The 576,716-nt window shown below is 41.4% G+C and overlaps 1 protein-coding gene across 6 annotated transcripts; it reads right to left on the bottom strand.

Annotated features, from left to right (window-relative positions):
- Positions 1-151,439: 151,439 nt before the first annotated feature.
- On the bottom strand, positions 151,440-410,509 carry EPHA7 (EPH receptor A7). 6 transcript variants are annotated; one of them, XM_061623356.1, is made up of 17 exons: positions 409,571-410,509; positions 403,955-404,019; positions 398,566-399,235; positions 322,223-322,378; positions 321,011-321,346; positions 202,511-202,635; positions 198,912-199,080; positions 194,132-194,240; positions 193,000-193,055; positions 188,118-188,231; positions 183,811-183,996; positions 183,168-183,229; positions 181,857-182,066; positions 175,608-175,757; positions 166,799-166,992; positions 158,111-158,266; positions 151,440-154,257 (listed from the first exon to the last, which is right to left on the bottom strand). In XM_061623356.1, the coding sequence occupies exons 1-17, from the start codon at positions 409,665-409,667 to the stop codon at positions 154,143-154,145; spliced, it is 2,970 nt and encodes a 989-aa protein (XP_061479340.1). In that variant the 5' UTR covers positions 409,668-410,509; the 3' UTR covers positions 151,440-154,142. The 6 variants fall into 6 exon arrangements, with proteins under 6 accessions (XP_061479340.1, XP_061479338.1, XP_061479341.1 ...); XM_061623354.1 differs by having other exon boundaries at positions 188,118-188,243; XM_061623357.1 differs by lacking the exon at positions 409,571-410,509 and adding an exon at positions 409,241-409,432 and having other exon boundaries at positions 188,118-188,243.
- Positions 410,510-576,716: the final 166,207 nt, after the last annotated feature.

A 576,716-nucleotide genomic window follows, 5' to 3' on the forward strand; every position in this document is an offset into this window, starting at 1 on the left:
AAAATCACCTTCTCTTACATTAGTGAATGCATCTGCTGGATCAAAGATCTTTCTGCAAGTAGAACAGCAGCATTGGATTTCACCTATACTTAAACAGGAAACTTAGGTCTGTCCACTCTCCATAGTGATATAATCTAAAGCATAAGATAGATGCTGTAAGAATTCCACAAGAAATTTTTTTCAGGAAAAACAGGAAATAGTGGCCAATGCCTACTCAGTGTGTGTGTCTGTGTGTGTGTTAGAAGTGTGCATGACCCTCAAGATACAGAACCTTATATTTGTGTTTGTTAGACTTTGAGGCTGCAATCCTGACCTTGGACTAAGCCCCATTCAGCATAGTGTCTGAGTAAATATGTTTGGCAGAGGCCGCTGAGAAGGGGCAGAACTAGAGATGCTAAGCATCTCCTGCCCATTTATTGTCCTACACTCTATACATTGGGAGAACAGGATGCTGGAGTAGACGCTTTCGGTCTGATCATTCTTTTTATTCTTCTCATTGCCATTTATTCCAAAACCTGTGCAAACGTGGTGACAAAAGAAAGAAAGAAAGAAAGAAAGAAAGAAAGAAAGAAAGAAAGAAAAAAGAAAGAAAGAAAGAAAGAAAGAAAGAAAGAAAGAAAGAAAGAAAGAAAGAAAGAAAGAAAGAAAGAAAGAAAGAAAGAAAGAAAGAAAGAAAGAAAGAAAAAGACATGAATATGTAGTGGGTAGATTATCTTTGCCCAGAGCTGCCCCTAGGCACTGGGAAGCAGGGCAGTTGCCCCGGTACCCATGCTTTGGGGGCCCCCCACACTTGGCAATCTGCTCACCAGCCGGCTCCTCCCTCCCTGCCTGCTCGCCTTCGCCACGCCAGGCAGGGCGCAGCACTCGCTCGCTCTCTTTCTCTCCGCCTGGGACAGGGTCTCGCTTGCCTGTCCGCCCGCCATGCTGAAGCCGCCGCTGCCACTGCTGCTCCTGCTGCAGTCAGCGAGCGGTAGCCGCCCCAGGGACAGCGAGCTGGGCCAGCAGTTCTGGGACTGGTGCCTGCACACCTACAGCAACTCGGCCAAGACCAAGACGGTGACCCGGAGCAAATGTGGGGGGCCCCAACTATGCTTTTGCCCCGGGCCCCGCACATGCTAAGGAAGGGCCTGTCTTTGCCCTTTGGTTGGTAGTTGCTGCTGTTGCTTCCTCTCCCCCCTCCTGACTCCCCTTTTAACTGTTCTGTCACTTTGTAGGAGAATTTTAGGGAAATTGCCAGAACTGTGTTGCTGCTTGGCTCATTCTGTCAACCAAGGTCATTGTCCCTAAGGCATAGAAAAATATTTTTTAAAATGATCAATGCTATATAAGTGGTCCAAACCACCAGTTAAAAGGCTTGCTTCCTTTACTGGATTCTGTCAGTCTTTGCAAGCTTTACACAGCTGCCAAACTATTTTTGTCCCACATCCCTGGGAGGAGCGGTCGGCGCGGCTCGATCGCTGAGCGGCGCGGCTGGGGCGCGGCGAAGATCGCCCGCTGACGCATACGGCTTCTTCAGGCCTACAGGCCAGGCCTTGGGCGGCAGGGCCGGCGGCGAGGAGTGGTCGGCGCGGCTCGATCGCTGAGCGGCACGGCTGGGGCGCGGCAAAGAGCCCCTGGCTCCTAGGCCTCGGGAGGCCATCAAGCGGCGGAGGTGTGGCGGCAGCGGCCATCCAGGGACCATCCAGCTGCGGAGGTGCGGCCTGCAGGAGGCATTGGCAGGCCCGGTTGGGGCAGCGGAGGGAGCCCTAGGCCATCCAGCTGCGGAGGTGTGGCGGCAGCGGCCATCCAGCGGCCTCGGGAGGCCCTCCAGCACAGCAAAGCAGCACGGCGGCGGCAGCACGGCCTAGTGGTGGCAGCGAAACTCAGGCGAGGCGGCCTTGTGGCCGCGTTCTTTTCTCTTAAATTACTATCCAGGGGACCCCTGTGGGAAGGTTCTCAGCCCTTCACCCACCCATAGCAAGGGAGCACACCACCCAGTGGTCGCTTAGCAGGTCCAGCGGGACGGTGAGGGTGCTGGGTCCCCCCTTAGGTATCCCCAGGCTGACCACCTCTCATTGCTGCAGAAGGCATCATCCCCCTACACGCTAGCTCAGGATGCCACCCAAAAAAGGTCAAGGTGGGCCAAAAGGGAAGGGAAGGGCCCCCAGGGCAGAGGGTAGACGCCCACCCCCTGCTGCGGAGGATGGGGGACAGGGGGAAGGCATACCATGGACCACTATACTGGCTAGGTTGGAAGCCCTGGAGAGGGGCCCTGCCCAGCCAGCAACTGGGAAAACAAAGGAACCACCCCCCAAACGCCCCCAGGAGAAAGTGCAGCGTCCAGTTGGTGGGGTTAACGCTGCGGCTATTACTTCTATCTTAGCGCGACTGGACGCGCTGGAGGCAGGGCCTAGTGGGGCCGCAGCAAGAGTGCCCGGAGCAGAAGCAGGAACAGCGTTGTCTTCACATGCAGCCCCTGGACCACAGCCCATGCATGGGCCTTCAGCGGACAACATAGGGGGTGAGTCTCCCTGGGCGGCACAACAACAGGGGCAGCCCCAGTAGGGCTGGCCCCCGTGGGGGTTTCCATACTGGCCCTTTTCCCCACCAGCGGAAACCGAGCGGTATGGGCAAGTGGGGATCACCATGGGGGCGGGGCATGGCTCACCACAGCAGCTGCCTCCCCTAAGGGTGGCCTGTGAGCAGGTCTGGCAGTCCACTGCCAGAGCAGGGATGGGAGTGGGGGCTCAGCCCTCCTGGTCGGTACCCCCCCAGCAGAGGACACTGACCCTCTGGGCTCAGTGAGGGAAGGGGCTATACCTTTTGGGGAGACATCAGCCCCACTGGGCTTTCACCTGCTGCCTGCTACAAAAGAAAAAATTTGGAAGGGGGAGTACGTCGACTTATTCTCACTTCTGTACAGGGAACCAGTGAGGAGGGAGAAGGATAAGGGCGAAGAGGCAGAACCTGACAAGCCCAAGAGGCGGCGCATTGGACGCACTTGGGCTAATTGGTTGCCTGCATTTCTGACATACATGGGGGTGGTGATGCAGAAACAGCCACAGAGGGGCCCTATTCTGATTAAATACCTCGATATTATATATCGGGGCTACTCCGAGTTCCAGGGGGCAGCATGGCTCGCCTATGACGAATCGTTTCATATGAGGGCGGCCTTTGATACCTCCCTCCCCTGGGACAAAAAGGAAGCGGACCTGTGGCTACAGTTTATGTCACACTCCAAGCCCATAGCCAGGGATAGAACGGACAGCGGCCACCTCCTGGCCTGCCAGGCAGCAGCAGCTCCTTCCCGCGGGCCTGCGGGACAGGGGATTCAACCCCACCTGCTCTGCTGGGAGTTCAGCTCCCGAGGCCACTGTGGTCGTAACCCCTGCAGGTTCCGACTTGAGTGCGCAATATGCGGGGGCCCGCATTCCTGCGCTACCTGCCCCAGGGGCCGCCCCTTCAGAGGTGGGAACAGGGACTCACCTGGCGCAAGGAGACCGGGAGCTGCTAGCGCAGCTCAAGGAAAGGGGCCCCAGTCCAGTTAAACTCCCTGAACTCCAGTACTTGCTCTGCCTTTACCCCCGAGTCCAAGACGCCCAGTTTTTGCTCCAGGGCTTTACAGAGGGTTTTCGGATCCCCTATTCGGGCCCCAGGCACCACTTCATGTCCCGCAACCTCAAATCAGTGGCAGGCATGGAATCAGTCGTGGGAGAGAAAATTGGAAAGGAGGTCATGGCAGGCCGCGTTCTGGGCCCCTTTACGGCACCACCCATCCCTTCACTCAGAGTTTCCCCGCTGAGCCTCGTTCCAAAGAAGGCACCAGGCGAATTTCGCCTTATACACCACCTGTCTTTTCCCCAGGGTGGGTCAGTAAATGACTTCATCCCATCAGACCTCTGCTCTGTCCGCTACACGTCATTCGACTGTGCGGTTCGTATGGTTAGGGACGGCGGGATGGCCGCCCTCATGGGAAAGTGTGACATCAAATCAGCCTTCCGTCTCCTCCCTGTGCACCCACGGGATTTTGAGCTGTTAGGCTTTGCCTTCATGGGCAAATACTATCTGGATAGGGCATTGCCTATGGGCTGCTCCATCTCATGCTCGGTTTTTGAGCGCTTCAGTTCTTTCTTGGAGTGGGCAGTCAGGAGACGGGCAGGCTGGCAATCAGTGGTGCACTATTTGGACGACTTCCTGTTTGCGGGCCCTGCAGACTCGGGCGCCTGTCAGGCATTTATGGAGCAGTTCGCGGGGATGGCGGGGGAACTGGGTGTTCCCCTCGCAGCAGAGAAAACTGAGGGCCCGTCCACTACCCTCACTTTCCTGGGCATAGAGATCGATACAGTGGCCCAATGCTGTAGGCTCCCGCGGGATAAGCTGGTGGCCCTTAAGGGGAAAATCTCAGAGGTGGTTGGGGCAAAGAAGGTGACATTGGCCACACTTCAACAGCTGGCTGGCCATATGAACTTTGCGTGCAGGGTGGTAGCACCCGGGCGCGCATTCTTGCGCCGCGTGTACGATGCCATGGCGGGCCTATCACGCCCCCACCATCACACACGTGTTACAGCCGCTCTCCGGGAGGACCTGGCAGTTTGGTCCACCTTCCTGCAGGAATTCAATGGGGTCTCCTTATGGAGAAAGGATCGCCTGTTGGAAGCGGAGCTACAGGTGAGCTCCGACGCCTCAGGTTCCTGCGGTTTTGGGGTCATTTTCCATGACTCATGGTGTCATGGCAGCTGGCCACAGAATTGGGCACAGGCTGGCCTAACCAGAGACCTGACCCTTCTGGAGTTCTTCCCCATTGTCGTGGCCGTACACCTTTGGCCGGACAAACTGGGCAATTCCTCAGTCCATTTTTGGTGCGACAACCTCCCCACGGTACATGTCATCAACACCCTGTCCTCTAGAAACCCCGATATGCGTTTGGTTCGAGTGTTTGTGCTCCAATGTCTTCGCTATAATATACAGTTCCTTGCGCGCCATGTCCCGGGTATTGATAATAGCATTGCTGATGCTCTATCACGGAACCAGATGGAGAGATTTCACCAGCTGGCGCTGTGGGCAAGGGCTCAGCCGGACGTGGTACCCCCAGCACTGTGGGAGATTGGAGGACCGAATCAGAACAGGTCATAAGCATTTCTGTGGCACCCAGCACTTTGGCCAGCTACCAGGGGGCAGGTAGGGACCTGGCAACCTTCAGGGAGTCCAGAGGCTACACCCAGGAGTGGCCCATCCCCGTGGAGCATCTTATGGAGTTCTGCGTGGAAGGGAAGCGGAGGGGGCTTTCAGTCAGGACCATCAGAGGTAAGCTCTCAGGTCTATCCTTCCTAGGGAAAGCACGGGGCTTTCAGGACTACTCCGGTGACTTTAGGGTACGCCGGATGCTGGAAGGGTGGTCCCGTGAGCGCCCGCACACACCTGATGCACGCTCCCCCTTTTCCCCAGAGCTACTGTTGGGTCTGCGGGGACAGTGGAGGGTGCTATGTTCTTCCCATTTTGAGGCACTGCTATACCATGCTGCGACCCTCACCTTGTTCTTCGGGGCCTTCCGAATAGGGGAGGTGGTGGCAGGTTCTAAGACGGATAGCTCCCTCCAGGCCCTCCAGGTTTCTGATCTCAGCTGGGAGGCAGGGGGGGCCCGCCTGTGACTCAGGCAGTCAAAGACGGATCAACACCACAAGGGTCGCCTGATTGTGTTATCCCCATGCCAACAGGAGGAGCTCTGCCCGGTCAGGGTCCTACGCATTTTTCTGGCAGCCCGCGGGCTGCAGCCAGGGTACGTGTTCAGGCACAGGGACCTCCAGCCCCTTACCAAGTACCAATTTTGGTCGGTGGCAAAGACAGCACTCCAGCGGCTAGGTGTGGATGCCCGCAAGTTCGGGACACACTCCTTCCGAATAGGGGCAGCTTCCACCACTGCTCACCTGGGTTTTTCCAAAGGGCAGCTGCAGGCAGTGGGCAGGTGGTCCTCGGATGCATATAAGACGTATGTTAGACCACTAATGGAGATGCATGAGGCCAGCAGCTAACAGCGATGTTGTCATTTTTGGCAGGCCGCTGGGAAAGTTCGGAACAAGTGAGCATCCTCCTCTGCGGCCACAGCATGATTTTCTGGGCAGGCCGCAGGGCGGCGAAGTCCCGCATTGGAACGCAGCTGGGGCTCAGTCAGTGGAACTCAGTGCGGTGGCTGGGATGACGGACGGGGGATGCGTTGGGACGGCCTCCTGCCTACCTTGTTCCGGTCGGCTGTGGACTGGGCAGTGCCCAAGGTGCTGGTCATCCACCTGGGAGGTAATGATTTGGGTCTGTTGAGGGGCAAGGCCCTAATCGAACAGGCATGTAGTGACCTCCAGGCCATTGCGCTGCGCTGGCCTGGGGTGCACTTGGTATGGTCTGACATCCTGCCGCGCAGGACATGGAATTGGGCTGATGACCCACGGGGAATGGACAGGGCTCGGAAAAAGGTTAATAGACAGATTCAGAGGGCCATTAAGGGCCTGGGGGGTTCTGTCATACACCACCCAGAGATCAAGCAAGATAGGCTGGAGTTGTTTAGGCCAGATGGCGTGCACTTGACTGACGGGGGCAATGACATCTTCCTAATGGACCTGCAGAGGGGTGTGCACCGGATTCTTATCGGGTGTGGGGCAAAGGGAGACTAAGCAGAGGCTTGTCCCCCTTTTGTGGCAAGGAAGCGCGGGGGAAAGGTTAAAAGGGAAAGGGCAGCTAGGTGACACCTTTAGGCACCTTTGGGGGTGATTGGCGGTCCGGGGGCCTGCAGCTCTGGGCTATACGGCCCGGGGGAGCAGAACACGGGCCGCTTTTGGGGCCAACGTGCCTCATCCGCTTGGAGTTTCACGGCTCCGGGGGGCGGTGATGTGGGTTGGACCCCCTACACATCTTCAGGGTGTGGCCGGAGCTGGGGCCTGGCACAGGGCAGCCCCAGGCTCTGGTAAGGTTTGGTTGCCCTATAGCTGCAAGCCGGCTTCGCCTGGATCAGCTGAATTCCCCCGCACTGTATTGTCCCTCTGCAGGTTCATTGGTTATAATTGACTCTGTTTTTAATAAAGTGGCCCATGATTTAACCCAATGAACGGTGTCTGTGTTTATTTTGGCAATAGGCCGCAAAAAGATTTTTTTAAATGATCAATGCTATATAAGTGGTCCAAACCACCAGTTAAAAGGCTTGCTTCCTTTACTGGATTCTGTCAGTCTTTGCAAGCTTTACACAGCTGCCAAACTATTTTTGTCCCACATCCCTGGGTGCTTAAAGCTCCACACATTTCACCTTCTGAAACATACACACACACACACACACACACACACACACACACAGAGTATCTTTATATCCTCAAGCTTCTTTGTCTTTATCTCATCTAGAATCAAGGCCTTAATCCAGTTTAGTAGTGACAAGGATCCTGAGGATATAACTAAAAGATTACAGGGCAAGAGAAGAACCTAATCATAGAGGCAATTCCGCAGTAAATAAGGCAAGAAAGTATGGAATCCAGACAATTGCTCCAGGGTTGATAGATCAAAATCTCTCCCCCCCCCCCATATCACAAACAAAGGAATTACAACACATCTGCATTATGATGACAGGCTTGGCACCAGAGATTGTTCTGTTTTGATTTAAAATGAAAATGTTTCATTGGCCTACAGTAGGGTGGCTGACCTAAATCAAATCTAATTGTATGCACTTAGAACAGCTCGGGTCTAAATTATCTATGCTGCACTGCACCAAAAGGCATTTCAAAATGGGTCAGAGGCACTTAGTCACATTTGCCAGTATTTGGAAACTACCATTTGCATGTAAAGCATTACTGCACCAAATATCAGACAATTGCAGCTTTAAGGAACAAGACGGCAGGAAAAGGAAAACTCCGTTATGCGAGCCACTCACTTGGGTGCTGTTAAATTAGGCTGAAAAACGTAGACCCCCAAATGGCAATGCAAGACAAGTAGCTAGCGAGTTACTGTACGGCTCTTGTTTGCCATTGTTGGTGTCTTATTTAATAATAGCTCACAAGTGTATTAGGCACTTGAATTAATCCACTATCAACACAGGGCAGGCATTTTATGCTGTAGAATGATTTCATTAGTGAAGTTAATTCCAAATAGCTTTCAAACTTAAAAGAGAGAGAGAGAGAGAGATTACTAATGTCTTAGTGCCTGCTAGTACATGTTTCCTGAAACAACAGTTTGGGGACATTTTACAGCCCAATCCTATGCATGCTTGCTCAGATATAAGACCCACTATGTTGAACGGGGCTTAGTCCAATGCAAGTGGGTATAAGATTGGAGCCTCAAAGACTATCAAATATAATATGGGCATAAGCTTTAATGGACCACAGCCTGCTTTGTCAGATGCATGGCCCAGTGCCTCCAGTCCTGTGCCTGTGTCCTTAGTAAGTGTAAATGAGCTTTCCATGAAAGTGCTAAGGAAGTATGCATAGGATTGCAGATGTGCAGCATGATGCTATTTGTGTTTACTCAGAAATAAATTCCACAGAGTTCCATGGGGTTACTCACTAGTGCAAAGGATTTGAAGGGGGTTTTTTTTCACCCATGATACTCAAGGAATATTTCAGACATAGTTCAGATGAACTGTGCGTGTTCATTGTTAACGCAAACTAAAAAGCAAAATATTCTTATTTATTTATTTATTGAATTTAAATCTTGCCCTTGCTCCCAAAGATGTACATTCTAGCCTATGCATGTTTTATAGTTGAATTAAATTATAGTTCTTTCTTTTGTGTGTGTGTGTGCTACTATGTGATTTCAAAATGCTGCATTCTAGGAAAGAAACTAGAGTTTCTAGAAATGGGCAGAGAGTCATTCAAAATTTCAGTAGAGACCTGGGTCTGGAAACCCATGGGGAGAGGCATGGTTTAGAGAAGAGAAAAGCAGGTAAGGGGACTTCCTACCTGCATTCTTATTTACCAGGCATGTTTGTCTCGCCTGCAACAAACATGCCCTTGGGTTGGGGAAAGACACCCTGTACTTGCCTGACACTTCATACCTCCTGACTGAACTTTCTCCCACTGCTTTTGAGAGGTTCGGAAGAGATCCATGGTCCAGATCCAGATCTTTTGCTAAATATCAAGTTTGGGCTAGAATATCATCAGCTTTTAATTCAGATAATTAAGACCACTGGTTTTGTCTCTGCAGTTACAGACGTGGGATAATAACACTGAATCGGGCAAGTAAATGTACAACAAGGATGAGGAAAACTCACATTTTTGGTCACTTTTTAACCACTTGAAAGTGTAGAGAAAAGATTAATTAACAGCATGATATAGTACGGGTGATCCCTACATGAAACACGTTCTGGATTTTACTTCTAAAAATGACGCCCCCGTGTGTCAAAGCATGATGCAGCAGAATGAAATTTTAGAGGAGCTGTATCCAGCCATAAAACCAGAGATCTTCACATACAGCAATGAGCTGTGTACCTTGTGCTGCAGGGCTCGCCAACATAGTGCTCTTCAGATGTTTGTGGACTACAGTTCCCATGATCCCTGAACATTGGCTGGGACTGATGGGAGTTGGAGTCCAATGGCATCTGAAGGGCACCCTGTTGGCTATTGCTGCTTTACTATGTGGATGGATTTGTGCCTCAGGAGAGATGTCTAACATTGGGTTTCTGAAGACTGGCACTGTCCACTCTGAAAGTGCTGGTTATAGTTCGGGAATCTAGGCACCTGCTTCTGCCCTCTCACCCCAAAAGTGATCAGTGCTCTTAGAGTCTAAGCCTGATGTGAGGCTTCAATTTCATTTGCATTTCCTGCATCTCTAAAAGAAGGAAAAGAACAAAGGGAAGGGAGAGACAAAAACACTTAGAATGTTCATTATAGACCACAAGTAATGTGAAGCAACAATTCAGGGAGAATAAGGCAATCAATGGCTATTAGCCACAATGTCTATGTTCTAATGCCACTGTTGGAGGCACTATGCCTCTGGACCTTGCTGGGAATCACAAGTGGTGACAATGCTCTTGTACTCAGGTCCTGCTTGTGGGTTTCCCATAGGCATTTGTGAGAACAGGATGCTGGACTAGGTGGACCTTTGGTTTGATCCAGCAGGCTCTCCTTATGTTCATAAGTGTAGCTTAACACAAAATATCTTTGATCTATATGAAGTCGCCTTATATCGACTGAGTCTGACCATTGAACTATATATCTCAGTATTGCCTAATTCAACGAGCATCAGCTTTCCTTGGTCTCTTGCACAGAGATCTTTCCCAGCTCTCCTTCCTGAGATCCTTTCAGGTAAAATGTGGGAAATTGAACCTGGGGGTCCTCTGTCTGCAATGTATGTGCTCTTCCACATTCTAGCAGCTGTAGAACACTAGATTGCTTTTCAATGAAACACTGCCATTTAGCAGAGACAAAAGCAAAATGATAAGGACTTACCTGACTGGCCCCTTTATCCCTGACTGGCCCCCTGTTGATACTAATACTATTGAGGAACTATTATCCCAGTTAAAGACAGGCAAGGCTCCTGAACCTGGTGGCATCCCTTCGGAGCTGCTGAAAAGTAATATCAGCTGGTGGGCCCCTCTGTTGGCCTCTCTCTTCACTCTAATAAACAAATCAGGAATAATTCCCATAATTTGGCTGAAAGCCTTCATAGTTCCCATCTATAAGAAAGGACCCAAGAACAACCCGAGTAACTATCGCCCAATCAGTTTATTGTCTATAGTGGGGAAGGTGTTCGCCAGCTATCTAGGCCTAAAGTTGAAAATGTGGATAAGTGACAACAACATCTTGGGAGAAGAGCAGATAGGATTCAAACCAGGATGCTCCACACTCGACCAGTGTTTGGTATTGGCCCAACTAGTGTACAAACACTCCAAACCACGAGGAGGCAAACTTTTTACAGCCTTCATAGACCTAAAATCTGCTTTCGACTCTATCAAAAGAACATAAGAAGAGTCTGTCTTCTTGCATTTCTTTTGCCAGAGTTTGTGTTCTTTTTTATTTTCTCCATTCGGACAAGACTTCCATTTTCTGAAGGAAGACTTTTTGCCTCTAAGAGCTTCCTTGACTTTGCTCGTTAACCATGCTGGCATCTTCTTGGCCCTGGCGGTACCTTTTCTGATCTGCGGTATGCACTCTAGTTGACTTCTAATACCGTGTTTTTAAACAACTTCCAAGCATTTTCGAGTGATGTGACCCTCTGGACTTTGTTTTTCAGCTTTCTTTTTACCAATCCCTTCATTTTTGTGAAGTTTCCTCTTTTGAAGTCAAATGTGACCGTGTTGGATTTTTAATGTTTAATTTAATAGCATTATGGTCACTGCTCCCAATCGGTTCAACAACACTTACATCTCGCACCAGGTCCAAGTCCCCACTGAGGATTAAGTCCAGGGTTGCTGTCCCTCTGGTCGGTTCCATGACCAACTGGTCTAGGGCATAGTCATTTAGAATATCTAGAAATTTTGCTTCTTTGTCGTGACTGGAACACATATTCGGCCAGTCTATGTCTGGGTAGTTGAAGTCACCCATTACTACCACATTTCCTAGTTTGGATGTTTCCTCAATTTCATATCTCATCTCAAGGTCTCCCTGAGCATTTTGATCAGGGGGACGATAGATCGTTCCCAGTATTAAATCCCTCCTGGGGCATGGTATCACCACCCACAACGATTCTGTGGAGGAGTCCGCCTCTTTTGGGGTTTTGAGCTTGCTGGAGATATATCCTCAGCACGAGAGGATAGCTGCTCATCCCCCAAGGAATGGATCCCTTCTAAGGGATCGTTTCCCTCTTCCTCAGCTGGATGCTCTCCTTCCCTGAGACCATTGTTCTCCATGATAGCAGAAGAGCTATCATCCTTGGAGTGGGACACAGCTATAACGTCCCTGAAGGCCTCCTCCACACACCTCTCTGCCTCTCTCAGCTTTTCCAGGTCAGCCACCTTGGCCTCAAGGAAATGAAGTTGTTCCCGGAGAGCCAGGAGCTCATTGCACCGAGAGCACACCCACGACTTCTTTCCAACAGGCAGATAGTCGTACATGCTGCAGGCAGGGCAAAACACTGGAAAGCCCCCACACCCCTGCTGGCTTCTTACCTGCATAGTTTTGTTTAAGGTTTATTACGTTAATGGGTTGGAAACTGTGGTTTAGTTGAGGTCAGGGAACAGACGGGCAGAATGGGGGGCACTGGCCTCCTCTCCCTGCTGCCGAACTGGCTCTGCTGCTTAACTCGCCTTGACTCTTCGTCAGCTGAGGCCTTGACGCTTCGTCAGCTGGGGCTCCCTCTAGCTCGTGGAGCAAATCTCTCGTGATAGTCTGTGGAGCAAATTAGAACTGCTTTCTATTGAGAAAAGGCTATTGCTCCTGATTCGCTTATTGTACCAAAATACATCTATCCAGGTACGATATAGCTATTGAGGTCACTTCTCGAAGGAGATCTCCTCTTCACGAGGTGTCAGACAAGGGTGTGTTCTCGCCCCTACCCTATTTAACCTGGCTGATCTTCCTTCTGTCCTGGGAACGATACAATCCCATCCACCCAAGATTGGGCATACAAAACTACCCATTCTGCTTTATGCAGACGATGCGGTTCTAATCTCCCAAACCCGGCTGGGTCTTAAGAGACTACTCAGTGGCTTTGTAGAATATTGTAAAGATAATTACCTTACAATTAACTATACTAAATCTAAAGTAATAGTATTTTCCAGGAGAAAGGTCAGGTACCCTTGGTTCATGGGGAACGACAAAATCGAACAGGTTGACTCCTACAAATACCTGGGTATCTGGTTCCATGAAACAGTCAGCTGGAGAATCCATGGCAAATATGTTAAGGCCAAAGCTGAGAAAAACATGGGTGCAATGACCCGCTTCTTTTTCACAAAGGGCGGGAAATTTTTGCCAGCAGCAGTATGTGTTTTAAGAACCAAAATATTCCCGATGATACTCTATGGGGCACCAATTTGGTATCCCTACTTTAAAGGATCACTTGAAGGAATTCAATCCTTCCTTAGATCTATTTTTGGTGTCCCAAGATGTGTTTCTGGAGCTACCCTTAACTTGGAGGCTGGCCTTAACTCTTTAAAATGCTTAGCTTGGATCTATGTCATTCAGTTCTGGCTACACTGCTGTCTTATGCTCACTCAAAGCTCATTTACGTCTCAGGTAATGAGAGACCCTCTTAAGCCATCTTGGACCAAGGTGGTGGTGGATAAAGTTGTTTCCGTTGGCCTTTCTCCTTCTGACTTACTCTCTATGGAACTTGGTAGGGCCAAGGCGATTGTTAAACAGCGGCTAGTGGACATTGACATCCAAGAGCTTCTTGTAGCTGCTTCAGGCCCCTGTTCCCCTCAATCACTGGGTCTAACAGGTTTCCCCTGTAATGATGGGATGCTCTATCTAAGTTGGCTATCTGTACCTAAGTACAGGAGGGCATTTTCTCTGGCCCGATTCAATGCCCTACCTTCTAAACTCTTGGAGGGTAGATATGATAAAACTCCAAGGAATAATAGATGCTGCCCCTGTGATAATGCTGAAGTGTTTTACATGTTTTGTTTAATTGTAGGTATTATGAAGGGGCCAGAAAAGATCTTTTATACCCTATTATGCAGTCTGTTCCAGGCCGATCCCCTGAGTCTCTTCTGCCTGTTTTACTAGAGGGCTCTGACAAGGCAATTACCGTTCAAGTGGCTAAATTTCTGAACTTGGCCATTGTGACCAGACCCTGTAAGACTGTGAATTGTAATTAATTTTATCGTATTGTTTTGATGTCTGCCATAGCTCTGTCACCATGCAGTCTCATGTTAATATTTTTATACTGTATCGTGGTCAGTTGACTGAAATAAAATTATTCTTCAATACACTGATAAGGACTTACCAGCCCTTGAAAGTTGGGTCTGCAGCCTTGAAAGTTAACATGCATTCATTCATTCATTCTAGTTGTAAAACATCCATGTAACATATTTCTCTGAGCAGTTTAAAGTAACAAGACTATACAAATACAGTTCAAACTTACAGAACTAAAAATACTTAATCCTACTATAAAAAACCCATTTGCAGTATTCCTCTCTCCACCGTTGTCCACAACCTAAAGTACAAGGATGAGATTGTGGGAAAAGCATAAGATTTCAATTCATTGTGAGATATATTTGCTTTGTAGAATTTCCTCTTTATCTCCTTCCAGTGTGATCCACAAAACTCTTAATCAGATGTTCATTAAAGCAGTTTAATTGGAAGTAGAGTTGTCAGAGCTATTTGTGGCCCACACTCTATCAATTAAATACCACTGAAAGTTTTACCATTACTAATTACATTCTGGCAATTATTTTCTCTAACAAGCTCCCAAATGTCTAATGTCATTTGCACTGAGCATACAGATCAAACTAAGGAAGTTGTATTAAATGCCATTAGTCCAGTGAACTCTCCTTATAAACTAGCATGGGCTTACAGTGTACGTTATCCATATAATGAATTCTGCCGTGGTTTCACCAGCAAACCTTGGAGCGATGGGGCTGTGAAGCATGGAAATACTGCCAATACAGCGCATGAAAACTAATCTAATTATTTCTAGAGATGTATTCTTGTAATCCACTAATGTAAGCAAGTTGTTTCATCACATACACCTATTCATTAACTTTGTCTCATCGCTTATGATTTACTAATTGCTGAGTGTCATTATTTAGCAGTTAAACAAATGAGCGGTGTTAACTCTCAACTTAGCATACATCATATTCTTGTATGAAATAACCTTGGTCACATACTTTAGATGTCTCAGAGTTAAGCTTCCTCCCTGGCCTGACAGCCCTTATTTCATCCCACAGCCAGGAAAGGCAGTCTTCAGAAATTTCCATGCCATTCTGGCTAAAGCTGTCTTGTTTCAACATTTGGGGACAGGGTCACTGCATCATGGCATGCCCTATCCCTGAGTCTAGATTGGCTGGAGCTGCTTGAGTAAGAAACAAGGGCTTATATAAAACTGTCCCTGTCTCTCACAGGGCAGTGACATCAGAGAGCCTGGGTCATAACAGAAGAGTCTAGATTACAAGGACTCTTCACCTCTACAGTCCCGTAGCTTCCTAGATAGAGTCAAAACACAGACTATTTGTCCTGGCATATTAAAGAACTTTCCCAGTGTGTTCACCACAGAGCTTAAGAGCAATCTGTCAGGTCCTGAATAGGCAGATTGTCTCATATAAGAAATGTCTGCACTGTCTCTTGACCCGAGCTAACCACTGAGAAGTTCCTGCACTGGTTTCCACTATTCCAAAGGTTCCTAGACTGTGGTCTGCAAGCTTCATTCAAATGGTCTGTGGTATGACTGTAAGAATATAACTAAAAATCATATAGCATCTAACAGAGTGCATTACTACAATAGGAAGAAAAATCATTAAGTGGCTTGCTATGATCATCAGCAGTTTTCAAGTGGTCCATGGGGAGAAAAGGTTTGGGAGCCACTGCGCTAAGTGCAGCATACTAAAACAATGAGTTTGGAATGATTTACTGAATTATTGTTTTTACTGTCACTATTAATAATAGCAACAACAATAATAATAAGAATTAGTTGTGTTTCATTAATAGCAAATTGGTTCTTGATTTATGCATTACTGTTGTTGTTTTATTAATAGCAGCAGCAGCAACAACAACCTATTCATTCATAGCAAATTGGTTCCTGATTTATATATATTATCAACATATTTCATTTGTTTATTTATTATAAAGCATTCGTATTAAGCATTTATTTGCTTAACATTTCAAAAATCTGTAAGCAAATCTATGGCAAATTGGTTCCTGATTTATTCTTGCATTGCTTTCCATCCTTCCAAGAAAGTTCGGTGAGAAATTACTTTGTGGGACTTGCCCTTAGGAAACTGTGAGCTTGACATAGTTACCCATGAATTTGTCATTTCATTGTGTTGGCTCCAAATTACTCATGGATGAAATTTGTCCATGGGATGCTCTGGTGAAAGAAGAAGGGGGGCATTTTTTGCTGATTCACCTAGAGCCCCCTGAAAAACTGTTCCAGAAGCTTGCAGAAATCTCGACCAGTGTTGGAGGGGCTGCAGGGAGAAGGGGAAATCAGCAAAAAATACTTCTCTCCCTTTTCCACAGTGGTAGCCTTCATTGCCTCTTGGTCTCTGACCTAAACAGAAGGAACCCCAAAATTTGTGGAAAGGCAAATATGGACCCAACCCACCCAGTGTATTCTCCACATTTGTAAAATGAGCCCAAATTTGAACAGCAATTGTAAAATCTAGTTCTCTGTCAGAAAATAAGAACATAAGAAGAGCCTGCTGGATCAGACCAATGGTCCATCTAGTCCAGCATCTTGTTCTCAGTTGCCCATGGGAAGCCCACAAGCAGGATTGAGTGCAAAGAGTACTCTCCCCTCCTGTGGTTTCCAGCAGCTAGTATTTGAAAGCATACAGCCTCCAACTTTTGAGTCAGAGTATAGCCATCATGGCTAGTAGTCATTGATAGCCTTTTCCTCCACAAATTTGTCTAAACCTCTTTTAAAGCAATCTAAGTTGGTGGCCATCACTGTCTCTCGTGGGAGCATATTCCATAGAGTAGCCCTTAGCCAGCTATTACAAAAATTTCAGCTGATTTGTCTTAATGGTTCCCCATTAGATCTCTCCAAAGGCAATTTCACATACCTTGCGAGGATGGGGGCCAGCTTAGTGGACTATTTTTTGGGTTCTCATACCTTGATAAACAGGGTTAAACAACTGGAAGTGCTACCAAGACCAGAAAGCGACCACCTGCCTCTAAAATTATCTCTTATGGACCCAAAAAATTGTACCTCGCTTCCTATAAAGCTTTCCCGTCCTGAGCTTTTGGCTGGTCCTAAACGCCGTAAATGGTCACAAGACATAGGGACAAGGGCCCACAGCATCCTCCAATTAAGCCCTCTCCCCTTGTTATGTCAAACGGCAATATCAGATCCCCAGAACAACATTAACACATATGAAGACATCATAACTGAACTCAGACCACAGATAATAGCCCTAACGATACTTCCAGCCTCCTTACACCCCAGAACCTGGTTCGACAAAGAATGCAGGTCTTTCAAGAAACACCTCATCAAGTTAATCAAATTATTCCGGGCCAATAACAATCCTGTTATTTTTCATCAATTACTAACACAGAGAAGGGCCTATAAAACCCTACTCAAAAATAAAAAACAAGCTTTTTACCAGGCAAACTGGTTGGCCCTAGCAAAAGTGGCCCGTGATAAAAACGAGCTGGAATTTTGGAGACTTTTGCAGGGAAATTTTGACCCAACGCCTCACACATATTTTTCTCCAATCACCCAAGAGATTTGGGTTGCTCATTTCAGTTCAATCTTTGGCAGTCCACTCCCCTCAAGCCCCGTGGAGATAACAAAAGAGCTGGCCGGCCTTCCGGCTTGGCCACCAATTACTCCTGAGGAAGTAAGAGAGCTTATATCCTCCCTGAAAGCAGGGAAAGCCCCCGGGGAGGACATGATACCTCCAGATTTCTTAATTCAAGATTCATCTTGGTGGGCTCCTTTACTCGCTGCCCTATTTACTTACATAAACACCACAGGCAGAATTCCACAAGGCTGGCGAACTAGCATTGTGGTTCCTATTTTTTAAAAAGGGGATCCCACCATACCTTCAAACTACCGCCCCATATCCTTACTCGACATTTCATCGAAGCTGTATAGTTGTCTGCTCCTAAACAAGCTTAAAGATTGGGACCAGTCAAACCATATAATTTGTGAAGAACAGGCAGGCTTTAGACCAAATAAAAGTACAATCGATCAGGTTTTCACACTATACCACCTTATGAAGAAAACACGATCTAAAGCAAACCCTTCTTTATATTTAGCCTTCGTTGACTTTAGCACGGCCCTTGACTCAGTGGACAGGGGGCTCCTATGGAAAAAACTGGCCAATTCAAATATAGATAAAAGATTGTACTGGCTGATTAGGGCTCTCTACCAATCCAACGTAGCCCAGGTACGACAAAATAACACGAGCTCCTTGTCAACAAAAATTCCAGTCGTAAGGGGGGTTAAACAAGGCTGTCTACTGGCTCCTTTTCTTTTCATTTTTTTCATAAATGATCTTGTAGATACACTTACTTCACCTGCCTTTCCCCCCCCTCTATTGGTGACAAAAAGATCAATGTCCTCCTGTATGCCGACGGCGTGGTACTCTGCTCTCAAACAAAAATTGGGCTCAGACGCATGATTTACAAATTGAAAGAGTATTGTGATGCCCAAAATCTTACTATCAACCAGTCTAAATCAAAAGTTATGATCCGTGGGAAATTTATGAAAGTTAAAAACAGTTGGCCTTTAAACGGGGTCACTCTTGAACAAGTTCCCACCTTTAAATAACTGGGTGTACACTTATCCAATAGATTATCCTGGACTTTACAAATCAAGGCAGCGGCTCTAGTTGGGTCCCGAGCTCTAGGTTCAGCTAAAAAGTTCTTTTTCACACGGGGGGGCAACTTATTCCCCCGCTGATTAAAATATTCAAAGCAAAAATACTCCCCAAAATCCTATATGGAGTTGAACTTTGGGGAAACATGGCCAGAACTAAACTTGAATCTATTAAGAACATTTTTTTGAGACAATTGCTGGGCCTCCCTCAGGTGACCCCGGCAGCCCATCTCAGAGCAGAATTGGGTCTGCCTTCAATACAAGCACGCATAGATCTAGCATTACTAAGATTCTGGCTTCGTCTTAATGACATGGATGGTGCCTCTTTGGCCAAGCAGTGTTGGCAAGAACAAATGCAGTCAGTCGGAGTTGCCACAGAGTGGCTGTCCATTTTTTCCAAATACGACCTCTCCCCTGCTAAGATAGTGGAGCTCAGTAACACCGCTCTTCGCAACTGGATTTTCAACCATGATGCAGCTCAGGATCGAGCATCCATTGAGTTGGCCTCCTTTTCCAGATGGTATCCTACCATCAAACTTAACCACTACATGTCAAACTATTTAGTAGCCATAGATAGACCCTTCATTAGAAGAGCCTTTACGGCTCTCCGCTTTCAAACCATGCCTACAGCCTATCTTGAGGGACGGTTTCGGGGTATTCCAGTAATCCAGCGCCAATGTATATATGGCTGCAATGACATTGAAGGGATCGTTCATTACTTACTTTACTGTCCACTCTTCGACAACCCTAGACAGAAATTTCTTTCTCCCATTTTAAATCTCTTAAGACCTTGTTCTGACAGTGAAATGATATTTGCGCTTTTATCTGATGATTCCAACTTTGTGACCACTGCGGCCGCTAATTTTGCAGTTGCAGCTCTCAAACTAAGAGAGTCCTTTGCCGAAAAGACAAATGCCCAGCCAAGCTCTATATGAATTGTGATGTCACGTTTTGTAAATTTTAAATATGTATATACCTTGTATTTTATTCTTGTTTGTATCTTGCACATGGCCAATGGCTAATTCTGCAATAAAGTACCTACCTACCATATTCCATAGTTTAACTATGTCACCTTTTACTCATCTTTTCTCTAAACTAAAAAGCCCCAAATGCTGCAACCTTTTCTCATAGAAGTGTATACAATTATGCATGACAGGAAAAAGTGGCTAGAGAAAAGTTTGTCTCCCTCTCTCGTAACACTAGAACTTGTGGGCACTCAATGAAGCTAAATGTTGGAAGATTCAGGACAGACAAAAGAAAGTGCTTCTTCATGCAGCACATAGTTAAGCTCTGCTGCTGAACTCGCCTTGACACTTTGACAGCTGGGGCCAAGACGCTGGGGGCTCCTCCTAGCTCGTGGAGGAGGGTTCCTTGCTAGGTTGTTCTAAATTTGTAAGTGTGGCTGGTTCCTCCCAGGTGCTACTGCCAGCCAATGAGTTCATGGGGTGTGGCAAGCAAGCAAACAAGATGAGGCAAGTGGAGAGGAGGGAAATGGAAGAGAAAAAAGAACAAGCAAAATAGCTATTACGTATACCTGATAGATAATAGGTGATAGGAGAGAAGAGGTTATAAGGTTCTGGGATGTCTCTCATTGATAATATTGCTTCCTCCCACTGCCTAATTCTAAAACTAGCCTTGTTCATACAACAGAGTGTAATAAACAGAATTTAGAAGAGATTGAAGAATGCAATTTCCACCCTGTTAAAAATCAGGAAAAATATCTATCTATCATCTGTTTTGGCCAACAAAAAGCAGCATTTTTGGGGGGGTGGGGGAACGCTATAATGGTTAACAAAAGATTTTACTTTTCTAGGATGGTCTGTCTTAAGATCCTTGGCATTCTTCCATTCAGCGGTATTCAGTATGGGGAGGTGGTAAAGAAGGATTACCCTAGTTTAACAAGGTGCAAAACTAATGGAATAATTAACTGGATATTCAGATTCAAATATCCTTGTTCCCTCTGTTTATACTTCTGCTTTGTTCTTCTACATGCCTCTTTTCTTTTCCCTTGTTTGTAAAACGGCTTAAGTTTGAGACCTATTCGCCCAAAAGGTCATGTGAAAATGCAATCAAACATGTCAAGAAAAGTCAAGGCTTTCTACCTTAGTAACTTTATAATTTACCCCCCATTAGTACTTCTGCTCTTAGCAATTGGACACACCACATTTTCCCAATCGCAGTGGAAATGCACAACTCTTTTTTGTTTGGCCAGCTTCTGTTTTTCACATATAGGCCTCCATTTTATTCCTTGAAAGTGTTCTAAAAATATAGACAAAAGGAATTGTTCTGCCATTGCTGTTCAAAATTGTCCCTTTTGGCTTTTTTTAAAAAATTAAATGAATTCACATTCTCTGACAGCATATAAGAGACTAAGCATATAGTGTATGTTTCTAGATAGAAAGATTTCTTTCTGGCCTACATCCAGAGGTGGAGTCTTGAAAAGACTGCAGGAACTAGATAGAAACCAAGAGAATGTTTCTTACACATTGAGCAGGCAGTAAACACAATTCTGCCAATGTACACACATTTTCAAATTGTCCATATTACTTGGAGAATGTAGAAACCCTATCAAGATATGTGCATTAACCAAGGCCTGTTGGAGATACTGCATATTTCCTGGAGAACATACAATAGCCATAGGCCTCTTGGAGAATATGTATACTGACCAGGAAAAGAGCACAATATGCCCATTACCCATGCAATTCATGTTACCCCTAACATACGTTTAACATAGTCATGCAGTTGCTGATATATTACATTATATGTATACATAAAATAAAGGATTGTATAGCATAGCCAGAGCTACAGTGTGAATTTTACATCTTTGGCATCAAATTTTAGCATGGATGGCTTGGAAAGTCCTCATAATATTCTAGTTCCCATTTTATCCAAATTTGTATTTGGATACTGGCAGAAACCATTTGTTTGGCTTAGCTTTGAGTGCCCAGGGTTTAGTTGTGAGTAAGGAAGTCACTCGAGCAGGACTATGCAAACTATACTGGTGCATTCTGACTATACACGGGGAGCAAGATTATGTCTACTTGTTCTCTAAACACATTTGGCATAACTTGCAAAAGAGCCTATATGTATACACATTTAACACTCAGAAACTCTATCCACATTATCTGTAATCTACAAAAACAGTGTCTCCAGACATCAGGTTGATTGTACATAGACAACTTTTGCTAAACATGGGTAAGTCTTGGGGACAGGCCAGCAAGCGTGATTGCCCTTTCACCAGTCAAACAACCCCAATGTAGTGTCTGGAAGCCACACAGTTTAGATGAGGATGGAAAAAATATTTATATTTGTCATATTTTATCTGAGACCAGGGTTTGAATCCCTACACAGCCATGAAGCTCACTGGGTGACCTTGGGCCAGTCATTGCCTCTCAGCCTCAGAGGGAGGCAATGGTAAACCCCCTCTGAATTCCGCTTACCATGAAAACTCTATTCATACGGTTGCTATAAGTCGGAATAGACTTGAAGGCAGTCCATTTCATTTTCCATTTTATAGCTTAATTGTTAGCTGCCTCCAGGACCAGTCAGGCAAAAATACCTAAGTAACTGAATAATATCACATTGCAGCAGCCATCCCCAACCTGGTGCCCTCCAAATGTTGTTGAACTACAACTCCCATCACCCCTGCCTGAGGCTCACGGGAGGCGTCCAACAACATCTGGGGAGCACCAGGCTGGCAAAGACTGTGCTACAGTATAAAGAGGTTTGGGGTTGAAACCAGATGTTACAGCCAACTTGTGGCAGCTATTGATACATGTTCATTCCAACATTCAACACAAAAGGGTTGAGCTTTTTATTTATTTATTATTTGATTTATATCCCGCCCTTCCTCCCAGCAGGAGCCCAGGGCAACTTGTCTCCTTCCTCTACCTAGGTAAGTAAAAGGGCCCTTGAAGGCAGGGCAGCAGTTGCAGCAGGCTCTCCAAGGCTTCAAGTAAACAACTTGATTGCTCTGCTCAGTCCTGTCTGTGGGCATTGGAACATGGGTCCTAGCTTTTCATGTCCACTATTCACATGTTCGTGACATCTCTGTTGCCACCCACCAAAAAGAAGCAGCCCTGTGTCTCCTTTTCTTGGTCTCCCTCATAAAGTTTAGTAAGGCAACAGTGAGATCCTCATGGTGTGCATTTCCCCATCCCCATGAGTGGTAGTCAACAAAGTCAACTTGAAACATGGTGTCACATGTCATGGATTTTGGCTTACTAAATGTTTCCAGGGCAAGGCTTTTGGTGGCCACGACTGTGACATTGATTCCCATCCCAATATTTCAGCATTCCACACTTTTATTTTATAAAAGCAAATGATCCAAGTATACACGATCATGTAGAACCATGGCCAGTTTAAATTCAAAATAATTTAGTGTCCATTTCCCTTTTCACCCCTATTGAGATTTCAGATAAGTTGTCTGTAACTATAAAAATAAAACCCCTCTTCCACTTGCCTGTGATAAGAGCTGCTGGGGTCAAGAGTTTACTGTGTTTCTGTCACAATTTACTGTTAAGACATCAGTTCACTCCCCCGACAAGCTCCAAATTCATGGTGTGGGATCTGGAGAGACACTCTTCTAAGGCAAAAAAAAAAAAAGTGATCTCACAGGGAACTAAAATATGACACAAAAAGTACTGTCAAGCTCAGGGAAGCCAATGCAGACATCAGTCAGTCTTCTGCTCACTATTTAATGTACTACACAGCTACTGATGCCATTTGTCAATGAAACCACTGCACATACTGGTTTAGTATTTTCATCAGTTTTATATAGGTATAGCTGGTAGAAAGAAATATTCAGGATCTAATATAATGCAGTCATCAAAATTCCTTCCTCCCCTCCCTCACGAGCATTAGAATATTGTGCATGGAGATGCTAACAATGATTTTTGGCCAACAAATCCTCAGCAGTATATGTACATTCCAAATAAGTTTTAAAAGCATTATTGAAACCTAAAGAAAAACTGGATACTCTCAGTTCATTTGACAAAACTGAGATCTATTATTTGCAATGTATCTGTCTACTAAGGACCAAGGCACCTGGCAACCATACTCATTGCATCACTTCCCCCCCCCTTCTGTCATGGCATTGCCTGGCTAATGGTGAAGAATTAGATGCCTCTGATGAGCAAGGCATCTTACTTTGAATTGCCTTTGGTATGGAATTACAGTACATTTTAATGCTATTGAAAGACAAAAAATGGTGCAATCGTAATTGTGACTACTGCAAGGTAAATCATATTTAATGGAAGAGGGAACTACATCTATGCTGCATGATCTTCACATACACACCTTTATTTTGTTGTCGGAATACATCAAGGGTGAGGAACTTGTGGCCCTCCAGATGTTGCTGGGCTACAACTTGCATCATCCTCAACTATTGCCCATGCTGGCTAGGACTGATGGGTACTGAAGTTCAACATCATCTGCAGGTCCACAGGTTCCACACCCTTGGAATACACAAATAAATGCCCACAAAAACCACCAAAAAGTTTGTTTTAATCTATTTATTTTAGATTCAAATTTCAACAGCCGTTTTCATTAATAACATAATGCACGCATGTTGATCTTTGTTCTATTTTCCTCTAAAGATGTCATCCATAAAGCTAAAAATGAAAGCTGAGGGCACTTTTGACAGTTCATGTATTTGCGCCTTGCTATGTTCTTCTCACCAAGAGCACCACACCCCTTTCTCTCTGTCCATGTCAATATTTATGAATGTTCTATGAAGTCATGTAGCTCAGCCAGCCAATGATGCAAATCAGGGGGTTCATTATTTCAAACCTGGGATTTAGTAGCTCTTGACTTCCAGGCATCTACATCGTAGCAGCTTGGCTAATGACTGGACTGATAGATATCTTCCAGTCTGTATTTGTTTTGCCCTGCCTTGTCTTCCCAGAGTTCTGAATCAGGGAAGAACCTATAAGCATCCAGCAGACAAGTCCAAAACACATGGACAGCATGGGACCAAAGCTGGCAGGGGATGTGATTGGAGAGGCAGGCCTGCTGTCTCACCCATGTGATCTTAATAAGGTGGAGAAAATGGAGAAAATAGGGTTAACATGACTGTGATCCAGAGCAGCTATGTCTCCTCAAAGTCTGTATGGCTATCTAGTTTCCCTTCCTTATTGCACAGGCAGATGTCCAAGATGTGCAGGGATAACACTAATAATATGACAAATAACTTGACAGGCTTGTTTGCATTTTGCATATTACATATAAATGCCAAAAGCAACGGCTTGCGGTCCTCTTTAATCTCCCTGACAGCCTGACTGTCATTGGCTGATTGAACTTCGAGGAAAGTTATGACAGTAGTGAAGTTTGGCAACTGTGGCACATATTTTTGTAATTAAGTAAATGATAGCAAATTGCATCGAATAGACTTTCCTGAAGTTATTTACTAAAACGTCAGATGCTGAAAGTAGATTGTATCCTTCCCTATGTACCATCTAGGGAATGATTTACAGTACATTCCTGTTAGTATTCTGCCCATTTTTCCTCCTCTGTGACAAGCCAGAGTTCTCACTTGTAATAAGTATATCTATGATTAAAATAAGTGTGGCTTTTGCATTGTCAAGGTTAAATTACAAGGCAAATTTATTTGTCTCTTTGGTTACAATCTTGTATCCACTTACTTGGAAGTAAGCCTCATTGAACTCAATTGGACTTACTTCTGAGTAGTCATCTACAAGGTTATATCGTTAATGCATTTTTTTCCACTTGAATTCTTAAGAAACCAAGTGCACAGACTGAGTTACATATTGCTAATTCCTACTCAAATCAATGTGGCTTGGCCACACCTAACTGTACTGGATTGTGTCCTAAAGCTGCAGCCCAGGTCTGCTACGATCAATGATGATTGATTTCAACATGAATGTTTAATATTCATGATGTTTATTGTGTTTGTATTTTTTATGAGGTTGCATACCTGAAAAGCAGCCCATAGATGTGTAAAATAAATAATAAACAAACAGCATCCTACAGATTTAAATGACTTTTTTTCTTGAGTTTTCAGGAATTCAAGACAGGACAAAACCAGATACATACAAACTATCTGATTTATTTATTTATTATTTGATTTATATCCCGCCCTTCCTCCCAGCAGGAGCCCAGGGCGGCAAACAGAACCACTAAAAACACTTGAAAACATCATAAAAACAGACCATAAAATACATTAAAACAAAACAACATTAAAAACATTTTTAAAAGCTTTAAAAACATATTTTAAAAAAGGGTTAAAACATTATTTTAAAAAAAACATATTAACAAGCAATTCTAACACAGATGCAGACTGGGATAGGTCTCAACTTAAAAGGCTTGTTGAAAGGCATCTATCTATCCAATTATCAGCCAAGCTTCTAAGATGTAGATGCCAGGACGTCATTTTGAGGAGTGACATGGGTATTATCATTTTTTGTTTAATCATAACCAACCAAAGGTTTTCTTCTTTAAGGAAACATGCTAGAAATGTGTTTCTAAGCCAAAACAAGCAAAAAACAAACCACACAGAATAATTGCTCCCTCTTCTGATGAGGGCTTCTCATTTTTCCAGTCATAAACTCAGTTCTCCACATTTCCACATCCATTTCAGGTTTGTTTGTTTTTTAAAGTCCTAATGAAAATTTATTGCCATTTTAGTGCTAATTTCTCCTGATATACACATTTTAAATTCAGTTTTGGTTTTTGCAAAGCAAATTTTTGCAAAGCGATTTCCCCTAATATAATGCATTATATATATATATATATATATATATATAAATGCATTTATATGCACACTTTGTCCTAACCTATGCATTTTTGTAGACATTTCTGCACTGCAGAATTTGGAGAAATGGGAATCTCAAAGGATGGCTGTGTTTCAGAAAGTATGAATTAAGTAAGTTTACCTTTGAATGCAAACGGAACAATTTTCTCCCCCATCTCAACTTCTGACAAAGCAATCCTAACTGGGGATGGAGAGCAGCAGAGTGGAGAGGAATGCTGCTTCCCCCCCCCAGCTCACACTGGCCAGAGCAGAAAATGGGGGAACCCCCCCTTTTTTTCTTTGCAAGCTGCAATTTGGCATAGCTGAATAAGCCTGGATGGGTCCCTCTTATGGGAATAGAGCAGTTTTGGATCCATTGGATCCATGGCTAACTTACTATGCTTCCATCCCACATCTGTAACACCCATATCAAGGCCCTATGCTTGCTACCGCTGGCAGGAACACCATCCACCATGGTGGTAGTGTTTTATCCGTCATGGTTTCCACAGCTGCAGCAGGGTACTCTGAAGCAGTACAGTCCAGTCAGCAGAGCCCAGCAATCTAGCGCCTCTGGTATATCCTAACCCCCTTTAGCAAAACGATCAAGGAACGATCCTGGCAATGCTGTTTAGGAAATGGCTTTCCTACAGGAAAGCCCTTTGCAAAACAGCATCATGCAGAATCAATAGGTCCCACTCTCGGTCAGAAGGGGAAGGAAAGGTAATGCAATGTCTCCTTCCCCTGCCCCCTCTTTGCCAGGAAAGCCCCTTAGAAAACAACATTGTCAGGATCTCTCCCTCTGCTCATGAGCTGACCGAGCAATCCTGGGTGTGTGTGCTGGTTTGCAAAACAGCATTGTGCATGATAAATTGATCCCACTCTTGGTCAGAAGGGACGGAAAGGAGACTCAACATCTCTTTCCTCCCCTCCCTTACATAAGTTTAATTAAGGTGTTAACCCTATGAGCCCCACCCTTGAATGTATTTAGGAGTGGCTCTGAGCTGGGGCAGTTGATCCCTGGGTCAACCCAGGGTGGGTCAGATTGATGCCCGCCTCTGGATTGGAGTCACAGGGCAGATGGGGGAGGGTCTGTGCACAGCCCTATTTCATAGCATGTAAATTCAACTGGAAATCCATGGTCTTTCTAACAAATCTGCTCTCCACATCAGTACTTATTGTGTTCCCCACACACACACAGTTTCACAGTGAATCAGATGTGTGTTATAAACTGGACTTCTCCAGGCAACCTTTGTCCACCATATTCCCACTAATTCACAATAAGAAATATATGGTTGTCTGAATCCTTCTTTGGCATGTTAGTATGCAAAAACAAAATCATTTGATGCAGATCACTCAAAAGGCTGATGTCTGACAATCCTCACTTTGGAACTGTAAATGGTACTCTTGATTGATAAAGTCTTTTCCTTCCCTGCATCCAGGATGGTATTCACAGATGAATTCTGGAAAGGTCACCCAAATATGTAGCTTAGGATCAGGAGGAAAAGGGCACAACATCTGTGTCTAGGGCTTTGCTGTATTAGTTTTACTGCAATTATCTTCCCATTTGGGCTGTTTAGTTCTGGGGTAGCTCAGTGGCTAAAGCCTAGGATTATCAGGCAAGAAAAGAAAATGAGAGGTGGCCTGGGATAGGCTGAGCTGTAATCTAAACAAGGGAAGAGTGACTGGGCATTATCTTAATATGAATGGAGATTCCTGAGATAATGCATATAGCTCTTAACTGGAGGAAGAAAAGGGGCCTTGCCAACAGCCACCCTATTGTTCAGCTTTTGTCAGGATTGAAATAAGAGCAGACAAGCTTTTCAGGTCCACTCTGTGAGGCTAGAGGAGTGGAATGTGGTTGGAATCTAGTTGAGTGTTTGATGTCTCTCTCTCCCTCTCTCATCCTCGTGTGTGTGTGTGTGTGTGTGTGTGTGTGTGTGTGTGCGTGCGTGCGTGCGTGCGTGCATGCATGCGTGTTGAGGTCTTGAGGTCTCTTCCAAAAGGGACCTGGCAGGGATGTGCAGCCTGCCTGGAGAAAGGGCAAAGCCTGAAACAAGTCACTTCCCCTGGTAATGAGCTGACATGCCATTTAACAACAATAGTATGTCTTGATATCCGTGGTTGAGCTAATAGAGTTGTGATGACTTTGCACCTGGAGCTGCAGCCGGACCATGGAAAGAGAACAACAACCCACAGTCCTAAAAAAATCTACACAATGAAAATCTCCCAAAAGCCCACTGCTGTCTACTGCAAGAATACAGCTTGACAGATGATGTGCCTGACAATGACATATCTCTTCAGGACAACAGCGAAATGACTAGAATTTTAATTCATAATCTTTCATTTCTTTTCTTCCTTCTTACCACCCCCCCATCCCTGCTTTCCATCTTAAGATTAAGATGTTTGGGATTTGTTCAGCAAATAGACATACATGATTGTTTTATACATCGTTTCATGATTGTTTTATGTGTGTGTATATATATATGAACGTAATTGTGATTAACCAAACAGAGGTTTTTATTGTATTAACAAAACGTTTCAGCTTCCGCCTTCATCAGCTGCTAACATACAAATGCTGTTACCAAGGTGGCAGTTATAGAGCTTTGAGGATGGAATGCTCAGAGGGGCTTCATGTGCAGAGGCTAAGTAGTGGTGGTAGTGTCCTCCAGGTTCAGGCCATGTGGTGCCAATGTGTCCAGAGAGTATATCCAAAAGTTCTCCCTTTTGGTCAATGCTGCTGGATCTGCTGGCATCTCTATCGCTGTTATGGAAGAGTTCAACAGGCTGTGACCCTCGATGTTAAAATGCTTTGCAACTGGTTGCTCCACTTTTTTTTGTCAAAATTGCTGACTTGTGGTTCCTGAAGCGCGTGCGTAGGTCAGTTGTGGTCTTTCCTACATATTGGATATGACATCCTGGTCTTTTGCACTCGATGATGTAAATTATATTGCAGGACCTGCAGGTGATGTTCTGTTTGATGCAATATGTCCTGCCTGTCCTAGTGCTTGTAAAAGTAGCTGTCTCCCTGATTGGTAATAAGCACAGACTGTTAGTGAGAGCTGTGCTTAAGCCACCTATCACCTATCCAGGGTCTCATCCTTGTCACTCCAAACGCTGTATCACCTGTGTGTACATATACATATATATATATATATATATATATATATATATATATATATATATACACACACACACACACACACATGCATGTATTAGATGGGGTTTGTTTAGTACCAAGACATTTTATTGCTACATATGATGGTCTTATATAAAGTTTTATGTATGCTACCTATTTTATATATAATAATAAAAATTATTAGAAAGACCTACTACAAAGATTTGTATAGATACAGGAATTGTTTAATTATGTCCCATGACTGATAGCCATCTAACATAACTAAATCACTTGTAACATTCGAACAGATTAATCAACTAGCCCAACTGACTTCTTCCAGGCTTGTTTAGATTGGGTTTCTTTCCTTTTTGGTACACGTTACCCTGAACATGCAGACAATCTCATGGTACAATTTACTTTACTGGTAATATCTCAATATGGATCCTTTCCTACAGGCCTTGTGAGATGTGCTGCTCCCACATAACAGTCCATGAGAACTGATATATTTCAGGAGTATTTTTGTTGGAGAAAAGAAGACAGCTTGGAGTTTTTGGAAATGACTATGTGATGCTTGTTTGAGGGAGGGTGGAGGGATCCTTGTAGTGGGTGATTCGATCATTAGGAACATAGACAGTGGGGTGTGTGATGGGCGTGTAGACCACAAGGTGTTTTGCCTGCCTGGTGCGAAGGTTGTGGATATCGCCCGTCGTTTAGATAGTTTGGTAGACAGTGCTGGGAAGGAGTCAGTGGTCGTGGTACATGTTGGCACCAACGACATGGGGAAATGCAGCCGTGAGGTCCTGGAAGCAAAATTTAGGTTGCTAGGTAGGATGCTGAAAGCCAGGACCTCCAAGGTGGCTTTCTCTGAAATGCTACCGGTTCCACGCGCAGGACCAGCCAGACAGGCCCAGCTTCGCAGTCTCAATGCGTGGATGAGACGATGGTGTCGGGTGGAAGGGTTCGGATTTGTTAGGCACTGGGGAACATTTTGGGACAAGCCAGGCCTGTACAAAAGGGACGGGCTCCACTTGAACCAGAAGGAACCAGACTGCTGGCACTTAAAATTAAAAAGGTAGCAGAGCAGCTTTTAAACTGACTGAGGGGGGAAACCCGACAGGAGCTGAGAAAGGTCCCGTTCGGAATAAACCTCCCCCCTGGGATAAAAACCAAAGAAATGATGAAATCTTAAAAGGGGTAGGCCTAGAAGTAGGCATTGTGAGAGCAGGGGCACAGGATATAAATTCAGAAGAGCAAAATTACCACAGGCCTAACCACAAGTGCCAAAGACATTTGAAGAGAGACACTGCTTACAAGTGCCTGTACGCTAATGCTAGGAGCCTCCGAACCAAGATGGGAGAACTGGAGTGCTTGGTCTTAGAGGAGAGCATTGATATAGTGAGCATAACGGAGACCTGGTGGAATGGAGAAAACCAGTGGGATACGGTTATCCCTGGATATAAACTATATCGGAAGGACAGGGAAGGACGTATTGGTGGCGGAGTCGCTCTATACGTGAAAGAAGGCATTGAATCCAGCAAGCTTGAAACCCCAAAAGAGGCAGACTCCTCCACAGAATCGTTGTGGGTGGTGATACCATGCCCCAGGAGGGACTTAATACTGGGAACGATCTATCGTCCCCCTGATCAAAATGCTCAGGGAGACCTGGAGATGAGATATGAAATTGAGGAAGCATCCAAACTAGGAAATGTGGTAGTAATGGGTGACTTCAACTACCCGGACATAGACTGGCTGCATATGTGTTCCAGTCATGACAAAGAAGCAAAGTTTCTAGATATTCTAAATGACTATTCCCTAGACCAGTTGGTCATGGAACCGACCAGAGGGATGGCAACGCTGGACTTAATCCTCAGTGGGGACCGGGACCTGGTGCGAGATGTAAGTGTTGTTGAACCGATTGGGAGCAGTGACCACAGTGCTATTAAATTAAACATACATGTAACTGGCCAATTGCCAAGAAAATCCAACACGGTCACATTTGACTTCAAAAGAGGAAACTTCACAAAAATGAGGGGATTGGTAAAAAGAAAGCTGAAAAACAAAGTCCAGAGGGTCACATCACTCGAAAATGCTTGGAAGTTGTTTAAAAACACTATATTAGAAGCTCAACTGGAGTGCATACCGCAGATCAGAAAAGGTACCGCCAGGGCCAAGAAGATGCCAGCATGGTTAACGAGCAAAGTCAAGGAAGCTCTTAGAGGCAAAAAGTCTTCCTTCAGAAAATGGAAGTCTTGTCCGAATGAAGAAAATAAAAAAGAACACAAACTCTGGCAAAAGAAATGCAAGAAGACAATAAGGGATGCTAAAAAAGAATTTGAGGAGCACATTGCTAAGAACATAAAAACCAACAACAAAAAATTCTATAAATACATTCAAAGCAGGAGACCATCTAGGGAGACGATTGGACCCTTGGATGATAAGGGAGTCAAAGGTGTACTAAAGAACGATAAGGAGATTGCAGAGAAGCTAAATGAATTCTTTGCATCTGTCTTCACAGTGGAAGATATAGGGCAGATCCCTGAACCTGAACTAACATTTGCAGGAAGGGATTCTGAGGAACTGAGACAAATAGTGGTAACGAGAGAGGAAGTTCTAAGCTTAATGGACAATATAAAAACTGACAAATCACCGGGCCCGGATGGCATCCATCCGAGAGTTCTCAAAGAACTCACATGTGAAATTGCTGATCTGCTAACTAAAATATGTAACTTGTCCCTGGGGTCCTCCTCCGTGCCTGAGGACTGGAAAGTGGCAAATGTAACACCAATCTTCAAAAAGGGATCTAGAGGGGATCCCGGAAATTACAGGCCAGTTAGCTTAACTTCTGTCCCTGGAAAACTGGTAGAAAGTATTATTAAAGCTAGATTAACTAAGCACATAGAAGAACAAGCCTTGCTGAAGCAGAGCCAGCATGGCTTCTGCAAGGGAAAGTCCTGTCTCAGTAACCTATTAGAATTCTTTGAGAGTGTCAACAAGCATATAGATAGAGGTGATCCAGTGGACATAGTGTACTTAGACTTTCAAAAAGTGTTTGACAAGGTACCTCACCAAAGGCTTCTGAGGAAGCTTAGCAGTCATGGAATAAGAGGAGAGGTCCTCTTGTGGATAAGGAATTGGTTAAGAAGCAGAAAGCAGAGAGTAGGAATAAATGGACAGTTCTCCCAATGGAGGGCTGTAGAAAGTGGAGTCCCTCAAGGATCGGTATTGGGACCTGTACTTTTCAACTTGTTCATTAATGACCTAGAATTAGGAGTGAGCAGTGAAGTGGCCAAGTTTGCTGACGACACTAAATTGTTCAGGGTTGTTAAAACAAAAAGGGATTGCGAAGAGCTCCAAAAAGACCTCTCCAAACTGAGTGAATGGGCAGAAAAATGGCAAATGCAATTCAATATAAACAAGTGTAAAATTATGCATATTGGAGCAAAAAATCTTAATTTCACATATACGCTCATGGGGTCTGAACTGGCGGTGACCGACCAGGAGAGAGACCTCGGGGTTGTAGTGGACAGCACGATGAAAATGTCGACCCAGTGTGCGGCAGCTGTGAAAAAGGCAAATTCCATGCTAGCGATAATTAGGAAAGGTATTGAAAATAAAACAGCCGATATCATAATGCCGTTGTATAAATCTATGGTGCGGCCGCATTTGGAATACTGTGTACAGTTCTGGTCGCCTCATCTCAAAAAGGATATTCTAGAGTTGGAAAAGGTTCAGAAGAGGGCAACCAGAATGATCAAGGGGATGGAGCGACTCCCTTACGAGGAAAGGTTGCAGCATTTGGGGCTTTTTACTTTAGAGAAAAGGCGGGTCAGAGGAGACATGATAGAAGTGTATAAAATTATGCATGGCATTGAGAAAGTGGATAGAGAAAAGTTCTTCTCCCTCTCTCATAATACTAGAACTCGTGGACATTCAAAGAAGCTGAATGTTGGAAGATTCAGGACAGACAAAAGGAAGTACTTCTTTACTCAGCGCATAGTTAAACGATGGAATTTGCTCCCACAAGATGCAGTAATGGCCACCAGCTTGGATGGCTTTAAAAGAAGATTAGACAAATTCATGGAGGACAGGGCTATCAATGGCTACTAGCCATGATGGCTGTGCTGTGCCACCCTAGTCAGAGGCAGCATGCTTCTGAAAATCAGTTGCCGGAAGCCTCAGGAGGGGAGAGTGTTCTTGCACTCGGGTCCTGCTTGCGGGCTTCCCCCAGGCACCTGGTTGGCCACTGTGAGAACAGGATGCTGGACTAGATGGGCCACTGGCCTGATCCAGCAGGCTCTTCTTATGTTCTTATGTTCTTATGTTCTTAAAAACAGAGACAATATTTCATATAGGGCATGGGTCACCTAATTGTTTTGCTTCAGATTCCACTGATAAAAACAGGCTGGGTTTCCTTAAATAGCAAGATGGCCTCTCTCTCTCTTTATCTTTTTGACAGATACAGTGTGTAGCTTTGTCATAGCATTATAGTAAATCTTATTGGGGAAGACACAGCAGGGTCAGTGAGATTCTGTATTCACAGCAGAGTGTCTGGGAAAGGAATGTTTACATGACCCTCAGCGCAAAGTTTAAATATATGCAGCAGTTTTGCTGTTAACTCCTTGAACTCGCTGGCTAAGCAGACTTGTTGCCGGGAAAAAATTCTGTTGCACTTGTTCTTGCATTGTTACTGTTTAGAAATGCTCACGTCTTGTCAGCTGTTTTGGACATCTGCTCAGCTCTATAAATTGTCTGCATGGGGGCAGGCAATCTCCCCCCTTCACCTCCAGTTTGGTTGGTTTGAGAGGTGAGGATTGAGGAACATAAATATTAGCATGTCTTTTTTATTTGTGTTGGTTGAAGATGGATGAGAGAATAGGAAAGAAAACTTGCAAGCCAAGCCAAAAATAACGCGCAGCAAGGTTCTTGCCTGAGAGAGGAAGAGAGCTGTCTTGGTCTTTCAAGCCTGTAATGTACATGCAAACAAAAGCAGAACGTAGGGATGACCTAATGTTTGGGTAATGTGTAATTTAACAAGAGTGAATCAGAAAACCATTTAGTAATACAAGACTTTGTGCAATCACATTTGGTGCCTTTTGACTTAGACATGATTGTCTTATTCAGTATCAGCCCCATTATTCATTAAAAGAAAGAAAATCTTCAGACTAGATACACAATTCAAAAGGATTTCCCCCCACCTCTTCAAAGCAGTCGAAACAGGAAAAAAGGAGAGAATAGGTGGGACAAATCACAGAACTTGGTCCATAGTTTGAGCAACATTTTGATGGACTTAGCGAGCAGTCCACTACTTAGCTAAATGCCCCTGGTTTCCTGCTGCTAAGAACAATTAGAGCACAATCCTATGCATGTTTGTGCAGAAGTAAGTCCCATTGAGTTCACAGAAACTTACTCTCAGGTAAGTTTGAATGGGACTGCAGCCCTTGAACAGGTTAATTAAATATGTTTTCTCGGCCAGTTGACATGTGAGTGATCTGGGCAAATGAGCAGTATAACAAAATGGCCATGGAAGTCTTCAAGGAATGTTGCACAAGCAACTCCCATGAAAAAAAGGACATTCAGTTTCCAGTACATGCTGCTCACGCGGTAGCTGTGTAGCTTTCCATTGGTATTTTTGTGATGGTGGAAAATGCCCTCTCCGATAGATAAGGAGGGGGATTTTTTTTTTAAAAAAATGCTGTTTTGTTGTCTTTTGAGTTTGAGACAGTGGCTTATAAGGGCTGCTGCTGATTGCTCTGATGCTAGCTACCATGGAGTTATAAAGAGGGTCCCGGTCTTCAACCGCAAAACACATAATTAAAAAAAAAACCCTCTGTGTCTGTGCAGGATGTGTCAATCCTTCCCATTACATACATTTCTGGTGCATGCACTGTTAAAACCACATTTTCCCAACTCCTCAGATGCCACATCGTATTGCTGGTGATCTCCTATGCACTGCAAATACATGTGCAGACTATTTGTAATGTCATCCCCCTGTTGCCACAAAAGAGAATCTATGGCTATACAGTTCCATACCTAAGTACTCCAGAGAGACCAATCTATTTGCATAAGTGGGCTGTGAATTGCAGTCTGTCACTCAGCCAACAGTTCCAATGTGCACTCAGGAGCTATAATATGCAATGTTGCTCTGCACAAGCAAGAACTTCCCCATTCTGTTAATGGTGGGGAATAGCCCATGCACAAACTAGGATTATGCCAGTGGACCACTCGCTGACATCAAATTGCAGAGGACAGCTCCTGATTATGCAGAGCATATTTGGCCTGGAAAGAAGCCCTTCAGCTCATTGACTTGTTCCCTATAGCTTTGATATTTCTATTATGTGTTTATAGCATTTGCACTACTTTTAGGCCATAGAGGAAAATATGAGTGCGGCAGGTTAGCAAATTGCCTTAAACCTTTAGCAGACACTATTTTTTCCCCCATTTAATTCTGTTTCAAGACTAATGTCAGTGCACACATTCATATAAGCAGTAAAAAATTTAAAAGGAAAATCCACTGAGGTCTCAGAAACAGCAACAATATAGTTTTTAAAGTTCAGCAGCTAGTGAGTGATCCAAGGGAAATGACAAAGTGAATACATTTAATCCATGCAACATGTACAGTACAAGACTAACTCAGCAACAACTTGGTAGTTTCTGTTACAGAGATGTCAGAGATGATCAAAGGAACAGTGACAACAAATACCCTTGTGGAAGAGCACATCACAACACTAGTTCTGTCACCTGGAGTGACCTACTTTGTCATTTGTTTTTGGTTAAGCAGAAATCTTGCTATTTATCTTATGATGCAAACATATCTTCATATTGCTAGTCACTTAGCTTCACGGCACAGTCTCCATGCATTTTGGGGGAAGACAAGAGAGTCACTAAAGAATCTTGGTGTGTGTGTGCATTTTTAATGTCTGCACCCCTTGAGAATGTCCCACAGATGGATCTGACAGCTGTTTGCACCTGACAGATTAAATCTGGTAACTGACATTGCTGTTTGTGCACTCAGTCAGTCCTTGAACTAGAACCCATGGGGAAGTATTGAAAGTAGGTTTAGCAACTGAGTAAAAACAGAGAGAGAGAGAAGGAGAACCTTCCTTCAGCCAGACTAATAGTTGTGCTAAACTTGTCACGGAAGTCAGCTATTTGAAAATTTTAAAGCAGTACTGTGGCAAGTGTCTTCTGCCCCTCATTTTCTTTTCAGTGTTTTTTCTTAAAAAACAAAACCCCAAAGTAATATGATACAAAGAGCTGGACATTTCCCATAACTGGAAGTATCAGTGTTATGAAGTGCTGTCCACCAGGATTACTTATGTAGTTTAAGATTGAAAAAGGTTTATCACATGCACTAGATGTTTTCCCATTATGTGCTGATGATTCCAGCAGACTTCAACCCAGAAGTGATCCTGGCAATACACACAGAAGGCATCGACAGAAAGGAAACCTCCTGTGAAGTGGCCCATCTAAATCAAGCTAAGGCAAGAAGATCCTTGAAGTCATAAGGCAAACTTGATAAGGTTGCACACCTGAACTTCTAGAAAGTATGGACATTTGTAGCCAGTTTCTCTATTATGACATCAGACTCTATGGTTTCAGCTGCCTTGTGATCCCAACCTATTTCAAGACAAACATTCTGCCTGCTGTTCAGTCTCAGAATATGACTTCCTTGTCAAAGGCAATTCAAACTAAGCTCCAGTCTGGCACCACAGTGCAATGCTCCAGTTCAGAAAGGACTGTTCAGTCAGATCATTAACAACAATACTGACCAGTTATTCAGTGGGAAGAAAGAGTGGAAGAGTAGGAGCCTAATCCAACCTCTTTCTCCTTTTCCTTCCCTTAGACAGCTGATGGACATTGGCGTAGTGGCAAATTTTGAAGTGCAGGGCCCTTCATGTTAGTCATAGCTATGTCCCCTCCTTTTGCTGCTGGGTTGAGAATAAGATCACTGTTAGTACCTTCTCTCATAACAACAGATGTTCCTGGGAGCCAATAGCATGAAAGGGGAGAGTGTTAGCTATTGAGAAGGGTCTTCTCGGTAGCTGACTCACCTCCTTTCACTCTGATTGGCTCCAATCAGCAGAAAAGGACAAGGAAGCAGGTTAGAAGACTCTTCTTGGTGCCTAACACACTCCCCTTTCATGCTCATTGGCTCGTAAGATCCTGAAGACATTGGGGCCCTGCTGGGACCCTGCTCCCAAAAAGGTAAGGGGTCTTAGACACCCAAGACCCTGGATGACAACACCCCTGCTGATGGACACTAGTACTGATTAGCTGCCTGGCACCATGTACACATCATTTGCTTATAATGTGGTTCCTTATCCAACCATGAACTGACGATGCTTACACACAAACATGCCCCTAGATTGGACTGCATGTATGAAATGATATACTTATATCAATGTACCCCCAGTAGTGTTCTGTGCTTAGTAATTCTGAGAATTTCACCTTGTTATCCTGTCTGTCACTTTTATAGCGGTTGTAAGAAAATAAGAAGAATCTGCAATTGTCTACCTAGTCCAGTGTCCTGTTCTCACAGCGGCCAACCAGATGCTTATATCAATCTGGTCAAAGCTGGTTCTGTATATGGCCTGGGTATGGTCGACATACGACAAGTAGGTTGAAAGTGGATGCACAGCCTCCAGCAATGCTGAAGCCATGATGAAATGAATCAAGATGGGTGAGCCTTTTGTGCTGTGCATCATTTTTGGTTGGAAAACTGCTTAGATGTCTGTAAAGCATTATCACTTTCTGCTGCCATCTTGCAAAGGATTCTGATAAGATGCTGGTACAGAGGTGCCTCATACACAAAACAATATCTAAGTGAAAGAATAACATATGTGTGTGCCAGGATCACTATGCAAAAGGGCACTACTTGGAAAATCACAGATGCCAGGGTCTCAGATGCTCCTCTTTGTGCCCCTCCCAGATGGATTATGATAATTCATAGTCTATGCAGGGACTACGTATTATGGGGGTCTGCAAATAATTATTAAAATTAATGTACATTTCTTCGATAATTCCAATGTCCTGATCAACTTTGCTGGTTGATATAAAAGATGTATTCAGATTTTGGAGAGTTAGAAGTTCTTCTTGGGGGGAGGGGGAATTGCCTTTGGATTACTTTTTCTTCTTTTCTTGCTGTTCTGCTCTACCCTTCTTTCATGTGCTTTGCCCAACCTGGAGGCTTCAGGCCTACCCATTCGTAGGTAACTCTGTCTTTCTTTAATCTAATATTCTAGGAAGCTTAGCTAAAATACACAAGTAGTTTCTCTAAACTAAAAAACCCAAATGTTGCAACCTTTGCTCATATGGAAGTTACTCCATCCCCTTGATAATATTTGTTGCCCATTTCTGAACATTTTTCAGATCTCCAATATCTTTCTTGAGATGGGGCAACCACAACTGTACACAGTATTCCAACTGCAAATGCACCTTAGGCTTGTATAATGGCACTATCATATTGCCAGGTTTATTTTTGCCCTCTTTTCTAATGATCCATTAGGATCATAATGATCCGTTAAACATTGTTATCAAATATGGTGCCCTGTTTTGGCCACAAGAACTCTGAAGCATAGTGTTTTCCCCCCAACAATGGCTTCCTCATTAATGTTATGTTTGTAGTTGATGGGATGGATGTGTGGTCCTGCTTCCTTGATTGAAATAAATGGGAAAGCTGCTGCAGTCACTATATGTTCAGAGGACACACAGATTCCTAGGATTGCACTATTGTGTCTGGGTCAATGATAGTCAAAGTGCCTTAAAGAAACTCCCTAGTTGCCCCCACTCTCACCACCATCATTTCTCAGCTTTCTCATCATCAAACTAATTCTGTGCTGTACCAAGAACTTTCTCCTATGCTTATGTGACACATCTGGCATTGGAGGATGTTTCCTGCCCAGCAGTTCTGACTCCCATTGTTGCACTGGCATGGCATCTCAGCTCATACTGGCAAAATAAATTCATTGTGCTCTCCATCCTAACAACTTAGTTGACACTTAGAATTAGGCAGAACACCAGGCAGTTTCTTTTTACTCCTTCCCTCTCAAAAAATTCAGCTGCAGTTCAACTCTTACATTCCTTCTGAGAATCACTAGAAATGGAGAGAGAAGCCTCAGTAGGGTTCCAACAACTGTTGCTCAGCTGGATTACCAAAACACTTCTGCTGGTGCGGTTTTGAATGTGGACACCAGACTTAAGTCCCTATTCTCATGCCTATGCTGAGATTTTTTTCCCCTTTCATTCATTAAACCTCCTATATTTTTCCAGGAAGCTGAGAATTAATTTAAACAATGCTGGCAAGAATTAGTTAGCAGAGAAATGAAACAGTTCTTTCTAACTAAATCCAAAAAATCATTTTCTCTTTCCTTCCTTACTGAGCTCTACCAAATACACATAAGAAGAAAAGCATAGAAACTTGATTGACTTGCTTCAGAGGAGAGACTGATTCTATCCTGGCTCTTTCAAAGATGATATGTAAATGTTTGCGATATAAAGAAGTCCCTAATATGAATAGGCTATATTCTTCCGGTTATTGAACTTTGTCAAAATCCTGCCAATATCTACTTGCTGATTTACTAGGTGATGATCATTACAAGACTTGTCAGGCACCATAGTAAATTGCTATTGTATATGAAATGAAAGTGGCAAATATTTATTGACTGTCAGTGGTTCCCAAGCTTTCTTTCCTTTGGACCACTTGAAAATTGCTGAGGGTCTTGTCAGACGACTTAATGATTTTTCTGCTGGTTGTTGCAATTGTAATGTGCTGTGCTAAATGCTGACTGATTTTTAATTGCACTTTATTGCATTTATTTCTGAGATTGCATTTTGATTGTATTACAATTTGAATTTTATGGAATTGCATTACAATCTAAGAAATAAAAGGAACAATAAAAATACAATTAAAAATCAATATGAATATCTAATACTGACATGCTCCAGACCACCTGAATGAAGCTCACAGACCACCAATGGTCTGTGAACCACAGTTTAGGAATCCCTGGGTTAAGTGAAGGAAGGCCATACATTTAACTCACCTACCTGATCTTCTAGCATTAGTAAGATATTTTGTAATCCAAAATCTCTTTTAAGGGCCAAAAGCACCATCCTCACAGAAGACTAGAAACAAACCAGCATCCAATGTAGTTCATAACAAATATTTATTTTTAAAACTTCTATCCCACCTTTTGGTTTTATAATCTCAGGATAGATCAGAGAACAAGCAATAAAATTCATACTTTATTGAATTTTATTTAAAGTTCAGTTAAATGAGACCCCATCCATCTGTAAAACACTCCTAGAAATTTCTAGTCAATTACTTAACTCTCAAAGGTCTGGTGAAAAAGAAAAGTATTCAGCTGGTGCTTAAATATTCATAAGGCTGGCACCTGACAGAACTCCAGGGGATGGGGGAATTGCTGATAAAGCCCTCTCTACCAAGTCACAGATCTCCAGACATTAGTTAATGATGGAACTATTAAGAAGACCACAGCAGATTTCAAGTCATAGAATGGACAATAAAGAGAAAGTGTTATACGATGAAAAGCCTGGCATTCTGGAGAGGGATGCTTATTTATTTTATTTTTTTTTGTAGATTTGGGGTCTCTCAATTAGCTGATTTTTTCCCCAGGCCAGTATTTAATAAAATCAGAGAACAGGAGTCTCTAGATACTGTTGTTATAGTACATTATAGTCTATGTTCCTAAAGGGGGATCCAAGTTGGAATGAATCTGAACAACCTTACCCACTATCTACAAAATAATCGTCATGGGCTTCTAAGGGTACCAACAATCAGATGAGTAAAATATAGGCTTAAGTATTCTCTTCATCAACCAAAAAGGTTGCACAACTGCAATTGTACAGATGAAATAATGCTGAAGAGGAAAGATCTGCTCACTTCCATCACTGTCATGAATGAACTCTAAGTCATGCTTGGTCATATGCATCATGAGATTTCCTCCACTTGCACTCAAGCTATCATCCCTGAGACCTCATTGTCTGCAATTCCATGGAATTGAGTTCTGGCAAGAGAAAAATAAGATGCCTAAAAGCTATTACGCAAATTGCCTAAGAGGTTCTCTATTTCTCACGATGGTTTTAACAGAACTGCTAGCTCAATCAGCAGAGCGTTCCCCAAAGATCTTCTGGACAGCAGCAGGATCCATAACCCTTCAGTAGCAACCATCCTAACTAGTTGTCCATCCTTAGAGGGATTTTTAAGTTACTCCTAACCTCCTAATGCTCTATCTAGGACAAAAGAGTTAGTGGTGGGTCTCTCACCATGGATCATCCCTATCTTGGTGGACATCCACAAGAGAGTCTTTTCAGTAGCTGTACAGTTATGAATCTCAGTATCTTCTGAGATTCAGCAGGCCTTTTCTCTGTTCATGTTTAAGAGGACCTAAATTGAAGGATATAGCTTGTTCAAAAAGAACAGAAGGAATAGAAAGGGAGGCAGAGCTGTGCTAAATGTTAAAAATATATATCCCTGCAGAGAAGTTTGGTAGCTCCACTGAGAGTATATGAATTAAAATAAATGGGGGCAAGGAATACAAGGAACATGGTAGTTGGAGTCTACTATCGACCACCTAATCAAGGAGAAAATGAATGGTTAAGGAATACCTAATCATTTTGAGCAAGTTCCAATCTCCAGGGCCCGATGAACTGCATCCTAGAGTATTGAAGGACCTGGCTGAAGAACTCTTGGAACCACTGCCTATTATCTTTGTGAAATCATGGAGGATGGGTGAAGTGCCAGATGACTGGAGGAGCACTAAAGGGCAAAAAAGGAGGAACCTGGGAGCTACAGACCAGGCAGCCTAACATCGATCCCTGGGAAAATTCTGAAGCAGATTATAAAGCAGTCAGTCAGGAAGCACCTTGAAAACAATGCAGTGATTACTAGAAGCAGACATGGATTTATCAGGAATAAATCCTGCCAGACTAATCTTATCTCATTTTTTGGTCGAGTAACCTCACTGGTAGACTGCGGGAAAGCTGTGGACATAATATATCTCAACTTCAGCAAAGCTTTTGACAAAGAGCCCCACTTGTCTGATTAGCAAGCTAGCTAAATGTGGGCTGGATAGAACAACTATCACTTGGATCCACAGTTGGCGACAGAAGCATAGTCAAAGAATGCTTATCAATGGTTCCTTCTCAAACTGGGGGAAGGTAACAAGCGGGGTACTACAGGACTCAGTCCTGGGCCCAGTGCTCATCAATATTTTTATTAATGACTTGGATGAGGAGATGCAGGGAATGCTTATCAAATCTGCAGACAATACAAAATTGGGAGGGATAGCTAATACCTTGGAACACAGAAACAAAATACAAAGGGATCTTGATAGGCTGGAGCATTGGGCGGAAAACAACAAAATGAAATTTAAAAGAGATAAGTGGAAAGTTCTACACCTAGGAAAAAGAAACCAAATGCACAGTTATAAGATGGGGTATACTTGGCTCAGCAATACTACATGCAAGAAGGATCTTGGGATTGTCGTTGACCACAAGCTGAATATGAACCAACAGTGTGATGTGACTGCAGAAAAGGCAAATGCTGTTTTAGGCTTCATTAACAGAAGAATAGTTTCCAAATCACTGAAGTATTGGTTTCCCTCTGTTCAGCACTGGTTAGCTTCGTCTTGAGTCCTGAATCCAGTTCTGGATACCACACTTTAAGAAGTAGGCAGACAAACTGGAATGGGTTCAGAGGAGGGCAACAAGGATGATCACAGGACTAGAAACAAAGCCCTATGAGGAGAGACTGAAAGAATTGGGCACGTTTAACCTTGAGAAGACTGAGGGGAGAAATGATAGCACTGTTCAAGTACTTGAAAGGTTGCCACACAGAGGGCCAGGATCTCTTCTCGATCACCCCAGAGTGCAGGATACAGAATAATGGGCTCAAGTTATACGAAGCCAGGTTTCAACTGAACATCAGGGAAAACTTCCTAACTGCTAGAGCTGTATGACAATAGAACCAATTACTTAGGGATGTGTAGGGCATTCAAGAGGCAGCTGGACAGCCATTGTCAGGTATGCTTTAATTTAGATTCCTGCGTTGAGTAGGGGACTGGACTCTGGCCTTATAGGCCCCTTCCAACTCTATGATTCTATGATTCTTTGACCTCAAAGACCTATTTTTTTCTCAGTGGCATTTGTGGGTTAATGTATATCGAAGTTTTATACCAGTTCTTGGAGTTTTATTGTTCTATTGTTGGCAGTTTATTTTTCAGAGTAGTCATGAAATGAATATTGTATTACTATACTGTATATAATAATACATGCAATTTTAAATATTGTTGTAAACACTTTGGGGAGAAATCTTATTGAAAAGCAAAGATAACCCTGGTTTGTTACAGAGCACCAGATCCCAGCTTAAAACAAGCTGGAACAGACTCATACTTAACAAGGAAGCCATGATATTCTAGGCCACTCCTGCTAAGGGGCTCTTGCTGTGTATTCTGGAATCCTGTGAGTATTATACAGCCACGAGACTGGTTTAACAGTCAGCTGCTCTGATTGAAGCTCTGTGAGGGGAACAGGGCGTCTCCTAGCAACTCTCAGCACCCTTCCCTTACACTTCCCAGGATTCTAGTGTGGATGTGGCCAGAGACAGCTTTGGTTTAAATTTGGGTGGGAGGCTACATGTGCCTGCTGTAAAATAAAAAGTTGGGGGCAACGCTGAAAAGCAATGATACTGTTCACAATGTTTTCCTTTTGGAAAGTAAATGGGCTTCCCCTCTGCCCAGTGCCCACCCATCCAATCTCCTCCCCTAGCACTCCTACCCTCCATGCCCCTTCCCCAGGTCAGTGTTGGACTACAACCTGGGAGGCCAGAGTTCAAATCCCCACACAGCCATGAAGCTCCCTGGGTGACCTTGGTCCAGTCACTGCCTCTCAGCCTCAGAGGAAGGCAATGAAAACCCCCCTCTGAATACCATTTACCATGAAAACCCTATTCAGAGGGTTGCCATAAGTCGGGATCGACTTGAAGGCAGTCCATTTCCATTTTCAAACATGATTGCACATAAATAAATCCCATTGAACTCAAAAAGTATGCAAATGATCAAACCCACCCTCCTCTCTGCTATCCCCTCCCTCTTGCCCCTTCCCTCTCCCTTCCTTTCCCCTCCCTCCCCATCCCCATCCCCTTCCCTCTCCCTTCCTCTTCCCCCTCCTCCCCCTCCCTTCCTCCTCCCCATGGTCAGTTTTACCTATCTTAAACATGATTGCACAGGAGTAAATACCATTGAACTCTATAAGCATGCATATGAACAAACCTGCCCTCCCATCCCCCTTCCTTTGCCCCCTCCCAATCCGCTCCTTCCCCCTCCCCCTCCTCCTCCCCCATGATCAGTTTTACCTATCCTAACCATGATTGCATAGGAGTAAATCCCATTGAACTCAATAAGCATGCAAATGTTCAGACCTGCCCTTCCCCTCCTTCCCCTCTCCTCTCCTCTCCCTCCCTCCTCCCCTCCACTCTTCCTTCTTCCTCCTCCCCTGCCCACTCCAGCCCTCCCTCCCTCCCTCCCCCCTAGTAAGTCTTACCTGTGCTAAGCATGATTGCAAGGGAGTAAATCCCACTGACCTCAATAAACATGCAAATGATCAAACCTGTCCTCCTCCAATCCCCCTCCTCCCTCAGCCCATCCTCCCCTCCCTCCTCCTCCCCTCCCCATCCCCTGTGGTCAGTTTCACCTATCCTAAGCATGATTGCAGGAGAGTAAATCTCACTGAACTCAGTAAGCATGCAAATGATCAATCCATTCTCAGCATACTTGGACAGGATCTCATTTCTTACCTCCTGGATTAAAAAGCAGAGAAATTCACTAATAGGCAAAAAACCTTGCGGTTTAAGAATGTGCCTATAGCCCACAGAGATTTCTATCAAACTTTAAAAAGCAGGGAAATTGGGCAGCTATAGTGAATGCACCAATGTAATTCTCCATCTTTGGAGGTGGCAGGTGTTGCCACCACTCACCATATGCTCAGAAGCACATGTTCTCACATTCTTCCATGCTGCACAGGAAGTGGATTAGACTGTGAAAGACCAACCCAAATGGTGTTTGCATTTTGACAGATTTGTAGGGCAGTCCAGTATCTCAGAGAGGAGGTCAAGTCTCCTGCTTCCCTGGCACATTCACTATAGCTGCCCAATTTCCCTGCTTTTAAAAATTTGATATAAATATCTGTGGACTATAGGTTAGTTCTTTTGCCTGTTAGTGAATCAACCTAGAGATCTGTGACCACCTCTGCCAGCTCAGTCAGTACACCCTCAGAAAGTATGCTGTGGATCACTATCTGATAGGGTAGGGTGCAGAATCCTGACCAATCACAGTATTCCCACTTTCCTGCTTCTTGACCCTCTTGTCCTCCTCTCCAGAGTACCTGGCTAGCAGCAGCTGAAAGCAAAACACTCCCTGTCATCTGTGGGGAAAGCAGCTGGGAAAAGGTGGAATTTGGACAGTGGGCAGAGAAAGTGATAGATTGAGCACCATTTTCCTCTCTTGCTGCTTCTTGTCTCCTGATAACCTTGATCAGAAGTGAGATAAATTACCGAAGTTGTCCTCAATAACAAAGGCAACTGAATAACATACCTATTTTGTGTGTGATGGTACTCACTGGTACAGAGTACCAGCACCTCTTATTTTTCTGTCATTGGCAGCTACTTTGTGCTGGCACCAGCAGCACTTTTCTAAAGATACTAGAACAGAACCTCATTTTTTTAAAAAGGTGCATTGCCTATATCTAGGTAAAAATCTAGCTATGGCATTGCGACAGTGTTTTTGGAATCACCCCCATACTTACCATGATCATCCCTGCATCAAGGATAGTCAGAGTATTCTTGCACTTCATAGCATTCAAGTAGCACAGGTATTTAATTTTTTTCATATAAAAGATCTTTCAAAGATGCAAAAAAACCCCCACAAAACCCATATTCATGCCAATTGTGTGCATACAAATTTATTTGAGAAATCATGTACCATTAGTGAGAAAATACTGTCCTGAAACAGACTGCTGTTGTAAAGAATACATTTCCATTTGTTAGTTATACTCTTGTTCCTAAAAGCACAGCACCTCCCTTGTGATGGAACAACATGGATGGACAAGCTACACATGTAGCTTGGTTATTGTCAGCCATATTACATAGACAGTTATACAATATTCATGTTTCTACATCTAGTTCTCTAGTACTTTATATCTTTCTCCTTCCTTTTCACAGCCGTCCATAGTGTTTACAAGAATGGATCCCAATGTATCTGTGGAATCTCATAGAAAGGTTCTGACTTAGCAGTGTTATAGGCCCTTAATACTGGTCATCTTATCCCTTTGTTTAAGATTTTTAATGTTTCCGTTTTCTTACGGCTCTCCATTTTTTTTAGAAACCAGATTCATTATTTATTAGATGTATTTCTCATAAAATGTTACAAAAGTTTTAAAAAAATTAAAGGGCACAGTTTTAGAGGGAAAAATCTGTAAAAACGACAATTTCCATAAATGGGGAAAGGCTGTGTGTGTACCCAAAGTTACTAGGAAAATCTAAATTTTCCTCCCAAATTCTATTCCAGAAGTTGATTTTCTATTACGTTTTAATTTGTTTTACCAGAGTATTTTTGTAGGCCATTTTGAGATTTTGAAATACCACTTAGTAATGCTTTAAATAAGTAAGTAATAAATTATTCTATTCATCCTCTCATTCCCTGCTCTTAGGTTTGGTGAAACTGCAGAGCAGAACAATGGTCTGAAAGCAGTATTCTCTCCCACGCATCCATCCCCACCCCCATTACTACCTATACTTGGCCTGTATCTATGCCCTGGTTTCCCCTGCTGGCTTTTATGGTCAATGCTTAGAATATTCTAATATGTGGGAGCAGGTTTTACAGCTTATTGGGCATGTCTCAACACCACAAACTGAAACTGGCTTTGAAACAGGGTTACTTGTCATGTCTTCCTCCAAGGAACTGTAGAAACCATAGTACTGTGTTGTAGTATGGTGGGATGCTGAATTTGCACATGTCCCAGAACTAACATACTCAGGGCTACTTGGGAACCCCTTGATGTGTTACTTGATTGTGGGTGCAGAAACCTTCCCTAATTATGTTAGAGGAAAGCCCAAATTACGACTTTTAGCCCTATTCAGGCATTCGGTACCTGTGGGTACAGAACCTGTGAAGAGGCTATTGAGAATGCAAAGGATCAGTCCTGTACTGGAATTGCTTTTTAAGATGTTGTAAAAGCTTTTTCTTTTTTAAAGATGTTTTTTTAAATGTTTTGTTTTAACATGTTTCTAAAGATGTTTTGTTTATATTTTGAAGTTTGTTTTTATGCTGTTTTATGCTGTTTTTAGTGTTTTTGTTTGCCTCCCTGGACTCCTACTGGAAGGGCAGGATATAAATAAAATAATAAATTCTCTAGATCAGGGGTTGGTGGCAGATGTCATTTGAAAAAATAAATCTTTAGAAGTTGTCGAACTAACTAATGGTTACTGTTTCAAGTATGGAAGAGGGAATATAGTATAGGAGCAATAGCAGAAAATTCCTGTTTTCATGTCAGCATCCTATGAGAATTTTCTGTAGGATGCAGTGCCACAAGCAGAATTTTGCCCAGATGATCGAAGTGAACTTATTGGTATATACAGGAGCAGGCAGTCTTTCAGGCAATTTCATCCTTTATATGTTAACAAGACCTTGAACTTAGCCCAGTAGCTGATCGGCAGCCAGTGCAGTTCCCTCTGCACAGGTGTATTATGTGCATGTCCCGGTGTTCCACTCAACAACTTGAGCACAGCATTCTGCACTAGCTGCAGCTTCTGGACCAATCCCAAGGGAAGCCCCACATAGAGTGCATTACACTAGTCCATTGGGTCTACTGGCTCCCAAGGTATTCTGGCTCCCAATGGTTTAATAGCAACAATAGCATTACTTTTCCCACCTAAATTAGGCAGGTGAAATAAGGAAAGCTAACCCAGAGTGAACTTTTGTGTGAAAGAACTGTAACCTCAGCTCAGTTATGATACTAAAAACAAATTCCGGGGCTCAGAATGTGCTCAAAGGTACCACCATGTTTTTAATTTTAACTGCATGTCTTTTGCACATGGTTCTGACTGGCAGATCTTGGGGTTCTAGTACAAAATAAAGTAGATCTGACAAGCCTGAGATCTGCTCACCCTTGCCCTAGATAACACATGCCACACTCTCTAGCTGGCACATGATCAGCATCATCCTGAAGGGGGCCTACCAACATATAGATGTACCCTTGTAGGGCTCCTCCACAAACACGAGCTGGGCCAGTCAGGGTTCCTGCACCTGTGGAAGGAGATCTACATATGCACATCTAGGCACACGTAAACAGACTGACACAGATGGGTGTGTGGCAGGCATGCACATTGGAATCAAGGGAGTGGGGATAACCATGCATTCCTAATGGTCCTTTACGTGTTTGGTACCCACAGTACCAAACAGCAGGATATTATCAAATGGCTGAATAGGAATTTTTATTGAACATTCATTGAAAATATTTCTCTACTAGACAATGCTGGATATAGTAGTAATGTATGTCTTACAAGTTTAGTATTTCTGCTAATGAAGAAGAAGAAGAGTGCCATTTCCTGGGGGTGGGTCACGAGGCTCCAGTGCTGGCTGTGAAGGGGCAAATAGATACTGCAGTTCAAAAGAATGCAAAGTGCATGAGACATTTCTCAAGTCCAATAGGTCTTGCCTCCCAGTGGTATTTCTGTCTGTCTGTTATAAGCCAAATGCCTGCAGGAGTTGCCAATGGTCGAGTGCCTTTTCATGCAAACAAACACAGCTCTGGCTTATAAAGTTACAATGGAGCCATAATCTTTTATTTATAAATCTCTATTCACTTGTCACTTGCATCTTTCCCAAATGCAGCAGTACACAAAGAAATGGCAAAGGCCCTGTAAATGTTTTATAGCGACTTAGGGGAGAGGCTCTACCTTCCATAAAATAAAAGATAATTTGATGGAGAGTGCATCCCTGCTGACACTTAATACTTTCAATATACCATTTATGATATAACGGGAGTGTAACAAAAACAATACCTAGCATTTTCTGTGTATCTATCTTTTACCCTGCTATCTCAGTAGTTTACAGTTTTATTTAAAGGAGGAAAACAGAACATGGCAATTGATTTTCAGTGCTCTTTAAAATTATTCTGTATCTGTGCTGGTCATAAAAGAAAAAAGAAAAAAATAGACTTCCTGGCTCCTGCCATTATAGCACAGCTATCTAGACACCAGTGGAAATTACATCACCTCCTGTACTGGCTGTTAACCTGATCTTCAAGGAACTTTGCTAGCACAAAATCAAACCAAACCCCATGTTTGTAGTTGCTCTTCAGTAGTGCAAAAATGTATTTTTAACATTTGCCACCCAAGGTGTAGGAAGATGGAGCAATGAAGAACCAGTTTAATGACAAAATAAGCACTTATGTTAGCAAGATAAGAAAGTATTTCCAAACTTTTCCTGTTATTGCTACAGAAATCTAGTTTTATACTGTTAGAGTGAATTCCCATAATGTTCAGTGCAATGCTACACATTTGTTCAAAATTATTCTTTGCTCAGAATTATTCTGTGCTGCTGTGATCAGTGAGACTTACTCCCCAGTACGTTATTATTTATTTTTTCAATGCCACCTTTATGGGTGGAACAGCAGCAAAGAAATACGATAAAATGTATCCTGCATTTTCTCCCAGTCATAACTGTTTTAAGGCTATCATCTTACCTTTCCAATGACAAGCATATTCTTTTGTTGGTAAAATGGATTACTTACCATAAATCCACAAATGCATTTGATCGTGTTAATGAAATATGGAGCCCAGTAGTTGTGCATATAAAGAACTATCTGTTACTTTGCCACAATCCATTTCAGAGTGTTTAATATTCTGCCCAGAGTAAATATATTTCATCTTTTAAAAAATGTGTTTTTATAAAGAGAGGGTGTTTGTTTGGACTTCTACATATTTTGATACTCGGATTCAATTTAAAAAAATAAAAAATAGGAAAAATAAAAATAGCAAATAAATACAACATTTTCAATTTATAATAAAACTCAAAACCACCGGAAAGAAATCATAATGGGATCAAAACAGCTGCTGCACAGGCAAAATGCAAGATGTGATGAGTCAAACTTCTTAGTCAAACTTTTTGGGCAGGGTGTTCTATTGTTTAGGCACCGCTACAAATAGCTATATCACTCCGGCCTACACACCTACATCTGAAGCAGGAAGGACGCTGAGAAGAGTATTAGTATTAAATGTCAGGAAGTTGCATATGAATGGAAGCAATTCTTAAAATATTCTAAGCACAGACAGCTTAGGGTTTTAAAGGTCATCTCAGCACTCTGAACCAAGCCTGGAGATTTGTAACCAGTACTGTAGTACAATATTTGCTGAGTTATATGTTCCTATCAAACAGTCCTGGTTATCATCCTAGTAGCAGCATTCTAGACCAACTGGAGTTTCAGAAGAGTCTTCAAAAACAGTCCTATGTAGAGTACATCACAGTGATCCAGCTAAGTTCAAGGTGTTGGTAGTAGCGTACAAAGCCCTGTACAACGAGGGACCAGGATACCTAAAATATAGTTTCATTCATTTTCCAGAGACCATGTTAATGGTGGGGTATGTTTAGGGGCTTCTGTTTGGGCTAAAATTTAATTTTGCTGGTCAGTTATTTTAGCTATTATTGTGATTATAGTTTTGTATTTTATTGTTGGACGTTACTAGGTTTTTCAATTTATTGTATGTTTCTTAAGATGTTTTCTTTTACTTATTGTTTGAGTATTTGAACTTTGTTTTGTGGCAGTGAATTATGTAACCTTTTCATGTTGCGAACTGCCTTGATCATAGATTAGTATGGATAAACAAATAAACCATGATGATGATGATGATATATCAGATAGGCACCTCCTCTATTGCTTTTTCAGTGCCTCTTAAAGACATTCCTTCCTCTTTCCTCTTTCAACAAGCCTTTTAAGTTGAGATCTATCCCAGTCTGTGTCTGTGTTAGAATTGCTGTTAATAAGTGGGGTTTTTTTAATAATATGTTTTAACCCTTTTTAAAAGTAAAAAATGTTTTTAACGTTGTTTTGTTTTAATGTAATTTAAAGTCTGTTTTTATGATGTTTTAAAGTGTTTTTAGCATTTCTGTTTGCCGCCCTGGGCTCCTGCTGGGAGGAAGGGCGGGATATAAATCAAATAATAAATAAATAAATTCCTCTTTCAACAAGCTTTCCAAATGGAGGTTTTTATCCCAGTTGGTATCTGTAATGGATCTGAATTGATTTTATATATGTGTTGTTTAAACTTGTTTTAATACATACAAATGTTCTTCTATATATGTTTTCATTGTATTGCAAATCACTTTGGAATGCCACATGGCTAGGTCTAATTTGTGAAGGCAAAAGGTGCAGGTAGCATACCAGCCAAAAGTAACAAAACACAAGGGAAAAAAACACTCCTAGCCACTTCTGCTCCCTGGCTATCCAGCAGCAATACTCCAGATGTGAACTGATTTTTAAGAGGGAACGTGGCCATATCCAAAAGCATATACAGAATTTTAGCCAAAGAGTTATGAAAAGCACATGTCCCTGGCTGGCATCCAAGTGAGAGATTTCTTGAGCTTGTGGGTTGCTACACATGAGTCTAAAGTTGTTGTGCAAACCCAATGCAAGGTTTGTGTCTTTTATTTACATTCCACATCCTGATTTGAAATCTTTGTTGAGCAGAGGCAGTCTTATACCACTGTTTTTAGTAGTCCTTCCACACCACCACCACCTTTAGAAGGCCCTTTCATAAGATTCTCTGTTCTATTCTGAATCCTACCCATGAGTGCTCATTTGTGTATATTAGCATTGGTCACACAATCATTCCCAGGAACAGTCACAGAAATAAGCCCCACTGCCATTGCCACCACCAGAGGGAGTTAAGCCCCCTTCCTCAAAAAATGGCACAAATGGGAGTTGGGAGCTATTCTTATTTGTAGGCATTCATTCCTGTAGGCATTTGTTTTGGAACAGATGAAAATCGAACCAAATGTTCAATTTCACATTTGTTCAGAAAGAAACGCAAATCCCTACCATTAATCAATCGTTAAAAATAATAAGAAAGAAAGCAACAACAAAAACAAAAGCAGCATACGGAACAGATCACCATTAGCCAGCAGAATCCTTAAAAGCCTTGGTGAATGGAAAGGTTTTGATCTGGTACCTGTCTATCTTACTCCTCTTCCCAAAAGGGAGCATAGGAAATGAACAACAAAATGGTGCTTCCAGATTGTCAATAGTTTGCTGGTAGAATTCAATGCATAGCCACCCAGGTTGCACAACTGAAGTGGATTTGGCAATCCCGCTTTTTTAAAAAAACGGATTTAGTGCAGTTAGGAAAGTGATGGGGAAATAGACTGAAGTCTGTGGGATTACAATTGCTTGATGCAAAGCTGCATGACCTCACTGCAAAAATCAGAATTAATGCGCAGGAAAGAGCTGGTATCATATAACCTCCCTGCAAACTTTGTGCAAACAAATCAGGATGAATATTCGATGAACGGGTAATCTGAAAGCAGTGGAGATTGGTGGCTCTGATGTCAGTGGGGCAATGAATCTGTTCCAGGTTTTAGTCTGAATGTTCAGACCAAAACCCAGAGTGGATTCACTACCTCACTGCCATTTGAGCCACCAACCTCCACTGTCTGAAAGTCATACGTAAGTCTAAAATAATGCATAAGTCAGAAAAACATTTAAAACATTAGATATGAGTATTTATTTGTCAGATAAACCATCTTGACTTTTCTGTCAGAAAGATGAAATCTTTGAAAGGAAATAATGCACTTTGTTTAACCATTAAAGAACATGACTGAGAAAGGCTTCTGCACATCTTAAATGTGTAAGCCATCCTTTGAAAAGAGATAGGGATGGAAGCTGAGCCGAGACCCAGACATAGCATAGCATAATTCTCTATTAATGCCACCCAAATAATGTTGGGGGTCAGTTGAATGATTTCATGCTGATCTTTCTTTTCAGTCTCCAAATGGAGTAAAAACTACACTTGTAAAGACTGGTAAAAATGGGATGAATCATACCTTCTTTCATATGACAGCCTGTAGTCTTGGAAAGTATAAATGGATTTCTCTTGTGTGTGGTTTAAAAAGTATCAGAGAGGTATTCTTTATCATCATCATCATCAAATTTGTATCCCACTCTCCCTCCCAGAAGGAGCCCAGGATGGCACTGGAGAAACCAGGGAAACATAAGCTTCTTCCAGTGTCATTAAGAATTGTCAGCCCATCTCACTCTATCCCTTGTATATTAGCTGCGTGAGTGTTAGACCCTCCCAAGTATTATATGTTTTTGAAATATAATTTACCAGTCACTGCACATTGTAATCTGTCAGATTACACAGAGAAAGTGTTGCATTTTAATTGTGCAATTACATGAACGAAAGAAATATCATATCCACAATTACAAGAGTCTATACTGAATCAGGCCGCTTGTTTACTGATTACAGTATGATCTATTCTAACTGGCAGCAGCAATCCTCAGTCTCAGTCTTTCCTAGCTTTGCCACCTGAGATTGTTTAACCAGAAATCTATTACCTTATAACTTTTTAAAAAGTGTATTAAGCACCTATCCACCACAAGATGCTCAAGGCAAGGCACATTTTCTAAAATGTCAAGTAGGCTACTATAAAACAAGTCATATCTGCTAATAAAACCAGAATTATCAACAGTAGATATGTCACTGACTGAATTTGGGGCTGTCTGTAATGTAACGTACAAGTTCAGTCTCTGAGCTATGTCACCTCCTTGAACATGAGGAAGTTTATTGCCTCGTAAGAGTGCCTTCCAAAGGGTTGGCCATTATTTTGTTTCCTCCTGTGACTGTCTAGTCCCTGAAAGCGCATCCCAGGGCCACAGGATAGAGTGGAACCTCATTCTCCAAAGTCAGAGAGAGGTCCACTCTCAGAGAGGAAGACCCGACCTTGTAGGTCCCCTCCATGGAATTGATAGAGACCGTAATGGGGCATTCTGGGACATGTTGGGGATGTGCCAGGAGTGCATGAGGGCATTGATCCAAAAGATCCATAGCCTTTCCAGTCCCACAACATGCCCGTAAACCATATTGGGCTACATCAGCCCAAGAGCTGGTGTAGCTTATTTTCCTCCTAATGCTTCCAGTGGGAGGAAATGACTTTTAAAAACAAATGCCAGAATATGGAAGAGAACTCCTCTGCCCTTACTCCTGCCCGCTAGTGAGAGCCTGACAAGGCACTGGATGATGTGAATCAACTGCCTTTGGTCCGCCCCTTCTTGGTCGCTTTCAGATCCTTAGTGTGTCATAACTACGTCATAAGGCATTATGCCAGTTCATACACTCTGAATCAGTACAGTGTTAAGTTTGCTCCATGTCTTGGGCTGATTGCCACTACTGGCAGTTAATAGGACAATTGTATTTTCATTACTGTAGTCCTTATTCCAAGTATCTTAAAACACTCTGTGACTCTGAACTCTATAGCTCTGCAATCTCTCTCTCTCCCCCCCCCCCATTACCCTGAGGTATGAATGAACAAGCACCAGCATTGCTTCATACTCTAGAGCAGATGTGGGAAGCCTCTGGCCCTTCAGATGTTGCTGAACTACAACTCCCATCAGCCCCAGCATGCATGGCCAATGGCAAGGGATGATGGGAGTTGTAGTTCAGCAAGATCTGGAGGGCCAAAGATTCCCCACACCTGCTCTAAAGGGTAGCCGCTGAGTCCACATGGCAAGCCATGCATGTGAAGAAGCTCATTACCAGAATGTGATGGCGGTATCCATGCTACTAAAAGCAATGTTAATTTGGTGGTACAAAGACATACGAAAGAAGCACTGTGAGTGACTCATACATCCTTTCCTATTTCTGCTTGAATAGTCAGAAGCCTGGAATGTACATGATACCCACTACAAAGTCTTGTCAAACGCTTAGAGGCTTTGTTACAATCGAGCAGTACATACATTTTGTTTTATAAACAAACACAGAGTGGCATGGGGCAGGGGAAGGGACTTCTGCTTGGCCTGGCAGTTATGTCACAGGGATCTATTCTGCTCCAAATGCTGTTAAGGGAACTGTTTTCATCTTGAGAGCCACATTCCTTTCTGGGCAACCTTCTAAGGGCCATATGACAGTGGAGGATGGGGCCAGAAGCAAAAATGGATGGAACAACAAATGTGAATTTGACCTTTGTACAATGGGCTAGTTTCTCCCCACAATCACACATCTCTCTCTATCCTCCATCCAGGCAAGCTGAAGGCATTATCAGAGGTCCAGGACATCGTTCAGGCAAAAACACTCAAGGAGAGTGCAAAGTAGGGCTAATGAGGGTGCGGCCAACGAAGAGGGTATGTGGTTAGGATGGTGAGGCCTGGGGACAATTCCGAAGGCCAAATAGAGAGGGCTGGGAGGCTGCGTTTGCTACCCCCCAACTGAGGCTTCCCACCCCTGATCTGCATGAAGCTTCTGTGAGTGGTCATTGCAGATTTGGGGCTCAGCATCAGCAGTATGCAGATGACACCCAGTTCTATTTCTCAATAGCACCTAAACAAGATGAAGCTGGCTGTGTCACTATACATGGCAGATGTCAGTACTGGTTTTCCCCCCAGCTTTTTCATTTTTCCCAGTTTTAAGTTCAGATCTCCATATTAGTTTGTGATATTTTAAATTATTATTCTTCATGAAAATTGATCAGCATATTGGTGTGAATTTCTCCTTATATATATTCTGCAATTTTCTCTAATGTACGCATTTTTACAAAACAATTTTCCCTAATATAATGCATTTCTCTGTGTTATTTTCACTGGACATTTATATGCACATTTTACCCTATTGTATGCAATTCTGTACACAGTACTTAGCTGGAGAACTGCATTGCAAAATTCAGATACTTGTGTTCATATACTGTCTCAGAATGTGTAAATTAGAAAGGTCTCCTTTTAAATGGAAACTGAATGGAATCTGTCCCTCATCTTTAATTATAGCCGGAAAACTCACTATTGGAATGCTAGTCCCTGTGGAAAGTGTAACATGTAGTCTAGAGCTGAACTGGGACTCATATGAGTAAAACTGGCCACTTACATAGTGATGTTAGCTCACCATAATGGGCCCCTCACCAACGGGAAAGCTAATCTTATGCATAGACCTGCTAATTGGTAAAAACAATATTTTTAACTGCTTCCTCAAATTTCAAGAGCAAATATAGGTGACACAACTAGGATTTTTTTTAAAAAAACTGGATGATATTCAGTGCTAGTCCTACTCAGAGTAGACCCATTGAAGTTAATAGACAGGAATAACTTGATTCATTCATTTCAATGTGTCTAATCTGAATAGGACCTAGTTAAATACAACCAAGTGTTTTCTGCATTACAAAAAAATATTTACTGTGATAAATTACCATAGTGTGCCTATGGGTAAGACATAAAATAGTATTGTCCTGTCAGGTGATGATGAGATTCTTTTTACCATACTTTCTAACATGACCAAGGTTAAATACAGATAGCCATTTATTTACTCAGTGGCTATCTACCCAAGTGGCAAGGAAGTGTGTGGAAACATAGTAAAACGCTTCTCAAGACTTGATAAGAAAACAGATCAAGTAAAACTTGGTAAATGGTCCATTCATTTCTCTTTCTTCCAATTCTGTTTTCTTATTTTAGGTGGTAAAATCTTCAAGCCTTAGCAGCATTTTATCATTTTCATATGACAATTTCTGCATATGACTTAGGGTGAATAGAATACCACCATATTATGAAATGGCCACCACTTTTTTTAAAAAGAAAAGTCACTAACATCAGAGAAAATGCATGTTTTTATTTAAAAATAATATAGCATGGTATAGGATTTTTCCCCCAAAAAAGAAACAATTCCTCACAATTCCCGCCATCGTCAGACCTGAGGGCTCTGGCATTGGTGGGCCTTTGCAGCCATGCCGGGGAAGACCTGGCATGGCTTCAAAACCCTTTCCATCAGGCGCAACATGGCCACATGCGTCTGTTGCGTAGGGGCCAGAGCAAGGTGGCTATTTAAGCCCTGCTCCGTCTCCTCTCATCCTCTTCTTGGCCTTACATGACAGCTGAGCAGGCCGGGACCTACCTTGTTTCACGGGTTGAGGCCTGATCAGCTGGAGCACGGGAATTGAAGGAGCTGTGGATTAGCTGGTGCACAGCTATCATCTGGAGCGTGGTGAAGGAGGCAGCGCGAGGGAGGCGGCGAAGTGAGGAATCGGCAGCAACAAGGCAGCACAGCATGGTGCGGTGCGGCAGTATCGACGAGGCCAGGGGTTGCTGTGATTGACAGCTGCAGCAGCAGGCAGTGTGGGCCCTGTTCAGAACGGAGCAGAGTGGTGGCGAGGATTCAGTGCAGGACTCCTGGCAGGCCTTAGGTCCTGAGTGGTTTGAGGGGCTATGGTTAGGCCTCTTCCCGGGCAGGCTGCTGAGGGTGGCTAGGGATGGTATTTTGACCCTTTCTTCCAGGTTTGGGCTACTGCTCCCTGGCAATTTTGGTTGGGAATTTTCTGCTGTTCCTGGGGGGCGGCTGGTAGCCAGTTTCGGGGGGGATGGCCATTTCAGGGCAGCCTGTTTTGGCATCGGTCATTTAGGCTCTGGTTACATTGAACTGACTGGGGTGGCCATTTTGGAGCACATTGTGCTCCTTTGGGTGAGCAGTCATTTTGTGCACATTTTGCCACCTTGTGGTCGGTGGCCATTTTGAGCAGCCATTTTGGATACATTTGGAGCACATTTTGCTCCTTCGTGAGGGCAGCCGTTTTGAATAATTTTCCTGTCTTGTCTGTGGCAGCTTTTTTGGGATGCTTTTGATTTAAATGTGATGCCTCCCAAGAAGTATGCAGCGGGCTTGAAAGGTAAGGGTAAGGCTGTGAAGCGGCCAGCCCTGAGGCCACCTCCTCTACCTCAGGAATACCTCAGGATGAGAGGCCCGATATGGCTTCCTTGTTGGCCCGCATTGAGTCACTAGAGAGGTGGAATTGGCGGGCTCAGGATGCTGGTGGGGCAGGAGTTAAGGTGGGTAAGGGGCCACAGGATAAGAAAACTTATTGGGATTCTATTTTAGGCTATTTTGTGGCACTGGAGGGCACCTCAGGTTGGTTTGCACCTCCTTGTCCGGAGCTTGATGGGGAGGCGGTGGCGCATGAGAGCCCAGCGGTGGAGAAGGCTGCGGTTCATTTGGGTTTTGGTGAGTCCACACCTGCAGGTAATATGTGGGGAATGCCTGGGTGGCCTGGGATGGGGCCTGGGGGCATGCCTTGGGGTGGCCTTTTTCTCCTTATGTAGGTGCAGTGCCTCCTGAGTATGGAAGGGGGATGTCTCCCCGAGTCCAACAGCGGCCTGCGAGTGAGGCCTGCAGGCAGGTTTGGAATTCTATGGGCAGTCCTGCTACGGGGCCAGCTCAGATGCCTGCTGATCCTTTTGCTTATGTTCAGGCTGGCGCTTTGCCATTTGGGGAAACGTCCGCTCTCCTGGGAGCTCATTTGTTGTTAGCAACCAGGGAGCAGATATGGAAAGGGGAATATGTTGATGTGTTTTCCTTGTTGTTCTATAGGGAGCCCGAACAGAAGGATGAGGATAAGTAGGAGGAAAGGGATAATGAGAAGTTTAAAAAGAAAAAGTTGGTTAGGACCTGGGGCAATTGGCGGGCAGGATTTTTTATCGATATGGGGGTAGTGATCCAGCACCAGCCTATGAGGGCAGCAGCCTTAGTGAAGTACCTTGACATAATTTTTAGGGCACACACAGAATTCATGGGATCAGCATGGCTGGCCTATAATGAATCTTTTAGGATGAGGGCAGCGGTGGATGTTCACCTGCAGTGGGACAGGAAAGACCCAGAGTTCATTGCAATAAATGTGGCCCTTGGTTTACCCACACTTCATCTTGTCTTGCCTCTTCATTTCCTGGCTATGCGCTGCAAAGACTTCAACATATTCCAATGTTGCAAAGTCATTTCATGGTGTTTTTCTCACAACCAAAAAAGAATAGGTCATATCCAGAGCTGCTGTTCTGCTAGCACAGCAGACTTCTGTTAGGAATATTTTATTTCCAGGCCCCAAGAGTTGTTCAGAGATGCTAAATTGAAGCCAGAGCTAGCACCGCAATGAATCATGGAACTTAGAGTGGGTGGGGAACAGAAGGCTCTAAGTTTCGTTTCTTCTCTTGTGAGAAAGAACGCCCAGAGGCGCCTTACTGACTGTAACCTCCTGGAAAAGAGATAAAATGTATCCCATTCTGGATTGTTGATATTTCCCTTATCTTGCCTCACTTTACCCATCCTGTGCATATTAACAAACTCAGCACAAAGGAAGAAGTGTTCCCAAATACTTTAACTAAGAATTATATCCATAGTTTTACATCATACTGCTGAGTGGATAACTTTCACAGGCACACTAGACCCATCTTTATCTCTTAATAGGTGTCAATCTAACTCTCTTCCTCGCCTCTTATCTTAAATTAAGTTTTCTTTGATTGACAAATGTATAAGTTCTTTATCAATTCCTCGCTTTTGAAGAATTATAAGAAATGTAACAAGGATAAGAAAATGCGCTTGCTTTATCTCTGTAATACTGTATTCCCTTTGTTATGATTTTAATAATATTATACTTTGTTTTGCTTATGAAACCTATATAAATGATGCTTCAATTAATAAACGACGCTCTCTGCCCTGTCAGACTGCTGTCTGCACAGTTTAGAGATCCCTTCTTGATCAAGCAGTTTGTGTGTTGTTTTATGTTTGATGTCTAGCTGGACCACTGACAGGTAAATTGAATTGTCAAACACCCTCCTATTCAGGGCTGAGGGGTGCGTTAGCTCGCTCTTCCTGGAAGGGGAGGGAGTTTAGATTTGAACCCAACACTTCCACTTGTGCAACAGAACTTTCCCCTACTCTTCCCTGCAGCAGCCCCCCCCCCCGCCACTCTCAAAATCTGCTTCAGAGGGCTGAAGGACCCTCCAGAGCAGATTTTGATGGCATGTCTGGAGAGGAAAGGAAGGGGAATTTGCATAAATATCACACAATATGTGCAACATTACATACAACCCAATGTCTGAATTAGGTAGTTCCCAACTTTTAAAATAAATGTTTCATGGAGCCAAATCATCCTCTCTCATTCATATCTATATCCAGTCCTTTTTTGGTTAAAAAAAAAAGATGCCAGTACTCATATCTTGATAAAAGTGTCATGAGTGTGAGCACAAAAATGGTTGCCATGGACAGCAAAAAAGAGGTGATGGTAGTCTGTGCCAGTGGGTACTGTCACAATGTGCAATGTCTGTATCTGTCTATGGGTTCAGATATATATACGTATGAGGGAGAGATTGTCTACTCAGAAGTAAACTCCACTGAGTTCAATGAAACTTTTTCCCAGGTAAGTGTGTATAGGACTGCCTTACTCCCTTATTGTATTTAGCCTAGGCTGAGCCATTGTCTGCCCCAAAATAATCAGAAACTGCTTGCCACATAAAACGTCAAGACCTCTGGCACAGTTGGCATAAGAATGAAGAAAAAAGGCTGCCTGATGTCTGTAGATGGGGATATGTTTTCTTTTAACACTGTACATAGCAGTTGGCCTTAATCCAGCTCCCTGATGTTAACTTTCATATCCTGTACTTGAATGTTGGCTTCATGTTTTGAGATAAAGTCTTCTGTTGACTTACGAACTGCCGCATTTCAGTTTAATCTGGAGCTTGAGATTTGCCACCCACACAAGCAGTCAAAAACTTGATAAGGTCAAAGAAGAAAGACAGAAAGCAGGAATGATCATGCCCAGCATGTAACCCATTCACTTTATTTGCCAGTCAGTGTCACTTTACAGCTCCTTTTATTTCCCCAAGTGGTCAGAAGGTGGTTCTATCACAAAAGATGATTCAGATGCTCTTCCAAACATCCCAGATACTTCTTCGATGCAGGTGTTGTCATGAAAACTTAGCCAGCCTAGCAAGTCCCATTGTTTTTCCACTTCAGTCCTCTAAAGGCCTGCTTCAGAGATGCCAAGCCACAAAGCATTTCCAACAAGCCTTGCTAGGAAAAGGAACAAGAAAAGAATTAATTAAATGGAAATTATTCTTCTTGTCATAAATGTAGAGTTGTACATGATCAAATGCAACTCAGGACGGGTGCTTAGCTTAGTCAATTGGTCTTACATGCTTATTTCTATCATTGTTTACCTGCATATATTGTGCAAGTAAACTGTTAAGAAAATAAGTTTGCAAATTATCTGTCCAGAGACATTACTTTTTGCAACTGAAAGCTACTTTGGTATAAGGGAAAGCCATTTGACTCATAAATAAGACATTCCTTCACAATCACAATGACCTTTTTTCTGATGGGAATGGGATACAGACATTTTTGGTGATGTACATCTGCCACAAATTATAATTCCTCCTCTGCGCATAAAAGATCTTTGCACCAGTTAGTAAGGGAAAGGCAGCACAAGTTATCTCCTTTCCTTAATTCCCTGATCCCATTTTCCACCCCCTCTGGTTTGATAAAAAATAAACAGGAATAATAGGCCTATCTTCTCCTTGGAAGTCTATGCTGTCCTCCCAGGTGTCTAAAGCAGAATGCCTTTTCCCTCTGGTTTCCAGGTGAAATCAGAGCTTGGAAGTAACTAGTTACAAGTAACGAATTACTTGTAATTTATTACTTTTTTGAGTAACGAGTGAGTAACTTCATTACATTTTGCTGGTAATAGAACAAGTAGTAACATCATTACTTTTGAGGAGTAACTGTAATGTTTCCAGCATTACTTTTGTGCATTACTTGGGAGGGGAGCAGGGGAAGTCTTCTGCTCCTCTGATTTATGATAAAAAATCATGTGCTTCAATTGGGCTTCTGTGCAGCATTGTTCTTCCTTCATGCTCTATGGGTGCTTAGGAGGCAACGAGGGAGGAGGTGGAGAGCGAAACGGGATGGAGAAAACAATTGTTTAAAAATTGACAGGAGCGGAAGGAGAAAAGAGCTGGAGGCAATATATATATATACAAAAATATGTGTGTTGGGGGATGGGGTGGGATGAGGGGATGTGAGATTCTGTTATGCCATTCTGTTAATCTTACGGATAAAAAAATTATTCTACTACCCTTTGTGTGGTGTGTGCTTATTTTTAATGTTGTTTTAGGCTACTTAGATGTGCAGCAGCCAAGGCCAGCACCTTGTAGGCAATTTCTTTTTTAAAAAAGTAACTAAAATGTAATTGTAGCCATTACTTTTGCATAAAAGTAAAGTAATCAGTTACTTTCAGAGCAATTGTAATTGTAACGGTAATTACTACATTTGGGAGGTCATGTAACTGTAACTGTAATTTATTACTTTTTAAAAGTAATCTTCCAAGCTCTGGGTGAAATAGTGAATCAGCTACAATGGAGCCTTATGATCATATTTGTAATAAGCATTTGTAAAAATACAATAAAGAGACCACTATAAATGATATCATTGGCTATCCATCATTAGACAAATCATACATCATGAGTCCTAAAAGCTACCTGTTTTTCCAGACAGTTGGAAATAACTAGTCCTCTTTCTGATAAATGCTTTTTAGCTCTGTCTTTATCATTTTTATTTTACTGGAGTTGTTATTGAAGATGTTTTGTTGCATTTTTATAAATTTTGAACATCAACTTATTGTGCTGAGAAACAGGCAATTTATAAATACCCAAAAAATGAAAATATATTCCAGGACAATTAAATGGAAACATTTGGGATCTGAGGAGCAAACATACCCTTGTGATGGTAATTCTGTGTCTAACTTGCCTTGCATCATTACCTTGAACTATAATTATCAAGATTGATTGTAGGTGAGACAGAAAGTGATTAATTTAGTGACAGAGGCAGCAAAATATCCCACTTCAATTTCTAGTAAATAAATAAACTTTGTGTATTCAGCTGTTCATAAATTCTTAATTGGCTACATGCAATTTTCTCTTTTACTTTCCTCTTCCAATAGAGGACTTAAATTATTAAAAATTGTTCTTACTAAAATGTTTGTCATGGTGTTGTTTCATTCCAGGAGTGTAAATTGGTATCTCTTTCTAGCCAACAGTTTGTAAATTGTTAAAGCTGCGGGGAACAAGGATCACCACCGAAGCCCTTTGAAGGATAATGTTGATGTTATTTTGCATATGTTGCTTAATCCTGCCATCCTCATTTGGAGACAAGCACACACACCCATCAAAAAAATGTTTGGGATCTTTGAGGTTCTTTTTGAAAATCTTCCAGGAGATTCACATCCAATAGGCTGAACTGCCCTCACTGTGTAAGTCCATGAAACAATCAAGCTTTACAAATGCCCATCAAAATAGTAATCTCATCATAGGACACAACACAATAAAACTCTCATAAGAATATGTGGTCTTCTGTTTTGAGAAATGAGTCGGCATGTTTTAGCTTATTGTGCTGCCCTCAAGATAGTTGCAAAGCTGCATCTCAACAAAGGGTCACATTTTTTTCCTGATGGTCCTATGCTAGCGGCTTCCTTCACAGAAGTTGCCAGACTTAAACTCAGTGTTTCAAGAATTTTGGACCTAGATTAGACAATGTCTCATTGCTATTAGTTATTCTCTCATTCAGTTTTTGAGACTCTTCTTTACAGGCAATGTACATGCTTACCTTCTGTTTACCTTCCCATTATGAAGAGAGACTGTAGCATCTAGACACTTAAGACTTGGTTTGCATTTCCCTCCACCCCGTCTCTCTATAAGTGGCATAAAGAAAGAACCATTTGTTTTGGCATTTAAGTAACCCCCCCTCCAGAATCTCAGAGTACAAGTATTGCCAAACAAATGCTGCCACAAAGTAATTGAAAATATCAAAGGGAAGTTGATAATGACTTCAATGTCAAAAGGTGATTTGAGCTGAAGAGCATTTCACCAAGTATCAGGCGGCACTGGGGAGCATTTACCTTGCAAAGAAAAAAAACTAATTCTATAACAGCCATAGGTTCTGCAAAAAGGTAAAGGTGTCCCTGCACTTGTAGTATGAGTTGTTTCCGACTCTTTGGGTGACATCTTGTGACGTTTACTAGGCAGACCATATATATGGGGTGGGATTGCCAGTTCCGTCCCCAGCCTTTCTTTACCCCCCAGCATATGCCAGGTACTCATTTTACTGACCACGGATGGATGGAAGGCTGAGTGGACCTCGACCCCTTTTACAGAGATTCGACTTCCTCCTTCCATTGGAATCGAACTCTGGCCGTGAGCAGAGCCTCGGCTGCGTTACCGCCGCTTACCACTCTGTGCCACTCAACGCAATTTTTTTTTCTTTAGATTGGTTATAAATGTTAGAAAACAGAACACATTTTACATATCAAGCCAGATTAAATGTGATGCAAATGCCAAGCAAGCCAAATATTCAGTTGAAACAAGTTAAAACACTGATCATTTCAAGACGCAGGTACAGAATAAATTGCTATTTAAATCAAAAATAAAATTCAGCCCCAGCTCCTAGCACAGAAATATGAATCATGACTTGAAAACATCTGACTTGTTGGGGAAGAGTCATAACTCAGTGGTAGAGCATCTGCTTTTCATATGGAAGGTCCAGGTTCAACCCCAACATCTCAAGGTAGGGTTGGGAGAGACTACCTGTCTGAAGCCTGGGACAGCCACTGCCAGTCAACCTAGATAATACTGAGCAAGATGCATGGATGCATCTGACTCAGCTGAAGGCAGCTTCCTATGTTCCTAAGGTCATCTGCCTTGGAAGGAGCAGGAGATAGGACAGGCCTTACCGCTTCATTATGCCACCGTAGGTGTCATTTAGGGACAATGGAGGAAAGACATTTCCTGCCCATACTCTGTTAAATTGGTGTGTTCATAATTTTCATGATCCAAGGCATAGTAAACCAATAATGAAATGTTTATTATTAAAGGTTTATTTAATTAAGATGAGATTTCATTATACCTCAGGAGTGCCTATATTTCTTGCCAATTTATGCCCATGGTCCTATCTCCTTCCTTGCTAATTTCACCTTGGTAGTTAAAAAAGTGAAAGAAATTGACTACTTGAAATTGACTACATTGGTAGCAGACCAAAGCGTGTAAACCAGTGGTTCCCAAATATTTTCCCCTTGGACCACTTGAAAATTGCAGAGGGTCTCAATAAAATTCAGTATAAGAAATAAAATAAGGAATAAAAATATAATTAAAAGTCAACATGAACATTCCATGAGATGGATGTGCTGCCTCCCATCTTCAACATGCTGTAGACCATCTGAATGAAGCTCATAGACCACAGTGTAGGAACCCTGGCATAAAACATTCATGTATGATGTTGTTTGCAATGATTCCTCTTCCTAAGAAGGATTTATAATGTTTCTACAGATGGCCTGAATTATAAGAGGTCACATTTCCTTTAGTGCCTGAAGTAGCTGATCCTGGATCAGTAGGACCTATGTGACATCTTCTTCTGATTCAAGTCAGCCCCTTTCATCTCCCCTGCTCATCCTGTAGCACGCAACATGGAAACTGTGAGGGAAAACAACTGGGCAAGCCAGTAAAAGATTTGGTAGGCTAGATTCAGTCCATGGGCCATGTTGTCAGTTGTTGTGCCTGTCTTCAATGTATGATAAACTTCAGCGAGATATTAGGCATCCATCCAATAATCAGGTCTTGTATGGTACAATTATGCTATGTAGCATTTTTAATTTCTTGACTCTTTGGATAGTGGCAGATTTGATTTCCTTAGAAGATGCAATAGTCTTATCAATGTTTATAGCATCTTTCCATGCTATCTATATTAATTCCTCCAGCTACTTACCCTGTTCTAATAATTTAAATATAATATGCTTTGGAAAATGTGTTCCATTTATTATCTTCATTATTTATTAAATTGTGGGTTTTTTCACCCCCCAATAGCCCAGGGCATTGCTCAATGTCCTAGCTGCTGTTGTGTCTTTCTTTCTTTCTTTGCTTGACCTACTTGCTCTTTTTTGGTATTAATTTGTAGCATCAAGTTCCAACCCAATGAACCTCTTAGGAGAGATGAGAGTGTGGCTGAGGAAAGTTGGAAGAGGGAAATGAAAAACAGGTGCTGTACATTTACCCAATTCCAGAAAAAGTACACAGATGTGTAAGTGCTTAAATGCTGAACACCCTCTTGTTTTTAAATGGAAGAGAGAACCACTGAAGAGAAATCCTGGAGACTAAACTCATTTCCCCTCTTTTTGGCATTGTCTGAATCTGTCTGGGGGAAGTGCAGAAGAAATTCCTGCATCCAGGATGCCATATCATCCCATAATTGGCTTTTCTGATCTTTCGACAACAAAACCTCCCCCCAAAGGATATGGAACCCTTCCAAGATTAATAACTGTACATCTGTTAGTTTAAGGGAGAAGCGGATTTGTGATCAATAGACCAACACATGTATCTGAAGTGATCGGTGGCACTGAATGAATCTAACCATGTAATTACAGAAAATGGGCCTTTTTACAACTCATTTGTGTCTCTGTGCTTCTATAATGTTTGATTCTGCTACAATATTCTGAGTGTTCCCAAGTACATATTACAGTAGCCTAATTTTTCTTTGGATAGCCTCCTTGTTAACCATTTATTCATTGGCAAAAAAAGGCGACAGCATCGTGCCTAATGGGCACTCTGGAATGACTGAAAGCAAACAGGGCTGAAATGGGTTACTGAAGTTTGGAAAGTTGCCCCACTCCTGTCATTTTAAACAAAAAGGTAGTCTACAGCTGTTTGGGTTTGTCTGCTTTAAGTGATTGGATAAATGTGTGGTGACACAACTATAGTGTTTGCTTAAGTTGTAATTCATTAGTAATGCTGGTCTGACAATTTGCTGCCTTGGGCAAAGGACAAGATGATGCATCACCAGTCTCTAAACAGAAGCCTACCAGACTGGCAGCTGAATCCTACTTCAACACTAGCAGTGAGACAGTGTCTTCCACTGTACTTGAGGACAGCAGCTAGCTTAGGGGGAGGGACCATAACTCAGTGGTAGTACATCTGCTTTGTATGCAGAAGGACATAGGCTCAATCCCTGGCATCTCCAGTTAAGGCTGGGGAAAACACTTGCCTTAAATCCTGGAGAGCCTCAGCCAGTCAGTATAGCTTGGTTATATAGCCATGAGAGTGGCTGTATACTATAGCCAGCGTGGATTTTTCGCATTCCCAATGTTAAATTGAAAATACCCCATGCCATTCTGATGCTTCCCATAAGTTAATTTCAAAACAAAACCTTACAAAACTGATAGTCCTGAACTCAGAAATGCTTGCTTAACAGCCCTCTAAATTTTCATGGTGATACACAGAACAGTCAGAGAAAACCGAGAGTTCAAAGTGTAAAAAGATGGGGGAACCAGAACCCTTTTGGACTTTTTTCTGTCAGAGTACACATATTTTGTTGAAATTCATTAAAAACCAGCAATGTTCACAGAGTACCTGTAATCCTATTACTGACCTTGCCCCATACGCTGTCCTTCATTCAGTTCTGCAGTTTAAAACTTAAAAGAATGCCTGGCAGATTTTTAATTTATTTTAAAAATTTATCATTGAACTGAATGATAATGTTGGGCATGCTCAGTAAGAACCATCTGTCAGTGTTCTAAAAGCCAGACTCACAGCTGCTTGGCTTGGCTAATCAGGGGTTTTATTTCATTTGAGACAGTCATGGCTTCCTCCAAAGAATCCTGGGAAGTGTAGTTTGTGAAAGGTGCTGAGAGGACACTCCTGTACCCCTGACAGAGATCAAGTGACCAGAGGGGTTTAAGAGTCAGCCACTCTGACTAAAGCTCTTTGAGGGGAACAGGGCGTCTCCTAGCAACTCTCAGCACCCTTCACTAACTACACTTCCAAGGATTCTTGGAGAGAAGCCCTGACTGTCTAAAGTGAAATAAAGGCCTGGTGTGGTCGTGGCCAGAGACAGCTTGGTTTAAATTTGGGTGGCAGGCTACATGTGCCTGCTGTAGAATAAAAAGGTGGGGGAAATGCTGAAAAAGAATGATACTGTTCACAGTGTTTTCCTTTTGGAAAGGAAAGGGGCTTTCCCCTCTACCCAGTGCCCACCCACACAATCTCCTCCCCTCCCCCTCCCCTCTCTGCCCCTCCCCCAAGTCAGTTTCACCTATCCTAAACATGATTGCACAGAAATAAATCCCATTAAACTGAAAAAGTATGCAAATGATCATACCCACTCTCTCTTCTTCTCCCTACTATCCCCTCCCTCTTGCCCCTTCCCTCCTCCTTCCTTTGCCCCTCCCTCTGCATCCCCATCCTCTTCCAATCCCCTCCTCTCTGCTCCTCCCTCTCCCATCCCCTCTTCCCATGGTGAGTTTTACCTATCTTATGCATGATTGCATTGGAGTAAATCCCACTGAACTGAATAAGCATGCAAATGATCAAACCTCCCCTCCCCTCCTCATTCCTCTCATCACTCCCCTTTTGCCCCTTCCCTCCCCCTTCCTTTGCCTCTCCCCTTCCAATCCCTTCCTTCCCCCTTCCCTCCCCCTCCTTCCACTCCCCTCTCCTCTCCCTTTCTCCTTCCCTCTCCTCTTCCCTCCCCCTCCTCCTCCCCCATGGTCAGTTTTACCTATCCTAAGTGATGTAGTGGTTAGAGTGGTGGACTATGACCTGGAAGGCCAGGGTTCAAATTCCCACACAGCCATGAAGCTCACTGGGTGACCTTGGGCCAGTCACTGCCTCACAGCCTCAGTAGAAGGCAATGGTAAACCACCTCTGAATACCACTTACCATGAAAACCCTATTCATAGGGTCACCATAAGTCAGGATTGACTTGAAGGCAGTCTATTTCCATTTCAACCATGATTGCATGGGAATAAACCCCATTGAACTCAAAAAGTATGCAAATGATCAGACCTGCCTTTCCCCTCCTTCCCCTCTCCCCTTCCTTCCTTCTCCCCTCCCCTCTTCCTTCTTCCTCCTCCCATGCCCACTCCAGCCCTCCCTCCCCCTTGTCAGTTTTACCTATCCTAAATCCCACTGAACTCAATAAACATGCAAATGATCAAACCTATCCTTCTCCTCCCCTCCCCCTCCTGCCTGCTCCCATCCCCCTCCTCCCCTCTGCCCTTCCTCACCTCCCCATCTCCTGTGGTCAGTTTCACCTCTCCTAAGCATGATTGCAGGGAAGGAAATCCCACTGAACTCAATAAGCATGCAAATGATCAATCCATTCTCAGCAAACTTGCACAAACTTACTTCCTATTTCTTATCTCTCGGATTAAAAAGCAGAGAAATTCACTAACAGGCAAGAAAACCTTGTGGTTTAAGAACGTATGTATAGCCTACAGACATTTCTATCAAACTTTAAAAAGCAGGGAAATTGGGCAGCTATAGTGAATGCACCAGGGGAGCAGGAGACCTGACCTCCTTTCTGAGATATTGTACTGCCGTACTAATTTGTCAAAATGCAAACACAATTTGGGTTGTTCTTTCACAGTCCAACCCACTTCCTGTGTAGCTTGGAAGAATTTGGTAACATGTTCCGCTGAGCATATGGTGAGTGGTGGCAACACCTGCAATCAGCCCAAATTACAGAAACAAGGCATGTGCTGTGCTTGCCTGGAAAACTGCACTGCAAAGTTAGAAGGATGTTTGTGTTTACTTTTTCATAGTTTTTTGGAAAGTGCAAATTAGGAACATGTGAACTGAAATGAATTTCTCCCCCATCTCTAATGGAGATGCCAACCAACTGTGTTTATTTTAATATTTTTAAATTTATTTTTATTCTGTCTTATAGGACAGCCTGCAAATAAATAAATAAATAAATAAGCCCTTGGTTTATTAGAGTGGTTAACAATGTTTTCCTCTCTGATCTGATAAGAAAGCCTGGATCATGGTCTGTTCTTTGAGAAAGAGAGTTTTTGCTAGACGTAATCTTTATCATCTGCACTTAGTGAGGAGAAAAAACTTTTTCTTTAAAAGACTGAACTTGAAATACTAAACTATTATTGGGAAACTCCCAGGCTTAACTACTGGGCTCCTACTGGGAGGAAGGGTGGGATATAAATCAAATACATAAATAATACTGTATGTGGGGCTGCCCTTGAAGATGACTCAGCTTTAGTTGCACATGTCCTGACTGCTCATATACAGCTTGTTCTAAGCCATCTGCTAGTTAGGTACCAAATGCTTCTGGACTCAATTCAAGGTGCTATTTTTATTTATTTTTTAAAGCCTGACCTATCATTAGGAAGATTGAGAAAACTGCCTCAGATGCCAGGTGTTCCGGCCTCCAGCACAGCGACAGCCTCTGGCTGTTCCACATGACTCCTACCCACCATTCCCCTATATTCCCTTTTATTGCCACATGGCCTCTCCTGGGTCCCTTAATCACACCTGGTACCTCAGGCACAGTGGAGGTGGCTATCCCTTTAGTGTTGAATAAGTTTCATCTGCCAGTCCAGTCTGTGCATGGAATTGGGAAGGGCACCAGCAGCGTCACTAGCCGGGTGCGGGGAGTGCAGACCGCACCAGGGTGACACCATGAGAGGGGAGTGTCACCCAGAGTAGGGTTGCCATATTGCCCAGTTAGCTGGGTTTTACCCGGATTCTTTGCATGCCACCCGGCGCCCGTTTAGCCCCTTAGCTTTTAAAAAATTAAGTTTCTAGGTGGTCCGGTTCTCGAGATATACATAAAAACGTCAGCCCCCCTGTTAAATCTTTTTTTAAAACTACTGTATAGCACTTCGTAGCTTTAACCCCGCCCGTTCAGGATTGCAGCCAATCAGTGAAGTGTTTGGTTGACCTGTGGCAGTGTCTAGTAAACCTCATTGCAAGGCCAGAAAATGGTGGTTTCCCCTCGTTTATCTGAAAATCTCATAAATTGGGTAAGTATATACATTTCAGTTTTTTCCCCTATTGTGTGCAGGAGTCAGATCCTGGGCAGTGTTTTGAAAACCTTCCCAATACTTGCTTTTGTGGGGGTAAAAGCATTGCTAATCCCATATGTCCAGAGTAAATCCCATTGAATTCAATAGGATTTACTTTTGAGTAGACATGGTTATGAATGTGCTGAAAATCAATGGGACTTTGGAGTGAATGTAAAAAAAGAATTGTGTTTGTGTTCTCTTTCTGTCCCCCCCCCGCCAGTCCTATTTTAAAGCAAGTAGGCAGGGCTTACTTAGGTATTACAGTTTTTATTCTGTAGGAAACTAATACTGATTTTTTTTAAACTAATACTGATTTTTCTGCAATGACCAACTGGTTTGACAATAAACTATTATATGGGCTGTATGTATTTATACATCTGCAGTGTGTGTATGTAGTCTTTCCAACAACCATGTGAGGTAGGGTTGGAAACCAAGGCAGCTCACAACAAGAAATAAAGCCATTTAAAATCCAATAACCATAAAAACAAGTATAAACAGTTGCAAAATGGCGTAAAGTGGCAGGATTCAGAATTTTGGGTTGTGTGAATGAAGTTGCTTATCACTTGAGGTTGCAGTTCTGTCCCTGTTTGAGTAAGTTCCACTGAATACACTGGGACTTGCTTCTGAATAAATAAACCTAGGATTGCACTATAAACATCTTTACAGTTTGTGTAAATAATAAATATATTTGATAGTCATGCTTATATAAATATTTCTTCATTTATCATATTTTTGGTTTTTGGTTAGGAATCCTGACTGCTTGTGAGATGCTTAGTTTTCTGCCTTACTCATAGGAATCTTGTTGTGGTTGGTATGGTATTGCATTTAGGAAAGTGTTACTGCCTTTTGTGTTGTTGTTTTCCTATTTGCATTTCACTTATCTTTAACCTCACTCCGTTACAGCCATAGAAGCAACAGCAGCATATGCAAGATAATTAACTCCCATTAGTGATAAGAGCAAGAACTTATAATTATTATTTTAATTAAAACAAGGGGCTTATGAGTACTTTGAAGAGGACCAGATATTTATTTTCTTTCTGAGCCCAGGACTGGGTCTTTCATGATGCCCGGGGGGGGGGGAGCAGGAGAGTAGTCGAGTAGTCCTGGCATTGGTAATCTAATTAGCAAGGTATGTTTGGGGTTGTTGCACACTTCCAGGCCCAGTTTCATTTTGAGTATGGAGGTGGAATCTGTGTAGATGTGGTTGATCAAAGGGAGAAGAAATTTTGAGTTAAGCAAAGCTCTGCTTTTATAAAACCTAAGAAACATACAGATACTTTGAATGTCTGAGTGCCTGCACCAGTGGAATACTGGAGGAACTTGTAAAACTTGCTGCTACAGTATTTAGAACTGAGCATGTGGCGTGAAAGACTCCTTTTCCTAACATTTTGGCTTGTTTTTCTCCACCTACCACATCTCTGAAATATATCGTATATGTAATGGTTAACCGTACTACTGCCCTGACTTACTTTATGTTTGTTGCTATTTTGTGTTTTTATTATGTTTTTATATTGATTGTGCATTTTTATTGTTTTTATTATATTTGTAAGCTCTGCTGAGCTCTGTTTTTAACAGCAGAAGGGCAGGATATAAATCTTCTTAATCAATCAATCAATATTCCATAGTGTTGGAAACTAGAGTCTAGGCATTTAAGGCTGAAAATGTTGTTTTTTTAACAAAAGATTTCTCACATCTTTCCCCAGTTTTTGGTGGTAATTCCTAGGCACAAAAACAGAACAACTGGACAATCCAAATATTAATATGCAAATATTTGCATAATATGCAAATAATATGCAAATTAGCCTGCCCGGATTTGTGGAACTGGAATATGGCAACCCTAACCCAGAGCCGCCCCCTAGGCACCCTAGGTCTGGTACGGGAGGGGGTCAATGGGGGTGACACCATGAGTTACTGCACCGGGTAACACCAACCCTAGTGACGCCACTGAAGGGCACCATCTTGCCCTTAGCTGCCTTGCCCCACAAAACCCTGCTCAACAATGGTGTTCCTTGGGCAGGGTGTGGTTGAGAGTGCTGCAATGCCCTAGAGGTACAGCTGAAACCAACTAAAAACAAGGCTTATAGTGTTGCAGTTTCTGCTCTCTGGAATTAGTTTCTGACTTCAATTAGCCAAGTGTGTGGCATTCTCACTTTTAGGCAGGGCCTTCCCTGAAGTGCAAGGCTACCATTTTATAAAGTATCCTGAATTTGTGTAGTGTGATGTTTTTAAGATTGGTTTTTAAATCACTGGGTTTATATGTATTTACATTATATGTTATGTTTTTTGTCTTTATTGTACACCACTTCAGAAACATTTGTTGGGAAGCCGTTTATAAATTCTTAAATAAACCACAGCCTCAGGCATCAAAATGTATTGGACCAGCCCTGCTGACCTCGCCTTGGTCTGTCTCCCTTTATGAGCTCACATGACAATTGAGATCAGATCAGGCAACAGTTGCCAATTACTGTTTCACCCTTATATTAGATTAGGATTACAACAGGAGCAGGGCCTTTACTCTGGTAACCCCCAGACTTGGTAGTGTCCTGCTTGAGGCGCTAACAAAGTTCTCATCTTCCTGAGAACCCCTTTTATTTTATTTTTAAAAATATCGAGGGGCATTTCTGAAGTTTCAGTGATAATCTTGTTTTTGGAGACACAGCACACCCACAAGATGCCCACAGGAAATCTTCCAAGTGCCTAGCACTCTCAGAAGATTCAGTGGGATTCTCCTTTCCCTCACTGGGGCCAGCCATGCAAACCCCACAACTGGCTCTGTGCACACAGGTGAGCTGGGAACTGTGTTTATTTCACACCTTCTATCCCAATCATGAAGACAGGGAGAGGGGCTTTTCCTCCTCTCAGCATCCAACAGTGACTGAGATAAAATTATATTTTGGTAGCCCACACAGCTGAGACTGGAACAGTTGTACGGAAACAGTGATGCTGTGGGCCAAGGTAGCCATCCAAAAATGCCTAATGGACAAGGGTTGCAAGAATGGCTCACATCCCAAGGAGGCTTCATCGCTGCTGTAGAGATATTTGCTTTTACCATGAGAGGTATCTACTTCAGTTCTTGGCACATCTCTTCAAATGGCAGCTGTCACAAACCAAAGTGAATGATCGTGTATTTATTGAGCATTAAGCTCAATATAATTGCCAAGTTGCAGTTTGGCTAGAATGCTAAGCCTTTACTCCAGCTCTGTTGGAAATAATAATAATAATAATAATAATGCATGCATAGCAGGGCTGGCTTTTATAGATGAACACTTGAATAATATAAAGATCTTGCTGCAAGGGCTCATCTCTATCGTCTCTTATCACACTACTGAGCAATCTTTTGTTTTTATTTGGGCTCTATTATAATCTTTTAGCCACTTTCTTTTCTTTTTTTTTTAAAAGCAACATTCTGGCCTCTGAACATCAGACTTTCAGCCTGGCACTGGCATTTTCTTTTCATTTATAATAGCTGGAGCTGAGTATCAGTTTCCGTGTTTCACAGACCGGCTGGATGAGAGGAAGGTTTCCTCTATTCCACACTGGTTTTCAGGATAGGAACCAATTTTATTTTTGCTGCCAATTTACAATTCTTTGCACATTGACTCTAGAAGACGAAAGACTGACATTTCCCAGCAAAATGTCATGATTTGCAATAGGAAAAGCCATTCCCTTATTATTATTTTTTCTACATGAGATTGACAATTATTTCCATTGTCAAAGACATTATCTATTATCAATAGAGCACATATTAGGAGCCTAGGTTTTGTGCATCTAAGTGGGTTTATTAATAAACAGTGGCTATAACCCAATGCAGAGTTAGGTGTGCTTAAGCCCATCAAAATTACTTGCCAGACAGAGCAAACCATCCTCAAAATTAAGGTGGTGGGGTGTGTGTGTTGAAATACGTTGGCAGAACAATCATCACACCCTGTCCCCTGTCTTTTTGCAGCCCCGTTTGTGGGAGATAGGGTAGCTGCTTTTTTCCCTTCCCTCCCATTGACTGCAATTGGATGGAACTAACAAAGCCAGCAAAACCATCAACCAAGATGGCAGCAGGGGCATCAGCACCTTAGGGAAACCTCGGCCACCATCTTGGTTAATGGCAGCCCTGCGGGTGCAGTGCACACAGCCACAAAAGACGGGAGAGACAGGTAGGTGGAGCCAGCAAAAGGGTTGTCGGCTGGGAACCTTTCTCCCTGTAATCTGCGGCAGAGCTACTCCTCCCCCACCCTATCAAGGGGCCCCTCAGGAACCCCAGGGGCTTTTAGCCAGGGCCCGGCCTGGCCACCCTTTAGTGCCAGCCCTGTCGGCAATTAAAAACATTAAAATTTGCAACTGTGGTGTATGAAAATTGTCCCTGTTACTAATGCAACAAAACTCTGAGGAATCTCTCTACATATACAAAGTTAATTCAGACCTCTGCCATGGCAGAGCATCAGATATCAGAGGAAGGTATTTGCATGGTACACTTATACATACTTCCAGAAATCTATGTCCTTTGTTAGCAAGGGCATTCCTAGTCAAACACCTTTTCCAGAAATTGTTATGCCTTCTGAATCAAAATAATTAAAAAAATGCATGGCCCAAAAAAGAACTACACAACCCATTCCTCAGAGGTGCAGCTATATACATGGAAAGAGATTGATATAGTGCACATTTGCCCCGTTTTGTTTTCCCCTTCCCGATTGGATGTGCCATCATTCTCCTCCTCCCCAAGATCTTGCTTATTTTAGGTCCAGAGGAGGCCACATCACCATGCAAATTCTGTCACCACTGATTTTTTTAAAACAGATGTGGAAGTCTATACTCTGCCCTTGTAATGCACTGAATGAAGTAGAGAATGCATTGGAGTTCTCCTGTTCCTCTTACAACAGTTCACATCCCACCACCAAGTCTTAACCCTTCTGCTTAGATCCTTCATACCCAGGGGTCTTTTCTTTCCAGCATCAGCTTCTCTGCAACAAGTTCTGGTTTCTGGTGGCTTCCCCAATGAGACATTCTATCAGGTTTTGCAAATTGTTCTTGCAGCTGATTTAGAGCTTCTAGCTGTGCCAAATGACCTTGTATGTGGACAGCTTTTTCCGAGAGGGACCTTATTCTGTTATAGCCGAGGGCAAAGCACTAGTACATTCTTCTTGAGTTCAGGATTTCACATTAAGTGCTTTGCTGGATCAGTTAGTACTGAACCTGCCAAGATTTGCTTTTGCTTCCCGCCTACCCACCCTAACCCTCAGGCAACTTAAAAGAGATGCCTTCATACACAGCTTAAGCCTATCTAGCACACAATACCCAAAGAAGGAAAAGCCTTTCCCCTTACATGGTGTCAGATAACGTTACTTATTTTGTCCAATATACCAGTTTGTCAAAACAGTCATTTACATGATATCTGAGAGTGTGGAGCTGAATGTATTCTGAATTATTTAGTCCTAGGGCTGATCCAAAAATAGCCACTGTTTTATGAGAACATTTTCAGCAGTGTCAAAAAGTTCCCCCTCCCCACCATCTTTTGACATTTTTTAGTAATTGCTCAGAAAGTGTTTGCCTCTGCAGGATTTTCTTCCTCAAAACAGGCTCTTTTGCCCTCAGTAGAATCAACACTCATTCACATGGTATTGTGAATACCATGTGGCCCCCGAATTATGGAATGCCCTCCCAGATGAGATACGCCTGGCACCTTCTTTGTTATCCTTTCGGCGCCAGGTAAAAACCTACCTCTTTGCCCAGGCATTTTAACCTTAATTTAATGTTAATTTTAAATTTAATTTTATTGTATTTTTTATTTTTAGTTGTATTTTAATTTTGTTTTTAATATGTTTTATAATCTACACTTGCTTGTATTTTAATTGTGGTTTTATCTTGTTGTACACCGCCCTGAGAGCTTGTTGCTATAGGGCGGTTTAGAAATGTAATTAAATAAATAAATAAAATTGTTAGTTCATCACACTGGTTAGTACAACTCATGTGACCAATACAAGCAACATTGCTTTCACTCTGAATGGAATTTTGTTTGCCCTCCGTGCTCTCAGCACAGCACCAAATTTGACTGATGGTTTTGTGTCATGATATCATTATATTTATTATCTGGCCAATGATTACCTGTGAATACCCATGGGAGTAATGCAGGAAAGAGAAAGAAGCTCTAATCAGAAAAGGTGGCGCCAATTCGCAGCAGGTACAGGAAGTAATGAGATCAAGAAGGCAGGTATCTGCCCCCAAAATGCAATAGTAGAATATTCAGAGCAGGTCTGTCCAAATACATTTCTTACATTAGCAAGGCTAGATGACTAACTATTTTTAAAACTCTGCAGACTATGATGCAAGTCCACCTGGGCTCTGTATTGTGGTTTAATTATCTGAAATTTTCCAGTCTGATATTTAGGTCCATATGGTCCTCTGGACTAAAATGCATTCAGACTCAGAGGAAGGCGATGGTAAACCACCTCCGAATAGCTTTTACCATGAAAACCCTATGAACAGAGTATCCAAAATGCAACACGAGATAGTGCAGGAAGATGAGACCCCCAGGTCAGAATGCACTCACCGACCTACTGGGGAAGAACCAAGGACAAGGGCACGTAGCGCTGTGACTAATGATGCCACTGGGTCAAAGCTGAATGGAAGCCCAGAGGTTGATGAGCACGGATGTGAAAGGAGAATCTGGAGTTGTACAATGCACACAATAAGAACATGGAATGTGAGAAGCATGAACCAGGGAAAGTTAGAAATTGTCAAGCAAGAAATGGAATGCATCAATATTACAATTCTTGGCATGAGTGAATTAAAATGGACGGGAATGGGACATTTTCAATCAGGCAACTACAAAATATTTTATGCAGGAAAATGAGAAATTAAGAAGAAATGGGGTTGCTTTAATAGTGAGAAGTGATGTAGCAAAAGCAATTAGGAGCTTTAATGCAAGGTCTGAGCGAGTGATATCAATGAGATTTAAAAGGAAACCTGTTAACATTCACTAACAGGCAAAAAAACTTTGCAGTTTAAGAACATACCTATAGCCAACAGATATTTCTATCAAACTTTAAAAAGCAGGGAAATTGGGCAGCTATAGTGAATGCACCAGGGGAGCAGGAGACCTGACCTCCTCTTTGAGATATTGTAGCGCCCTACAAATTGGTCAAAATGCAAACACCATTTGGGTTAGCTCAATAAGCATGCAAATGATCAGATCTGACTTTCCCATCCTTCCACTCTCCTCTCCCTTCCTCCTCCCCTCTCCTCTTCTTCCTCCTCCCCTGCCCACTCCAGCCCTCCCTCCCTCCCCCCCGGTCAGCTTTACCTATCCTAAGCATGATTGCATGGGAGTAAATCCCACTGACCTCAATAAACATGCAAATGATCAAACCTGTCCTCCCATCCCCCTCCTGCCTGATCCCCTCTCCCCTCCCCTCTGCCCTTCCTCCCCTCCCTCCTTCTTCTCCTCCCCTTCCCATCCCCTGTGTTCAGTTTCTCCTATCCTAAGCATGATTGCAGGGGAGTAAATCCCATTGAACTCAATAAGCATGCAAATGATCAATCCATTCTCAGCAAACTTGCACAGGACAGGATCCCATTTCTTACCTCCCAGATTAAAAAGCAGGGAAATTCACTAATAGGCAAAAAACCTTGCTGTTTAAGAACATACCTATAGCCCACAGATATTTCTATCAGACTTTAAAAAGCAGGGAAATTGGGCAGCTCTAGTGAATGCACCAGGGGAGCAGGAGACCTGAACTCCTCTCTGAGATATTGTACTGCCCTATATTTATACAAAATGGCCTTGTTCAAGTTGCCTGTATATCACTACCTTATTTCTTTGACATAACCCACCACAATTTCTGTATGTGACTGTGAGAAAAGATATCGTTCTTTCTAGTTTATGTTTATATGTTTTATATTTTTATAGGTTCTTAATGATGTGTACTTGTTTTTATCTGGAAGCCGCCTTGAATTCCAGTTTGGAAAAAGGGCAGGGTATAAATAAAGATAATAATAATAATATAAATTGGTCAAAATGCAAACACCATTTGGGTTAGTCTGTCACAGTCCAATCCACTTCCTGTGTAGCTTGCAAGAATTTGGTAACATGTGCCTCTGAGCATATGGTGAGTGGTGGCAACACCTGCCATCCCAAATTTGGAGAATTACAGTTTTGTATGTTTGTTGGTGTTCTTCTTACTTTGCTTCTTTCCTGTGTTACTATTGTTTCTACAGAGAATTTAATCTAGAAAATTTTATTTCCCTCATTATTCATCCTAGAAACCTGTGTCAAATTTATTTTTATTAATTTCAAAGCCTTTTTATTGGTCAATGTCATATGATGGTGAAGACAGCCTTTTGTGTTTCAAACTGGAGGTTATGGTCTATTTCTCTTTTGGGTGCATTAACAGTTGAATCTGAAACTGCAGTTTGATGTGAAATCAGACTAATTACAATATCTTGCTACTTAAGCAATGATTCAAATCAATGGCTCAAAGCAATAACAACAAAGGCTCTTATCATATATGGAACGAGAAATGCGAGATGTCCAAGCTGGATTTAGAAAGGGAAGAGGCATCAGAGATCATATGGCAAACTTACGTTGGATAATGGAACGGAGCAATGAATTTCAGAAGAAAATCACCCTGTGCTTTATAGATTACAGCAAAGCCTTTGACTGTGTAGATCATGAAAAATTATGGAATGCTTTAAAAGAAATGGGGGTGCCACAGCATCTGATTGTCCTGATGTGCAACCTACACACTGGACAAGAGGCTACTGTAAGGACAGAATATGGAGAAACTGATTGGCTCCCAATCAGAAAGGGTGTGAGACAGGGGTGTATTTTATCACCCTTTTTGTTTAATTATACGCAGAACATATCATACGGAAAGCAGGATTGGACCAAGATGAAGGAGGTGTGAAAACTGGAGGGAGAAATATCAATAATTTAAGATATAATTTAAGATATGAAGAAAATTAAAGAGGAAAGCACAAAAGCAGGATTACAGCTGAACATCAAAAAGACTAATGTAATGACAACAGAAGATTTATGTAACTTGAAAGTTGACAATGAGGACATTGAACTTGTCAAGGATTATCAATACCTCACCACAGTCATTAACCAAGGATTGATTCCATAAAGGAAGCCACAAACCAGAACTTACAAGATCTGAACAGGGTGGTTCATGACAGATGCTCTTGGAGGTCAATGATTCATAAGGTCGCCATAAGTCATAATCGACTTGAAGGCACATAACAACAACAACAACAAGCAATGACTCTAGCTGTTGGAAAAAACAATCTTGACCTGCTGAAGATGCATGTTTTCAGCCTGCTATGCTTAAAACGCTTCATTTAAGGAAAGGTGGCCACAGTCAATTAAAAACATAGAGCACACCTAGAAATTTGCTAGAATATATTTCATGTCCAACTGTTTTATCTTGTGCAAACTGAGACACTCCTCATATCCACTGGAGACTATTCTGCAGAATAGTGAGTGCTATTATTCCAAAATTGTTTTTGGAGTTTATTAGTGTATATTTTGCAAAGCGTTGCTGTGCTTCACATTTTGACAGAAAAAGAAGCAAAACAAAATGATTTACTATAGGAAACATCACTAAAATTGCAAAGTAAATCAAACATATTTAAAGTGACTATCTGAATTATATCAACTGTATCTTAATATTGTTGCTTCCTCCCTGCTAATACAAGATCAGCACAGCATATATCTTGTTTCTTTTCTTTGGGCTGATTGCAGGTGTTGCCACCACTGACCATATGCTCAGAGGCACGTTACCAAATTCTTCCTGCTTTTTAAAGTGTGATAGAAATACCTGTTGGCTATAGGTACGTTCTTAACCCGTAAGGTTTTTTGCCTATTAGTGAATTTCTCTGCTTTTTAATCTGGGAGGTAAGAAATGGGATCCTGTCCTGTGCAAGTTTGCTGAGAATGGATTGATCATTTGCATGCTTATTGAGTTCAATGGGATTTACTCCCCTGCAATCATGCTTAGGATAGGAGAAACTGAACACAGGGGATGGGAAGGGGAGGAGAAGAAGGAGGGAGGGGAGGAAGGGCAGAGGGGAGGGGAGAGGGGATCAGGCAGGAGGGGGATGGGAGGACAGGTTTGATCATTTGCATGTTTATTGAGGTCAGTGGGATTTACTCCCATGCAATCATGCTTAGGATAGGTAAAGCTGACCAGGGGGGAGGGAGGGAGGGAGGGCTGGAGTGGGCAGGGGAGGAGGAAGAAGAGGAGAGGGGAGGAGGAAGGGAGGGGAGAGTGGAAGGATAGGAAAGTCAGATCTGATCATTTGCATGCTTACTGAGTTCAATGGGATTTACTCCCATGAAATCATGCTTAGGATAGGTGAAACAGACCTGGGAGAGTGGCAGGGATAGGTGGGGGAGGGGGAGGGAAGGAGATTGGATGGGTGGGCAGTGAGAGAGGAAGCCCCTTTCCTTTCCAAAAGGAAAATATTGTGAACAGTACCATTGCTTTTCAGCATTTTGTCCACCTTTTTATTCTGCAGCAGACACATGTAGCCTCCCACCCAAATTTAAACCAAAGCTGTCCCTGGCCACATCCACACCAGACCTTTATTTCACTTTAGACAGTCATGTCTTCCCCCAAAGAATCCTTGGAAGTGTAGTTAGTGAAGGGTGCTGAGAGTTCTCCTCACAGAGCTTCAGTCAGAGTGGGTGACTGTTAAACTACTCTGGCCACTGAAGCTCTGTCAGGGGAGTAAGAGTCTCCTCTCAGCACCCTTCACAAATGACACTTCCCAGGATTCTTTGGAGAAGCCATGACTGTCTAAAGTGAAATAAAGGTCTGGTGTGGGTGTGGCCCCCTGATCAGCCAAGTCAAGCAGCTGTGAGTCTGGCTTTTAAAACACTGACATTGTCAATGAGTTCAATGTAAAATTTCTTAAATTAATTAAATTTAATGCAGAAGATGAAAGTCAGAGTATGGGGCAAGGTCAGTAACAGGATTACATTTACTTTGTGAACATGGCTGATTTTTAATTAATTTCAACAAATTATGAGAATTCTGACAGAAAAATTTCAAAATGGGTGTGGTTTTTCTCTCTCTCTTTTTACACTTTGAACTCTCAGTTTTCTCTGACTATTCTGTGTATCACCATGAAAATTTAGAGAGTTGTTAAGCAAGCGTTTCTGAGTTCAGGACTATAGGTTGTGTAAGGTTTTGTTTTGAAATGAGCTTATGGGAAGCATCAGAATGGCATGGGGGTATTTTCTTTTTAACATTGTGGAATGTGAAAAATCCATGTTGGCTATAGTACACAGCCACTCTTGTGGCTGCATAATAACCATCATCCAAGTCTATGCTCCAATGACAAACACAGAAGAAGAGTAATTGGAGAAATATTTCACAAAAGTACAGGAAGAAACTGATCACACACCAAAACAAGATGTGCTGATAATCACGGGGGACTGGAATGCAAAAGTAGGGAAAACAGAAGAATTAGAAATTGTGGGAAAATGAGGCTTAGGAGATAGAAGTGAAGCCAGAGAAAGACTTATTGAATTCTCTGAAGGCAATCATTTATTTCTTGCAAACACATTTTTTGAGCAACTGAAAAGTTGACTGTACACATGGACATCACCAAATGGTCAATATAGGAATCAAATTGATTATATATTTCTCAGCATAAACCAAACTGTCATTAACCCAAATGGAGACAATAGTCAAGAAATCAGAAGAGGGCTAGGACTGGCATGGGCAGCTATGAGAGAACTAGAAAAGATCATCAAATGCAAAGATGTATCACTGAACACTAAAGTCAGGATCATTCAAACCATGGTATTCCTGATCTCTATGTATGGATGTGAAAGTTGGACAGCGAAAAAAGCAGATAAGAGAAAAATCAACTCATTTGAAATGTAGTGTTGGAGGAGAACTTTGCGGATACCATGGACTGCGAAAAAGACAAATAATTGGGTGTTAGAACAAATTAAATCAGAACTTTCAGTAGAAGCTAAAATGATGAAACGGAGGTTATCATACTTTGGACTCATAACGAGAGTACATGATTCATTGGAAAAGACAATAATGTTGGGAAAAATGGAAGGGAGTAGAAAAAGAGGAAGGCCAAACAAGAGATGGATTGATTCTATAAAGGAATCCACAGAGCTGAACTTACAAGATCTGAACAGGGTGGTTTATAACAGATGCTATTTGAGGTTGCTGATTCATAGGGTCACCATAAGTCGAAATTGACTTGAAGGCACATAACAACAACATGGTCCTCCGGATTTTTTTTATTTATTTCTTTTATAGCATTTATCAACAGCGGTGTACAACATTTTTTTTAAATGTATCATTAGCAATACAGCTGTTACAATTTCTCTGCAGCTGGCACCATGATGCACTCAGCATGGCGAAGTTTAAAAACCTTCTGAAGACATTTTTGTTTAACAAGTCTTCCCCTGCGGTGTGACCCAGTCATTGATGAAATAGTAACTGTATATCCCTGAAGGAATGTTTTTAATTGTTTTTAGAATTTGTATGTTTTGCATTTCATTTTTATCTTGTACACCACTTTGATTGCCTGAGACCGTGAAGTTCTTTCTTTCTTTCTTTCTTTCTTTCTTTCTTTCTTTCTTTCTTTCTTTCTTTCTTTCTTTATATCCCACCCTTCCTCCCAGCAGAAGCCCAGAGGGGCAAACAAAAGCACTAAAACCACTTTAAAGCATCATAAGAACATACTTTGAAATACATTAAAACAAAACAACTTTAAAAACATTTTTTTAAAAGCTCTGAAGACATTTAAAAAAAGGTTAAAAAACTTTTTTTTAAAAAGGGTTTAAAAGCATATTAAAAAGCAATTCCAACACAGAAGCAGACTGGGATTAGGTCTCAACTTAAAAGGCTTGTTGAAAGACAAAAGTCTTCAATAGGTGCCAAAAAGATAACAGAGATGGCGTCTGTCTAATATTTAAGGGTAGGGAGTTCCACAGGGTAGATGCTGCCACACAAAAGTTCTGTTTCATATGTTGTGCAGAACGGACCTCCTGATAAGATGGCATCTGCAAGAGGTCCTCACCTGCAGAGTGCAGTGATCGACTGGGTATATAAGGGGTAAGACGGTCTTTCAGGTATCCTGATCCCGAGCTGTATAGGGCTTTGTACACCAAAACTAGAACCTTGAACTTGGCCTGGTAGCAAATGGGCAGCCAGTGCAATTCTTTCAGGATCAAGGTGAGATGTTGGTGATACCCTGCCCCAGTGATCAGTCTCGCTGCTGCATTTTGCACCAGCTGCAACTTCCGGACCAACCTCAAGGGCAGCCCCACATAGAGTGCATTACAGTAATCCAGCCTGGAGGTTACCAGTGCATGGACAACAGTGGTCAGGCTATCCCGGTCCAGAAACAGCTGCAGCTGTCTTACCAGCTGAAGCTGGTAAAAGGCACTCCTAGCTGCTGAGGCCACCTGGGCCTCTAGCAACAAAGATGGATCTAGGAGCACCCCTAGATTATGGACCTGCTCTTTCAGAGGGAGTATGGCCCCATGCAAAGTAGGCAACTGCCCAATTATCTGAACTTGGGAACCACCAACCCACAGTGCCTTCACCTTGCTAAGATTCATCTCAGTTTATTTACCCTCATCCAGCCCACCACCGAGTCCAGGCAGCAGTCCAGGGTTTCAATGGCCTCTTCTGATTCAGATGTTACAGAGAAATAGAGCTGGGTATCACCAGCATACTGCTGACACCTCACCCCAAATCTCCCGATGGCCACTCCCAAGGGCTTCATGTAGATGTTAAACAACATGGGGGACAAGATGGTACCCTGCGGCACCCCGCATCATAACTGCCAGGGGGCCAAAATTTCTAAAAAAATAAATGAATAAACAAAACAGTTCAGTAGTAGCAGTTCTGCCACCATAAAAGAAGAATTCATGAGCCATGTTCCTAACTTGAGGAAAACCTAATGTCCTTGCAGCCTATTTTGGTGATAGACAGAATGCTTCAGATGTATAGAGTACTAATGATTGGGTGAACAATCATGAAAAATAGTTTTACCTTTTTGCAGACCAAAAACCCTTCTTCATTCACTGAGCAGCACTGGTTGGCAGCCACACATTTCACATATGGCAACCTTCCTCCCTCAGCTCACCTGCGCCTCCTTTCTTATGCCCTTCCCAATCTCTCATTTTAGGAGGTAAAGATTCTTTCAAGCCCCATATACACTCACAGTTTTGGCAATCCTCAGTCTCTCTCCACCACACAACCCTTCAAGCACAGTCGTCCAAGCAGCAGACTTTACCTGACTTCAAGTTATGGGGTAAAGCAAGGCAGGTGGAAATGTTCACCCCCTTGCTGCTAGTCCTTTCCACCAATCAGAAATCATGGATTTCCAGAGGGACATGGAACATGCCTTATTCTGAATCAGACCATTGGTCCGCCTACTTCAGTATTGTCTACACTGACTGGCAGCAGCTCTCCAGGTCTTCAGCCAGGACATATTTCTCACCCTACCTGGAGATGCTAGGGATTGAATCTAGGACCTTCTGTATACACAGCTGATGCTCTACAACTGAGCTACAGCTCTTCCCTACAGAAAGTACATTCCAGCTCTTTATTTTTCCATGCACAGGGTCAGTTAGAAAGGAGCAGCTTTGTAGTCTCAATATGTGGATAAGGCTATGGTGTTGGGAGGAGGAATCTGGATTTGTTAGGTACTGGGAAACATTCTTGGGACAAGCCAGGCCTGTACAAAAGGGACATGGCCCACTTGAACCAGAATGGGACCAGACTGCTTGCACTTAAAATTAAAAAGGCAGAGCAGCTTTTAAACGAATGGAGGGGGGGGGAAGCCATCAGGAGCTGAGGAGAGTCCAGGTCAACACAAATCTCCCCCATGGGATAGAGACAGAAAAAATGATGGAACACTGAAATGGGTAACTATTTAACTAGGTATAGTGAGTGCAGAGACACAGAATAGCAAAACAGAGAGGAAAGTGTACTGCTGGCCAAACCAAAAGTGCCAAAGACACTTGAAGAGAGACACTGTATACAAATGTTTATATGCTAATGTGAGAAGCCTCCAAGCCAAGATAGGACAACTAGGTCTCGGTCTTAGAGGACAGCACTGATATAGTATGCAAAAAGGAAGCCTGGTGGAATGGAGAAAACCGATGGGACGTGATTATTCCTGGATATAAACTACATCAGAAGGCGAGGGAAGGATGAACTGGAGGTGGTGTCACTCTATATGTGAAAGAAGGCATTGAATTCAGCAAGCTAGAAACCCCCAAAGAGGCACACTCCTCCACAGAATTGTTGTGATACTGTGCTCCAGGAGTAATTTCGTACTGGAAATGTTGTATCATCCCCTGGTCAAAATGCTTAGAGAGATCTTGAGATGAAAAATGAAATTGAGGAAGCATTTGAACTAGGAAACATTATAGTAATGGGTGACTTCAACTACGCTGACCAAGAGTGGCTACATATGTGTTCCAGCCACAACAAAGAGGTAAAATTTCTAGATACCCTAAATGACTGTGCCATTGAATAGTTGGTCATGGAACAAACCAGAGGGGTGGCCACCCTGGTCTTAATCTTAAGTGGCACCCTAGACCTGGTGCAAACATGATCTGTAGTAATTTATATGTAGATTACATGTAGATATGTTTTAAATTGTGTTTTAAATTGTTTTTAAAAATGTGTTTTTAAATTTGTATATTTGTTTTTAAAGTTTTTAGTTATTGTAAACCGCCCAGAGAGCTTCGGATATGGGGGGGTATATAAATACAATAAATAAATAAATAAGTGTTGTCAACCCAGTTGGGAGTGGTGACCACAGTGCAATTCAATTAAACATACATGTAAATGGCCAATTGCCAAGAAAATCCAACATGGTCACATTTAACTTCAAAAGAGGAAACTTCCTAAAAATGAGGAGATTGGTAAAAAGTAAGGTGAAAGACACACCCAAGAGGGTCAAATCACTCCAAAATGCTTCGAATTTGTTTAAAAACACAGTATTAGAAGCTCAACTGGAATGTATGCTGGAGAACAGGAAAGGTACCACCAGGGTTAAAAGGATGCCGGCATGGTTAATGAGCAGAGTCAAAGAAATTGTTAGAGGCAAGAAGGCTTCCTTCCAAAAAAAATGGAAGTCTTGTCCAAATGAGGAAAATAAAAAGGAACACAAACTCTGGAAAACAAATGCAAGAAGACAATAAAGGATTCTATAAAAAAATTTGAGGAGCATGATGCTAAAAACATAAAAACCAACAACAAAAAATTGCTCAAGTACATTCAAAGCAGGAGACTGTCTAGGGAGGCAGTTGGACCCTTGGACAAAAAGAGAGTCAAGGGTTTGTTAAAGCAGAATAAGGGGATTGCAGAGCAGCTAAATGAATTCTTTGCATCTGTCTTCACAGTGGAGGACATAGGGCAGATCCCTGTGCCTCAACAAACTTTTGTAGGAAGGGAGTCTGAGGAACTGAGTCAGATAGTGGTGATGAGAGACAAAGTCCTAGGCTTTAATGGACAAAATAATAACTGAGAAATCACCGGGTCCAGATGGCATCCATCTGAGAGTTCTCCAAGATCTTAAATGTGAGATAGCTGATCTTCTGTCAAAAATATGTAACTTGTCAAGAAATTGACTCACGATTTATGGGTATCTAGAGGAACCGAGGAACCAGAGTGCTTCTATGGAATATGGTGGGAATTTATCTTGTATTCTACTGATACTGAGAACTGTACATCTTTACCTGCTTCTGTGTGAGACATATGGATGGCATAATGTATTTTCCTCCTCCTTTGGCTCTACTAAAGTAACACCCCAGAATGGCCTTGTTTATGCTTCTGTTCTAGTTCATGATGATGATGATGATGATGATGATGATTATCTCTACATCCATACCTGAGAACTGGACAGTGGACAATGTCACGCTAATCTTTAAAAGGGGATCCGGGGGGATCCTGGAAATTACAGGCCAATTAGCTTAATCTCTGTTTTAGTAAAACTGGTAGAAAGTATTTTAAATATAAAATAACCAAGCATATAGAAGAACAAGCCTTGCTGTAGCAAGAATAAATGGATAGTTCTCCTAACAGAGGGATGTAGAAAGTACATGGGACATGTGCTTTTTAACTTGTTCATAAACGATCTAGAATTAGGGGTGAGCAGTGAGGTGGCCAAATTTGCTGATGATACTAAATTGTTCAGGGTCATTAGAACAAAAAGTGACTGTGAAGAGCTCCAAAAGGACCTCTCTAAACTGAGTTAATGGGTGGTAAACTGGCAAATGCAATTTAATGTGAGCAAGTGTAAAGTAATGCATGTCAGGGCAAAAACTCTTAATTTCATATATACCCTCATGAGGTCTGAACTGGCAGTGATTGACTAGGAATGAGATCTTGGGGTCATAGTGGATAGCTTGATGAAGATGTCGACCCAGTGTGCAGCAGCTGTGAAAAAGGCAAATTCCATGCTAGGGATCATTTAGGAAAGGAATTGAAAATAAAACTGCTTATATCATAATGCTTTTATACAAATCCGTGGTGCAACCGCATATGGAATACTGTACAGTTCTGGCTGCCTCACCTTAAAAAAGATATTGTAGAGTTGGAAAGGGTTCAAAAAAGGCAACCAAGATGATCAAGAGGATGGAGCGAATCCCGTGTGAGAAAAGGTTGCAGCATTTGAGGCTTTTTAGTTCAGAGGAAAGGCGAGTAAGAGATGGCATGATAGAAGTTTATAGAAGTATGCACGACATGGAGAGAATAGATAGACACTTTTCTCCCTTTCTCATAACATTAGAACTTGTGGACATCCAATGAATCTGAATGTTGGAAGATTCAGGACAGATAAAAGAAAGTTCTTCTTCACACAGCACATAGTTGCTTCTTGCGGGCTTCCCATGGGCATCTGGTTAGCCACTGTGAGATCAGGATGCTGGACTAGATGGGCCACTGGCCTGATCCAGCAGGTTCTTATATTCTTAGATATATACAGAAAGTGCATTGTCTTGCCAGCTATGAGGGGGAAATGGGACTATGCCATCTAGCCATCCCCTAGACAGTTACACAGCCCTCTGGTCATGGCCCAATGACATCTGTCTCCTGCACGTATATATGTAGGGGCATCCATATGATTGGAGGCAATGCACACGTGGGATCCAGATAATGAGCACAACTTGATGTGTACAAGGGATCCTTTAATGTACTCAGCTGAATGTGGAATATTGGGACTATGGTCCTCAATATTATTATAATTTATAGGCAAATGCTATCGTGGAAATTAGTGTTGTCATTGGAATGTTACTGCGGTGAGGGCAAAATTTGCTCTCTACCCATTAAAGTGGGTGGCTTGGCCCTCGCTGATAGAGTTTCCCCAAGAGGTTGAAATGCATTTTGTTATCAAAGGAATAATATAGCCTGTTATCTCATCTGTTGTCGGTGATTATCCACTCTAGTGGGAGAAACATGAAGACGATATTGAAATGGGATGGCTAATTGCGTCCATTCACTGAAAGCAAGCCCTCAAAAAAAGAAAGAAGTGATGCCTATGCTCACTCGCAGTGATCCTGGTCACAAAAGACCCCATCTGCAATTTCACAGGTCAGCAATTACCGCTCAGCAGCAATGCAGAAGAGTGCTCTGGGCTGATTTGTGACCACAGCTGAAAAACACACAATAGAGAAGGAGGAGATTGCTGAGATTGCTTTTGGATTTTTCTTGAACAGCTGTTTTTCGATGTGATAAATAAACCTGATAATCAGTCTGGATGAAGCTATCATCCTACAATACGAGATTTTAAGGAAAGTTTGGATCACCCAGTTGCACTCCATGCCAGTCACAGTATGTGGGGTATGCAGCAGTTTGTGTCAAAGATATCTTACATTTTGGGCTATTCAAAGCTACAGGCCCTCCATGCAACATTTCATTCAGCAGCAAAACAGAAAGCAAGCAATACTAGCAAAAATAAGAAATAATGTAGCAATACTGATAGACACTCCCACAGTATCCGCAGCAAAACAATCCATCACCTACAACAATTGCAGCATTGCACCCTGGTCTGTCATTACCCATGCATGGAATTCACCAGTCAATGTACAGCAGCTGTGAATGACCCCATGATATTACCCTACCTAGTTCACACCACCACCACCATACAACCAGGCAGGCAAGGAGAGACCACATCTTTCTCTGCAGCCCATGCTACCTTGATGATGATGTACTGCCTTCAAGTCGATCCCGACTTATGGCGACCCTATGCATAGGGTTTTCATGGTAAGCGGTTTTCAGAGGGGGTTTTCCATTGCCTTCCACTGAGACTGAGAGGCAGTGACTGTCCCAAGGTCACCCAGTGAGCTTGATGGCTGTGTGGGGATTCGAACCCTGGTCTCCCAGGTCGCAGTCCAACACCTTAACCACTACACCACACTGGCTCTCGCAGCCCATGCTACAACCTCCTAACAACAATCCTTTGTTAGGCAAGCATGCACGGCCAGATAGTGCCATTCTTAATCACAGCAGTCAGCCAACTCCATGACCAGCTTCAGAGAAGGCAAGCATAAATATGCAATGGACTCCCCAGGAAAGATTCATGTCCCATTGGGAAAACAATGCCCCAACAAACACTCCTCAGAACATCCCAGACAATGCCCTTGTATCAGTGTCCACATGCAGGTGAGAAGCTCTTTTTCTTCTTAAGGGGAAGGACCAGATGAACAAGGAAGAGCATAAGCTGCAGCAGAAAGCTCACAGGTGGCAACATCAGAGCTGTCCGATAATTCAGTGGGAAAGAACACTGCAATAGAAATCCAGTCCTACCGCAGAGAGATGTCGAAGTGACCACTACAAGGCAAAACTCAACTTTAGACTGTTCAGGAAAAATAAATCATGCCAGATGCAAAAGGGGAACAACAGGACTAGAAACTTATTTATTTACTCAATAGAAGAACTTCCTAATCATGCTCAGGTAAAAGATACATGATGGAATTTCCAAAGGCTCCCATCCTACCATATTCCCCATTTCTCCCATATGGAGCCTATCATATGAACCAGGACTGCTTGGGCTGCTATAGTGCAGTAGCCCTGTGGAATAGTACTAGGTTAGCAGGTACCAGGATGTAGTTTACCAGTAGAAATTGCTACTTGTGGGAAACAACACCCACAGAGCCACAGTGCAGTTCACTGCTACAGCCAATCAGAAAGAAAGGTGAACAAATATGAACACATGAAACTGCTTTATGCTGAACCAGACCATTGATCCTTCTAGCCTGATGTTGTCAATGGCAAATGTCACTCGGTTGCTAAATCCTCAAGGAATGGGAGGCCTTTCTCAGTACTGCTACCTGAGATTCTTATCTGGAGATAATTTACAGGGAAGGACTGGAACTGGAATCTTCTGCATTCAAAGCATGCACTCTGCAACTGAGTTATGGCTCATATCAAAGCAGAATGCATGCTTAGCTAAGTGAGCATATAAAGTTGCTGCATACTGTGCCAGACAATTGGTCTTTTCACCGCAATATTACCTACTCTGAAGGGGAGCAGTTCTCCAACTCCAACTCTAGGCAGAGGAGCTCCCCAGTCATGGTACCTAGGACATTTTAGCTGGAGATAACATGGACTGAGCCAGTGGCCTTTTGCATGCAAATGATGTGCTTTATGACTGAGCTGTGGCCTATCCTCCCTCAAATGGGACTATTGTGTATGATGGACCAATGACCCCTTTCGTGTATCCGGCTGTTATACTGTTCCATTTGTTCATATGCTGCTTGTTTTCCAGTGCCTGCTGCTTATAACTGTCACAGGTTTTATTGCATCCATCCAGTTATTGCTTTGTGGAAAGGGTGTGTGTCTCTTACCCCCTGAGTACATTATATGCATGCCTTACCTAAATAGCGCTGACCTTTGAATAACAATGCTCAAGCTCAAGCTGCGGCTGGGGTGCATGTCAACAGGAAAAGCAGGGCAGAATATTAAGAGTTTGATGATGTTTTTCATTCTTCCAGATTCATATGGCTCTATTACATTTGGCAACTGTCAGAATGCAGCTAACACAGCATGGTGCTGACTACATGACACTGTCTTTGTTCTCTCTGGGCAGGGATTCATGTTTTATCAGTCCTTCCCAATTTGTTCCAGTAATGGTGGGGGGGGAATCAATTGTCATACATTTGACTCATGTAATCCTATCCATACGAGGAATATTCCTTCAGTAAATAGTCTTAGGGAGAAATTCACCACCACCAGCAGCCTGGCACAAAGGGGGTTTGGATTGCTCTGCCAGTTTGGAAGGTAGTCTTTCTGGCCAGTGAGTGTTTATACATAACCAGAGTTTGGAAAAGTTACTTCTTTGAAATACAACTCCCATCAGCCCAATCCAGTGGCCATGCTGGCTGGGGCTGATGGGAGTTGTAGTTTAAAAAAGTAACTTTTCCAAGCCCTGTACATAACACTTAAACTATGGTTGGTTTAGTTTAACTCTGGCTTGTTGTCTGTACATCTAATCTGAACCAGGATCACTCATTGTGGTTTATTTGGGGCCAACAAATCAGGATTGTGAATCTCTGCTTGAGCTAAATACGGTTTCTTGTTATGTCTGAATTCAGCATCCTGGCTTAACATTAGTTTGCTGTGTTGCTCTGCCCAGAGATGGGAGAAAAGGCGGGCTGAAAAATGAAACTCTTCATGCGGCTAAGAGACTCACTCTGCCAGGGATGGTGGAGAAATTTAGTTCTGCCTGCATTTTAATGTGACCCTACCTAATTTGCACTTCCTGAAACAATACACAATCTGGACTATTGCAATATGCTCTACATGTGGCTGCCCTTGAAGACAGTTCAGAAATCTGAACTGGTGAAAATGCAGCAGCCAGTTTAGTGGCTGATGTTCCTGTGAGAACTCCTATAACCACTGTGTTAAAGCAGCTGCAGTGGTAGCCAGATCATTCCTAGGCCTGATTCAAGATGCTGACATTAGAGTTTAAAGGACTAAATGACTTAGGCCCCAAATATCTGAAAGACCATCGCCATTCCTATCAACCTTGTTGGGTGTTCACAGGCACTGTCTTGATAAACCCCCCCCTCAGAAGTGTGGGGAATGGCAACCCAAGAGAGGGCTTTCTTCCTGGCAGCCCCTAGATTGGGGAACTCCCTCCCCACAGAGCGGTGTCTAGCATCTTCATGGCACTGTTTGCGGAAGACACACCTCTTGGCCCTGGCTTTTGACAGTTAAGGTATTTTGTTTTGTGGGACCCACCTCTTTTGCTGTTCAGTTCCATTTGAAACGTGTTTACTTATTTTATAAATGTACTGGGGTTCATCCAGTAATCATGATCTGGTTAATGCAAGGACACCTGTCTGTGCTAGAGGATCCCTTCCCTTCTCTGCCCGTGTGCCCCTATACATCCCCCAAAATTGTTCTGGATTCCCCCCCCAACCCTCTGAAACAGATTTGGGGGGAGCACAAGGGTGCATGACAAGAGGAGAAGGGGTCCCATTGCACAGATGGAAGCCATTGTGTCAACAGGACAACTTTGTTGGACGTAACCCAATGGTTTTATCTGTTTTTCTAATTGTATGTTCGATTGTTGTAACCTGCCCTGGGACCTTGTGGTGAAGGATGAGTAAGAAATCTTATAAATAAAAAAATAAAACACAGCTAACATTTTAAATTCACATGCTTCCCTGAATTTTGCATTGTAGTTCTCCAACCCAAAAAAATATGTATATTAGGGGAAAGTGTGCACAACAGTGCATTCATATTGCTGCCCTGGACTCCTGCTGGGAGGAAAGGGGGATATAAATCAAATAATAAATAAATAAATATATTGAAAATAGCATATTGAAATGATTGTTATTAAGGGCAACTGCTTGCCAAAATGTGTATATTAGGCAACATTGCATTCAAAATGTGTATATTAGAAGAAATTCATACTTAAATGTTGGTGAATTTCCATGAGAACTTTTTTAAAAAATTAATTCACAGACTGTGGTGAACTGAAGTTATGACTGGACGAATGAGAACCAGAGAAACTAAAACTGGCTGATTCATTCAGCCCCACCAACTGGTGCTTTCAAAGATCTAACCCTCTATCCTCACTGGCAACCAAGAGGTCTTTTGTATCTTTAAAAGTTGTGCAGGGGAGAGGGATAATTCCACCTTGTGGTTTTTCCCATTACAGGGTTGCAAGAACCCCTGCACTTGGCTGACTTTCTCTTCTCCTAAAGATACAGGATCACTCTCAGGGATTGAACCTGGCAACCCTAATCCTCACTCTGCCTAGGCTCCTTCCCCACCCACTTCTTAACTAGCTAGCTAGCTAGCTAGCTCTCTCTCTCACTTCAGCCTGGCTGCCCAGATCTAGAGCAGTCTTAGAAGGGGAGACATACTTGAAAGGGATCAAAAGTGCTTTCCCCCATAGCTAGCAAAGGACATGTGTCTTAAGCACATTCTTCAACAAATGCAGCTGTACAGCTTGACTGAAAAGTTTTTGTCCCCAACCACCACCCACTCACTTCCCACTAAACTTTCCTTCTACAATAATCCACTCACCCCTTTAATATCCCAGGGTCCCATGTTATTGCTAACACCTGTTGTGCTCCTTGCTCAACAGTTAAGTTTTTGTATCAGAGAAGAAAAAAGTGGGTGTCGTTATTGGAAAGGTGGCCATGGTGGGGATAACACTTCTGTTTGGGAGGGCAGGGAAGAAAAGGTGATTAAGGCTTCATGGGAAGGGGGAAGGAAGTATGCTTTAGGATGGTTTTTTTACTCAGTGCGTCAAGAGCTGCTGACCATTTCTGAGGAAAAGACAAGTTGTGTTGTCTGCCCCACTTCTTCCGCTAGCTAATGGTAACAGAGCTGGTGATGATTTGCCAGCCCTTGGGCACTGCAGAAGGATTTGATATAGTAGCCACTAGCCAGGCATTCCTGGAGAAGACAGGAGGGCAACATTAAGCAACAGCCACTGTGGCTTGTTTGTATATTGGGGGCTGGCTTCTGGCTTCTTCGTCTTGCTCTTATGATTTGTATAGAACTATTAGTGAGTGTTGTGCTTTATAAAAATATAAAATGGTAGGTCTCTGCCTCAAGGAGTTAAAAATCTCAAATTTGACAAAGGTTGAATAACATAGGAAGGGGAAAGAAGGAGCGGCAGGGAAGCAGAATCTGATCATATCAGCTTAAGGCAGAGACACATTTACTTTTCTGCCAGTTCCAATGCGTCTCCACCTCTTTTCTGAAAATGTGGATATGGAATCCCCTGGGATCATTTTTTTCCCTGCTAAATTACATGAATGCATATCAAACCCTCACAGCAGTGTCCATATATGAAACTGCTTCTTTATGCTGTTTTTACCATGCCATTCCATGCTATGTCAGATAATAGAAAATAACAAGAAAAGTTTAGCACAAACTGGAATATTTTTTATTAATAACTGGAAGACAAATCGACCATTTCAAAAGTGCAACACAGTTTTTTTTATATTTGATTGAAGTTGATTTAAGCTCTTTCAGTCATAATTCTGAGGACTTAATATCAATCTGTATTTTATATTACTATTATGGATTTTTCTGATTAGATATATGTTTGTTTGTATTCATTATTATCTGTGTTTATTTTTAACAATAATATTAGCCTTTGCACAGAAGAGGGAGAACAAACCATCTCATTGTCCCTGCAGGTAGAGTGACAGCAAAGACATGTAAGCAATTGCTCCATCCAATTCCATCTGCCAGTACTTTTTATCCAAAGTGGAAGCAGATCTCCAAGGTATTGTTGTGCGCCTCCCCAATCTCCGAGCGGTGAGATTTCCGGGGTCCCTGTGCTCCTCCAGGATTTGGTTTCCTTTGGGGAAGAAGGTCAGCAGAGACTGTGGTGTCTTTATGAAATATGGTTTATTTATTTACACACATTCCAACCTGAGCTTAAGATGGAGGGCTTCAGGGCATCAGCAGTCCAATATCCAGCTTTTCCATCAGGGTTACAGGATGCACCCCAAATGCCATGGTGCAGAGAGCCAGTCTCTCTGCCTGCCTCCAGTCCCCAGCAATTCTTCAGACACACTCAAAACACAAAAAACTCTCCCAGGCTCCAGGAGGGGGGGGGAGGCCCTCCTGAAGAGTTTCAATGACAAAAGGATCTTCCTGGACCATTCAGCAGTTGCTGGGCAACTGATAGACCCATTATCCTACCTGGCCACTCTATTTGGTTAACAAAAGACTCATTTGACCAGCAGAGAGTTCCTCATTCCAAGAAACAGGATTCCAAATCAGAGGCTGGAAAGGGGACCCACACGAATCATCCATCCCAACCCCCATGCTCATAACAGTATTTTCCTGTGCTGTAGAGGAGTCCAGTGTGTTCTCCCATTGTGCTATGGCTTTTCTTGCATATGAAGATATTTTATTCCATTGATCATGTCTTAACAGTTTTGAAGCCAGAATTTTATCCCTCCTAAATTGCCTGCCAGTTATTTAAATTGAATGTGTTGCTTTTGTTCCCTTCCCAACTTGGCTTTTCTTCTGAATCCTAATCTCATTTAGTTATATTAATATCCTCATTATTACTAATCACTGCTAGCACCGAAATGATGTTAATAATCAGTGACCAACAATTAGCTCACTCACCAGAAAAGGCTACAACTACTGGTCAGGTGCATGTTACAGCCCTGATCAAACATGTCTAATGATGACCTCCAGATAAAGGGACTGCCATGAAAACCATAATATTATTAAAAGCACTGCCTTGTGCTCAGTCACAGTCTGAAGATAAATCATGATTCAGAACAGCAAGGGAATCAACGCTTTCACCGTTAATCCTTGGGAAGTTCCAGATGAGTGCAAATTCTCCTCCTGTTTTGCATCTCCATGTATGACACTCAGAACCCCTAAATGGCCTTTTGCTTATCTGCAGCTTAAAGTAACTTATGCTGCATGGTGTGACTGTCACCTCACAGAGGTGGCTCTTATCAGAAATGTGAAGGTTTAGAGAAATCTGATCCACTACACTGTTAAATCCTCTTAGGGCTACAACTGCACATAAGAAACACTTTTGTTGTTTGTTTTTTTCTTTCTTTTAACAAAACAAATGTTCCCTTTTCTTGATTTACTCTAGGTTTTTTCCTGATGGCTGTGTAATTGAAACTATTTAAAGAGAATTTGTTTAATTGGAACCACCACCAAATGCATTTCTGGGACATCCTCGTGAAAGCATCTGGTATCTAAAATATATGGACCATCCTCAGTTGCTTTTTCTCTGGTTGCCATATACTTTGTTTATACTTCAATTCACACCAAAGAACTTTGTAATTATTATTATGGGTGGAGAAGAATTTTGAGCTCCAACCCCTAATGGAGTGTCTGATAGGCTGAATTGGACTAAATGTCCTGTCAGGAGAGGCTCCTTCTGTTCTACTCCAGACATGCTAAAACTCTAAGGTTCATAGACCCAGTACTGAGCCAGTCAATGCAGCTGTGGTCATTGTAAAGCTTTGTTAAAAAGAGGAAATCCCCATTGCAGAAGAGAAATACTATGGCATAGATGTGTTCACTCAAATGAGCTCTCAAATGATGTAGGATGCTGCTTTATATTAAGCCATTGGTCTATGTAGCTGAGTACTGTCTACACAGATTGTAGCATTGCTTTCAAGTTGACGTCCTTAAGTGTCCACCAATGCCCAATACAGTTATGAACCTCAGGCCAACTCCTGCCATATCAGGCATGGCTGTACCCATGTGTGTTCTTGTTTTCTTATTCAACTATGCCAACCCAGATGGGGAAAGACAGGAACTTTCCATTGTTCTTCCTGAGGGCTGACCACAGATGTTCTGTTACTAACCACAAAGTGACTTGTTTGTCCCACCTGGACTTGCCTTATTTACTGACTGGAAAAGGCCAGTCCTTATCCCCAATAAGTTGTGTGACTCATGTCAAGTTGGCAGAGTTATGCTACGTTATACACTTCTAAGGCCTAGTGAAAGTATATAGGAGAGTTATGGACAAAGCTGCTATTGATAAGGTATTTTGATAGATCCAAGAGGGGTGCACATTGGCTTTGCATGAACCCCAAATTATGATGTAACGGGTAATTTGGGGGAGGTTCTCACATTTCTGAGACATATCATGCCACTAACAAGGTGTCACATGGCACATCAGGAACTGCCTAAGCTTTCAAATGGCTCTGTGGCTCAGCTGTCCAAAAAACCAAAAACCACTGCTGTATCTACTCCCCCACGCCCTGGAGAAACAAAACCAAGCTGATTGAAGAACCACCCAGAGTTTGAGAGGAGAAGGGGTGGAATTGGCAATCTTTTGTTTTGATGGAGAGATCTAGCTTTAAATTATAGTGATTTGCTTTCCTAGGGCATTCCAATCACAGTGATTTGGGAGAAAGATTAAAAACTGTTGGTTTTTAGCTGAATGTATGCCTTTCACTATCAGAGGTGTAGTTGCGGGAGGTCGTAGACCCCTAACCTCACCTAAGCTTTTGGGGAGCAGGGTCCTAGCCAGGTCCCTATATATGAGCCAATCAGTAAGAAAGGGGAGTGTATTAGCCACAGAGAAGAGTCCTTGTCCAGAGTGAAAAGAGGTGAGTAGGCCACTGAGAAGACTCTTCTCAGTAGCTAATACACAACCTCCCCTTTCATGCTGATTGGCTCCTAGGCACATCTGTTATGACATAGAGAGCAAGGGAAATGAGGAAAAGTAGAAAGGGGGTATGGCTGTGAGGGGCCAAGGTGTGACTATCATGAATTGTGACTGCACATCTGAATTTGCCACTACACTACTTCGTGACGCAAGTCAGTGGAGAGATGGGGAGGATCCCATCCCCACAAGCAACCCTTGAGATAACAGGGTCCTTTCTGTGGGATGGCATTTTCCCCATCCATCTTCCCTGCAGATTTACACAATTTTTACATCACCCTCTTTCCCTACATAAGTCAATGCACAGATCTCTCTCTCTCTCAGGGGGAAGAGGCTATATCCTCCCAAATCCATGGTGGGCAAAAGCCCAGCCCCCACCAATGACCCCTGGAACAGCAGGGTCATTACTTTGGGTGATATTTCTCCATCCCAGTTTTCCTGGGAGCTCATTCTCTTTTCCCTGCCCCCTATGATCCCTATTGTACCCACCCAAAAATGGTAAAGTCTGCCCCTGAGAAATAACTTGGCAGACTTCATCCCATCAGAAAGGATGACCAGAGTAATGTAGTGGCAAATTCAGAAGTGCAGGATTCCTTTATGATAGTCACAGCCACAGCCTCCCCCCTTTTTTTCTTTTGCTGTTGGTTTGAGAATGAGATCCTTGTTGATGCCTTCCCCACAACAACAGACATCCATAGGAGCCAATCAGCATGAAAGGGGAGAGTGTTAGCTACTGAGAAGAGACTTCTCAGTGGCTGACTCATCTCCTTTCACTCTGATTGGCTCCAATCAGCAGGAAAGGACAAGGAAGCAAGTTGGAAGATGCTTCTCAGTGACTAACATATTCCTCTTTCATGCTGATTGTCTTGTAGGGCACTGGAAACATAGGGACCCTGCTGAGACCCTGCTCCCCAAAAAGTAAAGGGTCTAAGACACACACACCAAAGATCCTGGACGAATATACCCCTGGATGACCATGACTGCAAATTGCATCCAGTTTTGGTAGAAATGAATAATTTATAGACCTTTGTTTTTAAAAATAAAACAAAATGGAGGAAAAGTCCTGGATGAATCTGCCTACAATCTGGCAGGATTAATCCACCCTGGAGGGGATACTACGCCTCCAGTTTCATCCACTTCTGTGAGAGGAGGAAAAAACAGTTTTAGCTGTTCTTAGATTTCCCATTATAGTGACTGAGAAGGACAGCAGAGTTTTGTTTTTAACAGTTCATATACACTAATGCAGATACGGACCACACTCATCCGCTTTGAAGCACTGGGCTTAGTGGAGAGGTTTATACCAGTTTTTCAAGCCCAGCATACAATGGAGCATTTTTTCTTCCTATCACAGCACTGTAATGGGGAGGAAGATGGGGGATGTCAGGCCATTTAAAATGGCCTGGTACCCCTGATCCAGCTAGTGGTTTCACTCCTGTTCTTGGTTCTCATTCAGGTGAACTTTGTTTTGCCTTCAAAATGATATGTTCTTTCGAATGAGGCACTGCTTTACTACTTATGTACATAAACTGGGAAATTGTGACAGAAGAGTTGCAGTATTGCAGATCAAGTTTCCAAAAATATATGTAGATCTATCCTTAATTCAGTATATTTAGTTGGAAAACTTATGGCAAATTGCAATGTTCTGAATATAGGCCAGAGCTGAATGGTGGCATATACATTATACAGCCACGAAAGTGAATGCTCACACAGCCATGAAGCTGACTGGGTGACCTTGGGCCAGTCACTGCCTCTCAGCCTCAGAGGAAGGCAATGGTAAAACCACCTCTGAATACCATTTCCCATGAAAACCCTATTCATAGGGTCAACATAAGTCAGAATTGACTTGAAGGCAGTCCATTTCCATTTTCAAACATGATTGCACAGAAATAAATCCCATTGAACTGAAGAAGTATGCAAACAATCAAACCCACCTTCCCTTCTCCTCCCTCCTATTCCCTCCCTCTTCCCTCTTCCCTCCCCCTTCCTTTGCCCCTCCCTCCCCATTCCCAACCCCTTCCAATCCCCTCCTTCCCCTTCCCCCTCCTCCCCCTCCCCTTCCTCCTCCCCATGGTCAGTTTTACCTATCTTAAGCATGATTGCACGGAAGTAAATACCATTGAACTCTATAAGCCTGCAAATGATCAAACCTGCCCTCCCCTCCCCCTTCCTTTGCTCCCTCCAATAAGGTCCTTCCCCCTCCTCCTCCCCATGGTCAGTTTTTCCTATCTTAACCATAATTGCATAGGAATAAATCACATTGAACTCAATAAGCATGCAAATGATCAGACCTGCCTTTCCCCTCCTTCCCCTCTCCTCTACCTTCCTTCTCCCCTCCCCTCTTCCTTCTTCCTCCTTCCCTGCCCACTTCAGCCCTCCCCCTCCCCCCCTGGTCAGTTTTACCTATCCTAAGCATGATTGCACGGGAGTAAATCACACTAAATTCAATAAACATGCAAATGATCAAACCTGTCCTTCTCCCCTCCCCATCCTGCCTGCTCCCATCCCAGTCCTCCCCTCTGTGTTTCCTCCCCTCATCCCCTGTGGTCAGTTTCACCTATCCTAAGCATGATTCCAGGGGAGAAAATCCCACTGAACTCAATAGGCATGTAAACAATCAATCCATTCTCAGCAAATTTGGACAGGATCCCATTTCTTACCTGCCGGATTAAAAAGCAGGGAAACTCACTAACAGGCAAAAAAAAAAACCTTACGATTTAAGAACGTACCTATAGCCAACAGATATTTCTATCAAACTTTAAAAAGCAGGGAAATTGGGCAGCTATAGTGAATGCACTAGGGGAGCAGGAGACCTGACCTCCTCTCTGAGATATTGGACTGCCCTACAAATTTGTCAGAATGCAAACACAATTTGGGTTGGTCTTTCACAAGAATTTTGCAAGAATTTGGTAACATGTGCCTCTGAGCATATAGTGAGTGGTGGCAACACCTGCAATCAGCCCAAATAATAGAAAGAAGACATGTGCTGTGCTGATCTTGTTTTAGCATTATTAAGACAGTTGATATAGTTCAGATGGTCACTTTAAATATGTCAGATTTACTTTGCAATTTTAGTGAAGTTTCCTATTGGAAATCATTTTCTTTTGTTTCTGTTTCTGTGAATATGTGAAGTACAGCAAAATTTGCACTAAAAAACTCCAAACATAATTGTGGAATAATGGCACTGACTTCTGCAGAATATTCTCCAGTGGACCTCAGGAGTGTCTCAATTTGCACAAGATAAAACAGTGGGAGGTGAAATATATTCTAGCAAAATTCTAGGTGTGCTCTAGGTTTTTAATTGACCGTGCCCACCTTGCCTTAAATGAAGTGGTTTAAACATAGCAGGCTGAAAACATGCATCCTCTTTTTTCCAACAGCTAAGAGTCATTGCTGAAGTAGCAACGTATTGTAATCAGTCTGATTTTACATCAAACTGCAGTTTCAGATTCCTCTGTTAATGCACCCAAAATAGAAATAGACCATAACCTCCAATTTGAAACACAAATGGCTGTCTTCACCATCATATGACATTGACCAATAAAAAGGCTTTGAAATTAATAAAATAAATTTGACACAGATTTCTAGGATGAATAATGAGGGAAATAAAATTTTCTAGTTTAGATTATCTGTAGAAACATTAGTAACACAGGAAAGAAGCAAAGTAAGAAGAACACCAACAAACATACACAAATATAATTCTCTATCTTTGGAGATGGTAGGTGTTGCCACCACTCACCATATGCTCAGAGGCACATGTTACCAAATTCTTCCAAGCTACACAGCAAGTGGATTGGACTGTGAAAGACCAACCCAAATTGTGTTTGCATTCTGACAAATCTGTAGGGCAGTCCAATATCTCAGAGAGGAGGTCAGGTCTCCTGCTCCCCTGGCTGCCCAATTTCCCTGCTTTTTAAAGTTTGATAGAAATATCTGTGGTTTATAGCTACGTTCTTAAACGGCAAGGTTTTTTGCCTATTAGTGAATAATATTCTAACCTCTCTGTAAGAGAATCCTTGTCTCCAAACCTCACCTAAAATGTGCTTCACAACACTATTTAAGGATGGAAATTGCTAAACCAATGCTAATTTTGGCTAGCGGGGCTGAATTCCCTGAAATAGTCAGAGGTGATCAAGTGTCTGATGAAGCATGAGGCTAGCATTTAGTAATCATTACACATCCTTCTGTCAAAGCAGACATCTCTGTTGCTTTTTCCTGGGATGCCTGAAAAAGGTTGCCAAGGCACTAAGGCCAAGATTATCTGAAAATGGCAATTATCATTAGAGCTAGGGGAAAGCCCATAAGATTATACAAGTGGGGTGTGTGTGTGTGTGTGATTTGGTGAAGAGATGGCTCCATCCCTCCTCCCTCTTGTCCTGGTCTTCTCTTACCCCCTGCCTTCATGTCTCTAATTCTACCCCACAAATTCATTGTTCACTTTTGCTTCCACCGCACTCTCAAACTTCTGACTCCCCTCCCTTTACTCTCTGTCCCACTTTTACCATTTCTTCTTACAACTCAGTAATGCAGGAGAGACATTAGCATCCTTCATATCCCCCCCCCAAATTTCATCCCATTAGGCTCCCCTGTGCCCCCTCTCCCTGTTTTTTGGTCACAGACTTCAAGTCCTATTCAGGCACTGCACATATCCAATAACATTACATGAGCATGGGGAGAGTGTGGAGATGAGCAACCATCCCTGTTGCTCTCCATGACGTGGAGGGCAACTGTCTGAAGCAGAAAGCCTCCTGTATACATGGAAGCTCCCTACACCTTGTAGAATCCTGGAAAATCTGGGTTCTGCCTCTATGAGTTGGAAGGCGTCTATCAGAAGCAGGGAGTGTACTTCTACATGTGTAGGATCCCTACATGATAGACACCTTCCAACTCATAGAGATTGAAAGAGAGGAGGGGAGGGGAGGAGGAAGAGCTACCACACTCATCCCTGCTCATCACATATCATATTTCCAGATTTGTGTAGTGCCTGAATATGTCTTCAACATTACACAACAGAAATATGCAAAATGTGTATTTGTATGTATGTGGGATATATGCTGCTTTTCTTGTGATGGAGCTCACTGGTACAGAGTACCAGCACACACACACTCTCTTTTGCTGCCCATTGCAGCACTTTTATCAAGATGATGATGAAGATTTAGATTTATTGTCTGCCCTTCATCCAAAGATTCCAGGGCAGGTCACAATAGTTTTCAAATACGTCATTCAAAACAATTTAAAATCACATGACAAAAAAATAGGCTGAGTCCTGAAAACATACATCTCAGGTACAGGAGGCCAGGGAAAGAGGTGCATTTTCACTATTCGCTGAAAATTGTACTGTGAAGGTGTGAGATGCATCTGTGGTTAGGTAATCCCACACCTTAGGGGCTGCCACTGAGAATGCCCTCTCCAGGGCCACCCCACCAAACTTCTGAGAGTGGTGGAACTACCAAGAGGGCCCTCTCTGCTGATCTCAGCACCTGGGAGGGTCTGTAGGGAAGGAGAGGGTCTTTCAGATATTTGGGACCTAAGTCACTTGGGGCTTTAAACACTAATGTGAGCACCTTGAATTGGGCCCGGAAGCAAACTGGTACACCATCTTGAAACCCTGAAATTCATTTTTTGGATAAAGGAGAAGTAAATAAATTGTTTTAAAATAAAACATACCTATACACACACATTTCTACTTTGAAAGCCTGATCCTACAAATCACTGTGTGAACACTGCAGCTGGAAGGAAGGATTGTGTACACCACCCCGCTTCCAGTGCCACAGCAAATATGCTAGCTCTTTCAGAAGCTTCCTTACTTTACTCCTTCATTCCCTGGGATGTATAATTTCTACAAGACCTTGTTCATACAAGGTACTTTTCAAAGGAAAACAAAAAGACCTTATATCAGGAGCCTGCTATTCTAGCGTACTTACCTGATGTTGGGCACATTAAACAAATGGAACTTACTTTTGTGGATCAGTTATACAGGATTAGGCTGTAATGTTGTACCCACTTGCATGAGCTTAAATGCCACTGAAATCAGTGGAACTCTGGCGTACAGTAATCTAATGGTTGAAAGGTTGTTCATACCAATGGAACAGACAACATAGAGAAAGGATGGATTGTACATGTTTCAATAAGTCCCTTTGGTCGAGGATTAAGGGACAACTAGATGTATCATTAAATATGTATTTGCATTTAACGTGCTATGTTTATAAAAATGCGAATAGTATTAACTGGGAGGTCTGATAATTAACAGAATTGCAATAGCAGTGGAGGATGACTAACTCTCCCCACACCCCTACTGAGATCCTGAGGAAAGTCTGAAGGTGCTATCTGCATTGCAGAAGTTCTTCCCAAGGCACATGGCACCTATGCATATTTACTCAGAGGTAAGTCTCAGAGTATTCAGTGGGATTTACACTCTAGAAAGTACGTTTAGGATTGCAGCCTCAGAAGAGGGGTTTTCTTCAGATCTCCACAGGGGGGAAAATGGTTAAATTCACCCTCCAGGCCTGCTGTGATCCTAATAATTATTAGCCCCCCCCCAACACACACACACGGATACTACTTGCCTTTGGGGGTGGGGGAAAGCACTTCACATAATTTTAGTTTTACTTGTTTGTCTCAAATGTGCTTGTTAATTTGATGGCTATTGGACTGCATATATGATTTTGTAATTTTTGTATATTGATTTTTCTCTGTTATTATGTTCCCTTTTCTGTGATTGAAAATATTCAATGAAGAGTGGCTATAAGTACTGTAACAAAGAAATGCAAAGATGTATTAAGCACCATGTCTGCCTTAAGATAGAAAAAAGTTTCCTGATATGGTAGAAACCTTGAAAATCCCTTCAATGCCTATGGCAGCCAGAACTATTATTTAACCATGAAGAAAGTAACCTCAGTATGTGTCAAGAATAATAGAAGAGAAAGTTTCGTTTTTTAAAAAAAATCTAGAGAAAGCATTAGTTGTTTACAATGAATCTTACTGTTCATCAAGGCATTACAGCAGAACAACATTCTTGAGAGAGAAAACTCCCAACTGAGATAGCTGAACATCTTTTATTAATGTAAAGGACCAGCCTACTGAAGCTAGATATTGTTTCTAGAATGAGTGAGCTATGCATTTGCCATATGATAATGCACCACAGTATGCATGTAACAGTAACAATATTGGCTGATCCTGTAAAGATGACCATACTACTTCGGATGAGATCTCTCATTCTAGAGTAGCTTGGTCATCTTTCTTTATCACTCTCCAAACAGAGATGGGGGAGAAATTTGTTTGAAAACATCTAATTTGCACCTGTCAAACCAATATATGAACCAAAATATAACTATCCTTTAAAATTCACAAAGCTCCAAATTTTGTAGTGCAGTTCTCGAAACGCAGGAATGCATACAAGAATGTGTATATTAGGAGAACGTGAGCACAAAAATGTGCATTTTAGTGAAAATAGCATGCCGAAATGTATCAGGGAAACTTTAATAGGAAAATGCATAGATGAGGGGAAATGCACATGAAAATGCATGTGAATGTCCTTGTGGATGGGTGTGTGGCTTTTTTCTCCTTGAGACAAAAAATGGGCAGAATCAAATTAACTTGTTCTATCAGCATAAGGATGTACTTTAGTATACTTTAGATTACTTTAGTGTGCCACATAGATATAAAAAGTCAGAATTCGTATTTCAACTTTCAGCAAAATGGTGTGACTCACTGCCAAGCCCCTTTGCCATGGATAGAATAGGTCTTTAAGAAGACAGGCATTCAAAGGTCTGTATGAATCTAGGATCTGACAGAAATGTAGAGGCCTCTGTCCTAGAAAAACTTGGAAAAAATATTTTCATATCCACCAAAACATGGATATAAAATCAATTTTTGTGCCGTAAATGATAACGTTGGCATTATCTGTCATTACAATTTAAATAATTACCTAAGATTTGCTTATTAGACATATGATATATGGTTTATTAAAATAATACATGGCATATAGCATTTTTTGTAATTACTTTTTTTCTCTGTGCACTAACCCTCCAAGGATATTAATATTATTAGCATTATCTTTAATCACTAGAGATAATAAATGCTTGTTAATATCACTAGCATTTATGCCAACAGCTGTTTTAAAACATTTTGAGCATCCAGACATTTTAATGATTGTTCCATATTGCTTTTAATGTTTTTTATGTCACTGAATATCACCAAGATATTTTAGGAGAGGGTGGTATATACCTACTTTTATAAATAAATATCTGCAAATTGTGAGCTGAGAATGGTAGATAGAGCTTACCTTAAGAGAACTTAGTAAGTTAATATTTTGGACTGGGATTTCCAGTTTATGGTTCATGTTCTTAGCAACAGTACGTACTATAGTAGCACTAAAAAAAAGATAAATGTAAAACTGTGTTCACTCTATGTCAAAGATATACGACAATTACAATGAGCGGTTACAGGACTTTTGGTTAACAGAAGGTGTGTCACATGACCACCTTGATAACTGTTCTTCTGAATGCAAGTCAGGGAGAATATAATTAACATAACATAAAATGTGACTTCCCGGAAGTGAGTGCCCAGCTGGTGATTGTCTCTGAGAGATCTCTGCCTCAGAGGAAGCTGATAGTGGTAGATTTGTGGGGGTTGAAATTACTTTACAGGGCATAAAAATTTTGATAGTGGGTATTTATGCCCCCAATGAAGATAAAACAAGGTTTTACACAGGACTTATGGAAAAATTGTCAGAGTTTTCATATGATCATTGGTGTGTCATGGGTGATTGGAATGGGGTAATCTTACCAAAAATTGATAGACTTTCTGAAAAAAATATTAAAGAGACACAGGGTAAATTACCGAAGATTTGCTTTGAACTGATGGAAAATTTAGAATTGGTGGATACCTGGAGATATATAAATGATAACGCAAAGGAATTTACTTATTTTTCAGAAAGACATAAAACATTCTCGAGGATTGATATGATTTGGATGTCTAAAAATCTAGTGAAAGATATTTTTAAAATGGATATATTACCAAAAACTTTTTCGGACCACAATCCTGTGATATTAACTTATAAAAAAAAAAATCTTGGATTTAGATGGAGACTAAATGAATCTTTATTACAGAATGACAAAGTAGTACAAGAATGTAAGAAGAAATTTTTTTTTTTTCAATAATTTTTATTCAGATTTTCATAAAACATACAAGACAAAATCATAAAACATTCAAAGACAAAAAACAAAATCAAAAATAGTTAAACAAAAAGAAAAAAAGAAAAGAAGAAAAAATAAAAATAAAAAAAAGAGTAAAATATTGACTTCCCATTTGTCAAAGATCAAATCAGTTATAAGTCTATAATATATAGCAATCCTGTCTCTTAAGTCATATTATAAAATCACTTTCCTCCAGTAGTTATCTTACTTAATCATCAAATCTCATAAACATTACTTTATTCTTTCCACAAAAAGTCAAAGAGAGGTTTCAATTCTTTAAGAAATATATCTATCAATTTTTTTTTCCAGATAAGCATATCGATTAATCCATCTCATTACTAATTATGATAATCTTATTGTCATAACCATAGTCAAAATAAACATTTCAATTAATCCATCACATCAGAATCTGTTAGGTTCAGTAATTTCAGTAGCCATTGTTCTATTATCTCTATTAGTTCCATTTTCCATCTTCCATCTTCAGTAGTCTTGTTAAGTCCAGTAATTTCGATATCCAATCTTCCATTATCAGTATTCCATAATAATCTTGCTGTCAAAGCCATAGTCATATAATAAGAGTCTGATGGGAATTACCTCTATCCCAAATATTTTCTTGCCATCCATTCTGAATAAGTTGCTGAAATACTGCTGTAAAATCATATCTCTGTTCTTTTTTTCAAAATACACTGGGTCATCTCTTAAAAGTTTTTCCATTGTCACATGGCTGCAGTTAATTCCATAGATTTTCTCTATATTGGGCTCCATCACATCATTCCAGTCCAGAAGATAATCCATGCCATTGATAACTTTATCTCTAGAGTCTTCATTAATTTCTTCAGAGATAACATTGAGTTCCAAACAATAGATTTTATTTCTAAAGTCCATAGACTCCAAATCTTGTTCCTGTTCCACGTTTGTTCCAATCTCCGGGATCTCCTCTCTCACAGGGACCCCTATTCCAGTCTCCAGGGTCTCCTCTCTCACAGGGACCCCTATTCCAATCTCCGGGGTCTCCTCTCTCACAGGGACCCCTTCCAGGGTCACCTCTCTCACAGGGACCCTTATATCTTTAATCTCCTGCTTCATTTTACTCAATTCAATTTTCGTTATCTCAATCTCATTCATTATTCTCTGAAACATAGTTATTTCCAGATTCTCAGCCACTTTCTTAATTGCCATTTTAAAAGAAAAATATAGGAAAACCACTTCTTATTTCAGCAACAATTGGGTTAATACTCCAAACTTGGTGACATCACAGTATAAACAGAGCAGACAGCCTTATCTCTCCAATAGTTAAGTAAACAAAATGCAGTTCCCAGGATCGAAGCAATTAATGGCAATCGTCAAGAAACAGATTCGTCAAAATAAAATAGACCAAAAAGAGAGTAGTCTCAAAACAATATAATATTTTTCAAAATAAAAATCTGGAATAGAAATCCCTCTTCTGTGTGTATCTTTAGAATGCAAATCCAGGACAGCTTTTTGCAACAAAAACAGAGATAAGCTATTAATTAGTGCGTAGCAGAGAGAAGTTACGGCTCCCCAGTGAGATGTCAAAAACCGATCAATCTGGCAAATCTCTTTTAAACCGCAACAATTTAAGTCAAGTAAAAGAAAAATATAGAAAGAAGGGTGCTTGCCTGTTAGTGCGTTCTCTCTTAGAAGATAAGATGAACGTTCGCTTTAACAGATAGAGCTTGCTGTTGAAAATCCGTCCCACCTTCGTCGGCTAGACCTCGTCCCATAAATTAATGAGATCTGGTCGTCCCAACAAAAATAGGCTTTGAGGTTAATCTCTTCGTTTCTCCCTACCCGGGAGAAGTTTAATCAGTCAAAAAAAAAAGAAAAAACTGACTGATATATCTGAATAAGCTTCTTTTGAGGCAGGAGCCCGTCTCAAAAGCAGGCACAGGCTAAGTCACCCTTCCCGGAACAAGAATGTAAGAAGAAATTAAAAGAGTTTTTTGAACATAATTTACATAAAGGAACAAATGAAAATGTTGTTTGGGATACAAGTAAGGCATTTATGAGGGGATATTTTATTAAATGTAACTCTGAATTTAAAAAAGGAAACAACAGAAAATGCAATTAATTTTGGAAGAAATAAAACAAAAAGAGGAAGAATTGAAAAAGAATCCAACTAAAGCTTCTATTGTAAATCAAATTAAAATGTTACAGAATCAAGTATCAATGCTGACAGAGAAATTGAAAGGAAACTAAATTTTGCTAAACAAAGGACTTTTGAATTTGCAAATAAACCGGGGAAATGGTTAGCATATAAATTAAGAAAAGAACGTCAAAAAAATATTATTTTAAAGATACAAGAAGGAGATGAGATGCTGACAGATAATGTAAAAATCAAAAAGATTTTTCATCAACATTATTCAACATTGTACAAGTGTCAGGAAATCCCATCTGAAAAAATAGAAGAGTATATATCTAAACAGAATTTGCCTAAAATTACAGACTTCCAGAGACAAGCTATTAATGGCCCTATCACGTCAAGAGAGATATCTGAAGCTATAAACAAAATTAAATCAGGAAAGGCGCCAGGACCAGATGGGTTATCTGCAATGTACTATAAATGTTTGGAGGAAGAACTCTTGCTACCTTTACAGTATACAATGAATTCTATTTTGCAAGAGGGAAAGATACCGGATAGTTGGAAAAATGCTAACATAACATTAATACCTAAAGAGGAGCAAGATTTAACTAAAACAAAAAATTATCGGCCGATATCTCTATTGAATAATGACTATAAAATTTTTACAATGATCTTGGCAGAAAGAATGAAAATAATATTGCAACAATTTATCCAGGAAGATCAATCAGGGTTTTTACCTAAAAGACAATTACGTGATAACGTCAGGAATGTCTTGAATGTGTTGGAATATTTAGAACAACGAAATGATAAACAAGCAGCTTTGATTTTCTTAGATGCTGAGAAAGCATTTGATAATTTGAATTGGAAATTTATGTTTCAGGTTTTGGAGCAAATGGATTTTGGAGACAAATTTATAAAATGGATTAGATCGATTATACATCTCAGAAGGCTCAGATAATTGTTAATGGAGATTTAATGGATTCATGTGAAATACAAAAGGGTACAAGACAGGGATGTCCATTATCTCCCCTTCTATTTATTCTGGTTTTAGAAGTGCTGCTTAGAGATATAAGGCAAGATAAAAGGATTTCGGGATTAAAGATAAAAAAAGAAGAATATAAACTGAGAGCATTTGCTGATGATTTGATAATTGTATTAGAAAACCCTTTGGAAGGAATTAATGTATTGATGGACAAATTAAAAGAATTTGGACCGTTAGCAGGATTTAAGATCAACAATCAAAAAACAAAGATGTTGGTGAAAAATTTAACTTTAAGGGAACAGAAAGAGTTAATGGACAAGACAGATTTTACAATAGAGAAAAAGTTGAAATATTTAGGTATCATTATGACAAATAAAAACAAAGTTGTTTCATAATAATTATGAAAAATTATGGACAGAGATTAAGAAAGATCTGCTAAAATGGGATAAACTACAATTGTCATTAATGGGTAGAATATCTGTGATAAAAATGAATGTATTACCGAGAATGATGTTTTTGTTTCAAACAATACCTGTAATATCCTCTGATTTACCTTTTAAACAATGGCAAAAAGATATCTCTAAATTTGTATGGCAAGGAAAAAAACCAAGAGTTAAATTTAAATTACTACAAGACGCCAAAGAAAGAGGAGGACTGGGATTACCAAATCTGAGACTTTATTTTGCTGCCTGCTGTTTAGTCTGGATAAAGGAATGGATTTTATTGAGGAATAAAAGACTATTGGATTTGGAGGGCCATAACCTGAAGTGGGGATGGCATGGATATCTATGGTATGACAAAGTAAAAGTAAATGTAGAGTTTAATAATCATTTTATAAGACGTCCTCTGTTGAAAATATGGAATAGATATAAACCAAGGTTCTATTCGAAAATACCATTATGTGTCTCAAGTCAAGAAGCGTTTTACAGAAGAGAAATGGCTGGAAAAGAGAAATGGTTAACTTATCAAGAACTATTAGAAAATGTACATGGAGAATATATAATGAAAGAGAGAGAACAACTGACAAAGGAAGGATATAGTTCTCAATGGTTTGCCTATTTACAATTGTTAGAAAGATATAAAATGGACAAGAAAATGTATGGGTTTGAAATAAGTAAATCTGATTTTGAAATAGGTTTGTGTACAAATGATGAAAATACAATTGTGAAAATGTATAAACTCTTACTGAAAATGGATATGGAAGAAGAACAAGTAAAAGAGTGTATGGTAAAGTGGGCAAAAATTTTTGGTTATAACATACAAATGGATCAATGGGAAAATATGTGGAAAAAAGGCTTGAGATTTACATTATGGTATAATCTCAAAGAAAATTTCTATAAAATGATGTACCGTTGGTACATGACTCCAGAAAAGTTGTCAAAAATGTATAGTAATGTTTCTAATGTTTGTTGGAAATGTAAACAACAAGAAGGATCATTTTATCATATGTGGTGGCTGTGTAAAAAGGCAAAATCATTTTGGGCACAGATAGGTAGGATGATGCAAAAAATTCTAAAGATAAATATTCAGTCAAAACCAGAATTTTTTTTATTGGGTTTTATGGATAAACAAATAGAAAAGAAATATGGAAGAATAATATTATATATGATTACGGCAGCAAGATTATTATATGCACAAAAGTGGAAAATGGAATCAACACCAACAACGGAAGAATGGCTATTGAAATTAATGGACTTAGTAGAGATGGATAAATTGACATGTCTACTTAGAGAAAAATCAACAGACACATTTCTTAAGGAATGGAAGCCTCTCTTAGACTTTTTGTTGAAAGATCAAAATAAAATGATGATATTGGGATTTGACGATTAACTAAGATAGCCTATGGAGAAAAGTGATCCTGTATGTATATATTAAGGGACAGGTTTGATGTATATTATATACTCATAGCTGATCTGCGACAAATCGGAAGTCAACTATTTTTTTTTATTTTTTTTGTTGTATTGTTATGTTTTTTGACTTTGTTTTGTTTGTCTTTTGAAAAATTTGAATAAAAATTATTTTAAAAAAACATAACATAAAATGTGAGAGATTGTAGTTCAGTGTCAGAACACATGCTTTGCATGCAGAAGGTCTCACGTGCAGTCTGTGGCATCTTCAGGTAATATTTGGGACCATGGACAGGGAGCATTTTATAATATGGTATATATGCTGGGAAAAAGCCCCTCAGTGCTACAGGTACCCAGTTTATTTATTTATTTATTTATTAGATTTGTTAGACGCCCATCTGGCAGAGATTAGTTTGCCACTCTGGGAGATATACAACAAAAACACAAATACAATCCATATAAAAACATAGACAGAAAACATTAAAAGATAAATTCAGTTTACATTGAATAAAGAGAAAAACCACTACCACAATAACAACTGAGAAACAGCCATATCATGAAGAAACTGGAGGCAGAACTTTCCATGGAATTTCCAAGCATAAAATAAAGAATATAGCGATTCTGTGAAACTGCTCACTACTTTGGATGAAATGAGTTGTGTATCATTGAAGAATTCAAAAATGTTGGTAGAAAAAACTCCCTGAATATCTGTGTAAGAAAGCTCCATACACCTAGTGGAATAGGAAGCACAAAGGACATTATTGTTCTGTGGAAGTCTGCATGGATCCCCTCTTAATCTATTGATCTATATTATTTCATTTATCACCTTTTTTAAAAAAAACAGTAAAGGCCATTTAGAGTCAAATTTAAAAAAATCTTAACAAGTAAATATTGAATCACTTTCAGATGGTGGAACCCTTCAGGTAAGTGTATAGACCTAGCTAGCCATCAGGACCCAGGCAGAAGTTCAAGGAGGATGAAAAAGAACCCATAATAGCTAATGGCATTGAGAGAGACCTTGAGACCACGTAGCCCCTCAAGAATAACCTCCTTCAGCAACCCTGATGGCCTCATCTGAGGAGAAAGAGGTACCAGAGGGCCATGCAGCCTCCGTCTCAATGCCTTCTGCTCCAGTTATTTGGGCAACAGAGATAGAAAATCCCATAAGCACATCTCTGGCAGTAAAAATATAATAATAAATTAAATGATGAGCACGTCAATCGGCCTACTGGTACCTCTGGCTTTGACCCATGCTCAAGCAGCAACACACCTCAGGTTCATACTGTTTCCTCTCCAGCATGGCCCATGAGAAGGTGATCAGAGGCTTTCATTTTCAAACAAATCAGCTCTTTACTACATCTGTTGGTTTGGGAAGTGCAAATGAGATAGGTTTACCTTAAAATACAGAGCAAACAATTTGTCCCCCATCCATAGTGACTTCCCATTAGAGCTTCAGAAGAGAACACAACAAAATTAATAGACATACATGATTAAGGTTTAGCAAAAGATATGAAGGTTTGGAAAGCTGTAGGGAAGTTATCTGCTGGGGGGGGAGAGTTGTTTGTATTCCCCTGTGGTATTACATTGACTAGCTTAATATTCATAGAATGTTCAATTTTAGGTAAACACCTCATCTGCTAGGATTTATTTCCATTCCATGTGCTTTTCTAATTAAGGAATCAAACAAGTTTATACTTTTCTAATTAAGGAATCAAACAAGTATAAATTTTACTGCACTGTTGAAGAGGGCAGTTTATTTGTCTTATTCATAACCTGTTTTGAAAACCTTCCCGATATAAAGCTTTTCTGGCAGTAAAGCTGCAATGCCAATTCCACATATCTGGCAGTTAACCCCATTTAATTCAGATGAACTTACTTTTGAGTAGACATGGTTAGGATTGTGCTGAAAATCAATGCGACTTTTGAGTGAACATAGAAAAGGATTGTGTTGTAAATCTTTCTCTCCCCCTCCAATCCTTTTTTTAAAAGCAGGTAGGCAGGACTTACTTAGGTGTCCCTGCTCTTATTTGGCAGGAAACTAATACTTTTTTAAAAAAAGTGTTCTGCAATGGCCAACTGGTTTTGACAATAAACTATTATATGGGGTGTATGTATTTTTACATCTCCAGTGTGTGTATATATGGAATATTTCCAACAGCCCTGTGAGGTAGGGTTGGAAACCAAGACAGCTCACAAGAAGAAATAAATCCATTTAAAATCCAGTAACTATAAAACAAGTATAAAACAGTTGCAAAACAGCTTAAAGTGGCATGATTCTGAATTTTGGGTTGGGTGAGTGAAGTTCCTTATCACTGAATTGGAGACCTGTGCATGCTTCCCTGTCTGAGTAAGCCCCATTGAATACATTGGGACTTGCTTCTGAGTATAGGATTGCACTACAAATTCCTTTACAGGTTGTGTAGATAATAAATATCTCTGACAGTCCTGCTTATATAAATATTTCTTCATACTATGTCCCGATAAGTATCTGATTTCACACTATGGTTGTACATTATTTTTTTCCTCTACATTTTAAGAGTGCCCTTCTTCCTTGGGGTGGTCATGTCCTCCTCTGTACTTTTCACCCTCACGGGCAGATTAGACTGACAGATGGTGCGTAGCCCATGGTCACCCAGTAAACTTTGTAGCTGATTTCCATTTTAAAATTTAATTAAAATGATTTATATACAGGGAAAGTCTATGAAGCAATGCAGATTCACATAATACATTTAAAGCACATCCAACTTGCATTTAAAGCACATGACTTTCCCAAAGAATCCTGAGAAGTGTAGTTTCCACCTTATAGCTATAGTTCTACCACCCTTAACAAACTACAGTTCCCATGATTCTGTGGTGGGATTCATGTGCTTCAAAGATATGTTGAATGTGTTTTAAATGCATGGTGTGGATTTGCCCTAATATTAGTGAATTGAAAAGAAATTCATTAATGAATTGAAAAGAACAATTTTAAAAGATATTTTTTAAACAGGGCTGTAGCTCAGTGGTAGGGCACATGCTTTGCATTGAAAGGTCCAACATTTAATCTTGGACCATAGGGACATTTTGTCTTGGGTCATAGGGACAGACTGGGAATTCTGTTGGTGTACCGTCCACCATGCTGCCCAACAGCCTCCCTAGCTGAGCTGACAGAACTGGTCTCGGAGGCACTGTTGAGATCCTCTAGACGATTGGTACTGGGGGATCTCAATATCCATGCCGAGACTACTTTATCAGGGGCGGCTCAGGACTTCATGGCCTCCATGACGACCATGGGGCTGTCCCAATTTGTTATTGGCCCAACACATGTGTCGGGACATACTCTTGATCTGATTTTTGCCACTGGACATGGAGAGGGTGATCTGGAGCTGGGGAATTTTTCATCTATTCCTTTGTCATGGACAGATCACCGCTTGTTGAAGTTTAGACTCGCAGCGGCCTTTCCCCTCTGCAAGGGTGGGGGACCCATTAAGTTGGTCTGCCCCCGGAGACTGATGAATCCTGAGGGTTTTCAAAAGGCTCTGGGGATTTTTCCGGCTGAGAAGACTGGCGCTCCTGTTGAGGCCCTGGTTGAACTGTGGAACACGGAAATGACCCGGGCCGTTGACACGATCACTCCTGCGTGCCCCCTCCTATGTAGAGCTCATAAAGCTCCGGGGTATACCCCGGAGCTGAGAGTGATGAAACAAGAGAGGCGGTGGCTTGAGTGCAGATGGAGACGAACTCCTGGTGAATACAATCTTGCACTGGTGAGGGCCTGTACTAAGCGGTACTCAGAAGCGGTGAGAGCAGCAAAGAAGCAATATTTTGCTGCTACTATCAAGTCATCTCTCTGCCGCCCAGCAGAGCTTTTTAAAGTTGTCCGAGGGCTATTACATTCTGGCCCTCAGGACATTATAGAGTCATCGGAAGCTCGCTGTAATGAGTTTGCCAGGCACTTTCAGGACAAGATTTTATGTATGCGCCAGGACTTAGACTCCAATATTATAGCAGTTGAACCTAATGAGGTATCCAGAACACAGTCTTGTACTCATTTATTGGATGGGTTTCAATTGGTGCAGCTTGAGGAAATCAACAAGGTGCTTGGACTGGTGCGTGCGACCACTTCTGCTCTGGATCCTTGCCCCTCTTGGCTGGTAAAAGCTAGCAGGGAGGGAACAGCCGGCTGGGCCAGGGAAGTGATAAATGCCTCTTTACGAGAGGGAGTGGTCCCCAGCTGCCTGAAAGAGGCGGCTGTTAGACCACTTCTAAAGAAGTCTTCCTTGGACCCAGAAAACCTAAATAACTATAGGCCAGTAGCGAATGTTCCATTCCTGGGCAAGGTCTTAGAGCGGGTGGTTGCTAACCAGCTCCAGACACTCTTGGATGAAACCGATTATCTACATCCATTTCAATCCGGTTTCAGGCCCGGTTTTGGTACTGAGACAGCCTTGGTCGCCCTGTATGATGACCTGTGTGGGGAGAGGGATGGGGGGAGTGTAACCCTGTTGATTCTCCTTGATCTCTCAGCGGCTTTTGATACCATCGACCATGGTATCCTTCTGGAACGACTTATCGAGTTGGGAGTTGGAGGTACTGCTTGGCAGTGGCTCCGCTCCTACTTGGTAGGTCGGCTCCAGAAGGTAGTGCTTGGGGAGCATTGCTCGACACCCTGGGTTCTCCAGTATGGGGTCCCGCAGGGGTCAGTTCTGTCCCCCATGCTCTTTAATATCTATATGAAGCCGCTGGGGGCGGTCATCAGGAGTTTTGGAGTGCGTAGTCATCAGTATGCTGATGACACGCAGCTCTACTTCTCCTTTTCATCTTCTTCAGGTGAGGCTGTCAATGTACTGAACTGTTGCCTGGCCGCCATAATGGACTGGATGAGAGCTAATAAATTGAAGCTCAATCCAGACAAGACTGAGATGCTGTTAGTGAGCGGTTTCTCTGATCAGATGGTGGATATTCAACCTGTTCTGGACGGGGTTACACTCACCCTGAAGGAGCAGGTTCGTAGTCTGGGAGTTCTTCTAGATCCTTCATTGTAACTTGAGGCCCAGGTAGCCTCGGTGGCACGAAGTGCGTTCTATCAACTTTGGTTGGTAGCTCAGCTACGTCCCTATCTGGACAGCGACAACCTTGCTTCAGTTATCCATGCTCTGGTAACCTCAAGATCGAACTACTGCAATGCGCTTTACGTGGGGCTACCTTTGAAGACGGTTTCGAAACTGCAGCTCGTACAAAACGCTGCGGCCCGATTGTTGACTAGGACCAAACGATCTGAACATATAACACCTGTTCTGGCCCGTTTGCACTGGCTGCCTATATGTTTCTGGGCCAGATTCAAAGTGTTGGTTTTGACCTATAAAGCCTTATACGGCGCGGGCCCGCAATACCTGATGGAACACCTCTCCCGATATGAAACTACCCGTACACTGCGTGCAACATCGAAGGCCCTCCTCCGGGTACCGACTCATAAAGAGGCCCAGAGGATGATGACAAGATCTAGGGCTTTCTCAGTGGTGGCCCCCGAACTATGGAATAGTTTTTATGACGAGGTGCGCCTGGCGCCAACTTTACTCTCTTTTCGGCGCCAGGTTAAAACGTACCTCTTTTCCCAGGCATTTTAATATTTTAATATTTTAATATTCTTAGTATATTTATTACATCTTAGTATACTAGAACAATTATGTAATATGTTTTTAGTCTTTGGAATTTTGTTATGTGTGTGGTATTGATATGTGATTTTATTATATTGCATTTTAAATTTATGCAGTTTACCGCCCAGAGAGCCGTTGGCTGTGGGCGGTATAGAAATTGAATAAAATAATAATATTTTATTTTATTTTTATTTATTTATTGTGCTTTTAGACCGCCCTTTAGCAACAAGCTCTCAGGGCAGTGTACAACAGAATAAAACCACATTAAAATACAGGTGAGAGTGGATACAATACAACTATAAAAACATTTTAAAAGCAAGATTAAGACAAAAATTAAAATAAAATTACAATTACAATAGATTTAAAATTAAAATTAAATTAAAATTAAAATGCCTGGGCAAAGAGGTAGGTCTTTACCTGGCGCCAAAAAGATAACAAAGAAGGTGCCAGGCGTATCTCGTCAGGGAGGGCGTTCCATAATTCGGGGGCCACCATTGAGAAGGCCCTGGATCTAGTTATTGCTCTCTGGGCCTCCGTATGAGTTGGGACCCGGAGAAGGGCCTTTGACGTCGAGCGTAGCGAACGGGTAGGTACATAGTGGGAGAGGCGTTCCACCAGGTGTTGTGGTCCGATGCCGTTAAGGGCTTTATAGGTAAGAACCAACACTTTGAATCTGGCCCGGAAACATATTGGTAGCCAGTGCAGTTGGGCCAGGACAGGTGTTATATGGTCAGATTTTTTAGTCCAAGTAAGAACTCTGGCCGCAGCATTCTGCACCAGCTGAAGTTTCCAAACCGTCTTCAAAGGTAACCCTACGTAGAGTGCATTACAGTAATCCAATCTAGAGGTTACCAGAGCATGGATAACTGTGGTGAGGTTCTCCCTGTCCAGATAGGGTCGTAGTTGGGCTACCAGCCGAAGCTGGTAGAACACATTCCGTGCCACTGAGGCTACCTGAGCCTCCAGTGACAGGAGCAGATCTAATAAGACCCCCAAACTACGGACCTGCTCCTTTAGGGGGAGTGTAACCCCATCTAGGGTAGGTCGGACATCAACCATCTGGGCAGAGAGCCCACCCACTAACAGCATCTCAGTCTTGTCAGGATTGAGTCTCAGTTTATTAGCTCTCATCCAGTCCATTATCGCGGCCAGGCAGCGGTTTAGTACATTGACAGCCTCACCTGAAGAAGATGAAAAGGAGAAGTAGAGCTGCGTATCATCAGCATATTGCTGGAAATGCACTCCAAATCTCCTAATGACCTCACCCAGCGGCTTCATATAGATATTAAAGAGCATGGGGGACAGAACTGAGCCCTGCGGGACCCCATATTGGAATACCCAGGGACTCGAGTAATGCTCCCCAAGCACCACCTTCTGGAGACGATTCTCAAGGCAGGAGCACAGCCACTGCCAAGCACTGCCTCCGACTCCTAAGTCCGCAAGTCGCCCCAGAAGGATACCATGGTCGATGGTATCAAAAGCTGCTAAGAGATCAAGGAGAACCAACAGAGTTACACTCCCTCTGTCTTTCTCCCGACAGAGGTCATCATACAGGGCGACCAAGGCTGTTTCTGTACCAAACCCCGGCCGAAAGCCCGATTGAAATGGATCCAGATAATCAGTTTCATCCAAGAGAGCCTGGAACTGGCGAGCGACCACACGCTCTAGAACCTTGCCCAGGAATGGAACATTTGCTACCGGTCTATAGTTGTCAAGGTTGTCAGGGTCCAAGGACGGTTTTTTTAGGAGCGGTCTCACCACCGCCTGTTTCAGGCAGAGTGGTACCACTCCCTCTCGTAAAGAGGCATTGATCACCTCCTTGGCCCAGCCGGCTGTTCCATTCCTGCTAGCTTTTATTAGCCACAAGGGGCAAGGATCCAGAGCAGAAGTGGTCACCCGCACCTGTCCAAGCACCTTGTCCACATCCTCGAGCTGTACCAACTGAAATTCATCCAATAAAACAGGACAGGATTGTGCTCCGGACACCTCATTAGGTTCAACTGCAACAATATTGGAGTCAAGGTCCCGGCGGATGTTCATGATCTTATCTTGGAAGTGTCTCGCAAACTCATTACAGCGGGCTGTTGATGGTATTATTGCGTTCTGAGGACCAGAGTGTAAAAGTTCCCGAACAACTTTATAAAGTTCCGCTGGGTGGTTAGAAGATGACTGAATGGAGGCAGCAAAGTACTGCTTCTTTGCTGCCCTCACCGCCTTCACATAGAGCTTGGTAGAGACCTTCACAAGTGCATGGTTACAGCCATCGGGAGTTCGTCTCCATTTGCACTCAAGCCATCTCCTTTCTTGCTTCATCACTCTTAGCTCTGGGGTAAACCAAGGAGCCAACTGAGCTCTGCAAAGGAGAGGGCGCACCGGCGCGATCACGTCAGCTGCCTGGGTCATTTCCATATTCCACAGAGTGACCAGGGTTTCAACAGGAGCGTCAGTTTTATCAGCCAGAAAACTCCCTAGAGCCTTCTGAAAACCCTCAGGATTCATTAGTCTCCAGGGACGGACCATCTTAATTGGTCCTCCACCCTTGCAGAGGGGAGAAAACATTGTGAGTCTAAACCTCAAGAGGCGGTGATCTGTCCATGACAAAGGAATAGATGTAAAATCCCTCACTCCCAGATCACCATCCCCTAATCCAGTGGCAAAAATCAGGTCTAGAGTGTGCCCCAAAAAATGCATAGGGCCAGTAACAAATTGAGACAGCCCCATGGCTGTCATGGAGGTCATGAAGTCCTGAGCCGCCCCAGACAAAGCGGTCTCGGCATGAATGTTGAGATCCCCCAATACCAAAAGTTTGGGGGATCGCAACAATAAATCCGCGACCACCTCTGTCAGCTCAGTTAGGGAGGCTGTTGGGCAGCAGGGTGGACGGTACACCAACAGTATTCCCAGTCTGACTCGCTGACCCAACGCAATGTGAAGACACTCCAGACCATTAGCCACCTGGATAGGGTGCCTAAGAAGAGGGATGGAACTTCTATAGACCACAGCGATTCCCCCTCCCCGACCCTCGGATCTACCCAGATGCTGAACCGAGTACCCAGGTGGGCACAGCTGGGAGAGATTAATGCCTCCCAGATCGCTCACCCAGGTCTCGGTAATAAACGCCAGATCGGCCGCCTCATCCACAATTAAATCATAGATGAGGGAGGCTTTATTGTTTACCGATCTGGCATTAAGAAGCAGCAACTGGAGATCCAAGAGTTGGCTGATAGAACTACCAGCAATCCTGTGGATGTGGGGAGGACCGGAACACGGCACAGCCACCAGTTGTCTGGACCGAGTTCCCCTCAACTGGCATGTCCTCCTCACAACGCCATACCTCCCATTACCTGTCACTACGCTAACAGGGGGCCCCTCTGGTCCTCCCTCCCAATACACTATCCTCCCGCCCAGGCACATAGTAAAAATAGAATAAAATAAATAACAAAACTCACAATCTGTACACAATCACACCCTCACTCATACAAACCACTCATACATCCAGACAATAGCAGCAACAATGGCGCCTCAACAGTTGGCAGACAGCAATAGCGGTAGCCGTAGCGGCAGGGGCCCAAAAGCCATAGAATGGCAACGTCCCTCAGCTAAGCAAGCAGCAGCGGTGGCAACGACCACGAAATAATAAATAATAATCTCTGGAACAGACTATTGCCTAGAATCCTGGAGTGCCAGTACTAGTCCATGTCATCAGTACTGAGCTAGATGGTATCAAATGGCCTGAGTTGGTATAAGGCAGATTCGTTTGTGCCTAAAAGAGGAGAGTGACCCAAGGGCCACAGTGACTCCAAAATTTATTTATGTATTTTATTTACAACATTGATATACCGCTTTACTGTAAAAAAACTCAAAGCGGTTTATAAAAGAAATTAAAATAATACAATTATTGGCAAAAACTGTTAAAGACAGGTATTTAAAAACATTCAAAATAAGAAAACCAACCATGAGTTAAAAACAGATAAAAAACACAATAAATAATAAAAACCAAGTTCCAAAGCATAGGTGCTGCCACACTAAAGGACTGATTTCTTACAAGAGCAGAACAAGTACTATGTGGCACCCATAACATGGAAAGCACACCTTGAACTTCACCTGGTAGCAAATCAGCAACCAGTGCAGATTTCAGAGCAGAGGTCTTATGTGCTGATATGGTCTGACTCATGTCAGCAATCATGCCACAGCATTCTGCACTAACTGCAGCCCCTGGGTCAGGTTGTGCTGCATGGGGATTTCTGCGATCTTGGCTGATTGGCTTAGAGGATTTTTTTAGTTTTGGTTAGGAACCCTGACTGGTTGTGGGATGCTGAGTTTTCTGTCTTACTCATAGGAATCTTGTTGTGGTTGGTATGGTATTGCATTTAGGAAAACATTACTATCTTTTATTTTTATGTTTCTATTTGAATTTCATTTACTTCTGAACTTACTCCCTTACATCCATAGAAGCAACAACAATGGTTCATGTGGTCAGCACAACCCCCTTAAACCAAATGATGATGCACCTTGTTATTTGCATGATGGTTTGTTTCTCGCTCAATAGCGTTAAAAGAGAATTATCATACTGGCAAGTGTGACTTCAATTGCTGCTGTTTCCAATCTACTGCCTGTGAAGTTAGACCAAACCATGCATGTTTTCTGTCAATTATTACTCACTGGAATTGGGTTGGCTGTCAAAGTTAATTTATAGCAGCCCACAGGGTGGAAAGAAAAGAGTAGAGAATCTTCTTACTCATTTATCAAACCTCTCTCTGCAGTGAAGGGTCAAGTGTGCAAAGAAGTGTGGAGCAGCCATGTTAAAAGGCTGGCAGGGCATTCCAGGCAGGAGGTTGCCAACCGTGCTTTGATATGGATAACTTTGCAGAGGATCCTCAGTTAAGCCTTACCAACAGTACAATCCTAACCATATCTACTCAGAAGTAAGTCCTGATGAGTTCTATGGGGCTTAGTCCCTTAGAAAGTGTTTATAATTACAGCCTTCAGGGGAATCCATCTTTACTCCTGAGTGTTCCCATCTAACATCTCCACAACACTAGGTTCCTTTCTTCCTACAGTGGCCTTCTGTTGACTGGACTGGCCCTGAGGGCACTTAAACCCTTCTTGCCAGAAGCAAGTTGACTAGATTAAATGTTCCTTACCCAGGCTGTCTAAGCAGGTGAGAGAGAATGATCCTGACATTTCAGCTGGACCTGGAAACACCCTCATTTAGCTAAGATTTCTGTCTTAATTTCCAATCAGAGAATATTTTTAGTAGTATGCTCCAAGCAACTGTGGTTGATGCTTAACGTATCATGCTTAATGACATCATTAGGGCCCACCCCATGACATCATTAGGGCATGCCCCCATTACATCACTAAGGCCCGCTCCTGTAATTTCAGAGTTTGGGATGCTTCTGACCTGGCAATCCTAATCTACATCCTCATACCACTGAAAAAATGCTGTCATAAATCTTTAATGACTAACTTTTGTCTGTCATTACATGGTATCAAGGCATTCTGAGACACTGTTCAAACTGCTTATATTGCCCCAAACATAACAAAACCACAGGCCAAAAAAAGAAGCAAATTTTATTCTATTTTCAGTGACAGGTCAGCCATTTAAAATATCTAAAACAATATAGTTCTATGACTGCTGGTGCTGAGCCAGGAGTTAATAGAAAAAAATTACACATATGGTTAGCAATCCCCTGGCTGAATTATCTACAAATCCCTGAGAGAAAAGCAATTTACTACAGACATTGAGACGAGCCAATGTAAAACTAATCCTTAAGAAAAATAAACCCACAAAAGAATGTGCCTTTCCTCCCTCCCCTTTCAACCGACCAATATCCTTAAAGACCGATCTCAAAGTATTGGTTGTCATTCTAGTGCACAGATTAGAAGGCTATTTAATGGTGTGAATCAAAGGGTAGGGATCCTCCTTCAAGACAGAATGGAGCATTATTAATGCATGGGAACATGGTACACATCTCTGTCACCAAGCTGAGCAGAGCAGAGCAGATGTTTCATTAGAGGTTCAGAAGAGAACACAACAAAATTAATAGCCATACATGCTTAAGGTTTAGCAAAAGGTATGGAGGTTTGGGAAGCTGGAGGGAAGTTATCTGCTGAGGGGAGAAAGAGAGAGAGAGAGTTGCTTGTATTCCCCTGTGGTATCACATTAACTAGCTTGATATTCATAGAATGTTCACTTTTAGGTAAACTCCTCATCTGTCAAGATTTATTTCCATTCCATCTTTTGAAGACTTAGTGATTATCAGGATATGTGGGAGAAAGGGGGGGAGAACACTCCAAACATACCAAGGTCATTCGCCTAGAAAAATCTGAAGATGTCAGTGACAGCACAGAGCTGATACCATAGCCAAAGGTATGACATAAAGACAAATTGGAATAGATTTAACTAAATTCTGTCTACAGTGAATAAATAAATCTGAAGCACCTAAGTATTTTGTTTATTTATTTAAAGATTTTTTATCTCACTCTTCTGCAAAAAAAGAAAATGGAAAGCCCCCAGAATGGCTTGTAGATCATTAAAAATAAACTCACAATCCCTCTCAGGTTTACAATCTAAAAAGACATGACACAAAATAAAAACAAATCGGGAGGGAAGAGAAAATAAGCAAGCTTGCATACTTGGATCTTAGTGAGGTTTTTCCAGTGATGAGCTGGGGTAAAAAACTCAGAGGAGAGGAGGAGCCCAAGGTTGTTGGTCTGTCAGTTGTACTTATGAGGTGGTTCTACATCCCTTCTCTTCCCCAGTGGTGGCTGGTGCCAACTGGAATTAGCAGGATGGAAGACTGGGACATCTACAGTAGAGGGAACCAGAGCCAATTCAGGTGGTCAACTAATTCTAGTTTTGTCCTCCTCTCCTCCCTGCTGAGTTCTACAAGGGCAACACTGAGGCTAAGGAGGAGAAGGAAGCTGACAGGCACTGGTGTTCCCTTGAATGGTTGTAAGTAAGAAGGCAGGCAGGTGTGGCAGACTAACAGCGAGCCTTGTGCCTTGGATTGGGGCACCAGTGTTGGGTGGAGCACGACCTCAGGTAGCAACGGACAGGGAGACATCTCTTCTCACCCATGCTGGGGTCTTGCAGGACAGCCTATAATCCCAGGCAGTCCTGTGAGAGCTCCAGAGGGGCAGGGGCAGGCCCAGGCCTATATGAGCTTATAAGAGGCCCATAAGAGGCTTTGACCTGCCAGCCATCTCTTTTTTCACACACCAACTTTGAAGAGGGACATTGCTGGAGCTGACTGCTGAGGAGCCATGTTCTTTCAGAGCACAGAGATTGGTATTGTCTGAAGGTTCCCTGACGGTGGCTCTGTGGTATCCTCCTTCAGCAAGCTCATGCATGCCCTTTGGAATTTTACAAGGCGGGTTGGGCAGCCTAGCCAAATCAAGTTCCCACCTTCATCTAGTGGCCTATGGAGCTGTGAAGCGCCACCTGGGCCTCACTTCATGGCTTTAGTTTCTGGGTTTGAGGTGGCAGGATTTAATTAGCTTGCCAATTGCTGACCTCCCAGTCTGTTACCCCCTCACACATATACACTGACACGGTGAATGTGGAGGATTTGTGGTGCCATCCTAGGCCAAGGCCCACATAATTAGTTTCTCCCCCGGGTGTAGAAAATGGAAGGTCAAAGACCATTCCTGCAAACTCATCACAACTTTATTCGGGGCCTCTCTCACCCCCCCTGGCTTGTGGGTCAGTAACAGGCTGGCTTCCCCTACCACCACTCCACAGCCTCCTTGCCTGAAGTCAGCACCCAGCTACACTGAACTGAATGGCCCTAAGTCATTACTCCAGGGCTGGAGACTCACCTCCCCAGTTTCAGGGAATTGGAGTTGGAGAAATGCCTGGTTAGCCCCCCTCCCACTGGGCAATAGCATCGGCCTTGCACCCAGTCTCCCCCCATTGCTGCTCGAGTATGAGCGGGCTCACTTTCCAGTTGGAAAGTTTGGGTACCCTTCTGGCAGAGGGAGACAGATAGGAGAGGTCTATAAGCTGACGTACCCCCCCTTCCTGGTGGGTTAAGCCTGCCCTACAAGTCAGCACAGACCCCGGTATTTATTTCCCATGGTTAATCCTACTGAAGAACCCTGGGGCCAACTTATTGTAATCCATTAGTTACAGGGTGCCCTGCTAGGGGGTTGGACAGTTGCTAACCTCATGATTTTGGGCACACCTTTTCCATGCCTTGTGGACTGGTTTTATTCTACTGTTCTGCTGCATTTTGTAATGCCCTTGGTTGAACAAATATCTCTCTCTCTCTCTCTCTCTCTCTCTCTCACACACACACACACACACACACACACAGAGGAACCTCAACCCACATTCTGCACGGGGGGGGGACTTGGAGACAGGGGATGCTGAACATATACCACAAATCCAGAGTTCTTTGTGTTTGCATGCTCTTTTCATTTAGTTAAATCATATGGTGAAGCCCGTTCAGCTTTTCTATTTGATATTCAGATATGAAAATAAAAGCCATGCAGATTCTTAAACTTCTGTTGCACAGGGTGATTTCCATGTTACAGTCACTGTGTGCCACTCAGTGCTTGGAAGCTGAGTGAAAGCAGCAGACTATGACTGACGGCTTGGAAAAGCTCCCAGCGCTTCCCTCTCTCTTGATCAAGTGAAGGTAAATGCACTGTCATTTAGAAAAGGCTTTGCCCCAGCCCTATGCTGGAATCCCATTATTTGGGTTGCATGCCATTATTAGGAACATTGTCTACTCAACACACTGGATGTGAATTCCAAGGGCACAATCCTTTCTCTGAAGGGTGTAGCCCATAGAGTTTAAAACAAACCTGTTTCACCTCTTTTCCCATTATGCATGGAATTTGGAACTGTATCAAGGTAGAAAAATATTGGGGAGGTGTGAATAGACTGCTCATTTCTTAGAGTACCTTAGTGGGATCCTGTACAATAATTTATACAGATGCCAAAGGAGTGATTGGAGTTTGGTATATATAGCAGTAGAGTACAGAAAGGAATAGCCTGATAAAACCGATGGTTGAAAGAAGAAAGAAACTTCATGTTTATTACTCCTGGGAAATAAAGCCATTCTGAATACAGACATACATGTGGCCATGATGGAGTCATGAAGCTAGCACTCACATACACTAACCAGAAGGAATGAAAGAGGAAGAAAGTAAAGCATGAGAAAAACAACGTACATATCAACAAGCTGTTATTTTAAAGGAGGAATCAGCGAGGGAAGAATGTGTTTCCTGTCTGTCTATCATTCCCCCTCACTGGTTCAGGTTACTTATGATGATCATTGGTGCTTTACTCCTAACAGAAGCATTGGAGAATTGGCATGTCTTGAGTCCTCTGTGGATCTCTCTGGCTATGGCTGCTGCATATGGAAGAATGGTGCCCTGAGTAAATATTGGTTCAATGGGCTGATGAAATACGGGTGCCAAAGATCCATTTGCTTTTTCTTAAATTAAAAAAAAAAGATGGTTGACCTGTGATAATATTGCTAAACTCATTATGAAGTATAAAAATAACCATCACAAATGCTCTTAATTCCTCTCCCTTTAATCTTAAATATATGCAACAGTGGGCCTTTGCATTTTTCCCTTCTGAAATCCATTACGTCCACCCCAATACCCAACCTTTCTCTTTGGGAAAGGACCATATAATTCAGTAGTTAGAAAACTTGTTTTGCATGCAGAAGGTCCCAGGTGCAATCCCTGGTATTTCCAGGAAGGGAGGGAACTCTGGACAGCCACTGCCAGCCTGTGTAGGCAATAATGAGCTAGATTGGCCAATGGACTGATGTGACTGAAGGCAGCTTCCTATGTTCCATCCATACTCTGAAATTTGAAATGGGGCACTTGCTGCCTTGTATGCAGGGAAGAAATTATGTGCTTTCCCTAATGACTGCCCATATCTGCTCAAGAAGGTCTCCTACCATTTGCAAATATCAGCCTCAGAGTAATGGCTTTTACTGTGACTCACCTACCAGAGTGAGTAAAGTAGCGCCATCATCTGAAGGAGTGGACTCTTATTAGTTTTAATCCTACAAATCGTCTGAGTGCACGTTCAAATGGCTGAGTACCTTTTGGGTAAAGAATTAAGAACTTAACAAAATAGTATGGCAGATCTTTCTGCCTGCCCCCCAAAGCACATACCTATCCATAACCCTATCTACAAAAGAAAGCACATCATCAATGCTTAACTCAGCAGAAATGTTTGTTTGCAGACATAAAAGTTTAAAACTAGTCTGCATACCATCCGACATTGGTGCTCACAATGACAAATGATTCCCATTCCTTAATGTGTAAAGAGAAGCACTATAGGTTTACAGCTAAAATTAGCAAAGTAAAACAACTAACAGAGTTTCCTGCCTTTGAGAAACTGTTCTATAATGCCCTTCTTTCCCACCCAAAACCCTCCACATAAACACAATTCTGTGTTGTGGTTTGCTTTACGCTTCCAAACAAGTGCAGCAATAGGTACCCTATAAGCTAGACAGTGATTGTTTATTACCTTTATCATCATTTTTACAACCTGATCTACAGCCCAGTTAAATTGATTTAAGCCTCTTTATACCTCTTTTCCTTCAATGGGACTAAATTGGCTCGAACAGATACCTGGGTTATGGACTGGCTGACACAGATAGGCAGCCATACAACATTTTAATGTTTCCCTCCTAGCTAGAAAAGTAATTTTAGTGACGTTCCTGCCTTCATGAAATAATCTAAAAATTGATAGCGTGGTGAGAGAGTCAGATTGCATGCAGTTTTTATTAATCTGTCCCTTGAAATTATAATATACATAAGCAGTTGAATTAAGCACTAGTTGGGGACCTACAAATCATTTTTTTCCATTTAAAAAATGCAGTTGAAAAGCAAACATGAAAGGTCCTGGGGTGTAATAAGAATATTGTGCCACTTCCTCCTTTCTTAAACATTTCACCTACATTTACTCTAATTTTACTTACTGCACAGTTTTAAAAGTTAAATCTTCTTAAAAGGAAAATGGTGAGATTGTTCTCAAAAATATTAGCCTGGCCATTTATCAGTTACATTGCAGCAGATCATTCCCTTTCCCTTTTGTTTTTCTTTCCACTCAATATCCCACACATTCCTGTCCTTGCTTTCTCATAGTGCAAGTATATAGTAAGGCATTTATTGATTTATTAGTAAAAAAATGGTAGTGACTACTCATATAATTGCCTAAGAACAAAAAACGAACAAAAAAAGTTTGACTTTCTAATTCTGAAGTATGCATGTACAATAAGCAGAGATGGGGAAGAACTTTAGTTCATACTTTAATGCAAAACTGCCTAACTTGCAGGTTCCAAAATAATACACGAACTGCAACACAGTTATCCTTCAAAATTTGTGCTTCTCCAAATTTTGCAATGCAGTTCTCCAACCAAATAATATGTACAAAAGTGTGTAAAATGGGTGACGTTTGCAGAAGAATGCCTATGTTAGTGAAAATAATACCAAAAAAGCATTTAATTAGGGAGAAATGCAATAAAAATGTGTACATTAGGGGAAATGTGCCTTAAAATGCTGATGAATTTTCATGAGGCCTTCAAAAGAATAATCACAGACTGATTATCTGCACAGATAATCACAGACTGCACAGAATTCTGGGAAACCGAGAAACTGAAATTGATAAGTCAAGTATACATTTAAACTGTATACCTCTTTGTATTTCAAGAAATTCCAAAGCAGCTTACATTTCAAGAAAAATCAATATAAATTACAACTGCTAATAATAAAAACAATCCACATTTAAAGTAACATAATTGAGGAATTAAACAATGTACATAAATAAAATGAAAACAAAAGTGAATGATGTACAAAACAAAAGTAATGCAAAAATAAAGCAACAGAAGAAAATTATTATATATCTAAACGTTCACATGAATATTACATTTTCACATCTAATAATGCAAATCAGGCATTCAAGAAACACATTGTTAGTCGTCTTGCACTGCATTTTTAACATGGCGGTAAACCACTAGGTGGGGGGTCGTTTGATCATCCCTAACATTTTCCACCACCGCTCATCCCAGACTTTTCTATGGGGATATACAGAGACATCAGCTCCCACCTTCCTTAAATCAACTGATAGCTTTTAAAATTCTGCCTGGTTTAATTCTCTTTGGAAAAGGAGCCACTAGAGGCAAAGTGGCTGAATAGAGAACGGAGGTGTCTCAGCATTCTATGTTCTTTGACCTAAAGTACTTGGCTCTTAATCCCAGAAGTATCAGTATGTGAATGGATGACAGCTATTAAGGGTTTAGGAAAAGATGTGCTGCATATAATCAAAAGCAGTGCCGTTTCCTGTAATTTCAGACTGTTCCAGAATGGAGTTGTGCCTTATGATCCATGGCTTAAAATAAGCCATGACAATAGCCAAAGCTGGTTTTTAAATTGATTTGTTTCTTGGGTCATCTTGGTGCTTCACTACTTTGCTTCAAGATAGAAGTTTACTCTATTTTTTAAAATGTTTATTATTTGTGTTACCTATAATGTATCATGTATTTATATTTTTTTAATTTTATGAAATAATAAAATAAGGGGAAAAATACAATTCTGGGATTCCTGAAAGTGTTATCAGGCAAAAACTTTTTTGTGTGTTTGTGTGTTAACCCTGGACTAATTGTCACTACTCTTGGCGCAGGGGCAGAACACACAAGGACTTCTGCCCTCTGTATCTGCAGGTAAAAGTAGCCTTGTGGATGGATCCCCATGTTCATTTCTGAAGCCATCACAAACTGAAAAAATGACAGAAGGGAACTTTTTTTTTCAGTACCGGTGTCCATTCTACAATTTTTGTTTATTTTATTTCCTTAAAAGTGCAAACAGGTTTCCCAAGACATGAAACCAACAAGCATTAAAAAAAGAGAAGGTCTAGTGAATGTGCACAATGACTGGTTATTATGCACATTAAACGCTCAGCTTACATTCCCCTTGACACATATATATGAACTTCAAAAATCAATTGACCAGCTTCCTAGTTAAACAAAAAGTAAGCCAACAGAAAGATGATTTACAGCCCTTTCTGATGGCAAGTAAGCAGTTTACATTCTGCACCATGTGTGTATGTGTATAAATGCCTTGCTTCTGACAGATACAACAGTTCTTCTAATGTCTGCATTAATGTAATGTGAAGGACTTGCTTATATATTTTTTTAAAAATTGATACCGCTTTCCATTTACAAAGCAAACACCACAGCAGTTTGCACCATTAAAAACACAACACTTTAAAAAACCACAGTAACCATCAGTAAAAACATCCTAGTAACTAAGGACACCAGAGACTGGTATTAACGTGAGTTCTCAGTTTACAATAAAACATTGTGTGATTGGTCCACACATTATTGGAAAAATTCAGCTGGAATGGAGAAATGGGATGCAGGAGAAATGCAGTCTTTAAAATATGGGGTTTTCTCTCAGGCTATGAAGGGCTTCAAAAGACAAAATCAGCACTTTGAATTGGGCCTGGATACTGGCAGCCACTGTGGGACACAACAGAAGCTGTCCAAGCCTCCTAAGGAGGAAGGCAGCTGCATATTGCACCACCTGTATCTACTGAGGGTCAGCTCCAGCACAGAATGCATTATAACAGCCTTTCCCAACCTTTGAGTCCCAGATGTTGCTGGACTACAGTTCCCATAATTCCTGACCATTGGTCATGCTGGCAGGGGCTGATCGGAGCTGTAGTCCAGCAACATCTGGGGACCCAAAGGTTCCCCCTAGTAACGCACACCATTTTTCCATCCAGGTAAGCCAAAGGCAGGATTCTTGACCAGTTTGATGAACAAATATTTTATGGATGGAAAACATACAACATGAAACACTGCTGGGCACTTGCTAAGGCCCACATTTCAGCAAAGGAATTAGCACATCAGTTGATTATTTATAACATATATTTAAAGAGTTCCCAAGATCTTGTAGATTAATATTATCATGAACTATATTGTTGTAGTACATTACAAATAAACTCCATTTCCATATAAAAGAGTGTTGTGATTGTCTTCCTTCCTTTGTTTTACTATGTTGGTAAATTTCACGAGATTGCCTATATCCTATACCTTGATAATCCATTCATGAATTGTTGGTGTAATTGATTTTTCCCGTTTTCTGGTAAATCTGGCTGCCATTAGAAGGTGTATAACCATTTCTCTTTCATCAGATGGGATAGGATCTTTAAGATAACCAAAACATAAGATTAGAGGATCCATAGGAAGATCATACTCAGTTATATCTTTTATCTGGATATTTCTTCCCAAAGTGTTTTGATTTTAGGGCAGGACCATAAAATATGGACTAATCCTGCATTGTTAGCTTTGCATCTCCAACAAACATCTGATGTGGAGTTATAAATATGACTCTCAGGGGCCAGATATAATGTAAATGTGACTTTGTAGAAGTTTTCCTTTACAACAATTGTGAAATGTGGTACCTATCTCCCAATCCACTTCCATGTTTCTAAAGAGATCACACTACCACCACCTCTAACTTTTTTGGATTCCATTTCAGTGCATTGGTCTTCCTCCATTTGACCGTAGCCTCCAGATGCTAATTCAGGTGAATGGTAAATCACTTTCTTCTGCCACGATTCAGCTCCATATAATCCACACACTTTGAATAATGCAAAAGCATAATCACTAATCATGTTGTTTAGCTGACATTATTTGAGATCTGGTCCATTTTGTTTATCCCAAGTGTCTTTAGCTATGTGGGAAAGTCCTGGGCCTATCAAAATCCCTTTCAAAAATCTGTCTACATAGCATGCTACACTATCTCATTTTAAACTTCCGACCTTTGTAATCAAGATGCTGCTTTGCTTGCTTTGCATACTATTACCATAAAAGTCTCCAAAAATCTCATCAATGCTCCACTGAGAACAAATATCATCACAGCTAGCATTTTACTTTCATGCTTTTACCATAAAAAAAATATTTTCCTTTCATGTCTTTTCAAATCCACTTGAATAAGCTATATATTACCAGTTGCTCTCCCATCTGTCTCAATTTAGTCTCTTTGACAAATTACATTCTGGCACAAGAAATAAAATCATAATACCAAATCAGCTTCACTTCTATAAGTTATTTTATTTACAATGGTGCTTTGTGTAACACCTCCCCTTCTTTCCCTCTTTCTCTTCCCCAAGGCCACTGTAACTTTCTGATCACACTATAACCTTTAGAAGAGGGATGGGAAACCTCCGGCCTAATGGCCCTCCTGGGCTCTCTGGCTCTTGCCTCTCGTCAGTTCTGCACCGTCCTTGATTGCTTTAGCCTGGCTGGAATGCATCCTTTGGCTTGCCTTGATGGGGAGATGTGTGTGTGTTATTGGGGGGAAGTGTAGAAACCTCTGGCTTTTGTATGGCTGGACAGTAGTCTGCTGTACAAAGATAAGCATCACATCCGTTGCCATGCTCACTTTTGCCTCTGATGCCACCCACCACTGGTATGGGATCCTGGAAGGTTGCCCAAGAGGGAATGTGGCCATTGCACTTGGGGCGGGGGGAGGGTTTCTCACCTCTGCTATAGAAGCTCTGTTAAAATTCTGCAGTGGAATGCCTTGCCAACATTACAGATGTCTTAACATTCTCTGTCTGTCTCCTAAAAACTAGATTAGCTCTTACCCATGCCTATTACTAAGCAGGTAATATTTTCACATCTCAGCAGCTCTTTTACGGCTTTCTGTGACATTATTTGCAAGATCTCATCATTCATAACCTGCCAGATAGTGCCCTTTCCTACAGTGTACATTTATTTATGCAAAACACTTACCTGGTGTTTCCAGGATGTGAAACATTTGCTGCTTTGCCTCTTCAGTTATGGCAGGCTTTGGAGTGCCTAAATTAGGTGTGAACCCCCATCTTGAATTTGCAGCTTTACATTTGTACTTGCATATCTAAAATCCAGAAGGCTGCAATCTGTTCTGGGATGCATTTAACTCAGTTCTGATACACTCTGTGTGTGAGAGAGAGGGGGGAGAAGGAGAGAGATTAACGAATGAAAAGCTGTTTCTGGAGCAGGGAATTTAGACCAGAGAAGCAGCAGAGGAGGGAAGAGGGGTGCTGAGTCCTTTCTCTCCCGGTCCTGTCCCCACTTCAAATCATCCACAAAGTGATCTTTTTCCTCTCGAGTTTCAAAAATTGTGTTTGCTCAAGCAAACTGAAACTGAAAGCCACTTAAGGCTGACTTGGAGCTAGGGATGGGGGAGAAATTCAATTCAGTTCACATTTAAAGCCAAATTTATCAAATTCAGGCTTTCCAAAACAGTATGAGAAGTGAAATATAGCCATGCTTCCAAACTCACATTTATCTGAATTTTGCAATGAAGTACACAAGCCAAGCAGTGTTTACAAAAATGCACGTACTGGGGAAAGCGTGCACAAAATGAATATATTGGTGAAAATAACATATAAAAAAAGCATTGTTCTGATAAATTGCTTGCAAAAAATGTGTCCATTAATCGAAACTGCATGCAAAAATGTATTTATTAAGATAAATTTGCACTAACATGCTGAAGAATTTTCATGAGGATTTTGTGTTTTAAAAAATTGCAACTTGCTGCAGAAATGAGGAGAACTGAATCTGAGATCAGAAAAATGAGATACTGAAAGAACTGAAATTGACAGATCATTCCATCCCTTCTGGGAACCAACAATGAGCAAGTGCTTCTTCCATACTGTTGCAAATATTGCTGTTCGTTCCCCTTGGTAGGCCTTTCTCTGATATACCACCAAGAACGAGAAGTCAGTCAGTCAGTCGAGGGTTCAACCCAAATTTATTCTGCAGAATAGAGACACACTTCACGCTCATGCGTAAAAGAAAGTTGCCTGCATTTTACAAAGCAGGCCTTCCTTATATACCGTATCTCAACCATGTTATGTGCCCAAGGAAAATTACACAGCTCAAGCAGTTGTAACAAAGAAAATGAAACTTCAAGACGGGCCATCGCTTTGTGGCTATCTGCCAGTTACATCTGCATAGACAATTATCTCAGTACATTGCACTCAATCCTAGTACATTGTGATCAGTCCCCTGAGCTTTGATATGGCTATACTTTGGTTTAGTTTTGTACACCCCTATTATAATACAATTTGGATTTTCTCAGCAATACCACTTCTCTGCTTTAAACACTTCCCTGTCAGAGGTTTTCATGATTTTAGAAATACACACACACAGGGGGGGGGGCATCAGGGCTCAGTTGTTCATGTTTGTGTGAAATGTGGAGCTAGCCATTCTCCAAGCTAGCATTCTGTTTCATTATTCAGGTCTCTTATTCCATTCATTTTCATGTGGTCATTACATAATTTTACTACTAAGGGCTAAGGTTGGAGGTTTTTCTTTGGGTTTTATCTAATTCACTTATTCTGTATGCTTTGGATTTCTCCATACTCTTTCAACTTTCATCAGACTCATTATGAAAAAACAAAAAAATTGGCCAAACCATTGTTTTTTTAAGGGAAATGTCATTACAAATGCTTATATTTCTAACCCAATGCAAGACTGCTCCAGACAAATAACTATTCCTGCTTGACAGTAATTGTTGGCTGGCTTTTTATGACTTCTTGGTCCAAAAATACACAACTGCTCAGACTTCATTCTAAGACTTACCACTCTTCAGTTAATGTTAAGTTTGCCAGAATAGTCATGCTGTTGCTAATTTCTGATGGAGTCTGATTTATTAGAAATATATTCTTAAATTGTGATGTGTGCTTCAGTACCAGTTGTTCTGTATGGTTGATGTTAGGGACCTTGTTGTGGGCCACTGTGTTGCAGTGGTTAGAATTTGCATGAGACCCCTAGGACTATATCCCTGCACAACCACAAAGCTCACTGAGTAGTTTTGGGTCAGTCACTATCTCTCAGTATACGCATTGCCACAAAGGCTGCTCACATACATGGGGCTGATTGCGTTAGTTTAACAGATTAAAAAGGTAGCGCTTCTGTTCTGATTTCTAAAACCCTTTTCACACTGCAGTACCTGTTGTGTTAAGGAACAGCAGCTTTTTCAGCCGATATACCAGCATTTCACGCAACTGTCTTTCATGTGGCTTGTTTTCGTCCCTCACCCATGCACACCGTTCCTCACTGTGTTGGAGGTCTAAGATCTTGTCCCGTCGCCATGCAAGCCCTCTCCCTTTAGAATCTGACTTTTTTAATTGTTTTAGTTGTATCAAGACAGGGGTGTGTGTGGGAAACGCTGCTGCTATCTGTGCTGATGCCGGAATACCAGTACAATGTTAATCAGGCAACCCCTCCATGCAACTAAAGGGCGGGAACGCACTGCATGCTGGGATGCCTGTCACATGAGCAGCTGCAGCTAGCGAAAAACTCCTGCAATCTTCCTGGTTCCCAGCCTCGCTAACGGATATTTCTGGTATCATTTATCACGGAAATTAGTGCTAAACTTCCACTACATTCCACTAGAATTCTGGAGCTAGCTTGTGTGTCGTGTGAAAGATCAAATATAATGCGCAAATTACCAGGTAAGAAATGTCAGAATAACGGAATAAAGTGCAGTGTGAAAGCAGCCACAGTGTTGCATACCCTCCAATATATCACTGGAGGAAACAGGGACATGCTTGTACATGTGTCATGCTAACAAATATATAACTTATGTTCACTGCCTTAGTACATCCTCCCCTCCCCTTACCATTGGACAGGCTCAATACCAAACTGACATGTTGGGAAAGAGCCATGTGCTCTAGTACTCCCTTTCCCCTTGTTCCTCTCCTTACGCTCTCTTTCACCCTTTCCCCCCTCTTCCACTTGTGAATTCAATTAGTTATTTCCTCTGTCACAGCAATAATAGTTTGCCGTGATATCCTAACTGGAAAACAGCTTGAATGACCAACTTGGTGTATGAGGAACGTGTGAGGGGGTACTGGGACTACATGGGTGAAACCTTCTCTCCCACACTCCATGCTGCCTGAAGCAGCCGTGACCCTGCAAAACCCTGGCATGCCTAAGCTTGGGACACTGAGCAATCCAGGTAACCTATCACAACTGTCAGTAGTGCTGTGAAGGGTAAGAACACACAAAGCGTCCCTCACATAGGTAATAGGATGACGCTTCTCATTTTCAAGCCCTCAGTGGATGCTGTTGCTAGTCACCCGCCCACAAGTCACAACCACATCAGCGCCGCTTGTTACATGTGAACTGGGCTTCGCTTTCTCTAGACTCCACTTATGCCTGGAATATGTGTTGGTGTAGTAGTCCATGGAGCTATGTGGTACAGCAAATATGTGTATTGGTTCCAAAGTGTGAGATATTCCTTAAAGCAAAATAAGAATCTGACTTAGTGTTGTTTCATTTAGTGTGGCTTTTGACATGCGCCCACACTGAAAGTCATGATCCTGCTGAAATTTCCTCTTCTGTTGTTGTTATCTATCCTGCTGTGCTTTGCTGCATTGCAGTTGAAATGCAATTCTGAATGGTTAGCAGCTGTTTTTGAATAGTTAGTATGACTGAACGGTTGGAACAGTGACAAGGTTTATTATCTATTTAAATTATTTATAACCCGCTTCTTGTTGTTCACGCCATCCCAGAGCGATATAAAAATATTAAAACAATCCAATATTTTATTTTAATAAAATTTAATGTAAAAAGTTCATACAATACACTAACAACATGAGTATATCATCCAGTGCTTGGGTCAATAGCCATGTTTTCATCTGGTGTCAAAACTCCTTCAGTGTTGGTGTTGATCACACCTGAGAGAAGAGGGTATTCCAGTGTCAGGGTGCCACTATTGAGAAGGCCCTTCCACAATCTGCCACATACCATACCTAAGAGAACTGTGACATCAGGAAAAAGTCATCCCCCAATGGCCTCCAAGTTCAGTCAGATGCAGGCTTTCAGGCATCTGGGTCCTGAGCTGTCTAGGGATTTATATGTCAAAACAAGCACTTTAAATCTGGGTTGGTGTTGTGTTGGCAGAGAACTTGGGCTCCTGCTGGGAGGAAGGGCGGGATATAAATCAAATAATAAACAAATAAAATAAATAAATACTTGTGGTATATGTTGATGGTGAGCTGTCCCCACAAGCAATCTCAATATAGCAGTCTACCCAAAATGCAGCTTCCAAAGCAGATCCAGAGTCACACTCACAGAGAGTGACATGCAATAATCTGGGCATGAAATTCCCTACAGTAGTCAGCCTTTCCCTGTCCAGGAACAGTCGTAGCTGGCAGGCCAGCTAAAGCTGATGAAAGGTGCCCTTAGTTGTGGTGGCCGCTTGGGCCTCCATCAATATAGATGGTTCAAAGGGTACCCCCAGACCTCCAGCTTGTACTGTTGCTGCTATAAATAATTTTGTGACACATCTGGAAATAGTACTGTTACCAATATTACAATACTGTTGTTTCATACAGCTTTTCTGACACAACTTGGGGGGCCAATGCCCCAGCATAGGTTGGGGTACTGTGTGAAAGTAGCAGCCATTACACTCCATCATAAAACTTTTACTACATGGCAAAACATCAGATCATGAATCATTTACTCACCTTGTGTGTGATTCTTACTAACCACTCAAAAATACAAATGTCCAAAAATAATACATTAAAATAATTAGCTGCTACTGATTAGCATGCAGGCAAAATATATCAATGGATTCTTGGTCTAATGAATTGTGAACCACTACTTCTGAGAACTGAGTGATTATTGCTGCTGCTTTCATACTTGTTGATTCAGAAAATATATAAATATTTATTATACTTCAATGTTTATTTTGGGTTTTCTATAGCTCATTAAATTAATTGAGACATGGGCTAAATTTTCAGATCCTGCAAGTAATTTCATCAGTGAATGCAATGCAAAGAAAAATATAATATAATTGGGTCCTATCGAACTAACCTGGACTTCCAGCCATATTCTTTTTACATTTACTTTCAAACAAGACACTATTCTCATGTTTGTCACTAGCTGATTAAGGCATTAGGTGATGGCTTTCAGGCTGCTTTCACACGTGGTGCTGATTGCATTAGTTTAACGGATTGAAAAGGAAGCGCTCTGTCCTGATTTCTAAAACCACTTTCACACCGCAGTACCTGTTATATCAGCATTTCATGCAACGGTCTTTCACACACACAGAGAGTTACAATGAACAAAGCAGTTTTTCTTTTTTTTCCCCCCTTCGTTTTAGGGGGTTTGGTGTATTTCCCCCCGCAACTTGGTTTCTGAGGCTCATGGAGACGACCCTGGGGGTCGGGGGGTGGCAGCGCCTGCTATTGTATTGAAAAAATCTTCCTTGGACCCAGAAAATTTCAACAGCTACAGACCAGTAGCAAATGTTCCATTCCTGGGCAAGATCTTGGAACGTGTGGTTGCTGGCCAGCTCCAGGCACTAGTGGATGAAACCGATTATCTAGATCCATTTCAGTCGGGCTTTCGGCCTGGTTTTGGCACTGAGACGGCCTTGGTCGCCCTGTATGATGACCTATGTCGGGAGAGGGACAGAGGGAGTGTAACTCTATTGATTCTCCTTGATCTCTCAGCGGCTTTTGAGACCATCGACCATGGTATCCTTCTGGGGAGGCTCACGGAGTTGGGAGTTGGAGGTACTGCTTGGCTGTGGTTCCGCTCCTACTTGGTGGGTCGTCTCCAGAAGGTAGTGCTTGGGGAACATTGCTCAACTCTGTGGGCTCTCCAATGTGGAGTTCCGCAGGGGTCGGTTCTGTCTCCCATGCTTTTTAACATCTACATGAAGCCGTTGGGTGCGGTCATCAGGAGTTTTGGAGTGTGTTGTCATCAGTACGCTGATGACACGCAGCTCTACTTCTCCTTTTCATCTTCAGGTGAGGCTATCGAAGTGCTGAACCGTTGCCTGGCCGCGACAATGGACTGGATGAGAGCTAATAAACTGAGGCTCAATCCTGACAAGACTGAGATGCTGCTGGTGGATGGTTTCTCTGATCAGATGGTGGATACATACCCTGTCCTGGATGGGGTTACACTCCCCCTAAAGGACCGGGTTCAGAGCTTGAGAGTCGTCTTAGACTCTTCCCTATCATTTGAGGCTCAAGTAGCCTCAGTGGCACGGAATGCATTCTACCAACTTCGGTTGGTAGCCCAGCTACGTCCCTATCTGAGTCAGGAGGACCTTACATCGGTGGTACATGCTCTGGTAACCTCGCGTTTGGATTACTGCAATGCGCTCTACGCAGGGCTGCCTTTAAAGACGGTTCGGAAGCTGCAGCTAGTGCAAAATGCGGCCGCCAGATTGCTGACAAGGACCAAGCGGTCCGAGCATATAACACCTGTTCTGGCATGCTTCCACTGGCTATTAATATGCTTCCGGGCCAGATTCAAAGTGTTGGTATTAACCTATAAAGCCTTATACGGCACGGGACCATGCTATCTGTCGGAACGCCTCTCCTGCTATGAACCCGCCCGTTCACTACGTTCTGCTACGAAGGCCCTCCTCCGGGTTCCGACTCATAGGGAGGCCCGGAGGGTGATGACAAGATCTAGGGCCTTCTCAGTGGTGGCCCCCGAACTGTGGAACAGTCTCCCCGAGGAGGTGCGCCTGGCACCAACACTGTTGTCCTTTCGGCGCCAGGTTAAAACCTTCCTCTTTCCCAATGCATTTTTAACTTAAGTTATTGATTTATTTTTGTTGTAACTGATTTTTGATCGTTTACTGTTATATGTTATACGTTTTTATTGTATTATATGTGTATTTTACTATATTCTCTGTTGTTCACCGCCCAGAGAGCTTTTGCTAGTCGGGCGGTATATAAATGTAATAAATAATAATAATAATAATAATAATAATATTGTGGCCGCCGGAAGCTCACGGAGGTGGCTCTCCTTGTTCTTAATTTTTATTTTGGGGACTGCGGGTGGCGGCGCCAGCTTCAGCAGCCATTGGGAGTTTGTGGAGGCGGCTCCTTTTACCCTTGCTCTCCCCATCTTGGCTGGACTATACCGGAGCTCCCAGCTGCGGCTCCGGTCAACTGTGGGGTGGGGAAGTGCCTGATAACACACCTCCCTTCACCCTTCTTTGGCCCCAGTCCTTTGATGGCTGTTAAGGCTGCGGCTCAGGGGCGGCTCCTGCTAATTTCCCCCCCTCCGTTTTAAGGCACCTCCTGCTCATTTCCCCCCTCTGTTCCACACTGCATGCTGGGATGCCTGTCACGTGAGTGGTTGTAACTAGTGGAAAACTCCAGCGATGTTCCGTATTCCCAGCCTTGCTAATGGATTATTTGTGATATCATTTGTCACTGAAATTAGTGCTAAACTTCCTCTACATTCCACCAGAATTCCGGAGCTAGCTTGTGCGTCATGTGAAAGGTCAAATATAATGTGGAAATTAACAGGTAAGAAACTGTCAGAATAATGGAATAAACTGCAGTGTGAAAGCACGCTCAGTTGTGAATGAGCCATCAAAATTTAATCAGCACTTTTTCATGTCTCCAGATGCCTGCTCAGACACAATTCTTTTCTATGGGAAATTCAGTTGATGGTCTTTCTAGGACTGTGCACACAGTAGAATCAAAATATACTGGAGTGAGCTCACACCCACTAGTAACCCCCCATACACCATCAGCATAACTTCTTAAAGAGCTTATGCATATGAATGCAGACCATACAAAAAGGAGGATCCCCAGTTAGTGTACAGTGCTTTGGTTGCCAGTTCATTTCTGGGCCCAATTCAAGGTGCTCCCGCTTGTCTGTAAAGCCCTAAATGACTTAGCTTCCAAATAGCTGAAAGACTACCTCATTTCCTACACACCCTCTTTGGTGATGAGATTGGCAAAAGGGGGCCTAGTGGTAGTTCCGCCACTCTCAGAAGTTTGAGTGGTGGTGGCCCAGAAGAGGGCATTCTTTGTGGCAGTCCCTAAGTTGTGGAATTTCCTCCCCGTGGAGGTACATCTGGAATCTTCTCTGTACAACTTTTGTCATAAGCTGGACACATCTCTTCACAGTGGCTTTTGACACTTGAGATGTGTATTTTTGGGACCCTCTCTAGTTGTGACTGTAATTTGTTTTGAACTGCTTTTAAAGGTGTGTTTTATATTGCTATGACCCGCCATGGAACTTTCTGGTGAAGGATGGGTAATAATCATAATCATAATAAAATGATAATGATAATAATATGCACGTAGGCTTATCCAGGAGTTATGATGAATGCATATAAGATAGGACAGGGGCAGGAGACACAAGCAGCCATGCTCTTCCCTTTACATATATTCAGTGTGCACAATTGTAAATAACATGTGTACATTCCTCAACTAAGTAATGATATATCACATCCATGATCCACATGAAAAATTCTCACTGTGTAGGAGGCTCCTGCTGTGCATGCAAAGCACATGTAAGTGGTGGTGATGAATAAAATTCCAGGAAGGGAGAGAGTCCTGTAACAGAATCACAGGCTCACTTTCCAGCCAAGCCCTAAGTCCCACATGATGGTAGCCTGAACATAGCAAGTAGAACGTAGTTGTGGGGTTTTTTGGGACTAAACCAAATTGTCTTTATTGGATCAATGGTAGCTTATACATTAGCCCCACAAATATAAAGAGAACAGTTTCTGCAGTAGACTGATTAAATGCTCTCATTGTTCATGTATTTATATTTCAGGAATATCATGAATGCACTTTGTGAAAATATAGGCAGTCACGCACGTAAGAAAAGAATGTCCGAGGGTTTATGTTTATGTGTGGATGTTAACAAAAAGTAACAGCCAGCCAACAGCATTGGATGACTTAGCTTGAAAGAACCAAGGAAAAGTAGAGAAAAATACAAACTGAGCCTGATGACTTGCTCTCATCGCAGGTTGCCAACTTTGTTGCTCTTTGTTCCTCATCTGTGAAAAAACTGAAGTAGCACTTGACACTTCTTTTACAAGGTGTGAATACTGGGTAGTTACCAGGCACTCCAGCGTCTCCAGGGCTATTTTTACCATTACACTTTCGTGTGACATTGGAAAATTATCACAGGGGTTGTTGGATAATAGTGGATGCAATCCAGAGAACGTTAAGGGAATTTTAGTCCCCCCAAACGCCAATGGGACCTCCACAATTGATTTCCACAGGATAGAGGCGTGTTAAAATTTCTTTGGATTGCAACTGATGGTGAATTACTAACAGTTGGACTGCTTCTTCAAAGGAAATTATATTTGTTTTAAAAATCTGAAAGAAATTGAAGGTTTTGCCATAAACCATATATAGTTTCTTTCCTTCCTGAATCCAATTAAACTGTCTAGCAGTCAAGCATGCATGTGATGAAATCTTTCAGACACTGAGATTCTGAATGTCTTATGGGGCTATAAATATATTTTTTCATTACAGGTCCTGTATCAATGCAGAGCTAACCCTGCCTCTCTCCCACAGTACCTCTGCCACAACTAACTGCTTCAAGCTTCTACTTCTTGCACATTTGTTTTCTAACATATGTGGAATAAAGTTATCAGCACCAACTCAATGTGCAGCTTCATCTCTGAGACTCAAACCTAGTTATTATCAGTCATGCCTTCATAACCCTGAGGTTAGGCTACTGAAATATAATCTTTGTGGGGCTGCCCTTTATGATAGCTCAGAACCATTAGCTGTTGCAGTATCCTATATGGCTCTTATCCTGTCAAGGCTAGGCCACGGGTGGCATGTTACACCACTGCTCTGGCTTCTGTACTGGCTCACTATTATCTTTTGGTCCCAATTCATCATAATGGCTGTGACCTATAAAGCTTTATATGACAGCCTGAAAGGCTGCCTCCTCTCCTATGTCACTATTATGTTCTTTCACTGAAAGTGCTCTCTTTACCATCCATATTTATGATTAGACTTGACAGCAGCTTGTGGGCCATTTGCAGTGGCTGCCTTTCAGCTGTTGAATCCCTTTGACTAGAACAGGGATGTGGAACCTGTGGTCTTTTAGATGTTGTTGGACTACAACTCCCATCACTCATATTGGCCATGCTAATATGCGGTTTGATGGGAGCCCAAAACATCTGATAGACCATAAATATTTCACCTCTTGTGTAGAGCAGAGGTGGCTAATCTGTCGCCATCCAAACGCCCATGCTAGGTAGGGCGGATGATTGAGTGCAACAATATCTGGATGGCCAAAGGTTTGGACCTCTGCACACTTGCCAAAGTTCTACTTTCAGAACATCTTTCAGAAAGATTCCAAGATTTATTTTAGTTGGCTTCTGTTGGCCAGAGTCTATATCTCTGGGATGAGGCAGAATGTATGTGCAACATCCCATCATCATCAAGATGGCTCACAATATTAGCCTTTCTCCAGCCTGGTGCCCTCCAGATATCGTTGGATTCCAACTGCCATCAGCCACAGTCAGCATGACTAATATTCAAGGATGATGGCAGCTGGAGCCTAACAGTCTCCAGAGGGTACTAGGTTGGGAAAAGGTGGTCAGAAAATGAATGTCAACTAGTCTTAATAAATGTCTCCCCAAGTGCACTGAAGGGTTAGTCACAGCAAATACTCTGTATATTCCATATGCCTATACGATCTTGGACCACCCATCAAGCCCCTCCTCCATCAAGCCAGTCAACTGAATGCAGAAGTTGCACAGTGAATATATCAGAATTGTTCCCAACACCACCAAAGGGACCTCCCTGACTGTAAAGACAACCTTAGAAACACAAAGGGCCACAGACAGCTGAAAAAGGGTCAATGCTAGTTAAAAAGTAAATTAGCACATAGAATTCTTAAGAATAAAGTGGCCAAATCCAGCAAGAATATGAATTCTGTTTATAACTTCTGACTCCTCTAGTCCCCTTTAAAGTAACTGAACTGAATCTGCTCCTGGCTGTGTTTGTTTTTACCACTGACTTTTATTGTTTTTCATTGGGTTTTTTTAAATACTTATTGTCCACTGCTCCAGCCCTTTTGAACTGAAGAATGGCATAGAAAAGTATTAAATAGATGAGGTGTATTTTAGAAATTGCTAGATCTCCCCCTATCCATTATCATAGGGTTGTTGTGAGGCTAATCCTATACTCAGTTACCTGGGAGTAAATCCCATAGAATATAATGGGCTTACCTCTGAACAGACATGGACAGGATTGCATTATAACACACTGCTCCTTGGAAGAAAGATTCAACTGTAACAAGCAAATAAATATGGCTTAGCAATAAATGCAAGACTTTTAGCTCCGATAGGCCCTGTGCACCAAATAAATAATAGTGTAGGTGGGAGGAAGGGACTTAGTAGCAAAAACCTTTTTAGCATTTCATTTTCCAGCACAATCATGCAAAGCTTCCAATCCTAAAAGTTGATGCTGTTTTTGCAGATGCAGGTCTTCAAATAAAACTCTTTTTATTCTGTGCTGTGCAAAATCTATGCTCACTGCTTGCACTTTTCTGTTACTGGAGGTACTTTCTATATTTCTGTCTGCTTCCATTTCTGGGGTGGACTAAAAGTCTCTCAGGCCAGGTTTAGGTGGTGTGTATGTTTGCTAGAGTACAGGAGGGACCCACTCATATGGCGGGTGATGTTCCGGAGCCCCGCCAAAAAGCAAAAACCACTGAAAAGCGGAACTCATTGAATAGAATGGTGCACGATGCCCCAAAACTGCTGTAAAAGCGGAACAAGCGGCATATGAGTGGGGCTTTAGTCTAATTGCATCTAATTGAGACCGCTGCATTAGCGAAGCACTGTAAAGGAAAGCGCCGTAAAGCGGGACCCTACTGTACTGAGAATAGCAAGTGTGATTTTAAAATTAAGGACTTCGCCATCATTAATACGTTATGAAATTTGAACACCTGCAGGCAATAGCTGGATCCGGGCATTCAGTTCCTCCACATGAGCAGATTTGTATAAGGGGCAAGGGGTACGCACTGCCTGGCTCTGCCCATTTTGTCCTATCGCCCTGCCTGGCCAGTGGCCACCCTCTATGCAGTGGAAGATACGTTGTAGCAAGGAGCCTGCTGCACTTGTGAACAATCCCAGAGCAATTCAAAATCCTGATTTTGCAGCATTCTAACTCACATGGAGAGCCACTGGGAGTACAGCAGGCTTCCTGCTGCAGACCTTTGTCTTCCAATGCATGGGCACAATTGGGGCCAGGCATGGACACATGACAGAGGGAGTGACAGTCAGCACAGTTCCATCCTCTCTCCTTGGGCCAGGTGTGGGGAATCTTTGGCTTTCCAGACGTTGCTGAACTATAACTCCCATCAGCCCTAGCAAGCATGGCCAATGCCCAGGGATGATGTGAGTTGTGGTTCAGCAACATCTGGAAAGCCAAAGTTTCCCCACAGCTGCTCTATGTCCAGATGTGGCTAATGTATTCTTAAGGTATAGCAAGCAACTTTCATGGGGTTGTTTGGCATAATTGGGTATTCAGGGTCTAGGCATAAGATGAGGTTATGCATAGGCACTGGATACCCAATACCCGGGGTGGAGAACGTCTGGCCTGCAGACCAAAGTTGGCCTGACACAGGCCCCAAATTAGCCTATGATGCTGCTTTTCACAAACCATGCCCACCTGTCCACACTTGATGTCACATGTGATCCCAGGTGTGGGGAAGGTAGAGACGTGGCTGGATCAGATGCTTGACTAAGTTCCCTGTGGGAAACGTGGATTGCACAGCCGATCCCCGTAGAAAGCAAGGCTGAACTGCTTTCCACCCATTTTCCCTGTTGGATCCGCTGCAGAACTGAGTTCCCCGTGGGATTATATGAGATTGCAATCTGGCTACAGTCCATCAAAATAAATTGTGGTACACGACTTCCGGGAAGGGTGACTTAGCCTGTGCCTGCTTTTGAGACGGGCTCCTGCCTCAAAAGAAGCTTATTCAGATATATCAGTCAGTTTTTTCTTTTTTTTTTGACTGATTAAACTTCTCCCGGGTAGGGAGAAACGAAGAGATTAACCTCAAAGCCTATTTTTGTTGGGGCGACCAGATCTCATTAATTTATGGGACGAGGTCCAGCCGACGAAGGTGGGACGGATTTTCAACAGCAAGCTCTATCTGATAAAGCGAACGTTCACCTTATCTTCTAAGAGAGAACGCACTAACAGGCAAGCACCCTTCTTTCTATATTTTTCTTTTACTTGACTTAAATTGTTGCTGTTTAAAAGAGATTTGCCAGATTGATCGGTTTTTGACATCTCACTGGGGAGCCATAACTTCTCTCTGCTACGCACTAATTAATAGCTTATCTCTGTTTTTGTTGCAAAAAGCTGTCCTGGATTTGCATTCTAAAGATATACACAGAAGAGGGATTTCTATTCCAGATTTTTATTTTGAAGAATATTATATTGTCTGAGACTACTCTCTTTTTGGTCTATTTTATTTTGACGAATCTGTTTTCTGACGACTGCCATTAATTGTTTCGATCCTGGGAACTGCATTTTGTTTATTTAACTATGGAGAGATAAGGCTGTCTGCTCTGTTTATACTGTGATGTCACCAAGTTTGGAGTATTAACCCAATTGTTGCTGAAATAAGAAGTGGTTTTCCTATATTTTTCTTTTAAAATGGCAATTAAGAAAGTGGCTGAGAATCTGGAAATAACTATGTTTCAGAGAATAATGGATGAGATTGAGATAACGAAACAAAACCTGCAACAGGGTTGTAAGGAGTTGAAAATTGAATTGAGTAAAATGACGCAGGAGATTAAAGATATAGGGGTCCCTGTGAGAGAGGTGACCCTGGAAGGGGTCCCTGTGAGAGAGGAGACCCCGGAGATTGGAACAAACGTGGAACAGGAAAAAGATTTGGAGTCTATGGACTTTAGAAATAAAATCTATTGTTTGGAGACACAGGAGATTAAAGACATAGGGGTCCTTGTGAGAGAGGAGACCCTGGAGACTGGAACAGGGGTCCCTGTGAGAGAGGAGACCCTGGAGACTGGAATAGGGGTCCCTGTGAGAGAGGAGACCCCGGAGATTGGAACAAACGTGGAACAGGAAAAAGATTTGGAGTCTATGGACTTTAGAAATAAAATCTATTGTTTGGAACTCAATGTTATCTCTGAAGAAATTAATGAAGATTCTAGAGATAAAGTTATCAATGGCATGGATAATCTTCTGGACTGGAATGACGTGATGGAGCCCAATATAGAGAAAATCTATGGAATTAACTGCAGCCATGTGACAATGGAAAAACTTTCAAGAGATGACCCAGTGTATTTTGAAAAAAAGAACAGAGATATGATTTTACAGCAGTATTTCAGCAACCTATTTAGAATGGATGGCAAGAAAATATTTGGGATAGAGGTAATTCCCATCAGACTCTTACTATATGACTATGGCTTTGACAGCAAGATTATTATGGAATACTGATAATGGAAGATTGGATACTGAAATTACTGGACTTAACAAGACTACTGAAGATGGAAGATGGAAAATGGAACTAATAGGGATAATAGAACAATGGCTACTGAAATTACTGAACCTAACAGATTCTGATGTGATGGATTAATTGAAATGTTTATTTTGACTATGGTTATGACAATAAGATTATCATAATTAGTAATGAGATGGATTAATCGATATGCTTATCTGGAAAAAAAAATTGATAGATATATTTCTTAAAGAATTGAAACCTCTCTTTGACTTTTTGTGGAAAGAATAAAGTAATGTTTATGAGATTTGATGATTAAGTAAGATAACTATTGGAGGAAAGTGATTTTATAATATGACTTAAGAGACAGGATTGTTATATATTATAGACTTATAACTGATCTGATCTTTGACAAATGGGAAGTCAATATTTTACTCTTTATTTTTTATTTTTATTTTTATTTTTTTTTTTTTTATTTTTTGTTTAACTATTTTTGATTTTGTTTTTTGTCTTTGAATGTTTTATGATTTCGTCTTGTATGTTTTATGAAAATTTGAATAAAAATTATTGAAAAAAATAAAAATAAATAAATTGTGGTACACATACAAAACTCACTTTACTCCAGCCATACGGTTCTCTATGAGCTCCAAAGCTCATGTTAAATATAAAGGAATATTTGTTTGCACACAGAAGTACTCTGAACTTTTTTAAATGAATAGAGATCCCCCCTTCCTTTCGATATTCATTGAAATTCTGGCATACGTATCTATTTGGGAAAACACTTGCATAGATTTACTGAGATTTTAGACTAAAATAATGCATCATCATCACCATCAAGAAACAAGAATGCTTCATTTTAGATAAATTGTCTGTATAGTTATGACCTCTCACACTGTTCAGCATCCAGAGAAATATTATGTGTGTTGTCATACAACAAACAGCCTATAATCTGTTTGGGAGATTTGGGCTTGTGCAGAGATCCAGTTCTGGGATCTCTATTCATAGAACCCATTTGAGAGTTGATTTCCCAACTAGGGGATCTGCATGCCGAGACTTGTCCCATTTGTGTATACTATCACTGGTTATAAAGTGTTATACACAACATATTTCTTAACCTCTAGTAAGTTATCTTCACCAAGCTGAACTCATGTGATTTCCTTTTACAAAAACAAACACAGCTCCCAAATCTCTGCATGAGGTTATAGGAAGATAACTATGGATATAAATTTGGAAGTTAATGGCAAAAGCAAAAGAAAGTGTTGCAATCAAACTCAACCAGATTAGAACCACAGCCTTAGGCACTGATCCAGCTGTACATGAGCAGAGCAGTGGATTGCTGAGCTCAGCCTCTCTCCGGAATGAAATTCTCCATTGTCCAGCTGTCAATAGCATAATCTTCTGTTTGGGATGATATTATGGCCTCGATTCCTGCTTTGTTCAAATCCCCACTTGGTGTTGAGCTGTTGGGAGATCTGTAGCCAGCCTAACCTACCTCACAGGATTGGTGTGAGGATACAATGGGTCAAAAGAGAACCTTGTAAGCCATCCTGAGCTCCTTGGGAAGAAGGGTGGGATAAAAAATATAATAAAAAATCTGATTGGTTGGTGAATATGCAGCTGTTAGGCAGAATTTTCAGTCTTAAATAAGGTACCCAAAACAGCTATGTGCTTTCTTCCATAGCTAGAGATGCATGTACAAAAGTTTGTTTCTGTGAGTCCATGGCCCTAAGTATTCCAAGTAAGCATGTTTAGCTTCGGGCAATAAATCTGTAGAATGTTAGTTTGTTATATTGCCTTATAGAGCAATCCATCTTGTTGGAGGCTGGCGGAAGTGGAGCTGGCAGAGGCCGAGCTGGTGGAAGGGGTTGCCACATCCAGCTGCCCCTCAAAAGCTTCTTGGAGGGGAGGATGCTGGCTGTGCCAACAGGACACAATGGAAGGAAACAAAATACATGTTTCCTTCCACCACCCTTTTTCCCGGCATTCCAGCAGCTGGGACGGAGGGCAGTGGGAGAGAGCTGAATGGGACCTGGATATACTTGTAGTGTAAGCTCCCCCCCTCAGCCCACTTTTTTTCAAGCCTTTTGCCGGCTTCCCTTACGCTGGGCTGGGCTTCTCCAGAAGACATCTGGCTGAGCCACAATAAGGGATTTACGCCTGGATATAGCATGTCTCCACCACTCCCTCGACACACCCCTTTTTCAGGCCTTTTGCTGGCTTCCCTTATGCTGAGCTGGGCTTCTCTGGAAGATCTCTGGCTGAGCCAGGATGAAGGATGTATGCCAGCATGGCCCAGCTGAGCCAGAACCTAGCCAGCTCAGCCGGGGGTCTGCCATATCCAGCTCCCCTCAGCCCAGGGTAAACAGCAGTTGGATTGCACCCGTAAGGAATGTTTGCACTTTTACAAATTAGGAGAGAAATCATCTTTGAACATAAAGATGACAATTTCTATTGAATACATAATTTAATCTGAAATTAACAAATTCACCTATAATTTTTATGCTTCCAAATATCATGGGGGAATTTTGCTTCCCCCATTTGATTATAAAGTGTTGGATTGCTATAGACAGACAATGAAAAATAACCCTTATGCACACTGTTATATTTCCAAAAATATATTTACAGTCTATTACAAAGATTACAAATGGAAGTGTCTATGTAATGGGATTATGTTAATCCAATTTTTTTGTTTTGTTTGTCTGTTTTTTTACAGGTTTCTTTAACAAAGGGGAAAAGGAGAAAAAATAGTATAATCAAAGGTTTTTTTAACCAAACAAATAAATAAAATGACAAATATAACACTATACAGTGAACTTAAAGGAGAAATATGAGGGGAGGGGAGGGGCAAATGATCTATTTGAGTTTTCTGTAGCTATCTTTGGTCCTAAATGTGGGAAAACACATTATGTAGTACTGAAAAACATTTTCTTTTTTGTGATGCTCTGTAAGTAAAATAGAAAAATATAGTGCATTTTCAATGTATTCCGAGCTCACCGCACACAAATGTGTGTACAAAACAAGACAGTATAAATAAAATGTACAAGTTTTACAAAGGAACATTTACAGGGTTATATTTTTTGTGTGGATGCCCACATTATCAAATAAGACTTAATGTATGACTGATCCCTGGGATCTTTCTCTATGAAAACCATCGGGAGCAGCCCAGTTCTCTTTGGAAGTACAGCTATTCACTGCTGGGGTAGCTCATGATTTTCATGATATTTCTGACAGCATTTATCACCTGTTTTGTATATATTCCTGCAACACACTTTGTTATTGCTTATGGTAGTTCGACATTTCATTCAACTCAAGTACACATATATTAAATTAAAACTGGTATTTTTTCCTAAAAAAAGAGTTCTTTCACTCAACAGGTACCATTCATTCAGAAGTCTTGAATGACTGTATGTATGTATAGAGCAGCTTGTAAAAAAAAACTTGAAATTTTTTGAACTGCCTCTTGCCTTACACTCACTGGTTCTAATAGAAAATCTCAAGGCACCATCTGATAGGAACATCTCCAGTGCAAGCCTCACAGCTGTTGTTCACCTCCAATTCATTTTATTAGGGCTTACACTAGAGGAGTGCAATCCAGAGAAAGTTAGTTGCACTCAGGTCCCATTGAAATCACTGGGACTTCATAGCATAATTAGGCTGCAATTCTTTACATGCTTACCTGGGAGAAAGGTATACTAGAATCTTACTCCCAAGTAGACATCATAGGATTACGCCATTAAGCTCTCAAATCGCATTAATTTCAGTAAATCTTAAGTGTGTCTAACTTCCTCTGACTGGAATGGACTATGTCCCAAGAGTGCAATCCAGAGAAAGTTAGATTTGCACCTGGATCATATGTTACTGGTGGTGGCAAAGGAGTACATTATCTCCACTGGCAAATCACATACAAAATAGGCGAAGATGTTCTGACAATGAATGCAATCCTTTGCATCTCAAAAAGGGGATGGAAAATTGTGAGAACTGGTTGCAGGCCAAATCAGGCTTCAACCTGCGCCTTCGTACACAAGGTATCTGTATAATGGAGGAGATGTCGTGTAAGATAATTTGCACACCCACTCTTCCACCAGAATGTGGTAACATATGATCTGGGATTAAGTCTCAACAGAAATCAGTAAAATTTAAGCTCAGTTAAATGCTACGGTCCAATTAGCTTCAGAGGGATGTAGGTATGCCTTGTGTTCTCTGGATTGCACCCCCAGATGTTTATTTTTGCAGGAGGGACTACATTCAACTTAATTTCATATGAACCATATGTCAGTTATTTTTCCTAGACCATCTAATGTGGAATATTGAAGAAGAAGAAAAAAAAAAACACAACAACAACAAACCCCAGTGTGCTCTGATTAAAAGGCTAGGCAACACTACAGTACTGTACCTTTTTTTTGACATATCTACTATCAATTATTCAGTGAAAGGGGTTTAAACAAGTTTAAAGTTGCAGAGTTGTACAGCTTATATTTATCCCAGGCAGTTTACTAAAGTCATCTTTCAAACCTTTTCTTTAAAAGTGCCTAAGCTCTTTAAGGGAATATTATTGCTAGGTTCTCTATTCTATTCATTTCCTGTTTAAAGAGACCATGTGACTCATCATACAAAATTATTTTCAAAAATATCGCAACTCTTGGCAATGCCTTTTTCTTCCTGATTTCCTGCCAATTAGCAAACCACTGTAATGTGGTGTGGAATTAACAGACTGAAGTAAACTTCATAAAGCAAACCCTACCCCAATTCCATTTCACCCCACTCAGTGACCAGATACATGTTTCTCAGTTGCACCTCTTGTGTCTGTAGAAATTCATATAATCTTTCAATAGTCCCCAGTGTAATGTTTCATCTACTTAGCACTAAGAAGGTCCAAAGATATAAATGTTACATTAAAAGAAGGTCTATATGAAGAAGAAACACAACTGATTTCTTTTTTTAAAAAAAGCTTGAAATGAAAGGTTTAAGGAAAATATTTCGACTTTAGCAATAATATCATGATTTTTATCTGACAAATATATTCTTTCTTTCTTTTTTTTAAAATCCCTTATGTACACTTTAAAAAGTCAATTAGATAAAAAGGAGGTTAGAGAGTTCAAGGTGTTTATAGGTGTTTCAGGTAGTACTTTGTTTATTGTCACTGCTATCGTTGCTGCCATCAGTGGATCCATTTCCCCTTTTAAAGTAACTTTCTGGTGGCACTTAGGAGTTCAAGTCTGTAGGTGCTTGTGGGCTTTCTGTGGTCTGCAGGAAGGACCCAGAAAAATAATGTGTCTTCTAGCAGCACTTCATGTAGACTGAAGCCGGCACTGTTCTCTCAAGTCTGTCACCTCCCACGTAAGGGAGAAATGTTTATCACACTTGGATGCCAGTGCCATGCAAATGTAACATTTGTGCTCTCATAGTCTGAATGCTGCTCATGATTTTCTTTTGATGGCCAACCAACGTGATGCCTAAGCTCATAATATCGCTGAAGGGGAAAAAAAGAGAAAGATTCAACATTAGGCATCCAATGGACAGTGTATGGGGTCAGAAAATAAACAGCAACACAATTTTCAGAAATAAATGACATTTTGTGCACCTGAGATGTCAGTATGGGCTCATTATATAAATTTATATTAATTTATTTATTTATATACCACTTAATCATAGTATATAAGTAGAGAATAATGTCAAATTCTGAGTCAGGTCCCTAAGGCAGTATCATAAGCCAGTACTGTCTTCCATGATATCCAGAACCCTTTATATATCAGGGCCAGGGTGGCTAACCTGTGGTCCTTCAGTTGTTTTTAGGGATCTCAATAGTTTCTAGCTTTTCCTTATTTTTAAACCATGTTTTAATATTTTCAGCAATTTGTGTGAACTGGTAGTGTTGGTGTATCTGTATTTACCCTGCCCTTCCTCCCAGTAGGAGTCCAGGGCGGCAAACAAAAGCACTAAAAACACTTTAAAACTTGATAAAAACAGACTTAAAAATATATTAAAACAAAACTTATTTTAAAACAATTTTTTAAAAGCTTTAAAACCATTTTTTAAAAGAAGTTTAAAAACATATTAAAAAGCACTTCCAACACAGACTCAGACTGGGATAAAGTCTCTACTTAAAAGGCTTGTTAGAGGAAGGTCTTCAGTAGGCGCCAAAAAGGTAATAGAGATGGCAACTGTCTAATATTTAAGGGAAGGGAATTCCAAAGGGCAGGTGCCACTACACTAAAGGTGTTGTGCAGAATGGATCTCTTGATAAGATTGTATCTGCAGGAGGCCCTCGCCTGCAGAGCGCAGTGATCAACTGGGTATATAAAGGTAAGATGGTCTTTCAGGTTTCCTGGTCCAAATTATATAGGGCTTTGTACACCAAAACTAGAACCTTGAACTTAATCCGGTAGCTAATAGATAGCCAGTGCAATTCTTTCAGCAGTGGGGTGACATGGTGGTGATACCCTGCCCCAGTGAGCAGTCTCGCCTTTGCATTTTGCACCAGCTGCAGCTTCCGGATGAACTTCAAGGATTGCCTCACATATAGCACATTACAGTAATCCAGCCTGCAGATTATCAGTGCATGGACAACAGTGGTCAGGCTCTCCAGGTCCAGAAATGGCCACAGGTGTCTTACCAGCCAAAGCTAGTAAAAGACACACCTGGCCAGTGAGGTCACTTGGGCCTCTAGCAACAAAGATAGATCCAGGAGCATGCCCAGATTATGTACCTGCTCTTTTGGAGGGAGTATGACCCCATCCAAAGCAGGGAACTGACCAATTATGCAAACTCGGGAACCACCAACCCACAGTGTCTCTATCTTGCTAGGATTCAGACTCAGTTTACTGGCCCTCATCCAACCCACCATCAAGTCCAGGCACTGGTCCATGGCTTACATGGCCTCTCCCAATTCAGATGTTACAGAGAAATAGAGCTGGGTATTGTCAGAGTACTGCTGACACCTACCCCCAAATCTCCTAAAGACCACTCCCAAGGGCTTCATATATAGGCTAAACGGCATGGGGAACAATATGGTACCCTGCAGCACCCCACAGCACAACTGCCAGGGGGCCAAAAGACAATCACCCACTGCTATTCTCTGAAAACAACCCTGGAGATAGGATCAGAACCACTGTAAAATAGTGCCTCCAATACCCATCTCATCAAGTAGGCCCAAAAGGATACCATGGTGAATGGTATCAAAAGCTACTGAGAGATCAAGTAAGAATAACAGGGTCATACTCCCCCTTTCCTTCTCCCAATTAAGGTCATTCATCAGGAGACCAAGGATGATTCAGGCCAATAACCAGGCCTGAACCCAGACTGGAATGAGTCAAGATAATCTGTTTCATTGAAGAGTACTTGCAATTGCTGTGCCACAACCCTCTCAATCACCTTCCCCTAAGAAGCGGATATTTGCAACTGGGTGGCAGTTGTCGCAAACCAATGGGTCCAGGGTGGGCTTTGTCAGGAGCTGTCAGATCCCCGCCTCTTATCAGGGCCACTGGAACCACTCCCTCCCACAACAATGTGTTGACCACACCCTAGATCTACTCAGTCAAACTCCCTCAGCAAGCTTTAATAAGCCAAGAAGGGCAAGAGTCAAGAGGACACGTTGCTGGCTGCATTGTCACAAGCACCTTGACCACGTCATCAAACCACATCAACTGAAACCGTTCCCAAGAAGTTGCAGCACACGTTGCACTGAACCTTTCAGTGGGGACTACAGTAGATGCAGATGGAGCATCAAGATTGCTATGGAGGCGAGCAACTTTACCCTCAAAGTGCCTTGCAAACAATTCACAGTGGGCCTCTGAAGGGTCTAAAACTCCATTTCCTGGAGTTGATGTCAACAGACCCCTGACAATACAGAAAAGCTTCACTGGATGGCTACTTGAGGATGCAATGGTAGCAGAGAAGTGGGCCTTCTTCGTTGCCCTCACTGCCGCACAGTAGACATGGTTATGATGTTTTACTCATGCCCAATCAGCCTCACAGCACATCTTTCGCCGTGTATGCTCTAGCCATCACCAAGCCTGTTTCATTGCCATTAGCTCACTAGTGTACCAAGGTGCAAACTGGGCTCCCCAATACTGGAGATGATGCTCGGGAGCAACTGTGTCAAGAGCCCAATGCACCTTGCTGTTCCACAGCGTGACAAGGGCTTCAACAGGATTACCTGCTCTATCTACTGGGAACTCCCCCAGGGTATTCACGAATCCGGTGGACTCCATTAATCTCCAGGGAGGATGACCTTAATCTGCCTACTACCCCTGCAGGGGAGGATCGGAGACGTAAGTCTAAACTTCATCATGAAGTGGTCTGACCATGACAATGGGGTGACATCCATCCCCCCATCTCCAGACCACTTCTTCCTCCATCTTCAGTAAAAGCTAAGTTGACGGTGTGCCCTGCCCTATGTGTTGGGCTGGTGAATACTTGAGACAGCCCCATGGTCATCATGGAGGCCATGAAGTCCCGAGCCGGAACACTAGAAGCAGCCTCAGCATGGACATTGAAATCACCCAGCACTATCGTTCTGGGCTCCTGCAATACCATAACTGAGATGGCCTCCACCAGCTCGGGCAGAGAAGCTGCCGGGCAGCAGGGTGGATGGTACACCAGCAGTAACCCCAGTGTACTGTCTCCTTGGCCCTACACGAGGTGCAGGCCCTCAAAGCCAGCTCCAAGACAGAGTGGTTTCTTGGTGACAGAGATAGAAGTTCTGTAGACCACAGCAACCCCTCCCCCCCATCCCTGCAGCCTGTGCTGGTGTTGCACCGAATATCCAGGTGGGCAAAGCTGGGTCAGATCAACTCCTCTCAGCTCACCCACTCAGGTCTCGTAATGCACACCAAATCGGCACCTTCATCCACAATCTAATCATGGATGACAGTGGTCTTATTGTGTACCGATCTGGCATTAAACAACACCATACACAGGCCAGTTGGCACAGCAGATGAGCAACAAGGAACCCATCTATGAGAGGAGTGGCAGCAAGGAACAAGACGTAGACTTCCTTGCCCTCATCTTCTATGGTAGTTCACCACCTCCCCATTGCTATACCTCCCTCTAAACATGATTACTGAAATTGGGATGGTACCACCCATGTTCCTCCTTACTAAGACTCCTCCTAAACACCTGATATGGACCCAACAAAAGCCTACCAACAAAATCTACCTGAACCAGTTATCCCAGTAGGTAGTTGGTAGGCAAAGGAACTGCTCCCCCTCCCATACTATGATAGCTTGAGCCACTGTGAGAACCGTAAGATAATACATTTAAAAGATCAGGATGATAGACATTATAATCAGCATGAAAATCAAAGGTGCACAGAGTTCACTTACTCAATAGTCATCCTGGCTACTGTCTCAAGATTATTGTAACCTGCAGCTGAAAAATTATCCTTATATCTTTCCATCTTGATGGCTTGCAACCATTCTCCTACAGAGCAAAATGTAGTGAAATCAGGGGTGTTCTGGTCCAGAAGAGGGCTGATTGGTCTAGGTTGGAAGGGAAACACAAAGTTATTACATTTTTAGAGAAATTACAACACTAGAGAGCATTTATATTGCCTGATACAAAAAGGAACTAATAATCTCCAATTGAGTTAAGGGCACAGCAATCACCTAAAGGTTTCTCAATATTCTTCAGCTCCAAGAACAGTAACATACCCCCCTTTTTTATTAGTACATTGCTTTAAACAAGGAAAGGGTTCAGGAGTATTGCTATTTAGCAGGAGTATCATTGTTTCTTATAAGAATGCTATGTCTTATAGATGCAGACTGAGCTTGGCTCTATACAAATTCACATAAGAGACAAGACTTGCTCCATACATCTTGTGATCAAATGAAGATTAGTTAACGGAAGAAAAGACATGGAGAAATGTGGTGTCTATCATCTGACTTCTGGCACTAGGTATAATTAAGGGGCAGCTAAAAAGCTTCTTGGAAGACTGATTTCTTTTCTTGTCCTTTAGAAAGAGGTATCTCAAAAAGCAGATACCAAGTAATGTGTTGTTTTTTCCCCCATGACAGTCACTCATTTTAGCTTCACAGCCTATGCTGATCATTATTTGCATAACCAAAATCAGTGCAGGGAATATCACAGTCCCTGTGTGACTTGTGTGAGCCCACCTGACACAGTGAAAACCTTTCTGAAATGACACTTAAACTCTAGGTCTAGAGCAGTGGTTCTTGGGGCTGGTTTAGTGTGAGTCTAGAGCTACTTGCATCCCCATTAAATTTGCATGGTTCACATGACATTGCAGGCAAAGAGAAGGTAGCACATAGTTTTTCCTGTTAAATCTGCATTAAACCAATCAGGATAATGCGCTAAGTGAAGGAAAAACCGTCTTTGCTTCTCAGCGTTAATCCATGTAGATACTTTGCTTCATGGTTTTTTGCTGGGTGTGTGGATCCTTGCTTTCAGATACTCCCCTTTTTCCACCCACTAAACTCTCCATGAGTTCCATTTTGCTTCCGGCAGCTTAACAAGTAGGGTTGCCATATTGCCCAGTTAGCTGAGTTTTACTCAGATTCTTTGCATGCCACCCGGCGCCCGGTTAACCCCTTAGTTGGCCCGGATTCTCAGCTTTAATTTAAAAAAAAAAGTTTCTAGGTGGTCCGGTTCTCGAGATATACATAAAAACGTCAGCCGCCCCCGACTGTTAAATCTTTCTTTAAACAGTACTGTACAGCACTTCGTAGCTTTAACCCCACCCATTCAGGATTGCAGCCAATCAGTGAAGCCAGGGTTGTGTTTCAGTTTGAGGCAGTGTCTAAGAAACCTCACTGCAATGCCAGAAAATGGTGATTTCCCCCATTTATCTGAAAATCTCATAAATTGGGTAAGCATATACATTTCAGGGTTTTTTCCTCTTGTGTGCAGGAGTCAGATCCTGGGCAGTGTTTTGAAAACCTTCCCAATACTTGCTTTTGTAAAAGCAATGCCAATCCCATATGCCCAGAGTAAATCCCACTGAATTCAATAGGACTTACTTTTGAGTAGACATGGTTATGAATGTGCTGAAAATCAATGGGACTTTGGAGTGAATGTAAAAAAGAATTGTATTTGTGTTCTAACTCTTTCTGTCCCCCCCCCCCGGTCCTATTTTAAAGCAAGTAGGCAGGGCTTACTTAGGTATTACAGTTTTTATTCTGTAGGAAACTAATACTGATTTTTCTGCAATGACCAACTGGTTTGACAATAAACTACTATATGAGCTGTATGTATTTATACATCTGCAGTGTGTGCGTGTGCGTGTATGGAGTCTTTCCAACAACCCTGTGAGGTAGGGTTAGAAACCAAGGCAGCTCACAACAAGAAATAAAGCCATTTAAAACCCAATAACCATAAAAACAAGTATAAACAGTTGCAAAACGGCGTAAAGTGGCAGGATTCAGAATTTTGGGTTGTGTGAATGAAGTTGCTTATCACTTGAGGTTGCATTTCTGTCCCTGTGTACTGAATACACTGGGACTTGCTTCTGAATAAATAAACCTAGGATTACATTATAAATATCTTTACAGTTTGTGTAAATAAATATATTTGATAGTCATGCTTATATAAATATTTCTTCATTTATCATATTTTTGGTTTCTGGTTAGGAATCCTGACTGGTTGTGAGATGCTTCGTTTTCTGCCTTACTCATAGGAATCTTGTTGTGGTTGGTATTGTATTACATTTAGGAAAGTGTTACTGCCTTTTGTGTTGTTGTTTTTCCTATTTGCTTTTCACTTATCTTTAACCTCACTCCGTTACAGCCATAGAAGCAACAGCATAAGAACATAAGAACATAAGAAGAGCCTGCTGGATCAGGCCAGTGGCCCATCTAGTCCAGCATCCTGTTCTCACAGTGGCCAACCAAGTGCCTGGGGGAAGCCCACAAGCAGGACCCGAGTGCAAGAACACTCTCCCCTCCTGAGGCTTCCAGCAACTGGTTTTCAGAAGCATGCTGCCTCTGACTAGGGTGGCAGAGCACAGCCATCATGGCTAGTAGCCATTGATAGCCCTGTCCTCCATGAATTTGTCTAATCTTCTTTTAAAGCCATCCAAGCTGGTGGCCATTACTGCATCTTGTGGGAGCAAATTCCATAGTTTAATTATGCGCTGAGTAAAGAAGTACTTCCTTTTGTCTGTCCTGAATCTTCCAACATTCAGCTTCTTTGAATGTCCATGAGTTCTAGTATTATGAGAGAGGGAGAAGAACTTTTCTCTATCCACTTTCTCAATGCCATGCATAATTTTATACACTTCTATCATGTCTCCTCTGACCCGCCTTTTCTCTAAACTAAAAAGCCCCAAATGCTGCAACCTTTCCTCGTAAGGGAGTCGCTCCATCCCCTTGATCATTCTGGTTGCCCTCTTCTGAACCTTTTCCAACTCTATAATATCCTTTTTGAGATGAGGCGACCAGAACTGTACACAGTATTCCGAATGCGGCCGCACCATAGATTTATACAACGGCATTAAGATATCGGCTGTTTTATTTTCAATACCTTTCCTAATTATCGCTAGCATGGAATTTGTGTTTTTCACAGCTGCCGCACACTGGGTCGACATTTTCATCGTGCTGTCCACTACAACCCCGAGGTCTCTCTCCTGGTCGGTCACCGCCAGTTCAGACCCCATGAGCGTATATGTGAAATTAAGATTTTTTGCTCCAATATGCATAATTTTACACTTGTTTATATTGAATTGCATTTGCCATTTTTCTGCCCATTCACTCAGTTTGGAGAGGTCTTTTTGGAGCTCTTCGCAATCCCTTTTTGTTTTAACAACCCTGAACAATTTAGTGTCGTCAGCAAACTTGGCCACTTCACTGCTCACTCCTAATTCTAGGTCATTAATGAACAAGTTGAAAAGTACAGGTCCCAATACCGATCCTTGAGGGACTCCACTTTCTACAGCCCTCCATTGGGAGAACTGTCCGTTTATTCCTACTCTCTGCTTTCTGCTTCTTAACCAATTCCTTATCCACAAGAGGACCTCTCCTCTTATTCCATGACTGCTAAGCTTCCTCAGAAGCCTTTGGTGAGGTACCTTGTCAAACGCTTTTTGAAAGTCTAAGTACACTATGTCCACTGCATCACCTCTATCTATATGCTTGTTGACACTCTCAAAGAATTCTAATAGGTTACTGAGACAGGACATTCCCTTGCAGAAGCCATGCTGGCTCTGCTTCAACAAGGCTTGTTCTTCTATGTGCTTAGTTAATCTAGCTTTAATAATACTTTCTACCAGTTTTCCAGGGACAGAAGTTAAGCTAACTGGCCTGTAATTTCCGGGATCCCCTCTGGATCCCTTTTTGAAGATTGGTGTTACATTTGCCACTTTCCAGTCCTCAGGCACGGAGGAGGACCCCAGGGACAAGTTACATATTTTAGTTAGCAGATCAGCAATTTCACCTTTGAGTTCTTTCAGAACTCTCGGGTGGATGCCATCCGGGCCCGGTGATTTGTCAGTTTTTATATTGTCCATTAAGCTTAGAACTTCCTCTCTCGTTACCACTATTTGTCTCAGTTCCTCAGAATCCCTTCCTGCAAATGTTAGTTCAGGTTCAGGGATCTGCCCTATATCTTCCACTGTGAAGACAGATGCAAAGAATTCATTTAGCTTCTCTGCAATCTCCTTATCGTTCTTTAGTACACCTTTGACTCCCTTATCATCCAAGGGTCCAATCGTCTCCCTAGATGGTCTCCTGCTTTGAATGTATTTATAGAATTTTTTGTTGTTGGTTTTTATGTTCTTAGCAATGTGCTCCTCAAATTCTTTTTTAGCATCCCTTATTGTCTTCTTGCATTTCTTTTGCCAGAGTTTGTGTTCTTTTTTATTTTCTTCATTCGGACAAGACTTCCATTTTTTGAAGGAAGACTTTTTGCCTCTAACAGCTTCCTTGACTTTGCTCGTTAACCATGCTGGCATCTTCTTGGCCCTGGCGGTACCTTTTCTGATCTGCAGTATGCACTCCAGTTGAGCTTCTAATATAGTGTTTTTAAACAACTTCCAAGCATTTTCGAGTGATGTGACCCTCTGGACTTTGTTTTTCAGCTTTCTTTTTACCAATCCCCTCATTTTTGTGAAGTTTCCTCTTTTGAAGTCAAATGTGACCATGTTGGATTTTCTTGGCAATTGGCCAGTTACATGTATGTTTAATTTAATAGCACTGTGGTCACTGCTCCCAATCGGTTCAACAACACTTACATCTCGCACCAGGTCCCGGTCCCCACTGAGGATTAAGTCCAGGGTTGCCGTCCCTCTGGTCGGTTCCATGACCAACTGGTCTAGGGAATAGTCATTTAGAATATCTAGAAACTTTGCTTCTTTGTCATGACTGGAACACATATGCAGCCAGTCTATGTCTGGGTAGCTGAAGTCATCCATTATTACTACATTTCCTAGTTTGGATGCTTCCTCAATTTCACATCTCATCTCAAGGTCTCCCTGAGCATTTTGATCAGGGGGACGATAGATCGTTCCCAGTATTAAGTCCCTCCTGGGGCATGGTATCATCACCCACAATGATTCTGTGGAGGAGTCTGCCTCTTTTGGGGTTTCAAACCTTGCAGCACATGCAAGGTAATTAACTCCCATTAGTGATAAGAGCAAGAATTTATAATTATTATTTTAATTAAAACAAGAGGCTTATGAGTACTTCGAAGAGGACCAGATATTTATTTTCTTTCTGAGCCCTGGACTGGGTCTTTCATGATGCCCGGTGAAGGGGGGGGGGAGCAGGAGAGTAGCCGATAAGACAGACATCCTGGCATTGGTAATCTAATTAGCAAGGTATGTGTGGGGTTGTTGCACACTTCCAGGCCCAGTTTCATTTTGAGTAGGGAGGTGGAAACTGTGTAGATGTGGTTGATCAAAGGGAGAAGAAATTTTGAGTTAAGCAAAGCTCTGCTTTTGTAAAACCTAAGAAACATACAGATACTTTGAATGTCTGAGTGCCTGCACCAGTGGAATACTGGAGGAACTTGTAAAACTTGCTGCTACAGTATTTAGAACTGAGCATGTGGTGTGAAAGACTCCTTTTCCTAACATTTTGGCTTCTTGTTTTTCTCCACCCACCACATCTCTGAAATATATCGTATATGTAATGGTTAACCATACTGCTGCCCTGACTTACTTTATGTTTGTTGCTATTTTGTGTTTTTATTATGTTTTTATATTGATTGTGTATTTTTATTGTTTTTATTATATTTGTAAGCTGTGCTGAGCTCTGTTTTTAACAGCAGAAGGGCAGGATATAAATCCTCTTAATTGATCAATCAATATTCCATAGTGTTGGAAACTAGAGTCTGGGCATTTAAGGCTGAAAATGTTGCTTTTAAAAAAAAGATTTCTCACATCTTTCCGCAGTTTTTGGTGGTAATTCCTAGGCACAAAAGCAAAACAACTGGACAATCCAAATATTAAGATGCAAATATTTGCATAATATGCAAATAATTTGCATAATATGTAGGTAATTTGCATAACATGCAAATTAGCCTGCCCGGATTTGTGGAACTGGAATATGGCAACCCTATTAACAAGGCACTTCCGACTGACTGCTCCTGAACTCCTGCAGCCTTCCTTTCTTTCATCCCTTTCTCCCCCAGTAAAATGCCTTCCTTCAGGCCTGTTTTCTTTCTTTCTTTCTTTCTTTCTTTCTTTCTTTCTTTCTTCTTTTAAACTTTGACACGATTCGAACTCTTTCCACCCAAACTCCCTCGGGCTTTGCAAAAGGGAAGCAGCGCCACTGATCTGCAGCAAGGAAGGGAATGTTGGGCTGCGAAGTGTGTGGGGGTGGCGGTGGCAATGCCCTGGCATGACAGAAATGGGGCAGCCCAGAGTGCATAATGAGTTCCGCTGAAATCACTGTTATGACCCAGGCTAACAACTTCGGCAGCTGCACACAAGCATGCACACATGCTGATCTCTTTCTCTCTTTCACCCCCCCCGTTCTTTTCCCAGAGGAGCGGAAGCGCAGGAAGAAGAGGGGAAAAATCATTGGCCTTACATGGTGAAAGAGAAAGGCAAGTTCTGGCTCCACATGGGGTGACTGTCCCTCAGAAAATAATCCTGTGCAATGTGTGAGCTTTTATTCAGACCATGAGACACTGCTTTCCCTTCCAGTTTGCTGCACACCACCCCAGCGGAGGGGGAAAGGAGCAGCTCTGGGGTAGCCTGAGCCACCTCCACATCTCCCCAAAACCACAACAGACCATTCCTCAAGGGTCCCCTCCTTGTTCACATGCAGGCGATCCTGCAACTCTTGCAAAACAAGATTATCCTCCAATTACCGGCGATGTGACAGAAGGTGTGCACATGCATGCACACACACAGTCTCTCACTATAAAAATTACATTTCATATGTACTTAATACTTAATTTAAAAAGTGTTTTACTGTAAAAATGTCAGGAGATGAAATGGACAGAACATAGTTTTTCGTGTCAGTGGCACCCCTCACGCTCTCCAGCTTCAGCCTGCACTTGTCAAAAAAAAAGCCCTCCCCTTCTTGATTAGCAATATGGATACTCCGGAGGGAATAAACATGTAAATTTGGAGGTGGGGCCACAAGGAAACAGCAATACTAAACCTTTCCAGATGAATGTGAACTAGTGTGGATGCAAAACAGTGGATTGGAAGGTAGGAAGGTAGGAAGTGTGTGAACCTTCCAAACAGATCGTGATGGAAAAAGCTGCATCTTTAATTCAAAGTTCAGCTCCCATGTAAACCAGCCCTTGATCTTTTTTGGGTCACAGACCTCTTGTGATGAAAGCTATGGACCCCCATAGATTGACATATTTTATTGCAGTGGAAATTGATTTTTTTTTTTGCACTTGGTTCATGGATCCCCTGAAGCCCTTCCATGGTCTAGAGCTATTATCATCATGCACACCTACCTGGGAGTAATTTCCACTGAGCAGAGAGCAAGTACTTGCTTCCAACTACACAAACATCCAATACAATATTTAATAGCCCATTATGTGGGGAAATAAGTCACAGATAAAATAGCAATTATTATCAATAAAAAGCTATCTTAAGAGAAATAGGCCTGATAAATGCAAATCAAAGTGTAGTTCCATTTATGTAAGTTGAATTATGCTGGAATCATGAAGATTATATACTGATGTTGCGAGTATTATTGGACTTGACAAAAATAAACATGAGATAAAATATAGTGACTAGTGTTTTTAAAAAGCCTTGATATGATCTGATAAGAGGCAACCAGTCCTGTTCACTTGCCTGAGAATCCCTCCTTTGCATTTTATCCTTTACCCAAATAAATCCATAAGGAAGAGGAACAAGGTCTTCTTGGTAGCTGTACCCTTGAACTCACTTTCAAGGACAGTTAGTTGACTTCCGATCCATACACAGAAAGTATTTCTGTGCACCAGAGGTATAGTTGTCCATGGTCTCGGAGGAACTTAAGACCCCTTACTTTTTTGGGACTAGGGTCCCAGCAGGGTCCCTATGTCTCCAGCATGCTATGAGACAATCAGCATGAAAGAGGAATGTGTTAGTCACTAACAAGAGTCTTCTAACATGCTTCCTTGTCCATTCCTGTGGATGGGAGCCAACCAGAGTGAAAGGGGGTGAGTCAGCCATTGAGAAGACTCTTTTCAGTAACCTACACTCTTCCCTTTCATGCTTATTGGCTCCTAGGGCCAATTGAAGGCATTAACAAGGACCTCATTCTCAACCCAGCAGAAAAAAAAGGAGGGGGAGTGGCTGTGACAATTTTGAAGGGACCCTGCACTTCTGAATTTGCCACTATACTATTGTTAAAAATACGACATAGGTAACAAACTGTAGTATACTGGACAAATTAGAAATGTGCAGTGGCCTTTTCACTTCTTTTAAAACATGGAAGCTGTTCAGATTCCTCTATCAGTTCCTGCTAGCTTTATGAAAAGCCACACACAGCACAGCCTAGATTATCTGTTGGTGTACATCGCATAGCAGATAACAGCAGCTGAACCGAATTAAGAAAATACAGCCTAAAAATCTGGCCTACAACATAGAAATATAATCAGTAGCTTACCTGCTACAGGTTCCCAAAGGAGTTTTTAAGCTGTTTGGGTTCCGAATCATCTTGTCCAGAATGCCCACTATCTGCTCAAACTTTGGCCTTTCTGCACGCTCTTTCTGCCAGCAGTCTAGCATCAGCTGGTGAAGGCCTGCTGGGCAGTCCATGGGTGCTGGCAAGCGATACCCTTCTTCGATTGCTTTTATAACCTAATAGCCAAAACAACATTGTTTTGAATTTTTACAGCCCATGAAGAATCAAGCAGCCAAATTAAGCAATCAAAGCTTTATGAAATGTATCTTTCAAACAGAGCCTGTTGTTTTGACACGTGCATCCATGTTGCTGCATAATAACTTGTTTTTATTTTTCATGCTTATTAAACAGATTATTCTGTGGTGTATGCTGAGAACTTAGTTGCATTACCTAGTCAAATCAGCAGCAGGCAACAGCAATTAAATTCACCAAGGGTGTAGCTGATACATGGAGATGCTCTTTGAAAGCAATAGGCTCCCCTCCCTTTTTTTTTTGGAGGGAAACAAACAGTGTTTAAATGAACAGAGGTTTAGGAATTCATACATGCTATGCAAGAAGGTATCTGAAAATTATTAGACAACATTAAAGGACTTTTTTAAACAGCATTTCCCCATAATATTCACCCTTACAAAAGGCACAGCTAGATCTGAATGCAATGTGACATGTGTAAACATAGCTTGGCTGGGTAGTATCTAAATGAATCTGGAGAAGGAAAGTCCATTATTAACAAGAAAAGGTGGTATGTTGTGATATGGTGAAAAGGGAGTTAATGTATATAGGAAGAGATACACCCACTCTTTGACTTCCTAGCAGAGCCCATTTGGAGTTTAAGTAAAAGATAGAAACAGGGAGGGAAAATTAATCACAGGAAACAGCTACATGCCCCCAGGGCAGGATAAAAAAGCATGTTGGGAAGCAATGTGCTGATTTTAAAAAAGGTTATATAAAGTGTTAAAATGCTGTTTGAGGGTGGGGTGTGTATTTCAAGTATACTGACACTGACAGACATAACTGTGTTAGAATTGGTAAGGAAGAGTGCTTGCTCCTAATAAAGGGCAGCACAGGATGCTTCTGTTTTGCAGCAGTCTATGGAGAAAGCCAATCTCAGTACTTTTGTCTGGGATTAACCTTGGGGGAAAAAATTAAGCTGCCATGATAAATAAAACCTGGTGACAATGCAGAGCTTTTGTGGATATATATATACCAGAATGAGAACTGAAGAAATATTGCAAAGGATGAAAAGTAGACTCCAAGAACCAAAAAAGTGTATCAAATGTCCCAGCAAAATGTGAATGCACTGCAGAAAAGTATAACACTGTGTAATACCATATACCCAGACACCAGCCACGTATACAAGAATACACTTTTGTGCAATAGAGGCATTCACACACAGAAGAGGAAGGAGGTGGCTTTTTCCCCCTGATTCTCCCTCTCCTGTGCAGACACCAGCAGCCAAACAAAACAAAACAAACAAAACTGTACTGATGAATTGGGGGATCCTTCAGAACAGATTTCTGGAGGCTGCCAAGGGCTGCCTGGGGGTGGCAAGAATCACCTTCCCTCTTCTGTGTGGATGCCTCAAGCTGAATCAAAAGCTTTCACACTCTTGCAAAGGTACCAAATGGATATTAATTAAAATTTAATTTACAAGGTCACACTTTTGGCTGCAACTTTACTCCAAATACTGTCTATCATTTTTTTAAAAAAAATTAATCACATTGTATCTAATGTGTTCATATTCAGGTCATGTGCATGACAATGGCTGTAATTTCCCCCCTTATTCTATAACTCTATTAGCCATGGTTGTGAGCAAGTGTGAATAACACACACACAGATTCCTGGATGTTTGATGATTTGCTAGGGAATCTCAAACCCTTTTTTTCATATTTGAAATTTGTGGAGAGTTGGGAATTATGTAATGTAATGTATACATGTGGAAAGTATAAAGAAACATTATTTTAAAAGAGATGATGATGTAGCAATTATTTGTTAATCTACAAGACACAATGCTCTTTAGATTGAAAAGGTATTTACAATGAAAATTAAACAGACACTTATTAATAAAATGTGAATGCTCCACAAAATTGCTGCAGAAATTAGAAGCTAGATAAATATAAATATGACACGCCTTGTTGATCTGCCATGGTAATTGTAACACAATTATTTGACTGATTGGCATCAATTGATCTAGAAATCCAAACATGACAATGTTGAAGCTGGCGGAACATATCATCCAGACAGAACAAGTCAAAGAGAATGAAAGAGAAAATTGCAACAGAATATGCACTAGCAGGCATGATTGCAAATATATCTTCTTGATGGCGGAGAATGCCACCGGGAAATGACTAATAGCCAAGGTTAATGGTTCTCATTTTGACTTTAGATTTATTTCACATATGAGTGCTAAACAAATAAAACCAGAATTTCAAATGGACAATTTTAGGTAAGAACATACTGTGTTAGGAAAAAAAGTAAATGATTCTAAGATTTACAGTCAAAGCATAATGATGCAAAATGCAGCTAATGTTATTGTGGTAAGTCTGATTCTAAGAATGTAGCTTTTGTCTGAATCAATGACAACACTACATATTTAGGTACCATCTGCATCACCAAATCTTTAGTGGACTTGTATGAAGAACTTTTCCCTTAGGAAATGATGAGGACTGCTTTGACTGGTTCTGCTAAATTAGAAATCCTCAGAGGTTAACAAAAAAGAAAATCATGTTTCAATTTGCTTCTGCTTATTAAAAATTGCTACTTTTACAGAACAGGAAGTCTTCAATTGAATTCTAACAGAAACACATGAGTATTTGTGTATGTGTGTGGGTTGTTTTTTTTTTTACTTCAAATGAGTTTTATTTGTAAGCAATTTCAGCCACAAATTTAGTTTAAAAAGCAAAACAGAGCAGAGAAAAAAGCTATACATATCACAGACTATCCCTTATGCCTTGTGAATTGTGTTCAATTGTTTTTCATTTTTTCTGATTTGCGTTTTATTTTTCCAAACCAGTAGTTAATGCGTCCACATCACATTATGCTAGGCTTAAATAATTTAAGATGCAATCTTGTACACGCTTACCTGGGAGTAAGCCCCACTGAAGTCAATGGGACTTACATCTGAATAGAAATGTGCAGGATTGTGCTGAAAAGCTCTTTTGCACTAAGCAGGAAATAAATTATTTAAGTGCTAATTAGAATATAACTGGTATATTGTTCTCATTGCCAGTGAAAGAAACAGAAGCTGCAAACGAAGCCATCTGCTCTGTTTACGTATTTACAGCTCAAGCAAATACATTAACCCCAATTCAAAATTTCAGGAAGAAATATGAAAACACTGATTTTGTCCAAGTTCCCTCCCCTTCTTCTAACATATCTTTCCTTAGTCTTTTCTGAAAGATTGGTAAGCTTTGACTTTGAGGCATCTTATATTCCTGTCAGACACCTTTTATGTTTGATTCTAGTACAGAAGGAAGGTGTCAAAAGAAATGAAACTCCACTGGGTGTCTAGGGAATATAAATATTTCTCTCTCCCTACCCCAAGGACTTGTTTGCCCATATTTTGACAGTCCATGAAATCTCTGACATTGAGACCTGTCAAATATTAACTTTGCACTCTGCCAAACTGACTCATCATTTAGATTTTATATGGAAGATTAAAAACAAAAGCAAAAAAATCCTCTCTGACGTCAATCACTCAATTTTTTCAAAAAAAATATTTATAGGGAAGGCATTATTTCCTCCAGTATTTATTTACATAGTGTTTATTTACATGTTATTCCATGAGGAAATGAAACTTCACTTGGTATCTACATTTCGATTTCTGCATTTTATAAAATAGCAGGAAAATGGGAACCGGAATAGATATTACTGCCACACTAGGGGCCAGAGCACATGCTGCACCAAAAATGGCACGGATAAATTTCCCTTGGTCCTTAAGTTTCCAAATACTGTTGCATGTTTCCATGCTCCCCCTTTAACAGGGGAGGAAATCATGGGCAAATGAATAAATCAGTCTACCAGCAGTATATTGAGCAGTCTCATTTTCAGTTATTCCTTTTGGACCCATCTCTTAGCTTAAACAGGTGCTAAGAGTGATTTCCCACCTACATGAAAGTCATCTAATGGGTTGAGCACACCCTCCTGTCACTTATGGCTAAGCATTATAAACATAGAATCTGGTTCCCTTGTTCCTTTGTTACCCTCCTTGACAATCTAAAAACATGTTAGATAGAACTATTTGCTCAAGTAGCTGCTCAGCAGGGCTAGTTAGGGTGGCAGATGTACATGAGAAATCTCAGAAGCCTTGTACAACAAATTTGCAAAGCACTGTGAGGGAAAAGTTGCTTGCATTTGCTTTGACCTTGACAACACAATTGTTGCATGGTGGGGCACTGTCCAATCTAGGTTTTTGGGATCATTTTCAATGGCTGAGGCCTGATGATATGAACAGGGCACTTGCAAGGGCACAGTCTACCAAGTGTTTTCTTGATCCTTGCCTTTTTGACGAATAACAGCTAGCTGCGAGTGATTGACGAGGTGGGTCGTGGAAGTGCCTAATTCTCACTAAAACAGGGAGTGATGCCTAGAATCACAGAATAGTAGAGTTGGACGGGGCCTATAAGGCCATCAAGTCCAACCCCCTGCTCAATGCAGGAATCCAAATTAAAGCATTCCCGACAGATGGCTGTCCAGATGCCTCTTGAATGCCTCCAGTGTCGGAGAACCCACTACCTCTCTAGGTAATTGGTTCCATTGTCGTATGGCTCTAACAGTTAGGAAGTTTTTCCTGATGCCCAGCTGAAATCTGGCTTCCTGCAACTTGAGCCCATTATTCTGTGTCCTGCACTCTGGTACGATCGAGAAGAGATCCCGGCCCTCCTCTATGTGACAACCTTTCATGTACTTGAAGAGTGCTATCATATCTTCCCTCAGTCTTCTCTTCTCCAGGCTAAACATGCCCAGTTCTTTCAGTCTCTCCTCTTAGGGCTTTGTTTCCAGTCCGCTGATCATCCTTATTGCCCTCCTCTGAACCTGTTCCAGTTTGTCTGCATTCTTCTTGAAGTGTGGAGACCAGAACTGGATGCAGTATTCAAGATGAGGCCTAACCAGTGCTGAATAGAGGGGAACTAATACTTCATGCGATTTGGAAACTATACTTCTGTTAATGCAGCCTAATATAGCATTTGCCTTTTTTGCAGCCACATCTCACTGTTGCTCTGAAGAAGGTGGTGGTGAAGCCCTTTGTCAGGAGATCCTCTCTGGTCCCTGAGGTATTTAGATAACTCCTACCTGGTTGCAAATGTCCCATTCCTCAGCAAAGTGATAGAGAGGGTGGGGGCTCATCAGCTTCAGGTGTGCCTGGAGGAAATGGATTATCCATTTCCATTCCTGCTTCAGGCCCAACATTGACATTGGAATGGCCTTGGTTGACCTGATTGATGACATTTATTGGGAGAGGTACTGGGAAGTGCACGCCTGTTGGTTCTCTTTGAGTTATCTGTGGCTTTAGATACCATCGACTCTGACATCTTCCTGGATTGACTTTGCAGCTTGGGTGTTGGAGGTACCTCTAATGTTTGTGCTCCTATTTGCCAGACCTCTGCTCAAACCCGTGGCACTTGTGCTCTTGCGTACCATAGAGTTTCATCCTGTCTGTCATGCTTTTTAACATATATATGAAGCCACTGTGAGAAATCTGGGAATTTGGAATATGGTGTTATCAATATGCGGAAAATATCCACTTCTATCTCTCCATTCCATCTCAATCAGGAGAGGCCATTCAGATATTGGACCAGTCTCTGGAGGTGCTAGGCTATATGAGGACCAATAAACTGAGAGTGAATTCTGACAAGATGGAGGCAGTGATGGTGGGGCACTCTCAGGTATGGAGCTAGGCAGATAGCCCGCTTCACTCCTACTGAAAGAACAGATTCATAACTTGGGGTGCTCCTAGAGTCATCACTGTCAGTTGAACCTAGTTATAAATATAACTGAGACCTCACTGTTTTGTCTTTTGATGTGAAGAAGCATTTCGTACCAAAACTGAGAACTAATTAAGGTTTAACTCTAGTCCATAGCCATGTATCTTTGTACTCTGGCATTAGTTAAAGCTTCTGTAATGGTAAGCCCATCTCCCTTACTTGTGAAAATGACTAGGCTGTTGAAGGAATAATCCACTTCAAAAAGGTTAGTCACAGGGGACTTCAGTACACAAGAAAGAGCTCAAAGATGATAATGTAAAGGCTAGATTGGGTGCCATGCAAACAACCCCACATTCTGCACCTGTGTAAACAGGCCTGGGCCCAAGATCAAGGTGACTGCATGTTTTCATTTTCTCTCTTCTGTTTTGTAAGAAAAAAAGTGACAGCCTGAGTTTAAGTCCTAGAATGAGGATGCACAAAGTTTTATAGGTTGCCTTTTCAGAGGGGTTTTGTGGCTGGGGGTTGAAATAAATACACGGACACAAAAGCTGGGTTGAACTAAGGGTTTAGTTTATTAAACTTTAAACTAAACCCTTAAAATAACCTGCAGATATAAAACAGGTGCAGGAGTTAGGCTATGATCAAATTGCCCAATTACAGCTATTGGGTGACCACCCCTGCCAAGGCAAGGGCAAACCATTCTGCTTCCCCTACCCCCTCTACACCCAGAGGGTGAGTAGGAGGGCCTTCTCACATCACCACCCCCTAGGGCTGACAACTCCGGGTGGATGAGGTAAACTGGCCCCAAAGGCAACCCATATCCTGCCCCCAGTCCCTACAGCCCTGAACTGTAGGTGTCAAGAAACGCCAATCACCCCAAAAGGTGCCTAAGGAGGCCACCTAACTGTCCTTACCTGCTTCCCTTCCCGCACCTTCCTACCAAAGTGACCAACCAACTATAACCAAAATACAAACATTCCAGTTAACAATTTTAGATATGACAGATTAGCCAAATTAGCCAAAACAACCTATTAAACAAGGACACCCTCTAACACCACTCCATCCTGCTACCACAGTGTGGAGTAGGCAAAAAACCTGCCCGCCAACTGGGGTGAGCAGGGAAAAAATTCCTACTTGGCCCCAAAGCAACCAGCTGATCACACCATAGCAAGGGGAGGGGGGACAGGTGTCGCAGGATTGTGGGTGGCTCAAGCCTAAGTAAGCTCTGTTGCCCCCCCCCACATGGCCATGCTCTGCATGCAAGTGCAGCCCGTGGCCACGTCTGCTGCCCTAAACCAAAATGGTAGCCAGGACTTCAATCCTGGGCCACAAACATGCTCGTAGCATGGAATGGGAATTCCCCACATTGTAGGAAGATTGTATTATTTTGTTTAAATGTAACACAGATCAGTAAGATTCAGATCAGTAATAAAACTGAGAAGAAATCTCTGGATGAGAATTTATTTGTTTCTCTCTCTAATGTTTAGATGTGGTAGTTTTCGGTATTTTTGTAATGGTGTTGTTGGATTTTACAGAATATGTGGTTACTGAACTATGGCTGGGATCCAAAGCGTCCTGCAGACAAGTGTAAGTGCTTTGCATGTCCTTGCCAATTTGCCTTCCCAGCTGAAGGCCTACACACTGCTTCAGAGATCCTCAATCTTCAAGAGTGACTTTTTAAGAAGTCTAAAAGGCTTTCCTCTTCTCCCAGGCATTTTAGCATGTGTTTTTAAATTGCTTTTTAAAAATGTGTTTTTAAATTTGTATATTTGTTTTTAATGTTTTTAATTGTTGTAAACCACCCAGAGAGCTTTGGCTATGGGGCAGTATACAAATGAAATAAATAAATAAAGGGGGACTGAAAAAGCTCAAGTGTGTACATGAACATCATATGAGACTCGTTATGTCATAGCTTTTGGCTCAGTGTCATTCCTCCATCGGATGAGTCCTCAGAGGAGGATGAGGACCAGGTGACTGGCACAGCAGACCCAGGAAAGAGAACAAGCAGACCCACCCAGAAGCAGCTCCAGACCTCCCATCACTGGAAGATATTCAGGATACAGCTGGAGCCCCTCAGTCAGACTCAGTGAGTGAACAGGAGGCCTCTCCACTCCCTGCAGAACAAAGATGCCTGAGAGTAGCAGAGCAACGCAGGCGTTCTGGCCGTTAAAGGCTACAAGCTCCCGGGAGTTGCGAGGGCTGACTGCTAGTACTTGAACCAGCGACGGGAGCTTAAAAGGCAGTGAGACGCTGTTTGTCCTTCGCTGGAAGCAACATCAAAACGCCAGCGTCAGACCCTTGCCAGCCGTGCCTTGAAACCTGGATTACCCTGTTAGAATATTGAACCTTGCTTCGTTAACTGACTTTTGGAAGATGACCTAGTACGTGCACTGAGACCCCCTGACCCTCTCTCTCGTTTATCTGCTTTACAACCAAGCCTCTGCTTAGGCTGCTGCCAGCTAATTGTTTTACAGCACCATATATCACCTCGGTGCAGCAGACAGAGGCAGACACTCAGTGTCATTCATACTTATCTGGGAATGAGAACCACTGAACTCAATGGGTCTTACTTCTGAGTACATATGTACAGGATTGTCCCATTTGTCTACTAATTTATGTTTTTATGTACTATCTGTCTGTGTATGCTGTTTCATAACCTTGCTACAGCCAGTTGCTAATATAGTAGAAAATTATAATATAGCTAGCACCAGTCATTATGACAAAATAATTAGATTAAAATAGTTACAGATTTTGTGGATTTGGACATTAGGTCAACTTTGGAATTTAGAAAAATAAATAAAAATAAATTTAAAACTATGTAATTGTATACCTTTCCAAAGTAAAGTAATAATTGTACTTTTGGAACTTACATCTTGATTTGACATATCCCAGTAAGGCCTCTCTCCATAAGACATTACTTCCCACATTACTATTCCATAACTCCATACATCACTCGCTGATGTAAACTTGCGATACTGTATGGCCTCTGGAGCTGTCCATCTTACTGGTATTTTGCCACCCTATGGAAAAAGAAATTTTTTGAAACAAGCTTATAATAATATAGTGATAACAACACTACCCACACATGAAAGTGTTGGCAGTATACTATCAAAACTTATTTTGCAGTAGATGGAAGAGATAAGGGCAGACTATGAACCAAACTTTTGGAGTTATGCTAAAATAACAAAGTTTTGGAATCTGGTTTTAACAGTAGTATAAGAAATCACAGGATATATAATCTCTAAAAATCCAAAGATCATACTTTTATGTATGATAAAAGTGGAGTAGATAACGGAGATTTACAAATGACACGCAGGTTAAGCATTGCACAACTTTGGAGAGAAAAAAGAATTCCAGTAGTAGAGGAGTGGCAACAGAAGGTGTGGGAAATTGTCCTGTTAACAAAACTGTCTGGTCAAAAAAAAAAGTAATCTCCGAACAATATGACAGGTTCACAGAGAGATGGGCACTTTTTAATTTTTTTTTGTAATAAGGTTACTGGCAATATAATTCCGTATGACTCCTTTCCATTCGTATGATCCTCTCTTAATTCCCCCCCTTTCTCTTTCCTTTTCTCCCCTCTCTTAATTAAATAAGGAAAAAAGAGGCAATGGTGAAATATTGATATTATTTAAAATGGGTTTTAGGCTGCCTGCTTGTTTATTACACAAACACAACATTGAGAATATTTAGAAAGATGGTATTATTGTAGCTATTTATTGTGACCTGATCCCTTTCTTTTCAATTAAATTATTTTTTGCTTTTTTCCCCTTTCTAACCTCTGTTCCTTTATTAATTTATATATTTATTTTTTTATATTTTCACTCTTCCCCCCTTTGGAAATCATAAGTTATAATATTTGAATCAATAATAATAATAATAATAATAATAATAATAATAATAATAATAATTTAATTTTTAGGCCGCCTATCTGGCCGAAGCCACTCTAGGCGGCGTACATATTAAATTCAATAAAATAAAAAATACAGTAAATACAATAAATACAATAAAATACAAATAATCATCAGTGACAGAATAGCAGCAATTGTAATACATAGCAGCGGGGATTGAGTATATAATTAGCCCATCCCGATAGTCTCAAAGGCCTGACCAAACAGCCAAGTTTTTAATGCTCGGCGGAAGGTATCCAGGGAAGGGGCATGTCGAAGATCGAACGGGAGGGAATTCCAGAGAGTGGGGGCCGCCACTGAAAAAGCCCTCTCTCTAGTCCCCACCAACCTAACTACTTTTGTCGGTGGGATTGAGAGAAGGCCCTGCGTGGCGGATCTTGTCGGGCGGCATAGTTGGTGACGCTGGAGGTGCTCCTTCAGATAAACCGGGCCAAAACCATATAGGGATTTAAAGGTTAACACCAACACCTTGAATTGGGCCCGGAAAACTACTGGAAGCCAGTGTAGATTAAATAATACTGGTGTAGTATGATCACGGCGACGGCTGTTTGTAAGTAAACGAGCCGCCACATTCTGTACCAGCTGAAGTTTCCGGACCGTTTTCAAGGGTAACCCCACGTAGAGCGCATTGCAGTAGTCTAATCGAGAGGTGACCAGGGCATGTACTACCAGTGGGAGCTGATGAACAGGGAGGTAGGGTTGCAGCCTGCGTATGAGGTGTAGTTGGTACCAGGCTGCCCGGCTCACTGCCGAAATCTGAGCCTCCATGGACAGCCTGGAATCAAGAACAACCCCCAGGCTGCGGACCTGGTCCTTCAGGGGCAATTGTACCCCATTAAACCTCAGGTCAACAGAACCCAGCCTACCCCTGTCTCCCACAAGCAGTACCTCGGTCTTGTCAGGATTTAGCTTCAGCCTGTTCCTTCCCATCCATCCACTCACGGATTCCAGGCACTTGGACATGGTCTCCACAGCCAACTCTGGTGAAGACTTAAACGAGAGATAGAGCTGTGTGTCATCCGCATATTGGTGACACCGCAGCCCAAATCTCCTGATGATAGATCCCAGCAGCTTCATGTAGATGTTAAATAGCATGGGAGAGAGGATAGAACCCTGTGGCACTCCACAAGTGAGGGGCCAAGGGTCTGAAACCTCATCTCCCAATGCTACCTGTTGGTGCCTGTCAGAGAGAAAGGAACGGAACCACTGTAAAACAGTGCCTCCAATTCCCAGTCCTTCCAGGCGATCCATCAGGATACCGTGGTCAACGGTATCAAAAGCCGCTGAAAGATCTAGGAGGACAAGAAAGGTGAATTCTCCCCTATCTAATGCCCTCCTCATATCATCCACCAGAGCGACCAAGGCTGTTTCAGTTCCATGTCCAGTCCTGAAACCCGATTGGTATGGATCCAGATAATCCGTTTCATCCAATAATAGACTGGATATTAGTTGAACCTGTTTTGATTAACCACTTTTTTTCCGTTTTCCCATTTACTTTTGAATTTATTATAAAGGCACAACTAAAAACAAAATACTCATGAGACAGCACTGAACTAGTTGAATCATACCATGATATAGCAGCATTCTGAGCTTTTTTAAAAAAATGTTGGCAGACAGATTACTATATCTAGATTACTAGATCTTCATCTTTGTGCAATCATAAAAGAAAGTGAAAATTATGAAAGTAAACTGTGCCTATGGGAGTTCTCACAGATTATAGCTATTTTTTTCTACATAGTCATCCTATGTGATCTGTAAAATCATATGAAACAGCTACTACTGGACTGTACCGCTTCAGAGCACTGCAGGGATAACATATTTAAATACAAACAAATACAAATGTTTCCTATATGTTGAAAACTATATCAGGAAGAAGTGTTTTCTTATTCTTCTATTATTTTTCTAATATGTTAATTTTTAACATATAGGAAACCACCATATTGAAACACATTTTTCCTCATTCTTAATATGCTAGTTTTCTGCCATCCAGAGAGTGCATGAAAATATACAGATAGAAGTTAGGGAACTGGGCTGGGACAGTGGTATGCAGATGCTGTAATGCAGCATTTGGAGAGCGGCCAGCAGTAATCAGAGCAGGTGTGTAGACCTTCACAGAGCACCGCTGACAGTTCCACAGATATTGTACTGCAGGGATTCGGAACCTGCAGCACTCCAGATGCTTGAGTCCAACCCCATCAGCACCTGCCAGAATGGCTAGTGGTACAGGATGATGGGAGCTGTATTGCAACAACATCTGGAGGACCACAGATCTCCCAATCCTGTTGCATTGTTTGCAATGAACTTACTAATAAGCATGCTTTAAATATGAATGTTCACTGCTTGCAATAGTTATTTTTATTGGCATCTTTACCCTGCAACTGTGACTTGGTTTATAAGTAAATAACAAGAAGTATTTCAAAGCTGGGATTGGCCTGATTTGTGCTTGTGCAGGTAGAACTGCTGTTAGCACATGTTCAGTACTTGATTAGTTTAAACCCATGGGGAACCTCTAGAACAGGGACCAAATGCGGCCTTCAGGGCCTCTCAACCCAGACAGCAATTAGGCTTCTACAGAACTTGCATCAGTGCCAGTGGGGCATTTTTGGAGGAGGTCACAGATGGAGAGGGAAGGAATAATCCTTCGTATGCGCTGCAATCCTGTCCCCTCTGAAAATCACCCCCTGTTCAACATTTTTTTTTTAAAAAAAAACTTCCATTGGTGCCAAATGCAGGCTTTTAAAAGTCTACTTGCCATGCAGGGGGGTATCTTTTTTTGGGAGGGTTGCAGCTATAGAGGGAAAAATTAATCCTCCCTGTGTGCTGCAACCTCATGAAAGGCAACAATTTGGTTTGATTGGTGCCAATAGGACTTTTTAAAAAATGTCTAAGTGCTGTGTGGAGAGGAAAGGGGAGAGAGAGAAGATAAATATTTAAATGGATGGATGGGGATTGTGAATGGGTTTGTGTACGTGTATGAAAGAAAGTGATTGTGTGTGTGGTAGACATGGAAATATCTATCAATTTTGGTTTCCTCAGTTTCTCATTTTTCCAATCTTAAATTCAGTTTTCCACATTTCTGCAGCAATTTGTGATTTTTTTTAAAAAAATTGCTCATGAAAATTCTCCAGCATTTTAATGTGAATTTCTCCTAATAAACATACTTTGTAGGCAGTTTTCACTAATGTACACATTTCTGCAAGCAGTTTCTTGTCATATAATGCATTTTTGTATTATTTTCACTCATATATTCGTTTTTATGCACATTTCCCCCAATACATGCATTTATGTAAACGTTGGTTGGTTGGCTGGTGAACTGCAGTGCAATACGTGGAAAAGGGTGGATTTCGAAGGATGGCTGCGTTTCAGTTCTCATATTGTTTTGGAAAGTGCAGATTTGATAGATTTGGCTTGAAATGCGAACTGAATCAAATTCCTCGCCCATCCTAATGTGTGGAAGTGGCTCTGGCCCCACTCACTGTTTTTAGTGAGTGCTGGCATGTATTCACTGGAAGATTTTCCATGAAGGAATGCAGTCCTCAGGCTGGAGCTGAAAAATGTTTCCCACTCATGCTTTAATATTTTATTCAGTCTTGATGAGAAGCTTCCCTTGCTTCCTAATAGATGCATTTTAGTCCAGTCTTCGTATTCTTGTTGGTGAGGATGGTGACAGAGTAGTTTCCTTATTAACCTGTCATCTGCAACACCCATTTTTATTCCATCCTGCCACTTTTCAGCATTAGGCTCACTTCCACATGTGTGGGAATTTTGGATGTGTGTGGAATGGAGAATATATACTGCAGGAACAAACATGTGTCCTAGGAGAACAGCTACTGAACTCAAGAAAAATCTATTTTTCAAAAACCATTTGTGGTGGGAACTTGAAATTAGTGGCCTAAATACAATTCTAGTGGGGTGAGAGTCACACTTGATTAGTAATGTGGCACTTTTACACATGGCCCCAGCTTGCCTCCATCCCCCAGTCAATTATTACATTATTATTCTTAATGTTATCTTCTCTCAGTTATTAACATTGGTAGGACTGACTGACAATTCCTGTTAGAGACACTGCTTACTATTAGCCCAGGATAATGGATTAATGTTCCTTCAAAGGGTGCTAATGTTTGCAAAATAAAGATGTTTGGTTAGAATTGGAAAGTTATCAGAGCTTGGAGAATAAGGTAGGGGTGTGTGTGTGTGTGGGGGGGAGAGAACAAACAAGAGGCAGGGAGTTTAGAGACAGAGAAAGAAAAGACAGAGAGAGAGCAGTTCTTTGAATAAAGGCCCTTTGGGATACGATGTACCTCCCCCTCTAAGGACTTGATGTGGGGTTGTGGTTCTACTTTCTTGTAGGAATGTGCATTCCACTTGCCCCCACTTGTGCGCTACATGTACATTTGTAAATAAAGCGAGTATTAGAAAAATACTACAAGTTATCAGTATCCTTATGTAAGTTTAAAGCTGACAGCGAGGACATTGAACTTGTCAAGGATTATCAATATCTTGGCACAGTCATTAACCAAAATGGAGACAATAGTCAAGATATTAGAAGAAGGCTAGGACTGGGGGAGGCAGCTATGAGAGAAGTAGAAAAGGTCCTCAAATGCAAAGATGTATCACTGAACACTAAAGTCAGGATCATTCAGACCATGGTATTCCCGATCTCTATGTATGGATGTGAAAGTTGGACAGTGCAAAAAGTGGGTAAGAGAAAAATCAACTTATTTGAAATGTGGTGTTGGAGGAGAACTTTGTGGATACCATGGACTGCGAAAAAGACAAATAATTGGGTGTTAGAACAAATTAAACCAGAACTATCACGAGAAGCTAAAATGATGAAACTGAGGTTATCATACTTTGGACACATCATAAGAAGACATGGTTCACTAGAAAAGACAAGAATGCTTGGGAAAACAGAAGGAAATAGAAAAAGAGGAAGGCCAAGCAAGAGATGGGTTGATTCCATAAAGGAAACCACAGACCTGAACTTACAAGATCTGACCCGGGTGGTTTATAACAGATGCTATTGGAGGTCGCTGATTCATAGGGTCGCCATAAGTCGAAACCGACTTGAAGGCACATAACCACCACCAGTATTCTTCCTTCCAAATGTCACTCAACTCACAGAACACTGCCCCAGAATTCTCACCACTCCTGGAAGTGTGCAACAATATACTTGAGTAGATTGTGTTTTTTTAGTGTGCAACTCACTGTTGTAGTGTAGACAGCTTCTGGATCATCTTCTATGACTCTGGAGAGGCCGAAGTCTGACACTTTACAAACAAGATTGCTGTTGACCAGAATGTTGCGTGCTGCTAAGTCCCTATGCACGTATCCCATATCAGCCAAGTATCTCATTCCAGCAGCAATTCCTCTCAACATCCCCACCAGCTGAATTACTGTAAATTGCCCATCATGTTTCTAAAGTAAAAGACAAAAGCAGAGAAATACTCCTTAGTGCAGCTGAGAGGGAAAGAGAAACATTTTAAAAATCTTGGTACTTTAGGACCAGTTCTCCCACAGCCCTGGGTCTATGTATTCCACATGCAGCATGGCATTAATGTTTCAGTCTCATGTGTGACTTGCCTCCCACAACCTACTTGTATGACATTAAGTGTTAATCCAGGCTTACACACATATATCCGTAGTCTGGTCCATGTAATCTGTCCATTTTCTTTTCTTTTTTTTGCAGCAGCATACTCATAGGAGCAGGCCTATTTGTGTATGAATGAACATGTGTAAATCCTAGTTCACGTGAAATTTCTTCCACAAGGGTAGAGGAATATGTTACCCTATGGGAGTTATGTATATACTGGTTCTTAGCATTTGGGGGAAAAATACATTTTGAGGGCGAAAGAGAAGTATACACTACATGACATGTATGTTGCCACTCATCCATCCATGCTCCGCAAGTGTGCAATCGCATTACAGAAAAGTAACTGTTGAATTAGTATGGGAGCATGATAGCAGTACTATGATAGCAGTATTATAGTTTGGGATCCATGCAGTACATTTAGCTTACTGATTCTAACATTTATACAGTGTCCTTTTTGGACTTGATAGTTTTTGTAAGTTGTCTACCATAAATGGTAAAATCTCACAAAAACGTTGTACAAACTCTCTTAGCTAATGTAGGTTTTTTTAAAAAAAAAAATGATTCCTTCATTTCTAAATTACTGCTGCACTTAATTTAAGGACTCTTTCTTTTCTACAATGTTGAAAAGATACAAATATGATTTTGAAACATGTGTTCCCACAGTATGGCTTCAGGTCCCTTTTTATGATGGTAATCAAAACCACAATATCTGTCCCACATTGGATCACTTAGATGGCCAAAAATGTTTTCGTTTGATCCCGTCTGGTCTTCTAATTTCTAATCTGATTTTTCAGAGACCATTCAGAGATCTCTTAATGTTTGGCATGTTCTCATTTTACACTGAAAATTTTTTATTATGCTAAATTGGTAACATAGATGTTTTATTTTTGAAGTGCTATATATGCTTCCCTCTGGCGCTCGCTCACCCTGAGGAATGCATCCAGAGCTCCATTCTCCATGTATTCTATTACAATCATGACTGGTTTCCCTAAAAAAGAAAAAAAAAGAAAAAAGGGACATTTTGTTTAAAAAAAATCATCATCTGAACAGAGTCCCCCTCTCCATGTACACAATAAAACATATGTTGTTCCTTTGAATGGCTGAAGAGCTTAGGCAAGAGTGCTCCTGAAGCTTTCAACACAGTTTCTGAGATCTAACAAGCTCTTAAATGTCTGTGTGCAGAATATGGTCATGATTCGCAAAATTTAAACCGTACAAATCAAAATGTTAGTGTGTTCTACTGACTCCCACTGTGTGAGGAGAATTCTGGGGAAATGACACTTCAGATAATATGAAAGGACATAAGAAACCTTATCTTCTTACATGGTATTTGACGCTAAATGAGACTAGGAAAAATATATATATTGCAAAGTTCATCCTTTCATTGTGCACTGATCTTAATTTTTTGCTGAAGTTGTAGCAAAAACTAAGCATTGCCTTAGTTAGTTAGAAGAAAAAAAGAAAATCCATTAATCTATGCAGTGCATCTATCTCTTTCAAATCACTGACAATGAAAACTTTATATGATATTTAAAATGTTGTGTAAGGTCAGATCTGGTAGCTACTTACCTCTGGTAACAACCCCTTCTAAATGAACAACATTGGGATGGTCAAATTGTCCCATGATGCTTGCCTCACAAAGAAAATCCTTTCTCTGCTTTTCAGTGTAGCCCACTTTTAAAGTTTTAATAGCCACTGCAACATCTCTTTTTCCTGGAAGCTTTAGGCGCCCACTGCATACTTCTCCAAACTCTCCTGAAATGGAAAATGTATCATGTGTGAGGGAATCACACTAGTTCACACTGATACAGGACCAGAATCATGCCGCCAAATACGTTTATATGAAAACTGAGCACTCCTGCTTAATTTTATACCAGATGTGAATCAAATCAACAAGGCGATAATCCAACTAAAGTTAAGTACCTTCAAGTTTCAGTGATTTCAATGGAAAATATTTAAGCACATGGTTAGCTAACAGCGCCTCACTGAAATCAAAGGAATTGAAAAGTTTTGGCAAGATCATGCCCTAAAAAAGCAAATTTTTGCCTATTCTATAGCAACCCGAGAAAGCCATAAAAACTAAATCCTGCGCCATAAACAGAGTCAATAGTACAGTAGACAATGCCTGTGTAAAATAGAGGGTATCATAAACATGTGGGGCAGGGGAAGCTGAAAACTATAGTGCCTTCATCAAAATCAAACATGCACATCAACCACTCAAAGAACTGAGACCTTTTACCCCACAAGAGATTGCACCGCATTAGCAAAGGAACATGCTAAAAATTTTGATGACACATGTTTGTTACTTACACTGATATTTCATATGTTTACTTGATATAAATGGTACAAATATTTTTCTTTCCTTACTGTCAGGGCTGCTGAAATGAAGCTATTTTCCCCTCAATCTTTTTGCTAAATATAATCTGTGAACTGAAACATAGGGTAGGAGCACATTAAAGGCTTAAAACACAGCAAGGCTGTTTTTTTCTCGCTGCATTTCAATTTGATTTTGCAAATCCCGGTGTCTCCAGACACCCACTGTCTCTACCCAGTTTCCCCACTCCCCTGCCCTCTCCAACTCCTATTGGTGGAGCCTTCATCCCTCCATGTTATTTCTCATGGTGTTGACACTTTATCTTCACCAGAGTTGGCTGTGAACAGCGTGTCCAAGTGCCTGGAAGCCGTAAGTGGATGAATGGGAAGGAATAGGCTGAAACTAAACCCCGATAAGACCGAGGTGTTACTCGTAGGAGACAAGAGAAGGTTAGGAGATATTGACCTGGTGTTCAATGGGGTAAGACTACCCCTGAAAGACCAGGTACGCAGCCTTGGGGTCATTCTTGACTCCCAGCTGTCCATGGAGGCTCAGATTTCGGCAGTGAGCCAGGCAGCTTGGTATCAATTACATCTAATACAGAGGCTGCAACCCTACCTTCCTATCCACCTGATCCCACGGGTGATACATGCCCTGGTCTCCTCCCGCTTAGACTACTGTAATGCGCTCTATGTGGGGTTACCCTTGAAAATGGTCTGGAAATTACAGCTGATACAGAATGCAGCTGCACGTTTGATTAAAAACAGCCGTCGCCGTGATCATATTACTCCGGTGTTAATAGATCTACACTGGCTGCCAGTTGTTTACCGGGCCCAATTCAAGGTGTTGGTGTTGACCTTTAAAGCCCTATACGGTTTCGGCCCAGTTTATCTGAAGGAGCGCCTCCAGCGTCACAAATTATGCCGCTATATATGAGTTGTGTAGTGGACTCCCAGCTGAGCCGGCAGGCTCCTGGCCCTGCTGGGTTCCACTGACAGAAGCCCCTCATCCTGGCTGAGCTACACCACCACTGGGATCCTTCTGGCTCAGCCGGGGAGGTGTGCTGGGGATGGCCAGTCCTGTGGATGGGGAGCTGGCAGAAGTCAGTGGAAGCCCCAAAAATGGGGCATTCCAGGGGCATGGCAGAGGAGGAGCCAAAAGGGGTTCTTCCGTAGCGGCATCGAGTTCTTCAGAGTGTTCCCATGAGTCTGATCCCGGCAACATTTCTGCTGGGCAATAGGCCGGCTGAGTAAAATTATTTCAATGCCAGTTAATGGGGAACACTTACTCCCCTGCAGGGGTATTTGTGGGAGCTGGCTTTTACCTTCTGGTCCCTGTGCATGACTTCTGACTGAGCTGACACTCAGCTGGCCCAGCCGCTGCTGAATGGCTTCCCTGGCTCCTCCTCCACCAAGCCCCCTCCCACCGGCTTCATATGACTTGGATTGCTCTGTTACTCTACCAAAGTGCTATTAATTACTACTGCATACAGATGGGCAAGTTTATCCCTAGTTTATGTCAGATTTGCTCAGAAACCAGCTTTCTTCCCTACTGGGAATGTCATGGTCAATTTCTGGACCAATCTAACTACTACTACTACTACCAACAACAACAACAACAACAACTACGATAATAATAATTTATATACCACCATTCCTCCCAGAAGGAACCCAGGGTGGCAAACAAGGGACAAAATACTAAACCGATCTCAAAAACAAAGCATCTTAAAAACATATTTTTTTTAAAAAAAATCTTAGAAAGCATTTCCAACACAGATGCATTCTGGAGATAAGGTTTCTACTTAAAAGGCTAGCTGAAAGTGGAAGGTCTTCAGCAGATGCTGAACAGGTAAAAGAGATGGAACCTGCCTAATATTTAAGAGGAGGAGATTCTGAAGGGTAGGTACCACAACATTAAAGGTCTACTCCCTATGTCATGTGCAATGGACCTCCTGATAAGATGGTATCTGCAGGAGGCCCTCACCTGCAGAGCTCCTTGTAAACTTGCTATCTTTTCTCAGGGGCAGCTCTTCAAAGCACTATCTTATACAAAGCAACACAGTATTTCAGAAGAAACATTTATTTGTATATGGGGGCTGCTTTGAAGTGCTGTTCCCATAAAATTGCATTTGGAGAAAAAAGCTGTCCACAGGGGACCCTCTTGACACAGTTTTCCTGGAAGCAGACCTTCAATGCAGCCAGCTTGGCAAAGCAATGGAAACACCTCTCAATCAGCTGTTTGCATGGAGGCTCCAGCTCATGTGGAAAGTTATTTGCATGGTGGAATGAAGGTTCTTGCCCCACTTCTGCACCATGCTGTTATACTGCTGGCTTCTGCTGAATGTAAGAACCGAGGCTTAATGGATCTGGGCATATTTCACTTTTATTTACCTGCAAATAAGTGGTTAGAGTAGAGAGTACAAAGCATGTGGTTATGCTGGTACTAAAGGCAGATATCCTTGTTCAAATGTAAGATGGTGCACCAATAACCAATTACATGGATTTCAATGAGACAAACCATTACATGAGTTAAGAAAATATTCTGAATCAGGAGTGTACTTGAGATTAATTTTACTTATAGGTCATCATTAACGTCTTCTAAGGCTGCAATCCTATACACATTGACTTGGGAGCAGGCCCCAGTAAACTGACTGGAAATTACTTTCAAGTAAACATGCATAAGACTGAACTGTTTTCATATTCGCTTTTATGGCCTTTTTAAATTAGTGAGTCAGCCTTTTATAAAAAGCAAAGTATTACACATAATTTACAGTACTTGTCACATTGCTGCAAGGGTGATTTAAAGAAAAAGGGGGGAATCTAAAAGTACTGCATAAAACAACAGGAAATCAAAGAATGTTTCCTCCAGGAGTCTCAGGTATTTGATATTATTCTTGCCCATGGATACTTAATTTCACTACATGAACTAGTGTAATAAAAGTGTCACATATCTTATTAATGCAAACAAATGGAAACAGCTTTCCAGAGCATGAAAACCACTGCCTAAGTATGTGAAAAAAGGAAGAAAAGCAATGTAATGACAGTATAATTACCATCACTCACAAGAGCCAAGACAAGAACTTCTTACATTAATAAAATATGTTAAAAATGGCACCAAAGATAGTCCCTAAGGAAAATTTTGCTCAATAAAGCCAGTTCCTAGCTAAAACAAACATGAACATGGTTCCTTTACATGTGCATACAAAGTAAGCCTGCCTTTGGAGTTTAATGGAAATACTGATGCAAATACAGCCATCAAGATTTGAACTCAAATGCACCACCTTCTCTCAATAATGTGTAGGGAGGAACAAAATTATTTGCATTTGTAAAACACATTTTCATTTCATTTTCCTAAGTAGAAATAGAAACACACACGTTTGGGACCAATGGACTGTTTGTTTATTTTACATTTATGAGCAAAGGCAGCTTCAATGCTTTCAACCACCTTGTTTTAGGCAAGAGGCTCCATATGCAAGATATAATTATTTTCCTGTCATCATGATGTATGAGTTTCGATCCTGGCTAAATGGAAGAATTTTATAAGGAAGCCACAGCCAGCTTACCTGCACCAATCACACGCTCTATTTTAATACAGGAGGCATCTAACTCCTTGGCGAACTGATGGACAGCTCTATTTGGATCCTCGTAGGTTTCAGGGTCAATGTAGGTTTTGGTGCCTGGAAATTTAACTGTAATGATGTAAGAAAGCATGACTGTGATGAAGCAAAGCAGTTATTGTGCAGCCAACCCCGGAATTTCATTATGCAGAGTGTACCCTAGAACAGTGAAGGTCTGTCAAACCAACTGAATAAGGTGTTTCTCAGGAAGATTTCCTTACATTTGTGATCAGCGAAGAGCTTTACAGGAAGACCATTTTAAGGAGGGATGAAAAATGGAGCCGTGATTCTTTCTTCTGGGAGGCCTGATTCTTTCTTCTGAGAGTCTAATTCTCCCCAATTACCACAGTCGCTAGCCACCTTACACCTCCATTAGCTCAGGGCTGGCAATTGGGACAGCCAACTGATAATACTGATTTGGCCTGGAAGTTCTAGTTATTGATCCCTGCCTTACATTGACACATTGTCTTGCCTCAATGGGCCAATATTTTTAACCATATTCCTCCCCCCAACCATCCTGCATAGACAGAAATAGTTTGCAGGGAGAGATACCAGAGTGACGTCTCACTGCCTTTTGCCATGCTGCTGGTATTAGCCAGCATTCAGCAGGCTTGCCAACCAAGAAGGAGGCAGATATTGTCTTTATGAGATCAGAATGACATAATCTTGCAAGATGGAGTCTCACAAGATGAAGGAGGGTGAGATCTCTGCAGTTGTGTGGGTTACACCTGGAAGAGCACCCATTAACTGGTGCCCACCTCTTTCTTCCTAACACAAGGTGGCATTTACTCTGACAAGTAGTCTGTATTTGTCTCTGGCATATAAATGATATACCTATCTTGGGCTTTCTCTTTGTTTATTTATCTACATGATTCTGTTACATATACCCCAATTGTGAGTGTATCAATGAGTAGGGAAATCTGCAAATCATTATTGTAAGAAGTCTATGCAAGTTTTCCCACCTCTCACCCTCAGAGTTTCACATTTATCTTCCTGACCAAGAGTTGGATAGCCATAAATTATCTAGGGGAAGTGGGGATATTTACATTGTTTCTTCATAATACATGTTCATTCACTACCTAGTTATAGTCACCCTAGTATGTGGGGGGGGGGATAATGCATGAAGTAAAATGCTCTCTCCTAGACAGTCCATTGGCCTAATCACCAAGAGACTGGGTTGATAAAAGCAATTTTCAGGCACAGATTCAATCGATTTCCAGAAAGCTCTTAATGAAATAATCATGAGCAACATATTCAGAAGGTATTACATGTTACAACTGCAGCAGCTGTGTTATTAAAAATAATGCCATGGGAAAGCAATGCGGAGGTCATCCACTGAGCTGAATGGGCATACTGAGGATCTGTAAGAAATTATTTCAAATCTTCCCCAGAGTTTAATTTTGCAGCACTGCACTTTTAAATAGGTTTAGTGCTAATCATAATAATAATGGCTCAGCTTCTGGAGCTGAAAAGTGCTCATTTTTTATTTACGTTCCCAACCAGAAGTGAAAGAGAACAGAAAATAGGTTAACTGCCTATATTGTGCTTTCAAGCAAGCAGATGGAGAATGAGCCATCTTCTTGTGCTTGCGATAAGGAGCCTGGATTGGAGGTAACCTTGTGAATCGCAAATGGGTCTCTGATGGTACTTTATTCAAGCTGTCATAAAACATTTTGACAGGCCAAAGCTTTCTTGGCATACCAACGTGAAATAGTGCTCCCTCAGATTCAAAGACATTGTTAAAAGAAAATAGTAGGAGGAAACAAATGTAAATTGCAATTGGTTGACTAAACTCTTCTACTGTGTTTATATCTTTAAAAATGTAGCACTTGGGATTATTGAAACTTGAGGGGAAGTGAAAGGAAGACTGGGCATTCTATTAAATTCACTGCTCTGAAAGCTAGTTAAAGGGTTGCTGTTTCAAGTTACTGTGAAAATCCAGTCTGATATTCTAGCATATAAGAAAATTGTGTGGATATCACAGGAATGAAAGGATGTAAAATTGGAAACCAATGGTGACTTTTAGCATGGTGTTATGTTTCTCCCTAGAAACAATGATCATATCAAATTAAATACTATGCTTTCTATCTACAGGCTCTAAAAAGCATTTGAATAAAAAGGAAAGACTGTAAGACATTGTGGTTGGCTTCATGGTTGGTAATCTTTCCTGACAGATTTTAAACTTCCCTAGATATTGGATAACTAGATTTCTTGAAAGGAATACAATGAAGGAATGAAATGCGATTTTCACTGTTAGTTTCTTACTATTAAGACTAACTAACCTATTTACATTTTCTTTCCCTAAAACATATAATCTAAAAATAATGAGTGCTGGGGAAAAGCATTTTTCAGCTATCACTTTCCCTTTCCCTGTAGACACACGTAAAAGGAAAAAAACTCAATTAATTTTATTTCTTTCTCAGATATCACTCGAGACAAATATTTAAAAGTCCTTAAGTATTTTAAAGATGTGAAGATCCTGGCTACAACAAAAATGAGATGGTGTTAGTAAGACTATCACCCCTCAGAGAAACTTCATTACAATAGTGGGATATTTGCAATTGCTTTATTTTAAGAACAACAACATGCACTCAGAATGTGATAACCCCGATTCCCATTACTATTTTCCATCTTTTCGGTAAAATGCTTGGCAAGACCTGACTGGAATGGTTTCAGTCAGTCCTTTAATGAAATGATTTAAGTATTGATATATATAAACTCAGAGAAAATGAATGAACTCAGGCTGATCTAATTTTATGAGAGAGGAAAGGTCAAAAAGAAACTTTGAGCTGGCTTTGACTTGAGTCTCTGGATAGCATTACCAAATACTAACATCAAGGAACCACTAGAATAAAACATCTTTGGCCATGCTGTTATGACACTTCATTTACTACTGAATATCAAAATCTAAATGTTAACAACAAACTCCACATAGTAAGAAACTATTACAAATAAAACACTGATAACCAGCCACTTTGTTACATTAAAACTCCTGTGGTGATAATGGTGGCAAAGATTATTAAAATATTATTGACTCCATAGCAAAAAATAAATCCTGAAAAAACCTTGATATTAGAAAAAAGTTACTAACAACACAATCATAGGAATATGTCTATTTAGAAGTTAGTCCCATCAATGGGGCTTACTCTCAGGTAAGTGGGTATAGGATTGCAGCCTAAATCAGGAAGGTTGTATTTACCCTACATGAGAACTTTCCCTTGAGTGTTTTGAATAGATCCCCTGTTGAATTGTAGAATGACACTATATTTAACCTGATGGCATTATCAACCAATCAGATTCTCAGTCCACTCCATTTGCTTTAATGAATCAGTCATTTTGTTCAGTAAGCACCAATGAAAAGCATGGATTCACATGACTCAGATTGTAAGTGAATTATTATTAACTTGACTGTAAAAAAATGCTTACAACTAAGCATTGTAGCAAAAAATGCTACAAGCTGGAAACCATTTCCTGGGGAAATATGTATAGTTTCATCACTGTTGTCTTCAAGTGGTTCCTAAATACATTTTTATTTCAGTCTGAGTTTGGCTAATTTTAATGTGCAATGGTTTTTAAAGCATTTTATTGCTGCTGTTTGCTAACCAGAGTGGTATGTTATTGTTCTTGGCCTTTTTGTTGAGGCTGTTATTATGTGCATGTTTAAACTGCTTTGTAAGGGCAGTGGGCCATTGTTATGATGATGATCAGTAGCAGCATATTTTATACTGCTTTTGCAAACTGCTTTGTGGGGACAGTGTGCCCTGAAAGGTAGGTTACAAATTTTTAAAATATAAAAATACACTGTAACCTAAAAAGGGAGAGAAGAGATTAAAGGACAATGAGTTAACTTCTGTACAATCACTGAGTTTTTTCAGATCCTCCATTTGCACTGTGCTTCTGAAAAGGCACTCCTTCAAGTCAAGGGATCCTCTCAAGTATTTGTGACTTGTGCAGCAATTAGAGGATGTTCAAAACTGTTGAGAGTTTTCCTCTTGCTTTCATTCTGCAACATGTACATTCACAATTCTTTTGTTGGCTTATATGTACCTAACTGTGTCCTATGTACTCAATAGCTATAATGCTGTGCAGAGTTATATCGGCATGACACTCACTGAATTCAAAAGAGAAAATGCATGACATGCATTCAGGCTCAAATTCACAGTGTAAATTATTTATGTTATCGTCCTTAAAAAGTCTAAGAAATGTACCTTTTTATATGATACCAGCTTTTAAAAAAGATTGGTAAGACTACACTGAAATCTTATGATTCAGCTATTATGTACACCAGTTATACTACGTTCTATGACTATTATGTTGGCTAATCACTGAGACAAATTTTGAAATTTAGTTTTATCTCTATATATTTTACTATAGTTTCTATTTTGTCTTATGTCTTAGGACAATTGACGAACCCTAATTTTTATGATCAGAGATTTTCTGCACAAAAAATCAAAATCAAATAGCTACTGGGCCAGCAACAATCAATCACAGAATCTCAGAGGGAACCATTAGGATATTGTGAAACACTTATTCAAAAGCAACCAAAGGAAAATGTGGATTGGAGACAACCATGTATCATACAAACGTACAGCAATAAAATCTGTGGTGTGAACAACATCGATTTTATTCTGCGTATTTTTGGAAGAGATCATACTTCTTTTACAGTTTTTAACTTCACACTTGCTGTTTACACAGCATTTAAAAATTTATTATAGTTGTTCTTCTGCAAGAGTGTTGTTTTAGTATTGTGTCTATTCTATTACAACCAGTCCCAATGCATTATAATTGGCCTGGAAATTCGTAGGGGAAATAACAGCAAAACACTTACAATGAAAGTAAAGTTCTTCATCTCCTTCTTGATCAGCTTTGCTATAGCCACAGTGCCTGCAAAAAAGATGAAAAGGGCATTTTCATCAAAAATAAAACTACTTCACATTTGGATTTTTTTTCTCCATTGAGAAAGCTCTACACAACTAGAACTATGGAACGGACATAAGAGGATGTATAAACATAAAATCCTTGTAAATTTCAGTAACCACTTACATGGTTAGTTGACTTCTGATCCATACACAGAAAGTATTTCTGTGCACCAGGGGTATAGTCGTCCACGGTCTCAGGGGTCTTAGACCCCTTACGTTTTTGGGAGTAGGGTCCCAGCAGGGTCCCTATGTCTCTAGCATCCTATGAGACAATCAGCATGAAAGAGGAGTGTGTTAGTCACTAAGAAGAGTCTTCTAACATGCTTCCTTGTCCTTTTCTGCTGACTGGAGCCAGTCAGAGTGAAAGGAGGTGAGTCAGCCACTGAGAAGACTCTTCTCAGCAGCTAACACTCTCCCCTTTCATGCTTATTGGCTCCTGGGGATATCTCATGTTGTGGGAGAAGGCAATAGCAAGGATCTCATTCTCAATCCAGCAGCAAAAAAAAAAAAAAGGGGGGGGAGACATGGCTGTGACTAACATGAAGGGACCCTGCACTTCTGAATTTGCCACTACGCTATTGCTGTGCACACATTCGGAAGTACTGATATCCTCCCCCAATGCATTCCCTGCACTGTATATATCTGTCTGGATCCTTAGGAGCCTTGGGTGTGCACGTGTGCATAAAGAGCTATACCAGGAAGAAGCGCTGAAAAAGCCCTGGTGCACTTGTACAATACTGGACATGCCGTTTGGATCTTGGCCTTTGCCAAGATCATGGCAGAGTCAATAAATGAATTCAAATAACCAATGGCTTTTCTGGGTTAAGTTCAATGAACATGCCTATCAATAACACTAAGAATATGATTTACATTAAATGTAAAAATGTAAAAAATGTAATCAAAGAAGGTTTTGTGTGAAAAATATTGAGATTTTTCACTTTAAAACCCAATACATGACCAAAGAAGAGTCTCAAAAAATGTAATTCATACCAAGTAGCTATTAAAATAGGCTTAAACTGTCTTAAAACTTGTACACAGTACCTTCGTCCAATGATGAAGCCAAAAACCATGAAGACCAGAATGATGGTGCCTGCCACAGCTACCACAGCTATGATTATCACAGGATTCTGTTCACTGGAGACAGCAGTGGCTACCAATAGGAAAAAAGAAGAAGAGAGGAGGTGTTCAAGATTAATTTCAAAATGCAATTCTTAATCACATTTTGGCACAATTCTACAATTTCAGAGACCGTTGTGAGTATACAGGTTACATGATTTGTAACCTAAAATGAAAGATACACATTTGATGTCAGTAAACTAGGATCAGGTCTATTGTTTTATCCTGAAATAGGTTCCCAACTACTGTTTGACAGACACAAAAATTCAACACATGCAATTTTGCTATCACTATGTCTCTATATTAGGAAACTGTATAGTTGCTTCGCCTGTCCACTCCTTGTTCATCTGTCCCACATCCGTTCACCTCACTCATCCTCCCATAGCCATTCACCTCACTTGTATGTCCCTCGTCCACAGCTGCTAGCCTTGCCCCGCTCACTCTCTCACCAGTCCCACAGCTACTCGCCTTGCTTGTCCAACCCATAGCCACCTGGTCACCTCACTCCTACGCCACCTATCTTTGTTTCCCTGATGCCTTGCTTGCTGCCCTGCCATCATGCTCCACACACGCCCCATGTCACACTGTGTTATGTCATTACGCCATGACAGTGTAGGATTTTTATTATATAGTAAGACATATAACAACTTTAATACTGTATACCAGTGAATGAGTCCCACTGAATTCAATGGGGGTTATTTCTGAATAGGATTGTACTGCCAGTTGCGAGTGAAGGGGCGAAATAAGACAAGGACACATCAGCTTGGGTTGAACAAGGGCCACTTTATTAAACTATACAAAAACACCTTTTAAAGTGACCTGCAGAGGGAAACCTAGGTGCGGAACTATCTATAAGGAAGCATCTTGCCATACAGCTCACGGGCGACCAGCCCCTGCTTGGGACAAGGGCAAGCCCCATCTGCTTACCCCTTCCACCAGCCAAGCCCAGTAGGTGAGTAAGGGGGCCTTCTCAGGTCACCACCCCCCGGGGCCGCACAACCCTCGGGTGGATGAGTTAAGTTGGCCCCAAAAGCAGCCCATATCCTGCCCTCAAGCTGCAAAGCTCTGACAGACAGGCCTCTGGAACCACCAATCACCTCCAAAGGTGCCTAAGGGGGCCACCGAGCTTGTCCTTACCTATTTCCCTTTCCGCACCTTCCCACACCAGTGCCCCAATTATAAACTGCCCTCCTAGGGCAATTAAACTTCGACCATAACAAAATAGCCAAATTAGCCAAATTCACCTATTATTCACAATGCCCCCTAACCCGATTCCATCCCACCCTCACAGTGTGGAGTAGGCAAAAAACCTGCCCGCCAAACAAGGGTGGGCAGGGTAAAAATTCCTACTTGGTCCCGAAGCAACCATTGAACACACTATATGAGAGGGAGGGCGGGGAGGGCGTCGCTCACTGAAAGAGGAGGTAGAAGGGGAGCCTGGCCTTAAATAGGCCCATGGCCCCTCCCCTCCCTGCCGCACGTCACGCACGCATAACGCTGCAACACGCGACGTTGCCCTTAATGAAGATGGCCACGGCAGCATCTCTCACTCCTCGCAACTATGCCCCGCTTATCCATGCTGCGCAGGTAAGTGGGGCTTCATTTTACATTTTTCTTAAAGTAGTTATTAAGTATTCCACAACATTGCAACTGTGTTAAATAAATTATTGATTTACTGTAGGTCTCTTTTTATTACCTTTAACTTGTTAATGTTTGCTATTGGTTGCATTCTGTTCCCATCAACAATCACAGTGGATTACATAAATTCAAGATGAGATGAACAATCCTAGTGCCTAGTTCTGGAGTGGGGTTATGATGTAGTGGAAACGCTTCACCACTGGCAAAGAGGAGCTCAGGTGGGGTGAGGGTGCTTTGTCAATCACAGAGGCCGCCACTGCACCTGTGGAAAGCTCTGCAGGGATAGATCTACTGCTTCTGGTGACTGACACTATGCCCCTAAATGGAGTGTTCTGGAAATGGGGCTGGGGCAGCCTTAAATCCATTGGATCCAAAGTGCTTTTTTTCCCCCTCAAGAGACCCCAGGAATGGGCCCATTACCTACACCAGTCTGGAGTTGGTGTAATTCCTCCACTGGTTTTAGAAAGGGGATTTTTTTAAAAAAAGAAACATTTGGGGGGAAGGAAATGTGTTGCCCCCCACCTTGGCAGGTGCAATCTGACAGGCTTTAGCCCCTCACTCCCACTTTGCACTGTTAGATATTAATAAAAGTAATGAAGTAGGGCTAAGTGTATGTGAGTCTTTTATAAACCATCACCCACGTTAACAACATTGTCAAAAATTCTGAACATAATTCAGCCTGTTCACTTTTTTTTCACTGCTGAAAAGTATAGATCATACAAGAGTTACATAAACAAGAAATGAAAAACTGCTTGAAGTTCTCCAACATCTGTCAATTATTTACTATGCTAGCATGTACTAATGAAGATTCTGGCCCTAAAAGCAATGTCACTGATGTCCGAAGAAGAAAAAAACACCTCAAGAAGTATGGGTCATGTGGGGACAATAGTTGATCAAGGACAAAAATGTGAGAAGTTTAATATTAACCATTTGTTTGGAGTGTTAAAAAAATAAAGCTGCCAGACAAGGCGCTATTGTGCATTAAGTACACTTTGAAATTAATTAAATAAACAAATAAATCTCAAGTTAATGCAGGTTTCCAATGATGAATTCAAAGCAAAAGCCACTTTGTCCTTAGGGCATAGTTACCAGAGTGGGATGGGTGAATGTGAGGGGACAATTAAGAGCCAGCACTAATTTGGGTCTCAATAATGGGCGCTTGGCTCCTACTGGGAGGAAGGGTGGGATATATAAATAAATAAATAAAATAATATAAAAAAGCATAATATTTTTAAAAATCTAAAAATGTCCCTATGTTATTGCATTGTACCCACACTTGGGACAAAGACGTAAGGTACAGATGTTGGATAATTTATTTAATCATGAGATATGCCTGGCAGCCTTTGTCTGCCAATCACCTGACAGCCTATTCCTGCCTCCTGGCTGGCAGACCATACCTACTACTGTTGAGGAAGGCCCCTCCAGATTACATACCTCCAGTTCTCACAGGATTTTTGTGTATGATCCAAAGAACCTCAATTGTTTTCGCTTCCCCCTGGATCCCAAAGCCCTGCGAGGCAAAACTAGGCAATCCCCTAACATTATAAAGTTGCCTCAGGATGTTCCCCTTTTGCTGTTGCTGTTAATTCTTTCCTACATTACAATGTCATTGTTGATTGATTTAATGATGCCATTCAGAACAATCTCCCAATTTACCCAAGGGGCAGTATAGAGTAGATGAAAAAAAACCCTGCATCCCATAGCCAAGGTAAAGAATTCCTACTCAGCCCTGAAGCTTTACCTTTATTGCCATTAGGGTAGGAAGGGTGGGTGCTATGCTAATAAGCAAATGGAAAGGGCCCTCTAGTGTGGTGCTACCAGAATATATAGCTGGCCAAGCCCTGCCCCCAGTGCACAATGCGCAGATGCTATGAGCATCCCTGCATCCCTGTTCTCCCTCTCCTGAGTGCATGGAATGCTGACATCCACCCAGGGGCCTCTACAAGCCATGGGGAATGGGGGAGCACACTTTGTGGCTAAGGATGGATGGACCTGTCATTTCCGGTTCTCTACATTCCTAATTTTTCCAGTCTTAAATTCAGTTCTGACATAAATGACATAAATAAATAAATTAACAAATCAGAAGAGCTCTCATGACCATGCAGCAATTTGTGATTTTTTTAAAAAAAAATCCTCATGAAAATTCTTTAGCATTTTAGTGTGCATTGCTCCCAATAAACACATTTTTGTTTGCTGTTTTGACTAATGTGCACATTTTTGCAAGCAATTTCTCCTAATATAATGCATTGCTATATTTTATTTTCACTAATACATACTTTTTTATACACATGTCCCTTCAATATATGCATTCTTGTAAACATTGGTTCAAGAACTGCATCACAAAATTCAGATAAGCATGAATTTTGAAGAATAGTGATGTTTCAGTTCTCGTGTTGTTTTGGAAAGTGCAAATTTTATAAATTCAGCTTTAAATGCATACCTATATGTTTATTACTCAAGTGGCAGCCAATCAAATTGAGCAGGGGCAGCAAAACTTACAATGTAGAAAAAGGAAAATGCTCTTTTCTACTTGAGAGAAAAGAGCATATGTACCTGCCTTAAACGACGTCAGATCTCTGGTCTATCAGTCACAGTGTGACTGAAAGCAGCTGTCCAGGATCTCAAGTAGAACTCCTTTTTAAGATGCCAGAGACTGAGTCTGATGTCAGAGCATCTGCTCTACTACTGAGTCCCTCCCTCGTTAGGTGTAAGAAAAGAAAGTGAAGGAAAAGATGACCAGGGCCACTGGTTTCAAATTATCAATATAGCAGCTGAAAAATATAATGCCAGCCCAAGGATTGTTTTTTTTAAATGGATTTTAAAAATGGGCTCAGTTAGTGGCTCAGCCAATTTATCTCTGTGCGGATGCAAGTATATCACAACTGCCGCTAACTAGAAAGAAATGAGGAGTCCAAGAATTAGGATGTTCATTGAAATGAGACATAAAAAAAACTCAACAAAGGGCTGGGTGTCTCACCAAGTACCATTCTGACTCTCCTGACCAAGCTCTAGTGTTTTCATTGTTTATTGATGCTATTAATCGGCACGAGATACAATTACATTTTACCTGTGGCTTCCTCTAGTGTAGCAACATCTAATCTAGGACTGTAACTTCCATATCCAGCAGCAGTAAATGCACGAATCTGAAAAACATATACTGTTCCTGGTTTCAGATTATTCACCGATACAGAGGTGGACCTCGTTTTCACTGTTGAATAAGTCCTCTCCCTTTGGTCCTGTAAACACAAAGACAAATGACTGGATAGTATTTAAAACTGAGATTTCATAACAGCAATTGATCGTCAACAGCAACTGGTCCTGGCACTCTTATTTCAGTTTGCTACAAAGAGTGTGCCCCCCCCCCCATAAATAATGTAGTTACACATTATGGAGCATTACAATGCAATATCATTTCACTGAGAGGTTTTTAAAATGACATAAATGTACATGGGAAGCACATGCAAAGCACTCATAAAATTAACGAGATAACCTTCGTGAAACCCCTCTCTTTAGTTTAACCTATATGGTTCTATTTTTGTTTGGAAATATTTTACTTATTTTTATAATTGTATGATTATATTTTTGAAACCCACTCTGGGATCTTATGGTGAAGGATGGGTAGGGCATATTTATAAATAAATAAAGTAAGTACATTGCCATTGTCTTTATGTATCTGATTGTATGATACTTTAGTTTCTGCTCAAATATTGTATTATGTCAGTTTACTAATAACATACCAAGCTAGATCTTAGCAATTTATTTCTCTGGTTCCCCACCCTCCACCTGGACCTCTTAAAATGGACAACTGTTGCAGTCAGTCAGATGAGCAGGGTCGTGTAGAATGAATTGCATTTTATCTGCTTTGATGAAAATAATAATGACTATGAAGGAACTATAAAATATCCCATTATCTGCAGCAGATATCTGCGTTCACTCCTCTGAAAAGGACAACCAAATAGGGAGAAATGTTAGTTCTCAGAACAAATTGCTTTTGCCTCAGTTTTAACATTGTTTTACAATTATTTCATGCTGCTTGTGTAGATTTTAGATTGCATTGATCTTACTGTTTTTTCTATTGATCTTATTCTTTAATTTTTGTTTTATTTTTTTTAAAAAATTTATCCACCCAGAGGACATAATTAATGGAAGATATGTAAATGACATAAATAAATAAACAAATCAGAAGATCTCTGTGGGTGCATGACCATGCATACATGTGTAGATCTGTATGGCTACTACATCTAGTGAGTTGCTTCCGGAATGGTGGCAGGTGACTATTTTAATCTTTCATACCAATATACACATGCAAACAATTAAGACTGGGTGAAACCATAAAAGATTTGAACATGTTATAGGAAGCAACCCACAAGGAAGTTATCCTATGCATGGTTCACTGAAGTGAATGAGAATTACATAATAAGAGCACTTCTGTCTCTTGCGTGCTTTCAATTCATTTCAGTGGGGCTCACAGAGAGCTTTGCAATGAGTTGTGTCTAAAGTAGTTAGATGTTACTCACACTTTATTTTATAAACACTGCACCAATACCTTCACATGAAAATTTAAACCATATCAATGCTATAGCGTGAAACTGGTTTAAAAGTCATTTTCTCTTTCCAGCAACCCTGTCCCAGGCAATATGCTTCTGAATAACAGTTGCTGGAAATCACATGAGGAGAGAACACTGTTACTCTTACATCCTGCTTATGGGCTTCCCACAGGCATCTGGTTGGTCACAGTGAGAACAGCATGGTGGACTAGATGGACCACTGGCCTGATTGAGCAGGGTCTTCTTGTATTCTAATGTCCTAGGAATCGTAGTTCAGGGTGGGGTAGGAATCACTAATGAAAAATTCTCAGCACTTCAGTAAACTGCAATTCCCAGGGCTATTCTATGAAAGCATGGCATAGAACTGATACCGGTTTGTTGTGTAGATCTTTCAAGAAAAGACATGAGTATTTTGGTGATGGCAAGGAAAATTAAGAGAACTTTCTATTTAGACACTAATTTTATCTTATGAAGTATTTTAAATATAAACAACCTCAAAGTTAACTATTTGCTCAAATACCTTTTGATGTTGACAGATGACAACAAAAGACACCTGTCCTTTAAAGCCATAGAAATTTGCCAAATTGTAATTCTAGTTTAGTACACAAGAAGTTAAATTGTTTTTCTGTTAGCAGGTTTGAGAAAAATTTGCTCTACTTCTCCCAATTAATCAATATTTATAAAATGTATAAATAGGAACAAGGAAGAGGGTAGGAAAGAAAAATACAGGCAATAATTTGAGGGAAACACTACATCATAATTTCAGTTGTAAACTTAATTTAGATCCTAAAGTATGATTTCACTGAAAAACTAAAGTTTAACTACAGTGCAGGTCCTCTTGAGTGTACAAACCGGGCTAGAAACTGGAGACATAAGGATTTCTATACTTTCATTTCTACTATATGTGAGATACTAACAACAATTCAATGCTGTAGACTAAAACCTTATACTAGATATTACTGCAACGTCACTCCAGCACAGAGCTTGGAAAAGTTACTTTTTTAAACTACAACTCCCATCAACCCAATCCAGTGGCCATGCTTGCCGGGGCTGATGGGAGCTGTAGTTCAAAAAAGTAACTTTTCCAAGCTCTGCCAGCATATGTATGTTTACAGTGACAGCCTGCAATCCTGAGAGGTATTCTATATTTGTTTAGGACAACAGCGCTGAGAGTAAATAGCAGGCAAATCTAACTGAAAAAGTAAGTTATTCCACTCAAACTGCAATGAATGTAGAAAAACTATCTAGGTCATCAGATACAATTTCCCCAAGTAACCACACTAAGACAAATATTTACGCCATTACCAGATAAGAAAGATACAGAATAAAAGGTGCATGAATTGTAATGTTTTTTCTTAAACAAGTAGTATTCATCAAGGGACAAAAAATAGAGGGGGGAATTTTGCAGGAAAAATCTGTTAGAAGGAAAAGGCAGAATTTAGTCTTCTGCTCACAGAGTTCTTGTGCACAAGACTTTCTTCTGACCTAACATTTTCCTAGGGTTTTTTTCCACAGACATTATTGGAAAACCATCACAACAGAATACTAAATCCTTTGATGGAGCAGTCAGGTGATCGTTAAGTCTGACTGTTATATTTAGGGTGTCATTAATTAAATAATTTTAGTAGATTAATAACCTACATTTTAACTGATAAATCAAGTAAATGGATATTAATTGCATATTACATTAGAAACATAGGTGTGTTTTTGAATTTTGAAGGCAGTGTGAGATAATCAACAAATAACTGCTCATTCGTGATTAGAAGGAAATACCATATTAGAATATTTTTGTTCATTTCCTATTAGAGTAAACAACAGGGAAAAAGAAGTGCACCCTGGACTCACAGCCCTACCGATTAACTTTGACATCACTGATTAATCAACTTTAGCTGACTAGTCTGGAAATTAACTCTTATAGTCCGGTTCACCCAGATGCATTTTTTAAAAACTGTATAAAACAGACATGATGACAATTAAAAAAAAACAGTCAGGAAGATTATATGTATATATGTATAAGAAGGGCGAGTGATGATGTGGCCCCCAAAAGGAAGGCATCCTGTCTGTAGACAGCACTGCCCACTACAGAAGGAAGAGTGGTACATTTCAGAGTAGTGCTTACTTTCTCATAATACTTGATTTCATATTCTGTGATGACTCCATTGGGATGCTCGGGTTCCTGCCAGGAAAGCTCCACACTCCTTTGCAACACTTTCTCTTTCATTACGCCGCTAACTTGCGAGGGAGCTGTTTGGAGAAGATGTGTCAATAAACAACAAGCAAATGTGCTGGATGTCTCCAATCAAATGTCACTACTGATCAGTCCCATGCTGTGCTGCCGTCATTAAGGTAAGAGAAAGCACCTTTCCACAGTTCACAATTCAAAAGCTAATGAATATTCAAGCAGGGCCTTATTACTGTTCATAAACCATAACAGAAATCTAAATTAAAGTGCAAACAGCAAAAGACAGCATTGTTCAAGTTAGTGCAAAACAGCAATTGATGGCATCAGGATGACAATTAAGCAAATGAATTCTAATTAAACCAGGAAAATATGCTTCCAGATTAATCTCCTGTGGTAAACTGATAGACCATATATTTGTTACACGTTTCAACAACACTTGTAAGAAAAATGAATGAATAAGGAGGCAAAATGAGGTCATACTTCAGACCCACATCGTGTGTAATTCTAGTTCCAGTTCAGTCCCATTATGCTATTCTAATAATGCATGTGGTTGCAAGCAAAGAGCATGCACTGCTGAAAAATAGATTTGCTTTAGTTGCAAATCTGACCACATTTTTCTTTTGAGGTTCATGTTTGCTTGAATAATCTTTTTTTTAAAAAAAATGAGGGAAATTTATTTAGCTGTTATTAGGCAGACATTTGCCTAGACTACAGCACCTAGGCTATTGTCCCTCTCAGCATCCCCTTGAGGAAGTGGGACTTTAAGAGAGAGTCCTGAAGTTTCAGGTGGATATTGGGAAGGGGATGCACCATTCCAAAGCCCTTGCGATCTCATTAACCAAAACACCAATGTACCGTTAACAGCTGTTGTGCTTTCTCTTTTCTAGCAGACTGCCATGCCAATGCTACGATTATAGCCTATTTATTAAGCCTGCCACCTAGATAATGAAATCTTAGTTTATCAAATTACGTTTAATAGATTAAACTAATTAAATCTGCATAAATTTGCATGTGCCAAAACCAATAATTTTGAAGGAAAAATGCATACTTCATTTTTAGATGGTGTTTATATTTTGCTGCGTGCACTGACCACGAGATTTGATTTGGACCGTGCTTTGGAGGTTGTCCAATTCTTTTTGGGGTCTGCTTCAGAAAAACAATGCTTTATTCTTCTCCCTATTCACTATTGGGAAATTTGTAAACAGCTTTAACTCTTAGAACATAAGAACGTAAGAAGAGCCTGCTGGATCAGGCCAGTGGCCCATCTAGTCCATCTAGTCCAGCATCCTGTTCTCACAGTGGCCAACCAGGTGCCTGGGGGAAGCCCGCAAGCAGGACCTGAGTGCAAGAACACTCTCCCCTCCTAAGGCTTCCAGCAACTGGTTTTCAGAAGCATGCTGCCTCTCACTAGGGTGGCAGAGCACAGCCATCATGGCTAGTAGCCATTGATAGCCCTGTCCTCCATGAATTTGTCCAATCTTCTTTTAAAGCCATCCAAGCTGGTGGCCATTACTGCATCTTGTGGGAGCAAATTCCATAGTTTAACAATGCGCTGAGTAAAGAAGTACTTCCTTTTGGAGGAAACTGTTTTTCCTTTTGGAGTCTTTATATCTGGTCCGATCACACTACCCTCTCCCAGGTTTAGGCATCAATATAGATGAGGTTCTTAAATTACCCCAATGGCAAGAGGGTGGGGTAGGGATGGGATCCTTTAGCCAGTGCCATTTCTAAAGCATTCCGTCAACCTAACGGGCTGGTAGCCACTGATTTTACTGATCCATTCTTCCCCCTCAGAAAAAATATTGATATTAATATTGATATTTTTAAAGGAAATATTGATATTTTAAAGGAAATATAAATAGAAGGAAAATTGATAAAACATCAATATTAATATCAGTATTTTAGACATTTTTTAAAAAAATGTGTTTCCAAAAACAGCCATGGAAAATCACTGGCAAAAATCTGACCTGCAATAATATTAAATAAGCAAATTAATGAAAAATTTGGGACCAAATCTGAATGGCAGAATTCCAGCACATCCCTAGTGGTGACCAAACAGAACCCAGAGGCTAAAATCTATTAGAAAATATTTATTTTAAACACATCAGCAGAAAACCAGTGAACACACTGCAGGTTATAAAAGGTAATGAGTGTAATGGTATCAAACAGAAATCAACAACATATTATACACAAATGAAGTTTCAGGAAAGGAGAAATAAGTAGTAAGATTTGCAAATTTTGACAGGCAATTTGCAGGCACAGTAGCCCCTCTAGAATAGCTAAAGCCTGTCAAATTACAGGCAACTAGGTCTATAGCTTTTTGTGCTGAACATCTTTAAAGTTTTGTTTTGCTTAAAAAGAAGCACCTATAACTTTTTTGTTTTGTTTTGTGATAGAATTTGATGAAATTTGAAGGCATAGCAGGCCGTTCTGAGGGGATGAATCCTGCTAAATTTCAAAGGATAGCTGCAGTGGTTTCCCCAAGGGCAGCCCTTGCAGTTTTGGGGTAAGTAAGAAAGCAATCACTTAATCTCTTCTAGAGGTGGGTTTGTTTTGTTTTTTTGTAATTAGTTTGAAAATAAGAGACATGGAAGAAGTACTCCAGGCTAAAAAAAAGAAACCTATCCTCCCATATTTTAGACAGATAGATCTGGATATATTTGTGCTAGGCACCTTTACATTTTATTTCTTTGAGGTGGGGTCTGGTGGGGTGAAGGAAGAACTAAAAGGGCTTAATGCTTAATGGAATGGTTTACGGTTCTGTTTGTTAGCACTGATACATTATACACCCAATGCATTAGGTGGCATTGCACACAGAGCAGCAACCAAAATGTTTTGATTTGACGGGAAGGCTGGAGTGGGCATTAGAAACTTTGATCTCGTGTACCCAAACTTACCCCACCCCAAATCCTCCATAGTGACCCACCTATTTTGCTTCTGCTTACTTTGGGATGGGTGAAAGTTTGAGAGTGAGAGAGAGACTTTTCACTCTTACTCTGCCCCACACACCTCACACCTCTTGCCCTTCCTGTCTGACTTTGCTGATTCTGCCTCTTCCTTGAATAAAAGGGACTGGTGTTGTCTGTGAAGTCGACATGAGGAATCTACTAGTAGGGTAGTGCCCTGGGATCTTCCATCTGCTTAGCTGTTTCCCACAATGCAGGCAGATGGCATAGCTGGGATCCGCTGCCAACTCATGATCCCGGACAACTTGTGCTGCCAGCCTCAGAGTGGAGCGGTGGGGGCACCTTCAGCTACTTCATATTACCACTGCTCCTGCCTGGAACAATGAAGCCGTATTTGAACTTGTTGCAGGGAGTGTCTGAAGCAAATGTTCAGTGCACGTTCCATCTCTGCCATTGCCCCCACCTCTGGCCTTGGGGACACCACGCAGTTTGCTGCCAGCACCACATACACACGTCATGATCAACACAAGTATGGACTATTAACAACAGGGCTGTGACTGCAGTAGAGATGATGATGATAAATGGCTAAATGTGCATTGTGTGACCCTTTGCTGTTTTCAACAGTGAATGTTGGTATACAAAACAACACTTTAGTCCTAGTAACAGCAGTAGTATGTGTGTGAAACAGATAGACACTAAGAAGAATGTATAGTAATACAGCAGCAGCAGCAGCATTGATCAAGGCAGAATACTGCTTGGCTGATTAAAAAATAAATAAAAATCACTTGGGACAAAGGCATGCATGTAAAAAAGGCACACACACAAACACAATTTAATAATAATTTAATAATATAAGGCAAGCAATAGCTGAATAAAATCACGAGAAACAGATCACTGAACTTAAAGCAGGTTTCCTTCTAAGGGAAAGAAGGGGGAATCTACTGACTCTAATAACAACAAACAAACAAGACTTAAACACAAATAACAGTAATGTTAAATCAAAAGGAATATGATTTGATTTTGAATTGGATTAGGATCTGAAAGTAAAGCATGGGTAATGGAAAGTCTCAGCTCGACTTAAGTGAAAGAAAAGGCTCTCTTCAACTGTTCCATGAGAACTCTTTTAATAACATCACTTGCAAAAGAACAAGAAGCATGTGATGTGCCAAGGCTTTTTATTTACTTCAACATCCCTCCCCACAAACACTAGTATTGAAGAACCCTAGTAAGATCATACACACACCCCTCTGATTACAAGTCACAATGGAGATTTCTTTCTCCCCTCTCTCCACCCTGGAATTTTTCTTATATGGTAAACTTAGAAACTTTAACTTTTTAGTAAGACACTTATCTGCAGCTTTTAAAAAAAATATCCATATCATTCAGCCACTAGAAAGCACTCCACTGGTGCTTCAGAGTGATTTTAGGTTTGTTCAAGGTGAAAGCAGCATCCATACGACACTAGTTTTGGTTCACATAGGAAACTAGATGTTAAGGAGAAGGGTCTAGCTCAGCATTTCCTTTAACATGTTAGTTTTCAACATGGAGGGATCATTATTTTTTATAAATATGTGTTTCATTTAACTTTTTTTTTTCGTTTAACTTGTTGCTGATTTTATTGTAATTTTATTGTAATATTGTACTTTAATCTTGTTTTGTTCACCGCCCAGAGAGCTATTCGCTATGGGCGGTTTAAAAATGAAATAAATGAAATGAAATGAAATAAAGGTCTATCCCGTCACGCAAGTTCTCGCCTGCTTTATTAAATGGTATAGTCATTGATCACTCCCTGCACTGTGAGAACTAGGCCTGAATCTTTCCAATTTCTACAGAGAGTATAATTAGACATTGGGTGCCATTTGAAACAGTCACCTTGCATCAAAAAGCATGATATGAGATTTCCCATTCCCAAAAGTATGAGTCAATGAACTGGAGTATGGATGGGGAACCACAAAGCATGGAGGCATCATGCAATCGCTTTTTTCACACTGAGATTAGCTATGCTACTATTATGTTACTTAAGACCCTGCTATTGTTTTGTAAGTTAGCAACTCTACCTTTACTTCACCTTTGCTGCTCAGGACCCTTAACTAGAACTCACACACTCCATTTCCCCCCCCCTTTTAATTTGCTTCTTCTTCTTCTACACTGAAGGCAGCAGGGGAAAGGGGTTGAGTTGGCACCCACTGCAGAGCAACCTACCCAGGTACTGAAAGAACCAGCTGCTGGATTGTTAAATTAACAAAGTAATAAAAATATTTTTAAAATAATAGGATAAAACCTGGCATCAGCCCTAGCGGGCCATCTGGAGCCCTTGGACCCCAACATTTCTCAAACCATGTTGGGTGCTGATGCCAGGCCTGACCAAAGGAACCTATTTCTTCATGAGTTACGTGCCAAGTCCAGTCTGGAACAACTATTATTCCCTGGTTCTGTACTGCCAATCATTAGCTGGCATTTAAGAACCACTGCAATGAAAGATATGCTATCCAGTTCTGTTATTTTTTTCTTGAAAAGAACAGCAAACTATGTATTCAGAAACAAGGCACATATTTATAAACTGACCTGACTTTTCATCTACTTGCCCAGTATTTTGAGTATTGCTGTGACAATACAGGCCAAAATTGCAAAGGAAATTCCCACTTGGCTGGTTTCTCCACTCAACAAATGAAATAATTTAATTCATCTGGCAAAGGGAAGCTTGGAGGATTACACTGTCCTTGGATGTGACTGCCAAACAACATGAGAAAACTTCACACTTCCTCCATGGATTAGAATAGTTTAAACAGACTGCTTGATATTTACCAGGCTGCTTCATAAGGATCAAAATGTAAGTCTTAACCTCCACATACAGAAAAGAAAAAAAAGCTCCAGTCTACCACTCTCTAACATGTGCATGAAAAACTAGAAAACAAACTATCATCTGTGCATTCACTTATTAGTATGTTACTGAAATTTAGGGTGGAATCACAAGCATGTTTATCAAGTCCCGGAAATAAATGGGATCTTCTTCCAAAATGTATGCTTAGGATTGGGGCGTATTCTATTCTGGGAGTGGTTCTCCAAGGTCTCAGAGAAAGATATTTGCCAGCCCATTTACATGAATACTCTTTACTTGAGATTGAACTCAAGCCCTTTTGCAGGCAAAATGTGTGCTCTATCACTGACCTACAGCCACTCCCATGTCTAATTTTTCCAACCAAATGAAGAGTGCTAGAAATATAACTGGTACTCCCATCCTAAATTAACTTGGTAATTATTCACATTAATTTAAAAGAAACACAGTTCCAACTAAGCATGCTAAGGACTGCAGCCCCAGGTAGGAGGAATCTCTATACACTGCAGACATGTCAACTAAAGCCTTCTTTTTGAAACCAGTGTAGGCTGCAATCCTGTAACAGCTTTCCTGGGAGTAAGCCCCCACTGAATGCATCTTTGAGCAGGCATGCATAAGACAGTGCTGGTAACAGGTTTTTGTAAAAACAGCCTCTTAGGATATGAAACTTTTATTATATCTACTCAAAGCAAACAAAATGAAGCTCTTCAACCACAGTTGTGTAGTATAAAGATGATCAACTCTTAGTCTGTGAGTACTAGAGTTACCAGGTCTCCAGTTTTTGGCCGGAGCCTCCGGTTTTTGGGGGGCCCCTCCGGCTCTCCGGCTAGCACCACTTAATCTCTGGACTCTCAGCTTCATTTTTTTTAAAAATTAAGTTTCTAGGTGGTCTGGTTCCCGAGATATACACCAAAACATCAGCCGCCCCTGTGACTGTTAATCTATTTAACTAATACAATGCTGAAGTTGGTTCCTAGTTCCCAGTTCCTTACAGTAGGGCCCCGCTTATATGGCGGGTTCCGTTCCGGACCCCTGCTGTAAAGCGGAAAACACCGTAAAACGGAACCCCATTGATGGGCCACGTCGCACAAAAATGACGCGAAAACGGCACAAAACATCGCAAAGGGGGAAAAAAACCTTTAAAATGGAAAACGAAAGCTGCCATATCAGCGGAACGCCGTAAAGCAGAACACCGTAAAGCGGGGCCCTACTGTATTTGCTTGACAGTTCAAAACACTAAAAAAGAAGAGTTGACAACTACAGCAACTTCAAACGAAACTTAACATGTCTCTCAACCCCAAAATATATGTTGGGGTACCCTGTACGATATATCACTGTGATCGGGAAACTCTCCCCGTCAAGAATAACAATACATTTATGCAATCAAAATCAACAGGCTTCTGATATTATCATAAATACATAAAGATGTTATAAAATCATAAAAAATAAATAACTGGGGGTGCCCACCCCAAACTCTGCTCTGGGACAGGACAAATCATATACCCCAGGAAAGGGGAGCGTGTCCTCTATGAGATGCCACTGCGTCCCGCCTGGCCCAGAGCTTCTGCTGGGCGCAGGGCACGGAGGAGGGCATCTATGCAAAATCAAAGCAGACCAAAACATACAGGAAAAAATAAGTAACTGGGGGTACCCACCCCAAAATCTGCTCTGGGGCAGCACAAATCATATACCCCAGGAAAGGGGAGGGTGTCCTCTATGAGATCCCACTGCGTCCCACCTGGCCCAGAGCTTCTGCTGGGCGCAGGGCACAGAAGAGAGCATCTATACAAAATCAAAGCAGAAAAAGACATACGGGAAAAATAAGTAATTGGGGGTGCCCACCCCAAAATCTGCTCTGGGCCAGGACAAATCATACACCCCAGGAAAGGGGAGGGTGTCCTCTATGAGATGCCACTGTGTCCTGCCTGGCCCAGAGCTTCTGCTGGACGCAGGGGAAGGATGAGGGCATCTATGCAGACAGAAAGGGTAGAGAATCTTCTTACTCTTACTCATTTCTCAGACCTCTTTCTGAAGTGAAGGGTCAAATCTGTAAAGAAGTTTGGAGCAGCCATGTTAAAAGATAAGGGCAGGGCATTCCAGGCAGGGGGTTGCCAACCCTGCTTGGATATGGATGTCTTTGCAGAGGATCCCTAGTCAAGCTTTACCAACAGCACAATCCAAACTATATCTACTCAGAAGTAAGTCCTGTTGAATTCTATGGGGGCTTAGTCCCTTAGTATGTGTGTTTAGAATTGCAGCCTTCAGGGGCATCCATTTTTACTCCTGAATGCTCCCATCTAACATCTCCACAACACTAGGCTCCTTTCTTCCTACAGTGACCTTCTGGTGACTTGCCTGGCCTGAAGGCACTTAAACCCTTCTTGCCGAAAGCAAGTAGGCTAGATTAAATGTTCCCTACCCAGGTTCCATCTTTTAGCTAAGATTTCTATCTTAATTTCCAGTCAGATTTTTTTTTAACTGTATGCTCCAAGCAACTGTGACTGATGCTTAATGACATCACTCGGGCCCGCCCCGTGACATCACTCGGGCCCGCACCTAAAATCTCAGGTTTTGGGATGCTTCTGACCTGGCAACCCTAGTGAGTACCCTCTCTCTTTCATATGTGTGTTTATATTTATTTTAGTTTAAAAACCATAGAAATTGGTAACAATTAATTTAGTACCAGAATAAAATTACATCACATTAAGAGCACACTAAAAATAGGGTTCTATATGTATTGCAGCCTAATATGACCTCTGTCATTCGTAGGCTGGAATAAATATATGGGCAAATCTGGATCCAATCCATACATTTTAAACATGGAGAGGGGAGAACTATGTATGCCACCTTGGGCTCCTTGGAGGAAAAACAGGATATAAATGCAATAAATAGATAAATAAATAAAACTGTGGCCTTAACCCCACCTATGGTATACAAGTCTGATATATCCTATAGATTTTCCAAACCGTGAGATTTCAGGGGTGGGCCCTAGTAATGTCACAGGGGTGGGCCCTAGTGATGTTATCAAGCACTATGTATTAAGCATCAACCACATTTGCTTGGAGCATACAATTCAAACAAAAACATTTCTCAAATTGAAAATTAAGATAGTAATCTTAGCTAAAAGATGGAGCCTGGGTAAGGAACATTTAATCTATCCCACTTGCTTCTGGCAAGAAGGGTTTAAGTGCCCTCAGGGCCAGTCCAGTCAACAGAAGGCCACTGTAGGAAGAAAGGAGCCTAGAGTGGTGGAGATGTTAGATGGGAACACTCAGGAGAAAAGACTGGTGCCCCTGAAGGCTGCAATTCTAAGCACACTTACTAAGGAACTAAGCCCCATAGAACTCAACAAGACTTACTTCTGAGTAGATATGGTTAGGATTGTACTGTTGGTAAGGCTTAACTGAGGATCCTCTGCAAAGTTATCCATATCCAAGCAGGGTTGGCAACCTCCTGCCTGGAATGCCCTGCCAGCCTTTTAACATGGCTGCTCCACACTTCTTTGCACACTTGACCCTTCACTGCAGAGAGAGGTTTGATAAATGAGTAAGAAGATTCTCTACTCTTTTCTTTCCACCCTGTGGGCTGCTATAAATTAACTTTGACAGCCAACCCAATTCCAGTGAGTAATAATTGAGAGAGAGAAAACACACATGGTTTGGTCTACCTTCACAGGCAGCAGCTTGGGAATAACAACAATTGCAGCCACACTTCCCACTATTTCAATTCTCTTTTGCCACTAATGGGCAGGAAACAAACCGTCATGCAACCAACAAGGTGCATCATCAGTGGGTTTAAGAGCGTATGGAACCACTGTTGTTGATTCTGTGGATGTAAGGGAGAGAGGTAAATGAAATGCAAATAGAAAAAAAACACCAAACACAGTGATGATTTCCTAAATGCAATGCCATACCAACCACAACAATATTCCTATGAGTAAGGCAGAAAACTCAGCATCCCACAACCAGTCAGGATTCCTAAACAAAAACAAAAAATATCCTAACCTGGCAGCCAATCAGCCAAGGTCACAGAAATCCCCATGCAGAACAACCTGACCTGGGGGCTGCAATTAGTTCAGAATGCTGAGGCATGATTGCTGACATGAGTGAGACCCTATCAGCAATAATACCTCTGCTCTGAAATCTGCATTGGTTGCTGATTTGCTATCAGGCCAAATTCAAGGTGTGCTTTCCATGTTACGGGTGCCACATAGTACTTGTTCTGCTCTTGTAAGGAATCAGTCCTTTAGTGTGGCAGCACCTACACTTTGGAACTCCCTGCCTATTGCCATTAGGCAGACACCTTCATTGTACTGTTTTCAGCACCTGTTCAAAACATTTTTGTTTAGGCAAGCTGATCCAGTACAGATGGAAGAAACAGTGCTCTGAACGCCTCCACTGGACATGCTCTAACTGTGGTATCCAACTGTGGCATCCAACTCTGTCTGATTGTCAGATTGGTTCCTTAGTGAGTGAGATGGAATTTTTATGGAAAATTGCAACTCCCCCTCCTTGCCCCTCTGAACTGGAATGGTGCTGCACTGAGTACCTAGGTGGGCACAGCTGGGTTTGCACTGGGTCACCCAGCTCATCTGCCTAGGTCTCAGTTGTACATGCCAAGTCTGTCCCCTCATCCACAATAGATGTTTTATTTTGGACAGACCTGGCATTTAACAACAACACCATAAGGCCAGGGAATTGGATGACTGGCATCTCCAAATTCTGAAACACAGCAGGCAAAGCAGAAAGGGCAAGGGCTTTGCTGTAACTAGCTATTCTCCTCCCCCCTGTATACCTTCACCATATCTCCCCCTACCTACCATCACAGGGATGACAGTCCCACTCCCACCCACCCCTGTTCTGGCCAAGACACATACGTCTCTGACCCACCTCTGTTAAACACAGGAATACAGCAGAGGATAGGAGACAGTCAAACAAAGAAAACTATCGGACAAGACTCACACATCAGCTCTTGTGGGGAAGATGGGACATAAACAAACATAACAATACCAGGGTCTGCCTCTGCTACTTGCTTCGGTCGCCAACCCACGCCTACTGCTGCCAAAGCCCACCCCTTCCCTTTCCCCTTCCCCCCACATGGGGTACCAAAGCCCACCCCTTTTCCCTGCCTTCCATGGGTCTCCAGGGTCCACTCCCTTCCCTTTCCCACCCATGGGTCTCCAGGGCTGCTCCCTTCTTCTTCCCTCCACAGGTCACCAGGGCCCTAGCCTTTCCTCCCCATGGGTCACCAGGGCCATAGCCCTTCCTCCCCATGGGTCACCAGGGCCCTCCTCTTCTCCCCCACATGGGTCATCAGGGCTATCCCCTTCCCTCCCCCTCCCCCAAGTCATCAGGGCCCTCCCCCTCAGGGTTGCAAGGGCACTCCCCCTTTCCCCCAGCCTCTTCCACCATCGTCACCGACCTCTCACACCCAGCCTCCTGGGCCTCTTGTGCCAGGCCTTTCTGGGCCTCTCCCACCACTGACACTACCATTGGCCTCTCGCACCCAGCCTTGCCAGGCCTCACCCGCTGCCACCACCACCAGCCTCTAGCACCTGGCCTTACTGGGCCTCTCCTGCAACCACCACCACCTCTCATGCCTGGCCTTGCCAGACCTCTCCCATCCCTGCCACCAGCAGCCTCTTGTGCCAGGCCTTGCCCAACCACTGCCACCACCAGCCTCTTGCACCAGTCTTTGCCCGCTTCTGCCACTGCTGCTGCCACCACATAGCCTGCCTGGTCCCAGGTAAACTGTGTGCCATGCACCATCCCTAATGTCATACTGCATGACGTTCTGACAGCATAATGCCTTACCTTTTTACTATATAGGAAGATATGATCTCTGTCATTCTGTATGTATAACATGACAATCCATAGTCAGTAAACTGGACTAAAAGAATTCATTTGTTAAAAGTATGAAACTAGGACTTTCTGAACAAAAAGAATCAAGCCACAACAAATCACTGGCTGTATTTACAACTAATATTAAACCATGGTTTAGTGCTATGCAGATGAGATTCCATGGAATTGAGGGAAGCACTGGGCTTCCATACTCTGCCCTCATCTTTCCACATTGTTGGGATGCATACTTCTGCCAAGTTTAGTTGGCTTTAAAGAATCCTGGATTAGCATTACATATAATGCAACCAGGGAGAGGGCCTTCTCAGTGGTGGCCCTCAAATTATGGAATGATTTCCCTGACGAGGTGCACCTGGCACCATCACTGTTATCTTTTCAGCGCCAGGTCAAGACTTTCCTCTTCTCCCAGGCATTTTAGCATGTGTTTTTAAACTGTTTTAAATTTTTTAAATTGTATTTTAAATTGTTTTTAAAAGATGTGTTTTAAATTTGTATATTTGTTTTTAATGTTTTTAGTTACTGTAAACTGCCCAGAGAGCTTCGGCTATGCGGCGGTATACAAATACAATAAATAAATAAATAAACCAGCAATCCTGGTTTCAAAAACAACCACCATTAGTTAAACAAGCTAGTTTTATAATCCATGACTTCCAGTTGGTTTACTTAGAAAGTAAACATTGTTTATACATAATTTGAGATTTTTAAAAAGTGACACTGAACTTGTCTTAAGAATTTCTCCTGACCATGAAGAACGAGCAAGCTCATGAAGCTTATTGGCATGATGCTAAAACATGATTTAAAACCAGGCCATTCTCTTTGAGTTTATAATTTTGAACCCTACGTGTGAAGCAGACAATTCTCTGTGAGTCTGTAATTTTGTTTTGTTTTATATATTCCAGACCAGAATATCAAGCTCAAATATGTAACCATCCCTTATTTCAGTATTGCCTATCTATACTATATTAAGTTTACATCAGTTTAATTATCCTAGCACTCCCCAATGAATCCTTGGTATTGTAGTGTGGTGAAGTTCTGAGAATTCTCTTTTAGAGATTTCTGGGCCCATTCAGCTCCCACAGCTTCCTAGAGGAAATGGCTATTAAACTAGTGCAAGTCTATAGTCTAGATATACCCTATGATTCCCAAATGATATAAACATCTCTGCCAAAGACCTACATTGTTAAATAATAAATAAAAACAAAAACCCCAGAGTATCAAAATGTGAGGACAAAAAAGTCACATATTTAGAATATTGCAACTGGACACTCTCAAGTACGGCTGCCAGGCTCAGGGCCTGAGACTGATCCTGTATCTTTAGGAGAAGAGAAAGTCAGCCAACTGCAGGTGTTCTTGCAACACTGTAATGGGGAAAACCACAAAGTGGAATTCTCCCTTGCCCCTGCACAACTTTTAAAGATACAGAAGACCTCTTGGTTGCCAGGCCCAGGGTACAAGAGGTCTTCTGTATCTTTAAAAGTTGTGCAGGGCAAAGGGAGAATTCCACCTTGTGGTTTTTCCCATTACAGTGTTGCAAGAACACCTGCACTTGGCTGACATTCTCTTTTCCTAAAGATACAGGATCAGTCTCAGGCCCTGAACCTGGCAACCCTACTCTCAAGTGCATTCAATTTAAATTTTTAAATGGCATTCATAAACAACAAGGATGTTAGAAATGGAAAAAGTTCTGAAGATAAGTTCTATTTTGCTAAAATGCATTTTGGTGGGCCCCAGGTAAGTCATCATATACCCCACTCCCCAAAAACCCACCCCACAATATAAGATTAATGTGTAAGAATCACTAGGATCAGTGGTGAAGAAATTTCCCACTGTGTTTACAAGCTAGGTTAGAACATTCTACAAACAGACCCAAATTAGCTGGTAATTCTGGCATTAAACTTCCACAAGAGAAGACACCTCAATGTCCTCTGAAGCAAATTTTATTTTAAGGCTCATAAACCTAACACTGCTTCCAATACACTGTACAGTCTGGCTGAAGTGGCAACCTGTTCACTCTGAAACACTTAGGGACTGAAGCACTAGGAGGCAAGAGAGAACCTACTTCAGGAATACTTGACTGCTCTACTCATGATTATAGCTTTTTGTCACTGTTTTTGTGGTTGAAAAGCTCTTAAATTACCTGTTATTCTTAGGGGAGCATTGGTGACAATAGCTGCTTGAATAAATTTCCACCTCAAGTGAGGAAAAATACAAGGTTAGAATTGAAGACTTGTAAACTCTGGACCAAAACTGGCTTTTACTGTTTACATTTCATTTGATTAATTGGATAATTTTAGCATAAACCATATTAAAATGTGCATAGATAGATAAATTTATCTATGCTAATTTCTCCCATTATATTCTTTCTGTCATATTCATTTCCAGTTTCTCTTAAATAGCTCTTTATGTGAGAAATAGGAATCAACTGTGTACCATTATTTCAATTTCAAAGTTTGGGAGAAAATATTACAAACAAAATAAGTAAAGCATTTTAAGTGAAAGTAATAGCTGTCATGTTTTCAGTTCTCCTACAGACATTTCAAAAACTTCTCTATTTTTGAATTAATGATTATTTGTATGATCTCTCTGCCCTGCTTGTTCTAAACCAGTTGATGTGGATATTAATCAGCAGTGAACTGATTCTCAAGTGCATAGGAAATGACAATATGAACAGTGATGAGATCCACAATTCCAGTATCAGAATCACAAATGAATTCTGAAGCAAAAACTTAGAACTTTCAAATGTGGTGAGACTTGGTAAACTAATTATCAAAAGACAAATTTGTGCACCTCTGTGTGTGTCCAACTTAGATCTTGTACATTTTTTCAGCTGAGATGCCCTAGAATTCAAAGACTTTCCCATAGGAACTGAAGTTTCAAAACACGCATCAACTCCCCCTCCCCATGCAGATATACTTTCCCTTGGAGAGTTTACTCATTTACGTTTTATCCTTTTTCTTTCACTATCCATCTTCCATGACAAATGTCAATTATGGCCACAAGATTTATGGGATGGAAAGATAAAGCACAATTTACAAATCATTTCCTGCGGAAGCGGACAGGTGTAATGACAGAGACAGCTTTCTGTAATTGAATTTGTTGCTCCTATCTATTCCGTCACCAGAAGATGTCAACTTCAAGGATGTTAGGCATGGGGGGGAGGGAATCTTAATTCATGCCACTATTTTACTGTACTGTTGGCAATGCCATCCAGTTTTAAACATGTCTACCAACATGATAACTATTTGTTGCACTAAAATATGATGTTCAGTGAATAAAAACACAGCTTTTACAGGCTGCACACTGTGGTGATTAAGTTTATTACAGAGATGCCCAAGGGATGGTGTAATGCATTCAGTCTCATAAGGAAGTATACTTATTTATTTATTCTTGTTGGGTGAGCCTGAAATAAATTAGAGCTGAGGAACAGGAAAAGCAAATTAACAGCTAGACAAATATAGAGTCAAATATTAAGTGCCAATTGTATAAATAGTCCATCCAGGTGTCAACAGAAAGCAATAATTAGTGCTGTGCTAGAGAGTTGTTGAGATTGCCATGTTCAAGGATATAATTTTGTGGCAGGAACTACAAGATCACTTAGTATGAATGTTCCCAAATTGTTTTTGAATACCTTGAAATTTAATCAGGGTTTCACAGACATGGCACTTGCCACAGATCTCACAGATCAGATAAGCATATGCCTAAACCCTGCTAAGAAATAGCATAAAAATCGGCAACATTATTAAAATGTTTTATTTTAAACTTCTTTGTAAGGATCAAGGCCTACGTGCTCACTACATTGTCAATCATATTCTTTATTTTCCTGTAATGCTGCTGGTAGCAGCCTGAAAAACTTTCACATGGCGTTCCTGTAGACCACTCCCACGAAAACAACTTCAGAGCTTATACCAGATGGATTGCCTTATACCTTCCTTCCAAAATTGAGACAAATCAAAATAAAGAAACAGAAAGAATCTGATATTAGGAACCAGTATTGCTGCTTGTGGTTATCATTCATATATCTGAATCACTGTGCAAATATTCTTTGTAGCTGCAACTGAGAGAACAGTTAAGCCCTCTTTAGTCATCTAGTACCCACGAGCTTCCAGGGATGTATCTGCAAACCCCTACCTCTTAGCCTCTTAACACACACAGCCCAGCTGACAAGCAACTGGTTTCAGTCTAAAGGGGGGGGTCAATTTGATCAGTGTACTTGTCCCCATGGAGGAGCTGTAGGAACCATTGCTGATTCTACCTTCACCTTGTAGCTCCTTCTGCCTCCCCCGCATCTACTCTGGAAGTCTGTGGAACCCACAGCAGCAACATGAAAGGCAGAACAGAAGGCTTCAGGAAGAACTGGCAACAACTGCCTCCCTCTCCCCTCATTCTCTGCTTTCCTCCACTGGATCACAGTCCTGTCCATGAATGGAAATTGTATCCAAGCCAATGTCCCAACAAACATTTAATTACACTGGCAGCTACCTTCCATTTTGTTTGAGACCTCATTTGAAATCAACGTGTATTTACACAAATAGCTAATTAAAAAGGAACCAGTTACATGGAAGGTGATTTACTACTAAAGAAAAATAAATCCATTCATCGCCTATTTACTTCAGACAGGGGCTTCTAATGCGGACCTGGATAAGACCGCCTGTATACATAACTAAGAGTAAGCCCGACTGAACACAGATAATTTACTTGTGATGAAACAAACATAGGATTGTGCTGAAAGTATACTTATATTTTGAAAAAGAATTCACAGCAGAACCCTATGCATATCTACTCAGAAGTAAGCTCTGCTGAATTCAATGGATCCTTACTCCTAAGTATGTGTGTATATGATTGCAGTCTGTAATACACAACTATTACACAGAACTAGGGTTGCCAGGTTCAGGGCCTGAGACTGATCCTGTATCTTTAGGAGAAGAGAAAGTCAGCCAAGCGCAGGTGTTCTTGCAACACTTTAATGCGAAAAACCACAAAGTGGAATTCTCCCTTCCACCTGCACAACTTTTAAAGATACAGAAGACCTCTTGGTTGGCCTACAGTCTGTCTTGGGTGGTTCAGGACTTCATGGCTGCCATGACAAACAATCATGGGGTTTTCACAATACATCGTGTATCCAATACATACTGCAGGTCATACATTAGATTTGATTTTTGCTACAGAGGACATTGGAGAGGATCCGGTGCTCAGGGAAGTGAATATTACCCCACTGTCATGGATGGATCACTCCCTGGTGAGGTTTGGATTGGCTGTGACTGAACCCCCCTCCACGCAGGGGTGGAGGACTAGTTAGATTAGCCCACCCCCAGAGACTGATAAAATCGAAGGGATTTCTGAATGTTCTGGGGGATTTTCCAGGAAGCATGGCTGGTGCTCCTGTCAAGGCCCTAGTTTCACTATAGAATGGTGAGATGGAAAGGGGCATTGACATGATCGCTCTGAACCACCCTCTCTGGCCACAGGGCCTCTGAAAGGCTTCTTGTGTTACTGAAGAGCTTCAAGCAATGAAGCAGGCTGGACATTGGCTATAACACAGGTGACACAAGTCCTGGTGCCAATTTGACTGAAGAGAGGTATGAGTATGTAGACATTCCTACCATATGGCAGTGGTGGTGGCAAACAGAGCATCTCTCTTAGCCTCTATTGCATCTTCAGTGAATTGTCCAGCGGAGCTGTTTACAGTGGTAAATCAGCCACTCCAGATGGACCACTCAATGGCCTATGAGAGATCTGTGAATCATTTTGAGGGAAAAATTACTTCGATTTGTACTGAACTTGATGCTACAACTGGTTCAGGCTTGTTGGAGGTCCCTAGAGCACTGTCCGTTTATAGTTTGTGGGATCAGTTTTAGTTGTTGCAGCCTGAGGATGTGGACAAAACACTTGCAGCAGTGAGGGCAACTAGGTGCCCTCTTGATCCTTGCCCATCATGGTTGGTAAAATCTAGTAGGAGGAGATTAACTGGATGGGTTAATCCCCTATTGCCTTGAAAGAGGCAGTGGTGCAACTCATCTTTTTTATAGTTTTATTTGTGCATTTTCAATAATAAATACAAACAATCTTACTCAGAAGAACCCCTAACTCCTCCCCTTCCCCACCAGACATTCCATGTATATATATATATATATAATATAATTCACAAAGTGGTAAGATGTTATTTAACAAGTTATGTGCAAGTATTGTGGTCAGTTGCAGGCTTTAGTTAATGTCATGTTCATTGTCTCAGCAGGTTACTCCAGAGATTGCCTTGAGTAGATGGTGGTGTCCTAGACATGTTGCCTCTAATACGTTGAATGACATTTTGCCTCTAATCCTATAGTGTGATCTCAGGCCATCAGGCCACTCAAACCAATAGAACAGCTACTTTTAAACAGTACATACACATCTAAAAAATTACTATCACATATCTATAAAATTCTCTGTGATGTAATGATGGGCAATCTGGACTCTTTAAAATCACTATGGGAATCAGATTTGAACTGTACAATTCAACCAGCTGAATGGCACAAACTTTGGGGAAAATGGCCATTAAAGTCTGTATCAGCAAAAATTAAAGCAAATAGCATAAAGACACTACATAAATGGCATTACACACCTCTCAGATGTCATAAAACTAAATCCACATTCAAATCCACATGTTGGAGAGGTTACCAGCCACTGGGATCTTATTTCCACAAAGCTCTCCCTGGGTCCAGAGGTTTAAGAAAATTACTGTCCAATCTGGAATATTCCCTTCCTGGGCAAGGTGACTTGGGGAGAGGAGGAGCCAGCTAGCTGCAGGCTATTTTTATTTTTATTATTTTATTATGCCTGCAAGAAGCAGATTATCTAGATCAGTGGTTCCCAAACTTTTTCCCCCATGGACCATTTGAAAACTGCTGAGAGTCTTGGCAAATCACTTACTGATTTTTCTGCCTGCTGTAGCAATTGTAATGCACTGTGCTAGGTGCTGTATTATTTTTAATTGTATTTTTACAGACATGCTCCAGACCACCTGAATGAAGTTCAAGAACAACTGGTGGTCTGTGGACCAGGGTTTGGGAACCCCTGATGTAGATCCATTCCAGTCTGGCTTCCAATGCTGTTTCAGTACAGAAACAGCCTTAGTGGCCCTGATTGATTACCTTTATTGGGAGAGAGGCAAGGACAACATGACCCTGTTGGTTCTCCTTGATGTCTCAGCAGCCTGTGACACCACTGGCCATGGTATCCTTATGGAGCAATGTGATGATCCTGTATTAGTGTAAATATGGTAAGTGCTGTTTGTATAGGAGATACATGGTAAGTGGAATGAAAGAGGAGGGGGGAGTGAATGGGCAGTAGAATGCTGGATGATTGGCTGAGTGTTTAGAATGGCTGAGAGTATAAATGGAAGGATGACAGTTGAATCTGGGTGGACGGTGATCGTGAGTGGGTTGTTTTGGTGGGTTTTTGAGAGGAGATTGGGTGGAGAGTTGGTGGATGTGAGGAGAGTGTGGAGTTCAGATTAATACTAAGACCAGTACCTCAGGAATAGATGAAACCATATGCTTAAGTGCCTTTATAAAGAAATCTTGTTATCTCTGTTATTTATTAAATATATTTGGTTTACCAAAGGCCTGATCCTTGGCTGGGGTTTCACAGACCAGAAGGGAGGGTAAGGTAAATACCAAGGCTGAAGGGAAACAAATGGTGGCAGCGGTGAAGGGGAGAATATAACACCACAAGTATTCAGAGCAAACCAGAATTATCTGCATTGATACAAAGGGAGTGGGACAGCTTAAGCACTCAGTCACAGAGGTAACCTGATAGAGAGACTCAGGCAGAGTCTCTGGGAATACTGGTTATAGGACGTGACTGGTGGTGCTGCCTAGCAGGGGGATCTGTTGAGATCTGTGCTAGAGCGGGGAGAGAAACCATAAAAAAGGACAGTCCGGACTGGTGGAGTCCCTGGTGGTGCCTAGTGACAGGCAGTAACCACGAGCAGGTAGGAACCTGACAGGGAGAGCCAGGGAAGGGCGTCACAAGCAACTGAAAGAGCGGGGAGTTGAAGGTATTATATTGCAGTGGTTCTGCTCCTACTTGCAGGGCCACCACTAGAAAATAGTACTAGAAGATTGTTGCTCGGCTCCATTACTTTTGAGCTGTGGGTCCCTGAAGGGTCCATTCAGTCTCCTATGCTATTTAACATCTATATGAAACTGTTGGGAACTGTCATCTGGGGATTTTGAGCACGGTGTTATCAATATGCAGATGACACGCAGCTCTGTCTCTCCATTTCATCTGAATTGGGAGAGGCTGTGAAGGTGTTGGACAGGTGTATGGAGGCAGTGATGGGCTGGATGGGGACCACAAACTGATGCTGAATCCTGATAAAACAGAAGTGCTGTAGGTGGGTGATTCCCGTTTCTGGGAGTTAGGTTTATGACCTGTTTTGGGAGGGGTTGCAGTGCCTCTGAAAGAACAGGTTCATAGTCTGAGAGTGCTCCTGGATTCTAACGTCACTAGAATCCTAAGTGGCTTCTGTGGCTAGGACTGCTTATGCCCAGCTGAGCCTAGTTTGCCAGCTACGAATATAACTGGATTGGGATAGCTTGACTTCAGTTGTGAATGCTCTGGTGACTGTCTGGACTATTGTAATGCACTGTAATATTGCAATATACACAAGTTAAGCAACAGACAGAAATTAAAGCAGCTCTCAAAACAAAAAAGATAAATAAATGGGTTTTCAGATAGCAGAGAAGTCATCCGGTAACTTCTGCATCCATTGACAGACTTCCTACAATTTGAATTTTCAGAAAATTGTGAAATAATAACTTAACTTAGACAACAACCCATATTTCTTATTATAATCATCCAACTTATTTTAAATTTGTCTTGTTCTTATCTTTTCTCCCTGAATCTTATATATTGTGTTAATTTAGATACTAAAGGAAACTGCCACATTTTTCTTATCCATAGATTGTATTATCAATGACATCCATTTTCCTGCATTTTTGTAAACTGCCCAGAGAGCTTTGCCTATGGGGTGGTATATAAATGTAATAAATAATAAATAATAAAGAATCCTCATTTGTGTAATCATATAAGATGCCCTGTTCTTCATTATCCTGTGCTACTGAGTACTCAACACAATTTAACAAAAACATAAAACACCACATACAATGGAATCTCATAACCTAGAATATTCACAATTTCTCTCATAGAATCATAGAATTGGAAGGGGCCTTGTAGGCCATCGAGTCCAACCCCCTGCTCACAGCAGGAAATCCACAGCTAGAGCATCTCCCGCAGATAGCTATCCAGCCTCTGCTTGAAGACATCCAGTGAAGGGGATCCCACCACCTCCCTAGGCAGTCGGTTCCATTGCCGAACAGCCCTTACTGTCAAGAAGTTCCTTCTAATATCCAGTCTGAATCTATGCTCTTGCAACTTAAAACCATTAGACCTAGTCCTACCCTCTGGGGCAGCAGAGAACAAATCTGTACCCTCCTCTATGTGACAGCCCTTCAGGTACTTAAAAGAGTGCGATCATGTCACCCCTCAGCCTTCTCTTCACCAGACTGAACATGCCAAGTTCCTTCAACCTTTCCTCATAAGACTTGTTCTCCATACCAGCTATCATCCTTGTCGCCCTCTTCTGAACCCGCTCTAACTTGTCTATATCCTTCTTAAAATGAGGCGCCCAGAACTGAACGCAGTATTCCAGATGAGGCCTGACTAATGCAGAATATAGTGGGACTATTACTTCTCTCGACCTGGAAACTATAGCTCTGTTTATGCAGCCCAAAACCGTGTTTGCCTTTTTTGCCGCAGCATCACACTGCTGGGTCATGTTCAACCTGCGATCCACTACAATTCCAAGGTCCTTCTCACACGCACTACTGCTAAGCCGGGTATTTCCCATCCTGTACCCGTGCATTTTGTTTTTGTGGCCTAAGTGCAGAATCTTGCATTTGTCTTTATTGAATTTCATTTTATTAATTTCAGCCCAATTTTCTAGTCTATCCAGGTCCCTTTGGATTTTATTCCTGTCTTCCCTTGTGTTAGCTATCCCTCCCAGTTTCGTGTCATCTGCAAACTTCATAAGGATTCCCTCCACCCCTTCATCTAAGTCATTGATAAAAATGTTGAAGAGTATCGGCCCCAGGACAGAACCCTGTGGCACTCCACTGGAAACCTCCTTCCAGTCCGAAGCAGAGCCACCGACGACCACTCTTTGAGTATGGTTTTCCAACCAGTCGTGAATCCACTTGACAGTATTTCCATCTAGTCCGCATTTGAACAGTATGCTAATCAAAAGGTCGTGGGGGACTTTATCAAACACTTTGCTGAAATCTAGATAGATGACATCTACAGCATTTCCACCATCTACTAAGCTAGTGACCCGATCAAAAAAAGAGATGAGACTAGTTTGACAGGATTTTTTCTTGACAAACCCATGTTGGCTCCTACCAATCACAGCATTGTCATCTAGATAGTTGCCAATGGACTCTTTTATTATCTGTTCTAATATCTTTCCCAGTATTGAAGTCAGACTGACCGGCCTGTAATTCCCCAGATCTTCTTTTGTACCCTTTTTAAAGAGCGGGACGACGTTTGCCCGTCTCCAATCCTCCGGCACCTCTCCCGTTCTCCAGGATTTCTCAAAGATGATGGCAAGAGGTTCTGAGAGTACATCAGCAAGTTCCTTCAATACTCTGGGATGCAGTTCATCAGGCCCTGGAGATTTGAACTCATTTAGGTTAACTACGTATCTCTCTATTTTTTAAAACTTTTTTTTGGCCATCATGCATTCCCACCAGGCCCAGCATCAGTGAGCGGTCAGGTTAGGCTTGGAGGGTGGAGCTCCTGCTCTGTGATCTATGCCAGCATTGGGTTGTGGGACCCAGTGACCAGAGACTACCACAGATCTCAGAGTGGGAGCTCTCAGGCAACACCTCCCTGCTATAGGAGGTGCAGGCTGAAATAAGCCCGCCCACCCCACCTACATCATTATCGTGTTAGCATGCTGTGCATGCATGCCCACCAGCATTCAAGACGGTAGTGGGGGTGTCCCTAAGGGGTTGATGCGCCTGATGCCATCTTGGGTGATGGCAGGCTGCTTACACAGTGCACTGACATGGGAAATAGGTAGGGAGTGCTATATAAGCCCTGTGCCACCTTCATCAGGAGGAATGTTGGGGAGTATGACACCATGGACCTGGGGCAAGTTGGTGCCCAAGGGTCGAGTCATGGCTACTGTCGTCCCTGACTCTCATATGTGAAAAAATGCACATACACACTTTTTTTGTTGTGTTGGGTCAAGGGACCATATATACAATTAGAGCCTTAATATATCATTCATTGGTGATCACTCGTGGCTGAGTAAGATTGTCTTCCAAGATAAGGTCTTTAATGGTGGGTCCGTAAGTGACTGTGGAGGCCAATTCTGGATCCACACAGCCTCCCACAGTGAGGACATAGGTTTCTAGATGGAAGATGGTCACAATGAGGATTTGCGTGACGTGCCTTCTGCTTAGCTCGTTTTTCCCTTTCGCCCTGTACTTGTGCTTCTTCAAAGTCCATAGCACCTTTGATAATGGTCAACCTCCACTTGGGACGTTCATGGGCCAAGGCTTCCCAGTTCTCAATGCTCATGTTACATTTTTTAAGATTAGCTTTGAGAACATCTTTAAACCTCTTTTGCTGTCCACCGATTTTCCGTTTTCCATCCTTAAGTTGGGAGTAAAGTAGCTGCTTTGGAAGACGGTGATCAGGCATTCGAACAACATGGCCGTTCCAGTGAAGTTGATGTTGGAGGATAATTGTTTCAACACTGGTAGTCTTTGCTTCTTCCAATACGCTAACATTAGTCCGCCAATCTTTCCAAGTAATTTGCAAAATTTTCCAGAGGCAGCGTTGGTGGAATCTTTCAAGAAGTTGGGAGTGGCGTTTACAGATGGTCCATGTTTCACAGGTGTACAGTAAGGTCGGTAGTACAATGGCTTTGCAAATAAGCATTTTGGTCTCCCTGCGAATATCCCGATCCTCGAACACTATGCTTCATTCAGGAGAATGCGGCACTTGCAGAGCTCAGACGATGCTGAATTTCAGGGTTGATGTCAGCTTTTACAGAGAGATGGCGGTCAAGATAAGAAAAGTGATCGACATTCTCCAGCCTCGCACCATTAAGCTGGATTGATGGTGCTATAGAGGGATTGGTTCACAATGCTGATGAAGCATTTTGGTTTTTTTGATGTTAAGCGAGAGGCCAAGCTTTTCATATGCTTCTGCAAAGACATTTAGGATAGTTTGAAGATCTTCCTCTGAATGTGTGGAGACTACATTATCACCGGCATATTGAAGTTCTTCAACAGAGGTTGTAATTACCTTACTTTTTGCTTTCAGCCTACTGAGATTAAAAAGCTTTCCATCTGTTCGATATGGCGATTTCCACACCAGTAGGAAATTTCCCCTCAACAAGGTGTAGAATCATGGCAATAAAAATAGCAAATAAGGTTGGAGCAATGACACATCCCTGTTTGATGCCTGATCCTACTTTGAATGGATCATTTTGAGAGCCATTGTTATCCAAAATTGTCGCCGTCATGTTGTCATGGAGGAGCCGCAAAATATTCACAAATTTATCAGGGCATCCAATTTTCAGAAGGATGGTCCAGAGAGCAGTTCGATTTACAGTATCAAAGGCTGGTTTTGCTCCCTGCATTTTTCTTGAAGCTGTTGTGCAGTGAAGATCATGTCCACTGTCCCTCTGGAAGGGCAGAAACCATTTTGGGATTCAGGGAGGATGTCTTCTGAGATAGGTAGGAGGCGATTTGCTAGGATCCTTGCAAGGATTTTACCTGCGGTAGCTAGAACAAACATCCCTCGGTAGTTCCCACAATCTGTTCTATCACCCTTCTTGAAAAGAGTGATAATTATGGCATCCCTAAAGTCTTCCGGGATCTCCTCCCTCATCCAGATTTTTTCAATGAGTTTATGAAGTTGTTGTGTAAGTTCAGGCCCATCTTCTTTAAAGACTTCAGCAGGAATCCCATCAGGTCCACTAGCTTTGATATTCTTCATTTGATGATGGCTTTACTGACTTCATCCAAATTAGGGGATACTGCAAGCTCAGCTCTAATTTGTTGTTGTGGGATTTGCAAGAAGATCTCACCAGCCACATAAGAGTTATGATTAAGGAGGTCGTGGTAATGCTCTTTCCAATGCAGTGCAATAGATTCTTTATCCTTCAGAAGTTTGGTACCATCTATTGAACGTAAGGGATTTGTACCATAATTTGGCCTGTAGATGGCCTTTGTGGCATTAAAAAAGCTCTGTGCATCATGAGCATCTGCAAAATGCTGGATTTCTTGAGCTTTCTTTATCCACCAGGCATTCTTAAGTTCTCTAGTTCTTCTTTGGACCTCTGCCTTTGCACTTGCATAGATGTTTTTCTTAGCAGCACAGTTAATGTCTTTTTGGCATATCTGGAAGGCTCTCCTTTTCTTGTCAGTGATATGTTCTATCTCACTATCATTCTCATCAAACCAGTCCTGATCTTTCTTAGTTTGATATATAGTGGTTAACAGTTGTAGATACTTGGTGATATTACTATGTTCAATTATTTTCACTAAATCCTTCTCACATATATGTTTAAGGTACAGACTTTAAATAATTATTTTGGAATAAGGCAGAGGGAGGCAGAGAACAATCTAGCGTATCAGATTAAAGTGGATATATGGAAAAGAGGACAGAGCTCTAGTACCTTTAATGATTGAGTAGAAAAGGCAATTTAAGCAAGTGTGACAAGCTGAAATTCCTTCTTCTTCATTAAAGGGGCAAACACCCTGCCCTGTTTTCCATCCAGCCACCCTGTACCAGATGGTTAGGTCAAGCAACATGGTATGATGATCATCTTCATGCCTTGCTTGTAAACCTTTAAAGGAAAATAGTTATTAGTGGATAGTATCAGAAATACTGGACTATGTGGACATTGGACTGACCTAGCAAGATAACTGATACATTATTGTTTTCAGCTGAGTCTGGCTAGGGATGGCAGTCCTATGCCCTTCCGAGCTAGGGTGGCCAAATGCACCTTCACACAAGTATAGCTTATCTTCAATCTTCTACACAACTATTAAAAGTGCAGGAACCCAGTCCTCTTTTGCATCTTGCCACTCTAATCATATCCCAGAAACAGAAATGGTTATGAATGATGGAACCCAGCCCAATGAGGTGGACCTTCCTAGGCAGGTCCTATTCATTTAAATCAGACTAGTCAACCTGTTCCTTCTAATCAAGGCCCATGAAGTCCAATCAGACTTATTTGAAAGTAAGCATGCTGAGGATTACAGCTCTATGTACATCTAGCTGTGTACTGGGTAGTGATCAAAGTGATTTATCCTACTTGGAAACTATACATTGCTTATAGTCCTTCTGCAGTGGCAATGAAGCCTAACATGAATATGAAGCTGACTGCAAAACATCTACCCAAATGCTAATTTATTGTGTAAGTAGTTCAAATCAAAGCTGCTGTTAAATGCATTATTAATGAAAGCATAACTTGGAAACATTAAAAAAAATTTCATTTTCTGATTAGTTCCCTAAAAAGGGGGGGTTTGAGTCTGATTTTCTATATTACATCATGTAACTTCATTGACTTCAATGGAGTTACAGCAGCATATCAGAATAAATTCTGACATGCAAAATGCTATTTCCATATGTAATTTTACTACTCACTAATACATGGCTTGTGAAGCGTTTCCACATCATTAAAAATTCAATTATTGTAACCAATCATAAAGTACTCAGCATTAATACTCCTACTCAACCATTTTGTAAAAATCATATTAGATTTTTATCAGAAAATAATTATGCTATTTTTGTAGATCATTTTGTCTACAATTTTGTCTAATATTCACAAGTATGGAAGATGTAAAGGATAACCAGTTTAAACAGTCTCACCTTACCTCCCAGACAGAGCAACTGTTCTTAGTGTTTCCAGACACTGAAGCATTTAAAATATAATTCTTTGTGTTCTTTAATATGTACAAAAATAGAGAAAGGGCACACATGAATTTATTATTTTGACAAATTGGGTGACTAGACAAGGGACATGCAGATGTACAAAATAAAAGTAGGATGTGCCCTGGATCCAACTCCTGTCACCTCAATCAAGAAGAGGGAATATGTGCAAATCTCCTGCTAGATCAAGTACTGGGTACAAAAAGTAGCACACATGCAATTTTTAGGGCTAGATCTCTGGATACAGCAACTTCCAGTATTCCACTTGAACTGAACAAATAGTGTTATTAGCTTTCACAGCTCTAATCGTGTGTGTCTGCACATGTGCACACATATATGTGTTAGAATATAAATTCATTCCCCTGCTCCCCACAAAACAAAGGGAAATAGTGTTGACAAAAGCCTCACTTTGAGGTTAACAAATGTGAGTTTAAAGTGGGGAGGGTTGCACACACAAGCTGCAGCCCCTGCCCTCACACATTCTAGCTCCATCTCAAATCTTCCTTCATTGTCTGAACCTGAATGCACTTAGAATATCCTTTTGGACATTTGCTCTTAACATGGGAAAGTCTGACATGGAGACAGTGCATACAGCCATTTTTGGGGATGGACTTCTGTACATGCTTCTGTCCCTTCCCCTTTTTAAGCCCACACATGTTTACCACAAATGCCTGAAGAAGGCAAACGATGACAATGTCTACCATCCATTGAATGGCTGTGTATGAGTCCATGTATGTGTGTACATGTAGCACAGGCAGTCCATTCCTATGTATATGGTCTAGATCAGGGATGGGACACCCTTAACTTGAGTGCCACATTCTTTTCTTGACAATGTTCTGAGGGCCACATGCCAGTGATGGGTGGAGCCAGAGGTCAAAGGTAGGTAGAGAAACACGTTTTACCTTTGTGAAATAGGCTAGTTTCCACACATACCCCTGTCCTTCATCTAAACAAGCAAGAGAGGTAATCAGAGCTCAAGGATACATTCCAGCCAGGCAAAAACACAGAGTCTGAAGAAGGGCCAGTGAGGGTTGTGGCCTGGGGAGAGTTTGCCCCATAGATGTCCTGACTCAATGACATGCCATTGGTGGGCACCAGCTGCTATATTCAGCAGCTATTTGTGTTTACCAGTGTAAATTCAACAGCACTTCTGTTGCAGGGATGGGGAACCTATGGCCTGCCAGATGTTGTTGGACTATAGTTGTCATCATCCCTCACCATTGACCATGCTGTCTGGGACTGATGGGAGTTCGAATTTAACAATATCTGGACAACCACTAATTCCTCATCCCTGCTCAATTGGAATCACAATTCAAATTCTACAGTGCAAGTCCTTAAAACTAAGTTAGCATAAAGCAAATTATTATACAGCCACAAGAGTGGCTGTATACTATAACCAGGTGGATTTTACACATTCCGCAAAGTTAAACTGAAAATACCCCATGCCATTCTGATGCTTCCCATTTCAAAACAAAACCTTACAAAACTTATAGTCCTGAACTCAGAAACGCTTGCTTAACAACCCTCTCAATTTTCATGGTGATAAAGAAAACACTCAGAGAGTATCGAGAGTTCAAAGTGTAAAAAGTGGGCTCCTGCTGGGAGGAAGGGTGGGATACAAACAAACAAACAAACAAACAAACAAACAAACAAACAAACAAACAAACAAACAAACAAACAAACAAACAAACAAACAAACAAACAAACGAAGGAGAAGAAAGAAAGAAAGAAAGAAAGAAAGAAAGAAAACCCAGAGCCCTTTTGAACTTTTTTCTGTCAGTTCTCATAAACTGTTGAAATTAATTAAAAATCAGCCATGTTCACAGGGTATCTGGAATCCTATTGCTGACCTTCATCATCTGCAGTTTAGAAGTTAAAAAAATATCTGGCTTATTTTTAATTAATTAAAGAAATTTTGCATTGAACTGTATGGTAGTGTCGGGCACATTCAGTAAGAACTGTCAGTGTTCCAAAAGCCAGACTCACAGCTGCTTGGCTTGGCTAATCAGGGGGCCACTCCTACACCAGAATTTGATTTCATGTGAGACAGTCATGGCTTCCACAAAAGAATCCTGGGAAGTGTAGTTTGTGAAAGGTGCTGAGAGATGTCTCATATTCCCCTGACAGAGCTCCAGTGGCCAGACTGGTTTAACAGTCAGTCACTCTGACTGAAGATCTGTGAGAGGAACAGGGCATATCCTAGCAACTCTCAGCATGCTTCACTAACTACACTTCCCAGACTTCCTTGAGAGAAGCCATGACTGTCCAAAGTGAAATAAAGGCCTGGTGTGGATGTGGCCAGGGACAGCTTTGGTTTAAATTTGGGTGGGAAGCTACATGTGCCTGCTGTAGAATAAAATGCGGGGGAAAGTCTGAAAAGCAATGATACTGGTCACAATTTTTTCCTTTTGGAAAGGAATGGGGCTTTCCCTCTGCCCAGCGCCCACCCACTCAATTTCCTCCCCTGCCCCTCTCCCTCCCCTCTCTGCCCCTCCCCTGGGTCAGTGTTGGACTATGACCTGGGTGACCAGGGTTCGAATCCCCACACAGCCATGAAGCTCACTGGGTGACCCTGGGCCAGTCACTGCCTCTCAGCCTCAGAGGAAGGCAATGGTAAAATCACCTCTGAATACTGTTTACCATGAAAACTCTATTCAAACGGTTGCAATAGGTGGGGATTGACTTGAAGGCAGTCCATTTCCATTTTCCAACATGATTGCACAGAAATAAATCCCATTGAACACAAAAAGTATGCAAATGATCAAACCTACCCTCCCTTCTCCCTCCTATCCCCTCCCTCTTGCCCCTTCCCTCCCTCTTCCTTTGCCCCTCCCTCCCCATCTCCTTCCAAACCCCTCCTTTCCCTTCCCCCTCCTCCTCCTCATCCCCATTAAGCATTATTGCACATGAGTAAATACCATTGAACTCTATCAGCATGCAAATGATCAAACCTGCCCTCCCCTCCTCCTTCCTTTGCCCCCCTCCAATCTGCTTCTTCCCCCTCCTCCCCCATGGTCAGTTTTACCTATCCAAAACATGATTGCACGGGAGTAAATTCCACTGAACTCAATAAACATGCAAATGATCAAACCTGTCCTTCTCCTCTCCTCCCCTCCCCTCCTGCCTGGTCCCATCCCCCTCCTGCTCTCTGCCCTTCCTCCCCTACCTCCTCCTCCTCTCCTACCCATCCCCTGTGGTCAGTTTCACCTATCCTAAGCATGATTGCAGGGGAGTAAATCCCACTGAACTCAATAAGCATGAAAATGATCAATCCATTCTCAGCAAACTTGCACAGGATCCCATTTCTTACCTGCCAGATTAAAAAGCAGAGAAATTCACTAATAGACAAAAAACCTTTGAGCAATATGTGCAAACACTTTTTTATTCAAATACAATTACATTTGGAGTCACTGGGATGGATTTTGAAGGAAATTTTATTTATTTATTTATTTATTGCATTTGTATACCGCCCCATATCTAAAGCTCTCTGGGCAGTTTACAACAATTAAAAACATTAAAAACAAATATACAAATTTAAAACACATTTTTAAAAAGCAATTTAAAAACACATGCTAAAATGCCTGGAAGAAGAGGAAAGTCTTGACCTGGTGCCGAAAAGATAACAGTGTTGTTGCCAGGCGCACCTCATCAAGCAGATCATTCCATAATTTGGGGGCCACCATTGAGAAAGCCATCTCCCTTTTTGCCAGCCTCCCAGCTTCCCTCGGAGTAGGCACCCGGAGGAGAGCCTTGGATGTTGAGCGTAGTGTACGGTGGGTTCGTGTCGACAGAGGCGGTCCATCATGTATTGTGGTCCCAAGCCATGTAAGGCTTTATAGGTTAAAACCAGCACCTTGAATTGAGCTCGGAAACATACAGCCAATGCAAGCTGGCCAGAATCGGTTTTATATGTTCGAACCATCTGGTCCCTGTTACCAATCTGGCTGCGGCATTTTGCACAAGCTGCAGTTTCTGAACTGTCTTCAAAGGCAGCCCCACGTAGGGCGCATTGCAGTAATCTAACCTGGAGGTTACCAGAGCAAGGACAACTAAAGCCAGGTTATCCCTGCTCAGATAGGGGTGTAGCTGGGCCACCAACCGAAGTTGGTAGAAGGCACTACGTGCCACCGAGGCTACCTGAGCCGCAAGTGACAGAGATGGTTCTAGGAGAACCCCCCAAGCTATGGACCTGCTCCTTCAGGGAGAGTGCAACCCCATCCAGGACAGGTTGGACTTCCACCATCCAGTCAGAAGAACCACCCACTGGTAGCATCTCAGTCTTGTCTGGATTGAGCCTCAGTTTATTAGCCCTCATCCAGTCCATTGAAATAGTATTGAATAATAAATACTTTAATGTTTATTTCCTCTATGTCTCTCTTTACAAAATTTATATTGACTGTTCCCTAACATGCTATGTTTATCCATGTGTTTAACCAACCATTCTGTTTTAAATTAGTTTCATAGTCCAAAAAGTAAAATAACTTTAAACAGCAATTTCCTCCTTTTGTCAGAAGAGATTAGTGTTTGTGTAAGTTTTTTTTTCTTTAAAGCATCCAGAATATTAGCCTTCAACAATGCAAAACTAGGAAACATAACAGTTCTTTGGTCACTGTAAACACTATTGCTAGCTTATGTTAAAGACATTACTACCTGTGCAACAGTTCACATTGTCACCTTCAAAGGTATACACAGCTAAATTGAGGAATGGATTGAAAAAAAGGCTAGATAAAGACACAAAAGTAAACCAAAAGCTCTTCCTCACGATCAAGAAACTTTGACGCCCAGGTGGAGAAAACAAAATAATTTTCCTTTTGGTTTTATGGGGGTTCTTGGTGGCAACATATGGATGGAAATCACTGAACAATTATCCTCATGCATACTTGCCTTCAGCTTCCTTTTGGTACCTACTGCCTGATTTATTCCCTGTTGTATACTATAGGAAGAGAGCCAGTGTGGTGTAGTGGTTAAGGTGTTGGACTACAACCTGGGAGACCAGGGTTCAAATCCCCACACAGCCATGAAGCTCACTGGGTGACCTTGGGCCAGTCACTGCCTCTCAGCCTCAGAGGAAGGCAATGGTAAACCCCCTCTGAATACTGCTTACCATGAAAACCCTATTCATAGGGTCACCATAAGTCAGAATCGACTTGAGGGCAGTCCATTTCATTTTCATACTATAGGAACCAGATCTTAAGACTAGGATGCATACCTTAGCAGAAAACCTGCAGTGTCTAGGGGTAGAAACATAGCCACTGTTCTGGTGATTCCAGTGCATCTCCACCTGTCTCTTCTTAAAATGGAGGCACACAACGTTTGTCAAACCCCGCCCCCTTTTGCTGTAAAACCTGTTGGGAGCAGCTTGAGTGTTTTTTTTAATTGAACTTCAAGGAGATTTTGCAACTGATCAGCAGATCATGTTCCCCCTTCAGGTGTGGCTAATGGAAATGCTTTGTTCCGGCAACTAGTGTGTTCACAGCCTAGGAGTGGGATGAAGATCACTTGAGCTTACCAGTTTTGGGGGGAGCTAATTCAGGCTCCAAAACAGGTGGTAGTAATGAATTCACTATTATTTGGGGGAAGGGGTTGCATCAAACATCGTTGGTGTGAGTTCTTATCTTGCGGTGGTAGAGGAAGCAGCATCTGGATTTTTCAAACATTATTTCACCATAGGTTTTAGGGGGGAAATGTATCCCCCTCTTTTTATGTCAGTCAATGAATTTCTCTTTCCCAAATCATGCTGCATCAAGGTTATTTTGGAATTAAGAAACTGGCAACCAGTCAGTCATGACTTGAACTACACTGCTGGCACAGGGAGCTGCCTCCTCTATCATTGCTTAATGGACAGATCTCAGATCATGTCTCTTCCTGAAAATTGAATAAAGGGCCCACAAATTCAGCACCTCAGTGCAGCTCTCACCATAAATGAATAGCTCCTGTGAAGACAGAGAAATTATATGTGTACAGAGTGAAAGAGGGCCTACTAAGCTTCCAACTGGTTTACAATTTATAGTGTTTATATGCCTTTATTGGGTTCTTTGGTTTATTTGGATTCCATCCCTGTCCTGTCTCTCCATCTGAAACTTTTCTATTAGGAAACTACACGAGGATTGTTAGGGTAGTTAACAATTAGGAAACTACCCTAGGATGAGACATAATGATGGGGGGGGGGAGTCAGAAACACAATGACTACATAGCATGTTAACACATGTACATTCTCTTTACTGACGTATTTTGACATTTATCAAAATTGATTCTTATTTGTAGTTTAAGCATTTAAGAAATTAAAGGAATTTAAATCCAAAGGAATTCCTTTGAAGCCCTAGTTCTGTTTAATGACTAAGGTGATAGTGACATTAGAGAGCTTATTATACATAGTTCACCGGAAAGAGGAATTAGTACTGGTATAAACATCATAGGTTTAATAGTAAACCTTTCATTTAATTCCTTAAATCTTATCCCACAGATTGTAACTATTCTTGATCACCTTAATTCTTCCTTTCCTGTTTCTCCTCAACGAAAGCTGGATTCTATGCTTTTTGAGACAAGGAATCTGTCTTTTAGCTTGGGAAACATTGTAAAGGCCCTGTATGTTGATGGCACGGTATGTATAAATAAATAAGCAAGTAACACCCAGCTTTATGAATTCTATATTTTACTTTAGTTCACTGAAAGTCTTTTCTCCTTTTTTATGGTATGAATTTTTTGCTACCCAACCTCATTTATAACATTAAAAAAAAGCACTTCAAATATTGTTAGGTTGTTTCCTCTTCTAAGAAGTTCTAATTATGTAAAGCATTTAACACCTTAGTTATTAACAATTAAATTTTAAAGTTTATCCACAAGTCACAGGAAGAAGAAAATGTCAATAAAGCGAATACAAACACTATTTCATTTTTTTAAAAAAAATTGCAGCAACAGTTTTACAAGCTGGAATGGAGAATAATCTATTTAATAACACTTTTGCACCACAACCCTGTAAATCTTAGATATAACAAATAGAACAAACCACTCTTCTAATGAGTCCATTAATCATGAAAGTGAAGGGAGGCTCAAAAGGGTTACAATTTCTTAAGAAGGAAGGAGCTCATCACTGCCAAAGTCTCACTAGTTATCCGTGCCATGGCAGCAATTCTATTTTCGATTAACGTTGCACCACACTTTCTACTCCAACCACTAAATCTCCTTTTCTCTTCCCAGCTGAGTAAATAGAGCTACAACAAACTGAAGGAATGTTTCAGGGAAAATAATCAATCTCTTTAACGTCATCACTGAAAAATGTCTGATCTAAATCCAGTTGTAATGTGGTTGGTGTCTTTTTGTAAAAGCTGGATGAAGAACCTGTTCAGGATTTCTCTTCCTTTCAAATGAAAACAAGATATGCGGAATGACCTGTCTGGCTCTCACCCATTCCTGTGATTCTTGTAAGAACCTTGGTTTATATTCTTGACAGTGTTGTGTGTCCCATTATTTAACTTATATTAGTCTTAGTCCAACTATTAAGAAGGAAAAACCTCTACCCCGTGAAAATGCTTCTTCTCATGCTAATAAAAATAAAAGATGGTGTGCAAATGAAAGGCACCTGTTTCAAGTTCCAACAAACAAAATTCTGACAGCAACGGGATGTAGAGCAAGGTTTCTGCTGATAAGCACAGTGTGTAGGCAGGTTTATGTAGGAGAAGGTGGTTCTTCAAAAAGCCTAGTCCCAAACTGGTTAGAGTTTTATAGACTTGTAGCTGAAAATAAATAAATGGATTGGGATGAACACACCCTATATTATATTGTTCCAATGTCAGCATCCCATCATGAATTTTCTATCTTAAATGGTGGATGATTCAACCAGAATAAGTGAGACTGATCCTTGGGTGGTACTAAATACTCAGAGTAGACCCATTAAAACTAATCATTATGACTAAATTGAGTTTATTAATTTCAATGGGTCTACTCTGAGTAGGATTTGGTTAAATTCAATCCATAATCATCTTTTTAAGAAAACTTTTTATATATACAAAAGAAAGCAAGGGCAAAAGCTGATATATAGTCAATTACAGACTGTATGAGGGTGAATAAACTGAAACTCAATCCAAATAAAACAGATGACTAAAGGTGGAGCAGGGGTTAAATAGACAATCTAATTGGGAAAATACTTATCATGGATATGTTTATCACCTTAAAGAGAAAGTTTTCAGTTTAGTGAGTGCTTCTACAGCCAACTTGCCCATGGATGTTCAGTGGCTGTGGCTATAATAGCCATTTACCAATAAAGTTCTTTGGCCAGCTGTGAACACTGTCGGAAGACATGGACATGGTTACTGTAATTCATGCATTCATAACTTCCAGAGACTACTATAATGTGATGTATGTGAGTTTGGCCCTGGCCCCTGAAGGTAGCCTGGAAACTTCAATTAGTTCAAAAAGTGGCTGTTAGGCTTTTGTTGGCATGAGCCCATCACGCTAATTTTGAAACAACTTCATTGAACCATATTTGTTTCTGAGTCCAATTCAAGATGCTGTTTTTGATGTCCTTTCCTTTCCTTAGCTCAAGTTGTCTCAGAGATTGCCATTTCCCCATGTTAAGATGTCCCTTCTCCTGCATGTTTGCTCAAGGTGGCATCTTATGGGGAACCTTGGTACACCTGTACTTTAAAAGTAGGGCCGTATCCTCTGTTGTGCTGAGGAATTGTGAAATGCTTTTCCTCAGGAACTCTCCCAGCCACCTTTTTAGTTTAGTTTATTTTCAACAATTTTAGTTGTTATTAATTTATTAGTCTTAACCCTGAGAACCCAGCATGGGTTACAACAGTGTAGAATACATCACAGATATCACAAAAGTAGGGTGTGTCCTAAAAATACTTCTCAGATGTCAAAGACTGGGGTAAAGAGGTGTGACTTAAAGATCTTTCTATTCTATTAGCATCTGGGAATGATTCTGGTAAAGTGTTCCTTTCTTTTTTTATTTTCTTTGCTGTGTCACTCATTTATTTTCACAGCTAAATTATTGTTTGAAATTTGATCAGTATTTTAATTTTAAAGCTTAAGCTACTTTGAGGATTTTATTAAAAAGAAGTACATATAAAAACTGTACATAAATAAAATATATAACAGTCCAAGCCGTTGTGGTGAAACATTTTGGAGGGAAAAACTAAAACATTTGGTTAAATCTATTCAATATCTTCAAGTCTAAATGTGATCTTAATGGAACTCCAAACTCTGAATTTAAAACAAACTCTCTTACTCAGAGATATCAAAATACAGAACAATCCTATGCACATTTACTCAGAAGAAAGACCCACTGTATTCAGTAGGATTACTCCCAGACAAGTTTACACTGGATTGCAATCTCAGTGGAAGAAAATTCCACATGTGACATTTGTGCACATTGGGCATAATCTAACTAGAGACTTCCTGTTTTCCCCAATAAATATACACCAAATAAAATGGAGAGATCTGAGAGCACAGCAAAGCTCCTGAATCTTAAGTCTAGTCAATGTAAGCTTGTTTTGTTTACACAAAATGTATTTTGGTATGTTGTTTTAAAATGCATTTTCAACATGGAAAGAAAAAATGATTCATACAATTAACTTTGTGGGAGATGTAGTATTAGCTTTTTATCCCTCAGAAAGCAAGAATTAGATTTGGATAGGATAAATTAAATGAACAAGACATGATCTGGACAAAGTTAAGCACTTTTTAAGTCCCATTGATTTCAATGAGAAAGATTCAATCACTTAATTTTTCCACTGAACTAAATAGAACATAGAAATACTTAACTTTGCCTGGATTGGGCCCATAATAGTTACACAACATGCAGCTTGAATTTTTCATCGCTTTTTGAGCACCCCCTTTATCAATCAATTTAACTTCATTTTGTTGTGTTCTCTATCTTTGGCAGTTGTCCAGAGGCCTGCAGTCTTTTCCCCTCTTTTCTTTAACAACTCAAAACTTTAAAGTGGTATACTCTCCCCACCCATCAAAAAACCCTTTTCTCTATTTCGTTAAGGCATGCCTTTTATGTATGGATTTAGCCAGTCCAGCTTTCTTCTTTTAAAAATGTTCTGTTATCCCTGTTTTGTGTTTGGGTTTTCAATAGCTCTGGCCTTGTCTGACAAAACCACAGGAGTACCGGCATATTATTTAATCCAGACATCCTGTGTGGTGGTGATAGTGAAATGTGCTCCTATCCAGTACATATTGGATCATTTCGTTTCAGACCTTGTTTGTTTGCCAATCTGATAAATGTCAGCCATGAATGGAATGTTTTTCATCCATTTTGTACTGAATTGTTTTCGTCACACACACACAAAAATCGTAACTATTATGGTGTGCTTTGGAGACACAAAAGGAACAAAGGTGTAAAATTAATGATCCCTAGACCTTTCACATACTTATTCATATAATGAGAGCACAGTTTTGCAAGACAAGAGTTATATGCTTTATTACATATTATATTCACACATGAATGTGAACAATCTTAGATGCATTTTATGAATGGCCAAAAATTCAGATCTACATTGTATATTGACAGTGAGCTAAATGTGATTATCAACATTTGCTTGTGTATGTACAAAAAGTAATATATATATTACCACAAGTCGGCAATCTTAACAAAAAAAGTGGAGCAACCAGTTGCAAAGCATTTTAACATTGAGGGTCACAGCCTGTTGGACTTTTCCATAACAGCGATAGAGATGCCAGCAGATCCAGCAACATTGACCAAAAGGGAGAACTTTTGGATATACTCTCTGGACACATTGGCACCACATGGCCTGAACCTGGAGGACAGTACCACCACTACTTAGCTTCTGCAAATGAAGCCCCTCTGGGCATTCCATCCTCAAAGCTCTATAACTGCCACCTTGGTAACAGCATTTATATGTTAGCAGCTGATGAAGGCGGAAGCTGAAAGTTTTGTTAATACAATAAAAAGCTCTGTTTTGTTAATCACAATGGGATTTTCAGTATTCATATATGATTATCAACATATACCATATTTTGAACATTCACTGTACAACATACATTGCTTAAGTTTGGAAGACAGAAAGCAGGGAATGATAATGGCAAACAAGAAGTGAACTAGCTTTGCTAAAAATAATTACAAATATTGGGCAGTTATGTAGTTTTCTTTCACAATACAGGTATTTTTCTTGAGTGGGAAACCTGGAAATGTTCCAAATTTAAGGTATCAATTACATGAACCAAACAAACAACCAATCTACCATTTCAAAGGTATCTTCAAAATGACAAAACTCCTGCCCTCCAATAATGCTGATTAGAGGGCAGCAGCTTAAATTCTTCATTTGCAGAATGACAGAAAACAGGGACAGTGGTACTGAAGAAGAAACCATTACATATGATCTCATTGGTCCTTGTGACATTACAGAACAATGCATATTGGAATGGTAACACGAGTCTCCATTAAACACCATGGATGATCTGAAGTGAGCAGAACTAATTGGAACTCTTAACTAGATTGGGCCAGTTTATCCAAACAAAAACAGCATAGCTGTTATATTATTATTTTCTTCTGTTCTACTCATTATGGAGTTTAGCAACAGATAATACAAGCAAGTACTGAAGTACAGTACAATCCAATATTTAAGAAAAACTGGATGATGGGCTAATGATATAGAGGAAGCCCCACTATGCATGTGGGACATGGCTTACATCTCCACCATTGGAAATATGTGTGCACAACTGCAGAGATGTCAGCACAATACTGAGGTAGTATAGCTGTTCTGGTGGCACAGTGGGTTGGGATAACAGACAAAAAAAGATGGGAACAGTGGGAGGACATGCTAATCCTGTTTCCTTTCAGACCCTGAACATGCCCCTGGTGTTGGCAGGCTTACAATATAAAAGCCACAACACAAAAGTTATTGGGATGGAGGAGGCAAAACAAACTCAGGCAGTAGTTCTCAGGCACTAATTCTTAGTTATAGAGTTCTTGTAATGACTAGTTATAATGGAAAATGTACATGGAAAGGGTAAGTCAAAAGTTGATGGTATTTCAGATGGAGAGATTCCGCAGACCCATCTCTCCTTGTGCTATAGCCTGGTGAACTGTACTGGCAAAATAATAGTTTCTTCCCCAACAGGTAGGATCAGTGACTCTAATCCAGTCATTGCCTCTTCTGGCCAAGCACTCATGAGCACTTTTGCTTTGCATCGCAGAACAACTTGCCACTGCACACACACAGAATACCACTGCAACCCCTACAGTCACTGCAATCTCCCCCCACACACACACACAATGGGGAAGAAAGGCTAAGGCATGAATACAGTTGATGGGCAACTTCAAGGTGTCTTCTTATGGTTCTTTAACTTTAAAGTGAACTTGAACTGGACACCTCTTCAAATAGAGGGCTGCTGTCTGTAAAGTACAACACATTGCCACTCTAATGGAGAAGGTGGGGGCAGTGACCTAGTTGGATGACGAGGCCTGCTAGAACACTACCTGATAGGGCTGGAATATAAATAAAAGAGAGAGGGCAGGTACTGGCCATAGGGGTTGCCAAGGAGATGGTTAGCCAAAAGGGTTAGTTTAGTCAAACAGGAGCCATACTACTGGCCCACACAGAATTCTCTTTGATTGGCTCAGGAACCACAATCTTTCAGATGTGCCTGTTTGTGGGAACTTTCCCTGAAGGAGATCCTAGCCTCTGATGGAGCCTGGGGACATGAGCTGTTCATAAGCCTAGTGCTCCTTCTGCAATCAACAGTGTGGTCTTCAATAAGGCTTGGACTGCAGCATGAAAACTGGGAGGTAATGCCACATTATCTCTCTGCTTTCTGTCTTCTTCTCTGGCTAAGTGATTAGTGAGCTTCTTTGTGGAGTTTGCACTGTGGGATCAAATCCTGAGAGCTTTTTCTCTTTTGCCTATGATATTACTGTTGCTTAGCCAGGCATGCAAAAGGTAAACGAGGCTTCTTGTCATTCTCCATGATAGGACTTACACACATTCCTTGTTTACAAAATCTATGTCCTACCCAGTGAGCTATTGGAGGCTACTCCTGCTTGTGACTTCCCTTGTTGCATTGTCTGATCCTTCCCTTGCCTTCACAAATGGCTCCTTTCCCTCAGTGGATCATAAACTCTTGTTCTGGAGAAATCTCTGCAGTCTTTCTTCAGACCTCTGCACAACTCATCTCTTTGCGCTGTGTAGTCAAAACACTTCTTCTGTGCATGATGCACAACATAAGATGATTCAAAGCCAACTGCAGGAATTTCCAGGGGCTCACAGCAGCTGGGTTACTGCTGACTGTGCCACAGGAGCTCATGCAGAGGGGGGCGCAATGGTGGTGTTGTGTGTGGGGTGGGGTAGGAAGCTATCATGGGAGTATGTTCCCATCACTGCAAGTGCATTGGTTCCTTCCATGCTCAGCTGACATTGGGGGTATCATCACATTATCCCCAGGACATCATCAAGACATTAGCACAACATCACAGGTGGGCACCAGCAGTTTTGCTGTGATTTTCAGTCCTATGTGTTTTCTTTTGGGCTGGATGAGTGTAGGACATAGTGGATACTGTGCTGGCATAACAGCACCCCAGGTGTAATTAGAGTATACAAACTGCTGTTATTTATGTGTTTGATAATGTGTACATTATTGGCACAAACATTTTTGACAAATATTTTGTGCTTGATGTTTTAAGTTTCAATTTACCTTTAACTAATGCATTCTATCCAATGATGTCTGTGTGTGAATGGAAAGAACTACTTCCTGTGCAATGGGGCTTGCTCTTCTTCTTCCCCTCTGCATTCTTCAGATCTGCTCTGGGGGGTTGGGGGTTCCTCTGGAGCAGATTTAGGGGGCCACAGAGGAAGGACAGAATTGGATATTCTGTTCTACTTGATTGCCATTGGATAAAACCCAATATTATTAGCACCTCATATTCCTATGCAGCACAATATTGTAGATATTGGATGAGATCCAAGTTAGTTGTACTCAGAGCAGACCCACTGAAATCAATAGACTTAAGTAAATTTCTGTTTAGAAATCTGAAAGCTGGTTCAAAATTTTCTTATATTAAAATATTTTATCTAGAAATTCTGTTTCTGCAATTTAAGTAACAACTCTTTGGCTGGTTTTATGCTGTTTTCAAGACAAGGCTCCATAATTCTTATTAAGGGAAAGAAATTGTTGAAAGGAGACTGGTAGGAATTATTAATAAATTTAAATCTTGCTAAAGTAAGGTACTTCTACTAGGACAAAAATGCTACTAACTTTAGAAACAGAGGGTTTTACATAGTATACATTCAGAAAAGAAATTCCAGTTTGCAGCAAGAACTTAACAAAACACCATCACACCATTTTCAGGTGAAAGATCTATATTCACAGTCCTGACTGCATTACAATGGAAATGATGTCTTAAGTCCCTTGTGGAAACAATGGATTGATTGGGCCAATCAGACACAGTAGCTAAAAACAGTACCTGCTGGGTTAGCTACAGCGTTCCAATAATACTTGGTGAAGAAACTTGAATACTCCTTTCAATTAGCTCTTTTTACACAAAGGAATTTACCACAGCGTGATAGCAACAGACTTGCTTTTCAAAGGACACAGTGTCACCTTTGGTAATATGGCATAAAGAAAAAGAGGCAAAACCAGCAAAGCAATTTGACCTGGACTACAATAGGTAAAATAGCAAAAGTAATCCTGGGGAAATCAAAAGAAAACTAGACATGGGCAAATCTGAATTCAGTTCAGTTCAAATCTGATTTCAGTTCAGACATATTAGATACATTGCACTTTCTGATGTGATCTTTGGAAGCAGTGCATGTTCTTTCCTTTAATAACAGAAAGGAATCATGCATTACAGACTGGACAGGGAATTTTTGGATGTTGAAAACACTACACTCTACTGTAATTTCTACAGGTTTTTAAACATATTTCTCCACACACCTCTGAATACAGCATTTCAAGTACTTAAAATGTTTAGATTTATATCTTAATAGCTACTGCACCGGTCAGAGCACTAGCAAGTCCTCTCCCAGAGGAATGGTCTTGAGCAAGCGTCAGCTTAGGTCTCTATAAAATGTTTCCCAAAAAGCTTGGAAAGGGGCTTACATGCAAAATATGGTTCACTCAGTTCAGGTGTCTAACCAAGAAGATACATGAGCAAGGCCAAGTCAGACTGCAAGACCCCATAAAAGGCTATCTCTCTACACTGAAACTGCAGGCTATTTGTGCCACACACTGCCTGTGCTGCCCTCTCCTCCTAGCCTGGACACTGTCACCTGCTCTACTCCTGGATCTGATCTGGAGATGAAGAGAGTGCTTCCAGCGAGGGAGAGACAGCTGGAACTGCTAGTGGATAGTAATGAGGGAGCAGAGTAACTCATTCAAGTTACATTCAAGCCTGTGAGGATTCTAACTGCTGTCAAGTTAGCTATGTTAACAGAAGAACTGTGTAGTAGAATCTATCTTGTCCTAGCTGAGACACTGTCACCAGCTCTACTCCTGGATCTGATCAGGGATGCAGGAAGGGTGGGAAAGAGTACTTCAGAACTGTTACTTCCAGAGAACTTGTACTTCAGCCTGCTTTTCCTTCCTCCTTCCCAATCCTTTTTCCTCCTGTGTCATGTCTTTTTAGATTGTGAGCCTGAAGCAGGGATAATCTTAGAATTGATTTTTGTAAACCACTGTGAGAGCCTTTTTTTGGCTAAAGGGTGGGACAGAAATAAATAACCACAGTTCTGATGGCTGTTTTTGTTCGCTTATGACCGATTACATGTTACATAAATTATGTGAATACAATAAGGATTCTTAACTTTAATGTTTTAGTAGTGGCTGAGGGAGGGGGGTTAATCAGGATCAGAACCCATGTCCATTGTTGAAGGAGGTTTAACCTTTTCTCCTTGTTGCAATGACCTTGATGAAAGTCTCCTCTCCCACCCCACCCCCCATTCCCAAAGCTGCATTTAGATTCCAATGAAGGTTCCTTTCTGGAGCTAACAGAAGCTTTGGAAGGGAGATTTCCAACAGGAGGACCATGACAGAAGCAGGTTTAAAGCCCCTTTCCCTATGCATAGTGGTCTTGATTCTCCCTGCTCCTGTTTAAACATTAAACATGAATCATGTTAATTGCATTCACTGAATTAACACAATGTGTAGTTTGGCCTTCACAGATCATTATTTTTGCCTGTGGTGTTGTAAACGTCAGCTATCTGAGGTAATAGACCTGCTACTATAAATATGTATACCGGTATTTAAAAAGGGCAAAAAGAAAGCCCCTTCTGAGTCACTTTGCTTTCTGATGTACCTTCTAAACATGTAAACAATCCAGGAGTTACTGTCCTGGATAACTTAGCATGCAAACTGTCTGTAGGGATATATTAGACTGCCCTGCATACACCTTCAGTATCTTAAATCCATCTGTACAGGGAATGAGCCTATCAATGTCAAGGACTTTTAAGCCCCATTGATTACAATGACAGGACTAAGCATGAATCTGACAGTGCAATCATATAACTCAGAAGAAAGTCTCACGGAGTCAATTTTACTTACTCCCAGGTAACTGTATAGGACTGCAGCCTGAACATGTCCCACTAAAATCAGTATGACTTAAAAGTGCATAACTGTGGTTGGATTGTGCCCATATTGATTTTTATAAGGTGCTGAACTACAGAAATAGTAATTATCTTTCTATTACAGGATATACTCATGACTAGCACCATATATTAAATGGTGATAATAAAAGTATGTATTAAGACACCATTAAAAATATTAAAGCTTTTGTAGTAAAATTCTACAACAATGCAGTCGGCTACCAAGGTTATCAAGTACCAAGATAAGCATTTGAAACATGTTTCTGCTTAAATTCTTCCGATTTTTCTTCTGCCAAAAAGTATAGGCGCAAGCAATAACAATGTATTATTCTAATGGCCTAGTTTGGAGGAAAATAATGAGCCATTATTGTGAGAATATTCCACCAGTAAATTACTTCTGCAATAAACACTGGTAACTTGACCAGAAAAAAAGAGTTCAAGATTATTTCTGTAGTCTAGCCTAAGAAGCTGTTATCCCCAAGCCTGGTAAATGCACATAATCAGTTTAAGGCTCCCAACAACACGCTGCAGTTACCTGAGATATCATATTAAATAAAGCTTTTCTAACCCAAAAGCTTCACACCAGTGATATGTGATCACTACAGCTGTTTGGAAATGGAATTTTGTTGCTGTAGAAAATTTCAACTCTTTTGTAATCAGCTTCAACTCCAAACAAGAATAAAGGCAAAAATATAGAAAAACAAATGAGGAACTAAATCTCAGAAAGGCTTCTAAACCGAATCATGATACAAAAGAGTTGCTATTTTATACGGAATTGGCATATTGGGTTATTTTTTCTCTGTTGAATCCACCATTCCAGTGACTGGTATTTCATTATCAGGCTGTTTTTTCAAACAGATACATCAACGGCAGCAGTGTCATTGGGCTAATGCATCCTAATTTATGACATCACCTTTTCCACATTCTTCTGATTGTCTCAGAGATTATTCAGATAATTACTTTCTAGCCTTCTTTTTTGCACTCTGTGCAGGCTTCTCCCCACTACATTTCTTTGTAAACTGATGACATGTAAGCTGGGAACTCAGGTTTGTGATGAGACATTTCACCACACAGCCTTTCAATCCATGCAGGAAAATAATTTTTAAAAATGAATGTGTGATTTTAAAGAGATGCGAAAAATTGGTTAAGAATAGGGGAGAAAAATGAGTATGTCCAAAACTAGTGGACACAGGTCCACTTAACATGGACCTTAACATTGACATAGATGGTTTGGAAAGGTGGGATCCAAGTAATGCAGGATACATAATGACACAGAATAATAAAGCAACTTAGCTTGTAGCATTGATATATGAGTTGCAATCCTGACACTAGTATGTCAGTAGGGAAATAAATCATGATTATTTCAATTAAAATGCTTTGGGATGCAACCACAGACAATGAACAATGCCTAGGGCAATTGTGTTTGGTAGACAGGGATTAACAGTTATATTTAGTCTTCAGTGTCTCTGAATCCCCTCTTCCCCTCCCCCCCAAAGCTCAGAATTCCCTTACCAATATTATTTTCATGTTCCCACTCTCTTACCATTCCATTTGGGCAGATATTTAAATATATACTTTAGGAGGAGTGAAAACTTTGAACATAAATAACTTTTTGTGGTTTGGTTTTGTGAGGAGTGTGGGACATGCTAATGAGTCCATTACACTTTTAGTACTTTTTAAGTCAATGTAATACAGCAATACATAATGATGTGAATGTAGGTTGCCATATCGTGTGACCGATTTAACACAAAGTATCCTTGTGTGATTGTTGTTTCAATTACTTTGTGAAGTTGGAAAGGATGGGTTCCTATCTTCCTCATAATGTTCTGAATGGATATTACACACTTCTACCAAGGAAGTTTAGCAGTATCTGTCTAGTCTTATAAGAGGAAAGGATCAGAAATTACCTGGGAAATATATACAAACTCCTCAAAGCTTCGGGGCAGCAGGGCACAGGGAAGAGCAACAGTATACACAAAATCGCAGTGGGCAGCATTGTACATTATTAGAAAAAACAGTTATTACAATAAGATTTCAGGCAGAGACATAGCAACTTGCAGACAACTCCCTTAAAGATGTCTATAGTTAACAAATGCAATCCCAATTTAGTTAATTTACATAAAATTATGTGAGTAATTAAATTAATGAAAAAATAGTCTCATTAAAATACAAATGCAAAGGAAGAAAGAATAACAAACTGAAAAGCAGAACTATTGTCTGAAGTCACAAGATAGGACCTTGCTAAAATGAAGTAGGTCTGAGTTATCACTGCATGGACAATATTCCACCTAAGAACTGCACATGCACAACATTGAGTTTTATTTTTAAAAGGTGGCATGTTAAATCACTAAAATAAGTAAATAAACAGGTTCCCAAATAAACACATACAGTAGGGCTCCACTCATACAGCGGGTTATGTTCCGGACCCCCACCAAAAAGAGAAAACCGCTGAAAAGCGGAACTCATTTAACAGAATGGCGCACAACCCCCAAAAACCTCTGTAAAAGCGGAACAAGCGCCGTATGAGTGGGGCTTTAGTCTAATTGCGTCTGAGATCAGAGCATTAGCGAAGCGCCGTAAAGCAGGCCCTACAGTATTTGTCAATTTCAGTTCTCTCAGTTTCTCATTGTTCCAATCTTAAATTGAGGTCTCCACATTTGCCCTTTTTTGGTAAAAAAAACCCTCATGAAAGTTCTTCAACATTTTAGTGTGAATTTCTCCTAACTCATTTTGGTGTGTAGTTTTGACTATTATACACATTTTTCAAGCAATTTCTTCTAATACATTTTAATGTTATTTTCACTAATAGTTTCATGTTTATGCACACTTTCCCCTAATATATATATTTTGTAAACATTCTTTGGTTGGATAACTGAACTGCAAAATTTGGATTCATGTGGATTTCAAAGGACTGCTGTGTTAAAATTATCTGGCTGTGGGCACACTAGTTGCTTGAAAAGCAGTGGGGATGGTTTTTCTGGCTGCATGTGAAGCAACTCTGTCTCTGTATCTTCCTTCCCCACTACTGACTTCAGACCTTTCAGGACCACCCACAGCAAAGAGTTGGGCCAGTAACTGTCTCTGCAAGAGACCGGAAAAAGTGTTTCCATTGGCCACACCTGGAGTGGCAATGGGATGATTTACCAATTAGTTGTGAAATCTGTCTGAAGCTGAATTTTTTAAAAACAACAACTCTTGAGCTAATCCGACCAGATTTTCGAGTAAAAAGGGGTAGAGTTTGATAGTGTAGTGTGCCAACACAACAGAACAAGCACAACCAGCACAACAGTAAGTGTGCTTCCACCCTCTTGTTTCAGAAAGTGCAAAATTGATAAATCTGACTTTAAATGCAAACTGAATCAAATTTTCCTCCCATCCCTACTTACGTTCCATTGATTTCAATGTGACTTATGCAGTGGATAATAATTTTTCCATGATATTCTTTGCACAGGATTGGTTGTCTCTGCTATGTGTGCAGCAATAACTGATTCTTGATCATGGGTAAGTCATATGCAGGTAAGTCATGATTAATTTCTCCCAAAACAATCAGAAACAGATTACCACTATGTCTCTACCAAATTTTAATTACTTAAAAAAAGACATTAATATACTCTTGAGAATATTGTACTTCACTAATTGGTTTGCGGGTTTCCTATGGGCAACCAGTTGGCTCTTGTGAGAACAGGATGCTGGACTAGATGGGCAATTGGCCTGATCCAGCAGGCTGTTCTTAAGGTAAACAAGGAAGGGGTGAGGTGGAGATTACACACTGACAAATATTCTGGCTAAGGCTAATTCAACGCTGTAAAGGTCTCAGAATGTTTTTTAAAAGGCCTTAAATAACAGTTTAAAATGTAACATGAATTCTGTTATCAGTGATCCAGCTACAACACTACTGATCACTCCTCATACATACCCATGCAGTGCAGTAAATTTCACTGTATTTCCTTCATCCCTGGTAACAATACAGATCTGTTTCTATTTGAGGGTTTGGCTCAACCTTTTCATGATACTGCATCCTGGGAGTTGAACACACAAAACTTTCTCAGAGTGTGTAGGAACAGTTTCTGTGTGCGTGAGATGATTTGTGTTAGTTTGCATATGTTCTCCTTGGCTGCATATATATGTAGATAGAGCACATATTACAATTTGGATGGTGGGCTGTAGTGTAGTGTGACTTTGTAGTGACATACTTGTAGTGTGACCTTGTAATGTCACAAACTCTGGAATTTGATTTTGGGAAATTTCATTGGAAAGTATGGGACAACAACCAGTAGCTGGCAATGTTGTATAACCTCTGCACAAACATATCAAGATGAATACACAATAAACAGCCAGTCTGGATGCTCCCTTAGATGAGAGGCAAAATTAGAACTTTAAATATAAGAATAAACAAGAGGTACAACATGATCCCATAGGGATTGGGCTCGTGGGAGTTGTAGTTCAAAAAAGTAACTTTTCCAAGCTCTGGATTCACGTGGTGGTGATGAAATGCCTTGTGCTACCATTTTACTACAGTAAATTTGTTATTACTAGTTAATATACATATGCCATTTATGAAGGAGTCGGAGTCGGACAATAGAAAAATAGGTGAGTCAGAGTCGAAGGTCTGGCATACCGACTCCACAGCCCTGGTTGCTTCAGATGTCTTGTGAAGACTCATATCTTTGTACAGGCTTTCCCTGACCTAATTCCTAATGGGACCAGGATACCTGAAAGACCGTATCACCCCTTATATACCCAACCGATCACTGCGCTCTGCAGATACCATCTTATCCTGCAGATACCGTCTTATCAGGAGGTCCGTTCCACACAACATAGGAAATGGACTTTTAGTGTGGTGGCACCTACCTTGTGGAATTCCCTCCCCTTAAATATTAGGCAGGCACCATCTCTGTTATCTTTTTGGCACCTACTGAAGACTTTCCTCTTTCAACAAACCTTTTTAGTTAAGACCTATCCCAGTCTGTGTTTGTGTAGGAATTGCTTTTCATATGCTTTTTTTAAAAAAAACATTTTTTTCTAAACAATATGTTTTTTAACCCTTTTTATTTAAGATGTTTTTTAAAGCTTTTTAAAAGAATGTTTTTAAAGTTGTTTTGTTTTAATATATTTTAAGGTCTGTTTTTATGATGTTTTAAAGTGTTTTTACTGCTTTTGTTTGCCGCCCTGGGCTCCTGCTGGGAGGAAGGGCGAGATATAAATTAAATAATAAATTAATAAATAAATAATCTTTTCAGTGTAGTGATATTGTTTATTATAGGGTTTTTTAAATATAAAAAGTAGTTAAATGTTCTTGTAAGCTGCTTCATTAGGTTTGTATCCTGAAAGGGAGGATATAAATAACAGTAGTTAATATATAAATCTGCCTCTGTGCACCTTTGATCCAACACCAAGTATGCAAGTTATTAGCACTAAAAACATTAAATGAAATTTGCCCATATAGTTTTGGAAAGAGAAACAGGGGACACTTAGAAACAACATCATGTTACTAACTTTTGGGTGTGTTTGATTCAATACTTTAGTCTGAAAAACCTTCTTCAAGGGTCCAACTCGTCTACTAATTTTGCTAGAGAGATTTTCTAAACTCTTTTGAATGAAGTCTTGGGACTTGCTTTGATTCATAGCTTAGCAATTGAGGTAAAAGGAGGTCCAAGAACTACTTTGCTCTTATAATTCAATATTTCTTATGAATGTGGATGAGCTCTTTTTGGTTCTATTGCCATTTGTACTTTTTAAATAAAGAGTCAGAGAATCCTTCAAATTGCATTGTTTTAGTAGACATATGAGAAAGTAGGTTTGGAGACAGACAAAAAGTTGAATGAGTCCATACAAAGTACTCTTTATTTCACACGAAATGGTCACCTTGTCAAAGTCTTTGAGGATTAATATCTACTGAGTGATATGCTACTTGATAACTCAAAAGCTTCAACTCGGGATTAACCCAACCAAGCTTTTAATGCAGCTGAAAACTACAATCTCAGAGGCTTTCAGAACTGTGCTCAAAAGGTTTCCTTTATCACTTGCTTTGGTGAGTGCAAGAGGCTTCAATAAAACTCAGCAAAAGACCTGTCAAAGGACTGCCATTTATTAACAGTGTGTTTTAGAAAGAAAAATGTGACTTCCATTCCCCCTCCAAACTAAATCAAAACTAATCCACGTCTAAGAGAGAAGCAAGCCACAAAGCTCACAGCTAGTAGAATGGTGGGCTATGGATTAATCACACCCAATCTGCAATAAATTCAGAAGAATGTGATAAATGAAATTTATTTATTTATTTATTTATTTGTTAAATTTTTATACCGAAATCAGTCTGAATGTTGCTTTATGACTCAGTCAGTCATCCTTTAATAAGATGAACACTTGGCAAGATCTTTTTCCTCCTACCAGAAATTACACAATAGAGTTTGCAGGAAAAATAAGTAGCTTTATGACCACATTGCAATAAATGAGCAAGAATTTAAAAGTATGGATAAAGTGTACAAATATGTGGTTTTTTTCAACATTATTTTTGGAAATATTTTCTGCATTAACCTCATTGTGTAACTTTCATTGAAATGCTAACTGGCATGCACAAAATGAGGAAATTGATTTATAAAGGAGTGTTTGATTGTACCTGTGGAACTCATGGGACCCTGTGGATATAAAGAACTGCTTGAATCCTACAGTATGGCCCGGCTTGCATGTCACTAAATTACAGTTAAGCTAAACTATGGTCTCAAGATGAAAGCAGTAATCAAATCATGAACTGTAACTTTGTGCTTGGCGTACTGCTCTCGGTTGGTTTCAGAAGATTCACCATAAGCCCAGGTTTGGATGTAATGCTAAACCAGACTATGACTTAGCACAGCAAGAGTGGGAAGGAGTGAACAAGCTCACTGTAAATGAAAGTGATTCATGGATGACACCTATGGATTAAAACAGCTATGAGAATAATGTTACTTTCCCCCACAAATATGTTTATCTGTGAAAAATCACAGTTGAGACATCCATACTAGCTTTTCCACATCAAACTTTTATCTTATTTCCATTTCAACCACTGATAGAAATAAGCCAGTCCTCAACTTTTTTTTTTTAAATCATCTTTTAATGTTATGATTATTGTTGCAATTTTCAGGTTTAAACTCCAAGTTTTATTACACATTTTAAATTCATTAATCATTAAAACATGAAAATAAAAAGAAATTATATTGTAGAAATATGTGCTTAAAAATATTTTTCACCCAGATATTAGAAACAGTGAATAGTGGACCACTTTTTTGTAAAACATTATAGTTTGGCTTCCTGAAGGCTCCATGATTTGCACTGTATATATGAATGAGATTAGTTCAAAGCCCCATAATAGCCCCATACTACTAGGCCTTGATCCTTAGGTGCCACCCTGGGCTCCTACTGGGAGGAAGGGCAGGATATAAATCAAATCAATCAATAAAATTAACTTTTGAGATTTATGGAAAGGTGTTGGCCACACTGTGTGTCCTTAACAATTCCATAAAGTGAATAAAGTTTAAAAAGGAAGCCCATTTTGAGCATACATGCAAGGGTAGCAACAGAGGTGTGCTCTTCCATGACTCCATCACTTTCTTATCCCATCTTGGACATAAGAATGGAAGAAAATAGCTAAATATGCCACTGGCCTATGGAAGCCCGAGTTAGGGAGGCACCTAAGGATCAAGGCATAGTACTATGGGGCAGACAGAAGAAGAAGAGCAGTTTCAGGAGGGGGGAGAGAAAGACGGTGGCTAATGGGGTTGGAGAGAAGCAGCACTGAAGAGGATCATGGGTATGATTGTGAAGGGAATGAATTGAACTATACATTATGTGGAACCCTTACTACAAAATGTGTAATATAATATGTGCTTCTTACACTTAAATATTTTGGTCAACCTAGCCTAAACAAGCCTTTATTGATCAAGATGTGGTAAGCATTGCCTGGGTAGCTACTAGGATCTCTTCCAGCCAGTAGTGGTCAGTGAGGTGGAGTTGCCTTGCTCTTCAGGCTTCCAAACACTGCACATCACTGACAGTTACTGAGAGGGAGAGGGGCAAGGCAGCAGGGAGCTCAACAAAGTGCAGCATAATAGTAGAGCCAATCTGACACTGCCAACACTGCTCCTGCACCACAACAAAGTTCCCACTGCCTTGCCCTTCCTCCTCTCTGTAATTGGCAGTGGTGCATGGTATTCAGAAGCTGGGAGAGTAAGGCAGCCCTAACCATGCAGCTGTGCCACCTGCTACTGACTTCCAGCCCTACAATATTATGAAAATATGAATACAGTGTACCATCAAGATATGAAGAGAAACTGATTTAGGATTGAGCTTCCAGCCTGGCATTTCAATGAGCTAATTCAGCAAATCACTTATGCCTGTGCTTAATCTATTCCCTATGGAGGACAAAAAACACTTAATGTTAAGCAAATAGTTCTGTGCCTTCTAAATAGATACCAAAACTAATGTTCTATATATATTCAGATATTTGTTACTTTAAATTTTGTGCTTTCCAGTGTATTTCACGAGCCACATAATCAGAAAGATGATATGCTATTGACTCTAATGAACTATTCAAATTATTAGTGGCTTGTTAAGATGCACAGTTGTAGGAGCTTGAAGGTGGAACTTGAAACCAATTTTTGCCAGCTCAAAAGACAGTACATGCACTCTTGTTTTGCTTACAACCAACTTTATGAGCTCAGTACAAACCTATGAAGTTTAGATGCATAACCAGATTATAATACTACTGCTATCCTAAAATGGAAATGGATTGCCTTCCAATCAATTCCGACTTATGGAGACCCTATGAATAGGGTTTTCATGGTAAGTGGTATTCAGAGGTGGTTTACCATTGCCTTCCTCTGAGGCTGAGAGGCAGAGACTGGCCCAAGGTCACCCAGTGAGCTTGATGGTTGTGTGGGGATTCGAACCCTGGTCTCCCAGCTCGTAGTCCAACACTCTGACCACTATGCCACACTGGCTCTCGTTGCTATCCTAATATGAACCTTTTCATCAAAGATTAATCCAATCTTCTGCTTGATCCAATCTTCTGGAACACTGGATCAGGTTAAGCATACCAATTCTGATGCAAGGACAGCCATGCCCCATCCCTGCACATCAGTTGAGATCCATCAAGGCAATTATTAAACACGGAATCTTTCCAAGTTGGACTTGCTATCTTACTGCTGGCACTCCATTACCTTGTTATTTGCTCTCTGTTTCATAAATGTCTGCTACCTAAGAATTCCTAGATCTTCTGATGTTTGTTGTTACAAAAGGAACTACTATTCCCTCCACTTTCCTCTTTGTTGCAAACCTTCTTCTTGAAGGGGACAGGTGCATAGGAATATTGAAAGCTGTCTTATACTGAGCCAGACCATTGGTCTATGTAGCTCAGTATCGTCTACAGCATCTGACAGTGGTTCTTCAGCGTTTTAGGCAGGAGTCTCTCTCTACTGGAAGATGCCAGGGATTGAACTTGGGACCTTCTGCATGCAAGGCAGATGCTCTACCACTGCACTACGGCCCTTCCCCATATAGTATTTCCCCCATATTGGCAGTCTCCACTAGAACATTTTTAAAAGGCCTCCAAGGTAGATATCCAAGGTATCAAGAACTTCCACTTATCTGCCTGCACATTCTTTTCAGTCTGTAAAACTGGTAGCTTACTTCCTAGTAATGATCTAAGGCTGCTTCATACTTTACAGTTTCTCCCATGTAGATTAATTTACATGACATATTTACTTTTCCACTTGCAAGCCGATTGGGTGGCTGGTACATGCAATGGTAAAATATGACATGGTACACAGGCAATATGGAATGTAGGTTCAAGAGAGTGAACTCAACAGAACACAAGCTGTGAAAGTTTACAGAAAAGTCAATTAATTCAATGGGGAGAGGGGAGCCTTTTCCTAATGGAAAGTTCAACATATTGCAAACAATTTGAGAAGCAATCATGGTGTTCCACCCATTAAATTGCTATATTTGCCTAGGAATGATGGACAAATGAGTATAAAAGCAAAATCATTTTGATTATGACTATGATATTTCTGAATAGCATATGCCAGATATTGTTGTATATAAAATTAGTTTGCACCGAATGGTTAATGGGGAAAAATTATACCTTAAAGAAACATAAAAACTGCAATGCACAGTAAAAAGCATGTTAAACACATTGCAGTTAAGAAAAAGGACACATAAAGAATATAATTCCTGCTATTTCATTCCATATACACACAGGAATAATGCTGCAGAATTTTAAATCTTAAAATGATTGTGATTTACAGTGAATTCATTCGGAAAGATGAGCTTGGCTCTCATATAACTAAATCCCATTGAAATTCAAGGTACATTCAGAATATTATGGCTGCCAAGAGACTAAATAATTGTTAGTTGATTGAAGATCCAATCCTATGCACTTACTTAGGAGTAAGCCAACTAAACACAATGGGCCTTACTAGTGAGTATACATGCATAGGATTGCATTGTTAATAATCTAAAGTTTAACCAATTAATCGGTAACATTTAAGTCTGGATTTTTGGTACAGAAGAAAGTATCCTCTAATTTGATAAACAAAAGCTAGCATTTATTGTTGCAAGGAAAAGCCATATTGATTATTTTCCCATTTGTCCCAATTACACTACAACCAAAATAACATACAAAAAATACGCAGATGTACCACTGATTTATATAAGGACAGATTAAAATTTGCCTTCAGCAATTAACTAAAGTTTTAGTTGATTAATCTCCCAAATAAAGGGGTTGCAAGCCCTAGTTAAAATGGGAAATTTCAGAATTTATTTTATGGCTTAATCAAACCTGTCATGATTCATTCACACTAATATATTTGAAGCCACAACAATTTTGCCACTGATATCATAACTCTGGAAGTGTTCTGAGGAAATGGTATCCTCTCAGAGCACTTGATTCGCTTTGTCATATAATTTACAGCACCAAATCATGAATTCTGGAAGCTTCTGACTGGACATCCACGCAAGAAAAAAATCCATGTAACTCTGTCAAACACATGTTCCCAAATCTACATTTGTTGAGATAAGTGAATGCAGCCAGCTTTGGGGAGGGGGGAACATTCATACCAACCTTTCCCATTTGCCTGTCTGATTATGTCCTGCAAATCACTTTCCCCCACTTCCCATCTCCCTCCCAGATCAGTTCTTTTTCCTGGACTCTCAGCTTGGCTTGGGAACAGTTTAACCACAATCTGGGAGTAGTTGAAATATTGGGCATAATGGAGAGTCGGGCAGCAGCACCAAGACTTCTCCAAAGCAAGCCTTGCCTGCCCAGAAGAGCCTGGAAGTGAACTTTTTGCAGGAGTAAGAGCTGGATGAGGAAGTAATTAAGCTTCCCCTACTGTTTATTGATTCTCCTCTGAAAATCTCTCCCCCCCCACACACACAACATTAGTATTTGCCTCACAACATGAAGACCTATCCTGAGAAGCAGCTTCACACAAGCGTCAAGAATCACTTTTTTGGATGTTTTAATCTCCTTTCCATGCAGAATCATTTGAGTCTTGTATTCTTTTTACTGTATCACAAGATAGTTTACTAATGTGCTGTAACTTTAACAGAAATCTGGTCAGAACTATAACACAACCATGGTGCTGTGAAAAGCTTTGATCACTTGCTTTTTTCATGTTTAGAGAGCTAGAAGTTTAGGCATGTGTACTTCAGGAAATAAACTGCAATGGTCATAATTGCAAACAGGAGGATTAATACTGCAAAAGAAAAGAAATTTCAGCTATCAGCAGGAGACTGATTTTTTTAGACATTCATGTGTAAGTCTTTGATTCCTTGATTTGCAGTAGAAGTAATTGAGATGGAGGTGATTATAGTGTCTGTCTACTAACATTCCCCAAGAGGCAAGGGGAGAGTGTTCCAGCCACACTTAGTTTCCATATAGAAGAGGCAATAAAACTCTGATGACTTATTCTAAATTCCAACTGGATACAAATGGGATCTAAATTCCAACTGAATACCAATGGGATATCTCACAGGTACAGAGCAAACACTCATATTTTGTGAATACATCAAGATGGAGAAGGCCTTCAGGGACGTTATAGCTGTGTCCCACTCCAACGATGATAGCTCTCCTGCTATCATGGACAACAATGGTCTCGGGGAAGGAAAGCATCCAGCTGAGGAAGAAGGAAACGATCCCTTAGAAGGGACCCATTCCTTGGGGGATGAGCAGCTATCCTCTCGTGCCGAGGATATATCTCCAGGGGGTGGAGGGATCCTTGTAGTGGGTGATTCGATCATTAGGAACATAGTGGGGTGTGTGATGGGCGTGTAGACCGCAAGGTGTTTTGCCTGCCTGGTGCGAAGGTTGCGGATATCGCCCGTCGTTTAGTTTGGTAGACAGTGCTGGGAAGGAGTCAGTGGTCGTGGTGCACGTTGGCACCAACGACATGGGGAAATGCAGCCGTGAGGTCCTGGAAGCAAAATTTAGGTTGCTAGGTAGGATGCTGAAAGCCAGGACCTCCAAGGTGGCTTTCTCTGAAATGCTACCGGTTCCACGCGCAGGACCAGCCAGACAGGCCCAGCTTCGCAGTCTCAATGCGTGGATGAGACAATGGTGTCGGGTGGAAGGGTTTGGATTTGTTAGGCACTGGGGAACATTTTGGGACAAGCCGGGCCTGTACAAAAGGGACGGGCTCCACTTGAACCAGAATGGAACCAGACTGCTTGCACTTAAAATTAAAAAGGTGGCAGAGCAGCTTTTAAACTGACTGAGGGGGGAAACCCGACAGGAGCTGAGAAAGGTCCAGTTCGGAATAAACCTCCCCCCTGGGATAAAAACCAAAGAAATGATGAAATTTTAAAAGGGGTAGGCCTAGAAGTAGGCATTGTGAGAGCAGGGGCACAGGATATAAATTCAGAAGAGCAAAATTACCACAGGCCTAACCACAAGTGCCAAAGACACTTGAAGAGAGACACTGCTTACAAGTGCCTGTACGCTAATGCTAGGAGCCTGCGAACCAAGATGGGAGAACTGGAGTGCTTGGTCTTAGAGGAGAGCATTGATATAGTGAGCATAACGGAGACCTGGTGGAATGGAGAAAACCAGTGGGATACGGTTATCCCTGGATATAAACTATATCGGAAGGACAGGGAAGGACGTATTGGTGGCGGAGTCGCTCTATATGTGAAAGAAGACATTGAATCCAGCAAGCTCGAAACCCCAAAAGAGGCAGACTCCTCCACAGAATCGTTGTGGGTGGTGATACCGTGCCCCAGGAGGGACTTAATACTGGGAACGATCTATCGTCCCCCTGATCAAAATGCTCAGGGAGACCTGGAGATGAGATATGAAATTGAGGAAGCATCCAAACTAGGAAATGTGGTAGTAATGGGTGACTTCAACTACCCGGACATAGACTGGCTGCATATGTGTTCCAGTCATGACAAAGAAGCAAAGTTTCTAGATATTCTAAATGACTATTCCCTAGACCAGTTGGTCATGGAACCGACCAGAGGGACGGCAACCCTGGACTTAATCCTCAGTGGGGACCGGGACCTGGTGCGAGATGTGTTGTTGAACCGATTGGGAGCAGTGACCACAGTGCTATTAAATTAAACATACATGTAACTGGCCAATTGCCAAGAAAATCCAACACGGTCACATTTGACTTCAAAAGAGGAAACTTCACAAAAATGAGGGGATTGGTAAAAAGAAAGCTGAAAAACAAAGTCCAGAGGGTCACATCACTCGAAAATGCTTAGAAGTTGTTTAAAAACACTATATTAGAAGCTCAACTGGAGTGCATACCGCAGATCAGAAAAGGTACCGCCAGGGCCAAGAAGATGCCAGCATGGTTAACGAGCAAAGTCAAGGAAGCTCTTAGAGGCAAAAAGTCTTCCTTCAAAAAATGGAAGTCTTGTCCAAATGAAGAAAATAAAAAAGAACGCAAACTCTGGCAAAAAAAATGCAAGAAGACAATAAGGGATGCTAAAAAAGAATTTGAGGAGCACATTGCTAAGAACATAAAAACCAACAACAAAAAATTCTATAAATACATTCAAAGCAGGAGACCATCTAGGGAGACAAGTGGACCCTTGGATGATAAGGGAGTCAAAGGTGTACTAAAGAACGATAAGGAGATTGCAGAGAAGCTAAATGCATTCTTTGCATCTGTCTTCACAGTGGAAGATATAGGGCAGATCCCTGAACCTGAACTAACATTTGCAGGAAGGGATTCTGAGGAACTGAGACAAATAGTGGTAACGAGAGAGGAAGTTCTAAGCTTAATGGACAATATAAAAACTGACAAATCACCGGGCCCGGATGGCATCCACCCGAAAGTTCTCAAAGAACTCAAATGTGAAATTGCTGATCTGCTAACTAAAATATGTAACTTGTCCCTTGGGTCCTCCTCCGTGCCTGAGGACTGGAAAATGGCAAATGTAACGCCAATCTTCAAAAAGGGATCCAGAGGGGATCCCGGAAATTACAGGCCAGTTAGCTTAACTTCTGTCCCTGGAAAACTGGTAGAAAGTATTATTAAAGCTAGATTAACTAAGCACATAGAAGAACAAGCCTTGCTGAAGCGGAGCCAGCATGGATTCTGCAAGGGAAAGTCCTGTCTCAGTAACCTATTAGAATTCTTTGAGAGTGTCAACAAGCATATAGATAGAGGTGATCCAGTGGACATAGTGTACTTAGACTTTCAAAAAGCGTTTGACAAGGTACCTCACCAAAGGCTTCTGAGGAAGCTTAGCAGTCATGGAATAAGAGGAGAGGTCCTCTTGTGGATAAGGAATTGGTTAAGAAGCAGAAAGCAGAGAGTAGGAATAAACGGACAGTTCTCCCAATGGAGGGCTGTAGAAAGTGGAGTCCCTCAAGGATCGGTATTGGGACCTGTACTTTTCAACTTGTTCATTAATGACCTAGAATTAGGAGTGAGCAGTGAAGTGGCCAAGTTTGCTGACGACACTAAATTGTTCAGGGTTGTAAAAACAAAAAGGGATTGCGAAGAGCTCCAAAAAGACCTCTCCAAACTGAGTGAATGGGCAGAAAAATGGCAAATGCAATTCAATATAAACAAGCGTAAAATTATGCATATTGGAGAAAAAAATCTTAATTTCACATATACGCTCATGGGGTCTGAACTGGCGGTGACCGACCAGGAGAGAGACCTCGGGGTTGTAGTGGACAGCACGATGAAAATGTCGACCCAGTGTGCGGCAGCTGTGAAAAAGGCAAATTCCATGCTAGCGATAATTAGGAAAGGTATTGAAAATAAAACAGCCGATATCATAATGCCGTTGTATAAATCTATGGTGCGGCCGCATTTGGAATACTGTGTACAGTTCTGGCCGCCTCATCTCAAAAAGGATATTCTAGAGTTGGAAAAGGTTCAGAAGAGGGCAACCAGAATGATCAAGGGGATGGAGCAACTCCCTTACGAGGAAAGGTTGCAGCATTTGGGGCTTTTTAGTTTAGAGAAAAGGCGGGTCAGAGGAGACATGATGGAAGTGTATAAAATTATGCATGGCATTGAGAAAGTGGATAGAGAAAAGTTCTTCTCCCTCTCTCATAATACTAGAACTCGTGGACATTCAAAGAAGCTGAATGTTGGAAGATTCAGGACAGACAAAAGGAAGTACTTCTTTACTCAGTGCATAGTTAAACTATGGAATTTGCTCCCACAAGATGCAGTAATGGCCACCAGCTTGGATGGCTTTAAAAGAAGATTAGACAAATTCATGGAGGACAGGGCTATCAATGGCTACTAGCCATGATGGCTGTGCTCTGCCACCCTAGTCAGAGGCAGCATGCTTCTGAAAACCAGTTGCCGGAAGCCTCAGGAGGGGAGAGTGTTCTTGCACTCGGGTCCTGCTTGCGGGCTTCCCCCAGGCACCTGGTTGGCCACTGTGAGAACAGGATGCTGGACTAGATGGGCCACTGGCCTGATCCAGCAGGCTCTTCTTATGTTCTTATGTTCTTAAGTTGCCATTTTGACTACAGCAATAGCTTTTGACTTCATTCTTTCTGACCAGAAGGTAAAGGAGGCAAAAGAGCAACTAAGATTTAAACTGTTTGAGCAAGAAAAATAAGAGATTAGCTGGTGCTTTTCTAAAAAAGACACAGAAAATGGAAATTGGTACCTACCCTGAATTTCTATTTGCAGATGAGGTTGGAGGACATTCTGTAGACAGGATGACACCTCCCTCTGGACTTTAGGCAGCGTCTTTAGAGCCTTTCACCTCCTCTTCCAGGAGAAGGAGTCATCCCACCCTCCAAACGGAACTGGCAGAGCTGAGGGCATGTGAAGAAAGACACAGGTATAGGCAGAATAGAACACAAGAACAGGAGAAAAAACAGCAGAACATAGACAAAAATCTAAACATAGTGTGCAGTATGTAAGACAAATGCAGAAGCCCTAATCCCCATACCCATAATCCAGAGGGTAGCACAGAAGAATCAGGGATGGGGAGAATGTCCTCCAACCTAATCTGCAAATAGAAATTCATAGTAAGTACCAATTTCCATTTTTTCCATTTAGGTTGAAGGTCATTCTCTAGACAGGATGTAGTAGAGCAGTACGCCATACCAGGGAGAGTTTCCTCTGAGCCCATTTTTTCTTCACTGTCAAACTACCCTCTGGTGAACCTTTCTGCCAAAGGTCACATCTGCAAGCCCAAGTGGCTGCTCTACAAATTCCAGAACTGGGAAGCTCCCCTTATAAGCAGCTGAAGTGGCTGGCTCCCCCTCAAAGAGTGGGCTGTGATGCCCCCTGAGGGATCCTTGTTTAAGGTCCTATACACCTTGCTTAAAGTCCTATTACACCTGACTAATGGCCTCTCTTAAACACCTAGAGATGGAGGAAGATGAGACCTTGCAACCCTTCAATGTGTCAGAAAAAGCAATAAACAGCACTTCTGACTTTCTGAACTCCAATGTCCTATTGAGATAAAATCTTAGAGAACATCTCACATCAAGAGAATGCCATCTACACTCCTGATGACATGAAGGATTAGGACAAAAGGAAGGGAGTCCTGGGACCTGTAAAAGACAAAGTTTACTTTGGGGATAAAAGTAGGATCAGGATTCAGGACAACCTTGTCCTGATAAAAAATGCAGAGTTTGGGAACAGAAGAAAGAGCCGCTAGCTCAGAGACCCTATGCACTGAAGTGACTGTAACCAAGAATACCATTTTAAACATCAATAATTTAAGTTTACAATATGCCAAAGGTTTAAAAGGAGGGCCAGTTAAAGTGGACAAAACCCGATATAGATTTCAGGTCAGAAACCTGGGCACCACTCTGGGTGAAATCAACATCACCCTTTTAATGAACCTCTTATACAGGGAATGGAAAGACAACCTTCTGCACTAGAGAGATAACTGTGCTGAGCGCTGCCTGTCTCCTTATGGTATTGAAACTCAGACCCCTGTCAACTCCGACCAGCAAGAACTTCAGGAAGTTCAGGAATAGTCCCTAGACTTTTGCATAAAGGCTGGCATCAGTTCTATGGCACGTACCCTCCAGTAGGTGCTGAATGGCCGGCAGGTAGTTCTGATGGTTCTCTGATCTCTGCAACTGGGGGGACTGGGACAAACTGAATGTGTGGAAGATACTCAAATTTCAGAGCATATCCCTGGGACACTGTGTCCCAAACCCAACTGTCTGAGGTGATCCCTGCCCTCAACAGGTGAGCAGAGTAAATCAGCCTCCCCCCACTGGAGGCTGTTACACATCCCAAAGACAGTCACAATGAAGTGGACTTCTTTCCCCCTCTTTGGAACTTGGTGGGGGGAAAGTCAGAGTGAGTGGTCTTTGAGATAGAGGGACTGCCTCCCCCTGGACTGTCCAGTCCCATCGGGGTCTGTAAGATGAGGAACCTCTGGGTTTGAAAAACTGCTTGGATGTATGAAAAAACTGGTTTTGTTTTCCCTTCTGTTCCTCCTCCTTGGCCAGTGGAAGTGCCTTCTTCTTACCCTAAGCCCTGAGAAGCATGTAGCTAGTGCTATGGGAGAGGGAATGTATGACGCGATCCCGGTTGGAACAGAGTGTTGCAGAATCTTACCTCAGAAGGAGCAAATTGGGCTGAGCAGAATGGCAAGCACAACAAAACCAAAATGGCAGTCCTGCTTGATGGAGACTGCGGGACCTGCCAAGTTCTACCAATTGTGTGCAATTGGAGCAAATGGCTGCCCATATCCAAACAGTGATTTGCACCTAAACAAAATGGCAGATATTGTGCCTGATAGTGATTGTAGAACCCACTGAGCTCCAAGTTAAGAAGGCTACTTGAGGCATGAGGGGACAAAAGGAAAGTGTGCGCTGTGCCTAAACACTGTCAGCAGACCCACTGGATGTTAGTTGAAGGACTTGCCAAGCTCCTCACCAGACAGACCCACCGGGGCTGGTGATGAAAGCGACCAGGTTGGACCAGTACCACACTGCCACTGTCCACAAGTGGTGTGAAGAAGGAAAAGAAAAGGAGCAACCCCCCTTTTAGATTTTAAACCCAGTGAAAAAGAAAATACAAAAACAACCACAAGGAGCAAGGGAAAACAAAACCAAGGGAAAGAGAATGAAGTAACCCCCCTTCCCAACTAACAATCACAGACAATTAAATGAAGAGGAGATAAACTAAAGGAACGAAGAAAACAGGAAAGGTACACTCAGAAAAAACAAGGCTCAAATACTGGGAATTTTCTCCCCAGAAGAAAAGACCCTACCACTTTCTAACAGAGGCAGATCAGGTCTGAAGGGCGCGATGACTTCTCCCTGCAGAAAAGGAGGAGAAAGTCTCTAAAGACCCTTCCTATCAGGTCTAGAGGGAGGCGTTATCCTGTCTACAGAATGTCCTCCAACCTAATCTGGCAAATACTTTTAGCTGTCTACTTGAAAGCAGAGCATATACATGGAACAGGAAACAATGTGTCCTTTAAGACTGGTTATGAATGAAAACCATTACTGGGATATGGTTATCCTTCCCAACAGAGTTGTTCTATTACATGCAAGAACAGATTCAATACTATCTAAAACAGGCTGTACAGACCAAGAATTAAGAAATAGGTTGAGTACCCATCTCAGGTTTAGTACCTATTTGTCATTTTACTTTACTGTGAAAACTTGGCAGAGCCCTCAAAACTCTTTTGCCAAAATTTCTCTTCATGATTCTTCCAAACATGAAAGTTGCAAGCCCAGGACAGGTTGTATACCATTTATCTTGTAGTCATTAGTAATTCAGTTCCTTTTAATGAAAAAAAGTGTATGCCCCATGAAGTGAGAATAGTTTCTACAAAACCTGCACCTAAGAATCCCACTATCCTTGGATATATACCACAAAACTCTTTGATTGTCCCTTTCTGCATATACATGCATGAACAATGTATCAAATCTTTTTGCAATTATGTTTTGCTGTTGCTCATCTCTAAGAAACAAACTAGAAGACATGGGAAATGTGATTACCAGGACTGTGGAGTCGGAGTTGTGGAGTCGGAAGCAATTTTGGGTGGAGTCGGAGTCGGTAGAAATGTACCGACTCCAACTCCGATTCCGACTCCTTCATAAATGGCAAATGTATATTAACTAGTAATAACAAATTTACTGTAGTAAAATGGTAGCACAAGGCATTTCATCACTACCACGTGAATCCAGAGCTTGGAAAAGTTACTTTTTTGAACTACAACCCCCATCAGCCCCAGGGATTGGGCTCGTGGGAGTTGTAGTTCAAAAAAGTAACTTTTCCCAGCTCTGGATTCACGTGGTGGTGATGAAATACTTTGTGCTACCATTTTACTACAGTAAATTTGTTATTACTAGTTAATATACATTTGCCATTTATGAAGGAGTCGGAGTTGGATAGTAGAAAAATAGAGGAGTCGGAGTCGAAGGTCTGGCATACCGACTCCACAGCCCTGGTGATTACAGTTCATATATCTGTTTTTTTTTAAAAGAAATAAAACAATCAACTAGCAGCCATAGGGGATCCAATTTGAACCAGGATGTGCAGGAAGGAGGATTTTAACCTTGCTCCCTGTGCTATGGGGTAACCCAAAAATCCCTATGTAGCATTGTAATGATAACAGTGTAATCTCTGATTAGCTGGAATATCTCTAGGAAGGCAAAGGAGAAAGGAGCCCTAACAAGGAAAAAAGGAATGGGGAAACTGAATATCTTTATGAAAATGTTAGAATATACACATTTAAGGGCTCAGGAGAAATATTTGTTCCAAAATGTGATAAGCAGAACAGGTGACAATTTGGAACAGACCTAAGAGAACATCCAACTAAAAGTTCCACTAGTGCAAGCACTTCTGGCTGTTTGTTAACTTCCTCTCCTCATGCACTCTCCACATGGCCCCTAAATATGATGATGAAAACCCATCCACTGTTGTCCAGCCTCACCCTATGAATATCATAAGTTCTTTCATCTGTGCAACACAATGAAGGAGAAGATGTCAAAACACTTCCCGGAGGTTGTTGCAAGGTGAGTGCAAAAGCACTGAAGCAGCAACTTCATGTGTGTTACTGCTGCACGGCCTCATGTCAGGGCCTGTGCAGGGCACTGTTACCCACTCAGCTGCTAAGGCATCTTCAGAGTGCTCTTGAACCTCCACCACTATTTTGGGATACCCTTTCATAAGGGCATCCACTACCTCCATCATGAAGTGTTATTCAGCAGAAGCTGGCAGTCTACCAGCAACTACCACACAGAGCACCACTGCCTATCACTTCCTTTGATGACTATCTGAACAATTCTCCGTGTGATTAAAGGTTTCACCCAATACCTACAAACATTTCATTGTTTATTGAGCTAATACAAAGGTAAACAATATGTTTCTAGCCATACCTGCATTCTTACTTGTTTCTTTGCTGCTGTCTTACTGAATGTTAGAAGAGAATCTAGTATGCCTGTAATAGTGACTTACTATTAGTGTTTATTTTTATTATTTCATTCACATACCATAACAACTCATTTCTCCTATTTCATGTAAGTATTTTAGAATGTGAATATTGCTTCACCATGACATGGAATGTTGCTACAGACCAGTTTTATTGGTTTACTATAAAATAGCATGGCTGTTAGAACACAAAGTTTTCAACTACAATTGTATCACACTGGGGAGAAATCATTTTTATAACATTCCACAAATATATTTTATCTGTTACAGAATGCTATTTTCATAATAAAAGCTTTTATCAGGTATGCAGATAAAGATGTCATTCAATTCTAATTTTGGGTACAGACAGAAAAAGGTTTTTTAAAATAATCTCATTTATTTATTATACAGCTCCTAAATACATCATTAGAATACCCCATGTATAAAACCAATGTCCTGGCACTTAAGCTTACATTCCCAAATAGAGGAGCTGTTCTGAGCCTTCCCTTCCTGGCCCACATGATTTTTGCAGCAGTTGTAAGATTAGAGACAAGTAACTTAAGATTTTTGCTTATATCTATCACTATAACATTAAATAAAACCAACACTGGGGTAGGTCTAATTACAGTCCCAAAGATTTCAGAGACATAATGTAGAATCTGATTCCAAAATGGCTTGCAGACAAGCAATTCCACCACATATACACCTGTGCGTTTGCCATTTTACATTTCCAACATTTGAAATAACCCATGGAATAGATTTTACTTACTCTAGCAGGTGTTAGATGATATTTAATAACTTACACTGAGGTTTTTGAACGTCAGAATAAGAGATATTACATCAATATAATACCAGAATTACATGAAAGCTGTTGAGATATATTCAGTCCTAATTCTTGTTCCCACGTTGTTCTACTCTTCATTGTTTTTAAAATACAATAACAACTTTTGTTTATCATGCTTATGTATAAATATGTTAAATAATTACATACACATTAGCTGGAAATAAAATTCTACCGTATCTTCTTTAAAGTATCATAAATGTTTAGTGTTCCGGAGCCAGTGGAGCCTAAAGCAATTAGTGAATCCTTGAGATAGCAATAAAAAACTAAGATAAGGATATAGGCTTCTAAGCACATAAGGTAAAATAAGGAATTAGGTTTGATTAATAGAATTTTCACATAGAATCTATAGGCATTCCTGAATAGCAGAACAGTGCTTTGAAAAGATTTTACAAGTCATTGTTAAAAACAATTGGGTTCCAAATAATTAATGAAGAGTTCAATTTCTGTATAATGGAGTTAAGTTTCTGTGTAAGTGACACATTTTACAAAATATCACCATGTCCAATTGTGGTGGGTGATGGGCAGGAGCAAAGAATACAATTATGTATTCAAAATTACAGGGTAAATAGATGGGAACATGCAAAGAAAAGGTGTTGGCATCTAGATTTCCATTAAAAGCAAATCAACAAAAACCCTCAAATGCACATAACATTGTGACAACTCTTACTCATAAGCCCTGCTCCTAAATATGGGTGGCTGGGATCCAAGTATTCAAGGAGGCGAAGACTTTTCCCTCGCTCATGTTTATATGTATTTTAAATATATATTTATTTAATGAAATGCCAATTGAATCTCCTTTTATATGCGTCCTAGGGATATTTGAGTATTTTTTTTCTTTGTGAATTCCAATATGAACTGACATGATCTGTACCTTCAGGACTAATCTGCAGATCGTAATGTATTTATCCCTCAGATTTCACATTTTTCCAGACTTTGAAATGCAGTTAATAGCAAAAAAAGTATCAAAATATGTTTTAAAATGCATATTTTAAAATAAAATATATTTAGAAATGCATATTTTGAGAGAAAATAATTTAGAAATGTGTATTAATGACAAAATATGTTCAAAGCTACATTTTTAGATATGTGTTTATGGGCTAGACCAGATTTATGAACATTCAGACTGATGCATCCATCCCTAGTACAATAGAGAGAAAGTATACCTTAGGAATTTTGAAGTTTTGGGGTTCCATGACAACCCCTCCTCCCATCCACAAAAGCATGTAATGTCTGGCACCAAAAGTAAACCATCACCTTTTAAAAGGGGGGAGACGTCTAGCAGAAGGCCTTCTACTGTGTTCTGCTGTGCTTCCTCTTTCTCTGTTTTTCTCCAAGATTTTGCCCACCATCCAGGCAAGTACATATAACATATCAACATTCTTGGGCTTCATCTCAATCCACACAGCATAGATTTGCATCCTACAAAATCCAACTTCTGTTCCTTCCTCATTCCAACACAGATTACCTTCCCATTTCTGCTGAAATACTATGCAGGACTATCTGCTTGTTCCTGCCTTCTTAGTGGATCCCCTTCACTTGAAGGGGGACTTGAAGGTGAGGCAGCTGCAACAGCCAATACAATTGATGAGAGATTTGGCATTAGCTTGAACACGAAGATGATAGTTCCTAATGTCTGGCTCCCAACTAGAGAAGCAGTCTCAGTACCTGAAGGCTGGGGTTTTTTATGAGCTTTATTCCAGAAGTCAGTACAGGAATGTAGCATCAGGAATTCTAGGTATGACTGAGAATATAGAACACTGACAGGCTAGGCATTACTTCTGATACAAACATGGCAAATGGAAATAATGGGAGACTACATATCTCAGGATACAAACTAGACACGTAGAGGCAATGACAGACATTTGTTGCAATGCCTTAATCTTGTTCATCCATCCTAAATATAAGAGAGGTGGGTGGGCAGCCCCTTCCCCAACATCTGCAACCCACTCTTCATCCTCCCAATTCTTGCCAACCCTTGGGGCCCATGACACCTAATGGCACTCAAACGTGAAACAATTCATGCTTAAATCCCCCAAATTCATACTGTGCCTGCTAGATAAAGCCTTATGTCAACAAAGCCATATTAAAACTGGATGTCCTAAGGCCACTTTGATGAAACAAGACTGCAGTCAAGGACAAATGGCACATTCATTTCTACAGATAAAAATGGTTTATTATGAGAGGAAATGGAGAAATCTGGTACATATGAAAACTAGTGTGGTAAACTGTTGGAACTGGATGTGGAAGATCCAAGTTCAGATCACCACACATCTTTGTAAATAATTATGTCTCAGTCTAGTCTACCACATATTATTGTCATGAAGCTATCTTGCTATTTAGAAGTCTCTGGGTGGGCTACAGATGCAATAAATACAACACGGCCTCAAACTCAGCAAATAAACAGTTGTAGGGAAAAAACATTGTCTTTGTAAATGTAGTGCACTGATTAAAATCGTAACAGATCCTGGCCGCCACACTCAAGCCTTATCTATATAGAATTTAAAATGGGACTTTATTAAGTTAGTTTCTATTAATCCTTGTCAGGGTCATGATGTAAGACTTTGTATACTTTGCATATGTGCCTTTTATAACTGGGCAGAGAGAGAGGTTTAGGTCTCAGTGTGCTTGAATTACACCCATGACAAGGTATACTTTAAAAAGTGTCAAAACAGAAAAGAAGTTGCTTCGCCATTCAACTTCAAGCTATATATATGATTTAAACTTAGTCATTTATGGTATTGCCTTTTTAGGTGCCAGAAAAGGCACTTGTCTTTGTCACCTGCACTGGTGGCAACATATGGAAGAGCTACAATGGGGAAAGGCATGAGGTTTTATAATGTAACAGTTCACCTGAGATAGTTATCATTATACACCATTGCAATGAAGACAAGATACATGTAGTTAACTGTGGTTAAATCAATATCCCTGCTTAGGTTTGACTATGGTGTTACACAGAGATAATCTCCAGTCTTATTTGCTACATACTATTAATATTTTCCAAAAATATGCAAAGTATTCAAAAGTCTCGGGACATATTGAGCTCTAGAGAGAAGGGGTGGGTGGATTCTATGATATACTTCACCCTTCTACTGTTCATCGGAAACTCGGACTGGACAGACAGAGGTGGACTTGGGTTTCAAGTTAGAGATGCCAATTGTCACACTGGGGCACTTCAATATCCACATTAAGCACTCTTTACAGGAAGCATCTCAGGAGAATGACTGCCATAACAACCACAGGATTATCCCAGAATAATAGTCTGGTGAAGGATAAATTCTGAATTATTCTTTTGACTCTGACCCGGTCACGTGTAGAACTGTCTGTGGTCTCTGATCTCTGTTTGGTCTAACCTCAGCACTGACAAAGTTGATTCGCTTCCAGAACACCCTTGGGAATTCATTGGTTGGTATCACGGGCACTCTGTCACCACCCTAATAGTTTTCTGGAATGGGAAGCTCACACAGATGACTTGACAGTCACTGCTAAACCCAAATAGTTAAGAGCCCACACCACTGCTTGTTATACACAGATGATATAGATGGGATGATGGCTAGGGAGGAAAAGGAAAAAAGATCTGGGTTGTATTCATACAACATAGATAAGACTTCATATTAGAGCCTCCTCTGAGGCAGAGATGACAGTGAAGCATAACTATTTCTCCAACACCATTGCTTTGATTCAGTGCCGTCCAATGAAATTGTTCAGAGCAGTACATGGCTTAGTCAGTCTTGGGTCATTATCTGACACTGTTGGTGGACAGTAACCTGCTATGACATGTTGGTCAAATACATTGCAGATAAATCTGTCACTTCTAATCTGACAGATTGTCCTTCGATGGCAGTTTCAGTACCAGGATATTAAGTGATGCAGGTTTAGGGATCACATAACACCAGTCCTAAAAAAATCCACATTAACTACTTGTTTGTTTCTTGGCTCAAGTGCTATTTTTTACTTTCAAAGCCCTTCATGGCTTTGAAAAAACATCTCCTCTGTTTTTTTTTTTTACACATACACAAATATACTACATTGAAAATACGGATTAGAGATTGACAAGAAAATTACTCTGAGTTCCTTGAAATAATAGAATACAAATTTAACAAATATATTTTATCTATTTTTCTCTACAAACATTTATATCTAAACCTTTAAAAAATCAATTTACATTATTTGCTATAATAGTAGCATGTGGCAATCCACTCCATGACACTTCATTTTGTGGTGTCCTTTCTACCTATCAATTTCAGTATATCTGAAAGAAAGTGAATAATATCCTTTTCAGGCTCTAGAAAACACTTGGTATTCTATAAACTTCAATATAATAAAAACAGTATTTTTATTTACTTGAATCATGGAGAAAGCAGCAAAATGTCTTTGTTAACCTTCAAATGGAGTTATCCTACTCTCATCATGACTGCTTTTTAGCATATTTTAATCTGGCAGATTTTTTTATTTTATTTTTGTTTGGGTTTTATGCAGATAAATGCCAGCTAACCTGTTAAACATATACATTGCCAGCTGTGGCACCAGCTGTCCAACTAAACATTTTCATACCAAATCTACTGGGGGAAATTAACACATACATGGTTTTAGAAGTGGCTTTCAGCAAATAAAATGATATGATAAAATATAAATCTTAGGTGCTCCTAGAGAGTTCTGCAACTTAAAAATATACCCTTTAAATCTACATAATTATTTCTAGTTTACCTGAGCTTCAAGATAACATCCTGAGACAGAGATATTGAAAAAGAACTAGAGACACACAGAAGTTCAGAATTAGAACAAAAAAGATTTTGACAATTCTCCTGCAGCTTCTTGAGTCCCCTCTTGTACTGTTCTGTAGGATTCAGCAACACTCCAGAACAAAGCTGAGGGGGTGTAGGAGAATTGGCAAAAATTGCCTCTTACTCCCTTCCATCAACGGGAGGGTTCCAAAAGTAGATCTCCACTCATGAAGTCTCTGGTTTCAACCCTTTGTCTCGAATTTTTCACAATCTTGACCTGGCACAAGAAATATTTGAAAGTTTACTGTAAATCATGCATCTTGAGACCATAAACCTCTCACTTTCTATAGTTTCATCTCTCTCTGAATAGGGTTTGCGGCTGAGGATTGAAATAAACACACAGACACAAAGGCTGGGTTGAACTAGGGGCCACTTTATTAAACTTTAAACTTACCCCTTAAAATAACCTGCAGAGGTAAAACATAGGTGCGGAAGCTAGGTTATAATTGATGTATCTAATTACAGCTATTGGGCAATCACCCTTGCCTGGGCAAGGGTGAGCCATTCTGCTTGCCCCATCCCCACCTCACCTCTAGGGTGAGTAAGGGGACCTTCCCACATCACCATCCCCCGGGCCGTACAACTCTGGGTGGATGAGGTAAGTCGGCCCCAAAGGCAGCCCATATCCTGCCTCCAAGCCGTACAGATCTGAAGGGCAGGCCTCCAGACCCACCAATCACCCCCAAAGGTGCCTAAGGGTGCCACCTAGCTGTCCTTACCAGCTTCCCTTCCTGCACCTTCCTGCCAATGTGACCAACTGCAACAGAATGCAACCACCCATTAAACTTTAGGTACCAAATTAGCCAAATCAGCCAAAACAACCTATTAAACAATGACACCCCCTAACTCCATTCCATCCCGCCACCACAGTGTGGAGTAGGCAAAAAACCTGCCCACCAACATGAGTGAGCAGGGCAAAAATTCCTACTCGGCCCCGAAGTGACCCGTTGAACACCAAGGCAAGTGGAGGGGGGACGGGTGTCACTTGCCAAAGAGGGCTTAAATTAGCTCCATCGCCCCACCTCCCTCCCTCCCTCATGCCCACGCACGGCATGTAAGTGCTGGCTCGGGCATGCTAGCTGCCCTTATCTGACAGCTGGGACTTCAATCCCGGGCCACAAACATGCCCCGCTGCCCCAGGCCTTGCCGGGGCCGTGGAGCAGGACATGTGAAAATGTCATGACAAAGTATTAGATCTAGTGTGTACCCATACACAAACAGAAGACACCAAGATACAAAGCTGTCTGGCCACATCACTACAGACTGAAAGTTCAAGTGAGTGAATCATCCTCCATACAAAAGTTCCCTGCATTAAAAAAAAAAAACACCTTAAAGCATTCTTCAAGAAATGGTAGTTTTCAAGTTTCCAAGTGCAAGTACTGATTTATTTATTCAATAACATGAGCCCCCCCTTAAGACACAAGGTGATTGCTTTGGTAAGAACAAAAGCTAGTTTATTTATAGGATTTGTACCCAAACCTTCAGCCAAAAAGGCTCCTGGAGTAGCTTACATACAATCAATAAAAACAAGACAGTCCCTGTCCACAGGCTTACAAAGTAAAAGGCACCATACATAAGGAAAAAAGGGATGAGGAGGAAAGAAGAAAAACCAAACTTAGGCACAAATTATTTAGGTTACATAGTAGTAATTATACATGACCAGCTGGAATGGAATGTCAAGGTCTCTTTTATGCCTAGCCTAGTGACAGCAGTAACAAGAGGGAATGAAGAAGCCATCCTATTATTTATACATTATGCATAAAAGTTTAGCAATGTAAGTTCATGCACATGTATTCTATAATGAGACTGATTAAAAGCATCTAAAAGCAATGCAACTGGAAAAATGCCTCCTACTTGCCAAGGAATATTTGGATCAAGAAAGTTTGTCTATTACAAGATATGTCAACTGACTTTAAGCCAAGGAGCCATGTGCTGAAACAGTCTTGTGAATGCCAGTTTTATGTATAAAATTTGGCCCAGATCGGCTTTTTACATGTTTTCACAAGTACTTGAAAAACTACTCTTGCAGTTCTATGCCAGTTTGCACAGAGTTTGCCTATGGAATCAGCCTTCCTATAATGACCCTAGCACTGCCTTTCCCAACTAGTGGGCCTGCAGATGTTGTTGGACCACAATTCCCATCTTTCCTGACCATTGGCAATGCTGGCTGAGGCTTATGGGAGTTGTGGTCCAACAACATCTGGTGGCCCACTAGTTGGGAAAGGCTGCCTAGCACATGGTACATTTGGCAAGTCAACACAGATGTATTCAACACTGCAGGTGCTGCCTGCTCAGAATTTGTGAGTATAGACTACCAGAACTCAGACTACCAGGAAAAGATGTTTGGCTGATATATTCCAATACATTTTACTCGTTTGAGATTCAGTAGAACACTACTAGCATATGCTAACCAAAGAGTTATTGGCTAGTTTGGTGAGTTATTGGTTAATTTGTTTAACTATGGTTTAATATGAACAAGTAGCACATTAGTGCAAGCAACAAACCACAAGCCTGTTGTATCATTAGAACCCAGACTCAAGGTTTGTTTTCCCCAAACAAATTACAAGAGGCAAGCTAAGAACAAACCTTGGCTTCTGCTTGTGGTTTGAGGAGAACAAACCACAAACCCAGATTCAGATGACACAATAAGACAAGGTTTGTTGCTCTTAGAGCACTGCATCCATAATGGGGCAGGAGCAAAGCAGAGACATTTAAGCTGCCTGTTTACATTAAACCACAGTTAAACATTAACTTTTGTTTAAGTGACATGTGAACAATTCCTGCCATCGTCAGACCCAAGGGCTCTGGCGACGGCGGGCCTTTGCAGTCATGCTGGGGAAGACCTGGCATGGCTTCAGAGCCCCTCCCCTTTTGGGCGTGGCATGGCCATGCATGCCTGTCATGTAGGGGGTGCAGCAGGGTGGCTATTTAAGTCCTGCTCCACCTCCCCGCAGCCTCTTTCTGGCCTGATGCGATGCCCACCCACCCTGCCTTAGGGCAGTACAAGTTTAACTGGTTGCTTTGGGGCCAGGTAGGCACGTTTAGCTCATCAGCCTTTGTTTGCTGACAAGTTTTTTGCCTACCCTGTACTGTTCTTCTAATTCGGCTGATTGGCTCTTGCTTATTTGGCTATTCCAGCTTAATGTGATTCAGCTGATTTGTTGCCTGGCCTGGTAGTTTAATACTGTAAATAGGTTCATCTGGTCACGTTTGGTGGATAGGTGCGGAAATTTCACAGGATAGGGTTTGGTGACCACCCTTAGGCACACTTTAAGGTGATTGGTGGGTTCTGAGGCCTGCCTTCCAGGTTGTGCGGAGGGTTAGCAGGATAAGGCTCACCTTTGGAGCTAACCTGTAACACCCACTCAGAGTTGTGCGGCCCTGGGGGAGGTGGAGCAGGAAGGCCTCTGTAACCACCCTGTGGGGATGGGGCCCGGAGGAGGGGATTAAGCTTGGACCACCCCCTTTCCTATGGCAGGGTGTTCTCACCTGATTGGGAAAGAGTTAGGCCCCACATTTGCCTCTGCAGATCATTTATTATGCAATCAAGCAATTAATTGGCTTTATTTCAATAAACGTGGCCCTTGATTTACCTACACTTCATCTTGTCTTGCCTCTTCATTTCCTGGCTATGCACTGCAATGCTATCAACAAGCATGACTGCATTCAACAGTTATTCTTGTTTGATCTCGCATTGTAAAACAGGCAAACATGCTTCCGCCTGAAAGGCAAGTGTCTTTATTTTCATACTGGGGTTGGGGTAGCCAGAAGGTTCAATTGATTATACATTCTGAGAGATCCAGATTTATAAACAAGCCAAGATGATCAATCCACTTCACACAATATGGAATGCTTTAAAAGAAATGGGGGTGCCACAGCATCTGATTGTCCCAATACACAATCTATACCCCGGACAAGAGGCTTCCGTAAGGACAGAATATGAAAAAACTGATTGGTTCCCAGTTGGAAAGGGTGTGAGACAGGGGTATATCTTATCACCCTGCTTGTTTAATCTGTATGCAGAACATATATCTCCTCTCCTTTATCTCCTCTTCTGGAGGAGATAAAAGGCAGCCAACTGTAAGTCATGTAGCTGGTGGGAGGACCCTTCCGCTCTGAACTGTATTCAAGACAGGCTGCTGAGGCTCCTTCAAGTGCAGCAAAATGAGCACCTGAAGCTCTATTGTCTGTTAGCTTTCTGTTTGCTTTGTACTTATGTTTTAAAGTCTAGATTATTTATTTTGTAATACTGAATGTTTGCTAAATTGTTTTTGTCCTTTTTAAATGCATTGGTTGTTTTGTAAACTGACTTCTTTCCCTGACCTCAATATTTTGTATTTTGAATGTTTGTTGTAAGCCGCTTTGGGCACAGCTCACTGTGGAAAGGCGGTGTATCAATCAATCAATCAAAGTGGGATTGGACCAAGATGAAGGAGGTGTGAAAATTGGAGGAGAAATACCAATAATTTAAGATATGCAGAAGATACCATACTACTAGCAGAAACCAGTAATGACTTGAAATGAATGCTGATAAAAGTTAAAGAGGAAAGCACAAAAGCAGGACTACAGCTGAACGTCAAGAAGACTAAAGTAATGACAACAGAAGATTTATGTAACTTTAAAGTTGACAATGACTACATTGAACTTGTCAAGGATTATCAATACCTCGGCATAGTAATTAACCAAAATGGAGACAATCGTCGAGAAATCAGGAGGCTAGGACTGGGGAGGGAAGCTATGAGAGAACTAGAAAAGGTCTTCAAATGCACAGATGTATCACTGAACACTAAAGTCAGGATCATTCAGACCATGATATTCCCGATCTCTATGTATGGCTGTGAAAGTTGGACAGTGAAAAAAGCAGAGAAGAGAAAAATCAACTCATTTGAAATGTGGTGTTGGAGGAGAGCTTTGCGCATACCATGGACTGTGAAAAAGACAAATAATTGGGTGTTAGAACAAATTAAATCAGAACTATCATTAGAAGCTAATATGATAAAACTGAGGTTTTCATACTTTGGACATGTCATGAGAAGACATGATTCACTAGAAAAGACCATAATGCTGGGAAAAACAGAAGGGAGTAGAAAAAGAGGAAGGCCAAACAAGAGATGGATCGATTCCCTAATGGAATCCACAGACCTGAACTTACAAGATCTGAACAGGGTGGTTTACAACAGATGCTATTGGAAGTCACTGATCCATAGGGTCGACATAAATTGTAACCGACTTGAAGGCACATAAAAATACACATTTTTAAAAATTGCACACTTAAAAGGGAAAGCCCCACAAAATTAGAAATGATTTACACACACATACCCATGACCTCATGACTGAAGAATCAAGTTGTGATGTACATGTGTGAATGAACTACCACAGATATAACACTACCGATGTATTTTGTATTATAGCACCTTAACACAATGGAACCTTCTAGTGGAGTCAGATCAAACTTATTACTACCAGTCACCTGAACAGAAAACTCCAGTAACCAAGCCTAAGTGAGCAATGCTGCAGATGGACTGCAATGTTTACATTAAGCCAAAATGGGGGGTGGTGGTAGGGAAGCAAATTGTAGGAATTAGAAGAATGCTACAAAACTGAATGAGTATAATTTGTTTTTCATACTCTTTTCATCTTATGAATACAATGTAGGAAATATTAAACTAAAACAGCTGTTCCCAACCTAGGAGCTGTGACCCTCAGGGAGTTTGGGAAGTCATCGGGGGGGGGGTGTCACAAAGAGCCAAGAGAGGAATCATTATTAAAAAGACGGCGGTAGCATGAGCGGCGGTGTGAATAGGTTCCTGCGAGGTTGCAAGAAGACAGCGGAGAGAGAGCAGTGGGCAAGCTGCTGGTGCTTTATTTTGAACACCTTGCCACTAGCGACCAGTGCAGAGCAGAGTTACCAGCAGAGGTGCAGTTGTGTCATCTTTATTTTTGAAAAAGTTCCGGAGCTATTGAACGCTGCCCACTTGTCTCCACCGTCACGTGTTCCTTGCCGCCACCATCCCTGCTGGGCTTTTTGTTGTCCAGTTTGGTGGATGGGCTGCTGTACCACCTTCACCTTTGAAAGCCCCAGAGCCACCAAGCACTGCCTGCCCATATTCGCCACTGCGTCATTTTTTGTCACCGCCCTCCCTCCTGGGCCTCTCATCATCCAGCCCAGCCGTTGACTCTCTGACAAGCTTTGGCGGGCAGTTCCATCTACGCCGAGCAGACCTTAACCTTTTCCCTCTCCTTTCCTCTTAGAGCCCGTAGTTTCCATCTCTCCTGCAGGCAGACCCACACCGAGCAAGCTTCTACTTCTTTCCTCTCCTTTCCGAGCCCATCGTTTCCACCTTTGCAATGACCTAAGAGAGCTGGAACGTTGACCGCTTCATCCCCGTGATCAAGTGGAAGTACTGCTTACCATGGACGTTGTCTATGTTGGCAAAAAGCTGGACTGCTCCTGCTCCTTTCCTGAGGGAAACTATCGTTTAGATAGTTTGGTAGACAGTGCTGGGAAGGAGTCAGTGGTCGTGGTGCACGTTGGCACCAACGACATGGGGAAATGCAGCCGTGAGGTCCTGGAAGCAAACTTTAGGTTGCTAGGTAGGATGCTGAAAGCCAGGACCTCCAAGGTGGCTTTCTCTGAAATGCTACCAGTTCCACGCTCAGGACCAGACAGACAGGCCCAGCTTCGCAGTCTCAATGCGTGGATGAGACGATGGTGTCGGGTGGAAGGGTTCGGATTTGTTAGGCACTGGGGAACATTTTGGGACAAGCCGGGCCTGTACAAAAGGGATGGGCTCCACTTGAACCAGAATGGAACCAGACTGCTGGCACTTAAAATTAAAAAGGTAGCAGAGCAGCTTTTAAACTGACTGAGGGGGGAAACCGACAGGAGCTGAGAAAGGTCCGGTTCGGAATAAACCTCCCCCCTGGGATAAAAACCAAAGAAATGATGAAATTTTAAAAGGGGTAGGCCTAGAAGTAGGCATTGTGAGAGCAGGGGCACAGGATATAAATTCAGAAGAGCAAAATTACCACAGGCCTAACCACAAGTGCCAAAGACACTTGAAGAGAGACACTGCTTACAAGTGCCTGTACGCTAATGCTAGGAGCCTGCGAACCAAGATGGGAGAACTGGAGTGCTTGGTCTTAGAGAAGAGCATTGATATAGTGAGCATAACGGAGACCTGGTGGAATGGAGAAAACCAGTGGGATACGGTTATCCCTGGATATAAACTATATCGGAAGGACAGGGAAGGACGTATTGGTGGCGGAGTCGCTCTATACGTGAAAGAAGGCATTGAATCCAGCAAGCTCGAAACCCGAAAAGAGGCAGACTCCTCCACAGAATCGTTGTGGGTGGTGATACCGTGCCCCAGGAGGGACTTAATACTGGGAACGATCTATCGTCCCCCTGATCAAAATGCTCAGGGAGACCTGGAGATGAGATATGAAATTGAGGAAGCATCCAAACTAGGAAATGTGGTAGTAATGGGTGACTTCAACTACCCGGACATAGACTGGCTGCATATGTGTTCCAGTCATGACAAAGAAGCAAAGTTTCTAGATATTCTAAATGACTATTCCCTAGATCAGTTGGTCATGGAACCGACCAGAGGGACGGCAAACCTGGACTTAATCCTCAGTGGGGACCGGGACCTGGTGCGAGATGTAAGTGTTGTTGAACCGATTGGGAGCAGTGACCACAGTGCTATTAAATTAAACATACATGTAACTGGCCAATTGCCAAGAAAATCCAACACGGTCACATTTGACTTCAAAAGAGGAAACTTCACAAAAATGAGGGGACTGGTAAAAAGAAAGCTGAAAAACAAAGTCCAGAGGGTCACATCACTCGAAAATGCTTGGAAGTTGTTTAAAAACACTATATTAGAAGCTCAACTGGAGTGCATACCGCAGATCAGAAAAGGTACCGCCAGGGCCAAGAAGATGCCAGGATGGTTAACGAGCAAAGTCAAGGAAGCTCTTAGAGGCAAAAAGTCTTCCTTCAGAAAATGGAAGTCTTGTCCGAATGAAGAAAATAAAAAAGAACACAAACTCTGGCAAAAGAAATGCAAGAAGACAATGCTAAAAAAGAATTTGAGGAGCACATTGCTAAGAACATAAAAACCAACAACAAAAAATTCTATAAATACATTCAAAGCAGGAGACCATCTAGGGAGACAATTGGACCCTTGGATGATAAGGGAGTCAAAGGTGTACTAAAGAACGATAAGGAGATTGCAGAGAAGCTAAATGCATTCTTTGCATCTGTCTTCACAGTGGAAGATATAGGGCAGATCCCTGAACCTGAACTAACATTTGCAGGAAGGGATTCTGAGGAACTAAGACAAATAGTGGTAACGAGAGAGGAAGTTCTAAGCTTAATGGACAATATAAAAACTGACAAATCACCGGGCCCGGATGGCATCCACCCGAAAGTTCTCAAAGAACTCAAAGGTGAAATTGCTGATCTGCTAACTAAAATATGTAACTTGTCCCTCGGGTCCTCCTCCGTGCCTGAGGACTGGAAAGTGGCAAATGTAACGCCAATCTTCAAAAAGGGATCCAGAGGGGATCCCGGAAATTACAGGCCAGTTAGCTTAACTTCTGTCCCTGGAAAACTGGTAGAAAGTATTATTAAAGCTAGATTAACTAAGCACATAGAAGAACAAGCCTTGCTGAAGCAGAGCCAGCATGGCTTCTGCAAGGGAAAGTCCTGTCTCAGTAACCTATTAGAATTCTTTGAGAGTGTCAACAAGCATATAGATAGAGGTGATGCAGTGGACATAGTGTACTTAGACTTTCAAAAAGCGTTTGACAAGGTACCTCACCAAAGGCTTCTGAGGAAGCTTAGCAGTCATGGAATAAGAGGAGAGGTCCTCTTGTGGATAAGGAATTGGTTAAGAAGCAGAAAGCAGAGAGTAGGAATAAACGGACAGTTCTCCCAATGGAGGGCTGTAGAAAGTGGAGTCCCTCAGGGATCAGTACTGGGACCTGCACTTGTCAACTTGTTCATTAATGACCTAGAATTAGGAGTGAGCAGTGAAGTGGCCAAGTTTGCTGATGACACTAAATTGTTCAGGGTTGTTAAAACAAAAAGGGATTGCGAAGAGCTCCAAAAAGACCTCTCCAAACTGAGTGAATGGGCGGAAAAATGGCAAATGCAATTCAATATAAACAAGTGTAAAATTATGCATATTGGAGCAAAAAATCTTAATTTCACATATACGCTCATGGGGTCTGAACTGGCAGCGACCGACCAGGAGAGAGACCTCGGGGTTGTAGTGGACAGCACGATGAAAATGTCGACCCAGTGTGCGGCAGCTGTGAAAAAGGCAAATTCCATGCTAGCAATAATTAGGAAAGGTATTGAAAATAAAACAGCCGATATCATAATGCCGTTGTATAAATCTATGGTGCGGCCGCATTTGGAATACTGTGTGCAGTTCTGGTCGCCTCATCTCAAAAAGGATATTATAGAGTTGGAAAAGGTTCAGAAGAAGGCAACCAGAATGATCAAGGGGATGGAGCGACTCCCTTACGAGGAAAGGTTGCAGCATTTGGGGCTTTTTAGTTTAGAGAAAAGGCGGGTCAGAGGAGACATGATAGAAGTGTATAAAATTATGCATGGCATTGAGAGGGTGGATAGAGAAAGGTTCTTCTCCCTCTCTCATAATACTAGAACTCGTGGACATTCAAAGAAGCTGAATGTTGGAAGATTCAGGACAGACAAAAGGAAGTACTTCTTTACTCAGCGCATAGTTAAACTATGGAATTTGCTCCCACAAGATGCAGTAATGGCCACCAGCTTGGAGGGCTTTAAAAGAAGATTAGACAAATTCATGGAGGACAGGGCTATCAATGGCTACTAGCCATGATGGCTGTGCTCTGCACCCTAGTCAGAGGCAGCATGCTTCTGAAAACCAGCTGCCGGAAGCCTCAGGAGGGGAGAGTGTTCTTGCACTCGGGTCCTGCTTGCGGGCTTCCCCCAGGCACCTGGTTGGCCACTGTGAGAACAGGATGCTGGACTAGATGGGCCACTGGCCTGATCCAGCAGGCTCTTCTTATGTTCTTATGTTCTTATGTTCTGTATTAGGACTAGCAGATGCAGTACCAGCAGGACACCTCAGTGGTATCATGTTCTAATGTCAACATATTGATGCAAGAACTAGTAAGCATTGTCTAATTGTTAGGAATTTGTTAGGAAAGTATGATTTGTTGTGTTTTCAATGAAAGTTGTTATTGTTGCTTTTTAATGTTATTGCATTGTTATTTAATTTTTGTAAATTGTACTGTTTTTATTGATCTGTATTTTTATATTTGTGTTTATTTTTTGTAAGCTGCCTTGAGGGCCTTTTGGCCAAAACACCACCACCACCACCACTACTACTACTAATAATAATTTTAAAAAGTCTTCACACCGGCTGAAACCAACTGAGCAGGTGCAAGCAACTTTCATTCTTGGCTAGTCGCCCCACCCTGCAAGGAGATCTGCTGCTTGATTGCTCTTCCTGAGCTCCCAGCTCCTTAACCCCTTATGGAGAAAGGTAGGCCTAGCCTTTGCACACTGCCTGGACCAATGGCAGCAGCAGAAGCAATAGCAGGAGGAGGACAGCACAGACATGGTGGCCAACATATACTGAGTGGGAGGGGTGTATGTGTGTGTGTAGGGGAAGAGGGTCCTCTGGCTTCCTTGCAATCCCTTCCCATAATCCACCAGTCCTGAAATGCAAACACCACAGAAAGAACCATGCAGCAGTGGCAGCATACTCTTCCCTCCACTTATATTTTCCCGGAGTCTCACACAGGCCGTTACCAGGCTAAGGTGAAGGTGGTGGTGATGGGGTATGTGTGTGTGAGGCAGAGAATAGAAGGGGATATAATTCCTCCCCCCTTTGCCTCAGAAAGACAGGGAAAGAAAGGAGATGGCACTTAAGGAGAATTGCATCCTCATGCTCTCCATCTACTCCCCGCTTCTTCCTCCCCTGCCACGGGATACCCTCCCTTTGGTGTAAGGGGACAGGAGGGGTGAGTGAAGGAAAAAAGAGGAGTAGGACCATGAGCGTTTATTTTGAGGCCTCAATGCCACCACAGGTCACTCCACGAAGGGAGAGAGAGAAAAAAGGAAACACCTAGAATGGACACGCAGTCCTCTTTACTTCAACCCACCCTCCTTCCTTCCTCCCTTCCTCTCCCTGCCCTGTCCTCGCATCCCAAGTGCCCTCCCTCCCATGTGGCTGCTCCTCTTCACTCTTCCAGCCACTGCTGCCTCTTACTTGCTGCCTTCTTTTGACCACCAAACCTCTTCCCCGCCCATGTGACATGCTTTTTCTCCCTCTAACCCTGCCCCCTTCCTATGCATTAGATCTATCTTTTTTCTTCTCTCTCTGCCCATTTGCGCTTGCCTCTGTTGGGCTGGTGACCAGTAGGCATTACTGTCTCTAGTAGTTTTCCATGAAGCCTGCAAGTGTGAAGACGTAACTGTGGTTAAGGGGGAGTTATGTCTATGTCCTGTCTGGGAACGGACTGCCAGGGTTGTTGCTATGGTAGCCATCTGATAGCGACTGGGAAAGTTCTAACAGAGTCTATGTGTTCTTCTCTTCTGAATTATGCCTCTGAGCTGAGAGGCTGTCTTTTGTTTTTTTATCTATGGAGAGAGATGTACCAGAAGGGGGGTGACTGAAGAATCTCTACATGTATATACTCTTAAGCCTCTGGCCTTAATGTCTTTCAATAAAGACTCTTAACATGCTCTGAAGAAGTTTCTTGCTCAACTTAACTCCAACGTAATGTATGCTGTTTCACACAACAACGCACACAAGCCAACAGCCTTCCCCCACCTCCAGCACCCAAGGTTGCTCCCATTTTTGTTTTGCCTAAAGGCTTGCATGAACTATGTGTTTAAATTTATTATATATTTATTGGGCTTTAATTTCCTGCCAGACAGATTTTTCTCTCTTCTGCCTCTGTGCAAATTGTGGTGCTGGTCAGAGTAGCAGCAGCAGCAGCAACAATCACCATGGGGAGGGGGGGTGTTGTGAAATTTTTGAGGTTATAGAGGGAGTCCAGTACTCATAAAGACTGGGGACTGCTGAATGAAAACATTGTGTCATAATATTTGTAGAATTAAAAAGGCATCATTTCATTGTTGACTTCCTTTGTTTATGTCAATGCACACTAGCAAGCCTATGTATCACTTATTAAAGGGGTGGGTAGAAAAAAAACCAAACAATGTCAAACAACAAAGATTCCTATTAACTGGAAAGATGTCAATGAAGTTATTACTCTTCCTTTTTGTAACAGCTGAATATGAGATTCTGACCTTTGAATCTCTTTTCCCCCTTTGACTCTAACGACTGTGGCTAATACAACAACAACAAAAAACCTCTGACTGAATCAAGTGAAACCATTTTAAACTGTATGTCTAAAGATCAGGAATAATAAAAAGAATCAGGAAAAATAGGGCAAGGGAAAGATATAACAGATAACTGTAATTACAATGGGAATACCGCAAATGAAATGTTTGTTAAAAGGACACAAGGGCAAATTAGTGAAGATACTTTTCTTGTTCCTCACTTGTTACTTTAGGACCAAACTAGAAGATGTGAAAAATATTCATGTATCAACATAGTATCTTTGGTTATTTAGGCAGGGCCACCAGTTCTGGTCTCACAGTCACTGCACTCTGTCAAGGTGGCATTAACATGAACTCAGCATTGAACAAAGACAAAACCTTATACATGCACACCCATATGCATGTAGCAGTAGCCTAATGGTAATTTTTCTGTATTTGAAAAACACTTTGGGAGGGGATGATTGGGAAATGACATGGGTATTTGTTCAGGAATAAATACTTCAGGATGGAATTTTCTGAAAGTTCCAATGTCGAGCTTATCTGCACATAGTTTTTTCCCCTAATTCCTGCTTTGCTTCCTGTCAAAATCTACACACAAGTTATTTTTTGTTGGTGTCACTGGAGGTATAAATATTTCTTGCATGCTGTATGCATTATTATAAGCATAATATACACATATTATATGTGAATACACTCCAAGTTTTCAGTAAGCAGCACATAAACAGATGCATATAATTGTATAAAAATGCTCCTGTGTTAATACTTATAAAATTATGCTGCAGAAATATAGTACCAGAGGAACCTGATTCTTTTAATATGCACTATATTTATAATATATGCATTTTGCATATATTTAATCAGGTTTTTTTTAAAAAAACAACAACAATGCACAAGTAGCTAGGACATACGTGGGCACTAGAGTAAAGAGGTAGCCTAACATGGGAAAAGCTTGTTCTGGTTGGAACTGGCAAAATCAATGTATAACACTGATTCCTTCTCCATCTCAAATACTTAACCCCTTTCCTCCTTACCATTTCCCCATTTTAAATCACCCTCCCAAACATACATACAATTTCCTAGGATTGATACAACCAATGAAACAAAAACAAAACAAAAACATATTTTTGCTTGTGTCAGGCTTTGCTTTTATTTTCTGACTGCATCTTTGTGAATTATGTGCTATCTTTTACAGTTCAAATATGTATTTCACAGTTCTTTACATATAGAAAATTGTACATATGACAAATTAATACCCAAGTATATCACCTCCCTCAATGCAGCTACTCAACTACTCACTCAAATGGGGTGAACTCAATATTTTCAAGCTGTTACAAAACAATTTCAGTTCATTGTATTTGAGCTGTGTCCTATCTATTGAACTGGAGAGGGAGGAATTTTTAAGCAGTTCTCCATACCATAGCTGAAAACTCACACTGAAGAATAAAAATAAGAAAAAGGAAAGCCTGGCAGTAACGGGGGGTGGCATGTGCGGCAGAACCAGAGCTTGGAAAAGTTACTTTTTTTGAACTACAACTCCCATCAGCCCAATCCGGTGGCCATGCTGGCTGGGGCTGATGGGAGTTGTAGTTCAAAAAAGTAACTTTTCCAAGCTCTGGGCAGAACAAAAAGGAAGCAAACAATTCACTTGGTAGCTTCACAGATGCATGGCTTTGCAGACCCATTCAAACAAAAAGCAGTGGTGGGCCAACAGCTGGCTTATATAAGTTAGACTATGTAGAGCTCACAGGTCTACCAGTTTGGAACATAATTTGATGACCTTAATTTCAAAATCTTGCGGCTCCATAAAATGCATAGTAATGGTGTTATCCTGGAGCTTATCCTTTAAGAAACATGCTATCAAGCTCATTGGCTTGTCTCAGCTAAAAATAAAGGATAAAGAGCATGTTGATGTTTAATAGTAAAGCAACCCTTTATTATATATAGACAATATCTACATAGCATAGGGAGAGAGAGTCATACACCAAGTGATGCTTCCATGCTGGCCATCTTTTTAGGCTGGCTCAGAATAAATTTACCTGCATCTGAGCTTCAATTTTTCATTTAATAGGTAATTCAGTTGCTGCCCTTGCACTCACAGAAGGGCTTTTGATCACACAGTCATGCACTGATGGAAAAGAAGGGGAGGGAATTTTTTGATCATCCCCCTCACCGTGCAACCTGCAGTATTCCCCCAAAATCAACTCAATAAATATCCAGGGTGCTCTATGACATAATGGAAGGTTGCATGGAGCATTCAGGGGGAACTAAAATCACCTTCCTCTGTTAGTGGACAGTCCCGCTGGTTCTTCTATAAGTGCAAGGGACACCAAATGGATTCCACCCAATGTCTGAAACACCTGTGATGCTTTGGCACCACATTTTGAGTTCACGGAACTGTAATTAGCATCAGTGAATGCTGATGGTAAGGGCTGGAGAACTCAACAACATTATGACGATGCATTTCATGGTGTTTGTTGAAGTTACAGATCAGCATGCAAATAAAGTAACATTCACCTAAGCCAGCTTCAATGGAAGGGCTGCATGGAGCCGTCACTCGACATATGATGCTCTCCACTTTCCCAAACAAAAGTGAAAACAACTACTAAGCTAATTAAGTCATGATCATTTGCCAACTATAATATCCCTTTTTGAATAAAGGTCAGTATCTTAAAAACATCCTAGCAGACCAAGTAGCTTTAAGTGCTACTACAGTAAAATGTAACCTTATCTTAAGATGCCCTTTGTAACCTCACAATATTCCATTTTAAAAAGACATGTCATCAATGTCAAAACAAACAAACAGTATAATTACCAATTTCATCCACACTTTATCAGATTCATGGAGGATCAAGCCTCATTTTTTCTGGCTGATTTCTACAGATTACTATATACAGAACTATGTATTTTCCAGGCCAAGTTCAGTGTTCTAGTTTTGGTGTACAAAGCCTCACAGAGCTTGGGACCAGGACACCTGAAAGATTGTCTTACCCTGCTCTTTGCAGGGGAGGGCTACCTACAGATACCATCTTATCAGGAAGATGGACACGCACAACATAGGAAGTGGACCTTTAGTGTTGTGGCACTGACACTTTGGAATTCCCTCCCCTTAAATATTAGACAGGCACCATCTCTTATCTTTTTGATGCCTACTGAAGACCGTCCTCTTTTAACAAGCCTTGTAAGCAGAGGCCTTATCCCAATCTGTGTCTGTGCTGGAATTTCTTTCTGAAATGTTTTTAAAGTTGCTTTTAAAAGATGTTTTCTTTTAATATGTTTTTAAACATATATGTTTTAAAGTCTTTTGTTTTTAAGATGTTTTAAAATGCTTTTAGAGTTTTTGTTTTCCGCTCTGGGCTCCTTCTATGGAATGGTTTTCCCGAGGAGGTGCGCCTGGCGCCGACACTATCATCTTTTCGGCGCCAGGTTAAAACCTTTCTCTTCTCTGAGGCATTTTAATTCCTGTTAATTCTAAATTATTATATTTTGATTTTAGACTGTACAGTTTTTTGTACAGTTTTGTATTGTCATATACTGTATTGTTATTTTTATTGTATTTTTAATGTTCACCGCCCAGAGAGCTGTTGTTAGTCGGGCGGTATATAAGCTTAATAAAATAAAATAAAAATAAATAAATTTAATAAATAAATAAACAAATAAATATTTGAACCAAACCTATATTTTGGATTGTCATTGCAATATATATGGTCAGAACAGATAGCAAATAGATGCTACATGTGCCACAGACAATCAAAAGGCTCTCATTTAATACACAACCTGTCACCAAGAAAGCTATTTCTAAATTTTGCTGCAGATCTGTTAAGACTAAGTCATGTTTCAAATTTCTATATACAAATTAAACAGAATGTTTTATCTCTGTATAAACATTAGTAACACAGGTAAGAAGTAAGAAGAACACGAACAAACATACAAAATATAATTCTCCATCTTTGGAGATGGCAGGTGTGGCCACCACTCACCATATGCTCAAAGGCACGTTACCAAATTATTCCAAGCTACACAGGAAGTGGATTAGAACGTAAAAGACCAACTCAAATTGTGTTTGCATTTTGACAAACTTGTAAGGCAGTCCAATATCTCAGAGAGGAGGTCAGGTCTCCTGCTCCCCTGGTGCATTCACTATAAAAAGGTGAAGGTGTCCCCGGACTTGTAGTGCGAGTCGTTTCCGACTTTTAGGGTGACGTCTTGCAATGTTTACTAGGCAGACTGCATATATGGGGTGGGATTGCCAGTTCCTTCCCCGGCCTTTCTTTACCCCCCCCCCCCAGCGTATGCCGGGTACTCATTTTACCGACAACGGATGGATGGGAGGCTGAGTGGACCTCGACCCCTTTTACCGGAGATTCGACTTCCTCCTTCCGTTGGAATCGAACTCCGGCCATGAGCAGAGCTTCAGCTGCGTTACCGCCACTTACCACTCTGACAGAAATATATGTGGGCTATAGGTACGTTCTTAAACCACAAGGTTTTTTGCCTATTAATGAATAACATTATAAATAGCTACGGTCTAATTAATAAATAAAACATGGTAATATACTGAATATTTTGATAATGCAGTATCGGGTACCCTTTGGAATACATTTTGGGAATGCAGGATGAATAGATGAAAACTGCCTCCCCCCCCCCAATTCTGTTGATTTCATCAAGGGAGCAGAACAAATTGGATTTCACTTGTACCTAGCAGAACTCTCATGAACAGGTAGCCAAAATGAAAAATCAAGATGATACCAAAGCAGCGAAACTACATCTATCATAGTTCAGGATGAGACGACTGCTCTATCCCAAAGAGAGAACTAGAAGAATTAGAAGCAATTTTACTAGCAGTGTTTGAACAGGTTTTTTAAAAAAGAAATATGGAGGAGTATTAGTACAGATATTTACTACAGAAATTTTCTCTGTGAAAATGGGTTCTTATTTTAATGTCCCTTTTTATTTCAAGATCCATAAAAAACTGAGGGACCTGCGAATGGGGTTTTTCCTTATAAATCTAAGTAGATGATCCCATGTTATGTGTTTTTCTTTTCTTTCTAGGAACAACTATACAAATAGAAAGTTTCTGGAATGAAAATCTGAACGAGCACAATCTGCCTTACAGTCAGGTCAGTATCTTTTCCTCATCAACTAGACTGACAAAGGAAATCTTTAAACTCCTGAATATTAGTCAGGTTTTCAGAATTAGGATTGTTTAAAACTATTAACCAAGTCAGATTGGCCTTCATCTCTATCTGGCTCTCTGCCAATGGCACAAGATATGCCATAAAGTCCTGGTTGTTGCAGTTTCCCCCTACTATTACTTTTAGGGCTTACTGAATTAACATATGCTTTGCTGAATTGTTAAGCGAACACCAAGATTTTGGGAGCACTCTGTTGTTCAGGTGCATAATAGTTTGATTTACCAAGCATCTGTTAGTAGCACTACAGATGCCTTCGACAGGGCTTCCAACAAAAGTAATGATCACTAAACTGAACTAAAATTTTGCAGCTGCTTGAATAGCTACTTTTGGAAAGTGGAAAGTCACACATCAGCAGTAGATATAAAGCTGTAAAGATATGAAGTTTCCAGCTCCTGTAGCAACTAACATAAACAGTCACTGGTGTGCTCTTTTAATACAGGTGTTATCAAGCAAGGACACTGAAGCTTAGAACAAAGATGACAGACTTCTAGGGAAGGCAATGGAAGATTCCTAGGCCAAATATGGCCCCATTCCCTGGTGCTGTCTTGACTCCCTTATCAACCGCAAGGTGCAAATAAGCCTTATCCATAGGAATGGAACATGACAGCCCCTCACTGGAATGGAAATAAAACAGTGGTCCATCACCTTCCCATTCATTTGACAAGCTCCTCTTCTATCAAAATTATATTTTTTTCTGACCAGGGTCCTACGGAATAATCCAAAGATTTATTTAACTAGCTCCAAGTATTAATAACGCTCCAAATAGTGTTCTTCTGAAACAGCAGGAGCCCATAAAATATCACAAACCACTTAAAGAAAAAAATACAAAAAGAGTTTGTGACATGGAGAGAGGTGTACTCTGCTCTTTTTTAAAAAAAGATCCAGTGGGCATTTCAGGATACATATCCTTCCAAATAGGTTCAAAGGTAAATCCAATGCACATTTTAACACACACACAGCAATAACCTTTTGAATTTTATCTTTTTTAAAATTGATGGTGAAAATTGTGATTGTGATGCTGTGTATACATCTGAAAATAAATAAGCAACAATATATCCCAAGTCACAAGAATATTTCCCATAAAGGAACTGGTGGTAGACAGCTATGTGAGGTGAAAGGCTACTGCTGAGACATCCTGTGCCAGCAGACAGCAAAGTAGTGGATGGGGTCACTGCAGGCCTCTGGTTGACCAGTTAGACAGAGCAAAATAAAAGCCAAGTTTATCCAGGCAGTTTCATTATTTGGGAACAGCAATATTTGGGGGTGAGCATCTGGGTGCTTGCTTGCTTGCTTACTTGCTCGCTCCTCTGTGTTGCTGTCTCTTGAGACAGCTGGAGTCCCTAGTAAGTGCTGCAAGAACTGGGACCCCCTGCCTGACTCTGGCTTCAGAGAGAGGCTGCAGTTAATCTTGCAGCCTCTTGCATCAGCTCCTGGCTGGGTCAGGGGGCATAAAAGCCCAGCTGCCCTTGGGTGGTGGGTCTGCCACCAGCAGACTCACCACCAAAGGGAATGACACCATGATTACCCTTTGTGGAGCCCCGAGGGCAAGGGCACTACCCCCTCCCATTTCTTTTCTTTTTTTAACCAATCTAGAGGAGACTGATATTGGGGAGGGCATATGGCACGTGTAGTTCCTGCGCAGGGTGACAGCCTGTGCAGTGAACTGAATGATAGGAGAAAGTCACCAGATGCCTTCAGAGTGAAAGTCTGCAATTGACAGAAGGCTGGGTGTGAGACAGAGGGGAAGTAGATGTGCCCTCTGTGAAAGATATCAAGTGGTCTGACTGTTCCCAATGCTCTCAGAGGTCTACTGGGGTAACTGGTTGAGGTAGGATTGTTGGTGGGCTCTTGTTGAGTCCATATCAGGTGTTTAGGAGGAGTCTTAGTAAGGAGAAACGTGGGTGATCACAGGTAGAGGGAAGTATATCCTAGGGGAGGTGGTGAACTACCATAGAAAATGTGGGCAAGGCTACCTACACCTTGTTCTTCGCTCCCACTACTCTCATGGATGGGTTCTTCGTTGCTCATCTGCTATGCCCACTGGCCTGTGTGTTATTGTTTAATGCCAGATCGGTACACAATAAGACCACACTCATTCATGATGTGATCATGGATGAAGGGCTGATTTGGTATGCATTACTGAGACCTGGGTGGGTAAGCTGAGAGGAGTTGATCTGACCCAGCTTTGCCCACCTGGATACTCGGTGCAACACCAGCACAGGCTTCAGAGACGGGGGGGGAGTTGCTCTGGTTACAGAACTTCCATCTCTGTCACCAGGAAACCACTCTATCTTGGAATTGGCTGTGAGGGCCTGTACCTGGTGTTGGGCCAAGGAGACAGTAAACTGGGGTTGCTGCTGGTGTACCATCCACCCTGCTCCCCGGCAGCATCTCTGACTGAGCTGGCAGTGGCCATCTCAGCTGTGGTATTGTAGGAGCCCAGAACAATAGTCTGAGTGATTTTACTATCCATGATAAGGCTGCCTCAAGTGTTCCAGCTCGGGACGTCATGGCCTCCATGACAACCATGGAGCTGTCACAAGTTGTCACCGGCCCCATGCACAGGGCAGGGCACACCCTCAACTTTTGCTCAAGATGGAGGAAGGGGTGGTCTGGAGATGGGAGGTGAATGGCACCCCATTGTCATGGTCAGACTACTTCCTGGTGAAGTTTAGACTTATGGCTCCAATCTTCCGCTGCAAGGGGGGTGGACAGATTAACATGGTCCACCCCCCGGGAGACTAATGGAATCCACTGGATTCCTGAATGCCCTGGCGGAGTTCCCAGTAGATAGAGTAGGTGACCCTGTGCCAGCTCTTGTCACACTGTGGAACATTGGGCATGTTGGGCTCTTGACACGGTTCCCCCCGAGCGCTCTCTCCAGCATTGTGGAGCCCGGTTTGCATCTTGGTACACCAGTGAGATAAGGGCAATGAAACAGGCTGGACGATGGCTAGAGTGTAAGTGGCAAAAGAGTGCTGTGAGGCTGATTGGGCACAAGTAAAACATCATAACCATGCCTACTGTGTGGCAGTGAGGGCGGCGAAGAAGGCCCACTTCTCTGCCTCCATCACATCCTCAAGTATCCATCCAGTGGAGCTTTTCTGTATTGTCAAGGGTCTGCTGTCATCAACTCCAGGCAATGGAGTTTTAGACCCTTCGGAAGCCCACTGTGAATTGTTTACAAGGCACTTTGAGGGTAAAGTTGCTCATCTCCATAGCAGTCTTGATGCCCCATCCACATCAACTGTAGTCTCCAATGAGGTGTCCAGTGCAACGTCTCCTGCAACTTCTTGGGAATGGTATCAGTTGATGTGGCCTGATGATGTAGACAAGGTGCTTGCGATGATGCGGCCAGCAACGTGTCCTCTTGACCCTTGCCCTTCTTGGCTTATTAAAGCTTTCCGAGGAGGTTTGACTGAGTGGACCCAGGGTGTGGTCAACGTATCACTGCGGGATGAAGAGGTTCCAACCACCCTGAAAGAGGCAGTGATATGACTGCTCCTGGACCAATTGGTTTGCAATAATTACCGACTGGTCGCAAATATTCCCTTCTTGGAGAAGGTGTGGAGCAGAAACTGCAAGTACTCTTGGATGATTATCTTGACCCATTCCAATCTGGGTTCAGGCCTGGTTATGGGACTCAATCAGCCTTGGTTGCCCTGATCGATGACCTTTCTTGGGAGGACAGGGGGAGTGCAACCCTGTTACTCTTACCGGATCTCTCAGCAGCTTTTGATATCATTGACCATAGTATCCTTCTGGGATGACTTGGTGAGATTGGTACTGGAGGCACTGTTTTACATGGGTTCCAGTCCTACCTTCAGGGTCATTTTCAGAGAATAGCATTGTCTTTTGGCCCCCTGGCAGTTGTGCTCTGGGGTGCCACAGGGTACCATCTTGTCCCCCATGCTATTTAATATCAGTATGAAGCTCTTGGGAGCAGTCATCAGGAGATCTGGGGTGAGGTGTCAGCACTATGCTGACAATACCCAGCTCTATTTCTCTGTAACTTCTGAATCAGGAGACGCTGTGCAAGCCCTGGACTTCTGTCTGGACTTGGTGGTGGGCTGGATGAGGGCCAATAAACTGGGTCTGAATCCTACCAAGACGGAGGCACTGTGGGTTGCTGGTTCCCGAGTTTAGATAATTGGTCAGTTGCCTGCTTTGGATAGGGTTGTACTCCCTCTGAAAGAGCAGGTCCTTAGTCTGAGGGTGCTCCTGGATCCATCTTTGTTGCTAGAGGCCCAGGTGACCTCAGTAGCTAGGAGTGCCTTTTACCAGCTTTGGCTGGTAAGACAGCTGCAGCCATTTCTGGACTGGGATAGCCTGACCACTGTTGTCCATGCACTGATGACCTCCAGGTTGGAGTACTGTAATGTGCTCTTTGTGGAGCTACCACTGAGGTTGGTCTGGAAGCTGCAGCTGGTGCAAAATGCGGCAGCAAGACTGCTCACTGGGGCAGGGTATCGCCAACATGTCACTGACTGCCAAAATAATTGCACTGGCTACCCATTTGCTACCGGGCCAAGTTCAAGGTTCTAGTTTTGGTGTACAAAGCCCTATACAGCTCGGGACCAGGATACCTGAAAGACCATCTTATCCCTTATATACCCAGTCAATCACTGCACTCTGCAGGTGAGGGCCTCCTGCCTCTTATCAGGAGGTCCGTTCTGCACAACATAGGAAACAGAACTGTAGTGCAGTGGCACCTACTGTTTGGAATTCCCTCAAATATTAGACAGGCTCCATCTCTGTTATCTTTTCGGTGCCTACTGAAGACTTTCCGTTTTCAATAAGCCTTTTAAGCTGAGACCTTATCCCAGTTTGCATCTGTGTTGTAATTGCTTTTTAATGTTTTTAAACCTTCTTTTTTAAAAAACAGATGTTTTAAAACCTTTTTTAAGAAGATGTTTTAAGTTTTTTTCTTTTAAAATGTTTTTAAAGATGCTTTAATATATTTTAAAGTCTGTTTTTATGATGTTTTAATGTGTTTTGGTGCTTTTGTTTTCTGCTCTGGACTCCTACTGGGAGGAAGGATAGGATATAAATCAAATAATAAATAAATAATATTTTCTAACTAATGACTTATGATTTCCCGTTACTACAGAGAGAAAGTTCACTGGAACCATTTATTTAATTCTGTATCTGTACTTTTCAAATGATACAAAGGCCCCAGTAATGATTGTTTATACACAAATAAAATGAAAAGTAATCAATATTTTGTAGTATCTGAACTGTTGTCAGATGGTATCATATATTGACTCTCAACTCAAACAAAATTTGAACCAACAACCCAAAGTTAAGTTAGGGATTGACAGTGAATCTCTCTACCATGTTTTTCATTCATTAGCTGACTTTTTTTTTAAAAAAAAAAGCTTCAATATGGTACCATTGAAAATGATGTTGTTAAACAATGAGTAGATATAAAATTTAATTTCCTGGCAATAGATTGGTTTTAAAGTATTCTTTTCCAGAAGTTGAGAGCCAGTGTGGTGTAGTGGTTAAGGTGTTGGACTACGACCTGGGAGACCAGGGTTCGAATCCCCACATAGCCATGAAGTTCACTGGGTGACCTTGGGCCAGTCACTGCCTCTCAGCCTCATGAAAACCCTGTTCATAGGGTCGCCATAAGTCGGAATCGACTTGAAGGCAGTACATTTACATTTTTCCAGAAGTTAACTAAATTCAACTTTCGAATATGACCACAGTAACTATGTCATTTAGAACTTTCTTTAAATACTACTGACTTAATGATAGATAATCAGATGATTCGTACAAGGTTTTCAAACACATTTTCAAACATCTGCTCTGCAACGTTAACAGCCCCTCCTTCCACTGAAAAGCCTTTTAGGAGCATCTTAAGCATTTTTTCTTAGGAGAAAAGCTAAAACATTTTGGATGTTTTTGTTGTGAATCCAGAAAAAAAGACAAGTTAGGGTAGAAGTTCGCAAAAAAATAGTATTATGGAAAGAGTGAAATTGGAAAATGTTTTCCCTAAAAATATTAGAACTCAGGATCTTTAAACTAAACTATTTAGCAATAAGTGCAGGAAAGATTAAAGAAAATACTTCACACTACACAATTAACTTAGATTATTTGTTGCTGCAAGATATGACTACCACTAATTTAGATCGTTTAGGCAAAGTAAGTCAATCAGCAGCTAACCATGACAACTAAGTTGATTCTCCTATGTTCAGAGGTAGAACAACTTTGAGTAACTGATGCTGGGGACAAACAGCAGGGAAGAGGTTCTACCTTCATGTCCTGCTTGTACGTTTTCTCAGAAGCATTTGGTTAGCTGCTGCTGAAAACAGATTGCTGGACTATGGAGGCTTTTGATCAGGTCCTGCTGAACCAGTTTTATGTCCTTATCTCACCTTGTAAGTGGCAATAAAAATAGTCACAGTTTCAAACCTTAAATGCTTTCTTTAAGAAAAGTTGCCTTGTTTTGAGATCTAATGAGTGAAAAAACTGGATTAATTACATATGAAAATACTTGCAGGATCAGGCAACAATGCTGAAATAAAAGAAAAACAAGTTTTTGGGAAGCAAAGAACTAAATCTGAGCTAAGTGGTTTAAGCCATTATTATTATTATTATTATTATTATTATTATTATTATTATTATTATTATTATTTATTTATTTATTTATTTATTATCATCTTCCAAGGAAGCAAACCCCTTCAGAAACATGAAACACTTCTTTCAATATTTTTCTTCTCTTAAAGTACACAAAGGCTCTAATTATGTTTCTAATTTTTCTACCATACAGTTCTTTATTTTCTCCACTGCTTCCCTTATGCCGTAAGCTTAATTAGTAGAGACCTTAGCTGGAATCCTTTTAAAGGAGTATAGTATAAGAAAGAATAATCTTTTCTACAAGACTCTTAATATGCAAGCTAATACATGGGCTCAGCTGTACTTTTTTTAAATGATGTTTTTTATTCCCACATGGTAAGTGGAACTTGAAATTTAACATAATTGCCATTTCTTATTTCATAGTGAGAGCAGAAATATAACTTAGACCACACAAGAGGCACATTCCACTGAGAAGTTCTCCTGCACAAAATCCACTGAAATGAAAAGGGGAGTGTACTTTTTGTGGAATCATACCACAAAACCACAGAACAAAAAATGTTATTCCTTCCTGCCTCCCCATATCATAACTCACCATCTTCTAACTACATTTTTCAAAATGTGCACCACAGCCAGGATTTTGGCTATTTTGACATTTTTACTGTTTCAGTAACTTTGTGAACTGATGCCCTTTGCCACATATTCTAAAAATGCTGGGTAGTCAAGCAAAATAAGCTAATCAACCAAATCACTCCAAAGTAAGGGTCACATTTTAATGGGAGGGGGGTGGGAATAGAACTGGAGACCCTAAAAATTTTCTTACGATGTGTTTAGCTTAAAATAGACCAAATACTCATTCAAGCACACATAATTCAAGAGGCCTGCCTGCCAGCAATAAAGACCAAAATTGGATACTTGGTGAGATTAATTACCTAGATAGGGCATGATAATGCAAGTCAAATGGGAATGTAATTAAAGTGCACCTTCCATGAAAATTATTCATTGCTGATAGATCAGGTGACAGATAAATCAAAAGGCTTTTTAAAAAAGCTACAGGTTAATTTGAGACAGGCCTTACCTCTTCAGAAACTATAGAAACTGTAGCTATTGGACACAATTTTGCTACCTTACTCCTTCTCCACTACTGGAAGGCAAAACAAAGTTATAATTTTACTTCCAGAAAGAGAAATGCCCGCAACACAACACACACACACCCAAGTGTAACAAATTGGCCAGCAGCTTTCAGACTTGTCTTCCCAGATAGTTTAACACTGTTAAGGTGAATGCAGCAAAAAAAGTCAACATGATGAATTAATAAATTAAGTTGTCTCTTGGGTAAAGTTTTTACAGATGAAAGCCATGCTGTAGTAATCCAGCAGGGTCATAAATTAGATTTAAAAGGGCATATGAACCTCACATTGTCATTATTACTAAATATATTTTCCTGAATTCAATGTTGATTCCTTAAAGTCAGCAGGGGCAGTTGATGCCTCCAAAAAAGATGCTGCAGCTTCACCTTGTCAAGTCTTTCTCACAAGTAGCCCTTTCATTATTGGATTTAATTTTAATATACTAAACTGAGGACTTTGAATTCAGAGGCAAAAGCAGGCAGAGCAATGGCTCGTATGTTTGTTCAGTAGTCTACATGCCAACAACTGAGAGGTACAACATGGGAAGAGGGAGCATGGCTTGGGGAGGGAGAGTGGCCTGAGATCATGCAGCCATTCCCAAGATCACTTTTTCAATCCCTCCCTACTTTTCCTGGACCAATCTTTGCCAAAATCACACAGTATCCCATATGCTGAACTGTTTCTCTCCCTAACCCTAGAAGGGGGGGGGCATCAAGCAAATTCTCAACGTAATGTTGCACACATTACACAGCCAATAGCTTTAGTTGTTTCTAGTTGTGGTTTCACTTGATGGTTGTCTTAGTTTTACCTATTGCTATCACAATCATTCTGTTTAAAAATAAAACTGTCACAGTAGTAACAGGAATATACTATTTGGATGTATGGCATGTAGGTAATTAAAAACAATACATTCTTAGGGAATCTGATTTCAGTGGGCTGCCAATCAAGCCTTAGCTAAGTAGTAAAAAAGACAACTTGAATAAAGATAAGTAGATGTTAGGTTGACTCTAAACCCCCCATTCCAGTTTTGAACTTGAATTCACCCTGTTCCAGTTTCCTCTGAAGTTTTGATGAACCAAGAAATGAAAAGGAAACTGGAACCTAGAAACACGAGTACTGTTCTGACACACTCAATGATGTCACTGTGTCACATAGTTATGTGAAACAATGAGATACAGATGTGGTTAGCAGTACTTCAGGTTAGGCTGGCCTGAACATATCTTGCTTTCATTGACACAGATAGGCTTCACAACTTGCTATGACAAAACAAAGGGGAGAAATCATTTTTCCTAGCCTTGCTAACTCCAGTGACTAGGCAGTCCCTGGATATTACAGAACAGAATGTGATTTCCCAGAAATGACACGGGGATATGATTCAGTTAATGCTATTATTTGAGCTGAATTTGATGGGAAATCACACTTGCTCACTGGAACATTCCATATGGCAATGGAGGTACCACTTTGATAAGCAAGAAAAAGAACAAAATTATTTCAGTCTTTCAGATGGAATACCTGTATCATCAAGATTGCTTCATATGTTGCAACATTTTCTCTCTCCCTTTAACACAAACACACACATACAGCGCTAGTGTATTTAAACTACCCAGTGTCCATTGCAGGACACAAAAGGAAGAGCAGACTGCCGTGCAGTACTAAGAGAGGGGGGCAGAGTGTCAGTCTAACTCAGGTAACTGGTGTTGAGTCATGGTCAACACCGGTGTTGACATATCCTATAAAGATATGAGAATGCATGCTAGAGAGAAGAAAGGATGGTAAAATGATGCACACTATCCCACCATCTGGTCCTGATGTCTAAACTGTCACAAAGACATCACTCCCATAATATCAGGTGTGGAAAACATTTGGCCCTCTAGATGTTGTTGAACTACAACTCTCATTAGTCTCGGCAAGCATGGCCAATGGCCAGAGACAATGGAAGCTGTAGTTCAGCAACATCTGGAGGGCCAAACATCTGCACTATATATCCTGTATATGCAAAGGAATTCCTTATTCAGAATAGCAACCCAAAATCAACTTCTGAAACAGGTCTACATATTGATGATTTTGTGAACAAAAAACCTTGTACTTGGCTTTTGTTATTTGCTGTATACTGGAAAAGCCACAAAAATATAACCTTTGGAAGCATGCACACTGAGCACTTTAACGAACTGGATTAATAAACATTTCAATACAAATTGATGTATGTCACTGAACTTTATAGTCAATTTGTTCGGCTGTATGGCCACATAGCCAACTGTGTTCAATTACATTTAACACTTCAACTGTTTTAAGTGCTTGACAAACGAAGGAGATATCAAGACTTCAAAAACCCTTTACACTACTATTACAGTGCCACAATTTGTAAGTAAAAGCCACCAAGAGATCTGTTTTCTGGTTTATTTTCTGAAATTCAACACTAACAGTAGATTTCAAGCTTCTTACAAAACAAAATCACAATATGAACTAATATTTATTTACAAAATACAAACTTGTAAAATATCCTGAAATTTTCTAGAACTTCACAGGAAAAGATCAGTCTAACAACTGTATATGTGGGTCAGTCAAAGAATCCATTTAATTTCAGTGTTACAGTGTTACTGGAGATGTACAAGTAGCTTCAGAAGCACCAAGTTGGAATTTTCCTTTGCTTCACTGTATGCTTAATCTAGCTATAGCCTAGATAAAAAAATATTAACCCAGGAATAAAAAACGCATATGTACATGGAAGTTATTTTAGCACTGTCTTCTAACAGCAGCATCCAATCCTGTCTGAAAGGGTAGGAGAGCCTCTGGAGTGGCATTTCATGAGGCACAATAGATGCCAGAAAAGATATCAGCTAAACTTCCCTACCACCATTTCCCAACGTGTACAACAAAGCAGTTCAGTTAGCATTTATCAATCTGCTAAGATGGATGTACTGATGTTTATTGTATTATTAATGTGACCCGGTAGTTGTTTTTTTCTTGTGCTTTTCTTTTTTCCCTTTAATAAACTTGCATTAAAAAGGCAAAAAGAAAGTGGTTTGTGTCTCTTTGGATCACTGCTATAGAAATTGCTTAGAATGCTTTAACTGTATGCATTTCAGTCAGCCAAACAACAGCAGAATTGCCTTGTTATATTATTGCCCTGAGTTGGTTGGTCCATATTAATATATGGGGTGGCATTGTGTAAAACCAAACTACTGGCTTTATCCTTGCTCTTTCCCTTTCTACAGTTAATCACCAAATTGGGACAGTAATTATCTCGTGTCAACATGCTATGGATAATTAAGAACTGCTCACTCTGAAGCCATGCTAACTGTTTTTCCACAGGTCTCCTTCTCTTGCCCTTGCATTCTCTCCAAGAGAAGAATCCACAGTTTTATATGTACATTTCTGTCACACATTTTGTCACAGAACATATATCATCCTTTCTTGCTCATACTGGATTAATTTTGCTGCCTTGCAGCAATTATCTCTTTCTTTGGGCTGACCTCTTAGTAAATGGAGTGAATGGTGGTCGTATTTTTCCCCCCTGTGGATTTTACCACTTAATTTATATTTATTTTTTGCTCACAACAGAAAGAGTGAATTTAAGTCATAATGCAGCATATTGATGCAACGCAGTGACAATGATTTAGCAGTTATAACTGACAGCTTTTAAAAGTTTAGATCTTGATCATGTTCTTTCATTTACCCCATTACTTGGATCAGCTGGCAAAAGCTGTTAATGATCTTCTTGGATCAATGTCTTGTACTTGTAGCAATAATTTACTGCACTGGTGAAGTTGTACAGATGTTTTCATAGATGGCTCTGCATCTTTCCACCAGACTGCTTGTCTACATCAAATTTGCTCTCATTCATCACTAACGAAGCAAAAAAAATTAAGATAATCAACATTTACTATGTTAGCATTAAATATGGAACACAGGACTCCCAATACTATTGGCAATTTACAGCTACCTCAGCAAATTGTCCACAGGGCTGTTTTTCTTCCCTTTAGGGTAAGGGAGTTGTCTCCTGCAGACATATTCCATATTGATATACTTTGTGACTTTATAAAGAGGGACAGTACACAGAAATAACCATTTAGACACAAAGGCCCCACAGTGTCGTCAAAATGTTTTAAAAGGCAGAGAAACCCTACTGAGTATATCTACTGTGTACTATACTGCTTTGATTAGACTGTGTAGAAACTTACAGATAAATTGTTTTCATAGATATGTCTTTTGTAAGAAGTAATGGAGGCAAAAATGAAGAGAGGACAGGAACACATATTAAAGAATGGGACAGCTGCCTTGGCTTAAATTAGGAGTTGCCAACCTTTTTGGACCAGAGGGCACATTTCAGACATGCCTAAGCCTCTCTGCAAAGTTTTCATATTTGCCTTTCTAGAAGGAGAGGGGATTCTTTAACATTCACCCATACTTACTGTGTAGTAGCATTTGCAGAAAATAATTTTTATGCACTATCAGATCTCAGGGGAACCATGTATCCTAACTGCTAGCAAAAAAGGAAGGGCAAATTGTGGAGATGAGGAAAACCAAGGAGTAGAAAAAAAGAAGCAGAAAAAGTGCACTAAAAGGGAGGGCAAAAAAGCAGCTCTTTAGGACCCTCAGAAATTCCTATTGCCTGGTATACAAACAACTCATTTATTAATCATAGTTCTGACTTCACTCATTGGCTTATAACACTGACAGGCGCAAGCAGCCAGGCTGGTTCATTTCACAAAAATCGCTTACAAGGGTACCTGCACATTTTGTTCCATAACCTTTTTTTGTAGGAGGGCTAGGGACTTGCTTTTTTTAAAAAGTGAAATATCAGATTTTGAGCTACCTGCTGTAGGCACCACTCTTAGCCTTTGCAGGTGCCATGGTGCCTGTGGATGACAGGCTGATATCCCCTGGGTAAAACCCTTCTGTTAATGCTTTTCAAACAAAGCAAGAAACCACATATTGGATAAAATCTAAAGGACTGTTTTGCCTTGCCCCTAACATCAGGAAACTTGCACAACAGCTTTCCTTAAGACAGGTGGAGCAGTTACCAGAAAGGAAAACTAGTAATCTCCATCTGAACTTAGATGTGACTTGTTGTGCACAGGCCTCTTTGGACCCTGGGTAACTATCCAGGTTTTGCATGGTCTTCTTTTAAATACAGATGGGCAAAATACCAGTTTCCTGGTCACCCAGCTTCCTACAAACCTGATGATGGCATGGAGAACATTTTCTCACTCCTAATCATTTGAATCTGACTCCAAATATTTTTTTCTACAATTGCAAATACTTTCTGATTATTTTTAAACTATTGTCTTTTTTGTGGTCCATAGCAAAAAAAGAAAAAACCATTTGCTTATCATCTTTCAGCATCAAGCTATCAATATTTATGGATTCTTAATATGGTCTCTATGAATAACTACTTAGGACCTTAGATATCAGGGAACTTAATGCATTTACTCTTGTAGATTTCACCCCAGTATTACCTATTTGCTTATCGAAAAGCAGCTGTGTGCTATTTATCAATCCATACAGAAATAATGACAAGGATTTTACATAACCCTTCAAAAAGAAGGCAGAATAGGAATACTGTCCTTCACTAGATTCTTTGTGTTGTGTTACTACAACCAAAATGTTGGCTTTTTTAAAAAAGAAAATCGGTACGCACCCAAGAGTTTGTGCGTTAGTGTGACATTTGCTCCAATAAAATTATGAAATGTATCCATTATTTTGATTTATTATCAGTCCACATTTGCACCAATTGTGCTTCATGGATTGATTTGCACTGTGACATCTTTTGCCCATGCCAGTCCCACACCTATCTGAACCAAATTCAGAAGCAACTACAACAGCAACATAGTGGGCATACATTTCATATTAAATGAGACAAGAATGGTTTGGTTTATATGACGATTTAAATCAACTAGAAAAGAGGCAATGTAAAGATTTAAGTCACATTCCCTGATACTTGTTCATAGATTCCCTAAACAATTATGATCAAAATATGACCACTACACCATGTTAATTTACAACCAAACAGAGTATTATTTACACTGTGAGTCCATTATTACAATCAGGTGTTGCTTATCTTAGTCATACTGTATGCATTTTGCATGATTTCCTTTTTTCACACAGTAATATCTTTAAAATATTCCCATATATGGACTTCCTTACAAGCAGCAACCGTGATCATTTACAAATACCACAATGTTACTTACTCAGAAGTAAATCGTCTTGGTTTCAATGGGGCTTTCTTCTAGGTGAGTGAGTATAGGACTGCAGCCTAAATATAGGTATACAGGAACCTGCACCATTTTGTCTTCCATTCTTTTTTCCAATGTTGCTCCTTTATGTTTCACTTTGCCCAGTCCCACCATCACAAAAAAGTAGCAAGCAAAAATTAAGTATCCATGACTGATATGTCAGAGTAGGACTAATTAGAGTAGTTCATTTTCTGGGAAGTTGTTTACTTTCAGAGTTTACTTTCTAGAGTTGTTTACTTTCATCAGGTAACCATGAAATGCCTATGTTTGGTAGGTGAAGTATAAATATACATGTTTTAGAAACAATCAGACTGGTTATTCATTAACTGTAGGACTAACACAGCCTTACAAAACAAGCCCTAAAAGTTATTGGCCTGCAAAAGAAGTTACTATCCTGCTAACAGGAATGGGGGAGAAATTCAATTCAATTCCCATTTAAAAGTGAACCTACCAAATTTGCATTTTCTGAAACAATACACAAACAAAAACACATATTTCAAACCAATATGTGAAGCGAAACACGGTCCTCCTTCAAAATTCCCACTTCTCTGAATTTTGCAACACCCTTCTCCAGTCAAACAGTGTGCACATTAGGGAAAGTGTGTATAAAAATGAATATACAGGTGAAAATAACACACAAAAAGGCATTATATTGGGGGAAATTACTTTGAAAAATTGCATGTTAGTGAAAACTGCATACAAAAATTTGTTGGTTAGGAGAAATTCACACTAAAATGCTGATGAACTTTCATGAGATTTTTTTTTAAAAAAAATCTCAAATTGCTCTAGAAACATGGGGAACCCCGTCAATGTAAGATGGGAAAATGAGAAACAGATAAAACTGAAATTGAGAGAGCCTTCAATCCCTACCTGCTGAGTGCTGGCAGAGGAGGGACAGAAAGCTGCATTTCTATTTTGTAACAGCTAAAAGTATTTCAGAAACTAATGGAAGCTCTATAAGAACTTTCATGTCACTAATTTTAAGAAGATCAGTCAACTAGAACTGTTATATTTGTCTTCCCAGTGTGTGCAACCAAAGTCAGCTAAGCTATTATTTCTAACAGCTCCTGAGCCATTGTTACATACTCTAGCAAAGATCACAATGTAAAAAGTAAGCAATGTTTAGTTCCAAGAACAAGGTATCTGCTGAAGGGCTTTGTTTACACAAAGCAAAACACAGACAAATGTTATATTTAATCCTCAGGCTGACTTGTGTGGCACCTTCTGGCCCCAGATGCATTTTTATTGTGTAATGTACACATAAGTAGACCTACAGGGCTGTCCATCTAGGACACTGTCCATCTAGGACACTGTCATAAACTGTCATTCGTATAACATCCCCAATCTTCAGCTACCACTTACCGTTTTCCTTCTGGTAACAAACAAACAAACAAACAAAAAACCTCTGGGTTTACTCAATATGCATGGAGATGGGGCCAATGTATACAGCTCTGAAAATTCTACCTCCTCTAAATAAATGTTTTTTGGTTCAAGGTGCTTTGGTAGTTACAAGCACACTTGTGGTGACTAAAAAAAAGGTCTCTGGGGGCAAAGTGATCCCATCCTTCCACTGGAAATCTCACTGGGATCCAAATTTATCCCAGTCAGCCAGTGTAATTTTTTTTGCCATGTCTGCATGAGGGTTAAGAAGCATGCCTTTGCCAAAGCACTTTAAAGTCCCATTAGTTTTAATGGAAGAGTTAAAATATATTTAAAGCTCTTCCGTTCAAGTCAATGGGATTTGAAAGCCCTTAACTTTGGCTGGATTGTACCTTGAATTATTTGCAAAAATTATGTCACCTTCAGCTAAAAGAAGAAACTGTAATTCTTCACTGTTGTTTTCAATATACCAGTATTGTGAAATAACAAAATTCAAATGCAGGCCACAGAAACTACAAGAATCATGCTATGGCTTCTTTTCAAGTGCTTAAGTATGAATGAGATATGAGACCTCAGTTCCTCCTCCATTTGATCTTGTGTATTGTTGCATGATAAATTAATGTTGTGGAGAATCAATAGCAACAGATCTAGAATACCATGGTTCACTATTAATGCAAACAAGCCAGATTCCATGACTGTGATAAATTATACAAATTAACAATTGCCTGTGATCAGACACCATGCTGCACTATGTTTTAGCATAATGTGAACCTCCTCCTGGCTCATGTACTCCCCCCCATACAAACAAAATGAAGAGTTTGGAAGTTTTCACTTATACTTTTGGTTAACTGTGGTTTGTCATGTAATCTGGTCCAACAACACTATAGATAACATTGACTACAGTTAGTTTAACAGAAGCTTCAGAAAGCACCATTTGAAGTGGCTTCAAAGTGTGGTTTTTGAAGCTGGCTTGTTTAACCACACCATAATTAATGTCAACCACAGTTCTGGTTAACTTTTATATTTTATATTGCTGCAAAATTGATAGGTTGCAAATTTAGTACAAAGAGGAACTCTAAGAGTAACAGAACAAAAAAAATGAACATATGAGCTATCTCTGGACAAATCAGTATTCAAGAGACAAACTGAGAAGTCATGACACTTAGAAAAGTTACACACCTAATCACCTGGCAGCAACATCCAAATGAAACTTTGTAAATGGCAGACACTGAGTAAAAAGCAAGCACTCTCTTTATTTTAAGTTTTTTCCATGAGCAATGATAATTAGAAACGTTCATTTTTAAAATAAAAAATTAAATAAAAATCTGAATTTCTAGCATCCCAATCTACATAGTAAAAACTATACGAGTCACAGTTCTTGTTATGGTCATGTATACTTCTGTCTCACTAGTTAACAATCATTTTCTTATTTAAATCTTTAATGGATGTGTGTCAATACACAAGGCAAGAAAAGGGAATTGAAAGTGGGCTAAAAACCATTTTTCCCCAAAGGTACACGCTCTCCACCCCCACACACCAAGAGAACAATGCCACTTTTGTTTAGAAAATACAGCTTGCTGCATCTTAAGATGTAAAAATGATAGTTGCTATAGTCACTTGAATGGCCAGACTGCTTATTTTTCATCTGATATTTATTTCATGGAGACAAAACAGCCATTGTTTTTAGATTAAAGTCAGGCATAAAACCAATTAGTAAATCCTGTCAGATACTTGACATATTAATCTGATGCAGGAGGCAATTAGGTTTATTTGGGCTAGACCAACAGTCAATGAATTATTTCTGTGAAATGGTTACAGAACATTCAAAAGAACAGAGTATATAATTGTACTTCAGTGTGGAAATACTTTTAACTTGGTTTTAATATTTTTAAATGCAGAAATGGTTAACATGAGAAAAATACAATGTTTCTGGCTTAGTAATTACACAGCAATTGTATTATTTATCTGTGAAATCCAAGATTCTTACATATAATGCATACACACATAAATAAAGTGTCCTTCAGCTTTGACAGACATCACCATAGTATGAGGAAATGCAGACGTGGCAGAAAAAAATCAGCACTGACTCATAATTTGGGATAACATTGTTTTTAAAAATATTTATTATTATGGTATTAATAATATTACTTAATAACTTGAAAGCCTACCCTACTATTGGATGAGATATTGTGATGTTACAGAGAGCATATAAAATTATTCAGGGTGTGGTGAAAGAAGATAGAACTTTTTCCCCTGGGCCATCCAGTGAAGCTGAATGTTGAAAGATTCAAGACAGGCAAAAGGCAATATTTCTTCACACACCATATAGTTAAATTATGGAAATTGTTAAATAGTTAAACTATGGAACCACAAGACGTAGTGATGGCCAACAACTTGGTCAGCTTTAACAGGGGAGCAGCCATATGGCTGTGTTCTGCCTCTACTTTCAGAGTCAATATGCCCCTGAATATAAGATGGTGGGAATCACAAGTGGGGAGAGTGATGATGCACTGAAGTCCTACTTGCAGAATTCTCCTAGGCATCTGGTTTGCCACTATGAGATCAAGATGCTGAACTAGATAGGACCTTTTTCCTGTTCCTGCAGGGTATTTATGTTAAAAGACCATTTGTGACTCCTCAAGAGCTGGCCCCTCCTTTTCTGTCTTGCTCATTTTCACTGGCCAGTAAGAAGGGAGGGGATATGACTTACTTAGGGGTTGTTGCTGGGGGTAACATTTACTTTTGGATAAGATGCACTGTTTTCTACTATTTGGATTGTGTTTTGTATTTGTATTCTTAGGCCTCAGCATGAATTTATCTGGATTATTTAATAGTATATATTTATTAATACAAGATGCTTGTTTGGCTTATTAATATTTGTGTGACTATTCATTTAAATGTTACGTTTCATAATTGTTAGTTAATTATCTTGAAATGTTGCTTATACAATTTTTTTCTGATGTTGTGAGCAGCTTTGAGCATGGTTTACCATGGAAAAGCAGCATACAAATAAACTGATATAAGTATTCCACACAGAGCTGGGAATCATATCTTCAGTGATGCATACATATAGCAAAAGCAGTCACTGTGACACCTCTACCTACAGCATTTTTGAGGATATGTGGGGATGTATACTATTATAGGATTGTGGGGCTGGTCTGGATGAGGTCTTTGGGTCCCTTTTCCAGCCTCTGATATGAATCTGTATAGATGAAGTCACCAGAGAAACCTGCTGAACTAATCAAACTAGTTTCTGGATGGGCCAATCTGGATGGGCTGATCCACATGTCAAAAAATGTGGTCCAGAGTAGTCCTGTTCTGAACTCTTTCAGGAGAGAGACTCTCCTCCCCCACACCTGGCTTGAGGCTCCCCTCATCCCAGAGCCAAGTGTGGCCTGTGTGTGTTAGTCTGAGCTGAAGCTGGAAAGACACAAAGAGGGTTGCCTTGCTCTCTGGGCTGAATCTAAAGCTATGGCTTTGGGGATGCCCTAGAAAACTAATGGAGAAGCAATGTTTGTTGCAGTGTTAATGCTGTGACCAACTCCAACCTATGTTCAGGTTGTATATATATCCTAAAGACACCACAATCTCCACTGACCATCATTCCAAGGAAATCAAACCCTGGTTAAATGAAGGAACCCATTGCACTGCTTGGAGATTGGGTTGCAGTGCACACAATACCAGTGCTGGATCATAGTGACTGATTAGAAATATGCATAAGAAGGGCCCTGCTTGATCAGGCCAAAGGATTCTATTCTCACAGTCGCCAACCTATGAGAATCCTATGAGTGGGACATGAGAACAGCAGCACTCTTCAACCCAGCTTGATTATTGGCTGCCAGTTGTTTGCATATTTACTTGTGCTTATCTTGTATTGGCCAAGTATAAGGAATTAATCTGACTTAGAAATGGCATTGTAAGTAGTTTAATTCACAGATGATATGCAACTTCCTTTTTATATTTTTCCTTAATATTTTCTCATTAAGTCTCTAACATAAAGCACATTTGTTTTTTACTGATTGTTTAGCTGAATTATATATATTTTTGAGAGTAGGTAGGAGGGACAAATAAATACTTAAAACACCAACTATCCAAAGCTATTCTGGACTTGGAGATGTCTAACTATACTATGGTAAGCAGGGCCAGCATAAATATTTAGATGCAAGGTGCCAAGTTTTTCTTGCAAGGGCTTAAAATCACAATTAAAATAATAATTTTTAATTTGCACTCCTTACTGCTGTCTTTCACATTTTGGAGAGCACAGGACTAAGCAAATGAGCAATATTGCTGTGACTTTTTTCTACAACCCAGGCATGTTACATAACAATTTCAACTTTAATTATAGCACAACACAAAATAATACTATAAAGCCTGAGCAATGTGGTCCTGCTGTGTCATCTTGTTACATACACCTCCTTCATATTAATCTAAGATGACAAATAATTTTATCTTAATCATCTACTCTCCTATTCTCAACTGATCTGTCATAACTTCTCCCTTTTTTGACATTCTTTATATCCTTAGGGAAGGCAGAACAAAATAGTAGCAATGAGTTGTACATATTCTATAGCACTCCCTTTCTTCTCTAAAAAAATCCATATTGTTGTTATATAATGATTTTCATTTTGTGAATGTAACCTCAAAGAGTGAATACACCAGAACAAAAACCTGAAATAATGTTCTCAGAAGTCTTAAAATGAGTGCTGCATTACTGAAATATGGCCACCTAACCTGATGGCACAATAGAAAGTGTACAGATCACAAGTATACTCTATATACTATTAATATACTATACATACACATATACACCCCTTCCCTCTAGGATGCACACCTTAATGTGGTGAGGGGGTTTGAGAGTATCAAAGAAGCTGACAGCAATGCTATCCGGAGTCTAGATCAAGATGCTAGACTCCTAGCAGGGGCACTCAAGGCAGAACGGTCAAACCTGAGACACCAGACTAAGATGCATCCAGACTCACAGGAAGGCAATGATAAACCACCTCTGAATACCTCTTACCATGAAAACCCTATAATCAGACTATCCAAAATGTAACACGAGATAGTGCTGGAAGATGAGACCCCCAGGTCAGAAGCCACTCATCTAGCTACTGGGGAAGAACAATGGATAAGTACGAGTAGCGCTGTGACTAATGGCGTAGCTGGATCAAAGCCGAAAGGAAGTCCAGAGACTGAAGCACACAGGTGCAAAAGGAGAGTCCGGAGTTGTTCAACGTACACGATAGGAACATGGAATGTGAGAAGCATGAACCAGGGAAACTGAGAAATTGTCAAGCAAAAAAATGGAACATATCAATATTACAATACTTGGAGTGAGTGAATTAAAATGAACAGGAATGGGACACTTTCAATCAGGCAACAAAATATTTTATGCAGGAAATGATAAATTAAGAACCAATGGGGTTGCTCTAATAGTGAGAAGTGATGTAGCAAAAGCAATTAGGAATATATAAGACAAAGACTGAGTGAGTGATATCAATGAGATTAAATGGGAAACCTATTAACATAACCATCATCCAAGTATATGCTCCAACAGCAAACACAGAAGAGCAAAGGGAGAAATTTTACACCGAAATACAGGAAGAAATTGTTCACACACCAAAACAGGATGTGCTGATAATCATGGGGGACTGGAATGCAAAAGTAGGGAACAGAGAAGAACTAGAAATTGTGGGGAAAATGGGGCTTAGGAGATAGAAATGAAGCAGGAGAGAGACTTGTTTAATTCTGTGAAGCCGATAATTTGTTTCTTGCAAACACATTTTTTGAGCAACCGAAAAGATGACTGTACACGTGGACATCACCAAATGGTCAAATGCAGGAATCAAATCAATTATATACTAGGAAGCAGAAGATGTAGAAGTTCCATACTTTCTGCGAAAACAAGACCAGGAGCAGACTGCGGTAGAAATCAAGAACTGGTAATATCGAAAATCAGAGTAAAGCTAAAGAACAACAAAGCAATGATAAGGCCAAAATACAATTTAAACAACATCCCAGAAGAATATGAAGATCAAATAAGGAACAAGTTTTAGGCTTTATACCTAGCTGATAGAGAACCAGTCATAGACATTATCAGAGACTGCTGCAAAAAGACAATACCTCTAATTGAAAAGAGAAAAAGACTTCAATAGATGACTGACAAAACTCTTAAAATGGTTAAAGATAGAAGAAAGCAAAAGCAAAAGGAGATGGAAACATGGATAGAACCCTAAATGCAATAATACAGCGACTAGTACATAGGGACAAAGAGAACTACTATAATAATTACTGTACAGAAATAGAAGATAATAAAAATGTAGAACAAAAGCCCTATTCCAAAAGATTAGAGAAATCAAAGAGAAATTCATACCAAGAGTAGGGATGTTGAATAATCAACAGAGGAACACATTGACTGTCCAAGATAAAATAAAAGAAAGATGGAAGCAATACACTGAAGAATTATATAAAAGAGATGCAAGGATGGCAGATTCATTCATGGAGGAACCGTAGGAAGAAGAACCAGAAATTTTAGAATGTGAGGTGAAAGCTGCTCTTAAAATACTTGGAAGAACCAAATCACCAGGAATAGATGGCATACCAATTGAGCTACAAGTTACTGAGACAGAATCTGTCCAAATTTTGACAAAAATCTGTCAACAAATATGGAAAACTAAACAATGGCCCACAGACTGGAAGCGTTCAACATACATCCCGATTCCAAAGAAAGGGGAACCCAGGAAATGAAGCAATTATCAAATGATTGCCTTAACATCCCATGCAAGTATAAGTAATGCCCAAGATTCTACCACAAAAGGCTCTTACCATATATAGTGCGAGAAATGCCAGATATCCAAGCTGGATTTAGAAAGGGAAGAGGCACCAGAAATCAAGGAATTTCAGAAGAAAATCACCCTGTGTTTTACAGCAAAACCTTTGATTTTATAGATTACAACAAAGCCTTTGATTGTATAGATCATGAAAAACTATGGAATGCTTTGAAAGAAATGGGGGTGCCACAGTATCTGATTGTTTTGATGTGCAACCTATACTCTGGACAACAGTCTACTGTAAAGGACAGAATATGGAGAAACCGATTACCGATTGATTCCTCATCAGAAAGGGTGAGAGACAGGGGTGCATTTTATCACCCTATTTATTTAACCTATATGCAGAACATATACAGAAAGTGGGATCGATTCAAGATGAATGAGATGTGAAAATTGGAGGGACACATAACAAAAATCACTGAACACTAAAGTCAGGATAATTCAGACCATGGTATTGTTGATGGTATTGTATGGATATGAAAGCTGGACAATGAAAAAAGTGGATAAGAGAAAAACCAACTCATTTGAAATGTGGTGTTGGAGGAGTATTTTGCAGATACCAGGGACCATGAAAAAGACATATAATTGGGTGTTAGAACAAATTAAACCAGATCACTAGAAACTAAAATGATGAAACTGGGGTTATCATACTTTGGACACATCACGAAAACACATGATTCACTAGGAAAGACAATAATGCTGGGAAAAACAGAAGGGAGTAGAAAAAGAAGAAGACCAAACAAGAGATGGGTTGATTCCATAAAGGAAGCTACAGACCTGAGCTTACAAGATCTGAACAGGATGGTTTACAACAGATACTACTGGAGGTCACTGATTCATAGGGTCGCCGTAAGTCGTAATCGATTTGAAGGGCACATAACACACACACACATGCATACACAAATCTGAATACATAAAATAACCATTTTTACATAGCACAGAACTATCATGGTCACAAATAACAACTGCATGAACTCCAATTTACACAGCTATAAAGAAGGTTACAAATTCTCTCCATAGTAAACTGTTTTTTTTTAATAAAGGAATGGATGCAAGACTCTTTCTGTTGAATTCCAAGCCTTTTTAAATACTCAGTTATAGTCATCAATCATTTTTCCTAAAATATTTCCTGCTCTCAACTGCATAGGCTACCAATTATATGACAAAACTGTTCTGTACTACACAATACCACAATAAAATAGTTTTCATTCTTTGGGTTTTAATAATGCTATTTAAAGGGGGGAAATCCAATCTTTTAAATTTTTTAAAGAAAATGAACTTAGGTATAAAATGCATTCATATGGCAAAAGATTTATCAGAAACATTCAACATTTCTTTCACAGGTTAAGTAATATTCTAGAGTAGAGGTGGTAAAAATGAATTTAAAAATAACGAGGTGATTATAATTTTCTAAGGTCCTGTGTGATGTTCCTATATTAATGTATATATGGTAAGTGTTGGTTGTTTAGAAGATACATGGTAAGTGGAGTGAAAGAGGAGGGGGAGTGAATGGGCAGTAGAATGCTAGATGATTGGCTGAGTGTTTAAAATGGCTGAACGTATAAAAGGAAGAGTGAGAGTGGAATCGGGGGGGAGAAGAGAAAGAGTGGGTTGTTTGGTGGGTTTGAGAGAATGGTTTGCCAGGAGAGAGTGGAGAAGGAGGGGGGTGGAGTTCGGATTAGTATTGAGTAAAACCATATGCTTATGTGCCTTAAGAAGAAATCTTGTTAATCTTGTTAGCTTTGTTATCTTTAATAAATACTTAATTTGGTTTACCAAAGGCCTGATCCTTGGCTGGGGTTTCACAGACCAGAAGGGAGGGTAAGGTAATGACCAAGGCTGAAGGGGAACTGTAACAAATGGTGGCAGCAGTGAAGAGAATAACAATACCAGTATTCAGAGTCTCTGGGAATACTAGTATTAGGACGTGACTGGTGGTTGCCTAGCAGGGGGATCTGTTGAGATCTGTGCTAGAGCGGGGAGAGAAACAATAAAATAAAGGACAGTCCGGACTGGTGGAGTCCCTGGTGGTGCCTAGTAACAGGCAGTAGCCACGCGCAGGTAGGAACCTGACAGGTAGAGCCAGGGAAGGGCGTCATAGCCTGTCCTTGTATGAAAAACAAAGCAAAACAGTTCTTCTCTCAGCCCAGTGTTTGTGAGATCTTTTAAATGCTCCATTCATAAGACTAAATGGCTGGGAAAGAGCAAACAATTTCCATCCATTCACAGATCCATTCGCAGACAAGCAGTAGCTCCACTACTGGGAACACCCTTGCTCACCTGTATCTCTTGGAGCAAGACCAGAGAAAAGATGTGGAAAGTAATTAGTATGTTCTGCACTATTCTGGCACAGTAAGTCTGCAGTTTTCTAGTAAATTAGACCCAGGTGATTCCCCCATACCTCACCAAGCCCTACATTATTTTGTTGTTGTTATGTGCCTTCAAGTCAATTACGACTTATGGCGACCCTATGAATCAGCGACCTCCAACAGCATCTGTCGTGAACCACCCTGTTCAGATCTTGTAAGTTCAGGTCTGTGGTTTCCTTTATGGAATCAATCCATCTCTTGTTTGGCCTTCCTCTTTTTCTACTCCCTTCTGTTTTCCCCAGTATTATTGTCTTTTCTAGTGAATCATGTCTTTTCGTGATGTGTCCAAAGTATGATAACCTCAGTTTCATCATTTTAGTTTCTAGCGACAGGTCTGGTTTAATTTGTTCTAACACCCAATTATCTGTCTTTTTCGCAGTCCATGGTATGCACAAAGATCTCCAACACCACATTTCAAATGAGTTTATTTTTCTCTTCTCCGCTTTTTTCCCTATCCAACTTACACATACATACATAGAGGTTGGGAATACCATGGTCTGAATGATCCTTACTTTGGTGTTCAGTGATACATCTTTGCACCTGAGGACCTCTTCTAGTTCTCTCATAGTTGCCGTCCCCAGTCCTAGCCTTCTTCTGATTTCTTGACTATTGTCTCCATTTTGGTTAATGACTGTACTTTTTGATAATCCTTGACAAGTTCAATGTCCTCATTGTCAACTTTAAAGTTACATAAATCTTCTGTTGTCATTAGTTTAGTCTTCTTGATGTTCAGCTATAGTCCTGCTTTTGTGCTTTCCTCTTTAACTTTCAACAGCATTCGTTTCAAACCATTACTGGTTTCTGCTAGTAGTATGGTATCATCTGCATATCTTAACTTATTGATATTTCTCCCTCCAATTTTCACACCTCCATGTTCTGCATACAGATTAAACAAATAGGATGATAAAATACACCCCTGTCTCACACCCTTTCCCATTGGGAACCAATCGGTTTCTCCATATTCTGTCCTTACAGTGGCCTCTTGTGCAGAGTATAGGTTGTGCATCAGGATAATCAGATGCTGTGGTACCCCCATTTTAAAGCATTCCATAGTCTCCCTCAATGTATGAAAAGAAGGTTTCCTGTGGCACAAAATTAAACCAAACAGTAATAAAATAAAATTTATCACCCATGTCAAGTGTAATTCTTTTTAAATATAACATATCGTCTCTAGATATCAAGGTACATGCCAAAGAAGTGCTGCATCATGAGGTTCATTTGATTAGCTTAAATTTTTTGAGAAGTCAAATTCTTTTCACCATATGGCAGACTAAGGCATTGACAACATAGATTTATGTAAGAAGTTGAGAGTTGTCCATCTATTTGCCAACCATTTCATTAAGATGGTGACAGTTTACAAAGAAAAAAAAAATTCAATTCTGCCATCAAGCTAAACCATTATGGCAGCTTTACTATGGCTTAATGTGATGCCTGAATTGACAAACTGTGTTTTGTGATGACTGACAAACCAGAATCGGGAGTGATGGTAAAATATATTGTAAAACCTCAATTTGCATGATGTCTGAATTAAATGCCATAGTTGTGGCTGTTACTCTACCTCCAGTAGCACTAGAGAGTGGAATGTCCAGCAATCGGAAAAGGGAAGCAGACAAGCAGCTCTAAACCACACTGTTTTTACTGTGTAAGCTCTAATTGAGTTCAACATTATGTTTAGTGCAAACATAATGTCTGAATACACAATAAAATGTTTTATCTGTTGCTGCAGTCCTATGTACACTTACCTGGAATAAGCACCATTGAACATAGTTCAATGAGTAAACATGCTGGGGATTGTGCTGTTGATGCCAACTCTATGTTAATAATTTCAACTCAAAGATAAATATCCAGGCTTTCTTGGATTTACTTTCTAATCAGGGTTTAGAAACAGTCTTGATCACCTTGGTAGATGACTAATGATACAGAGGGAGTGTGTCCCTGTTGGTTCAAGATTTGCTAGACCTCTCAGTGACATTTGATAACATCAACTGTGGTATCCTGGGGTGTTTTGTATGGAACTTGGAGACACTGTCCCAGAAGGTGGTGCTGGAGGACCAGTGCTTGGCTCCGTGGCCTATGGATTTCCTCAGGGATCTATTTTGTCGCCTATGTTCTTTATCCACATGAAGTCACTGGATGAGGTCATCCAGAGTTTTGGGATTCAGTCACATCATTGTGCTGATGATATCCAGCTCTGTCATTTTCAGATGATGAGGGTTGTTAAAGCACTGAACCTAGAAGCAGTAGTGGCATGGATGGGACTAAGAAACTGAGTTTTAATCCACACAAGACAGGGGTACTTTAGATAAGAACAAGCAAACCTGGGATTGGAGGTAGTGTCTGTATGTACAAGGTTGTACGTACTTCCCCTGAAGGATCAGGTTCACAGTGTGGGGTTCCTCTAAACCTAGCATTGGTCTAAGCATACAGCTTAATGACCATATTACACCAGTTTTGGAAACAATTGCACTGGCTTCCAATCTGTTTCCAGGTATAATTCAAATTGGTAAGTCTTGCCTATAAAACTTTAAACACGTTGGAGCCAGGATATTTGGGGGGTGGGGAAGCCTTGTTTCATATAATAATAATAAATTAATAAAATTTTATTTCTTAGTCGCCTATCTGTCCGAACTAACGGACACTCTAGGCGACTTACAATAATATAAATACAATATACAAAGCATAAATCAATTAATCTAAAACCACCCTTCAATTAATACAACATAAAACTAATCCACCCCAGAAATCCTGTAGGCCTGCCTGAATAGCCAGGTGTTTAAGGCTCGGCGAAAACCCAACAGGGAGGAGGCATGTCTAAGGTCAAAAGGGAGTGAATTCCAGAGGGTGGGGGCCACAATCGAAAATGCCCTCTCTCTGGTCCGCACCAGCCTAGCTGTTTTGACTGGCGGAACCGAGGGCAGGCCTTTTGAGGCTGATCTTGTCTGGCAGCATAATTGGTGATACTGGAGGCGTTCCTTCAGATAAACTGGGCCGAAACCGTATAGGGTTTTAAAGGTCAGCACCAACACCTTGAATTGGGCCCGGTAAGCAACTGGTAACCTGCCCAAAGTTTAAGATCTGCTATGGAGACCCTGCTGTATATCCTAACCAAGAGAAGTTATATTGATGGGAACACGATATTTTCAGTGGTGGCACAAAATCTCTTCCTTTGGACTTTAGACTTGCTTCATCTTCTTTTAGCGTTATGGTGCCAGTGAAACTTTTTTTTTTGTTCTACACGGCTTTTGCCAAATTTGAAATTTAATTCCATTATCTCCCCCCCTTCTTTATCTGTCATGATATTGTTTTATTCTAATGTTAATGTTTTTAAATTGTAGATCAGTTTGGGGGCTCTTTTGGAACTGAAAGGCAACTTATGAATTTTATAAAAATGAATCAGTGTTGGTGAAACTGTAGTGCTTTGTAGCAACTTCAGTTGAAGGATGGAGATTTAGAAAGCGTATTGAGTATCGTAACCAATATTTTTCTTTTATGTGAAATCATTTTCTTACCAACCAAATCAGTCATTTCTTTTTTGTAGATCAAGGTTTACTTATAATCCTTGGGAAAAAAGGATTGGAAGCATTACATGCTCCATACATTTTGGAGGAATTATCAACTTCAATATTAGAATTAACCACAGAAATACTGGTAGAAGAATGAAAAACAGAAAACTGGCTGTTTGAAGCTGATCTTTAGCAGTGTTCTTTGCTAAGAAACAAGTTGGTTCTTTCACATCGTAGGTGTGGCTGAGACTGACACTGCCTCAAGGAAATTGTGTATGCAAATATATACAGATATTCTCACTCTTGCATTTGATTCTGTAATTATTGATTCTGTAATTATTAAACAAATTAATAATTCTGGCTTAGTCACTTAAGCATTTTAGTGAGTTAGAAATATATTAAGCTGTATTATTATTATTATTATTATTATTATTATTCCTATCCTTTCAGTGAAGGCATACTGCAAAGCTAGACAGAATTAAACTATTTCTAATTTGCAATCACAATAATTATTTAGTTAATCTATCTTATTTTAAAATATTAGTATGGAAAAATGTAAAACATTTCAAAGCACCGTTATCAATTTTTTTAGGTAATGGAAGAATATGAGTTACTGGAATAAGCACCAAGCTCTTGTCACATTCTATGAATCCATTTCCTTTCAGTCAGCCTTTTGCAATTAAATCTACAAGACTTACTACTTTGCCTGCCTGTACAAAATGCCTGCTGCTTGTCTTGCGTTTCAATATTAGTGATTTAAAACCTGAAGGCAAAACAAACCTGCCATTAGTTTTTCAATGGGCTAGATCCAGAGATCTGCCCAGAGAAGGGTGAAGAGAAAGTGGCTTTCCTGGCCCCTGAGCCGCACCCCCTCCCCAAAGTTTAGACTTCTTCAGGTTTGGAGAATTCTTCTGAATGGGGTGGGTGATGCTGAGGGGGATGAGAGGGAAGGAGGAGAAGACAGAAAGTCAGATGTGGGCACCTTCTGTGAGCAGAGACTCCACCAACAGAAGGTGCCTGTGACCAATTTTCTATGATCTCCCTTTCCTTACCAGCCTTCTGTGTCAAAGCCCACCTTATGGAGCAGAGTTGCCTACCTTGAGGGAGGGGGAGGCAGGAAGGATGTTGCAAACTGCCAGGGAAAGAGGGGGTAGTAAAGGCAAGTATATAGATGGGTAGTATAGGGAGGGAGAGTTTGAGCCTTCCATCTTTCCCTCTGAAGGCTGCAGTCTTCTACACCTTGTGCCTCACAACTGAGAAACTTAAGTATAGGGGCACACTGGAAATAGAAGGAAGGGCTACCAAGTCAGATTTGAGAACCATTAGCATGGAGATACAGTATGTGCAGCTGAGGTAACACTGTACTGGTGTTTCCCTGGCCTGGAAAAGAGAATAATGTGTCTGTCTTGTTTCTAGCCTGAGGAAAATTTGTCCTTCATCAAGAAGGATGTGCTAACACTTGCTCAACAATTGCTAGTCCAGGAAAACCAGACTAGCTAGCTGTATCTCTGGATTAAACTATGCTATTAAGAATTTCATTGCAGATTATAGTAATCATGGCAGTCAACAGGAAGGCATAGCACAAGATGACAGCAGCATGCTTCAGACATCTCTAAGGAGCTTCAAAGTTTCACACATGGACAGCCCTAGGCTCAACCCAAGTCAAAGAATTGTCATCTACATAACAAAAGACTGAGAAATCATGTTTGGTAAAACAGGAAAAGCACAGCAGAGAGCATTTCGGATCCACCCACCCCTGCCTCCTGCCCAGCAGTTCAGGACTACAAACTTTAGGCATGATACCACCTCCTCCTCCACTGATCATGCCTAGATTTTAGAAACAAAAACAAAAGAAAGCATTTTTGAAACATAAAACTATAAAGAGATTCTAGTTTAAGTTGAAGAAAATTACCAAGAACCCCCTGAGAGGTGTCTGGAGAAATTTGTGTCCCAAAATTGTTGACAATGCTATGAAGAAGTATATTTGCTGCCATGGAAATAATCCCTTTACATAGCACTGTCCTATATTCCTCAATCAGAAAAAATGTAAATATAATGAAAACACAGAAATTAGTTTATTTACAGCATAAGCTATTTACAGACAATAATAAAGATTTCACTTAGCAGAATATTTGCACTAAAACATTTGTTATGATTACCTATGAAATGTGATACAAAAAATAAATGTATTGGAAACATGGACACAATTCATGTCCTGTTCATGTGGGTCTCCATATGGGAATTGCATCTGGAATGCCTACTACTGGCAATATCTGGTACATTGCAACTCACATGCATCTGACCAAGGGCTGAAGGAGGAACAAGGATGGAAGAAGGGGACTATGCAGATACTTCTCATGCACTGGATAACAGACTGTGCCTGTTGTACATGTCCCTTAATAATTAGTGTTCATGAAACAATTTCTGGACATTCTCTCATGTCCTTACGCTAGAGTTGTTCTTTTGAACCCCAGAAAATACTAAATATTTTAAATACTTAGCTGTTTTTAAGGATTTTGCTTAAAACAAAGTTGGCCTGTTGCAGTAACTAGCCTCTTTTCTACCAGCAACACAGACATGCTAGACCATCTTATCAACAAGGAATTCATAATTTCACATTCCAGAATGGAAGACCTCCTATTCCAACATGCAAAAATCACTAAAACATATTTTGCCCCTTGGGTGATACATTAGTTTGATTTTACTTTTCCTGACCTGTCACCTGTCAGGTTATCATAAATATAAGAAAAGAATAATAATTGTCACATTGTCGCTGGACAGCATCATCATCAAGTATCTAGAAGTATTAAGCTGGAAGGATAATCTTGGGGGAAGGATGTGAATACCAAAGGCATGCTTCTTAACTCAGATTCCAATAGAGGAGATGTTTCAGAATGAAATATAAACGGGTTGGAACTTCCCATTTTAGAGTTTGAAAATACTGGTATTGTACTACAAAGAAGCAAACAAATAAATAAACCTGTTGCTAGTTAATATATTGATATGCTTTTTTAAAGAAGGATGTTTCTTATGACATTAAGAATACACGGAGTAGTGAGTTAAACTTTTAAGGCACTATCAAACCATCATTAACTATGCTGAAGCCCCACTGAGGAAAATGTAAGGATATCCTAAACTCATTCATTGAAATTGATGCATCTACAAGCTCTTAACTCTGTACCCATATAATGCAATCAGCTAACAGCAACATCTCTAATACATGTGCTCCAAAATCCTAGAGTTTGCTTACTTACCTGCTTGACCAGTAGTAACAGTGACAGCTGCAAAAAGCCTCTGGGAGCGGCTTAAATCAGAAACACCATTTACAGCTTCAACTTCAAAAGTGTAGTTAGCATGAGCTAACAGGTCCATGACGGTGACATAGTTGTCTGCTAATCCAGTTTGCTGGGGCATATATCCAACATTGCTCCCACAGGGAACACATTCGCCCTGCTCCCAGCTGCACCTCTTGCACAATACCCTGTAGGTCACGTCGTTTCTTCCTCCATTATCAGCAGGAGGGCTCCATTCCAAACTCACAGTAGTTTGGTTAATATTGAAAATAAGATTCTGTGGTGCAGATGGAGGCCCTTTATTACACACAAAACACAAAAACAAATGGGAAGCAGTTGTTAAAAGAAAAAATCAGCAGGGAAAATTTAGCTCATGTTTTAATTACCTAGGCAAAGCTTGCCAAAACAGAAACTTTTTATTATATTAACTACAAGCTACCAAAAAGCCTACTTGAACTCACTTGACAAGACACTTTATTTGTTTTCCATTAAGGAAACAGGTCAGCCATTCTCCGCGTACTTTCTACACCTAGTTTTAGCAGCTTTTCTTCTGTGCAATTAAAGGAATAAGTTAATGTACCTCTACAGCTGACTCATACAGAATGCCTCTAGTTGAATTTTTGTGTCCTTTTAAAATGCAGAAAAGAGAATATATTTAGATATCCTTTAATCAGTTTTGATGTGATTTACAGCTTTATTTGCATACAGTTTTATATCTGAGGACCTCTGAAAATTCATTACATCAGTCAACCTATACAGGTTAGCCTATTTGCAGGTGAAATGCTAAGCCAGATCCCGTTACATTTCAATCAAACTCCATCTCTACACAGGTTACTTTTTATTTCACATGTTACTCCTTCGGTGCTGTATCACATTAGGCATATAACAATGCAACTATCTCCAGGAGAATAGTATTTTCATTCTTGTTACTGATTATATATTTACGCAGGATCTTTTCTGAGTTATGTTGGGAAAACACGGAAATTATATTTATGTACTTCCATACTCTGTTTACTTTGCTGCTCAGCCGTAACTTTCATGTGCAAATACTGCTACTCTGATAGACTGAAGGCCAATACTCCATACTAAGAAAAAGGAACAACACATCTACAACTGCACATGCCAGGGGCTGCCAAGAAACATTCTTTGTGATGCTATACATGAATAACTCACTTGTGCATGTGACATATGGTGGATCAGTAGGTGCTCTGTAATAGCTGTCCTCACAATCACATCGTGAAGATCCTTCCCTGTCTGAGAAACTGTGCATAGGACAGCGGGAGCACTGCAGATCTTGAGAAGATGACTTGTAGAATCCACGGCCACAAGCTAAGTAAAAATGAAACAAAGAGATACCATTTTTGTGTTTTAAAGGGATGCTGCTTCAAGGTATGTGAAATCATACAATGTTAAAGTGTTTACTACTCTTTCACACCTTGAAAGGATACCGCACCCCACCCCCAGCAAAAAATAGTGGTAACAGCAAGAATCAGTAACTCGAAGTTTCTGGTTTTAATGTTAGCAAAACTATAAACTACAGCTCTCATTAGATAACCTGCCTTCTCCCAAGCACAAAATATGACGGTAATATCACCAGTTGGTGTGAGGACAGCCAAAATAATGTACATGCTTTGTGCATTTAAGAACAATTATATAAAAAACTACTATGCGTAATTATCAACAGCAGCACATCTTTCTCCAATTACATCTGTGATGGGACAGGATTGGACTTTTAGGAATACGCTGCTGCTGCTGTAATATGGAATATCTGATGTCAGCATGCAATGACCCTTTATTTCCTTCCATCAGATAATTATAACTGTTGCCATCATATTATCTTTAAGTTTATAACAACATTATCATCATTGTTTTTATGTTCTGAGTCTTTCCTCAGATAGAGTGGCTCTAACTGAAGCACAGCTAGCTGCTAACCATAGTGAATTATTTTTGCTGATAGCTGAAGAAAAGGTCAACAACGCTAACAGGCTCAAAAATGTTACATATATACATCCAATTCATTTACTTCAGATACCTAAGCCAAATCTATCAAAACAGCCAAATGATGAAACAATTGTTATCTATCATAGATTAGCTTATCAGGTTATAAAGAAAGTGCAAAAGAAATGCACTAGCTGTTCCAGCCTTCAGCCCTGTGTGGCCTCTCAGTTTCAGCTGGGTATATTATAGGGCAAACGTACAAATTTTATTTATTTATTATGTATTATTTGATTTATATCCTACCCTTCCTCCTAGCAGGAGCCCTGGGCAGCAAACAAAAGTGGTAAAAACACTTTAAAACATCATAAAAACAGACTTTAAAATACATTAAAAAAATCTTTAAAAACATTTTTAAAAAGCTTTCAAGGCATCATTTAAAAAAGGGCAAAAATTGTTTTTAAAAAGGTTTAAAAACATATTAAAGAGCAATGCCAAATCAGACGCAGACTGGGATAAGGTCTCAACTTAAAAGGCTTGTTGAAAGAGGAAAGTCTTCAATAGGTGCCGAAAAGATAAGCCAGATGGCACCTGTCTAATATTTGAGGGGAGGGAATTCCACAGGGTAGGTGCTGACACACTAAAGGTCTGTTTCCTATGTTGTGCAGAACGGACCTCCTGATAAGATGGTATCTGCAGGAGGCCCTCACCTGCAGAGCGCAGTGATGAACTGCGAATATAAGGGGTAAGACGGTCTTTCAGGTATCCTGGTCTCAATCTGTATAGGGCTTTGTACATCAAGACTTGAACCTTGAACTTGGCCTGGTAGCAAATGGGTAGCCTGTGCAATTCTTTCAGCAGCGGGGTGACATGTTGGCGATACCCAGCCCCAGTGAGCAGTCTCGCTGCTGCATTTTGCACCAGCTGCAGCTTCCGGACCAACCTCAATGGTAGCGGCACATAGAGCACATTATAGTAATCAAACCTAGAGGTTACCAGTGCATGGACAACAATGGTCAGACTATCCCGGTCCAGAAAGGGCTGCAGCTGTCTTACCAGCCAAAGCTGGTAAAAGGCACTCATAGTCACTGAGGTCATCTGGGCCTCTAGCAACAAGGATGAGTCTAGGAGCACCCCCAGACTAAGGACCTGCTCTTTCAAAGGGAGTATGACCCCATCCAAAGCAGGCAACTGACCAATTATTTGAACTCAGGAACTACCAACCTACAGCACCTCCATCTTGCTAGGATTCAGACTCAGATTACTGGCCCTCATCCAGCCCACTACAGAGTCCAGGCAGAGGTCCAGAGCTTGCACGGCCTCTCCCGATTCAGATGTTACAAAGAAATAGAGCTGAATATCATCAGTGTACTGCTGACACCTCGTCCCAAATCTCCTCATGACCTCTCTCAAGGGCTTCATATAGATGTTAAACATGGGGGACAAGATAGTACTCTGCAGCACCCCACAACACAACTGCCAGGGGGCTGAAAGACAATCATCCAATGCTATTACCTGAAAATGACCTTGGAGATAGGATCAGAACCCCTCTAAAATAGTGCCTCCAATACCCATCTCACCAAGTTGGCCCAGAAGGATACCATAGTCATAACACCACTTTTTATGGTATAAAAAGCCGCTGAGAGATCAAGTAACAGTAACAAGGTCGCACTTCCTCTGTCCTTCTCCTGATAAAGGTCATCCATCAGGGCGACCAAAGCCAATTCAGTCCCACAACCAGTCCCAATCCCAGACTGGAATAGGTCAAGATAATCTGTTTCATCCAAGAGTACTTGCAATTGTTGTACCACAATCCTCTCAATCAGATTCCCTAAGAAAGGGGTATTTGCAAGTGGTCGGTAATTGTCGCAGACCTATGGGTCTAGGGTGGGCTTTTTCAGGAGCAGTCAGATCAGCGCCTCTTTCAGGGCAGCTGGAACCACTCCCTCCTTCACCTATGCATTGACCACACCCTGGATCTACTCAGTCAAACCCCCTCAGCAAGCTCCAATAAGCCAAGAAAGGCAAAGTCAAGAGGACACGTTGCTGGCCGCATCATCGCAAGTGCCTTGTCTACATCATCAGGCCACATCAACTGAAACCATTCCCAAGAAGTTGCAGCAGACGTTGCACTGGACACCTCATTGGGTGGTTGGGGCATCAAGACTGCTATGGAGGTGAGCAACTTTACCCTCAAAGTGCCTGGCAAACAATTCACAGTGGGCCTCCGAAGGGTCTGGAGTTCATGTCAACAGACCCCTGACAATACTCCACTGGACAGCTACTTCAGGATGTGATGGAGGCAGAGAAATGGGCCTTCTTCACTGCCCTCACTGCCACACAGTAGGCACGGTTACGATGTTTTACTCGTGCCCAATCAGCCTCACAGCACGTCTTTAGCCATTGTCCAGACTTTCATTGCCCTTAACTCACTGGTGTACCAAGGTGCAAACCGGGCTCCACAATGCCAGAGAGAGAGCTCGGGGACAATCATGTCAAGAGCCCAACAAGCCTCACTGTTCCACAGCATGACAAGGGCTTCAACAGGGTCACCTGTTCTATCTACTGGGAACTCCCCCAGGGCATTCAGGATTCTGTGGATTCCATTATTCTCCGGGAGCAGACCATCTTAATCTGTCCACCATCTCTGCAGGGCAGGATCAGAGCCATAAGTCTAAACTTCATCATGAAGTGGTCTGACCATAACAATGGGGTGACATCCACCCCCCCCATCTCCAGATCACCCCTTCTTCCACCTTGAGTAAAAACCAAGTGAAGGGTGTTGGGCTGGTGACAATTTGAGACAGCCCCATAGTCATCATGGAGGCCAAATTACAAGTAAATATTTCTAATGCAAACAAACAATTATTTCCTTTTTTATTTCTGAGGTCATCAACTACAACATGTCTATATATTTAGTAATGTGTTACACAGTAGTTGCTTTTATTGTTCAAAGTAAGAAGACTAGGATTCTGTTGTTCTTTTTTCCATTTCAACACAATAGGAACAATTACAGATCCTAAAATGTACAGGTATCATAACCTCCCAGAAATCATACCCTAACCTAACGTCACCTCTTTTGTTTCTTTTCTTTTCTGTAAGTAAAATGAAGTTAGACTAGTAAGGAAAGGTAGAATGTATGACTAAGCCAAGATCACACAGTCTTAAGATTTTAGCATCATTACTTTGGTCTCATTTAAACTACCCCAAAACATTTCAGGTCAGTTCATTCTCATCTAGGGTTTCATATCTATTTATGTAATGTTTTCTATTATTCAAGTAATCTGTCCAACTCTCTACCTAGATCTCTCTATAGTCTTGTTTGTCTACTGAAGAACCTCTACCATGATAATATACATAACAAATTCAGACATACACTGTATCGGGACGGTATTAGTATCTCTACTAGTTCAATACAGAAGGCTATACAATGGCACTTAATAACTATCCCATAATAGGAAGGACGACATACATGAAAGGAAATAATTATTTTTACAGACAGAAATCTAGTAAAAAAAAGCAAAACATCAAAAATGTAAAACCACTCTTTTGCACATATAAAGTAATATACAAAGACATCAAGATAGGCAAATAAAGTTTGTGTGTGTGTAATTTTAAGAACATAACATAAGAAGAGCCTGCTGGATCAGGCCAGTGGCCCATCTAGTCCAGCATCCTGTTCTCACAGTGGCCAACCAGGTGCCTGGGGGAAGCCCGCAAGCAAGACCCGAGTGCAAGAACACTCTCCCCTCCTGAGGCTTCCGGCAACTGGTTTTCAGAAGCATGCTGCCTCTGACTAGGGTGGCACAGCACAGCCATCACGGCTAGTAGCCATTGATAGCCCTGTCCTCCATGAATTGGTCTAATCTTCTTTTAAAGCCATCCAAGCTGGTGGCCATTACTGCATCTTGTGGGAGCAAATTCCATAGTTTAACTATGCGCTGAGTAAAGAAGTACTTCCTTTTGTCTGTCCTGAATCTTCAGCTTCTTTGAATGTCCACGAGTTCTTGTATTATGAGAGAGGGAGAAGAACTTTTCTCTATCCACTTTCTCAATGCCATGCATAATTTTATACACTTCTATCATGTCTCCTCTGACCCGCCTTTTCTCTAAACTAAAAAGCCCCAAATGCTGCAACCTTTCCTCGTAAGGGAGTCGCTCCACCCCCTTGATCATTCTGGTTGCCCTCTTCTGAACCTTTTCCAACTCTATAATATCCTTTTTGAGATGAGGTGACCAGAACTGTACACAGTATTCCAAATGCGGCCGCACCATAGATTTATACAATGGCATTATGATATCGGCTGTTTTATTTTCAATACCTTTCCTAATTATCGCTAGCATGGAATTTGCCTTTTTCACAGCTGCCGCACACTGGGTCGACATTTTCATCGTGCTGTCCACTACAACCCCGAGGTCTCTCTCTTGGTCGGTCACCGCCAGTTCAGATCCCATGAGCGTATATGTGAAATTCAGATTTTTTCTTCCAATATGCATAATTTTACACTTGTTTATACTGAATTGCATTTATTTTATTTATTTATTTTTAAAACTTATATACCGCCCGACTAGCAATAGTTCTCTGGGCGGTGAACATAGATACAATAAAATACAATATAATACAAAAACATCAGTCTAAAACTAAATTTCACAATCTAAAAACAGCAAAGGCTAAAATCAAATTACAAACATTACAATCATTAACAAAAAATTAAAATGCCTTGGAATAGAGAAAGGTTTTAACCTGGCGCCGAAAGGATGATAGTGTCGGCGCCAGGCGAACCTCCTCGGGGAGACTATTCCATAGTTCGGGGGCCACCACTGAGAAGACCCTTGATCTTGTCACTGCCCTCCGGGCCTCCCTATGAGTCGGGACCCGGAGGAGGGCCTTCATAGCAGACCATAGTGTACGAGCCGGTTCATAGCGGGAGAGGCGTTCCAACAGATATCGAGGTCCCGCGCCGTATAAGGCTTTATAGGTTAATACCAACACTTTGAATTTGGCCCGGAAGCGTATTGGAAGCCAGTGCAAGCGGGCCAAAACAGGTGTTATATGGTCAGACCGCTTCGTTCTTGTTAGCAGTCTGGCCGCCGCATTTTGCACCAGCAGTAGCTTACGAACCGTCTTCAGAGGTAGCCCTACGTAGAGCGCATTACAGTAATCCAAATGTGAGGTTACCAGAGCATGTACTACTGATGTAAGATCCTCCTTACTCAGGTAGGGACGTAGCTGGGCCACCAATCGAAGTTGGTAGAACGCATTCCGTGCCACCGAGGCTACATGAGCCTCAAGTGACAGGGAAGAGTCTAGAACGACTCCCAGACTACGAACCTGTTCCTTTAGGGGGAGTGTAACCCCATCCAGGACAGGATATGTATCCACCATCTGATTGGAAAACCATCCACCAACAGCATCTCAGTCTTATCAGGACTGAGTCTCAGTTTGTTAGTTCTCATCCAGTCCATTGTCGCGTCCAGGCAACAGTTCAGCACATTGACCGCCTCACCTGAGGAAGATGAAAAGGAGAAGTAGACCTGCGTGTCATCAGCGTACTGGTGACAACGCACTCCAAAACTCCTGATGACCGCACCCAACGGCTTCATACAGATGTTAAAAAGCATGGGAGACAAAACCGAACCCTGCAGGACCCCACATTGGAGTACCCACGGTGTCGAGCAATGTTCCCCAAGCACTATCTTCTGGAGACGGCCTGCCAAGTAGGAGCGGAACCACTGCCACGCAGTGCCTCCAACTCCCAACTCCGCAAGCCTCTCCAGAAGGATACCATGGTCGATGGTATCAAAAGCCGCTGAGAGATCAAGGAGAATCAACAGAGTTACACTCCCTCTGTCTCTCTCCCGACATAGATCATCAAACAGGGCGACCAAGGCAGTCTCAGTGCCGAAACCGGGCCTGAAACCCGATTGAAATGGATCTAGATAATCGGTTTCATCCAATAGCGCCTGGAGCTGGTCAGCAACCACTCGTTCCAAGATCTTGCCGAGATATGGAACATTTGCCACTGGTCTGTAGCTGCTGAAATCCTCTGGGTCCAGGGAAGGCTTTTTCAGGAGTGGTCTCACTGCTGCCTCCTTCAGACAGCCAGAGACCACTCCCTCTCGCAAGGAGGCATTTATCACTTCCCTGGCCCAGCCAACTGTTCCATCCTTGACAGTTTTTATTAGCCAAGAGGGGCAAGGATCTAGTACCGAAGTGGTTGCACGTACCTGTCCAAGCACCTTGTCCACGTCCTCGAACTGAACCGACTGAAACTCATCCAACAAAACATGATAAGACTGTGCACCAGACACCTCACTAGGGTTAACTGCTATAAAATGAGAGTCTAGGTCCCGACGAATGCGTAAGATCTTATGCTGGAAGTGCTCAGCAAACTCATTGCAGCGGGCCACCGAAGTATCTACAGTGTCCTGAAGGCCTAGATGGAGTAGCCCTCGGACAACTCTAAAAAGCTCCGCTGGGCGGGAGAGAGATGCCTTAATAGTGGCGGCAAAATATTGTTTTTTCGCCGCCCTCACCGCTCCTATATACCGCTTGGTGAAAGCACAAACCAGCGTATAGTTGCATTCATCAGGAGTTTGTCTCCATCTCCGCTCAAGCCGCCTCCTATCTTGCTTCATCGCCCTCAACTCTGGAGTATACCAAGGAGCTGAATGAGCTCTGCAAAGGAGAGGGCGCGCAGGAGCGATCGTGTCGACAGCCCAGGCCATCTCCACATTCCACAGATTAACCAGGGCTTCAACAGGAGAGCCGGTCCTATCAGCCGGAAAATCCCCCAGAGCCCTTTGAAAACCTTCAGGATTCATTAGTCTCCGGGGGCGGACCAATTTAATAGGTCCCCCACCCTTGCGGAGGGAAAAGGTCGCTGAAAGTCTAAACTTCAGCAAGCAGTGATCTGTCCATGACAAAGGGAGAGATGTAAAACTCCTCACATCCAGATCACTATCCCCATGTCCAGTAACAAAAATAAGGTCGAGTGTATGCCCCGATATATGTGTTGGGCCACTAACATATTGGGACAGCCCCATGGTTGTCATGGAGTCCATGAAGTCCTGAGCCGCCCCAGACAAAGTAGCCTCAGCATGAATGTTGACATCCCCCAATACTAATAGTCTAGGGGATCTCAACAATACCTCCGAGACCACTTCCGTCAACTCAGTTAAGGAAGCCACTGGGCAGCAAGGTGGGCAGTACACCAGAAGGATTCCTAGTCTGTCCCTCTGGCCCAACACGAGGTGCAAACATTCCAGACCAGTAGTTGTATGGACATGGTGCTTGGTGAGTGAGATGGAACTCTTATAGACGACAGCAACCCCACCTCCCCGACCCTCAGATCTACCATGATGCTGAACCAAATACCCCGGTGGGCAGATCTGGGAGAGACCAACTCCTCCCTGTTCGCCCACCCAGGTCTCGGTTATGCATGCCAGATCGGCTGCCTCATCCATAATCAAATCATGGACGAGGGGTTTTTTATTATGAACCGATCTGGCATTAAAAAGCAGCAGCTGGAGATCTGAGAGTTGGCTGAGAGGACAACCAACAACCCTGTGGGTATGAGAAGGACCGGAACAAGGCACAGCCACAACATGTCTGGGCCGCGTTCCCCTTACCTGGCACGTACTTCTCGTAACACCATACCTCCCTCTGCCCGTCACTACGGCAATTGGGGGCCCCTCATGTCTCCCCGCTAGATGGAAAGATCTCTTCCCCAGGCACATTATAAACTATAAATACCAAAAGAAAAATACAAAAAACTCAAATACATAAAATACACACTCTCACAACATGCATTCATATAAGCACCCAGAAAGAAAGCAGCAAGAGCAGCAGGCTCTCCTTCCCTGGGCAGCGATGTTCTCTTCTTCCTGCAGGCACTGGGTCTCCAAGGCCACCTCAGCCAGCCGGCTTATGTATCCCTCCAAAGAGGGACAGGTGGTAAGAATCAGTCCTGGCTGGCTGGGTACCTGGGGCCTGGTCCTGCCAGGAAGAAGTCCCTCAGGGAAGGGTGGTGGAGGTGGTGGTCCCACAGCATCAGCAGCACAGCAGCAGCAGCCTCTCCTTCCCTTGGGCGATGGTCTCTTCCTCCTGCAGGCACTGGGTCTCCCATTTGCCATGTGCCATTTTTCCACCCATTCACTCAGTTTGGAGAGATCTTTTTGGAGCTCTTCGCAATCCCTTTTTGTTTTAACAACCCTGAACAATTTAGTGTTGTCAGCAAACTTGGCCACTTCACTGCTCTCTCCTAATTCTAGGTCATTAATGAACAAGTTGAAAAGTACAGGTCCCAATACCGATCCTTGAGGGACTCCACTTTCTACAGCCCTCCATTGGGAGAACTGTCCGTTTATTCCTACTCTCTGCTTTCTGCTTCTTAACCAATCTTTTATCCTAAAGAGGACCTCTCCTCTTATTCCATGACTGCTAAGCTTCCTCAGAAGTCTTTGGTGAGGTACCTTGTCAAACGCTTTTTGAAAGTCTAAGTACACAATGTCCACTGGATCACCTTTATCTATATGCTTGTTGACACTCTCAAAGAATTCTAATAGGTTACTGAGACAGGACTTTCCCTTGCAGAAGCCATGCTGGCTCTGCTTCAGCAAGGCTTGTTCTTCTATGTGCTTAGTTAATCTAGCTTTAATAATACTTTCTACCAGTTTTCCAGGGACAGAAGTTAAGCTAACTGGCCTGTAATTTCCGGGATCCCCTCTGGATCCCTTTTTGAAGATTGGCGTTACATTTGCCACTTTCCAGTCTTCAGGCACGGAGGAGGACCCGAGGGACAAGTTACATATTTTAGTTAGCAGATCAGCAATTTCACATTTGAGTTCTTTGAGAACTCTCGGGTGGATGCCATCCGGGCCCGGTGATTTGTCAGTTTTTATATTGTCCATTAAGCCTAGAACTTCCTCTCTCGTTACCACTATTTGTCTCAGTTCCTCAGAATCCCTTCCTGCAAATGTTAGTTCAGGTTCAGGGATCTGCCCTATATCTTCCACTGTGAAGACAGATGCAAAGAATTCATTTAGCTTCTCTGCAATCTCCTTATCGTTCTTTAGTACACCTTTGACTCCCTTATCATCCAAGGGTCCAATCGGCTCCCTAGATGGTCTCCTGGTTTGAATGTATTTATAGAATGTTTTGTTGTTGGTTTTTATGTTCTTAGCAATGTGCTCCTCAAATTCTTTTTTAGCATCCCTTATTGTCTTCTTGCATTTCTTTTGCCAGAGTTTGTGTTCTTTTTTATTTTCTTCATTCGGACAAGACTTCCATTTTCTGAAGGAAGACTTTTTGCCTTTAAGAGCTTCCTTGACTTTGCTCGTTAACCATGCTGGCATCTTCTTGGCCCTGGCGGTACCTTTTCTGATCTGCGGTATGCACTCCAGTTGAGCTTCTAACATAGTGTTTTTAAACAACTTCCAAGCATTTTCGAGTGATGTGACCCTCTGGACTTTGTTTTTCAGCTTTCTTTTTACCAATCCCCTCATTTCTGTGAAGTTTCCTCTTTTGAAGTCAAATGTGACCGTGTTGGATTTTCTTGGCAATTGGCCAGTTACATGTATGTTTAATTTAATAGCACTGTGGTCACTGCTCCCAATCGGTTCAACAACACTTACATCTCGCACCAGGTCCCGGTCCCCACTGAGGGTTAAGTCCAGGGTTGCCGTCCCTCTGGTCGGTTCCATGACCAACTGGTCTAGGGAATAGTCATTTAGAATATCTAGAAACTTTGCTTCTTTGTCATGACTGGAACACATATGCAGCCAGTCTATGTCCGGATAGTTGAAGTCACCCATTACTACCACATTTCCTAGTTTGGATGCTTCCTCAATTTCATATCTCATCTCAAGGTCTCCCTGAGCATTTTGATCAGGGGGACGATAGATCGTTCCCAGTATTAAGTCCCTCCTGGGACATGGTATCACCACCCACAACGATTCTGTGGAGGAGTCTGCCTCTTTTGGGGTTTCCAGCTTGCTGGATTCAATGCCTTCTTTCACGTATAGAGCGACTCCGCCACCAATACGTCCTTCCCTGTCCTTCCGATATAGTTTATATCCAGGGATAACCGTATCCCACTGGTTTTCTCCATTCCACCAGGTCTCCGTTATGCTCACTATATCAATGCTCTCCTCTAAGACCAAGCACTCCAGTTCTCCCATCTTGGTTCGGAGGCTCCTAGCATTAGCGTACAGGCACTTGTAAGCAGTGTCTCTCTTCAAGTGTCTTTGGCACTTGTGGTTTGGCCTGTGGTAATTTTGCCCTTCTCAATTTATATCCTGTGCCCCTGCTCTCACAATGCCTACTTCTAGGCCTACCCCTTTTACAATTTCATCATTTCTTTGGTCTTTATCCCAGGGGGGAGATTTATTCCGAACTGGACCTTCCTCAGCTCCTGTCGGGTTTCCCCCCTCAGTCAGTTTATAAGCTGCTCTGCCACCTTTTTAATTTTAAGTGCAAGCAGTCTGGTTCCATTCTGGTTCAAGTGGAGCCCGTCCCTTTTGTACAGGCCCGGCTTGTCCCAAAATGCTCCCCAGTGCCTAACAAATCCAAACCCTTCCACCCGACACCATCGTCTCATCCACGCATTGAGACTGCAAAGCTGTGCCTGGCTAGCTGGTCCTGCGCGTGGAACCGGTAGCATTTCAGAGAAAGCCACCTTGGAGGTCCTGGCTTTCAGAATCCTACCTAGCAACCTAAATTTTGCTTCCAGGACCTCACGGCTGCATTCCCCCATGTCGTTGGTGCCAACGTGCACCACGACCACTGACTCCTCCCCAGCGCTGTCTACCAAACTATCTAAACAAAGGGCGATATCCGCAACCTTCGCACCAGGCAGGCAAAACACCTTGCGGTCTACACGCCCATCACACACCCCACTGTCTATGTTCCTAATGATCAAATCACCCACTACAAGGATCCCTCCACCTCCTGGAGATATATCCTCGGCACGAGAGGATAGCTGCTCATCCCCCAAGGAATGGGTCCCTTCTAAGGGATCGTTTCCCTCTTCCTCAGCTGGATGCTCTCCGTCCCTGAGACTGTCGTTCTCCATGATAGCAAAAGAGCTATCATTCTTGGAGTGGGACACAGCTATAAAGTCCCTGAAGGCCTCCTCCACACACCTCTCTGCCTCTCTCAGCTTTTCCAGGTCCGCCACCTTGGCCTCAAGGAAATGAAGTCATTCCCGGAGAGCCAGTAGCTCATTGCACTGAGAGCACACGCACGACTTCTTTCCAACAGGCAGATAGTCGTACATGCTGCAGGCAGGGCAAAACACTGGAAAGCCCCCACACCCCTGCTGGCTTCTTACCTGCATAATTTTGTTTAAGGTTTATTACATCAATGGGTTGGAAACTGTGGTTTAGTTGAGGTCAGGGAACAGATGGGCAGAGCGGGAGGCCCTTGCCTCCTCGCTCTGCTGCTTAACTCGCCTTGACACTTCGTCAGCTGGGGCTCCCTCTAGCTCGTTTATTACATTTTATTTAATAAATTTTATTTATTAAAACATTTATATCTCATCAAGTTTCAAAGTATACAACAAAATTTAAGTATAAATATTAAAATTACAATAATAAAATGTAGCTATGGGAGCATAAATATATTTTTAATATGCACTGAAATGCCAGTAAGTTCCCTATGTTCAGAGGGAAGGTGTTTCTGTAGAGAAGGCACTGACACAGAAAAGGTCCTTCCCCCTAGTTGCTGCAGTACAACCAAGAGAGCTTCATCAGCAGGGCCAGCGACCAAGGGCAGCCAGGGCAGGCCCTCGCATAGGGCCCCTCGTTAAGGTAGGGGAGTAGCTCTCCCTGCTGTGGATCACAGGGAGGTAGCTTCCAGGCCACCCGCCATTCGCTCGCAACACCTACCTCTCCTGTCTGCTGCTGGGGCTGCCATCAACCAAGATGGCAGTGGAAGCTTCTTTAAGGGGCTGATTCACCTACCACCATCTTGGTTGACAGCAGGCATGTAGCGTACCACACATGCTTTCCATCAACTAAGATGTCGGTGGGGGTTATCAGCCCCTTAGAGAAGCCTCTGTGCCATCTTGGTTGATGGCAGCCCTGCACATGAAGCACGCACAGCAACAGGACACAGGAGAGAGCAGCAATACTGATCATGTGCATTCCCTAATCAGAGACTAAATTGGGAGAGGGCAAGAGGAGAGTGTCTCTGTTATCAGTTTTAAATTTTAAATTAGTACCAGTGAGATACTAGTGAATAAAATACATACAGCCCTCAGACTACCTCATATAATTCAGGAGGTAGGAGGAATACAGATTCCAGAGTAGCCCAAGTTCCAATGTGCAACTGTATTTGGAAGTTGTGGAAATTTTCACTTTTCCAATGTGTACCCCTCCCTCAAATGTAACAAATTTCCCTAGTTCACAGGAGTGGTTCTAATCCCAAAATATAGCTACCACAGAATCAGGGTTACAGAGGGCTTTGTAGCCCACGTCCTCAAACCACTTGATGCAGAAATGCAGAGCTATAGCATCCTCAATCAATAGTTGTCCTTTCTTGCAAACTTCTAGCAATGGAGAGCCAACCATAATTGGTCCCATTGTTGAACTGCTCCTAATGGTCCATGGACATCTACCCTTCTGTAGCTGAAAGCCATCAGTACTCGCCCTGAGTTCTGGGGATCAAGATAGTTAAAGATACAGAGTTATATATTTGTATCACCTAAACAGAATCCATTACTCAAATTTGAATCAGAAACAGTATTTTGCTACATCATACAAACGTAAAAACTCTTTCCCCCCTTTTGGGGGGCAGGGGAGAGAAATGTGATTTTTATTTGAGTCCAATTTTAGTGACAACAACATACAGTGGATATGGTTTGGAGAAAATATTATACTCTGATTAGCACATTACATGTTTTGCATCCAGAATCCCAGACTGGATCAACATTCAATGAAATGCACTGCCTAGCTATCTCAAGGGAACCCTATGTGAACAGCTTCCTTGGCCCTTTCATGTGACAGGTCAGATCATTTTGAGCTGCTTTAGAATTCAGTCTGTGAAAGCACTCTTGGGTTAGATTAGCAAAGGTAAAAATGTCATTTAGACACCTATTGTATATTCAGTGTCTCTGGTGATATTTTCTAATGCCTCTGAGAATGTGTCCCTTAGGACTAGTGAGGCTGTGATTATTGAACTGCTTGCTTTTGTTGCAAATAAAAGTTTCATTTAAAATGAGGACTGAGGAACACAACCAGGTTTCATGGAAGACATGTAACAAGCAAGCCACAACTGCAAATGAAATCACTGTGGACTTAAATGGATATCACTTGCTTTGAAAAGAGATAGAAGTAGGTTTCAACTTATTCCTCTTTTGTACTCCTCTTCCACATTAAAGATTTCTTCAGGCTCAATCAATATTTGCATAGGAATGAGTCCTGAAGTAGTAGAGTGCCTGATCCCACTTCAGAAGTAAAATTTCACTGTTGTTTTCTTTTATTTTTTGTTTTATTAAAAAACATTTTTATGAGTGGAAAACTAGCATATCAGGGTGAGAAGTCCTCAGAAAAGGGTCACACCTCAGTGGTAATGCTTTGCATGCAGGTTCAATCCCTAATATCTTCAGATACGACTAGGAAAAATTCTTATTTAAAATGCTGGAGAGTCACTGCCAGTTAACAGACAACACTGAGCTACATGAACCAGTGGTCTGACTGTACATAAGACACATTCCTACGAGGTTCTAACTCACCCATTTCTCTGTTGTGCTAGTTTATTTATTTAAGGTATTTTTGTGCGCTTTATCATTAGTAATTCTATTTCTGTTAGAAGTTTCTATTTGCAGGGGAAATTTTATGTAGAGGAATGTGTTTCACTCTTCCACTGCCAAATTCTACATGCTCAATTTTATATTCATTGCTGGATTAGAGTCTCTCTTTTGTAGGATTTTAATGGACAGAAGAATCCAATTTATTTATTTTTTGCAAGGAATGGGGGCTGTCCCCTTTGCCACTGAAAGAATCCCAAGGGGAGGGAGTATTGCTTAGAAAATGTGCACCCTCCTTGAATCTAATCAACGAACATATCAAATATAGTTCAAAGCAGCAGAATGTTCATGTCTGAAATAACAACGGATAGCTGGGCAACAGATTAAAAGCCAAGTTCCGCCTCCTTCTCCATGTGCACACAATTCTAAGAATATACGAATAGCCCTGCTGGGTTAGCCAAAACACTAATCTTGTGCAGCATCCTAATCTCAGAGTGGCCAGCCAAAAGCCTATGGGAAGCCCACAAGCAAGACGGGCGCAACAGTTCTCTCCCCACTGTCACCCACTAAGATAGAGTACAGGGAACTGAATCTCCCTTCAACATAAAAAGGAACATGAAACAGCAATATCCTCTCTGAATTTCACAGCTTTCTTGCTTGTATGCATATACAAGCTGGTTTGTCACTTTGGTTCTTTGTCATACTTGACATTCAGTTGGATGGAAGGGCCAAAGTCGTACAGGGAAGAAAAAGTGCAGCTTTTTAAAATGCTTCCTTTCCCTGCCCACCAGGGCTCGGAGTGCAGGTAGTGGCAGAGCAATAGAGAGAGAAAAAGAGCTACAGCAGGCAGGATGTACAGCAAGATATATTTCTAGACAAATTCGAGGAAATATAGAAATAAATGGCAAATTTGAGCTTGCCATTCATCTTACTATTTATTATAGTTATTTATTAGGCACTTTTCAAGGCATGTAAAAAGTCATTTTGAAATTCTTATATATAAAGAAAAAGTAGAAACTGCTATTAGGATACAGAGTGCAATGTCATTATGTGGGAGGATAGCATGGGCAACTGAAAAGTTAAATTGTGATACAATCACCTGAGCATCCCTGTGAGAATTAGAGAATTTATTTCCTATGACAGTTAGGAGATCAACTCCCCCCACCCCTTAAGTAGCAGCTAAATTTTCATTTTGTTTCAGTTCAGGCTTACAAGGCCAAAATGAATACTATCAAGTGAATTTTGCTTTAATTTTGATACTTTGCTTGTCTGCCTGTCCTTATATATCTTTTATTTTCAGAAATTACTAAGCAGTTTTGGGCTTTTTCAGAAGTTTCATTACTGAAGTTATACAGCTGCCAACAGCTTAATAATACCAAGTGTATGAGCTTGCTCCATTCTAAAATTAGACTGTAGTTTTAAACTTAGGACAGGATATACTGCTGTTTTATTTTGTTTTTACTGTAGTTGGGCATTTTAGCTTATTTGTGAGAGTCCTTTTTTTCCCACCACTGCAACTTTTAGATATTTGTGTCATTAATGTCTATAGTTCTGCAATTCAAAATTAAAAGTACACCTTTCAAAAAACAGGATCCTACTGCTAGTGTTGCAGACCTATTCTTGGATGGTCAGGTCCAAAATCTTCATTTTAATCCTATTGATGGTGTCTCAGTGGGAATAATTGCAATAGCCTCAAATCCAGACCTCCTGTCATTGATATATAACTTTTTTTCCTATTGAATAGCATACAAGGTGGATAGATTTGTGAGTATTCTAATACATTAATCAATTGCAATTATTCTGCAACCCATAACAATTTGACACAGGAGAATCCAGGAATGTAAATTTTGAAAAGCCATAGAACATGCAGTTGCATGATATATGCCTCTTTTAATGCACATTGTGGGAGTTCACCATTTTAACTATTGTGTTAGTTATATTTTTATTTTAATGATGCCATTTTTGCTATTCTCTGATGAATGTTTTCAATGAAGTTTTAAATGTCTGCTTTTACACATTTTAATTATGTTCTGTTGCCCAGCTTTTTTAAAAAAAGGAAAGGTTTTTTTTATAAATCTAATATATAAATAGATAAATAAAATTTTACCCTAGGATAGGCATTTTAAGAACCAATTAATTTTCAAAATCTATCTAGAGAAAGACAATACCTCTAGTTAAAAAGAAAGACCTCAATGGATGACTGATGAAACTCTTAAAATGGTTAAAGATAGAAGGAAAGCAAAAGCAAAAGGAGATAGAAACACGGTCAGAACCCTAAATGCAATAATATAGTGACTAGTACGTAGGGACAAAGAGAACTACTACAATAGTTATTGTATAGAAATAGAAGAGGACAAAAAAAGGTAGAACAAAAACCCTATTCCAAAAGATTAGAGAAATGAAAGGGAAATTTAAACCAAGAGTAGGGATGTTGAATAATCAACAGGGAAACACACTGACTAACCGAGATGAAATAAAAGGAAAATGGAAGCAATACACTAAAGACCTCTATAAAAGAGATGCAAGGGTGACAGATTCATTCATAGAGAAACTGTATGATGAAGAACCAGAAATTTTAGAATGCGAGGTGAAAGCTTCTCTTAAAATATTTGAAAGAAATAAATCACCAGGAACAGATGGCATACCAGTAGAGTTGCTACAAGTTGAGACTGAATCTGTAAACATTTTGACAAAAATTTGTCAATAAATATGGAAAACTAAACAATGGCCCACAGATTGGAAGCATACAATATACATTCCAATTCCAAAGAAAGGGAATCCCAAGGAATGCAGTAATTATCAAACTATTGCCTTAATATCCCATGCAAGTAAAGTAATACTCAAGATTCTACAACAAAGGTTCTTACCATACATGGAGTGAGAAATGCCAGATGTCCAAGCTGGATTTAGAAAGGGAAGATATATAACATCATATCACAAATATACGTTTGATAATAGAACGGACCAAGGAATTTCAGAAGGAAATCACCCTGTGCTTTATAGATTACAGCAAAGCCTTTGATTGTGTAGATCATGAAAAACTATGGAATGCTTTAAAAGAAATGGGGGTGCCACAGCATCTGATTATCCTGATGCACAACCTATACTCTGCACAAGAGGCTACTGTAAGGACAGAATATGGAGAAACCGATTGGTTCCCCATCGGAAAGGGTGTGAAACAGGGGTGTATTTTATCACCCTATTTGTTTAATCTATATGCAGAACATATACGGAAAGCGGGATAGGACCAAGATGAAGGAGGTGTGAAAACTGGAGGGAGAAATATCAATAATTTAAGATATGCAGACGATACCATACTACTAGCAGAAACCAGTAATGATTTGAAACGAATGCTGATGAAAGTTAAAGAGGAAAGCACAAAAGCAGGACCACATCTGAGCGTCAAGAAGACTAAAGTAATGACAACAGAAGATTTATGTAATTCAGACCATGATATTCCAGATCTCTTACGTACTGATGTGAAAGTCAAACAGTGAAAGAAGTGGATAAGAGAAAAATCAACTCATTTGAAATGTGGTATTGGAGGAGAGCTTTGTGGATACCATGGACTGCAAAAAAGACAAATAATTGGGTGTTAGAACAAATTAAACCAGAATTATCAGTAGAAGCTAAAATGATGAAACTGAGGTTATCATACTTTGGATACATCATGAGAACACATGATTTACTAGAAAAGACAATAATGATGGGAAAAACAGAATGGAGTAGAAAAAGAGGAAGACCAAACAAGAGATGAGAGGGTAGTGGCTCTGTTGCCATCAAGGGAGGCTGTTTCCACCTGCCCTGCCCCACCCTCCAGCCTTCAAAAGGGAGCTGCCTCAGGAGGACTATGAGGGGAGAGAGACTCTCTTGCCATCAGAGGAGGCTGCTTCCACCTGCCTTGCCCCACCCTCCAGCCCCCAAAAGGGAGCTGCCTCAGGAGGACTATGAGGGGAGAGAGACTCTGTTGCCATCAGGGGAGGCTGCTTCCACCTGCCTTGCCCCACCCTCCAGCCTTCAAATGCAGCTTCTTTAGGAGGACTTTCTGATCTTTGGGTTGGGCTGTGTGGGTTGGGGGATAGCTTCTACTTTGTTGTTTAGTTTTATTGCTTGTTTTTTATGTTTATATACTTTTATGTTTGATGTTTATATGCCTTTATTTTGTATGTCGCTCAGAGTGGCTGGGTTTCCAGCCAGATGGGCGACTAATAAATTGAATAAAATAAAAATAAAATGGACTGATTCCATAAAGGAAGCCACAGACCTGAACTTACAAGGTCTGAACAGGGCGGTTTACAACAGATGGTAATGGAGGCTGCTGATTCATAGGGTCGCCATAAGTCAAAATCGACTTGAGGGCACGTAACAACAAATCTGTAATGAAAGCAGAATACTAAATCAAGATGTCTTATACAGTAGGGCCCCGCTTTTCGGCAGCCCACTTTTCGGTGTTCCGCTAATACGGCGGCTAAAATTAGAGTAAGGCCCCACTCATATGGCGCTTGTTCCGCTTTTATGGTGTTTTTCGGGCGTCAGGTACCATTTTATTTAAGGAGTTCCACCTTTCAGCGGGTTTCGCTTTTAGGTGGGGGTCTGAAACTTAACCTGCCATATGAGTGGGGCCCTACTGTATAAGAATTCAGCATTTGGTAGAAGGAACTAAGAGAAAAGGCAGAGAAAAGGGACCCCTTTTTCCATTATAGTTTTCAGTAATCATGACCATGTTAAGCCAGGGTTTTTTTTTACAATCAAAGATGTCATCTGTTATGTTTTCCATGGCACCTAATATATATCCATCCCTATCCCAGACTGTCGTATTTTATCTGTCTCACTATGCAGTGATAAATGCCTAGCTTTAAAATATGTTTACTTTATCTTGAAAATGTTTCTTTTACACTGCAATAGTATATAAAAACTATATGTGCTTCCATCTAAGAATTACACTGCATGGTTAGCCAAAGTAAACACGAGGTTTTTAATCGTTTCTCAGCAATAGTGTGAATGACATCTCCAAACAGGACTGTCCTCTAGCTGCATATCACCACCAGCTATATATTTGCTGTTGCTTGTCAAGAATCTCCCAGACTCGTTATTCCCTTCCACCCAATAATGCCCTGGCTGTCATACATACTCCCAATGTCACTGTCTATTGTTCACACAAAAGAGAAGTGTCCAAACTTGAAAAAGCCTTTTTGTTTTAATTTATTAAAGCTGAACCTAGTAAACATAATAGTTTAATACTGTATGAGTACTTCCATTTTTTCACAATGCATATGAGCCGCTCCTGGCTCAATTCTATTTTACTGAATATTGCCTTTTTGTTCAGACATACATCCATTAGCTCAAACTGCCAAGCAGTAACGTATTTAACACACACCAGTCTTTTTTTCCAATAATAGCGCTTGGTTCATATGACTCTATGGCTCAACAAAATTGCACTTCAATATGGTTCAGTTCACATTTAAATAAAACAGTCAAACCTGATTCCTCCTCCCTTTGTACACTCTGATTTTGTTCCTCACTTCCTGATTCATACAAGTTAATTTGTCATTGGTGTGTCACTAAAACCTGGGCTCATGGTTAAGCTCTCTCCTCACTACCCACAAGCTGTAGCCAAGAATAAACCTTGGCTTAACCAAGAGCATGGGTTTGACCAACACGCTAAGTGAAACCTTGGCTTAATTAAATGTGGGAGTGAAAAACAAAATCAGAGAGGAGCAGCTATGATTTCACACTGTCTTGCTAAGCCATAGTTTGACTTACAGTGACATGCAAACCAGGCTATTATGTCCAAATTAAACTACAGCTGGCAAGATGTGGATGTTACATCCAAACTGAATCTCTGAGTGATAGTAGACAACTATAATTTTGATTACGATGCAACAAATGTAAGTGAGTGAATTGGTCCCAAAATGGCCTGTTCAGATATAATCGGGTGAATAAGAAAGCAACAGGGTAAGGTGGTGTTTTAAGATGCTTTGTCACAGTGCATTTGAATTAGTTTTTTAATTTAATTTTTCCGTAGTAAGCCTTAATGGCAAGTGAGCGAAAAATTAATCTGGAGGGTCTATGCATAATAACAAACAGAAGCAGACATATCTATAGGCTTTCCAATTGAAATGTAATTAAAATAATTCAATATTAGATTCGTTTTTCCTTTGGATAGCAACTTGCTCTAAGTGTTCCAACAAGCTTTTATTCAAAAAGGAAAAAAAGAAAAACAAACTTGAGTTTCACTACATAGCCATCAATAAAATAGTACTCAAAGGAAAATCAGATAAGAAAAAAAATGGTTATATGGCCATCTAAAACTTGAAGTTTATACACCTATCCAGTATGCCTATGTATGTATCACTGTCTTCAAAGGAAGTCTTCATGTGCTGACAGTTAAGTATATGCAAATGTTTAAGATCCAAGACCTAGAGGTAGAGAATTTATGCAAACAATTTGGTTTTTTAGATGTAAAAAATATTTTCATTAAAATTAATTTAAAAACAATTTCCCTTTCATCAGGATTTTCTAATAAAAGGATACTAACTATAATACTGTTTTATAGAATTTCAAAGTGCTCCATACAGCATTACTTCAGTAATCTTGAGATAATTTTGTAAAAACAGACCAATTTTTTTACAAAGAAATTATGATATGAACAAATTTATGCTTAATGTTATTAGCACTAAGGCAATTTAAGCTTTATCCATATTCATTTACGTCTGTATTTACTGTGTTTACATTCATATCTAGAACTTCAATAGTGTGCCCAGTAAGATGTGTAGTTGTACATTATCTTGAACTTTGTTACACCAGTACATGACAAATGGACTCCATCTCTCAATGAACCAATTATCTGGTTGTCCTCTCTGACCCTTATATAGTTTGTGAGGTATATAATATAAATATTATTATTACAAATTTTGCAGAAGGGGTTTGAATCTGAGAGGTAATGTCTTGCCTAAAGCCGTCTAGAGACTTCAAGGCTAAGCCAGCATTTGAACTAGGGACTTTCCAGTTCTTACCTGCCACATTAGAGGTGTTGTCAAAACAAACAAGTGGATTCTTAGCCAACATACAAATCGGGGGGGGGGGTAATTCAAACGCAGCTGTGCAAGCCACGATACCACCAATGCTCACAAGTCCACACAAAAAACAACTACATCATCCCGCTATATGTTAAAACTGAAAACAGAGACATTTTTTAAAAAATAAAAGAGGAACTCATAATGCAGTTTAACAAGAAATACAATTGTGCATGGTATGTCTGTGTATCTGAAATATATTAGTCCCTGTTTAAAAGACATTCAGAAATGAAGTAACTTAACATGGTAATAGGTGGAAAAATGGAAATGGACTGCCTTTAAGTCAATCCCAACTTATGGCAACCCTATGAATAGGGTGCTCATGGTAAGCGGTATTCAAAGGGGGTTTACCATTGCCTCCCTCTGAGGCTAGTCCTCCCCAGCTGGCTAGAGCCTGCTCAGCTTGCCTCAGCTGCACAAGCCAGCCCCTTCCTTGTCCGCAACTGCCAGCTGGGGGGCAACTGGGCTCCTTGGGACTATGCAGCTTGCCCACGGCTGCACAGGTGGCAGGGCACATAATCCCTGAGCCACTCACTGTGGGGGTGATCTTTAGCTGGCCCTTGACACCCAGGAGACACAAGTGGGGATTTGAACTCACAGACTCTGGACTCCCAGCCAGGCTCTCCTCCCCACTGTGCTAAATAAATAAAACCACAACAGGGAAGGTTCTGTGTGGTTCTACTAAGAGAAATTTTGATTATAACAGGTTTATTTTCTGGAAGTTTTTCTAGGAGGTGATATTCCCAAAACTCGTAACTCTACAGTTCAGAGTAAGAGTAGTAAGAGTCACTGCACTGTGAAATGAAGCTGTCTCTACTAATTGCACACCCTGATCATCAGAACTGTACCTCAGCTGATAGTGTATCAAATCTGCCTGGCTGAACTTGTGGATTTAGCAATGTCATTTTCCGCTAAGTATGACACAGAGGGAGGAAGGGGGGGCAAGTGAAGCACCCATCTGAAATGATAAAGAACACACAGAGGAAAAACAGATGACAGATTGTAGAAACAGAACAACCACAGATGGAGACCAGGTGGAACAGGTCAAGTAACATTTTCAAATTTCGTTTATTTTCATACTTAAACCCATACCCTGGTGTGCAAATGTTCAACAACGATCTGATAAGAATATGTATTTGTAAATGTGTCTGAACAAGCAAAATGTCTTATACTCAAGAGGGGCTTAAACATAAATAGAAAATAGATAAGGGAATGATTAAGGAATAAAAAATAAATAAATACAGCCCCAACTTATAACCTTTGGATTTGTTTAAAGACTAAAGCAATTGTAGCTGAATAACTGGGGGGAGGGGGAATCCTGGTAGAAGCAAATGCCTTTAATAAAGTTACAGTAAAAGAAAAATAAATTATACTACTATTCGGTTTTTTAAGTTCTAAATGGTTTCTACGTAATAAGGCCTTCCACTATAACTGTTTTTTTACTGTGCTTGTGCACACCTTCTTATTGTGCAGTACAATCTTATGCATATTTACTCAGAGGTAAGTATCAACATGCCCAATGACATTTACTCCCTAGCATATACATTTAGAATGACAAGTTTATGTATTATCACATTTGATAATATCCTCATTTCCCCCCCACCATGGATCTCAAGATACATGGATTGTCCCGTTTTATCCTCCCAATTATCAATGTAAAATAAACTAGGCAGGAAGATGTTGACTGTCCCTAGTAAGTTTCATAACTGAGGAGGGATTTGAACCCACATTTCCCAGATTCCGTTTCAGTGTGGTTTATACTACACTACACTGGCTTTCCTATTTGGGGATTTCTTTTAAAGGCCACTTTTTAACTTTTTTGTGGAATATAGGGACAGGATGTGTACACTACAATGAACTGAACACACTGTGGACCTTTTAACCTATCACTAACTCATGACCATTGACACTGCCAGCTATAGCTGATGGAAACTGGAGTCCAACTAAATCTGGAGGGCCATAGGCTTCCCACCCCTAAACAAAAATCCTGGGTTGGTAGCACGAAGACAGATAAATGAATAGCCCTATTGAGGAGGAATGTTGAATGTACAGTGTTAAACAGAAGTACATCATGTTGACCTCAGACAACGAGAACAGATACGGTGACATCTGTCATTGGCTAAACTTACACTGATGAGGATTTCTCTATGAAAGGTACATACTGTTTGTGTTCATAAACACTGCAAATACCACAGCCTTCACAACCTAAAACAGCCATTCACTAGCAACAGGCCACATACAGACACAAGCACTACCCTGTAGCAGACCCAGATGCCAACTCTGGCAACATTATTATAGGACCTAATAATATTACCAAGTAGCAATAAGGACAGAAAAGAAGGCTTTCTTTACTGCCTCTATTGCGTCTGCAGAGTGCTGTCCCAGGAGGTTGTTCCAAGTGGTCCGAAGCCTGGTCGGTCCAGTTGCTCAGGAACCCTTGGAACAGTCAAAAGCCTCCTGTGACACTTTGGCTAAGCACTTTGCTGATAAAATCGAACACATACGGAGCTCGATCCAGTGTGCCGTGGATACAGTGAATGAATCAGAGTTGACCAGTTGCATGCCGGTATGCTGGGATCATTTTCAGCCTCTCTCTTCTGAGGATGTGGACAAGGTGCTCTCGACTGTAAGGCCTACCACCTGTCTAACTGACCCTTGCCCATCGTGGCTCATCATGAGATGCAGAGAGAAGTTGGGTGAGGGGATCAAGGCGGTGGTAAACGCATCCTTGAAAGAGGGTGTGATGCCATCAGCCCTCAAGGAGGCAATTGTAAAGCCCATCTTAAAGAAGCCCTCCTTGGATCCCCAAGTTTTTAATAACTTTCGCCCAATTTCGAATTTACCATTCTTGGGCAAGGTCATTGAGCGAGTGGTGGCCAATCAGTTGTCGACACACTTGGATGAAACGGATTACTTAGATCCATACCAATCGGGCTTCAGGACTGGTCACGGAACTGAAACAGCCTTGGTCGCTCTGGTAGATGATATGAGGAGGGCATTAGATAGGGGAGAATTTACCTTCCTTGTCCTCCTCGATCTCTCAGCGGCTTTTGATACTGTCGACCACAGTATCCTTTTATATCGCCTAGAGGGATTGGGAATAGGAGGCACTGTATTACGGTGGTTCCGCTCCTTTCTCTCCGATAGGTACCAACAGGTGGCATTGGGGGAGGAGGTTTCAGACCCTTGGCCTCTCAATTGTGGTGTGCCACAGGGTTCTATCCTCTCTCCCATGCTATTTAACATCTATATGAAGCCGCTGGGGGCAATCATCAGGAGATTTGGGCTGTAGTGTCACCAATATGTGGATGACACTCAGCTCTATCTCTCATTTAAATCTTCACCAGAGTTTGCTGTGGAGACCGTGTCCAAGTGCCTGGAGTCCGTGAGTGGATGGATGGGAAGGAATAGGCTGAAACTGAACCCTGACAAGACCGAGGTACTGCTCGTGGGGGACAAGAGAAGGTTGGGAACCGTTGACCTGAAGTTCAATGGGGTGGGTTTACCCCTAAAGGACCAGGTCCGCAGCCTCGGGGTTGTACTTGATTCCAAGCTGTCCATGGAGGCTCAGATTTCGGCTGTGAGCCGGGCAGCTTGGTACCAACTACACCTTATACGTAGGCTGCAACCCTACCTTCCTGTTCATCAGCTCCCACTGGTAGTACATGCCCTGGTCACCTCTCGATTAGATTACTGTAATGCGCTCTACGTGGGGTTACCCTTGAAAACGGTCCGGAAACTACAACTTATTCAAAATGCGGCGGCTCAATTACTCACAAACAGTCGTTGCCGGGACCACATCACGCCAGTGTTGTTCAATCTACACTGGCTTCCAGTTATTTTCCGGGCCCAATTCAAGGTGTTGGTTTTAACCTTTAAATCCCTACACGGTCTCGGCCCAGTTTATCTAAAGGAGCGCCTACAACGCCACCAATCATGCCGCCTGACAAGATCGGCCACACAAGGCCTTCTCTCAGTCCCGCCAACCAAAGCAGCTAGGTTGGCGGGCACTAGAGAGAAGGCCTTTTCAGTGGCGGCCCCCACCCTCTGGAACTCCGTCCCACAAGATCTTCGGCACATCTCTTCCCTGAATATGTTCCGCAAGGCCTTAAAGACCTGGCTTTTTCAGCAGGCTTTCGGGATTTCTGGGGAGGCTTAATATTCTTCTGTTTTAAATGCCTCCTATTATGTATTGTTTGCTCTTATAATTTATATATTTCACTGTATTTTTGTATTGTATTTTGCCATATTTATTGTATGTACGTCGCCTAGAGTGGCCGCTGGCCAGATAGGCGACACATAAATTAAATTTATTATTATTATTATTATTAATATCATCATTTACAACATCAGGGGTTTATTCACATGGTCATATTTCCAAGGTGATATATGCCACCATCTGCCAACAATGTCTTCTGCACAGGACAAACAGGCCAGTCTCCATGCAAAAGAATAAAATGATACTAATAAATAGGCATCTGAAGTGGCAATATTTAAAAACTACTGGGTAAACACAGCCTTCCAGGAAGCTCTGTAACTTGCTATAAAGTGGCCATGCTTGAATTTCAAAAGGAGATTGCAACATGAAATTGCTAAATTACAATTCATCAAGAGGTTCAGTACTATCAACATGTGGACTGAATCGGGGCAATGGATTTTTATCACACTACAATTGCTAATTGGCATAGCAAGACCAGGATGTCTGTGTCATCAACTGCTGAGTAAATTTCAGTTCATAATTACAAAATTATCATAGTCTCTGTACTTTCTGTATTTAATTTCCCTCTCACCTCACTGTTTACAGTTCTTCTCTCCAAACCATGCGTATATATACCTGCAACTCGGGGTAACATTTCATGCTTATGTCAAAATAAATTTGTTAGTCTTCAAGGTGCTACAAAAATCTTATTTTGCAGCAACACTCTAACACAGCTACCTCTCTGAAAATTGTCCATAATTTGGGGGCCACCAAAATTAATGCAGGCCACAATTCATGTAACTGGTCCTGCCAACTGGCCAACAATTGACTTGTTTCCAGAGGCAGCAAAAACAGGTTTATCTAGGACCTAGCTGGTTGTAATACATAGCTGATGGGCTCTGTTTAGCACAGTGGTAGATTAATGTTTTATCTCAGACGTAGAACGTCAAGATGCCTCAAGCCTCTATGAGAACAGCAAGGCAAAAATATGCCTACCAGAGAAAATAATATAATTTACATTCTTCATTAGTAAGGGTGTGTGAGGAGGAATAAAGAGATAGCAATCTAATGAAACTATATCCTACCACCATATTTTTCCATAATCAGTAAGCAACACCTACACATGAAAAGTGGTCCACGCTACGTTCATTTGATATAACAACGGTTTCAGTTGATGCGGCCTGATGACATGGACAAGCTACTTGCGATGATGCGTCCAGCAATGTGTCCTCTTGACCCTTGCCTTTCTTGGCTTATTAAAGCTTGCCGAGGGGGTCTGACCAAGTGGATCCAGGGTGTGGTTAATGCATCATTGCGGGAGGGAGTGGTTCCAGCTGCCTTGAAAGAGGCAGTGATTCGACCACTCCTGAAAAAGCCCACCCTTGACTCATTGGTTTGTGACAACTACCGACCGGTTGCAAATACCCCCTTTTGAGGGAAGGTGATTGAGAGGGTTGTGGCGCAGCAACTGCAAGTACTCTTGGGTGAAACAGATTATCTTGACCCATCCCAGTCTGGGTTCAGGCCTGGTTATGGGACTCAATTGGCCTTGGTTGCCCTGATGGATTACCTTTATCAGGAGAAGGAAAGGGGGAGTGCGACCCTGTTATTCTTACTTGATCTCTCAGCGGCTTTTGATACCATTGACCATGGTATCCTTCTGGGCTGACTTGGTCAGATGAGTATTGGAGGCACTGTTTTACAGTGGTTCCGATCCTATCTCCAGGGTCGTTCTCAGAGGATAGCATTGGGTGACTGTCTTTTGGCCCCCTGGCAAGCTGTGCTGTGGGGTGCTGCAGGGTACCATCTTGTCCCCCATGCTGTTTAACATCTATATGAAGCCCTTGGGAGCAGTCATCAGGAGATTTGGGGTGAGGTGTCAGCAGTATGCTGATGATACCCAGCTCTATTTCTCTGTAACATCTGAATCAGGAGAGGCCGTACAATCCCTGGACCGCTGCCTGGAGTCGGTGGTGGGCTGGATGAGGGCCAATAAACTGAGTCTGAATCCTAGCAAGACGGAGGTGCTGTGGGTTGGTGGTTCCCGAGTTCAGATAATTGGTCAGTTGTCTGCTTTGGACAGGGTCGTACTTCCTCTGGAAGAGCAGGTCTGTAGCCTGGGGGTACTCCTGGATCCATCTTTGTTGCTAGAGGCCCAGGTGACCTCAGCAGCTAGGAGTGCCTTTTACGAGCTTCGGCTGGTGAGACAGCTGCGGCAGTTTCTGGACTGGCATAGCCTGACCACTGTTGTCCACGCACTGGTAACCTCTAGGCTAGATTTCTGTAATGGGCTCTATGTGGGGCTGCCCTTGAGGTTGGTCTGGAAGCTGCAGCTGGTTCAAAATGTGGCGGCGAGACTACTCACTGGAGCAGGGTATCGCCAACATGTCACTCCACTACTGAAAGAATTGCAAGTTCAGGGTTCTAGTTTTGGTGTACAAAACCCTATACAGCTCGGGACCAGGATAACTGAAAGACCATCTTATCCCTTACCTACCCAGTTGATCACTGCGCTCTGCAGGTGAGGGCCTCCTGCAGATACCATCTAATCAGGAGGTTTGTTCTCTACAATATAGGAAATGGACCTTTAGTGTGGCAGCACCTACCCTGTGGCATTCCCACCCTTTGAATATTAGGCAGGCGCCATCTCTGCTATCTTTTCGGCGCCTTTTGAAGACTTTTCTTTTTCAACAAGACTTTTAAGTTGAGAGCTATTCCAGTGTATCTGTGTCAGAATTGCTTAATATCTTTTTTAATAATGTTTTAACCCTTTTTTTAAAAGTTTTTAAAATGTTTTTAATGCTTTGTCTTGATGTATTTTAAGATTTGTTTTTATGATGTTTTAAAGTGTTTTTAGTGCCTTGTTTGCTGCCCTGGGCTCCAGCTGGGAGGAAGGGAGGGATAGAAATAAAATAATAATAATAATAAGTGCCCATCAGCGTCCTAGTTCCACTGAAGTGACTGAATCAGTCTTCTAATGTAAATGAGCAGATGCATCCCTATTTAAGCCACTAGCTGTCCTCCAGTACATTTTTGCTCAACCACTGGTTAGTTCAACATGGAACACTGTTAGTACTAACCAAAGTCTAATAAAACTAGTGCTCGGATCCGTAGGCCAGTGCTGCTTCAAAAGTGTTCTGTTCACCTAACAGGCAGTACTGATTCGAGATTGTTCTTTGTCTGCTACCTACTGCTTTTACTGTTCCAATTTTTTCCCTCCCCAAAAATATTGATGTTAACTCGGGGCTTTGCCCCTGGATACTTGTACACCAACCCCCACACACAGGGACTCCCCAAAAGACACAGAGAGAGACATCCCCCAGGCATCCGCAAACACACACACCAGCACCTCCAAACACATACACAGACTTCCATACACACACCCCTCTCCCAAGAAGTACTCTCCACCCACAGGCATAAGAACATAAGAACATAAGAAGAGCCTGCTGGATCAGGCCAGTGGCCCATCTAGTCCAGCATCCTGTTCTCAGTGGCCAACCAGGTGCCTGGGGGAAGCCCGCAAGCAGGACCCGAGTGCAAGAACACTCTCCCCTCCTGAGGCTTCCGGCAACTGGTTTTCAGAAGCATGCTGCCTCTGACTAGGGTGGCAGAGCACAGCCATCATGGCTAGTAGCCATTGATAGCCCTGTCCTCCATGAATTTGTCTAATCTTCTTTTAAAGCCATCCAAGCTGCTGGCCATTATTGCGTCTTGTGGGAGCAAATTCCATAGTTTAATTATGCGCTGAGTAAAGAAGTACTTCCTTTTGTCTGTCCTGAATCTTCCAACATTCAGCTTCTTTGAATGTCCACGAGTTCTAGTATTATGAGAGAGGGAGAAGAACTTTTCTCTATTCCCTTTCTCAATGCCATGCATAATTTTATACACTTCTATCATGTCTCCTCTGACCCGCCTTTTCTCTAAACTAAAAAGCCCCAAATGCTGCAACCTTTCCTCATAAGGGAGTCGCTCCATCCCCTTGATCATTCTGGTTGCCCTCTTCTGAACCTTTTCCAACTCGATAATATCCTTTTTGAGATGAGGCGACCAGAACTGTACACAGTATTCCAAATGCGGCCGCACCATAGATTTATACAACGGCATTATGATATCGGCTGTTTTATTTTCAATACCTTTCCTAATTATCGCTAGCATGGAATTTGCCTTTTTCACAGCTGCCGCACACTGGGTCGACATTTTCATCGTGCTGTCCACTACAACCCCGAGGTCTCTCTCTTGGTCGGTCACTGCCAGTTCAGACCCCATGAGCGTATATGTGAAATTAAGATTTTTTGCTCCAATATGCATAATTTTACACTTGTTTATATTGAATTGCATTTGCCATTTTTCCGCCCATTCACTCAGTTTGGAGATTTTTTTTGGAGCTCTTCGCAATCCCTTTTTGTTTTAACAACCCTGAACAATTTAGTGTCGTCAGCAAACTTGGCCACTTCACTGCTCACTCCTAATTCTAGGTCATTAATGAACAAGTTGAAAAGTACAGGTCCCAATACCGATCCTTGAGGGACTCCACTTTCTACAGCCCTCCATTGGGAGAACTGTCCGTTTATTCCTACTCTCTGCTTTCTGCTTCTTAACCAATTCCTTATCCACAAGAGGACCTCTCCTCTTATTCCATGACTGCTAAGCTTTCTCAGAAGTACCTTGTCAAACGCTTTTTGAAAGTCTAAGTACACAATGTCCACTGGATCACCTCTATATACTTGTTGACACTCTCAAAGAATTCTAATAGGTTACTGAGACAGGACTTTCCCTTGCAGAAGCCATGCTGGCTCTGCTTCAGCAAGGCTTGTTCTTCTATGTGCTTAGTTAATCTAGCTTTAATAATACTTTCTACCAGTTTTCCAGGGACAGAAGTTAAGCTAACTGGCCTGTAATTTCCGGGATCCCCTCTGGATCCCTTTTTGAAGATTGGCGTTACATTTGCCACTTTCCAGTCTTCAGGCACGGAGGAGGACCCGAGGGACAAGTTACATATTTTAGTTAGCAGATCAGCAATTTCACCTTTGAGTTCTTTGAGAACTCTCGGGTGGATGCCATCCGGGCCCGGTGATTTGTCAGTTTTTATATTGTCCATTAAGCCTAGAACTTCCTCTCTCGTTACCACTATTTGTCTCAGTTCCTCAGAATCCCTTCCTGCAAATGTTAGTTCAGGTTCAGGGATCTGCCCTATATCTTCCACTGTGAAGACAGATGCAAAGAATTCATTTAGCTTCTCTGCAATCTCCTTATCGTTCTTTAGTACACCTTTGACTCCCTTATCATCCAAGGGTCCAATCGGCTCCCTAGATGGTCTCCTGGTTTGAATGTATTTATAGAATGTTTTGTTGTTGGTTTTTATGTTCTTAGCAATGTGCTCCTCAAATTCTTTTTTAGCATCCCTTATTGTCTTCTTGCATTTCTTTTGCCAGAGTTTGTGTTCTTTTTCATTTTCTTCATTCGGACAAGACTTCCATTTTCTGAAGGAAGACTTTTTGCCTTTAAGAGCTTCCTTGACTTTGCTCGTTAACCATGCTGGCATCTTCTTGGCCCTGGCGGTACCTTTTCTGATCTGCGGTATGCACTCCAGTTGAGCTTCTAACATAGTGTTTTTAAACAACTTCCAAGCATTTTCGAGTGATGTGACCCTCTGGACTTTGTTTTTCAGCTTTCTTTTTACCAATCCCCTCATTTCTGTGAAGTTTCCTCTTTTGAAGTCAAATGTGACCGTGTTGGATTTTCTTGGCAATTGGCCAGTTACATGTATGTTTAATTTAATAGCACTGTGGTCACTGCTCCCAATCGGTTCAACAACACTTACATCTCGCACCAGGTCCCGGTCCCCACTGAGGGTTAAGTCCAGGGTTGCCGTCCCTCTGGTCGGTTCCATGACCAACTGGTCTAGGGAATAGTCATTTAGAATATCTAGAAACTTTGCTTCTTTGTCATGACTGGAACACATATGCAGCCAGTCTATGTCCGGATAGTTGAAGTCACCCATTACTACCACATTTCCTAGTTTGGATGCTTCCTCAATTTCATATCTCATCTCAAGGTCTCCCTGAGCATTTTGATCAGGGGGACGATAGATCGTTCCCAGTATTAAGTCCCTCCTGGGACATGGTATCACCACCCACAACGATTCTGTGGAGGAGTCTGCCTCTTTTGGGGTTTTGAGCTTGCTGGATTCAATGCCTTCTTTCACGTATAGAGCGACTCCGCCACCAATACGTCCTTCCCTGTCCTTCCGATATAGTTTATATCCAGGGATAACCGTATCCCACTGGTTTTCTCCATTCCACCAGGTCTCCGTTATGCTCACTATATCAATGCTCTCCTCTAAGACCAAGCACTCCAGTTCTCCCATCTTGGTTCGGAGGCTCCTAGCATTAGCGTACAGGCACTTGTAAGCAGTGTCTCTCTTCAAGTGTCTTTGGCACTTGTGGTTTGGCCTGTGGTAATTTTGCCCTTCTGAATTTATATCCTGTGCCCCTGGCTCTCACAATGCCTACTTCTAGGCCTACCCCTTTTAAAATTTCATCATTTCTTTGGTTTTTATCCCAGGGGGGAGGTTTATTCCGAACCGGACCTTTCTCAGCTCCTGTCGGCAACACACACACATCTCCCAAAACATTCCCCCCCACAGGCAACTCCCAAAATATCTCCCACCCACCCACAGGCAACTTCCATTTGCCACCCAGTTTAGGCCATTTACCAGCCTCCCACCTGGCCAGGCTGCCGCCACCATCCTGCCTCAACTGCTTACCTACCTCCCGCATTGTTTCTGCTGCCCACTCATCCCCCCCCAATGTCCCCTGTCCCTCCCCCCAAAGCCTGCCTGCTTGCCTACTCCAGATGCTTGGTTGTCTGCCCACTCGCTGGCCTGCCTGCTCACTCACTCAACGCCTGCTTGTCCCCACAATGCACACTCACTTACCCGCCTGCCATCTTTGATTCACTCACTCCCCCCACCACTCATTCCCATACCACCACCCCAGGCATCCACAGTCCCCAATCCAGCCTGCTTGCCACACACCTTCCGCAGGGGACAGAGACCTATTAGGATGGTCCGCCCCAGACGCCTGATGGAGCCAAAAGGATTCCTGACTGCGCTGGGAGACTTGGAGCTGTCTGAAGGTCACGCAGTCGAAACCCTGGTGACAGAGTGGAATAGGGAGATCACCGGGGCGATAGACCGGGTGGCTCCGAAACGTCCTCTCCCCCTGAATAGAACTCAAACCGCACCTTGGTATACACCACGTCTGCGGGGTCTGAGGAAGGAGGTGAGATGACTAGAACGCCGGTGGCGGAAATCTCACTCCGAAGACGATCGGACACTGGTTAGAGCAGCAATAGCGGCCTACCAAGTGGCAACAAAGACAGCAAAGAGAGGTTTCTTTGCTGCCTCTATTGCGTCCGCAGAATGTTGTCCCAGGAGGTTGTCCCAAGTGGTCCTTAGCCTGGTCGGTCCAGTTGCGCAGGAACCCATGGAGCACTCTAAAGCCTCCTGTGACGCATTTGCAAAACATTTTGCTGATAAAATCGATCGCCTGAAGAGCTCAATTCCGTATGCCGTGGATACAGGAAGCAGGCCAGAGACGGCCAGTTGCTATCCGGTCCGGTGGGATCTGTTTCAGCCTCTTCCCTCTGAGGAAGTGGACAAGGTGCTCTCTACTGTGAGACTGACCACCTGTTTGTTTGACCCTTGCCCCACGTGGCTCATTGTGGGCTGCAAAGAGAGACTGAGCAAAGGGATCAAGGCGGTGGTAAATGCTTCCTTGGAAGAGGGTGCACTGCCATCTGCCCTCAAGGAGGCGGTAATAAAGCCCATCTTGAAAAAGCCCTCCTTGGATCCCCAAGATCTGAACAACTTTCGCCCAGTCTCTAATCTACCATTTTTGGGCAAGGTGATCGAACACGTGGTGGCCAAACAGTTACAGACACACTTGGAGGAAGCAGATTACTTAGATCTATTCCAATCGGGCTTCAGGACTGGTCATGGAACTGAAACAGCCTTGGTCACTCTGGTGGATGATTTGAGGAGGGCGTTGGATAGGGGAGAACACTCATTCCTTGTCCTCCTGGACCTCTCAGCGGCTTTCGATACCGTTGACCACGGTATCCTCTTGGATCGCCTAGAGGGAATGGGAATAGGGGGCACTGTTCTACGGTGATTCCGTTCCTATCTCTCTGACAGGCACCAACGGGTGGCATTGGGAGAGGAGGTTTCAGACCCTTGGCCTCTTAATTGTGGTGTGCCACAGGGTTCTATCCTCTCTCCCATGCTGTTTAACATCTATGTAAAGCCGCTGGGGGCCATCATCAGGAGATTTGGGTTGCAGTGCCACCAATATGCGGATGACACTCAGCTCTATCTCTCATTTAAGTCCTCACCGGAGTTGGCTGTGGATACTATTTCCAAGTGCCTGGAGTCTGTAAGTGAATGGATGGGAGGAAACAGGCTGAAACTGAACCCCGACAAGACCAAGATACTGCTTGTGGGAGACAAGAGAAGATTAGGAGACATTGACCTGGTGTTGAATGGGGTAAGATTGCCCCTAAAGGACCAGGTTCATAGCCTCGGGGTCATTCTTGACTCCCAGCTGTCCATGGAGGCTCAGGTGTCAGCAGTGAGCCGGGCAGCTTGGTATCAATTACATCTGATACAGAGGCTGCGACCCTACCTTCCGGTCCATCTGCTCCCGCGGGTGGTGCATGCCCTGGTCTCCTCTTGCTTAGACTACTGTAATGCGCTCTACGTTGGGCTACCCTTGAAGACGGTTCGGAAATTACAACTGGTACAGAATGCGGCGGCACGGTTGATTAAGAACGGCCGCCGCCGGGATCATATCACTCCAGTGCTAGAAGATCTACACTGGCTACCAGTTGTCTACCGAGCCCAATTCAAGGTGTTGGTGTTAACCTTTAAAGCCCTATATGGTTTCAGTCCAGTTTATCTAAAGGAGCACCTCCAGCATCACCAAATATGCCACCTGACGAGATCAGCCTCACAAGACCTTCTCTCGGTCCCACCAGTGAAAACAGCTAGGCTGGTGCAGACCAGAGAGAGGGCATTTTCGGTTGTGGCCCCCACCCTCTGGAACTCTCTCCCATATGACCTTCGCCATGCCCCCTCCCTGGTAGGTTTTCGCCAAGGATTAAAAACGTGGCTGTTTCAGCGGCATACAGAATTCCTAGGTAATTTTAGTTTTATAACGTACAGATGTGGGTGGGCTGATTATCTGAAGACTGATGTTATAATTGTATTTATATGTTGTATCTATTTTAATCTATGTACGCCACCTAGAGTGGCCGTTCATTCGGCCAGATAGGCGGCCTAAAAATAAAATTTTATTATTATTATTATTATTGGGTCAGCCTTGTTTGTGTTTTACCACCCTGCCCCACTCTTGACAGCATGAGGGCTTTCAAAAATAATATAGATGCCAATATTTCCTTTCAAATATTGATACTTTGAAAGGGAATATTGATAAATGAAAGAACATATCAGTATTTTGAAAGAAAGTATTGATAAACTAAAGGAAAGCGGCTTTGTTGCCTCCTCCTCTTCCTCTGTTATGACTGAGGCTGGTCAGTTTTCATATCAGCAGAGATAGATTGTCTTCCTCTTGGAAAACAGCTTTCAGAACTCCCCATCCCCCCCACTCCTCTTCGGCAAGCCTTGAGTCCTTAACATGGGCAAGACTTGGCTTGCTTCCTTCCACTAGGAACTTGGATTATTTGAGTGGAGGGGGTGGGAGAGAGAAAGATAGACACCAACCTGTACTGCTGTGCTGTGAATAAAATCAATAAAAGAATATATTCAAAGACATATTTGGGGGGGGGATCCAGCATCGGGGAAAGCCGATGGAGTTCAGAGCAAACAGGAACATTCCACAAAGATGGATAATATGCAGATCACTGAAAAACTGTTGCTAAACCTGAATTCAGCAGAATTCTCACCCACCCCTAAACAAAACATATACATTATTATTATTATTATTATTATTATTTTATTTATACCCCGCATTTCGGCCAAAGGCTCTCAAGGCAGCTTACAAGAAATATAAACACAGGTATAAAAATACAATAATATACAATATAAACAATACAATATACAAAAATTAAATTAAACAGAAACATTATCATTATCTGCACCGCCAGAAAGAGGAGGTGGTGTTAGCGGGGACGGCAGTTCTCAAGAGGCAGAAGGGCGACAGGCATTTATTACAGCGAAGCTGTTTGCTGGTTCAATATTGTCTTCCTCTCCATGTCCTTGGGCTGGCCCAGCTGTTGCTCCCCAGGCTTCTGCTGCTGCTGCTGCTGGCAGTTTATGTCAGAGGGCAGCTGCGAGAGCTCAGGCTTGGGGATCTGGGCCATGCCTGGAGCAGGAGGAGGAGAACGACGTGGAGGTGGCGGCTGTTGTCAAGCAGGAGGCCCCGCACCAGGCTATTGTTGGGTAGAAGGTGCCATGTTGTTGTTGAGCAGGAGACCCCCACGCAGGGAGACCCTGTGCAGGAGGCCCCGCACCGGGCTGTTGTTGAAGAAGTGGCGGCAAGGACCTGGATCCTTCTTAGAGCAGGTGGAAGAGAAGAATGTGATGGCAGTAGCTGTTGCCGAGCAGAAGGCCCCGCGCTAGAAAATGGCGGCGAGGGGCACTCCCCCCTCCCCCTGATGTTGTTCTGATGTTCCAGTTGTTGCTGCTGGTCGAACAGTTGCTTCCCTGTTTTCGGCATGGTGCCAGCAGGCTCGGGCGGTTCAGCGGGCTCGGGGAGGCGGTGGCAGCTGCTGGGCACTTCCCACGCTGATGTTTTTCCCCGCAGATGAGGTGCTGGTAAGGAGGGCTGGAGAGCTGCACTTCCTCCCTGTCTCCTAGTCAGTCCTGCATTCTAGTAAACCTCCTACCCTCCTGCTCATTTCCTTTCTGCAGGCGGCAAACATGAAGAAGGAGAGCACCTTCCAATGGTTCTTTGATAACAAACCTCACTCAGATGGTCACTACAACCCAAAGACAGGAGCTGGAGACCAGGTTGCCTTCCAAACGGTACAGTCAGTGAACAAAGCAAGGTCCGATATACTAATGCAGGCAATACAGGTTCTAAGGCACTGCTGGCGAGGGTCTTGACGCTGAAGTCTTGACGTTGTTTCTTGCAGTTTTAAAAGCAGTATGCTTCTGCATAATTGTGCTTTAAGACTAAAGTACATGCTTAAAGCAATGGGATAAGTAACTGCTGCACTAATATAGGCGGAAACTGAATTTCTCTACACAGTCACAGAATCTATACTTCGCCAGTGCTCACCTGCAGTAACTTACTAGGCTAGGGTGAACACAGGATGCTGATGTACATTGAGCAGAATCTTACGGGCTGGCAAAGCAGACTCAGATTCCCCTGAGACCTTGTTACATGTCATCTAGGAAATTTTAGAAAATTCCAATAACAAGCGGAATCCACTAAAATTTACTTTGTACATTTAGAAAATTCCTTTAGCTACAGCAGCACAAATCTCTGATTATGCCTCTGCTGAGGATGAGTCTGCTGCATGCAGAAAGATTCTGTACAGCTAAGCTTACAGGATGTATCAAAGATACTTCAATGCTGTTACCTTCTATATCTGAAGTCTTCTGTATCTCAAACACTGTATCCCATGAAAACCTCAATGAGTCATACCCAACTTAATCCTCCATTGTAGGCCAGGAGATTATTCATACACTGTGGTTCTCAAATAGTACCTTTTATGCAGTCGAGATGAGCCCTTTTTGAATAGGAATTACAGAAGTGTTACCTTTTCATGAAACAAGACCTCGCTCAAGAGCAATTACACAGAAAACTAGCTCAAGGCTACTCAGACACTTGCAAGGCAGGCTCTGGTAATGATGTTTTTCCTCAAAAATTAAGTTTACCTCAAGGGTGGTTTTCTACCTAGGCTTTACTGCCTTGGAAAAGTCAATTTTAAAGTATATCCAATACACAGTTAAAGCACACGACTTCCCCAAAGAATCATGGGAACTGTAGTTTGTTAAGGGTTCTGGGAATTTGCAGCTTTTTGAGGAGAAAACCACAGTTTCCAGGATTCTGTGGGGGAAGTCTCGGGCTTTAAATGCACATTAGGTATGCTTTAAATATATTGTGCAGACATAATCCCCACATAGCCATGAAGCTCACTGGGTGACCTTGGGCCAGTCACTGCCTCTCAGCCTCATGAAAACCCTATTCATAGGGTCGCCATAAGTCGGAATCGACTTGAAGGCAGTACATTGACATTTTGACCCATTTCTTCCAGATTAGCTCAACTCATTGTTTCCCAGAATCCTCCAACTACCCCATAACCATATAGCATGGTTATAAGTTGCATTTGTTTACAATTCATTTTTGACAGAAAGAGGAAAAGAGAAAAAGGAGAGACAAAGGAAGAAAGAGAAAAGAGAAATACAGAAGAAGAGGAAAAGGAGAAAAGGTAAATAGGGAAGATGATATACTTTGATTTCTCCTCATGTAGCTCAAGGAACCTGTGCCAAAGAGTCTGAAATGTGTAGCAAGTTTAAAGATCTATAGGGTTAGATCATTTTACTTCTACTACACTATGGTCTGAAATGAAGGCACATGACTTCTGGTCTGGGTCTTCTCAGTGCCTGAGGTGGGTGACTGATAACCACATGTATGCCTCCTTCAGTTCCCTTCTTCCTTATGTAAGGAGGGATGTAAGGAGCAGAAAAAAGTCACTCAGTGGACCCTCTGCCGGCAGACAACTCTCATTGATCAAGATCAGCAATCACTCAGCCAACCAACCAGTCATTTTTAGTGACTACTCTTTTAGAGATGCTTCTCAGTTTTGGTTTTGCACAAGCATTTAACATGGCTCTGACCCTAATTTCTTTCAGGATAAATTCTAGTTTAAACACAATTTTAAACACAATTTTAAAATTTAAAACCATATAAAAGCAATTTAAAACACATGCTAAAATCCCTGGGAGAAGAAGAAAGTCTTGACCTGGTGCCGGACAGATAACAGTGTTGGCGCCAGGCACACCTCGTCGGGAACATCATTCCGTAATTTGGGGGCCACCACTGAGAAGGCCCTCTCCCTTGTTGCCACCCTCCGAGCTTCCCTTGGAGTAGACACCCGGAGGAGGGCCTTAGATGTTGAGTGTAGTGTACGAATGGGTTCGTATCGGGAGAGGCGTTCCATCAGGTATTGTGGTCCCAAGCCGTGTAAGGCTTTATAGGCCAAAACCAGCACCTTGAATTGAGCTCGGAAACATACAGGCAGCCAATGCAAGCGGGCCAGAATTGGTTTTATATGTTCGGACCGTCTGGTCCCTGTTACCAATCTGGCCGCTGCATTTTGCACAAGCTGCAGTTTCCGAACCGTCTTCAAAGGCAGCCCCACATAGAGTCCATTGCAGTAATCTAATTTGGAGGTTGCCAGAGCATGGACAACTGAAACCAGGTTATCCCTGTCCAGATAGCGACGTAGTTGGGCCACCAACCGAAGTTGGTAGAAGGCACTCCATGTCACCGAGGCTACCTGAGCCTCAAGTGACAAAGATGGTTCTAGGAGAACCCCTAAGCTACGAACCTGCTCCTTCAGGGGGAGTGCAACCCCATCCAGGACAGGTTGGACATCCACCATCTGGTCAGAAAACCACCCAATAGCAGTCTCAGTCTTGTCTGGATTGAGCCTCAGTTTATTAGCCCTCATCCAGTCCACTGTCGCAGCCAGGCACCGGTTCAGCACATTGACAGCCTCACCTGAAGAAGATAAAAAGGAGAAATAGAGCTGCGTGTCATCAGCATATTGATGGCAATGCACTCCAAAGCTCCAGATGACCGCACCCAACAGTTTCATGTGGATGTTGAACAGCATGGGGGACAGAACTGACCCCTGCGGAACCCCATACTGGAAAGTCTAGGGTGCCGAGCAATGTTCCCCAAGCACCACCTTCTGGAAGCAACCTGCCAAGTAGGAGTGGAACCACCGCAATGCAGTACCTCCCACTCCCAACTCAGCTAGTCTCCCCAGAAGGATACCATTTGTCTCATCTTTCTTCAAGAGAAAATGCTTAAGGGCTTGTTCTTGTTTTTCACACACATACCCCAACATTTCCAATTATTCTATTCAAGCTGGGGGAGGGAGAAGGAGAAAGGGGGATTTTTTTCCTTATTTTTCCCTAGTTTTTCTTTTCTCTCTTTCTTCTGTCCCATGCTGATACATGGGTATCTCTATGCAATAAAAGGGGGTGTCCAAATCCCAGGTACACTGCACGTCCCTGAAGAGTAAAGTGGAAGTAAATTTTATGCATCCATTTTAAAGCTCCAGACTGCAACAAGATCAATAAAATGTAACCCTATTTGTAAATGTGAAGTCATAAATTATTTAACACTTGGCTCATAATTTTAGCAGGAGGAGGAAATAGCTGAAATATACAATAAAAAACTGATATCCTAAGCTATTTTTAATCTACTTATGCCCTACTATGTTAATACCACTCATTTATCACAAAATGGCAACACACATGCTGACCCAGCAATGCAACTTATTGCAGACGCACAACAGACATTCACTAATAGCTCAAAGTGCTATTAGCACATCGTAGTGAGAATAAACATTCAATGTGTTTTTAATGAGTTTAAAATGGGTTACCTTTCTGCAGCATCAGGAATGTTCTTCACTTTCAGACATGAGGTACATTAAAAAAGTTATTCTATTTTTAAAACTTAAAATTTATAAAGATTGTTTCTACTTGTTTTTCCCTTCACCCTGCAGCAAACAAAAAAGACAAGCAAATAATGAAAAAACATTATGGAAAACGACCCTCCAAAATGTTATCAAGCCTAAGACCTTGGGAAGATACAAAATTATTTGTTCAAAACTCTCCCCTAAGATGCTCCCATCCCAGGGTGATGTTGCTGCAAACCTGGGGTGAGGGAGAAGCAGAATTAGAGGTGGTTTTTAGAGGGAAAAGTAGGTAAACTATCAGATAGCCATGATCCTACAGCAATTCCTCCACTTAATACCACCTTTTCCTAAAGCAGATTATGATTTTTTTTTAAATTGGAGGGAACACACACATCTACGATGTGGATTTTCCAGAAATTTTTTCTATGCAAATTAAGGTAATTGGCATGGAAAAAATGCTGATGCCTAGTGAGCGATATAATTTAGCATGCTAAACCTAATGAAAAACTTTTGAAACTGTCAAGCATGCTGAATATTGTATTTGCAACTGGCAACCATTAATTGCTACTAATGAACTTGTGAAGAAGAAGAAAATCCAGAAAATGTACTGCTCCACATCAATGTGTGTAAGTAACAAGTTTGGCCCTCATACACCAGAATTTATTGAGGAAGTCCAAACTGTTGCACATGGCACAATCATGTAAAATGTTACTGATTCTTCAAAAAGGAAAAAAGACACCACAGTCGACATAGGCCTCATTCAGACAATAAAGTTAAACTATTTAGCATCACATGAATGAGACTAGGGCTAATGACCTCCCCACTCCTCCTCCAGTGAAATGATGATGAGGAAGAGGAGTAACAGAAGCTTAAGATCAGAAACTAATTACATTGTAATGTTACTGTGGTACATGTTAACTGCTATAGTCTACTGAAACAAGACAACTTCAAACCATGGTTTATGAAATTGTCTTGTTTCAATAAAACATAATTCAGATAAACCACAATTCAGGGTTTAGGCATAATGCTAAACTAGCTTTTCCCACCACTGTTGTTGGACTAGAATTCCCATCACTGGCATGCTGGCTGGGGCTGATAGTAGTTATAGTCTAAAACATCCGGAGGGCACCAGGTTGTGGAAGCCTGCACTAAACTGTTGTTAATTGAAAACAGAAGCAAACGCTTAAGATCTCCTCCCCACAGTCATATCAGGAGGGAAGGCACAAAAGCTCAAGATATGAGCATGTAACATAAAACCATAGAGTATGTCCAAACCAGGCCATAGTCTCACATATTTTAACCATGTTGCAGCTGTTGAACACCCCTGTACAGACCACTTTGCCTACACACTGTTCTTCAGCGCACAAATTTCTGTTCTTCAGCACACAAATTACAATGAAAAAGGGCATTTTTACAGACACACACACACACTTGAAATTTCAGTCTAAGCTGTGAAATCTGAGTACCTAGCTGATTTCTTTCCGTTTTGTATAGAGTCACTTATAAGGAAGCTTCTCCAGGAAAGATATATATTTTCTGTTGCTCCAAAGTAGCAATCTTACTATATTCAACACTGACTATAAGCCCCCAATTTTTAATGAATTTACTCAGATACTGATACTGTGTAAACAATTCTGTGGACAATTAATCAGATTTCATATACTCTTCCTCAGAGTTGGTTTAACAGAACAAGAAAGGAAGAGATAAAAACATCTAGGAACACAAATCCGATATGGCATAAGAAGTAAAGTTTTTAGAGCAGACACCTTTAAGCCCACTGTATTAAAAATATGCTGTGGTGGCCAACTGACTTCAAAGCTGTAGGTTTAGTTGTGACATAGACTACCTTTTTTCAGTCTTCACAGTGGAACAATATTATTCCACACGAAGGTTTTAATGAAAAAGTATCTCACAGACACAGAATTGTTTCAGTAAAATACAACATAAAATTAGTAATATTGTAACAATATACTAAACCAAGACAAAATACATCTGAAGTCAAAAAGGTGATAATATAAATTATTTTTTTCATATACATTTCAGAGAACAATCCAAACCACACTTACACCAGGCTGGAGAATGTGTGTTGGATTACGGGGAGGTGTCCCTTCAACCAGCTCTCCTGGCTAAGCCTGTCTCCCATCACCTGCCTTCTACCTGTTGAACATGGCCACTTTCCACTTTTCCTTCTGCCTGTCAAACATGTGGACAGGATGGAGGCCTGCTGGCAGGATCCCTACCGGAAGAAATCAGCAGAAAGCCCTGCAATGAGGTGTTCTGTGAACATGGCTGAACTGGTTATTCTCACTGCCATAATGCAATGGCACTGAGCCCAAGCCAGGCCTGACTGCTGAACCCAATCACTAGCACAGTGATTTGGTCCAGATCAGGCCTGAACATCCTGTCCCTCCACCTTCCACCGCACCCACTGTGAGCAGCAGGACTGTGAATGTGACAGTGCCCCTGCTATTTGGATCACTTGCCCAGGCTCTAGATGTAGAAGTATCAGAAAAGGGTAAATACATTTTTTCAAGTAATAGTCACAAAACAATTTCTCAAATTACACAAGAAAAACTTGCAGTTGAAGCATTATTGATACAAAGCCTTCATCTGCTATTCATCTAAGGGAGGAAATCTATAGCACATATGCGACATACAAGATGGGATCCATCTTCAACTGTCAGGAAAGGGTTTTGAATACAGGGCGAAAACACTTTTCTGGATCATATGATATGTATGTATTATGCAAAATCAATTGGGTGTCACCTTCACACACCAAATTGTGTCCCTCATAACAGTTTCAGGAACAGACAACTGCTTGCTCTGAAAATAGTTGAGCATTTGTTGAGCGACTATAAAATTCACAAAGTTCTCTTCTGCTAACAAATGTGTGAATAGACTTTGAAAAGTGTGGCATCTAGCTGCACCCAACAGATGCTGAAATGCAATCAGCCATTCCCCTAGGCAACAATCAAACTGAATGAGGTCCCATGCAAATGCAGATATATACATGTAGAGCCCCCTCCATGGGCATCAAAACCCTTATTAACTAGTTCTTGTCTGTATGAAGTAGGGATGTGCTACAATTTTACCCAATTTGGTTTTGGTTCCGCATTTTCCATTAATTTGCTTATTCTCAATCACTGAGAATTGGATTTTAATGTGGCAAATTTATATGGCTATTTTTGAAAACTGACTTTTTTTAAAAAAAATCAGCATCTAAAACATTGATTGTAAGAATGGTAATTTATCAATATTTCCTTTTAAAATATCAGTATTTTTAAAGGAAATATCAATATTTCCTTTAAAGATATTAATATTTATATTTTTTTCATAGAGAAAAAAACTGGGATTAGTAAATGCAGAAGCTAGCACATATAAAACAAACTCATATCAATGCTAGCCTGTTAGGTTGATGGAATGGTTTCGAACTGACACTGATCAACAGATCTCATCCCTACTGTGAAGGCAGCCCTTTGTAAGTACACTGATACATACATAGGGCATCCTTTAGACTGACACTGATCACACGTTGCCCAGGTGGTGTGACAAATATATTTATCAGCATCGAGGGAGCAAAGCATATCTAGCCAAGCAGCAGCATTAATGCACACAGTACCCACAGGAATAACTGAAGAGGGTAAAAGGATCAAGGTTTTTTCCCCCTTTTTTGGCAAGTATCTTGATACAAGTCAAAAATGGTCACAAAGCACCACCCACTGCTACCTTCCCCTTCCCCAAAGGGAAGTTGCTCCAATCCCTTGATCATTAGTTTTGACCTTTTCTGAACATTTTCCCATTGTACAACATATATACATATTTATTTGCAAACAGGGTTGGGCTATGATGATAAATGTTGAGCTGAAAAGAAACAAATCATTAGGGTGTTGCCAAAGCGATGGGGAAAATTTATGTGGGCATTGTAACTTTCCATATTAATTTGATGCTGACCTGCAACTTGTGAATGCATAGCAAAGTGTCATATGTTCAGGGTCTTGCTTTAGAGGCATTTATTTGTGAGTGTCTGTCAACAAATTGCCACATGTTAGATTAGTCACAGGTCATTTGCCAGAAAACCATTTTTCCACAATTTTCAATACACATTACCATAATTTTGACACTTGCTCATGAAACATTAGTTCCTTGCAGATATTGCTGTAGAAGGAATTTTTTAATTAATATTTTTAGAGAATATAATTATCCAAGTTACAAACAAATTCTTGAGGTTGCAAAACTGTTACATTGGTCACATCCTTTAAAACACAGTAAAAAGAAAGCATTTACACTATCTGTGACATACTTCTGGATTTATTTTGTAGGGAAGATCAATCTAATTAATGCATAAGTAATTTAATGTTAATTGGAGTTCAAATAATATTACCCACAATAGAATATATTATGTAAAGAAGCTTACAAATGTTATTAAATTTATTACCTGCTCTTCACTGGGTTACAACAGTTTAAAATTCAATGTTAAAAACAATTAAAACATATTACAATCACAAGAACAGGGTGGGTCCTGAAAGGACTCATCTCAGATGTCATATTGTTATATTGGTCACTATAGAATTATCCCAAATAATGTTTGTGCATGTACCTACCAAAGCCGGTTCTATTAGCCATATAGTTCCACAGCAATCAAAAATGTATTAGGGTGCCTCTATAAGGGGATTTATGTTGCAAATGGTTCTTGTGGATCCAATTTTTCTGTGTGTATAGTTGGCACACAAGCATTCACACCCTCTGATTGTTTGTCTTAGGTTTTTTACATGCACTTCATTTCCTATTCAATTCACTAGACAATTCTGAATGGTGGAATGTTTCTGTGTTGTGTTTTCTGGCCCCTCCCCTCACTTACTATCCCAACAACTTTTCCCCATTCTCGACAGGTGCAGGTATTTCTATACCTATGTGCACAAACCTTTTTTTAATTCTGCCCTCCCCCCAGAGAGCAAGAGCAAATATTACCAGCCCTTAGTTATATTTCAAAACAGAGACTTACGCATTTGCAAGGCGGCAACATTCATTTCTATTTGGGTTTTGTTTATTTCTAATACATGGGTAAGACTAATATTTAGCTATACCTAAATTCTCATAAACAGATTTTGAACAAGACTACTGTGTATATTGTAGAATTCCCAATGTACATAATGAAATTACAGTTTCCAAGGTAGATCTTGTTGAGATCTTGGGGGAATCTCTCTTCTGAAGTGTTTTTTTCAAATTCCAATGTGCCTTCAGTATATAGCAACTGGTAGAAATAGGCAGGCTCATATTGTTTGAGTTGCCATTAACAAAGTTACTAGATTGTGCACAGGTGAGGAAAAATGGGTGTGGTGATAGAGACCACTCACCAGGACATGTAACCAAGCTGCCCACCAAAAGAAAAATAACAAAGATGTGCTAATGAATGTACACACTAAATGTGATTTTTAGTTAATGGAAGTCAATGGGTGTACAGTGATTACCACTTAGCTGGATATCACCTAAAGTACAAGCTGGCATTTTGATGACAACAACATTGTGTGGACCATGCACGCAGCAGCACTTATTCCACAATAAGCCCCCATCTGAAAGCACCTTTAGACAATAAGCTGGCTTTCAGTGACTGGCATGCTGAATGCTGGCCACATACACAGTACCTGTGTACATACACAGTACATATGTGCTCCAGTCATGACAAAGAAGCAACATTTCTAGATATTCTAAATGACTATTCCCTAGACCAGTTGGTCATGGAACCGACCAGAGGGACGGCAACCCTGGACTTAATCCTCAGTGGAGACCGGGACCTGGTGCGAGATGTAAGTGTTGTTGAACCGATTGGGAGCAGTGACCATAGTGCTATTAAATTAAACATACATGTAAATGGCCAATTGCCAAGAAAATCCAACACGATCACATTTGACTTCAAAAGAGGAAACTTCACAAAAATGAGGGGATTGGTAAAAAGGAAGCTGAAAAACAAAGTCCAGAGGGTCACATTACTCGAAAATGCTTGGAAGTTGTTTAAAAACACTATATTAGAAGCTCAACTGGAGTGCATACCGCAGATCAGAAAAGGTACTACCAGGGCCAAGAAGATGCCAGCATGGTTAACAAGCAAAGTCAAGGAAGCTTTTAGAGGCAAAAAGTCTTCCTTTAGAAAATGGACAAATCAATTTATGACTTCACATTTACAAACTGACAAATCACCAGGCCCGGATGGCATCCACCCGAAAGTTCTCAAAGAACTCAAATGTGAAATTGCTGATCTGCTAACTGAAATGTGTAACTTGTCCCTCAGGTCCTCCTCCATGCCTGAGGACTGGAAAGTGGCAAATGTAACGCCAATTTTCAAAAAGGGATCCAGAGGGGATCCCAGAAATTACAGGCCAGTTAGCTTAACTTCTGTCCCTGGAAAACTGGTAGAAAGTATTATTAAAGCTAGATTAACTAAGCACATAGAAGAACAAGCTTTGCTGAAGCAGAGCCAGCATGGCTTCTGCAAGGGAAAGTCCTGTCTCAGTAACCTATTAGAATTCTTTGAGAGTGTCAACAAGCATATAGATAGAGGTGATCCACTGGACATAGTGTACTTAGACTTTCAAAAAGCGTTTGACAAGGTACCTCACCAAAGACTTCTGAGGAAGCTTAGCAGTCATGGAATAAGAGGAGAGGTCCTCTTGTGGATAAGGAATTGGTTAAGAAGCAGAAAGCAGAGAGTAGAAATAAACGGACAGTTCTCCCAATGGAGGGCTGTAGAAAGTGGAGTCCCTCAAGGATCGGTATTGGGACCTGTACTTTTCAACTTGTCCATTAATGACCTAGAATTAGGAGTGAGCAGTGAAGTGGCCAAGTTTGCTGATGACACTAAATTGTTCAGGGTTGTTAAAATAAAAAGGGATTGTGAAGAGCTCCAAAAAGACCTCTCCAAACTGAGTGAATGGGCAGAAAAATGGCAAATGCAATTCATATAAACAAGTGTAAAATTATGCATATTGGAGCAAAAAATCTTAATTTCACATATACGCTCATGGGGTCTGAACTGGCAGTGACCGACCAGGAGAGAGACCTCGGGGTTGTAGTGGACAGCACAATGAAAATGTCGACCCAGTGTGCGGCAGCTGTGAAAAAGGCAAATTCCATGCTAGCGATAATTAGGAAAGGTATTGAAAATAAAACAGCCGATATCATAATGCCGTTGTATAAATCTATGGTGCGGCCGCATTTGGAATACTGTGTACAGTTCTGGTCGCCTCATCTCAAAAAGGATATTATCGAGTTGGAAAAGGTTCAGAAGAGGGCAACCAGAATGATCAAGGGGATGGAGCGACTCCCTTATGAGGAAAGGTTGCAGCATTTGGGGCTTTTTAGTTTAGAGAAAAGGCGGGTCAGAGGAGACATGATAGAAGTGTATAAAATTATGCATGGCATTGAGAAAGTGGATAGAGAAAAGTTCTTCTCCCTCTCTCATAATACTAGAACTCGTGGACATTCAAAGAAGCTGAATGTTGGAAGATTCAGGACAGACAAAAGGAAGTACTTCTTTACTCAGCGCATAGTTAAACTATGGAATTTGCTCCCACAAGATGCAGTAATGGCCACGGCCACCAGCTTGGATGGCTTTAAAAGAAGATTAGACAAATTCATGGAGGACAGGGCTATCAATGGCTACTAGCCATGATGGCTGTGCTCTGCCACCCTAGTCAGAGGCAGCATGCTTCTGAAAACCAGTTGCCGGAAGCCTCAGGAGGGGAGAGTGTTCTTGCACTCGGGTCCTGCTTGCGGGCTTCCCCCAGGCACCTGGTTGGCCACTGTGAGAACAGGATGCTGGACTAGATGGGCCACTGGCCTGATCCAGCAGGCTCTTCTTATGTTCTTACCTTATTTAACATTCCAACCCAAAAAAGATCTTCAAGAAGAAATGTTGCTTGCCTTATAATCCAGCGAAGTGCTACAAGTTGACCAAATGTGTATATGAAACCAGTAGAAGTATTTTAGCAGCATAAGTATATAAGCACTGTGGGACATGGGATGCTGGTCCAGATAGGCTCTTGGTCTGATCAGCAGAGCTCTTCTTATATTCTGCAAATGCTGCACATGTATGAGTTGACAGCACATTTTACACATAATTCTGAGTAAATGGAATGCTGCAGAACTAATTTTTTTCATACTTGTTATCACATTTAAATCAGGTGAGAGAAAGACAATGAAACCACTCAAATTTACACAGTGTAACAAACTGGAAGACAGTTTTCAGCATCAACTACTTTGATACAATATAGCATGGCACCTCCTGTAGGAATCCTTTGAAAGCTCCAGTTTATAATACCTTGCTCTGAAGCAAATCCCACAAAAATTAATGACTAACTCTTCAATAATACCCCTCCCGATGCTGATAATTATGTGTGAGAGGGTAGGATGAAGTGTGTGGTCTTCTCTGCCAGCAAAGAGGAGTTTCACTTGGGGGGGAGGGCTGCACTGTGGCTATTGCCTGGCCTCTTCCTGAGCAGATGGAAGGCTATTGATAATGGTACTCCTGAGGGCAGTAACCAGTGGAAGGTCCCAAAACAGGACCTTATGGGGTGGGGCAGCGGCAATGATAGACCAGCCAAGAATCCATTAGATCCTATGGCAGTCCAGTTCCTGGAGACAAGGCCCGACTCAGGTCCCTTGCTGCACCATCTTCAGCTGGCACAGAAAAAGACAACAATACCACACTACTCTGACTGACAGGAGCCAGCAGGGCTTTCGATGCAGCAGTGACTCCCACTGCTCAGATCATTTTCTGGGCAGGGTGGAGTTGTTCTTCCCTTTGAAGTTATATGCTTAGGATGGAAATGTTAAGAACCTTGAAAAAGCATACATTGTTATTCCATATATGAATATTTGACACAGCTCAATTGTTTATTTACAGTTACAAAACTATGTGAATGTATCCAAGAATCAAAAGGTTAAGGTCTATCTTTTAACTGCAATATCCATCCAAACTACTCATCCTTGGTTTAACTCATTTTAGTTATATTATTGATAGTCTATCTCTTTACCTCTAATTTCTACAGCAAACATACACACAGTGCTTAATTGCTGGCTTGCAGGTGATTCTTTATTAGTCACATAATTGGCTTTTTTATTGAATAATGCAGACTGTTTGCCATAAAATATTCTATCTATACTTTCAATTGATTTTGTTTTGCCTTTTTCCCTTGCAATATTAAATTTTTCAAGTACAATATTGATGTTTATTCTTTATAAATGTAATTATCTGAAGATGTGCTGAAGATTGCATAGAAGGGCATCAAAACCTGTTTTCTAGAACCCTAGAGAACAAAGCAATTTTTCATGCTTTAATTCCATTTCCCCCCTTCCTTATCCCTACTGAAGTAACTGTCAGAAGAAATCACAGCAATGCTGACAATGCAATACACAGTGAACTGCAATCCATACAGTCCTTTTCTACAAAGACCCAGAGGTGAACATTACCTATTATTCTGAGTAACAAATTGGGCCAAAAGTTTGCCTCTTATAACTTTGCACCACTACAAATGAGATTAATCAGGGGAAAATCATGTTAACACCTCCTGAGATTTTATCTTCCCACTTCCTGCATTTTTGTTTTGTTTTGTGTGTTTTTTCACCAGAGTTTCCTGGCAGGAAAAAATGGCCAAAATGACACTGTTAAAACTAGAGAGAACGACAACACCCAAACAGCTGTTGGTAATGCAAGAATTCTTTTTCCCTTGGACAACTACAAAGAAAAACCAGTCACCTCCTCAGAAACCCACAATTTACAGCTAGAGATGTCACTACTGGCGTAATGAATCTTCTGCTGACATTTAGTACAAAGAACCCGTCTTCTGACTTTTCTTTACTTCTTTTGTTTACAGGCAAAACAAACAGAAGTGTACTTTTAACCAAACATTTTTCATTTAGATTATTTGAGGATCACTTGTTTGGTTTCTGGCCTATAAAAAAGGTAACATTTTTCTAAAAGGTAAACTACTTATTCAATACTAAAAGAAGCAAATGAATCAAATATCCTATGAATGAATTCACACAGACAAATAAATTAATCTTCACATATAAAATAATGTTCTGTGCCTTTGTATTGCACTGTAATGGCCTAGTCAGCAGCTAGTTTTGAAAGATGGCCACACTGAGAAGCAAGAATGTATGTAAGGCCAATTCCACCTCTCCTGACTATTTCTGTAGAAACATAAAAAGAACCTGCTGGATCAGGCCAATGGCCCATCTAGTCCAGTGTCCTGTTCTCACAATGGCCAACCAGATGCCTTTGGGACCTGAGCGCAAGAGCACTTTCCCCTCCTGCAGTTTCCAGTAACTGGTATTCAGAAGCATTCTGCCTCTGACCTTGGAGGCAGAGTAACCATTGACAGCCTTATCCTCCATGAATTTGTCTAATCCTCTCTTAAAACCAACCAGTTGGTGGGCATCACTGCTTCCTATGGGAGCAAAGTCCATAGTTTAACTATCCGCTGTGTGAAGAAGTACCTTTTTTTTGGTCTGTCCTGCAATATTCAACTTCATTGGATGTCCATGAGTTCTAGGGTATGAGGGAGAAAAACTTTTCTCTACCCATTTTCTCCATGTCATGCTTAATTTTCTACACTTCAGTAAAGACAGAACCACAAGTATTATATACCATATATACCGTTACATAGCTTACACCATAATAACAAATTTATTAGTCTTTGAGGTGATACAAGATTCTGTTGATAATGAGTATGGAAGATGCCATGTTTCAAAAGAGCTTTCTACTCAACTATTTCTGTGGAGGATAGAACGAGCTACTCTTTACTCCATAATTATTTTCCCTGTCTGTTTACTATTGTTTCCCTGAAAACTACTGCATTTTCCAGGTATAATTTAACACCCAACTGAGACATACCTACACAAATATCAAACATGCTGTGCATTCCCCATTCTCTTGATTCTTTACACTGGAATACTGTGATGCAAAAAGAAATTTTAAAATCCCTTCACCAGGCACCATGAGTCTGACAGCCCCCCCCCCGTGTCTATCTTACAGTTTTTAAACTATCCACGCAACTTCAAGCAATGCTTACTGCTGTGTATAGGAATAATGCCACATAAATACTATTACTGTGGAATAATTATTCAGTTAGCTGAATTCAGCAACTCTTGAATGCATTACCAATGTCTAGAAAATTAAAATGGACCTTTTTGATCATCTTCAGATGGCTAACTAAGACGAATAAATCTCTCTTTAAACATTTATTTGTATCTTTTGTTCCAGGAACATGATCAGGCCCAGTCTATCACATCTGACTTGAATTAATATAACGGAGAAAAAACTAGCTGATCATTTCCTGTCTGAATAAATCTGTAGTTACAGAAAACATATTCATGTCTTTAATAGTACAAAACAAACAAGGCTGATGAAGTAAAGAAAAATTAATACAGACTTTCCAAAAATTCTATAGACTGTTCACAGTAGTATGAATGACATGAATTAGATGCAGATCTGTCCTGTTTATTCTCAGCATATTATCCAGCATATCAAATAATCACATATCAGCCACCTCACTAGTTCTGGCACTCCCAGATGAAACAATTATACTTCACTCCATGCCAAAATTATCAATCCTTTGGATTGTTTCATACATTTTTGAGGGACAAACCATGAGTTGTAGAATACTGAAAAAACCTTGGCTACAGTTCATGGTTGGTCAAGAGCTAAACCATGAGCCCAGATCTGGACAAGATGAACTAAGCTGAACTATCATTTCACTCAGAGCAGCAAAATTAGGGGGGAGCAAAGCAGCTGCAATTTCTAGTATAGGAGACTGCAAGTTAGCAACAAGCCATAGTTGATGAACATATTCATAACATATGAACCAAGCTTTTGTGTATATTTGTAATATCACCTCCTAGATCTGGTTATTTACTTTATCTCAAGATTTCCCCCCAAAGGTTTGGACCCTTGGTTATTTCTGCTATTTTCATTTTGAGAGTTTTCCCTTACTCTGCCTTGCTTGGAAATGTGTTAGGAAAACAGCAACGGGGGGGGGGGGATTAGTAAAAGTAAAATCACTCTTGCCAGTTCTTAATGGGATTGCATAAAAAAATGCACTGTAAAATAGTATATTTTGTTTTGCTGAGGTTACCCAAGCTGCATTTGTTTTGTTTAGGTGTATATAAATCTTGTTAATTTTATTATGTATGTTTGCTTTAAAAACTGTTAAATTTATCTATAATTTGGTAATTCTTTTATGTCTACTTGTTTTTAATGTCTGTTGATTTTATTGGTATTTTATGAATAGTTATATTATTTTGTGTAAACCATGTAGAGATGTGTGTTTTGATTAAGAAGTATATAAATCTTGTAAACTTATTTAATATATTTAAAGTTTACAACTGCTACAAAAGCAATGTTCTTTACTGAGAGGTATATCTCTAATCTGAGCTCAGCCCACACTTGTAATTTTGGCTTTGTAATATGACAAACCAAGACATACTTAGACAGATTTAAAGTAAAAATATCCTCTTGTTGGATAATACAAATCAGGGCAGGAGGGAATAGTGTGATAGCTGAACAATGCAGCTCTGCTTACTTGCATAGCACACAAATAAAAACACTACCGGGGGGGGGGGGGGGATTACACAAACAACCTGCCAGCATTTGCTTTTGAAGTGTCAGATAACATTATTTCCAAGATGACACTGAGGGTCTTCATTGGCTATGCATAAGGTCAGTGAATATTAACTTCATTTACACTTGGCTGAGAATTGGCTGGTGTCAACAATAGAGGTTTAGATCCTCTGCTGAGCAGGGTTAGAAGCTGACAGAAAGCTGCCACTGAGGAAGATGGATGATCATACTGGCTGACCCCATTCCTCCCTAAGTGTCACTGTTTGGGCCTCTTTTCTATCACTACAACAAAAGACCCTCTCTGAGCTTCCCAGTGGCCTTCAGCTTTATTGGTACTAACAGCTCCAGACATTTTCATCGATTGGATTCTATACCTCTTAAACACAAGAGTTTGCCCTCTTTGGCTAGCCAAACCTTGGCACAGATATCTTTTTATTTTGTAATTGCTTCACTGTTGTCTGTTGGGAAGGATGCAATCAGACAGGCAAACATCATGTCAACATAGAAAATGCTGCACTATTTATCTCAGTTTCCCAATGGCATTTTGAGGAAACAGATGTGGCTTGACTGCAGAATTTAACCATATTATAACTTATCTAATGTTTCTCAGATGAAGGAGGGAGGTGGAGAGAGAGAGACTCTGTTACTTTAATACAAGCATGATGACTCAACATGTTTTCTTCAATTGTTGTTATGTGCCTTCAACTGTGTTATGCTGATGGACATTTAAAAAGAAGTAAATAATTTTTAAAATTAAGACTTCTATGTACCCATACAGAACATAACACTCCACGTGTTCCAGGACAGAGACCAGGGGGCTGCAGTAAGACAGTTGAGGACTGTAGTCTGTCTAGATAGAACAATGTTATTTCCCTAATGTTCCAGTAAGAAAACATTCAGTGAAAGACTGAAACATTGCTTTGACTCGGTATTTAATTCAGTGGAAGAACTCGATCATATCCATGATGATGAATTAGAAATCTAAAGCTGAATTCAATCAGCTGTGCCCCGAGAATACCAAAGTATGCTAAACATGGTAAAATGAAATTGAAGCCTTGAGGTATAGAGTTGAATGAGTGAGCCCAAAATCACTCAACACGGTTTTTGTATAGTTTTTCTTAGGTAAAAAGTTATGCTATAAACTATTTTTGCTACAATTTCCAAATTTATTTGCATATTTTATTTTTGAATTGCTACTTTTTCTTCTGATAGTTATATCATGATTGCTGATACGTTAACAGGGTACATGCACACAAACATTTTCAGTGCAGCTGAAACAACATCCTCTTGCAGAGTCTACAAAGTTTTCTAGCCTTGGCCCCCATGCTGGTCAGAATCTTGGGCACGCTTAGGGACTTTACACCTCCTACATAAAAGCTTGTTGTTTTAAAAAAAAAAACAGTTTTATTTTGTTGATGATTGCTTCATATCCTCAATTATTCCATGAAAGATTCCACTTTGTAAAAAGAATAAGTTGAGATATAAAAATCTAAGCCACAAAATTATTTTTATAGGACTGTGGATTTGGGTTTGGATGATATCTGAGACCCCTTCTAACTTATAATTGGTGTGCCTATAACAGATACAGTCTGCAATGAAGAAACCTGTTCCACTAGTCAGACTAGTTTTCTTTGTATAAGCTAATAGTTTAGCCAAGTCAGACTGTGAGTTAATGGGCTTATTGAGCAGTCAATCTGCATATCCAAAGGGATATTACCAAGAGAAATCCTGTTGCTATTGGAACTCTTTTGAGGGGAGAGGCTCTCCTCCCTCCTCATCCTGGAGCCAAGGAGAGGCTTGCTTTTCTAGTCTTGTCTTGGGGTGAAGCTGGAAAGACACAGAGAGGACTGTTCTCTGTATTTGAACCCCCAAAGCTATAGGTGATGGGGACCAAGATCTGATGGACTGTTAATGCTGAGAACCCCTTCATCTTATGCTCAGGTTGTAAATGCGTGTAAATAAAAAACATATATCCTATAAGACACTACAGTCTTGGCTGACTTTCATTCCAAGGAAATCAAACTCTGGGTAAAGAAAGGAGCCCCTAGAATCTCTCAGCGCTCAGAGATTGGGGTGTATGCAACCCTTCCTATACGAAAAGTTTCCTGATGACCACTCCCTCTAATTTTACATTTACATTTACATTTCCTCTGGTTGCTAGGGAATCAAGTGTGCTCAGTTTATTTTATCAGCTGCAGTAGATTCCTTCCCCCCCCCAAAAAAAAACAAAACCAGAAAAAAACCAAAAATGGTGGAAATGGTGGGTAAAAGGGAGGTGGAGAAAAAACACACCTCCCTCCATTTACACCCCATAAACGAGGAATGTGCTAGAATTCCACCCAATTCTGATTTGGTACAGAGTTTTCCATTGATTCACATTCTTAATTGCTGAGGATCGGATTTTAATATAGCAAATTTCCATGGTTATTTTTGAAAACGGACTAGAAAAAACCTGCCTCTAAAACATTGGTTGTAATAATGATAATTTAAAATATCGTTTTAAAACATTGATATTAAGATTGATATTTTTTCTGAGTGAAAAAGCCCATAGATTGGTAAAAGCAGCAGCTACAGGGCAAACTCGAATCAATGCCGGCCTGTTAGATCACCAGAATGCTTTCGAACCAACACTGGCCAGCAGATCCCATCTCTGGTTGAACACTATACATCAGGAATTTTGAAATGTTGTCCCCTACTGTACCTTGACTGAATGGTCAATGGTCTTTCTTGGCAAATGAATTAATTTTATTCCTGTTTTAGCCATTGTAATATGCTGTGTTAGATGATCTGTGACTTTTAAATTTATTTGTATTGCTGCTATTATTTCTGCTTTGAATTCTTATATATTGATGGTTTTTCAACTTTCATCTACACAATAGCTACTTAAGTACTCCAGCAAGCTGAGGTTGAAGAGCTAGTCTCCCAATGGATCACAATATAATCATCTGCCTCAGCATGACAATTACAAAGAAACTAGCTGGTCAAGTTTATTTTGAGTCAATACAGCTGAAAGTGTAAACCTTTGTCTGAGCAGTATTACACCTTTGCAGAAAAGTTAGGGGGGAAAAGAAAAAATAAAGGCACTGTTCAGCTGCCAGGAAGTGGTGCTGTTTGTTGCAGTAAATAGCTGCAGAACACTGTCAGTAGTATGCCCTTTAGCTGTTTGCAGGAACATAAAAAAGGTCAGCAGAACTGAGGAGAGCAGCCAAAAGTTGCTTGCCAACCCACAGAAAACAAAATGAAAGGAGGATATTGTAGACATGAAAGGGGTGTATGAAAAAGTAATGATTGACACATCCACCTAAAAACACTGAAGCACAGCATCTGCAATCAGTAGTGGAGCAGAACGGAGATGTATTTTTCTCTACTTTTCGTATTATCAGCAGACTGGGTTAGTACATATATACAGGGGGAAAACTACATGATAGCTTCTGTTCACTGGTAACATCATACGAATGAAGCAAATTAAGAGGTGATTTGAGCAGCAGCAAACACACAATAAACCACTGAGTAGATAAGCCCTTAGATATTAGACATGCAAAGGGAAAAGAGCCTCAAATATTTTAATGTTTTGCTTGCCTAAGATTAACCTGCACATTGTATTGCTCCCTGTGCATATATACATTAAATAAATAAATAAGTAAATATGAGACTACGTACACCAAAACCCAACTCCTGGAATTTAAACACTGCCTTTTGCTTCCTAAGATCCTAACAGGGAAAAGGCCGTGGTAGATCAAAGCCTTCCATGGGATTCCAAGAAAATTCCAGTGGAAAGGGGGTGGGAGTTAGGTTGTTCAGTACAATGTTACACTAGCAGCTGGAAGAAGAAATGGGAGGGGGGGGAACCTGATTCATTCCAAAGCATGAAAACCACCAGCATTCTGCCAGGAAGTCTAATTAATAAAAGAAAAATTGAAATTACACACTAGCACACAGTTCTAACTCCATTGCAGAATATATGGTGCTAGTACTAACTGGGGAAGGGAAAAGTAATCTGGGCCATATAGGGAGCCAATGAAGATTAATTATTCTCATAGGATGATGTCAACTAAATTATAGCCTATAAATCTCAAGCATGTTCATAAAATCGTTTTTGGTCTACTATGGCAAAGCAATGTCCCTAAATCAGGAACTTATGGCAGTGAGGAATTTCAATCTTAGAGCAGCCCAGGAGGGGTTCTGCAGACCATGCCTGTGATATATGAAAGCAGTTGCTCCTTGATGAGCATGCAATTGAATGACCAGCTGTAGGCTGTCACTGGATGATTTCTACCAATGTTCATATAATGATCAGCCCTAGAGCACAGCAGTCTCAAGAGGCGCAGCTTCTTTCAAGGCACTATAAATTGCTCCTAAGGGATCCTTAATTGACAGGTTAAAATGCCCAAAGCCACCCACAGTGACACATGGAAAGGAAAGTTCCATGACGACAGCAGGGTGCCCATGGACCTCTCCCTTTCTAAAGGCTACAGTGAAAATTCTGCCTGCTAGTAGATCAAATTTTCTCTGTTAAAAAAAATAATTAAATTGAAGCCCATAATGAAATATATGCTTTGAAAAACAGATACTGAGGATGTGCAATCTCTTTTCTGCTTGGAGGGAGCATGATAGAAAGGGGAAGTGCCCACTGCAAAGCCATATACAACTGACAGACAAACATCAGATTTTCTGTATAAATTCTGAGTTTATGGAATAACCACCTTGATTGTATTTGCCAGATCAAAGCAGACACACTTCTTAATGGAGAACTCTGGTTTCAAGTGAATTTCACATATCCTGGAATAACTCAAGCAAAGGATTATTTTCTAATCTTTGAAGCTATGCTGCACTGGCCTCATGCTCAAATGACCTAAATAGACTGTATGTGCGTAGTGTCAGAGCATATCCATCAATCAATGTCAGTTTTCTCCTGGACTCTACTTTTAACTGGCAACTAGCAGTATGTTATCTTCTCAACATAAAAGAAAAATGAAAAATGGTATTTCCTAAAAATTAGATACAAATAAATATCTTCAACTACAGAATTGTAAAGATCTGATGTGAAAGCAGACTGTGCATTTTGTTTTCATGGTATACTGTACACTAGAAGAAATTCTCATTTAAAAGAAGTTATCTGACAAAAGTTTGAATGTCTGTTGAGAATCAGTCTTTATTCCTGACCATCATACCAGTTCAACTCAAACTACGCCATCTGTGGCATCTTCCTTAGCGTGCAATTGTTTATAATTCTGACACACAATAATGAGTCCATACATACAACAGAAAATCACTGAACTCTCAAGTAACAATGGTGTTACCCTGCATATAGTTAAGCAGCATAAATCATTTTAACTTCAATTACGTTTAAGCACTCTTTAACATTCAGGATAAAGCTACACTTTACAATTTACATAATTCATGTTTTTTTTTAAAAATGCTTAAACTAGCCACTTTTATTTTTAAGAAAAGCAGTTGCCCATGCTCCTGCTCTAGATCTGGGAGGGTGGGGACAGCCTGGTTTCCCAATGAAAAGTGCCCTCCCCAGCAGCTACTTGCCACTGAAGATGCTGGTTTCTGTAAATAGCACATTTTGAGGTAAAAAGCAGATACAAGTGTGATTTTGTATAGAAAAAAGAAACCTGACTGAGAACACATTCCAGACTGGGACCCTGCAGCTTCTTTTTCTTCAAAATAAAGGTGTCCAGTTTAAACCCCTTAGTTCTTACCTCCAACCCAAATTGCACCTGAACATGTATAACTATATTTGCATATCTTAATCCCCTACTATCCTGGCCTCTCCTTTCTTTCCCTTTTTTAGAGAGAAATCCTAACTCTGACTAGGAAACAGTTGGGTGGAGCAGACCAGAAGAGTTATCGCCATATCTGAAGCCCTGCCACTCACCACCAGGAAGATGGAAGGGACTATAGAAATACAGTAGGGCCCCACTCATACAGTGGGTTACGTTCCGGACCCCCGCTGAAAAGCAAAAACCGCTGAAAAGCAGACCTCATTGAATAGAATGGTGTGCGACGTACGAAAACTGCCGTAAAAGTGGAACAAGAGCCGTATGAGTGGGGCTTTAGTCTAGCCCTAGCTAAAGTAGCTAGCTAAAGACCTAGCTAAAGTAACCCATGCATTGGTCACCTCTTGACTTGATTATTGTAATTCTCTTTATATTGGCTCCCCCAAAGAATACTGCAACAATTCAAAATCGTGCAAAGAGCAGTGGCTCTAATAACAGGAGAAAACTGGCAAGCACATACTACACCGCTCCTTCAACAACTTCACTGGCTGCCTGTTTCCTATCGAATACAATTTAAAATACTAACTTTAACTTTTAAAGCATTACATGGTCTGGGCCCCACTTATTTATCCAATCGGATCTCTTTGTACGAACCACCTCGGTTCTTGAGATCTGCCTTAGATTCGGCCCTTATTATCCCTTCTTTTTCCCGAATTCACTTATCCAATGTTAGAAATAAGACGTTTTCTGTAATTGCCCCTACTTTATGGAACAATTTGCCGCAAGAAATACGTCTTTCTTCTTCTCTTTTAACTTTTCGTCGGCAGCTTAAAACCTTTTTATTCTGTTTAGCTTTTAAAGTGTGAGATATTGTTTTTACTTTGTTATTTGATATTAATTGTTTATAGTTGTTTTGTTATGCCGCCCTGAATTCTTTGGAAAGAGAGCGGGATAGAATTTTTTTAAATAAATAAATAAATAAATAAATGCATCTAATTGAGACCACTGCATTAGCAAAGCGCTGTAAAGAGGGGGACCTACCGTAGTCAAGTCATTTATTACAGCAAAATTCAATACAAATATAGGAAATACAACAATTAAAAAACAAGTACAAATTATACAATTCCTTTGCAACAATAAAAATACACATTTTTGTTGTGCCTACTCCAGTAGAGGGGGCTGTATTGAGCCCCTCTCTCGGTGCTGGAGCAGCTTAGGAGTCAATGGAGCCTTAGCTGCCTCAGCTCTGGCTTCATCATGCCCCTGAAATGCCCCTTTCTAGGGCCATGAACCCAGAAATGGCTCCACCACACTTTTCACAGCCACAGCAGAGGCCTGTAAAGAGACAGAAGCCAGCAAAGAGGGATGTCTGCTGCATCCTAACTCCTGCCAGCTGCATGAATCAGGGGTTAGAACTGTTCTCCCAAGTCTTACTGTAAAAATATGAATGTAGTATCTTTGGGAGAGAAAAAGTTTTGCTCATGTTCAACATACAAAGTTGCCTTGTATTGAGTCATACCATTAGAGTGTCTAGCCTAGTTCAGCTGACTGCGGCTCTCTTGACTAGATTTAGTCTTTTATTTATTTATTTTATTAAGCTTATATACCGCCCGACTAGCAACAGCTCTCTGGGCGGTGAACATTAAAAATACAATAAAAATAACACAATACAGTATATCACAATACAAAACTGTACAAAAAACGGTACAGTCTAAAATCAAAATATAATAATTTAGAATTAACAGGAATTAAAATGCCTCAGAGAAGAGAAAGGTTTTAACCTGGCGCCGAAAAGATGATAGCGTCGGCGCCAGGCGCACCTCCTTGAGGAGACCATTCCATAGTTCGGGGGCCACCACTGAGAAGGCCCTAGATCTTGTCACCACTCTCTGGGCTTCCCTATGAGTCGGAACCCGGAGGAGGGCCTTCGTAGTAGACCATAGTGTACGGGCCGGTTCATATCGGGAGAGGCGTTCCGACAGATATCGTGGTCCTGCGCCGTATAAGGCTTTATAGGTAAGTACCAACACTTTGAATCTGGCCCGGAAGCATATTGGAAGCCAGTGCAAACAGTTCAAACCCTACTACCTGAAATCAAACTGGAAATACAGATATGAACATCAAACCTTCTTGCAAAGCATGTGCACAGTGCAAGACCACTAAATGGCTCTTCCCCACAAATACAGCCCATCTATAAAATTATGTACAGATAGTACTATATAACTAATAAAAACTACTGGTTTGATATAACAGAGTTTACTTTTAAGATGTACTGATTTATGTAGGCTATACTTAGCTTTACCCCACTGAATCTACTCTCACTTTTTCCAAAGAGTGGTCTAGATTATGAACTCTGAACTCATGGTCCATCAAATTTCACTACAGCCATGAACTCTAGTTTTACGCATCTCACTATAATTCACTACTTTTCTTAACATTAAGATATTGTAAGTACTGAACTCCTTGTTGCACGAATTGCCAAGGTAACATATCCAAAGGGCTTTGAACACTTAGGAGAAAGTGTATCATAAAATTCTGGATCAGATACAGATGTACTCACATATAAAACAAGACTGTATTCAGAGACATGCATATGTATCATGATGTAAAAGGGTATGAGAACGCATGTAGCATGAATGGGGACTGCACTGAAATCCAAATGTGCTTTACAATATAAAGTGGTGTCTGCTACCAGCCTACACACACAGTTCTTGATCTAGTTGTTGATCCAGTAACAAAACCATGTGCAGGCGTTGCTAGAACAGGACAACAAAATTGGCAATCTAATAACAAATTATTTTTATGTATCAGACAACTTGTAAAGATAAACTCAAATGTACCATACAGTTACCGTGACAACCATGTCTTTAAGTCTGGTAATCAGAATTTCATTCTTGCCAACTCTACCTTTTCTGAGCATTTCCCAACATCCTACATCACTTTCTTCCCAATTAAGTAGGTGTAAGCAGGCCAGGTAAGTGCTATGAAGCAGCTGTCTCCAATAGCGAAAATATGGATGCAGAGCTCCCTGGTTCTTTCCTGTTATTCTGGTATGACTTCAGTTTTTGGATTTGGCTTCTCAAACTTGTTCACATCTCTCTATAGACAGCAAGTTATTTTATGCCATCTCACTTTCACTTTAAATTTGCTACCTCTCCTCTGACCTTGCTTTCCTGTCTCCTTACCAAGAGACGCAAGTCCCTGGTTGTGCTTTGGTCGACTGTAGCAATCTTCCCTTCTTCTTTCTCCATGTATTTCAAGCTGCAAATTGCTGTGTAAAGCTGGGACTGGCTAAGAAACAAATTCCTTGCAGTTCTTTCTTACCCAATAGTTTCTCACTGTACTCAGAACTCCCCTCTTTCCTCTCCTCTGACTTCCTAGCCAGCAGCTACCTCTTCAATCAGCAGCAGGAAAAGTCTGAACTGAACAAAGCAGCTCCCTACTGAGTTAAGATGGGGGACAGATTATGAAAATGCAGTGCACTTTCTTCCTACCCTATGCTCTGCTGTCCCCAAAACGTGAATGAAAAAGTCTCTCTCCCTCCCCTTGGCTCTATAAGCCTTTTTATATGGAATTGGGAGTTCTGTGTGACAAGGAGGATATGAGCTACTCTTCCCCATCATTCCCACATGCATTAGGAGCCAATAGATTTGGAGTGCCAGGCATCATATCCCTACCTCTGGCAGGCATCCCATCCTATCCCTCTTACAGGGAGCTGCTTTATACATGGGCTCATTCAAGAAGGAAACAAAACCATCAGATGCACAACAGTCACTTGGAGTATGAAATTTATGTAAGTTACGTTAATCTTGACAAAGCAACCTGTGTGTGCTTAAAGATACTTTAAGATACCTCCATTATGTGACAGTATTACAAAGTCATATTGTACATACTGTATTTTATAGCTTTGAATGTGTTTGTCCTCTGACAGAGCAATCCAAACTACAGGAAGCCAGCAAAATTTACATCACTTTAAATGAAACCCAAGTAAGTTACCACTATTCCAAACTCCTTTCAGGAGCGTAGTTCCTGCAGGCTGAACCACCCCCTGAGCCTGGCAAAAGGGAAACAAGCCTTTAAAATAGAATTTGACTTACACCACCTTTATTGCCAGTGTAACTTCCACTGGGTTACTAGGTCACGTGACTAAGCTGAAAGGTGTTTTTAATAAGGGTAAATCTCCCATGCCCTGTCTCCATCACACCCCCATAACACCCCTTTTTCAGGATGTTCCCTGGCTTCAGCTGAGCCAGGATGGGGGGCTTCAGTAGGCCTAGCCCAGGCTGTGCCCAGGCTCAAATCCACCTATTCCAAACCATCCTCATCCCAGCAGATCTTGGATTTGGATTGCTCCCTAAATCTGTTGCAGATATATTTGGGAAATAATCCAGTTTACACATGTTTTAATATTTCATAAAACTGGCTGATCATGGACTGCCAAATGGGTAAGATTCCTAGATATCTGTTGAAGTAACACTGGGACAATGGTTAATTTGGGGGGGAAAGAAACAAATGCAGGAACTCAATTGGTCCTCTGCAGAAAACCATACCATATCAAACAAGTCCTGCTGCTTAAATCTGTGTGGGAAGAAGCCAGGACACAGTAAAAGAAAGGCATTCTATGTATGCTTAGAGATGCATTTAATACATTAGTCCTAGTTAATAATTATTGTCTCTTAAAGCTAACCACAAAACTGTGGATTCCTGAATAAACCGGTAAGCTGATAATGGGGAACCTTTGGCCTATGGGCCTAATTAGGCCGAACCGGGGTCCTAATTTGGCCAACAGGGCTGTTTTTACCAAGACATACCACCACAGGTATCAGGCAGGTAAAGATATGACTGAAAACTGAACAAATGGGAACCTTAAAATCACTCCCAACTGTTCCTTGGCCAGCAGGACTCATATTCAGCACCTCTTAATTTGGGTGCCAAATGCAAGTCCTTCTAAAATTGATTCCAATTAGAGCTCCTGAGCATAGCCGATTCCTGTAGAAAGTGGGGCTGGAAGACAGTGGTGATCAGCTGATTGGCAATGACATCAAGCCTTTTTGGATTGCCTACTCTGCAGTGTAACTGTTCCAAATAGGGCTGATAAATGAAAAACAGAAAAATAAGAGTCCTTCCTCTACACACACAAAAATTCAAATTGAATATAAGTAAATAACATACAGAATTGAGTGTAAGGATTAAATGTTTGATAATGGAATGTTTGATCCATGGCAGAAGAGACTGGGTTGATATTTGATACCTTGCTTAAGAATTTAGACATATTAAGCCTCCAGACATCAAGTTTGCAGGTTGAATATAGCTACAAATCCCATTACCAAGTTAATTATTAGCTGGCACTATGGAATGCGAAATTTGCTTTATGTTAGGTGATTTCTTTTTAAGGAGGTGTATTCTTAAACATCCGCAAGAGTCCTGTGATTTCTAAACATGGTAATGTTTTCAATGGTATTCTGATGTCTTAGGCTGCTTTCACACTGTACTTTATTCCATTATTCTGACGATTTCTTACCTGGTAATTTGTGCGTTATAGTTGAGCTTTCACACGACACACAAGCTAGCTCCAGAATTCTAGTGGAATGTAGTGGAAGTTTAGCACTAATTTTCATGATAAATGATACCAGAAATAATCCGTTAGCAAGGCTGGGAACCCGGAAGATAGCAGGAATTTATTGCTAGCTGCAGCCGCTCATGTGACAGGCATCCCAGCATGCAGTGCGTTCCCACCCTTTAGTCGCACGGGGGGGGGTTGCCTGCATTTCCACACGTACCCATCTTGATACAACTAAAAATTTAAAAAGTCAGATCCTAAAGGGAGAGGGCTTTCATGGCGACTGGAAGAGAACAGTGTGCACGGGTGAGGGACGAAAACAAGCAGTATAAAAGACAGTTGCACAAAATGCCGATATATCGGTTGAAAAAGCTGCTGTTCCTTAACGCAACAGGTACTGCAGTGTGAAAGGGATTTTAGAAATCGGGACAGAAGCGCTACCTTTTTAATCCGTTTAATGCAAACAGCCCCATGTGTGAAAGCAGCCTTAAAGTCTTGGCCTTTGCAGTAGCTACTTCATTTGCTCTGGATGGTCACTGAACAAAAATTATCAAATAGCTTCTGCATTTTGCCCCAGGAGTCAGAAAAAGGATGTAGAGACCATAAATGAGGTTTAATGGGCTGCAACTTTATTAGATTAAGAATCAGATCTTACTGAGAGGATCTTTGAGCTTATGCTACATTGGTTTCATGTGCTCAAGTTACCTAAGCAGCTTGTTTGTGTATATTCTCTCAGAATATCACCATCGATCACCCTCAATATTTTTCTAGACTCCCTTTTTTGACCAGCAACAAGCAGTATGACTGAATTTTAATGAATGGGATTTTGTTTTCTCAAATTTATGCAGGCACTGCAGCTGAAAACAAGAAACTGGTACCATGCCACAACTGCTCATGTATGCATTGTACCTATTATCTACAAGTACAAGATTTATGGCTCCTAGCCTCATTAATGGTTCAAATATTGCAAACTATTATGCCTAACAGAATACAGCTGATTTAGGCAACCCAAACAACCTGCTCACTCAGTCATACCATTATTGGAGTTATATGCAGTGTAATCCCGTTCAGGTTTACTCAAAAGTCAGTCCCACTCTGTTGAATGGGACTTCAGTCACTACTAGTAATGTACTTAGGACTGAAATCTCAAACTGGTACCCAGCCATCTGCCAGCCATAAGGAATTTAATCGACAGTTGTAGCTCATGTCCCACTCCAGAGATTTTATCAGATAATATCTGTGTATTTTGACTTAACTAGATTGTGAACCAGAACTTTTAATATTGTAGAAAATTATATTATATTGGAGTAGTATGGCTGAAGTTAGAATGATGCATAAGTCTACATTTTTCAGCACATATTTTCAAAGCCTGGACCTCTGGAATCAAACAAAACTTTCAGGAAAGCTGTGTTTTAAATTGTTTTAAATTTTTAATTGTGTTTTTAAATTGTTTTTAAAAGCTGTGTTTTTAAATGTGTATATTTGTTTTAATGTTTTAAGTTACTGTAAACCGCCCAGAGAGCTTCAGCTATGGGGCGGTATATAAATGTAACAAATTAATTAAATAAATAAATAAATTAAGGACAAATTATTTTATAATTTTATAGCACTACAGATGGTATTTTACAGTAAAAAAAAAGCAGGTCTCTGCTCCTAGGAACATATAATCTAAAAGACAGAAGTGGAGGCACAGTAGTAGCTTTCAGGGGACTGAAAGTATGACTTGGCCTTACTGCTGACAACTGGCACTGCTATTACCAGTTTATTTATTTATTTAATTTGTATCCCGCCATTCCTCGCAGCAGGAGCCCAGGGTGGCAAACGAAGCACTAAAACACTTTAAAACATCATAAAAACAGATCCTAAAACACATTAAAACAAAACAGCATTAAAAACATTTTTTTAAAAAAACAACTTTAAAAATGGTTAAAAACATTATTAAAAAACATATTAAACAATTCTGACACAGATGCAGACTGGGATAGATCTCAACTTAAAAGGCTTGTTGAAAGAGGAAAGTTCTCAAAAGGCGTCAAAAAGATAGCAGAGATGGCGCCTGCCTAATATTCAAAGGGAGGGAATTCCACAGGGTAGGTGCTGCCACACTAAAGGTCGTTTCCTATATTGTGCAGAACCTCCTGATAAGATGGTATCTGCAGGAGGCCCTCACCTGCAGAGCGCAGTGATCAACTGGTCATATAAAGGGTAAGACGGTCTTTCAGGTATCCTGATCCCGAGCTGTATAGGGCTTTGTACGCCAAAACTAGAACCTTGAACTTGGCCCAGTAGCAAATGGGCAGCCAGTGCAATTCTTTCAGCAGCGAGGTGACATGTTGGCGATACCCTGCTCCAGTGAGCAGTCTCCCCACCACATTTTGAACCAGCTGCAGCTTCCGGACCAACCTTAAGGGCAGCCCTACATAGAGCGCATTACAGTAATCCAGCCTAGAGGTTACCAGTGCGTGGACAACAGTGGTCAGGCTATCCCAGTCCAGAAATGGCCACAGCTGTCTCACCAGCCGAAGCTCGTAAAAGACACTCCTAGCCACTGAGGTCACCTTGGCCTCTAGCAACAAAGATGGATTCAGGAGCACCCCCAGGCTACGGACCTGGTCTTTAAGACGGACCATGTCCCCGTCCAAAGCAGGCAACTGACCAATTATCTGAACTCGGGAACCACCAACCCACAGCACCTCCATCTTGCTAGGATTCAGACTCAGTTTATTGGCCCTCATCCAGCCCACCACCGAGTCCAGGCAGCGGTCCAGGCCTTGCACGGCCTCTCCCAATTCAGATGTTACGGAGAAATAGAGCTGGGTATCATCAGCATACTGCTGACACCTCGCCCCAAAGCTCCTGATGACTGCTCCCAAGGGCTTCATAAAGATGTTAAACAGCATGGGGGACAAGATGGTACCCTGCGGCACCCCACAGCACAGCTGCCAGGGGGCCGAAAGACAGTCACCCAATGCTATTCTCTGAGAACAACCCTGGAGATAGGATCGGAACCACTGTAAAACAGTGCCTCCAATACCCATCTGACCAAGTCAGCCCAGAAGGATACCATGGTCAATGGTATCAAAAGCTGCTGAGAGATCAAGTAAGAACAACAGGGGCGCACTCCCCGTCCTTCTCCTGATAAAGGTCATCCATCAGGGCAACCAAGACCGATTCAGTCCCATAACCAGGCCTGAACCCAGACTGGGATGGGTCAAGATAATCTGTTTCACCCAAGAGTACTTGCAGTTGCTGCACCACATCCCTCTCAATCAGATTCCCTAAGAAGGGGGTATTTGCAACCAGTCAGTAGTTGTCACAAACCAATTGGTCCAGGGTGGGCTTTTTCAGGAGTGATCGAATCACAACCTCTTTTAAGGTGGCTGGAACCATTCCCTCTCGCAATGATGCATTGACCACACCCTGGATCCACTTGGTCAGACCCCCTCGGCAAGCTTTAATAAGCAAAGTGCAAAGGTCAAGAGGACACATTGCTGGCCACATCATCACAAGCACTTTGTCCACATCATCAGGCCGCATCAACTGAAACCGTTCCCAAGAAGTTGCAGCAGACGTTGCACTGGACACCTCATTGGGGACTACAGTAGATGTGGATGGGGCATCAAGACTGCTACGGAGGCGAGCAACTTTACCCTCAAAGTGCCTTGCAAACAATTCACAGTGGACCTCTGAAGGGTCTAAGACTCCATTTCCTGGAGTTGATGTCAACAGACCCCTGACAATATGGAAAAGCTCCACCGGACGGCTACTTGAGGATGCGATGGAGGCAGAGAAGTGGGCCTTCTTTTCCACCCTCACCGCCACACAGTAGGCATGGTTATGATGTTTTACTCGTGCCCGATCAGCCTCACAGCATGTCTTTCCCCACTTGCGCTCTAGCCGTCGTCCAGCCTGTTTCATTGCCCTTAGCTCACTGGTGGACCGAGGTGAAAGCCGGGCTCCACAGTGCCAGAGAGGGCGCTTGGGAGCAACCGTGTTGGTGTTGCTTGGCCAACGGCACCCCCCTCCATTGCTCCTGCCAGAAGAGTGCCTAACAAACATACTCCATATTCCTGAGCTCCTGCTGACACTGTTATATACATCCCTAGGCACAGTGCACTGTATGAACCAGGACACTCACTGCCTCAACCAAGCAAATCAGTCTGCAAAAGCAAAGCTTCTTATTCACCATTCAGCACCATTTATATATTCAGACATATGATTTGCCACAGCAAAATATCATATGCATAGGATTGGCTACACTGGCTACCCTATAATCTATTAGAACAACACTAGCACAAACAAGCAAACAAAGCTCAACGCCAGTTAATTTCTAGGTTCCTACAAAATATGCACTGATGGAACACCTTAAGGATTAGACTGTAGTAGTAACAATACTGTGATTTGCATACATTTAGTTTCTTGAATGTAATGAAATTACATCAGAGTGTATACAGTTTACAGCAGACAGTTTCTTCAAATTCCTTAAAATCACACAATTAAGTTTTTAAAAACCCATGATTTGCTTGTATTTTTATTCTACTCCCAGATTCATTTTAGTCTGATTAATAAAATATAAAGACCCATAGAAAAGATTTTAAAATTGCAAGCTTCCACGTTTAAGGAATAAATGTTTATGTCAAATATAAAATAAAAAATAGTCTCAATTTCTACAACCATTCAGTAAGTAAGCCACTGACAGAAATTCCATTTGGTCTATTGCAGCACATTAATTTGAAATAGTTTAATTCATAACCTTTCAGACTTAATGACTACATGTCCACATTCTATGAACTCCTTATTGGTTTTAATCAACTAGACTACCATTTGAATGTGGGGCTTGCACAATGGAGGGAAACATTACACACATGTATTATTAATGCTAAAAGTGAGGGAACAAAAATTGATTTTCTCACTACAGTCTTTAATGGCAATAAATATAAAAGTAGCTTCAGGCCCAGATAAAGATCAAAGAGAGCACAATCTCCATGGTTTCTCAGGTAAAAGGAGACTTGTATTAGAATTCCTGAGCTAATCAATACAAATGGACGAACTGCTAGGTGGGAGTGAGTGCATGATTCCATCTTTCAATGGCACATGAGGTCTGGAATGTTTTGCCCAATCATGCAAATGTTCATCACATAAATCTTTTATCTTCCACTCCAGTGTCCTTTCTAGGTTGTCTTTTTTTCAGTCCCCCTCCTCCCTCACCCACAGCTTCTCCTTCGCCCCTTGATTTTGGATTTTGAATGCTTAGATTATGGCATTTCTTATTCCTATCAAGCTTTTTCCATTTTTTATATTTGCAAAGACATACACAAACATGCATAGCTATAGAACTATATGTTCAATGCACCTAACAACATACATGATCTTACGACAACTTTTAAGCAGCGGTAACGCAGCCGAAGCTCTGCTCACGGCTGGAGTTCGATTCCAATGGAAGGAGGAAGTCAAATCTCTGGTAAAAGGGGTCAAGGGTCCACTCAGCCTTCCATCCATCCGTGGTCGGTAAAATGAGTACCCGGCATAGGCTGGGGGGTAAAGAAAGGCCAGGGAAGGAACTGGCAAACCCACCCCATATATACGGTCTGCGTAGTAAACGTCGCAAGACATCACCCTAAGAGTCGGAAACGACTCGCACTATAAGTGCGGGGACACCTTTACCTTTTAATAATGATATACATAAATCAAGCTCTTTCATTGCTTGAGCATTAAAAAACACTTTGCTTCTCTGGTGTCTGCTCTTTCACAGCAGACTGGCCTTACTGCAAGCTTCCTGTTACTTTCAGTCCTAGGACATAACATTCCTCACAATACATATGAATGCAACACCAATGTGTATGTTTCTAATCATTTCTCTTAACACAGCATTTGGTTGAAAACATACATTTTGGACATACATTTCTGTGTGCAAAGGACAATACAGCATACAAGAGACAGATTCTGGCATGGAAAATGCACACTGGAAGCTGCCTCAAGTCTCTGAAGCTCCAACACCTCTGTTCATTTCTAACTACTGCCTTCTTAAAGTCAAATTTCAATACTGAAATCAACATGAAATTCAATGGTCATAACAGAGATAGTGAATTCATCTATTTCAGTTAATGCTTGCTTATTTAGCATTCACTTTGAATGAACACTTCACCTATGTTATTTTAGTAATCCTTACAACAACTGTAAGGTAGGTCAGTATTATGGTAAACTGATACATGTAGGCAGGGTTAAACAATCTTCCAGCCTTCAGATCCACCTCTACAATCACCTTCTCCCACACACAAATGTTATCACAGCAAACTCAGGTTTGTGAACATACTATTGCCAAGATAACATGCAGTTCTGCCCTCAGAGGCATAGAGAGGATTTATTTGTTTTCATCAACAATAAATAACTGAAAAAAAGAATTATAATTAAAATTAGAACAAAATGCAAAAGTTTGAAGAACAGATGCACCATCCTTTTGTGTGGTACATAATTATCAAGAAGAAAAGAGGCTTTTGATAATTAAATTATGTCCCTGTTGTTACAGTCTTTGGGATCTGTAGAATAACTGAAAATCCAGTCTTCTGTATTCAAACAAGGTAACAGGGAAGGTAAGCAACAAGATGAAAGAAACATGTGGGAAGAAGAAGTTGGGGTATCAATTGTATGTGTCATCTAGGCAAGGAGTGAGATTCCCAGGTCATAATAGCAGCTGCTATTTGGGGAAAATGTTGTTACAGTCAAAGCATTCCAGATGCTTCATATACCATTAAAATTTGTGCAAGATATTCCTTCACATACATTCCACTTCATTTATTTTATACAAATTTTATTATCCAGCCACCCATGCCAGGTGAAGAGCAGATTTCCAAGAACGTAAAACCAGATGCTTAGCAACTAAGGGTGCAACACATCTCCTAGGTATTCCAGGCTAAGAGGCTGCTTAAGTGGGAGGAAGGGTGTTGTGCCACCAGGCTCCACCGGCAAAAGTCACCCACCCCATGTGCAGCCATGGTGCCACCAGGGAACTCCAGCACCACCTGTGCACAGCTGGGGCCCAGCTGGCTCAGCCAAGACTGGTGCAAGTGGAGCTGGCAGAAGGAGGTATCATGGGGCAGAACTGAGAGGAGGAAGACTTATGCTACATCCTCAGCCTGTTTTGAGCAGTCCTGCGGCCCTCTGTCCCGGCAGCCAATAAGCCAGGAAAGGGGGGGGAGGAAACATGCATTTTGTTTCCTTCCACCACACCCTGCTGGCGCAGCCAGCATCCTTGCCTCCCAGTGGCACCTGAATGGCAATTAGATGTGTCAGCCCTTTCTACCAGCTCCGCTTCTGCCGGCATCCTCCGAGTTCAATTGCTCTGCAAGACAGTTTATTTGGGTGCCCATCCCAGTGGCATGATTTACAGAGTCTGGGCCAGCCCAGCACTGCAATTTGCATGGTGGAGGAGTGGGCACTTGCCCTTCCTCTCAAACACATATATGTTTCTTCATACAGTCATTCTTTTAAAAAAAAATAAATAACCCGACAAGACACATCATGTCTCCATGTATCATTACCAGCCTCTCGGGCAGCCGGTTTCATACATTACATTTGTGGTGGAGGGCAGTGTGGTTTCTTCTCCACCACATAAATAATGCTATCTGTGTCAGGATAAAATGTAATATCTAGTGGTTCTCAATTTAATAATATCTACATTACCTTGAAACAAAGGAATAGCACCAGACCCCAACCAGGCCATATTGAAATTTAAAGCTTTTTTTTAAATGAGTAAATAAGGTTTTAAAAATATGGTCTGCAATTATAATTTAGAATAGCAGAGTGTCACATTGCACTGTGTACTGTTCCAACACAGTCACATAACACAAAAATGGTATTTCTCCTTCACATGTTTCGGGTGACTACTTCATCATGTTTTGCTTGTACTGGAAGTCTGAATTTTCAGACACAATGCCAATTTAATTTTCATATAATTTAATTTAATTTTCACTCCAAACGCTGTATCACCTGTGTGTACCTCAGGGAGACAGCCACTTTTACAAGCACTAGGACAGGCAGGACATATTACATCAAACAGAACATCACCTGCAGGTCCTGCAATATAGTTTACATCATCGAGTGCAAAAGACCAGGATGTCATATCCAATACGTAGGAAAGACCACAACTGACCTACACACGTGCTTCAGGAACCACAAGTCGGCAATTTTGACAAAAAAAGTGGAGCAACCAGTTGCAAAGCATTTTAACATTGAGGGTCACAGCCTGTTGGACTTTTCCATAACAGCGATAGAGATGCCAGCAGATCCAGCAGCATTGACCAAAAGGGAGAACTTTTGGATTTACTCCCTGGACACATTGGCACCACATGGCCTGAACCTGGAGGACAGTACCACCACTACTTAGCTTCTGCCAATGAAGCCCCTCTGAACATTCCATCCTCAAAGCTCTATAACTGCCACCTTCGTAACAGCAGTTGTATGTTAGCAGCTGATGAAGGCGGAAGCTGAAACATTTTGTTAATATAATAAAAACCTCTGTTTGGTTAATCACAATTACGTTCATATATATTTTTAGGTGATTAACGGAATCCTTATAGGGATCCAGAGCAAGCTTGAGTGAAGTTCTGTTTGTTGCTTTCAAAACTGTCTTTTATATATATCATATTTTATTTATTTTATTATTATTTTTACCCCACCCTTTTTCCAAAACTGGAACTCACGGCGGCTTCCAGATAAAAGCACACATATAATTAAAAACATACAAAAGTCTAGATTAAAATCAATTAAACAATTTACAGTATTAAAACCATTCATACATACAGTTAAAATAATTCAGACTCAGGTTAAAATAATACAATTAGACAATAGCAATGCAGCACCCTTCAAGTCCTGTCCTTAACAGCTTTCCGTTCCAAAGGCTTGTTGAAATAAAAAAGTCTTTGCTTGCCAACGGAAGGACTGCAAGGAGGGGGCCATTCTTGCTTCCCTAGGGAGTTCCAAAGCCTCGGGGCAGCCACCAAAAAGGCCCTATCTCGCGTCCCCACTAGTCGTGCACACTAGTGATATCATGCACACTGAGAAGTGCTCCCTAGCATATGAAATATTATATAGCTGTGTGTGAGCAAGTGGATATTATTTTCCTTTTTAAGTAACACAGAACATATGGAATATGGATTATATCAGCACTTCTCAAAATTTCCCACCCACAAAAAAAGCCTTTCATTTCTAAAGAAACATACATTATATACCACAATGAGAATTTAACCAGTGAGAAACTCTTTTCTTAGGGTATTCCTTAGTTTGAATTAGTTTCTTTATTACACAGTAGAGGTATATGTATGAAAGTACACAGTAAGACATCTATATTGACAATATGCAAGTTTAGTTACTTTCAAGAGACTGATTGATTAAATCAGCATAAAATAATCAACAAAAAAGTATTTTATCTGTTGACATTAACAGATTTGGCCACACAAATGGCTAAATTTTAGAGACTATCATGATGCAAAACACACAACGCATAGCCTACAACATATATCCTGGAGTTTATATAGATTTTCCTCAAAGGTTGTGCTATGACAGGGAAAAAACACAAGGGGAAAAAATCAGTGACTATGTTACTTTTTCCTCTGATGTCTGTTAACAAGAACTGCAATGTATTTGCCTGTGCATGTTTACTCAAAAGTACATCTCGCTATGTTCACAGGATCTGACTCCCAGAAACATGCATTTATGATTGTAGTCATGGAATATTAATGATCATTTCAAAATATTTTAGAAGCAGAATGGGTAAATCTAAATAAACTAGTGCTAATATTAATCACTTGAGTAGCAACCTGAAGCATATACAGGCATATATGAATCCACTAAAATCAGATTTCTATTTACATAATCACCTGAATTCAGCAAAGGGAAGGTAGACACAAAATCAGATTTCTCTTGCAGAAATCCCTTTCTGTATAGAAAGAACATACAGGCAGTGTCCTTAGCTAGATTTCTCACCCAGCAGCTACAACTATTGCACATTTTCTTTGCTGGATCAGACGCACTCGTAGCACCAAACAGATGACATCAGTTACTCATTTCAGTAGGGGCAGGGCTAAATTCAGACCCAACTCTTGTTCCTCAAAACAGGCGATTATCTTTTTAGCCCATGCACACACAAAGATCTTGCTGCACTTAAAGGTCTGTGGATAGGGGCCAATGTCTTCCAGATTAGGTTGTTTGAGTGCCCAAATATGAATGCTTGGGTATGGACTGCAATACAAACATTCATTTTACTACTCACTTAACCCTATCAAGTTGCTAAGAATACATAAAGTGATTGCAGAATACAGACCTTGAAGATGCCTTAAAGTCACATGCCAATTCTGTTTCATATATTCCAAAACCTGACAGTAAAAAGACCCAATTGCTTTAATGTTATTGTGTTCAGTTTCTGTCAAAGTGAACACACTACTCTTCCAGCTGCATTATAACTCACTACAAAGTTTATCATTAATATTTTCACAGCAGAAAATTCTAACTAGTATCAGACTGAAGTAGCAGCTAAGGACATTTACGTCGCCCCATGTCCTTCCAACATCAGCTTATAGTTTTAATAGGGTTGGTAGCTACCTAACATGTCTCAGCCTTCCTCAGATACAGATATACAAGGGTTTATTTTTAAACTTTTACCAGAATTATTTTTGGAAAAAGAGATGGAGAAGATAACCAAAAAAACCCTACAAAATGAAACCTGGATCAGCTCCAGGACAGCATATTTTTTAGCAGTTTATTTGGCAGCAAGCCAGACATGAGAAGTGTTCTTGCAAAATGGACACAGAGAGACACTCAAATGCAAGTTATCAATTAATGCCTCTATCAACATAATCACTAATGTCTAAAATCAAGAAGCCTGTTTGATAAATAATTTACTTGAATTCCAGTTTCTAACACACAGGTCTCAACTTCTTTTGTAATATACTGTTTTAATTCTCTCTAATTTTTCTGAATTTTTTTATCTTTCAGAAAAAAATGTGGGAAATAAACGTTAAAAACATAAAGTGGTTATCAGTATTATTATTTATTATTATCAGTATTATTATTTATTATTATTCTAAACCTCTGTTCTCCTCAAGTCACTTAAAGTCAAAGTCAGCAGAGAAACATTTGTAATGGGATTTGACAGACACAAAGTACTTTTTAATACCTAACAGAATCAAGCAGTCATTTGAATTGATTTGTATGAGTAGTTTTCACATTGTTTCTTAGTGAAATATCCCTTGTTAATACATAAGTTCTTATTCTCCGTTTCTTCAATGGAAAAGATATGTTCAGTCCTGCAAAGATTTAAAGTCAGTATCACTTCAACACATGATCTACCTGTGGAAAACATACAGAAAGAAAATGTGCTGGCATTCTAGAAACCTGTGCGATGAATCAATCTGTATAGACTTAAAGGTCTCTGATATGGCTTCAGAGGAAAACCATGCATGTTGTGACTTTTTGCCTTTCTGAAGAGCAGCTTTTCCTACAGCTACCAATAAGAACCTTAGCCTGATGCATTCCAAACAGCTTTGTAGCCGATAATCACAAGTGCATTATACTCCTAGTTTTTGTTTCTGTAATGTTTCCTATAAATAAGCTACTCAGAATAAGTAGCAAGTAATCCTCAGACACAAGACTGTTAATGGTATCTTATCTTCAAATTGCGATTTCCTCAAGGATATTCTGAAGAATCATTAAGTAGGAAATGTCTTTGGCCTATTTCTTGTAAAATATTATTATGTAACTGCAGTTACAGTTTCATAGCCTTTTCAAAATGCAACATCCAATTGCTGACTTCCATCCCTGAAAACATATGATTTACACTAGCTAGTATAAAGCATATCAGTTCCAAGGATCTTGGTATCTGGACTAAATAATACAACATTTTCATTTGAAAGGCAATTTTTTAAAGTGACGCAATAAAATATTCAGAAGCAGAATACATAAAGTATTTTTTTTCTACTTACGTTCACATGTGTCCCCTTTCTGCTGGTAACCAGCTTTGCAGATACACTTCCCAATAGGTACTAACCATTCTCCTTCTGCACTACAATGCATTCTAGGAGAGTTCTCAGCCTCTTCTTCTGCGCTGCTGACACAAGTTCCTCGAACCTCAACAAGGGAGGAGAACTCTGACCCAGTCACTGTATCTGGAAAAATAGCTAAGTTCTCAATAATGGACCAGCACTTCTTGTAGTATACTTTGACAGAAACCAAAGCAATGCAGGCACCTACATCCTGAAATGCAAGGTAGAATCCTTTTTTTGACAGAGGTCCAATCTCTCTCACCTCTGTGTTAAGTTTCATTTTTCTCTCCCCAAGGTCACCTTGGGTAAAGCTTTCATCAGCTGCAATAGTATCTATTTTTACATACAGGTTTTCTCTGATACTCCTGCCAGTGTCATAGTCTGTTTCATAATAATGCAAGTTGAATGTTTCTTTACATGTCCCCAGGACTCCAGGAAGGCTATTACAATCCCTCAGAGTAAATTTTAGTTCTACAAAAATCCTTTGTGCATTGCCTTTTGCGATCCAGTTAGTCCGAAGCCAGTTATTTTGGTTAGGTTCCATGACTTGGCATACCTGGTATGTTCGAATAGGTGTGTAGTTTTCATCCAGCCCACTAATTTCTTCCCACTAAAACAAAGAAATAATTATTCAAATTAAGAAAGGCTATTTAGCACACAAAACAAAAAAAATCATATTTCTTAAAAATACGAAGACCTTAATTGTGGTGAAACACTGTCAGTCTGATCCAAACCCTACAAAAAATCAAAGGATTTAAACTTTTCTTGAGTAGCCAGTCATTTTAATGCTTGTTCTGCATACTGCTTTTAAAGGTTTTCATTTATGTTTTAATATTGCTGTACATCACTGATATTTTATGAGAAGGCAGTATATAAATACTTTTATAAATAAATTATATTTCATAGGCCAAGATCCAAATGGAGTATGTCTGATATGGCAGTTTCACTGATTTTCCAGATCAGCTTCTCAAACAGAGCAGGTTGCTATTAGAAGCCCTGCTGGGTGCACTAAAACTTCCTGCACCCACCCTGCCACTGGATCCCAGCTAAGGGCTGTGATACCACAGCTACAATCCACTTTGCTGCTTCTTTACAGCTGTCTAAGACCAAGAAAATGCACAAAGTGTGCCATGGAGAATTTCAAGTGGGTGCAAAGAATGCCATGCCTGGATAAGGCTTTTTGTCACATATGTATGTATATGGTAGCCAATGAAAGGCGGAGCATGTAATTCTAGTCATCAGGAACTACAACCTTAAATATCTACTTTGTATATTAGAAAACGGAACAGAAAGTTTACATGCCTAAGAAATGAACTGTCCTCAATTCTAATTATCTGAAACAGATTTTTTTTCAGAAATAAAAAAATTATACCCTAGCAACTGTTTGAGCAGTACATTTAACATGAATTGAAAAAAAGAAGATAATTGTTTAATCTAGTGTCATGGTTGCACACATTATTTTTTTCTGAAGGTGAGTATTTTCTTCTAGCTCAGCTTTTTAGAGTGAAGATAGAGGTGATTTGGTTGTTCAGGGAAAAACTAGTTGACTGAGTATGGTTTGACGCACTTGCCAAACTGCTAATCCAAAACAGTTTTTGGATTTTGAAAATGAAAAATATTTTAAAAGATAATACAATCATTTTCAAAACTCCACTCATGGGATGCTCCCACAGGCCAAAAGGGCAAAGTTATTTTTGCAGAATTTCCCTTCTCCTGGAGCCCATATGACTCCGAAAATTTGCTCTGGAAGGTTAGGGGACTGTTTGTAACAGTGTGGGAGCTGGTGTTTTAGGGCAGAAGAGGAACCAGTGAAAGTCACTTCCCCACTTCCACCCATGAGAACATCCAGTTTGTGGAGGAGAAGCATTTGCCAGACCCAATTGAATTCTAAGAACAGAAAGAGCCTTTCCATAAATGCAAAGATAGGTCTGGATCCAATCCAATGATTTTTTGTTATTATTTCCGTAACACTCAGCAGGTCTTGGAGTGAATCAAATTGGGTCCAAAACATTCATCTTCTTTTAGGGCCAATTCATTACTCAGGACTAGTTATCTGTAACACTAGTGATTAAGAACAGATGATGCATCACACATACACACACCCAACACCCAACCCCAGCTTTTCTTCTTTTTTGTTAATTGAATTTAAGTGCTACATCCGTACTGATATTGACAATGGTTAACAGTAACCAGATTCTTTCTTATCCAAGTTTTACTAAATGCTTTCAAACCCTGGTCAGCATCACTACTGTTTTTGCTGGTGTAGCACTTAACTGTAGTTAGTAGGTAACAAGCAGGGAAAATCTGTACCAGGAGATGGAAGAGGCTGAGTAAGGGACTTGGCAATCCCCACACATACTCCTGCCAACTTAACCATGGTAAAGAGATTGCCCAACTATCAGTTGTCATATCACTATGAATGACTCATGGAACACAAGCACGAACAGAAAGACTGGCTTACCAACCTCAAAGCCATGTATCACGCAACTGTTCACAAGCTTATTTGACAGCAAATGAGATCATTTCAGTGTTGGTTTACTACTCTAAGAAAAGCAGACACTGATGAACTGATGCTGCAACTTATTACCGCAAAATATATTAGGTTATAAATGCTGAAATGCACAGAAGATGTAAATATAAAAACGCATTTTCAAAATACTGCTGTATTTATGTTACAATATGCATAATACAACATGATAGCTTAATGAAATATACAGACTGTTGCTTTAGTTGAGCTGAACTAATAGTATTCCCTTTAAAAAAGAAAGCATATGAACGTACTTTATATGAAATCAGACCATTGGTCTACCTAGTACAGTACTGTTTACTGACTAGCAGGCAAATGACTGCCCCACCCTTGTTACCAGAGTTTTTTAACTGGAGATGGCTCCTGGGACCTTCAGTAATAGAGCACACGCTTTGCATACTGAACAATGTTCCCATCCCCTTGCAAATCTAGTACATGATCAGGCAAATATTAGTGTACTTCCAGTTACACTGAAAATGTGTTTTCATGTATATATTAACAGACACACACACACGAACTTAAATCCATATTGGCATCTTAAGGAGTCACTGCTGTAAAACACATTCACATACAGTAGGGCCCCACTTTACGGTGTTTCGCTAATGCGGCGGTCTCAATTAGACGCAATTAGACTAAAGTCCCACTCATATGGCGCTTGTTCCGCTTTTACGGCGATTTCGGGCGTTGCACACCATTCTATTCAATGAGTTCTGCTTTTCAGCCGTTTTCGCTTTCCAGCAGGGGTCCAGAACGTAACCCGCCATATGAGCGTGGCCCTACTGTATACTACAGCAGACCAAAATCAAATTGCAACCTTAAAATGATCCCATTTCCTGGTCTTCTCATTAAGTTAAGATTTATTTTAAAAGAGTAGAACTTGATGGAAGTGGAAATTGATGGGAGCAGGCAGAATGAAATCCAAGTACAATTTAAGTGGAATATAGATCAGTTGTCTATAGTTCAGTGTAATTAACACAAGATATCATAAACTAGTTCATTGCTTAGAACAGTAGACAGTATCATGCTTGGTATCATGAAGGTAAAAATATTTTGTCATTGTTGTGAGAAATAAACATCCAAAGACATACTGAAAATGCAAACAAGTTCTGTGTTTGCAAGTTTTGTGTACATATTAAATTTCTTTCCTTGGTTGGAGTATCAGATGGTAACTGCTTATCTTTATATACTTGCAACTAGATCTAAGCAGTCAGGAACTAATGTTTGAGTGTAATTTAAACTAGGACAATGTGAAAACCACCTTGAGATAAAATGTTTCAACACATTATATTGATATCTCTGCTCTAGTGTGTATGTAACCAATTGCGTAAATGTCTTTATTACCAGAAGGGTGCTTGGTACTTTCTAGAATTATAAAAATAATGTAATGGCTTTTTTTTTTGCATTAATGAATGAGACCTTGGTTTGATAAAATGGAATTTCAAAAGCCTCACTAAGAGCACTCAAACTATCTTTTTTTGTTTCAGAGTTGTCAACCTCTCCTCTAGAAACTCTTGAAAATATATTTCTAAATTATTTTCACAGTATGTGGTCTCCAGCATATATAACATACATCATAAATGTAGAAGTTGTCCTTTTTCATTTGATAGCCTAATAAAAATTATAGATTTAGTCTTAGGTACAATACTTTTCTTAGACTTCCGTATCTTAATTAAACCAATGTATGGTCACAGCACTGACTGTCATTGAAGGGCATCCCCAGGACTTTTCATCAGCATTTATCTCCAACCCCCCAAAACAGGCAAGCATGGCTTCATTATCTCAAGTATGGAACATTACAGTCTGCTTACAATTGTTCTTTCCAACCCTCAATTTAAAAGGCTATCATTAATGTGAAATGCTAATATCTGAGTTATTACTCACTAAGCCTTCCGCTCACATTACATACATTTTGAAAGCCTTTACACTTACTTCCACCCTGTGCTTAGATTGATTTTACAATCTTACTTTTTAACTAAGTCAATGTCAGGGTTTCATTCTCCTTATATACAAGATTTGTTACACTTTTATATCCCCCACTCACCTTTTACTCTTTTGGTTCCAGCTTTTTATAAGCTTTTTGTTCACAGGCACTCCAAGACTACCCTGTGTGAGTTAAGAACTACCTTAAATGGTGGGCAACCCAATCCTCAAAGTGCCAAGACAGCACATACTCCATTTTAATTAAATCAAACTTCATCAGGTGAATTTAAAGGATGTCTTTCTTAATATTAATTTTAAGACCATTCTATAATGCAGTCTCAGAGACATTTGAATGTTTTAAAAAATAATCTAGATTCTTCAGAATTATATTCTGTCCTTTCATTTCATTGTTTTTAAGCAGATGTGAGATGGGTATTTCTCACATATTCAGATGAACAAAAAAAATAAATTTGAATTGGTTCCCAGTCTGAGTGAGAATGACTTAATTATAGAATTATCAGTGTGATATTAAAATACACCAGGATAAAGTTTAAGTAAAGTTGTGAAAATAAATATATAAATTTCATGTTTTAGTGGCAGAAAATTTTGTATTTAGATCTACAAGTTCTACAAAAGTTTTTAAATGCTTGAAATATTGATTTGATTCTTCCTCTGCTATGAATGCCCATAAGTTCTGGATGTTTTAAAAACATTCATATCATTAATTTATAGCAAATATATTTGAACTATACTTCCTTTCCCAACAAAAAGTTTACATATGTAGGTTAAAATTTGCTGAAGAAAATTTGGGGGAAAGGCTAAATTTAAGCTATAAATATTGTCTGTGGGATTTATTTTTCTCAATTTTTATGATATACTTACCCCATTAGGAGGAGAAGAAATCCATTCCAACTCTGTCTGTTGTGCTTTAGAATCCAACAATATTACTGAAAGAAAAAAATCCTTGTGTTAAGCTATTTTAAAAATTAAAAGTTTCACTTATTAACTTATGTTTTCCTTAAAAATTAATTCATAAAGGAATTAACACAGAGCGACTGAATGAACTTCCAGAAATGAAGATGAAAGTGTTCAGGTATTTATTAGGTAATAAAAAACAGAATTTTATTAAGAAATGTCAGATCTATATTTTGTACTGTGTTTATAACACAAAATATTTTTCTCCTTCAATTTTGAAAGTGAATTTCATATGTAATATACATTTAAATACACTTTTAAAATATTTTAAATATGTAATAACTAATTGTAATCTGTACTAGGCAAAGGTGGATTAGGGAATGTGAGTTACACTACTATTAATGTAAAGATATATATAAAACAAGGTATACAGGGGAAATGTCAAAAATACATATAATTAATGTAGCACTTTTCATTATCAAAAAGCATACATACATTTTAGCTTGACAATTCATCATTATGCAATAATACATACACACATGCAAGGTAAGTATGTTGAGTGCCATGAAATATATTTTAAAGTATCTATGATATAATCAAACGTTAAATACAATGGGAGTTTATTGCCACTTCAACGAAACAAAGCCAACACTATAAAACTGAGTAGAAATTACAATTATGGTAAGAAACTTACCTGCTACATAAATACTACTTCTGACTCACTCCAATAAACAAAACAAACACAAAAGGACCTATATATGGGCAGTAATATAAATGTATTTATATTTTGCTGAATAAGAATATAAATATTATTATAAAGCTCTGCTGACACATTAGTGCACATAGTTCCATAACACCTTTTAAAACAGTTGGACAGTGTTGAAACTCCAAACCATTTGGATGAAATAATAAAACATTCTTTCAAATAGCATCCTTTTGCTACCTAGAGATATAAACCTAGCATTTTATATGCTGACATGTTTTAGTCATCAGTACAATAAATACCAACTTATTGTATATTTTAACAAAAGAAAGCACCTTTCACTTTAATATAACCAATTAATATAAATCAATATACAGCCTGCAGTCCTCTATAGACTTGTTTAGCAGTAAGTTACACTGAAATCCCTGCAGAAGTGTGTAGCTGATTGCAGTATTAAATTTAAAAGTACGTATTGTCACGAGCACTATTTGAAATACATTCATTTATGCTGACATGTTTTAAGAAACCAAGATTTTCCATCATAATAAAAAAAACATGTTTAGCACTTTTGGAATAGATTCAGGTATTCCCAAATTTCACAACCAAACCATATGTAATGGAAGTAATTACCACTGATTTTAATTCAAGTACAAGAGGACTGCTGCCTTACAGCCTGATCGCCTATGCTTGCAAATGAGCAAGTTCCACTGAGTTTAATGGTGCTTACTCTCAAATAAATGACCACCAAGGATTGCAGCCTTAAGACTTAAAATATATTATGGAAATATAATTTAAGACAATCTTTTTGTGCCATCTCATTGTAGAAGCTCAGGCTCTACTCTAAACAGCTTCAATTTTTGTTTAATTATTTAATTAATTAATCCAGGTATGTAAGGACTTCAGCTATCATTGGCCTTTAACTAGGAGTTGATAAGAGTTCTGTGTATTGGGTTGCTAATTAGAGTCCATGCTCATAAATTTTGCTAAAAAACCCATAGTATATGTTTAAAGTCTGCCTGTCTTTTTCAGAGCATCTACTGAAAAAAAGTCAGTTGTACTAAACATTCCAAGCAGGGCTCCAACAACTCAAACATATTTTGTATACAAAATTATAGCGAAAAGGGTATCTCTCTTCTGAGGATGTAAAAATTTTTAAAGTGACTAGTGCGTGTTAACATGATTTTTCAATATGATAAGTATAGTCCTATTTTACAATACTGACTTCTGAACAGCAACTTTTGGGAAACAGAAAAAAGAACTGCTTTCACAGGTGTCCAGAGACCCTTTATTCATACTTCACAAGAAAACTTCCCTGAAGTTTTTCCAAGCGCTCAAGACAAAGCTTTTTTTTCAAAGAAACAAGCTCCTTCAACAAACTAACCAACTCAAACCAGGACCATAACAACAGAAAGTGAAAGACATTTTAGAAGCTGTTTAGAAAAGGCCTCTAATGAAATCTGTAGCCCACACATTGGTGACTTCCAGCTTTACTGCGTAAGTCAGACCCCCACTGATTAACATCTCAGAAATAAAGGACACAGCCAGTGTAACTTGTCAGATGGAGTAGTCTTTTGCCTATGAACACTGGTGCTACTATTTAAAACTAGCAGTAGCTAATCCTTACGAAGTCACATGATTTTTGCCAACTGTAACCTTTGCTATTTATCCCATAAAGGTATATGGATTTTGCATGCCATTTTATTATGCTATTTTCCTAAGATATGATCCAAAACCTCTCCCCTGACTGTCTCACAACCAGAAACATTTCAAGGAGGCGCCAAAGAGATTATCCATCACACTTTCACACCTGATATTATCTAAATGGTTGATTAACTCATCCTCCCCCCCTTTTTTTTTTTTAATGTTTTTGTGCTGCTGTAAACATACTATTCATCTTGGGACTAAAGTCTGAATGGGAGCTTGTACCATCTGCTTTGGACCATTCATACTCTGGCCCCATGGTGGGATTGACTGTGCTCAGTAGTCAGGACAAAAAAGTAGTTTGGGACACCTCAAAGCCTCAATGCACATATCTATTAAGTATTTTAAGGTGTCCCAAGTCGTTGTCCTTACTACTCACCACAGTCTGTCTCACCCAAAGACTGAATGTGCCATCCTTTTTGTGTTTGCTTTAACAAACTAACATAGCAGCTCCTTTGGAATTTGTCAGTGGGGAATGAATATTGTTTTGTACATGCTCAGAGACACTTGATTACTGCTTTTCATATGCCAGGCCTTAACCCCAGTATTGAAAACAAACAGCAGAATCCTATCCTTCTTTACTCAAAAGTAAGTCCCATCTACTCACAAGTAAGGAATGCAGCCTAAACCTCAAAGACAAAATAATCCCTGAACACACACACATACACACACTGTTATACTATACTACTATAATACTATATGTACTTCTTACTATATAGCTCGGGGTTATGTTTCGTACGTAGGGGGGGAAGGAGAGGGAGGGCCGGGTCATCGGCCTAGGCGAGATCTGCCCAGAGCCCTAGTCAAAGGAACTCCTTCGCCCCTCACCCAAGAAGGCGGGAAATGGGATGGCAAGAGTCTCCTTAGGGCTCCGGCCTCTCCTCAGCTGACTACATACTCGAGGGAGGGCTTAAGGGAGAGGAAGCGACAGCGGCATCTCTGCTTCAAGCGTCCCAGAGAATCCCGCCCCCCCCTCCACTTCCCCGGCTGAGGCAGCAAAGCGAAGAGGTGCGGAGAAGCCTCTCGGCTCAGCAAATGAATACTCTTGACTGCCGCCGCGGGAGCATCTGGTTCCTGCGCTTCTCCTTACTAAGCGCCTAAACCAGGCTTCACAAGTGCTCCCCACGATCACCAGTTTTGCTTTCAGCCTTTACTTTTCCCAGACCAGCATCTGAGCCAAGCCGGCGGGATTCGCTTAGAGTAACTGTCTACCGGAACGGAGAAAACTGTTCACCAACCTAGATGGATACTCGACCCTGGCTCTCTGCCCCCACATCACCCTATTTCAATAATGAGCTTCTGGTACTCAACCCGATTCTCCTTTCAAACGATTATCAGGATGCCTGAAAAAAAAGTGTGCCTTCCCCACACAGCTCTGTATTTGTTGGCCCCCGCCCTTCTTAATCTTTTTTTTAATGCACCCCCCTCCCCAACACTCAAACAGCACACGCCTCCGACTTTCCTTTTCCGACAATGATGAAAGCGTTAGCGGGCAGGCAAGGAGACGATCCGCCGCTCTGGTTTATCCCGGAGTAGAACGGAGTCAAAGTTGAGGTGAGTTTTCCGAGCCTGCCCCAGGTAAACGCCAGCGCCCTTAGAGATCAAACCATATACACACACGCTTCAGGTTTTTTCCGTGTCAGCTCCACCAAACCTAAAGTCAATCCACAAATTATTACTCGATTCTAGATAAACAGCATACATACACTGAGGTGACACAACCTCAAGTCCCTTCAGACTGCCTCTCCCGCACGCAAACATACTCCATAGCGGGTGGAAGAAGCAGACCGTTCTCCACCCAAGATTTCGCCCTCCTGCAAGACTGTTTTGTTGTCTGTCGCTTCCTTTCAACCTGTCTCATCCTTTCACCGCGGTTTTAGCATTTCAGACAAACTTTTCATAGCCACCCGAAGGACAGCGCTTGATTTTCCCCACCCACTGTTCCTCGCTCGGTGTACGGCACATTTTAATTGAGAGAGAAGCCCTCCTTCCTAGCTCCGACTATAGGCTTATAAATGTATTTTACCTCATGGCAATAGCTCCGAAAAGCGATAAGAGCCCTGATGTATGTGTGTGGGGGGGAAGGCTATTCTTCCACCCTAAGACATTACATCTCCTTTAACACATGTTAACAGTATCTCAGATTTCCCTAAGGCAAGAAAAGGGATGTATTTTTGCATCTCGTGGGAAACTGTTACCTTTCAAATGTCTACTATCTGTACATTTGTAAATGAATCTTCGATAGATTATTCGAAGCCCCCGTTACCATTCAGGGAGAATGTTAGCTCCCTTCCATATACAAATATGTATGTATTATGCAATGTGCACATAGAGCGAGCGGTGGAGGTAATGCACATTTTGTAAAGATATATACACACACACACACGACAAAATACGCATCTCTGCATATATGATGCAAATAGTTCTACACGAGCGTGCTCGGCTCCGCTTCTCCCTTTCTGACTGAACGCCCCGAGAGCTGCACTGTCACCATGAAACGAACAAGTGGACTGTCTTAGTACCTATTATAGGTGACACGGATGACTAAAAAGCCACGTCCTCCTCCTACCCTCCAAATTCCTTTGGGATACACCCTCAGTCTCCAAACTCCTCTGCAGCCATGGAGTAGGTCGCTAGCTTCATTCCTTCACAAACACCGGCAGTCTCAGCATAGAGAAAATATTTTCATTTCTTAAATTTATTATGTTGGTAGTGGGGAGGGTTGGAGCGGGAGAATTGCACTGGTTATATTATCAGTCACGCTGTAAGTTGTAACCTAGTCGTGAGAGAAAAAACTCCCCAGCGATCCTACCAATATGCCCCCCCACCCCGCGAGCACATACACCGACCTGAAAGCATCCCAGGCTTTGCATCACGTGTAGTCTCTTATAAACCAAAATCCTTATAGGAGATGCATCATTCTTACAGACATCCACATATATGTGCATACACACAATCGGGGCGCAATCCAGATCTGTTATCTATGAAACGGCACTTCAACAGGAAGTAGGCTGAGGCACTCGACATGGGGCTGCGGGTGCCAATCGCTGTCCTTTCATCTCTGCTGTGTTAAAGAAAGAGGATAGAAGGGCTGCATGCAGTTGCAATCTCAAAACATTCTAACAAGCCTTCGCAACAGAGAAAGGCAGAGATAAACTTTGTTTTCGGTATCACCTTACCTTCTTTTGCAGCCTGTGCCTCCCCCGTGTGTGCAAAGCGAAGCAGCCAGATGCAACATAAAATAATCCATGAAGAGATCCTAGTTTGAAAAACCATGGTGCGTGAGGTTGAGGTGTTTAAATATATCTAATTACATGTATGTTCAGAGAAAGACTGTAAGGCGCTTGCTGTTTCTCCCGCTGCTGCCACTCGGCGGGTATTAAAGAGCTTGTTCTGCAATGGGTTCTATTTCGCAGTGCTCTTACACAGAGCTCTTCCCCGCTGCCTTCTGCCTTTCCCTACTCGTTTTTTCTCTCCGTATTTGCTGCCTGCGAGTCTCCGACTGCAGACCGAGCGCTCGCACCACACTCCAATAATATCAATAGGCGCGGGGGGAGGAGGGGGAAAGGGGGAAGGGCCAAAGGAGGCCGAAGAGCCCGTCCTTCAGATTGATTGGCAGGGAAGCCCAGCCTAAGAGAAAGCTGAATCCCAGATTCCGGAGGCTCAGCTAGGCAATGAATCGCTCCGGAGGTGGAGGCGGAGCTAGACGCCTTATCCAGTCAGCTGCGAAACGTATCGGGTTACAGCTGGTCCCGGATTCCCCTTCAGGTTGTGGTATTCTTCGTGCTCGCTTGCGGGAAGCGAACGTAGATCTGTCTGAGGGTCAAGCTACACGTTAGCTTAAGCGTGCTCTGAAAAAGCGAGGTTGACACTGCCACTTTTTTTTAAAAAAGGAAAAGCAGCTGATGAGCAGCTGTTACAGAGAGGAGATCAAACTGCAAATAGCAACATCTCCTTCTTCCCTTCCCTTGCCTTATAGCAGAGTTGGAAAGGATGAGCGAATCACCACGCACCCCTGGCAACTCAATGCCTCCTGTTCTGAATTCTGCCGCTTTTTTGCAGGTGAAGCACGCAATAGAAGGCAGTGTTGCTCCTGCCTCATTTCTCTTGCTCACCCCCTCGGTGCACCGTGGCAGTGAGGACTGAGCGCAGTGTGTCGCCTAGACTAGAGAAACTGGAAGCACTACCTTTGCCCAATCACTTGCCTTCTGGCCAGTGCACCATTGAAAGTCGTTGTGGAAGGATCAGCCATCTGATTCTCTCACACTCACCTGCACTCTTCCTCCTGGTGGTGCAATGGGGGAGGATTGGGCCCAAGCACCCAATCCTTCCCACCACGCCTTCCACTGAATGAAGGAGAATGCTCCTACAAGGAGCACCTTTTTGTTCTCTCTGTCTCTCCCCATCCCTGGCCTTAATAGGCCCAGTCCTAGCCAAAGAGAGAAGTTGAGGGAGCAGGCAGACAAGCTGCCTGCCCCTCCAAAGACAGCCTGGCATACCTTTTCCCGGCTTGTTCCCCAGGAGTAGCTCTACTGGGCCCAATCCTTCCTGCTACACCACCCAGAACTGAGAGAGGGCATGATCAGAGCAGTTAGAGCCGGAGATGTAATCGTCCAGGGTCTCAGGGTGGTGGTCTTAGACCCTTTACATTTTTAGGAGCAGAGACCCAGCCAGGTCCCCATGTCTCCAGCATCCTGTTTATCAAACAGCATGAAAGAGGAGTGTGTTGGCCACTGAGAAGAGTCTTCTAATATGCTTCACTGCCCTTTCCTGCTGACTGGGGCCAATCAGAGGGAAAGGAGTTGAGTCAGCCGCTGAGCAGACTCTTCTCAGTAACTAACACACTCCCGTTTCATGCTGATTGGCTCCTAAGGACATCGGTTGTTGTGGAGAAGGTGCATGTGGGAGAGGACTGAGGAGTGTGGCGATGGAGAGCAAACAAGCAAGGGGGCATGGCTGTAAGGGGTGTGTGGTGCGACTATCATGAAGGGGCCCTGCACTTCTGAATTTACCACTGCACTACTGTTCAGAGCAAGAAGGTAGCTGAGGAATAACAGACAGCAGTAGCAACCACCATCATTTGTCCAGTCCTTGCTACTGAGAAGGGCTGAGCAATTGTGCAGAGGCAGAAGCTGCTCCTGCAAAAAAAAGCCACTACTTCCTCTGTCTCCTTCCCTCCCTCTGTCTCTGAGATGCACAGCAGGGAAGAGCGGGTTCGCTCCCCACCACTGCACTGTCTAGAAGAGAACTCTGGTGAGTCAGAGGGTGAGATGTAAGATGCCTGCTCCTCCCATGGCCATTCCTCTATGTTGCATTATTTAAAAAGAGGATGAGTGAGGTTGCATTTTCTCTCTAGGCAGCACATGGGCCCATCCTGCCTGTCATGATGTCCAAAGAGGGTGAGCAAGAGAGAAGAGGTAGGAGCAACCTCTTGTTTGTATGCTTCCCCACAGACAGAAGCAGCAGACCTCAGAGGAGGAGATGCTCTGTAGGGTGTGGTTGTGTGTTCCTGGCTGAGGGGAATCCCCCTTGCTCCTTTCCCGCTTCTGAGCAAAGGAAGGAAAGCAAGCTTCCTATTTGTTGTTCAATTGCCTCTCCTTACCAGCAACAGCTGCTGATGGGCCCTTTTCCTTCAATATAAAAGAGGCAATGTTTAGTATGAGTGCTACAGTGTTTATTTGCAGCAGCAGCAGCAGCAAACATGGAAGGAATTTATTTAGCAAATATGCTGTTTTAAGCTCACTTAGTGGGATTTGAGTAGATTTTGTTCCCATGTCAAAGGAATTGAAGTGGCTTAAAATTGAGTTCTTTGAATTATCTAGAAAACAAAGCATATATACAAACTTTTGTAACCATAAATCTCCCCTTCCCCAATTTGCAAATAACACACACACTTCAGTAGGGGATCTTTAAAGGAATTGTTACGGGGTGTCCTTTTTTATTATTCAAATAGCTTGCACATGGAAACCTCTCAACTATGTACAAGCCCTGACATTTGGACTGAGGCAGAAGTGGTTGAAACAACAAAAAATAAAACAAAAAAAGGGAGTGAATTAGGGTTGCCAGGTTCATGGCCTGAGTCTGATCCTGTATCTTTAGGAGAAGAGAAAGTCAGCCAAGTGCAGGTGTTCTTGCAACCCTGTAATGGGAAAAACCGCAAGGTGGAATTCTCCCTTCCCTCTGCACAACTTTTAAAGATACAGAAGACCTCTTGGTTGCCAGGCCCGGCCTACAAGAGGTCTTCTGTATCTTTAAAAGTTGTGCAGGGGGAAGGGAGAATTCCACCTTGTGGTTTTTCCTGTTACAGGGTTGCAAGAACACCTGCACTTGGCTGACTTTCTCTTCTCTTAAAGATACAGGATCAGTCTCAGGCCATGAACCTGCCAACCCTAGAGTGAATACAGTCTTGAAAATGCCTTTACACAAGTTACTTCTTGCAAAATTCATAGTAAATACATGAATTAAAAAGCAAAATAAAATTAAAAACTGCTGCTTATGATCCACGCCCTACTGTAGCAGAATTCTTCCAAAAAAATAAAAAAAGATACAGAGAATCAGACATCACAGTGTAGAGAGAGATTTTGTTAATAGGTTTTTCAGAAAGTGGTTTGTAATAACCCTAAGAATTATTGAGTAATGTGCCCATATGTTCTACTGTTCCTTTTCAATTTCACTAAAATTCCATGCCTCTAACAAGTGATTCAGTGGCTTCCAATCCGAGTTTGTGTTCTTGGTTCATGGATTAAATGTGTCCATTTGTGTCCACCAAGTGTCCAAATGCAAGGACTGGGTGGCCATTTCAACACACAACTTGTACTTTAAAAATGCCTTGCACTTCAGATTTCTTTCCGGGGTACTGACCTGATATCCTCTCATGCTCTTGTAACATGCCTTAATTCTCCCCACCAGTCACTCTCCAAATAACAAACACTCTTCGGGAATTTGTTTCTTGGGGTACTACTGACCTTAGCTTCTCTAGTGTCTCTTCCTTTTTATGTCTTATTTTCCCTGAACTCATCCAGGATGGTAGACTGGAACTTGGGAGCAATTTTCTAAGCCCTTCCCACTCCCTCCACTTTCCACATGGATTAGTAACATTCAGACTCTCAACTAAAGTTATGCTTGATATTGTTTGATATGTGGATCTGGTTCCAACTTAGAATTTTACAAAACTTTGAAATTAATGGAAGTAGGTATGTTTTATGTGCATACAGTATTAAAAAAAGAAAGACCAGTACCCAAACAAGTTCATAACCATAACCTTTACAGATTGCCATGTCCTCCTTGGCATACAAAATAAAAGACCAAGAACATACAAAGGAAAGATTCTGTTCTTTAAAAAATAAAAGATAAGAAAAAACTGAAAAATGATGCCTCATCTGTTTGATCTTCTGCTGGCTACAAACATCTGCAATACAACATTTGGTTCTGCTTCTGAAGCATCCATTGGAAATATGAAACAATCCCTTTTGGTTGCATGTAATTTAAAACTTTTCTATACTTTGTAGTTCTCTAAAAAGTAAAATTATTGACTTTAGTAACCTTTTCAGTTTTAGTATTTTCCCCTTTACACTTTTCCACAACTGTTATGAAGAAACCATTTTAAGGACAACATAATTCTATTTGTTTTTTACCTTCCCTGCCCTGCCCCCGTTAGACACAGCCAGAAACACAATCTAATCAGATAAAAGTAATTTTGTTGTTTTCTTTTGTAAAGAAAGTTGTCACTTTTTAAAAGTTCACTTCACTGATGCATAGCATGCTTACTCAGCAAAATCTGAATGCATTGGGCATCTTAGCAGTGCCCTTTGAATTGATGGAATATATAACAAATCTATTTTTGTCAACAACTGCAAAAAGTTAAATAATAGTTGTTTTATACTTTGAAGAAAAGATTGAAACCTGAAACCATTCTATTTATCTGAAATGTGAAGCTTAGTAATACTTTTCATTTTAGAATAAATGTGTTTCTACATTTAAAAGAATTAGTTGTTATTTTTTTATTTTTCTATGAAAACAGACCTTCAGTCTATGCCCTTTTAAAAGATACTGAAAAACTATAAATGGAATATCTGTTTATATCTTTGGAACAAATGTAGTCAACTTGCGCAAACGGGAATTGCAGTTTTCTTTAAGGATGATGTGAACACACACACACTTCACATATCTGGAGATGGAAATACTGATTGGTATATCCAAACATAGTTATGGGATGCATCCATTGTTAGTCATACTCAGCGTAGACTCACTGGAGTTACTGGACATGTCTTACTTAGGTCCGTTAATTTTAGTGGGTCTACTCTGATTATAATTTACAGAGCCATCCAATTGCAGGAAAGCTGGTGGAAGGGGAGCTGGTGGAAAGTTCTGTAGGAACCTACTCCGGCTCAGGAGCCACCAGCCTGGCTGAATACCTTCTCTGTCGAAAGCCACATGCAAAAGCAGACCAGGAAGCGCTGGCTCCAATGAACAGGCCTCCCAGTAAGGGCTCCCCATAGGCCACAATGGAAATTTAAGAAAATTATTTTACTATGCTGGTCTTTTGATCGACGGAACTTGCAGAGGGATCGGGACATGAGGGAGGGGTCTGAACACAAGGAAGATCTCACGTAAGTCCCTTCCCACCAGTCCTCCCCTGCCATACCCCTGGAAAGCCAGTTTTCAGGGCTTCTGCCGGCCCTCCATCTGCGAAGCTGGCTGTCACCAGCAGACCTACAGCAGTGCTGGAAGACTCCTGGAGGTGCCACAGCTGAGCTGTGGTGGAGGACTGCTACCTACAGAGCCTGGCAGAGCCAAAAGCTTACCAGTGCAGCCCAGAATCTGTGGCATCCAACTTGTCCCAGCCCAGTGGAAAGATGAGTTGGATTGCACCCTTAGTTGTATACAATCGTATGTTGCATTATTTACTGTTATATGTAGGCATACTAGAAAGAGGAAATTTTTTAAGTGCTTGTTCTTTATACGGGTTGACAGGCTCCTTTAGTAAAGACCAAAATAACAGCAATTCAGGAGTTCATATTTAGCAAATGTGTGTGTGCATGCACGCACATTTATTAGTGTGTATAGAATGTAATAATATAAAACTTTCAAGTGAGTCCACTCACTTGAAAGTCAACATGCTTAATTTTTCCACTGAAATCAGTGGGACTTAAAAGGGCATAGCTATATATACAGATCTCAACCAAAATCTTTAGGTACACAAACTTTGTAATTAATTACATAGCAGTTAATACAAAGGAAAAGCTGAAAGTCTTCTCCCACCTTTTAGCTGCTGGATACCTAATCCACATTAAGGAGAATGCAACTGAAAAGACAACTGTACATGCAGACATCACCAAATGGTCAACATAAGAATCAAATTGATTATATAATTGGGAGCAGAAGATGGAAAAGTTCCATACTTTCTGCAAAAACAAGAGCAGGAGCAGACTGAGGTACAGATCATGAACTGGTAATATCGAAAATCAGAGTAAAGGTAAAGAAGAAGAACAAAGCAATCATAATGCCAAAATACAATTTAAATAACATCCCAGAAGAATATAAAGATCAAATAAGGAACAGATTTGAGGCTTTAAACTTAGTTGACAGAGAACCAGAAGAACATGGATTGAAGTCAGAGACATTATCAGGGAAGAATGCAAAAAGACAATACCTCTCGTTAAAAAGAGAGAAAGACCTCAATGGATGACTGACAAAAAGCTTAAAATGGTTAAAGAGAGAAGGAAAGCAAAAGCAAAAGGAGAAAGAAACACAGTTAGAGCTCTAAATGCAACTATACAGCAACGAGTATGTAGGGACAAAGAGTACAATAGTTATTGTATAGAAATAGAAGAGGACAACAAAAAAGGTAGAACAATAGCCCTATTCCAAAAGATTAGAGAAATTAAAGGGAAATTTAAACCAAGGGTAGGGATGTTGAATAATCAACAGGGGAACACACTGACTGACTGAGATGAAATGAAAAGAAGATGGAAGCAATACACTGCAGAACTCTATAAAAGAGATGCAAGGATGACAGATTCATTCATGGAGGAACCGTATGATGAAGAACCAGAAATTTTAGAATGTGAGGTGAAAGCTGTTCTTAAAATACTTGGAAGAAACAAATCATCAGGAACAGATGGCATACCAATAGAGTTGTTACAAACTACTGAGACTAAATCTGTCCAAAGTTTGACAAAAATGTGTCAACAAATGTGGAAAAGAAAACAATGGCCCACAGACTGAAAGTGTTCAATATACATGCCAATTCCAAAGAAAGGGGATCCCAGGGGATGCAGTAATTATCAAACTATTGACTTAATATCCCATGCAAGTAAAGTAATACTCAAGATTCTACAACAAAGGCTCTTACCATACATGGAGCAAGAAGTGCCAGATGCCCAGGCTGGATTTAGAAAGGGAAGAGGTTCCAGAGATCATATTGCAAACATACACTGGATAATGGAACAGAACAAGGAATTTCAGAAGGAAATCACCCTGTGCTTTATAGATTACAGCAAAGCCATTCACTGTGTAGATCATGAAAAATTATGGTATGCTTTAAAAGAAATGGGGGTGCCACAGCATCTGATTGTCCTGATGCACAACCCAGAGCTTGGAAAAGTTACTTTTTTGAACTACAACTCCCATCAGCCCCAGCCCGCATGGCCACTGGATTGGGCTGATGGGGGTTGTAGTTCAAAGAAGTAACTTTTCCAAGCTCTGGCACAACCTATACTCTGGACAAGAAGCTACTGTAAGGACAGAATATAGAGAGACTGATTGGTTTCCAATCAGAAAGGGTGTGAGACGGGTGTATTTTATCACCCTATTTGTTTAATCTATATGCAGAACATATACGGAAAGTGGGATTGGACCAAGATGAAAGAGATGTGAAAACTGGAGGGAGAAATATCAATATTTAAGATATGCAGCAGATATCATACTATTAGCAGAAACCAGTAATGATTTGAAACAAATGCTGATGAAAGTTAAAGAGGAAAGCACAAAAGCAGGACTACAGCTGAACTTCAAGAAGACTAAAGTGATGACAGCAGCAGATTTATGTAACTTTAAAGTTGTCAACAAGGACATTGAACTTGTCAAAGATTATCAACACCTTGGCACAGTCATTAACCAAAATGGAGACATTAGTCAAGAAATCAGAAGAAGGCTAGGACTGGGGAGGGCAGCTATGAGAGAACTAGAAAAGATCCTCAAATACAAAGAGGTATCACTGAACACTAAAATCAGGATCATTCAGACCATGGTATTCCCGATCTCTATATATGGATGTGAAAGTTGGACAGTGAAAAAAGCCAATAAGAGAAAAATAAACTCATTTGAAATGTGGTGTTGAGGAGAGCTTTGAGCACACCATGGACTGCAAAAAAGACAAATAACTGGGTGTTAGAACAAATTAAACCAGAACTATCACTAGAAGCTGAAATGATGAAACTGAGGTTATCATACTTTGGACACATAATGAAAAGACATGATTCACTAGAAAAGACAAGAATGCTGGGAAAAACAGAAGGGAGTAGAAAAAGAAGAAGACCAAACAAGAGATGGGTTGATTCCATAAAGGAAACCACAGATCTGAACTTACAAGGTCTGACCCGGGTGGTTTATAACAGATGCTATTGGAGGTCGCTGATTCATAGGGTCACTATAAGTCGTAATCAACTTGAAGGCACATAACAACAATTCTTTTCCCATTAAATATGAGAGTACTACATGCTTAAATATGATAGCACAATCCATATCAAAGGCATTAATAGAATTTCTGGTTTCTCTTACTCTTTATTTCCTCTGTGTGCACATGCATTTGCCTATTTGTAGGGGAGAAAAACAGCAACAACATGGAAAAGCCATAACTGCTGCCCTAACTAAGCATACTTTCCAGGAAGTATGTACCATTGAAATCGATATTCCTTACTTCTGAGTGAACATGCTTAGGACTTGGTTGCAAGAGTAAGTCAGGGGTGAGGAACCACAGACTAAATGCAGGCATCCAGCCCCAGATCTCTCACTAGGCTATATGCCCCTTTCTCCAGGCCACACTGTTTTCTGGCCCTGCTCTGTACCTTCTTTGAATGCTTTTTGTCTGGGTAAATTGAGTTCTTGAAGTGTGGTAATGCCTCTTGGCCCAACTGGAGAGGTGTGCACGTGTTTAGAACTCTCTGACCTTTGTACGATTGGAATATAGCCTACTGTACAAAAGTAAAGAGTAATACCTGTTGCTCCACCCACATTTGCCTATGGCCCCACCCACTACATCATATGGCCTCAGAGGTTTCTTCACAGGGGAATGTGGCCCTTGAGACTGAAAAACATTCCCTACTCCTGTTGTAAGTAGTTAGCATAATTTTCTCCCAAAACATATAACACGGAAAAAAGAGGGAACAAAATTAAAACTTGAGCTTACTGGAGCTATATCAAACTATGTAGTTCAGTGACTAAACTACTGTATAGAATTTTTTGTATACATCATTACAGTCAATTTAATTTTAAGAATCCAATAGAGGTACTTTTTTCAATTATTTATTTACAACTTATATCTTGCTTCTGCATCGTCCTGCTAGTCATCTACTTAAGTTACTAATGAAGTCTGCATTGACTTAGGTTCGGCAGCTCTTTAGTATCAGACCTCCGGGCTATTTCTACAGTAAGCATAAATGCTCTAGGTTTTGTTGTAAATCTGACAAAATGTTGCACAAGTAACAACATACTATAGGCTGTAATCCCACATGTATTATATATTATTATCTATTATGCGGAAGTAACCCTTTAAAGATAGTAGGGCTTATTTCCAAGAAAACATGTGTAGCATTTGTATGCACTTTCTTTGGGCAACACAATAAAAATATGTTTTGATTATTTGCCAAAACGCATACAAACACTGGTTGAAATTACTAATATTGGGGGGATGATATACAATGTTAAAGAGAACAGTATTTTTTGTGATTATTTTTAGATACTTTGCTGTTTTATTTTTATTGTGTTGTTTTTGTTGCCTTGGACTCCTTTGGGAAGATGGGTGGAATATAAATTTAATAAATAAATTCTGTTCAGCCATGAGCCATGCTCATTATTTTTTTGTTTTTACTATTTTTCCTTTCTTCTGATCTTAAAGTATAAAATAACATCTAATTAATTCTGGTTCTGATATATCTGCATACCTTACTGAGATATACACATAAGTTCATATCCTTTTCAATGACTAACCATGCTATTTCTTTTCTAGTACCTTTTGGTAATATTTCTTAACACTTTCTGTTTATTCTGCTGCAGTAAGTTATAAGATCTACCTTGACTCATCCTGCTGGGTAGGTGCTATTTACCTTCTGTGAAGAAGAACAGATAGAAAAAAGAAAATGTTACTTAAAAGTAAACTCAAATACCTAAGGGGAATAAACTATAACCATCAATTTCCCCATAAAATTCCTTGCCAAAAAGCCACTGGAAGCTCCATATAACTCAGTAGGTTACAGCTCAAAAACCATCAAATTAAAAGTTTAACTGCTTTGAACCTGATATTTTTAGTATGTGAACATTTACAGTCACTAGGCAAGTTTCTGCACAGTTAAAATGGCCAGAATCCAGATGAACATTATTAGCCATGACTGTGGGCAGATTCACGTTACATTTTCCACTCATGGAATCTTTCCTAATTCTCATGCTTGAATTTCTATGGGAAATTAATGAGAGAAAGTGTGTAAATATGTGAATTGCTTGCTTAGCTATCTATATTTCAGAACTGAACTGCAAAACTTGAATATATGCTAGTATGAAAGTAAATCACATGGAGATATGGCAATAGCATCATTCACAGAAGTTACACTGGCAACTACTGAACAGAAGCTTTTTCACTAATGCCACCTTCTCTGTTAGAATCCTTAAATACAATTCCTCCAGACTAATGCCCAATTCATGTTTTAATAGAATAACATGGCTGGCATTTCCCTGTGGCTGTCTAGACATTTGAAAGACACAATTGTGTAAGGTCACAAGGATCACACATAACGATGTATGAACTGGGCCTTACTCAGATCAGAACCATTTCTCAGTGCACTAAATACATGATTTAAATATTAATTGTGAAGAATACAGTAAATTCTAGCCATACTGTTCCTACACAAATGACGAGGCTTAGAATATACTAGCCTATATTTAGCTGTATTTGAAATGGCCAATACTTACTTGAGGGTAAGCATTACTAAGCACAAAGGGGCTAACTTCTGAGTAAACATGCACACAAACCATTGATAAACATGAAGTTCAAGTCCACTCTTTTGACTGAGCAAGTCTGACTTTTAGGAGATTGATTGCTTCCTAAATTACTCCAGTGAGTATTTGGATGTTTATTCTAGGCTATTGGTTGAACATTCTTGTGACAGATGAGTGAATCAGTGACAGTGACTGCTATCATCTGTGATTCACAAAAATGGTTCTCATAAGCCTTCTTATAGCAGCAGCGGTTCCTCAGTTCCTTTATGGATCCAGTTTCAGAGTTCTAGGAATTTACAAGAATTATCAGCCTAGGCAAATTGGTTTAATGTCTTAAATAATTAAGGAAAAGTCTTTAGACATAGACATAAAATTAGTAGCCACTCAACACACCCATCACATAATTGCCATATGTACCATATGTACCTCCGTGGCGCAGAGTGGTAAGCTGCGGTAACGCAGCCGAAGCTCTGCTCACGGCCAGAGTTCGATTCCAACGAAAGGAGGAAGTCGAATCTCTGGTAAAAGGGGTCGAGGTCCACTCAGCCTTCCATCCATCCGTGGTCGGTAAAATGAGTATCCGGCATATGCTGGGGGGTAAAGAAAGGCCGGGGATGGAACTGGCAATCCCACCCCATATGTATGGTCTGCCTAGTAAACATCACAAGACGTCACCCTAAGAGTCGGAAACGACTCGCACTACAAGTGCAGGGACACCTTTACCTTTTTACCATCGCTTTAACTAAGGATTTGGTTGCAGGAAAATCTTATCCATAGTGGTGACTGGATGGGCACCTGTGACTTCACCTAGCATTCCCTCCTCCTTTCAGAGCAGATTTTCAACCAAATGATTGGAATTTTAAAAAACCAGATGCCATATTGTTGATTAAATGTATAATTGAACAAATAGTATTTAAAGAAGCAGGCAGCCCATCAGAAAAATGGGGAAGGAGTCCAAACTGGCCAGAATCCATGTTTGTTGTGGTATTTGAAGAGGAAAGATGGAGAGAAGTCAGGCTTACACTGTAGGAACAATACCACATGCTGGCTTCTCTTTTTATGTGTATCTATATGCACCCACTAATAAAACTAAATATTGTTACATGCACATGGATCTCTCAAATGCCGAGAGCTATCAGGGCACATCACTTTGGTTTCCTTTGAAATGAAGTCACAAGAGACTTTGAGATTTTATAATACTTGCATTTATTTAGAAATATACAGGTTTCACCTAGATGGAGGTACAACTGAAACACTCTGACAGAAAAATCTACTGTTTCCACATCAGATCTTCTGGGAGACAGCCATCACCCTTACAGAGCCCAGACTTCACGCTCAATGTACCTTTCTTAGCTCAAAACTGCCAGTCTGTCCTCTACAGACCTTTTGCTTACATCATCACTAGCAGGGAGCGGGGAATAGAGCCTTCACCTTTCATTAGCCATTTGTATATCTGTTGAGAGCCATAAACTTTTAAATTCCATAACAAAAGATATACTTGCAAGGACTATTAAGGTAGTTCCTAGCAACCCTGTTGGTCTAGTCACTTTATCAGACTCCAATCTAACAATCATAGAATCACCATGTTGGAAGGAACCTAAGAAGTTCAACACCCAACCTCATGATAATATAAGAAATCAAGCAAATGTTACTGATTTTAGTGGCAGAAATAGTAGGCCTGAAAATCTCAACCTAAAAATACAGATGGAGGCAGACAGTCTACAAAGAAATACTTGTAAAATATTCTTCCTTTAACACTTGTCAGAAAATATTGCTAGTTTTAACAATGAAAAATTGACATTCCTACTTCGTACACTGTGGAATATTACCTTGTAAATTTTCCATGCAGTTCAACTGTATGTACTACATTTAGGAAATCTCTACATTCCTTTCATGTGATTATTTCAACTTTCGCACCATTTTAGTCTGTTAAAAATGTATGGATCAAATTATGAATAGTTTCCATAATATTTACATGTACTGCATAGTTTTGTTTCCACATAGATGACTCGTTCCTCTTCATTTACTTCTCATCATTTACATTGTATAATTCCTGTTCATGTAACCCCCTCCCACTGCATGCTAAAGCAAACCTTTTTTTCTGTTTTTCTTAATAATGATTTCTGAATGAGTTCCCCCAAGCAAATCATCCCATTACACAACTCCTTCACTTGCTTTCTTCATTTCACTCCCACAGAAGCCACACACTGTGAGTTCTGTCCTCCTCCACAAAACCAATTCATGTTCCTTCCTCCAAATATATATAATCACTTTTGCTTAGATACACAGATTACAATTACACATCAGCACATCCATTCCTTATAAGACTGTAGCCATATATCCTCAATGAGTTAATTGTGGGTGTGCATACAGATACACATATTTGAATTATTATATGCCTTTCACACTTCCACCTACATACCATCCAACATTTGGCACAGGAAAATATAAACTTGTTATCTGTTAACTGAACAAGGAGCTCATTGTAGAGCATTTAGCAAGCCTAATGAAAGGTAGCAAGTTTCTGTTTGGGTTTGGCAATCTTCCCCTGCCCAATTTTTTAAAAAGATAATCAGATACAGCACCTTTTTATAATCAGATATAGCAATATTAAGCGCATTTTTCTCTCTCATATTCTAACTTTTCTTATTATTTCTTATTTATTTATTTAAGCCATTTCTATATCACTTAATATATATAAAAATCTCTAAGCGGTGTACAGAAGATAAAACAACAGCAAATATTATAAAAATATACAATAAAGCCACAATACAAATGCATACATAACACAAATTAAATAAATATTAAAACAATTGCCTTGCACTTCTCCACTCAACATCTCTCAACCTCCTGCCTCTCACCCAGGACTCCACCCATCCACCCTGGCTCTCACCCAGGGTCCAACACACACAAATCACCCCAAAGTCTCACAAGCTTCCCAGGCGATCCCAAAAATGGTGAACAGAAGGATGTGGGGGTAGCTGGAGACCCAGGCTGTCCCTGCGCTGGAAGGCGCCGTCGACAAGGATGCTGTTCTTGCTGAGGCAGTATAGGTAGAAGTGCAGGGCGTGGAAGGCAAGCTCCAGGTGGCAGTGCGAGATGAAGCTGGAGTGGCCCATGTTGAAGTCCACCAAGTCCTGCAAGGAGCCGTGGCCTATCGTCACCTGACACATCACAAACTCCAAGACACAGCCCTGAAGACACACTAGAGGCAGTGCCAACGTCAAGCCTGAGGAGGAGCAGGAGGAGGCCGCCTTCCATCTCCTCGGGTTCACTCAGCTGCTGCTCCCCAGGCTTCTGCTGCTGCCTCAGCAGATAATCATACATTGCTGGTGTGCTTCATTTGGCTTGGTAGGTCACAAGTTTTGCAGGCTGGAGCACTTGGTTGCCTCAGACAACCAAAGAAAAGCCAGAATCCCTTTCCAACTGCACTGATTCAATCAGTATCACACAGCTGAAGTGCCACTCAAAGCACAGAAACACAGGGCTTTCAAAATATGCATGCCCTCATTGTCTCCACAGGCTCTTAGGTTTTAAACATTCAATATACCTTTGCAAAGTTGTCAGATTTAGTTCCAAAGCAAGAACAGTATAGGTACAGTTTACAGTACTAGTACAAATTGAGAATATACAAGCAAGCCACATTGGGGATGGGAGGGGGAGGTCATTCACAAAGTAGGTCATGCATCAAGGTGACGGGAGATGGTAACAACTTAATGGAAATTTGTTGTGACTGTGATGGCAGGGAACATTAGCTGAAATGTGATGTCACAGCCTTGTGTTTGCTTCTCTGGCACAGTATTGTCATGCATTGTTACTTCCTTCCAATGGCACATTTCCTTGCTTTCTAATTTCTCCCACTCTTTTCCCATTAAGCTCCATCTGACTTCATATTTGTACATTACAGAAATTCCAATATGTGCTAAAGATGCCTTGATTATGCAATATACTTAAGATGATGTGAGACTACGTATCAGAATGACAAAGTGTGACAAAGGGCAGAGGGATATTATTAAAAGGTATTTTACAATATGTTATATTTTAAGATACTGTGGTAACAAGGAGGCAGACTTTTTCACTGACGGCACCTGAATAGTGGAATGTTCTCCATGCTGAACTACAGAGGTCCCATCAGAACTGACATTCCACCAATGGCTCCTGAAGACACACCTGCATTTTTCTGAACTTTGATTGTTGTTTTAATTGTTATGCTATTTTAATGGGCTTGTATATTATACATATTTAATAGAAGTTTTAATTTAGTTTTACTATGTATTTCATTTACTGGTAGCTGTATTTTTTATAATTGGTTTGAATTTTGTTATTTTGCCATCTGGCTTTTATTGTTTGTGAGCAGCCTGGTATTTCTTCTCGAAATGAAAGGTGGTATATTTTTATGAAGATTAAATGTTTATAAATACCTAGGTCAAATTCTTACACACGTGCATGATGTGGCTCAGCACCGGCCACCTCCTAGGGCTTCATAAATATGAGCAGCTTCTACACAGGGGCATGGAGAAGGAAAAGGCTGGTGAATCCTGCATAGTGTGTTGGAGGGGATGGGTGTCTTTGAGTCAAGCAACTAGCACATTGTGTTACAGCACACAGCAGTGGTCTGCCAGGTATGGAGATGGTATAGCATGTAGTTGGATAGGCAGTAGTGTAGTGGCAAATTCAGAAGTGCAGGGTCCCTTCATGTTAGTCACAGCCATGCCCTCTCACCCCCTTTTTGAGGGGTTGAGAATAAGATCCTTGTTAATAAGATCCTTCTTCAACAACAGATATCATTTGGAGCCAATAAGCATGAAAGAAGAGAATGTTCTCATTGACTGACTCACCTCTTTTCACTCTAATTGGCTCCAATCAGCAGGAAAGAACAAAGAAGCATGTTAAAAGACCCTTCTGAGTGGTTGACACACTTCTCTTTGATGTTGGTTGGCTCAAAAGTTGCTGGAGACATAGGAACCCTGCTGGGAACTGCTTCCAAAAATGTAAGGGCTCTAAGCCCCTCTGGAACCTTGGACAACTACACCCCGGTAGGTAGGTAGAAGGATAACACTTTAACAGAGGCCTATGAGGAACTGTTCTGCAATGTGCTTTCCATGCACATAGTGTGAAGAGTTTCAGATGTATTCTTTACTTTTTGACAACAAACAACCAAAAAAGACTTGCCCCGTCGTTTAGATAGTTTGGTAGACAGCGCTGAGGAGGAGTCAGTGGTTATGGTGTACGTTGGCACCAACGACATGGGGAAATGCAGCTGTGAGGTCCTGGAAGCAAAATTTAGGTTGCTAGGTAGGATGCTGAAAGCCAGGACCTCCAAGGTGGCTTTCTCTGAAATGCTACCGGTTCCACGAGCAGGACCAGCCAAACAGGCACAGCTTTGCAGTCTCAATGCGTGGATGAGACGATGGTGTCAGGTGGAAGGGTTTGGATTTCTTAGGCACTGGAGAATATTTTGGGACAAGCCGGGCCTGTACAAAAGGGACGGGCTCCACTTGAACCAGAATGGAACCAGACTGCTCGCACTTAAAATTAAAAAGGTGGCAGAGCAGCTTATAAACTGGCTGAGGGGGGAAACCCGACAGGAGCTGAGGAAGGTCCGGTTTGGAATAAACCTCCCCCCTGGGATAAAGACCAAAGTGATGATGAAATTTTAAAAGGGGTAGGCCTAGAAGTAGGCATTGTGAGAGCAGGGGCACAGGATATAAATTCAGAAGGGCAAAATTACCACAGGCCAAACCACAAGTGCCAAAGACACTTGAAGAGAGACACTGCTTACAAGTGCCTGTACGCTAATGCTAGGAGCCTCCGAACCAAGATGGGAGAACTGGAGTGCTTGGTCTTAGAGGAGAGCATTGATATAGTGAGCATAACGGAGACCTGGTGGAATGGAGAAAACCAGTGTGATACGGTTATCCCTGGATATATACTATATCGGAAGGACAGGGCAGCACGTATTTGTGGCGGAGTCGCTCTATATGTGAAAGAAGGCATTGAATCCAGCAAGCTGGAAACCCCAAAAGAGGCAGACTCCTCCACAGAATCATTGTGGGTGGTGATACCATGCCCCAGGAGGGACTTAATACTGGGAACGATCTATCGTCCCCCTGATCAAAATGCTCAGGGAGACCTTGAGATGAGATATGAAATTGAGGAAGCATCCAAACTAGGAAATGTGGTAGTAATGGGTGACTTCAACTACCCAGACATAGACTGGCCGCATATGTGTTCCAGTCACGACAAAGAAGCAAAATTTCTAGATATTCTAAATGACTATTCCCTAGATCAGTTGGCCATGGAACTGACCAGAGGGGTGGCAACCCTGGACTTAATCCTCAGTGGGGACCGGAACCTGGTGCGAGATGCAAGTGTTGTTGAACCGATTGGGAGCAGTGACCACAGTGCTATTAAATTAAACATATATGTAACTGGCCAATTGCTAAGAAAATCCAACACGGTCACATTTGACTTCAAAAGAGGAAACTTCGCAAAATTGAGGGGATTCGTAAAAAGAAAGCTGAAAAACAAAGTCGAGAGGGTCACATCACTCAAATGCTTGGAAGTTGTTTAAAAACACTATATTACAAGTACAACTGGAGTGCATACCGCAGATCAGAAAAGGTACCGCCAGGGCCAAGAAGATGCCAGCATGGTTAACGAGCAAAGTCAAGGAAGCTCTTAGAGGCAAAAAGTCTTCCTTCAGAAAATGGAAGTCTTGTCCAAATGAAGAAAATAAAAAAGAACACAACCTCTGGCAAAAGAAATGTAAGAAGACAATAAGTGATGCTAAAAAAGAATTTGAGGAGCACATTGCTAATAACATAAAAACCAACAACAAAAAATTCTATAAATACATTCAAAGCAGGAGACCATCTAGGGAGGCGATTGGACCCTTGGATGATAAGGGAGTCAAAGGTGTACTAAAGAACGTTAAGAAGATTGCAGAGAAGCTAAATGCATTCTTTGCATCTGTCTTCACAGTGGAAGATATAGGGCAGATCCCTGAACCTGAACTAACATTTGCAGGAAGGGATTCTGAGGAACTGAGACAAATAGTGGTAATGAGAGAGGAAGTTCTAGGCTTAATGGACAATATAAAAACTGACAAATCACCAGGCCTGGATGGCATCCACCCGAGAGTTCTCAAAGAACTCAAAGGTGAAATTGCTGATCTGCTAACTAAAATATGTAACTTGTCCCTCGGGTCCTCCTCCATGCCTGAGGACTGGAAAGTGGCAAATGTAATGCCAATCTTCAAAAAGGGATCCAGAGGGGATCCCGGAAATTACAGGCCAGTTAGCTTAACTTCTGTCCCTGGAAAACTGGTAGAAAGTATTATTAAAGCTAGATTAACTAAGCACATAGAAGAACAAGCCTTGTTGAAGCAGAGCCAGCATGGCTTCTGCAAGGGAAAGTCCTGTCTCAGTAACCTATTAGAATTCTTCGAGAGTGTCAACAAGCATATAGATAGAGGTGATCCAGTGGACATAGTGTACTTAGACTTTCAAAAAGCGTTTGACAAGGTACCTCACCAAAGACTTCTGAGGAAGCTTAGCAGTCATGGAATAAGAGGAGAGGTCCTCTTGTGGATAAGGAATTGGCTAAGAAGCAGAAAGCAGAGAGTAGGAATAAACGGACAGTTCTCCCAATGGAGGGCTGTAGAAAGTGGAGTCCCTCAAGGATCAGTATTGGGACCTGTACTTTTCAACTTGTCCGTTAATGACCTAGAATTAGGAGTGAGCAGTGAAGTGGCCAAGTTTGCTGACGACACTAAATTGTTCAGGGTTGTTAAAATAAAAAGGGATTGCGAAGAGCTCCAAAAAGACCTCTCCAAACTGAGTGAATGGGCAGAAAAATGGCAAATGCAATTCAATATAAACAAGAGTAAAATTATGCATATTGGAGCAAAAAATGAACTGGCGGTGACCGACCAGGAGAGAGACCTTGGAGTTGTAGTGGACAGCACAATGAAAATGTCGACCCAGTGTGCGGCACCTGTGAAAAAGGCAAATTCTATGCTAGGGATAATTAGGAAAGGAATTGAAAATAAAACAGCCGATATCATAATGCCGTTGTATAAATCTATGGTGCGGCCACATTTGGAATACTGTGTACAGTTCTGGTCGCCTCATCTCAAAAAGGATATTATAGAGTTGGAAAAGGTTCAGAAGAGGGCAACCAGAATGATCAAGGGAATGGAGCGACTCCCTTACGAGGAAAGGTTGCAGCATTTGGGGCTTTTAGTTTAGAGAAAAGGCGGGTCAGAGGAGACATGATAGAAGTGTATAAAATTATGCATGGCATTGAGAAAGTGGATAGAGAAAAGTTCTTCTCCCTCTCTCATAATACTAGAACTCGTGGACATTCAAAGAAGCTGAATGTTGGAAGATTCAGGACAGACAAAAGGAAGTACTTCTTTACTCAGCGCATAGTTAAACTATGGAATTTGCTCCCACAAGATGCAGTAATGGCCACCAGCTTGGATGGCTTTAAAAGAAGATTAGACAAATTCATGGAGGACAGGGTTATCAATGGCTACTAGCCATGATGGCTGTGCTCTGCCATCCTAGTCAGAGGCAGCATGCTTCTGAAAACCAGTTGCCGGAAGCCTCAGGAGGGGAGAGTGTTCTTGCACTCGGGTCCTGCTTGTGGACTTCCCCCAAGCACCTGGTTGGCCACTGTGAGAACAGGATGCTGGACTAGATGGGCCACTGACCTGATCCAGCAGGCTCTTCTTATGTTCTTATGTTCTTATGAGCTTTGATTAGCTGGAAGCTAATCAAACTTGAGAATATTCTTGACACTTTCTTTTGGGAGATGTTATTTCAGGATACATATGTAAGTTTGAAAGACTACAGCAGTCCTTAAAAATTGTATTTCTATAGAATTCACTTCTGTGTAAGATTAGGCAAGCCCCATCCCTTTAAATGGGTCTTAAAGGCTTTCAGTGACATCTGTTGTAGAAATGGTGCTGTGTGGCTTTAGTATGGAGAGGGTTTGCTGGTTTATTGTAAGTTTTGTGATGCTTTTACTAGTGTTTTGAAATGAAATGAACATTTTGCCATGTTTTTAAAATGATATTTTTGTATTTTACCCCTTTATCCATGAGAAATAGGTTCAAATTATTCTTAAGGAGTTAGTTATTCATAACATCCAGTCACATTCTTAGGATATTTTTTCTGCCTTTTTCCTTTCCCACCCCTCGTCTCTCTACAACTATTGGGTCCAACTCAGCACAAACTTCTTAAACACAGACTTACAAGTTTCAGAATGCTACAATATTATTATAACATGGTATATTTGTAAAATGGTTTGGGAATATATTTTTTCTTGAAAAGTAGTCTATAGGTCTGTTTTTAAAAATAAAATAAATAAATACCTGTATGTTGAAAAGAAGTTTTATTTATTATTGAAGATTTGTTGGATATTATACAAATAATTTGTATGATAGGCCTTTCCAACCAATGAACCTCCGCACAACGTGGGCCTCATTCCAAACATGGAACTACATTTCAAACCCCATGGAATAACAACTTTAGGAAACTTGCCACAATATACCTGTCTACCATAATTTTGGAACCACTTGCCCTGATGCCATCTGAAGAGGCTGTAGATAGAGACCAGGACTATAAGCCTTCATTTCATGAACATACCAGCCTTGTGAGATGTTCATACTGCATTTGTATGAACGGTTTACAGTTTTCAGCAGCCAAAGATGGTTGCCTGTAATTCAAAACAGCAACAGTGGTCCATATTATTCAGGGTGGTATTACCAAGCACTATGGGGAAATCCCAAAGTCCTAAATGATGTAGATTTGTGTGTATGTGTGCGTGCATGCGTGCGTGCGTATTCACATGGGAGCATAGAAAGCCGCCTTACTCGACCATTGATCATCTAGCTCTGCATTGTCTACACTGACTGGCAATGGCTCTCCAGGGTTTCAGACAGGTGTCTTCCCTAGCCCTTCCCAGAGAAGTGAAAGATGTTGTACATTGTCTTTACCACTGTATGTTGTCTTGAGTGCCTTCCATACATCTGGGAGTAGGAAAAAAGAGGAGATAATCTACCAATGCTCTTGTCCGTGTCCCTGCTGTCCAAGATGATGACACAGGTGGGAAAGAGAGAGGGGGCAGTTCTGGTTGTGCTACCCATACATTGTGATCTTTTTATCACTGTATTCTTACAAGCCTTTCAAAGCTTTATACTTTCCCCCCCAGAATTTTGATTTCTTGCTGCTTTTTACTCCCCCACCCCATTTTTGTATTGAATGGTTGTTGACTGTATTTCATTTTTAATATTGTAAAACTGCCTTTAAATTGTGAATGAAGCTTTATTTATTTCACTTTTCATCCCATTTTCCCTTAAAAGAGCTCAAGGTGTGGGTACATGGTTTGTCTCCTCCCTATTTCATCCTCATCCCAACCATGTGAGATAGGTTAATTTGAGAGATAGTAACTGGCCCAGGGTTACTGAGTGAGCTTCATAGCTGAATGGGGATTTGAACCATGGTCAAATATTTTAACTACTCTTCCACAAGATGCAGGTAGACTTGATTCCTGGTGCTTCTTTTTTTAAAAAAAACCCACCAAAATTTAGCAATTTCTCTAAATTTTGCGCATTTGTGACAGGCTAAATGATCTCCCCATAGAGTTTTAATAGTTGTGCATATTCTTGGAAGACTTACTGCACTGGATGCCAATGGGGTTCATAGAAAGGGTACCAAAACATCGTTTTGAAAACAATATTTCTTTGTGGGTTAGACAGTTGCATCGTCAAAGAACTGAGATGCATGGGATAACCCCACTTAACAAAGTAAGATGGAGCACATTAATCAGGCTGTGTCTCAAGCTGTCTCCCTTCTGCTTACAAATGGTGTCATTTTCAAACTGAATCCAATATAGTTAAGGGCAGTTGAGAAAGACAAGGCTAATTCTGCAGAACTCGGAAGAGCTGAATTAAAGCTGGTCTCCTTAACGGAAAGAATGTAATTAGTTTGCCTCAAAGTGATGCCACAACCAGTGGTACGTAAAGGGGATGCTCAGCGGTAGAGTGTAAATCTATATAAGCTGTAGAGGCTGCTTAATTCAGATCAAAAAGACATGGCTCAACCCATTATGACACATAGGAAGAGAAGGAAATGAAGGAAAACAGAATGATTAAATGCTTGGAAACTTTTGTTGCAATATTCAGGAAGTTATATGATTTTTCCTAATTCATCATACTCTTTATTTATTACTAGTAAATTAATGGGCTTCTGAAAAGAATTCATTACCCTTTTTACACACACCACTACTTGCAGATCATTTATTCATCTGTGTTTTCTAGTGTGACTAAAAACAGCTGTAATTACATTGTTAAACACTGATTAATAAGCAACCCACATCACTAATAAAATTAAACAAGCTAAAAAATAAAATGCAAACTCTTTTTAAAAAGTACATAAGTTCAATGGGACTTACCTCCAAGCAAATTATGCTCAGAATTGTCATAGGTTGTGTAAAAATTCTTTCTTTTTCTTCTACACAGAATGATTTGGCAGATGAGTAGTTAGAAAATGATGGAATTAAATAATTATAACATTTCCCCGGGAATTAAGGTGGGACTTTATCAATATCCATTTTAGGATTATAGCATTTTCTTTGAGAGCCATGTTAACAAGCACATTTGTTTGCATTATGATAGACTCAGGCTACAATCCTATACCTATTTACCTGGGAATAACCTTGATTGAATTCACTATGAATTTCTTCTGGCTAGACATCTACACAATTTTGCTATCAGGCTGCAATCCTATGGCCACTTATCTGGGAGTAAGACCCAATTAGTATAGTGGTATTTACTTCTGAGTTAACATGCATAGGATTGCACTGTAATTCTACCAGCAAAATGCATTTACGCAGCATGAATAACATTTTTAGTTCTTCAGACAACTATATTTTGCATATTTATGTTAATTATGCAATTAACTTTCAAGCCAGTTTGAGTATGGGTCTATTTTATAAATTAGCAAAAGGCTGATGTATTAAGTCACCCTGGCATTTCATATTTGTTTTCCCCTGGGAAATTCAGTTTGATGGAAGCAACATGTTGCAAATTATTAGGTGTCGTAAATTAGAACAGCTGTTAATAGAAAATGAGAATGCCTCAGACTCTTGATAAAATCAAGCAACATACTTTTATGCTATAGAGCTATGGGATTTAAAATGAACAAGGAGATTTTTTTTAAGGATGTTTTAAGAATGCCTTAGATTGCAGAAGCCTTCACATAAATCTTTTCCAGAACAACCTATCCTAAAAGATCTGCCTATATGCCCATTGCTTCTTAATGCCTATTTAAACTGAAATTAGTTAAACATAAAACAGCAATCATGTTGCAATGTCTGACTTAATGTGAAAGGTGAGGGCTAAATTGCACATGATGAACATATACTGTATACCAGTAGTCTGATGACCCTTTCATTTTCTTGACAAGCTGTTTGGGAAGAAGGCAATTGGCAGCAGAGTATCAAAGAGTGCTTAATTCTTTCTCACCTGTCATTTCCCTGATCGAAATCCCCAGCTTCCCGCAGCAGCATTCTTTGCAGTATAATAGTAAAAACAATCCAATAGGGATATCAATACATCAGGCTGCAGTCTAATTGATTCTAATGGGACTTAAATTCTGAGTGGACCTGTATAGGATTATTAGCCACCCCAACTCATCACTAGTATTCTGGAAATCTTTCCTCTTCCTTCTCCTGGGGTTCTGGAAAATATTATAAATCAGCAGTGGAAAACATGGGGCCCTTTGGATGTTGGATTCCAAAACTCCTTTAATCCCTGACCATTGGTCATGTTGGCTGGGTCCACTAGGAATTGGGTCCAACAACATTTGGACAGCTGCAGGTTCTCCATCTTTTTGTAAAGAGAGAAGCTGTTCTTGTTTTTTTGTTCTCCTGTATAATTTATTTGTACTGCTATGTGTTATTGGGTTTTATGTGCTTTGCATGTTACAGGTGTTAACTGTTAATTTGTTGGCCTTAGAAATGATTATGTGATTACTAGCAGTCAGACTCTTATGTTGCTAAGCCTTACCACAGGTGAGAAGACTTTTTTTATATTTAGTCCTGAGCTAGGAAGGATTCTACTTTACTAAACACAACAATTAGAAACAAACACTTATGTGCAGCTGCTCCCACTACAACTTTCCATTATGACTGAAGTTGATGGAACCATAGGGAACAAAGGAGAAGAACAACATGGTGGAAATCATTGCATTAACTAGCATTTTAAAACCAGGGGCTTTCATACTGAGAAGATCCTTGTTCCTCTGACTCCTACCAAATCAGTCTCTTCCAAACAACAACAAACGTCTGAAAGAAACGTAAGATTTCCAATACCTTACAATTTTGCATTTAGCAAACAGAAGACTTTTATGCAGCCACCCCTGCTGGCCTTTTATAAAATTTCATAGAATGTTCCAGTTTGAGCAGAAAGGGGACTACTTCGATTAGAACAGCCTTTCCTAACGTTTGGGTCCCCAGATGTTGCTGGACTACAGTCCCCATAATTCCTGACCGTTGGCAATGCTGGCTGGGGCTGATGGGAGTTGTAGTTCAGCAACATCTGGGGACCCAAAGGTTGGGAAAGGCTGGATTAGAACATGCAATGCATTTTTCCTATAGTGTGCCTTCCAGTGTTTTAGTTGGCATGTTTTCTCTTTGAATCAGCAATCTCCCTAAGGATGTATGAGTCCCCTAAAGGGTAAAAAGACTAGGAATGAAAATTGAATGAATCCCATCACATTAAGTGAACAATGCTTAGAAATGATTTGTATATGCTTCACCCATTCCTATTTACCAGGAACAACCCTTATTTTTTGGTTAATAACTATCTCTATTTTGCCTTGGTAACATGCCTTTTACAAATCATGTAAGTGTGCACGCATATGCACTAGAGTGCACTAACTTTCCTTTCACATATACATGCTCTGCTGCTGGTAATTGCTTAGCCAGATACTTAGTAAATGTTGCTGAGTACATATGTTGCAGCTGTTCTGTAATAAATAAAACCAGATCCATTGTGAAACCTAATATTCTGTTAACATTCTTAAGTTTTTTTAAAGGGAACCGGCTGTGGTCAGTAACATACCCTGCTTTGGAAGCCAGTGCAAGACACACTATTGCAGCCTAAATAAATACAGCTTGCAATATGGCCCATAGAAAGGAACTGCAAGACTAATATAATATGGGGGGGGTGAGTGCCTCAGATAGTGATCTACACAGTGTAGAAATAGCAGTGTTACAAATATACAAGTATCCCTACTTGGATCAGTGAAATGCTGGTATATGATTTACACACAGGAAGAGTTAAGTGAAGTAAAAAGGAGTAGTTAGGGCACAAGTGAGCTTGAATTAGGGATGGGTGAGAAATTTGATTCAGTTCGCATTTCAAGCCAAATCTGTCAAATTTGCACTTTCTGAAACAATATGAGAACCAAAACACAGCCATCCTTCTAGATTCACACTTATTTGAATTTTATGATATAGTTCACTAACCATACAATGATTACAAAAATGGATATGTTAGGGGAAAGTGTGTATAAGAATGAATATATGAATGAAAATAACATATACATTATATGATGAGAAAATGCTGGCAAAAATGTGTACATTAGCAAAGCCACCTACAAAAATATGTTAGGAGAAATTTGCAATAAAATGCTGGAGAATTTTCATAACATTTTTTTTAAATCACAAATTGCTGCAGAAATGTGGAGAACTGAATTTAAGCTTGGAAAAATGAGAAAGCCAAAATTGCCAGATCTTTCCATCTCTAGCTTAAGTACAATAGTGTTGCAGTGTTACTGTCATTACTCAGGTGCCATATACAAATCAAGATCTGTTGGTTTTGCATGCATTCCAATATCAGCTGGGTTGGACTGGGATGTAGTTTATGCTGCTGGTTTAGTTTAAAATCTTACATGATATCTCACATATAATAAAAATATAACAGTGTCATCACGCAGCCCCCATTGGAGGATTTGTAGTGCCGTATCACAATCCTGGATTTGCATGAAGTCAGGGTAGAGCAGCAAAACAAAAGATAGGTTGCACAACAGCAGTGGCTATGGCATGGGAGTAGGAATGGGAGGCATTGACAGGGGCAAAGTAGTAGTTTAAAAGAATGAGAGAGGTCTGAATAGATTGGGAAGGGAAGAACATTGAGGGGTTTTTTTAATATAAAAAAACTTTGAACAAAGAGAAATAGCAGAGATGGGTACAACACAGAACCATTTTTCTCCCAATATGCCTCAATCTGTGCTTCATTCAAACCTCTGCCATTTTTCTCTCATTAAGCTAAATCATATGGAACAGAATTCATGGGGCTCAACTATTTTAGGCTGCTGGTGTGTTTGAATCAGAGCTTGGAAAAGTTATTTTTTTTGAACTACAACTTCCATCAGCCCAATCCAGTGGCCATGCTGGCTGGGGCTGATGGGAGTTGTAGTTCAAAAAAGTAACTTTTCCAAGCTCTGGTTTGAATGTACAAAATCTTCCAGCCCATGGAAAACTATGTCAAAGAGAAAGATTTCAAGTCTAGGCTTTCCCCTACCCCTCTGGTATACAAGGTTTCTACATGTACAGATTTCTGGTTTGTTTTTCCATTGGGAGTACTTAATCCCAGGAACTCTGTAGCTCATGATTTATCTGTGTGACACGTCTGGCTCTTCATTTTAATAAAACAAATAAAGCCACCCCTTTTGTAGCAAAACTACAAGCTACTGAAAATGCTTTGGTTGGTATGGAATCTCACAATGATCAAACAAAAAAGCCCCCCCCACACACACACACTTTGAACAACTTTTGTTGCTAGGACATTGAAAATAATATGTTTTCAAGGCTGTTATCATTGATGGCATTATTACTCTTGGGCCAAAAGTTATACACACAGGAAAGCTACTAGATGTGAATGGCAAAGTATCTGATCTCTCATTCCCAGTGTTGTATACTTATGGGCTTGCAAGTTATCCAACTCGGTATTGATGACATGATAAACCTGGGTTATGGATGTTGTGTATGATAGTGGGAATAAAGAAGTAACACATTCCCTGTGTGTGAGTTGAATTAGTAATTTTGTACTGTTGTGCTTTTCTCTTTGTTTCAGTATATCTGGAGGCATGGACATAAGCAGGTGATTTTGCATCACTGCCCATCAAATGAAAGCCATGTTCTGTAGAAGATAATGTAAGTTTCTTCCATGGATAGCAGTAAGAATTCACAAACTCACACACTGGATTTGATACTGTTATGCTGTCCATAAATGTTTAGTTCAAACACATCCCACAGGAGTGTACAGGAGAAATTAAGCTCTCCCATGTCTTCCCCAGTAAGGGGACTGCCTCTTTCTCAGCAAAGGACATCATATCTGCAGTACTTAGTGACTTACATTATAATCCATTGCATTTCTGCTCTGAAGTAAGTCCTATTGAGTTTAACACTGACTCCCAGATAAGTGTGTCTAGAATTGCAGCCTCTGTCTACTGTGTCCATTGGAGATGCTGCCAACTGAAAAGGGGAAAAAACTGATATTGTTTTATTTTCAGAACAGCTGCCAAGAAAGCAAGAGGCAATTCTGAGTCCCATCTCTCTATACACATATCCTCCTGCTTGTCTTTTTTTTAAAGAGCTGCTTATCTCTGAAAGTATGTAGGATTTCCCCCTTCTGGAGACCTTGAACCATGGAAATTAATGACCTCAATCCCTGGAGTGGCCAAACAATCACTTGGGCATCACTGGTTCCATGCTTGCAATCTATTCTGGACTCCACTTGCAGATCCTATCTAGGCACTAGAATTTCTAATTTCTAGAATTGTCATCTTCTCTGCCAACATCCATGCTAGAGATGGTTAAGAAATGCATAAAAATACATTGAAAATATACCTGGCAGTATCATACTGCCTTTATTAAAGTATGGTCACATTTGAGACACAATGTAAATTTTGGTCTGCCCCATCTCCTAAAGTATATTGCAGAGATGGAAAAAGTGCAGAAATGAACAACCAAAATGATCCAAAATGATCAAGGGGCTGAGGCACCTTCTTCTACAAGAAAATGTGTGAGAGAGAAAAGATGGTGGGCAGCATGATAGGGCTTTATAAAATTATGTGTGGTGTGCAAAAAGTAGATAGATTGTTTGCTCTGTCCATCATACTGCTAGAGCTCAAGGTAATTCAATGGAAGAAGACAGAGTAATCTGACTCACGGTCAGCTCAGTAACAGGTGAGGAGTCAAACCCTAGCCATGATGACAATTTCATATCCTGGGACAATGGACCTGGCAAGTTGATCAATGGTAATGGCGGCAAAGATCCCTTCACCAAAAATGAATTAACAATCATGGCCACCTTCTGGAAGAAAAAAGAAGCCAGGTCGTTTGCCAAAAGGCTCTGAGCTAAAGGGCTCCCATCCTGATCAACCACTGGGTCAATAAAGTCTTCTTAAGTCTTAAAAGTGGTAAATAAAAATTGATAAAAATCAAAACTGGCGTGGTATATGAGCTTGGGGCTGGATGTTCTTCTGTAAAGAAGACTCCCAAGATACATCCGAATGATGGTAGTAGCCTATAAAAGCAGTCCTCAAGGAATGATGCAATTCGGCTGATGGATTCTGTTTCTGCAGCCTGTCTAACTGGCATACAACTAAGAGGCATCATGAATACCAGTGGCTCAGAAGCAACAAAAAGAGAAGACTGCTGCTTTCAAGCCCTGCTTATTGGCTTCCCATGGGCATCTGATGAACGACTGGGTCAAACGGGATGTTGGACTAGGGCTGTGGGCATACTAGTTGCCTATAGCAAAGCGTTTCCATTGACTACACCTGGAGGGGCAACGGGTTGATCTGCTGATCAATTGTGAAATCTGTTTGAAGCTGAATTTTTATAAAAACAAACTCGTGCTGATCCAACCAGGTTTTAGAGTAAGAAGGAGCGGGATTTGACTAGCATTGTGTGCCCCCATTTTCAGAAAAGAGAGAGGGAGATGCACTGGAACCAGCAGAACAGTAAGTGTGTCTCTATCTTAGAAGGATATTTGGTCTTATCCATCAGGACTCCTTTCATGTTTTTAGATGTCCATGAATCTCTCGTGTGCTAGGTGTTCAAATATCTGTGGGTCCTGGGCAACCTATTTCATCTTGCCAGTCTACAGCGCTTCTGTGATAACTGTAACTAATGACACATGACTTAATGACAATTCTACCACCATAAAATAATCTAGGGATGGGGAATTAAGAATAAAATCTAACACTTTAACGTAGTAGTCACCATCTTATGTTCTGATGTGCAGTGACAGCAAAATATAATATCTTGGTTAATAGTCATAATATAAAAAGGATGTGCATAATACCGTTGCACCCACCCCAATCTCCGAGCGGTGAGAGATCTCCAGGGATCCTTGTGCTTGACCGGGGTATGGTTTCCTTGGAAAGAAGGTCAGCAGAGACTGTGGTGTCTTCATGAAATATGGTTTGTTGATTTACACACATTCCAACCTGAGCTTAAAATGGAGGGGTTCAAAGCATCAGCAGTCCAATAGATCTTTCTTTTTCCATCAGGCTTACAGAAGACATCCTAAAGTTGTGGTACAGGGAGCCTGCCTCTCTGCGTGTCTCTAGTTCCCAGCCTTTCCTTAGACCAAATTAAAAACACAAGCCTCTCTTTTGGCCCCAGGAGGGGGGGGCTCTCCTGAAGAGTTTCCATAACAATAGGATCTCCCTGGCCCATTCACCAGTTAATGGGCACTTGGCAGACCCATTAGCCCACCTGGCCACTGTATTAGACTAACAAAAGAGATTCATCTGACCAGCGGAGCAGGTTTCTCTGCTTCAGAGCCCACCTCCAGGTGCAGGGTTCCAAAACAGAGGCTGGGACCCATAGAAATCATCTATCTCAGCCCTCAAACCCATAACAATACTTTGAATCCTCTTTTCATATTCTTGATGTCTTCTGCTGTAGATTCCCAATAAATACTTGATAGTGCAATAGAACTAGAGATGTTGCTGGATTGCATGACCCCTTTGCTCAGGGTATGAGTGTTGGCAAATTATAATGCTCATATTAAAAATGAAGTGAGAATTTAAAGCCCTGAGTTTTTCTCCAGCTAGCATTTTATTGCTGCTAAGTGGCGGTAACACAGCCGAAGCTCTGCTCACGGCCGGAGTTCGATTCCAACGGAAGGAGGAAGTCGAATCTCTGGTAAAAGGGGTCGAGGTCCACTCAGCCTTCCATCCATCCGTGGTCGGTAAAATGAGTACTCGGCATATGCTGGGGGGTAAAGAAAGGCCGGGGAAGGAACTGGCAATCCCACCCCATATAAATGGTCTGCCTAGTAAACATCGCAAGACGTCACCCTAAGAGTCGGAAACGACTCACAGTACAAGTGCAGGGACACCTTTACCTTTTTACTGCTGTGGTGTTGGTGATGGGAAAGATCCAGCATGATAAGGGAGGTCAGATCTCTCTCCTTTTTTCTATTTCTAGTCCTCCTCCCCACCTGGAAGCATAGGGAATGTAATTGTCTTAGGACACCAGATAATATCAGGGATACCTTGGGAAAATTGAAATGTTCAACATTCCAGATGCCAGGGTTTTGACAAAAATTTGTCAAGAAATATGGAAAACTAAACAATGGCCCACAGACTTGGAAGCGTTCCATATATATCCCAATTCCAAAGAAAGGGGATCCCAGAGAATGCAGTAATTATCAAACTATTGCCTTAATATCCCATGCAAGTAAAGTAATGCTCAAGATTCTACAACAAAGGCTCTTACCATATATGGAGCGAGAAATGCCAGACATCCAAGCTGGATTTAGAAAGGGAAGAGGCACCAGAGATCATATTGCAAACATACGTTGGATAATGGAATGGACCAAGGAATTTCAGAAGAAAATCAACCTGTTCTTTATAGATTACAGCAAAGCCTTTGACTGTGTAGATCATGAAAAACTATGGTATGCTTTAAAAGAAATGCAGGTGCCACAGCATCTGATTGTCCTGATGCGCAACCTGTACTCTGGACAAGAGGCCACTGTAAGGACAGAATATGGAGAAACCGACTGGTTCCCAATAGAAAAGGATGTGAGGCAGGGTTGTATTTTATCACCCTATTTGTTTAATCTGTATGCAGAACATATCATACGGAAAGCGGGATTGGACCAAGATGAAGGGAGAAATATAAATAATTAAAGATATGCAGACGATACCATATTACTAGCAGAAACCAGTAATGATTTGAAACGAATGCTGTTGAAAGTTAAAGAGGAAAGCACAAAAGCAGGACTACAGATGAACATCAAAAAGACTAAAGTAATGACAACAGAAGATTTATGTAAGTTTAAAGTTGACAATGAGGACATTGAACGTCAAGGATTATCAATAACTCGGCACAGTCATTAACCAAAATGGAGACAATAGTCAAGAAATCAGAAAAAGGCTAGGATTGGAGAGGGCAGCTATGAGAGAACTAGAAAAGGTCCTCAAATACAAACATGTATCGCTGAACACCAAAGTAAGGATCATTCAGACCATGGTATTCCTGATCTCTATATATGGATGTGAAAGTTGGACAGTGAAAAAAGCTGATAAGAGAAAAATAAACTCATTTGAAATGTGGTGTTGAGGAGAGCTTTGTGCATACCATGGACTGCAAAAAAGACAAATAATTGGGTGTTAGAACAAATTAAACCAGAACTGTCACTAGAAGCTAAAATGATGAATCTGAGGTTATCATACTCTGGACACATAATGAGAAGATATGATTCACTAGAAAAGACAAGAATGCTGGGAAAAACAGAAGGGAGTAGAAAAAGAGGAAGGCCAAACAAGAGATGGATTGATTCCATAAAGGAAGCCACAGACCTGAACTTACAAGGTCTGAACAGGGTGGTTCATGACAGATGCTCTTGGAGATCACTGGTTCAATGGGTCACCATAAGTCAAAATCGACTTGAAGGCACATAACAACGACAAGGTGCCAGGTATGGGGGAATTCAGACAGTGAGAGGAGGAGGGTAAAGTAAAAAGAGGATAAAGGTGAAAGATAAAGATCCTTGGCTTCTCAGCTGCTGCACCTCTAGCACCTGCCAAAGAGGGAGGGGGGAGGGAGGGTTTTCTGACTACTGTAGCAGCAGCTACTAGGTAAGGCAGTTAGAAGGTTCACAGGGAGGTAACAGGATGGGCAAATTCAGAATTCTTGTGCGGAAAAGAACTTTTCCTCAAGCATAGTCCATTTCCCCCCCATATTTTTGGTCCCAATCCAAAATGAAGCTGAGGGAGTTCACCAATCTTTAAATGGAGATGGAGAGTTCAATGGAGGATTCAGACTTTTTAAGATAAGTCCTAGAAGTACGTATTGGTTGCTCCTGTATTGTACTCCATTACCAGTGACATTTACTACTATCTAGGCCCTATTAGTAAAAGTGCATAGCATGCTTTTATTACTCTCCAATATGTGTTAACAAATTAAGCTCACGTTCAGCTGTGTGACTGTGGTTGGATGCCGTTTAAGTAATGAAGTCTCCATTTAAATTGTGTACATCATAAAAACATAGTTTAATTATCGTATAGGTTTAACATATTGTACAATAAGAAATCAATGCCATAACATGATGAGTAAACTTTTGTTACCTTCTTTAGGCTAATGAGAAAAGACAACTCAAAATCTGCATTGCAGGAGATATGTAGAATGTCTTATTGACAAACGTAATGAATGTTTTCCTTGTTAGGAATTTATTATTATTATTATTATTATTTAATAATAATAATAATAATAATTCATTTTTGTTCTTTATTCATTTTTAAATTAAAGGCTTTTATATTATTGGTAGAATGGTGTTCAGGATTTTGTTTAGGGTCTTTTACTTCTAAGCTGGCTAATGGGAGATCTTTTCATATTTCTTAGCATTAGATTTACTTGCCCAGTAAATATAGCTGATGAAAGAGAAGCTGGTGATCCATAAAAGACCAGGCTGCAGGGATCCTCATTAATCTTCTAATAGTTTTTGCTGTCATCTGTCTTTAAAGTCCCTTGCCTTGTAAAGTATGTGTGGTGAAAGCAGGAGCACTCTCGCCTTCCCTTAAGCAATGACTTCCAGCCAGATCCCTAACAAAAGCTTTCACTTGCTTTCAAACAGTTTTAACTTCAGCTGTGTCATTGGCCCAGGTTTTCCACCATGAAAGGGGAAGCCTTGTTTGTTTAACTTGGTGTTACAAAGCCAGGGAAAGGATCTTGGGTAGAGGGAGAATCAAAGCAAAAAATTCAACTCTTTCTCTCTCAAAGTCCTGCTGTCTACGAACAGTAATGTAATTAGCATCTTCAGTTGCTGTGGGGAGTTGATAAAATGAAGTATTTTTGAACTAATTCTGTACATCAGAAATATTTGTTGTTAAATTCAGAAGACCAGGTTGAAAAGTCTGATTAAAAGTGCCTTAGAATGATCACAACTGATGGGACTAAATTGGCTTAAATGAAATCACAGTGTTCTACTTTAACAAGTTTATAGAATGGACTGGCATAGTTTCAGAATTCACATTTACCCGTGGAGTAAGTTCCACTGAATTAACCATGACTTATTTCCAAGCAAATATGCATAGAAGCTATACTGCATTGTTTAAGGGTGCCTTTGTAAGGGAAGAGTGCAGGGAGACAAACAGCACCACTTGGCTCCACTTGCCCCGCTGTGCCCCACCAACTGCAATGGGCACCATCTGCCCCTGCTCTAGCTCTGTTTAGAAGCACATGACATGTATGTAACAAATTCAGGAGCAATGTACCAATTCTTTCATTTTCTTCAATCACTTCACAAGTGGGTGAAGCAATGGTTAAATGTCTGTGTTGTACTTAGCTTGTTTTTCCATGTGAGAAACAATCTGTATGCTTATAGTTGTTGTTGTTTTCCAATGCGTTCCGAATTAGCTTTAGAAAAAGAAGATGTAATGAAATGCTCATCTGGACTGGGAACAAGTCCCTTCTCACCATCTGTTATGGATTTTAGTTTTGAGTTGTAGACCCCTGTGTTCCATTAGACTACCTTTTAAAATGCTGTTAAAAAGTGCTAATATTTTGATAACCTTCAATAGACAGGTAAGCACAATGTCACGTTAGAATTGGGATCTGACTGACCACATATAGAGCTTGAGGCCTCTTTGGGCACACATATATATTATGCATTAATATTACAAGGTAACTTAAGAAAATAAGAAATGCAGGCTGCATACAGATAATACCCTATTTAGGCTAAAATGAAAAGTAAAATGTGGTTAAATAAAAAATAAATGATGATGATGAATATGAGCAAAATACATTGGCATGGTTTAAATAAATAAATACAATATTAAATTAGAAGAAATCAGGATACAATTCCATAACACATTTATTAGCTGTAGGTGAAGAGAAGGCCTGTTTTCTCATTCTCACAGTGCAATCCTATGAACACTTATCTGGGAATAAGTGCACTGAAGTCTTGGGAACCCAGATCAGCATAGAATAGAACTCTGCTTCAAGGCTATTTTTCTCTCTCAAAATAAGAGTACAGCTGAACTACCATAGTTGAAAGGATTGTTTCTTATGTGGAAAGATGGGCTCTGACTACCACAGACTTTTAACCATTGCTTCACCAACCACCTTTTAATAAGCAGAATTATATAATTGTGAACTTATTTAAGAAAACGAAAGAAGTGGTACATTCAGGGCTTCTACTTGCATTCAGGCAGATGTATCAAAGTTCCCTGCAGGCCTTCCCTGCTTAACAAGGAAGGTCAGGGCCGACATGCCTGGAAACATTCAGGACAGGACTTGTATGTGTGCTCTTGCCTGTTTTGCATGTGAGGCAAATGCCTGAATACAGCTTAAGTGCAAAGACAGGAGTAGATGTGTGGACATGCTGCACAGAGGCAGAAGGCTGTAATTCTTACTCAGGAGTAAACTCATGAAATATTTATTTATTTATTTATTTTTATTTAATTTAATTTATATACCGCCCTAAGCCCGAAGGCTCTCTGGGCGGTGTACAAAAAGATAAAAACAAGCAATGTATAAATACAATAAATACAATGAATAAAAAAAAAACAAAAAAAACAAATAATAAAGAAACCAAACAACATCCAGGATACAAAATAATAATGAAAATGCTATTAAAACACACTTTAAACTGCCTGGGAGTATAAAAAGGTTTTCACCTGGCGCCGAAAAGATAGTAGCGTCGGCGCCAGGCACACCTCATCGGGGAGGCTGTTCCACAGTTCAGGGGCCACCACAGAAAAGGCCCTGGTTCTAGTCACCACCCTCCGAGCTTCTCGATGGGATGGCACCCGGAGGAGGGCCTTAGATGTTGAGTGCAGTGTCCGGGTAGGTTCATATTGGGAGAGGCGTTCCACCAGGTATTGCGGTCCCATGCCGTGTAGGGCTTTATAGGTCAAAACCAGCACTTTGAATCTAGCCCGGAAACAAATAGGAAGCCAGTGCAGACGAGCCAGAACAGGTGTTATATGAGCGGACCTTCTGGTCCGCGTCAGCAGTCTGGCCGCTGCATTCTGGACTAACTGTAGTTTCTGAACAGTCTTCAAGGGCAGCCCAACATAGAGCGCATTGCAGTAGTCCAGTCTAGAAGTTACCAGAGCATGAACAACTGAGGCGAGGTCGTCACTGTCCAGATAGGGACGTAGCTGGGCTACCAAGCGAAGATGGTAAAAAGCATTCCGTGCCACCGAGGCCACCTGGGCCTCAAGTGACAAGGAAGGATCAAAAAGAACTCCCAAGCTACACACCTGTTCCTTCAAGGGGAGTGTAACCACATCAAGAACAGGATGAACATCCTCCATCTGGGCAGAGAAGGCACTCACCAACAGCGTCTCGGTCTTGTCTGGATTGAGCTTCAGTCTGTTAGCTCCCATCCAGTCCATTATCGCGGCCAGGCAACGGTTTAGCACGTTAACAGCCTCACCTGAAGAGGATGAAAAGGAGAAATAGAGCTGCGTGTCATCAGCGTACTGATGACAACGCACCCCAAAACTCCTGATGACCGCACCCAGAGGCTTCATGTAGATGTTGAAAAGCATGGGGGACAGTACCGATCCCTGCGGGACTCCACAATGGAGAGTCCAGGGCATCGAGCAATGTTCCCCAAGTACTACCTTCGGGTGGCGACCCACCAAGTAGGAGCGGAGCCACTGCCAAGCAGTACCCCCAACTCCCAACTCCATGAGTTTTCCCAGAAGGATACCATGGTCGATGGTATCAAAAGCAGCTGAGAGATCAAGGAGAATCAACAGAGTCACACTCCCCCTGTCCCTCTCCCGACAAAGGTCATCATACAGGCGACCAAGGCTGTTTCGGTGCCAAAACCGGGCCTAAAACCGGATTGAAATGGATCAAGATAATCAGTGTCATTCAAGAGCCCCTGGAGCTGGCCGGCAACCTCCCGTTCCAGCACCTTGCCCAGGAACGGAACATTCACCACAGGTCTATAATTGTTCAGGTTATCTGGGTCCAAAGAGGGTTTCTTCAGGAGCGGTCTCACAACCGCCTCTTTTAGGCAGTCAGGGACCACTCCCTCTCTCAAAGAGGCGTTTATTATCTCCTTGGCCCAGCCAGCAGTTCCGGTCCTGCCAGCCTTCACCAGCCAAGAGGGGCAAGGGTCCAGCACAGATGTGGTCGCCTGCACCAGTCCAAGGATCTTGTCAACATCCTCAAGCTGTACAGACTGAAACTCATCCAATAAACAAGGACAAGACCGTGTTCTGGATGCTTCATTAGATCCCACTGCCATAATATTGGAGTCTAAGTCCCGGCGAATGCATGCGATCTTATCCTGGAAGTGCCTCGCGAACTCATCACAGCGGGCTACAGATGAATCTATGATGTCCCGAGGGCCAGAATGTAAAAGCCCTCGTACGATTTTAAAAAGCTCCGCCGGGCGGGAGAGAGATGCCTTAATTGTGGCAGCAAAATATCTCTTTTTTGCTGCCCTCACCGCTACTAAATCAGGCTGAAGCTAAATCCTGACAAGACCGAGGTACTGCTTGTGGGAGACAGGGGTAGGCTGGGTTCTGTTGACCTGAGGTTTAATTGGGTACAATTGCCCCTGAAGGACCAGGTCCGCAGCCTGGGAGTTGTTCTTGATTCCAGGCTGTCCATGGAGGCTCAGATTTCGGCAGAGAGCCGGGCAGCCTGGTACCAACTACACCTCATACGCAGGCTGCAACCCTACCTCCCTGTTCATCAGCTCCCACTGGTAGTACATGCCCTGGTCACCTCTTGATTAGACTACTGCAATGCGCTCTATGTGGGGTTACCCTTGAAAATGGTCCGGAAACTTCAGCTGGTACAGAATGTGGCGGCTCATTTACTTACAAACAGCCGTCGCCGTGATCATATTACACCAGTATTATTTAATCTACACTGGCTTCCAGTAGTTTTCCGGGCCCAATTCAAGGTGTTGGTGTTAACCTTTAAATCCCTATATGGTTTCGGCCCGGTTTATCTGAAGGAGCACCTCCAGCGTCACCAACTATGCCGCCCGACAAGATCCGCCACGCAGGGCCTTCTCTCAATCCCACCAACAAAAGTAGTTAGGTTGGCGGGGACTAGAGAGAGGGCTTTTTCGGTGGTGGCCCCCACTCTCTGGAATTCCCTCCCGTTCGATCTTCGACATGCCCCTTCCCTGGATACCTTCCGCCGAGCATTAAAAACTTGGCTGTTTGGTCAGGCCTTTGAGACTATCAGGATGGGCTAATTATATACTCAATCCCCACTGCTATGTATTACAATTGCTGCTATTCTGTCACTGATGATTATTTGTATTTTATTGTATTTACTGTATTTTGTATTTTATTGAATTTAATATGTAGGCCGCCTAGAGTGGCTTTGGCCAGATAGGCGGCCTAAAAATTAAATTATTATTACTATATACCGCTTAGAAGAGGCACACACCAAGGCATAATTGCATTCATCAGGAGTTCGCCTCCATCTGCACTCAAGCCTCCTCCTCTCTTGCTTCATCACTCTCAGCTCCACGGTATACCATGGAGCTATATGAGCTCTACATAGGAGTGGGCGCATGGGAGCGATCGTGTCAACCGCCCTGGTCATCTCTGTATTCCACAATCCAACCAGGGCTTCGACAGGAGCGCCAGTCTTCTCAGTCGGAAAATCCCCCAGAGCCCTTTGGAAACCCTCAGGATTAGTCTCTGGGGGCGGACCAATTTAATAGGTCCCCCACCCTTGCAGAGGGAAAGGGTCGCTGTGAGCCTAAACTTCAGCAAGCGGTGATCTGTCCATGACAATGGGGTAGATGAAAAACCCCCAACCACCAGATCACCATCTCCATGACCAGTGGCGAAGATCAAATCAAGAGTATGTCCCGACACATGTGTTGGGCCAGTAACAACCTGAGACAGCCCCATGGTTGTCATGGAGGCCATGAAGTCCTGAGCCGCCCCAGATAAAGCAGTCTCGGCATGGATGTTGAAGTCCCCCAGTACCAATAGTCTAGGGGACCGCAACAATACCTCCGAGACTACCTCTGTCAGCTCAGTTAGGGAATTTGTTGGGCAGCAGGGTGGGCGGTACACCAACAAAATTCCCAGTCTGTCTCTCTGGCCCAGCACAAGGTGGAGACACTCCAAACCAGTCGACACCTGGACAGGGTGCTTGGTGAGTGAGAAAGAACTCCTATAGACCCAGCAACCCCACCTCCCCGTCCTTCGGTTCTACCATGATGCTGAACCGTATACCCAGGTGGGCAGAGCTACCAGTCCCACTGATAGCAATTGAGCATCAGTTAGACACAGCTAATTCATTCCTTTAGTTCCAGTGCGATAAACAGCCTAACCCTAATGGCATTTGTTTAGAAGTCCCATTGATTTTCAGTGGGATTTATGTCCAAGGAAACATAGTTAGGTATGTCACAACCAACTTTAGCTGAATTAGGACCAACCAGCACCCACAGGATACAGACTAAAGACTTTTTGTAATGTGCCAGGACAGAACATCTCTTGAATGCAGATGCCTTTTGCAAAAGCACATGGGTTTTAAAATTGGTGAAAATAAAATATGTTCATGTACATGTGCTAGGTTGCCCTTAAACTGTTTTATTTTTTCATTTAAATGATTTTTAGGCTGCCTTTTGGGGCCAGGCCCCCACAGGCTCTACCAGGTTGAGACTTGCATATGGTCAGCCTTAATGCATGCATGAATCATCCCCATGCTTTCATGAACATGGCGGAATGGAAGGATTCACGATCTAGGAATGGGATCAGAAACCTAGTTACGTATTCCAGTTCTACTGTTACATCAGTAGCCGTTACTGACCCTCATTATCACCCTTGTCAATATTATACTAAATTATGCTTGTTTAAAATGCAAAAAAGAAAGAAAGAAAAAAGTATCCATACAAACCTCCTGAAAACTACATAGGTTAATATCAATGTATATGTCTTGCCCTCATTTCCAAAATATTTTTTGTTTCTTTTCATCATTTGTTTAATCAACACATGTGATTAGCATATTTTCCACTCCAGCCATCAAACCATTACTGAAAATACTGAATCATTTGAACACTACAAGTGCCCTCTCTGAGACACCTCATTTAATAATTCCTGCCAACTTGACAACCAGCCATTAGCCATTAGAAAGGGAGAATAATTTGCACTGAGTACTTTATTGGATGACTTTTACCTTTTTATCATTACAAATTGTTTATAAGAAAAACAAAATTGTCATCTAGCGTTAATCCACTGAATAATCATTTGAGCATCCAGTTTTACAATCACTGATAAAATTCAATATACAGAATTTGGAGGGGGAGGGAAGCCAAATAACCTGAGTTGTGGTCACTTTAACATGTTCCTGTTCTCTTACTACATCAGCAATATTGTTGCAGCAATGTTCAGCAAAATTAAATAAAATATGCTTCCAAGGCTGCAATCCTAGATCCTCTTTCATGTGAGTAAGCTCTGTCGCTCAGTGAGGCTTATGGTTGTATCCAACATTGTGTTCATGCAGTGGGGCTTCTCCTTCTTCTCCTCCCCACATGGACATCCAGAATCTGCTCCAGAAAGTCCCTCACCCTCTGGAGATTTTGAAGGTGCATGGAATCTACATGGGTGACAGAAAAGGAATGTTCCATTGCACAAGTGGAAGTCTATTGTGTGAATGATATAACAGCATTAGATGCAACCCTTGGTTCTGAGCTGACACATATAAGATTGCTCTGTAAAAAGTAGTTTTGGGAATGTAATAGCTGGGAAACCTAGGCTGCAATCATATGCATATTTACTTAGGAGTAAGTCCCATTGAACTGAAGGATTGATCATTGCAATGTACACTGTATGGGGCTGTCTTTAGGCTTGGACCAGAAGCTGCAGCTGGTGTAGAATGTGGCAGCTAGGCTGCTCACTGGAGTTGCCAGCACATAGCATCTAAGCTGAGGGATCTACCCTGACTGACAATATGTTGCCCGGCCAGGTTTAAAGTTTTAGTACTGGTATATAAAGCCTTTAACAATTTGGGACCAGAGTACCTGAGATATCACCTTACCTCCTATGCCAGAGAGGTCACTTCAGTCATCAGGGATGGCACATCTTGTAGTGTCATATGCCCCCAGAATCCACTCAGCATGAAACTAAACTACTAGGTAGCCCAGACCTTGGAAAAGTTACTTTTTTGAATTACAACTCCCATCAGCCCAATCCAGTGGCCATGCTGGCTAGGGCTGATGGGAGTTGTAGTTTTAAAAAGTAACTTTTCCAAGCTCTGAGGTAGCCTTAGGCCAGTTCAGGAACTGTCTTGCATTTTTCTCATCTGTAAGCTGCTGTGGGAACCTATTTTGACTGAAGAGTGGTGTATAACCGCATAAAATAAGCATTAATATTAGATGCTATTGTTATTATTCCAAAAATGATTCTATGAACATCCCTGTTATAAAATGCATTGATAGAAGTATACATGGAAAGCCAAGTGGGCTCACAGAATCAATTAAAATGAAAAATACCCACACTTTTATACATATTTTTACATCAGCTTCTAGGCATAATGTTGTTTGCATTTTGCATTAGTTCCCTAAACCACTATGAAAATGTCATGTAGAACCATATCAAATGCCTTCCAAATGTCAAGATGTACTACATTAGAATCATATGATTAATCCTATTGAAGGCACTGGGACCACTTATGTGAACAGGATTAGGTATGCACTTGGAAATTTAGGGTGGCAATCCTGCTCCACTGAAATGTCTGTACATTTTGCTATTGACTTCAATAGGTGAAGGATTACATCCATGATACTAAACTAGCTGTTTGTTCCATTTCATTTTACCTAAATGCTTAAATGCATTAATTATTCTAATAGTATACCAGGGTTAAGTTAAACATTCTATTGTGGCTCACTGTAAATGACAGAATGTACAACTGACATGAGAAAGAAATAGGCTGGTTTTATGCATAGTCAGTGGACGTGGCCAATTACTGACTTTTTTATTGGAGGGAAGGCAAGTGGTCACAATGACTAAATAAATATTTAGGTTTTGATCCAGTCTACCACAGACACACAACAGCCATATGCGGAGGGATTGCTTGTTATAACATATAATGAAACTCTGCTGCTCTTTCCTTTTCAGCGCACATGGATGCAATGTACATGACATTAAGCAGCAGTAATACTGAAGGGTGGACTATATCTTTTAAAAACATACAAATAACACAAATCAATTGCGGTCGATGGGCAAAATAACATGCAGACAACAGCAGCTATGGTTGAATAAAAGGCCACTTTATTAAATTACAAACAAAAACTTTTAAAGTGACCTGCAGAGGTGAAACCTAAGTGTTGGAACTAACTATAGGCAAGCAGCTTGCCCTACAGCTCTCGGACGACCAGCCCCTGCTGGGGCAAAGGGCAAGCCCCCTTTTGCTTACCCCCTGCCCCGGCCACACCTTGTAGGTGAGTAGGGAGGCCTTCCCACATCACCAACCCCCCGGGGCCATAGAACCCTCAGGTGGATGAGGTAAGTTGGCCCCAAAAGCAGCCCATATCCTGCCCTCGGGCTGTAAAACCCTGAGAGACAGGCCTCCAGAACCACCAATCACCTCCAAAGGTGCCTAAGGGGGCCACCTAGCTGTCCTTACCTATTTCCCCTCCCACACTTTACCGCCACAAAAAGGGGACAAATCTCTATTTAGTCCCCTTTTCCCCCACTGCGTAGAAGAACTTCCAGCAGACTCCTCTGCAGGTCTTGCAAAAATATGCCGTTTCCTGTGTCCAACAGGTGAACACCATCGGCCCTATAGAGTTCAACCCTAGAATGCTGTATGAGCGGATGTGGAATGGGCAACCCACCATCCCCAAGAAGCGCCAACCAAATCTGTCGGTTGACCCTCTTACGTGCCCAGTCTATCCTCCTGGGATCCCAAACTCCACGCCATTCCCTGCGTGGCAGGATGTCTGACCAAATCAGACAAACTGAAGGCCAACGCTGCCTTATGACGCGCATGTCTTTACATGCCTGAACTGTAAGGGCCCTGCCCTCAAGTAAACCCAGGTCATTACCACCCAGGTGAATGACCAAAATATGTGGAACCTCACGCACTAACCCTCACCGGAACAGGGCGGGTAGGAGCCCATCCCAGCGTATCCCTCGCTGGCCAAGCCATTGTACAGTAGCTCATTGACTGAGCCCCAGCTGTGAGCCCATTCGAGACAACGAGGCCCTACGGTCCGCCCAGAAAATCATGCTGTGGCCACAGATTAGGATGCGCGTCCGCTCCGTCCCCCTCCAGCAACCTGCCAAAACAAGGCAACACTATTAGGCTTCTGTATTACCAGGCCTCTCCAAAGGGCAGACATAAGCCTTATAGGCCCCTGAAGTCCACCTTCCTACGGCCTGCAACCTAGCCCGTGAGAACCTAAGCCCAGCTGCTGTAGAGGCAGCTCCAATTCTAAAGGAGTGGGTCCCAAATCCCGAGGGATCCCGTCCAAGTCTTTACAGGGCCATCTTAGTAAGTGCCCCAAATTGGTATTTAGTAAGGGGAGATCCATTTCCGTGTACAAATAGATATCCGCTCCTCACTCCCCTAACATCCAGAAAGGCTTGCAGGGCCAACACTGGGCAAATGTGTGGCAAAGTGGAAGGGGCTAAAACAATGGTCTGCCCTTTACCCTTCTGGTCTGTTTTGGACTGACGGAGTGTAATGCAAGTGCCATCTGGTGTCATGACTATATCCGAAATTAAGAGGGCACACTGGGAATAGTCAAGTTTAGACCCAGCCACCACTTCCCCAATTCTAAATGCCCCCCCAAACAGTGTAAGGAACACCGCCTTAAATAGTTGCACTTTGTGTCTGGAGGAACATCTCTCTGGCCACTGGGTCGTCAGCTCGCCTAAAAGTTCTGGTGACATGGGACGGCGTTGATCAGGGGCAGCTGGGTGCTCCCTAGCCCACCCAGCCAACACACGTCGTACCCTAAAATCTGCTGAATGGTCATGAAAACCCCGTGCCTTGGCCATAAAGGAAAGTACAGTTAGCTTACCTTTTAAGGCTCGGATGGACAGACCCTTCTTTCTGCCCTCTACCAGGAATTCCAGCAGATGACACACAGGAATGGGCCATTGGGGCATGCATCCCTTGCTGGCCCAAAATTCTTCAATTGCCCTACCTGCTCTTTGATAGCTGGTGAGCGTGCTGGGGGCAATGGATAGGCTTATGGCCCTCTCCGACTCCAATCTCCCAAATTGCAGGGGGCACGGCATCCGGCTGAGCCCTGGCCATTGGCGCCAGCTGGCGGAAATGGTCCATCTGGCTGCCACCAGGCTCGGCCCAGCCACTCCGCCGCCGCCGCCACTGGTGCAGTGAGGCCTGTAGGCCCAAGAGCCGCTGACACTCGGCACCCAAAATGGCGCCGACCACGCAACCAAGTAAAATGGCTGCTGAAAGAGACTTGTCCCTCATTGATCCTCTCCTCGTCTTGTCCCTCGTCAATCCTCTCTTCATTGCGAGCCAAGAGGAAGTTGGAGGGAGCGGCGTGGGCTTAAATAAGCCCTTGGCTCCACCCCTTCCATACGGCATGTTGCGTGTCAGCTCAGCGCGATGTTGCCCTTCCTTGCAATGGCTTCTGCGGCTTTGTCCTTGGCCGCAATTGCGCTGCTGCTCCCCAGCTTCGCCCAGGTAAGCGGAGCTACATATGGGAGAGGAATAGAAGACCCGTGCATGGTTTTCATATCCCATTGAGTGCTCCTTGATTGGGCAGAGGGGTTGGGCTGGACAGGGATATAACAGGCATGCATAGACTGTCCTATAATGGTCTGGTAGAGTTCCTGTGTGTTTGCTCATCTGCATGTCCCAGTAGGGGTGAAGAGCCAGGCTCCATTATGCCCCAAGGCAATCTCTCTGCTATGGGCACTGCGGCCACAGTAGATTGAATGGAATCCTAAGTATTTTGACATCATTGTGTCCAGCTGTTATAATGTTATGTGTAAAGAGACAGGGCAGTGAGTTACAGTATGATGCACCACACACACCAAAAAACCCTTTTAAAATTTCTGTTCATAGAATTTTATATTTTCATGCCTATTGAAGTCTATAAAAATTAAAAGTGCTTAACTTGGTGCTTAAGCATCTCCTGTATAGATCTGGCAATTCATGAAGGTCTTTGCATGAGTCCTTCCTGGATTTGCCACAGCCTGCTGAAGTCCATCTTGCTGCAATCCAGGGGAGGACTTTTTCCATTGTGGCAACCAGCTTCTGCAATCACCTTCCCTATGAAATAAAGCAAGCACCAACTTCGATGTGTTTTGTGCTTGCTAAATACTTATCTATTGGTCCAAATATTTGCTGGTCATTAATAGCCAGCTTGTTGTAATTCTTTTGGCTTGTTGTAGATGTTGCTGTATTTATGTTTTAATACATTGATTTCATTGTGTTTTATAATGCTATGAACTGGCTTGGGATTTTTAATGAATGACAGTATAGAAGTGTTATAAACAAACATTGTAGCTGGATTGTGTCACTCACTTTTAAACAACTGGCAGTTGCACTGACAAAAGTTATTGATGTATGGATGAATATGGGATATATATGGATATCATAGTTCAAAAAAGGATAAATTAAATCAGTATAAAGTTTAACTACAATATCAACAAGTACAGTGTTCTGCAGTGTATTTGTGCCATCTTCCTTTTATTTCATCTCGGTCAGTTATTGTGTTCCCCTGTTGATTATTCAACATCCCTACTCTTGGTTAAATTTCCCTTTCATTTCTCCAAACGTTTGGAATAGGGCTCTTGTTCTACCTTTTTTATTATCCTCTATTTCTATACAATAACTATTGTAATAGTTCTCTTTGTCCCTATGTACTAGTTGCTGTATTATTGCATTTAGGGTTCTGGCCGTGTTTCTGTCTCCTTTGCTTTCCTTCTATCTTTAACCATTTTTAGAGTTTCTTCAGTCAACCATTGAGGTCTTTCTCTCTTTTTAACGAGAGGTATCTTTTTTTGCATTCTTCCCTGATGATGTCTCTGATTTCAATCCATCGTTCTTCTGGTTTTCTCTCAACTAAGTTTAAAGCCTCAAATCTGTTCCTTATTTGATTTTTATATTCTTCTGGGATGTTATTTAAATTGTATTTTGGCATTATGATTGCTTTGTTCTTCTTCTTTAGCTTTATTCTGATTTTCGATATTAACAGTTCATGATCTGTACCACAGTTGGCTCCCAGTCTTGTTTTCATAGAAAGTTTGGAATTTCTCCGCTACCAATTATGTAATCAATTTGATTCCTATATTGACCATTTGGTGATGTCCAGGTGTACAGTCATCTTTTTGATTGCTCAAAAAATCTGTTTGCAAGAAACAAATTATTGGCTTCACAGAATTCAATAAGTCTTTCTCCTGCTTCATTTCTATCTCCTAATCCTAATTTCTCTACAATTTCTAGTTCTTCTCGGTTCCCTACTTTTGCATTCCAGTCCCCCATGATTAGCAGAACATCTTGTTTTGGTGTGTGATTAATTTCTTCCTGTATTTCTGTGTAAAATCTCCCAAATTTCTCTTCTTCTGTATTTGCCATTGGAGCATAGACTTGGATGATGGTTATGTTAATAGGTTTCCCTTTAAATCTCATTAACTCGCTCAGACCTTGCATTATAGCTCTTAACTGCTTTTGCTACATCACTTCTCACTATTAAAGCAACCCCATTTCTTCTTAATTTCTCATTTCCTGCATAAAATATTTTGTAGTTGCCTGATTGAAAATGTCCCATTCCCATCCATTTTAATTCACTCATGCAAAGTATTGTAATGTTGATACGTTCCATTTCTTGCTTGATTATTTCTAACTTTCCCTGGTTCATGCTTCTCACTGTTCTCAATGTTCTCACTGTGTGCATTGTACAACTCCGGACTCTCCTTTTTCATCTGTGCGGATCAGCCTCTGGTCTTCCTTTTGGCTTTGACCCAGCTGCGTCATTAGTCACAGCGCTACTCGTACTTGTCCTTTGTTCTTCCCCAGTAGGTTGGTGAGTGCCTTCTGACCTGGGGGGTCTCATCTTCCAGCACTATCTCGTATTGCATTTTGGATACTCTGTTCATAGGGTTTTCATGGTAAGAGGTATTCAGAGGTGGTTTACCATTGCCTTCCTCTGAGTTTGGATGCATCTTAGTCTGGTGTCTCAGATTTGAGCATTCTGGCTTGGGTGCCCCTGCTAGCAGTCTAGACTCTTGATCTAGACTCCTGACAGCATTGCTCTCAGTTTCCTCAACACTCTCAAACCTCCTCACCGCATTAAGGTGTGCATCCTAGAGGAGGATTTTGTTACATTCTACCATTCCTATAGACAGTATATATAGTTCTTCCTTCCCACTATATCTTCACAAGACCCCTGTGGCAGCACATTATGCTGAGTGACTCACCCAATGCCACCCAGTGAATTTCTTGGTGTAACAGAGATTTGAACCTAGGCCTCCACAGAGTATGCTTAGAGTTCTTAAATGTGCTTCATTTTGGCTGAACTTAACCATTATTTTTTACTTTCTGCTAATGGTATAGTTCACTGATTCCTAGAACATTCTTTTCCTTCCCATCCTTTTAGCAATATCCCCAACATTATCTATTGTGAAACATATGCCTTTTCTTTATCTCATATTACTTCCACAATGGCAATCATATTGAATATGGTAAACAGACTACCTTATAGGCCCTCCCCTTTTGCCTTCATTTCTGCATAACAAATGAAATGTATCTTTCCCACAGAAACCGTCTGCCATCCATTTGCTATTTACAGCGTTAATATTATTCATTAAAAAACTAATAGCTGATTCCTTAAAGCATGTATTGTTCGGCATCTGGATAGCTAGCTTCTGCTGAAAGTTATAGGATTTAGGCATAGAAGAAAGACTTGTTCCTTAGTGGCAGGTCTTCTTTTATATCTTTAGTCTTGTCACAAATTATCTGGCAATTGGTTTTGCTGCTCTTACATGACAGCTCTGAGCTGTCACGTTAAGAACTGTCTTGTGTCACTGTTCCATTGGGACAGTTCAGTGAACAGCTTGAAGTTGAACGCCACTCAGTATGTTTAAAGCTTTCTTCTCCAAGCATCTAATATAGGGCACCCCCTTTGACAATGCTAATTTAGAACAGAAATGGGAACCTGTGGGCCTACAGATGTTATTGGACTCCACTCCCATCAGCCACCAGCAACATGGCCAATGGTCAGGGCAATGGGAGTTGGGAGCCCAACAACAACTCCTGCCCAGAGGTCCCCCAGCCCTGATTTGACCCCCTGGTCCTTTTTATTGTGCATTCATGATAATTTGTGTCCTTGGTATTGGGGTTGTTAGATATGATCTTGCTTTCAGTACTTTTTGCACCTGCCAAAGTTTTGGGGCGGACATACTGCTTAACTTCCAACCCATGCAGGTGTCACTGCTGAAATCATGTAACTTTTCAGACCACAAATGTTCCAGTTGATTTCAGCCTGCTTTTATTTATTTATTTAGGTCAGGGGTCCCTGCGAACTGTGGCCCGCAAGCGTCATTCAAAGGGTATGCAGCATGTCTGTAAAAATACATTTTAAAATCATCTCCAGCACAGCACATTACAACGGCTACAGAAGGCAGAAAATCATTTTGGTCCACCAAGACTTTCAGCAATTTTCTAGTGATCTGTGGAGAAAATGTTTGGGAATCACTAGTTTGTAAGTGATGTACATAATAATTGTAAAAAGCATATAATGGATACAATCAGTTGCAACTAATCATAAATGAAGATAATTTCCTTAAAATGTCTGCTGAAAAAGAAAGATCTTTGTCAGGCACTTGAAGTTTAGCAGGGATTGGGCCTGTCAGACAGGAGGGAGTTGCACAGAATTGGGCCCACAATACTGAATGTACAGCTTCTGGTAGATATGAGATGTGCATCTAAGCCATGGGGGACCCTAACAGAGACTCCCCTGAAGATCTCAGTGTGGTCAGGAATATATGGGATCAGGTGTCTTGGACCCAAGTTGTTAAATCAATACAAGAAACTTGAACTTGGCCTGGTAACAGCAAATCGGTAGTACTGTTGCACACAACCAAACACACATGCAGGTCACCACTGCGTGAACAATGGTTGCCAGGTATATATACTGCAGAACTCTGCCAGTCCCCATGCTAATCACTACTAGGCCAAAGAGGAGGATCAGCATAGAGTGAGCTCACAAAACCAATAACAGATGGCCTGTAATATTTCTTCTGCAAAGTATTTCCTGTTTCTCTTGAAGCTCCCATTTGCTGGTAGATGACAGCTGACAGATGAAGTGCCCAATGTATTCTGTTCTTCTTTGTCTTGTGATTTCCGAATTTGCTTAAAATATAGATTCCCCCCAATCAACTCTCTCAAGGCAAACTCTTCTTTAAGTATGAGCCTAATGCTATCTAGAGTTTCTCAAGTGTGCTGCCATTTCATACCTACAGTGTCACAGACAAAAGTTGGGGTGATTGCAAAAACAATACTGGCTTCTAAATATGTACAAATGATGTTTGTTTGTACAGAAAACCACCTTTTTCCCTATCAAAATGTCAACAGATATAACCTATTGAGGTTTTCCATTCAAAATTGTAGGCACATGTGGAATCGATAATGTATCACTCTGCATGCATATCTGTGGTTTATTTTTATACACATCAGCAAAATTCTCCCATATGCTACAATAATTTTCAATTAATCTGCTTTAAACTTTCACTTTTATGTAATCTGACATACAAATCTTGTTACATGGTCCTTTTAACGTTAGTCAGGATGTTCTACTTTATGCAATCTTGACCAAGGAATATTTATGTAGAATGGCTCTCGGCCAATAATGCACCTTTTGTTTCATAAAACTGCACTGTGAATGGTTTTAATAGGTGCCTGCATTGAATGGCGAGTGAAAAAACACTGGCTGGTATTTTCTTCAGCCAAGTTGCTGTCTAGTTTGAGGTGAGAAATAACACAGAGTGAGTTTTGTAGTCTCAGACCAAGCTGAAATTAAAGACCTCAGAGAATGTCCCTGGTGAAACAGTTCCGAAACATGAGAGGGCATGCAGACCAAAGACATGGAGAGAGTGCCATGAACAACAATGGGCTTGCTGATGCCGTCAGGGTAACCAAGAGTCCCAGGTTACGAAAGGATGTAGAGCACCTTCAGGTCTCATTTAAATCAGCAAAGGATGATATTGCTCATGGCTTCTTAGATGACATTTAGTCTCTCATGGGATTAAGCTCATAGATGGGATTCAAGTATTGTTTCCATGTCTTCATCTGAACAAAAGTCAAAACTAAATGGGAAATCCCTAAGCTTGAGAAACAAGTGAAGTTTGACTGTGCAGTGGATCTGTGGGAAGGAGGTTTTTATCTTCCATTTTACTCCCATCAACCAAATGGTCATATTAATGATGCTCTTGTTGATGTTTTTCTCAAAACAAAACAAAACAAAGTGCTATTTCTCAGTGCACACCAGCTGCAAATACAGACTTTTAATCAATAATGCTAATATCTGTGTGGCTTCCTTGAATGGGTGGTGCAAGCTGAATTGCTTCCCCTCCTGTGGATGGTATGGGAAAGGGCGAATTAGGCATAATATGTGGGGGGAGAAGCTGTGAACAAGGGTTGTGACTGGGAATCGAACACATAGTGGGAGGTGGAGGAGGCTCTGTGGGTGAGTGTTTGAATGTCTGAGGAAACTTATTTTCACAAACAGAAACTTGAGAAAAAATGAATCATCAGAGGTGATTATCATGACATCTTATCAGTAAATATTGATTAATAACTGAGTTCAAAGGAAAACTCATCTGCCTTTACATATAGGGTTCTCAGTGGTCTTCCATCCAAAAGAGAGATAAGGTCCATACTTGCTTAGCTTTACCAGGTGTTCCTGGAGCATTTACACAGCCCTAGAAAAATGTTTTAATTTCCTTGCCCTAAATTTCAAATACCCAATTTAAAGGCAACCACATCAGACATATCTTTTTTGTCATTGTTGTCACACTTCCACATTTACATGAGTCTGTGTTTGAAATGAAATGGACTGCATTCAAGTCGATCCTGACTTATGGCGACCCTATGAATAGGGTTTTCATGGTAAGCGGTATTCAGAGGGGGTTTACCATTGCCTCCCTCTGAGGGTGAGAGGCAGTGACTGGCCCAAGGTCACCCAGTGAGCTTCATGGCTGTGTGGGGATTCGAAGCCTGGTCATAGTCCAAAACGTCTTGGGCTGTGACAGATAGCCCAATGTTATAATCTTATTCACGCAACAAACTTCACATGTTTCTTAAGCACTGCAGATAATAATAGTTGTCCAAGTTGACACTGAAAATTATTTTATACAACCTGTAATTATCATAACTATGCCAAGATTTGCTTACATACTTCCATGCATGGAGCTTACTTCTGAGTAGACATGAATTGGATTGCATTGTAAGAGAGTTATACTTGGGTTCCACTGAAAGCAGTGAGAAAAGACAAGCATGCCTAAATTAAATCCCATAAATTTCAATGACAGCACAATCCCAAACATGTCTATTTAGAAGTAAGTTCTATTGAATTGAATGGGACTTACTCGCAGATAAGTGGGAGTAGGGAATGCAACATAGTGCAACTAACCTGTTCTGTACTCAGCCCAATATCTATAGATTTTATATTGTTGGGTGGGGGAAACCCCTTCATAAAAGATTTGAAAAATGTTACATACAGTTTTGGAAAACAGATAGGGAAGTGAAACAATTGTATTAGGATGAATCTTCAACTGATTTATTATATGTAAACTTAATGAAGTAAAGAACTCTCTCAAAACCGCTATCTATTATCTTTGCGAAATCATGGAGGACTGGTGAAGTGCCGGATGACTGGAGGAGAGCTAATGTTGTCCCTATCTTCAAAAAGGGCAAAAAGGAGGAACTGGGGAACTACAGACCAGTCAACCTAACAACAATCCCTGGAAAAACTCTGGAGCAGATTATAAAGCAGTCAATCTGTAAGGACCTTGAAAACAATGCAGTGATTACTAGGAGTCAACATGGATTTATGAAGAACAAATCCTGCCAAATTAATCTTATCTCGTTTTTTGATCGGGTAATCTCCCTTGAGGACTGTGGGAATGCTATGGACATAATATATCTCGACTTCAGCAAAGCTTTTGACAAAGTGCCCCATGATATTCTGATTAGCAAGATAGCTAAATGTGGGCTGGATGGAACAACTATCAGGTGGATCCACAGTTGGCTCCAGAATCGTACTCAAAGAGTGCTTATCAATGGTTCCTTCTCAAACTGGGCGGAAGTAATGAGCCCAGTACTCTTCAATTTTTTTATTAACGACTTGGATGCTTATATTTTCTGATGATACAAAATTGGGGGGCACAGCTAATATCGTGGAAGACAAACAAAATTGAAAGGGACCTTGACAGACTGGAGCATTGGGCTGAAAACAACAGAATGAAATTCAACAGGGATAAATGCAAAGTTCTACACTTAGGAAAAAGAAACAAAATGCACAGTTATAAGATGGGGGATACTTGGCTCAGCAATACAACATGAGAGAAGGATCTTGGAGTTGTCGTTGATCACAAGCTGTGAGCCAACAGTGCAATGTGGCTGCAAAAAAGGCAAATGCTATACAAGGCTGCATTAACAGAAGTATAGTTTCCAAATTGTGTGAAGTATTAGTTCCCCTCTATTCAGCACTGGTTAGGCCTCATCTTGTGTACTGTGTCCAGCTCCGGTCTCCGCACTTCAAGAAGGATGCAGACAAACTGGAAAAGGTTCAGAGGAGGGCAACAAGGATGATCACGGGACTGGAAACCAACCCCAAGAGGAAAGACTAAAAGAACTGGGCATGTTTAGCCTGGAGAAGAGAAGACTGAGGGCAGATATGATAGCACTCTTCAAGTACATGAAAGGTTGTCACACCGAGGAGGGTTGGGATTTCTTCTCGATCGTCCCAGAATACAGGACATGGAATAATGGGCTCAAGTTACAGCAAGCCAGATTTCAACTGAACTGTTAGAGCCCTACAACAATGGAACCAATTACCTAGAGAGGTAGTGGGCTCTCCAACACTGGAGGCATTCAAGAGACAGCTGGACATCCATCTGTCAGGAATGCTTTGATTTGGATTCCTGCATTGATCAGGGGGTTGGACTTGATGGCCTTATAGGCCCCTTCCAACTCTACTATTCTATGATTCTATGATTCTATAATATTGCTTGGAGTAAATAGATTGTGTGTGTATGTGCATTTCTTTTCATAATTGCTTGCCACTTGTGAGAATAACAAAACTGGACAGTACATGAGCAGAATGTACTTGTGTAATGGGACTTTTCCCGCTCTCCTCCCCCAATGTGTGCCCTGAGCCATCCCCAAATCTGCTCCAGAGATAGTTGGGGGACCCCCCAGAGCAGATCTATGGGCCATATGAGAGGAGAGAGGAAGAACATTCCATTGCATTAGGATAAATCCTTGTACTGATAGAATGCTCACATTAGCACTACAACTAGGGAGGGAACAATCTGTCAATTTCAGTTTCTCATTTGTCTAATCTTAAATTCTGTTCTCCACATTTCTGCAGCAAGTTGTGATTTTTTTTAAAAAAAAATCCTCATGAAAATTCTCCAGCATTTTAGTGCAAATTTCTCCTGATAAACACACTTTTGTAGACTGTTTGACCGAAGTACACCTTTTTGCAAGCCATTTCTCATCATATAATGCATTTTGTGTTATTTTCACCCATATACTAATTTTTACGCATACTTTTCCCTAATATATGCATTTTTGTAAACATTGTTTGGTTGGTGAACTGCATTGCAAAATTCAAGTAAGTGTGATTTTCGAAGGATGGTTCTCGTATTGTTTCGGAAAGTGCAAATGCCAACTGAATTGAAATTTCGCCCATCCCTAACTACAACCCACACACTCCTGCATAAGGGATATTCTAAAATTCAGTACAGAGTGCAATCCTAAATATACTTACCAGGGATATATTCCAATTAAATTCACTGGGGCTTATTTCTGAATAAACACCTTAAGCTTATGCTACACATCTACTTGAAATAATACTTCTTTTACTTACAATAGATTCTGGGTTGTGACGGGTGCAACATTCCAAATGCATCTCTACAGCAAACCCACTGATGCCCACACCTATCTTAACTGGAAATCCTGCCATCCAAAGCATATAAAGAAAAACATTGTGTATAGCTTAGCTCTGAGAATCAAACTTATTTGCAACAGTGAGTCTAAATACCAGAGAAGGATCAGTGAACTTAAAGAACACCTTCTTCTGAGAGGATATCCTGCACATATTATTGATTGCAACATCTACTGAGCCTCCATTCTGTCCAGAGAAAACCTCCTCCATCATAATGAGGTGTCAAAGAACAAAGAACAACCGGTTCCATTTGTGGTAGATTTCCATCCAGCATCTCTTAACTATCACTGAACAATTAGGGAGAGTTACCGATTGCTAGCAAACTCTGAACATCTTGCTAGATCCATCAACAACCTTCCTGTTGTAGCATTTTGCCAGCCTCCTAATTTACGCAGACTGTTAGTAAGAGCTGTACTGAAGCCACCTATCAGCAATCCTGGGTCTCATCCTTGTCACGCTAAACACTGTATCACCTGTGTACCTCAGGGATACAGCTACTTTTACAAGCACTAGGACAGACAGAACATATTACATCAAACAGAACATCACTTGCAGGTTCTGCAATATAATTTATGTTATTGAATGCAAAAGACCAGGATGGCATATCCAATACATAGGAAAAACCACAACTGACCTATGCGCACACTTCAGGAACCACAAGTCGGCAATTTTGACAAAAAAAGTGGAGCAACCAGTTGCAAAACATTTCAGTACTGAGGGTCACAGCCTGTTGGACTTTTCTGTAACAGCTACAGAGATGCCAACAGATACAGCAGCATTGACTTAAAGGGAGAACTTTTGGATATACTCTCTGGACACATTGGCACCACATGGCCTGAACCTGGAGGACAGTACCACCACTACTTAGCTTCTGCAAGTGAAGCCCCTCTGAGCATTCCATCCTCAAAGCTCTATAACTGCCACCTTGGTAACAGCTGAAACGTTTTGGTAGAACAATAAAACCTCTGTTTTGTTAATCACAGTTATGTGCATATTTATATCTATCTATACACACACACACACTCTAAAGGAATTAATTCCACTGTTTACAGCATATAAAAATGAACATTTCAAGGGCATTACTGGCCAACAGCTTAGGCTAATGCAGCATATGTGAGTAAAACCTTAGCTCAGATAAGGCACATTAGCACATTAATAACAATTAACTCCTCATAGATGTTGCTCTCAGAAGAATTTACAGGGAGAAATAAATTTGCCCTATAGTTAGAAAAAGGATGAAGGTGAGGTACGTCATTGCTTGACTATTTTTAGATCTTTGATGGATATGATTAGAAGTTGCAGCATTGTTGATGAGCACATGAAAACAGCAAGGCAGAACCATCTCCATAGAGAACTATTTAATTTAGATCTATGCATAATAGCTCATGATGAGATAACAACATTTTTTCAAAATTAAAGTGTCAGGAATTTTAACTTTGCAAATGCTATCAGTTTATAGTGCTGATTAATCCTCTTCAACAAAGTGTACACCAAGAATTGTTGTGGGTTCATACAACAGTGAATTGTGGTACAGGAGCATCTTGGAGTTCACTTTCTATTTTTATTCATAAGCATATAAATATCACACATATAGTTTCATTGCACATATATATAGCCTAAGGTAAGCAATAGTAGTTATTTAAACATTTCTTGTTACAAAGTCTAGATCTTAAGATTTTCATAATTCAAAACAGGAGAGCATTTTTATAAGTTTCTAGGTCTTACCAGCTTTTGTGAGACACTGCCGGCACAGGCAAGCGAGCTCAAGATGACAAGGAGCTGATATGTTCAAACTTCAGAGCATATTTATACATCTTCTGAGAATCTTATCATTTGAAGATAATAAGTCACTGTCCCATAAATGAGACTCATAGTCTAAACTATTTTATCGTTTCTAAACATTCTCATAACTAGCATCAATGCATCAACTTTTACAGCTCTCCTTATCACATCCGTATATTCAGCTTATCATGATTACACATTCCTTAACCCAAGATTTTATTGACCATTAATTGATAAACAAAACTTGAAAGTGCCTTTATGACCTTGAATGATAGAGTGAATATTTCCCAAATTCAGATAAACCTTTCACCTCAAACATTAGTCTTATGATCCAACACTATTCCTATTTTATAAATAGGCAAAAAACCGTGCGGTTTAAGAACGTACGTATAGCCAACAGATATTTCTATCAAATTTTAAAAAGCAGGGAAATTGGGCAGCTATAGTGAATGCACCAGGGGAGCAGGAGACCTGACGTCCACTCTGAAATATTGTACTGCCCTAAAAATTGGTCAAAATGCAAACACAATTTGGGTTGGTCTTTCACAGTCCAATCCACTTGCTGTGTAGCTTGGAAGAATTTGGTAACATGTGCCTCTGAGCATATGGTGAGTGGTGACAACACCTGCCATCTCCAAAGATGGAGAATTATATTTTTGTATGTTCTTCTTACTTTGCTTCTTTCCTGTGTTACTAACGTTTCTACAGAGAATCTAACCTAGAAAATTTATTTCCCTCATTATTCATCCTAGAAATCTGTGTCAAATTTATTTTTATTAATTTCAAAGCCTTTTTATTGGTCGATGTCATATGATGGTGAAGACAGCCTTTTGTGTTTCAAATTGGAGGTTATGTTCTATTTTTATTTTGGGTGCATTAACAGTTGAATCGGAAACTTCAGTTTGATATAAAATCAGACTGATTACGATATGTTTGATTATTTGCATGTTTATTGAGTTCAGTGGAATTTACTCCCATACAATCATGCTTAGGATAGGTAAAACTGACCAGGGGGGAAGGAGGGAGGGCTAGAGTGGTCAGGGTAGGAGGAAGAAGGAAGAGGGGATGAGGAAGGGAGAGGAAAAAAGGAAGAAGGGGAAAGATAGATCTGATCATTTGTGTGCTTATTGAGTTCAATGGGATTTACTCCTATGCAATCATGGTAGGATAGGTAAAACTGACCATGGGGGAGGGGGAGGGGGAAGGAGAAGATTGGAAGGGGGCAAAGGAAGGGGGATGGGAGGGCAGGTTTGATCATCTGCATGCTTATAGAGTTCAATGTTATTTACTCCCATGCAATCATGCTTAAGATAGGTAAAACTGACCACGGGGAGGAGGAAGGGGAGGGTGAAGAGGGGGAAGGGGGATAGGAAGGGGATGGGGAAGCAGGGGCAAAGGTAGGGGGAAGGAAGGGGCAAGAGGGAGGGGATATGAGGGAGGAGGAGGGAGGGTAGGTTTGCATATTTTGAGTTCAATGGGATTTATTTTTGTGCAATCATGTTTGAAAATGGAAATGGACTGCCTTTAAGTCGATCCCAACTTATGGCGACCCTATGAATAGGGTTTTCATGGTACACAGTATTCAGAGGGGGTTTACCATTGCCTTCCTCTGAGGCTGAGAGGCAGTGACTGGCCCAAGGTCACCCAGTGAGCTTCATGGCTGTGTAGGGATTCAAACCCTGGTCTCCCAGGTCATAGACCAACACTGACCCAGGGGAGGGACAGGGAGGGCAGGAGATTGGGTGGGTGGGCACTGGACAGAGGGGAAGCCCCTTTCCTTTCCAAAAGGAAACATTGTGAACAGTATCATTGCTTTTCAGCATTTCTCCCACCTTTTTATTCTACAGCAGGCACATGTAGCCTCCCACCCAAATTTAAACCAAAGCTGTCTCTGGCCACATCCACACCACGCCTTTATTTCTCTTTAGACAGTCATTGTTTCTCTCCAAGAATCCTGGGAAGTGTAGTTAGTGAAGGGTGCTGACAGTTGCTAGGATATGCCCTGTTTCCCTCACACACCTTCAATCAGATCAGCTGACTGTTAAACCAGTCTGGCCACTGGAGCTCTATCAGTGGAATAGGAGTCTCCTCTCAGCACCCTTCACAAGCTTCACTTCCCAGGATTCTTTGGGGGAAGCCATGACTGTCTCAAGTGAAATCAAAGTCTGGTGTGGGTGTGGCCCCCTGATTAGGCAAACCCAGCAGCTGTGAGTCTGGCTTTTAGAACACTGACAGTTGGTTCTTACTGAGCATGCCCAACATTATCATTGAGGTCCTGTCAACATTTCTTAAATTAATTAAACATCAGCTAGGCATTTTTTTAACTTTTAAACTTCAGAAGATGAAGGTCAGAGTATAAGGCAAGGTGAGTAATAGTATTCCAGGTACTCTGTGAACAAGACTGGTTTTTAATGAATTTCAAGAGACTATGAGAACTCTGACAGAAAAAGGCGAAAAGGGCTCTGGGTTTTTCTCTCTCTCTTTTTATACTTTGAACTCTGTATTTTCTCTGACTGTTTTGTGTATCGCCATGAAAATTGAGAGGGTTGTTAAGCAAGCATTTCTGAGTTCAGGACTTTTAAGTTTTGTAAGGTTTTGTATTGTAATGAGCTTATGGAAAGCATCAGAATGGCATGGGGGGTATTTTCAATGTAACATTGCGGAATGTGAAAAAGCCACGCTGGCTATACTATACAGCCACTCTTGTGGCTGTATAATAAAACATTCCACCTTGTGAATGAAGCTCATATTAGTTACTCAAAATTTATTATGAACTTGCTTTGTCAATGATCTTCCTCAATATAATTATTGCTTTTACTTATTTACCTTTTCAGATTCTTAGTTATTCTCATGAATAACTCCCATTTGGCTATGGCTTGCTTTTGTTAAAATAGAATATATTCTGGTCCTTATTTGGAGATGAATTACTATCGTATTTATCAGTAGCAATGCTCAGCAATTCCAGAATATGGTGGTGCTTTTTATACATGATATGAATATTTATTTTTTATTTATTTATTTAATTTAATTTATATACCGCCCTAAGCCCAAGGGCTCTCTGGGCGGTGCACACAATTCATTATGATTATTAGTAGAATCTACAAACTGGAATCTGAATTATGATGCCAAGGAGATGTTCTATTATTGTACCATAGCAGACAAGAGGAATGGACAACTTCTATATTCTTGGAGGCTGTTTTATTCTACACTTCTGGAACCACAGAGGGCTGAGAAAATTCTCCAGCTTACAGACGACTACTAGGTCCTCTCTAGTTTAGAGCAACAGTACCAGTCCATGATCTCTGCTTTTACCACCATTTTAAGGTTCTAAGCATACATACCAGAATTAAAGTCTCACTGAACTCAGTGGGGCTTAAAAGTAATAGACACTGGGTTTGCTGCAGGAGTAAGATAGAAAGATGTTTAAAAAACCTCTTGGATTTTGAGACAGCTGGGGAATGAAGATGATGACTCATTTACATTGATAGTTTAATATATTGCTGTCATTCCTACCACTTAAGCAAGAAGCCTGGTGATTCCTCTCCCCCCACTCCCCTCACAAATAATACTATCTTTAAATAATGCGAGTACAACATACTCACATGGCAGTAATCTCTGTCCCTCAATAGAGTGTGTATAACTGAGCTAATGCAGCACTTGTAGGGCCTGTTTTTGGACTGTCCCTATACTGACAGACAAGGAAGAAGGACAAAAAGGGAATCTATAAATAATGGCTGCATCATATTGATTCAAGAGTTGCTTAACACTATCAGGAAGGAGTGGTGAGAGCTGGTCCTTTTTTCAGTACTTGCCTGACAGGAGAATTCGGGGACAGGGTTGCTGTTCTTCATCTTTTGCTTTGGGAGTGTGAAGGAATTGGACTTTACAGTTTGTATGGGTTCTGCTTTTATGTGAATTGCTGTGTATTATATGGGGATGCATATCTTTCTTGTCTGTTGCATATCTTTCTCATCTGTTTAGGGATTATAGGGTTAACCTGCTCAAATGAACTACAGTAGGGCCCCGCTTTACGGTGTTCCATTTTCCGGCGTTCCGCTGATGTGGCGGCTTTCAATTAGAGGAAATTCCCCATTTAAAGCCAATTTTGCACTTTTGTGGCATTTTGCGGCATTTTCACGCGACGCAACCCATTATGGTCAATGGGTTCCACTTTATGGTGAGTTCCACTTTACAGCAGGGGCCTGGTCCCTAACCCGCCATATAAGCGGGGTGCTACTGTACCCTGGGGGACAAATGAGAAGGTACTCAAATTCCATTGCATACCTGAAAGATTGCATCTCTCTGGTCTGTGGGAGGGTACTACTAATTCCTGTTGCCTGTAACCTGGGCACCACTACTTCCTACTGGCTGAATCATGTGATTGGAATAGGGCAGGTAAACAGAGATTATATCTACAGGTGGACAGCCTGGAGGTGGATTAGATCAAGGCAGATCTCAGTGTGAGCCTGGGAGAGAGGCAAAAACAAAGAGGAAGGGGCTGCTACTTGAAAGTAAGATTCTCCTGAAGCCTAGTGAGTTGAGGGCCTGTTTTAGTTCAGGTATATTGGATTGTAAACTCGTGTTGTAATGTATTTTTTCTCCAAAGGAACTATACTGGTTTTCTGTAACTTTTGCAGTACATATCTTTCTTTAATACTCTTTATTTTCTGTTCTAGTTATCTTGTTTCATTAACCTGGTGTAGTCTCTTCTTATTTTAACACCCCCATGTTCAGAAGTCACAAACCTGTGCTACCTTGAGAGGCTTCAAAGAGAAGCATTCTTAGGCCAATTGATAAGGGGCAGTTTTACAGTCATTTCCCCCCCATCTTGTGGCAGGGAGCACTCTGAGAGAAAGGGTGGCCTGAGCAGAGAGGTACACTCTGTGTTGGCCTGGAACTCCTTTCTTTCAGATAACAAGGGACCCAGGGGGGCTGGGAGGCAGCTGCCACACAGAGTATTATATTGCTTTCTCTAAAGCAAAGTGCTAGATTTTGGGAAGTACTTTCTGCAGCCTTTCAGGAGGCAGTATCCTTACCACATCCTTTAAAATGATTCTGGATCCATAGCGAGCCAGGTCCATAGGCACTTCCAGCCTGTTGTTATTTTGAGGTTGGTTACAATCACATACTGACAAATTCAGGTTAAATGATTACAGTTGATTAGGAGATTTGTGCAAGTGCCTGGAAGTGCCCTTTGTATCACAACAGTTATCTTTTTTTCCCCCAGGACACTATTGGGTACAACTCAGATGCTGTACTGCACTGGTGCTGATTCTATTCTATGGAAACAAGGTTTCCTCTTGTTGATATTCTGACTGTGCCTGACAGGACTGTATGAAGTGTTACCTGTATTATGCAGCCACAAGAGTGGCTGTATACTATAGTCAGCATGGATTTTTCACATTCTGCAATCTTGCATTGAAAATACCCCCATGCCATTCTGATGCTTCCCATAAGCTCATTTCAAAACAAACCTCATAGTGATACACAAAACAGTCAGAGAAAATACAAAGTTCAAAGTGTAAAAAGAGAGAAAAACACAGACCCTTTTGGACTTTTTTCCTGTCAGAGTTCTCATAATCTCTTGAAATTCATTAAAAACCAGCCATGTTCACAGAGTACCTGTAATCCTATTACTGACCTTACCCTATACTCTGACCTTCATCTTCTGAAGTTTAAAAGTTAAAAATAATGCCTGGCTTATTTTTAATTAATTTAAGAAATTTTGACTGGACCTCAATGATAATGTTGGGCATGCTCAGTAAGAACCAACTGTCAGTGTTCTAAAAGCCAGACTCACAGCTGCTGGGTTTGCCTAATCAGGGGGCCACACCCAAACCAGACTTTGATATCACATGAGACAGTCATGGCTTCCCCCAAAGAATCCTGGGAAATGTAGTCTGTGAAGGGTGCTGAGAGGAGACTCCTATTCCACTGACAGAGCTCCAGTGGCCGGACTGGTTTAACAGTCAGCTGATCTGATTGAAAGTGTGTGAGGGAAACAGGGCATATCCTAGCAACTGTCAGCACCCTTCACTAACTACACTTCCCAGGATTCTTTGGGAGAAGCCATGACTGCCTAAAGTGAAATAACAGTCTGGTGTGGATGTGGTCAGAGACAGCTTTGGTTTAAATTTGGGTGGGAGGCTACATGTGCCTGTTGTAGAATAAAAAGGTGGGGGAAACCCTGAAAAAGAATGATACTGTTCACAATGTTTTCCTTTTGGAAAGCAAAACGGCTTCCCCTCTGTCCAGTGCCTACCTACCCAATCTCCTTCCCTCCCCTTCCTGCCCTCCTCCTCCCAGGTCAGTTTTACCTATCCTAAGCATGATTGCACGGGAGTAAATCCCACTGAACTCAATAAACATGCAAATGATCAAACCTACCCTCCTCCTCCTCCTCCAGCTGCCCTCCCCCTCCTCCCTTCCCCATCTCCTGTGGTCAGTTTCACCTATCCTAAGCATGACTGCAGGGGAGTAAATCCCACTGAACTCAGTAAGCATGTAAATGATAGATCCATTCTCAGCAAACTTGCACAGGATCCCATTTCTTACTTCCCAGACTAAAAAGCAGGGAAATTCACGAATAGGCAAAAAAACCTTGTGGTTTAAGAATGTCCCTATAGCCAACATATATTTCTATCAAACTTTAAAAAGCATGGAAATTGGGCAGTTATAGTGAATGCAAAAGGGGAGCAGTAGACCTGACCTCCTCTCTGAGATCTTGTACTGCCCTACAAATTTGTGAAAATGCAAACACAATTTGGGTTGGTCTTTCACAGTCCAATCTACTTTCTGTGTAGTTTGGCAGAATTTGGTAACATGTGCCTCTGAGCCAGAGGTTGGAAGTAACTAGTTACAAATAACGAATTACTTGTAATTCATTACTTTTTTGAGTAACGAGTGGGTAATTCATTTACATTTTGATTGCAATAGAACTAGGAGTAATTTTACTACTTTTGTCGCGTAATTGTAACGTTTCCAGAATTACTTTTGGGCATTACTTGGGGGGGGAGCAGCGGAAGTCTTCTGCTCCTCTGATTTGTGGATGAAAATCATGTGCCTCAAACTGGGCTTCTGTGCAGTGGAAAATGGAATATCGGTGGACAGCAAAAGTGGCTTAAAGATGTACTTAAAGCGAATCTAAAAACATGTAACATGAACATCGAGAACTGGGAAGTCTTGGCCCATGAACATCCCAAATGGAGGTGGTCTATTATAAAAGGTGCTTTGGACTTCAAAGAAGCACGAATACAGGGTGAACAGGACAAACAAGCTAAGCGGAAGGCACATCAAAGAAATCCTCATCGCAACCATCTTCCAACTGGAAACCTATGTCCTCACCGTGGAAGGCTGTGTGAATCCAGAATTCGCCTCCACAATCACTTAAGGACCCACTGTTAAAGACCTTATCTTGGAAGGCAATCTTACTTGACCACGAGTGATCGCCAATGAAGTACAGCAACACTTTGCAATGCTAAAAAATAGCTCCAAAAATAATTATGGAATAATGGCACTGACTGTTCTGCAGAATAGTTTCCAAAGGACACGAGGAATGTCTCAGTTTGCACAAGATAAAACAGTGGGAGGTGAAACATATTCTAGCAAAATTCAAGGTGTGCTCTATGTTTTTAATTGACCATGCCCACCTTTCCTTAAGTGGATTGGTTTAAGCACAGCAGGCTGAAAACATGCATCTTGGGCAGGCCAAGTTTGTTTTTCCCCACAGCTAAGAGTCATTGCTTAAGCAGCAACATATTGTCATCCGTCTGATTTTGCATCAAACTGCAGTTTCAGATTCAACTGTTAATGCACCCAAAATAGAAATAGAGCATAACCTCCAGTTTGCAACAAAAAAGCCTATCTTCACCATTAATAATATAATAATAATATAATAATAATAATAATAATAATAATATATTTAATTTATGTGTCGCCTATCTGGCCAATGGCCACTCTAGGCGACGTACAAGTAGGCAATTAAAACACAATACAAAAATACAATAATATGATATACAACAATACAGCAGCTAGAACAATAATAATACCGGGTACAAGGCATTGCAATCATAGCAGTTAACCCTCCCCGGAAATCCCGAAGGCCTGTTGAAAGAGCCAGGTCTTTAAGGCTTTACGGAATACATTTAGGGAAGAGGCGTGCCGTAGATCTTGTGGGAGGGAGTTCCAAAAGGTGGGGGCCGCCACTGAGAATGCCCTCTCTCTAGTACCTGCCAATCTAGCTGTTTTTGTCAGCGGGATTGAGAGAAGGCCCTGTGTGGCTGATCGTGTCGAGCGGCATAATTGGTGGCGTTGAAGGCGCTCCTTTAGATAAACTGGACCGAAACCGTATAGGGATTTAAAGGTTAATACCAACACCTTGAATTGGGCCCGGAAAACAATTGGAAGCCAGTGTAGATCGAACAACACAGGCGTGATGTGATCCCGGCGGCGGCTATTCGTGAGTAATCGAGCCACCGCATTTTGTATAAGTTGTAATTTCCGGACCGTTTTCAGGGGTAACCCCACGTAGAGCGCATTACAGTAATCTAATCGAGAGGTGACCAGGGTGTGTACCACCAGTGGGAGCTGATAAGCAGGAAGGTAGGGTTGCAGCCTTCGTATGAGGTGTAGTTGATACCAGGCTGCCCGGCTCACTGCCGAGATCTGAGCCTCCATGGACAGCCTGGAATCAAGTACAACCCCAAGGCTGCGGACCTGGTCCTTCAGGGGTAAACTCACCCCGTTGAACTTCAGGTCAACATCTCCCAACCTTCTCTTGTCCCCCACGAGTAGCACCTCGGTCTTATCGGGGTTCAGCTTCAGCTTGTTCCTTCCCATCCATCCACTCACGGATTCCAGGCACTTGGACAAGGTCTCCACAGCCAACTCTGGTGAAGATTTAAACAAGAGATAGAGACATTGTATGACATCAACCAATAAAAAGGCTTTGAAATTAATAAAAATAAATTTGACACAGATTTGTAGTATGAATAATGAGATAAATATAATTTTCTAGGTTAGATTCTCTGCAGAAACAGTAGTAACACAGAAAAGAAGCAAAGTAAGGAGAACACCAACAAACATACAAAAATGCAATTCTCCATCTTTGGAGATGGCAGGTGTTGCCACCACTCACCATATTCTCAGAGGCACACATTACCAAATTCTTCCAAGCGACACAGGAAGTGGATTGGACTGTGAAAGACCAATCGAAATTGTCTTTTCACTTTGACAAATATGTAGGGCAGTCCAATATCTCAGAGAGGAGGTCAGGTCTCCTGCTCTCCTGGTGCATTCACTATAGCAGCCCAATTTCACTATAGCACTATAACAATTTCACTATATTCACTATAGCAGCCCAAATAAAGAGTAATAATAATTTCCCTGCTTTTTAAAGTTTGATAGAAATATCTGTGGGCTATAGGTACATTCTTAAACCGCAAGGTTTTTTGCTTATTAGTGAATTCCATTTATTTATTAAATTTATTAGTCGCCCATCTGGCTGGTTCTCCAGCCACTCTGGGCGACACACAACATAAAACATACAATTCACATTAAAACCTTAAAATTCCAATTTATAGTTTGAGCAGGAGAGTTCAGACTGAAGAGCATGCGGTGACTCTTGTGGTTTAACAGGCCTGTAGAGATGTCGGAAAAGAAAGGACAGATCCTAAGCTTTAGCAGAAAATAAAATGCTTTCCCCTTCAAAGTCTATTCAATTAAAGCCAGGGTCCTATATATACTTACCTGGAATTAAGCACACTGAATGCACTGAATACTAGTGAGTTAACATGCCACCTATTAATATCTATCAATGCAGTTCTGTTGAATGCCATCACTGTGGCAACGATACCTCTCCAGAAAGACTGCAAAAAGGTACTTTCCAAAATCCAGTGTTGCAGCTCAATATTCAGTTATTGAATACAGAGGGATAGATTATTTATTGTATTGTCCACCTTTAGTTCAGATTTTCAAGGTGGTATACATGATTCTCTCCCTCCCCATCTTATCCTCACAACTGCCTTCTGTGGTAAGTTAGGCTGAGAGACAGTGACCGGTCCAAGATCACCCCAGTGAGCTCCATGGCTCAGTAGGGGCTTGAACCCTGGTGTCCCATGTCTTAGTCCAACACTCTAACCACCACACCATGCTGTCTTTTCTGTCCTTTTAGCAAATAATGCCCCTGAGCCCCTAGCATCTTGCTTTTTTTCATGAAGTCTTAGGTGCTCCACCAGCTCAAAGGGAAATCCTGGGGTTAGAGTGACCTTAGAACCTAGCATAGCCACTAGCTCCACCTAGGAGCTCATTAATCACTAGCCTTAGCTGGTAGGTCCTTATCTGCATGGACTGAATGGCTTTGGGTCTCTGCAACCTCTCATTTGAGCACATCCAACTCCATAGAAACAACTTATACTTGTCTTTTATTTCTCCTGTTGCTGTGTCCCTGATCTTAGACCTGACCCTAGAATTTCTTACAAATTCCCACACAGGGGATAAGCCTTTCATGACTTATCTTGAATTCATTCTCATTAGCATAAAGTATCCCATTCATATCATGTTTCCTCTTGTTGCATCCTGTGGGGTGAGGAGTCATCCCATCTAAGAATGGTCACTTAAATGAAAGAAGCATATAAAGTGCTTCAAATATGAATGATTATATCTATGGATTGCCTTGAAATTTCAAAACGCTTTATTGATTTAATCAGACAAGATAATGATTCCAAGTAGAAAGCATTGGATGCCCCCTTCAGCCTTACTTCTGATGAAAAGCTATTGGAGATGTTCAGATGTTTTCAAAACATGATTTACTCTTTCCCATTACAGTAGTATTTGGAAATATTTGTTTATTTTAGTACATAAAATAATACGCATTTTAGTATATCTAAAAACTGTTCTACATATCCTGTGTGATTGTGAAAAAAGAACTAATGCTGTGTCTCATATTGCATGATTTTTTTTGTTATTGTTGCTCATAATGGGTTGCATCTTGTGCACATTTCAAACTCAGATGCCACCCACAGCCAATTGTATAATTTTTACTGTAGGTAAAATGTAAGACCCAAACTTCTTGGTAATAAGCTTAACCTCTTTGTAATTGAAAAATGGTTCAAAATGTCTCCCTCCCATGTTTTCTATTAGCTTCTGTTTAACATATAACATTTCAAATAACCTGGTGTTTCCCCCCCCCATTACTCTCTAGGTTTCTGCTCCTTTTGGTTTCAACAGGACAGCTCATGCATAAACATATTCACATTCTAGATTGGTAGTGACAGTTTATTTCTACTATCCTGATGGATTGTACAGGATATCTACAGCTTTCTTCACTAACTAGACAACCAAGCGTGGACTGCAAAATTAATTTTGAAATGGCAAGATACCTTAGCAGGCGGAATCACTTCCACACATGTTCACTTGCTGCCACTAGATAGCTTTTCTTTACAGATTCTTCTATATATCGAGCAATTTTAACAGAATAGACTGAATACAGTAAACCTTGCTTTGGGATTTTTCAGGCGCCAGGCATACAAGCAGGCTTGATCTGCAGATCTACTTCTGTTTGGAAATCTACTTCCATTTGGGGATTTGAGGATAAATGAACTTTGGCATTAACCTTGAAGGGTTGTTTATAAGGTGAATATGTTTTATTAAAGAGATTGTGCTGGGCACAATCCCCCTACATAAGGGTTTTAGATATAATTGTTTTATACATGAAACTGTCTTTTAATTGTTTTTACACTTTTTTGTTTTATGGCTGTAATTGTTTTATTTGTTTTTGTAACTGTATATTTTATTCAATATTTGCGGGACCTTATGGTAAAGAGTGGATAAGAAATCCAGCAAATAAATAAAATGTTATAAGTTGTTGTTTTAAGTTAATCAGGCCTCCGGTTAAATCCCATTCCATTGTTTTCAGAGGGATGGCTGGTTCAAATGTGCATGCTCATCACTAGATTTCACTATATTTGGTGAAAATCCTAACCTTACTTTCCTGGAAGTAAGCATCACTGAATTCAATAGGACTTATTTCTGAGTAGAGAGCTAGTGTGGTGTAGTGGTTAAGGTGTTGGACTACAACCTGGGAGACCACGGTTCAAATCCCCACACAGCCATGAAGCTCACTGGGTGACCTTGGGCCAGTCACTGCCTCTCAGCTTCAGAGGAAGGCAATGACAAATCCCCTCTGAACACTGCTTACCATGAAAACTCTATTCACAGGGTCACCATAAGTCAGAATCGACTTGAAGGCAGTCCATTTCCATTTTATTTCTGAGTAGACATGGTTCAGGATTACACTGTGAATCTTTAATTGCTGTTAGCTGAATAGGTAAACCAACTCCACTGAACTGATCTGAAAGCAGCCCTGGGCTCCTGCTGGAAGGAAGGGTGGGATATAAATAAAATAATAAATAAATAATAGTTTTATCTTTGTGATGTTATATCTATGAATACACATTCACATTTTGTTGTTATCACTGGATACCACAGACATGCGTTTGTGAACTAAACCCTTGATGACTGTAAGCTCAATGTGTGCAATTGACTCTTGAAAAGCAGTAACATTGGGTATTAATGTTCTGTGTGTGTTGTTGTATATGTGATGAGTCATTTGCACATGCATGTCATCACTGGATATTGCAGCTATCAAGTGATGAATGTACATGTCTACACCAGGCCTTAGTTGCTACTTGAGAGTACTAGAGTGTGGTTATCAGTGGCCAATGGCATCATCAGCCTGTGTGGAAGCTGCTAGACACTCCATATGAGTCCAGCCTGCATTGTGTAACCCTTGCCTTCATCCAACTGCTGCTGTCACCATGTATTATTGTCCTCCCTCCTTGGTCACTTACTCCAGTGAAGTGACCAGGGGCAGTATCCAACTAATGCATCCTGTCAGTACAGTAGGGCCCTGCTTATATGGCGGGTTAGGGACCAGGCCCCCGCCGTAAAGCGGAAATCGCCATAAAGTGGAACCCATTGACTATAATGGGTCGCGTCGTGTGAAAATGCTGCAAAAATGCCGAAAAATGCCGAAAAACCGGAAAATCGGCTTTAAAACTGGGAATTTCTCCTAATTGAAAGCCGATGCATCAGCGGAATGCCGGAAAGTGGAACGCTGTATAGCGGGGCCCTACTGTACACAGATTTGTTTCTGCAATGAGACTTCCACCCTCCCTCCTCTGCAAATCTGCTCAGGAGGGTTAGGAGAAGGCCTAGAACAGATTTAGGGGTTTAAGGAGAAGGGGAAAGTCCTGTGGCACATTCAGAAAATTTTGTAATGACAAGATGCAGCTCTTAATGCTAATTTGGATACAATCCCAATGTCATTTTTTTCAGTACCATCAAACACACTGCCACCTGTTCAAATAACTGTTTGAACTGTAGTTTCAGAAGTAGAGACAAAGAGGAGCCACAGATCTTGTTCTGCCTTTGAAAAGTTTATTACAATTCAGAATAGTTTACACACACACATATTATATAATCGTATTTCATAAATATCTATCAACATTTTTGCATAAGTATGCCACAGTTAATTAAATGACCTAGTTGATGATTAAATACTCTTTTGGGTTGACATGAGTAATTGTACTGTTCAACGTGGTTCTATATTAGCAAAAAAACTACCAGATGACAGTTTTACTGGAAAAGAATGAATGTTGAAGTTTGCCTGCAGGAAACGTAGCTACACGTCAACTGCTCCCTAGATCAGAATACAAAGTTCTCAGATGATTTCATTCCATCTGACTTTTCCATTCTACTACAGTAACGGAGACTTCATTGACAGCAAGTCCAGTGCTGTTTAGCACAGGGGGATGTCAAGCTAGGTGTTGGAATACACACAGCAGCATAGCTGGTTATGACTTCTAAAGCTTCATATAGCATAGACACAGTATATCTGAGGATATGCCTCTCCTAATATAAACTCTCTTGTTTGTTAAGATCTCATGGATAGGCCTTGTTCCATATTTCCATCAAAACATTCATTTGGTTTAGGCACAAAGTGAGGCCTAGATATTTCCATTTTATAGAATGTTCCATCTAAGCCTAAGCTGTTTGCTGCCTCCTTTAGAAAAAGACACAAACCGGAAGACCTTTAATGATTTTTCTTAATTGTATTTTAAATCAGAAAGTGGTACTGTATTTTTCATACATGAAATGACTCATTCTATTCTTCACAATCATGAGAAGTACATTACTCATAGACCCATTTTATAGATGGTAAGTGAGATCAGAATGGAAAGACTACCACTGAAAGCTGATTATCTAGATCAGCCTTTCCCAACCGGTGTGCCTCCAGATGTTGTTGGACCACAACTCCCATCAGCCTCAGCCATTGGCAATGCTGGCTGAGGCTGATGGGAGTTGTGGTCCAACAACATCTGGAGGCACACCGGTTGGGAAAGGCTGCTCTAGATCATGCTACCATGACTCGAAATAGCACCTGCATGTTGCTTATTTAGTTTATTTTAAAAGCTTATATTCCTCCAACTTTTTGAGGAACTTAAGGTGGCTTCTCTTTTTTTAGGGTCCCGCTCTATAACATGTAATACTGATATTCACGTGGTTCTGATGTCAATAGAAATTGTCACAATGACCACTGATAGAAGAACATTGGGTTTCGGGAAGTCTTGGGTCCAATGGTTGAAAAGCGTCAATAAAACTATTATTATAAAGATTGCCTTGGAGTTAGATCAAGAGGATTCCTATGGTGAGTAGAGCTTCAATTCTTTGTTTAATAATGTAAAATATGGTACTGAGTTCTTTGTTAATACCACATGACTCTCTCATGGTTTATTGTGGCCTTTTCAGTTGTGAACCCCCATTTGTGGAATGCGCTCCCCAGTGGGGTCTGTCTGGTGCCTTCATTGACATCTTTTTGGCACTAGGTAAAGATTGACCTTTTCTCCAAGGTGTTTAATAGACTAAAATGATGTTGTTTGTATTAGTGTGCTGCCAAAGCTTTTTATGGCTGCATGGGAGTGGTTGTTGTTTATAATTTTGTTTTGTGGTATGATATATGTATTTTGGTTTTAACTACTGTTGGTTATTTATAGTAGGGCAGTGCACATCCCCCTGATCCAATTTGTGGCTCCAGTTTGTAAACAGAGATTAGGCCCAATCCAATCTGGACAGATGCAGACTCAATCCGACCCAATCTGGATCCTAATCACAATCCAGACATTACAAATTTCTGGAAATCCTGTGACTTTTATTGCAAAGCTGAAATGGCCCTAACGTTCCTGCATTTTGTCCTAGAGTCATGAAATTTGGAGGAATGGTAGCTGCTATATAGGGGATTAAATCTGCCAAAACGCAGGCAGACAGATCCAGGGGTTTCCATGCTAGCTACCTTTAAAGTTTTCCTTTTTCTGATTTTCCCTTTTCTGATTTTTTTTTAAAGACGGTAAGTGCTCAGTCATGCCAGTGCTCATGCTCTGGTGTTTCCCCTGTTCCTTTCTTCAAAATCTTGAAAAAATTGAGGGTTTTTAAAAATTAGGTTTGTGATACTAGACTCAAGTAGGTAGAATTCGGCAGGCATGAGCTGACAGCACCATGGAGATAATATGCACACAGATACATGAAATGTGGGGACATGGTAGCTCCTATGAGCAGATTAACCTTGTCAAATTTCAGGTGGGCAGCTCCAGGGGATTTCATGCTAACCACCTTTAAAGTTTTTGTTTTAAAAAAGACCCTCTCATAGGAGGCAGATTACCAACAGCAGTAGTGAGTGAAGGAAAAATAAAAATTACTATTTAATATTAATAATATTCACTGTGGTCAGCAATTGGAAATAATAATAATAACAAAAATAATTCTTAACTCAGAATGCAGGCTGATAAGCCCACAAGGTTTGGCTGGCTAATAATAATAATTTTTAAAATGTGTAACCCCACAAGATGGTTTCTTCTTATTGTTTGTGGGTAGCAACTGAATAATAATAATAATATAATAATAATAATAATAATAAACTGAATTCAGAAAGCTGTGGCTTAATATGCCCATAACATTTAATCATAATTCTTAGCCATGAAAATCAACTTAAAAAAACAGTCAGCAAACTTTTTAAAAAAAAATAAGTAAATAAGGATGGGACTGGGATTGATTGAGAAAGAACAGAAAACATACACAAGCTGGACAAATGACACCCAATCCCCATCAACTTTCTCAGAGACAGAACTTACAAAAATATTGCAACAAGATTTTACCCGTTCCAAGCACTTCTTGGGTGATTGGAGAGTGTTGGGTGGGATGATAGCATTCTAGCCTTCCTCCCTCTCTCCACCCCTAGTGTTCTCCTTTATGATATTGTAATTGCTCTGTTTCAGAGACATCCTGTCTGGGTTCATTAGAGACTGTTTTGAGCTACAGATCTGAATAAATCTCTACAAATCCATTTGGGACTAACTGATCCACTCTAGAGGATACAAATAAGCCTGAATTGGCCCTATTTCATTTCTGATTTGTACAAATACAGTGCACAGCCCTAATTTATAGAACACAATAGAGCAGTGATATTGTGGCCTCAGGCCCATCCAATTTTCATGCATTGGATGTGATTGACTGATTTACAACACAAGCCTAGCTATGTCTACTAGAATCATCTAATCATAAGAAGTAAGTCCTATTGAATTCAGTGGGGTTTACTCCCAGGTAAGTGGGGTTAGGATTGCAGCATTATGTGGCGATAGAGTCAGTGAATAATGGCTCCATATGTGATCCTCAACCAGAAAAGTTGTGTATGCATAAAGAGTGTTATCAGGCCTAGGCTGTGTGGATGCATCAGTTATGAATTCTATTAAACATAAGGAAGTGAGGCCAGTGGCTGGGTGGGTAGGAGCAATTCTACATCCCTATCTTACGTTGATTATAATCACAACTTTGTCCAACTTGTGAACAGGGCATTACACATTGTAAATTGAGTTACTCTCTAAAGAAAATAAACGGGGTAAAAAAAACAGTGAAAGAACAGGTGAAAGGATCTTGAATTGCAGTGGATGAATTAAATACCAGAAGCTGCTCTAAGCAAAGCTGAGTGCCAAACTTCAAGTCTAATTATGTATTCACTGATGATAAACAGTAATTGTACATAGGTGGAGGGTAAGATCCTTCTTTTTAAAAGTAACATGAAATTGGGAACTGGATGATTAACAAAATGTTAATTGCAAAATGTGGTATGTAATTGAAAATGTGATAACTGCCTTATAATTCCAGACATTAATGCATTCATGTAATGTCCTGCTTATGAAAAACTCTGTGCCTGCAGCTAGACTAGATTGGCAGAACACACAGGATAGAATTTCTCACAAAGCACTTATAAGTATCTCCCTTCACTGTAGTCTTTGTTTGTATTGAATAATTATTTTTGTCACTATTCATCAGCTCACAGCATCAAAGCTAGCCCATCTCCATAAATAAAAGATGGTGCCCAACATTCTGTCACATTCCCGTAGCTCCAGAGCAGAGTCTAGAAAGATAGTTAAGGATCCCATTTTACAAATGGGGAAATGAGGCTGAGAAACTTACTCTAAACTACACCAAACAATGAATCAATGAATCTAAGCTTATAGAATAGAAATGAAGATAGAAATGCTATTTTGAAAATTCACCTCAGAGGATACAGCCCTGTTTTGGCCACAACCACCAGATACCCTGAACCACTTCCTCTCCACCCTCATCTGGTTTCCTCAGGAGAGAGAGGACTCACCTGATCATGGGTGATAGGTCTTTCAGCAGTCTCTATGACCCACATGAATGGGAGCCTACACTGATGTCCCTTCAGGGAGCTGGCTCAGACCTTGGGCTTCTGTCTTGGAGACAACAGTCCACTTCTTCCCATATTTGTGCTGGTCTGTCAATTAGCTCCTCTCTCATGCATTTTTAGCCACCCTCATGGCTAAAATGCATGTTGGATGTGAGTCAGGACATCTCTGTATTGGTGTGGAATCTCTGCCTACTTTTATACATATCCAGCTGCAGCAGTCAAGCCAAGGACTGCTAGGAGCCCACTATGGCTACTGACAGGTATCCCAGCCAGCATGGCCACTGGATTGGGCTGATGGGAGTTATAGTTCAAAAAGTAACTTTTCCAAGCTCTGGTTCTTGCAACACTTTAATGGGAAAAACCACAAGGTGGAATTCTCCCTTCCCCCTGCACAACTTTTAAAGATACAGAAGACCTCTTGGTTGGCCTCCAAGAGGTCTTCTGTATCTTTAAAAATTTTGCAGGGGAAGGGAGAATTCCACCTTGTGGTTTTTCCCATTACAGTGTTGCAAGAACACCTGCACTTGGCTGACTTTATCTTCTCCTAAAGATGCAGGATCAGGCCCTGAACCTGGCAACCCTACTGCAAATAGATTAGTCAGTAAACACCTCCCCCATTTCATTTGGGGAAAACAAATGGATTTGTACCTTCCCCATGTACACTTAATACATTTATAACAAAAATCACTCTGTATGTACAACCAGCGGGTTGGCCATAATATTCTTGAGGAATAATATATAAAGTATTCAGAATCCTTCCCACAGCATTTTGGTGTGTTTTGTGTGTGTGTGTGTGTGTGTGTGTGTGTGTGTGTGTGTGAGAGAGAGAGAGAGAGAGAGAGAGAGAGAGAGAGAGGGAGAGAAACCGTCCCCTTGAAATCTGGATTAATCTTTTTTGGGGGGAGGTTATGAAATCTAGGAATTTTCAGGTGTGGCTGAGTTTAACTCTAAAGATGAGGTGGTCAGCAGTTCTTCTAATCCTTTTTTGTAGGGAAAAAGAAGACCTCAGCAGCTCCAGAGGTGTTCCCGTTGTATTTTGGGACACAATACCCCATGGGAACAATACTACATCATATCCAACATTTCAAAGGGAATGCAGCCAGGCCACTTCAAGCAGTTGCAATGTACATAAAAACAAAAGTTTCACAGCTATCTCATCTGTAAATGGAAACTCACCCCCCAAAAGTTCTTAGAATTTGCCTGCCCCCTGAAAGTCACCATTGTATGGGACTAATGATCCTACATAAATGTGTGTGGGCAAGTGTTTGTCCCAGCCTTAGTACCAGCTGGTTCTACCTGGTCTTTTACAGCTGCTTTTTCTTGCCTAGCTCCTCAGTTTGAGCCTGCCTTTCTATCTCTCCTTCCCAATGTCTGATAACACTGAAGAGAGGTAAATACTGTGTTCTTAGGCATAATGATGCCTGTATACATAGAGTTGAAGCACTGCTGTGCGGAGATATAGACTAACAGCACAGGAAATAGAAAGTAAGGGGAGAAGCTTTGGCCCAGGGTCTAGAATAGGTTACTGAGTGGTATTGCGTAGGCAGGGCTGGCAAAATACCAATTGGACCAATTGGGTCCAATCGGGCCCCACGCTTAGCAGGGGCCCCGTGCTCGTGGGGGAATTGTGCCTTTTTAAACCCGCCATAAGGTTCCCAATCAGACCCAGCGTTTGCCCTTGAGCGGCAGTGCTTGTTTCCATTTCTGCTGCTTCTGCAAAATGGGCGCCCGCCATAAGGTTCTCAATCGGGCCCCACGTTTGCAAACTCCGGCCCTGTGTGTAGGTATTGCTTACATTAAATCTTGTTTGGCTATAATGTCTGGTTCAATTGTGTGAAACAACAGCTAATTCCCCTTTTGTAACTTCCTCATGGACTTTCCTTTGTAATATCGAAAGGCAAGCTAAGATTTTAACTTTTATCATCACATCCAAGTCCAGATCTTTCTTCTCACTGCATTGTTTTCTCATAGGCTGCTTTCATACTGTACTTTATTCCCTTATTCTGATGATTTCTTACCTGATAATCTGCATGTTTGTTTATCTTTCACATGATGTAAAAGCTAGTTCTGGAAATCTAGTGGAATACAGTGGAAGTTTAGTGCTCATTTCCATGATAAATGATCCCAGAAATAATCTATCTGCAAGCTTGAGAACCTAGAAAATTGCAGGAGCTTTGCACTAGCTGCAGCTGCTCAGATTAAAGGTATCCCAGCATGCAATATATTCCTGACCTTTAGCCATGTGTCAATATTTTTTACTTTTTGTTTGCCTGACGAAAATTGTACCGGTATTCCGGTGTAGGCGCAGGTAGCAGCTTCCCCTCCTCCAATTTTGCCTTTGCCTCCTCAGGTGGAATAATATGTTTTGGACTGTTGTTTTTAAAACAGCAGTCAAAATCTGAAGATAGAGCTGAATGATATTATGGGGGAACTACAGTGCGCATGTATATAATTGGTGAGGGAATGAAACAAGATGTTTGTTACAGCAGTGTGCAAGACATTTGCACAAAATGCTGGTATATCAGCTGAAAAAGCTATGGTTCCTTAACACAACAGCTACTGCATTGTGAGAGGAATTTTAAAACAGGGAAAGAAGCACTACCATTTTAAGCTGCAAAACTGATGCAATAAGCCCCATGTGTGAAAGCAGTCCCAGCTTCCAAGTAGGGATGGAAAGATCTGTCAGTTTTGGTTCTCTCCTTTTCTCATTGTCCTAATCTTAAATTCAGTCTTCCACATTTCTGCAGAAATTTGTGGGATTTTTTTTTAAAATCCTTATGAAACTTCTTCAGCATTTTGGTGTGAATTCCTCCTAAACATGTTTTCATGCACTTTTATCAATGTACACATTTTTCAAGCAATTTCTCTTAACGTAATGCATTTTTGTACGTCATTTGCACTAATATATTCATTTTTATGCACACTTTCCCCTAATATATGCATTTTTGTAAACATTTGGTTGGAGAACTGCATCACAAAATTCAGATAAATGCGAATTTTGAAGGATGACTGTGTTTTGATTCTCATATTGTTTCAGAAAGTGTGAATTTGATCAATTCAGCTTTAAAAGAAACTGAATTGAATTTCTCCTCCGTTCTTATTTCTGAGAACCTAAAACTCAATGTAAAATCAAACTCTATAATTAGAGAATAAAGTCAAGTCAATCATTTATTACAGTCAAAGACCAGCACTATATAATTAGACAATAAACATTGGGTCTCCCAATGTCGTTGGACTAAACTCCCCATCATCCCTGGCCATTGGCTAAGCAGTCTGAAGTGAATGGGAGTCGCAGTCCAACACCTCTGAAGACCCAGGGTTGAAGAGTATTGGGCTATATGTCCAGTTTCCCTGAGATGTGTCTATATACTCATGTCAGAACATAGCTTGGTGATACACAGTTTGTTCCTGTTGCCAGTTAGGGCAGGCACTACAAAAATGCTGAAACCACAGGGGAGAAAGCTAGAAGGTTTTGTGAATGATAACTAACTGAAACCAATGCTTTTCATGCTGCGCCTCCCACACAATTTTAAAGTTGAAGCCTGAAGAGATTAACACTAATGAACTCTATGTGTTGCAGCTGAAATGCATGGTATATGGGTAGGGGAATCCCTCTGCCAAGAAATCTAAGACAAAAAAAAATCAATCTGCTTGTTCACAAGGCTTGGAAGTTTCATCAAGAACAAACTGACTTTTCACACAATCAATAAACAACAGAGGTCCCTTTTACTGCAATGGACATAGTTCTAAGGCTGCAATAAGTGTCTCATAATTTAAAGCTTTTCAGGTATATATCTCAATGGAGCATGTGTCACCACCCCCAATATACAGTTGGTAGAACTGAGGCAGAGAGATAAAGCCTTTTGTCCTAGGTTTCACAGTTTGATAATAACAAAAGCACCACTGGGGCTAATCCATACTTCTTCAGCTGCTCTTCATATTACCACCCACACGTGTGTGCGTGCGTAAAAGAAGGGTATTTTTTCTATTCTCAGCAAATGTATATCTAACTGTAGACTGGAATGCTGGTGGGAAATCACTGCAGGTCTGTAGCTTGGGGGTGCTCCTGGATCCAACCTTGTCATGGGAAGCTCAAGTGGTTTTGGTGGCTAGAAGCGCCTTTTTCCTGCTCTAGCTGATTTGCCAGCTTCAGCCCCTTTTGGATATGACTTGGCCACAGTACTCCATGCTTTGGTAATTTCCAGATTAGATGTTTGCAATGTGCTCTATGTGAGCTTGCCCTGCCCAAAGAGATGTGTCTGGCACCTTCATTATACAACTTCCGCCATTGGCCTTTTCACACTGGAGACATATATTTTTAGAATCTACAATTGATTGCAATTTGTTTTAAACTGTTTTAAATATTTTATTTTACATTGTTGTGACTAGGGATAGGGTTTGGTAGCTGGCTCCTATCTGTTTGAATTCTGACAGTCTGACTTTCAGTACTGATCCACCATTGTTTGTTCCTGACTGTTTGCCAATTCACAGGGTTTTTTCAGCAAAAAAATAACATAATTGTTAATGAAACTGCTAACGAAAATGCTTATGCTGTTGGCACTTGTTCCACTGACTTAATAATAATAATGATAACAACAATACAACAACAATGCATCAGCTTAGAGGAAAGCTGATTACGAAGACAATAACATAAAATTTGAAGTAGATATTTTTTTTAAAATGACAGCTGGTACCCGTGACAATAAATCAATGCCGGTATCATGACCCCTCTGGAGGTGGTGGACAGATGAGAACAAAGTGGAGGAGGAGGACTTAGAGTGGGATGTTTGAGACAGTGGGGGGCCGAGTGGAGAGTGGGACTCAGAAGGTACCCCAGCTCTGGACTTTGACAGATCAACCCCAGCAGCTTCAGATATCCCTGTGGAGAGTCAAGCTGACCAGTCAGTTGTTTCCCAGTCTGATGCTTCCCCTCTCCCTCTACCTGCGTTGCCCGCAGGCAGCCCTCCTCCTTGGGGGGGGGAATGGAACTGTGATGGAGGCTCTGCCTTCGCCTCTCACCAGGAGGTGAATGCAGTGGGAGATTCAACAGACACAGTTGAGGCGGAGTCTTTCCCTATGCACGTGCTCCCAACAGTGGCAGTTGGCACACACAAGCAGGGTGCCCTTACTTAAGTTGAGTGGGGGGGAGTAGCTGCTGAGCCAACATCTTAGTGCAGCAAAGTTGTGACTAGTTAGACTTAGAGAGATGCTGAGTTCTGAGTAAGCCGTAGGTAGATTCATGAAGCACACTGAATTGAAGCTGTCTCTTACTACAATAACAGAAAAAAATACAGCCCTGTCTGAGTCTCAGTTCTTTGAGTTTGGGCAGGGCAGTGTGACTCAGACACCACCTCCTCCACCCAACAACCCCATGATTGAGATGGAAGCGAGTGGCAGGACAGGGGAGGACTATCAGAGAGCCTTTGAGACCATGCTAGCCAAATTCCAAAAACTCCAAACCAAGACCCAGGCCCTCTGAACTGACAATCAGACCTTGCACCTGCAAGTGGCTCAGCTTAGGGAATCAAGTGTCAGTCCTGCAGCAGGGGACTGCCCCAGTCCCGCCAGTGCCTGCACCTTGTGTTAAGACGTCTGTCAGGCTGCCCCTCCATTACAGTGGGAAGAGCAGTTTGCTATGTTCATTGCTCAATATGAGCTTTACATCCATGTGCAGCAGTCAGATTTTTCCGATGACTCCTTGAAAGTGGCTTTCATCATCAGCCTCCTAGAAGGAAGGCTGCCCATTGGGCAACGCCTCTGTTGCTTCGGAATGATCCCATGCTAGCCCAGTATGATAACTTAGTTGGGAGCATGGCAGAATCTTTTGGGACCCCTGGGTGAAGGCCACTGTGGCTCACCAATTGGGAACCCTGCAGCAGGGCAAGGACTCTGTTAGGGCTTATACCACCTTTCGTATCCTGGCCCAAGAGACTACCTATACCATAACAGCCTCAGCAGTGAGATCCTTGATGAATTGGTGAGAACCCCACCAACAGACATCTTATCAGAGCTCATCCAGCTGTGCCTGCAGATAGACAGCAGACCTGAAGGTTGTTGCCTAGAACGCAAGGTTGAGGTTGTCCAAGCTTTGCCTCCCACACCACTCCCTCACACGTGCTTCTCACCCAGCATGGGAACCTCCACCCAGTCCGGGGTGGAGCCTATGCAGATAGGGGGCGCAGATGTGCCTGACCAAGATGGAGAAAGAGAAGCATTGGAGAGAGGGGTTGTGCCTCTACTGTGGGAAGACGGGACTGTGATGTCCCTGTATATATAATATTGTAAATATGGTAAGTGCGAGTTTATTAGAGTATATGTGGTAAGTAGACTGAGTGAAAGGGGGGAGTACATGGGTTGGAATGTTGGAGAATGTTGTATGATGATTTGCTTAGCGTGAGTGTCTGAAGGTATAAATGAGAGGATGACAGCTGAGAGGGGGGTCGGTTGGTTCGTTCGGTTGGTTCTGTGGGTTGGTTTTGTACAAGGTTGTAGGGTGGATTGGATTAGGTGGGTAGTGAGGCAGGTTATTGATGACTAAGAAACATAAAGAGTAACACATCTTATGAAACCACACGCTTGTTGACTAAACCTTAAAGTAATCTTGTTATTCCCTGTGTATATAAATAAATATTTCTTGGTTTACATCAAGATCTACATCGAGCTCCCACCTGAAGCCACACCTCTGGACCCACACAGGTGGGGGCTGATCACTGGGTTGCCCCATGGCCTTTCCGCATCTGCGGAGACCCCCTGCTTGGCACGCGGAGGTGCCCTGCCTCCATCTCCAACGTGGTAGCGCCTTATTTGTTTGTTTCCGAGGTGGCTTCTGCCACCAAACATACCTGAAGTGGGGCTTCCTGTAGCCTAAGCCTGGAGGGGGGTTTCTTGGCTACGATAGTTGAACTAGTAGGTTCTGAGTTTTGGGGACAGGAGGGGGTAGCAGAAAATCTATATTTGAATTGTATTGTGTGGCAATTTTTATCGTATTGTTTTATTTATTGTATTGAGTTTTGCTTAGTATGCTTTTGTACTGTTATCTTTATTCTGTATATGTTTTTGAGACATTTGTTTTCTTTTTTGTAAGTCGCTTTGAGTTTCATTTTGGAAAAAAAGCAACTAATAAATAAATAAATAAATAAAATCCAATAATACATCCAATTTGGTGAATATTCTCCCCCGTCCCTAGTTATGACCTTCTGGGGAAGGACAGGTAATTGATTAATTGTTATTGTTAGGTGGATGGCAATCTGAGAACTTCCCTGATAAACAGGAAAGAAATCTGAATTCAGGAAGGAATAGACTGAAGGAGCTTGTTGGTAGAGAATGTGCTTTGCATGGTAAAGGTCCCAGGTTCAATCCTGAGCATCTCTAGGTAGGGTGAAATTCTTTTTGAAGTTATGGAGAACTACTGCCAATCAGTGTAGACAATACCAAGCTAGATGGGCCAATAGCCTGACTTAGTATACATCAGCTTCCTATATTCCTATGAGACTGGAGGTTGTGAGAAGCTGGGCAATGTTTATTTGGGAAAGAGCAGATAAAAAGGGTCTGATTTAGATCATACTAAATAGGGTTGGTCAGAGGGAATCATACCAACAGGATCACAGTTCAGACACGTTTCACAAAAAAACTAGATTTGTGTTTTCACATGGAAGAAACATAGATTAATAAAAATAATCCTGTTCTTAAATGGTTTCAATTAATGTTCACAATACCTCGTATTTCTCCAGCTTCCAGGAGATTCTGGACAAATCTAATAACTACTGCTCTTGTGAAAACCACAGTGAAATAAATATTGCTTCAGAGAAAAAACTCCTTTCACCAGAAATTTATTAAAAAGGATATAGGGTTATGGATTTTGAATTTGAGAAACTGCTATAAAACTCTTTCCCTCCCCCCCTCTCTTGTAGGCCTTTGTGAATAAAAATGAAAAAATATTGAGTGATATATTTGTCCCTTCCCTATTTTCTTTTGCTAAAAAGCCACATGCATCTTGTTCTGATTTCATTAATTTCTTTTTTCTTTTCTTAACATTTCATTTTTCTAACAAGATTGCCCTGAAAAATCCAGACTTAATTTGTTGTTGTTGTTGTCATCATCATCATCATTATTAATTTATTCATTTATATACCAGTTAATGCCCTGAAAGCTTCGAAGCTGTTTACAAAGCATAGAAACCAACTGCACAATTTTGTTAAAATACAGAATGAATGAATAAATTTATTTCGGTCCATGACCAGCAGAAATGCCACAATACAAATGAATACAACGAGGATGACAAAATGTTAAAAGGGGAACAATACAGTAAGGGTTAAACTATAAATCAGTGTCATGGCCCCATCAGAGGACTCCTCCAATGAGGACGACTCGGGAGTAACAGCAGCAGACCCAGGAGCAGCAGACCCAGAAGGAGACACGGAGGAGCCTCCTGAGAATCCAGCTCCTTCTCCCCCTCAGCTGCAGAGCACCCCAGATACAGCAGAGGCCCTGCAGCCAGACAAAGACAGTGAACAGGATACTCCCCCCTCACCTGCAGAACGTAGACAGCAGAAGGTCAGGCAGAAGAGAGGCAGGCCTGTCTCCTTAAGGCCCAAACGCTGAGGGCTCACACCTGCTGTCAAACCTGCTCCTTATAAGGCACCCCTTGCCTTCAGCTTGTTGCTGACTGCAACGTCAGGCGTGGCTTCATGTTTACCTAGTTTCCCTGCAGCAACTCTTGGACTGACCCCTTGGCCATTGATCCTGGACCTCTACTGACCTCGCTTCTGGACTTCAGACTTGGAAAGTAAGCTTCAGACAGGCCTGGCCCTTATCAGGTTCCCTCCTCGTTTGCCTGGCAGCTTTACAACCAGACTGCCAGCTAAGGACTTTCCTCCCCTGCTAACAACCCAGGCATTTCCAGCCCCACCGGCACTGCTGTCTCAGGGCAGAGCTGACAATCAGTGTCACCAAGGTTAATACAATTAGCAACTAAAAGTTGATTACAAACAGCTCATTAATTCCTTCCTGCGGGCCATGGCCACAACACAGAATGAAGCAACCTTCGCGGTAATCTGGGAATCCAGGTCTGCCAGTAGGCACTGCAAGAGAACCGCCTCCGAGCCCGGGTGAAAATCACCCAAAACTGGGTAAATAAATTTACAGCGAAAATCCGAGTATAGGGGGCAGTACAACAATATGTGCTGTATAGACTCACTTTCTCAGCTCCGCAAGGGCAAGTCCGTTCGGGCAGGGGAACACCCTTGTACCTACCCTCCAGGAGTGCTGAGGGAAGGACATCAAATCTTGCTAAAGCAAATGCTCTCCTAAGTTTAAAATTGGCCAAGTCTGAAATATAATTGATGGGAACAAAGGGTTTCACATTGATGTAACAGGAGGAATATGCAGCGGCCAGGCTCCAATTATTCTGAAGTTCAATGTCTTTGAGGCATTGGATGATAACTGTTTTAGCCTTTGTATAACCAAAGGCCCCGATCTCCGGGAGTGAAAAACCAAGGGCTTCCCATTTTTTTGTCAGTGCTTGCTTCCATTGGGACTGGAAAGTATCTGCCAAAGTTAAAGGGGCCAGTCCCGTGGGCACAAATAGAAGCTTCAGCCAGTAGCTGAATCTATACATTCAGGCTCAGGTCTCGATTGAAAGGGCTCCCAATTCTAAACGTAAGGCCACATTGGGGACACAACTCGGGATGCCCAATATAGACCTCAGAAATTTTGATTTAACAACTTCCAGTGGTGTGTAATTATCCCCGCTGCAAATCTGCGTCCCATTGAGTAATTGGGCAAGGGCCTTGGCATTGAATACCTGTACAGCTGCCGGCACATATAAACCACCCTTTGTATAAAAAAAAGAGAGCAAAGCCTTAACCGTTTTCTGAGCAATCTCAGCAGACCTAGTCAGATGTGCCTTCCAGGAGCCTGAGGAGTGGAATAATATTCCAAGGTAGCTAAAAGCATCGACTTGGTCAATAGGTTGATTATCAATTAGCCACCGATGCTGGTGTCTTCTAGAAAAAACTAACACCTTACATTTGGCATAATTGATTTTCAAAAGTTCTTCAGTGCAGAATAAGGCAAGTTCTCTTAGAAGGTGACGCAATCCAACAGGCATTTGAGATAGGAGAACAATGTCATCAGTGTACAATAGAGAAGACACATGTCTCCTCACCAGATTAGGAGGGTGAGAATTTACGGCCAATAATCATTTAACCAATGGGTTAATATAAAGATTGAATAAGGAGGGCGCAAGGACACATCCCTGTTTTACTCCATTAAAAGTTGGGATTGGTGCGGACAAATGTCCAGCCTGATTACATCTGACCCTTAGCTGGGTCTTCTCATGCAAGCAGCAGATTAAACAAAGCAGGCGTCTGTCCATATTTGTATCCTTTAATTTCTCCCAGTCTTTCCTGGGGTACTAGATTAAAAGCTGATTTCAGATCTATAAAAGCAGGATAGGTGCCCACCAATCTAGATGTTCTTTGAGAAATTCCGGGGGGATGTTGTTGACACCTGGCGCTTTGCCCGTCTTTAGTTTATTGATGAGCGTGGTTATCTCACAGATGGAAACTGGGGGCCAGCTGGGTAAGTTATTGAAATTATCCCACAATAAATTGTTAGTATTGTAGCTCTTGGCAAAAATGCCAGCAAAATAGGATTACCATTTGCTGGCCGGTATATGATATTCAATACATGGTGGAACAGACTGACATCCTCTGGAAACCAGCCTCCAAAACCTTCCTGAGTCTTTTAGTCTGGAGGCTTCTATTAATCTTTGCCAGGTTTCCCTGTGGTGTAATTTCTTTTTCTGTTTAATTAAGATTTTATAGCATCTTTTGATATCTAGATATTCTGCGGGGAGTGCTGGTAATTCAGAAGTTCTATATCTCCTATAGATGTCCATAAGGGTATTCTTCAGTAAGACACAATCGTGGTCAAACCAAGGCTTGGACATCCTCCCGATGGCACAAGATCTTATCTGCTTTTTAAAGTTTGGGGAATTATTTATGGATCTCAACAAATCCTGATACAGTATACAGATAGACTCTGGGGCAGTTTCAGATGAAAACCTGTCCCTGAGGCTAAGTATGTCTGCAGAATAGAGAAATTTAGAAATCTTATTGGCTGTAGTGGGAGTCCACCTAATACGGGCAACTCTTCTCTCCGCTGCTAGATTGTGCAAGGATTCACAAGCCAGTAGTAGTTTCTCATGTCCCATGTTAAGTGTGAGAGTCAGGGGGGAGATGATTGCTCTCATCCCTTATATCTATGTTACATCTAACAACATGCTGCCGCAGGTTCGGTAAAACCATAAAATAATCAATAGTGGATGCCCCATGGCACGTTACATAGGTGTATTCGCCATGCAAATCTCCCGCCACGTCTCCATTTAAAACAATCAAGTCAAGAGCGTGGGTCATCTGTAGTAGGCAGAGGCCAGCAAAATTACAACCTTTGTCCTTAGATTGCCTACAAGGGAAGGAGGGAGGCAATTCCACTGTTGGAGGGACTAGCTGGAAATGTTCATATAAGGCTTCATCATTAACCCCGGTCCTTGCATTAAGATCCCCCGCCAAAATAATATGAGCTAAGGGATACTTGGTCATAAGGTTGATAACATACTCCTGCAACCTAGCCCATAGCTCTCTGACTGATTGTTTTTTAGTTGCGGGGGGGGAGGTAAGCATTAATCACCACAAAAACATCAGTTTGCAGGGTGAATGATACAGCAAGTGCTGTATTCTCCAATCCCTCTTTTCTCTTCGTTGTTAAACCTAATTTTGTTGAAATCATGGTTGCTAAGCCACCTTTTGGACGGCCGCCTTTAGTGCTTGGGACAGCCTCAAGTGAGTAATTTACAAATCCACTTAGGTGTAGTTCCTTAGTGAGCCAGGTCTCTTGAAGCAATACAATATGATGCTTATTAAGGAATGTAAGGAAGTCAGGGATAAAGTACTTATTGGACCAGCCTGCCACATTCCAGGAGATTATTGATAACAAATCGTCTGACCGAAGTGCCTTGTGTCAGACCATGGAACACAGTACATTACCTACTGAAGAAGAATTAGCCCCAGGATGGCCAGGAGGAATTTGTAAGGAGCCTATGTGAGCAGAATTATCCGGCATCACATTTGGGACATTAGGTGTAAAGGAGGAGGCACACTGCAGAGTATGAGCTTTCATTTCCCTTGCTTTACTCGAACTCCTATTAGATAACATTATGGCCTCCTGGGCATCATTAGGTCCCTCAAAAGGTAGGATCTCCTCTAACAAAGGGCTCCACCAACTAACGTTAGAAATGATCCTAGTGGGCAGCTTCTCCAGAGGAACAGGGCAAGAGGTAACAATTTCAAAATTATCAGAATTATCCTGCGCGATGGCCTCCATGTCCCTTGAATCCAGCAGATTAGGGGGATTGGGCAGAAGGGGGAAAAAACCATCCACCACATTGCACTCAGGAGAGTTCAGCAAATCCCGCGGAGGAGAATTGTCTATGGGAAAGTTAATTTCTGCCACCATCTGTACATCTGGCTTATTCCATTGAGACAAAGAGTTAACTTTGTTATTTGATGGTAAAAAGGTTTCTGTAACCCAGCAGCCACTATGACTAGCAGGTTCCTTGGTGGCTTGTACAGATGGAAGCAATCGGGATTTAAGAAGGTCTAGTCTCGATATTATGTCTTTTTGGGCATGAGTTGGGAGAGCCCCAAAGGACTCAAATAGTCTGTACTCCTCCATGTCAAATGAGTCATTAGCCAGTTCATTATTCAGTGATACAGAGGAACGCTGGGCAGACACCACAGCTTGGGAATGCTCCACATGTACTTGGTCTTCTTTCACGTTGTAGACAGGAGCAATCAACTCCTCGGTTGAAACCCCAGCACAGTGTTCAGGTGAGTACTTGGCTTCACTAGGGTGGAAACAGTCGTTAAAGTGGAGTACTAGAGGCATAGGTGGTGCCACATTATCAAAGACTCTTCGCACCGCAATGTTATAGGTAGACAGAGCATATCTACAAGCGTATAATTTCTTTGCTGCACTGTCCTCTTTGAAGGATATCATTGCCCGGGCAGCAGCCCCAGAGTAGTATAAGTATTCCACATGCTCAATATCTTCTGTGGAAAGAGGACTTAAAGGGATCCCCCTCAAGAGATCTAAGAGATGTACTTTCCATTGCGACTGTGAGAGGAGACCCCAAGGTTTTGGGTAATTGCAAAGGGTAAGCTTTTTGCTATTTAAGTTCCAATTATTAACTTTGTGAGGCTTCTTCCGAACAGCAGTTGCTATTGAAAACGGGATCAATCTTGAGGTTATGTTCTTAAACTTGAGGTTATGTTCTTAAACTTGTCATCCAGAGTTTGAGAAAAAGACGTATCCGGGAAAGCCGCATTCGCTGTCTTCAAAGCCTGGGGAACCGCAAGTTCAATGAGTCCATCCTTTTTTGGCGAAACTGTACTGTTTTGAAGCATCACTTTAGGAGGAGGGCTCGCATCAAGGAGTCTAAAAAGTTTACCAAATTGCATTTTTTTGTAATTAGGGGCCTTTGGATTTTTTATATTTTTACTTTTCTTACACTTTTTGACCACGAGCTTAGAATTACGTCTCTTAAACCCCCTGGAAGTCGCTACCTTAGCATTTTTTGTTTGGGTCTTATTCGTATTAGTTTGTATATCCATATTCCTTTTGGGTAGATCAAGCAAAATTTCCAGTGCAATTTCGGCAACAGTTGTTAGCAAGGTATTGCTCTTGTCCAGGAATAGTTTAATATGGTCAATTTCCCTCATAATAGGGTAAAGCCACCTCTGGCTTGAACAGCCTTCGCAAGGGGATGACTTTAGCTGGTCTATAGACCCCTGGGTGGAATCTTCACACTTAGACGAGGCTGCATCCATTTGCTGTAGCATTAGATCGGGGACGGGATCCCTTGAGTATTTTTCCTTTTGTAGTCTGAGATGCTAATAGTCACAAGCAGGTTAGCCACTTCTGCTTGGGAGATCTCATAAGCCAGGCTGTGAGTGTTGTTGTTTCCCTTTAACTCAGGGACGTCAGTTTTCCAGCCGAGCGTCCAGTCGTGACTAGTATGAAGTTCCTCCTCCATGTTCTTTTCTGAGTGCTTCTCTACGAAGAATTGAGTAATCTTCGCCTGAGTGTCTCTCTTCTGCAAAGAACCATCCTGTGAGAGAGGGGAAATTCCCAGGGCCTTGTACCCAGTTCTAGTGAGCACCATGCTTTGTATTTATAGAAATATAAAAGTCTCAAGGTAATTTGTCTATGAGCTACCAAAGAGTATCTTATTTCCTTATCTTGTTTACTTGACTTCTTTCTTTCTTTCTTCTTCTGATTTACTATTGAGCTCCCTAATCAGCAAAATAAATAAAACAAACGGCTGAAGAATCTACCGAAGAGGTTAAAGCACGAGGGGGGGAGGGAGAAGTTTCCCCATAAGTAACCAAAATAAGCAATATAAAACTGTTATCAGGAAGAACCTGGGCGTTATCAGGAAGTGGGCGGAGGGTCCTTTGTCAGTACATGAGCACTTATCCGTCATTTAGGAGTTTTAAAATAATAAAAGGTAACCCTGAGAAGATAAAATAGACTTATCAGAGAAAGGAGCTCGCTCTGAGAGCTGCCAATGCCGTCCTTCCCCTCAGCAGAAAAAATCAGAATAATTTGAAATGCACAATAAAATACACAATAAAACATTAAAATACTAACAACCATAATTATTAAAATGTGCAACAAAATAATCCCATCAAAACAACAGATATTGAAACACTGCAGTGCAAAATTGAATATTTCTTTTGTAGTCTATATAGCAATATGTGGATGCCCTCTTGAAATCTAGATTTCACTTGCCGTATTTATTGTTGAAGCTATCATTAATGGGAAAGGCTTATTGCTAGCTCCACATAGCCTTTAGCCTAGACATCTCACTGAGATTGAGAATTCTGTGCCTACCTGTAGTACTGAGTGCTTGGAATGAACTAGTTTGGTTTAATGAAGTTTACTGAATTAGTTCAAAAATCTCTGAACTTAACCTGTAAGTAGCTCCTGTAAGTGCTGGGTGAACATGAATTAAGTTCATTTTGGGGTTGAACTATTTCTAGTTCATCTTCCAAGTTCATTCTCTTACATGTTTTTTTTTTAACTTTTTAGACTCTTCGAGCCTTTAGGTATAACGATCATAACTGTTAGGAAAAACAATTAAACAATTCACATAAGTGTGTTTTGATGTTTTCTTAGCCTTCTTAAGTATATTTTACACTTCAGCACAGCAGCCTGTATTATTTGAATGCTGACTTTTTTTGTTGAGGATCATTTGAATTAACTTGAACTGAACTGGGAACTGCATGTGAACTGAGCTAGTTCATTTTGTAAAGAGACAAACATGAACTTGAATTAGTTTCTTTTTGGATATGTTGAACTAGAATTAGTTCATTTTTAAAATGAACGTTGCATACGCTGATACTAGTTCAGAATTGTTGGAAGTATGGCAAGAACAACTCCTGTTTGGTTCTCTCTGAGAGATAGAGATAGGGTTCTCCAGCTGTCTAGGCTGCCTAACCTTACCTGTGTTCCTCTATATGTCTTCCTTCCCTTATCAACTGATAACACTCAGTGAGCTGGCCTCACTTCCACCCCCTCCTTCCTCTTTCTTCTTGGAGCAGCCAAGGGAGAGCAGACATCTTCCTTTCGTCTCTCTCCTCTTCCAACAAGAACCACAAGTTGAAATGCTTTTGCTTCTACCCAACCCACTATCCCACAGATCATACCAGCCTTTCCCAACCGGTGTGCCTCCAGATGTTGTTGGACCACAACTCCCATCAGCCTCAGCCATTGGCAATGCTGGCTGAGGCTGATGGGAGTTGTGGTCCAACAACATCTGGAGGCACACCGGTTGGGAAAGGCTGGATTATACACATAAGAAAACTAGCATGTCAAATAGAAGGCTAGGCTAGAAGTTTTCTCATGACACCTAGATTTCTCTGTACGGAACATTTGTGTGTATAGAGGGACATTTCATCATGTTGGCCTTTGGCTGTAGACTGAAGTATAGCCCAGTGAGTATTAGATGTTTATTAGCACTATGTATAATAAATGAAGAGGTGGAAGAACAGTGATACTTGGTGGCAGGATGAGTAGGAGGAGGACATGATGATGCTTTCCTTATTATAAGTTTTGAACAATATAACTTTTTCTGCATATGACTCACTGCAAGCCAGTACCCTGAGGGGTTTTTTTGTGTCAGTCTATTCTCTGCCGCATGATATTTACCAAACACACACAGCCACACCTTTTTACAGTGTTTTAATGCATTATTGTGGTGCAGGCTGTGGCAGCAATTTTAAAGACAGGAGGGGAGGAGAGATGCTTGTAATTGGGAATCAACTTGCAATACAATACCAGTCTATTTTACTTCTTTTCTTGTAGAGTTAAAGGATTTACCCGCAGACGTCAGGATATGTTGCTAAGTGGAAAAACTTCCTATTCTGTAATCATCTCAACAAGCCCATTAAGGAACCTGCAGTATCACCCAGAGCTTTTAAAAATATTTTAAAAATAACAAGAAGGTGAAACAAGCCAGCCAAAGCTAAGCACGTTTATGCATATGCTTAACTTGCTTGTTCAAATCAGTGTGACTCAAATATACGTAACGTTGGCTGGATCACAGCTGTGCCATTGTTACACATACCAAATATTTAACCACTTAGATATGCATAAATATAAAATTTCCCCTCTCTCATCTAAACATTTGAGCCTAAGAAACTGAGAGAACATTTGGAATACATCTTCTTTCCCCAGCGTGGAGGCAAAGTAATTTGCCAGAGGAGGTCTGTGCCTCATTGTTGCCACCCCCATGCTATGTGCTTGGATGATTTAATATATGCTGCAGTCTTTCCATTTCTAAAAGCCATGCTCAATTAATGATATGTTACCAAACCGTTCTCCTGGTCTAGCAGCACAGTTAAAAGCTAAATGACAGCATGGAAAAAGAAAAAAAGCAGTCTAGGACAACTGAGTAGTCCATGAATGATTATAGTGTAAACCAACTAATGTTGGAACACTGATCATTTGTGTGAAGATGCAAAAGATGTTTCAACAGGAGTTGCTGGTTGTCTTTTACAATGAAGTACCTAAAGCTGTGAAAATGTCATTACTACTTGCATAAACAGGTGACACACTTTGTCTATCAGACCCTTCTACACTTGCTGACATCTTGGTACACAGAACTTCCTGAAGACTTTAGGTAATGGGCTGGTGGTTTCTTGCTATTATGAAAATGGGCATTTTTTCTTTCTTGGACAAGATGAGTTTCTATGTTTCATTGATAATTATTTTATGTATATCTGTTTTGTAATAGTTTTGTGGATTTCAGCTGTGTTGTATCAATAATTTTATTTTGCATGACTATTAAACAACACTTTGATTTATAAATCTTTCCAAAAAAAATTCTTTCCAAATTCCCCTCCCCCTCATATGAGTCACCATGGCACTCAGGCCCACAGATATGTAATGCACTCATATCTTTCTAAAAGTCTTTGCAAGAAGCCTTTCTGTCACAATGATAGACACCTTCCTAGTGGCTAATAACAAATGGGATCAGCATTCCACTCCCACATACACACACCAGATTTTCATTTTTCTTTTCCAAATGATATTCAACATTCAATGCCTAGTAAGAATCCCTCACTGTCCTATTTTGGAGGAGTTATTGTCTTGGCTACCTTAGGTTTTTCATAAAGATTTGTTTTATTTATTTATTACTTTTGCAAACTTCAATGTCTGTCAAGCATGCTGATTTCTCAGTGGACCCATTTTGGTTCCAATCCAGTCAGAACTTAGCACCTGAGTTCGTTATTAGAATGAATGTTAAACAAGACTCAGTGGAAATCCATTCTGAAGGGGAGGGGGAGATGAGATAGGTGGTGGCTCATGGCCTAGTCAAATCATATACAAATCAAAGTTCAGGTGTATGCATGAAGGTATTTGTACCTACAAAGGGAAATCCCTCCATACGTGTTGAAATGTCTGGGATAAACAAAGGCCATATTCACTGGGGTTCATTGGTACAGAGGCTTCATTCAGATGGCACTTTATTTCATTTGCAACCTTGGAAACCTAGAATATTGTGGGGGGTTTGCATTGTAAGTGTTCCGTGTTTTTCATGGATCATGTCCCCACTGTTCACATAATATGCAAAAATACCATCCAAAATTTCATTGTGTGGTGAATCATGGGGGCACACATGCATTGAAAGGGTGAGGGAATGGTGATGTCCAACGGTGTTCTTTGTTGTGTCACATCATGCCCTCTAGTGTGAATCAATCAAAATGTCACAATTGCTATAATGCAACAGGGTAATGCAGTGTAAAAGGAATGTTTGAAATCTGGACAGAAGTGCTGGCATCATAATGCAATCATAACTAATGCAATCATCCCCACATCTGAATGCAACCAGAAAGGGTCTTAAATCTGAAACCGCAATATAAATGCTTGCTCAAAACTGTACACTTCTACATTGCAGGATTGATCCAAGTTTTGATAGAATGCAACTAAACATTTTACTGCAATTTACAGCCTTTTAAAGCACTTCTGTTCTTTAGTTTGGCACTGACTAAAGATATACCATTTCACCCAGGCCTTTGGCGGAAACAGATGCATTAAGGTTCAGCAGTATTGTTGATTATTTGCTCATTGTACTACATTTTGTATGATATTTTAATTACAATTTTAAGTTTGCTATTTGATTTTTTAATTGCTTTAATCTAGAGATTTTGTTTGTAAACCACCCTGGAATCATACCAGTTGAAGCAGGGTTTAGAAACTGAACATAAAATAAAGTAATAATAGATGTTGAAATTTGATATTAAGTCGTGTGGTAGCATTTTCCAATATATTACTTCAAGTTATAGAAAAACATCATTTCAAGAGAGGCAGAATATTAATGTCGAAGTAAGAGAAGGCTTAATAATAATAAGAGAAGGCTCTTTTAAAAATATAAAATGCATATTGTATACTGCATATGTATAAAATTTATACTGCATACTGTACATGTACAAAATGTATATTGCAAGCATTTTCTCTTTGGCAACAAAATCTAGATCAAGAGCAACATTACTAGTTGCTGTCCCCTGTTGTTAGAAGTGCTGCAATCATAATTTCTTTTACTCATTCAGGGTATGTAATTCAAAACTCATGGAAGTAAACAGCAATCTACACAATTACTTGGACCACTTAACACCAGGCTTTTCTGTACTTTTACGCAATAGTCAAAATCTCTCCAGCTGATTGCTCATCATTCTTAGCTGTGTTCCATGGCTTCTAAACTAAAAAGCAAAACATATTCCTATCGTGAATGAATCCTACCAGTATAGAAAGGGTGCGTTGCTGAACCTTGTTCAAAATCTATTAAAACTGAGCAGATTGTCAGGGTGTGTATGTACTCTAAATATAGTCTGTGAGTAGGCCTGCACAACTTGTAAGTGACCTACCAATACCATATGCAGCCCACCTACCTTGTGGCCTGTGAGGAGCTTGACAACCCCCATTGTTTTGCAATACTGGGCAGGCAGCAAAAGCAGAAGTTCCATCAAACCCCTGGTAGGTCACCCTTCCATAGTAGGTGGGCTGTGGTTACTGAAGCGATTCCTAAGTTGTGCAGGCCTGCTGTAGAATGAATGGTGAATGTAGTGCTCAACATATGTTTGACGTTATGCGTTACCCAGGTTTTTTTTAAGAGATTCCTCTACAAAACTGTAATGTCAGAAATAAGATTCTAGCCAAGCCTTCTCCTGCCATGTTAATTTGGAATGCTTTACAGTCTTCCCGAAGCTGGTGCCCTCCAAATGTTTTGAATTACAACCCCCATCACCCCCAGCAAGTGTAGCCAGTGGTTAGGAGTTGTCGTTCAACATGTCTGGTCTGGAGAACACAGGATGGGAAAGCTGTTTTAGTGATTTCTTTTACCAGGGCAGTGGTAGGAAGAGCATTCCTCCCTTTGGGAGGAAGGGTGGGATGTAAATTTAATTAATTGTTTAATTAAACAATTTAATTAATTATTGTTATTAACTTTAAAAGTATAGGGGTAAGTTGACACTACAAATATTCAAAACATACATAATGTTTCAATTATTTATGAATCAAACTACATAAAATATAGCAAAAAAAGTAGAAATTACTTTCTGAGTCCGTTGTAATTGTTTCATTATTTTCACAAGTTCCACTGAGTGCAGTTGAAGACACTAACAGTTTTGGAGATCGATTATGACTATGCAGCGTTCCATATACTCTCATTTGCAGGGTGTTTATGTTCCTTCCCTATTTTTCAATGCATTTCTTTCTCACTTTCCAAACCTCGAAAAGTCTGCTTCTTTTTCAAAGTGGATTTATTGTGCTAGGGGGACAGAGTGCTTTAATCCACTGTAACTACACACACCCAAATTTCCCAACATGCTCTTGAATCCCTCCCACAAAATAAAGTCACCCCAAGAAGGCATTTTATGATTGATCGGTTGCTGTTATTTTAATGTGCTTTATTCTTATTGTATTTTAATCTATTTTTTATGTGAGTTGCTTTGAACACTGTTAAAAGCAAGATATAAATAACTGCAAATAAACCTGCGGTCCAAAGAGGGACACTTCAGGTACAGATACACAATTTGGCAATCTGCTGCACAAAGCAAAACATTCGACTTGTTGGCATCTAAATGTCAAGGAGTGGACCTAATACAGCTCAGAAAACTTATAAACATCTCCCAGCTTATCAGAAAGTTCAAGCTAGGAATCATTCAGTCGGGAAGTGGGGATGAAAACCATCTACATTTTGCAGCCAGATTACTGACTGGGACCAGACTGAACAAATTACACCAATTCTGGCCTAACTGCACTGACTATTTATTAGTTTCTGGGCACAATTCGAAGTGTTGGATTTGATCTTTAAAGCCCTATATGCCTCGTGACCACAATACCTCAAGGACTGCATCTCTCCATATGAATCAACCTGGACCCTCTGGTCCTCAGGAGAGTCCCTTCTCTGTGTGCCCCACCTGAGATGTCGAGAGTGGTCACATGAGAATGGGCATTTTCGGTTGTAGATCTATCTGTGGAATGCTCTCCACAGGGAGACACACTTGGCACCATCCTTGACAGTCTTTAGGTGCCAGGCTAAGACCTTTCTATTCACCCAGGCCTTCAGTTAATGTTGCATCCTACATTGGTGCTCATCTTTTAGTGGAATGGGTGACCTGGTCCTTATTAACATATTGCTGGATGAACATTTTATAGATTTTGTGTTGTCATTATTTTAATTGGTTATGGTTTTAATTGTTTTTATGTACTGTATTTTATTTTGTGAAGTTTCTTTGACATTTTGAGACTTTGAGAATTGTTGATAAATAAAACAGACAAACAAATAATCGTCATCTTTGGTAACCCTGTACAAACTTCTAAATGGAGAGAGAAAGGTGCAAAGGTTCTGCTCCCCACCAAATTATCTGTGATGATATGCTAAAGACTACTTGAGGCTAGTCTCTCACTTTCCCTAAAAGATCCAGGTTCTATTCCTGATAGTGCTGATATTGGATGTATAATTGAAACTGGGATTAAAAACTGTATTTCAATGCAACATCAGAAAATATCCAGATCGGTGTCACAAATGTCAATAGCAAATAAAATAAAATGTCAAATGCTATCCAGCTGTGGTGTAGCATTTAAAATTTTGGAGCAGTACTTGGGAGACCCAGGTTCAAATCCCACTCACCCAAGAAACTCATTGGGTGACCCTTGCCTCTTTTTCAGCCTAACCTGCTTCATAGGGTTCTTGTGGAAATTGGTGGGGGGAGAATCATGTATGCCAGACTGGGCAACTTGGCATAAAAGTGTAGTATCTAAGTTTTACACTGAGGGCAGAATGTGACACTATGGAAAGATCTTGCTAGAGTCAGTCCTGTAGCCAGCCTTCCTTGTTAGGTTGGGTAGCCACATTTCTAGGTGGGGCAGCCACAGCCCTATAGCTGGGGGGGGCAAATGTGGGCACTGCCCCCTAGAGTAGTAATACCCCCAATTTGGGGGGGGACTTTCTTTTTAATTTTTTGACATGACAGACAATGACAGCCTTCATTTAAAAAATGACAGCTTGTTTTAATAACAGAAGCAATTTCAGAATAGGACCCTCTGAAAAATTCAGTGAGAAAAGCAGGGTTAATGCACAACAAAAGTCTCCTCTATAAGAGCCCCAAAAGTCTGCTCACTCTGACTGAGAGTAGGTTTCTCATGCTCACAATCACCCTATAATTACTTACAGGGCTGGTTCTAAAGGGCGGCCAGGTGGGGCACTGGCCCAAAGGGCCCCGGAGCTACAGGAGCCCCTGAGGGCCCCGGAGCTCTCTCTGCCGATCCACGATCTGCGGCACCATCCCCCTGCCTGTCATTCCCTTGCCCCACCTCCCTGTCTCCTGCCTTTTAGCATTGTCCTTTATGAAGATGGCAGCCACGGCTTCCCTAAGGTACTGAAGCCGCTGCCGCCATCTTAGTTGATGGCAGAGATATGCATGCGTAGCATGCATGTGTGCCATCAACAAAGATGGTGGTGGAGGCTTCATCCCCTTAGGGAAACCGTGGCCGCCATCTTCATTAAGGGCAATGGTAAAAGACAGGAGACAGGTAGGTGGGGGTGGGGGGGCATGCGTGTGCTGCACACGCACATGCCAGGGTCCCAGGCAAGCTGATGCCCAAAGGCCCCGGCATGCCTGGAGCCAGCCTACTTAAGTGATCCTGAAAAACAAAAAGCACCAGCCTGTTCAGTAGCATGGCACTTGACGAGTTAAATACTAGAACTTTGTATTATGGGCTAGAGTTAGACTCCACCCTTTGGACTTTCTGTAGCTCTGCTTTTCAGTTTCAATTTTAGTTGTGTTTTATACTAAGCCACTGATAAAGAAATGTATTTGTTTGCCTGCAGTAAGAAGTAAGAGTTTATTTATTCTCCAGTTATTATAATGAGTAGAGCAGGATTGCGTTCTTACTGCTAAAGGGTGAAATAAGATAACTTCAAATGATTTGAAAAATAGCTACCCTAAGTTACCCTTTACTCTTTTAAAGCACTTGCTATGCTCACAATCATAGTGGCTATTTTTTCTTCTTTTTCTTGAGTACTTAATGGCAAAGGATGAGAACAGCCCTAGATGAATAGAAATATTGCTGTGTACACTTCAGTTAGCTGGCTAGCCAGCCACTAAGGCTGTAACTCGGGCCTAATTTCTGATTTTTCTAATGAGGCCTTTTCATTTTATTCCGTTTCTGGATGGAAAAATCTACCCAGCAATTGGGAAAAAAATCCAATCTATTCCCACAGTTTCCAATTGCTTAGTTAGTCCTTTATATAGCAGTCAGGTAAAACTAGAAGGAGGTGTTAGAATGGAAAATTTTGATTTATTTGTTCCATGTGAAATAGATCTTTAGTAAAAGCCAATGTTAAGTTGCCTGACATGAAAGGGTTAAGGGATGAAGGTCGACACTGGAACAACAAGTGAGATTCACATACAACTGTATCATCTTGTGTGCTGTGCGTAACTATGCCAGGCCAAGACTCCCAAGACTCCCACCTCTGTGCTTTGTGCAATCTGCCTAGTGATAGAAGAATATATCTATGCTTGTGAGAACTGTAACTTCAGACCTCACTGGACTGGCAAGAGCTGCCCGTGAGTCTCCGTTTGCAAACGAAATAAAGAAAGCTTTGGTTTGAAACCTTGAGTCTCACGTTGTTTGAGTATTGGGATCTCATCCAGTGGTACGAACCTCGGAATTGAGTGTAACAACTTGGTGAAGCCAGGCAGGAGTTTCCTCTGGTGACCCGTCGGCTCCTTGGGCCGCGCCGGAGAGCCAGGGGTAGAGCGCTGCAGGTTGTTTGAACCTGCCCTGGGGCCGGGCAGTCGGAGAGCAAGTAGCACGACGGTATCAATTGAGGACTCCCTTTTAGAGACTCGAGCAAACCAACGCCTATCCGGATGCGGATTCCCCTTCCCGATGAAACCCAGTAAGCATTGCGGGAACCCAAAGGGAAGGTGGGAGGATGAGAGCCTACTGAAAAGCCCAGGGATCCTGTGGGACGTGGAATCCCGATCTGATCCGGTGCGTGAGTGTGACTGAGACACAAAAGTGCTTGCGAAGTGAGTGTGGAGTCTGGATTCACGGTTCCGTCTGTCCCGCGAGGGAAGCGGCTGGAGAAAGATGAAGTGAGAGAAGTGGTGTGTGCCAGTTGGGTCAGGGTTGTGAAGCAACCAGGTGAAAACCCCAAGAATGGGAGTAGGGGCATCCGAACAAAAAGGAGGGACACCCCTTAGTTTAGTGTTAAAACATAAAAACTGGTTTTTGGGGAGATATGGGGAGGGGATAGTATCTAAAAAGGGGATGAAAATGTGTTGCCAGAAGGTGTGGCCAAGCTGGGGAGTAGGCTGGTCAGAGGGAGGAACGTTTGATTTAAATGTTATTCAAGCTGTTTGTAAACAAACCAAGACGTCCCGCTATACCTTCACCCCCACAGACGAGATGATGAACTGGAAAAGGGGAAAGGAGAAGGGGCCTCAGGGGAAATGGTCACGCACTTGCGAGAAAAGGAGAAAATTAGAAAGAGGATGGTGGTTGAGCGCAAGATGTGGTTGGAATGGAATCTTAAGGAATGGAGTCAGTTGTCAGGCTCCCATGTGTGTAGTTTGTAGTATTTTCCTGGGAAATAAGAGTGGTATTAGGAATGATCTTGTTTAAATAGAAGTGTATGAATTGCGTACTCAAGTGTGAAGGTGTGAAAGTTTCTTTGAGTGTCTGTGTGAAGGTTTTCTGTGGGAATGTTAAAAGGGAACTTTCCTCCCTTTGTTGTCACTTCCTAAAACATGTTGTTGTTTTTTTCTTGTTGCTTGGATCGGCTGTGCCACTTTTTGCAATCTTTTACGTCTGTGTGAAGAGATTTACTCTGTTTGTTTAAGCAAGTGATTTAAGAGAGGAAGAAAGAGGAAGGGGGGCTGAGGAACATCAGAGCTCCCACACACGTCTACTACGCTCTCAAGGAATGCATGGAAGGACTGCAGGGACAGAACCGGGGAGACTCTGGGTCTCGGTGCAAAACCTTGAGACCAAGAGATTCCTTCCTGGTTTTGGATCAGAGCTCTTCCACATGGCTTCAGCTGTATTCAACTGCCCACTCCGGGCATAGGATAGGTAATCTCTCCTACCTTTCACCTCTTATAGCAATAGGGTCCTTTGATTTCTTAACTTTTAAGTTATGGATGTGTTAGGATATTAATGATAAATGCTGCCACACACCCAAGTAATTCTGTAATGCTTTCCTACTCTTTCTCTCAATAAAATCAAGCTTTGCTTTATTTTGGTTTGGACCTGCATTTCTTGGGTTAAATATATACACCATTTAAGCACATTTCAGGGCAAAGCGCTTGTTTTATCCCTAGCAAAAGATCCCCTCCTCTCAAGGAGGTGTGTTTCATGGGACATGAGGGTGGCAAATGCACACACTCAGGTTCCCAAGAGCACATGTAGCCAAGTTCTGAGTGTAACTGGAATGAGTGTAATTTCCTTTTCTTTCTTACTATGTTTTGCTGTCTCTTGTTTTAAAGTGAGTGGGGAAATGTCCTTTAAATGCTGTGGTAAATCCAGAGATTAAGGTATAGAAATTCCCTGGCATAATAATTGTGTCTGCCCCCCTGTCTCCCTCCCCTTCCGCAAAGTCCTGAGGAACAAAGCCTTGCAAGTATTTTGAGCCGGTGGGACTAGGTACTTGGAAACAGGATTTGCACTGGGAATGTTCAGTGCTCTGGCTGGCAGAGACTCCTAACTGGTTCCTGTCCCTTTAGATACCCCCCCTCTGGTTTTTCCTTTTGAGAGTCAATCTGGGAGAAAAGGCTGGTGACAACAGCTTTACACATGAGTGACTTGATTTGGGAATGTGGCATTTGAAGGTGGCTCATCCCTGAACTTATTTTGAAACTAGGTTTGGTTGTTTTGTATGTGCACTGCTTCATTCTTGCATTTGGCTTTTGGTGTTGGAGATTTCTAAGCTATGGCAAAAGTGGTAGCCATGGAGGGAATAAAACGCTTTATGAGTCCAGTAGAGTGCCTATCGAAAATAGAGAAATGGTTGATTAAGAAAGGAAGGTGTGTGTGGGATGATGATTGTTTTAAGACAGATGACCCTAGGTGATGGTGATGAGGAAAAAGGGAGTACAGAGATGGTTCTGGAAGTTTTGAGCTTCCCTACAGCAGGCAAAAGCATAGTGACATCACCTTTAATGAAGGGTGATACGTGGAAGGAACCCCAGTTTATGGGGGCAGTTGTAAGATTGAGGCATACAGGATGTAGACAGTGAAAAGGTTAAAGAGCCAGTCGTGATGGGTAAGAAATGTCTTGGGCAAATTAGTTAGTGGATTGTATTAGGGAGAAGAAAAGAGAGTAATTTCTGTTCTATAATGTCAGAGTCCCTTTCTTTCTTTGAAAATTATTGCGGTTGTTTCCGTGCATATAAATCATGATTTAATTACAGGAATCAGTTCTCGACTGACCCGAGATTTTCTGCTGATAACTGCGCAGACAGAGGGTTTTCATTTGTCTGTCTTGATTGATAAACGTTAACAATCTTTGTTTTGTTTTTATATGGGTATAGAGGAGAACCTTCAGAATCTCCCTTTTGTTACTCTGGTATAGTGTTAAGAAATTAAGAAGTTTTCTACTGTCTGATTTAAAGCATAAGTATATTTTGGTAATTTAAGAATGCAGCTGCAAATTGTTTTTCTTCCTCTCTCCTTGTATTCCTCTGTGCAAGATTTTATTTCCTCCGGAGCTCCCTTCTCTTATTAAGTTTCTTAAAGTTGTTTTCTCCAGTCTGTGCAGAAGCTGCAAAGTAACATCCTTCTTCCTACACGCTGCTTTCCATGGCTACTTTCATGTGCAAGGCTCTGTACATGGCCAGAGGCTAGGGAAACTCAGAAGTTTAGAATGTGTAGTCCTGTTGTGTGTTTGTCTGTCTGAAACTTTTTTTAATTGTATCTTTTCCCACTACTAATGGGAATATACAGTGCAAGGTACAAAGCTGCTAAATTGTTAGTTGCAACACAATATTTTGGTTTTTGTTCACTTTTGTTCAGAAGTCTCATCTGTGGCCATGGATGTGTTTTATTTTTATATTTTCTTTCCTGCGCTGAAGCATATTCCCCCAAAGGAACGTTTCCTTTTGTGTGTGTGTGTCACAGGAGATTTTATGCAACGGTTGTGCCATTCTCCAGCATGTGCTACCATAACAGCATAGGGGCCTGCTTGGCCATCAACCTGAAATGAACACCACTATTTCCTCTGGCGAGATGTCATTGTGCAAGCTTGCAATCTTTATCACAGTCACTCGGGGGGAGGGGGAATGACTATTCTTCATGATTCCAGTCTTTTTGCCTAGCATCGGCAAACCATACCAGCTGGTTTCCTGAGGATGAACTCTGTGCAAGCCATCCCACAGCATGTTTCAACACCATGATAGTTGTTTTATGTCCATTATAATATTGAATGTAATTATTCATGCATTGTCCTTTAAGGATGTGTTGACCGTTGTTGTTTTTTTCCTTTCATAATTTATATGTTATGGCTGTTTTGCTCCTAGGATGTTTTTGCTTTTCAAATCCCTCTGAGTGATTTTGTAACAGGGTTTTTTTTTATATAGAATTTGGCTATTTCAGATGTGGGGTTCATCAGTGTAGAGTTTTGGCCCATTTGTTTACTTTCCCATTCTGGCATAACAATGGTTAGGAATAGTGCAATGTTCAGGAGTGCAGCATAACACTTCAGATAACACATGATTGTCAGGCAGTCACACATATCATAGATAAGCTCTCACAGATAGAGGCACATGGATGGTGGAATTCCCTGTTTGGCTGGGGTGAGGACGCCAAATGAGGTTTCAACCTTATACTGCACCTCGTTGTGGTGGTTTTGGTTTTACAGAAAGTTTTGATCTTTGTCTAAATGGCCCTTGTAATGTGTATCCATCTCATATAGCACAATTACACCAATTGGAAGTCAGCATTGGAGCCTGGGGGTAGAACTGTGAAAGGACATATATGTCTACATTTCAAAGAGGGGGGGAGTGGTACGGCTTGGCTAACCCCATGATGGTTCAAGTGGACTCTAGGAGGTGTAAGGCCAAGAGCTATAACTCCCACCCCAACTCTCACACACCCCCACCTGATGGTATGGCTGGTGATGCGTTCCAGAGGTTTTGTGCAAAGGAAAACAAGGGCAGAGTTAAACGCTGTTGCATAAATGTTATCTTATTCCTTGGCGTATATACCCCCACCCACAGTGAATCCCATTGTTCGTTAGGAAGAGCCTTAGTTTTTTTAGTGTCAATTAGAAGCACACATGCAGATATATACACACGTGTATCATAAGCTTGTGGATTGGGGACATACAATCCCAAAGACATTGGACTGCCCAGATCCTTTTTGGTATGATGTAACTCAAATACCAGAAGGACTGGTAAAGGTAGAAATTGCAGGCCGTCTATGTCAAAAAGCAGCAGTGGTATTGCAGCATAATCATATAGGGAAATTCGCCAGCTTGAAAGGGAAAAGCAAAATCTTCACTTCACATGGCCTCAGCTGGTCAAAATTGGAGATGGACATATACAGCATGAATTTTTGGTATCCCCAAATTGCCCTGTTGCCTTACTGGGCAGGGACATTTTAACAAAACTGCAAGCTTCCATTTCCTTTGAAGGGAACTTGATGAGAGTCACCATTCCTAAATGCTGTAGCTCTTCATATCAAATGGCCCTGAGGGGGGTGATGCAACATAAACCTGCCTCAGTCTTGGGATGGGAGGAAGAGGCAGAGGGCATTCCAGATATAGTATGGTCACACAAGAATAACCCAGCCAGGGCTTTAGAAGCAGAACCTGTGAAAGTCACCTTAAAACCTGGAGCAAAGCCCCAACCAGTGAAACAATACCCCCTCAGGCGTGAGGTTCGAGAAGGCCTCCAACCCCTTATTCAATAGTTTCTAAAGGATTGGAAATGGACTAAATTAATGGGGGGGAAAAGGGAAAAAAAGCATTTAGGGAGTTGAAACAAGCCCTAAGCAAAATGATTAAGTTTCAACCCCCTAATGCTTTTGAGGGAGGATTGTTAGAATGGAAATTTTTGATTGATTTGTTCCATGTGAAATAGATCTTTAGTAAAAGCCAGTGTTAAGTTGTCTGACATGCACGGGTTAAGGGATGAAGGTCGACACTGGAACAACAAGTGAGATTCACATACAACTGTATCATCTTGTGTGCTGTGCGTAACTATGCCAGGCCAAGACTCCCAAGACTCCCACCTCTATGCTTTGTGCAATCTGCCTAGTGATAGAAGAATATATCTATGCTTGTGAGAACTGTAACTTCAGACCTCACTGGACTGGCAAGAGCTGCCCGTGAGTCTCCGTTTGCAAACGAAATAAAGAAAGCTTTGGTTTGAAACCTTGAGTCTCACGTTGTTTGAGTATTGGGATCTCATCCAGCAGTACAGACCTCGGAATTGAGTGTAACAGAGGGACTATCAATGAACAAACACACCCCAGAGATTATCAATGAACAAATATACCCCTAAATTTGTAGTATGGACAAGTTTGTTTTTTGGGTTTATTTATTTATTTAATTTGTATCCCGCCCTTCCTCCCAGCAGGAGCCCAGGGCGGCAAACAAAGCACTAAAACACTTTAAAACATCATAAAAACAGATCCTAAAATACATTAAAACAAAACAGCATTAAAAACATTTTAAAAAAACAACTTTAAAAAAGGGTTATAAACATTATTAAAAAACATATTAAACAATTCTGACACAGATGCAGACTGGGATAGGTCTCACCTTAAAAGGCTTGTTGAAAGAGGAAAGTCTTCAAAAGGCGCCGAAAAGACAGCAGAGATGGCGCCTGCCTAATATTAAAGGGGAGGGAATTCCACAGGAGAAGGAAGACTGTAGCTATAGGCAAAGACAAGCTTTTTGAGGCTGGTATTTGGAAAGATCTCTCAAAGAAAAATGAGACAATTCAAGAGATTAAACTTCATTCATGTAAGTTAACATACTCTCTGGATTTAGGAGGAATGAGGGGGAAGGTCACTGCCTTTCCCTTCCCCTGTCTTAGTCCTCACATCCTCTCCACCAGTGAGGGGGGAGAAATGTGGCTGCCCCTACCTAGTAAGGCTGGCTATAAGTCCGCCTCCAGCAGCTGCTACTGTCTTTAAAAAAACAACTGCCCTTTGGAAGACCCTGACCATTTGATCTTTGGTAATTCTGAAAAGAGAGTATGTAAGTGAAAATTGGTTTTTTTTATGGTTCAAAGCAGTGGTTCATGAAATGTTAGTTAAGATATTATGCTTTTGTAATTGAACATGGATCATCCACATCCTTTCTAGTTTGGCCCTTAGTGCTTTTGAGAGCTGGTGAGCTATAATGGATAAGTATGTGTGCTGTACAACACGAAACACCTAGATCAGATCTCACATCAGGGAGAATGAAAAAGACTCAATCCCACATTTATGTTGGGCACAATCATATAGTCTATACTTTGATGGACACTTATAAACATTTTAAAAAATAAATTGAATAGAAAAGATGTTGAGGAAGGTGATACAAATTTGATATATGTTGTGAATTATATTTTCAATTAATTTGATCTTTGGTAACTCTGAAAGGAGAATATGTAAGTGAAAATTGTTTTTTTATGTTTGAAGTGAGCGGTTCACGAAATGCTGTTAATGAAATCTTGGTTACTGTATTACGGTCTTGTAACTGAAAAATCTTCACATAAAGTAGTTTTAAAAAACAAAGCCATGTCAGCTATGAATTCACTAGTCATAGGCATAAACATGCTTCCATTCCTTCTCTGAAATACAGGGTAATAATACCGACAATAATAATACTGACAATAATAATAACAATAATACTGACAAATCTTACAAGGGCTATTATAGGAATCAAATTACAGGTTGCATGGAAGTTCTATGATTGGCTCTCCCAACATATCTCTTTTCCAAAAGTAGAAAGGAGGGGAGAGTTTGGATTGGTGGAATTGTGGAAAGGGGGCAGGTTTAAAAGTGGATTAGCTGAATTTATGGAGAAAGACCATGAATAGCTACTTGTCATGACGATACCCTCCAGCTTCATAGGGAACCTGAATACCAGTTGCTGAGGAGAAACAACAGGAGGGGACTATTGCTTTCAAATTCTGCTCCTGGGCTTCACGGAGGCATCTGTTTGGCCACTGTGAGAAACAAGATGTTGGACTGATGTACTGCTGGTCTGATGTAGCAGGGCTTATCTTCTTACATGCTTAGATTTATCTGATTATCTCCATACAAATTCCCCAAGAAATTCACCTTAGCTACAGAAAGGAAAACATCCAGCTACAGTATACAAATGCAGGTGCCTGCATATTACTGTGTCTAATAGCAAGGTGTGTGTGTGTGTGGACTGGAACTGGGAAGTTGGCATAGCAGGAAACCCCTTCCCACCTTGCACTGGAGTCTCAATCCAAATAGGGAGCTGTGAGGTGGCATTTAGAAGAAGAAAAATACATCTGACCATGGATCTCCCATGTGTCATGCAGTTTGGCCCTGACATAGCTCTTGTGGAGCCCTTTGAGTGGTTCAAAAGAAAACCTAACAGCAGGAGCAGCACAGTATAATGCGTTATTACAGGCAACGAGCAGAAGTGAGCAAAGGGGTAAAGAATAAGCTTAGTAAAAGCAAATCAAGGGGGACCAAGGTTTTACCTTTGGGGAGAGGTGGGAAACTGACTGTCTAATCTAACCAGGAGGAGGGTTTTCTTTCTTACCCCAGAATATGGAAACCAGTTACCCTAATCTTTCAAAATAGTTTTTAGTCTTTCAGCAGATGTTTTTCCTACCCAGCATCTACCTCCTGTTACTGTGATGCAATTGCTTAGGCTTTCATAGGGCACTGACCTGTGAGGAATACCTTGTTAAAAAAAAAATCCACTCCCCTCTGCTCTCACAGTACAAGACACTTTCTTGGACAGCCATTGTTTTATTTCTTCTAAGGAGGCTGAGATGAACAATAGTCAGAATGTTAGTCTTTCTCACAATGGCAAGGTGGGATCATTTTACTGTTTCCACAGCTGCAGCGTATTAAATGTTGACTGTGTTGTATCTGGCCAGTCAGTGTGGGGGTCGAGGAGTTTGTACAGAGAGAGCTGTGATATATTGTCAGTAAAGTAACTCTTAAAACTTATTGCTTGTCCGGCTCATTCCTTCAACTGGCATCTAGCCTGTCACTATACTGTTCTGCATCCTGGGCATCTGCTTGCGCCAGATCCAACATCCAACAAGTGGTAGCAGAGGATGGTTACCTGGTGCTGATGGTTACCTGGTGCTGAGGATTGCAGAAAAGCGGCAGAGAAAAGCCAGAACTGCAGACCAGCGAGTAAAACAGCAGAGAGATGGAGAAACCGAAAGCTGAGCTGAAAGCTGTGAGAGAGCCGTGGGAAAAAAAAAAAACCTGACTGAAGGACAGAGGTGAGAAGCTCTAATTACAAAGGCGGTGAACTGTGAAAAGTGAAAGTATGTCTATTACGTTATTGGCCGGGATTCCCTTGGAAAGGCTGACAGGGAAAAATTATGGCACTTGGAAACAGAGAATGCAGGCTTTTCTAGTGAAAGACGACCTGTGGAAAGCTATCGCAGAAGACCCACCCGCCGGGGTGCCTATTCCAGCAGATTGGAGAAGGCTGGATGAGAGGGCAAAGGCGTTAATTGTTCTTGCTATTGATGATTCTCAATTACTGCACGTGTGTGATGCAACAACAGCTAAGGAAACCTGAGAAACTTTAAGAAATATTCATGTGAAAAAGACTGCCAGTTCTAAAATATATCTTGCCAGAAGATTGTATCAGATGCGCTTATCTGGAGATACAACCATGTCAGAGCATTTGTTGGAAATAAACAGACTGTTTACTGAGTTGTCAGAACGTGAAATTGAACATTCTCAAACGCAAAAAGTGTATATCACATTATCTTCACTAGATTCAAGTTATGATAGTCTGGTGAGCTCTTTGGAAGCAATGGACGATGCAAATCTCAATATGGATTATATAGAAGGAAAACTTTTACAAGAATTTCAAAGAAGGCAAGAAATGGCAAAGCAAGAAAGGACTGAGTCTAAACACAACATGGGAAAGCTGAACAACAGAGCTGAACAAGAGAGACTGTATGGACAAAAGGCATGTTATTTTTGTGGTTCCAGGCAACATCTTCAAAGGAATTGTGAAGCAAGAAGAAGAGAAAGAGGAAGAAAACCATGTGTACAGGTGATCTATGCTAGTAAGAATAAGCAATGTATTAACAATGAGCTGGGAAATAACTGTAAAGATTTATGGGCAATTGACAGTGGGGCAACAAATAGTATAATCAAAGATAAATCCATGTTTCATACATTTTGTGACGTAGAGGATCATGTGATAATGGCTGATGGATCTAAGAAACTTATCAAAAGTAGAGGAACAGTGAAATTAGCAGGTTTCAATACCATTATGACAGATGTGCTGTTTGTTCCTGATATCAAATGTAACATTATGGCTGTGTCGAAACTCAATGAAATGGGGTTCAATGTAATGTTCAAAAGGGGTTCAGTGCATATTATGAGAGGAGAAAAAATATTCATGAAAGGAATAGTGAGGGACTCATTGTTCTTCTTACACGTGAAACAAACAAATCATGTACTCATGTGTGCTAATAAGAAACCCCATAATAATTGTGTTCATTTATGGCACAGAAAACTAGGCCATATAGGATATGAAAATGTGGTGAAAACAACAGAGAAAAGTAATGATGTGAAGTTAAGAAACTGTGGAAAATATGTAGACTGCAATGTGTGTAAACAAACTAAGGCAGTTGTGGCTGCAAAGAACAAAGAAGCCATGCCTAGTACTGATGCACCTTATCAGTTAATACACGTGGATTTAGTGGGGCCATTTCAACCTACTCAGGGGGGTGCAAGTTATTTCCTGACGATAGTTGATGATTTTTCAAAATTCTGCACTGTTTATTTACTAAAAGCTAAGTCGAGGAGTTTGTACAGAGAGAGCTGTGATATATTGTCAGTAAAGTAACTCTTAAAACTTATTGCTTGTCCGGCTCATTCCTTCAACTGGCATCTAGCCTGTCACTATACTGTTCTGCATCCTGGGCATCTGCTTGCGCCAGATCCAACATCCAACAAGAGGTCGATGGATCGAAACCATCCTCTGCTACCACTTGTTGGATGTTGGATCTGGCCAGTCAGTGTGGGGGTCGAGGAGTTTGTACAGAGAGAGCTGTGATATATTGTCAGTAAAGTAACTCTTAAAACTTATTGCTTGTCTGGCTCATTCCTTCAACTGGCATCTAGCCTGTCACTATACTGTTCTGCACCCTGGGCATCTGCTTGCGCCAGATCCAACATCCAACAGACTGCACCCAGTTCTGTGATCATTCTACTGTGTCTAAAGACTGCACACCCAGTCAAGTGTTATGTCTATTGTGGCAGAGAACCTTGCCTTCGACTTGCTGTTGGGGTCTGATAAGTAAATGTTCCCATGCACTCCAGTTATCTGTCAATCAGCTATGAGAGCTTCTCACTGACCATCTCTAACCTTCATTTGACTTTTTGCTTCCATTTGCAACACCCTCTCCTCTCACCCACGCATAGCCAAGCCAATCATTTGTGAGGTTTGTCCCCCCCCAACTCTAAGGTTTTTAACTCTGACATTATTTGCATCATTGCTCTGAGGAAAATGTTCGGCCATGTTTGGGATATGTATAGAACTTCAAATAGGCTTTAGACAAACTTGGAGATAGGGGGAGAAGTAGGGGAGGAGGAAATGGTTTACAAGTATGCACCCATCATAAGCTCATAAGGAATTCAGAGATGGGCTGGGATGATGTTTCTTTTTTTATTTGAACTCTCCAGAGGGTCTGAAAGCTTTCCTGTTAATTAAAGAGAAAGATTGGCTCATTAATTTGATTCTCAATTAATTTGTCATTCAGCAAAGCCTATTTATTTCACCATGAAATGCTGGCAAAGGAATGGAAAAAACTCAGGTTGCAACACACTTTTCCATCTAGCTCTACTCAAGCTGCATGCAGTGACTAATAGCCATAAGGGACATCTCAGCCATTCTCTATTGATCATATGGAAATGTAAGCGTGAATGAGATTGTGCACAAATTCACCTGGCAGACATTTCAGTGTTTTCAACAGCAGCAACTTTTCCAGCCACCACAGCTATGGAAAGTGGTGCATGGATTTTGACAACCATGTACCAAATTCTGAATGGATGCAACCACTTCACAACCTAGTTGTCTGTATCATCCTGTCAAGTGGTAACCCAAAGAATTTTACCATACCTCAGAACCAAGTGTTGGAAAAATGTAAGGCAAAAACAGCCATCTGTATCCAGCTGGCTTAGCTCAGTGTTGGAACATCTACTCTGTGTGCAGAAGATCCCAGGTTCAACCTCCACCATCTCCGGGTAGGGCTGGTAGAGGCCCCTGACTGAAACCCTGGAGAGCCACTGCCAGTTAGTGTAGACATTAGACAATATTACTGAGCGATATGGGCCAATGGTCTGATTCACTATGGCAGCTTCCTATATTCCAGCTGTGGCCATATCTCCATGTCATCTTGTTCACACTTCTGTTTACCTGTGTGATCACAGGCAAGTTCATGGCTAAAAACAGACCATGGCTACTTGCTTCGAGAAGCAAAAGTCACAGACTGTATCAACTGACCCTTTGCTCTTCTCATTTCCTTATTTAACTGCAGGTTTATATTCATTCATTCATTCATTTAATTTATATCATGCCCTTCCTCCCTTGTGCCCAGTATGTGCTATTTAGTACGGTAGTAGGGAGCAGCAGTGCCATCCTGACACTGGTATCGCTGAAGCTTACCTGGGTGGGACTGGGGCAGGGCCACAGTGAAGTTGTGGATGCACGGGCGCACCGGCAGAGCCAATGCAGAGGTTCCACTGGTGCATCCACACAGTTTCACCTCTGCTTCCTTCCTATCCATGTCCAGGTCAACTGTAGTGATGCCCATGTTGGGAGAGCAGTTCTTCCTTTGGTGCTATTACCTATAAAATGGTTTGAAAAGATTACACATATTGTATTTCAATGGATGACTGATGGTAGGCTGGGGTGTGTGTGTGTGGAATCAGATTGTGTATTTGCAAGACACCAACATGCTTTGTTACACCTTGGCCCTGGTCAGACAAATATTTTTCTACCTAGTATGAGAAATAAGGGAACTTCTTTCATTCCAGACATGGATAACAGATTCAGGGAAATCATGGACACAGATAAACTTGGTTTTGCTTTAGTCCTACCTTACTTTATGCCTGGGATTATGGTGAGGGGGAGTGGAGGAGAAGGGAAGGTGAACCCCAGGCTCACTTCATACAATTTTTTTATATATATGTTAGTCTGACCAAGATACTTCACTGTCTTTAGAAATGGAACAAAAGAAAGAGTTACCAAGACATTTTTTTTAAAAAAAGGAAGTTGAATCTACTATTTGCTCAGTGAAGTCACCTTTTTAATCTTTATGTAGGAATTTATTGGGGAAGACAGGAATGAATAGACTATCTTTTGTGCAAGGTGGGGAGAGAAATGCATGTCAGTGGGAGAAGGAGACAGATGGAGCTTTGTGGCTGGCATTTTTGATAGATTGCATGGAGGTGATGTGTTAAGATAAAATGCCAAAGATGTAGGCTGGGCCAGAGTTACAAAATGGCCTTAAAAGGCAAAAACAGAATGCAGGAGAAAGTTAACCACCTCTCATCTTTCAGATGAAAAGAATAATTAGATTACAAGATAGAAAGGTGCTTCATAACGTCAGGTCCACACAACTGCTAGGTGCATGATAGCACTATTGTGTCTTCAGTGGCAGGCAGCAGAAAAAGTTTATCAAGATCCCTTTGGACTACCATACATGATTAATAGCCTGTGTTCAGCTTGGTGAGTCATCAGTTGTGCAGCACTGCTTAACCCTGATCAACCACTTTTGGATGATACATACATCCTGTTACCATACTTGCTCAGGATATGTCTTTAAGCACATTTGTACACTACTTCTCCATGTTCAGAGACTAAGTCCTTACAGAACACAAATGCCTGGGGCAATTTAGCTCAAAAGGTGTTCTAGGGGAAAACTCTTTCCAGGGCAATCCTGGCCCTAGTCCATCAGAGGACTGTCTCAGGTCCATCTGGTAGAGTCTGCTTCGACTAGCACAGTGACCAAAACAGAAAGGAGCTAAGTGTGTGTATCTGGGAAAATTAAATATGAGTAGAGGACTGCTGGCATAAGATATTCAGGGACAAAAAGAGACAAGTCAGAGGTTTCCTAGAAAATAGTATTTTAACATTTTTTTTTACAAAATTGAAAAAATACTAAAACAGGACTTAACTGGCCAATTATGAAGGTTTCCTACAAGTAAAAAGGGAGGAAGGTGGGATTGTGGGGTGAGTTGATGGCATGGCTTTGCATTATAGTTTTAGCTTCGAAAAGAAGGGGGGAAAGGAGGGTTAGAGTTCCAACAGGGCAGACAAAATGGCAGGAAAATAGAGTTAAGAGCAGTAGTATAATGGCAAATTCAGAAGTGCAAGGTCCCTTCATGATAGTCACAGCCACACCCCTTCCATTCTTGTTTTTCCCCTGCTGTGTTGAGAATGCCTTCTCTCACAACAACAGTCATCTCTAGGAGCCAATCAGTATGAAAGGGGAGAGTGATAGCTACTGAGAAGAGTCTTCTCAGTGGCTGACTCACCTCCTTTCACTCTGACTGGCCCCAAGCAGCAGGAAAGGACAAGGAAGCATGCTAGAAGACTCTTCTCTGTGGCTAATATGCTCCCCTTTCATGCTGATTAGCTCATAGGATGCTGGAGACAGAGGGACCCTGCTGGGACCCTGCTCCCAAAAGTTAAAGAGTTTAAGTTCCTCCAAGTCCCTGGATGACCACACACCTGGTTAAGAGGAGGACGGGTGGAATTATTACATCTCCTAGTCTCTGTCTGAATTCAAGAAGAAGGGCCTGATGACCCCAGAATGCAATGCATGCCAATTGTTCACAAGCTTGAGGAAGGAGAAGGTGGCGGGGGAAAGGACTGGAGGGGAGCAGGAGCACAGCTGAGAAACACCAAGAAAAGAAAAAAGAGCCTGTGTATCCAGGAAGTTTAAATGCATAGGTGTTAAGAACAATTCAAAAGAAGAGTGAAGGTCATGAGGAGGGAGTTTTCATCTACAAACCAAAGAAAGGCAGTTGTCTTTGACAAAGGAGTAGGGATCTGTAAATGAGTGACTTTCCTTGGGTTTTCTACAGTAGGGTTATCTCTTCTTCAAGGGTGTCAGGTAAAGTGAAATGGGTTCAAAAGGATTTCATGGGTACCTCTTGGATCCTGGCTTCTAACCTTAATGGCTTCTAATACATTCATGATATTGTTCTAATAGTGGCCTTCACAAAGCTTCCTGTGTGGTATCTTGCCTCCTTCCTTTGAGGACTCTCTTGGCCAGTGCCACAGCGGTGCCTTGTGACTTAATTGAACTGGAACTGAATAAGGAGTAGGGTACTTACACATTCCAGTGGATCCATGACTACTGAATAGGGGATGGAAAATGCTCCCCTGCCCTGACACTAGGGAACAGTTAATGGTACACTTACATTTTGCTCTTTGTGACCAATTCTGTGCTAGTACCTTTCCAGCCAAAATGGAGACTTCTGGGTCAAGTTGTTGGGGAAACCACTCAAGATGGCAGAAGGTTATGCTCCCTTGCCAACAATCTACTATTATTTCATTAAGAGTTATTTATTTGTTGAACTAGGTCCCTAGCAGTAGAATTATTACTTACGGTATGCTAGCTCAAGAGTGCTTGCTCAGAGATGTGGCATCCAATTTGCTATTTATATATTTAATACAGAGCTGCTGCTGGTGGTGGTGCTTCTTCTTCTTATTACTATTATTTAGAGTTAGTAATTGCTTGACACCTGCAATTAGCCCAAATAATAGAAACAAGATATGTGCTGATCTTGTTTGAGCAAAGAAGCAACATTTTTAAGACAGTTGACATAGTTCAGATAGTCACTTTAAATATGTCTGATTTAGTTTGCAATTTCAGTGAAGTTTCCTATAGGAAATCATTTTCTTTTGCTTCTCTTTCTGTGAATATGTGAAGTACAGCAACACTTTGCAAAATTTACACTAAAAAAGCGCCAAAAATAATTGTAGAATAATGGCACTGAGTATTGTGCAGAATACCCTCCAGTGGATGTCAGGAGTGTCTCAGTTTGCACAAGATAAAACAGTGGGAGGTGAAATATATTTTAGGTGTGCTCTATGTTTTTAATTGACCGTGCCCACCTTGCCTTAAATGAAGTGGTTTTAACATAGCAGCCTGAAAACATGCATCTTGGGCAGGCTAAGTTTGTTTTTTTCCAACAGCTAGAGTCATTGCTGAAGTAGCAACATATTGTAATCAGTCTGATTTTACATCAAACTGCAGTTTCCGATTCAACTGTTAATGTACCCAAAATAGAATAGAAGATAACCTCCAATTTGAAACACAAAAGTCTGTCTTCACCATCATATGACACTGACCAATAAAAAGGCTTAGAAATTAATAAAAATAAATTTGAGTTTTCTAGGATGAATAATGAGAGAAATAAAAATTTCTAGATTAGATTCTTTGTAGAAACATTAGTAACACAAGAATGAAGCAAAATAAGAACACTTACAAAAATGTAATTCTCCATCTTTGGAGATGGCAGGTATTGCCACCACTCACCATATGCTCAGAGGCACATGTTACCAAATTCTTCCAAGCTACACAGGAAGTGGATTGGACTGTGAAAGACCAACCCAAATTGTGTTTGCATTCTGACAAATTTGTAGGAAAGTCCAATATCTCAGAGAGGAGGTCAGGCCTCCTGCTCCCCTGGTGCATTTGCTATAACTGCCCAATTTCCCTGCTTTTTAAAGTTTGATAGAAATATCTGTTGGCTATAGGTACCTTCTTAAACCTCAAGGTTTTTTGCTTATTAGTGAATAGAATGGGAAATTAAATCTTCCAATTTATTTGAATATTAACATGTAATCCACCCTACACATGTGGCAGAAGAAGCCCCTGGGTATTCCTAAAATTTACAGAATTAGTTATCAAGTGACAGCAGTCCATTGTAAAGTTTATGCTATTACAGTGTAAGCTTCCAGCCTCATATGCACTGAAATTGGGCAAAACAATTGGAAGAGGGTAATGGATCAAGTTTAGGCTGACAGCAACAAAGATGCCTAAGATTCTAGAAAGTAAGTCCTGGTGAATAAAGAACTGTTACATTTAAATGAGAGAAAATCACATTCAAGAGTTTTAAAAGGTTGTCAGAAAGCAGTGCACATTTTATCCATAAGATTCCTCACCTATCCACCCAAGGCCTTAGTGTCAGGGTTTTGCCAATTTTATTAAAATTTTAATGATTTTTTAAAAATGGATTTTCTTAAAATTAATGCATGGTTAAAATTGATTTTTGGTCCGAAAGGTCTCTCCCCTCTTATTTTAGTTGACGATTTTAAATCAATATGGGAAAAGCAAATTGTAAATAAAATAGCTGAATTGGGCTTCTCTGTACCAATAATTTTAGAAATGGGCTTTAATGTAGCTTGAAAGATTTCCAACACCATCTGATGCTTGTAAGGAAGCATAGATATAATCCCAGATATTTCTCTCCTATGCCCTACTTAATGGATTTAACATTACCTAAACACCGAAGAGCTTTTACGTTGGTAAGAATGAATATTCTCCCTTCTGCCTTCCTGGAGGGCAAGTTTAACAAAGTTCCACAAATTGAGAGAAATTGTCCTTGTGAAATGGGTGAAATAGAAACTAATGTCCATGTTTTATTGAGATGTCCTTTTTACCATAATTTAAGACAACAATTAATTTTCCCTATTTTAAATCTTCTTCCTGGTAGATCCGAGTATTTTTATGTTGATTACTTACTTGGAGATTACTCCCCTCAGGTCACGTTTAAGGTTGCTAAATACGTTGCTGCTACTATCTCCTGTAGGAAAATACAGGTTAAAAACCTGTAAACATTATATATATTAAACACTATATATACTAAAAACCTGTAAATACCACATATTAATTTTAAATTATGTAGCCCTGGAACTTGACATATTTTACTGGTTTTGTAATTTTATGTATCTGGTCTATGACCGAAATAAACTTGATTGATTGAATTATTTTTTAAAAATGGATTTTCTGGGAACAAACACCAGGGAAAGACTACCACCTTCAGGCTAAGTCTTCTCTTAGGGAGCTTTGAGAAGCATCTGGCTGCTAGCTACTATTGGAAACAGAAAGTTGGTCTAGATGAGCTTTTGGCTGATCGAGCAAGGCAATTCTCATAAGATTATATTTTTTACTCAGATTATATAAGGAAGCAATGGCTATAAACGAGAGAGCATTAGAGTATCCATATGCCTCTTGCATTAGATGTTTTCTAAGCTTGTGTTTCTATGAAGCATTTGGATGTGGTCCATTTCCTCTGTACTGGTGATGCTCGCTGGCTAGGCATGCACTGAAATTTGGAGCATAGCAGAGACCCCCAAATGAGCTGGAGGCTCTCCTTCTTGAATCTCACCAGAGCCCTGATGCAGGGATTCACATCCATGGGCATCCTCCTCTTCCCATGTTCTCTCACGTGAAGGAGCAGTCTCATGCAGGTAGCTGGCCATATCACCAGAAACTCCTAAGCACCCATTTCACCATCTTCTGTGCTGCTATGGGCCAGAGTGTGACAAGGGAGGATCCAGGAGCCAGTTGAGAAACTAGACAACTGGTTTGGAGACCTCTAGTCATAGAGCTGGAATGTTGGTGTCCAAAGTGCTGATGCTTGCTATGGGATTCTGCTTCTCCTGTTCTTTCTCCTTAAGGTCTGGGCATGACTAAATCATGATAAATGTAAATACCACTATAATACCACTACAATATGTACAATGTAGATACCACTATAATACCACTACAAATGTTGCATTTCCCGTGTTTGCTGATGGGTATGGAAAAAGCTGGATTTTCTTCATGGTGGTAGATGCACAGAATTGGCTGGCTGTGAGCTGACCATCAATGCATGCTTTCCTCATAGCGATCAAGAAACTAATAGCTGCATGAAAAGTCTGATGCATAAATAGGATAGGCCCGTGCCTTCTGTTAAATAAAGGTTACTAATACAAAGTTTGTGTAGAAGTACTTAGTCTGATTTTCTAGCTAAGTACAATGCATAATCCATTAATATATGTAAACTGGCAAAGCCATGACATTATTTCCATGCAAAATCTTTGCTTAATGTACTTTTCTAGTCACATAATCATTAGTGCAGATTAAGTATTATCCCATGCCCTCTGCAGCAGCAATATTTGCATAACGTACTGCACATAATCTTACCCCATTACAAAGCCTTCTCCGAATTCTTGTATCTGGAGATTAGTCTCAAATAAAAAATGATTGAACCTGTTGTGGGATTTCTCAAATTAGAATTCTTTGACAACTTTTTGTTTCAAATGTCTCTTTACAGCTCTCCACCAGAGGAGAGAAAATGAGTCTGGCCTTTGCCATGCTTGTGAAGTCATTATCCTGTCAGAAATGACACACAGAGCTGAACCGACAGAAGCAAACTTCTGGCTTCACTCAGAGCCTATCACAATGAAAGTTGGCTGGAAGCGTACTTTAAACATTACACCCATTGTTTATTTCTTTGAGCTATAACCCAATATAATTATTTTATTCTCCACAAAAAGGAATTATATTTAGTATAGTAGTTCTTGGAAGAGTAGTTCTCCTGTTATGGGTTTTCATACACTCCCTTGAATAAATCTAATGTTCAAAAATGGGAAGAAACATATTATCGCACATATAAAACCTCATTAGATTGGATCCAGAAAAATGCATTTGTAAAGGGGCTAGTGGAATGGGCTGTGGTGCAGGGGCTATGAGAGAAGGAAGGATTCCTGAAAATTGGGTGTCAGGAGGCATCCTCTGTATAGGTGACCTTCCCCTTACATGAATCATAGAAGCCCGGCCTTTTGTATTAACTTGGACAAAAGGGCAATCCTTCCTGAGGTTCTTCAAGTGAGAGCCTGAGTCAGTTCCCTCAGGGAACCTGGACTAGAAGGTATAGCTTGGCCCTGACAACGACAGGCTGAGGTGGAAAAGGTCCAGAAAGTGCTTAGCTTGCCCTGGTATACAGTATTGGTCTTCCCACTGTGGCTGCTTGGAAGATCTCTACAGTAATGTGGATGGGGAGTGAAGTGAATGGAAATGGCGGAGAAGGGGTAAAAGAAAGGGCGTGGATTGAGGTTGAGGGGAAGAAGAAGGGGGGAAATGGAATGAGGAAGGGGTCCTTCCTTCATAATAAACAATACCATATACACCTTGATGGGACTTTCCTCTGCATGAAACCAAAGCAAGGTTGAACCACATGAACCACAAATCCATGAACCACAAAATCCATGAACCACAGAATGATATTTAGAATTTTAATACAAGTTGCCCTTGCCAGACATCTCCCTAACATGTTGCAATTAAAGGGTCAAGTCCTTGCCTTGTTGCCTTTTGAGAGAGGTGCTGGCAAACGTGTCAAGCAGCCTGGGAATGGATGGTGCATAACTGAGTTAAGAAAGGAATATAAAGGGTGAACAAGAAATAAAACAAGGCTGACAGATACAAATCAACTATGCATTTGAAGAATTATTCTATTTAGACTATATTACATTTTGCTGGATATTTTTATTTCATCTTTCAGCTGCTATTCATGGGTTTCTTGCCCATATGTCTCCTGCTTTCAGGATTATGAACAGATTATATTATTATTTATGTGTGTTCTGTTTAAAAAAATCAAAATCACTTGCATGTCAACTGTAAGTGTGTAAAAAAAGGAGGAAAATAGCTGGGGAATTCCACGATCAAAAACATAGCATGGGTCAAAATCAAGGCTGTTTAAACTCAGGAGGGAAGCTACCCTAAATGATTTACTAGTGAGTATGCTACACGTGGTACAATGGCACTTGTTGCACAATCCTACTTAGGGGTGTTTTTTTTGGAAGTAAGTGAAGTTTCTACTGCTGGAAATTCCTGAATAGCCTCAAAGGGTGGTAGACCAGGAGATGAAACAAACAAAAGCATTCTAAAAGTGAGAAGGACCTTATTGGCCGTGGTGTCACACACTGTAAGGGATATTAAAGAACGGTAGCAATAAATAACTTTTACTCAAGCTCAAATAAACATTTGAGTGACTGTACCACACATAGAGTAAATACATGTTAGGGTCAGAGATTGGAAGATTCCACCCCACCCAGCACAGATGTTGATTAGCATATATGTAATACATTTTACATAAATATATACTCAGGAACTCTAAAGGCAGGAGTCCCAATTGTGTGATAAGGTACTGCCTATGTAGTATGTGTTTGCAAATGATATGTGAAACAAAGCCCCTTCTTTACGCCCTCCCCGTCCCTTCTGATCTTCTCCTCTTACCTTGTTATCTTTCACCCACCATTCTCTGGTATTCCTGTTTCTCCATACATTGTCTACTTTGCACTTTGCTCTAGCAGCTCTGCTTAGAAGCACCTTAGCTTCTTCATCCCTCAAGATCTGTCTCCTAAGGCTATGGCTCTCCCTTGGACTTATATGAGAGTTTGATCCCAGCCAAACTGACATTTTCCCCTTCCTTCACAGAATCTGAACTAGAAACATTCTGAGAGCTTTGTTCCATGAAATATGGAATGTTATGAACATTCTGTGCTATCACACTAGTGATAGACAGCAGCGACAGTATCTGCAGAAGAAAACATTTGTCAAAAAGACATAAAAGGGTCTCAATATAACCACCTACCAGATTGGAGGTTATAGTTAGCCCCTTTGAACTTAGGTGGGTGGGGCTGCCCATCTGTCAGTGTTGGTCCACAGGAGTGGGGTGGGGAAATTAAGAATAAAGCCCAACAGCTAGATGCAGTTCCCAACCCCTTTTCCTAAATTATACTGCTTTAGTGGCTGTGGGTGAGGCATTGCAATTCTCACGCATCAAAAATAGCAAATCCTCTTTCATTTAGAAAACTAGAAAGGCTTGGCCTGGTGTTTTCCATGGCGTGCTATGTTCCATGTGCAGTATATGTGTGTTTGGGGGAGGGCTTCCTTGTGGGACATGCTACCTAGCCTGAAGTGGCATTGTCTAGAAAAAGCTGGATCACAATGTACCCTCATTTAGACTGTTGTTTTAAAAAAGCAAGACAAGCATCTTTGGTCCAGAAAATAACACATCACTTTTATATGGCAAATCTGGTGTTATGCATTTTTGGTGTTTTAGTATATAACAACCGGGGTGTGTGTGACTGTGACTTCTACATTTTCTCCACTCTAGCTTAGTGGTTTTAGGCACATGGAGAGGGTTAAGGAAAACCCTCTCTCTGCTCCTTGCTTCAAGGCAAGAGAGGTTGCAGAGATATTTCATAGTCATACTGCAATTACCTTATTTATTAACCAATTTGTTGAAAACATATTCAAATAGAATACAATGCTGACGGTAATTGAGATATATGCAAGATTTTTAGGGAGCTATTTTGTTTTCTCCTTTAAACTGCATCATGCATCAAAAAGAATTCCCAATGGATTTCATTGAATTAGGAAGCATATCTGTGATTTTATTGGTTGCACCTCCAGCAGTGTCGCACATCTTTATTTGCCTTCCTGGCACATATATATAATCTGTAGGCATATACATAAACACAGCTTTGCTGTTGGGTTGCAAAAACCTGTCACTTCAGTTCATTAAGTTTACATCTGTCTGGCAGAGCTGAGAGTGAAATTTGCAATCAGTGAATACAAGAATAGCAATGCAACATAAGAGCATCGAAGATCAATGTATCTTTCCCCCCCCCACCAATTGACTAATTTACTTCAGCAAAAAATATAGGATGCCAGCTTTCAGTTATTTAACCCCTATTGTCTCTGTGCTTCAATGTCCATCTTCAATGCCCCATTTTAGGTCAAGATCAAAGTCTTGGTGACGGATTAGCATATTACATTCAGTAGGGCACTGCTACTCACCTGATTTCCAGTCAGTTGCATCATTGTTGCTTACCAGAAGGTAGAGGGGATGGATGAAGCAGCAGTGAGATTGGCAAAATGCAAATGCACCAGCACAGTCAATCTGGCACTCCTGTCAGTCTGTTCACAACATGCCAGCCTTGCCATCACCTCCCCCCTCCCCCTCCCACTAAGCACCAGCAATGCAACTGAATGGAGGTCAGGCGAGTGGCTCTGCTCTTCCATGCCTTCTGCTAGTGATTACATTGGTATTGGCAATATTTATTTATGACAAGGGGTGTTTAAGACTAATACCCCAAACCTCAGATTGCAATCATGTACTTACTAAGTAATATGTAAAAATGAACATGATTGATGTTACTGCTGTCGTTTGGAGCCCAGCTCCAAATCTCTTAGGAGAAGAAACTGGGGTCGGCTAGGAGTGAGGCCTTTTCTGTTGAGACACCAACATTACGGAATGTCTTACCAGGCAAGGTCTGTCAGGCCCCATCACTGTATTGCTTCAGGCAGTTGGTGAAGATGAAGACCTGGCTTTTAAAAAATACGTTTGATTAACTGTAATTTTCTGCTGTTTCAGTTCTATGCTGTTTGTGCTGCTTGAATTTATTAAACAGTTTGGATATTGTTGACTTATTAATGTGGAGATTTTCAGGGATTATTTTGTTTTTTCTGTTTTTGTTGCTGTTTGGTAGCCACCTTCAATGACTTTGGAGAAACAGGCAAGGTAAGACATTTTTAAACAACATAAATAAAACAGTAAACATGCATAGAGTGCTGTATAAAACATTTTCCCAGGAAGTAGTCTCATTCATTTGAACACAACTTACTTCCAAGTTCTTCACATGATCTACTTTTAAGTACCACCTGCTTTTAATTTGACTAGAGTATTGTATTTGTTTATTTCTATCTTGCTCTCTTTCAAGAATTCTTAGAGTAGGTAAGAGCATTTTAAAACAAGCTTGTCAAGTTCACACACACAATTAAAACAAAGAAAGCAACAAATTGGCTCAGTAATTCCAAGATGGGTTGAGAATTCCTAAAAGAGTGACTATCAAATTAGAAGGGGCTATAAATAAGTCCATTGTGAATAAGTAATAAATTCAACAAAGCTGACAGCTGCTATTTATTATACACATGAAATGGTAAAGGTAATCCCAGGTGCAATGCAAAATAAATGAAAAACATTTTCTTGTCCAACCAGGCCCTGGCTAGACCATGAAATCCTGTCCTTTTCTGTCACATTCTGTTTCCTCACTTTCATGTAGTCCCTTATTTACATTGCTCAAGTCTCTATATGATACATGGCAAGCTGTTGTCATTAATTCTATGCTAAATTACAATAGCATTAGTAAAAATTCTAGATAAGTGATTTATGCCCTTGAACTAGTGAGTACAAAACTCCCTGGTTTTTAAAAAGAGGATATTTCAAGAACTTAATGGGATTATGAAGGCAGGACCAAGACGTTTGGCATTAACTGACTAACCAATCTACATTAGTAGCTGAAGTTGGAATGCAGAAGTTAGACAATACAGAAATAACAGATGGGGAAGATTACTAAATGGCATTGTTGGAACATGTGTGAAATTCTGCATGTGCAAGATCCTGCCTCACAAATAAATATAAATATATGTATCGAGCCACAATTGACAAATTGGATTTATACACCAGATCAAATTAAAGCATTTTGACCATTCAGTGTTTCTTTACAACATTCTTTGGACTGGGTTAAAATGATGCTGGATAAAGCTTCTTTTTTCATTCTGTGGGAAACAAAAGGATTATAAGAGCTTTCGACAGGATCACTCAAAAACACAACAGATCCAATGTGCTTTCATCTTCATTGCTGTAAATCCTCAGCTTTGGTAGGACTCAAGAGAAGCGTTAAGGCTCTTCCTGTTTATAAAAGCAGCCCTGGTGCCTTAGCCTGCCAGGCACACTGAGAAATGGCAAGAGTCAATGTCCATTTCTCACTTTAATTCTAGTGCTGTGGCTATCTTGCTGAAATTCATCTAAACTGAATCATGCTTTTATGTCTCTAAATGCTGGCCTTTGATCAAAAAGCCAATTAAAAATGGAAACAATTATCTACCATTATTTTGCTTTTTCTTCCCCCTGCCACACTATTCAGTTTTGCAGGTTTTTAAATTGCAGACGGCAGTTGTTTACATACCTTCTGAAAATACTAGAAATGCAGCTTCCATTTTCTTTGTTTTCTTAGTCAAGCAATAAACTGAAATATAGTAGTCAGGGTGATCAGAGGGTTACTGCAGAAAATGGCATTTGTTTCCCTTTACCTCCCAGTAGCATTTAGTAAGGAAACATGGGATGTGACATCATTAGGCCATGCATTGGCCAGCTACTTGACAGCATTAACTGCTTCTGAGGAAAGGGGAAAGGACTTGCAAAGAAATATCACATCATATATTTCTCTTACTAAACTGAAAGGGACAAAGGACAGAACAGTGCATCCTGAAAAGATGCCATTTCAGTGGCAACCTTATAATCAGTATCACATCTAACTTCCTTGCACATTCATATATTCCCTTGGATCTCCTGCTCTCTGATGTGAGGCAAGGATGGACAACAAGATGCCCTCCAGATGTTGTTGGACTCCCAGCTCCCATCAGCCCCAGTCACCTGATCAGGGATGTTCTATCAACCCATTGCTAACACTCCAATTTAGGGCAAGGTGGTGGGCAAGGTGGGTGGTGAAGCAACAACATGAGTTACTGAAGAAAACAGATTATCTGGATTTCAATCTGGGTTCAGACCAAGGTTTCTCTGTTACATCTGGATCAGGAGAGACTATGAAATATCTGGGCCTCTGCCTCGACACAGTGGTGAATTGGATGAGAACCAATAAATTGAGTCTGAATCATGAAAAGATGAAGGCTTTGTAGGTGGGTGGCTCTCAAATCTGGATGTGTGTCCTGGATGGGGTTGCACTCCCTCTGAAAGAGCAGGTATGCAGTTTGGGGCTACTCCTGGAACCATCATTTTCACTTGAGGTACAGGTGGTCTTTGTGGCTATCCGCTTTTATCAGCTTCAGCTGGTACGCCAGCTGTGGCCCTTCCTGTATAGGGAGAAACCTGACCACTGTAGTCCATGCATTGGTAACCTCAAGAATGGATTACTGCAATGCAGTCTATTTAGGGCTGTCCTTGGGTCTGGTCCAGAACCTTCAGCTAACTCAGAACACTTGTGGCTAGACTAGACTGGTGATGGGAACAGACTAATTTGAACACATGACACCAGTGTTAAAAGACCTGCTCTGGCTTCCCATATGCTACTGGCCCATGTGCAAGGTTCTTGTACTAATATACAAAGCCCTGAACAACTTAGGCCCAGGATACCTCAAGGATTGCAGCACGTCCCAAGCTGATCACTGTGATAATCTGAGGGAGCACAATTAATAGATTCACACAGACCAGAAGCATGACTTGTGTCAATGAGAAGTCATGCCTTCAGTGTTAAGAAGCCTGGTTAAAACAGTTTTTTTCAGGAGGCCTTTGCACCATGAATGCTGTTCTGATGTACTTTATGTTTTTAATTTTGTATATTGTATATTTTTATCTTGTAAACAGCCTTGGGATCCATAGGTGGTGAAAAGCAGAGTATAAATAAATCAGATGTGGAGGAGGACACCACGTTAGCTGTGTAAACTATCATCTGCCTGTCCTATAAGCTGAAGTACCATGAAAAAGAACACTGGAATGTTAATGACAGTTCACCCTTAGGCCACATCCACAGCAGACACTTATTCCACTTTAAATAATCATGGCTTTCCTCAAAGAATCCTGGGAAGTGTCGTTTGTGAAGGGTGCTGAGCGTTAGGAGATGCCCTATTCTCCTCATAGAGCTACAATCACCAGAAGAGAGGCTGACTGTTAAAACACTCTGGCCACTGGAGCTCTGTCAGGGGAATAGGATTCTCCTAAGAAAATCCAACACTCTTCACAAACTACACTTCACAGGATTCTTTGGGGGAAGCCATGAATGTTTAAAGTGAAATAAATGTCTGCTGCGGATGTGGTCTTAGCTTGACAGTGCCTTCCAATATTAGATGTTTCCTCCACAGAAACATATTCTGGAAAGGTGCATGAAATCCATGGAGGTCACATGTAAAAACCACAGATACCCATTTCATGTTCTCCAAACACATTGAGCATGTGTGTTTGCTTGTTTTGGATTGCCAACCATGCATAATTACCCTTTTTTTAAAAAAAAAAATGCCTTCACTTTTATCCTATTAAAGCCAAAGTCCATCTGCTTCTGTTGGCACACTAGGATCAGGTGACCCATTCATGTGACTCATTCTCATATTTATAAATATAAATGAATACAAATGAAAAGACTGTAGAGACATCCAAAACCCTTCAAAGAATCTTAACTTTTATTTTTATCCCCACCCCACTCCACGTTTATATTGGAGACCACTCCATGTTTATATGGGAGGAAAGGTGCAGAAAGACAAACAGATTTTGCCATTACCCAAACACCTTCAAATCAGGCTATCTCAATATGACTTTCCCCTATACTCTTGATTCTGGTGGCTAGAAAGGGATTAGAGTGTATAGTGTAGATTTAATGTCACCCTGGCAGGAGGTGGCAGGTGAGGAATCCTGTCAGTCCCTGATTTACTGCTTAACAGTAGGGGAAAGCTTTAGAACAACCCCCCTCAGGACCATCATAAGCACTTCTTTATTGTCAGCCTGTCAGAATGCCACACAGGGTAGCCCCGAAGCTTAAAAGAGATTTATGGGGAAAAAGACCACCTGGAGACTATTTTATTTTTATCGTTTTAAAAGGACATGAAAAGATCATTTTCAGTTGGATCCCTTTCCTGGTCAGTGCACAAATCCACAAAAGGACAATTCAGAGAGGAAAACAAACGCTGGCAATTTGATGGGGATGTACTTTCTTTTCTTATACTGTTGACCAGTTTGGTTCTATTACCTGAATTGATTTGTGGCATATTAAGCCTGCTTTGTTTAGCTTTTTAATTTCCATATGTATAAAGGTGGATAGTCCCCAAACAGCAGGCAGTGTTCAAATTGTGCTAAATATTCTTAAGTTGAAAGAGAGACATGAAAGGGAGACTGTTTTTAGAACCCTTATTGTTTGCTTTTGCTTTTTTTTCTGTCAATGCTTGCAGTGTCAGAAAGTGCTCATTTAGGAAAGTCTAAAAATCCAACAATGCATAATAACTAGAATTAATCCTGTATTGTGTACAGATCTGTCAACGAGGCTAATGTTTGTCAGGAACAAAAAATGTCAGTCATTTTTTAAAAAGTATTTAGGATAATTAAAGGAAACTCTTGAAACTCCAGCCGGCAATGATTTTAGTACAATAGTGAGATACAAAGAAACAAAGCAAGCAACAGAAGTATTATATGTAAGAACACGGGCAGGGAATTAGGAGCCTGGGACAAAGTATGACTTTCTGCAGATCTCATCTATTATTTGTGTAAAAGCTGGTTCTAGGCTGGTGAACCAAAGCTGGTGACATTTTTTTTATCAACTTGGATTCTAGGCAGGGTTTACACTGGTCAGGTGAAGACAATGGTTAATTTTTAAAATGAAATGTACAGTGGTTCAAACTGTCTTCTAACATGGAAGCTGATCCTGGGGATCTCAAGCTGTAAACACATTGTGGAGATGTTGAGAGGCAGCTTCTTCATTATTGCCTGACAGTTTCAAGACTGAGTCTAGGTCAGAGCTTGGAAAAGTTACTTTTTTGAACTATAACTCCCATCAGCCCAATCCAGTGGCCATGCTGGCTGGGGCTGATGGGAGTTGTAGTTCAAAAAGTAACTTTTCCAAGCTCTGGTCTAGGTAGTCAAATTAGACTTATATGTTGCTTTTGTATCTGCCCCTTTCTGCACAGAGTATGTGAGATTTGATAAACCATGGAATGAACCATATGCTCAGATGTTCCCTTCTCACCCTTTCTCTTTCTTCCTCCCATTCAGCATCTGGACCTGTTTGTTTTGTGTTGCTTTTAAACCAGTTTCTTATGATGCCTGAATTGGAATGCTTGTGCCATAAGAGACGAAGGAAAGAGAAAGGATGAGAACAGGGCATGGGCCAATATGGATGGTTCGTAGGCCGATAAAACATGGTTTGTCAGTCAAGGGCCGTTACAACCAAATGTGTCCCCCTACATTTTGCCTGTAGACAGAACAACAGAACAGAGGATGATGTTGCCTCTGAGGAATAGTATTTTTTACTCAGAACGAATTAGGCACAACAAAGTGGAGTATTGTTTTCATAAACCTAACATAATTTTCAGCTCCTTTGGGGATGTCTATACCTTTAAATGCTGTGAGGGACAATGAAGCCACTGCTGATCTTATTCCAGTCTAGGAATGAGAAAGAAATTTGATTGTTTGCATTTAAAGGCAAGGCTGCCTAATTTGCACTTTCTGACACACAGCCATCCTTTGAAATTCTCATTTTCCCAAATTTGCAATGCAGTTCTCCAGCCCACGTAATCTGTACGTATCTGAACTAGGTTTAAGTGTGCATAAAATACATATATTAGAGAAATTAACATACAAAATACATAAGATTAAGGAAGATTGCTTTGTAACAATGTGGATATTAGGCAAAATTACATGCAAAAATGTGTATATTTGGAGAAATTCAAACTAAAATCTGCCTTCTGTCTCTCCATGCTGTGTCTACATTTCTGTCATGGTATGGATGATCAAGGAGGCTGGTGGAGTAATAAGTAAAGAAAGCACAACAGCTACACACACTTTCTTCTTCTTTAGATATCCTCATTCCATTTGGACTTCTGTGACATTTTGATTAGCTTTACTGACTACACAGATGGTAACATTTTGACTTCGTAGGGCTACAGTTTTTAACCTTGCTCTTTTCATCACAATAGGAATGGAACAACACTTATTTAGGAAAGTGTGCCATAACATATGTGCAGAGTGCCACTATAATATACATCAACTCTCTGCACATCTATAGACAGTGTAAGAGATTCCATGTAAGAGGGCCAAGGTATGATTTTCAGACAAGACTGACTCCACATCTCTTATTTAGAAATTAAGCCATATTGTTACAAAAGTTCTTTAATTCATGTATTATTACATCTAAATATCCATTGCCAATAAAACTAAACACACACACAAGAAGCTTGTAAAATGTGAGGAACACTTGCTTCCAATTGCATGCATTTTTCCTCCTCCAAAAAATCAATTCAACTTTTCATTATCCAAAGCGCTTTTTTCTCTAAATTAAAAGAACAAGGTATTCCAACAGACAAGAAATGGTTTCATTTGAGCCAGGGCAGTTCAAAGCACCGCAGAACGTATTTGCAATGCATAGCCCAGTTCTGAAAATGTGAAGTAATAATTTCTGCTCATGTACAGATTACATCAAATCAGACAAATCATTATCAGTCTCTGTTATGTCTGAAATTTGGGAGAATATCCCAGATTAAGGATGTGAAATCATATCCGTATAGGCATAGAGCCCAAACTTTTCATTTTAGAAATCACTGATGACACTCACAAAAAAGCAAGCTAGAAACAATATTCACCAATAGGCAAAAAACCTTACAGTTTAAGAATGCACCTATAGCCAACAGATGTTTCTATCAAACTTTAAAAAGCAGGGAAATTGGGCAGTTCTAATGAATGCACCAGGGGAGCAGGAGACCTGACCTCCTCTCTGAGATATTGTACTGCCCTACAAATTTGAAAAATGCAAACAAAATTTGGGTTGGTCTTTCACAGTCCAATCCACTTCCTGTGCAGCTTGGAAGTATATGGTAACGTGCCTCTGAGAATATGGTGAGTTGTGATAGAAATATCCGTTGGCTATAGGTACGTTAAACTGCAAGGGATTTTTTTGTCTATTTGTGAATTTCTCTGCTTTTTAATCCAGGAGGTAAGAAATGGGATCCTGTGCAAATTCGCTGAGAATGGATTGATAACTTGCATGCTTATTGAGTTCAATGGGATTTACCCCCCTGCAATCATGCTTAGACAGGTGAAACTGACTACGGTGGAGGTGTAGAGGAGGAGGAGGAGGGCAGCTTTGATCATTTGCGTGCTTATTGAGTTCAGTGGGATTTACTCCCAGGCAATAATGCTTAGGATAGGTGAAACTGACCATAGCGGAGGGAGAAAGGGAGGGCTGAAGTGACAGGGGAAAAGGAAGAAGGACGGGCAGAGGGGAGGAAGCAAGAAGGAGTAGGAGAGAGGAGAGCGGGAAAAGGAGAGGGAGATGGGGAGGGGAGGGGAGGGGAAAGGCTGGTCCAATCATTTGCATGCTTGTTAAGGTCAATGGGATTTACTCCTGTGCAATCATGCTTAGCATAGGTAAAACTGACCATGGCGGAGGAGGAGAAGGTGGGAGAAGAGAGAGAAGAGGAAGGAGGGGAAGAGGGAAGGAGGGAGGAAAGGACTGGAAGGGGAGGGGGCAGAAGGGGCAAAGGAAGGGGAAGTAGAGACAAGAGGGAGGGGATAGGAGGGAGGAGGAGGGGAGGGCAGGTTTGATCATTTGCATGCTTTTGAGTTCAATGGGATTTACTCCTATACAGTCATGCTTAGGATAGGTGAAACTGACCTGGGGAAGGGGGAGTGGGGAGTGGGGGAGGGGAGAGAAAGGGAGAAGGGGGAGGGGGAGGGGAAGAGATTGGGTGGGTGGGCACTGTGCAGAGGGAAAATTCCTTTCCTTTCCAAAAGGAAAACATTGTGAACAGTATCATTGTTTTTCAGGGTTTCCCCCCTTTTTATTCTACAGCAGGCACATGCAGTCTCCCACCCAAATTTAAACCAAAGCTGTCACTGGCCACATTCACACCAGACCATTATTCTACTTTCAACAGTCATGGCATCCCCCAAAGAATCCTGGGAAGTGGAGGTTATGAAGTGTGCTGAGAGTTGCTAGGAGAGGCCCTATTCCCCTCACAGAGCTACAATCCCCAGAACAGTGGCTGACTGTTCAACCACTCTGGCCACTGGAGCTCTGTGAGGGGAATAGGAGTCTCCTAACAACTCTCATTACCCTTTGCAAACTACACTTCGCAAAATTATTTGGGAGAAGCCATTACTGTTTAAAATGGAATCAGTGTCTGGGTGTGGCTCCCAGATTAGCTAAATCAAGCAGCTGTGAATCTGGCTTTTAGAATACTGACAGTTGGTTCTTACTAAGGATGCCCTGCACTATCATAAAGCCCAATGTTAAATTTCTTAAATTAATTAAAAATCAGCCATGCTTTCTTAAAAGAAACTTTTAAACTGCAGAAGATGAAGATCAGAGCATGGGGCAAGGTCAGTAATAGAATTACAGGTACTCTGGGAACATGGCTGATTTTTAATTAAATTTAATTAATTTAATTTCTGTCAATGGTCTCATAATTTGACAGAAAAAAGTCCAACAGGGGTCTGGATTTTTCTCTCTGATTTTAACCATTGAACTCTAGATTTTCTCTGAGTGTTTTGTGTATTGCCATGAAAACTTAGAAGATTGTTAATTAAGCTTTTCTGAGTTCTGGGCTATAAATTTTGTTTGTTTTAAAATGAACTTATGGGAAGCAGCAGAATGGGATGGGGGATATTTTCAATTTAACATTCCAGAATGCAAAAAATGCATGCTGGCTATAGTATACAGCCACTCTCATGGAAATATAAGCATCAACATTTCCCTCCACTCCTCTGCATTGAAAATATTCTGAACTTAAACTACGGAAGGGGTTGTTGGAAGCAGCTTCACACACCTTTTCTGGAAATACTTTAGAAAATACTCAGGAATTCCAAGTGGCTCAGATCAACCAGCCCTCCTGCACCCAACATTTAATGAGTGAATGTAAGGAAATGGTTAATACAGACTTTGTTACAGCACATACATAAGCCATCCACTTTTCTCAAAAATATTTGCAAAATTATTAAGTAAAAATAGATATTTATTGTAGAAAAAGACTCACTGTTTGCTTGCTCTCTCTCTTGCAAAGTTACACACACACAAAAATGGGGAGAGCTGGCTTTCAGGCAAACAGTTCTGAGCATGCTCAGAACCAGTGTATGATTCTGATATCACCTAAGTCTGTTCTTGAAGCAGTTCTGACTACTCCCTAATTTGCTATAAGCCTCATAACAAAAGATGGGGTGGAATCCATCCCAGCAGGGCTAACCAGTAAGCAGGACTGGGAGGGACCTTTGTCACAGCTATAATTTGTGATTAGGACTGGCTGTGGTGCAGAGACCTGATTGGCCAGAGAACAGGAAGCTAATCAGCCAGAGAACAAATTGTCAGAAATTCCTTCACAATTCTCTGTAAATTCAAGAAACTATAAAATGTGTGTAGGACAGCAAAGAGTGTAGCTTTGAGATTTTAGGGGGGCATTTTTTAAAAAATTGCTTGTCATTCTCCTTGGGAAGGTTGTGCCCCAGATGCCCTAGTAGAACAGCCTCCACTAACTACATATATAGTGTGGGGAGTGGCCATTTCTTGCATAAGTTATTTGGGTGGAAATGCAATTGTGCCCTTGATAAACAGGATAAAACAATGCCCTTCCAATTCTAAGAAAGATCTGGAAAGAAATGCTCTAATGATCATTAGAACCTCTGTTGTTTACAGTAATACTAAGTAACTGACACATAAAGGCCTTGATAGATCCTGTGGGTTGCTTAGCATATTCTTTCACAACACTAATAAGTACCTCAGAACACGTTAAAGTCCAAAAGGGGAAATATGCTTAATTGCTTAAGCGACTTAGGTGTAGGGTGAAGGGAATTTAATATTTGTCATCTATTCCCCTGGCAACAGCTGCAGTTTAAAGTGCTACTTTATTTGTCTCTGATGGCTAATGATTATTTTCCAAGCATCTGTATGGTCTATTCTTATGTTTAGTCCTTCCCTGTCAAGCCTTTGTTGATTTGGATAATTCCTTCTTTCTGTCAGTGCTTTTGTGGCTGCAATTGTTTGATGGAATGGGAGCTGTGAGAGCAAGGAACAACTCACCTGCCAAACATCTTTTGCTAAGCTTCTGTGCCCAGGGATAGTTTATTTGGACTGAATGCCATGTATAAATGGGGGTGGGGGAGAGAAAGAGGGAGAGAAAGATTAGGTAGCAAAATAACAAAAAATAAATCTCCACAAATTTGCCATTAATGAAGGTGAATAGAATATCTGTAACAAGAGCAAGAAATGTTTTCAAATCCTCTTTTAATTTGTCTTCAGGACTTCCCAAGGTCATTTTGCATCACAATTATCTGAAAAATTGCTGTGGTGAAAATGGCATTCCCCTGCCCTACTTCATCAACAGACAGCAGCAGAAAATTGAAATATGTGACTATATGTGGGCCCACAGTTTTACTAGGAAAATGCATTTTGGTATACTTATACACAGTAGTTTCTTTCAGATGATAACCGAGAGATAATGCATGCATAGACCCGGAGGTAGGGTTGCCAGGTCGGAACCATTCAAAAACCTGAGAAAATGGGGGCGGGCCCTAGTGATGTCATGGGGCGGGCTCTAGTGACATCACGGGGCGGGCCCTAGTGACGTCACGGGGCGGGCCCTAGTGACGTCACGGGGCGGGCCCTAGTGACGTCATTAAACATGATACATTGTATCAACCACAGTTGCTTGGAGCATACCATTCAAAAAAAATTCTCTGGAGATTAAAATAGAAATCTTACCTAAAATAGGGTGTTCCTAGGTCCATCTGAAGTGACAAAGTCATTCTTTCTCACAAGCTTAGGGTGATGCAAAATGGAAATGGACTGCCTTCAAGTTGATCCCAGATAGGGTCTTCATGGTAAGCAGTATTCAGACAGAGGGGGTTTACTATTGCCTTCCTCTGAGTCTGAGAGGCAGTGACTGGCCCAAGGTCACCCAGGGAGCTTCATGGCTGTGTGGGGATTCGAACCCTGGTCTGCCAGGTCACAGTTCAACGCCTTTAGGGAACATTTAATCTAGCTTACTTGCTTCTGGCAAGAAGGGTTTACGTGCCCTCAGGCCAGGCCATTACTGGAAGAAAGAAGCTCAGTGTTGCAGAGATGTTAGATGGGAGCACAGATGGATGCCCCTGAAGGCAGCAACTGTAAACATGCTTATTAAGGAACTAAGCCCCATAGAACTCAATAGGACTTACTTCTGAGTAGATACGGTTGCAGCCATGTTAAAGACAAGGGAGGGCATTCTAGGCAAGCAGTTGGCAACTGCCTGTCAGCATTGTGCTGTTGCTAAGACTTGACTGGGGATCATCCACAAAGTTATCCATAAGGCACTGCAACTTTATGTGTTGGCTGGCTACTGCAGTGGGTGTCCCCTAATATTTATGGCCATACAAACAGGGTGAGTGTAGGCAGCAATTGCCTTTCTACTTTACGAGGCCTTATATAGGACCGACAGGCAGCAGGAGAGAGGGGAGGACCAGAAAAAGAAAAAGAACAAAAATAAAAATAAAGGAAGAGAGCGCCTCCTCCTAAGCAATAAGCATGTGCACTGTGCAGAGCGCCTGCCTCCGTTTCCCCCCGAAGCTGCCCCACCCAGCCTCGACGCCAGGGCCTTCTGGGCCAGGCAACCTTGGTGATCTCTGGGCCGCTTCAGCCCCGGCACCTCTCTGCCCCCCCCCGAGAAAAATCAACTCATTTGAAATGTGGTGCTGGAGGAGAGCTTTGCGGATACCATGGTCTGCAAAACAGACAAATAATTGGGTGTCAGAACAAATTAAACCAGAACTATCACTAGAAGCTAAAATGATGAAACTGAGGTTATCATACTTTGCACACATAATGAGAAGACCTAATTCACTAAATAAGACAGTAATACTGGGAAAAACAGAAGGGAGCAGAAAAAGAGGAAGGCCAAACAAGAGATGGATTGATTCCATAAAGGAAGCCACAGACCTGAACTTACAGGATCTGGACAGGGTGGTTCATGACAGATGCTCTTGGAGGTCACTGATTCATAGGGTCACCATAAGTTATAATTGACTTGAAGGCACATAACAACAACGAACCTCCCTGATAGACTGTGGGAATGCTGTGGACACAATATATTTCAACTTTAGCAAAGCTTTTGACAAAATGCCACATGATATTCTGATTAGCAAGCTAGCTGAATGTGGACTGGATGGAACAGCTATTGGGTGGATCCACAGTTGGCTACACAATCATATTCAGAGTGCTAATCAATGGTTTTTTCTCAACCTGGGGGGGGTAACTAGCTGGCTACTATAGGGCTTGGTCTTGGACCCAGTGCTCTTCAACATTTTTATTAATGACTTGGATGAGGAGGGGCAGGGAATGCTTATCAAATGTGTAGATGATGCAAAATTGGGAGGAATACCTAATTCCCTGGAAGACAGAAACAAAATTCAAAGGGATCTTAATAGGCTGGAGCATTGGGCTAAAAACAGCAGAATGAAATTTAACAGGGATAAGTGCAAAGTTCTACACCTAGGAAAAAGAAACCAAATGCAGTTATTAAGATGGGGGATACTTGGCTCAGCAATACTACATGCAAGAAGGATCTTGGGATTGTTGTTGATCACAAACTGAATATGAGCCAACAGTGTGATGTGGCTGCAAAAAAAGCAAATGCTATTTTAGGCTGCATTAACAAAGTGAGTGAAGTACTAGTTCTCCTTTATTCAGCACTGGTTAGGCTTCATCTTGAGTACTGCGTCCAGTTCTTGACACCACACTTTAAGAAAGATACAGCAAACTAGAATGGGTTCAGAGGAGGGTAACGGGGATAATCAGGAGACAGGTAACAAAGTCCTATGAGGAGAGACTGAAAGAACTGGGCATGTTTAGCCTAGAGAAGAGCAGACTAAGGGGAGATATGATAGCACTTTTCAAATACATGAAAGGTTGTTACACAGAGTAGGGCCGGGATCTCTTCTTGATTGTCTCAGAGTGCAGGACATGGTATAATGGGCTCAATAATGCTGGAAGCCAGATTTCGACTAAACATCAGCAAAACTTCCTAACTATTAGAGCCATACAGCAATGGAACCAATTACCTTAGAGAGCTAGGTAGGTAGTGGGCTCTCCGACATCAAGGAAGCCACAGACCTGAACTTACAAGATCTGAACAACAGGAACACCACACAAGCAGAGGAAAGTACAAAAGAGAAGAGAGGCAAAGGTAAGTGGGAGGCAGCATGTTATATACAGGGAGACAGTGAGCAAAGGATTTCATATAACAATCCCACCGAGCCACCCATCCCAGAATGACAGATCAGGCTCTATACCTCAGGAGTGCTTTCCTGCTAGCAGGATGGGATTGGAAATCCAAACATTAAATCCCATTCAGTTGTGCAGCTCACTCTGATAGGCAAGTCACATGCTCTCTCACAGCCTAACAATACTTCACAGGGTTGATGTGAAGCTATAGTCCTGCTCTGATCTTATTGGTGGAAACTATAAATGTAATAAGCATGCATTTACAGCAACAAGGAAATGCCAAGTCTTGTTTGTTTTTTCTTCCTCCCTATCCCCATTTTCACTTGCTTTTAACTCCAACATTTACTATTAGTTAACAGGCAATTTACCAAATGCGAATGAGTAACAGCCAGCATTTCTTTTCCTCTCTGTGTTTTAACTTTTTGCTGGCTGGGATGAAAGTGGTGAAAGACGTAGAAGTGGAAGGGGAGAGCAGCTTGTAAAATAATCACTTCTGCCTCCTCTTCCCAGATGCCAAATCTCAGAAGCAGTGTTACAGTGCTGTTTATATATATATAAACAATAATCCCATGTTTGTTTATTTGGACGTAAGAGCTAGTATTTTTATTTACTTACATAAAACATTTGTACACTGCCTTTCTTCTTCAATACCTTCTCCACAAGACGACTAAGTTTAAGGGGCTATATAGAACATCACTGTACCCTATGACTTTCTAAGTTACTGTAGCCCAGGCCAGTAGCCGGGGGCTTCGGCTGGAGGAGGTTACTGGTCCCCATCCCCCTAATTTTTTTCTGCCCACAATATGTATTAAAAATAATTAAATATATTACTTTTTTCTGGCTTCCCTGCGCTTTTTGGTGCCTCCCAAATGTTTAGACTGACTATGTGCCTGCTGTACCTTGCAATGGGGCTTTAACATTCCAGACTGTTCTTTTCCAAGATCATGCATCTTACCTTTGGTAGCTGGATACCTCCTCTTTCAGACTGTTTCCCCCCTTTCAAACAAACTATTAATCTGCATCTCTCTACCTATGTATTACCTTCCCTGCCTATTTACATTTTCTGCCTTAGGATGCAATCTTATGCACTTACCTAGGACTTACTTACAAGCAGACATGTAGAAGAATTTGCCATTATTTATTTTGTATTCCACCCTAGCAAAGTAAGCTACAACCACATCTACAGATCATGCAATTAAAAAAAATCTTTTCTATGTTACAGCTGCTTTGTATTTGCATAATAATAATTTGCACGTTTCCATATTTGCATTAATAACAATATGTTTCTGTTGCAACAGACATTTACCAAATCTATATATTTATTGGCTCACTTTCCTCCAAGGAACTCCAGAAGGCATAAATAGTTCTCCTTCATGTCCATTTTATAATCACAACCCTTTGAGGTGCATTAAATTGAGAGACAGTGACTAGCACAAGATCACTAAGAAACTTTTATAGCAGTGTGAAGCTTTGAACAAAAATCATCCTGGTTACTGTCCAAATACTTTCTAGCTGATACAAGTACAGTGGCTATTTATTGTCCTGGTTCTACCCTACAGATCCTCCACCTGCCTTTCATTTCCTCTAACCTCCATAGTCTCCCCAGTCAATCCCCCTTTTTAAAAGGTCTTGTTCCTTCCCACTCTATTTTCTATATTTTGGTACATGCATTTTCTTTACTGCTTGCCTTTTTAAAAAAACCAGTACCGCTGGTTTGGACTGAGGAAAAGGTGTGTTGCTTTGCTCTAACTCCCGTCTCAATAATAATAAACGGGCAGGCAACCTGTCAATTAGTACAAGCTCCATCTACGCAAAAGAGGAACGTGTAACGATTATTTTCTTCCGCCGGCTTTTCTTGCTAGGTTACTCACTGCTCCCCCAAATCGCCCCCGTTCCCATTTCTCCCAGGTAGGGAGGAAAGAGCACGCTGAGTCTCCTACCCGCCTGCTGGGAAGCCTCAGCTGAGGCGTCACGTGATCCGGAAGAGCACCGGAAGTGCCCTCTCACTGACGGGAAAAATCGCCAAAATAAAATAATGTTTGATATTGTTTTTAAAATAAATAACTTCGTTTAGGCTAGGCAGGATTTCATTTCTTTTTTTTAAAAAAAGCAAAACGTTAAACATGTAAAAGTGAGCTATTTTACTTTTAAACCATTTAGGAGGGCAGGTGGGGGGAGGGAATAGGGGTGGACGGCAGGGAGAGTGAGCGATCTCTTACTTTTAAACCATTTAGGAGGGCAGGCGGGGGGAGGGAATAGGAGTGGATGGCAGGGAGAGTGAGCGATCTCTTACTTTTAAACCATTTAGGAGGGCAGGCGGGGGGAGGGAATAGGAGTGGATGGCAGGGAGAGTGAGCGATCTCTTACTTTTAAACCATTTAGGAAGGCAGACGGGGGGAGAGAATGGGGGTGGGGGCAGGGAGAGTGAACGATCTTACTTTTAAACCATTTAGGAGGGCAGGTGGGGGAAGGGAATAGGGGTGGACGGCAGGGAGAGTGAGCGATCTTACTTTTAAACCATTTAGGAGGGCAGGTGGGGGGAGGGAATAGGGGTGGACGGCAGGGAGAGTGAGCGATCTCTTACTTTTAAACCATTTAGGAAGGCAGACGGGGGGAGAGAATGGGGGTGGGGGCAGGGAGAGTGAGCGATCTTACTTTTAAACCATTTAGGAGGGCAGGTGGGGGAAGGGAATAGGGGTGGACGGCAGGGAGAGTGAGCGATCTTACTTTTAAACCATTTAGGAGGGCAGGTGGGGGGAGGGAATAGGAGTGGACGGCAGGGAGAGTGAGCGATCTTACTTTTAAACCATTTAGGAAGGCAGGCAGGAGGAGAGAAGGGGTGGGGGCAGGGAGAGTGAGCGATCTCTTACTTTTAAACCATATAGGAGGGCAGGCGGGGGGAAAGAATGGGGGTGGGGGCAGGGAGAGTGAGTGATCTCTTACTTTTAAAACATTTAGGAGGGCAGGCGGGGGGAGGGAATAGGAGTGGATGGCAGGGAGAGTGAGCAATCTCTTACTTTTAAACCATTTAGGAAGGTAGGTGGGGGGAGAGAATGGGGGTGGGGGCAGGGAGTGTGAGCGATCTCTTACTTTTAAACCATTTAGGAAGGCAGGCGGGGGGAGAGAAGGGGTGGGGGCAGGGAGAGTGAGCGATCTCTTACTTTTAAACCATTTAGGTGGGCAGGCGGGGGGGAAAGAATGGGGGTGGGGGCAGGGAGAGTGAGCGATCTCTTACTTTTAAAACATTTAGGAGGGCAGGCGGGGGGAGGGAATAGGAGTGGACGGCAGGGAGAGTGAGCGATCTCTTACTTTTAAACCATTTAGGAAGGTAGGTGGGGGGAGAGAATGGGGGTGGGGGCAGGGAGAGTGAGCGATCTCTTACTTTTAAACCATTTAGGAGGGCAGGTGGGGGGAGGGAATAGGGGTGGACAGCAGGGAGAGTGAGCGATCTCTTACTTTTAAACCATTTAGGAGGGCAGGCGGGGGGAGAGAATGGGGGTGGGGGCAGGGAGAGTGAGTGATCTCTTACTTTTAAACCATTTAGGAGGGCAGGTGGGGGGAGGGAATAGGGGTGGACGGCAGGGAGAGTGAACGATCTCTTACTTTTAAACCATTTAGGAGGGCAGGCGGGAGGAGGGAATGGGGGTGGGGATAGGGAGAGTGAGCGATTTTACTTTTTACTGCTGGGGGGGTCCCTGCAGGGGCGGCGGCTGCTCAAGTCCTCCTGTCTGTCTGCACTGCAGTCCCTGCTGCCTGACTGAGAAAGAGCGGGAAGGCGGCCAGGTACAGACTAACAGTATGCGTGTGTCAATCACGCATGCGTGGCTGAGGGGGCCAATGAAAAGCCGGAGATTCTCCAGTTTAAATAAAGTATTGCTGGAGGCCGGAGATGGCCCCCTTTTGCCGGAGACTCCGGCAGAAAACCGGAGACCTGGCAACCCTACCCAGAGGGGGGGGCAGGATCCTGGCTGCAGACTCCTTCTCCAGCATCAATTAATTCATCTAAAGTTGTTGTACAGAGGATTCCTGATCAATATATCCCCTTGGTCATGAAGTGGGGAATGTGGTTACCTTTTTCTCCCTTGAAAAGTATATGGAGCTGAAGGAGGAAGTTGGAAGAGAGACACATTTTCCCACTTCCTCACCCAGCTCTATGTACTTTTCAAGGCTCATATTAATTGAAGGGGACGTGACATTTTACTTAGATCCCTTGGAAAATGAACTGTGTGTGCACACCCTCTCTCTTTCTCTCTCTGGTGGGGTGGGGGCTGATCCAGGGGGAGGGAGTGTTATTTACAGCACTTACTCAAAAATCCAAATGAGTTCATGGGCCCAAAAAGGCTGTTGACCCTTGATGCGTGATTTGTACACAGATACCAATGAATATATTGATTTTTGGGGAAAGAGCAATGGCCACCATCCAAACACTTTGCATCAATGTGTACATTGTCTCTTGATTGTACGTTCAATGGTAATTGCACTATGGGTGACGACAAAACCTCTGGGAAGGATCCTTGTCTGAAACCTTGAAGAGCCACTCTCAGACCATGTAGACAAATACTGAACTAGATGGACCAATGGTTTGATTTGGAAAAAGGCAGCTTACTATGTTACATGTAGATTATAGACTCAACTCTATATTCACATGTTACTTTCGGATTTCATACTCTAAATCAGGAGTGGCTAGATTGTTGTTATGTGCCTTCAGGTCGATTATGAGTTATGGCGATCCTATGAATCAGCAACCTCTAACAGCATCTATTATAAAACACCCTGTTCAGATCCTGTAAGTTCCAGTCTCTGGCTTCCTTTATGGAATCAATCCATCTCTTGTTTGGTCTTCCTCTTTTTCTACTCCCTTCTGTTTTTCCCAGCATTCTTGTCTTTTCTAGTGAATTATGTCTTCTCATTATGTGTCCAAAGTATGATAACCTCAGTTTCATCATTTTAGCTTCTAATGATAGTTCTGGTTTAATTTGTCGTTTCTGTGGTCAATGGTATCTGCAAAGGTCTCCTCCAACACCACATTTCAAATGAGTTGATTTTTCTCTTATCCACTTTTTTCACTGTCCAACTTTCACATCCTTACATAGAGATTGGGAATACCATGGTCTGAATGATCCTGACTTTGGTGTTCAGTGATACAACTTTGCATTTGAGGACCTTTTCTAGTTCTCTCATAGCTGCCCTCCCCAGGCCTAGTCACCTTCTAATTTCTTGACTCTTGTTTCCATTTTAGTAAATGACTGTGCCAAGGTATTGATAATCCTTGACAAGTTCAAAGTTCTCATTGTCAACTTTAAACTTACATAAATCTTCTGTTGTCATTCTTGACATTCAGCTGTAGTCCTGCTTTTGTGCTTCCCTCATTAACTTTCATCAGCATTCATTTCAAATCATTCTGGTTTCTGCTAAGAGTATGGCATCGTCAGCATATCACATTACTGATATTTCTCCCTCCACTTTTCACACCTCCATCTTGTTCCAATCCTGCTTTCCGTATGATATGTTGTGCACATAGACTGAACAAAGAGGGTGATAAAATACACTCCTGTCTCACACCCTTTCCGATGGGGAAACAATTGGTTTCTCCATATTCTGTCCTTACAGTGCCCTCTCGTCCGGAGTATAGATTGCCCATCAGGACAATCAGATGCTGTGGCACTCCCATTTCTTTAAAGCATTTCATAGTTTTTCATGATCTACACCATCAAAGGCTTTGCTATAAATTGATAAAGCACAGGGTGATTTTCTTCTGAAACTCCTTGGTCCATTCCATTATCCAACATATGTTTGGAATATGGTCTCTGGTACCTCTTCCTTTTCTAAATCCAGCTTGGATGTCTGGCATTTCTTGCTCCGTATATGGTAAGAGCCTTTGTTGTGGAATCTTGGGCATTACTTTACTTGCATGGGATATTAAGGAAATAGTTCAATAATTACTGCATTCCCTGGGATTCCCTTTCTTTGGAATTGGGATGTATATTGTCCAGTCTGTTGGCCATTGTTTAGTGTATTGCTTTCATTTCCCTTGTATTTCATCTCTGTCAGTCAGTGTGTTCCCCTGTTGATTATTCAACATCCCTAGTCTTGGTTTAAATTCCCCTTTAAGTTCTCTAATGTTTTGGAATAGGGCTCTTGTTCTACCTTTTTTTGTCCTATTCTATTTCGGTACAATAACTATTGAATTAGTTATCTTTGTCCCTACGTACTAGTCACTGTATTATTGCCTTTAGGGTTCTGACTGTGTTTCTATCTCCTTTTGCTTTTGCTTTCCTTCTATCTTTAACTATTTTCAGAGTTTCATCAGTCATCTATTGAGGTCTTTCTCTCTTTCTAACTAGAGGTAGGTATTTTCTTTTTTGAAAGCCAGTGCAGTATAGTGGGTTAAGGTGTTGGACTATGACCTGGGAGACCAGGGTCCAAATCCCCACATAGCCATGAAGCTCACTGGGTGACCTTGGGTCAGTCACTGCCTCTCAGCCTCATGAAAACCCTATTCATAGGGTCGCCATAAGTCGAAATTGACTTGAGGGAGTACATTTACATTTATGGTCTTTTTGCATTCTTTCCTGATAATGCCTCTGACTTCAATCCGTAGTTCTTCAGGTTTTCTTCAACTAAGTTTAAAGACTCAAATCTGTTCCTTATTTGATCTTTATATCGTTCTGGGATGTTATTTAAATTGTATTTTGGCATTATGATTGCTTTGTTGTTCTTTAGGTTTACTCTGATTTTTTTATATTACCAGTTCATGATCTGTACCACAGTCTGCTCCTGGTCTTGTTTTTGCAGAAAAAATGGAACTTCTCCATCTTCTGCTACTAATTATAGAATCAATTTGATTCCTATATTGACCATTTGGTGATGTCCATGTGTACAGTCATCTTTTGGGTTGCTCAAGAAACAAATTATTGGCTTCACAGAATTCAATACGTCTTTTTCCTGCTTCATTTCTATCTCCTAAGCCCCATGTTCCCACAATTTCTAATTCTTCTCTGTTACCTGCTTTTGCATTCCAGTCCCCCGTGATTATCAGAACATCTTGTTTTGGTGTGTGATCAATTTCTTCCTGTACTTCTGCGTAAAATCTCTCCAATTTATCTTCTTCTGTGTTTGCTGTTGGAGCATAGACTGGGATGATAGTTATGTTAATAGGTTTCCCGTTTAATCTCATTGATATAACTCGCTCAGACCTTGCGTTATAGCTCCTAATTGCTTTTGCTACATCACTTTTCGCTATTAAAGCAAACTCATTTCTTCTTAATTTCTCATTTCCTGCATAAAATATTTTGTAGTTGTCTGATTGAAAATGTCCCTTTCCCATCCATTTTAGTTCACTCATGCCAAGTATTGTAATGATGTGTTCCATTTCTTGCTTGACAATTTCTAACTTTCCCTGGTTCATGCTTCTCACATTCCATGTTCCTATTGTGTGCGTCATACAACTCCGGACTCTCCTTTTGCATCTGTGCACATCAACCTCTGGGCTTCCTTTCAGCTTTGACCCAGCTGCATCATTAGTCACAGTGCTACTCGTACTTGTCCTTTGTTCTTCCCCAGTAGCTGGGTGAGTGCCTTCTGACCTGGGGGTCTTATCTTCCAGCACTATCTCATGTTGCATTTTGGATACTCTGTTCATAGGGTTTTTGTGGTAAGAGGTATTCAGAGGTGGTTTACCATTGCCTTCCTCTGAGTCTGGATGCATCCTAGTCTGATGTCTCAGGTTTGAGCATTCCACCTTGGGTGTCCCTGCTAGGAGCCTAGCCTCTTGGTCTAGACTCCTGACGGCATTGCTCTCAGCTTCTTCAACACTCTCAAACCCCCTCACCATGTTAAGGTGTGCATCCTTTCATTAGTTAATTGTTTACTGTTGCTAGTTTCTCATCCTCATCCCTGTGCAGTGCCCCAGGGAGGGGATGTGTGCTATGCATTACTAGAGCATTTAAGAAGCAATATCCTTTCTGAAGTAGGCCAGTGAAAGTTTTAAATCTCTCTATTTGATGCTTTTCAGCTTTCAAGCTTTGGTACCAGCAGGCATGAGTTAGTAGAAAGACCCTTTCCCCCTTCTTTACAATCAACCTGTTAAACAGAGTAGATAAAGAGGAGTTCCATTCACAGTAAAGCCTCTGGAGGTTGGATTTGTGTGAAGGGCCAATCCTGCAGCCCTATCCAAGATTCATTCTTTCTCCTTCAGCAAGAAAGTTTGGATAGATACTCATATGAAGCAAGCTTGGTTTCACACAACAAATTCTACACATTATCCTTGGAACTAAATTTTCACATCATATCTCTCTGATCCTATCTGGAGCTGGCAGCCAGAGTGGGAAGTCCGATGGGCTGGATTAGGCATGCGGGCTAGAGGTTGCCCATCTCAGGCTTCCTCCCATGTGTAAGATTGACCACCATCAGAAGCTCTATTTTGCTTCTCTTCACTGGCTGAAATACAGTGGACAAGAAAATGAGACAGGATCTTTTTGTTACAACATCTCAGTTGTTGGCTTTTCCTTGCAGCACCAGTTCCAAGACCACAGACCTCAAGATTAGGCAGGCACTCCTTCTGTGAGAGTCCTAAGGGTGGGTGGGAGAAGCACTGTACCTAAGGAAGCCCTCTCTAGCATTGCAATTCTCACAGCACACAGGTTATTCAGAACTCAGCGTAGCCACAAATTCCTATCCCAAAACAGACTCCTTTTTCTTCAGAGATGCTCAATACAGTTGTTATTAAAACCAGAATTTCAGAAGCCACAAACGGGGTCAGGGGAAATGACATAATCAGTCACTATGAAGAAAGAAGGAGCATCTCCAACCAGCAAGAGGAATTGTGTTAGGCATTGGCAGCATGAATGTGAACAGTGCCATTTAGAGAAAGACTAGTGAAAGATAATTTAGCTGCAGTTGTGACTAAAGTGACAAAACCACAAAACCAGTCACTATGAAAAAAGCAGCAGCATATCCAATTTAATCAGCAAGAACAATTTAGTCATAGATTGGAAGCATGAACTGGGACTGTGCCAGTTTTTAGGGTGGTGAAGGGATGGAAGGAGTAATTTCAAGCATCCCAGTGCCTTACATTCAGCAAGGATTTCCTGACCTTTCACTGGTTTCTGGTTTATATTCTGGATTCACATATAATGGGAATGCTTGCCATCTTTGTATGAGAATATGGAATAATGAAAGAATAATTAGTTTGGCTTGCAGTGTTTTGTTCAGGAACCTGAGAAATCCAAGCAATCCATTGCCTACTACCAACTTATTCTTTCAGTAGGTTCCTCCTTGCTGGTTTTTGCAGCAAGGTAGCAATATTCATGAGTGAACAGTAATTCAAGTTTGAAAACCCTACGTCCATTGGAAAAAGAGAAATAACACATTTTTTGTGAAAGTTTACTTAATCTGTAAATAAGGTGCAAGAAACTCCTGATCTAGAGGTAAGAGCAGTTCTAGTTCTATAAACACAAGGGACAGACTCTTTGTAAATGTTTGATAAACTCTTCTCCCAAGTCAGTTTGAAGGCACACAGAAGAACAATCCTAGTAAATGCATGATACAGGACAATCAGGTTTTAGGTAGCATTTGGAAGCCCTTGGGGCATGCCATCTGTCACATACTGAGCATCTTGTAAGCAACATTAGCAGTATGAAATAATGGGCTGAGACAACTAGGCAACCACCAGCAGGAAAGAGTCGCTTAAATCAGTTTCAGGTAGTTTTTCCTGCTGGTCAGTGAGGTTAAACACGGGTAACACAGATGTGACTTCTCTTCTTTACACTCTAAACATCCACAGCTGGCAAGTAAGTGTGTGCTAGACAGCGAAGTTGTATCATCTTCTCCTATGCTTCCTTTTGAAAGCATTGCCTGGGGGAATGTTGTGGATCTTTGGGAAAGCTTCCATTTCAGTGCTTGAGCATGCAGGACATAACATTCATAGCACATTTGAAAGCTTCTAACAAGTCACATTCAGAGTGAAGCTCCTAAAGACAGTATCTGGTCTCCTCTACCACTTACCACCATTGCTTTTAGAATGTTTTTTGAAAAATTGTTTTATTATTAATATGCTTGCTGCCCTGGGCTCCTTTGGGAAGAAAGACAGGATATAAAATGAAATAATAACAATAACAATAATAATACCAATCAAATAGGTCTCTGTGTGAATATGCACCCCCACTAGGGATGAAACGATCTGTCACCTTCAGTTCTCTCTGTTTCTTATTTTTCCAATCTTAAATTCACTTCTCCACATTTCTGCAGTGATTTGCGACTTTTAAAACAAGAAATCCTCCTGAAAATTCTCCACCTTTTTGTGTGACTTTCTCCCAATAAACACATTCTTGTAGGCAGTTTTGACTAATGTACACATTTTTGCAAGCCATTTCTCATCATATAATGCACTCATATATTCATTTTTATGCAGACTTTCTCCTAATATATGAATTTTTGTAAACATTGGTTGACAAATTGCATTGCAAAATTTGATTAAGTGCAAATTTCAAAGGATGGCTGTGTTTTGGTTCTCATATTGTTTCAAAAAGTGTGAATTTGATAACTTCAGCTTTAAATGACAACTGAATCAAAATTCTCATCCATCTGTAACAGACACACAACACTACACACCAGATCTATTTCAAAATGGGCATTAACCTAACCATTGTACAGCAGCGTTTTCATAATACAAAGACAGTATTTCATACTACTTCCTGAAACCCTGTGAAACTGCTACCTTGCTAAATTAGGTTTCTGAAGGTAAGTGCCCTTTCCCCCCAGTTGAAACCCAGGAAAGAAAACTGTGGTCTCAGTTGCTTCAAGGGAGGTGACCTTTAAAGTATGCTGGCCTTAAATCACACACAGCTTTATAATTTAAATTGAATTGCTCCTGAAAACAAATAGGAAGCTGTCTTACACCAAGTCAGAACATTAGACCATCTAGTTACACATGCAGCTCTCTAGGCTGAATCTGTGAGTGACTTGCCATTTCAATTACCACCCATGGCCCCCAATGTACCATTCCTTGGGCACTGTTGGAAATTCAAATGGTAGGCAGTTCACAGTTGCCCATTGCAGATGGCAATGCTGCTGCCCACTGCTGACATCAGGTGAACCCATTGGGGAGACCCATCAGAGGACACTTTACTGGGAAGCTCCTTAGGCCTGGAGCTAGCCCTGTCTTTTGAGTAACTACAAAGATCCTTCACATAACCAGAATTAGGTGAAAAGTGATTTTCAAACCATAAAGTATATGATTACCAATGAGACATTTAGCATCTCTTATAGAAATTAAAAGATCCTCCGTGGTGCAGAGTGGTAAGCGGCGGTAACGCAGCCGAAAGCTCTGCTCACGGCCGGAGTTCGATTCCAACGGTAGGAGGAAGTCGAATCTCCGGTAAAAGGGGTCGAGGTCCACTCAGCCTTCCATCCATCCGTGGTCGGTAAAATGAGTACCCGGCATATGTTGGGGGCAGAGCTTGGAAAAGTTACTTTTTTGAACTACAACTCCCATCAGCCCCAGCCAGTGGCCATGCTGGCTGGGGCTGATGAGAGCTGTAGTTCAAAAAAGTAACTTTTCCAAGCTCTGGTTGGGGGGTAAAGAAAGGCCGGGGATGGAACTGGCAATCCCACCCCATATATACGGTCTGCCTTGTAAACGTCGCAAGACGTCACCCTAAGAGTTGGAAACGACTCGCACTACAAGGGCGGGGACACCTTTACCTTTTTTTTGTAGAAATTAAGTCCTGGGATGCACCCAGCTCACATTTCAACCCCTGTTCACTATGTCACTTTTAGGGTTGCCAGGTCAGAAGCATCCCAAAACCTGAGATTTCAGGGGGGTGGGCCCGAGTGACATCAAAGGGGTGGGCCCGAGTGAGGTCATTAAACATTATACATTAAGCATCAATAACAGTTGCTTGGAGCATAGAATAAAAAAAAATTCTCTGATTGGAAATTAAGATAGAAATCTTAGCTACAAAATAGAGCCTGTGTAGGGAACATTTAATCTAGCCTACTTGCTTTCGGCAAGAAGGGTTTAAGTGCCCTCAGGCCAGGCAAGTCACCAGAAGGCCATTGTAGGAAGAAAGGAGCCTAGTGTTATGGAGATGTTAGATGGAAGCACTCAGGAGTAAAAATGGACACCCCTGTAGGCAGCAATTCTAAACACACTTACTAAGCCCCATAGAACTCAATAGGACTTACTTCTGAGTAGATATGGTTTGGATTGTGCTGTTGGTAAAGCTTGACTAGGGATCCTCTGCAAAGACATCCATATCCAAGCAAGGTTGACAACCCCCTGCCTGTAATGCCCTGCCCTTAACTTTTAACATGGCTTCTCCAAACCTCTTTACAGATTTGACCTTTCATTTCAGAAAGAGGTCTGAAAAATGAGTAAGAGTAAGAAGATTCTCTACCCTTTCTGTCTATCCTGTGGGCTGCTATAAACTCACTTTGACAGCCAACCCAATTCCAGTGAGTAATAATTGACAGAGAGAAAACACAGATGGTTTGATCTACCTTCACAGGCAGCAGCTTGAGAATAATTGCAGCCACAATTCCACATATGTGAATTTTCTTTACCATTATTGGGCAAGAAACAGACTGTCATGCAACCAATAAGATGCATCATCAATGGGTTTAAGGGGGTTGAGCTGAGCACATAGAACCACTCGTGTTGCTTCTATAGATGTAAGGAAGTGAGGTCAGAGGTAAATTAAATGCAAACAGAAAAACAACAACAAAAGACACTGATGCTTTCCTAAATGCAATACCATACCAACCACAACAAGATTCTTATGAGTAAGGCAGACAACTCAGCATCCCACAACCTGCCAGGATTCCTAACCAAAAACCAAAACTAAACAAATCCTGGCAGCCAGTCAATCAAGGTCACAGAAATCTCCATGCAGCACAACCTGACTCAGGGGCTGCAGTTAATGCAGAATGTTGTGGCACGATTGCTGACATGAGTGAAAACCTATCAGCACATACCTCTGCTCTGAAATCTACATTGGTTGCTGATTTGCTACCAGACCAAGTTCAAGGTGTGCTTCCCATGTTACGGGTGCCACATAGTACTTGTTACGCTCTTGTAAGAAATCAGTCCTGTAATGTGGTAGCACTTATGCTTTGGAACTCCTTGCCTATTGACATTAGGCAGAAGCCTCTTTTCAGCACCTGTAAAAACATTTTTGTTTAGGGAAGCCTATCCAGGCATGTAGAAGCTATTGTATTTTTAAATCTGTTTTTAACTCATTGTTTTACTATTTTGAATGTTTTTAAATACCTGTCTTTAACTGTTTTTGCCAATAATTTTATTGTTTTAATTCTTCCTGTAAACCGCTTTGAGATTTTTTATAAAAAAACAGTATATAAATGTTGTAAATAGAATACATAAATAAATTTTGGAGTCACTGTGGCCCTGTGGTCTCTTTCCACTTTTAGGAACAAAGGAATCTGCCTTATACCAATTCAGGCCGTTTGGTACCATCTAGCAGAGTACTGATGACGTGGTCTATCATCGGCTCTGTGGGATTCTAGGCAATACAGTAGGGCCCCGCTTTACGGTGTTTCGCTTATACAGCAGTCTCAATTAGATGCAATTAGACTAAAGCCCCACACATACGGCGCTTGTTCCGCTTTTACGGTGGTTTTCAGGCATCGTGTACCATTCTATTCAATGAGTTCCATTTTACAGCGGTTTTCGCTTTACAGTGGGGGTCCGGAACGTAACCCACCCTATGAGTGGGGCCCTACTGTAGTCTTTTCTAGGCATTGAATTTTGGACCTTTCAATGCAAAGCATGTGCCCTACCACTGAGCTACAGCCCTTCCCCATTTAAAAAAGTATATTCAATAATAGGCAAAAAACATTGTGGTTTAATAATATACCTATAGCCCACAAATATTTCTATCAAATTTTAAAAAGTAGGGAAATTGGGCAGCTATAGTGAATGCAAGAGGGGAGCAGGAGACCTGACCTCCTCTCTGAGACATTGGACTGCCCTGCAAATTTGTCAAAATGCAAACACAATTTGGGTTGGTCTTTCACAGTCCAATCCACTTCATGTGTAGCTTGGAAGAATTTGGTAACAATTCTTGTTACCAAGTACGGTATTTACTCCTGTGCAATCATGCTTAAAATTGAAATGGACTGCCTTCAAGTCGATTCCGACTTATGGTGACCCTATGAATAGGGTTTTCATTTTAAGTAGTATTTAGAGGTGGTCTACCATTGCCTTCCTCTGAGGCTGAGAGGCAGTAACTGGCCCAAGGTCACCCAGTGAGCTTCATGGCTGTGTGGGGATTTGAACCTGGGTCTCCCAGGTCATAGTCCTAGGACAGGTAAAACTAACCATGGGGGAGGAGAAGGGGGAGGGTGGAGGGGAGTGGGAGAAAGAGGCAGGGGGAAGGAGGGGATTGGAAGGGGATGGGGAGGGGAAGGAAGGGGTGAAGGAACAGAGGGGAAAGAGGCAAGAGGGAGATAGGAGGGAGGAGGAGGGGAGGGAAGGTTTGATCATTTGCATGCTTTTTGAGTTCAGTGGGATTTACTCCTGTGCAGTCATGCTTAGGATAGGTGAAACTGACTTGGGGGAGGGGCAGGAAGGGGAGGGGGAGGGAGAAAGGAGAAGGGGGAGGGGAGGAGATTGGGTGGGTGGGTACTGGGCAGAGGGGAAGCTCCTTTCTAAAAGGAAAACATTATGAACAGTATCATTCTTTTTCAGTGTTTCCCCCACCTTTTTGTGTGTCCTTGTCCATATCCACCCCAGACCTTTATTTCACTTTAGACAGTCATCACTTCTCCCCAAGAATCCTAGGAAATGTAGTTTGTGAATTGTGCTGAGTTACTAGGAGATGCCCTCTTCCTCTCACATAGCTTCAAACAGAATGGCTGACTGTTACATCACACTGGCCTTTGGAGCTCTGTCAGGGGAATGGGAGTCTCCTCTCAGCGCCCTTCACAAACTACACTTCCCAGGATACTTTGGGGGAAGCCATGACTATCTCAAGTGAAATCAAAGTCTGGTTTGGGTGTGGTTCCCTGATTAGGCAAGCCCAGCAGCTGGGAGTCTGGCTTTTAGAACACTGACAGTAGGTTCTTACTGAACATGCCCGACATTATTATTGAGTTCAATGCAAAACTTCTTAAATTTATTAAAAATCAGCCAGGCATTTTTTTTAACTTTTAAACTGCAGAAGATGAAGGTAGGAGTATGGGGCAAGGCCAGTAACAGGATTACAGGTACGCTGTGAACATGCCTGATTTTTAATGAATTTCAACAGATTATGAGAACTCTGACAGAAAAAAGTCCAAAAGGCGTCTGGTGTTTCTCTCTCTCTTTTTACAGTTTAAACTCTCGATTCTCTCTGACTGTTTTGTGTATCTCCATGAAAATTTAGATGGTTGTTAAGCAAGTGTTTCTGAGTTCAGGACTCTAAGTTTTGTAAGGTTTTATTTTGAAATGAGCTTATGGGAAGCATCAGAATGGCATGGGGGTATTTTCGATTTAACATTGCGGAATGCAAAAAATCTATGCTGACTATAGTATACTACTACTCTCGTGGCTGTATTATTTTAAAATTGTTTTTTTCAATTCACTCTTCAATGCACATTATACCTAGGACAGATCCACACCATTCATTTAATGTACATGCAAGACCCATTTGAAGCACGTGAATCTCACCACAGAATCATGGGAACTGTAGTTTGTCAAGGGTGGTGAGAACTATAACTGTGAGGGGGAAACTACACTTCTCAGGATTCTTTAGGGGAAGTCATGTGCTTTGAATGTGAGTTGGATGTGCTTTAAATGTATTGTGTGGATCTATTTAATAAGCTTTGCCTGCATGAAAATCGTTTTAATTAATTTTTCAAAATGGAAATGAGCTATAATGTGTAATGGGTGGCCATGGGCTACCCACCATCTCTCAGCCTATCTGTCCCTCACGATGAAAAAGAGAACCATGACCACCCCCAGGAAGAAGGGCACACTCAAAATGTAGAGGAAAAATAATCTACAACCATAGTATGAAATGAAATACTTATTGGGACACAGTATGAAAAAATATTTATATAAGCATGACTATCAAATATGTTTATTATTTACAAAACCTATAAATATTTTTATAGTGCAATCCTGTTTGTTTACTCAGAAGCAAGTCCCAATGTATTCAATGGGGCTTACTCAAACAGGGAGGTATGCACAGGACTGCAACCTTAAGTGATAAGGAACTCTTTAAGTTGAGAGCATATCCCAGTCTGCGTCTGTTGGAATTGCTTTTTAATATGTTTTTGAACCCTTTCTTTTTTAAAAAAGATGTTTTTAAAGCTTCTTAAAATGTTTTTAAAGAGGTTTTGTTTTAATATATTTTAAAATCTGTTTTTATGATGTTTTAAGGTGCTTTTAGGGCTTTTGTTTGCCGCCCTGGACTCCTACTGGGAGGAAGGGCAGGATATAAATCAAGTAATAAATAAATAATATATAAATAAACTTCATTCACTGAACCCAAAATTCAGAATCATACCACTTTAAGCTGTTTTACAATTGTTTATACTTGTTTTATGGTGATTGGATTTTAAAGGGATTTATTTCTATATGTGAGCTGCCTGGGTTTTCAGTCACCAACCCTACCTCATAGGGTTGTTGGAAAGACTTCATTCACACACTGCAGATGTAAAAATACATACACTCCATATAATAGTTTATTGTCAAACCAGTCGGTCATTGCAGAACATTTAAACACAACTTCAGTTATTAGTTTCCTACATAATAAAAACTATGATACCTAAGTAAAAAATGTAAATGTACTGCCTTCAAGTCAATTCCGACTTATGGCAACCCTATGAATTGGGTTTTCATGAGGCTGAGAGGCAGTGACTGGCCCAAGGTCACCCAGTGAGCTTCATGACTATGTGGGGATTTGAACCCTGGTCTCCCAGGTCGTAATTCAACACCTTGCCCTGCCTAATTGCTTTAAAAAATAGGATTGGAAGGGAAGAGAAATATTTACAACACAAACACAATTCTTTGCTATGTTCATTCAAAAGTCCCATTAATTTACAGCATAATCCTAACCATGTCTACTCAAAAGTAAGTCCTATTGAATTCAATGGGGTTTACTCCAGGTACGTGGGATCAGCATGGCAGCTTTATTCCCAGAAAAACAAGTATTGGATTAAAGCTATCGCATTGGGAAGGTTTTCTAAACACTGCCCTCTTTAACAACCCAGGGTTTGACTCCTGCACACAAGAGGGAGGAAATCTGAAAGCTATATACTTACTCAATTTATGAGGTTTTCAGATAAACAGGAAACAAACCACCATTTTCTGGCATTGCAATAAGGTCTAGACACTGCCTGGAGGTCAACAAATCACAACTCTGGCTTCACCTATTGGCTACAATCCTGAAAGGGAGGGGTTAGAGCTACAAGCTGCTATAACAGATCTGTTAAGCAGATTTAACAGTTGGGGGTGACGTTTTGGTGTATATTCCGTGAACCAGACCACCTAGAAATTTAATTAAAAAAAAAATTAAAGCTGAGAGTCCAGATATGGTGACTCACCCAGAGACCCAGAGAGGATCCCCAAAAGCTGGAGTACCTGGCTGAAAACCGGACACCTGGTAACCCTAGTCAATATAGAATGATTGAAATGAAAGAGAAGTGAGTAATGGCATGGTGAACGTGAAAGTAGCGGTGAGCTTTGAGATTTATGTATTGACTATCTCATGATAGCTGCATAAAAATATACCACATGTAGACTGCAACCACGTGGAGACCTTGTGGGCCCCTGTAACACCAAGCACATTTACAGTCAATTGTGGAGATGGTAAAATTCCTCTTAATGCAATGGTGAGATGCTATATAGCCAACTGGTACTTCTCAAGGTCCAGTTGCCTCTTCGCTTGTTTACAAAGCACTATAAAGCCAATTGTCATTTGTTTCAAGCAGCAGTTGGATTCTACAGTTATCCTTAGCATTTGCAACACTTTTAACTAATCAAAGTGATTATTTTATTAGTCCATACAACAGCCAGTATGATTGTGTCTATTAGAAATTAAGAGGTGATGTGGCTTACAAAGAGATGTCAAGTAAGAATTGGCCAAGGAACAGATTGCAATCATGCCCTTTTTGTGGATCAAAGCCCACACTCTCAACCTCTATAATTCACCATCTCTGCAGCAGCATCACCTATGAGTTTGAAATTTGACCATGCAGATAAAAATGCAAAGGAGCAAAACAAAACAAGCAAACAAAACCCAACATGCTCAGCAAACTCAGATGTCAGAAATAGTGGGGTAAGAAGATGCATGGCAACACTATGGATTATTAACACTTAACAGAGTTTCAGCAAGACCAAATAAAAAGGGTGTTTGCTCAAATACAAGCTACATATAAAATAGGAAGAGGGGGGAAATCAGTAAGAATTTCAGAAATTTACAAGATGTTGAGTAAGTGTATTTCCTCAGTTAAAGCCACTGGGAGATAGAATGTGAAGTTCATATATCTAGTCAGATTTTAAAAATAAAAGTTATTCAACCACATCTTTAGATTCTCAAGCTGCTTCTGCTGGGAATAGCTGGAGATCAACAGGGCAGTAGCCTGAACTATACAGTCTCACGTTGCTTCCTGTTCTGTTTCTGTAATGTTCACAGAAATTTCTGAATGCATCCAGATTACCGCTGATTTATATTCACTCTGTATTTTGTAAATGGTCTACTGACAATGAGTGACTCGTCACAGAAGGGTAAGCTGAGTGTTTGCAAATAAGACTGCATTCCCTGCTCAGACATTAGGATGAGAAACAAATGCTTGAAGAGGAAGATCACACTGAAAAGTTCTCTGACTTGCTGGGGAAATATGGTGAAAGTTAGAAAAGGAATCAGAAACCATTACCAGCTAGCTCTAAACTAATTCTCATCACTTTGATGAACAACATGAAAACAGCTAGAAATATATCTCAGTGAATTTGGGAGGATGATTTTTCTATTATCTTCCTAAGTAACAGTTACCTTTCAGATAAAAGTGGAATTATTTTGGATGGAACTGTGTGAGAAAGGAAACCTGAGTGATTGGATGTCTCTCTAATTTATCTTTAAAATGAGAAGGTAATAAAGTGAGCCCTGTCTCTTAATTCCATAGGAGTGTTATATTAATCATTCCTCTGTGATGAATGAATGCGTGGGATAATAGGCTGTCCTTAAAAAAAAAAAAGCAGTATGTGATTATTCAGGATCCACATATTAGTTTTGGTAATGAAATTGCAAGTGGAAAGTTTATCTAACTTTAGGTGGAATGCAATATTTGTTCTATTGATCTGATAGATTAAATTTCCTAGGGGTGTGTCTAGGGATGTCAGAGGATTCCAAAGGAAATGGGACCGGAAATTGCCAATGTTCACTTGTTCATCCCATGTCCGGAATGGAAATCAATCTAGCAAATATGATTGTTATTTGCTCTTCTTGTTTTCAGCCTGCGAACAGTACATAATTGATTATGTTTCCCCCTTTACACTTTGCATTGCATTTCCTTTGCATTGAAATGAATGGTCTTGCCATTGAAATGAATGGTGTGGAATAATGTGATGATAATATCATCAATTACCTGACATTTCATCACAGCAGACAGTGAGATGGGTAACGTCAGTTTTGAAGCTGAAATGCAGTGGAATGGAAACAGCTGCAAGTACTGAATATAGGGTGGAACAGAAATTGATGCCTTCTTACATCCCTGGGTGTGTCCATAATTTGTTCAATTTAGTAGGGCACAATGTGATGTTCCAAGCTGAATGCAGCCCAGTAGCCATGTATTGTCACCTGAGAGGTATTTGACACAACCCATTCCCTATTTTTCTAGCCCTGAGCTGGTAGCAAAAAAACTTTATTAAATCTCTTGTAGTACCTGTCAGCGGTGAGCTGCATTCAGCTTGGGGGGTCAGAAGGAGACCTGTATTAAGAAGAAAGTGCCCCTAGGTTTGTGTGGTAGCATATGGCAGTGGGTACTGTGTGTCATTGAAGCGAGATCGTGTATTGCTTTCCTTTCTTCCCAAATCAGAAGCTCTTTATTTTACCTTCTCTACAAGACCATGAAATGTGTATGCAGCTGGATAGTCCCTGCATGCTTCCTTCTGTCAGATCAGGGATGGTAAACATAGCCAAATGTGGCTCTTCAATCCTCTGTATCTGGCCCTCGGGACTCTCATAGAAACATAGGAAGCTGCCTAATGCTGAGTGAGGCCATTGGTTTATCTAGCGCAGTATCATCTCCAGGGTTTCAGGCAGGAGTCTTTCTCACATAGAGTTGGGGGAGAAATCTGATTCAATTCACATTTAAAACCGAATCTATCAGATTGGCACTTTTTGAAATAATATGCACTTATCCAAATTTCCCAAAGCAGAAAATGTTCGTATTAGGGCACAATGAGCATAAAAATGAGTATATATGTGAAAATAACATACAAAAATGCATTATGGTAGGAGAACTTGCTTGCAAAAATGTGTACGTTAGGCAAAAGGCCATACAAAAATTTGTTTCTTAGGATAACTTGACACTAAAATGCTGAAAAAAATTCATGACAGTTTTTTTTAAAAAATCGCAAATTGTTGCAGAAATGCGGAGAACTAAATTGAAGGGAAAATGAGAAAGGGAGAGAATTGAAATTGACAGATGGTTCCATCCCTCCTGTCAGCCCTGTCTGGAGATGCCGGGGGTTCAGTTTGGAACCTTTGGCATGCGAAGCAGATGCTCAGCCACTGCACCACAAGCCCTTCCCCCACCCTTCCTCTCCAGGCCACATTCCCTCCTCAGCCACATCACTCGCTAGTTCTGCTTTGCATCCTCCTTGAGCGTTTTTGCCTGATTGGTGTTGCTTGCCTGGATGGAGGATAGAAAGAGGTGTGAGTGTGAAGGAACCTTTGCTACTGGACAAAGGTTTTTATCAGGACAGCTATGATCGTTTCTGAACTGGGAGAGCTTGAGGCATTGGTGACCTCAAGACAGGATCACTGCAGTGCACTCTATGTGGGGCTTCCCTTGCGCTTGACCCGGAAACTGCACCTAATGCAGAATGCTGCAGCACAAATGCCGACAGGAGCGAGCCGCTTTCAGCATTTAACACCTCTGCTCAGAGATCTCCAACGGTAGCCAATTCATTACTGGGCCAAGTTCAAGGTGTTATTATTGCTATATAAAGCCCTTAACAGCTTGGGACTAGTTTATTTGTGGGATCACCTTACTATATATGTGCCCACTCAACTGCTTTGATCTGAGGAACTGACACTGTTATGGGTGCCACATAATACTCGCTTCACACTTATAAGAAATCATTCCTTTAGTGTGGCAGCAACTACACTTTGAAACTTCGGCTCCTTCACTATATTCTTTTTTGGTGCCCAATTGAAAATACTTTAGGCAAGCCTACCCAGACACATAGATGTAGATGTGCTTTAATCTTTTTCATTTACTGTTTTGTCTTTTTAAAGTTTTTAATTACTTGTTTTTAACTGCTCGTACTGATAATTTTAATGTCTCTTGTAAACCGCTTAGACGTTTCTCACAATCAAGCAGTATATACTTCTTTTCTTAAATAGAATAAAATAAATAAAATTCACATGTGTTGCTTTGCTAATTTTTGACTCTGGCACCACCCACGAAATTGCCTAGAAGGAAATGTGGTCCTCGGGCTGGAAAAGGTTCCCACGCCTAGTGATGGATCATGAATTAAATATTTTTGTCTTGGGTTACACAGAAACTTTACATGTTGCCTTTGTAGACCTTTAGATTCAGTTTCTCCTAAATTGCCATTTATGATATATTTGTAACTAGGTCTGTGCAACTAGGTCAGCTGAGGCCTGAGCCACATCGGGCCCATTGATATTTTGCGGCCTTGGCTGAATCACATTGTCCTTCCTGCTTGATGCGCTGAGGCAGCGATCTTCCAGGGCTGCGGGTGTTGTTTTGTAAGGGACTTTTCTGCAGGAAAGCCCTTTGCAAAAAGAAAGCTTCGCACAGGATTGCTCCTTCCGCCTCAGCTGAATTGGGTTCTGACTGTCACAGATCACTATGGGTCAGATTTGATGACCCAGAACAACCTGGGGCTGGCAGGGGCTGGGTCATCAGGCAGGAAGTAAGAGTAAGCCATGGCTCTCCTTCTGGCCTGATGCACTCAGTCAGAGATTCTTCGGGGTCGCAGATGCTGTTTTGTAAATGAGCATCATGCAAGATAAATGGACCAGTCGGGAGGTGGGGGAGGAGACATAACATCTCCTTCTACCACCTGGCCATATGTTTAATTAGGTCCCCCCCCATTAAGCATGAGCCCCATCCCCAAACATATTTGGGAATGGCTCTGAGCTAAGGTGGGTGGCCCCTGGATCGACCCGCTCTCTGGATTGGAGTCACAGGGGGGAATTGGGGTGTGTGTTTCTGTGCAGAGCCCTGTTAGTCACATTGTTATCAAACAGGATTTTCATCACTCCCACCCCTCCAGAAACAGCCCTTAATGACAGGGCCGGTGCCAGAGGGTGGCCAGGTTGGGCCCTGGCTGAGGGCCCCTGAAGGGCCCCTCCTTAGGGTGGGAGGGTATCATTCTTATTCTGCAATGTGCAGCAGCGTCGGGTCCTGCAACCTGACCCTGCTGCATATTGCAGAGGGAGCTCCCAGGCACTCCTCCAATACAGACAGGGTGGGCTTCAGTAAGCCTGCCCACATTTCCCACTTACCTCTCCCATCAGTTTTAATGCCATGTGTGCTGTATGCAAATGCCTGTCATCACCCAAGTTTATTTATTTATTTATTTAATTTTATTTATAGACCGCCCATAGCGAATAGCTCTCTGGGCGGTGAACAGCAGAGTTAAAATACAAAGTTACAATAAAACATACAAGGTCACAACAAGGTAGAGTAAAAAACATTGAATATAAAACATGAACGTTAAAATGCCTGGGAGTATAACCAGGTCTTAACCTGGCGCCTAAAAGAAAGTACCGTAGGCGCCAGGCGTATCGTTGGTGGCAGGGGCTTCCCTAAGGGGCTGATGTCCCTGCCGCCATCTTGGTTGATGGCAGGCATGTGCCCTATGCGCACACATCATTCACATGACACAACTAGAATTCTGTAGAATTCACAGACATGCCATGGGCCACCTGAATCAAGCTTGTGGACCACTGGTGATCCATGGACCATTGTTTGGGAATGCCTGATGTAGATGATCATAAAGATCTACAGATTCGCCATGTGAAATCTTGGGATATGTGCTGATGTTGAAAGGAGGCCTTGGATGATGCTACACATTTGAGGCATTTCCAACTATACTTTCTATGATTTTCAACCACACCTGCCCTTCCCTGCATGGAAGGTGTTCTGTGAGCTTCCTCCTCACCTCTGATAAGTAGGACAAAGCAGAGAGTGAAATGGCGAGCCCTGTTCTTGCTGCTGCTGGTGCTGGGTGTAGGGAGTCCAATGGCACTTAGTGACTTTGCCAATTTGTAATAGATCTGTTTGAGATTTGAAAATAGGTCAATTTGAGATTTCCAGCTGACATCTTCTAAATCCGTCCCTGCTTCTACAGATCCATTCTGGACTGGATGGGGGGTGAGTAAGAAGTCTCCCATAATTGATTCTAGGCTAGCTCTCCAGTACACACAACCGACAGGGAAACAGATCAGGTAGATCAAGTAGGTTAGGAGTTCCAGGACACACACAGCGATGGAGAGATGGATAAGCAGATCATCTACACACTCTTACACCATTGAACACCACAGGATTGCACTGTAAAACTGCTATTCTGTACACTTCTAGATAGACATGCGTAAGAGTGCATTGCCAGACACCTAAAACACCAGCCCTGGTGCAGAGGCAATCTTCCCAAAGCTGAAAAGCCTGCCTCAGTAATGTGATAACTTGATCCTGTCAGATACTTTGTTCCTAGGGTGAGCAACCCCTTCCACATTCCCTTCTGAGCAACCTTTTTTTTGGGGGGGGGCATACGCTAGAGGTAAAGAGGGCCAACTGCAAAAGGGGGTGGAACAAAGGATGTGAATTTTACATTTGTACAGTTGGCTAGTTTCTATACATACTCAACACACACCTCTTTATCCTTTGTCCAGGCAAGTGAAAAACACATTCCAGACAGGCAAAAACATTCAGGGAGGGTGCAAAGCAGGGATGGTGTGAGGTGGGGTCTGGGGAGAGGCCATGTGGCTGGGAAGAATCCCAAGGGCCAGATAGACAGGCTTGAAGGGCTGCATTTGGCACTTGATGCCTGAGGTTCCCTACCTTTGTTTCACTGTAGGAGAAAATGGGTAACCATCCTTTCTAGAGGAGGAGCCTTCTTTACCATGTCCTGTTCTAGGTACCACCAGAAATGGAAAAACCCAAACTACACCTGGAATTCTTGGCACTATCTGTGCATGACCATTCTAAATCTCTTGTCTATTTTTTTTTTAAAAAATCACTGTGTAATCACACATCTTGATGAAGTCATGTTATTCTGCATTACACTGAAGATTTAGTTTGGATTCCCCCCCCTGTTAATTTGATTCTTAGAACTTCAACAAATGTAAAAAACCCAAAACTTATTTGCCAAGGGCTGTGATCTTGTCAGATTTCATAAGCAAGGCAACACTGGCCCTGTTCAGTATTTAGCTGGAAGCACTTCAAGGAGAAAATGAATCTAGAGTACATTAATATTTGTCCACAAAACAGCTACTACTATTTCTTCTTCTTCTCCAGTACATTATTTTTTCACTCTGATTTCTATATATTTTTTACTTTAGGGAAAAAGAAAAAGGCAATATGTAAGAAAAACATTGACTGATATTTTATTCACATAGATTTTAGAGAAAAATACAAGCATTATATTCTGTTTTGTGCACGTGTATCATTCTATGTCACACATTGTGAAATGTCCTAGTAAATAATGCACAACCTTATATAAACAAGGCTGTAAACATGTTTTACATAAGAGACACAAACCATGTCCCAGAATGCCTCATTCTCTCACCATTCTTGTCCTGGCTGTCTAGTGCGGAGGATCGAGCAGTTCTACTGTGGCTCCGTTCCAAATATTTTCTGTTTTTCCTCTCACATATAGATTAAAATTTAGTCATTAAATTAAAATGCACAGAACATTTTAAAGACTTCTGTTCACACGGGTAGTTATTATATTGAATTATTTTTTAACATTGTGATGTTCTGGCTTCCTTGCACTCTGCAGTTTGACTACCAGTACAACTGCCTCATAGTCTGCCTCGGAGCTGTGGGGGGAAAAAAAGCAAGGTAGGATGGGCTTCCCCTAGGGATCATGGGAACTGCCCTGGCCTGATGTTCCCCCTTCCTGCCCTGACACAATGGATTCTTGTTCGTGTCAGTCCTGTTTAATGGGCCAGAATTCAGATAATGGGTTCATCTACATGATGGTTTACTGTGTGGTTGATGCTACTCACATCCCCTTTTAATTCACATGGTTCACATGACGCTACTGGCAAAAAGACACTATCATGCAGTTTTCCCCCTGTAAATCCATACCAACACAATCCTCTGATAATACGAATAGGGAAGTAAAAAATTCTTCACTCCTGATCTCTATTGCTTGCAGACGCTTTGCTCTGATGCTTTTAGGCATCCCTTCTTTCATTTCCTGTGGGCTGACAAACAACTTCTGGCTGCTCTCCCCCATTCTGCAAGCTTTTTTTACATTGCTGCAAACTGGTGCCTTTATTTTCTTTTCCCCCTAACTTGTGTGCAAAAGCATAACACTGCTCAAACAAAGATTTGTATTTCAGCTGTATTGTACAAGTGAAAATACAAATAATCGCACTTCCGGGTTGTTGTTGTTTTAAATGAAACTAACTGGTAGAACAAACTGAGCATGCTCGGATGCTAGGTAACCAAAGGGAGTAGAAATGTTAAATTAGAGGGCATGATAATTAGGAAACTGTGTGATTGATTCTTCCTCTCAGTGTGAATAAAAAACACTGTGTTTGCAGCTGGCATTGAGCCCTTACTGTGGATGGTACAAATAGAAAACGGAGGTAAAAACAGTGTCTTTAGTGCTCCCATATGGATCAGCCCAATGTCTGGATTCATTTTTTTTTTCATCTCAAATGGTTCTCTCATTTGAATGACCACACCTGGCCCCGGTGACATATGCCTCTCCTTTGTAATATCAGATAGGTATTCACTCATCGTTTGCCTCTTCACTCTTCTCTTTTCCCATTGACTCAGTAGAGAGATTGATAACATTTTCAGCCTGAGGGCTACATTCCCTAATGGGTAATTTTCTGTGGGCCACATGTTAGTAGTGGGCAGAGCCAACGGCAAATGTGGGTGTGATTAGAGGTAAAAGTGGGCACGGTAATGGATGTGACTCTTACTTTTGTACAGTAGGCGACATTCCAGCTATGCAAAAATCATAGGTTTTTACAAACAGCTCCATTCTTCATACACTGTAAGCCAGTAAAAGGCATTGGAAGGGGAGGGGGAGGGATGAAGGAAGAGAGAGGGAAGGGGCAAAAGGGAGGTGATGGGAGGTAGGAGGAGGTAAGGGCAGGTTTGATCATTTGCATGCTTATTGAGTTCAATGGGATTTACTCCCATGCAATCATGCTTGAAAATGAAATGGACTGCCTTCAAGTCGATTCCGAGTTATGGTGACCCTGTGAATAGGGTTTTCATGGTAAACGGTATTCAGAGGTGAACCCCACTCTCCCAGTTGGAAGTCCAATGCAAAATGCCTCTAGGGACAGTGTAGTGTAAATCAAAAGAATGAAGTAAAAATAGCTCCAAAAAGGTTTTCAATTTCAAATCTGTTGTCTTCATCCTCTTCAGTTGGCACTGCAGCGTGCTTCCCAGAGTGCTTCCAGAGTGGGGCTTAATACTGTAAATGGATTGTTCATATATTGCAAATGGGTTGTTGGCAACAGTTTTTTTTAAAAAATAAAAAGAATTATTGGATTTTTTTTTCCTGGAAAGGGTAAATCCAGATTAAATTAGTAAGAATACAGGCTGCTATGTCAATGGCAACATCATATAGACACTGTAAAAAAATTGCATGGTAGTGGAGCAAACTAAAACCAAAAAGGAAAGAAACTCAACAGATGACTGTCTAGTTGCCTCTTTTATGCCTCCAATGACAGAGAGCCCATTACCTCTCTAGGTAATTGGTTCCATTGTTGTATGGCTCTAACAGTTAGGAAGTTTTTCCTGATGGTCAGTCGAAATCTGGCTTCTTGCAACTTGAGCCCATTATTCTGTGTCCTGCACTCTGGGATCATCGAGAAGAAATCCCGGCCCTCCTCTGTGTGGCAACCTTTCAAGTACTTGAAGAGTGCTATCATATCTCCCCTCAGTCTTCTCTTCTCCAGGCTAAACATGCCCAGTTCTTTCAGTCTCTCCTCATAGGGCTTTGTTTCCAGTCCCCTGATCATCGTTGCCCTTCTCTGAACCTGTTCCAGTTTGTCTGCATCCTTCTTGAAGTGCAGAGACCAGAACTGGACGCAGTACTCAAGATGAGGCCTAACCAGTGCTGAATAGAGGGGAACTAATACTTCACGCGATTTGGAAACTATACTTCTGTTAATTATTATTATTATTATTATATTTATATTTATTAGTTGCCCATCTGGCTGGTTGACCAGCCACTCTGGGCGACGTACAAGATAAAATACATTGAACATTAAAAATTAAAATTTAAGAACCCAACAGTAAAACTTAACTCATTCCAAAGGCCTGCCGGAAAAGCCAAGTCTTCAAAGTCCAGCGGAAGCTCATCATAGAAGGGGCATGGCGGAGATCATTTGGGAGAGAATTCCATAGGGTGGGGGGCACTATTGAAAAGGCCCTCCCTCTGGTCCTCACCAGCCTAGCTGTTTTAACCGGTGGGATCGAGAGAAGGTCTTCTGAGGCTGATCTTGTTGAGCAGCATCCCTGCCGATGCTGGAGGCGCTCCTTCAGATAGACTGGTCCAAAACTGTATAGGGATTTAACGGTTAAAACCAACACCTTGAATTGGGCTCGGTAAGCAACCGGTATCCAGTGGAACTCCATTAACACTGGAGTGATATGGTCCTGCCGGCGGCTGCCTTTGATCAGACGAGCCGCTGCATTCTGTACCAGTTGTAACTTCCGGACCGTTTTCAAGGGTAACCCCACGTAGAGCGCATGACAGTAGTCTAGGCGAGAGGTGACCAGGGCATGTACTACTGGTGGGAGCAGATGGTTGGGAAGGTAGGGGCGCAGCCTACGTATCAGATGGAGTTGATACAGCACCGCCTGGCTCACAGCCGAAACCTGAGCCTCCATGGACAGCTGGGAATCAAGGATGACCCCCAGGCTGCGGACCTGGTCTTTTAGGGGCAAACAAGCCCCATTAAGCACCAGGTCTATATCCCCCAACCTTCCCTTGTCTCCCACAAACAGTACCTCGGTTTTGTCTGGATTCAGTTTCAGCTTATTCCTCCCCATCCAGCCACTCACCGACTCCAGGCACTTGGACAGGGTTTCTACAGCCAACCTCGGTGAAGATTTAAATGAGAGATAGAGCTGCATGTCATCCACATACTGATGACACTGCAGCCCAAATTTCCTGATGATCACCCCCAGCGGCTTAATATAGATGTTAAACAACATCGGAGAGAGGATGGAACGCTGTGGCACCCCACAAGTGACAGGCCAAGGGTCCGAAACCTCCTCCTCCAATGCTACTCTTTGGTACCTACCGGAGAGGAAGGAGTGGAACCACTGCAATACAGTGCCTCCCACGCCTAACCTCTCCAGGCGGTCCAAGAGGATACCGTGGTCAACGGTATCAAAAGCCGCTGAGAGATCGAGGAGGACAAGGAAGGTGCCTTCGCCCCTATCCCATGCCCTCCTCATATCATCTACCAAGGCGACCAATGCTGTTTCAGTCCCATGTCCAGGCCTGAAACCCGATTGAAATGGATCCAGATAATCTGCTTCCTCCAAGTGCGCTTGCAACTGCTTTGCCACCACCCGCTCAATTGCCTTGCCTAAGAATGGCAAGTTTGAAACTGGGCAGAAGTTATTCAAATCTCGAGGGTCCAAGGAGGACTTCTTTAAGAGTGGTTTTATTATTGCCTCCTTGAGTGCTTAATGCAGCCTAATATCGCATTTGCCTTTTTTGCAGCCACATCGTGCTGTTGGCTCATATTCAGCTTGTGACCAACGACAATTCCAAGATCCTTCTCACATGTCGTATTGCTGAGCCAAGTATCCCCATAGTATCCCCATGATCTATCTATGCAAACATTACATGTAATTTTATTCTGTTTGAAATGGCTATCTGTTATAAGGTACAATTAAAAACTTCCATATGTTAATACAATTTCTTGTGCTAGGTATTTCTAACAAATATAAATTTAATATACATAAAATGGCTAGCATTCATAAAGCCATATATAAAGCAATCATATATAACAATAAAATGTCATTGTGCTGAACATATCCCAAACGCGTTTCAACCTATACAGGTGTTCTTCAGTGGGAACTGTACATAAGAACATACGAAGAGCCTGCTGGATCAGGCCAGTGGCCCATCTAGTCCAGCATCCTGTTCTCACAGTGGCCAACCAGGTGCCTGGGGGAAGCCCACAAGCAGGACCCGAGTACAAGAACACTCTCCCCTCTTGAGGCTTCCGGCAACTGGTTTTCAGAAGCATGCTTCCTCTGACTAGGGTGGCAGAGCACAGCCATCACGGCTAGTAGCCATTGATAGCCCTGTCCTCCATGAATTTGTCTAATCTTCTTTTAAAGCCGTCCAAGCTGGTGGCCATTACTGCATCTTGTGGGAGCAAATTCCATAGTTTAACTATGCGCTGAGTAAAGAAGTACTTCCTTTTGTCTGTCCTGAATCTTCCAACATTCAGCTTCTTTGAATGTCCACGAGTTCTAGTATTATGAGAGAGGGAGAAGAATTTTTCTCGATCCACTTTCTCAATGCCATGCATAATTTTATACACTTCTATCATGTCTCCTCTGACCCGCCTTTTCTCTAAACTAAAAAGCCCCAAATGCTGCAACCTTTCCTCGTAAGGGAGTCGCTCCATCCCCTTGATCATTCTGGTTGCCCTCTTCTGAACCTTTTCCAACTCTATAATATCCTTTTTGAGATGAGGCGACCAGAACTGTACACAGTATTCCAAATGCGGCCGCACCATAAATTTATACAACCTAATTCTAGGTCATTAATGAACAAGTTGAAAAGTACAGGTCCCAATACCGATCCTTGAGGGACTCCACTTTCTACAGCCCTCCATTGGGAGAACTGTCCGTTTATTCCTACTCTCTGCTTTCTGCTTCTTAACCAATTTCTTATCCACAAGAGGACCTCTCCTCTTATTCCATGACTGCTAAGCTTCCTCAGAAGCCTTTGGTGAGGTACCTTGTCAAACGCTTTTTGAAAGTCTAAGTACACTATGTCCACTGGATCACCTCTATCTATATGCTTGTTGACACTCTCAAAGAATTCTAATAGGTTACTGAGGCAGGACTTTCCCTTGCAGAAGCCATGCTGGCTCTGCTTCAGCAAGGCTTGTTCTTCTATGTGCTTAGTTAATCTAGCTTTAATAATACTTTCTACCAGTTTTCCAGGGACAGAAGTTAAGCTAACTGGCCTGTAATTTCCGGGATCCCCTCTGGATCCCTTTTTGAAGATTGGCGTTACATTTGCCACTTTTCAGTCCTCAGGCACGGAGGAGGACCCAAGGGACAAGTTACATATTTTAGTTAGCAGATCAGCAATTTCACCTTTGAGTTCTTTGAGAACTCTCGGGTGGATGCCATCCGGGCCTGGTGATTTGTCAGTTTTTATATTGTCCATTAAGCTTAGAACTTCCTCTCTCATTACCACTATTTGTCTCAGTTCCTCAGAATCCCTTCCTGCAAATGTTAGTTCAGGTTCAGGGATCTGCCCTATATCTTCCACTGTGAAGACAGATGCAAAGAATTCATTTAGCTTCTCTGCAATCTCCTTATCGTTCTTTAGTACACCTTTGACTCCCTTATCATCCAAGGGTCCAATCGTCTCCCTAGATGGTCTCCTGCTTTGAATGTATTTATAGAATTTTTTGTTGTTGGTTTTTATGTTCTTAGCAATGTGCTCCTCAAATTCTTTTTTAGCATCCCTTATTGTCTTCTTGCATTTCTTTTGCCAGAGTTTGTGTTCTTTTTAATTTTCTTCATTCGGACAAGACTTCCATTTTCTGAAGAGCTTCTGCCTCTAAGAGCTTCTTTGACTTTGCTCGTTAACCATGCTGGCATCTTCTTGGCCCTGGCGGTACCTTTTCTGATCTGCAGTATGCACTCCAGTTGAGCTTCTAATATAGTGCTTTTAAACAACTTCCAAGCATTTTCGAGTGATGTGACCCTCTGGACTTTGTTTTTCAGCTTTCTTTTTACCAATCCCCTCATTTTTGTGAAGTTTCCTCTTTTGAAGTCAAATGTGACCGTGTTGGATTTTCTTGGCAATTGGCCAGTTACATGTATGTTTAATTTAATAGCACTGTGGTCACTGCTCCCAATCGGTTCAACAACACTTACATCTCGCACCAGGTCCCGGTCCCCACTGAGGATTAAGTCCAGGGTTGCCGTCCCTCTGGTCGGTTCCATGACCAACTGGTCTAGGGAATAGTCATTTAGAATATCTAGAAACTTTGCTTCTTTGTCATGACTGGAACACATATGCGGCCAGTCTATGTCCGGGTAGTTGAAGTCACCCATTACTACCACATTTCCTAGTTTGGATGCTTCCTCAATTTCATATCTCATCTCCAGGTCTCCCTGAGCATTTTGATCAGGGGGACGATAGATCCCCTGTAAATTTGTATCAGTTAAATGCTGTTGTGCTCCTTTAACATTCCTAGATCCTCTAACCAATAAGTGTGACCTACAAAGTAGAGAACAAATGTAGCCAGCTACAGCCCAACATTATGCATATAAAAAGCATAAAAGATATAGATAAGTCCCTCGTATACACAGAACACTCACTCACCTACACCTTTTCTATACAGATGTATATCTTGTGCAGTCAATTGAGACTTAAGAATAAATATTAAGGATCTAAAGTGAATTATAAAAGAATACAGTTAGAATATATCACAATCAAATTGAAGTTGTCTCTTTGGATGCATAATCCTGTGTCATTCCCCCTTAGCATAGGTTGAAATGCATTTGGGTATGTTCAGCACAATGACATTTTATTGTTATATATGATTATTTCATATATGGTTTTATGAATGCTAGCCATTTTATGTATTGATACATATGGAAGTTTTTAATTATATCCTATAACTGATAGCCATTTCAAACAGAATAAAATTATATGTAATGTTTGAATAGATAGATAATCTAGCCAGATTGAATTCTGTGGTAGTGGAGCACCCATCCCATAACTCCCGTCTGGAAGCACTGTCAGTCTAAGGAGAATGGTATATTTCCTTCTAATATTAAGATATTTTTTTCTCTTTTTGGTATTGCTATTTTTTTTCTTTTTGGTGTGCTTTCTCCCCTTCTGCCCACATGCATATACACAGGAAAGCACATTGTGAAATAGAATCTGCAAACAAGAGGTGATTCATTCTGCTTTCTCCTGCTCTGCAATATGATAGCCAATTAAATTCTTTCTTGTCTCGTTGACTAAACCAGCAGAAGTCAACAATTGGTTTGACAACAGGCCTCCTTAGGTTACCCAGCATCTTCTATTAGCTTGTTGAGCAAGACGGAAGGCTAACTGGAAAGGATTTGTGAAATGAGACCCGCTTAGCCCAGAATTTCTTTTTCTTCCCTGCTTGTCACAAACTGCCAATTTAATTGAGAAAGGAGGTCCGGCTCCTTAACACCTCAACTTGAGATAAAATCTTTGTCTCAACTTTCACAGCTTATGATACAGATCTCTGCTGGAATATCAAAAGAACATCACTTGCTTGGAAAATGACCTCCAAGCTCCCGGCCAGTAAGAAGCTGGTATAATAGGTAGCAGGGTTTGATTTGATTGTGAAATACAATGCACACTTCATCTCTGGCATAATTCAGCAGGTTTAAACAGGGTCAACCTCTAGGATTAGGAAATACTGATCTTCAGACTGTTTGGCTTTTGAAAATCTGCATTATTTTGTCTTGGATTTACACAATATATTTCAAATAGATTACATTGCACGTTAAGAGCTTCTGCCAAATGAACATGAAGCCTTGCTATTTGACAGCTTCACAATATGTTCCTCCAGTGGTGGCTGGTGCCCATTAGAATTGGTGGGGCAGAAGGCACGGCACCCAACAGTAGGTGGAGGCAGAGCCAATGGCAGGCACAGTCAACTCATTCTACTTTTGTCCCCTTCCCTGCTGAGCTTTGCAAAGGCTACAGAGGAGAAGGCAGCTGGCAAGCCGGCCGCCTCCCTGGACTGGTTTTAAGTAGGAAGGCAGCAGATGGGAGCTGGCTGAGCACAGACTGAGATTGGTGGGGTAGTGCCCCATTTGCCCTAATGGAGAAGCCTCCACTGCTTTCCTCACATGAAGACACTGCTCTTTCAAAAGTTC

This window comes from Rhineura floridana, chromosome 4 (assembly GCF_030035675.1).
Source record: "Rhineura floridana isolate rRhiFlo1 chromosome 4, rRhiFlo1.hap2, whole genome shotgun sequence".
NCBI lineage: Eukaryota > Metazoa > Chordata > Lepidosauria > Squamata > Rhineuridae > Rhineura > Rhineura floridana.

What these genes read in the sequence shown, in the direction of transcription:
- EPHA7 (XM_061623354.1), bottom strand. Translation starts at nt 409,667, where the DNA reads ATGGTTTTTCAAACTAGGATCTCTTCATGGATTATTTTATGTTGCATC. An exon ending in GGCTTCATCATTGGACGAAG is followed by an intron (nt 193,056 to 194,131) that starts GTACTGTGTACA and finishes TCTTTTTTGCAG; the next exon opens with GCACTGTGGCTATAGCAAAG. An exon ending in CTCTGGATGCATTCCTCAGG is followed by an intron (nt 182,067 to 183,167) that starts GTGAGCGAGCGC and finishes CTTTTACTTTAG; the next exon opens with AAACATGATGGGCAATTTAC.